Genomic DNA, 513,839 nt, shown 5'->3' on the forward strand with positions numbered 1-513,839 from the left:
AGGATCACAGAGGTTCAGTTGGTAGAGCATCAGGCATCTGACTGCTACAGGGAAGACCCAGATTCAAATCCTGGGTACTAATTTCATGCGAGATTTTTTTCTGAACATGTCCCTGCATAAAACGTCACTGTGATTCATCCAGCCTCTAATAAAATGGGGTACCTGGAGGTAAAAGTGACCAGAGCATGGTGCTGATCATATCACCAACACAATGGCCGAACTCATGACTGTGTGCGATCCAAAGATGCCTCAACCAGCCTCGAAAAGCATCGGGTGCATCCCCCCCCCCAATCTATCCCAAGCGAAAGAAAATTATTTTTTATCCCCTCCCTCAAAAGAAAATTGAAAGCATGTAGATACAATTTCTTAACAATGTAACAAACAATTGAAAAATCATTTGTGCCCATTTAATAGTCCAGTCATCAAAGATTTTCCTGTTGGAAATTATGCAGCCTTATGAAGATGCAAGGAGGCTTATTATTTAGTTTGAGGTCCCTTCTTTATAATAGTCTTTGGAAGAATGGATGAATGAACTTGCTCCAATTGGAAGTTCTGTTATTGAACGATATTTGAAACTGTTTTATGCACAAAAAAACGTAAATTGTCAATCTGCTGTCGCTGTTAATATACAGGTGGTGGACAAAAAAATATGAACACCATGATACAACACAAACATCTTAATTTGTAGTAAGTTGACTCATCCTTGGTGTTAATTACAGCCTGTATCCGACCTGAGTGGACATGTGTATATCATGCACAATTTTCAAGGGAATACGAATTAATTCCTCATGCAAAGTGCTCAGTTCAGAAAGTGTGGCTCGAGATGGAAACCTAGCATGTACTTCGGCTCCCAGAATACTCCACAAATGTTCAATTATGTTAAGATCAGGCGATAAGGAGGGCAGATGGGACGTTCCACTTCATCTTCATGTACATTAAACCATACTTTGACAAACAAAGAAGCGTGAATGGGGATACTGTCATCTTAGGATACAGTCTGGAGATGTTAGTCCAGAATGCTGCGATATTCCTTTGCTCTGATCCTTCCGTGGCGAATTAAAAGCGGTCCAAGACCACACCCCACATCATCACAGAACCTTCTTCATACTTAACAGTAGGAAGGAGGCAGTCAGCGTGAAAGGCTTCTGCAAACATTCTTGACATCCAAACATGCCCGGTGGTATGGAATAATGTGAATGCAGATTTATCAGACCAGATGACCTGCCCCCACTTTTGTTGTGTCCAGCCTCTGTGCTCTCAGCAGTACATGGTGCCATGAATGGTCTTGGAATAGCCAGTCTGCCATGAATGTTCCAAATAAGCAGTTCCTGTTGAATAGTTTTGGTTGATACAGGGTCCTGGAGCTGAGACTTCATCTCTGAAGTTATCTGGGACACTGGTGTGTATATCTCAGTCGGTGAGTTTCAATTTTCACCCACTGTTCTGTTTTGGAGACACCTTACTTTCTTTACTGTAGGTTGTCATCAGGTGGCGTGGCTGTACTGCAAGGATGAATTACTACTAATTTTCGTATGGGTGTTCATATTAATTTGTCCACCACTTGTATGATGTAAGCAGCTCTCATTTCACAGTAGCAGCAATCGTGACTCGATTCTCAGAGGTGGCAGACTTCAACATATGGTACCTTAGTCTCTGCGGCAGCGTAACGAAATTTGTCACGGATACATCAATATTTTTATGAATTTGTGACATACATACATGTGCGCATGCTTGTGTAAGCATCTGGTCAGTTTATGAGAACTTGCTCTTATTCATATCAAAATGGGAGCACATGCTCATGCTCACCACTGGAGCAGACATCATTGTGTGAGCAGGTTCAACATTTTTATTCATACGACTCAATATCCACACACAATATTTTTTATATAATAAAGCATTATTTTATTAAAATATTTTCTTTATTGAAAATAATTTGACAAAATACAATACTATCTGTTTCCAAGTTATGTTTGAACAATTAACAGTGAAATGCTTTCGGAAAGTATACATACCTTTTTATGTCAGGATGTGTGGAAGGCATGGCAAATAAATGGGAAGAAAAGGAAGAATGATAAAAACATGTGGATGGAGCACATGGCCCAGAAGAAAAACAATGAATATTAGTACTAGAAGAAATAAAAATTGGAAAAGAGGAATGTAAAGAAACCAGGATAATTTGTGGAGCCGGTTTGATTCAGGCTGAGAGATAAATGAAAATGAACAGGAACGATGAACTGTAGAATAAATTAGCTCAAACACATCCAGATGTTAATCAGAATAAAATGACTTACTATTGTTTACATGCTTGCATAACCAATTTTTGGATTATGTAAAATTAAATTTGAACTTGTTGAACAAGGACGAACACTAATGCCAGGTAGATTTTATTTACTTTTTGTTTACTTCCACTTATTTCTAAACTCCTACCTTTTTTGTTCATTTTCATGTAACTTTTAGGAATTCAATTCTTAGAAATACTATGCATGTTGTTCATAATGTAAATGAGGTGTTGTACTATAGGTATGCTGAATAACTCTTCATTGAGCACAACATTACTTGAACATAGCTGCTGATCAACCCAGAAAGAAGCAAGGTCAGAAACTCTTCTGATGTGGTGAACTAATGGCAAAATTTCTCTGATACTAGTAGAACACTTGTCAATACTGATAACCAATATTCTACAAATCCAATCTAAAAGCACAAATGTTTCACAAAGAACCTGAACGATTCATTAATTCCTTAATTGATGCATGTAAACATATGGCTAATAGGTTTTAACTGAGAAAAATAAACTGTAACATACATTTATCTTACAAACTCATGGCATATGAATTGTAAATACGAGGCATATCCGGAAAGTAAACCTATATCACATTAGGACGTGGCTACACTACCTTTGATCTTGATCTTTACCCTTTCTCCTCACATTCTTTTGGTAGTGCTACACCAAGTTTTGTTCGAATAACAAGTGTGAAATGGCAGCATCTATCAAGAATTCACCCCGATGTAACATGTTATACAGTTTTTCAGGTAGTACTTACTTTGTAGCTGAAGTTTTGTAAAATAAAAATTATGTGAATGCATATTGGCCTTTGTATCTTTACTTTTCACACATGCCTCGTATTCATAAAAATAATGACAAAACGGTAAAACTTAACTACATTACAGGTTATTTTTAGAAATGTCAGATCAATAATTTTACAAATAAACTGACATGCATACAAACACAATTCATCTGTCCCACCCCTACATATTCTGGGAATGTAAAATTGGATTTCCACCACATTCTGTTTTTGGCAAGTGGGTTTTGCCTAGCTGTTGCAACTAGGGTAGCCAGCATAGTTTGACTTTTCACTTATATCCTTGAAATATTATGTGCTGTTATAGAGCAAAGAAAGAGTTACACAGTGCACACATGGTGTAAGACGAAAACATAAATTCTTAGTTTTTCTTGGGCTGAGCCAATATCCCTATCAATGCGGACACTTCTTACGGATTTCCACCGGTACTGATAATGATGCTCAAAAATCGTAACAAAAAGTTGTTCAAATAATGATTATTTTAAATAATCAATATTTTGTGTATGGGTGGGTGAGTATTCCATTCAAATTTACTACAGTTTTGTTCCAAATTAAGAATTACATCAGAATATTAAAATTCCTGTTATGTAAACCCAACTTTTTTTCACGCAATACTGTTGCAAAATAAATGGAAACTTCAAATTTTGCATAATTTCCAAGATAATTAAGACTGCAAAAGTATTGCATGACATTTTGCAAACACTGCAAAAGACAAAAAATGCCAGAAACTATCAGTCAGTATTGTCAAATAAAATCCAACCGATATTTTCCAATACTGATACCACTGGTATTGGCATGTGGTGATATATCGAAATGGGCTCAGCCCTACATTATCAATCATCTTATGCTTACTATAGTAACATGAATAATGGGAACAAATCATATTTAAACAAGGGACTTTCTTGTCACTTTCTACTAAAAATGTTTCTCAAACAGAAAAATAAATCACAGTAGATTGTTCTTTAGTAACAAATAATGCAAATGTAATAATACAATTTTTACAAAAATCACATACACATCACATAATACCATATTCTTTCCTTGCAAAATATTACTCATCAGCTGCTGTCTTCTCAATAACAGACTTGCCCCTGGAAAACGAAGAAACAATTTGACATATGTACATGAAAGCATATGTTTCACAAAATTACTCATAAAACAAACATTTTTTAAAACTTTTACCTGACTGTTACCCAATAAAGCTTCATCAGATAAATATATATTTTATTTTCAAAAATATCAACTGTTTTTCTATCAACAGATATGGTAATAATGTTTTTCTCAATTTTTTTACACAACACGATACCATATGCTGACATCCATGAGCAATATTTTAAAAAAAAAATCCTTTTGGAAGAAGGGGACAGTACATTGGATATATCATAGTATAGTTTCATTTAGTTGTTTTTTTACCCTTGGTTTTGAAAACTTAAAGTTGTTGCAATCATCAAAGTTTGTTTTAAGATAGTCACATATTTACAGTGAACAAAAATCAATATTTCGGTACAAAAACTGGACATATTTTGGGATTAAAAAAGGTATATCAAATGGCATTTCAGTGATAAAATGATTAATAAAAACCTAAATTTGATTTAAAAACTATACTTATTACACAAAATTACGAGGGTAATCCCAAAAGTAAGGTCTCCTATTTCTATTAAATACAAAGAAACTTTTTATTTGGCAGTTGGCAATACTGTTGTGTTGGTTGCTTCCCTACACCCAAACAAGCCCACGTGCACCTCGCTGGGATGCTCAGTCTTAGCTTGGCAGCCGTTGCAATGGAGCTCCCACTTGGCGCTACCGCCAAGTGCGAAGTTTGCGCAGTTATTCGGTTTTTGAACGCAAAGGCATTAAACCGATTGAAATTCATCGCTAATTGACGGAAGTGTATGGCGAGTCATGCATGGATGTCAAAAATGTTCGCAAGTGGTGTAGAGAGTTTGCAGCTGGTTGTACTGAAATTCACGATGAAAAAAGAAGCGAGAGACAGTCAATTTCCGACGAGACAGTCGCGAAGGTTGAGCAAACCATGCGTGAAGATTGGTGGATCACTCTGGATGATCTCTGTACGTTGGTTCTAAGGTTTCCCGAAGCACCATTCATAGGATTTTGACGGAAAAATTGCAATATCGGAAGGTGTGCGCACGATGGGTTGGTGAATGTTCACTGAAGAACGCAAACGGCAACGAGTTGACTCTTCCCGCAAATTTCTTCGCTGCTATGCAGACGTAAACGACAATTTTTTGGATTAGATTGTTACGGGTGATGAAACCTGGACTTTCCACTTCACACCTGAGACCAAACAACAATCACGTGAGTGGCGGCATTTCTCTTCGCCCAAGCCGCAAAAATTCAAACAAACACAGTCTGCTGGTAAAGTCATGGCAACTGTGTTTTGGGATCGAAAGGAGGTATTGTTGGTCAACTTCATGGCTTCTGGGACCACAATAAACGCTGACAGTTATTGTGAGAGACACTGAAAAAACTCACAACGGCCGATTCAGAACCAGAGAAGAGGAATGTTGAGCAAGGGTGTAAGCATTCTCCATGACAACGCTCGCCTCCACGTCACCCTCCTGCAACAGTTTGGATGGGACATCATCACCCACCCACCCTATAGTCTGGACTTGGCACCCAGTGACTACCACCTGTTTCCCAAGTTGAAAGAACATTTGGCCAGACCGTGCTTCAGCAACGACGATGAGGTGAAGGATGAGGTTCAACGCTTCCTCAACGACATGGCGGCGAGCTGGTATGGTATGGGCATACAAAAACTGCCACAGCGCTTACAAAAATGCATCAACTGAAATGGCAATTATGTAGAAAAATAGATAAATGTTCAAGCTTTAAAATGATGTTAACATTATTGACAATAAACGTTTCTTTGTATATAAAACAAAAATTGGAGACCTTACTTTTGGGATTACCCTCGTAACATTTCACTTCTAATAGTACATTTATATAATTATACAGGGTCCTACTTTTCCCTTTGTGCACCTGACGGCGGCACGCTTCGCGGCCGCCAACTCCCGTCAAATCGCGTGCGATATCTCCGCTATGGAAACTGCTAGCTTCGAAATGACTTCAAGTTCTCAGAATTATAGTTACAATTACATTCAAAATAAGCACGTTAATTGTCACGGGGGATGTTGGAAATGTTGTCCTTGTGCATCCACTCATTTGGCATTGTTAGGGAAATGTGATGTGTATGATTGTGTTCAAAGATTTGGGTGTTATCATTCAATAAACATTTTATATTTAGTGGCTGATGAGATGAAATAGTTTTCCAAATGGAAGAAATTTGGTCATTTCTCAAATAGGTAAGCCATTTTTTTCTATTTGTCTGTCAGAACTAAAACAATGTGAAAATCTTAAGCATAGAAAGAACAATAAAAATGAATGTAAAAATAATGCAGACTTTAAATTAAAGCTTATTAATTAGGCTACAACTTTTATTCGAAACATGTTTTTGTCATTTAATTTGTTCAAAAGTTACAAGTTCAAAACTTCAGAAAGCACTAGAAAAAAACAACACTTTTTGAAGATTATTTTTTAAATTACGGCAAAACCACCAACATTATCCAAAATTAAACAGAATCTTATTTGTAGCCCATTTAATGAGGATTAAGAATAAAGAAAGATGACCTGCGTACGACCATTGGTTACGGAGATATAGGTCAGTAACTGAGAGTCTGCGAAATAGATGTTGGGGGGGGGGGGGGTGCTGGGGGGAGCACCGCAAGGAGGGGGCGGGGACTTTTGGGATTTTGCACTACTAGTAGTGTTCTAACAACTGGTCAAAATTCAGCTTTTACGGAATTATTCCCGACATGAAACCTTTATTGACTGGGCTACCATACCCACCGTAGCACTTGCAAGTTTTGACAAGCATGGGGAGAGAACCCCATTTTCCAATGCCAAGGCCCACTTCGGAACTAGCAACTTTGCAGGTTAACACCTAGTCCCTTTCCACCATATTTAATCTACATCCTAGTGGTCAAAAAAATTTTAACTTTTCTAATGTCCGATTTCATTAAATCGTTTACTCACTCAGAATTTCGGCTGACTCTGTAGAAATATTCCAAGCTGCCGCCTCTTGTTAATTTCTTCACAAAGCTTTCATCATGAGAGATCACAACCAACTGAAAGTTACTCTGTGCAGACCTCCTACCCACAATGCTGTAAAATAAAAAAAATGTTATTTTGTACTGAAACTGAACAGCACAGAAACACAAAGGAAGAGGCACATAAATGATGTGACAACTTCGTAATTAAGGGGCAGACTGAGAATAGATCTTTGTTTAAATCTAATAATTACTATTAGATACATTTGAAACATTGCATAAAACTATAATATGTGCTAGAAGTCTAAATAAAACACAATAATATTTATGCCTATAATTATTATTTCAATGTAACTTCATTTCTGATTTTACTGTCATTATTCGTGCACATTTATGAATGCCTTTATAAAACCTCTTTAAAAGTGAAGCGGTAGGCTACACATACCATCCGAGGATGAGTCAGTTAACGTGTCTTACTGTAATGGAATTACATGCTGCACAAGGCTACATTCAATTGGTCTCCTTCATGTTGCTTGACCCTTTGGTGTGAACTCTTCCCAAGTGTCTTAGCAGAGAAAGTCAATATGTTTCAACACATGACTCCAGATAGATATCTTCGAACATAATGAGTATGTACTTTGATGTAACTTCTATATTACATTGGAAAATGGAAAACAAAGGGGCAATAAGTTTAAGTTTCTAATTTTCACTCTCACAAGAATATCTAGTACATATCTAAAACACAACTATTGCAAATACACAATCTGATATTTACCGTATTTACGCGTGGGTGTATAATGCGGACCCTGGTTTTTGATTGGGAAAAGTGACAAACCATTATATCTCGTATATAATGCGCAGTATAATCCAGTTTCAAGAAATAGCTTTCTTAGTTGTAGGTCGTAAAGCTATTGCTATGCCGATCAACAGTGAATGACATCATATCTACTGTTGCTATGGTCAGGAAGTTATTTTCCATTATTTCTTGCCCAACAAATACTACTGATACACATCCCATGTGACAGGAGGTGCATTCTCGGATTCTGCCAGAATGGCACTGCTTTTCTTGGTGTCACAGAACATTATATTACAAAGTGAAAAATTGTGGGAAATGGCCTTCAAACAACATTGACATTAACAACTGTTTTGCTCATTCCTTCTTTACTTTTTCTAAGAAAAATTTCAAAATATATACTTTTTCCATTATTAACGTAACATTTATTTGAGGCACATTCAGGAGCCTTAAAGTAGCAGTTAGAAGCACAAGATATATTCCATTAAGGCATTTATACACTACATATATATAATATTATTTGTCCAGTAATACATTTTAATTATTATTTTCTTTTTCTTTATCCTTTCTTTCATCTGAAGTACTATAAAAATCGGAACGTTCCTTCATTTTGTGATGAAATTATTTCAACCGCATTTCACATTAGTATCTATATCTTGAATGTAATACTGTTGCCATATTCAGAAACTGCAGGATTTAAGCTTTACAACGATATACAACATGATAGGGTTCTGTGAACATGAAAAATCATTGCAAGTGTCACAAAATTATGGAATAACTCTGTATGATTTCATGTTGGCTGTCAAAATTATTCCGTGCATAATACGCACCAGTTTTTGGAGGCAAAAATTTTGGAAAAAAAAAAAAAAATGTGCATTTTACACGAGTAAATACGGTATATTATTACATTTATAACCTTGTAAGACTAATATTAAATTAAAAATTGTACTACAATTACTTTGAGCACTATTGTTAAATGAGAAGTTCTAACCGAGTGACAGTTTGGTGCATGCACAAGTAAGTTACAAAATTCCTACTTCAGACTTACTCAACCAATGCCATGCAGAGACTGTTTATGTTTTGTTGGTCCAAATTTGTTGTGGGCTCATCCAACGTCAGAATGCCACAATTAACACTGAATGTTTCTGCCAATGCCATCCTGATGATGAGCGATGCAAGTACCTATGAAATAATACAAGAAAGTATTACGTTTTATGGGTAATAAGAAATGTGTTCACAATTATCACTGTAAATGATGCAATGAGCAAGCATTGAGTTTATTACGAACAGTGGACCACAACTCGAAAACTGTTAATGCCAGTTAAAATATCCAATTGCAGATTTTGAAATCTCATCAATTTATGAATACAGTGGAACCTCGATTTTAATTTTTTTAGGGAACAAAGTTGAAAGAACTTAAAATGCGGGAATTTTTTTTAGCATTTTGCTCTATTAGGACCATGAACATTGAATGTATAATGCTGGAAAATGTAAAATTGGGGTTCCACTGTATTTTCCACAAAGATCTATCTTTTATAGTTCTGGGAATGGCATGAAGGTAAAGAGAATGGAAATTGTTGAATGTTTGTGTGAAACGTTTATGAAATATATAACTTACAAAAAAATAAACCATTGAGTGAAAGCCCTTTAACTGCTGCTTTATTTACATATAAGAGAAATACAGTGGTCCGAAGTAGTGTGCTACTTGTAGCGGCACTACTGTAGCTGTAGCAAAATTTGTAGCTGTAGCGAAGCTACAAAATTCCTGTAGTTTTTGGAAAAAAATTCTCTACAGCTACATTTCTTCTCAGCAGTCTGAAGTAAATTTTGAATGTGGCAACAGCATTAAAAAAAATCCACAATAACGCTTACTTTTACAGGAGGTTCATAGAGACAAAGTCTCTCGTATGGGAAATACGGATAATCTACATTATAAATATCTTGATATTGCAGATTATAGAGATCCATGTAATTTATTTAATTAGTATCTGTATAATTCTAATATTCAGATAACTAACAGACATATTTGAATTTATTCCGGCTAACAGCTATGTTCTTTTTAGCTGCATTGCTATTTTGGGGAGAAACATGCTTCGTTACACACACCCCAGGGAAAAATGCCTCATTTGCGCCACCCCCGGAAGAAATCTTGTGGATATCCATGGTGAAAGAGAGAGAAAAATGTCATTAAATACTGTCAAACACAACTTGCAGTGAAGAAGCAAGCGATCCATTTTCCACTACAATGACAAAACAATAGTGCTAGCAATCAATAGTGCTAGGCTCAGTACGTTAACAGCATTGATCATTGTCATAGGATCCCACCAGCAAGAAATTATTGTTACAAGAACAATAGAATACATTTTCTGGAATTGCAATTATTTTAGTCATAATATTTGTTCACTAATTTTAAAATTACAATACGTTTAGAATACTCGGGTTCACATGTCAGTTTCCTCAATATATTTTATGATAGTCTATTGTAAAAAGTTCAAAAAAAGTGTGAAAGTTCCCGTATAAAGGGGTCCATTTTTGCTTCTCAAATATTTACAGCAGAATTAATCAATTTTCAGTGAATTGCATAACTCATAGGATACTTCAGACTTCAGAAAGTGTCACGTCGTGTTTAAGAGTCTATTTCGCATTTTGCAGTTCATTTCGTGACAAAACAGGGTAGGAAAATGCACCTCACACCTTTCAGAAACATGAAAAATTAACATTAGAATGTGTTATTTCAAATTTAGTGTTTTCGTCAAAAACGAAATATGCATGCCTCTACTTATAGAATTATCTTATCCATAAAATTGTAAGCAATGATCGATGAATGTTGTCTTTATTACTTAATTCAGACTACTGATGGATTAATAGTTTTCATTCATTTAGACCTACCAACATGTTAAGTGTTAAGACTTAATATCCCACTCACCTTCTGACCTGCACTGCAATGACTTCTCATATCCAATTCATGTCCATTCTTGTTCATAATAACTCTGTAGTTATAATTGTGCCTTTTATCAGCACCTGCAAATAATGGAAGCTTATGATACAAAAGAAAAATTCAAGTAAATAATTAATAGTAAAGATATCAACAATGCATCATAATGTGACAATAGGGTTTTAAACCTGTGGCATAAACTAAAGTCTCACAAACTACACACTGGAGGGAAAGGAGTGGAGGAGGTTATAGATTGCCCCAAAGTTCCAAGACTACAATGCAATGAATTAAATAAAATGTCAATAATAAACAAACTCTTCCATAAAACACAGAGCAGATTGTTAGCAGAGACTCTTCCAGCCTGATCATGCTATGCATTATGTAGAAATGCATTTCATTTTTCAGGAGTGCAATTATACTTGATTGATTTAATATGCACCAAAATAACCAATTACTACAGCAAAGGTGCATTTCATAATTAAATGACAGTTACCGTCATATTCTGCTATTCACAAGTGAATATATCAACATTCTAAACCAAAACTGAGGAAGGTTTATTTGACACTGGTTACAATGAAATACTTATATTTTAACATTTACAACTATCCTGAAAGATTATAAATGTAAAAATATTCTAGTACTGGTATTGCTAATGTATAGGTGTCATCCTTATTCCACACATTTGTAACTTATTATTAGACTGGGGAATTCTACGCAAATGGATGTTTCTAGATTGACTTGAATTGTTTATTTTATTTAAGTTCATTTTTATTTTTTATATTTTTAGTGCATATAAAACCTCAGTTTACATAATTATTATCACATTTAAAAAAATATATTTAATAAACGTTTAATCTTTAAAATGCTTTTACCTGCAGTACAATCAGCCTCATCTGTTTTCAGTTCAATGTAGTCTGTGTCATTTCCTCTGTAGATCACCCTCCAAAGCTCTCGGATAATGCTATTGATGGTGTCCATTCTTTCCTTGTGGAAGTGCATGATTGCTCTATCTACAGCCATAAAAAACTTATTGAGATCACTGGTGGCCACATCCTCTACCTAGATGTAGACAAGATATAAAAATATAATAAAACCTTCATAATATACATAATAATAAATCTGAAATTATCACAACATTTACATATTCTTTTAAATCTTTTAGAACATGAAAAATTTTGACACTAGCAATACAAATTTTCCTGATACCTGTACCAATTCAAAATAAAATGTCAATTATTAGTTTACAAATTAAATATTTATCTTATTTGGTTGATTTGGTATTTTAAGTCCACTTTATGCACAGTAAGGCTAATCGGGACTGGACCTATAGTTTAAAGTGGGTTCCGAACCACTATGTGACTCTACCGGGTATCGAACCAGGAACTCCTTGATTACAAGGTGACTATGCTACTACTGAACCATTGGATTTATATTATTATGCTAATACATAACTTTATCTTTTTAAAAAATATACTGCATATCTAAAGTATTTAAATAAAATATGAAGTGTAACGTGGCTTGAATTTTTCTACACAATCCAACCCAACATTGTAAGATAGTTGCGACAAAAATATATACTCTAATAATTATTCACTTTTCACATTTTCTCAAGTAACTACTTATTACAGTCTTAATATTTGTATGTTATACTATGAGAACATACAAAATTAATTTTAAACCACACTGTTGAAAATAAAAATTGCACATTGTAACATTATGAAAAGAAAATTTGGTTGTGTTTATTTCCTGAACAGACAAGTTCTGATATATCCTTATATTAATTGGTCTACAATGTATAGACATGCACATTGGTGCATTAGTAAACTTTAGGGATGGAACAATATGAAATTTTGGCTCATACTGATGAAGTACTGATATAAAATTCACCAATAACAGATATTCTACTGATCTGATATAAAATTCCAAATGATCCTTGAAGAACATCCTTAATAAATGTATGTTACAATGCAAAAGAAATCAGGGAATGGAGAGTAGACGTTAATATCCATAAAATTATAACCAAGTGAGAATAATACACTAAATTATAAGATATTTATAGATATATCAGATCGGTAAAATTATCGGTAATTTTACTGATATCCGTACATTGGCAGAGGCCAATAGAGTACCGGATTGATCTGAAGAAAGAAAGAAAAAAAAAAGGAATTTTGTTATAACAAGAACATATGTATATGACCTGGTTTTGAAAAATCAATGTATAAATGCTCCTTTTCTTTTTTTAGCAAAACCTATTGCAGTCACATGGTTACATATATTAATTAAGGAGACCACTGAACTATTCAAGTTCAAGAAACATTTGAAATTTGATATTGGATTGGTAGAATATTGTCATCATTATATTTTATATTGGTAATTTATTGGTATAAGCAAAAATTTGATATTGGTTCATGCTAGGAATGTTCACATTATGACACATGATGCAGCTAACTTCATAAAAAAATATATATTAAAGTTGCAACACATCCCTATATTCTTAGTCAAAACAACCTTGTTTTTTAAAGTATGTTTCGAGTTTTATCATATTTAATCCTGTCTTTCTTTAAATCAATTTTAAACTTGAATGAATTGTTGATTACCTTCCATTGCCTGATGGAGAACGGAGATTGGTTTGAAACTTCAGACGAAGAAAACAGGCATGTGTCTTATGACTATTTTATTAATGATCTTATAATTTATGTAGCCTGAAGTAAAATATTCATTAGTCATGCTAATTAAGGAGATGAAATAATGAATATCAATAGCATGTTGCAGTCTTGGTTATTTAACACAATTTTTGAGAATGGATGATGATTACATGAAAATAGACCAGATAACAAACCAAAGTCAACATTTATACTCTGATTTAGACTGGAACCCAGTGTATTTGCAGAATGAGAATCCTGTGATACAGTTTTCAACTAACATCATCATTCAACGACAGTGAGTCAATGCCAAACTTTCAAACATGCTACTAGCTCAAGGTTCATAAATCAGTAACATATTAGCAGTATGCAAACTATCAGACATTCAAAGGAAAAAGCAAGTTTTGGAATCATGACATCCAATTCCAATGTGTAAATAATGCATCCATTTGATTACCATTCTTTACAAATAACAGACTGACATTAGTCATTACCTTCATTTCAATAAACTTATCCTTGTATCGATCGTCAGCATTCTTCAACGAGTCTTTGTTGAGCTCTTTACGAAGTGAAGAAATATTAGATTCAATTTCTCGCTGCCGTCCTTCAGCACGGGCTTTCTGAAAGAAGGAAACATATGTCATAGGTAAACAAATCCATAGCAACAAGGTATTTAATAATCAAACTAAATTATTTTGAAGATTCTTGAAGTTTGTTTTTAAGTTCACTTTATGCACACAAAGGCTAAATGAGACTGGACCTACAGTTGAAGATGGGATCTAAACAACTATGTGCCTTCAATGGGTATTGAACCCAGGAGCCTTTGATTACAAAATGATGACGTTACCACCACATCATTGGTGAGGTCCGTAGAAGATATTTGGAGGCAACAAGTATTCACTTTTCAATTCTGAAGGTTCCTTAACCTCCAAACACCTGATGGCATCATATAGCTTTACACACCAATGCCAAAGACAACATGTAGTAAATTTTAGATTAAAAATTGTATTCTATGTTCTAATTACAATAATACTTCTTGACGGTATCTTGCATGTTATCACCAAAATGGTTAATTCAATGCAAATAAAACAACAGTTTTAAGGCCGTACTAAAGGTGATTTTACGATAATTTTTCGATAACAGATGGCAGCACCATTTGTCATGGCAACCGAGTGCCATGTTGTCAGATCTACATGCATGATCAAGATAAGTACATACAGGTTGGTCGATCAGGGTATTTACTGATGAAAGATGACGTCAGGTTGATTAGTGGAATTTAGACAAAATTCATAGGTGTGCAGCAATGTTATTGATTTTTATGTGATCAGTTAGATACTCTTATCAGAAAAAAGAGGGAGTGTATCAGCAATGGAAAGTAGTAAACGTTCAAAATATTCCAAAATATTAACAAAAAATGAAAACAATCGTGTGGTTAGTTCATACACCAAACAGAGGAAGTAAGAATAATACAATTATGTTTGAAGCAACTGCTGCGTTGACTATGAGATAATAGGTGTGTTTCACCTATGTCACAAACTGTAAGCATACGGAATTCAAGCGGCGGACAGAAGATACTAACACAGACATTCGTGATTTAAAATAAACGTGTAGTTGGTGCAGATGTAACGAACGCTACATGGTGGATATTTCCTTGCAAACGACAAATAAAATTGCCTGCAAACAAGGCGGTAGTGCGCATCCTGACGTCACATGAAACCCACCTATTGAAGATACTTACAGATAATCTATTTTGTACAAAACTACTTGACGACATTTCTCGCTTTTATCAGAAATCTTTACCATATTTTCGTCATAAATTTGCAGCAGGAAGTTCCGTCTTCAATATATAAATATTTCTCATAGTTACTCTCTAGTCATTCTCCAGTCCTTTGCCTTATAAGTGACTAAAGATTGAGTTCTTTGGACTTACTATTTCTGGAGTTATGTTTCATTCTTAAAACAATTTACAGAAATACAATAATTTTGGAAAAAATTAAAACATAGAGTCCTGGGTCTACAATAGAAGTCAGTAAGACGTGTTTGTTCTAGGAATTTCTTTGCTTGCGTGTGATGGTAATCGTTAGTATTAGCTCAAACTTTTCTTGGGTAGACATTTCAGATTTAGATGATTTCCAAAATAGATACCATTTTCCAAGAGAAAGACAAAAGAGACGTGAGTAATTTAGAAACCACGTAATGTATTCGTTTTAGTTTCGTAATATATGTTTTGAAAGTTCTTAAATTAAAAATAAAGTTACAGACACAATAGATTTTCTACATGTTACTTTTTAAAGAAGTTGATTGAATGACTGATTTGCTATATCTTACTTCGCTTCTTGTGCCACTTTTGGCTAATTTGCGAAGATGGGGATGAGTGATGATATGATGAATGGACACTCACAAACGTCTATGCCCAGGCCAGGATTCGAACCTGAGACTCCTGGCATCGTAGCACGATGTGCTAAACAATCTGCCACGGGGGCTGGCTTTTTAAAGGAACAAAAACATTATTGCATAAATGCTTAAAATTCATTCGTAATGTTAATTTTCAAGGGCGCCCATAGAAAAGGAGGCCAGGGAGCACTTGCTCCCCTGAGATATCTGGAAAAACTTCATGTAATTCGAATTGTGAAATTGTAGCGTAAAAACATGATCGAGGGGTGCCACAAAAGACTGAAAATTACGAGGCATCTTATAAAATAATATCTCTAAAAGAAAGTGCAAAGAACAAAGAACTGTTCATTAGCAAAGTGATTGATGTTCATGGAAAGGAAGCAATTCCAGTTCAGTTTGCAGTTCGATAAGCGGACTCAGGTCTGAAGTTCAACACCATGGTCTATTAAATTGAATTCCAATTCTTTGATTTGTGAAACAATAGTAATAACAATAAAACATTAAATGTGAGCTTTTATAACTGAAGGGCAAGATAAGAAATCTTACTCTGCCGCACCCCAAGAGCTCGAAGTGGAAATTCCTATCTGGGGACGATGCTTCACCCAGTTTGGGGAAAGGTGAGCTGAAGCTTGTATAGACAACATGGAGAACGTGCAGTGGGTGGTGGGATGCCTCGAAAATTATCCTAGAAGGGGAAGATTTATGAGTATTTTCTTAATTGTAGGATGTCATCACTCCACGTTCTCCCCACTCTGAGCACTACTGCCTCCCTGAGAAAAAAATCCTTTAAGCGACCTTGGCTGATATCCAGTCCTTGGAAGTAACGAATTAATTACATTAACAAGTGACAAGATTTTCAATTAACACGAGTTAGTTTTTGAAATTAGTAACTGTAACTCTGTTAATCCTCCAAATAACTAGTAACTAAATTAAGTGTTAGTTTTTCTTTACTTTTTGCATGGAAAAGAATTTTCTTCAGCAGCAAATTCGCAATATTGTCAAGCAAATGCCGGACTGAAAGAAGGATGATTATGAAAATTGTAATAATAATAATAATCATGTTTTTTAATTTTTTGTTTCAAGTAATCGGAATCGGACGAAATGTGCACAGTGTGTAGAGGAGAGGTGCAGAAGGAAATGATTAGATGTTCAAGGCCGTCATGCATCATGTGCACCTGCCACACCATCTGGTAAGTGGTACCTGTAGCAGGTCAGATAGGTGCAGAAGAGCAGTGAAAGTGCATGGTCGTGAGTGTAGTGTGTTAAAATCGGTCAGCAATGCCACGTCGTCGAATACGGCAGCGATTCCAGCAGGTTTCCCAGTTCGATCGCGACCGAATTGTTGCATACCGTGAATGCGGATTATCCTACCATGAGATCAGTGCCCGTGTAGGACGGAATGCATCCACAGTGATCAATGTATGGAACCAGTGGGTCCAGGAAGGCACTGTAGAGCGACGTAGAGGTTCACAACGTCCACGTCGGACGACGGAACGAAAGGACAGACGTCCGATACGCATGGCCCTTACAGACAGAACGGCCACGTCAACGAGGATTGCGCATGAAGTACGGGATGTTTTACAATGTCCAGTGTCCCCACGAACCGTGCTTCGTCGTTTGGCGAACCGGGGAATTTTTTCCCGGTACCCACTGTTGCGGATTCCTCTGATGCTAGAGCATAGGCGTTTGCGTCTTGAGATGGTGACAAGACCGTTGTGCATGGATGGCGGAGTGGAATGCTGTAGTCTCCTCTGATGAATCCCGCTTCTGTATACAACATCATGATGGACGTACACGCGTGTGGCGGCACCGTGGCACTAGGCTTCATGATGCCTGCATCATGGCTCATCACACAGGGCCTTCATTGGATATCATGGTATGGGATGCCATCGCTATAGGTGTTCGTTCGCATCTCGTACGCATTCAAGGGACATTGAACAGCCAACGGTACATCACACAGGTTCTCACCCCTGTTGCTGTCCCATTAATCCATGCACTGCATAATGCCACTTTTCAACAGGATAACGCGCGCCCCCATGTTGCAAGGAATGTCCTCGCATTTATGGAAGCTAACCACGTGCCCCTGCTTCCTTGGCCAGCACGTTCGCCGGATATGTCGCCAATTGAACATGTCTGGTCCATGGCGGGTCGCCGGCTGGCCCAACTCAGGTTTCCGGCACGTGATGTTGAAGACCTCTGGCACCGTGTCGAAGCCGCTTGGGATGCCATACCGCAAGCAGACATCGATAGACTCATTCTGTCCATGCCTCGCCATGTTGCAGCAGTTATTGCTGCCCGTGGAGGCTGTACACGCTACTAGCTCCTTGGGGTTATGCAACCACGTTCTACATGTCACACCACCGAGCTATAACTGTAATCATTTTCTTATCTTATTATGACCTATATATTTGCCAAGTTTCGTGTTTCTATCTCATTTCCTTCTGGGTGTTGCAATTTTAATGGCGAGCAGTGTAGTTTCCTCAATACAATAGTCATTAGTTTAAAAAGTCATAAGTATGAACGTCTGCTTTCCGAGACTACTAAAATTAGATTTTTTTTTAAAAATTTCTTTGAGAAATCCTGAATACAGAAAGAATCCATTTTATATCAGGATATCAACAGCGAGAAAAATAGAAATTAACAAATGAGAAGCACGCACACATATGTAACAAGAATAATACAATAAAAATAATAAAAATTAAACAATAATAATAAAACAATAACAAGGGTATAACAAATATTAATTTCTCTTCAGCTGCTTGATGCATGCATTTCTGAAAGCCTGCTTAGATAGATGGAAGCCTGGAGGATCAATTAGTGTATTGTACCTTGTTTGTAGCCTATAGAGAAATTACCTTTGTTCTAGGGATAGCCTTGAGGCTTTTGTGTAAAAAAAAGTTGTTGCATTTGCTGTTGGTATGTGAAGATGTGGCAAGAGTTCGTTAGTGAAAAGTTGTCCATTTATGATTTTGAAAAGAAAAGTTAGATCTGAAACTTGACGGCGAAGGGACGGATCGTGAATTTGAAGAGTGGATAGAATTTCATGTTTGGAAAAGTTTGCAAGGGCTGGGCATCTGTGTTTGACTATTCTGATAAAGAAATTTACCACTTTGTTTGTTCTCTTTATATTGCTATTACAGGCCATTGACCAAATACAGGAACCATATTCAAGAATAGGTACGCCGCACGATGTAAAGTAGGTTTTGAGGGCAGAAACATGTGTGATATCTGTAAATCTGTAAATTAGCCCAAGGGTTTTCATGGCTCTCAAAGTTATGTAATCTATGTGGTGGCTTAAAGTGAGTTTGCTGTCGAAAATGACTCCAAGATATTTGTGTTGTTGTACGAACGGGATGATTTTGTTGCATAATCTATAGGATGGTGCTGTAAAATTGGATTTGAGGGTAAACCTCATAAAAACAGATTTCTCGGGATTTATTTTCAGATTCCAGTCTTGGCACCAGCCAATGTGTGTGAGATTGTCTTGCATGGAAAAAGTGTCTTCAACTGAAGCGATGTTTCTAAATAACTTACAGTCATCAGCATACAATAAAATTGAGCATTCTGGAGAAATATATTCATGAATATCATCCATGAAAAGAGTGAAACACAGGGGCCCTAGAGAACTTCCTTGAGGCACACCGGAAACTACAGGGAGCCATGACGAAGAGCAACCAGATATGATAACCTTTTGCTTTCTATTGTGCAAGTAAGATGAGAGTAATTTAAGAAGAGGTCGTGAATGTTGAATCTGTTTGAAAGTTTATGGATGAGTTGTGTATGAGAGACAGAGTCAAAGGCTTTAGAAAAATCTAAGTAAACTACATCCATGTCTTGCTTGGCACTCAGGCAGTTAACCGCGTTGGTGAGCAAACAAGCAAGGTTTGTGTCACATGAAGCATGAGGAAGAAAACCGTGTTGAGTGGGAGAGAGGAACGGAGTAGCATGCGCAAGGATACGATTGGAAATTATTTTTTCGGCTAGTAGTGCAAGTGCAGGAAGTAAGGAAATCGGATGATAAGAAGTAACGTGAGTTTTGTTTCCGTGTTTGAGTATAGGAACTATATTTGATTGCTTCCATGCAAGAGGAAATACACCCTCGGAAAAACATTTGTTAAAGATTATGCTGATTGGTTTGGATAGAATATGGGCTAATCGTTGTAGAAATATGCCAGGGATATCATTAGGAGCGTTAGCTTTAGAACATGAAAGAGATTTTAATAATTCGTGGACTTCATTGCAGTTAGGTGAGATTTGAGAGAGTGTGTAAGGAGTGATGGGCTTGACTTCAGGCAGTGCGGTAGCGGTATTATTTGTAAAGTTGCTATGAAAATACGAGTTCAAAAGTGATGTGCGCTCCTTCTTTGTAGCAGAATTACCGTTCCAGGAGACTTGAATGGGAATACGGTCGTGTTGTCGGCGTGAGTTAATTAGCATCCAGAACATTTTGGGGTTTTTAGCAGCACCTTCCGTCACAGTTTGAATGTAATTATTATAGTCTCTTTGCATTAAGTTTTTGCTATGTTTTCTTAATTGAGTAAAAGTGTTCCGTCTATGAACGTTTGGGACTTGTTTCCACAGGATCCACGCATTCTTTTTGTTCTTTATCGTAAGTTTCGTCTCTTCACTATACCACGATGGGAATCGGGATGTTTTTGTTTTCCTTAGGGGCACGTTATCTTTAATTATGGCTTGCACACAGTCCACGAGGAAATCCACTGCTTCTTCTGCTGGGAGGGGGTCCATCATTGTCCACGGTACAAGCTGGTGACAAGAGAAAGCTGCTCCCAGTTGACTCTTTTCCAGTTGTAGACAGGTCTGGAGGAGGGGGAGGGCCTGGGGGCTTTTCCAGGGACTCGGATTTCGGCATGGATGGGGGTGTGGTCCGAGGCGATGAATTGCTCACCAGGCTTGGGATTGACCTTTGTGTACGAAGACAGCAACAGGTCGAGAGTTTCTGTGCGTCTTGTGGGGAAGTCTACAAACTGATGAAGTCCAATCGCTTTGATATAATGATCAAAAAACCACCTGCCATCATTGTCTGTGCATAGGCCAGAGTTCGACGATGACCATTTTATGTGAAGGTTGAAATCGCCCATAAGAATGATGTCAGTTTCCTTCATAGCATTCAGCACAGAATCTAATAATGCTGACAAGGTTGCAGTGCCAGATTTTGGGGGTCTATAAAAACAGCCGATTAAAAGTTTATGTGAGCCTATATTTACCTGAGTCCATATTAATTCGCATGACGTTTCCAGATCCAGACGTCTCATGCAGGGCCACTTGTTGTTTAGCAGTAACATTACTCCCCCTCCACGTGAACCTCTATCGTTGCGGAATACCTGAAAGTCCTTCAAGGGTATTTCACTATCGCCGATCGTTTCATTAAACCACACCTCACTGAAACCAATCACGTCGTATTCGTGAAATTCACTACAGAACATTTCCAGAGTCGATAACTTTTTGGTTAGACTTTGCACATTTTGGTAGTATATACGGAAACTACATTGTTCACGGGAAACCGCCTGGGGACCAGGGTTCACATGAATGTCGCCTGCCAGCAGGAGGGAGAACGCCGCAACCAAGAGGCAGTGCTGGGTTGAGCTATGCAGCTGGCGGGAACGGGAAGCATTGTTCTTGCGGCTTCCAGAAGCTGTCCACACGAGACTTCGATCCGAGCTCATGGCCGAGAAAGAAAATCGCCTGTAACTAAGCGACCAGTCCTCCACACACTTGCAGTTGTCCAGCATTTCTTCTCTTGCAATACTTCGAGTCCACATCACAAGTAAAACAAGCACAACAGCACCCAAGCAACCGGAAAACAGTTGAAATTTCGGAGCACTAAATGCGCGTGCATCAGGCTTCGGCGCCATCTTAAGTTAAGTTTAATGCTGTTTATCCAGAATTTTCCAATTGGGAGTGAAGGTTTGTATTTAGGCTGGTTTAGAGACAAAATTACAGTAAATTGGGCCTCCGTGGAAAACTTCAGGTAGGTGTGTGGATAGATCAACGGTTAGAATGAGTACTTTGGGGGCTCTGTGTACATACAACAATATTTTGTTGAAAAAACGGCGAGTTCATACTTAGGATATCATCAAAATTTATGTTAATATTTTGTTTCAATGTATCTTGGTACTTTTTCTCCTCGTAACCTGTTATCTGCTTCTCTGAGAGGTATGCTTCTTGCTGTGCGAGACTCATCCAGTTCAGGACGAACGTATGTCCTAGGTTTTGGTTAAAAATATCCCTTAAAATTGCAACTAACAAATATCTCAATGAATATTTGCCATTCATTAGTACACAAGACAAACAAATCACACCACAGGCACTGTTTTTTCTTTTAGTTGCTCTAGAATATAATTCACAATTTCTGTCTACTTGCAGCCTGATATTAATAAGTACATACATCATCATTTCTTGTGCTGATTATGGACTTTTGTTGTCTAGTAAATCATCACCATTGCACCAAGTTATCTGGAGAAACAAAAAACAATGTAGGCCTATGCACTCCAAAGAGCGTATATTACTGTTATGTAAATTTCACACAATCCTCATTGACGATTTGTATTTCATAGTATCCTGAAGCTGTACAGTTGCCATTGTTAATCAATTTTGTCGTCCTCTTTTACAAAAGTTCAACTCTCAAATGCTTATCTGAAAAAGAAGAATAAAAATAAAGTTAACATTGTGTATGAGACAACTTATAATGTATTTCAAAAAAATATTTTCATTGTATTGTTACAACCTTAGACAAGTTAAATACTTATAATGAAATACAAAACTTACGTATCTTCTGTAAATAGATGTAAAAATAATGGGTCTAAATGGTACTACAGTGGTTGACAATATTGTCTCGTAATTAAAGGGTTACTGGTTTGCTTCACGATATGAGTTTACTTCAGTGCCTCGGATCCAACTTTATAATGTTTGTTAAACATTAATTTGTACCTAACAGGAACACGAAGTAATAAATAATAGCAGCACTTATTGTTACATTCATAGATTGATTTATTTGATGTTAAAAGTCTACTTTATGCAAGACTAATCGGGACTGGACCTACAGTTTAAAGTGGAATCCGAACCACCATGTGCCTCCACCGGGTATCGAACCCAGTCCTCTTGATTAGAAAGTGATGAGGCTACAACTGCGCCATTGGGGATCACCTTACATTCACAGAAAAATACAAAATAATCGTTGGATATGTTTTCATATTATGTGGCAAGTACAACGGTTTATGGAGTCAGGTTCGTCCAGGTTCAAACCCTGGTTTCATTGTGTTTATCCTCATCATTTATTTCATAAATTAATGATTCATCTTCATTGTCGCGAGAGGTAGAAGATGGAGGTAAAATAACGAAATGGAAATTCAGTTCTTACTGTTTTTTTGTAATTGTATTAATATATTTTAGCAACACTTCACTCAAGTTTGCAAAATCACACGTTTATGTACATTGTTATTTAGAGCAAGAAGTACCTTACAGTTGGAAATACAAAATTCTTACAATGCAAAATTGTCTGACAATAACTATTTTAATGTTGTAGTCAAGCTTCATACTCACACCTAACTGTAATTCAAAGGAAATTGAATTAAATGTACATGATAAAAAACAAAATATGATTTCCAGGATGCTCTATGCTATCCACAATTATGTGATTGCCCTTGTACTTTCACAATATGAGAGCTAATAATCATTAGTAATATACAAGTATACTAATTTGTAAATTTTCCATGAACATGCAAACTATGGATTGGCAGATTGGTAGACTTTAGTTTTTTAACTGTCGTACTTTTACAATTTAAGAACAAACCTTAAAGCATGAAGTTATGATAAACTTTTACTACAAGCTATCCTAAATGCTTAAAGGTCAAGAGAACAGAGAATCATACACTTTCCACAACAGGTTTCTGACGTTCTTCAGTGAAATAATATAACAGAACGGTTTCTATAAATTGTAGAACATTCAGAAATCTAATACCAATCTATTTGAATCCAATCTTACTTAGACTAACATGTACATGAATATTTGCAAGTTGTATAAATTGCCTCCTAGTTTCTAAATAGAAAGAAAAAATGTCGAAAACAGATCCGAACAACTTGTTCAACCATGTACGTACAAGGGCAAAATGAAATTGTGAAACAATCGCCTGATTTGTAATTGTAAACGATTTGATGTACATGTGAATAGAATGGGCAGAATGGTGTAATCCATATTAGAAGCATATTTCTTGCTCTAGTAAGAATCCTAACACGATAAATATCTGGATCATGCATAACCTAAAATTTTACAACCTCGTGCAGATACGTTCAAGCTATATTAATGCAGAAATTAAGTTACATTATATTTTCTCAACATTAAATAAATATACATTCTGCATATGTTTCATATTACAAACGTTTTGCTTTTAATGGAGAATATCAAGCAACAAACAATTAAGTATAAGACTTACCTTTCAAGTTATTCCATTTTTCTCACATCCCCGATGAAATATTTGTCCCCTTGTTCTCCTATATGTAGTAGTAACATTAGTTATTCTCTGGTAGCTTGGTTTGAGTTTCGGCCAATCAAGCACTTGTAATGATCCATCATATCGTTAGAAAACACAGAGTGAAATTTTGGCAACAGTGTATGCTAAAATTAGTACCACAACGATATGGCACTTCAAAAACCATAAACATAACCACTACTTTCTGAAGATACGAAATGTTTTCACCTTTTCACATGATATTTCAGGTACTAGCGGCTACACACTGGATTCGTTGTTTCACAACAAAATCTTGCTTACTGGCCATAAAAGACAAAAATGCACCGGTCCTGACAAGAACCACCACTTCAACGCCATCTGTACGCAGCAGTTTGAACATGACAGACACCTTATATTTTCTGTTATTTACTTAAATACCTTTAATCGTAACAAAATTATATTTATTTCAGGTTCTAGTGAATAAAAAAATCTTTCATATTGGAAAATTTCTTTCTTACCGAATCTATCTTAATGCTACGGTTCTGTCTGGGAATTTGGGCCTATTCTTTAACATGGCTTTAGAACCCCCTTAAAGAGTAATATTTTAGGTTTACTTATGAAGCCCTCATCAGGCTAATATCCAAACTACAAACTGGCCTCATATTTGATTTTGAAAAGCAGGAAATACTTGATAGCTCTTTTTCCATTGCAATTTTGAAATACATACTGTGTTTCAGAAAAATCCCCCCATACAACTAAATGGCATATAACTATATTGAAAAATACAGCGATCTTCATCTACAATGAAAATCAAAACTCCTTACCTCACTGGTCAATTCTGACTCTTGGTTCCTCAATTTGGTTTTTTCTCGAAGTAATGTCTCAAATCTCACATCACCCATCTTCTTCTTCAGTTCATCAACTTCCACTTTCAATTCCTCCTCCTCTTCTTTCTTCTGCCTCAATTTCATATTATCTTCCAGTTCTCGTTCTCTCACCTAGGAAAAACAAGCAGATATGTAACACATATAGAGCGACCACAAGTGAAAAAAAAACCTTGGTCGAAAAGTCCCCGTGCAGCTTTCCCTTCTTCTGTTCAGCTCGGGCCATAAGGAAGCATGTTCCACTCTCCCCCACCCCTTCATGTGGGAGTAGGGAGTACGGTGCACAGGAGTTGCGGGTCTGTGCAGGTTTCTTTGCTTGTGGTTCCACTATATGTTCTTGCTTCTTCTTTCTCAGAAATTATTTTAATAATTAGACATAACATTCGCATCCAGAGGATCTTGGATGGCACACACATTTTATGTCTAAACTTGCATTAGAATGACATATATATATAACATAAAATGGCTGGTGTAACTTGTAGCCATTTTACAGTTTGAAGTATAGTCACTTAACCAGGTGACCAGCACAGCCACCAAATGAACCTCTGAGGGGCAAAAGACTAAGAATTCTAAAAAAGCACAAGTAAATCTACGACACAAACAAGATAAGAACAATATACATCATACCTGCTGAGTTGTGAGTTCCTTCTTGATGGTACCAATGCTATCAGCTGAATCATTCAATTTCTCACCAAGTTCTTGCTTCTCTGTTTCCAGGGACCTCACAGTTTGTTCCGCTGCTATCAGCTTCTGTGGAATGTTCTCTCTCTCGTACTCAGAAATGTTCCTGTTCCGCACTTTGATGTCTTCCTCTCTCTTCTGTAAGGCATTGACCTGGAACAAACAATTGGCATGTTTTATGATCAAGAGTAATACAACACAGTTCCTTCTCTCATTTCAAACCATTATTGCCACTAAGCATTTTTGTATTTTTCTTTTCTTCTTTCACAATCTTGGTTAACGCTGCCAATGAGGAAGAATGACGATGAGATGAAATTAATGAAGGGGCAAACTAGGCTGAGCTGATACCGCTTTCAACCCATGCAGACATTCTTATCGATTTCCACTGATAATGATACCAATACCATGCTTAAAAATTGTAACAATTAAAAGTTGTTTAAAATATTGATTAATATTAGTAGGTAAGTGTTCCACAACATTATATGCATCAATTTACCAAAGTTCTGCTTTAAAATGTTGAGAGTTACATCAGAATAGTAAAATACCTGTTATGTAATCACAAAATAAGAGCTTTTCACAGTCATGGTGCAAAATATATGGCAACTCCGAATTTTGCATAGAAGAATTATTCAATATTTTCATATTTCATGGAACACAACACATGATAGTAAATTAATATACAGTGGAACCTCGATTTTACGTTTTTCAGGGGACCAACCTGAAAAAACTTAAAATGCAGGAAAATGTAAAACCGAGGAAAGTTTTATAACATGTTACTATGTTGGGAAAATCGGGGTTCCACTGTACTAGAAAGAAATGCAGTGGAACTCCAATTTTACATTCTCCTGCATTATACCTCAATCTTCATGGTCCCAAGAGAGTAAAATGTAATAACATTTTCCCAGATTTTACACTTTCCTGTATTTTAAGTTTTTCATCTTGGTCCCCTGAAAAATGTAAAAATAAAATCTCCAATGTACTTCAATACGTAATAAATTTATAACATTTTATATTCCATTTAGGCTTACTGAAACAATGAAGACAATATAAGATGTGGAAAAAATTAAAATCCAAGAATATAATGTCATGATTGCATTGTGCTCCCCTCAAAATATTACAAAGAAGAAATAGTAAAAAACAGAAAAGAAAAATCCTATCCAAACCAACCTGTTAACAGCCCAAAACACATGCATATGGAATTTTTTTTTTTATTGCCACGTGATGTAAAACTGCTTGAAATATTTTGTAGAAATTGAGATCTGCGAGAAATACCAATAAAACAAATAAGTGTGGGATACTTATGTTACTTAAATACTTTGTTTTGTGTTTCACACACTGTTCATGTAACTCATGACAGCACAGAAAACTTCAACATTTAGTAACTAACAGTAAAAGAACCAGGACCATACCTTTTTTCTGCAGTTATCCAACTCTCTCTTGTGGGTTTCTTTCATTTCATTTTTCTCTCGATTTGATGCATCTAATTGGTTTTTGATTGGCCGCAATTTGTTTTGAGCCATTTCTATTTCCTCTGTGATTACTCCAACCATTACTTCCAGTTCCTCTTTCCGGTCCTCCAGCTGCTTCCTGTGCTGAAGGCCACCTTCGATCTTGAAAAGAGACAAATTCAAACAAGATTAACATTAATTTCAATACTTCTATCAGAAAATATGTCTCATAAAAAAAATGTGTTTTTCAGCTGAAGTTACATAGAATCAGGTTCTGTGTAAAAGTGCTACTTAGTGCGCACTCATCTGTAAAATCTTGGAATATTTATGCATCTGACTGTACAGTACATGATTAAACCTGACCTTTCTTTAGTGCAGGTACATGTTGGAACTATCCAAGTTGAGTAGAACATTACTTTTCAAACATGACTCTTGGATGCATTTCAGTATTACCTAATAACGCTCATCTAAATACAGAAACACTACAATTCTATGGATGGAAATTTTTTGCCAGTCACTTTTATAAGAATAATCAGAAAAATTATAGAATTGTGAACATCCGTAGGTAATAAATTTACATAAACAAATTAAACAACCTGCTATTGTCAGTCAATCGAATGAGACCCGTACCATTTAAGAATTACAATACTCAACATACTGATAATTTGAAATATCAATAACATTTTATGAGTTAAAAACAAGGAGAACTTAATGACTTACACCTGCATCAAAGAATGAAATACAGCACTTCAATACCTGAAACTTCATAATAAACTTTTATAGCATTTTTATATTCCATTTTTTTTATTATTGGCATAAAAAAATTTAAAACGGTGAAAAGGCTAGAATTGCGTTAACTCAGATATAGGACAAATTATGTAACTAATTTATAATTCACAATATATTTAAAAAGCCCATTGATTAATTCTGACAGGTAGCATTTCAAACTTTTCTAATTTGCATCCAGTGGATTAATATCCAGGAATAAAGTTACTTGAAGTTCTAATGGCCACTGCCACAATCCACTCAGGAACTTTTGTATCACTGTTTTGTGGCCTTCTGGTTTGTGTTGTTTTTGCTGTGTGCACCGGAAGTACAATAAAGATTGACAAGTTCCTGAGTGGATGGTAGCTGCTGAACAGTAAGTACTTTATTCCAGTACATAAAGTACAGTAAAAAACAATCAAACTTGGCTTGACACTTTCTTGCAGTTGGCAACCGTCACACAGTGGCAGCGATAATGTCCGACATGTGATGAACACAGTACAGTGCACAGTGGTGAGTGTAGTTAGCAGAGGTTATATGTATAATGGCATTGTGTGGATGACCGATAGGTTGTGCTGTCGAACTGCATTGATGGTACAGAAAGAGTAGCAGGTAAAGATTTAATTTGCATGAAACTAGGCACATTTAATTATATTATACCTTCTTACATGAAGTGTATGTAGAGAAAGCAATGTTACAGACACAAGCATAAGAGTGCCACAAGTGGCATATAAGAGTAGTCCACGGACAAGACAGACCAAAGTCAGTCAGAAATCAAGAAATGATCACCAGACTTGCAGAAATCAAACGGTTGATAGATGACTTGGCTTAATTTGTTAGGTTCCTTGCATGGTTCAGTACATGAAATTCTTCATAACAATTTGAAGCAAAAACACACAATCCGAGGATGTTCACAGATAATAAATTTGGAAGAGTGAAAATTGGTAGTGGCAAATCAGTGGACAAGATAATATATTTTTGAACATTGATTACAGGCAATGAGATATGGTGTTTAATCTAGAAACTGCAAGGCAGCAGCTCACCATGTCAAACAAAATTTTGTGCAGAGATCAAAAGGAAATGTTGTGCACCTAATGTTGCTCAATGTCCAGAGATTGGTACATTTTGAATTCATTCTTGAAGGCCGAAAGGTCAATAAGGAAGCATATGCAGCCATTCTTCAATGTCTTTGTAATGCAGTGCGATGAAGAGTCTGTATTATCCATAATGACCCTGGTGCACAGATTGCTCTTGGTGACTGAATACCTCACCAAGAACAACATACCTGCCCTTCCAAAGCTTCCATGCTCACAGGACCTTGCTCCAATTGATTATTACCTGTTTTCCAAGCTGAAAAATGTGACCATGGGGCTCCGGTTTGCCTCAGCAGAAAAGGTCACGCCATTCACATTCTCCACTATACAAGAGGTCACCAAATATGGCCTGCAGGACTGTTTTCATAATCATAAGTCACATGGATACTGGCTGAAGTGTCATTGCCCAATGTGCTGTTTTGTATAACTGTTTGTTGTCAACTGTTTTCATTCGATGATCTAATGCAAATGAATGTTTGTGAAATGCTACCTGTTATATTTCTAAATATACAGAGGAACCTCTATTTTACACATTTCATGGTATCAAGCTGAAAAAAACTTAAAATGCAGGAAAATGTAAAATCAGGGGAAACTTTCTTACTCTTTGCTGCGTTGGGACCATCAAGATTGAATGCAAAATGTGGGAAAATGTAAAATCGGGGTTCCACTGTGAATATATAGTGAATAATAATATATTTCCCAGAACAAGGGGTAAGACAGTTTCTGGTGTCAAATGAAGGGTCAAGGTAAACACTAGGTAAGTAGACTCACCAAATTCCAGAGAAATGAACCTTTCATTGCAAAACTTAACTCAATATGTAAATGAAAAGGTACAAAAATCATATGCTTTGATGAATGGAAGTGTCAAATGTATGAATTGAAAGAAAGTGTGTAGTAAAGTCCAGCACAGCATAAACACGTCAGGAAATGACACCCTTCATTACGACAGAAAATTTCCCCTGACCCTTCATATATAAACTAGATTTAAGTGAAAATAAATATTTGTACCTTCAGCTTCTTAGCTACCAATGTGTTCTCCTCTGCTTTGAGTTTCTGAAGTTTTTCATTGTGGGTACTTAACATCTCGTGCTTATTATCAAAAGCCTTTCTTTCTAGAGCCAGGTCGGAACGAACAGCACGCTCTTCATTCATCGCTTCATGCACATTCCGTGTAGAGCCTTGAAAGAACAGCAAGTTTTAGTTATGTCAACAGTGTTTAAAATGTACACTCAAACATGCACAAACATACCTCAATACTAAATTCTCTAAATACATTACATCAATGGGTTGTCCAGAGTGAAATGGGAGATGTATCGCCAAACCAGATGACTGTAATTAGTAGAGCCCGGATGTTCAGGCACTGAAAAGTATTAAAAATTGAAGGCAAAAAGGCAGCGAAAAATTGAAAAAAAGCAGTCAAGTTTCAGAAAGAGGCGGTGAAAATTGAAAAAGAGGCATTAAAAATTGAAGAGAAGGACTTAAATTCTTCTTAATAATTAAATCTTTAAAAATGTATTTACAAATTAACCTAAAATTAGTAAATATTATTGAGCTGTTGTTATGTAGGGTAAACAATTTGGTTTTTACTTTCAATATTTATGATGCCCAGCAAAATGGCTCCTTTTTAAAATCTAATTTAGTTGCTTTCATTTGCACGTGACGGATGCCTACGTCAACAAAAATTTGCTTGGTGCACAACCAAAACAAACACCACATACACTTAGTAGTATTTTTAATCTTACCTGGGCCAAAACAAAGAAACGAACACAAATACAAAAACACACAGTAAAAGTTTTATGATACCCACTGCATTCAAACGGGACTATTTGTAAAATATTAATGCTTCAATGAATGTTTTTTCTTTCTTAATTTGCAGATTTAGCAACGATAAACACAAATAAACACACATCTCAAAAATATTGCAACAATAAAAATTAAGAAAATGCATTTTGGAGACTAGTAATGTCAGTACGTATTTACTTGTTGCACATAACAACTAGGATTTTCTTCAAGTTGTTAGTCGTGAAACACTGTCTTCTGTCAGACAAAACATTCTTCATAGCTGAAAAGGATCTTTCCACGTCAACGGATGTTACAAGGGCGTATTTGAAGCATGCTGTCACGAATGAATCGATTTCAACCGTGACAGTATTGTCGCCCGCTAGGATTTTGCCGATCTTCTCCATTTCCTCAAGATCAGAATTTTCCCTACGAACACGCACACATTTCTCACTAACCAACTTGCCTTTAGGGGGAAGAACAGAAGTGATCGCGTTGACACATTCGTGGAAAGTAGCCAGTATACCTACATCAATAAATGCTTTGCATAACTCCAGTGAAAACTCGGATTTTCGGCTGTGATCTGTCAGAAGTCCTGGAAGCTGACGTACTTTCTTCTGTCCGATCTTCCTACTTGCAGCTGATTTATGTTTCTCTGACAACACGTGTTGAGATATGAAATATTTCTTCCCGTGGTTCACAGCTTTCTCACACACACTTAACACAGAAAACCGATCCATCTGTAGAAAAGATGTCAGTTCCAAATTCAAACACATAGCGGTCAACTTGCTTTTCAAAGGCACACTTTGTCTGGGAGGCATTTTAGCACGGTTCTGCACTCCAAATTACAGAAGAGAACTGGCAGCGAATTTCTGTTCAAGAAGGCAAATTCGAGACAACAATCGCTTGTCGCGACGTGAGACCAAGTATGTTTGTTTTGCTTCAGCAAGGTAGTCAGTTGCGTTGTTCTTTCTGCGAAACCGATAATGAATGCAATGTTGCCAAACTGCCTGGTATTGAATTTAAAACTTGTGCATGAATTGTTTCTGTGTAAATTAAATACGTGGTGGCGTTTGAATAACAAGGGTTATTGAAAAACCAAATCAAATAGAAGAGAAATATAATTTAAAAAAATGCCTTGTCAGAATGACAAAAGAGGCAAAAAAAATGCAAAAATGGTTGAAAAAGGCAGTGTAAGGTGAAATAGGCAAAAAAAGGCAACAAAGTATGGTTCAGAATGTTAAGAACCTTATCGGTGTACTTTTGTGTTCAATTTTTGTCTACCAGCGTCGGAAATGAATAGGCATTTTGCCTAAAATCCGGGCTCTAGTAATTAGTTTCATCTTACACGCTTGCTTTACAAACACAATATATATGAATTCTATCTTTATAGTCATAAAAAATATAACAAAATGGCAGATTTTGACACAAAATTAGTCAGCTTAGAGATATATTGAATCAGTAAAATTATGAGCAACTTTATTGATAACAGTGACAACACCAGAGAAGGTGGGGGAGGGGGGGTAGGGAGAGTAATTGGCCTCCCACCAACAAGAAAAAGCAGGTAAATACATCCTCTCTCAGCTGAAATTTGCATATCTTGTACGATATTTAGATCGTCTCAAATATATATTTCCATTTTTGGGTCATCCAAAAGTGTATATTCTTAATTCTTAATCACTGCTCTACCAGACAATTTAACCCCCTTAATTTCTTCCTCACAGACCAATAGACAAATGATTAATCTGGCCTAGCGTTAATACTATCTACTACGGATGGGACAGATTAATCAGTACTCTATCGGTTTCGGCGGATATAGGCATATTGGTGTATCAGTAAAATTACTGATTATTTTACTGATCCGATATATCTATATCTATCTATATATATCTATTAGGGATGGGACCGATTAATTGGTACTCTATCGGTATCGGCCGATATAGGCATATCGGTGTATCGGCTTATCGGTAAAATTACCGATTATTTTACTGATCCGATATATCGATAAATATCTTATAATTTAGTGCAAAATTCTGCCATTTTGTTGAAATTTTTATGGATAATCTCCATGCCCTTCTTTCTAAAAAAGTAAATGTCTAAATATTCAACTTCTTTAACACTGCAGTCACCTCGAAACACACATTTATTAAGGAGATCAATGAACATTTCATGTTCTTCAAGTACCATATCTAATTTTATATCGGATCGGTAGAATATCGGTTATCGGTACATTTTATATCGGTACTTTATTGGTATTGGCCAAAATTTCATATCGGCCCATCCCTAATATCTATATATATCTACACGCACGCACGCGCACGCACGCACACGCACACGCACACACACACACACACACACACACACACACATATACAGTAAACCCTCGTTAACACGAATCCCAAGGGACCGAAAAATCAAGAATTCGTGTTAAAAAAATTTGTGCTAACCGGGAACTCAAATTTTATTGTTGCAATACAGTTCTTTCTACACATTAACCATTTACAATACGTATTATGTATTCAAGTATTGTAGATAATGTAGATTTGGCAATTCCATACTGCTCAGCAATTGTAGTTTTGTTCAATGCACCATGGTCTACTTCCTCTAGGATTCTCAGTTTTGTTTGCAGATCTATGCCTGTCTGCTTTCTCTTGGCCATGACTCCCATCTTCCTGCTTGCATACTGACTATGTTTTAAAGAATACAAAAACACATCTGAACATACAACTGAATTTGTTGGTTATACACGTATAAGCTCATTGTTGACGCAATGATCGCGACTGTCGAGCAATTGCACCCAAGTTTTAATCTTGATGTTACTCATACTGGCTATGTTTTAATGAATAGAAAAACACATTGTTGATCTGAATCTGTTGGTTACAATACTGTATAAGTTGTTGTTGACAAGATGATAGAGACTGTTGAGCGATTTCTTACATACTTACATTTCTTAGCAGAGGAACGACAGAGGAACAACAGAAAAAAAATATGAAAAACTTTGAAAGTTTGTGTTAAATCAGATCTAATGATGCAACGGACTAAAAAACAGTTCGTAATTTGTGGTAACCGAAATTCATGTTAACCGATAAAACGTTCTATAAAATATAATACATCCCTGCCGGGACCAACATTTTGTTCATGTTAACCGAGTGTTCGTCTTAAGAGAATTTGTGTTAACGAGGGTTTACTGTATATATTTTATTATTTAATGCAAAATTCTGCCATTTTGTTATAATTTAATGGCTAATCTCCATGTCCCACTTTTTAAAAAAGTAAATGTCTAAATATGCAACTTCTTTTGCACTGCAGTCACCTGGAAACAAGCAGGTTCTTCAAGGACCATTTGGAATTTTATATCGGATCGGTAGAATATTGGTTATTGGTATCAGTAAATTTCATATTGGTACTTTATAGGCATTGGCAAAAATTTCACATGCCCATCCCTACTATCTACTAAAATTCATTTTCTGTGCGTTCCAAAATAATCACACAATACGTACCTCCAGAAGGCATTTTTGCTTCCAACATTTCAATCTCCCTTTCCACCTTCCTGAGATCAGTTTGGTGTTGATCCAGGAGGACGATGCCTGCCTGCATGCTCTTCGCAGTCTCCTCATCCTGCTGTGGCTTCACCAACCTTGCTTTCAGGTCCTCCATTTCCTTCTTGGCACTTTCCAAACTCTTGTCTGTTTCCTCCAGCTCAGTTCTGTGAATATAAGTAGCACAGAAATTACTGTATTGGATTCCAGAATAGAATGCATAACATTTCAGTACTAGCAGCATTCCTGTTGCATTGAGTTTCAGTAGCCTTACTCCTGACAAGTGTTGCTGAATATCCTTAACCCCTTAAGTGGGTGTTTCGATTTTATAAATTGAGTTACAAGCAGGTTACCCGAGCTGTGTTCGGGGTTGTAATATGTGTAACGTTAAGCGGGTAGTCCGGCAGGAAAGTTTATTCCAACTTCAGATCGGGTAACACGAATTGTTCTCTGGTATTGTTGTGTACACTATGCGGAATCCGATGCGAAGTAGTTTTTATATTCTTTTATATATTTTTCATACTTTTATAATTTATATCAGAGTAAATACTGCTGCATGATGTTTCATTTATAAAATAATATGCATATATTAATATAATAATAAATATTGCAGTTTCTTACAAAGTTACACTTAAGCAATTTACAAATTCAACTTATGTAAAATTCAAGTTACGTAAAGGTTTAGGGAACGCATTACTTACGTAACTCGGGGGGTTACTGTACACACTGTAATATTTAATAGAATGCACACTTCTGTCATTTCACTGTTACCATGAATGAAAAGGTATAATTCAAGGTATAATTCAAAGACATTTTCGTTTTGTAAAGCAAAAACCAACATCATCATGTCCCTGTTAATAACTTATTTGGATTCTTATTCAAATGTTTGTTATTTATGTCTAATCAGTACGATATTGGTAAATTTTAATTAGTGTTCTAAAAGTTCTTTTTGGTATATCCTTAGTTCCAGCAATACAATGATCAAAGCAAATAAAGGTATGTTGCGTAGCAGTGGCAATGAACTATTCCGTGAATAACTCAACCAATTTAACTGAATGAAAAGCTTATGGCACATGGAGGATAATAGTATAATTTACTCAAAAGGTTATGTAAAACTGTAGTTCAACCAGAAATTAAACCTGGGTCTTTGATATCTTGTGTCAACAAACCAATCTCTGGTCTCTCCACAATTTCCACAACTATGATCCTTCTGCATGCTTTATATTAGGGATGGGACCGATTAATCGGTACTCTATCGGTATCGGCCGATATAGGCATATCGGTGTATCGGTTTATCGGTAAAATTACCGATTATTTTACCGATCTGATATATCGATTATTTTCTGATAATTTAGTGCAAAATTCTGCCATTTTGTTGTAATTTTTATGGATAATATACATGCCCTACTTTCTAAAAAAGTAAATGTCTAAATATGCAATTTCTCTTGCACTGCAGTCACCTTGAAACACACATTTATTAAAGAGGTCAATAAACCTCTCAGGTTCTTCAAGGACTATTTCTAATTTTATATCGGATCGGTAGAATATCGGTTATCGGTATCGGTAAATTTTATATCGGTACTTTATCGGTATCGGCCAAATTTTCATATCAGCCCATCCCTACTGTATATCCATTTTGGATAGACTGCAACTCCTTGTTGCTATTGGACACAATTTGATAGGTGAACAGTAATACCATCTCTACAATTTCCTCATCAATTTTCACTAAGTTATAATTCTATAATTAATTACTTTAAGATGTTTCTATTATGCCCTTTAGATCACCCACTCCGATATTGAATTGCACTGTTTAAATTTTATAATATACTTCCATAAAACAAAGAAAGAGGGGATCTTTGTGGGAAAAAAGTCCCAAGACATGAACTATGAACAATTTTACAATAGCCAATCCTGTCTTTTGCTAACTGGCATGTCATTCTATATGAAAATTGCACACTATACCTAATATTAGGTATCTCTGTAGCCCTCATGGTCTTTATCCTTTCGCAAGTAGGCTTCAACTGCTGCAATTTGTTGAACTTTTGTTCTGCTTGTTCTAAGGTAGTTTTTGTGTCATTCAGTGTGCCTGGAATCTCCCTGACCTTCCTGTTCATCTGGAAACAGAATTAGAAAATCATTATAATAAAACCAAGCAACATTGCAAGCAGAAATTGTTCAATAAAGTGAAAAAATGCACGTAAAGGTTATGGAGGCATTGAGTTTTGTCTCACCAGTGAATTAAATGAAAAAGTTGCATAATTTTTTAGTACATACATGTAAGGTTGAGCTGATGACACTTTCACCTAGAGCACATTCATGTAAGTCATAACAAAATCACAAACAGATTACAGTATTTCAGTTACAAAAAAGTAACTGAAATAGTGAAACCAGTTATTTTACCAACTTTATGAATTCCCTATCTTACTGAGTGCCTCATTCCATCATGGAGAGATACGTTATGTACTGATATGCACCTTTTTGCTGTATGTCTTATAGTTCTTGTACTTTAAATGTTTGAAACCTCAGAGGGAATTACGAATCACCCTGTATAATGAACCTATATTTCAAGCATTTGAAGATTTCCAAGATTATTGTAACCGAGAAAAAAAAATCAGTCCAAGAATGAATTGATATAAAAATGCAGCTATTTAGTGACGTCTGAATGGTATAGTCTAGAATTACTTGTGTCTGTGATAATGACTGGCTATTTACAGTTATTTGTGATTTATGGATCACTCACCTCAGCAATCAGCTCATCCACATCATTGTCTGAATCAAACTCTCTGTGGCAAAGTGGACAGCATGGGTTGTTCTCCCGCAACTTCTTCATGTACATGGAAAGCATATGTGAAGAGGCACCGAGAGTTCCTTTCTTTTCCTATAAGAAAAATTTAAAGTAATTACAAGAATGTACAGCACTGGAAACTGAAACCCTATATATTTTAACATCTGTATGTACTACAACATTCAAAAATAAAAAAATGCTAGAAATATGCAAAGTCATATATTTTTTTAATAAAATTATAAGTTGTAATACACAGAACAAAATATTTTTAACTTTCTTATTGTGGATATCTTCTTTTTATATTTCTCTTATTTTACATTGCTTTTCTGTCTCTTGAAGTTAATTGTGGCAATGAAGACGAGATGAGGGATGGTTAAATGAAACTGATAAAGGAACAACAATGCATAAAACAGGATTCGAACCTAGAAACCTTTGGTGATAATAGTGGAAGTTCATCATTCAAAGATCATGGCCTCCAAGGTGGCAAATATCCTCTTTTTAAACACACCAGAAAGTTGTTCTTATCTTATCCTCCAGTCAAAACAGAACATTAATAAATTTACAACAAAATTTTAAGTGCCACATCTTTATAAGAATATTCTTAAAATCCTATTTACAAAGTGTAGGAAAAAACTTGTCCACTCAAAATAACACTACAAATTCCAATTATAATGAATGAATAAGGCAGTTTCATAAATACAATTAAGCTTTTAGCTTTTATAACCTCAGTTTTCTGTAGTGAATATCAAAATAATTGACAAGGGTCTGAATTTGTAAAAAAAATCAAACCTGTAATCCATCTATTTTCTCTTTCACACTGTTGAGCACAGTTTCAAAATCCTGGTTTCCACATTCTTCATAAATCTGCTCTTCGTACACTGAAAATAAAAACAAAATTAATTAAAAATAAATAAATATAATATGTAGAATTTTCAGCGAAAAATGCTGGCTTGACCAGGACTTGAGAACCTGGGTCTCTGTCATACCATGCCATGTCTAACATTGAGCTACCGAGCTGGCCTGGCTTCATCTGATTTTTCACTGCCACTAGTGAAATATATAAACACAACAGAAAACATGCATCATGTTCAGTTCGAGCAGGGGAAACATATGCCTTATCAAATTAATTTGTTTCTTATTTTAGGTTGCTTTCTGCTACCTTTAATTGCAATGAGGACGAAGGACGAATGGTAAGATGAAGTCCAAGGGACACCCACGGCCAGGTCAGGACTCAAACTTGGAACTTTGTTGGCAAGTTAGCGAGTCAACTACTTCACCCAAGCAGCTTTAATGAAACAATTAATTCAATATAAAACACAAAAAGTGCATTTATAGCAAAATCATTTTGCTATCAGATCATGTACATGCAAGAACAACTAAAGACTGGCTTGGTATGCTGAAAGGACACTATGACATCTGAAGAGTGAAACTAATACGAGTGCCAGATGTAGGCACTGTCTCCAGTAAAAAGTAGGGTGTTCAAGAAATGCACACTTTAGAGCTGAACTTATTACATGTTTAAGAATGAGAAGTTCCTATATCAGAATGATTCCCACTGTTACTTATTTTATTACTACAGTTCCCATAGGCATCTCAAAATGATATCAACATGAAAAAGGGGCAGCATAACAATGCACAATGTATATTGCTCCCATGAAAATAAAAATTGCATATAAAATAAAAATAAAATTCAAGGTCAAAAGTCACACTGTGTGACTTTCAAATTAAAATTTAAATATTTTGATAATTTTTATGAAAACAGCAATTCTTTATACTGACAGAACACAGGTTATAATTTACCTACGTGAAATTTCGAGTTTCCACTTTGCACAATTGGATAGTTGAGTGATCTTCAAATTAAAATTTAAATATTTTGATTTTTATGAAAATGGCAATTCTTTAGCTTCAAAACAAGCCCAACATGACATTAACTATCCAATTGTGCAATGCGGAAACTCAAAATTTCACATAGGTAATACTTCAGCAGCATTTACCACATCCATTATGAAGTTATGATTTATTTTTCAAGAGCTCTGAAAATTTGGACATATACTTTACTTCACATTTTTTACCAATGATTCGACATGGCATGACCACCACTTAATATAAAAATGTGTTATACTTACTACGAAGGGCTTCTTCCTTCTGTTTCAGTTTCTCATGAATGGTCTTCCGCTTATACTCTAGCTTGCTAAAGTCTATCTGCTTATTGTTCAACTTTTTGTTCAGATCTTTCACTTCCCTACCCTGTAATACAAAACACCAAAGTAAAATATAGTTTTTCAGTTCTTCAAGAACCAAGTGTTCATTTTCCTTACACCACAATTTACGTTATTCATTTGAGTTTCTAATAATTGTTTATAGTCTGTTATGTTCATTATTTTGCGTTCAGTGAGTGAAATGTTAATAAAGTAAAATTCTAAAATGACAATATTCAAGAGATACTGAAGTTGTATCTTTTTTCTATGTTTCTTTATAAAACAATATGTACTAACTTGAAATTCATGAAGTACAATATTTTTAAAGAAATAATTGACAGTTATGAGCAGTTTTGATGCATTTATTTATATATAAATGTGAATCATTACCGAAATTAACTAATTTGTGAATAAGTTGCCTAAATAAAAAACATATTTACATAAAAAAACAACTACAATCACAATCAAACATTTTAAATCAATTTCAAATGAATTCTCACTAACAGAATAAATTTGTGGTCTAATCGAAGTTCTTTTCTCCTGCATTACCAAAAATCCCTATTTATTATCCCCTTTGCAGGAATTTCTGCTCAGTTTCCATTTGTATTAATTTCCATAGATTTATATTATACAATATAACAGGTAGACAAGAGCAGCATGGGAAAAACTTTAAACAAGGTGGTCATCTGCCTGGAACCATAGTCATTAAAAATATGTGCAAACTTGCCAACTGAACTGTAGAATTAAGTTTAGAACATTATTACATTCCAAAATATACACCCCATTCTACAGTGAAATAAAAAATTATGGAAATTTACAATAAAGAATTATGGAACACAGTGTGAAGGATGCATAAATATAATGGTTGCATTATTTACTTCATTATTAGACTCTACTTACCAAATTATCAATAGCTGTTTGGAGCTCATATTTAATACCTTGTTCTGGGATAGTTTTCAATATTCCAAGCAGAGAATCTTCATATTTACGCCTCCTGAAAAAGACATAAATAAAATAAATACACACTGTCTTGGGATGCCTATTGCCATCTGGTATTACTAAGAATTTGATCTTGCAAGGGAAAAACATGCAAATAGTGTTAAGTATTTATGTAACCAAACTAATATTAACAAAGAATAATTGACAGGTTCAGTAGTAAAACTTGATAACCCACAAAGGTATGGAATTGAGAAAATGCAAGGGAAAGTTTACCCATTGCATTGTGGCTTATGTATTACCTGGACTTTCCTCAGTGTCTTTGCCAATTAAAAGCTACTGAATGGACTTTGTTCACTAATTTGTGAGCAACTGAATCCAATGTTGTCTCAAATTTGAACGGAATGAGGCTTTCAAGTTGTACTACTGAACTGCTCTATTATTTAGGAACTATAACAGCTACAAAATGTGCATATTACTTGTGCAAATACATTAATTCTCCCTCTGTCTCTGCTCTTGAGTTTTCAGCTTAGAAACTGTAATAGGCAGGACAGATCAATTACATTAACTCATATTTTCTCTATTAATTGCACAATGGAAATCTCAAATATAACAACTTGACAAGCACTGGATTAATTTTGTATATATACGACCCTCTTTTGTTCCAATAATGTAAAGTTCTTGTTAAGGCAAAAGTATGACAACCTTAATGACACTAAAATGAATATAAATATTAAAGTACATGCATTATGTGTCTCTTCTTTGTAGCTAATCAGTGGTGATTTATTCATTCTAGTTTTTGGACTTTTAACCACTGTTGTGTGTCTCAACAGTCAACGTCAGCAATTAAGTGAAGTCATATTAGACAAATATTTTTGAAATAAAGGAACTAATCTCTAACAAGCTGAAATTTTGTATATAACTTTTTATAACAGTAATAGCAACATATCCCTGGTCATCACCTTGCTGCTAAGTCCACCATATTGAAAAAGCGGCAGACTAATGAAAGTTTTAACGAAATAACAGCACTAATTGACAGTAACATGACATTATTGTCATTACTGTAAAAATAAGTTATGTACCAAATTTCAGCTTGTTATGAATTACTTCTTTTATTTTTCCTATTTTGACTGCACTAAATTACAAGATGGTCAGAAAGCATGATGCATGGTAAAATAATGCAGACCAGTCCTATAAATTTGTTATTACTATAAAACTGCAACTGCTTTATACATTTACAATAAATAACTAACTAACCAAAAAATAGTTAACTTACAGTTTCCTTATTTCTACTTCCTTAGCAGCTTTGTTCTCTCTCTGTCGATCCAAATCTGCTTGCTGGTTGCTCTTCGCCAGCAGTTCCTGGACCTCTTTACTCAACGATTCCAACTTATCCTGTAAGCTACAGTACAAAGAGAGTGGAAACGGGATCAGCTATGAGCATTCACTTTTTTAATATTATCCCTGCATATATTAACTGCACATTCAACAATAATAATTCACATTTCCTGACCTTTTTTAACCATATGTAAATTTTCCTGACTTTTTCAGGATTTCCAGACCAGTGTAGAAATTTACTTCACAAAACCTGGGTACAATCCAACCAGGGAAGACAAAACTAGCTGGAAAGGTCTATTTAAAATGCTAGAGGGGAAGCAGGTAGAAACACCAGCCAAACTACGCTGTGATATTTCGTTTATATAGATTTTCTTGTTTATATTTTCATTCTGAACCCTTCCATAATTTGAAACATATCTCTACTTACTTCATTGATGTTTCCACAGCAAACGATTTTCACAGAACCCTTACCTTCCGAAAATGTCATTGCTGCCACAGACCTCCAGATACCAGATCGGAAACGTGAGCCTTTTATACGGGTCAACTTTAAGTTATAAATTTCGAAGAGGGGGTGATACATCATGGCAGCGAGCATGCCTTCATATTTCTACTTGGAACAACTATTTTGAAGATTGTGAGTCATTGCACCACACAAGATTGCAATTTTTAAGTTTACTAAAGTATATAACTCTACATATTACACTCCACAAGTGAGTACAAATAATTTCTTCACAAAAATGAAAACTTAACAAGCTCTAATGTGCATCTCCGCCATATTTCTAGCCCCAGGATTATGCACACAGCTTCAAACAAAAGCTCATCGTTTTCAGTCTGTAATTAGAGGTCTGTGATTTCTGCTGTCACCCCTATTTTGGAACAAGTCCAGTTGGCACATGCACACTTCTGTCGATGGTTTCGGCTAAGGCAGCTGAACTGTAGATCTTTATACCGGTACATTATTATTATTAACAAGAACAAAAGATCACAGGCATGTACACTCAATTAAGGTTATTTATGAGAAAATAATCAGATCGGCAATTTTATTTAATCGACACATCAATAAGCTTATATCTATACTTAATGCATAGATCAGGTACCTTTTTCTGAGAACATTTTTAAAATTGCTAGGAAAGTTTTATTGCTTGACCAATATTAAATATGTGTCATCACCTGCCACAGCCCCTTCACTCCATGTCAAATACGTATCCTTTACTGAATTTTAGGTACAAGCCACAATACAAAAGAACTAAGTCATGATTAGGTGTGCTAAACACAGTTAAAGTATTATGTACATTGTACAGGTAAAACTTTACCACACAATGTTGTTTCCTTTTCTTTTCATTATAATATGTTTTAGTGGGATCTAATTTGAAAGACAGATAAATAAAAAGAGGCTCAGACCAGGATAACATACACATGTTTACTTCATCCAGGCACATACAGTACTTGCTTCTTCCCGGTAGACCAAATATGGCAGCTCCAACCCTCAAACGAGAACTGAATTCCAATATTCATTCTGATCTTCTCAGATCTCTTTGGCTGTTTAGATACACAAAATCCAGAAACTGCCAATTCAGGCTGGTAGCTTTCCACTGGATGAAGCAAGTAATGGAATTTGTACTTTGAATTTGTAAGATCTGCTTTCCAAACTGACAAGAACATTCTGTCTCTGTAATATGTTATTTTCGTAAAAGCCTTCTAATACCATATTTACTCATGTATAATGCACACTTTTTTACAAAATTTTTGCCCTCAAAAACTGTGGTGCGTATTATGCATGGAATAATGCAGACAGCCAACATGAAACCGTACAGGGTCATTCCATGATTTTTTGACACTTGCATTGATTTTTCATGTTTACAGAAAACCCTATCATGTTATATATAGATGAAAAGCTTGAATTCTGTAGTTTCTGAATATGGCAACAGTATTCCATTCAAGATGGCGACACTAATATGCAATGCTGTTGAAATAAGCTCATCACAAAATCAAGGAATGTTCTGATTTTTATGGTACTTTGGATGAAAGAAGAGATAAGGAAAAAGAAAAACAATAATTAAAATGTATTACTGGCCAAACAATATGACATGCATGGAGTGTGTAAATGCCTTAATGGAAGAAATTGTGTGCTGATAACTGTGAATGTGCCTCTTATAGTGTTATGTTAGTTACGGAAAAAGCATATTTTCAAGTTTTTATTAGAAAAAGTAAAGAAGGAATAACAAACCTCTTACACCAAAGTTAGAGCCTAAATATAACCAATAATGGACCTCATAAAATATATTTGGAAATATTACTCCGAAGCACCAATAAAAACTGACTATTGTCGTTTTTACATCGAGAAGGCACAATGGCTCTTATGGAGAAAATGCACGATGTTGCCATTTAAGATGCGCTAGCTCTTATCGCCGGCCGGAATTACCGTGCTTGCTTCCTTTCACAATAAACATGTTGTATATTGTTACAGGTGTTGTTACATTTGTTATAGTTGTTAGTTTTCCATGATTATTATTGTTGTTATTATTAACCAGAGTTAACAAAGTATGGGGAGACTCATATATAATGCAAGCATTTTCATAAAGTAACATTCATTTATCTAATGTGTTAATACAGTAATACAGTTTTTAACGCAAATGTTATATAATAAGTGTTACCTTAATCGGACAGTTGTTCAACACCCTCTATCGGTGAGTCTTCAGACTGTTCACTGCTGCCGTCATCAGAACTTGTCTCGTCACTGCTGGAAGAACTGCTCTTTAGCCTAATGATTAGAGTTTCAATGTCATCCTGCAGTTGATCCACTTTCCACATATTATTTTCAACCCCTTTGACGTGCCTACAGTAATTACACCATTGCTCCTGGGTGACTGATTCAAATGAGCTGTCTATCGAACGTTCCATTTCCTTCACCTTAAAACTAATGTTATATCGTCCATGTACTTTTATTTGACTCCATACCATTTCAATTGGATTAATTTCACAATGGTATGAAGGCAACCTACAACAACTGCCCCAACAACTCTTTTAAGGGAATTGTCAGAATAGGGTACATATTTTGACGTTAGCCATGCCGTAATATCTTCCTTACGGTTTTTTGAGTTGGTAACACTTTATTTTTTCCTACAGTGATAGGATGCATTCTCCCTAACAATTACTGTTCTTGGTTCAATGTTAGACAATAGTTGATCTTTGAACCCCTGTTCAAACCTAACACTGTCCATTTCGTCATGGTAGTCGGCAGAATTTTTTTTTGCTAAAAATACTTGTTTCGCTTCCTGTACAAACTCCATCTTACTTACCACCGGCATGAAACAAAACAAACTGTGGTCCCCGAGCGGTAGGGCCTTTCAGACCTGTAGACAACCCAGCCAGAAAAGCATCCTTGGGTGTTGCTATTGTTTTGTCCTTCCAAACTTTAGACACAGTATGCACTACATTTACCCAACTTTCATTTAAGTAAACAATGTTCCATCCCTCATTCCTAAATTGTCTCACTTTTCGTAAATATGAATGTCGCCAAAGTATAATATTGTTTCTTTCAATCAATAAAGCCTTATATCCTCGCTTTTCGAATTCAAACACCATTTCTTGCAGCAAACGGTAGAAAGTCGAATATGTAAAATTTGGCAAATCTTTATCGTTCTTAACTTCCTTCATCACAGACTGAATTGTTGCGGGAACATTTCTAAACAGAAATGAATGAAATTTGCATCTTATGGAACTGCGAATGAAATCATTATATTTCACTTCCCTGCTGGATTTGTATTTTAGTCCAGTTACTCTTTCTTCCAGGGTGTAACGATTGAGCCTCTCTTACTTTCATTTCTTAATGAAAGTCATTACTCTACGTTATGTAAGTGTACTTATGTTACAGTTAATAACTACGTAATATGTATGCATCCTATTTAATCTCACTTATATTCATATTCACATTATTTGTGTTATATTAATGCCTCTGTAATTGGAGATATCCTTCCTCTGTAGAAGGCAAATAAATAAATAAATTAATCCAAAGAATGTATGGCTAATGACACCAGCCACCTTACAAAGTTCACTAACAATGAACGATTGACTACGTCCAAGGTTCTTTTCCTTTAAATATTCGAACATTCTTAAAATAGTTTTAATCTCCACTTCTAATTCTCTCACCCTTTTTCCTGCAATCATTGTGATGACTGAAGACTTACAGATTAGGATGCTATTAATCACTTCATGAACCACTTGTAAAAATCACCAAAATGTCAACACACAACACTTCACCAGACCACCACGAGTATTAAAACATCGCTGAACTGTTGGGCACGTACAAACTCATAACACCTGAGTATGACTAAGACTCACGCCAGCACGTCGCCTTACTTCGCATGCTGATCAGTGTGAAAACAAACTGCATTTACAGGAAGTAATGCCTCTGGGGACCTTTGAGTGAAGACAAATAATTTCATTATTATCTTTACAACTTTGTTGCTGTGTTTTTTTACGTAGACTTATAAAACAAAATTTTTGGCCAGAGACGACATTTTTCACTGTGCCAATAAAAAATCTGCAAATTTTATTTGACATTTTATTTTTTTAAGGACATCTTTTTAAAAATATTGCCAATTTTCAGCACCACCATCACCAGTTTCTACTGCATAGCAGTGTCGATTTTTTTTGTAACAATTCCTCCGATTTTACGGCATGATTTAACATTTTGAATAGAAAAGATGTTCAAAATTGGTTTCAATGAAAACTTGCATTTTAATTATTTTAAAATAATATGAAATAAAGTTCACAATTTTCGTCCTCACCATTGTGTTCTACATAAAATTTTCTACCTTACTGTATTTTTTTCTTCTACTTCACGTAAATTTCAAAATCTACATATTTGGCAATAGCACGCTTTATTTTCCCTTAAGAAAAGCATTGTCCATAAAGAGCCCATTGTGCCTTCATGAAGTGAAAACCACTGTAATATAACCACATCAATGTGGCTAACATGTAAGCCCTACAACACTGTTATGTTAGACACATATGCCAGCCTCTTCATTCGCATAGCAACAGCTGTAAGACCTACATCCAAGAAAGTCATTTCTTGAACCTAAATTATACTGCACATTATATATGAGATATAATTGTTAGTCACTTTTCCCCATCAAAAAACCAGGGTGTGCATTATACATGCGTAAATACTGTATTTACTAATCATTCAACAATAAAGAAGTCACATGAGACCTTGTTTACCTGGTGCATCTTTCCTGTGATCCCTTAATCTGCCTCTTCACTTCGTCTACATTCAAAGACATCTCCAAATCCTGCAGTTCTCTTCTGGACCTATCCAACCTCGATTCTACATTATTCAGCTCATTTGCAGCTGTATCAACCTAAAAGCAGAGAAACAAAACTAATCACCTTACTGTTTGGCACACACATGAAATGTACTAAAGTGTAAATCACCAACCCTGAGACCTTCTGTAAACAAACCATCTCACTGATTCGATGTATCACTCCTTCCCGCACACATAGAACTCGCCATGTTGAAAGTGGCACTACTTAGTTGCTGTTCACATGATTATTTTTAGAAAATAACCAATGTTATAAAATATCATTATGTACACAAATCTCTAAGCTCATTGAAAGTTACAATGCATATTCCTACAAAATGTTCACACTTATCTTGCCTTGACATGTCACCAAGTTATTTTATAAAGTGCACTATATTTGGCGGAACAAAAATCATTATTAGGATGCTTGTCAAAGTTTCCAACCGCAATAAATTTACGAACTTTCTTTGTCTTGTTTTGATCATCATCAAAATATTTATTGGACTTGCAGCTTTCCATATGGCTGTTTATGCCCATTATATATTTTATTTACATAAGATACAATTTACATAAAATCTACAAACAAATTTCAAATACACTATCTATATCAAACCTTAGAAATATACATTACCATGTTATATCATTTTGTCTAAAAAAATGCAAGTAAAATATATTCAATTCGCATGCAAGAAAGAAGCCAAATTTATGGGAAATGGTTACTGGTGCAAAGAGTTAACCATAAAGGTGAAGCAATAAGAGCATTGGGTTTAAAGTGAGACGTCATTTGCGGCAGCGTATCGCATACTACAAATTGGCCGTTGTTTTACTTTACGTAATGAATCCTGTAACAACGCTGGATTTTTGTGTGGGTTATTATACTTCTATGAGTTTGCAATGCTTCCTGCATGCACGTTGTTTTGTTTACAGAAGGTCTCAGGGTTGGTGATTTGAACTTTAGGCAGAAATTTCGGCCAAAAATGCAGGCTTGATTAGGACCTGAACCAAGGTCTTTGCCATATCAGGCCATTGATTTATTAAGTTGGTGTTTTAAGTCCACTTTATGCACAGTAAGGCTAATTGGGACTGGACCTATAGTTTAAAGTGGGATCCGAACCACTATGTACCTCCACTGGGAATCGAACCCGAGACATATCATGCCATTCCTCTACCAACTAAGCTACTGATCCAGCCTGGGTTTCACCTAATTTTTTGGTTTTGCTGTTTTACCAGGCAAAACAAGGGCTTGCTTGGTATCTCAGTTGGTAGAGAAAGGGCAGTGTATACCAGAGAACCGGGTTCGAGTCCAGGTCAAGTCTACATTTCTCACTGAAATTTATACATAAAACTAATCATATTCCACCTGACTCAGAAAAGTTTCAAGTGCCCCCCCCCCAAATCCAGATAAAAAAAATAAAAGTTTTTTCCTGACAAATCCACATGGGTCAATATATATATATATAATGGATAAAAGCAAGGAGGGCCAAAAGGGCTAAGTAAAAATCAAATAAGGTAAAAGGAAACACTCACCGGACAGTAGGAAAATTCAAAATTTTCGCAAATTTATAGCATCATCGGTGTGAGAAGAAACAGAAGACGGAACCGGAAGTTGGGGTCCTGCAGAGTTGCCAGGTCCCCATTGAAGAAGAAGCGGTGCGTAGAACGAAAAAAACACTGTTTCGTCACCAGGCTCGTCGTAAACTGTGAGTGGGGAGGATGAGTTGGGAGGGAGGGCAGGAGGGTGGTGGGTGAGGGTTGGGCATTACTGGGTGGCCTTGTTCAGGCCAGGTGGAGTGGTTGCACTCATGGCCGATATATAGGCCCTTTCCCATCTTTTGCGAACAGAGGTGTTGGCTGGTTGGGGTAGGAGGTGGATGATCGCTACCCGGAAGCAGTCGTTGAAACTGATGTTGTGGTGGTTGGTGTGGACGGCGACAGTGAAGTCCAGGTTGTGGTTGGAGGAGCGGTGGTTATTGATGCGGAGGTTGAGGGCCGTTGATGTTTCCCCCAGGTAAAAATCACCACAGATGTTGCAGGTGAGGATGTAGATAAGGTTTGAGGCATGGCAGGTCCCTTTGGGATGGAGGGTAAATTTGCCAGTGGCCGTGTGCACCTGGAGGGTTATATTTATATATATATATATATATATATATATATATTAATTGTGGCACACACAAGAAATGTACTAGGTACAAATTTCATTTTATTCACTGCAGTTAGGAATGTTACTGAGATAGCCTTTTGAAAGTCAAAAGGAGGAGAAGGATCTCGGTATGAGGCATACGAGTCATTCCATAACAAATCAACACAGATATGTGCAATTTCGAACATGACCATCTCAGATTTTCATGACATTTGGGGAGTTGAAACTATGCATGGAACTTAGTAACTATAAAAAATTTTAGTTTCGTTTGTCTTGTAATTGTTAAATTATTCAAGGTCAAAGTTAGCAGAAATTGCCCTTTTTGAGCCCGCTTAGCTATACTAAATGTGATGTAACTCCGCCCCTATTTTGCCTAGGAAGCTCAAATAAAGCTTATTGTACAGGGAATTGAACAAACTTTCCAGTGACATATAACAAGCCTAACTTTGGATAAAAATATAATTTTGTCACGTGACCTTGACCTTTGACCTTGAATATCTCAAAACATGTCATCACCAAAAATCGTGAATAAAATATATTTGGTCCCTCTTACCATACTATAAAACATAACAAAAAATCATTCTGGGACTGCAATGGGATCAGAAGATACAAAATAATATGTGTAACTATCTGACTGATAAAAGCCTCATTACATGGACTATGATGAGACAAAAGTCTTTTAACACCCACTACAAAATGTAAAGGAGTTATCCTGGTCATGAAAGAAATAGGTTAGTCACAGGGAGATCTCTAGCTGTGTGTTTTAACTGCAGGTCCGGCATAGTGTTGACCGCCATATTGAATTCAACGCAAAAATTTCAAAGGAAAGGGGGGTGATGTGATATATCAAATCAGGCTAGAATTTCACGAGAAATGAAGCAGCAAAGGTTTTTCCAACATCTTTAGCCAGCAAAAAGTTATACACATATCTTTCACTTACAATATATGCACATTATAATGTTGTCAATATTCCTGTGAGCACACTTGTTGACGTCTCTCACACTCACATAGAACATTTGGCAATGTAGCAGGTGCAACATCATTGCAAGCAGCATCTATGCCTTCTCTCAGATCGTCAATATCACGGACTTTTAGTGCATGCACCATTCTCTTCAAATGTTTCTGAAGGTAAAAGTCCTCCTAAGATGTTAGATCTGGGGAATGTGCAGACCTTTTAATAGATCCCCGTCTGCCCATCAATCTACCTAGAAATTTACCATGAAGAAATTGCCAAAATGTCCACATAGTGTGGTCACACTCTGTCCTGTTTCAAAACGCTGGAAAAGTGCCATATCCCGTAAGCAAGGATAAAAAAACCTGTTCACTTAACAAATCCAAAAAGTATTTTTATTTTCCTGTAGTTTACGGTTATTACAAGCATAAGAAAACAAGAAGCCCTCACCATTTAAGGTTCCGTTGTTGAATATGGACCAACCATTCCCGTTCTCCATATACTATACCACATCATTAGCTTACCCGCCACAACCATTTGGTGGGGATCTGTCTACTGTAGATTATCAAATCACAGGTATTGCATATTATTTTTATTAACTTTACCGTGAACATAAAAATTAGCCTTGTCACTGAAGAATTTTTCATTCCAAAGGAAGTGTCACGTAATTGTTTGAGATACTTTTCCCAATATTCTTCACTATTCAACTGTTTGGTGAATGTTGCTGATTAAAATCATATGCAATGTTGCGTATACTTCTTTCTCTCCCGAGACATCAGTGTGATCTCGATGAGTTCTTAACATGCTAGGAGCATTCTAATGCTTTGCTTTTAACACCTCGAAAAGGAGAAAATGGTTACAAGCACGCAGTAATAACTTTTTGCTGGCTAGAGATAAGTTGGAAAAAAAACCTTCGCTGCTTCATTTCTCGTGAAATTCTAGCCTGATTTGATATATCACATCACCCCCCTTTCCTTTGAAATGTTTGCGTTGAATTCAATATGGCAGTCAACACTATGCAGGACCTGCACTTTACATACACAGCTAGAGGTCTCCCTGTGCCTAACCTATTTCTTTTATGACCAAGATAACTCCATTACATTTTGTAGTGGGTGTTTCTGCTAACTTTGACCTTGAATAATTTAACAATTACAAGACAAACAAAACAAAAAAAATTTATAGTTACTAAGTTCCATGCATAGTTTCAATTCCCCAAATTTCATGAAAATCTGAGATGGTCAGGTTGGGGGCTGTGTTGATTTGGCATGGAATGACTCATACAGTTCTTGGGTCTCTATTTCTATTTTGGTTCTTTACATCAATTTTCTACCTGTTGGGTTAATCTTAACTATGGAGATGGAGATGAATGATGATGCTCCGCACCATAAAACAAACACAATTGTATATCCTTGCATGAACCAGGATTCGAGCCCAGTCTCTGGCATCATAGCACATTATGCTGAGTTCATGGCATCATGAACATAATGACTACATTTAATACCTACATTTTCTCCCTTCAACTTTCAACCATAGATACAATTAATATACTTCTTGTTATAAATAAATAGAGTGTATTAATTCATTGAAAATATCCTACCTGATTAATATCATCCGTAACTTTTCTCATCTCACGTCTGTTTTTTGCCATCTGCTCTTTCTTTGAACGAATTTCCTCCTCTAGCTTCACCTTTTCATCCCTGATAAAATTAATGCATTAAAATCACAATCTATCCACTTACAGGGTGTCTACCAAAATAACAAAACCAAAATTATTGACTTTTTTTGACAGTTCTTTCCATTTTCTTGACCTTCTTTCCCCTTTTTCTTAACATTTATTTAATAGCTCCCTACTTAGTTACAGTTGGAAATTAAGAACTAAAATAGATATTTTATTCAATGAAAAACGTCTACCACAAGGCCGGTTACGATGAAAAATTAAGTTCTACTTTAACAAGAGATTTAGACTTGCTTTAATTATTAATGCATATAAAAATTAATACTTCATCTTGCATGGGGCCATTATTTAATACACACTTGCAAGAATGTAATTCTTACGAAACCAAGTGAACAAATCTTAACCACAACTCAATACAGTTGTGGTTAACAATTTAGATTTCCAAATATTCAATACACCTATGTGGATATCCACATCGTGGGAGACCACTTGGAAACATCCATATATATCAAAACCAACCAACCACCTCCAGTATCTTCACTACTCCAGCTCTCTCTCCTCCCCCACAACAAAAAAAGCCATACCATTCTCCTTAGCCCTTAGACGCCTACGACTCAGGAAGGGGTGGGAGTGTATGGATCAAGATGTTCTTGAGGTTGGGGGGGGGGGTGACGGAAGATGACCCTAGGTTTGTCCTGAAAGATGTCCCTGGTGTCGGGGTCACTGTGCAGGATGGGGAGGAGGGAGTGGAGGGTATGTCTGATTTTCGTGATGTGGGGGTGGTATTGGGTGATCAAAGCAGGGGGATTGGTTTTGGGTTGTTTGGTGCTGTTGTGGGAGGTGGCTCTTGTGATCTGTTTGTTGATGAGGGTGGAGGGGTAGCCACGGTGGCCACCACAATATACCAAAGTGAATGAAAAAACTGTCTAATACTTCCTATGGGAAAAATAATAATGTATAAGAGCAGCAATGTTGCAAGCTTACAGATTTTTTTTCTTCAGAATTTAACTTCTAGCATCAGCCCTGTGGACGATGGAGGGAAGCACATTGTGAACATGCTATTTTGTTTTCATTATTACACATAAAAGTGAAATATGTCAGTAAAAATCAGCATCTGAAGAGTTATACCCAATTTTACAATATCTATCCTATAATACTATTAGGGAATACAAAGTAGTTTTCAAACTACACTTGTTAATGATAGCAACAATTGTTATTCCAGTATATCATACCTTCATATGTATATAAATGAACAAAAAGGAGACAACTGAATTATCTTCTGTAGTTTTCAAGAAATGGTATGTTAATTGCTGCCACATGGAGGTAGTATACATAGCTACCACTCGTCCTCTAGAGGTTAATTATTGAAAAATTCTCACATGTGATAGTAGACATACTAAAATCAAAATCTATTTTTGTCACACAATACCTAATATTTACTAATTTATTGTAACATGCATATGCTGCATTTTACAAATAAACAGTGCATTGTATTGCAAGTAATAAATACCTCAAATTATCAGACTTATTTTGCAGCTCCTGCTCTTCTGCTTCGAACTGCTTTTCAAGTTGTTCCAGCTCTGCTACTTCCATTTTAATCTTCTTGTTAATTTGAGACACAACATTTGTTACCTGGGTCTCTGTCAGCTGACTGTGAGGAAATGCTGTCGACACAAGTGTAAAAAGAACAACAGTTAGTTTTACAAATTGTTAATAACTATAAAACAAGTACAGTGGAACCTTGAATTTACATTTTTTCAGGGGTGAAAAAACTTAAAGTGAGGAAAAATGTAAAATCTGGAAACATAAAATTGGGGTTCCACTGCATCCAAAAAAAAGTAAAAATTTACTTACAGGTATAACTGCGCTCATACTATGGTTATTTAACAACCTCAACAGGGTTGCTACGATTTTTTGATTATGAAATTTCCTGACATTTCCAGGTTTTCCAGTCCAAAAATGAAATTTTCCCAGAAATGTTTCATCATTATGATTTTTGCTTTTGAACCTTGTCCTTTTCAATTAACCTTTGGTATGCCAAGCATCTCGATCGAGATACCCAAATGTAACCCTCACGGTACCAAGCATCTCGATTGAGACGCTGTGTCAAGGTCGTAGTTTTTACGTTATAACTTTTCTATATTTGGCTAGAATTTCGATTTTTTTTATATTGTTCCTAACACATGTATTTAACAGAAATGTTTTTTTGCATTTTTTTTGTCTTCATGAAAATGGAGGGGGAAAGGCGGGGGAAAGGGCCTTCTCTTTTCAAGGTCAAATTTTTGCCGACAAAGGAAGACCGGCTTTGTTGTTCTAAAGCAATGCTTTTTCACTCCCTCCTGTCAACTGCATTCGAAGGAAGCTTGTTTATCAGTATCTGATGTCAAAATGAAAGTTTTCCGTGAGGGGGAAGACTGGTTGTGAGAATGGAATTTCGAAGCGCGCTGAAGGAAACCTTTGTTTTTTTTAGCACAAGTGTCCACAAGTTGCAACAGAGGATACCCTGCATTGTCTAAAAATAGAATTTCAAGCAGCTGCAAGAATTGGCGCTCATTTTTCACTGCGTTCTAGCTTTTAGTCCGTGAATGTTGTGCGTAGGTGTCGTTTTGTGCCCAAGTGCGAGGATATTTTTTGGGTGAAGTGACAATTTTTTAATATAATTTTTGGGGGTTTTCTCCCTTCCCCCTCCATATATACACCAAATTTGCATAAATTTTGCATTTTGACATTTTTTCGGGAGGGGGGAACAGCATTTTTTAAAGAAAAGTATTTTTGAGGGGATTTCCCCCCTTTCCCCCTCCACATGTACGCAGAATGTGCATAAATTATATATCGTCTGAATCTGTGATTCATTCTGCGTGCAATGGTATATCTTTCATATCTCTAGGGCATTTAGTTTCTGAGCTATAGTCATTTCAATGTAACTCTGTATTTTGAAGCTTGAATCAGTGGCATGCCGATCATTTCTTTTGGGGGTACATCTCAAGTTACATTGGTCATATGATAATAATGCAAATATTTTTGTGTTCCTTACATGTCAGCGATAATTTCTATGTGCATTTTGAACTTTTCATATCCTTTTTTTCGGGGGGGGGGGGGGAGAAACCCAATTTTTAAAAAAAGTATTTTCAGGGGATTTCCCCCCTTTCTCCCTCCATATATACACCAAATGTGCATAAATTATATATCTTCTGAATCTGCGATTCATTCTGCTTACAACGGTATATCGTTCATATCTCTAGGGCAAATAGTCTCTGAGCTAAAGTCATTTCAAGGTACCGCTGCATTTTGAAGCTTGAATCAGTGGCGTGCCGACCATTCCTTTTGGGGGTACAACTCAAGTTACATTGGTCACATGATAATGCAAATATTTTTCTGTTCCTTACATGTCAGCGATCATTTCCATGTGCATGTCGACACTGTCATGTACTTTTTTCTTGAGGGGAGGGTGGGGGAACCAAATTTTTTTCCCGAAATTTTGGAATTTTGAGAGTTAGCCCCCTCCCCACCGTCACATATACGCCGAATTTGCATAAATTTCATATAGTCTGAATTTCTGGTTCATTCCGCGTACAACGGTATATCAGTCATCTCTCTCGGGCAATTAGTCTCCGATCTACACTCATTTAATTGAAACTCTGCATTTTGCTCAAAATCGGCTTGGGCACCAAGGGGGTTGGTTACATGTGAAAATGCCCTTGGGTTCCAAAAGGTTAAATATATAATCAGTTAATTATTATGAATATTCACTTTCACAACTTTTTTCAGCAAATTTCATTCTATACATAAAAGAACACATGAAACTTTGAAGAGTAAAATGGAAATCGGCATCAAATGTATTGGGTGCTACAATCAATTGCATCTAGCCTTTAGGCTAAGGTAACAGAGGTACATTATTACACCATAACAGATCTCCATAATATAAAAACAACAGAAAAAGTTCATAAACCATACACAATTTTTCATTATCTGGCGGATTTATAGTGTCGTAGAATATGCTGCTTTTTTGCTTATATTTATAAGTACACAGCATCTGGAGAAATTTTTGTTTCATATAGGAATTCTATAGGAAATGCCAACAAGACTAAGATCTATAAAATAATAGATGATAACCTCATCTTCACCAACAGTTCCGATAATTATGACCATATTGTCAATGTACTTCAGTTATCAATCAGATATCTGGACTGCCATTTCCCTGTTTTCCAGATGTGTGGCAACCGTGCTCAATTGTAACGAGGACACTCATGTTTGGGCCAGGACTCAGTCTAGAACTGGGCCTTCCCCATCACGGAGTCCTGGGTTTAATTCTTAGTGGACAGAAGTTTCAATCACACTTTAAACTGTAGGTCCAGTCTTGTTTACCCATCTAGGCATAAATTGGACTTGATTGTGAGGCGATTACTTAACATGTTTGTCCACTTTGGCAGTCACATACGAGGACAGTTAATAACTAACTTATCAGCAGATCATGTCTGATATTCTTAACAGAACTGTATTTGTTTAACCCCTTAAGTGTGGATGGCATATATATATGTCCTCCGCACTGTGATGCTGTAGTGCGGAAGGTGTATATATACGCCTTATGTTCGTTTCAACTATATTCGATTTACTGTGGCGCATATAGTCACACAGACGTTTGGTGAGATAATTCTAGCTGTAGTAGAAACAAAAAATAGTAGCAAGAGAGAAAAGAGACGAAAAAGAAGAAGACTAGTATATATATATACGCCCTCTGCATTGTGCTGCTGTAGTGCAGAAGGTGTATATATACGCTATATGTTTGTTTCAACTATATTTGATTTACTGTGGTGCATATAGTCACACAGATGTTTGGTGAGATAGTTCTAGCTGTAGTAGAAACAAAAAATAGTAGCAAGAGAAGAAAAAGATGAAAAAGAAGAAGACAAATCTAATTTTTCCCTTCTTCTTCTTTCTTTTCATCTTCTTCTTTTTCCTCTCTTGCTACTATATACACCACAGTAAATCGAATATAGTTGAAACAAACATAAAGCGTATATTGAATTTGACGAAAAAAACCTACATTTTCCAGTAGTGAAATGTTCAACAAATTCCATACTTAAGGGTTAAGGGAGATTTCAGAACGAAGCGACATGTGAGGCTTGGCAATGAGCCAATCAGCAGCAATGATTCACACAGTAGCAGCATATTTGATTGGGAAATACTCAAGAGACATGTGTTGCCTGTCGCTTTAGTGTAAATTCTCCCTAAGAGTATTCTTCATGGTAACAGACTTTAATGTAATAAAATGATATGCATTAAGAACAGATTCTATGAATTAAAATGATTATAAAATGCAGATGGAGTTGACTAAAAGGTTCAAAAATAGCTCACGAAATAATACTTACCTATTAGTGTCCAGCCTGTAACTTGCTATGAATAGTGACATGTATATTTCTCTTTTAATGAAAACACGAAATGTGCAATAACATATTGAAATGTTAATTTCTCAAGTTTCTGAAAGGTGTGAGGTGCATTTTCCTACCCTATTTTGTAACAAAATGATGCGAAATGAACTGCAAAATGCAAAATAGACTCTTTAACACAAAATTTAGAGTTAATTTACTGACGCGGCACTTTCTAAAGTTTTGAATTATCCTGTAAGTCTGTAAGTTATGCAATTCACGGAAAATTGATTAGTTCTGCTGTAAATATTTGGGAAGCAAAAACAGACCCCTTTATACAGGAATAAACTTAATATTCTGGTAACTACAGAAATGCGCTATTACAAGGATATGTTTATTTTGTTTAATAAGCGCATTTTTTAAATCAAATTTAGGATTATATTCACAATTTTAAGACCAAAATGTCATTTTATATACCACTTTTGATATGATTTTTCACCGCTATAACACCGAAATTTTATTTTATTTACTGATTTTGAACCCGAAATTGACTGTTTTTGAACCAAAATTTTAGTTTTTTATTTACCAAAAATATGTGCCTCCTCTAGCCATGAAGTTTCATTTGATGGGTGTAACAAGTTAAGTTCACTACGATAAGTTGCAAAGGTAGAAAATAATATTAAGCATTCATGCACATCCTGATTCACTATTACTTTAATCACACTAACCTGGAAGATTGAGCTCTTCTGCAAGTCTGTTCAGAACCACATTCCTTCTCTCTATTTGCTCCTTTTGTTGTTCCTCAATTTTCTTTAACTGGCCAACATTCACTTTCTCATTTGTGATCCTTTGTGAAAGACTCTGGTCATTTTTCACCAACTCTGAGTGCCTTGATTCCAACTAGAAATGGAAAAATGAACACATTGTAACTCCCTGAAGATTCGGACAGAAAATATTTATAAAAAAGCGAAAATGTTCCAAACTCCCTGTGGTCATAGCATTGAAAAGAAGATATAAATTAACAAGAGTAGGGAAACCTAATGGTTTTATTAGTGATGAAGGCAAGGTAGAACCTTCATTTCTCACAAGAGTGTGTCTAAAGAACTTACAAACTGGGGAATATGTATAATCCAAGAATATTTTATAACATTTTGTTTCACTGGATCCAGAAAAGAACACTGTAGAACACAGGAATTTGCAAAATCTGGGAATATAACATCTGTATTCCACTGTAAAATTCTGCATACAAATTATATGAATAGTGAAAGGCAGTTTTGGGATACAGACCATGCGAGTTCTGGATAGACTAATCAAAATAATGAGAAAATCTCTTCATCATTCACCAGGAAAGGTTCTTGATGTATTTCTATACATGAATATTATCAGATGGAAGTTATACATAAAGCAGGAAAATTAACAGCACTTAGAAGGAATTAATATACAACATATAACATAAATGGATATTAATTAATTAATTAATACTGATGAACAGATTCTCTCGGCCTATTGGCCAGGTGAATTCTGGAAGGATTTCAAGCTTTCAAAAGCTCCACAACTCACCTGGCCGATAGCCCAAGAGAATCTATTCATCATTCGTCACCAGGAAAGCTTCAAGACTTACTTTGATATTAATACTGTTGTCATTTGTAGAAGGTAGCTAGAGAAAGTAATAATCAGTATGAAATGTAAAGTATTATTAAATTAAAACAATACACTATGACTGCAACACATTTGTTTTATCAGTGAGTAATATCAAAGCAACTCACATCACAGCCTCTCAAATATAAATCTAAAATTCTTGACAAGTGTCCATGTTATCGCAATTGTGTGAATAAAACAGGAATTGCTGATTGTTACAGGTACATCTTTAATTCTGTTTTGTGTACAAATCTTCTTGTAATTTACACAAGTTCAGAAATTCTGATCTAAAATTCATGAATGTAGACTAAATTTTACTTTCTGCTGAATTAATCAAATAAAATACGTACAGTTCTCAGACTATCCTTCTTCTGATTCAGTTCCTTTGTGAAGGACCTCATTGCCTGCCTCAGTTCTTCTGTTGTTCCGTTGAATTCATACTCAATGCTCTGCCTCAGTTCTTCTTGCACTTTAATTAAACCTTCAAGCTGAGTTTTCTTCTTCACTGAAAAAAATATTAATTTTCATTCAATTAGCTTGCTCATTTAATGTACATTTCTACCAATACTGCGTAGATTTCAAAAGTTATGCAACACTAAATTTGATCACTTCTAACACGTAAAGTAAGAGAGATATTTACACCAGCTTTTCTGCATTAGGAAGCCTCATCTACTGACGCATTTCGCTTCATACAGTCGACCTCCATGGCAAAGTGGTTAGCACAGTATGCTACAAAGTCTGGGGCCCTGGGTTCGAATCATCATATCACCACTCATATACCAAATGAATCACGTTACACAGGAAATTCTAGAAATTAATAAATGTCTCAAGTCAGAGCAATTTTTTTTTCCAGAACATTAATTTTGAGGGAGACAAGAGGATAAGAAACCACTGCAGGGTCGTAATTTACACTTTTATTGACTGGCGCCACACAAATGTGCGATTCGTAACAAATATCGGCCATGTTCATCACTTAATGGATTAAGTAAGAGTAATTTTATGGGAGAAGAGGAAGGGTGACATTTTAATTGCATATCATTTCTGTTAGATACACTAGAAGTGCAGATTTCTTTCAGCAAACTCAGAAAATAATCAAATATTCAGGATTAATATAGGAGTGCTACAAACAAAGACTTTACCAAGAAAAATGTATCTCCTTACCTAGCTGGTTTTCTAGCTTGTTGATGTCACTCTCTCTAGCATGAATCTCCTCCAGCTGTGCAACAATGGGTTCCAACTGGGATTTGAAAGTTTTCACCCTGTCAATGGTTGCACCCAGCTTTGTCTCCTCCTCTTTCAGTGTCTGGCGCTTCTGTCTGGCAGTGTCTTTGTTATCCTTTAGATATCCGAGTTCCAGCTTCAGCGTCTTTATTTCTGCAAAGATGAATGTCAACATTTATTACTTACTGAGGTAGAAGCATTATAAATACATTACTTAGTCACACGATACTTGGTACTTGGTTATGTAACAGTGTGTAATTTCATTGTTCTGTAACAAAAACTTGTGTGTGTATTTGGGCACCTTTACAATTTTAATGTGCACTAAAACAATGATTAGGGACATGCATATTTGTTTTTCATGGAAATGCAAAATGTAAGATTACATGTACTACGAGGTACATTTCTCTACAACAATTTGTCCTAAAATGATGTAAAGTCAAGTGCAAGCAAAATACAGAGTTTATTTTCCAACATGATACTTTCCAGTTTGAAGTATTCTGTGAGTCAAATAAAATCCTGATGCAATATTTTGGATTGAAAAATGGACTTCTTGAGGAATAAGCTTAATAACTATATAAATGAATTTATATATTTTATATATAAATATATTTTACAACAAAACACTACTATACTGGTAAAGTAAGTATCATGTGTTCTAACATATTTTAACTAATTAGCTCGATAAAATGCATGGGAAGCATTCCAATTATGCTTTATTTATAAGCTACATAAACACACATAAATTATTAATAAAATTACTATTAAAAATGAGAATATATAGCAAGAATCAACTAATCAGGTTATCAGCTTAGTACCAGAAAAAAGTACGAGAAAGGACACAAAAGAAACTGGAATCGTTCTCTGGTGGGCAGGCCCATTGTAGTACATGCTTCTGCCGCTAGATGCCTCTTGCAGGGACCCTTCTGCATCAGTCTGCCTACTGACATTGTCGAGTGAAGTTGTGAAGCCATGAAGAAAATTTTTGGTTAAGCGCCTCTAGCTTGTTCATCGATTTTTGTGATGGTTGAAAAGTTTGAACAACGTGTGGCTGTGAAATTCTGTTTTCTGTTAAAGAAAACAGCAAGGAGAACAGTTGTAATGCATGAAAAAGCTTACAAGAAAGCTGCTCTGGGGAAGACACAAGTTTACGAGTGGTTTTCCCATTTCAGGAATGGTAAATTGTCACTTGCAGACCAACCTCGCTCAAGGTGACATGTCAAGTCGATGTTGATTATTTTTTCTGATGCAAATGGCATAGTTCGCGCAGAATTCATTCCTAACGGTCAACCTGGTAACAAGGTGTTTTACCTACAAGTTCTGAAATGTTTGCTTGACGTGATGAGATTAAAACGTCTGGAGTTGTGGCAAAGTGGGGAGGGGTGGCTTCACCACGACAATGTGCCAGCGCACAAAGCCTTGAGTGTTTCACAATTTTTAACCCAAAACAGCATACCCAGCTTATCCACCCACCATATCCACCTGATTTCGCTCCATGTGACTTCTTTTTATTCCCCTAAATGAAGGAAGTCCTCAAAGAAAAATGTTTTGCGGACGTGGAAGAGGTGAAGGATAAAACGACGGAAGCATTAAAAGGCATCTCTTTGCAAGAGTTTCAGGACTGCTTCGAAAAATGGAAAACACATTTAGACCGGAGTATTGCATCTAATGGATTGTACTTTAAAGGAGATTAAATTCGTAACAGCTAAAAATAAATACACAATTTTCTATTACAAAATTAGTTTCTTTTGGTTCCCCCATTCGTACTTTAGTTTTTTATTAAACATATATTTTTCTTCTGCCACTGTATGTGATGAGAATCTATGAAGGTTTGAGTTTTCTTTTAAGTCCATTTTATGCACAGATAGGTTAATTGGGACTGGACCTACAGTTTAAAGTAAGTTCAGAACTACTATGTGCCTCCACCAGGTATTGATCCTGGGACCCCTTGATTACAAGGTGACCAAGTTACCACTATGCCACCTGGAAGGCCAGGCAAAGGTTAAAAATGTGCTACTAATTTTCAAATCAAATTCAGGATTTTGTGTACCATTTTTACGTGAAAATTCAATTTTATATGACTTTCAATTTTGAAATGGTCTGTTTTTGTACCAAAATTTTGATCTTTTATTCACTACAAATGTGTGTCACTAACAATGACAATTTTTTGCAAGTATCTTCCAATTTCCAGTTTGAAATTTAAATGTCTTGGAAAAAACAGCCTTCTGCATGTCAACATATTTCGTGGGGTTTATTTTTTGTAGAGGCTTTAACTGGACAGAATTGTACAAAGTATTCCCTTTTCATTTAAACAAGTTATTTACTCCAGTATGCTGGAGTAGATAAGATACCACATACATATACAAAGGAAAATTCCATAGTTGTAAGCACGGTAGGCATGGTGTGAGGCTACATGTGACCCCATGGCACTGTTACTGGCATTTATTGCCAAGATCTTGATTTCAATTCATGGTTGAGCTGCAATTTCCACAAATTTCACATTTGTTAAGTACTACCTCAGAAGGTTTCATATCAGATGTCTTGCTTCACTCACGTACTGCAAATTCTTCAAGTTTGTACAGATTTCACACCTATTAACATTTTGCATTCTCTGCAGGATATCCACACTCCAAAATTGTGTTTGGGAATTTTATATTGTATTTTTCTTATTTTACGTCACTTTCCTGCAACCTCTGGTTAATAGTGATCCTTAACAAGGATGGCAGATTACATCTGGGATTGTTGGTGGAGATCAGTCCACATACTTGACCACTGAGGAATACTATAATTATTGTGGTTCTATTATAAGTAGACTACTTGTATTGGGTTGATGCATAAGTTCGTAGCATTTTTTTTACCGTGGCAAAAGTATTTTTATTAGATACTAATTTGATATGAACAAAAGGCATAAATTAATCAGTAATATATTTTCCATCATTGTCTATGACTGTCTACCTATGCTAGGGCAGTGTTTCAATTCAATGTCTGAAGAAATCAGCTCATTCGGGGTTAATGAATTCAAGCACAGAGGTGATTGATCACCTTTATGGGACAGATCCTAAGCGATGCGGTGGTGGCGTGAGGTAGTTTCACTAACTTTGATAATCTAGAATCCTAACTTATGTTAGAGAAAGTCTCCGATTTGGACTAGGTTGGAAGTGTTAGTATGAATGAACTCGTATAATTAGATACTGAACTATCTTCTGGATTTCCCTTGTCCCGCTCTGCGGCTAATGCGGAGTAATTATGTATTTCCAGTAAATAGACGAGTTAGTTCCTTGTGACTATTCTGGGATAGTAGCGATAGTCGGACAGACGCCGACTGAGTTTTCTAGATTGCCTTGCTCGGTCTTATGGCGAACGTAGGGTAATTCTGTTTTCCATTGAGTCCATGTTCTCCACTTAAAAGCATCGTCATGCCAAGTTTGAAGAGCATTTTCATCACCAAAGAAACTTCCTTGAAGATTGATGGATTGAGAGCTGAAAAGGTAGCAATCCGAGGGCACAAGATTGGGGGGGGGGAGGTAAGGAGGATGTGAAATAACTACCCAACCAAGCTCCTAGATAGCAGCTTTTGTCATGCTAGCGGAGAGTGAATGTGCGCTATATAGTGACGCAGCACTTGATGTTGTCTTCCTGGCCTACTCGCTGATTTGGTTGTTTTCATTTAAAGCGTGTGATATCTTGTACCTTATCAATGGAATGCAAATGTCGCACGATGGTTGAATTGTCACAGTTCATTACATTTGCTAATTCTCGAGTCGACTGATGTGGATTAAAGCATTTAAAATGTCTTAATCAAAGCCTGATGGTCTTCCTGAACATGGAGAAATGCTTATACGAAACCATTTTCTTGCCTTGCTTTCCCCGTTGATATTCTCCTTGTACAAGAAACAAATGTTTCGAGCCACCTTCGCTGCCTTTGCCCCTATGTTAAACTCAGACAGAAGAATATGTTGGAAATGTTTTTCCCCCCCACTGGACACTTATTGTTCTTCAGCCCATAAAAAACAGTCTTTCTCCAAATCTGTAAAATTCAATGCGTATTCACAAGCACAACAATGAACTCCAATTGATGAACATTATACGATAAACAAACTCCTAACACCACAGTGTTGCCATACCAAACACAAATGCTATGAACTTATGCATCAACCCAATATGTCCATAACAACTATATACATGTGTAAAAATACATACTTTCCTTCTTTTCCTTTCGTATTTTCTTGATATGGTCCAAAAATTTGTTATATTTTGTAGCATCAAATATAGCATCAAACTTTTCTTTTACTTTCTTCCCTTCATCTAAAGGCCTGAAAGCAGAAAGAAAAACAATGTTTATTTCTTGATTAACTTGCAAAAAATTAATATTAAAAGCAAATTCTGTCAAATCAAAATGCCAAGAAAACAATAGATCGTAAGCATTATAAAATTAAAGACTACCAAATTTATAATACAATTGATGCACATTCCGCTCAAATTCTTCTTGTTGATTTACACTTTACCAAGGTAAACATACTTTATATTTTTGCACACAAGTATGGGGCATGAAATCAGTCTTCAATAATTGTTCTATTTTATGTATTAGCATAATGCCATTTACATGTCTGTGCTACATAATTACTTCTATTTTATTTCATTATGTAAAATCATTATATAATATTTATAAGTGCATCTTGGCAGCAGTACAGGAAAATCTCGTTAATACGAAGTTCAAGGGACCAAAAACTGTCAACTTCGAATTAAACGACTTCGAGTTATCCAAACTTTTCAAGATGGTGCCTGTTTTTCAGGTGTAAATAAATTACAGTATAAATTACCCCATAAAGGATGTTTTATACTTGGTAATGGCTCACAAAATAAGCTTTATATGTACTGTATAATAATACTGTAAGTTTTGAAGAAATTGTAAAAATGTTACACAAAATGAGGGCACAGAGCTTTCGCAGACATAATGATTCATAGGAGACGGTAACACCATTTAGCCTGTGTAACTATGCAACCTGTTATACACAGGATGTAGGTTAAGGAAGGAAAATAGAACATGAAAAAGTTTTCACCAATAAAAGATTTAAAAAACGGTATTTTATTTTAATTGTGAACACTCGTTGCTCTTCCACAATATTCTTACAATTCCATTAGAAACACGATTGCACTGAGACTTATGGAAAGGAAAGCAATCTCTCGTTTATTCCAAGCAAAACTCGAAGAATCTTGACAGCAATCACACAGGCACCAGCAAAAGTTGGGAGATAATCGAACAGAATGAATGTTGGGTTTTGTATGGATTTACCAGAACATTGTCGGTTAGAGAATTAACTGTTAAGATAAGATCTCGTTGGAGAGACAACACAACCATTCATGGCACCAGACAAAAAAAGGGGGCTGTAAATATCGTTCTGGTTCGGCTGTCTAAAATACATCGTAAAAAAAAGTCATTTTTTTTCTTCAGCCAACTTCATATTCATCCCCCCTCGCCTTTCCTCCCACCTAATGGTTGCATAACCTTGTAGTTGGTGGTGGGGCTTGCGTACTCTGATGATCCACTAGGCTATATCAGCGGTAGCATATCTACTGGTAGGGTCTACCATGCTGGGCAGGCTAGTGGTAAAGAGTCAGAGTAAGAAGCAACCTACTGTCAACGGCTCCAATGGCAGAAGAAGATGGATGGCCATCTCAACGACAAAGGAGGCGGAAGAACCAGGACTCAGGAGGAGTAACACCTCTTTTTAAAAAACCTTGGTTCAGCTGGCACCGGCTGGTAGTACATTGTAAGGGCCCCTTGCCAGGTTATGGTGAAGACCTCAACAGAAACTATGGCGGAGAAGGAGACCTTTGAAACGGCATAGCTGGTGGAAGAGGCACTCATTCTCATCGAATATAAATATGAGAAAAAGCTTCTGTCTTGTGGAGAGGAGGCATCCTCAAAGACTAGGGGAAAATACCCCGACAGAAAATTAGCCTGCTTGGAGGCTAAGGTGGCAGCCCCATAACCAAGATTGGGTGCTGTGGGCCAATAACCAGCACACTTTAAATCACACTATTAAAGAAACATCAACAAGAGGAAGCCAAACTGATTCTAAGACTACGACATTTGGCCTGAAAAGGACAATGAGAATTGGAATATGGAATGCAAGAACCCTGCGGGTGAGTGGAAAACTACGGCAGGCAGTGGCCTGCATGAAGAGCTATTGACTGAGCATCTTAGGTATAAGTGAAGTGAGATGGTCAGAGTTTGGAGAGGTAAATATGAATGAAGGAGTTACATTCATATATTCCGGAAGACCTGAGGGTGAAGGTGTGCCGTAATGGTGTGGGTATATTGATGGACAAGGAAGCAAAAAGGAGCCTTATTCAATGGTATCCAGTCCCTGCGAGGATAATTGTGGCACATTTCAAAATCAATATCAGAAACATCGTTATGATACAGTGTTATGCACCCACAGAAGTAGCAGAGCTTGAAGATAAACAAGAGTTTTATAGGCAGCTCAATGAAACAATAAAGAAGCAAAAAAGAAAGGATATCATATCATAATACTTGGAGGAGATTTAAATGCAAAGGTTGGGCAGGACAACGAAGGCCTTGAGCATGTCATGGGTAAACATGGTTTAGAAGAGCGAAATGAGAATGGACAACTTTTTTGGACTTCTGTGCTAGCCATGACCTAGTTATTGGTGGTACTATATTTCCTCACAAGAAATGCCATAAGGTAACGTGGGTGTCACCAGACCATAGAACAGAAAACCAGATAGACCACGTGGCAATTGGATGGAGGTGGCGACGTTCGCTGCAGGATGTAAGAAACAAGAGAGGTGCAGACATTGGGAGTGATCATCATTTGGTAGTGGCTAACTTTAAAATGAAAATTCAAGCTCAGAAGAAGAGAATGGAACAGAGAAGAAAGCGGTATGATGTTAGTAAGTTGAAGGATAAGAACCTCCAGGAAACCTTCAGGATTGAACTGAGAAATCGGTTCCAGGTATTGACCGATGAAAGTGAGGAGAATGAAGCCATTGAAAGAAAATGGACAAAAATCCGATATGCTTTCACAGAAGTAAGTGAAAAGGTTCTGCTTTAAGGGTAGGAGGAAAAAAGATTAGATGTCTCTGCAGACCTGGGAAAAAATTAATGAGCAAAAAATAATTAAGGAGGCAATGAACTCAAGCAGGACAAGGGCAAGGAAGGCAGAATTACAAACAAAGTATACAGAGAAGGATCGAGAAGTAAAGAGTAGTGTTCGTAAGGATCAAAGAAATTGGGTAGACAAGCTGTCTCAGCAGGCGGAGGAAGCAGCAAAAACGAAGAATCTTAAAGAACTATACAACATCACAAAAGTTTTGTCAAGGAAACAGATGCAGAGAAATCGACCAGTGAGAAGTAAATATGGTACCTTTTTACGAATATTGAGGACCAACTGAAACGTTGGAAGGGGCACTTCTCTGCAACCCTTAATCGCTCTGTGGATGCTCAGATAGACCAGGGGGGAAGAGGAAGATGATAATGATGGCGATGTTGGCCTCAGTGTAAGAATTAGGACAGATGTTCCAACAGTAGGAGAGATTAAACAGGCTCTGAAAGAGGTATGTAATTGTAAAGCAGCTGGTGTCGACAACATACCACCGGAAGTGATGAAAAGTTACATAAATACCACAGCAAATATGTTGCAGCCCTTATTTGGGAAGATATGGATAGAGGGAGTGATGCCTAAGGACTAGAGGAGTGGCCTGTTGGTGAAGCTACTGAAAAAGGGGGGATACATCAAAGTGTGACAACTGGAGAGGTATAGCACATCTCTCCATTCCGAGTAAGATCTTCACTAGATTTACCCTAAACAGAATGAAGGAACATGCTAACTTGAGGCTCAGAAGAGAACAGGCAGGGTTTCGACCAAATCGCTCTTGTATTGATCAAATTAACACCTTGTGGATAATTTTGGAGCAATGTATAGAATGGTCATCTCGTCTCTATACAGTTTTCGTTGACTTCGAGAAAGCATTTGACTCGGTCAACAGAAATGCAATGTGGAAGGAAGTGAAATGATATGGAGTGTCCACAAAAATTCTTGATCTTATCCAAGAAACTTATCGTGATTATACATGTAGAGTTATACATGAAGGCCGTGTATCTGAGCCAATAGATGTGCAGTCTGGAGTGAGGCAACGTTGTATATTATCACCTACAATGTTCCTGATTGTGATCGATGCAGTGATGCAAAATGTAATAGGAGGGAAAAGACGTGGTATCCAATGGGGATTGAATAACAGACTAGAAGACCTTGATTTTGCAGACGATTTGTGCTTCTTGTCTGAATCACATGGTGATATGCAAACAAAACTAGCAAATCTGATAGAAAGTGCAAAAAAAGTAGGACTTGTGATTAACTCCAAGAAGACCAAGGCACTGAGGATTAACTCCAAGAAGACCAAGGCACTGAGGATTAACTCCACAAAAACAGACACGTTTAATATTGGTGAAGAGATTATTGAAAATGTGGATAGCTTTACTTACCTGGGTACTGTGGTGGCAAAAGACGGAGGGGCTGCACAGGATGTTTCTCAACATATCCAAAAAGCAAATGGTACCTTTGTGAGGCTCTATCCAGTATGGAAAAACAAGAAGATATCTATGAAGACCAAACTTCGTATTTTTTGAAGTAATGTTAAGTCTGTACTGTTATATGGGTCTGAGACATGGAAGGTAACAAAAACTATTACCTCTAAAATACAGACCTTCATCAATCACTGCCTGAGAAAAATTTTGAATATCTTTTGGCCAGAAGTGATTCAAAATCAAGAACTTAGGAGAAAATCTGGAAAAACCGACGTGTCCATACAAATAAATAGGCGAAAATGGAATTGGATAGGGCATACATTGAGGAAGGAAAACGAGGCTGTCAAGAGAGGCACTAGACTGGAACCTGCAGGGAAGAAGGAAAAGAGGGGAGGCCTAGACAGACGTGGCAAAGATCTGTTCACACTGAGGAATTGGAGGAAGGAAAGAGCTGGAATGCAGTGAAGAGAATTGCCGTCAGTAGGACCAGGTGGAGATGCTTTGTTGATGATGCCCTATGTTCCACAGGGAACAACAGGAATTAAGTCAAGTCCCCTTTCCAGGGAGCAGTCCAAACTCCTCCTCGACTTGCAGTGTAATCCACCCTGAAAAGAAAACACGCAATTTCCGATCTATTTAAACTGAATGTGGATCAGGACACATTAAACAGCACCACACTCGATAATCACTCGGGTTTGGATTCCACTTTAAACTCTATACTAGTTCCGATTAATCCATCAGCATAAAGGCATAAAATGAACTCAAGGCAAGCTTTATGAAACTTGCGCATTTTCAGATATCAAAATGGAAGATTGTTATTTACTCTTACGTTAATTGATGATTTATTGTTAGATTTAGAATTCTGGAGATCAACCACTCACTCCACCAAAATGCTACCTCTTGAATAACTTCCTTTTTTTTTTATCCAATCTTACATTGAGCATTGTCGGATTATTTTTTTATAGCACGCAAACGATACTGAAGAAAAGCGGCAATTATATTACATTGAACTTTGTGTGCATCATGAAGTTGTTTTAACTCTTGTTTTTCTTTCTGGAAATCGAATTTCGTTATTGTCAAATCGAAACAGCGTTGCAAGATTCAAGACAATGCCTTTTTTTCCTTCCCGCTGGATGAGTCATTGCTGTTATCGGTAAGCAAGAGCTTTGCAGACGCTAGATGAAACACTGGCACCAGCTGCAGCGTAAACACAACGAGATCATCTGGAAGTTAGAGCAACAGGTGGCAGAAGGGAAAATCTTTGGCATTTTAAACGATAACGCAATTGTCGAAGACGGAACGTTTATCAGCAGAAATAATCCTTGCTTTACGTTTTAAAATGCAACAGACAATAATACAGGCAATATTTCCTATGCAGACAGCTGCATTCAAACAAGAAAGAGGGACCTGAAATCTGCATATTATCACATTCCCGTGCACACCAGTGGCAGAGGCTGTTGTAGAAGGGAGGAGAGGTCACTTTTTCCTTATCGTACGGTATTTGTTTGTCTTGAACATATTTAGAACTGGTTGCTTCATTTTAGATGCCAAAGGAAAGGAGGAGGAATCCACTTCCACCCTCGCCCGTAACCTGCCCGTGTGCACACACGAGCAAGAGAATCATGGTTGAAACAATTAGCATTGACACCTCCCCTGTTTGCCGACAGGAAAAAGAGGGAGAAGGCACTCGACCAATGGAACACTTTTTTTGGCAAATTTTATGACATGGCACAATTGGAAAACATATGTAGCGGAAAACAGGAGTTAGGTTAACTTTTGCATAAACCTAGATGACAATGCATTAACCAGGTGTAGTTGGCCTATGTGGCTTTGATCAGTTTACCTTATTTATGAAATGCTACAGGGCACAAAGAACACGTTTTGAATCAAAGTGGTCACCGGAAGTTGTCGGCTACCAGCCCAAGAGTTGCTCACTCACGGGAAACTGCTCAGAGCTAGACAGAGGGGCGAGACTTCCAGGTGCCATGCATCTTGTATTTTGGAACATTCCTGTGATCATATCTCACATTTCTCATCTGGCACTGGTGAATATTTGCAAGATGGCGCATTCAGCGGTGAAAGAGCTTGACCTGCCATGCAGATTAACAAAGAATGCAAGTCCAGCGGGCATTTCGGGCTGCTGCTCTTAGGACAAGGAAACTTGTCAAGGCCAAGTTAAAATAACACCCAAGCTCTCTCCACATTCGATCTTCTCTTGTTGACTTTGCAGATGTCTACTTCGAATTAAACAAAACCATTTTTCCTGAAGGGTCTTGTAAACAACTTTGTATTAAAAATTATCAGTATTTCGATTTATTTGTAGCAAAATACATTAAAAATCCTATCTTATCGGCTGGGGAATGGGAAGAACTTCGGATTAAAGGGTACTTCGTATTAACGAGGTTTTCCTGTAGTTACTTTTATGAACAATAGGAGATACATAAAAATATGTTTCTTTTCCGGTCCGGTAAACTCCTCTAATATTTTGGCAGACTTCACATTGTATTTGTATTGTATTTTTGTTATTTTACGTTGATGTTCTGCCACTTTTTGGCTAACTGCAATGTTGAGGATGAGTGATGATTAGATGAAAGTGATGAAGGGACACTCACAAAAATGCCCATTCCCAGGCTGATACTTGAACCTAGGAACTTCAGTGGTGACACCAAAAGTCAACTACTAAACGCACCAGTCACCAAGGTGGTGCTACATGCATGGATTGATTGGTTGATTATTTTCCTGTACCACTGAGCTCCCATGTAGCTGAATGGTTAGAATTCTCACCTTTGTGACTGGCCCCAGGGTCGATACCTGGTGGGAGATCCAAAATTGTGGTACTGGCCCACCATTGTGACCACATTTAGGGAGCTACTTGAAAGCAGGAGCTTATCCAGAATTTTTAATTGGGGAGGTGGTATAATGGCAAACTTGTAACCCAAATGAAAACAAATCAAGCCTCAGTGAACAATATTAGGGGGTGCTGGGCAAATTTTGAGGGAAGGTGGGTGGATAACTTTTGAGTTTCTTGTTTTAAGTCCCCCTTATGCACAGATAGGTTAATCGGGACTGGACCTATAGTTTAAAATGGGATCTGAACCACAATCAATGTGCCTTCACTGAGTATCAATACTGGTTGGTTGATTACAAGGTAATGAGGTTACCACTATGGCATGGCACGGGCTGGTTGGGTGGATAAATCAATGGTTGAATGTAATAGTAGCAGTCTTGAAAGTTAGTAATGGTACTTGATGTACTGACCACATGCCACCCAAAGGAAAGCCACTTAGCAGGCTCTCTCTCTCTCAAAGGGATGTTGCATCAGTTTTTTTTAATTTTTTATTTCATATGTACTAGAGTGCATTTCACTCTAGCTGCAAATAGTTCACACCAACGACGTTAAACAGCGTACAGAATCAAGAGCTTCTTCATTCAAGCGAATAATGCTCAAATAGGCAAAACGAGTAGTATACACTTGAAGCCCAGTAGTTCATGTACAACCGTAATTTGTCTGTGGTAGTGGGCCCTCAAATATTGATTGTGAGGTGAAAGATGTAGTGAAATTCAAAATTAAGTAAACTTAGTCGTTCTCTCAATGTTAAAATGTAGTTGTGATGTGAAAGTCAAAATTAAGCAAACCTAGTCATTATCTTCATGTTAAAATGTAGTTTAGTCTATCTCACCAATACAGTGATATATGAAAATGAAACAGATGATTGTGGGCTGAAACTGCTAAGATGCATATTTTACATATACTTGTATATGATTATTGTCACATTAAATGATATTCCATTGTAAACACTTGTAACAACTTTGTCAGTATAATTTAAACTCAGTATTGGCACAATAGGTAACTATGGTGCTATGTTGAAAAGGAAATTTAAATTTACATATACTGATAACTTTATAATTATTATATTGATAAAAATGAAAAGAAAGAAAAAAAACTAGAAACAACAAAAATTACAATAGCATCAAATTATGCAATTATTTACAAGAACATTTATAACATATAAATGTTATTTATATGTAGAAAACATTTCTTTATTATCTCCTTGTGAGACAGCAAGTTTTTCACTAAATATTTGAGTATGCTTCAGTTCTACATCTGAGCACACTCAACATGTCAGATTCCTCAATCAGGTCCACAAGATGGCTTCCTTCAATTTTCAAAACTTCACATTTGGCTTGTTCACATTCAAAATGCAGAAAATATTACACTCACTTAGTCTTATTTCTCATAACATTTCATTTTAGATAATGCAATATTCATTTACTAGCTAGTTAATGCTGATGCCAGCAGATAATAATTTCCTGCTCTCAATTATTAAACTAGGCACTTTACACCAGTTCCAAAACTTTCCTTTTTCGTTATACAGATTATTCCATTATAAAAGCATTTTCAAGCTTCTGTTATCAACAAAATGTCTCTATATAGTTTCAACAAACTATTAAAGATTAACTTATCAAGTATAATCTTTCAAAAGATCCAGATTTTTAATGATATCAAACCTTCACCAATCGTCACATTTTTACTTATGTACCATCCATCTTGAGATTTTTTTAAAAGTCACCGACAACTAGTATTAGAGCAACTAGTTCAAGCCAGATTTTTTAGTATGTTATCTTCAATTGTTTTTGTTTTATATTTTTGTCCATAAGTGCTTAACAGCTTGAATGTTTGTGTTGTAAATGTACATATTTGCTCTGTTACAGCTATTTTACTATGTATATCACAATATACTTATCTAATGATTACAATTACCATTTTTTGAATGTTGATATAAAATACCAAGTATGACATCATATAAGACATTGAACAATTTTAAAGAGTTGACCTTTGTATATAAACCTTGATGTCAATGCAAATGTACATAATTTCAATAAATTTAATTATAAATTTGAATGTAACTTATCTTGCTTGCCTGAAATAACACATATGATGGAAGATATTTGTTTTTTCATATTGTCAGTCAAAAATAACTGTTATGAATATGAATTCAGAATATTGCACAATTTGATAATTTTGTCATGATATACAAATTGGCTTTTTTAAACATCATATTTAATGAAATTAGTTTAAATAGTAATTTCAGCCACTTCATTGCATTATATGAATAAAATTTTGAGCAATCATGACTAAATTATTATAGATATAGCACAAATGTGGAACTTTGGACTTAGCCTAACCATTTTCAAATGTAGTTATGACAATGTATTATTTTTATTGTCATACTGGCGCTCAACAAGGGACGAACCCACAACAGATCTGAGCCCTACTGAGACATTTAACATATAATAATTAATACAATGCCTCTATATTTACAATCTGTTTACATGTTCAGCATTATAATCAATTGAGTGTGACTGAATATTTGTTTTCCAACAATACAACAAGAACTTGTTCATCATGAACCAATACAGTGCAACTACACATAATGAATTTTTTGTACATAATAATATTGAAAAACAAAAAACATCAAGTTCGACATACCAACAATTATTATCCAGTAAAGTAACCATTTTTACATAAACAATGTACCTACATAACATTATTATTTATTATCAAACAATGAAGCACCAGTCAGAACTTCATTCTCAACCTGGGAGCATAATTTCTATATTAATTTTTATTTAGCCAAAAAATATATTAATAATAATTTTCTACACGTAGAGTAAGTTACCTCTGATCTAAATTTCCCTAAATTTCCCATTAGGAATTGATCCATTCATCTAGCAACATCAGCTAACAAGACAAAAATGTAAGTCCCTGCATCAAAAAGCAAACATCCTCAGATTTATGGAGTGCTGAATATAAGATTTCTTACATTGCAAATGAATTCATGCAAGAAATGTATAAATTATGATGTGTGCACAGAAATTATAAATCATAAATAATTGTTGTTCCTGAACTCGCAGCGTCACGACTCGAACTTACTATTCAGCCCTTTGTGAACACATTTTGGAGCCATAATGCATTCTAGCATTTTTAAAGGAAACAACTACTTGACTGAAGCTTGGATCAACACGTGAATCACTTTGCTCTTTGTCAAGTTCATTCCTATTTGAGCCTACGATTCAATTCTTGGAATCTTTGTGCTCTAGTAAATATTTTTCAAGCCAAAGCTAAATCTTAGCATTCAAAATTATTATGCACATGCCATCACATTATATTATACATTTTTTTGCACTCCAAAATACACATAACAAAGAATATTTGTTACATTAATTTTTTTCACCGTTCAACACAACTAAGGATCAAGAAATATGATTGAAGACCAATGTCGGATCATGAAGATCAACTTAAGGCAAACTCTACAGAGGAATACTTCATACCTGAACTAATGTTTCAGACTCAAAGAAAGAAGCATGAAAAGTGAGAAAATTTTGACATTAACAGCTGACAAAAGAAAAATTCTGCACAAAGTACTGTGACTCACAGTACCACCTTTAACCCACATCCTAAGAAGAAGAACTCAACCAACCAACCCTCATGGGTATGGTTGTGAAATGAAGCAGTATCTTTTGTCCTTCAAAACAACAAAATAAACAACGTGTTAGCATAAGCAATTTCATAATGCCAAAATTAATATATGAATAATTAAAAAAGTAAAGAACTGAGGTTTTATGTACCACCCTTGACACTCAGTCAATAAGAAACTCCCAACCAACCAACCCTTGTGGGTATGGTTGTGGAATGAAGAAGTATCTCTTGTCCTTCAAACCAACAAAATAAACAACATGTTCGCATAAGCAATTTCATAATGCTAAAATTAATATACAAAGAACGAAAAAGTAAAGAACAGGTCTTATATACCACCCTTGACACTCAGTCAATAAGAAACTCCCAACCAACCAACCCTTAACGCTTACTTAATCTTACATCTTCACTACAGAAATATCTGTTTCCTTTGAAGATCTGACAAGTATGTCATCTACCTTGCATCCTTGCAACAATCTCTTTATTAGCTCCTCATGTGACTTGTTGCAGTTTTGCAAAATTTCTAGCCATTTATACCTTTTGGCATTAGAACACTTCCACACTTTGATGTGTTCAATGGCCACTTGACTCACAGGATTACCAGTGTTGCATTCTAACAAGGTAACTGTTGAATTATCATGATTCTCAACACACAAATAAGGTCCTTCAAACAAGAAGCAGTATTTCTTAATGGGATTATTTTCTAAATCTTTATGTCTGTTTCTAACAAACAACAAATCACCAACTAATATGGAAACTTTATCTTGTTGTTTTTGGTTGATTTGGTTTGTTTTCTTACTTCTGGCCTCAAAACTTTTTAGATGTGCCATGTGAATTTTATTATCCCATGACATTACTTCATCTTCAGTGATATTATTGAATATGCTCATATTAGGTTCCATATTTAATCGCAGTTCTATAGGAGCATAACCTGTTTGAGATGAAATTGCATTATTTAAACAATGAAGGGCAACATTAACCTTTTCAGGCCATAGGGTATGACTATCCTGACACAAAACTCTCATTAAGCGGTTAAGCTCTGCATGATATCTCTCAACCATATTGGAGGACGGATGATATGGAGGAGTGAACACTAACATGATGCCTAAGTGTTTCATTTTATCTGCAAACTGATGAGATCTGAATTGAGGTCCATTATCGGCAATCAATTTTTCAGGAATACCCAAATGGACAAAATAACAATTGATAAGCTTTTTGATGACTGTATTTGCATTACTGTTGACAATAGGATAAGCCAACAAGTACCGACTTGCAGCATCCAACACTGTCAACAAAAATCTCTCCCGCTTAGAACCCATGACGAATGGACCTTGCAAATCCACAAAAAGGACTTTTCCAGGTTTACTGGTCAGGTGTATTTTAACTAAATGTTTTGCAGGATGTTTATTGGGCTTTGACCTGACACAAGTATCGCAATCAGCAACATATTGTTTTATATCTTTAAACATGTTTTTCCATCGGAAATTTCTATATATTTGTGCCATTGTCCGAGATGCACCGAAATGACCACTCTCATCATGAAACTTGATGAGCATATTACCAATTAAGGAGGCAGGTAAGCATATCCTTAACTTTTCTGGTCTGTGAAAATCCCTGACACATAATATGTTCTCCCTGAGACAATACTGTTTCCGCCAATTCCTACAGCGAGAATTATCAGTATCAACATCTCCAGAGAGATAGGAAATGATCTCATTCAATTCGATATCATTTCTCTGTGCATTCGCAAGTTCCTTACAGTCACACAAAGGTTGCAGCATTAATTCCAACTCGGAGTAGTTGACATGATAATGCATGTCCAACTGCCAAGGAAAAGATCGACTTAGTAAATCAGCGATTACATTTTCCTTGCCTTTGCAATATTGAACATCAAAAGAATACATCTGTAACTGGATGAACCAGCGAGTGAGATGAGCATTCCACGTGTGGGCAGTTTCCAACCACGTGAGGGCTTTATGATCTGTAATAATGACAAAATGCCTCCCTTTTAGTATAGAAGCAAATTTGTCTATAGTATATAGGATCGCCAACACCTCCATTTCAGTAGATGTATAAGATTTCTCATAATCTTTTAACAACCTGCTGACAAATCCAAGAGGCTTGAACCCTCCTTCTATGATCTGGAAACAATAACCCGCTACTCCAATAATCGAAGCATCAGTTTGAACAAAGAAATTATGTTCAAAATCGGGAAATGCAAGCATTACTTGTTCAGCAATTTTTTCCTTCAAAAGCTGAAATGCTTCAGATCAGGGAGTCGTAACGTAATGAAATGGAACGGTATTTTCAATTACGGTTTCCGTTACGTTACAACCAGAAACTGAATAACTTTTTTCGTGAACAGAAACGTTACCTCAGGTATATGAACATTACGTTACAGGTGTGCATAACGGTACCGAACCATAACTGATCTCTAAAGGAGTAGGTCTTCACGTGACACTTTAACGTTACATCCATTGCCGGCACCCAGTAACGTTACAGGGTAAGAAAGAGGTTCGTCACGTATTGACTAGTAACTTTAGTGTGTGTGGAAAGTGATAGTAACGTTACAATTAACCAGTAACTTAATTGAGGTCACGGTTGTAAAAATGTTACACTCCTTTTCTCAAAGCAACAACGTTATTTATAGCTGGTATGATACAGACGTTCCGATGTGCAATACCGTGTCCGATGCCGTGTTCCGGAGAGAATAACATAGGTCTCTCGTATAATTGTGCTCGTTACTTTTGTAACGTTACAGTTCTTTTCCTCCACAAAAGTCTGTTTCGAAAAAGTGATACACATATCCGTTACGAATAGCAAATACCGTTATCGAAGGCGTTTTCGAAGAAGCCTCATAATTATGATCGGCAGCATACTAACATTACAGTACTTTGACCCCTTGAAAGTCACTAAGTTATAATACGTATTTTCGTTTTGGATGTCAGTGAAAAAATTAAATTGTAAAACAAAACGTTTGAAAACATCCGTAAACAAGATTCGGCGTGACAAAAGTTCTGGTTATTGGAATTTACTTATTAACTATGTATTTATCACAAATATATTTCTTTTCTGCATACTTAATCGCTTTATGTGAATTTGTTCTAATTTGATTATTTATGCAAGATGAATTTTAACATGTACGTTCACTTTATACGATAGCAAAGCAAACGTTTGTTGAGGGAAAACGTTTATATCTATCTATCTCATATCTCTCTCTCTCTCTCTCTCTCTCTGTTTACATGTGTTACATCATTTTTTTTTAAAAAAAATACAGTTGTTTGGCGATGAGAATGATTCGTGCTTAGATTAAGTTGCTGAAGGACGAAACATAAAGGACCAACCATGGTCGAGCCAAAAAATCATCCGTGCCAATCGTTCGTCCACCTAAGCGAGAGGCAAGCTTTCTCCTATCGAAAGACCAAAAATAATTGCTTGTTGCGCGACCTTGAGAAGGCGAACCGAACTGATAGCAGCAGCACCACGCAAAATCGGAAAATCTGAATCCTGAAACTTTGTACACGTGACTTTCGATCACGAAGCATCCGAGTAGACAACGCCTTGGGGCGATATGAAAGGCACTTTTGGCAAGTAGAAAATGCGTAGAAACGAAATGTTAGATGGAATTGTTGTACGAAACAAACGAAACCGCGTTTGTGCAACTGGTCTGTAGCTAGACAGGGCCATTGGACTCTCAAGAAGGCACGAATTGTATGGAAAGTGATTCTTAAAACTAAGCGAATAAAATGACAGTATATTTTATCATTTACAAGGGCCCTCATCCGCTTACAATTTTGAAAATTACTTTCAGTAATTCTTGTCTTCTTGGACAGGAGGTGCATTAAACTTTTTGGTGTAGAAACAGACAGAATGCCCGCCTACCTACCACGTTTGAAAGAAGGTCATAGACAGACAAGAAAGTAATTTTCAAGAACGCAAGAACGGCAGTCGACATGGATATTGAGCAACGTGTGACTGAGAAATACAATCGGAACAAAGGACAAGATTATTCAAGAAACAGTAATTTTATAAAACTTCCTATAATTAACTCAAACTCAGTTCATCCTTTTATCCTCTTTTGTTTGTTATACTTTTGTATTATTCATGTTTTATATCGCTTTTCTGCCACTTGTAGATAATCGCGACTATGAAGATGAATGATGATCATATTAAATCTATGAAGGGATGTTATAAAAAAAACAGCCATGCCCAGATGTCTACTCGAACTTGAAATGTTTGGTACGTACCGAGTGTATGAATGGATTACTAAACGACTTCGGCCTTCGAGGCTACGGTTTCAGTTGCAACATGCAGTATAATTACGTTTCTACTACTCTGAATTGACCAAAGCATGTGGTATGTATCCTTCATTTTACTTAAAAAGCCCCCTTTATACATGAGATACTACAAATAGTTTCAGGCATACCCTTGAATTCTGATTGCCTGGCACTTTTTTTTTTTAACTAAGTAATGAAGTGACGTTTATATTCATATTAGGCCTACGACTAGCTCGAACTAAAAACTCTTGTGAAATACTGTGTATATGTTATCCTTGTGAAGTGAGGAACTTCATATTTTGCTAAGAAAATATGTATGAAAAATTATATTTGTAGCTACTACTTGAAGAATTCAAATTATTATTATGATGGAATTTCAACTTACGTACAATCTGCATATAATGTGTTATCGGAGAGGAGTTTTTGTCTCGCAGTCAATTTATTTTTAGTTGAGGAACTCGAGAGTAAGCTGGAAATATATAATGACCCACGTTGTGGTGTGCTGTTCGATTAATCAGAATTGGAGTGAGAGAAATCTGTAGTTAAGTTCATTCAACACGTCAATTTGTAACTGTGAATGCAAGTTTTCTTTGATTTAGCAGGAAATCAGTCTGCTATTGTTGTAAGTAATAAATGGAAATATATATATTTTCTGCTCGAGTAGGAATCCGCAGCCGTTATCCAATCAATCAGTTTCTCTGTGTGAAACTTCTGTCTAGGAAAGCTACATACAATTTGCTTTTAATAACAGCAGCTTCAAAATAACCTATCCATTCTTGTCATGCCAAGTAATGTTTGATTTTGATTTGTTATATTTAAATTTGGTTTTATGCCAGTTTTGGCTAATCGCGAAGACGAGGATGGGTGATGAAATGGCAAAATTGATGAAAGGACATCACAAAGAAAATAATGCACAGGCTGTGATCCGAACTCGGAACCTGTGGCGTCGTATTGCACTGTGCTAACCACTCCGCCACGGAGCTCTGCAAAATAATGTTTGACCATACATTGTTCATGAAATAAAAACATAACATATACAGTGGCTCACATTAGTAATCAAATACGTAGCATCTTGCTGCATTCCTTCACAATATTTGAAAATTAACAACATGTACATAAATATAAACGATGGTGAAATATTTATACGCATTTCTTAAAGTTATATGTAACTTTTTTTAAAAAAATTTGGGTGCGTCAGCACTTAGGCTATTTTGCACCCGCCACGTTATACGGGGTGCAGCCCCTTACCATAACAAATAACATAACTGTAATGTCGCATAACTGAAATATTAAAATATTCTGACTTAGGTTAAAAGCTGAGGCTGTAAAGAGGCACTCAGCGCATATGACAGAAAGCAGGAGAACACACAGAATTATACTGGCCATAGGGCCAGTCGCCAGAGTCTCGTTAGTCTGGAAAGAGCAGTCCAGGGCGTACTACGTGGAATGAAGTTGAGGATTGGATGTAATACGTGGAAGGTCACCCCTTACACCCCTGTTACGTTTAAATATTTGAAAATAGTTATTTATGTTTGGGTGTGAAAAAAGAGATCACTTTAATATTCAGACAAATCGTGAAAACCTTCTGTTTCTGTTAAGCTACGTTTCCATTCTGACAAGTTCCAGACCCATGACGCGCAACATGTGCAGGCGCATGTTGCGCGTCATTCAGTGCACTGTTTCCAATTCAAAACTACTTCTGCAAAATACGCCTACAACAGCACCGGAGTGCAGGACTTGAGTGTAGCGTTGTTCCATTGTGCTTTAGAGTAGTCAGTGTTTCTTCTCTTGTATTGTAATAATTTGGTAGTGATTTAACTTGTGTAAAGATGAACAATACAACTATGGCGGGTTTTGTGGTTATGGCAGGCGCGTACCATGAACTTGTAAAAATAAGAGGCGAAAACGACCTAGATGGTGGATTAGAAGTTTTCTAGCGAAAAGAAATTCGGAAGGAGCATATAACTCGTTGATGAGAGACTTACGTCTTCAAAGTGGATACGAAAACTTTGTAAGAATGACTGTAAGTGATTTAGCATTGTTATTAAATCTTGTTGGACCACAGATTGTAGTCGCGTCGTCTGTTTCTACTCTAGTGCGCATGCCCCAGGAACTTGCTGCAGGCTGTTTCCATTGTCCGCGGCGCATGTTGTGCGTCTTAATTGTTGGGGCAATTTTGTCCCCGGCACTTGCGCCGCGGCATGTTGCAGACAATTTCCATTTCAACAAATGCTTGGCACATGCAGCGTCGCATGCCGCGCGTCATGTTGCGCGGCAAATTTGTGGTAATAGAAACGAGGCTTTACATCGTTTTTTTTACTGGTCAACTACAGTGCGGGGAAGGAACAATTGATGCTACTTCCTGACTACATTTGTTACCAGTAGCTGCATTGCTCCCTGACTGAAGTACGAGAAAAATGGGTAACAAAAACAAAAATACAACATTTGACGAATGGCAGCTATTTATTTTTACCGTACCTAACCAAAGGGTACAGGGAAATTGAAAATGTTAAGTAGTATATGTAAGCGTACCGTGGGTGATGCAATAAAACGTAATGACAAGCAAAATGAGGTAGATTCCGTATCTCAGAAAATTCAACCAAGAGAAATAGGAGACTGAAATGAAGGAGCTTCAGTATAAAAAATCAAGACCCTTTCCTCATCCCGACCCCCTTTCCAAACCAAGAGCTCCGAAAGCAGCTGTGCAACTTGGAGTAGGCATTGGGACTGCTGTACGGTTCAGTAGCGTTTCGTCCGAAAGCGAAATTTCTAGAAAAATGCTACAGTTCGTCTGCGACGGTTTAATGAGTTGCGTTTTGTTCGATCCTGGCTGATGATGAGTCACACCTTGACTAACCACTGGCAGCGATGGAATTGGTGACTAGTATACCTCGGTTTACAACTTTTAAAACTACATTGCATAGACAGCGGAGTGCAGACTCAAGACAAATTGTCGAGAGAGAGGTCCCGGGTTCGATACCCGGTGGACGCACAAGTGGTTCGGATCCCACTTTAAACTGTAGGTCCAATCCCTATTAGCCTTAATGTGCATAAAGTGGACTTAAAACAACAAATCAAATCAAAACAAATCGTCGAGAGGAAGTGAACTTGGATCTAGAAATTTTAGTCATGGCTGATGGCAACACTTTCTTACTATCTGTCAACTACGAAGGTGAGATTTGCAATTTCCAGAGGGAAAGAAATATTAAAACAAAAAAATATATATTTTCTTCGATGGAGCATTTAAGAGTGTTAGCAAGAGTTTGCTTCATTAAACACTATTAGGATGGTAGCCCTCGGACGAAACGCTACTTGGTCAGGTAACCGTAAGTTGCCTGTTCCTGGAATTCGGACGCGAAACGCTGCGCCAGGTGCTGTACATCTGGCGGTTCAGAAAGCGAAGATGAGCATGAGCGACGAATGCTGAAACTGACGAAGGGACACTCACAGAGAACACTCATGTGCAGATCGGGATTCGAAACCGGGACCCCTGGCGTCGTAGTGCGCTGTGCTAACCACTCTGCCACGTAATATTTTTTATTTACTCATTTATAGCTACTTCCTTTTAAACTAACTAACTAACTCTCTAGCTTTCTTAAACCCGAAGGTTCATGGCTGCAGCAACACAGGCCTTCCATCTGTCCCTATATTGAGCAAGATCTATATACTCTTTTCCATCCCTACCGATTTCCTTTAGGTCCATGTCAACGTTGTCCCTCCATCTTCGTCTTGGCCTTCCTACAGGTCTCCTACCATCAGGTTTCCCAACAAGAATCCTGTAAACTCCTCTTTCCTCTCCCATTCGTGCCACATGGCCTGCCCACCTAAGTCTTCTTGATTTAATTATTCTAATAACATCTGGACATGAATACAAATTATGTAGTTCTAAATTATGTAACCTTCTCCACTCACCTGTCTCCTCATCCCTTTTAGGTCCAAATATTTTCCTAAGAACCTTATTTTCAAATACTCTCAATTTATGTTCCTCTTTCAATGTAAGGGACCAAGTTTCACACCCATTTAATACGAGCACTACATACAAAATTACTGTTTTGTATATTTTAACTTTTAGTTTCTTAGTTATTAAACTAGAAGACAAAAGTTTATGAAGAGAGAAGTAACTTGCATTTCCTGAATTAAGCCTACTCTTTATTTCCTCTTTAATATAATTTTCATTGGTTAATATTACTCCTAAGTATTTGAATTTGGAAACTGGTTCAAACGAGTTGTTATCAATAATTATATTTTGATTATTACCTAACACTTGGTTTCGGCCTGTAAGCATATATTTAGTTTTCTCTTTGTTAACTTCCAAACCTATGTCTTTAGCAGTTTTGAAAAGTATTTTAGCATTATTCTTAATTGTATTTATATCATCCCCTAATAAGTCTACATCATCTGCATATGCTAACAACTGAGTCACACCATTTAATTTTAGTCCTTCGTTAGTTTCTGTTACCTTCCTGACAGCATATTCTAAGGCAAAATTAAAGAGCAATGGATATAATGCATCTCCTTGTTTTAACCCATCATGAATTGTAAATTTGTCAGACACATAAATACCCACACGAATTTTACTTTCTGTTTCACTGGTGCATACTTGTATCATATTAACAAGCTTCTTAGGTATTCCAAATTCGACTAATATATTATATAATTTATCTCTTTTGACCGAATCATATGCTTTTTTGAAATCAATGAATACCTGATGGACATTTTGATTATATTCCCACTTTATTCAAGTGACTTCCTTTTACCTACGCTAAAAAAAGAAATTTTAAAAAATGAATATGTCTTTTTTTCAACATGTCCATTGAGAATGTAAATGATCTGTCCCTTTTTTATTTTGTCAGGAAACCTTTAAAGTTTGACATTATAGTTCTTGGACTTTTGTCGCCATTGCACTGAAAGTTTACATCATTGCAAAGGTTGATATATCTATCTACCAGATAGAACACTGGAATTGAATGAGATTAGGTAGTTGTTCTGTAATGGAGATAACACAATTCCATTATAACTTTGTCATTCGGTAAAATAATCGATTACTTTGATTTCACTATTATTCAAAATGTATCTATCTGTTAAAAGCAAAAGTAAGAACCGAAGTCCACCATACCAGCAACACTACTACTTCTAAGCAGCTCCCACAATTGACTGAGGTTAGAATGAAAGTTTGTCTTGTTTTAACCTTTTGACGCCCAAGACCTTTTTCACAAGTAAGCCTCTGGGTACCGAGCCGATTTTGAGCAAAATGCAGAGTTTCAATTAAATAAGTGTAGATCGGAAGCTAATTGTCCTAGAGAGATGAGTGATATACCGTTGTACGCGGAATGAACCAGAGATTCAGACTATATGAAATTTTTGCAAATATGTGGCGAGGGGGAGGGGGCTAACTCTCAAAATTCCAAAATTTCGGGATAAAAATTGTGTTCCCCCACCCTCCCCTCAAGCATGTTCATGCAATAATTAACATATATTATTATAGCTAAAATGCAATTGCGCGATATATATAATTTTTGGTTGACTTTCCTTTTCCAGGTGGTTCGTGCCCTTGCCTTTTTTTCGGACATTCATGCAAAGGTTCTATTTTTATTTCGCATCTACCACTTTCGGTTAATCGCGATGATAAAGGATGTGATAGGTGATGGAAGTGGTATAAAGACAAATGACCCATCCATATTTTCTAATCCGACATTAGACTTCGCAGTGTATTACGCTAACTAATTTGCCACGGGATCGGCTTCTTCGTGTTTGTCTACTCATCAAATGATTGATTAGTTATTCAAACTATATAGGTAGGAAAGCTATATAACATAACGAAACAGAAAAAAAAATCCACTTGACGTCTTCTAGTACTATCATCAGCCTACAATTTCATGCTCTCAAATCCACACAGAAAACTTCTTGTGGCATTAGTTTTACGGAATGGCCTTGGGGAATAAAGATCGCCCATTTCCTGGTTCAGCTCGAAACAATCAGGTGCCTTATCGAAGCTGCTGTTGAGCACGCAGGGTTTCTAACCTACTTCGCCGTAATTCAGTTGTTGTATGTATTGTAGAGCCAACCGCAGATTAAATAGGAGGAAAAATACTTTTTCCGACGGAAAATAAGTTGGCAATGCTACGAACACTGAGGCATTCTTGATAAGACGCCTGAGGAGGGTCGAGAAAACTTTCCTGAAAAAGCGCAACACCAGTATCGAAGGTCATGCTACACGTGGATTGGCAACTTTCGGGAGCATGCTGTCTGTCTACACAATTCTACCCAAATACCTGTTTGAAAATGAATCTTCTGCTCGCATTTTATTTTTCAAATGTAGTTCTGACATTGTAGTCATTTTGCAATTATTTTTATTTGTTCTTATTTTGCTTTGCTTTTGTCACTTTTATAATTAATCGAAACTATGAAGATGGATGATAAATAGATGAAATTGATGAAGAGACACCTAAAAAAGATATTTACAGACCAGGACTCGAACCCGGGACCTAAAGTGGATAGGTTGGGGGGGGGGGAGACCGTCAATAACTCCCGGTCACGAACTGGCTTATAATGTTTGTAATTTCTCAGGAGTATTTTTTGTTCTGTTCATGCATAATGCCTGCTTTCGGAAACTTAATTTATAAGTGACACACTTCGTTCGGTGGGGACAAGCCACGAATTGTTTGAGAGGAGGGACAAATCTCATTCATATACTAGATACAATCATGGACTATACTTGAAATGGCCTCCCCGATGGCGCAGTGGTTGCGTCGTCGCCTAGTAATCAAGGGGTCCCGGGTTCGATACCCGGTGGATGCACAAGTGGTTCGGATTCCACTTCAAACTGAAGGTTCAGTCCCGATTGGCCTTACTGTGCATAAAGTGGACTCAAAACACCAAATCAATCAATCATATACTTGAAAAATGACGTGCTAAACACTACTTTCGGAGATCAGATGGACATGGCAATTTTGATATACAAGATGCACTTTTTCTACTTAGATTGTTTATGTCCAAATTGTATCCTAATAGATAATCTCGCAACAACGCAAAATGTTTAAATTGACTCGAATTCACAATGACTCATATACAGTGTGTTTATAAATGAACGGTGCGGCTTCAAAAATTAATAATAAATCTATTTATTACCTTACACGGACAAAACTTACACCGTAATCAGCAGCAACTGTCCAAGTTTATATAACTTTTTTTAAAATTGGTATAAAGATAGAAATCGAGAGGGGGCAATTGCCCCTCTGTGCCCCCTTGCAGGTGCTCTTGCCGTCTGGAAGAAATAGTGCACGAAAGACGTGAAAACTAAATCCATCTTGAGTATCCTTTTGTCTTGCTACTCTTAGATTCTGCAACCTTTCTTTCTATAGTCCAATGTTTGCCTTCCTTACCTCCTAGAATTGATTTCTGTACAAGTTTGAGGGCTAATCTACCCTGCCCCCTGTGGTTGTGCCACAACACCTTCTTCCGCCGTTGTTCCTTTGTGAACTTTCATCGGCTTCAAAATACTTCATTTTCTTCAAGAGCATAATATCGTTTAATAACCGGCGATATGATTCCTCTACCCTAAATTTCTGGAATAAAGTATAATAATATAAGGGCATGGAAATCTGGAAGGGGGGCGAGGATGGCCACCTCTCCCCTTTAGAAAACGAATGTCAGCTAAAAGTATATATTTCACACGTATAATTTGATTTGTCATAATAATTTACATTAATTATTATAATGGGGATGCAGGAATGCGATAATTTCGAATTCAAGTGGTGTTTCTTGAGGGGGAAACACTATTATCGGGTTAATATGCAATTGCATATGGCATATTTCTCTGATGTCCATGACGAGGGGGGCATTTTACCCCTCCCCTTGCACCCCGTGCGCACGCCTATTGCTACTCCTTTCTACACTAGTTGGAAGCTTTATTCAGTTTCGAGCCAAAAATGTAATTTAATATCAAATCAGGGTTGTTAAACGTCCACGAACCCATAAATTCTAATGGGTTCTATTGGGTTCCGCAACAAGACTGGAAACTTTTTTATCGCACAGTTTAAATTCGGTCCAAGTTGCGTATTCTTTCATTTCAATATGGAACTTAGACCGTCTTTTAAATTGATCCGGAAAGAAGGTCCCTTTGCCGTATTTCAATTGATCAGGAGAAAAGGTCCCTGGAACGATCTGAAATACATAAAAAGGCTCTTTACGGTCCAGATCCATTTATGCTTGCTAATATTCCCTGCTGAACCGGAATTGAATTGATTTAAAATTCCTGACCCTTTAACAACCCTGGTTGAAATTCATTTTTTTACAAACAACCATATTTTTCACGGCTATTTCACATTAATCCCATACGATATACTGAGTTATTTTTCGCAATGTTCCAATGAAAGGTAAGAGATTTTGGCTATTCCTTTTTCTTCCGTGATGTTAAATAGATTATATTCGTCACGCGCCTATAACGTTACTAGCTAACATTTGTGAATTGTTCTTTCCTTGTAACGTTAACATCTACCATACTGAATTTATTTACGTTCCTTATGTAGATGGTATGTACCCAACTGCATTTTGTTCCGTTCCGCTACAGTGGTTTACATTTTGTTACATTCCTATGTAACGTTAATTAACCATATTGCCTTTCACTTCATTCCGTTACGGAGGATTGCATTCATTACGTTCCTATGTATACCGTTATTTACTACCATGTTGCATTTCGTTACGTTTTTTTGTAACGCTAGTATATACCATATTGCATTTCGTTACTACGTTCCTTGTAACTTGTAACGGTAGTATATACCATATTGCATATTACGTTATGTTCCAATGTACTCATTTCGTTCCGTTCCTTTATAACGTTAATATCTACCACAATACATTTTGTTACGTTCCTTGTAACGTCAGTCTATAACATATTGCATTTCGTTACGTTACATGGGTACCAGCAGTGGAACCATACTTTTCCTCCTACAAAATGGAACGTACCGTGTAACGCAAATTGGGTACGTTACGACTCCCTGCTTCAGATGCCTCTTTATTCCAACACCATTTTTGTTTAGCTTTGAGAAGCTCATACATGGGTTGGGCAAACATTGCATAATTTTTTATGTATTTACTAATCCAATTTAAGGAACCTAATATCTTTTGCAATTGTTTAATTGAGCTAGGTTCCGGTAACTCTATTATAGACTTGACAAAAACTGGATCTTTATGATACCCTTCTGGGGTAATGATGTGACCCAAAAACTTTATCTCCCTGCAGCAAAATTTACATTTCTCTATTTTAAGGGTCATGCCTGCTTTCAGTAGACAATTAAATACACTTTCAACATGAATCAGATGAGAATCAAAGTCTTTGGATCTTATAATGATATCATCCACATACACCACTACAAAATCCTTACAATCAGCCAAAACTCTATTCATTGCATCTACAAAGACAGCGGTGCCATTCACTGATCCAAATACAACACGTTTAAATTGATATAACATGCCTTTGAATGAAAATGCTGTGTATTTTCTACTTTGTTCATCCAAAGCAATTTGCCAAAAGGCATTACCTAAATCTATAGATGAGAAATAATTACAACCTTGAAACTGTACTAATAACTCATCCATTTTTACGGGATGAATTTGCATCAACTTTACATGCTTATTTATCCCTTTTAGATCAACACACATTCTTATCCCTCCACCTGGCTTAGGTACAACCAATAGAGGGGATAAGTATACAGAGTTGGACAATTCAATCACGTCCCATTCCAACATGGTGTTGATCTGTTCTCTAACTTCGTCCCGGTATGAAAATGGAATAGGATAGTTTCGACCTACCACGGGTTTGTCTGTATCCAGTTCCATTGTGTGCACATAATTTTTACATAAACCTGGTTTAATGGAAAACAATTTTTTATATTTATACAATATATTTAAAAATTTCTGTTTTTCAACTACCGACAACATCTCAGTTTGATCCAACTGAGCAGAAATTTTTAATATTGTTTCATCATCCACATTATTACCCTCAGAACTTGACACAAAAGAACATTCATAATAATGATCCACATCTACAGTATTTTCCAATGGAACGAAACGGGCAAGTACATCATATTTATCATTATCACATACAAGTGCCTTCTTAGAGAAATCTAAGGTACCTTGCAATGCATATAGAACATCTAAGCCCAAGATCATATCCACCTGCAGATTCTGAACCACTAAAAATTGTACCAACAAACTTTGCAAACCGATAACAATCATAAGCCTAGTTAAACCTAAAACTTTGTTCTTTTTAGAGCCTGTAAAATCCACTAGTCTAATGTTTTTAGTACTCAATAATCTTGGCCTACTGGCTGTAGAAGAGATATTTTTCCACACCTGATAGGAAAGCAAACTAATTTCTGCTCCACTATCACATAGAGCCAAATGTTTATGATCTAGAATATTAACCCAAATTTTTGCAGTATTCGAACCATTAGGAACATTATTGATTGGTCGGTAATTTTCTTTCATGTAATTTTGATCTTCAGATTCTAATCCTTTTTCCCAATCACCAACATTAACAACTGCTATGGCAGGGTTTATAGCATACCCTCTGTCACCTGCCTCAAGGCAAAGGGAATTGACTAGTTTTTTTGATTTTCAGGAACGTGAGATCTTCCCTGATTTAAGTGTCCAATCTTGTTGCGCTCTTTGTCACCTATCTCAGTTGCATGAACTGACACTTCAGTCTTAAAAGTATTATGCACACTTTTGACAGGCAACCGCATATTTCGGATGACACTCATACTATATAAAAATTGCAACAACTTGCACATGCCCGCACGATTCCAATGAATCATATCCAGACGATTTTGTATACGAGGACCAATGTACTGTTTATACAGAGTTTCATTTATCTTGTCATCATCATCAAAGAAAAGAGGAGCAATATTTAGCACTTTGACCTTATCCTCATCTTGAAGAGATAACAGGTGAGAATTGTACCTTTGCCATCTGACCCATTCTGGATCCCCTCTAGAATGCATAACTTTCGGAATTGGTGGTAAGGTAAGTACAATTATATTCCTTGTCTTATTTTTCATGACCTGTATCAGTCTGTTAAAGCTTTGTTTGATATCATCCTCATTTCTCCGTTTCAGTAGATCATTCGTGCCAATCATTAACATTACCTGGTCTGATAACTTATTGTAAGATTCCATTCTTTGTCTTAGCTGATGTATTGTTTGACCTGAAACACATAATCCAATGTGCCGTGTACCATCCTTTTCCACCTTCACAGGTTCACCTAAGATATTTTGTGAAAGTCTAAGCATCATGCTATCTCCTACTAATTGATTATTGTCAAGTATAGGAGTTAGAATGTCTGTTTCCATTGTGTTTCTATTATAGGCAAATCTATTCTTATTTGGAGGATTTAATACATTATTAGCACCCATGTTACCTCCCCCAACATGAGTCCTCATCAGTTTTCCGCTTGGGAAACAACACCATTAGCTACTGTGGGAATCTTATCTGTTCCACGATTGTAGCTCTTAACCCCAAGGTTTGTTTTGTCATAGTTCCTATGAAAATTAGTTCTTGTGTAATTTGATTTGCGAGAGTATGTATTCTCTTTATCTGCACTAGAAGCTTGTTCCACAGCCACTTGAGCTACTTTAGCTTTAAAGTTTCGATTTTTTACACCATATTCTGAATTGCTCATCCTAAGTGGGATGTCTCTAAGCGATTCAAAATTCTCTATGGCTTGCAATGCTCTTTGCAATGTCTCAACATTATTTACCACAAAGTGCTCTCTGATCTTAAATGGCAAAAGCGTAGCCACTTGTGCAATCAAGTGTGCTTCCTCCGCATGAGGCTGGATGGATTTGAGCAATTTATAATTCTTGTTTACAAATTTCTGTAAGTTACCATGTGCAGCTCTAGAAAATTGAGTATTCAGTATCCGAGTCAATGTGACACTCTTCCACCTAGAATTCTCATAGTGAGACAGAAAGGCCTTTTTAAAATCATGGTAAGTATTGAAGGAAGATTTATTCTGAGTGTACCAACTTTTTGCACAGTCTTTGAGTAACTTAGGTATATATTGCATGCAATCCTTTTCCTTGATATTGTAAATATCCATCATTTCCTCAACTTTCTCCAAAAATTCCGATGGCATACTGTCCATCGAGATTCCATCAAACTGTGGAAACTTGCACAATTCTTGTGGCTTTATGAAAGATTGTCGGTGCGGTAAAGAGTTGTCATATTGAGTACTAGTCGCAAAAGTTGCACTTTGAGAAGGACCATTTACATCACTCTTATTTATGTACTTATTATGATGCAAACAAGAATCACTTTTTACATAATCTTGGCGATGACCAGATGGTGTTCCTCTACGGTCATTAGTAGAATCAAATAACTTTTCTTCTGAGCCAGATGACTCAGTTTCAGTATTAGTGGCTTTATCACATACCTTAGATACATGCCTGCGCACTACATGCTCATCAACACAACTATCAGAACTATTCACTACTGTAGGAACTTTTGCACGTTTTCTCTTTGTAAGAGTTCTTCTGCCAGCTGATTCTAACCTACACTGACTAATGGGTGACAACACTTCTTTTACCAATGTTAAAACTTCTAGCTTTACACCCATTATTTGTTCCTGCAGAACCTGGTCCTGAGAGAGATCATTATTCACTAATTTGCAATCACTTGTCACAAGTCCTTGCATGGTTTGAATAAGTTCATTAGGCATATTTCCTGCTGAACCATCCTCTTCATTATGAAGCACTTTGTACTGAAATTGATCAGAATTCATCTCTTGATTAGATTGAATTTGTGGAGAAGAAGCACCATCACACACTGAAGGTTTAGGTAAACTTGAAAGAGAGGACAAAGTATTTGCTAAATGCTGTTTAGTTTCACACCATTCCTTTTGCATGTGTCTCATATCAACATGCAGTCGCTCTGCCAAATCTGCATGTGCTTCTTGTACAGCACCAACCTGCTTACCCAAATTTTCCATCTTTTGTTCCACAACATAGGATACTGCAGAAATATCAGTATCCACTTTCATGGATAATGCTTTTATATGAGATTCCACTTTCTCTGTTCTTATCAAACACTCCTTCTTATATTGAGCAAGATCAATTCTAATTTCTTTTAATTGAGCATCAGAAGATTGCTGAAGAGTTGTCAGCCCAGATTTAAGCACCATCTGGCTAGCATTCAGCTCTATCAATTGAGCATCAGTCTTTTCCTGATTAGCTTTGAGCTCTGTTTGGCCATCCTTGATAGCATTGAGAGCAGCCATAACATCTGCCAAGCAGAAATCACCCTTTGGATCTGACATATTTAAAGGTAAAAACACCTAACCTCAGAAACCAGAACAAGAAGCAAAACAATACAAAGATTATTATAAGCTTGAACCTTTTCAACTAATCACCTGACGTCTCATAATCTTAAATATGTAACAACTTTGTCAGTATAATTTAAACTCAGTATTGGCACAATAGGTAACTATGGTGCTATGTTGAAAAGGAAATTTAAATTTACATATACTGATAACTTTATAATTATTATATTGATAAAAATGAAAAAAAAAAACAAAAAAAACTAGAAACAACAAAAATTACAATAGCATCAAATTATGCAATTATTTACAAGAACATTTATAACATATAAATGTTATTTATATGTAGAAAACATTTCTTTATTATCTCCTTGTGAGACAGAGCAAGTTTTTCACTAAATATTTGAGTATGCTTCAGTTCTACATCTGAGCACACTCAACATGTCAGATTCCTCAATCAGGTCCACAAGATGGCTTCCTTCAATTTTCAAAACTTCACATTTGGCTTGTTCACATTCAAAATGCAGAAAATATTACACTCACTTAGTCTTATTTCTCATAACATTTCATTTTAGATAATGCAATATTCATTTACTAGCTAGTTAATGCTGATGCCAGCAGATAATAATTTCCTGCTCTCAATTATTAAACTAGGCACTTTACACCAGTTCCAAAACTTTCCTTTTTCGTTATACAGATTATTCCATTATAAAAGCATTTTCAAGCTTCTGTTATCAACAAAATGTCTCTATATAGTTTCAACAAACTATTAAAGATTAACTTATCAAGTATAATCTTTCAAAAGATCCAGATTTTTAATGATATCAAACCTTCACCAATCGTCACATTTTTACTTATGTACCATCCATCTTGAGATTTTTTTAAAAGTCACCGACAACTAGTATTAGAGCAACTAGTTCAAGCCAGATTTTTTAGTATGTTATCTTCAATTGTTTTTGTTTTATATTTTTGTCCATAAGTGCTTAACAGCTTGAATGTTTGTGTTGTAAATGTACATATTTGCTCTGTTACAGCTATTTTACTATGTATATCACAATATACTTATCTAATGATTACAATTACCATTTTTTGAATGTTGATATAAAATACCAAGTATGACATCATATAAGACATTGAACAATTTTAAAGAGTTGACCTTTGTATATAAACCTTGATGTCAATGCAAATGTACATAATTTCAATAAATTTAATTATAAATTTGAATGTAACTTATCTGTTTTTTTCTTTCTTGCATGCGAATTCAATATATTTTACTTGAGTAGTTGGAAAGTGATTTTGGAAATGTGAATGTGGGATGAGTGTTTTTTGGAGTGAAAAAATGGCGTATTGGTTCAATAAGCAAGATTATTCGCTACATTGAATCGAATGTTATGTGGATTTAATTGAAGGACTTGTGTAGTAAGATTAAGTAGTGTTTAGATTATTATCTATTGTGATAGAAAAGGACAAAAGTTGATTGATAATAATCAAATCTATTACAATTTAAGACGTTCAATATCCCTTTGGATTGTATTAGAGATGTGCTTTAACTGTCTCGTTTATTTATCATAATGGATCAAAAGGGAAGCAATATTGATGAGGACGGACATAGTGCTATATGCAATAATACTATAACCAGTGATAATATTGATATAATATCATCTGATTCAAAACATGAAGAAAATGATGTAAATGATGTCATGGACATTTCACACAAAGTAAATGGGCCGAATAAAAGAAAGAACAATACAATACAAAATGAAATGGGTAACAAAAGTTCTAGGATGGAACACACTACCAATCATGAAGAAAAAATATACCAGTATGACATAGGTGCCAACGAACCCTATTTAGTGATAATAGAAAGTAGAAACCAACAGTTAGGAAATTTGCATCCAGTTAAAGTTGGATATATGTTGATGGATAATAATGTGAAAGTAAAGTATGTAGATCGAAGTGGACGAAATAGAGTTCGAGCATTATTCAACACGTCACAAGAAGCTAATAACTTTGTGAAAAATAAAGTGTTATTAGACAAGTTAGGAGTAAATGCCAGAATTCCTAAATCTTTAGTGGAGAAGGAAGGCCTTGTGTTTGGAATACCCACAGAATTTGAAATGCAGTATTTGGAAAGCAGTATAGAAAGCCCAGTGCTAGTGACTAAGATGGAAAGAATGAAGAAGAAAATATGGCGGAATGATGGGTCATTTAAGCTTGAACCTACTCAAGTCTTATGTGTAACTTTTAAGGGGACAGTTTTACCACAATACATAGCAGTTGGAAAACAAATAGTTGAGGTAGTGCCACGTGTGAAACCAGTGTTGCAATGTAATAGATGTTTCAGATTTGCTCACACAGGTCAACAGTGCAAGGGTAAAAAATTGTGTTATAAATGTGGCCAAGATTATCACGAAGGAAACTGCGAAATGAGTGAAACATGTATAAATTGCAAAGGAGATCATAACGCTTGCAACAAAATGTGCTCAAAATATCAGGATGAAAAGCAAATTCAAATTATTATGGCCGAGAAAAACATCTCATACTATGAAGCAAAAGGTATTGTGACGGGAAATAATTCAAAAAAATATATCATGTGAACAAAAAATTAAATTATTTAGGGATCAATTTCAACATGAAACTGTTCGAAGAAGCGGATTGGAATTCCCTCCCATCAAAAAGAGTTATGTGAATGAGAAGAATGCACCAACAAGTGATAGTTGCAAGGAGGGCAGAGAGAGTTATTGTGCGAGTTTTGTAACTCAAATGGCGGAACAAAAGAAAATAGCAAAAGAGAATAGTGGTCAAAAAATGAGAGTACAATACAGCAAAGTTGTTACATCACCTCCAAAGAAGATTATGAAAACGGCTACAAGACGTATTGTACAACTCCCACGGGAAAACAAAAAGGATGTGAACGTGGATTCTTCATCCTCATCAGACACAGAAAAAGAACAAATAAAATACAAATATCCAGTATATTTGAGAGAATCCCCTTATAGTAAGCAAGAACAAGATATGGACAATATAAATTGCAGAAGATATTCGGATCGTAAATCAGTTTCTTGTAGACAAAAGGAAATATATCAGTCATTGTTGGACCTTTTACCAGACATGATTGAATCAGTTCGTGATTTAAATGATTCCAGGAAGAAACAGAAGATTTTAATTTCAATGCAACAAATTATAGGAAAGATAATTGCAATATTATCAGAAAGTTAAACTTGTAGAAGAGGATCAATAGGTATGTCTTTTATAGTGCAATGGAATATAAATTCATTTACAGCTAGAAGATTAGAAGTATTACAAATTATAGATGAGCATCATCCAGGTATATTGAGTTTGTCCGAATTTCGTGGTAGACAGCATCAATATTATCAAATACCTCATTACGAGTTAATATCTAATTTACATACTAAAGATACAAGAGGTGTAGGTTTATATATACATGAAAGTATAAAATTTAAGAGAGTAACATTACCAGAATCATTAGGGTTGATAAAATTATTTAATGTAGAATTAATAGCAGTGAAAATTAAGATGAACACATTAGAGTGTACAATAGTTTCAATTTATATTCCATCGAGTTATAAATCTCAACATATTAAAGTAACACACTTTAATGAATTATTATATTATGTCCACGACAATGTCATTATCACAGGTGATATGAATGCTCATCATGAAGCATGGGGTTGTAATTATAGAGATGCATTAGGATGTAGTATTTTGGACTGGATTAGTGATCGATCATTACATTTCATGAACGATGGGTCAGCTACTCATTATCCATGGAATGGTAAATCACCAACAGCCATAGATTTAACTATTGTGTCAAATAATATAATAAATAAATTGTTTTGGGAAGTAGATTTTGTGAATAGGGGTAGTGATCATTTGCCAATTTTCATTACACTGTTAAATGATGCACACTCAGTACCTAAAATATATTCATTACCAATTAGAAGGTGGCAGGTTAAAAACATCGATTGGGAATTATATTCTATAATTTTGGACTCTTAAATCTCAATGGAAGATATTAAGCAGGAACAAAACATAACGTGTCAACGTTATTTACAATTAATAACATATGCAATGGATATTGTAGCTAAACGGAAGAAAATTAATAATAAAAACAACTTTCCTACTATAAGTTGGTGGAATGATGAGTGTCAAGATGCAAAAGAAGAAAGAATAAGATTGTCTGAAATATTTGCTGAACAACCTTTGCCAAATAATTGGATAAATTTAAAACAAGTAATTGCTAAAGCAAAACGTATCTTTAATAAAGCAAAAAGGCAAGCATGGGAAGAATTCTGTGAATCATTATCACCATCTGTTAAAACAAACACAATTTGGAAAAAAATAAATTTTCTTAAAAAAGGACATACAATTAGAGTTTCACCTATAACAACAATTTGGCAAGAACATTTTGAAAAAAAGTTTACACCTAGTTATGTAAGAAATAAAATACCTGAGATTATAAATAATATAAGTTCCAGTGATGAAATTTATTCAAAAATAACATTGCAAGAATTAAGAGAAACTCTAAGTAATATAAAATCAACTGCTCCAGGATACGACGGAATAACGTATGAAATGATAGGACATCAATCGGACAATGCATTAAAAGTACTTGTAAATATTTATAATAATATTCTGAGAAGTGGAAATGTGCCACAAAACTGGAAAACACATCTGATACTACCTATACTTAAATCAACTAAAGATCCGAAAGAAGCTGAATCATATCGACCTATTACGTTGGCTCCTACAATTGAGAAGATATTTGAAAGATTATTATTAAAAAGATTAGAGTGGTATTTTGAGAAAGAACAATATTTTTATCCCTATCAGTTCGGTTTTAGGCTAAACAAGGGTTGTATTGATGCATTATCAACATTAACATTGCATGTTCAAAATGCAATGTATAAGAAACAATATACATTTGCTCACTTTATAGATATACAAGGTGCATATGATAGCGTTGATCCTCATATATTAATTGATATGTTAAATCAGACAAATACTCCGAAAATAATTATGAAGATAATATGGAACTTGATGATAAATAGGAAAATATTATTTTGGTTTCAGGACACACTTAGTGGGCCCCGTACCACTTCACAAGGATTACCTCAGGGAAGTCCACTGAGTCCATTATTATTTAATATATATATGAGAGGAATATTTCAATTTCATAATTCTACAATAAAAATAATTCAGTATGCAGACGACTTGTGTATATTAGGATCATTTTGTAATCCATATGAAGGTATTCAGAAAATAGAAAATAATTTTTATAAAGTGAAATGTTGGCTGGAGAGAATGAACTTTATCATATCACAGAACAAGTCAGCAGCTGTATGTTTTAATAACAAAAGTGAACATAAATATCCAAATACGTTGACACAAATTGCTGGTATTCCATTTCAAAATAAAATAAAATATTTAGGAATTAATTTTGATAGAAAATTAATGTGGATGGATCATATAAGGTATTTACAAGCTAAAGGTGAAAAAATTTTCAACATGCTTAAAATTTTAGGAAATACTAATTGGGGTGCTCACCCAAGAATAATGCTTTTATTTTACAAAAACTTTTTTAGGCCTAAGCTAGAATACGGATGCAGCATATATGGAAATGCTACAGAAAGAATTCTATCTAAGATAGATAGTTTAGAAAGAAAAGTCTTGAGGAGATCATTGGGTCTCATGAATTCAGCTCCCAATGTAGGAGTTTATTTAGAATCCATAGAAAAACCTTTTAAGTATAGATGCAAATGGATTACAAATAAATTCGTTTTCAAGTGCTGGGAAACACAAGAACATCCAGTAAATAAACTTATGCAAGACCAATGGATTTTATATCAAGAGAACAAAATAAAGGGACAATATTCAACTTTCCTACAATGTAAAATAGAATTTCAAGATTTATTTTCTACAATAATAATGCATAGCAAACATCCAATTTATGAAATTTCATATGATCAAATACCGGTAAGGAATGTTTCATTAACAAGTTATGCAAATATTCAATTATATTTACAAAATTGGGAGAATTATAGATTCATATACACAGATGCATCAAAAAATAAAGAAGAAGTAGGATGTGCTTTTATTGACTCTTCAAATGGAAATATTAAAAAGTTTAGACTACCTGGAGAGTGTTTTATTTTCTCGGCAGAAGCATATGGAATATATCGTGCATTGATGTACATTAATAATATTCCAGATAAAAGGATATTAATATTAACAGATGCTAAAAGTGTTTTGTACAGTGTGCAATCTTCATATAAAAAGTTATATAAGGCATCAGCATTGGTACTTTACATAATAAGATTGTATGGTAAGTTAACTACAGAGGGAAGGACAATTCATTTTGCATATATACCAGCACATTCAGGGTTTCATTATAATGAACTGGCAGATAAAAATGCTAAAGAAGCAAGAATTATGGATCACAGAACGAATATATTATTATCATATACAGATATGTTACCAAGAGTTAAAAACAAAATTCAACAAGATTGGGAGATATGGGTCAAACAAAAATTTACATATATGGGTCATTCATATAAAAATGTACTAAATTTAAACAATAAGACTCCGTGGTTTTATACATTTAATATACCCAGAAAGTTTTTAGTTTTAATACTAAGATTGAGATCAGGTCACATACGTTTAAATCACCATTTATATAAAATTAATTTAGTAAATTCACCTATGTGCAAGTGCAATCTAGATCAGGAAGATGCTCATCATGTTATATTTCAATGTCCACTTTATACCACTCAAAGGGAGATGTTATTCAAGAATCTAATAAATAAAGGAATACCTCTTCCAACTTCTTTATCCTGTTTAATATCGTCACCAGATGTAACAATTGTATTTATCATTTGTAGATTTTTTCATGATATTAATATAGACATATGAAAATTGTAAATATTCAAAATGTGTAACTTGAGATAGTCACCAGATATAACAATTGTATTTATTATCAATTTTAAATTTGTATGATAATGATGTAGATAAATTATGTATAAGAAAACTGTATATATTCAAAATTTGTAATTTGTGTAACAGTGTCATGCATGACATATTTTTAGGACACTTGGTGTAGAGCTGGTATAACAGCTAAAACCAATAAAGTATGAATGAATGAATGTAACTTATCTTGCTTGCCTGAAATAACACATATGATGGAAGATATTTGTTTTTTCATATTGTCAGTCAAAAATAACTGTTATGAATATGAATTCAGAATATTGCACAATTTGATAATTTTGTCATGATATACAAATTGGCTTTTTTAAACATCATATTTAATGAAATTAGTTTAAATAGTAAATTCAGCCACTTCATTGCATTATATGAATAAAATTTTGAGCAATCATGACTAAATTATTATAGATATAGCACAAATGTGGAACTTTGGACTTAGCCTAACCATTTTCAAATGTAGTTATGACAATGTATTATTTTTATTGTCATACACTCGAGCATGGGAGACTTGAATGAGTACAAGCAAGTGAAAGTTGTTCCATGCAGTACTCTAATATGTATCATCAGATTAAGCTGATGAAGAAAGGTGAGAGGCCAAAGGAAGAAAATTTCTGTGCTAGTTATTAAAAGTACAACACCAACATTTGCCAGGAGTAGCTGTGAAAAATCATATGTAGCAGGGGCAAGAGTGAGATTTGGATCTACATCTTCCTGAAAGGTGCAGGCTATGGATCACTAAAACATTAAAATATAAAAATAGATGAAAAAAGCAGTATGAAACTTACCAGCAAGAATCTTCCTGATGACAAAATATCACATTATTTAATATGGCTTTGCTGACCCCCAGAGCTTGGTACATTTCAGAATTCACATCTGCACATCGGTGACTGATGCTCACAGACTGTTAAAAGAAAATTATACGTATTGTAATAAACATTTCATACAATCTGGAAATGAAAAACAAACCTGTCTTGATGGCATAGAGTATGATAAAACTGATTGTCAAATAGGAGTAGAAAAAATCTAGAATAGTGTTACAGCTGGTGAAAAATGTTCTTAGCCAGTAGAAGTGTGTGGATCGGAAAGAGGAGAAAAAAGGGTAGCAGTACTGTCAAGAATTACAAGAACAATTTTATATGACATTTGAAATTACACCACAAATAATAATTCATAATAATAAAGGAAAAAATTAGGCAATGGGCATTTTGGGAGGAAGAAAAATGGAGAATCTTTTATTGTGGTTCTTAGCAATGCTAATAATATTTTCTTATTTCTTTTTGTTGTAACTCCTAAACTAGCATGTTCTCCCTACCTTTACTTATAGTTTCATATTGGTCAAAAGTTTATGCTACATTCTGTAAACATACATCGATCTATCCATGTCTCTCTCTCTTTCTCTCTCTCACACACACAAGAGAACGGGATATTCCTGTTGAACTAGTTTCAACGGTACAAATTTCCCCGTATTTCAAGAGAAAACATTTAAAGAATTATAAAATTATATGTAATCATGTACTTAGAAAGAGCCACAGTAACTAACCTCTCAGCAGGGACTAGCTGAGAAGAAAAGAAACAAGTAGATGTCATCCATACAGATATCTCAAAGGCCTTTAATGTTGTAAACCACAATACTCTGTTAAGTAAAATCTTATGTTATGGCCTCTCCACACATGCAGTTTCCTATCCCATTTTTCTAGGCACAGTAAAATGGTTTAAAACCCACTTTACATGCAGATGGACTAATCAAGACAACCCATAATTCAAAAATGTGGCTCAAACCATTAAGCATGCTCAGAACTTCATGGTTATAAGGTTTATCTGCCATACAATCTGACCTTTTTAACTCCATACAGTAATTGCTTGAAAGATTATTCCACAATGTGGGAAGAAAAAACAACTTATAAATGGTTCCTACTCCAAAATTTATTTTCATATTTTGGCTCTATTTCTAGGGCTTTCCCCAATATTCCCAGGAGTTTATAACATAAAACATTTTTCAGTGAGCTGCCAATCTCAAACCTTTTAATGTTTTGAACTTTTTACCTTCCTTCTTGCTTTAACCCATTTCATGGAAAACGGTCAAAAGAATAGGAAACACTTGTACGAGGGTCATACTGAAAGTAATGAGCAACGATTTTTCATGAACCAAGTTTTGGTTTTATGAAAGAAAAACATGTTACATTATAATCTACAGACTTTTATTTACTTTTGAACAAAATCTCCATTTCGTTTAATGCATTTTTTCCACCTATCTGGAAGCTTGAAAATACCCTTACGGTAGAACTCCGCCCCAGCTGCTCACAGACACTGCCACACTGCTTTCTGTATGTCCTCCACCATCTGGCAGCATTAGCCTCGTAACTGCTCCTTTACAAAAACGAACAGATTATAGTCAGAGGATACAATGTCGAGACTGTAGGGAGGGTAAGGCAGAAGTTCCCACCCCATATTCTTGAATTTCTTCCCTGGTGAACTGAGCAGAGTGCGGGTGTGCATTATCATGTTGAAGGATGATTTTCTTTCCAGGATGTTTATCCTGCATTGCATGATGGAGCTTGTGAAGTGTTTGGATATAACAGCGAGCATTTATGGTTTCCTCAGGCTCAACCAGAATGCACCCCTTTGTATCCCACTCTAACAAGGAATTTGATCACAGCATGTTGTCGAAATGAAACATCACTGTCAGCCATTTTGAAACAACTGGCTGCGCTCATGCGATCAAAGCTAATGACGTCACAATACCTCAACGCATTCAGTAAAGTCTATATTTTGTGATGATGTATTTTGTTTGCGTGTATTGATGGATTCTGATTTTTAAAAAAAATGTTGCTCATTACTTTCAGTGTGCCCCTCTTACATACCTTTTTCATTTTCTCATTGAACAGTAAATATTACCTCCCCAGTAACTTTGTTCGTCCTTGTTATGGTGCTATCAAGCGACTTCACTTCCAGCCTCTTTGCCTTTTGATTGGCCTCCAAAGAACGAACCACCACCACTCTCTCACCTTTCAAGTCCTTCAGAAGCAGCTTGACTTGTGCCATAATCTGCAATAAATAGATAAATAAAAAAAAAAAAAACGTATGTAAATTCCAAAATTAAATTCTGTAGATATCTTACTGCTGCAGAAACAAAATCTGCAAATACTTGGTTCTAACTATTTTTGCACATTAGATGACATCCTACTACTAGCTTCTCTCATTGGTGCTCATCGTCGCCTTGTAATCAAGAGGTCTCGGTATCAATACCCGGTGAAGGCACATAGTGGTTTGGATCCCACTTTAAACTGTATCTCCAGTCCAGGATTATCCTTACTGTGCACAAAGTGAACTTAAAACACCAAATCAATCAATCTCATTGGTGCTGGGAGCAACCCAGGCCAATAGTGAGGGGTAGGCTAGGGGGAAATATCTAGCTACGAGGCTGGAGCAACCAATCGGGATCACTCTTCGATAGTGTTACTTACATCTTGTGATGCTGTATGGGAACCCACCGGGGTACACATCACAGAGTTCAAAACTAGACTCCAATAAATCAGTGCACTATTTAGAATCAGGCACAACAGGGAATAAAATTAATTAGGGGTGGAACTCTGATTCTGGAGTTCTTAGGAAAGGCATGAATGTGTCCGTGAGGAGAAAGGCTTGTAGATTCCTACCCTTCTGTGTAAATTTTGTGTGTGACAGCTGGACGATATCGACACTGCAGTGACTTGCTTTATTGGAAATGACAGAGAATAATGGACAGCAGGGCATAAACAGAGCTGGTCAAATGAGCATTATTATATATCTGTATTTGTATATATTTCTAGATCATTTTTCTCCCTCTCCAGGTTAACTCAAACAATAAGAATGTTGTTTACATGAAATTGAATCAACACACCGATTTTTTGGTGTAACTGCAACAATTTTAAAAGGCTTGCAACATTTCAAAAACTTATTCATCATCTTTTTTTGCATCCTCTTGGTGTAGAAAGAATTTCACATAAAATTTCACAAGCCATTTTAAAGTGCTATAATGCTACATGAGAATAATTTGAGTTATTTAATGTAATTAATAGAATGTGATGTGATGAGTTGTTATGACTCTGTAACTAGTCTTTGTTATTTTAAACTGGAATTATATAGGCATCAGCATCAGCTGGAAATGGTCAGGGTATCAGTATCGGCTCAGCCCTAATTAAAATATGTAAATTAACATTGTACTGCTCTTATTTCACGAATATGTAAAAAGATGGTACAAGAATAGAGATATAACAACACATTTTGATTACCTAGCTTATCTGTAATTGCCAACATTTGTATAAAAACAACTGCTCTGGCAAGGAAATCAATGTCAAATAGAAAAAGAAGTGAATATTTATTGGATAACAAACAAGGATGTTAGATCCAGTTGACGAAAATAATGAAAATTAAAGTTCTTGATTAATATTTATGCACATTATAATAGGTACTAGTGTGCATAAATCATCTTTGTTATTGTCATCCAAAGCCGTATGATATCAATATAATCTTTGCCTTCCAAAAAGTTTGGCAAAAATAAATAACCCTCCATCATACAACAGATGCTAAACAAGTATATTTTTATAATTGTTTGTACTTGGTAATTCTTATGGGGTGGGGGTCTGGACCCTCTCTAAATACGTCCTTGCATAACACAGTTTTCCCTAAAAAAGGAAAAATAAAAATAAACAATGTACATACTTTAACTGAATGAGCCATTTTTGGATCATGTACAAATGTCTGTCCTTTATTTGTTCCTGGAGGAAAATCCCCTGTTGTAGCATACTTCAAGGATTCAATTAGGGTCTGTAAGATAGAAGAGATTAAATAGAAAACAAACAGTATTCAACAGTTAAAGAGTTGAAAATAAAAGTCACACATATTCCATTATTAGCATTTTTTAATATTTGTCACATGCATTGCCTTATTGATGTAGATTTTAGATAACGTTTGAAAGACTTGGATATTGTGTACTTAAATCAACATGTAAATTTAATCAGAATTTTAGGGTGTGACACATAATTGCAGCCTTTGTTAATTTACAGCTCTAATGTCTTAATACGAAATAAAGCAACACTGTATATTACAAATGAAGATTATCACAATTTACTATGTTTACTATGGTGTTAATTAAGGGAAAAAACATATAATGAAAAAATTGGAACGTACAGAAATTACTTACTGTTTTTCCACATCCATTTTGCCCTTGAATTAAGGTCAAAGAATTACGAAAATCAATCCACTGTGCATCACCATCCTCACCTCCGAAGCTCCTAATTCCAAGAATTTTCAGTCTTTCTATTCGAGCCATTCTTTCTAGGAAAATACACTATCTTTCTAAAAAAGAAGGTAAAGGTAATTGAGACATGAATTATAATACTGAACTCATTGGAGAACAAATACATTCAAAATACCAAACAACACTGGCAGTTCCAGTTCTGATTGCATATTAATAATATACCAACAGGTATCTGGTTTAACAAATTACAGTAATAAATAACTCTGTTATGGTTTCTACAATAGGTAAAGTGATAACAATTGTTACTTCGCATAGGACATAGTCTACCCAGAGGAGATAAAAATTGATCATAACTAAAGGAGTTGAAATGAAAGTTGCAAAAAATCAGGTTTTTTGGTAAAAAGTTCATGTGTACTTGGGTCATGTCTTCAAGGTTTTGGACAGTAATACTCAGCTGTGTGTTTATGTATGTTAGGGTGCTACATGCAGATTCTGTGAGTTAATGCAGAAGAAAAATGTTCTGACCACATAAAAAAGTGAAATAATGTAAATTAGTATCACAGAAAATAAAACGATTTTGTAATTTTCAAAGTGAAGTCAATTTTGCACGCACTACCCTGTATGTGAAGGTTGATTGTGGCCTGCTCTTGATAGAGACAAAGGCCTTGGCTCTGATAGTATTCTAGGATACTACTAAATAATTTCAGCTCAAGACCTTTCTTCCACATGTTTATTATTTTCAAAGAGTGCTTTCTTAAAATTCCTTGCTTGTCCCTCTCTCTCTGGATGCTTGCATACATAGGCCCAACCAAAAGGTTTTTAACATATAGTCCAGGCAAATTAGAAAAAAGAATGGAAAAAATTCCAACAGAGATAAAAATTGGTAGATATCACCAATATGGTATTTCAAACAACATACTAAAAGTCCCCTACAATCAGAGTTGTGCTCTGGCCGCCATATTGGAAAATGACGGATGAACGATGACGTTTGATCATAATTGCTTTATTAACTAAAAATGGTGAAGGCTGACCGAAAATGTGTTCAGACATAAATTAAAGAAAATGAAATTTCCAATAACAGCAAGAAGATAAATTTTTGTGATTTAACCAACCATTTCACTGTTAATAATATATGTAATTTCTTTACAGGTGCTGCCCACTGTGGAACTTGGATGTAATGTATGTGATCATCGGAAAACAAACTGAATAACCTTTTTGGCAAGGCAACAATGGATATAACCCAATATTGTATTATTTGTGAACAAACGTTGAGTGAAGGTGACACTGTGGTTGTGATAAAAGGCTTAAATGCTATAAAGAGCAGCAGTTTACGTCGAAAGGATGGAATATTTGAGACATTGGAAATTGAGACGAATGTGAGGTTACATATTAAGTGCCGTAAAGACTATACTCGTGAGAGTAGTATTACTGCTGCAAGTAATCGTTCGCCACAAAATTCAATACTCCTTCGATCAGCAGTACATATATTTGACTTCAAACGTGATTGCTTGTTTTGCAGTGAAGTTTGTGATTTTCAAGCAGAAACGAAAAAGAATGTGAACAGACGAGTTAAAATATTTGAAGTTCGATCCTTAACATTCAAGGATCAAATCAATGAAGCTGCCATCAAGAGGAAAGATGAATGGGGAAGGACAGTGCTTGATCGAATTCGTACCATTATTGATCTAGTTGCAGTTGAGGCTAGGTTATCACCATCCTTGTTTCACTAAATTTTACACATCCTCACCTACATCGGAAAAACGTGGTAAGCCTGAAGATGAGTGTATTCTATAGCATTTCTGCAGTTATAATGATATACCTTGATAATGATAACGACGAGTGTCAGTACTCGATGATGAATTAACTTATGACGAAGATGAAGGAATATCTTCCATAAGATACTGATGTCTCAGAAAAAACTCTTAAGAAACACCTATGTGATCACTATAGAGAAGACATGATAATAAAAATAGTAAAGGGCAAACCGCTACAGTATGTTTCCGTGATACAGGATATAAAATATTATCCAAAAGTTAGTACACACAGAAAGAAGAAGATCCAAAGAACGAAAGACTTAGAATTGTCGCAATAATTCGGGAAGATATACGATCTGAAACATATCCAAACATAACATGTATCCAAATCCACATTAATGCTTGAAGACAGTTGATGATATGGTTCCAGAGACATTAAGGGTCTTTACAGAGGGTGTGATTATGAAACGAATAAAAGGAAATGAAGACTCCATCAAAATATAATGTGTGTGTATTGAGCATGCTATTATATCAGCAGTAAGACCACGGTCATTCAATTCAATGATTCAGATTGGACTTGCAGTTCATCTACATAAACATTTTGGTTCAAGAAATATTATTGATACGTTATCAAGCATGGGTTTATGTTCATCCTACAATGAAGCCGTATTGTATCTTAGTTCTGCAATGTTAAGTGATGAGGAAATTGTTGCTGACAAGGAATTATTGAATCAGTTTGTTTTTGATAATGCAGACATCAATGTTCGGACCTTGGATGGACTAGGAACTTTCCACAATATGGGGAGCATTATGTGCACTACTCCTGCAAGATCTGTTCATCCCAGAAAAGAAATTGTTTGATTGAAGAAGCAACCACCAGAATGTTATCTTGCCAAATTTGGTAATGTTCCATTACACACATACGTTGTGCCTGCTGTCCGTGGCCTGCAGAAAATCAATATTAAAGAAATTGAATACGCCAAACAGGTAGCACCATCAGTGCATGTTGCATCACTTCATGATTTTGTATGGATGTGTGGAAATCACCTTACCTTGTCACCAAGTCCAAGTTGGAGTGGTTGTATGGAGCTTGCCACTGAAGGTAGCAATGAATATCACATTTCTGAAATAAGTATATTACCATTTGTAAAGCTGCTGACGACAAGTCCAGATGCCATATACTAATCCCTTATGTTCGCAGTTGAAGAATGCATGAAACGTGGTCAAAAGACATGTATTGTTACTTTCGACCAACCTCTATATCTGAAAGCCTCTGAAATTGTTGCGGCTTCTCTAGACAACGGAGATCTGTCGTCAGTTGTCCTTCGTCTAGGTGGATTCCACATGCTTATGTCGTACATGGGAGCGATAGAATACATGATGAGGGGAAGCGGATTGGAAGAAGCTTGGTCAGTAATATATATTATTCGTTACAAGTCACGAAATAAAAGTGTAAAACTTAATAAACACCAGGCAAATTTGATTACAAAATAATGGGAAAAGTTTCCACAGAGTTACATTTATTTTTTACATTATTGGATTATATTGGTTAAATTTATTTTTTACATTATTAGATAGGTTGGTTAAATGACAAAAAATTATCTTCTTACAGTTATAGAAATTTTATTTTCTATAATTTATGTCTGAACACATTTTCGGCTCAACCTTCACCATTTTTAGTTAATAAAGTAATTATGATCAAACATCATCGTTCATCCGCCATTTTCCAATATGGCGGCCAGAGCACAACTCGGATTGTCAGGGATTTTTAGTATGTTGTTTGAAATACCATACTGGTGATATCTACCAATTTTTATCTCTGTTGGAATTTTTTCCATTCTTTTCTGACATTTTGCCTACTTTTACTGGACTAATAGGTGAGGCTGCTGAAAAAGCATTTTGAATGTCAAAATTGGTAGGAAAATAATTACAATTACTTATCTTTTAAGAAAATTAAGTACAAAGAGGGATTTTATGACCACCATAACACCTCTTTCTAGTTTCTATTTGTTTATTTAGCATCTCTGTTGTATCTATTTAATTGTAATGATGTGGACTGTTGAATTTTTTTAGTGAAACTTCATAGAGGATTCAGGTTTTGAGCTAAATTCTTTCGTCTGTATTGAAACAATATTGCCATCTATGCATTTTGGTGTGTGTTGGGGTGGGTGAGGGGGTAGCAGGATGATTTAAATACTACCCATAATCAGTTGCTACACCAAGAGCCAGGGTCACCACACATCACTGGTACTTATGCATAGACAAATCAGTAATCGTGAGAAGAAATTTAGTCAACCACCCAAAATGCTAGACAACCAATTCCATTTCGGGTCAAGAATGCTGGTGGATACGTTTCATATATTTATTTAGCTACTGGCTAACAGTGAAGATGTCAAGGAGTACATACAGACATTCCTTTCCTGAGAGTCAAAGACACAATTATTGCAGTGTGGCATGGTAAATACTTTTGTGCATAATTCTACTAACGGATGATTAACGGGAAGGTATTTTATAGTTATTGTGTCCTGACTTGTTTTGACCTTCCATGTGATTTTACACCCCCTACAAATCTTACGGCCTAGCCTGCGTTTACTTAGCTCACCGGTCAATAAACTACAGGGTGGCGCACGAAATGATCCACCATTTTGTTGTTGAATAAAAACTATATTATAAAGAATCTCTCAATGAAACATAAATGACACAAAGGTTATACTTTGGAAAAACGTACTACTGAAATACCTGCTCAATATGGCCACCGTTTTGACTTTTAACCTCTGTCAAGTGAACACTAATATTTCCAATTACCCTACGGCACATGGATTCCGTAATTTCACTGCAAGCCTGAATAATAAGTCTTCGCAGTTCCATTAAATCTTGAGGTTTTTCCCGAAAATCTTGTCCTTCAAAAAACCCCAAAGAAAATAATCACAGGGGTTGAGATCTGGGCTATATGTAGGCCAGGATTGTCCACCAGCGATACGATCAGAAAATCTGTTTGAAATTACACGAAGATTGAAAATGTCGTGCAAAAAATCCAGCACAATATTTGCTGTGTGTGGCCTTGCGCCGTCTTGCATAAACCACTGCGTATTGAACAGTAAAGCTGTGGCAAGAAGCTATGGAATAAAACTATTGCGGAGCATGGTCAAGTAACGTTCACTGTTTACTGTCTCCTCAAAGAAAAAGGGTCCGATCAGACCATGACTGGAGATAGCGGCCCAGACCGTAACCTTCGGTGCATGGCTAACTTTTTCATGAAGCACTCGTGGATTCTCAGCTGCCCAAAAGTGCACATTTTGTTTGTTAACCACACCATCCAAATGGTGCGCCTCGTCAGAGAACCACACGTTGTACAGTGTTGCATTGTTACCCTCGGTCCAATTAGCGAAGGTCAATCTCTTCTGTTTCTATTCATTTGTGAGTTTTTGCACCACGGTAATCTTGTACGGATACATGTGGAGATCACTTTTAAAAATTCTTTGAACAGAACGTCTTGATATCCCAAGTTGTGTCGCTGCTTTTCTGGTCGATTTGCCAGGACTTCTCTGCACAGCGACGCGGGCGGCTTCAATATTCTCAGGCGAACGCACAGGTTTACGGCAATCACGCTTTGATTCCAGTACTGTTCCTTCCACTAGAAACTTTTCATGCAGTTTGTGCATCGTTTTACTCGAGGGGGCCACCGAGTTTGGAAATGTGCACGAAAGCGCCTCTGAGTTCCCACAATGCTCTTCGTTTCGGCGAAAAATAGCACAGTTGCTGATCGCTGTTCCGTCGTAAGTCCTCCTTTGTCCGCCATGTTGTATACTCTAGCCCCCTGGGGACAGGTGGATGCACTACGCTTCAGTTTTCATCACACGATATTTCCAATGACTACTGCAACTGCTGTTGGCACACATGACGTCATTCCTCATCTCAGATCTGAAGAAAACAAAAAACAAATGGTGGATCATATCATGCGCCACCCTGTAAATGTATTTTTTCCCCTGTTGGATTCTTACAGTGATTGTAATAATCTATGAATGCTTGAATTTCATTACTATGAATAAAATACTTATATATCTGGAACGTCCAACAAAAAATACAGTATGAATATCATGATTGGCATGCAGACAGGGAGGGGGGTAAGATTTTTCCAATGGAGGGACAAACAAGGTATTTTTCCAAGGGGCATATTACCCGATAATAGTGTTGCCCCCTCAAAAACACAACTTGAATTTGAAACTATAGCATTAATGTAAATTGCTGTGACTGAAATGAAATTATATGTGTGAAATATATACTTTTTAGGTTGGCATTCGTCCATGTTCCTACATTGTTATACGTGTACTTTCACCTAGAAATTTAGTGTAGAAGAATCTTCATTAAACGATATTATACTCTTAAAGAGAATTAAGTATTTTCATGGCGATAAAAGTTAAAAGCAACTACGGGGGATGGGGGTGCAGTGGTGCAACCACAATCCCCAAACTGGGACAGAAATCAATTCTAGCGGGGTTAAACATTGAAGTAAAAGAAAGCAAGACTAGTAGAATCTAAGAGTAGCAGGACAAAAGGATACTCGAGATGGTATTAGTTTCCACGTCTTTCTTGCCTAATTTCATTCAAACGGCCAAGAGCACCTGCAGGGACAACACAGGGGCAATTTCCCCTCTTGATATCAAAATTTATAAATAAAAATACATTTCGGAAAATGTAATGCTCGCTTTGCTTGCAATATCGGTAAAAATTTACTATCCTTCGGACACCTCTAATTTTTTCGTTTCGTCAATTTTTGACATTCGTACTTACGTATCTGCTTCGCGGAACATTCCTGAAGGTGAATCAACGTTGTTTTGATGAAATTAATTGCAATTTTTCACATTACCAGTACTTCTTTCTGGTAGGCCTTTTCGCAATTATTTCCAATTTCTAGATCCTGATACTAACATGACACCAAATTTAAACTGTTTCCTAACCTAACCACGTGCCAATGGTTTGTGGGGCTAGTGCTAATGGTTCATGGGGCTAGTGCCATTGGTTCGCAATTAAAACCCCCTGGATCCTCCACACCCGGTACAAACTTCACCACGCATCCAGGACACGCCATCCTTCTAACTCTCTTTGCAAACGCAGACAGTTCGAAACACTGGATACCCAATGAACATGAACAAAACACAATCACGACGCATGATGGTGTGCGAAGGTGTACGCGTCAAACGCTATTCTCCGTCGAAGAATTAATTTTCAACAAACAACATGAATTTCAGCTATGAAACATTCCCACATCACAGAAAACACCTTCCCGATGTTCGACAATGCTACAGGAACTTATTACAGTAAGTAGTTTCTTCTGTAAAATTAAATAAATGTGTCCGAAGGATAGTAAACAAGTACCACTAAAAATTCTACAATTAATATAATACAGTATGTAACATTGTTATTCGTACACATAGAATTTCCAAGGCAAAAATGTCATATCTATTAGTAAATATAATCGTTTTCATATGTATCTGGAAATTAATGTTAATGAAGGTTTCACCAACAAATGTCAATAAAAATGTATGTTCAAAGTGTATAAACAGAGCATATAATTTGTGTGAAAAGAGAAAAACACGCTGTTTCATGCAACATTGTTATTCGTACAGGCAAGAGTTTCAATCTTCCTCTCATACAGAGCCACCACTATTCGGGCAATTTCGTGCAGTTTGCAACTTCGTAACAAGTTTGAACATGCAGGCATGCTTCCCGTCAAGCGGAATGATGGCGTAGGTATTGTTGTAGGCCTATTGTCTGTCTATCAGCGTGTTCGAAATGGGCAAGGTGAAGGAACTTAGTTCCGATCTGAAGAATGTTATTATAAATTTGGTTCTTAGAGGTTATTCGTTAAGAAAAATTGGACAAACAGTCAATAAATCACACTCCACAGTTCAATACGTAGTAAACAAATTTAGAGAGGAAGGTTCAACACAGAATGTGCCGAGAAAACCAAAAGAGAGACGGTTGAATAAATGTGATGAACACTTTATTTTAAAAAGAGTGCGAAAAAAAAACCCGACTAAGTGTTCCTCAGTTACGACCGTTAGTAGAAAATGTTGCTGGCAAGATGATGTCCGATCAAACTGTTCGACGTGCCTTGTGGAAGCATGGATATCATGGCAGAATACCACGAAAGAGGCCATATGTAAATAAGGTGAATCGCAGGAATAGACGGTATAATTTAACAATACAGGGAATTTCTCCAATTTGTTTGAATTTTCGGTTACTTACTAATTTGGGTCTCCTAATCACGAATCTGCACTTAAAATTTGGCGCTCACGTATAAATTTGGCGCTTATTTGGGGCAGGTGAATCCGGCCACTTTCTAACATGCCCTTAACAGGGAGTCTATAGATATAGGCGGGAAGCCGGAGCGGAGCGGAGGCGGGGCCGCGATAGCGGTTGGGGGCGGTAGGTCGATTACCCCAGGGGCGGAGCCCGGAACCGGCGGGAAATTCGGAAATCGAGGGTGTGGAAATAAGAACTTAATTTCGATTATTTTGCTATTTCCACATGTGAGCGCCAAATTTTGACTGCAGATTCGTGATTAGGGGGCCAAAATTAGTGAGTATGCCGAATTTCAAACAAAATGGAGAAATTCCCTGTATTGTAAAATCGCTCCGAATAGACTTTCATTCGCGAAAGAGCACATCCACAAGGACAAGGTATTTTGGGATAGTGTCATATGGTCAGACGAGTCCAAGATTAATATATACGGGTCAGATGGGATAAATAGGGTCTGGAGAAAATCAAATAAAGACAATGATCACATTAACACAGTTCCAACAGTTAAACACGGTGGTGGATCATTAATGATTTGGGGCTGTATGTCGTCCAAAGGTGTTGGTACCATCCACTTTATTGATGGTATCATGGATGCATGTGTCTATTTGGACATATTGAAGAACAATGTAAAGCAGAGTTCCCAAAATATGGACATGCCGCCTATCTACAGATTCCAACAAGACAATGACAATAAGCATAAGGCGCAAGTTAACATGAATTTGCTAATATGGAAAGTGCCCAAACTACTACAAACACCAGTTCAAAGTCCAGACTTAAATCCCATTGAGCATTTATGGGTAATTTTGAAGAGGCGAGTCCATAAAGCAGGCGTCAAGCCCAAACAAGAGTTCAAAACTGTTGTGCAAGCCGAGTGGAATAAAATAAGCTCTGAAACATGTCGGAAACGGGTTAATTCTATGAAGAACAGGTGTCAAGCAGTAATTAAAGCCAAAGGATACGCATCAAAGTATTAGAACTGTCAGTCAATTTGCTCTGAACATACTTTTTTCTTTTATATTATTAAGTGTACGAATAGAAAAGTTCTACAAAAAAATGGCATGTTTCTCTTTCAGTTTCATTTAATTTATTATTGTCATTGGTTATACAGAATTTGGGTAGATTTTATGTTCTTAATGATATTAGTTATTGAATAGTATAGAAACAATTTCAAAAGAGTGTATTTCCTTTCAGATATTAAAGCATTTTCTTTGAAAATCCGTGTGTACGAATAAGAATGTTACATACTGTATTAACAATGGAACGGTTCGTGTTCTAACATGTTGAAAGCTACGTGTAAACTAGCATGGCTTTGTAGATTTAAAAAAAAAAAATCACATACATACGCTAAATAATAGATAAATATTGAAAATAATTCAACACAATAAATAAGGCGCATCCGATTAGCAAGTACTTCACAGAAACTCAGTAATACTTTAGCTTTGCTTACCACGTAAATAAATTTACGCCCCTGTAACAAAAAAGATTGAAACTTTGCGGCAAATTTTCGGGACGTGATGCCGATGCTATTTGTCCTACAACCCAATCGGCGGTGCGCAACAACTCTTTGAACGCGCGTAAAATATAACAGGGGTGAAGCAACAAATGAATAAATTAACAGAAACTATATTGTTATTATTTTTGTGCATGACATTGCCGGCCCTGTCTGTAAAAGTAATGCAATTCCAAACATATGGGACCGTAGACACTAAAAGGCAAGGAACACAAGAAATGACAAGTTCTCCGACTCACACAAATGTGAAGCACAAAGCACCGCCCACAGATTAGATATAGGTTGCACCGCCCTTCGATGTAGTAATACGTCTCAATAGACAAAACCTAACGAGAGAGAGAAAAGGGTTAAGAGAGGGGGAGGAGGAGAAGAGAGAGAGAGGAACTCTAGGCATAAAAAGTATCATACATCCATGGTTAGGCATGTCATGGTTTGCATTTACTTTTGAAATGTATACCATCGAAGGGTGGGGCTTGTTGTTTATATTTGTGTCCATAGACAAACCATATATGCTGGATTTATGCCTGTGTCCCGAGGTATAAGAAATACTGCGATGAGATAATTCGGGGAAGAATGTCAATTACCAGACACCAACTTTCGGATAATGCACACACACACAGACACAAATAAATAGAATAAAATGGGTTGGAAGTTGGATGGTCGGAACATTGGAACTATCCATCTGCTCTTTCCTATGTCACTGCTTGTCCATCTTTGCAAAACGGCATATTATTTGTTATTTCTTGCGCCTAACAAATATAAAATGTGTGATTTGCTTGTAAATAAAAAGAAAATTTTTCAATTTCATAGCGAAGAGAATAGAGAAGGTGTACTTTAACAGTAGTATTTTGTTATTTTTTTAAAAATGTATGATCCTCTACTGGTCAATTTGTGTAACCAGTTTCCTTCTGTCTTCTGCTGCCATATTGAATGTAACGCAGCTGGAATAATTTCCGTTTTCGTGAACAGGAATGGCTTGCCGTACACCAAAATATGCCTTATTAAGATCAATATCGGTAAGTTAGCGTAATTACGAGTATCTAATTTATTTAATGAAAGTAAATGTTCTGTAGTAGTAAGAAACGAATACGAGTTAATTTTAGCAAATTTTATGATCAGCAAGTTCAATAGCAAGAACCAAATTACAGCGCTCTAACCTGAGGCAAATGTAATGAATGCATTTATTTGATCATATATTCAACATGCCAGCAACCTTTTCCGGAGCAAATTACAATATAGAGATATTATCCAATTTTGTTAATATTTCGCATACTCACTAATTTAGGCCTCACAACCACGAATCTGAAATTAAAATTTGGGGGTCCATGATCTCAACCAACAATGTAGAATTGCTTGTTATTTATCGCAAGATCTATCGATTCACAACGAAATATACGTACATATTCCTGATATACTACAATCACAAATGTTAACTATGTTTGCCTAACCCAACTGCAACTAACCTAACCTTACTGTGAATGGTGCGTGACCTATGCATGCATGGTTCTACAACCCCAAATTTTAACTATGTTTGCCTAATCTAACCTAACCTTCCTGTGAATGGTGCGTGGAGCTATTCACCAATGGTGCGTGACCTGCATGCATGGTTCTACAACCCCAAATTTTAACTATGTTTGCCGAACGTGGTACTACTTTACTATAGGTGAGACACCTTTAAATCATTTGTTTCGCACTTTTTTACATTGCGGAACATTTTTTTAGGGGAAATAATGAATTTCTTATGAAAATAATGTCTATTTTTTACATTAACTACTACTTACTGTTCTTCCTTATTTCCACACACAATATGGCGATAGCTTACCCGTTCATCGTGCGTTGTGCCAGTGTTTTGTCGATTTGGAGTATGCATGCAGTGTTGCAGCCTTGTTTACCGAAAAATACCTAAATTTAAAAAAAACATTAAAAACACCACAAAATTTTTTCATAAAAAAAAGTTCTATTTTTGACATAAAGAGTAATTATTAAACCATTGAGCTCCCAAAACCATCCACGGGTAGCCCCAAAAACCATTGATGTTAGCCCCACGAACCAGCATGGGGACGAGGTATGCCTACTGGGTTAGGTTAGGCCTGTTAGGTTAGGCTCCATTAGCACTCCTTTCGTTCAATTTAGCATATACGGACAACATCAGTTTTTCTCGATTAAAGAAAATACACGGAATTCTTTTAATTTTAACTTTCCATGTCCTGCAATCCACTTCTTTCTTCAAGATTCCGTGTTGAAGTACAAATTCCATGGCATCTTTCACACCCGGCAACAACTTCATGATGCATCCTCGACACATCATCTTATAGCGAAAACACGGCAGGTTGAAACACTGACTACGGAGTTTACGTCATCTAACACACAGAACATTGTGCTCTCGTGCAGAAATCAAATGGCGGCAGCAGCAATAGCACGTCGGAAAGAGATTTTCGTAGAAAACCACATACATTCACATTAAAATGGATCAAAACTACATTCCCGAACTTCAACAACGCTACAGAAAATGATTTGCGTAAGTACTTTCTCCTGTAAATTTGAAGAAATCCGTCTCACCTATCCTAACCTAACCTTCCTGTGAATGGTGCATGGGGCTATTCGCCAATGGTGCGTGACCTATGCATGCATGGTTCTACGACCCCAAATTTTAACTATGTTTGCCTAACCCAACTGCAACTAACCTAACCTTCCTCTGAATGATGCGTGGGGTTATTCGCTAATGGTGTGTGACCTATACGTCCATGGTTCTACGCTTTTGTAGCATGTAACTGGTGAAGAGACATTTTAAATCAAAGGAACTGAATCACCGTTTTCAAACTTACCTCTAATTAAAATCCGCATTCCACATGCTCTTATCAGTACACGCACGGTTTCTGTACAATGTCAAAGCGTGCCCGTGTGGATACATGTAACTACCCTCCTTCGGCAGAACACCAAATTCCATCAATTTGTTAACCAAACCACGACCATCCTCTTCTACACTCCACTTATATAACTGTAGCACATTAACAATCTTTTCATTTCTCTCCACCATTCTTCCACGACCAATGCTGTGAACCAAAGGGAATCGTTCTGAACAGCGTCGCAACGCTCTAGACAGCGGAACGGACGTTGATAGTCATTTCTTCACATCATCAAACATGGTTGCTATGTTTGTTTATGGGGAATCATTGCGATAATTAACAACGTTATTTTACAAGTTCTACAACTCAACGTGCAATTTAAACACGTTACCCCCAAATATTATGTGCATATACGTAAGTGCGACTGCATATTTAGTGAGTATAACAACTAGTAAACTGATTACACAATACATCTACAGGGTGGCTCAATAAGTCACTTAACACCCCCAGTAGAAGGCCACTGCAGCGTGCAACATGGAAATGGTGATGACCAATCGTTATCAGGCCAAGGGGGAACCACATTGACGCCACCCACACGGTCGGTGGCCATTTTGATGTCCGCCATCTTGAATTCAACTTCAGAATTTTAAATGGGAAGGGGGTCGTGCGACATATCAAAATGGGCTAGAATTTCACGAGAAATGCAATGGTGGAGGTTTTTTCGACGTATCTTTAACCAGTAAAAATTTATGACTGAATTCTTGTACCAATTTGCTCCTTTTCGAGGTGTTAGAAAAATGCCTTAAATTTGTTTAGCGCTTCGGTAATGCATCGAGATCAAAGTGACGTCTATGGAGAGACGTTCGCATGCCATTGCACATTATTTTAATCAGATACATCCATGAAGAGCTGTGCATTATGAATGGTTGTCGCGAACAATTTACAGTGTGACGCTTCCATTGAATTAAAAGTCCTTCACAGTGACAAGGCTAATGTTTATGTTCATAAGGAAGTTGTAAATTGATCGCGAGCAAAATGCTGGCGTAGGTATTGTTGTAGGCCTATCGTCTATCTATCAGCATGTTCGAAATGGCAAGGTGAAAGAACTTAGTTCCAATCTGAAGGATGATGTTATAAATTTAGCCCTTAGAGGTTATTCGTAAAGAAAAATTGGACAAACAGTCAATAGATCACACTCCACAGTTCAATACATAGTAAATAAATTTGGAGAGGAAGGTTCAACACAGAATGTGCCGAGAAAACCAAAAGAGAGACGGTTGAATAAACGTGATGAACACTTTATTTTAAAAAGAGTGCGAGAAAACCCCCGACTAAGTATTCCTCAGTTACTACCGTTAGTAGAAAATGTTGCTGGCAAGATGATGTCCGATCAAACTGTCCGACGTGCCTTGTGGAAGCATGGATATCATGGCAGAATACCACGAAAGAGGCCATATGTAAATAAGGTGAATTGCAGGAATAGACTTTCATTCGCGAAAGAGCACATTCACAAGGACAAGGAATTTTGGGATAGTGTCATATGGTCAGACGAGTCCAAGATTAATATATACGGGTCAGATGGGATAAATAGGGTCTGGAGAAAATCAAATAAAGACAATGATCACATTAACACAGTTCCAACAGTTAAACACGGTGGTGGATCATTAATGATTTGGGGCTGTATGTCGTCCAAAGGTGTTGGTACCATCCACTTTATTGATGGTATCATGGATGCATGTGTGTATTTGGACATATTGAAGAACAAAGTAAAGCAGAGTGCCCAAAAAATGTACATGCTGCCTATCTACAGATTCCAACAAGACAATGACAGTAAGCTAGGGTGTTAGTTAACATGAATTTGCTAATATGGAAAGTGCCCAAACTACTACAAACACCAGCTCAAAGTCCAGACTTAAAGAACAAAATATATATTCCTGATATTACTACGACCCCAAATTTTAACTGTTTGCCTAACCTAACTTTGCTGTGCATGGTTTGTGGGGCTATCCGTGAATGGTTTGTGGGGCTACGCATGCATGGTTCGTGGGGCTACCCGTGCATCGTTAGAGGGGTTTAAGGCTAATTGCAACCAGGCACCATCAAGAAGCTTTGTTAAACGGGATATATATACACACATTCACGTAATGCGTATACTTCTCCATATGTGTTGTGAACAGTAAAGATTTTTAATTGTCCCAAAACATCGAATATTTTGATATTAAAATTTGTTTCATATTTTATGACATCAACATTTAAATTGAGACACAAACATGTAAAAGCTTGTTTTAAGTCCATTTCATGATCAGATGTGCTCATCAGGACTACATGTTTAGTCTGTAGCTTACCCATTCCTTACGAGAAACTTACATACCGGGAGACAGCACACAAGCCCATACTTTTTATTATCACTAACATTCAAAAAAACATTTAATTATTTAATCACTGCTTCCTTTGCTGATTATGTGCAGTTATTTATTAATTATAATAATTACAAAAATTACTATCATTAATAAAAAATAATAACCAATTATTGCATGCATGTCTCTCATATTTTATCATTCACTAAAACTCACAAAATTCATAATATTTTTTTTATTAATGCTTTTTTGTTTGTAGAAGTGCTGTTGTTTTTTAAATATAATAATTACAGTAATTACCATCATTACCAACCAATTGAACACTGTCACTGGCATGAGTGTCTCAAATGAGACACATTCAAAGATGGCGCCTGATATGCGCACCAAGTGCATTTTGCCTCCTAATTACACACATGGACAAAATTAAGAGAATGAACACATAATGTCATTTTCCAGGTGAGTCACTGACCCAAACGTGCAAAGATTGTGCCCCAATGAGAACATCGATTAACGGATGTGCATACGTAAGCGAATGGGATAGTGGTGGCGGCGCTGCGGTTGCCGTAAGCATAAATACTGCTGCAAGCCCACCCACCGCGTATTGCGTTCAAACAGTTCAGCGTGTACATATCGTGTTTTGAGACAGACTTGGTGAGTTGATACACAGTGTGGTTCAATGGGTAGACACGTATGCCTAGACGATGGATTTCGGGAGAATACTGGGCAGATTGGAGGCAGGCCCGGCTCAAGCGCAGGTATCCCGAGAGCTCAATGTCACCCCCAGCATCATCTGTAATTTATGGAGGCAGTTCCAGGAGTCGGGATCCATAACCAAAAGGCCTGGGCAAGGGCATCCACGGCCCACAGCAACCAACGAGGACCGTTATGTGGCACTGACAGCGAGGCTCAACGGAAAAGCCAAAGCTACACAGCTCTCCCGTGACCTCTCTGTGCCCACCGGAACCATTGTTTCCTGACAAACCTTGTCCCGAAGGCTTCATGAGAGGGGACTGTATGCCAGACGATCCACCGTGTGTGTACCGCTCACCCCCAGCCCACAAGAGAGCCCTGGTCATGAGTGGTGCCGGGAACATCAGCCCTGGACCCAAGACCAGTGGGGCCATGTTCTGTTCAGCGACGAGTCCAGGTTCAGTTTGGACAGTGATTCCCAATGCATCTTCACATGGAGAGAAGGTGGTGCCCGATACCAGACCTCAAACATCGTTGAAAGGGACGGCTATGGCGGCTCTATGGTGTTATGGTGTGGGCCAGTATCTTATTGGATGGCCGCACACCGCTCCATGTGTTTGATGGAAGCACCCTGAGGGGTCACAGGTATAGGGTGGAGATCCTGGAGCCCTATGTGTGTCTTTTCCGGGGTGCTGTTGGTCCACAATTCATCTTCATGGATGACAATGCCCATCCACATAGGGTCCATCTGGTGGATGAATATCTGGAAACAGAGGATATCCAGCGTATGGTTTGGCCAGCCAAGTCCCCTGACTTTACCTGATATAGCATGCCTGGAATGCTCTTGGCAAGGCCATTGTGCGTCGTCAACCACCTCCCTGAACTATCCAGGAGCTAAGGAATGCCTTGGTGCAGGAGTGGATGCTACTGCCACGATATCCTCAACAGTCTCATGACCAGCATGGGACATCATTGTGCAATCTGTGAGGGGTGACCACATGCCCTACTAATGCCATATCGGGTGAGGTCTATGACCTCTACATTTGGAGACTTTTGGTGTGATGCTCATTGTCGATGCATTGTCATATGCTGGTGTAGGTTGTTGTATACTTATGTGTATTCATGCCGAATGTTGTTGCATTTCCTCTGCTACTTTTCGCACACGTCGCCATTCTGTGTTCATTCTCTTAATTTTGTCCATGAGTGTACATTACATTTGTTTTTATAAACAAAAATAATAAATAAATATTGGGAACATCCTAGGACACCATGAAATTTATTTTCAAATAGTTGAAAAATCTAACCCCCCCCCCTTACTCTCGGTCAGCTTGGGTTAAAATTGTATGTGAACCGTTATGCAATATGTGTCCACTGGGATTGGCCAATATCTTTCTCTTGGCTGCTACATCATGTAAATTTCTTTTAGCTAGTTGTAAAATATGTCACTACAAACCTGTAAACTCATAACAGTAACTTCAAGTGAAATAGGTTAGTGCAATCTGTGAGGGGTGACCACATGCCCTACTAATGCCATATCGGGTGAGGTCTATGACCTCTACATTTGGAGACTTTTGGTGTGATGCTCATTGTCGATGCATTGTCATATGCTGGTGTAGGTTGTTGTATACTTATGTGTATTCATGCCGAATGTTGTTGCATTTCCTCTGCTACTTTTCGCACACGTCGCCATTCTGTGGCTGGCTTTTTTGCAATTCTACTCTTTATACATTTTGAGTAGCTTTGCCACTTTGAAATGAACAAATAAATTTCTCCAAGCAAGTTTCTTCTGCAGTCATTTTCAGTATTTGTAATGCATTTCTTATTATCCTGAAATAGAAAAAATTACATAAGCAGAACTTAGACTGAACTGATTTATGCAGTGCCTAAATTTTGGCAGTTCTGGTGCAGGGTTAGTGTTAATTGAAAAAAGCACCTTGTTGTATAATTTACATGGACGCTTCCACTAACTGAGTGGCTGAGCACTTGGATCAGTTGACTCACAATTTGACTACCAAGTGGTCCAGCTTTCAGCTTCTGCATTGACTTGGCTCATCATACCATTTACACAATATAATATCTGAACTGCTGCTTAAGGACCCTCATAGCAGTGGCGTGCCCAAAAGGGGGGGGGGGTTGATGGAGGTTATAACCTTACCCCCCATTGGCTCAATATTCCTAAAAAAGAGAATGTCCAAGGTTGGAAAATATGACAAAATGAGGGTTGACTACCAAGAAAAAGTATACATAACCCCTCCCTTTCGAAAATCTTGAGCACACCACTCCCTCATAGACAATATATTAACACCCATCTACTATCATAAGATTTTGAGAACATTTCTGTGCTCAAAAATCTGTGAAAACTATAGTTGTAAACACCCTACATGCAGTGTTTGAAGTGAAAATTGTTAGCTGGGGGAATGCGTACCGGAGCATTAGAGCTAGGTAGAAAGGAAATGCTCCCATGTTTTAACATGGAGATAATGTGACAAGGAAGGCATGCTTTGCACAATTTTTGCTAGCTTGAGGATACCATTCCCCCCACACCCCCTCCACTTCGAGCACTGCATACATGTGTGCAATATCATACTTCTGAACAACACCAGCCCTTGCTGGGTAGCTGACGTTACATTAACAACTGATACGCATGATCCTAAATGACTAATATGATAATCCTATACTATACAGGGTGTCATTTTAATGGCGCCCACGGACCACAGATTCGTGTAGAGGACATCAAAACAAAGAACTTTTCTCAGTAACATTTTTCACGTTGATGCGTCAATTCGACGCTACAGCCGTTCAAAAAAGACTGTTTTGCCGCCTGGATGCTGGCAACCCAACACAACATTTCATTGTATCTGTGACGTCATTTCCTGCGGCGAAACAGCGCACGGTAGGGTTGCAAGGAACACACAAATTTTGTGAAAAATGACAAACTACCAACCACATTATCAGCTGTAAAACGAAACGAGAAACGCGTCCAGTAAACCGAACATCATAGCCTACCAGCCAGAAGATCAGCAGTCATCTCAGGGGAAGGGGGAAGTGAACCAACGATATGAGAAATGGTAAAAACGTATTCAAAATGAAGAGTCAATATCGGATTTTGTCTCAGCCTACATGTCAAATATCAACAACAATAACTTTTATTGTACTTACAACTTACATGTGGCTGTTTACGCCCAGCTACATGTCAATTATATTTGCAAATCTCGTTGCAAGGTTGATATCCAGATGCCTTGTGGTACTTTGTGCTGATAACAAAGTACAGATAATTGTGCTGATAACAATCTAATGATGAATCAGTAGCGAATATACTGCCCTGTTCAGAGTTGCAAACTATTACATGTGTATCCGGTGCGTAGATAAACACAGTCGTCGGAGAGTTTGTTTTACTACTATTTATATCCCTGTATTTTCAACCATTTTTGTCACTTGCCTCATAATGCCCTGAATATACATTATATTATGTGTTGCTTACCTTTGGAATTTTGAGTTCTTTCATTTCTATTTTGTCATCTGTTCAGTGTGTCACAGACAACTAGTATCAGAAGGACAAAGTGGATAGACTAAATTGTAGATGCCAACTTGGTAACTAGATTTGCAAATATTTGACATGCAAGCTGATACAAAATTCGATATGACCACTTCCACTTGAATTCTATTTTCTTTCTACCATTTTTTGTATCGTTTGTTTACTGCCTGTTAGGTTACAGAACGTGTTTTCTCGTTTTGTTTTACGGTACATAATGTGGCTGATTGTAGTTATGTCATTTTTCACAGAATATGTGTGTTCCTGGCAACCCTGTAATGCATCGCTTCACGATGGGATATGACGTCACAAATGCAATCAAATGTTGTGTGTGGTTGCCAGCATTCAGGTGGCAAAACAGGCTTTTTTGAACGACTGTAGCGCCGAAACGACGCTCCGAGAAAAATGTTACTGAAAAAAGTTGTTTGTTTTGATGTCCTCTATACGTTTCCGTGGTCCGTGGGCGCCATTAAAATGACACCCTGTATACACTGAAACAACGTAATCATGTTCATCTTGTTTTCCAATCCAATTTCTATTCTTTGCTACATCATAACATTGAAAAGTAGTTACATTTTATACACAACACTAAAAAAAGAAAGTAACAATTAACACTTCATATCATGGAGAGTTGGAAATGATGTCCTGATGTCACAAATGATACCACATAAAATCACTAATTACTCAGTTGTAACGCATCTCCCCATGCTAAAAATAACAGCCATTGATTTGGTTTATTTTACTTCATTTTTTGTAGCGTTGCAAAAAGCTGGCTTTTTTAATGGACGGTTCTTTTCCGTTAAAAAGCTGACTTTTTTTTAAAAAACTGGAAATTTTGGATTTATTGGCTTTTTACTAATTACGGCTAGCCTATGCCACTTGCAGTCTCAGTTAGGAATTTTAGAGGTTCATGAAGTCATATTTTGGAACTAACTAAATAATTTTACACCCAAGGGACACACATTGGCCATTTCGGCTAGTTACTAATTTGTTTTTGCCATATGTGAGTTTGTGTATTACCTACCCAGTGACAGAGTGGTAACACTGTCTTATAATCAGAGTGTACCAGGTTTGATCCTTAGTGGAGACATATTGCGTAGTGATTCGGATTCCATTTTAAAACTGTAGGCCCAGTCTTGATTCGCCCATCTGAGCATAAAATGAACTTAGCTAATCCAAATTTTCATGTGTTTATGTCGTCATATCATTGACCTTTTAGAAACAAAATGATTACTTATACTAAAGTTGCTTTCCTGTGATGTCACAAAAAATGAAACAAATGCTAATAATAAACTATTAGATGTTTCACGACAATTAAAAACTTTACTATTCACAATACGTATGCCGAACTACATGCATATATACTGCATTTAATGCTTAAGATCAGTATGCTACTACAAAGGAGATTTAGAACCCAAAGTGACATATAAATGCAGATATTCTTGTTGGATAATGGCCAAATTTTTGATTAGATGTTTTATACAAATAAAGTTAATATATTAATATAATTCATAGGTCTATTCATAATGCATAAGTTAATTGATACTGTATTGTTATTATTATATGAATAGGTAAAGAATAGAGATATAGCAGTACATATTCATTATCTAGCTTATGTGTAGTTAAGACCTCCAAAATTTGTATAAAACAACAGTACAGTTAAGAAATTTAGTGTCAAAAAGACATAGAAAAGAATATTTATTGACTAACCAAAAAGGATGCTGGATCCAGTTTATGAAAAGCAAAGTTACTGATTAATATTTTCTTGACATTGTCCTTGCCTTCCAATAAGTTCGATGGAAGTAAATAACCCTCAATTATACAACAAATGCTAAACAAGTATATTTTCATTTTCGGACTTTGTAAGTCTTTCGTGGTGGGGGGTGGGGGTCCAGAGGCCCGAAATATGTCCTTGGGGGAGGGGAATATCCAAAAACGTAGCATGCTTTGCTAAACACTGTGCCACAGTGGTCGGCAAAATGCTGTTGGAGTAAATACTAGAGCTAAAGAAGCAGTTGTAGAGTTACAGTATTATGTTCCAAAGTAACGGAATAAAATATATCCCTCCCACTCCCAACCCAACAATCAGAAACACATAGTCACTTACTGACAAAGGCTGTCATACGGCTTACAGCTTGGTGCTTAATGTTTACACTCAATTCTCAGAAGTTTTCAAATATTGTTGTGTTCTGCAAATTAACAATGGTTTCCAATTTCCTTTAATTTTTTTGTACCACTACCAGCCTTGATAATTCTATGTTTAGAAAATAATATATATAAAAATTAAATCATATGTGTTAGCAATTATTATTATAATAAAGAATATGTCTAAGTATGAGTTAACAAAAAAATAATAAAATAGATATTTTTTCACGACTGCTTCGAAAAATAGAAATTAGAATGTTTTGAGCAAGGCATTGACCTTTATAAAATGAATTTACCGTGCTGTGGTCTCACAACGGTTGAGAACCAGTACACTAGGTGGCCAAAATACATCACATCTTGTTCCATGACCAAGTTTAGTGGCCATTAAGTCAAATTATACATGATACACTTGAAAGTCAGAATACAAATATTTACGCCAAATACAAATGTAAAGGAGTTTGATATTAGATTTTTGTTTATAGACATAGTTCAAGAAGAAACACTATCATGAAAGATACATTTTATTAAGTGTTAAAAGATGTAGCAAGATTTCTTCTTTTCTTTTGCTTTATGTGCAAATCCAAATATTGAAAAGTGCCTCCCCAAGGCATAGTGGTAATGTCGTGGCCTTGTAATCAAGGAATCCCAGGTTCGATACCCGGTGGAGGCACGTTGCGCAGTGGTTTGGATCCCACTTTAAACTGTAGGTCCAGTCTCGATCCTATCTGTGCATAAAGTGGACGTGCCAAACAAGTCAAACATTGAAAACTATACTATTAGATTCTATTTACCAGGTGTATAAGCTTAAATCTGCTGTTTTGTAGTTAGAAAAAAAAATGGTTTGGTCATAGAAAGCAACAAGAAATTTATTCAAAGTACTTGCCCTCGCGAGATACACATTTTGCCCACCTCTCGGGCAATTTTTGGATACCACGCCAAAAAAAGTAATTCTCTTTCGAGGCAAACCACTCATCAAGCCATTTTCGGACATCTGCATATGAATCGAAGTGCTGCTCAGCGACGACGTGGCCCATCGACGAAAACAGATGGTAGTCGGAAGGGCCCAGGTCTTGTGAATAGGCGGGATGGGGTAGCACCTCCCAGTTGCGTGTCTCCAAGTAGTTTTGGACCAGTCTTGACGTGTGCTGTGGGGCGTTGTCGTGGAGGAAAATCAGCTTGCCATGTCTTTGTTGATAATCCGGCCTTTTGTCACACAGAGCATGGTACAATTTCATCAGTTGTTGGTGGTAGCCGTGGGCAGGGACAGTTTCACCAGATTTCAACAGCTCAAAGTAGACGATACCCTGTTGATCCCACCAAACACACAGCATCGTCTTCCGGCTGAAGCGATTTGGTCTCGAGGAAGATGTTGATGGTTGGCCGGGATCAACCCACGATTTCTTGTGTTTAGGATTCTCAAAATATATCCACTTTTCATCGCCAGTCACAATCCGATGCAGGAAAGACTTTCTTTTATGTCTGGCAAGCAAGATTTCGCATGTGTTTTGGAGTCTCTCCAGCTGCCGATCGGTCAATTCATGCAGCACCCATTTTCCGATCTTTTGAACCTTTCCCATGTCACGTAGACGCATGGAAATGGCTGCTTGAGTAAGACCCAATTGCTCGGCAAGCATCTTTTGTGTTTGGGTATCGTCCTCGTCCAAAAGAGGCTGCAATTGATGGTCCTCAAACTTCCTGGGCCGATTTTCACACTTCTTGTCCCTCAGGTCAAAATTGCCATCTTTGAACCCACGAAACCAATCCCTGCACGTTGTTTCCGATACAGCACTGTCACCATAGGGCTCCACAAGCATTTGATGCGATTCCGCAGCCAATTTCTTCAAATGGAAGCAGAAAAGCAGAGCTTCCCGCATATGCTCTTTTTCTGGCACAAAACTAGACATGCTTACCACAGGAACACTGTCTGTTGTTGTCTGCACATGGTGGCGATGTGCACTGATTTGTGTTGGCAGATGTCCAACTCATACAAACACCAGGTATGGCGTGCCCATGGTAGCTTCATACACTCACTTACGCCATCTATGAGCAAACAGCAGATTTAAGCTTATACACCTGGTACAATATATATTTATGCTTAAGTACTCAAGTTATGTGAGTGTGTGTATATAAAAACCTACTGAAATTTGAAGATAACTATCTATTCAAAGAAACAGTAATTTTTTCTAACTGCTTATGTCTAGCTATGAATTCCATGTTGAAATTTGTACTTTAAATGTAGATATGGGCATCCTTTTACAGTAGAGAGATAAATGAAAGCTGTGAAATAAGATAAACGTAGCCAAGTAATGTATTTTTATTGATTTGAAACACTTTGAGGAAAAAAGCCGAAAAAAGCCACGGAAAAAACTCAGTTTCTTTTCCAAAAAGTCTGTTTTTTCCGACCACTTCCAACTCTAATTTTTTGCAAAAAAAGCCAAATTAGCCAAAAGCTAATTGCAAAGATGAGGATGGGTGATGAGAACAATGAAATTGATGAACGCACACTCACAAACACCCACACCTATGCCAGGATTCAAACCCAGGGCCCCTGGCATTCGTTGTGCACTACACTAACCACTCTGCTGGCAACAGCAGCCATTCATATGAAGCACAATCTTCATAAACTACTCAGAACTTTCCACTTTCTCATGGGTGGGGTTATAATATATATACACGTATGTATATATATTCACTAGCACCTGTTGAATTTGAAACAAAACTTTTAAGTTTGACTCTTTTTTTCTTATTTGAAATTCTCTATTCATTAGCAAAGTTGAGCCTGTGGTTTTTCTACCACTTTATTACCAGCTATTACATCCTATCTCAAGCTTTGAGAGTATACAGCACTGGTGCTGTTCTCATGCAAATCAATAGAAAAGAATTCATATAGAAAATACCTCACTTCTCCCCTTAAATGCACCTTGCTGGTCATTCCTTAGCAGATATTAGAAACTTTGAGTAGGTTTTAAATTTCTATTGGATGGAAGTTTAGTTTTTATGTATGTGATTTAACCAATTATGTACTGTATGGATGTTTCACATGATATATGTGTGTATTTTGCACAAAATGGACTGCAACCCCTTTGAAATAAAAATAAATAAATTTTGCTTTCTAGCCTCTGATACATGTATTTATTTTTGCTATGGTTGTGCATACACTGATTACTTTTTGGTCTGTTACATATTTTTTTTAAATAGAAAGGATATGCAACAAAACCTGCAACTAGTGCAGAATGTGCAAAACCCGCTTCTTCTCCTTCTTCGGCACCCGTGGAGGTGAAGACCATCTGTCTGCCTAGTAAGCTAGCAGTTGCAAGTGTTGAGAATCATTCGCCAGTCTCACGAGTTTCAGTACTATTCAGGTACGTTTAGTGTCTCATATGGATTAAATTCTCAGTGTTATAATTACAGTGGAACCTCGATTTTACGATTTGAGAGCTGGGGTAGTCTAGTTGGTAGGATGTCTGACTGCCAAATGGGAGACCTGGGTTCTAATCCCAGGGTGGGTGATCTAAGGTCGGAATTTTTCTGGCCTTGTCTCCACATAAGAGCAGTTCTGGGGCTCACCCAGCCTCAAATCAATAGGTAACTGGGGGTAAAGGTGTCTGGAGCATGGTGCTGATCACATCACGAAAAATGGCTGAGATCGATAATGTATGGGGCCCTACCCCCATATCCCCTAAATGTGCCTTCATGGCACAGTACTATATGCACGGGGAACTTTACCTTACCTTGATTTTACGTTTTTCAGGGGACCGAGCTGAAAATACTTGAAATGCGGGAAAGTGTAAAATGAAGGAAAATTTTATAACATTTTGCTATGTTGGCATCAAGAAGATTGAATGTATAGTGCGGGAAAATGTAAAATCGGGATTCCACTGTACTTCCTTCAATCTTATGGTGTTACTGCTAATACTCTTTGAGTAGGATAGAAGTGTTGGTTTGATAGCCTTAATATTTTCATAGTTTTGTAATCTGTATGGATACAATGCTTTTCGCATGGAAGGAACATGGTGACATGCTAGCAAGATCACTTGTGCTATCTACTTTTCAGGATCTAATTCCTCATAAGATTAATATTTTTGCGACATTAAGGGGCAGAAATTATTTTTTCCATATTTATTTCTACAACCATAAACCTAACCTCATGTACAACTTGTGAAAATCATTATACAATTTAGACCATATGTATGGTCCATGAAACAAGTATGTATTTATGTAATTATATTGCTGATTAGTAAGTTCCATCATGGACTAAATCCATGGAACAACTACCATATGCTATATGATTTTACACGCTGAATTGTATGGTAGCGTTACATGCTGTGAAGCCAGGGATCCTGAGATATGTCATTGTGTTTGTCACAGATTTCATCATTAATACTTGTCATCACAAATGAACTAGACTGTTAGAAAAGTGATATAAAATAACCAAAATAGAAAAATATATAATTGTATGCATTGTAGAGAGAAATAGATAAGCTTTTATAAGAATGGAATTATCAAAAGATGCTTGCATGTACTGCAGTCATGGATAGCAGTAGCTGTGAATTCTGTGTTTCTTTTATTTGTTAAGTAATATGTACAAATGCAAAAATTCTAAAGTGACTGGCCCAATGCATTCTAGTCATTATATTAAAATTAAAACTAACCTCCACAGCACAACAGCTAAGGTCTGTAAAACAGATGGTAATTGTGTTAAATCTATTATTCAATGAAATATCCTGTTCCACATACTTATTTCTGAAACAGTCTCTGTATTATCATTATATCACTAAGGCAACTTTCCATTTTACCGAACAGCTATATTTTCTCGCTCAGAATCAAAATTTGTATGTACATTTGTGTACTACCTCAAACCTAATTGTTAATATGTTATACATTTCTACATACAGGTTATGACCTCCCCACGTAATTTACCTCTACAGATGAAGCAACTTACTAGCGACGTCTTACCACACAATGGAAAGTTATACTGGGCCCCCATTTTCCTTAAGCCATATAACTATGTACTTAGTAGTGAGAGCAACAGAACTTATCAATAAGCCATAAATTATAACCAAAGCTATCTTTTCATTCTTTAGGTTTATTACAATCAACGTATTAACAGTAAATAGAATAACTAATAACAACAATTCTAACATCATTCACGTATATATACATATCCAGTAAATAACCTTGAACAATTGGCACCTAGATTTAGTGTTCTCACCTGTGTATGGTAAAGTAGATCAATATTAATTCTTGCATTAATACCCGTACTGTTATCGGCCATGCAAATCTATGGAAGTTGTTTTCAAAAAAATAAAAATAATAAACCCCAAAATTAGTTATGGTAGTTTTAGCCCTAATGGCTGATAAGCTGACTAAAGCTGTTTACGTTATTAATTAATTAATTCATGGTTTATTTGAAATACTTAACTGCAATGGAGCTTTCCCCCAGTGTATGTGTGTAGCTTCGCTACCTGAGACCAAGTGGGCGAGCAATTCTTCTGGCTCAGACACGAGGCCTCGAGATTACGTAGCGTGACATCATACCATGTGATGATGTGTTGCCAAATCGTACAGCTATGAAATGGGATGGTGATAAAGTTGGAGAAGATTCCACATTGGTTTTGCCTCAGCATGTACATTTGACTCGTAACAATTGAAAGCTCTACATCCCGACAACATTTCTGGTTTACAAAAGCTGCTACACTTTTTGACTCATCTACTTTGATGATTTGGTGTTAAGTAGTGTATTTGGTGTCTCCACCATTTGCACTATGTTCTGGAGTAGTGTAGTCAGAGGCCTGCACAAGACCTGGAGCAGACCCGTTCGCGAGACATCGCTCCTGAAATGCCATGCAACCTGCGCAACATCCTCGCTTGAGCAGCTTGTATGCCCACCTGTCCAGATCGTTCCTGGCAGGCATTGTAGACCCGCCGGGTACCCGCAGTCTTACGATACCTAGTAGGTCTCAGTTCGTTCTTTCCATCAACTGCAGACCCCTCCCTCTGCATGACGTAGTTGCTTCGAGTAGAAACTGCACCGGGCCCACACCGTTCTGCAGTGTTGCCAACTGCAATAGATTTTCACTACTTAAAAAAGGGAACTCAAAGCTTCGTAAGCCACATCACCAATGAAATGAGATTTACGAATGTTGCCTCCCCCCCACACACACATTGAAATAGGTTTTCCGTGGCACAGGATCCATAAGTATATGTCGTAAATAACCAACATACGTATATATAGTGATATAGGGCAGGACTGAAACATGTCACGTTCGACGCTGAGGTCGCGAGTCAAACAACACACTGTTCTACTGTGAACACCAGGGCCGTAGCCAGCCAGGGGAATTGCCGTTACCCTCGTTTGGGGGGGGGGGGCAAGTACTTGGATAAACGTAACAACAACAACAATCACAATAATAGTAATAAAGTAGCATGAAAGGCATTATTATCCTCATAAATCACGCAAAAAGGGGGGTAGAAGTCGGTTCTCACGCATTTGTGTTGAAACAGAGGATTAGAAATATTTTTTTTCAACTCGTCAATTTCACATTAGCTAATAATGGAAAACAAGCACACAAACTATTTTTGAAAGAAAGAAAGTGCATGATAAATGCATTCCGAATGTACATGCATATGGCATGTAAAATTTCCATCTACAATATTTTCTTTTCAGATGGAGCGACGTATTACATAATTAATTCATCCAACTCGTAACAAACCAACATTAATAGCAAATAATATCACGGGCCGCCATAGCATTCTCTGTTTTAAAACTTTTCTCACTTAGATCGTTCGGCGCTCAGGGCCGACTCCCGCTACCCCTTTGCTACGGCATTGAACTTGATGAGACTTGTACTTTAATGTTTGACCCCCACCCTGACCCCTCCGCTAGACAATTTTCGTCCAAGGTTGTGAGCAATGCACCCTGCCCCCTCTGGTTGCGCCACTGCGTGCCTGGTTAAGGCACCATGCAATGAAAAACAATTAGTTTTCAGTGAGGAGATTTTTGTTTGCTCGATCATTCATTTAGATAAATGAAGCTGTAATATTGCGTGCATTTCCTGGCAATAAGATAAAAACTGCTTACGCTGAACTGAAATTGCTAAGTATATAAATTCTCCTTGGAGAAGAAGCTCCTCCTAGGACTTCGTAGGATTTAGTAGCTACGTAAGTAGGCAACACTGGCTGCAGCCGTCCGCGTGGTGATGAAACACCTGGAGCGACACGTTGCCGGAGGGCTGTTTCCTTCCAGCAGGTTTTGCAGGTGCCCGGGTCTTGTTGAATGCCCAGGTACCTTGTAAGCGCAGAGCACCTTGAAGACCAAGAACCCGGGTAGAGACGCAAGTCGACTCGTTGCCGTGGGCAGGCGAGCAGGTAAACCTGTTATCGCGTGCAAGCGGGCAGTGGGTAGGTAAAAGGCAGACTATGCTGGCCTCTAAGTGTAGTGCATGATGTGTGCTAACTAATCAAATTAGTGTTTAAAGCAGCAGACAGGCATTTGGTGAATCTTCTGAACTTGAACACCGCTATCGGTCTACTTGGTTGAACGTCATATCCTTGCACCAGCCTGACACCAGGATACACCTGCACTACACCTATTGTCGAAAAGTGCAACAAACTAATGGGGCCAATAAGAACATATTTTCAATCATATATATGTTATGAGTTGAACTTGGATTTTTAGGTTCTAAAAAGTGTGCTTTTAGGGTCCTAAAATAGGCTCTAAAAATCCTAAAATAGGTTCTAAAAACCCTAAAATAGGTCCTAAATATCTTAAGTTAGGCTGTAAAAATCCTGAAGTGCGTTCAAAGAAACTTAAAATGAATCAAAATTCCTGAAAAATACTGTTTAGGTATAGTCACTGGCAATGAAAATGGGACATCTATATCCTGAAATATGCTTTATCTTGCATAATGTTATGTGTGTTGCCTAACCCTACGGCCATGGCAAAACTTATCATTGGAAATTTGCTCTTAAAATCCACTCTTCGCCGTGTAGTTAGGCAACACTCTATTTTCATGTTATCTGCAGTCAAACTCCGCAATTTTGACTGTGAGGATTATCTTATATGCTGAAATGTTAGTTTGGAAGGTGTGAATGCCACAAAGCACCAAAGTGACGTGAAAGTGAGCCAGACCACTTTGGATTGTACAGGTAACAGTGGCACCAGACATTTTGCTTTGTTTAGAGCTTTGAAAAATCACCATGGACTTGGAGGAAGGGAAATCAACAGAGAGTATGTTTCAAACAGGTTCGTCAATGTTTTTGTGACCAAACAAAGCAGATGCCTCTGTGTGACATAAAAATCCTGTAAAACCTTTAAAATATATAAAAACCTAAAAAAAAGGCTTGATTTAGGTGCATAAACCTAAAATAGGTTCTAACAAGCAAAATAGGCTATTTTTAGGCATTATAAAACTTCATCAGTTGTTGCGTTTTTTATCAAAACACTGACATAACTTATTTTTTACATACCTGTAAAGGAAAAAAATAGGTTAAAAACCTAAGATCCGAGGTCTAGTTATGAGTGATTGAAAAAAATAAAGTAATTCATAGCTTAACTGTGATGCACTTTAATGATAAGTAGATGTACATTGGCATTTAATGAACTGTGTTCCTTTAACATCCTGTATTCTGATGCACCACAATTTTCAGATTTCTAGATATAAAAATACATTGGAAGCAGTTTACTCTATTAAAAAAATATTATTTTCATGAACCCTTTTATTTTGCAGGGCTGGATCTAGAAATGAGACTGCAGACAACCGAGGCATCACCCATCTTCTGCGCATTGCTGCTGGATTGAAAACTAGCAATGTCTCTCAGTTCTTGCTAATACGCAACCTTCAGCAGGTTGGAGCCTCCTTGTCATGCACAACGGGCCGGGAGCATGTAGCATACACCGTGGAGTGCACAAGGAATCAAGTGTAAGTGTCATGTACACTATATCTTGTACAGTAAACATAAGTTTCCTCAAAAATAGGAAATAGAAATTGTGTGATGATTTCATTTTGAGATTGCACATGTTAGAAGTTGTGACTAATGAGAGTTAACAAACTTACTCAACAATTACTCCCGGGTTCGAACCTAGTGGAGGCACATAGTGGTTCGGATTCCACTTTAAACTGTAGGTCCAGTCCCAATTAGCTTTACTGTGCATAAAGTGGACTTAAAACACCAAATCAATCAATCAACAATTATTGTAAGGTTCTGGAAGGAAGTTTTGCTTTCATGACTAGTAAATACAGTGCTAACGTCATTTCCAACATCTTCTGCGACAAATGTACATGATTACTGTACTTGCAATTGGAAAATATTTAAATTGAAGTAATTATAATACATGTACGTGCTTGAGTTGAGGTATTACATACATCCCTTTTGCCAGCGGTACACAGGCTGCATTTGAGCTGCACAATAACCAAATGAAGCTTTACACTTTTCATATATATGTGTATATATTGTATATTATTCTACAATAACCATAGTTCGATAATAATGCAGAAAACCAGTATATGTATATATTAACCATCTTTTTATCTATAGTTACACTGGGTATAATCTGAAACAAGTAACTAATAACATGGCACAGTTTACTCTCATCTGTTATAATGGAAGACAGGAGCACACATTGTACATATTTCTCCCCCCTCATTGAATAGGACTATATTTTTCCAAAAAAAAAGCGTGTAAGTTTCAGGTTTTTTTTTTCTAATTCAGTTTGATATTTCGAGTACCATCTCCAGATTAGTTCTTCCCTCTTGTACAGTCAAGGACCCTTCCAGGTTGTAACAGTACCATTTCCTTTATATTTGAAGAAATATTGAGGCTTAGCTATTGTTATTGAATAGTATTAGATTTGATTATAAATGAAATTGTTACAACCTGGAAGTGTCAAGGACTGTACCACTTTATACCCTAGTGGGGAGTAGATGATGCCAAAATTTGAGGTAGGACAAGTAGTCAAAATCATCAGGTACAATACTGCACATGTTGCTGTGCAGAATAAAATCAGATTAGTCCCATTCCAACAAATAAGAAATTGGCCACAGAAGTATAAGATAGAGAAAAGAAACTACCCTGGAAGACAGGGTCCCCAAACTTTTTTGTTTCATGGTGCCATTAGTGTTTCAAGACATTTCCGTGGCACCCAAGCCAGAATGTAAGCCTATCTAACACTTGCAATGTTCAGTTAATGATGTTAGGTTGCTTGCCTGAAGTTAAAATAAACACATATTACAAATTCAGAAACATTTTTTGTGCAAAAAGTACTAAATAAGCTCATATTTTGAACAATCATATAATTTCACTGAAAATAATGGAACATTTCGCGGTGCCCCTGTAAGCCAGCCAGGGTACCGCGGTGCACACTTTCCACCGCCCTACATCCTTATAAACCAGAACATTGTATAACCGATTGTTGTAGGACTTATGCTTCGGAACGAATGAGGATGAAAAAGACTTCACTCCCCTGTTAAATAATAGAATGCGAGTCCCAAAGACAATGGAAAATACGCTTATAAATTTCGGTGCGAGTTAGTTGCAACAGTCTGTGAAAGAGAGTTACAGTGTCATGTCTTTGTGGTTGATGTCCACGCGCACGTTGCTGGAAAAATGTGAAAAGTTAGCAGTCGTTCGAGCTTTTCACATTTGTTAGATTTCGTCACCGCGGAACACAAAAGTGCATTGATAGTTCGAGTCCAAAAGAGAACACGAATGGTGAACTATTAGTTTGAAAGAAGAAAAGACTTGTAGTGTGATGGATCGGCGAGAGGTGACGTCTACCCAAACTTTATAAGGATACAGACAGGAGGAATGAAGAGGAAGTGCTAACCAGAAGTTGCAGTGATTTCGGTAGTGAGTCTTGTTTAAGTGTTGAGAGCTCTCAAATATATGGCCTTTTTAGCGTCGATCATTACAAAGTTAAAAGTACAGCGCTGAACTATACAACCATGAGTAATAATTCTCAATGTGTATATTAGCTTCTATTTTGTGTTCATTTTTAAGTATGGTTACATTTTTTAACCTTCACCGAAACAATCAGGGCATTCTCCGTAAATTCCTGTATCTGAACCTTTCAGTATAGATCAGGTAAAGGAGACTTACCAAGGACCTCCTCATAATTGTTTATTGTTAATTAGAAATTCAGAAATAAAAGTTTGTAAAAGGTTATTTTCATCTCTGCTTTATACAGTAAGTCAGGTTTTGTGAAAAACTGAAAATCCTGCTTGTAGCTTGAACGAAAGTGTTAAGCTTTTTTTTTTAGCTAAATACAATTCTATCGTTATAATTGCATTATGTAAATTTTCACTGACAATTTAGTGTAACACTTGTAAATATTAGAACGTAGTTGTACTTGTAAGGTTTAGGATTAATTGGTCCAACTGCATGGTATGATTGTAATGGTTTCCTGAAAATTGATATTTTCAGTGTATTGGTGCTGTTCTTCTCAGGTAATGTAACATTTAGTGTTCTCATCTTCCTTAAATCCAAATATTCTCCATTTCCTTAAATCCAAATATTCTCCATGTCACTTTATTTTCAAGTTCGTAAGTCACCCTTGCAACAGATCCAATATTGTCATATTTTAACTGTAGATATCCTCATATTAAAAATGAGGTGATGGAATTTAATTTAATATTATGGTTTACCTGAATTTAGCCTGCTTTTAATTTTGATTTATTGTGATAATATTTAGTCTAATCAAGGGTTCGATACCTGGTGGAAGTACATTGCACAGTGGTTCAGATCCCACTTTAAACTGTAGGTCCAGTCCCAATTAGTCTATCTGTGCATAAAGTAGACTTAAAACAATAATTCAACATCATCATCATTCAGTATTTTAAAAATTTTGTACTATTTCAGTAAGCACTGATAAATGGTTGAACTTTGTACAGGTATTTCATTTAATTTTCATCGTTATTTTATTTTTCAGTGAGACCGCACTGAAGTTTTTGGCTGAAGCTTCTTGCAAACAATTGTTCAAGCCATGGGAAATAAAGGACAACTTACCTAGAATGAAACTTGAACTTGCTACGATAGATCCGCAGGTAAAAATGGAGTGATGTTAATTACAGTGATTTTTAAAATTCGTGATTTATGCAAAGTGAATTAAATAGATCCATGCTAAATTCTTAACATACAGTTGTATAATTGGATATAGCCTCCCTGATATCATACTTGTATTGATTAAAGCAACATTAATATCATACTTTTGTTTTTCAGGTTAAAGCTATAGAACTGCTTCACCAAGCAGCATATAGAACAGGGCTTGGAAATTCATTATATTGTCCATCGCATCTAGTAGGAAGTCATTCTTCTGAAGATGTAAGTATTTATGATTTTGTGGTTTATTGTTTGTATATGGGTAGACAGTTTAGTAAACATTAGATTGTAGTCAGCACGTATGTCACTCTGTGTACGAATCACCCAGCACTGCAGCCATGGGTGGGCTTTGAATTCAACAGTCAGCTTGTACTAGCCTCTCACCTTCCCACTCCAGGCTTTCAACTTTTCTTTTTTTCTCAAATCTTCCATTATGTACTTTGGATCAGGTTGAAATTTGTCACACGAGAAACAAGCATTTGGACTTTGTCTTTTTCTTTCGCAGAACAATTGCACAACAATTTGAAACCCTGACATGGGAGCTGAGATGCTAGTGTCACTATTTTAAAATTACGTGAAGACTGTAGTTTGCATATTTCCTTACATTTCAGAAGTCCTGGCGCTAGTACGTATAACTGGTATTAAAATGAACTAAATTTGGTAGACCATCTCTGTATCAATATTTTGAACTATAAATTCCTGACCATACAAATGGATTAACAAAAATGAGCATCATTTACAGGCACTTTATGCATCTTTAGCAAGTTGAATAAGAACCTTGATACAGGAAAATAATTTTATTTTTGCTCATCTTCAACAGCTCCAGCATTACACAGGCAGATTCTTCACAAGCAACAGAGGGGCAGTTGTAGGTGTTGGTGTGGATCACGATTTGCTTGTTAACTTTGCTGAATGCATGGACCTGAAGTCAGGCACCACTGCAGAGCCCCCTGCGGCCACTTACTATGGAGGAGAGGTTCGCGTTGAAGCAAATACTGAACTTGCTTATATCGCTGTCGCAGCAGAAGGTGGAAGGTAGGTTTCTCATCTGATTGAAGTTTCACAAACACAAAAGATTATGCCTGAATAATCACGCCTTGTTTCACTTTATGGCAACATTTCAGCACTTCTCTTCTTGAGGGTAGAAAATCAGGTGTATGTAGGCAACATTATGTAATCTAGGAATTTTTAAAAAAATCTCCAGTAGACAGTTTATTCATATGACATGAATAGTAATGCGAGTGTACATAAACAATGGTGTATTTGGAATGGCATTGGCAGCCATTTTAATTTGACATTATTTTAAATTTTAAAAAATAGATCAGTTGTACTGTTTCCAACAGTATTTCACTCTTGTAATTGTTGAACTTGTGCAAAAGATATTGTTAAATACAATGGAACCCTAATTTTACATTTTTGCATACTTTACATCCAATGTTGATGGTCCCAACACAGGACAGTGTTAAAAAAATTTCCCCATTTTAAATTTTTTTCAGCTTTGTCCCCTGAAAACATAAAATGGAGGTTTCAGTGTATTAACTATCAACAATTTTTGGCCTGATGAAAGCTACGTGGGGAGTGTGCTGAACTGTTTTCTTAGAGAAAAATAATACTTATTCCAGTGTAATCTGTATTTTGTTCATATTAAGTAGCTGAAACATGTCACATATGCTTCTTTAGAGTAATCAGCCACAATGAAGGTGTATGATGGCAGAGTTGACAAAGGGATACTCATAAGGGACTACCATGTCCAGGCTAGGACTTCAAAATTGGCCACTGAGGTGGCTCAACAACAGCTTTTCCTTGTACTTGGTATGCATAAAGAAGATGGGATTTCACACACTTTCTGGTTCCTTTAAATAATGAGAATATACAATTGCATACCTCTTGAATTTGTAGTGTATGCATCACATGTTCAAAGTTTAGTGAATTACGATACCACCATTGATATTTCTCCTGCATTCATGACTTGTTTTGGCAATTGTTTCAGCCTGAAGAATTCAAAGGAAGCTCTTGCATTCACCATATTGCAATCTGCTCTTGGCTTTGGACCTCTTGTGAAGTGGGGCAACATCGCATCCTCTCCCCTGTACAAGGCAGCTGCACAAGCCACCACAGAACCGTTTGGACTGTCGGCTTTGAACATTTCTTACACAGACAGTGGCCTCTTTGGTTTCACTGTGGCTGGAGACCCATGCGGTGCTGCAAAGGTAACATTTTTGTTTATTGCTGTCATAAAAGAGTAATCCTTTAATTTAATTTTATATGTTATAGAGAACCATTGTCATCAATATTATGTACAATGAGTTCCCTAGTCAACTGGGCATAAAGGGAAACTAAGCAGATGGTGCTGCTGCCAAGTCTGCTAATTGCAGATGGCGATTTCTGTCCACATTTTGCCAGCCAGGGACCTACAGAATGTTTTTTTTTTTTTTTTTTTTTTTGCGTAGCATAAAGACTTGGATCAGGTAACTGGAAACAAGTTTCACACCATCCTCATCCCAGCCATCCCAAAGAGAAGTCATTTTAACTTGACTTTGAATTGGATACAGCGGTCTCATCCATGTTGATTTGCTGAAAGGGCTGGACCATTCACTGTGTCGTGTATGTAGTGTTTGTTTAAGGCAGTGGCCTTGAATGTTTCTCCTAGAACGGGCTATATTTACATTCTATAAGGGACTGACGGGCCACACGTTCACAGATGAGCTTTACACACAAAACACTTTCACATTCTGAACTGATGTTAGTGACTGCAACACAGCAAATAAGCATAATCAAACAATGTTGTATGATATTTGTTACGAGAAAAGCACATTACACGAGAGCTTTTATTTACCCCTTTAATGACAAAATTGATGATTGGTTTTTTTTTTCACCAGCATGTCAATATTTACTTTGAAGTTTGATGAGGCTACTAGCAGACAGTTTTGATGACATGTGTCGGTCAGTCGATACTTCAATTTTGATTCCACATTCTTCATTTTGTAAAAGATCTGTTTGCAGGCACAAGTGTTACCAAATAGAGAGCAATGAACTGGGCATGATTGTACAGAACAAGAAATTCTGACTCATATTTTCAGTTCGCTGATTCACATTTTCTGTTTATTCTTTTATTTCATTACGGGCTCTATAGGGCTGCTAAATTACAGCCAGAGGGTTGAAGATCACTGGTTTAAGGGTTTGGCATATTCTTCTCGAATGTTCACGCTATGATGCCAGGGGTCTCGGGTGCGAATCCCGGCATGGATGTTTGTGAGTGTCCATTCATCAATTTAATCATATCATCACTCATCCTTATCTTCGCAAATCAGCCAAAAGTGGCACAAAAAGCAAAGTAAAATAAATCAAATCAATCAATATTCTTGAATGTGCCAATTGTACTTTCCTCAGACAGATTTAACCTTCCCAACTATTTGTCATCCATGTTATGAGATCATTATAGTGTTTCAGCAAATGTTTCTAGCTTTTTGAGAAGAGGCCTTTTACAATGTTTTTGAGGAAGTTTTTAGACTAAGTGGATGTGTTGTGTTTCTCTAATGCAGGTCCATTTAAAACTTGCACTTTTAACCTTTCTCAAGGGGCTCTTTACACCCCATTTTTAACTTTAAGATAAGGGGATTTTTTCTCCTGTGCTTAGAAGGGTGTAAATATTTGAACTCAATCAATCAATGATAATATATTTTTTATCTTCCAGGCTGCTGTGGCTGCAGCAAAGGCATTGAAGAGTGTGAAGTTGAGTGAGGAGGACATTGCTGGTGCTAAGAACAGATTGAAAGCAGCAGCCTTAATGTCGCAAGAAAGTTCAGCTGAGATGTTGGATGATTTGGGAGCACAGGCAGTTCTCCTGAATTCAGTATTCCCTGCAGATAGATTTAGCATGGCTATTGACCAGGTTCCTTCCTCAGATGTGAATGCTGTAAGTTATAATGAAGTTCTTTGTTAACTACCAGAGCTGAGCTGATACTAACTGATTTTTTACAGAGCCTGCAAAATGTTGTACGATGCTTTCGCAGTGGCTAAATGTCCTGGAAGTTATGCAAAGCACATAATTTTTATGAATTTTGCACCAGACTGCATGAGCAAAAATTTTTTTGTTATTAAAGGTCACATTTATATTCCGAGTGTCTCACATGTAGCGCTGAGCAGATACTTTGTGGCATTTTGATCGCATGCCACTTTCATGGTCTAATTATCCTGGAAATTATGTAAAATTCGTTGGTTTTTGAAAAAATACTGAATTTAGTGATTCCAGAACATGTAATTCAATAGTTTGACGTAACTCTTGAATATATTAAAGCAAAACTCTTGCATACTAATATTAATCAATATTTTGAGCAACATTTAATTATTTCAATTTTCAACCATCTGTTTCAGTGGGAATCTGTAAGTTCGGGATCGGTTCAAAGTGATATTGACTCGTTGATATGGTATAGTTATAATGAAATACTTACATATTAAAGTATAAGATAAACTACTTTAAATTGTTACAATGTTCAAGTGTCGGTATTGCATTGGTGGAAATCTAAGTCTGTCAATTTGAAGTGGTATCAGCTCATCCCTAGTAGCTTATTTGACATACTGATGATCGATTGCAGCATGTTTTATCAGTGAAACCGTTAACCTTTTGGTGCTCAAGGCCATTTTCACATGTAGCCCCCTTGATGCCCAAGCCAATTTTGAGCAAAATGCAGAGTTTAAATTAAATGAGTAGATCGGAGGCTAATTGCCCTAGAGAGATGAGTGATATACCGTTGTACGCGGAATGAACCAGAGATTCAGACTATATAAAACTTAAGCAAATTCGGCGTATATGTGGCGGTGGGGAGGGGGCTAACTCTCAAAATTCCAAAATTTCGGGGGGAAAGATGAAGTTCCTCCTCCCCCACCCCAAGAAAAAAATACATGACAGTGTCGACATGCACATGACCGCTGACATGTAAGGAACACAAAAATATTTGCATTATTATCATTTGACCAATGTAACTTGAGTTGTACCCCCCAAAAGGAATGGTCGGCACGCCACTGATTCAAGCTTCAAAATGCAGCAGTACCTTGAAATGACTTTAGCTCAGAGACTATTTGCCCTGGAGATATGAACGATATACCGTTGTACGCAGAATGAATCACAGATTCAGACGATATATAATTTATGCACATTCGGCGTATATATGGAGGGGGAAAGGGGGGAAATCCCCTGAAAAAAATGGGGTTTCTCCCCCCCCTGCCCCCCGAATAAAAGGATATGAAAAGTTAAAAATGCACATAGAAATTATCGCTGGCATGTAAGAAACGGAAAAATATTTGCATCATTGTTGTATGACCAATGTAATGCGAGTTGTACCCCTGAAACGAAAGGCTTGTACGCCACTGTCTCAAACTTCGGAATTGAGCGAACTTCAGAGTTACATTGAAATGACTATAGCTCAGAAACTAAATGCCCTAGAGATATGAAAGATATATCGTTGTACACAGAATAAATCACAGATTCAGACGATATATAATTTATGCACATTCAGCGTACATGTGGAGGGGGAAAGGGGGAAATCCCCTCAAAAATACTTTTCTTAAAAAATGGTGTTCCCCCCAAAATGTCAAAATGCACAAAATGCAAAATTTATGCAAATTTGGCATATATATGGAGGGGGAAGGGAGAAATACCCCAAAAATTATTTTAAAAAATTGTCACTTCACCCAAAAAATGTCCTCGCACTTGGGCACAAAACGACACCTACGCACAACATTCACGGACGAAAAGCTAGATGGCAGTGAAAAATGAGCGCCGATTCTTGCAGCTGCTTGAAATTCTATTTTTAGACAATGCAGGGTAACCCCTGTCGCAACTTGTGGACACTTGTGCTAAAAACACAAAGGTTTCCTTCAGCGTGCTTCGAAATTAGATTCTCACAACCAGTCTTCCCACCCCCCCACTCCCTGCTTGCAGCGTCACGGAAAACTTTCATTTTGACATCGGATACTGATAAACAAGTTTCCTTCGAATGCTGTTAACAGGCAGGAGTGAAAAGCATTGCTTTAGAACAACAAAGCCAGTCTTCCTTTGTTGGCAAAAATTTTCCCTTGAAAAGAGACGCAAAAGAGCAAGTCCTTTTCCTGCCTTTTCACCTCCATTTTCATGAAGAAAAAAAAAAGGTGCAAGAAACAATATAAAAAAAATCGAAATTCTAGCCAAAAATAGAATAGTTATAACGTAAAAACTACGACCTTGACACAGCATCTTGATCGAGTCGCTTGGTACCGGGAGGGTTACATTTGGGTATCTCGATCGAGACGCTTGGGTCCCAAAAGGTTAATAGTTCATAATTATATTATGTACTGACAAATATAATGCATAAAATATGCATGCTTAAGGAAAACTCTTGTGTGGGAGTCTTCAGAATATTCTAGATTTTTTAGTCATTATAGTGGAACCCTGATATTATATTTTCCTGCATTTTAAGTATTTTCAGCTCGTCCCCTGAAAAACACGATAAGAGTTTCAACTATATCAAGAAATTTGAATGATGATGTACAGTAAACATCAATTATGTTTTTTGGGGGATTGCAGATAAATAATTCACAAAGTGGGGAAATGTATAATCCAGCAACATTTTCTTCGGTTTTGCTTTGCTGGGACCAGAAAAGTGAAATGTACATAGCAGGAAAATATAAAATCTGAGTTCTGCTGTATAGTTACAGATATTACATGTAATTTTAATCAATGAAATATCTGTTAGAAGTTGGGCTGAGCCAATATTGATGCCGATGTACCGGTATTGGGAAGTATCAGTTGGATTTTATTTGCTGATATTTTCCTGGTGTTTTGATTGTGTGTGGAGTAGAGTATTGCATGGGGCCACTTTCAGTGGATCATGCTTGTTAGTTTCCCATGCTCGAGTGTATAGAATCAAATATCATTTCAATGTGACAATAATTGTAGAAATATATCTGTAAACATCGACCCTGGTAGTTTCAGCCCATATTCACCTATCGCTATGTACTGGTAAGATAGAATAAACTACTAATTTTTGCACTTATTTCCTCAAATGAAGTCCAATAGTTCATGTGTAATACATTTTTGTAGCCCTGAAAAACATTGGAAAGCACTCGTCTAAGGGGTTAGCATTGTATTAGGCCAGGAATCCTGACATGAATATTTTGAGATCATTAGGGAAGTAGAAGAGCCATGTAAAATAATGGAAATACATATTTTAATGTAGTGCAATCCAAGTACTTACTTCACTATGGAGTTTTTCATTCCCTGAAACATGAACGAAATCCATACGTTATAAATGCAAATTATGTTTGGAACTTCCGCTAGCTTTGTAAAATATTTTAGGTTTAATATAGTTTATCACATAAACATGCAAGTGTTTATTGACATGCTTCCATGGAACTTCTGCACTAAAACAATTTCTTTCTTTCAGGCTTTGAAGAAAGTTGCCAGTGGAAATCTGTCCATGGGAGCATATGGAAATATAGTTTTCACTCCATACCTTGATGGATTGGAGTAGAGCAATAAATCCAGTGTATCCGTTAGTGTTCATAGAACATTTTAATCAATAACCTGTATAAAAATGTTGTTTTGAAACATTTGAGATTGAAGATATGATTTGATTAAAGTTTCATCTACATATTTATGCCTGTTGCTGTAATTACAAGAAATTGTAGAATAAATGTGGTTTCTTAATTAGTGTGAAGTAATTGCCTAAGCTTTGTACCTTTTCTGGATGTAAAAGCTTCAGGTGATTTGATTAGTATGTTCCATCTAGAAACCCAATGATCCACACTCCAGGGCAGCAAAGTGAAACTTGTGGCTAACATATTAAGGAAATCATCCATTGCATTTTTTTTCTGGTTTTATCAATTCTTGAACTTGCAAGAATTCTTTGAACAATTAACTTGGATATGAATTGTTTTCCCATTTGGCATTGTGCAGGAAGACTAAAACAATGTAAAAAATAAGTTCATACAAAGGCTATACATAAAAAATAAATTTATTGCATGTTTCCTAATCTCTTCAGTACAACTTCAATACTTCTATTGAATATGGTGTGAACACCTTCCTCATTTTCAACTTCTGTCCTTGCTTAATGTTCAGGATCAATGAAGCCAACTTTTGTAACTGGTTCACAAATGAGATCTGCAAGTACAGAAAAGAAAAAAATATATATAACAAAACCAACCTACAGAAATCGATACAGCGGAACCCAGATTTTATGTTGTTAGACTTTACATTCTACCACAAGTTTTTTCAGCTTGGTACCCTGAAAAACAAAATCAAGGTTCCACTGCAGAAGAGTCGATACATTTCAGCAGTATCTATTCTGGTGAGGGAATAAAATTATTTAATTGTGATATGAAAAATAAACCTTGAATCTTTTCTGAAAGTTAGCCAATAGTGGCAGAAAAGTGACAAAAGAAATCAGTCTTAATCCCCACCAACCCTTTTTTTTATACGTAGCACCAAAAAAAGTGTCGATATGACCTCCTCCCGCTAATTCTTCTAATGGCTGTTAATATATTTTTAAAAAAAGAATGCACTAATGATTTCCCAATTACATTAGTTTCATGACGAAAAATTTGTAAAAAGTTTATCAAGCAACTAACATGCAGGCCTGTCCGATATGTGGAGGCACATAGTGATTCGGTTCCCACTTTAACCTGTAAGTGCAGCCCCGATTAGTCTGTCAGCATAAGAAGTACACTTAAACAATATCCAAAGAATCAAATTTAGCTGCTGTAATTATATGTGGTTAAAATTGCAATTAAGAACATTTTAAAATTTCATAACTTATAAACGAAGTAATGCTAATAATGGAATATAATGCAACTCAACATAAAAAATTAATTTTGATTTGTTTTAGTTATAAAATAAAATAAATCAAGATCAACCAGTCAGTGCCTTCTTATATTTCTGGGGGGGGGGGGAAGAGCCTAAAATTTTCAACAATCGTCTGTGACCGTGCTACCTAAGGCTCTGGGTTGTCGGCCGGTGTATAGGACCGGTGGCAACCCACCATCGTGAAGAAATTTGGGAGCTACGAGTGAATAGTGTAACAAAAATCTCCTTTAACGGCTGAGGGTTCAACATGCAGACTCCACGTCACCCCATTACCAGTTGAAGATCTCCACACTTCTAGGTAGGATTGTGGGAAGGAGACTGGCAGTCAAAAGATAGACCAAAGCCCTTTCAGGGCTGTAGAGCCATGGGATATGTTAAAATTTCCAACGTTTTGTTTTAAATTCATTTTCAGTTTGATTGGTTACCTAGGTATATATTTAAAATTTACAATGACACACACTACTACTATTTACCCTTAACCAGGCTTTTAGATGCCTTCTATCTCTCTAGAAACTGGCATTTTTCTTATTTAACGTCGCTTCTCTCTGCCACTATTGCCCAGTCGCAAGAATAAAAATGATTGATTGTTGGGTGAGATTTGTGAAAGGACACTCCCAATGGACATGCCTAGTCCAAGCTGAGACTTGAACCTGGAACCTTCGACGAAGAGATCGTGAAGAGGCAGCAAAGGTTTTTGTTGTTTTATCGTCGCTTTTCTATCTCTCATGTTAATCTCGACTATGAAAAGGATGAACTGATGAAATGACGATGTGCACAAAAACATTCATGACTGACCAGGGTTCGAACTTGGGACCTCTGGCTTTGCAATGCATTATGTTGTCCATTTGTCATTCCCCTATATTACTTGTAATAAACATATTTTTTGTAACAAGATCAACATGTCAAGTGCTGTTTGAACTGACACAATTTATTTACGTGTGTGAGTGAACGCACAGAAAAACACCAGACACACACATTTGTCACTATCATATATAAATCCTAACTCCCACAGATACACGTAGATTCATTCCAATGTTGCATTTGTAAAGCCACACCTCTTTTCCTAGTATGGTGACATTACAGTGAAATGATCCTGTAATTAACTGTAGATAAGTCGCAATTAGTAGATCGAATGAAGTTGTTTTCAGTTAAAAAAAAAAAGTGTTATACTTGATGTATTGATGCCGGCACACACGAATAAAATCAGAACACATTTTTAAGGTGGGCACACACAAACTGATATTTAAATATGTGAATATATCTGCAACTGCATCACTAATGTATTTGTGTTTTTAGTTATATAGTCAGTTTTCTACCACTTCTGGCTAATGCAACGATCAGGATGGACAATAATTAAATGAAATTGACGAAGGGAACTTCACAAAAAACATCCATGTGCAGGCTGTGAATCGAACCTGGGAACTTCGGTGGCAAGATCGAAAATAAACTATGTAATGGCTTTTGCTGTCGAAGGGAAATTCATGCTTCTCAGTGAATATCAGCAAATCTAATCACCCCTTCCTCCTGTAGGTTGTGTCTATCGAGTTCGTTCAAGCGATAAGCAGGTGGGCAGTGTGGATGGAAATGAGGCCTCAGACATGCTTTCTTACTAGCCAGGACTGCCTTGCATAGCAAGGCATTATCAGATTAGATGCAGGAGTTCTTTCTGAGCTGGCTGTACATGCAGAAATTTCAGATCGTTTTGTGAGGACAGATATTTAACCGTGAAAACTGTCAAAATTCCACAAACAGCCATATTCGAGTCCATGCTTTAAAAAAAGGATGTTTTTGTAAGGAATTTTCATTTGCAGGCCTACTGATAAAAAAATTGAAACCTAAGCCAAACAACGTCATTAAAAAAATCTGGCTTAAAAATTCCATTTTTGTAATGATTGTTACCCAAATTTTTGCAGTAAAAGAGTGATTTTGAGCAAAATTTACTCAAACCGTAAAAAATATGCTTGAATAGCTATTTCAAGTCTAGCTCTAATGGTTTCCAAGGTATGCATTAAGATTTCTGAAAACAGGCATGCAAGTAAAAAAAATGCCACCAGCCATGTTGGAAAAATGGCCATCTCAGGTGAATTATGTGGAAAAAAAATTTAAACACTGAATCTGATATTCTAAATCATGTACAGTGGAACCTTGATTTTATGTTCCTCTGTTTCACATTCAACATTCATGGACCCAATAGAGCAAAATGCTATAAAATGATCCCCGATTTTTATGTTTTTTTTTCAGGTTTGTGCCCTGAAGAACGTAAAATCGAGGTTCCACTGTATAAACCTATGCATTAAAAAGATTTTTTTTTTAAATGGCCATGCAACAAACTATTTTAAATTGGATGATTTGGTATGCTTACCTGATTGTCAACTGCATTCCTCAGAGCTGAAAAAAGTTCCAACACTTCAGCATCCTTACTCAACACAATCTTCTGGTAATGAGCATCTAAGAGCACATTTGTCCAGTTCAACACATTTGCATAGACTTTAATTTGTTCTTCACCATAGGAGTTCTTGCGGGACAAATAATAATGCAGATACTGCATCAATTGCAAAACACTTGACAAATTGAAGTCTTGTAATTGTGTTAAAAGAAATGCATGATTGAATGGCATGCAAAGCACCTGAGAAAGAAATTTCGATTTTCCTGGTGAAAATGGATTCTTGCTAATTCGATTCTTGATACTGTTTGTTCCATTTTCATCAACCTTTTTACCTTCACTGCCTTCTTCACTGTTATTACCATTTTCACTTTGACCATCTTCATCAACATCTTCACTTTCTTTGCCTTCTTTCCAATTACCATTTTCCCTATGATCATCATCAACAGACATATTGTCGTCACTGGCAAAATCTTCAAACACAGTATCATCTGCTTCCATACAGAACCTCAACACTTGAACTAATGACTTTTCAGGGATGTCGGTGAAATTGTTGAAGCACCACAATATGCTACTAGTGTCTTTATTTTCTATTAGTTGTGGAATAAGATATCCACATGTTCTGTGAAGAAAAGTAAAAATATATATTAAAATTATCACTTGCAATGACATTTTTACTTCTTTTTATAAATAAACTATTTGTGTTGTTAGCATCTTAAGCAGAATAAATAATTAATGCCCAGAGTTTCAAGGTTTTAACATTTTACCTAATGCAACATATTTCCGTTCTCAATCCCTGATGAAGCCAGGTGGGTTTGAAAATTTGGATCACTTTGAAGGTATATGTCTGTACATTAGAAATTTGTTCTACTTATTTACTTCTGTTTCATAATTATATAATAGGCATAAACGGACATGAAATTTTGGCCGATACCAATAAAGTATTGCTATACTGATACCAATAGCTGATATTCTACTGATCCCATATAACATTCCAAATAGTTCACTGATCTCCTTAATAAATGCATGTTACCAGATGAACATTTGCTTTAAAAAAGTATGGAGATTATTACATGTTTATGCCCAAAAAAATATAACAAAATGGCACAATATTGCACTAAATTGTAAGATATTTATAAACATATCGAATGAGTAAAATTATCCATAATTTTACCAATACACCAATATACCTAGCTCGGCTGATACCAATAGAGTACCAATTAATGTGTCCCATTCCTAATACATTAGGGTGGATCAAATGAAAACAGAACAGGGGCCACAGAATGAAATCAACAAGGTTTATTTCAAATGTAATCTCCAAAATTACACAAGCACTTGGCCCACTGTCTCACCAAGCGTTGAATACCCTGCTCGTACAACTCCTTTGGCTGAGATCGGAACCAGTTGCGAACATTGTCCATGACTTCATTGTCCGAGTGGAAGCGCCAAACCTTCAATGCCTTTTTCAATGGACCTAAGATATGTAAGTCACATGGCGATAGATCAAGGCTATATGGTGGGTGTTCCAACACTGTCCACCCAACTGTCGCCAACGTGTTCTTTGTAACTGTCCACCCAAATATCGCCAATGTGTTCTTTGTAACAGCTGACACATGTGGATGCACGTTGTCATGCAGCTAAACCACACCAGAGGACAACAGGCCGGGCTTTTTGGCTTGCTGCTTGGCCGATACTGCTGCCCAACCACCTACACATATCACGTGCGACTATCTAGGGTAAGTCCATTATGCAGTAAGGGTTTCCTTCCTTACCTCCCGCTCTACCTCTACACAGGATTGTCGCCACACACATACATAAATATAACCCAATACATCCACTGTTCCGTTTTCATTTCATCCACCCAAGAACCAAAAACATAATATTTTATAGAATGAAACATATAATATGAATACTGAGGTAATTATGAATATTGTTTTTACAATTTCATTTTATACCTATTACAAGTGCAAAACAAGAAAAAAATGAGCAATACTGAAGGTCACTGCCAGAGGTAGACTGCAACATTTTTTACCTTTCACCTCCAGTTTTCAAGTTGCCTTGCAAACAGTGCTTAAAAGAAAAGTATTTCAACCTCATTGCCTGAATATGTATTTAATTTCTGCCACCTATTTTAGCATCCACAATGCCACAAAATTATTTGAAAACACAAAAATAAGTAACTTACACATATTCTGGTTCCCCATTAATACCAGAAGATTGAATTATTGTCTCAATGCTTTGTGGCATACTTTCTTCTGGAACTTGCATTTCAGAATCCCAAGAGACAGCCTTTAGCTCCATATCCTTCACATGTGCACCCCCTGAATAGGAAAGAAAAATGTTGTGTAGCTGCACAATTTTTAGTGGACAGTTTGAAAGAAAATGCATGTAAGAAGGCTGACTCGATACCAATGCTGATGTATGTTTCTCTGCTGATACCAGTGGTATAGGTTGTATTTTATTTATGGACATTGGCCAATACTTTTCTGATGTTTCGACTTTGTACCAATATTGCATGGAAAGCTATATTTTGTGATTACATAAGAGATATTTTAATATTCTGATGTAATTCTTGAATATTTTGAAGCAAAAAACTGATAAATTGATTTTTACAATTGGAATGCAACAATACAGTGGAACCTCGATTTTACGTTTCTTAAAATGTGGGAAAATGTAAAATCAGGGAAAATTTTGTAGCATTTTGCTATGTTGGGACAATCAAGATTGAATGTATAATGCAGAAAAAGTGTAAAATCCGGGAACGTAAAATTGCGATTTCACTGTACTTATTATTTCATTACACTTATTATATATCACTAATATTATTCAATATTTTGAAATTACAGTATTACAAATTCATTTTTTATATATTTTTTAAAAGGAAACTTCATCTACGAATTCATTGTGGTTGTGGTAAACACAGTTTTAATATTGCACATGTAAAGTTTTGTGTTTATGCATTGCAAATTGAATTTAATCGACCAAGACAATTTTTTATGTTTTCTTGCATCACATAAGAACATGTGTAAATTACAATTATTATTCACTACATATTTATAATAGCAACACCCTGATTGTCATATAACAGTTTCACAAACTTCTCATTTCCATCATCAGACCCAACGAGTTGGAAAACCCTTTGTATTGGATATTACATAAGTTGAATCAGTTCAGAGATGATTAAATTCAGCCATTTTTGCAAATGATGTAAATTAAAAATATGTATTTCTTACCTGTTAACATTTTAATGCCAATTAAGTCTGCCATGTTCTCCTTCTCCAGCTTGTATGGGGCCACCACAAGATTCTGACCAACAGGAACAAACAAACTGGACTCAACATGCCATAAGCGAGGAGGATTGTTAAATAACTTAAAATGTTGCCGACTCTGCACAACATAGTAATGAAGATTGAATATAATCAATGCAGCACCTGTTTTGGGAGAAAAACACATAGGAAAAGTTAATATAATACACACACGCACACACACACACACACAAAAAAGGTCTGTAGTCCAAAACTTTATAAAAAACATGTCATTCATGTTAGAAAACTGATGATGATATAACCATAATTGACAAAAAAGAGGCATATTGCATTAAAAAAGGCATTTTTTAATATTTTATGGGCTACAATACAGCATGTTATTGTATTTTATTTTCTTGTTGATATTGCTTTTGTAAATTATCAGTTAGAATACTGTCAATACCTTTAATAATACTGCTAATTACACTAAAAACTGAAAAAAACATTCACAAAAAAAAAAAATTCTCCTATATTTTTAAGATTACAATACAACAGATTTCAATTGTTGTATTTAACAATAAGAACATTACAGGAAATCAATACATCATGCTCTTAAAGCAGACAAGTTCACCCATTAGCATTCATGTATGAAATCAAATAGCTGGGCAGATGGGCAGGAGGGGGTGGTGCCAAACTCAAGGCTTCTGTATATTTGGATAAAAGAAAGGCAGGAAGGGCCTCCGCAATGTAACATCCTCGCCTTGTTATCAAGGGGTCCCAGGTTTGATACCTGGTGGAGGCACATTGCATGGTGGTTCAGATTAGTCTATCTGTGCATAAAGTGGACTTAAACAACAATTCAATCAATCACAGAAAGTCCTTTGAATAAAATGCTTCGGTTCGGCTTTGATATGTACAACTATGAACACACATACTTGCACTTACCTTCGTCGTTAGGATCCTCGCCATACACAGCAATGTGATTTGAACTAATCTGAGTCATGGCTGCAGGACTGAGTGGATTGATTCCACTGAGGCAATGAATTGCCTTTCCAGGTGATTCCTCAATGCATTTATTATTCAAATCCATCATGTACAGTTGCTCATTTGACCCTGCAAAATGAAAATTGCTTTTTCACATGCATTTCAGTAATTCAACTACTACAGGAAAACCTCGTTAATACGAAGTTCAAGGGACCAAAAAATGTCAACTTCGTATTAAACGACTTCGAGTTATCCAAACTTTTCAAGATGGCGCCTGTTTTCAGGTGTAAATAAAGTAGAGTATAAATTACCCCCACAAAGTATGTTTTATACTTGGTAGTAGCTCAGAAAATAAGCTTTGCATGTACTATATAATAATATTGTAGGTTTTAAAGAAAGTGTAAAAAATGTTACACAAAATGAGAATACGGAGCTTAACGCGGACGCAAAGATTCCAAGGAGACAGTTAACACCATTTATCCTGCCTAGTTATACAACCGGTTATGCACGGGATGCATGGCGTGGCAAAAAGTCTTATAAAAAACGGTATTTTCTTTTAATTGTGCAAAGTCGTTGCTCTTCCACGAAATTCTTACAATTTTAGTTCATAAGAAACCCGTTTGCACGGAGACCTACGGAAAGGAAAACAATCTCGTTTATTGCAAAAAGTGAAACTCGGAAGAATCTTGACAGTAGTCACACTGGCGCGAGCTAATCGGACAGAATGAATATTGGATTTTATGTGCGTCCACTATTCCCGTTATCACGTTCAGAAGACACAACGGCGCTTATGGAGAAACCGCACAGTGTTGCCAATACAGCGCTAGCTCATGTCGCCGGGAAATGATGACCTTCCTTCACAATGAAGGTGTTACATATTTTGTATATATAATGATAATTATATGTAATTATTAATATTAATATTATACTGTGAACGTTACAGTTACCCTTTTTACTATGATCCATTGCGATCACTACACACGCGAGTGTAATGAATGCACAAATATGACACTTCAGTAATCACTTAAAAAAGTAAAAATCACTGAGAGCTCACACAACTGAAAACACTTTTTCGGGAGAGGGAAAAAGTCTAAACAGACCAAAGTAGATCTCTTACTCAAGTAAGGGGAACCTGGCACATGGGTTAAATTCAAGTTGCAACCCAAACAAACAAATGAGTTATGGCCCACGTGAACTGATAAGACGTGAATGACTCAAGCAAGGCATGTCATATTTCTATCTTGAAGCCCCATATTTTGTCACGTGTTGGAAAGCCTTTCAAAGGTTAATATGGTGTCTATGAATTTATGTGTACGTTGGAAACTGAAAGGTGATCTTCATTTCAGTATTAATGTCGACAGTAATGTAAACGAAAACAACGTGTATTTGCGACAGCACTAATGTTGCTCACAACAGCAGCATTGGAAATAATTGTCAATTATTAAATTTAAGTAATTTCAATTCTATTGTAACAAACTGCATGAAGTTCATATTTTTACTGAATGGAAATAAAATAGCAACTCGAAAACTTGGTGGTGATAGCCGGAATGCTGCGGTGAGTCGGCTCAAGATGGCCAGACAACGTCTCCTTACTTCGCGCGCGGTTCGGGTTAAAAAGAAACTCCAAATGCATGGAAGTAATATTTCTGGAAACTTTTGAGTGGTTATAAAAAATAATTTCATTATTTTCTCCACAACTTTGTCGCTGGAAGTTTTTACTTGGAATTACAGAACAAAAAATGGCCAGCGACGACATTTTCTACTGCACGAATATAAAAAATCTCCACATACTTTATTTGAATATTTTTTAATGCGAATATGCTTTAAAGTATTGATAAATTCTGAGTACCACCATCACCTATGACAATTAAAAAACAGTGTCAATTTTTTTAATAATGAATGCTTCAATTTTACGGCATGTTTCAACGTTAGGAATGAAAACAATGTAAAAATTGTGTTTTCACGGAAAATTTGCGTTTTTAATTTATCTAAACTTATGTAAGCAAGTTACCAGTTTTTTGTGTTCACCATCGTATTCTCTACAAAATTTCCTGCAAAACTGCAGGTACCGATTTTACTTAAGCTAAATTTGTAAATCCAGAAATTTGACAACAGTGCGCTCGTATTTCCCATAAGAGCCCATTGTGTCTTCTGAACGTGAAAACGACTCTAGAACATTGTCCGTTACAGGATTAACTGGTAAGAGAAGATTCTCTTGGGAGAGAAGACAACCTTTCCCTGGCACAAAACAAAACAAAAAATTCGGGGCTGTAAATTTCGTTCTGGTTCGGCTGTCTAAAACACATCGTAAAAAAAAGTCACGTATTCTTTGATTCAGTTAACTTCATATTCGCCCCCCCCCCCCCCTTTACAGGTATCAGTTCAAACTCTTCCTCAACTTGCATTGTAATCCACTCTGAAAAAGTAAACACACAACTTGCGATCTGTTTGCACCGAATGTGTATCCTAGGACACATGAAACAGTGCCGCACTCGATAATCACTATGGTTTGGATCCCACTTTAAACTGAATATTTAGTCCCGCTTAGCTCATCAGCATAAAATGAACTAAAAACAAGCTTTACGAAACTTGCGTATTTTCAGATTAATCGACAATTTATTGTAGGTTTCAGGAGTATTCTGGAGGTCAAACACTCGCTCCGCCAAAACTTTTCCTCTCGTATTCCTACATTGAGCATTGCAGTTTTTTTTGTTTGTTTTTTTAACAGCAGCATGCTAATGGTTCTGAAGAAAAGCGGGGATTATATGGCTTTGTGAGATTCAAAACAATGAAGCTTATTCCTTCGCACTGGATGAGTCATTGGCGTTATCGGCAAGCGAGAGCTTTCCAGACGCTAGACTAAACACTGGCGCCAGCTGCAGCGTAAACACAATGAGACCGGTGTAACGGGGAATTTGGACTCCGTAGAAAAGTGACTGTACAGTCAATTTTCTACAGAGAAAAATGACTGCCCTTTTCAGTTCCCGTCAATTAAGCAGGGGGTAAAATATCCCCGTAGAAAAGTGACTGCCCAATTAAATCCTGCTTATATTAGGAGGGGGTACAATTTCCCCGTAGAAAAGTGACTGTCCCTTTAAATCCTGCTTATATTAGGAGGGGGTACAATTTTCCCGTAGAAAAGTGACTGCCCCTTTAAATCCTGCTTATATTAGGAGGGGGTACAATTTCCCCGTAGAAAAGTGACTGTCCCCTTATATCCTGCTTATATTAGGAGGGGGTACAAATTCCCAGTAGAAAACTGACTGCCCCCTTAAATACTGCTTATATTAGGAGGGGGTACATTTTCCCCGTAGAAAAGTGACTGCCCCCTTATATCCTGCTTATATTAGGAGGGGGTACAATTTCCCCGTAGAAAAGTGACTGCCCTATTAAATCCTGCTAATATTAGAAGGGGGTACAATTTCCCCGTAGAAAAGTGACTGCCCCCTTATATCCTGCTTATATTAGGAGAGGGTACAAATTCCCCGTAGAAAAGTGACTGCCCCCTTAAGTCCTGCTTATATTAGGAGGGGGTACAATTTCCCCGTAGAAAAGTGACTGCCCCTTAAATCGTGCTTACATTAGGAGGGGGTATAATTTCCCCGTAGAAAAGTGACTGCCCTATTAAATCCTGCTAATATTAGAAGGGGGTACAATTTCCCCGTAGAAAAGTGACTGCCCCCTTATATCCTGCTTATATTAGGAGGGGGTACAAATTCCCCGTAGAAAAGTGACTGCCCCCTTTATTCCTGCTTATATTAGGAGGTGGTATAATTTCTCCGTAGAAAAGTGACTGCCAATTTAAATCCTGCTTACATTAGGAGGGGGTATAATTTCCCCGAAGAAAAGTGACTGCCCTATTAAATCCTGCTAATATGAGAAGGGGGTACAATTTCCCCGTAGAAAAGTGACTGCCCTATTAAATCCTGCTAATATGAGAAGGGGGTACAATTTCCCCATAGAAAAGTGACTGCCCCCTTATATCCTGCTTATATTAGGAGGGGGTACAAATTCCCCGTAGAAAAGTGACTGCCCCCTTATATCCTGCTTATATTAAGAGGGGGTACAAATTCCCCGTAGAAAAGTGACTGCCCCCTTAAATCCTGCTTATATTAGGAGGGGGTATAATTTCCCCGTAGAAAAGTGACTGCCCCTTTAAATCCTGCTTATATTAGGAGGGGGTATAATTTCCCCGTAGAAAAGTGACTGCCCCCTTATATCCTGCTTATATTAGGAGGGGGTACAAATTCCTCGTAGAAAAGTGACTGCCCCCTTAAATACTGCTTATATTAGGAGGGGGTACAATTTCCCCATAGAAAAGTGACTGCCCTATTAAATCCTGCTTATATTAGGAGGGGGTACAATTTCCCCGTAGAAAAGTGACTGTCCCCTTATATCCTGCTTATATTAGGAGGGGGTACAAATTCCCCGTAGAAAAGTGACTGCCCCCTTAAATCCTGCTTATATTAAAAGGGGGTAAAATTTCCCCGTAGAAAAGTGACTGCCCCCTTAAATCCTGCTTATATTAGGAGGGGTTATAATTTCCCCATAGAAAAGTGACTGCCCTATTAAATCCTGCTAATATGAGAAGGGGGTACAATTTCCCCGTAGAAAAGTGACTGCCCTATTAAATCCTGCTAATATGAGAAGGGGGTACAATTTCCCCGTAGAAAAGTGACTGCCCCCTTATATCCTGCTTATATTAGGAAGGGGAAAAAATTCCCCGTAGAAAAGTTACTGCCCCCTTAAATCCTGCTTATATTAGGAGGGGGTATAATTTCCCCGTAGAAAAGTGACTGCCCCTTTAAATCCTGCTTATATTAGGAGGGGGTATAATTTCCCCGTAGAAAAGTGACTGCCCTATTAAATTCTGCTAATATGAGAAGGGGGTACAATTTCCCCGTAGAAAAGTGACTGCCCCCTTATATCCAGCTTATATTAGGAGGGGGTACAAATTCCCCGTAGAAAAGTGACTGCCCCTTAAATCCTGCTTATATTAGGAGGGGTATAGTTTCCCCGTAGAAAAGTGACTGCCCCCTTAAATCCTGCTTATATTAGGAGGGGGTATAATTTCCCCGTTGAAAAGTGACTGCCCCTTTAAATCCTGCTTATATTAGGAGGGGGTATAATTTCCCCGTAGAAAAGTGACTGCCCCCTTAAATCCTGCTTATATTAGGAGGGGGTATAATTTCCCCGTAGAAAAGTGACTGCCCCCTTAAATCCTGCTTATATTAGGGGGGGGTATAATTTCCCCGTAGAAAAGTGACTGCCCCTTTAAATCCTACTTATATTAGGAGGGGGTACAATTTCCCCTTGAAAAGTGACTGCCCCCTTAAATCCTGCAAATATTAGGGGGGTTACAATTTCCCCTTATAAAAGTGACTGCCCCCTTAAGTCCTGCTAATATTAGGAGGGGGTACAAATTCCCCGTAGAAAAGTAACTGCCTCCTTAAATTCTGCTTATATTAGGAGGGGGTATAATTTTCCCATAGAAAAGTGACTGCCCCCTTAAATCCTGCTTATATTATCAGGGGGTACAATTTCCCCGTAGAAAAGTGACTGCTCCTTAAATCCTGCTTATATTAGGAGGGGGTATAATTTCCCCGTAGAAAAGTGACTGCCCCATTAAATCCTGCTAATATTAGAAGGGGGTACAATTTCCCCGTAGAAAAGTGACTGCCCCTTTTATCTTTAATATATATGGAGGGGGTACAAATTTCCCCCTAGAAAAGTTACTGTTCTAATAATTAGTTCTTACATGAGAAATTCCATACCAAATGCTACGGAGAAAAGTTGCTGCTTACTTAATTTACTTCACAAAACAGTAGGGAAATTAGATGTACTATATTGTCGTATAAAGCCTTTATAACTCTGTTATCTGGCTCATCATTGACTTAATTATTACGTACAACTTTCTCATTTGAATGTTCAGCAAAACATTTGAATGAGTCTACCATTTGAGTAGGGTGATAAAGGTGTCCTGGGTTCAATACCCGCTGGAGGCACATAGTAATTCGGATCCAACTTTAAACTGTGGGTACATTCTTGATTGGACTTAGTGTGCATAAATTAAAACGCTAACTCAATCAATCCATCAATCAAGACATTTGAATTGCATTTTCTTGAAACATTTTGGACAACAAATTTGTACACAATGTGTGTGTGTACTGTCACAAATAAATAGGTTTCTCATCATAAAAATACTTCTTATATAATCTATGCATAACTAACAAAAAGTAAAACACTTTGTCCCTTGTGGTAATTATATTTATTTGAAAAGCACGACGAGAGCCCGTAGAAGCGATATTTTAACATGGAAATATTTTATAACTTGTAAAATATAATTGAAAGTGGTTGCTTCCACATATCCGTAGTAACTCTCGAATTTAAAAATTACATTGATGCATTTTATGATAGAACCTTTGATCAATTTTTAAAATGATCGAATACACACGTTATTCGTGTTATGAGGTTGATAAATCATAATTTTGTTACACAGAAACATATATTACATATAAACATACTTACACACACCAACATAGTTATGTACACACTAATCATATTTTCATAGGAACAAATAACAAGATACATCTACACACAGACTATAGTTTTAATTGTAACATTTTGATCAGAATCAATACGATTCAGAAACACAAGGAGTACACAAGTCAAATAAAACAATTGTTTTAACTTCAAAAAAATTGAACAAAAAAATAATATACAATGCATATAGCATGAGAATTATGATTTATCACTTTTCACTAAATATGTATTTCAATAATGCTGTAGTGCATTTTAATATAATATGTGATGTATTTCAATTTATACAAAAACTTTATCAAATACAGACATTTATAATTTCGTTGTGGTTTGCAACTAACCTATTACATATTATTCACCATGTTTAACACATGAAGGAGTCAGTGGATGATATTCTTAAGCCACATGTTTGATTTTTATGTTGTTGTTGTTGAACATACCATCATGCACAATAAGCAACCCACTGTCCAAAAAGTGCGAGACATTGTCATTTTTCTTTTCGAATGGCAGTATAATATGTACATCACTGAAGTTTTTGGCTCTCCAACCAGGTGGTCATCTGTGTAGTGATATAGTCATAAGCCACACTTTCCCGCTACGTAGGCTGTACATGCACCGTTAGAAAACATGGATTTTGGAGACAATAATGAAGGAAGTGACGAGTCACATCTTTTTGATAGTAATAGTGGAAATTTCTGGCACCCGTCAGCTAGCAGTTCAGTGTGGAACTCATCCTTCTGTACGTGTAATTATGAAATAGAGTTGTGGTTATGTTCGCTGTGGCTTGTGACTATCCGTTGAAAGTTTATATGCTGCATAAAACATTGATTACTACAATCCTCTGATCACATTAACTAAATATAAAGTATATTTTCTTTCAAGCTAGTAAATATCTATGTCAAACGTGATTAATTAAGGTACACGTCCCATTAACTTGAGCCGACCAGCTGAAGCATTGCCACAAAAATCCACACTTTCAAGGAAAAGGCAGCTGAATCGCCCACGATAGAACAGAGAGAAAGCAAAATGGAGACGTAATAGCGGATGCGAATAAGTACCCGATAAAACAAAGAGTACGGGACATGCTGTTAGTTTAAGACATTCCTTCGCTTGTTCCAAGAAATGTACGACAAATTACATACTCTCTCAGCATTTTGTCGTACATTTCTTGGAACAAGCGAAGGAATGTCTTAAACTAACAGCATGTCCCGTACTCTTTGTTTTATCGGGTACTTATTCGCATCCGCTATTACGTCTCCATTTTGCTTTCTCTCTGTTCTATCGTGGGCGATTCAGCTGCCTTTTCCTTGAAAGTGTGGATTTTTGTGGCAATGCTTCAGCTGGTCGGCTCAAGTTAATGGGACGTCTACCTTAATTAATCACGTTTGACATAGATATTTACTAGCTTGAAAGAAAATATACTTTATATTTAGTTAATGTGATCAGAGGATTGTAGTAATCAATGTTTTATGCAGCATATAAACTTTCAACGGATAGTCACAAGCCACAGCGAACATAACCACAACTCTATTTCATAATTACACGTACAGAAGGATGAGTTCCACACTGAACTGCTAGCTGACGGGTGCCAGAAATTTCCACTATTACTATCAAAAAGATGTGACTCGTCACTTCCTTCATTATTGTCTCCAAAATCCATGTTTTCTAACGGTGCATGTACAGCCTACGTAGCGGGAAAGTGTGGCTTATGACTATATCACTACACAGATGACCACCTGGTTGGAGAGCCAAAAACTTCAGTGATGTACAGTCATGGAAAAAAGTTCTTCCCCATAAGGCTTTAATAGGAGCAAGTAATGCAGGAGGGTAGGCAACACATATTGCACCCTTCGGTGATCGGGTGATTTTGCCTGTCTGAACACCGAGAAATGTGTTCCACGCGAACTTCAACATGACAGGAAAGCAAAGACGGTCACGTGACTATTGGTTATGTGGAGTGTTGTGCTTCTCCACGTCCCCAGTTCTTGATCCACATTGCAGAAAAAGTAGAGCTGCATGCAATATATGAAAATAGGTTGTTTTCAACTACACGCTTAATTATGATTTCCCCAATTGTAAATCTATCAGACGTGTCTCCCGAATTAGTCGGGACAGTCTTTTACTTTGAATTCCTGTTTGTCATAGGCGTAACTTGACGGGAGCAGAAAGGGCATTTATAACCCCCCCCCCCAAAATCAGGTTTCTTAAAGCTGCTAAAACAGGAATTAAATACTATGATTTGACGCGTCCAAAAAAAAGTATTATATTGAAAGATGTTTCCCAAATACGTAGATAGCAATTTAATACTTTGAAAGTGTCTCAGATTTGTTTATTGTCACAAGTTAGTGTGGCACAGGTCTACTACAAAAGTGGAATTTTGTAACAGAAATATGAACCCACTCCTTTTATTTCGTAGCTGATTTCATCTTGAAACTGAAATTAAGAATATTAGTTAACAATGTCATTGGTAAACAATAAAAAAATGTGTTAGACCCAATTCTTTAATACCTTATCATAATCTTTATCGCAAGTTTAAATTTTGTTGTAAGTCCACTTTATGCAAAAAAAAAAGGTAAAGTTCTCACCTGTGCTTGGCGCTACGCCATGAAGGCGTATAGGGGGTGTGGGGGTAACGCCCCACACTTTCTTGATTCGTTCGTGAGTGGGGGTGATGTGATCAGCATCACGCCGCCCAACACTTTCTTGATTCGTTCGTAAGTGGGGGTGATGTGATCAGCATCACGCCGCCCAACACTTTCTTGATTCGTTCGTGAGTGGGGGTGATGTGATCAGCATCACACCCCTGACCGCCTTTACCCCCAGGGTTTCCCCCAGGTACCCATGTCATTCGACGCTGGGTGGGCGCTGGGGCCGCTTCCAACGTTAGAACCGGCCGGGAATCGAACCCGGGGCCTATAGCATGGTAGTCAGACGCGTTACCGACTGAGTCACCGGCACAGATAGACTAATCTGAAGTGCATACAGTTTAAAGTGGGATCCGAACCACTATGTGCGATCACCTGGTATCGTACCCCAGACCCCTTGATTACAAGGCCTTACCACTACGCCATCAGTAAGGCGCACACAATCTTTGTATTTCGACCTTTTTAAACCTATATGTATCATATAAGAGGTTGTTTAACGTTGCTATGCCTCTATGGATTATATTTAGCCAGTATTCGAGCACATAGCGTCAGGTTTCATAGAATATAAGCTTCTCTTCCATGTTTATGGTTTCCTGTCTGCAGTAGAAAAACTGCCAGGTTCCCATAGCTTTTCTTTCAATAGTCTTCCAATGGTTGCATATCATATCACTCAAATTTGATTCATTCGTTTCGAACACAATCCCCGATGGCGCAGTGGGATCGTGGGCGCCTTGTAATTAAGGGATCCCGGGTTCGATACTCGGTGGAGGAACATAGTGGTTCGGATCCCCCTTTAAACTATAGGTCCATTCACGTTTAGCCTAACAGGACATAAAGTGGACTTAAGACACCAATCAACCAACCAACACAATCCCGTTATTGTCCAGATTATCGAATCCAGAACCTTCGTCGCGAATAACATAAGCAGGAAGACAACGTGAAATAACCGAACAGAAACAGAACCTAAAACCTACATCGGATAGATTGAATTAAGTCGACGATACAGCACGGGTTCTGAAATGAAAAAGAATACGAAAGTTGAAGGACCTCTATACGCACCCACTTTTCCTCCACTCAATGGGGAAGATATCCTTCTAGCTGAGAAGCCTTTACGTAGGAGTGCCCTGAGGGAACTTCAAGGCCACGACGATAAAGTGTTCTACGTGCAATGACGGGACCAAAACATACGTCAGATAGCTGTGTTCCTCCTTATTTCGTACGCCATTGATAACTGGAACACGTGACCTCATCTTTGGTAGACCAGAAGCCTGCTTGCTTGCCACCACCCTTTAGTTCAGTGACCTTCGCCCGTAGTCAGCAAGAGTGAATGACTCACCATATACTTGTTGTCTGTGAGGCTACACAAGAATAGATATTTCGTTAGTGGCTGTAAGTATTGTTTCATCTGCAGTTATATCAGTTAACATTTCTATAGTTTCCTTCCTAATGGTTACGTTAGTGATAAACATGTAAATTAGTTCTCGAGAGTGAACGTTTTATCTATTTGAACGGGGGATTTTTATACAGCCTGCATGTAATATTTTTTCCTGAAACAAAAAGAAATTCGAAGACGGAAAAAAAGTTGTATAAGAGTAGTTAACAAAAGGAAAAAGAAGAAGAAAACGAAAATGTAAATGCTGAAATAAATTATGGTAGAGATCGAGTGAATAACATTTTGTCATGGGGCCTCCTCGATGGCGTAGTGATAACGTCGTCGCCTTGTAATCAGTGGATCCCGGGTTTGATACACGGTGGATGCACATAGTGTTTAGTATCCCACTTTAAACTGAAGGTCGAGTCCAGATTAGCATATCTGTGCACCAAACCAAAACTAAGAAAGAAATTGTCACAGTGTAAGAAAATTTCATGTTCAACCAGATACGAAACAAAAGGGAATAATATGTTGCAGGTTGGAGTTCACATCTGTAGCATCTAACCAGCACAATTATGAATCGCAACATATCGTATCAGATCCATTTTTATTATACATGTATGATAATATAAGAGAAGTAGAGGAAAGAGAAAACCAAGCAAAACACGGACGCCTTCACCAGAATTTCAAATCTCGTTACATAAGGAGTCCCGAACAGGCATGACTTTCTTGTTCTTGCTCTTTTATCTGCTTCATTTCATCATAATTCATCGTTATGGTTTACCTGCAGGGGAAGAATAATGACAATAATTGCCAATACAAAGCCAATGACAAACAGAACAACTCGATTACGGAGGTGCCAAGAAGAAACGAGACTTGACAGTTTCTCCGTCTCTCGGTTTGTCGAATTGAAAATTGCTCTTCCGTTCTCGGTCTCGATTAGTTAAATATAGAAATCGAAAATGTATGTGAATGAATATACATGTATTTTATATATTCCGGTTTTGTAGGAGATTTCGTGAGAGATGAAATAAGTACTCTTCCATCGTATTTATTAGGGCCTCCCCGATGGCGCAGTGGTAGCGTCGTCGCCTTGTAATCAAGGGGTCCCGGGTTCGATACCAGGTGGAGGCACAAGTGGTTCGGATCCCACTTGAAACTGTAGGTCCAGTCCCGATTAGCCTTACTGTGCATAAAGTGGACTTAAAAAACACCAACTCAACAACCATCGTATTTATTTTTATAATTTTTATTCCCTGTTCGATGATCGCGACGATAAGGACGAGTGACCATTACATGAAATTGATGACGAAATAGTCAAACACCCCCGACAAGGACGGTACTCAAACCCGGGAACTTTGGCGACAATATCGAATGTCAATCACTTAATGAGCTTGACCACCGAGCCTGCTTAATGTTGTTTCTGTCAGGTAATTCGTAATAATATCCCACATTCACTATCATTTGGCTTCATAATTTATCTTATTGTTGTGATTAACCTGAATTCAAAGAATTAGTTGAAAGGCAAAAATGCAAGATTGAATGTCTCTGATGTTACTTCGTGCCGAATAATATGACGTGGTATTATGATATGAATTTATTAATCATATAATATGCCTATTCATTCCATTGATTGATCCCAATTGAGCACACAAAATATGGTATAATGTCCACTCCATGGAGGAGTGGTTAGCACAGCGCGCTACGATGCAATGGGTCCCTGGTTAGAATCTCGACTTGGGCGTGGGTGTCCTTGATAAGTGTCCCTTCATCAATTTCATCATAGCATCACTCGTCTTCATCGTCGCTATTTGCCAAAAGTGAAAGAATAGCAAATCTAAATAACAAACATCCAATCAAATCGAACATCTCTACCGATTTAATTCTATACGGTACCGAATTCCCACTTTATTACTGCATCTTAAGTCATTTTACAGCATCTCAATTGTTTTCCGATTCGAAAACATTTGGAATGTTGTTTTGTGCAGTTGATTGTGCATTGTTTCGTTGTTTGGATTGTTTAATTAACGTCGCATTAATTAGTTTTAGACCAATCGTGACGGGGGAAGCAAGAGCACAAAGAAAGCGAAAAAGACAAGGAAGAGACCACGGATTTCTTTAAAGATAGCATCCCGTGAATACAACTCAAGTGACTGCAGAATATTATCAATAAAATTTATTTAGCTTTTTCCTTTTATTTCTGTTTCAGTTATTTTACTTCGCTTTTCTTCTACCACTCGCGTTACTCTTGTCGGTGAGCAAGAATTATAAACTCGTGAAATGGACGATGGTACAAAAAAATATATGCCTCTCCCACGGTTCGAAACTGTCAGTACAAAATATTGTCTTATTTTTAAAATTTACGGGCAAATATGGTTTGTCACGTAGCAATTTTCGCTTATCTCTTTCTCAAGGGGTTCCATTGCCTCTCTGATGTCGTAGTAGTAACGTCTTCGCCATGTAATGAAAGGCTTCCGAATTCAATACCAAATAGAGAGGCATTTGGTTCGGATCCCATTTTAATCTGTAGGTCCAGTGCATGAACTGGACTTAAACAATTAACGTGTGGCATGTGGTCTGTGATGAGAACCATCATTTCAGCGAACCTTCTTGACAATGACTCTAATATCACTTGAAAGAATAGTATTTCCTTACGAGCTGCTCTTGTCAAGAAACCAGTTCCTGAAATTTTCTTCTGGAGGCATCGTAGCACCCAGCTGTTTGTTGTGGCTGGGGCACGAGTCATGTGACTCATGCTATCAAAGCTCAATCCTTCCCGAGAACTCAGAATCACCAGACAAACTTAAGCGAATATTTTGTTATTTGGGTTGCATAAACAACAGGCTTTAAGACGTTACGGAATTCTACGTCCCGTGGCCCAGGTATTTTTTTCTAAGACTGTACATATTATACTGCCATTCGAAAAGAAAAATGACAATGTCTCGCACTTTTTGGACAGTGGGTTGCTTATTGTGCATGATGGTATGTTCAACAACAACAACATAAAAATCAAACATGTGGCTTAAGAATATCATCCACTGACTCCTTCATGTGTTAAACATGGTGAATAATATGTAATAGGTTAGTTGCAAACCACAACGAAATTATAAATGTCTGTATTTGATAAAGTTTTTGTATAAATTGAAATACATCACATATTATATTAAAATGCACTACAGCATTATTGAAATACATATTTAGTGAAAAGTGATAAATCATAATTCTCATGCTATATGCATTGTATATTATTTTTTTGTTCAATTTTTTTGAAGTTAAAACAATTGTTTTATTTGACTTGTGTACTCCTTGTGTTTCTGAATCGTATTGATTCTGATCAAAATGTTACAATTAAAACTATAGTCTGTGTGTAGATGTATCTTGTTATTTGTTCCTATGAAAATATGATTAGTGTGTACATAACTATGTTGGTGTGTGTAAGTATGTTTATATGTAATATATGTTTCTGTGTAACAAAATTATGATTTATCAACCTCATAACACGAATAACGTGTGTATTCGATCATTTTAAAAATTGATCAAAGGTTCTATCATAAAATGCATCAATGTAATTTTTAAATTCGAGAGTTACTACGGATATGTGGAAGCAACCACTTTCAATTATATTTTACAAGTTATAAAATATTTCCATGTTAAAATATCGCTTCTACGGGCTCTCGTCGTGCTTTTCAAATAAATATAATTACCACAAGGGACAAAGTGTTTTACTTTTTGTTAGTTATGCATAGATTATATAAGAAGTATTTTTATGATGAGAAACCTATTTATTTGTGACAGTACACACACACATTGTGTACAAATTTGTTGTCCAAAATGTTTCAAGAAAATGCAATTCAAATGTCTTGATTGATGGATTGATTGAGTTAGCGTTTTAATTTATGCACACTAAGTCCAATCAAGAATGTACCCACAGTTTAAAGTTGGATCCGAATTACTATGTGCCTCCAGCGGGTATTGAACCCAGGACACCTTTATCACCCTACTCAAATGGTAGACTCATTCAAATGTTTTGCTGAACATTCAAATGAGAAAGTTGTACGTAATAATTAAGTCAATGATGAGCCAGATAACAGAGTTATAAAGGCTTTATACGACAATATAGTACATCTAATTTCCCTACTGTTTTGTGAAGTAAATTAAGTAAGCAGCAACTTTTCTCCGTAGCATTTGGTATGGAATTTCTCATGTAAGAACTAATTATTAGAACAGTAACTTTTCTAGGGGGAAATTTGTACCCCCTCCATATATATTAAAGATAAAAGGGGCAGTCACTTTTCTACGGGGAAATTGTACCCCCTTCTAATATTAGCAGGATTTAATGGGGCAGTCACTTTTCTACGGGAAAATTATACCCCCTCCTAATATAAGCAGGATTTAAGGGGGCAGTCACTTTTCTACGGGGAAATTGTACCCCCTGATAATATAAGCAGGATTTAAGGGGGCAGTCACTTTTCTACGGGAAAATTATACCCCCTCCTAATATAAGCAGAATTTAAGGAGGCAGTTACTTTTCTACGGGGAATTTGTACCCCCTCCTAATATTAGCAGGACTTAAGGGGGCAGTCACTTTTCTACGGGGAAATTGTACCCCCTTCTCATATTAGCAGGATTTAATAGGGCAGTCACTTTTCTACGGGGAAATTATACCCCCTCCTAATATAAGTAGGATTTAAAGGGGCAGTCACATTTCTACGGGGAAATTATACCCCCTCCTAACATAAGCAGGATATAAGGGGGCAGTCACTTTTCTACGGGGAAATTGTACCCCCTTCTCACATTAGCAGGATTTAATAGGGCAGTCACTTTTCTACGGGGAAATTGTACCCCCTTCTCATATTAGCAGGATTTAATAGGGCAGTCACTTTTCTACGGGGAAATTATACCCCCTCCTAATATAAGCACAATTTAAGGGGGCAGTCACTTTTCTACGGGGAAATTGTACCCCCTTCTCATATTAGCAGGATTTAATAGGGCAGTCACTTTTCTACGGGGAAATTATACCCCCTCCTAATATAAGCTGGATATAAGGGGGCAGTCACTTTTCTACGGGGAAATTGTACCCCCTTCTCATATTAGCAGGATTTAATAGGGCAGTCACTTTTCTACGGGGAAATTATACCCCCTCCTAATATAAGCAGGATTTAAAGGGGCAGTCACTTTTCTACGGGGAAATTATACCCCCTCCTAATATAAGCAGGATTTAAGGGGGCAGTAACTTTTCTACGGGGAATTTTTTCCCCTTCCTAATATAAGCAGGATATAAGGGGGCAGTCACTTTTCTACGGGGAAATTGTACCCCCTTCTCATATTAGCAGGTTTTAAGGGGGCAGTCACTTTTCTACGGTTAAATTTTACCCCCTCCTAATATAAGCAGGATTTAAGGGGGCAGTCACTTTTCTACGGGGAATTTGTACCCCCTCCTAATATAAGCAGGATATAAGGGGGCAGTCACTTTTCTACAGGGAAATTGTACCCTATTCTGATATTAGCAGGATTTAATAGGCCAGTCACTTTTCTACGGGGAAATTGTACCCCCTCCTAATATAAGCAGGATTTAATAGGGCAGTCACTTTTCTACGGGGAAATTGTACCCCCTCCTAATATAAGCAGGATTTAAGGGGGCAGTCACTTTTCTACGGGGAAATTGTACCCCCTTCTCATATTAGCAGGATTTAATAGGGCAGTCACTTTTCTAGGGGGAAATTATACTCCCTCCTAATATAAGCAGGATTTAAAGGGGCAGTCACTTTTCTACGGGGAAATTATACCCCCTCCTAATATAAGCAGGAATAAAGGGGGCAGTCACTTTTCTACGGGGAATTTGTACCCCCTTCTAATATTAGCAGGATTTAATAGGGCAGTCACTTTTCTACGGGGAAATTATACCCCCTCCTAATGTAAGCAGGTTTTAAGGGGGCAGTCACTTTTCTACGGGGAATTTGTACCCCCTCCTAATATAAGCAGGATATAAGGGGGAGTCACTTTTCTATGGGGAAATTGTACCCTTTTCTAATATTAGCAGGATTTAATAGGGCAGTCACTTTTCTACGGGGAAATTGTACCCCCTCCTAATATAAGCAGGATATATGGGGGCAGTCACTTTTCTACGGGGAAATTGTACCCCTCGTAATATAAGCAGGATATAAGGGGACAGTCACTTTTCTACGGGGAAATTGTACCCCCTCCTAATATAAGCAGGATATAAGGGGGCAGTCACTTTTCTACGGGGAAATTGTACCCCCTCCTAATATAAGCAGGATATAAGGGGGCAGTCACTTTTCTACGGGGAAATTGTACCCTTTTCTAATATTAGCAGGATTTAATAGGGCAGTCACTTTTCTACGGGGAAATTGTACCCCCTCCTAATATAAGCAGGATATAAGGGGGCAGTCACTTTTCTACGGGGAAATTGTAACCCCCTTTTAATATAAGCAGGATTTCAGGGGGCAGTCACTTTTCTATGGGGAATTTGTACCCCCTCCTAATATAAGCAGGATATAAGGGGGTAGTCACTTTTCTACGGGGAAATTGTACCCCCTCCTAATATAAGCAGGATTTAAAGGGGCAGTCACTTTTCTACGGGGAAATTGTACCCCCTCCTAATATAAGCAGGATTTAATTGGGCAGTCAATTTTCTACGGGGAAATTGTACCCCCTCGTAATATAAGCAGGATATAAGGGGGCAGTCACTTTTCTACGGGGAAATTATACCCCCTCCTAATATAAGTAGGATTTAAAGGGGCAGTCACATTTCTACGGGGAAATTATACCCCCTCCTAACATAAGCAGGATATAAGGGGGCAGTCACTTTTCTACGGGGAAATTGTACCCCCTTCGCACATTAGCAGGATTTAATAGGGCAGTCACTTTTCTACGGGGAAATTGTACCCCCTTCTCATATTAGCAGGATTTAATAGGGCAGTCACTTTTCTACGGGGAAATTATACCCCCTCCTAATATAAGCAGGATTTAAAGGGGCAGTCACTTTTCTACGGGGAAATTATACCCCCTCCTAATATAAGCAGGAATAAAGGGGGCAGTCACTTTTCTATGGGGAATTTGTACCCCCTCCTAATATAAGCAGGATATAAGGGGGCAGTCACTTTTCTACGGGGAAATTGTACCCCCTTCTAATATTAGCAGGATTTAATAGGGCAGTCACTTTTCTACGGGGAAATTATACCCCCTCCTAATGTAAGCAGGTTTTAAGGGGGCAGTCACTTTTCTACGGGGAAATTTTACCCCCTCCTAATATAAGCAGGATTTAATGGGGCAGTCACTTTTCTACGGGGAATTTGTACCCCCTCCTAATATAAGCAGGATATAAGGGGGCAGTCACTTTTCTACAGGGAAATTGTACCCTATTCTGATATTAGCAGGATTTAATAGGCCAGTCACTTTTCTACGGGGAAATTGTACCCCCTCCTAATATAAGCAGGATTTAATAGGGCAGTCACTTTTCTACGGGGAAATTGTACCCCCTCCTAATATAAGCAGGATTTAAGTGGGCAGTCACTTTTCTACGGGGAAATTGTACCCCCTTCTCATATTAGCAGGATTTAATAGGGCAGTCACTTTTCTAGGGGGAAATTATACCCCCTCCTAATATAAGCAGGATTTAGAGGGGCAGTCACTTTTCTACGGGGAAATTATACCCCCTCCTAATATAAGCAGGAATAAAGGGGGCAGTCACTTTTCTACGGGGAATTTGTACCCCCTTCTAATATTAGCAGGATTTAATAGGGCAGTCACTTTTCTACGGGGAAATTATACCCCCTCCTAATGTAAGCAGGTTTTAAGGGGGCAGTCACTTTTCTACGGGGAATTTGTACCCCCTCCTAATATAAGCAGGATATAAGGGGGAGTCACTTTTCTACAGGGAAATTGTACCCTTTTCTAATATTAGCAGGATTTAATAGGGCAGTCACTTTTCTACGGGGAAATTGTACCCCCTCCTAATATAAGCAGGATATATGGGGCAGTCACTTTTCTACGGGGAAATTGTACCCCCTCGTAATATAAGCAGGATATAAGGGGGCAGTCACTTTTCTACGGGGAATTTGTACCCCTCCTAATATAAGCAGGATATAAGGGGGCAGTCACTTTTCTACGGGGAAATTGTACCCCCTCCTAATATAAGCAGGATTTAAAGGGGCAGTCACTTTTCTACGGGGAAATTGTACCCCCTCCTAATATAAGCAGGATTTAAAGGGGCAGTCACTTTTCTACGGGGAAATTGTACCCCCTCCTAATATAAGCAGGATTTAATTGGGCAGTCAATTTTCTACGGGGAAATTATATCCCCTCCTAATATAAGCAGGATTTAAATGGGCAGTCACTTTTCTACGGGGAAATTATACCCCCTCCTAATATAAGCAGGATTTTAACGGCAGTCACTTTTCTAGGGGGAAATTATATCCCCTCCTAATATAAGCAGGATATAAGGGGGCAGTCACTTTTCTACGGGGAAATTGTACCCCCTTCTAATATTAGCAGGATTTAATAGGGCAGTCACTTTTCTACGGGGAAATTGTACCCCCTCCTAATATTAGCAGGATGTAAGGGGGCAGTCACTTTTCTACGGGGAAATTGTACCCCCTCCTAATATAAGCAGTATTTAATAGGGCAGTCACTTTTCTACGGGGAATTTGTACCCCCTCCTAATATAAGCAGGATATAAGGGGGCAGTCACTTTTCTACGGGGAAATTATACCCCCTCCTAATATAATCAGCATTTAAAGGGGCAGTCACTTTTCTACGGGGAAATTGTACCCCCTTCTAATATTAGCAGGATTTAATAGGGCAGTCACTTTTCTACGGGGAAATTGTACCCCCTCCTAATATTAGCAGGATATAAGGGGGCAGTCACTTTTCTACGGGGAAATTGTACCCCCTCCTAATATAAGCAGTATTTAATAGGGCAGTCACTTTTCTACGGGGAATTTGTACCCCCTCCTAATATAAGCAGGATATAATGGGGCAGTCACTTTTCTACGGGGAAATTATACCCCCTCCTAATATTAGCAGGATTTAAAGGGGCAGTCACTTTTCTACGGGGAAATTGTACCCCCTCCTAATATAAGCAGGATTTAATTGGGCAGTCACTTTTCTACGGGGAATTTGTACCCCCTCTTTTAAGTGGGAATTGACAGGCAGTCATTTTTCTACGGGGATATTTTACCCCCTGCTTAATTGACGGGAACTGAAAAGGGCAGTCATTTTTCTCTGTAGAAAATTGACTGTACAGTCAGTTTTCTACGGAGTCCAAACTCCCCGTTACACCGGCTGGAAGTTAGAGCAGCAGGTGGCAGAAGGGAAATCATCGGCATTTTAAAGATAACGCAGTTGTCCAAGACCGAACTTTTATCAGCAGTGTGAAAAAAAAATGACCTTGCATTACCTTTTACCATGCATCAGACAATAATACGGGCAATATTTCCTATCCAGACAGCTGCATTCAAACAAGAAAGAGGGACCTGAATTCTGCAATTATCACATTGCCATGCACACCAGTGGTGGATAATGACCTGTTGTAGGAGAAGGAAGGGGTTTACTTTTCTTTTACTTATCATGCGGTTTTTGTTCGTTTTAAAGAAGGTACTCAGAACTGTTTTTTTTTTTTTTTTTTTTTAGATGCCAAGGGAAAGGAGCCCTTGTGCGCACATGAGCAAGAAAATCGTGGCCGAAACAATTAGCAATGGACCCCCCCCCCCCCCGTTTGCTGATAGATAAAGGGGAGAAGTCACTCAGACAACAAAACACCGTTTTGGCAAATTTTATGACCGGCACAGTTGGGAAACGTATGAAGCGGGAAACTGAAGTTGCAACATACGTAAGATCGATGTCAACTTTTGCGGGAAACCTAGATGGCAACGCATTAAGCGGGTTGACGATCTTTAGTTGGCCTATGCGGCTTTGATTATCTGTAACAGTTTCCTTTTTTTTTATGAAGTTCTACAGGGCACAAAGAACACGCTTTTAATGAAAGTGGTTACCGGAAGTTGTTGGCTACCAGGCCAAAAGTTGCTCGTTCACGGGAAATTGCTGTATCTCGAGCTCAGAGCTAGACAGATGGGTGAGAATTCCAGACGCCACGCGTCTTGTATTTTGGAACATTCGTGCGATCTTATCTCGCATTTCTCATCTAGCACTGGTGAATATTTCCAAGGTGGCGCATTCAGCGGGGAAAGAGCTTGACCTCCCATGCACATTGACAAAGAATGTCAATGTCCAGCGGGCATTTCGGGCTGCTTCCCTCGAGTTGTCAGCAGCTCTTAGGACAAGGAAACATGTCAAGGTCAAGTTAAAATAACGTCCAAGCTCTCTCCACATTCGATCTTCTTTTGTCGACTTACGCAGGTGTCTACTTCGAATTAAGCGAAACCAGTTTAGCGGAAGGGTCTTGTAAACAACTTCGTATTAAAAATTATCCGTATTTAGATTTATCCGTACTGAAATACATTATAAATCCTATCTTATCGGCTGGGGAATGGGAAGAACTTCGGATTAAAGGGTACTTCGTATTAACCAATATCGTATTAACGAGGTTTTCCTGTATATGAAATAGCTTATGTGATCAAAAGGATCCTTTACAGGATGATCAGTTTGACATGTAACAAAAACAAACAAACACCAGTTTGACATGTAACAAAAACAAACAAACACGCTGCACCAGATATTCGTATTTACACTTCTCCAAAAGTTATCTGACTGCCCTGAAACATTTGTTGACAAATCATCAATGTAGCATCGCAGCTCTGTCATGTGACTGAACCAACTGTAAAATTCACCCTGAATGGGCATCCTTCCTGCTCATATTCAAACAAGCTTCTCACAAATACATACATTACCTTATCATATACAATAGTTTACTTTTCTTACATATCAAATGACATCCAATATAACTTACAAAAAAACTTGTGACAACTGAACTTGGGGCCATGGCACTCAATACAAATGCTCTGCCATTATTCTATTGAAATAAACCCTTTCAAAACTGTATTCCGTAGTGTACAACCCGCAACTTTTTGGCTAATTGCCACCACTCTGCCACGGAGGTTGGCTAGAATAATATTCTTGGATTTCTTTTTGAAGATCACAGTGGATGTGTGAAGACTCACATAAGAACATAAGAGCACTCTACAACTTACATAATGTTATAACAAAGTTTGCATCGGGCTCCTTAAAGACAAGTTTTCCAACTAGATGGGGTGCATCTTCCTTTTGCGGCCATGACAAACATGTTATGGCTATGTTATTTGTCACCACATTGAAGTCTTTGCTTAATGGAATCCTATACACAAAGGTGTTCTGAAAGAAAAACAAAGCAAATGTAAATTCATAGTTCATCCTACCCTCTGGGGGTAATCTATCAATGTTTTCTACAACATGTAATTAATCATTCAACAAAAACTATTTCATTTTCTCTACGAAAAGGTGAAATATATATTCTAATGTGCAAGATTATTAATAATATACGTATGTTATGGTGAAGAGAAAATAATGTGTGTAACTGAGAATTACTCACAAATCAGATTTAGATACCATGTCATATCATTACTAAAATACTGTTCTTGTATCTATTTTGAGGAACACGATACAGTATAATACATGTTGTTTCTGTCATAAAGTGGTAAATTAACGAATCTAAAAGTTTGATTCTTAATACATTACATTTAAAACTTTATTAGTGAACACTTTGATACTGAAATTCTATAGTTTTAGTGCACTAGAATTTTTGATACTGAACAAACATCTTTTCACTTTTAATGTTAACAATGAATCCCTCATAATATTCTTGTCACTGTAAGAAAATTCACAAATTGTTAAATTATTGAATTTATGTGGATTAGCATCCACTTCCCACATAAATTTTACTTTCTGGCCAAGAGTGTAACCCTCTTCCTTTTCTCCATGGCTGACCAGTAGCAACTGAAAATTTTCACTGAAGGAACCGCTGTTTTGTTTTTATTATGGAACACGGCAAATGTCAGCTATTGGCATCTTTTTAACGTGTGTACTTTCGTGTTGTGATTACGTACAAAAGAAAATTCATCTCACTAATTGCGGCAAATCTTCCTCCTGATTTCATGCAGTGCGCCACCTCTCCTTGCCTTCTCTGGCACACCACCATACCGCACTAGTCTTTCTCGCAACTCGAGACCGACCACCACCATGCGCACCTCTCCAGTTTCATATTTGGAACCTGTATTGTGTTTTTGTAACAAGAAATGCATACTTCTGTGGCAGAATTGTAGCTTCATTACATACATATCAAGTGTATTTCATGAAAATTAGTATGTGCAACACCGAATTACGTACACGTAAGGTTTAATTAATATGGTTTTAAATTATATTTTGCTGGGACCTACAGTAATTTACGCATAAAACAGAATTATGCACAACTGACTTATGTGTAATGCAGTCTCAACTGCATATCCATCCCAGCACCATGTGGCAACAATTAACATGACATTTCTTGAAAACTACAGTTCTGTCTTTTTTGTTTATTAGTATACATACGAAGGTATGACATACTCGAATTACCAAACAATATATCCATTGGTACTATTATTAACAAGCGTAGATTGAAATAGTGCTTTCTTGTTACCCTTGTAATACTATGGGATAGATTTATAAAAAAGGCTGTTACTCCTAAACCAATGCTTTTTTCTAAAAAAAAAATTAAAAAAAGAAATTACATGTAATACAGTAATGTGCAAAAAGCAACAATTTAACAACATGCGACAGTGAGGGATCAAGGGGTACATGAGGGCAGAGACCCAAAGTTCGAAATTTGCTCAGATCACATACATGGCTGCAATTAACATGCCATTTCTTGAAAACTACACATGATATTTCAGTTCTGTATTTCTTGTTCATTAGTATACATATAAACGTATGACATACTCAAATTACAAAACAACATATCCATTGTTACTATTGAAATTCCAGAATATTTTCTGTAAGCTAGCAACACTGCCATTATACATTGTGTATATATATATTTTTTTTGCACAAGAAGTATTAGCCTGTTTTCAATGAAACTTTGCATGGTTGTAAAAATGTCCAACTGGTATATACTAAATTTTTTCTGCAGTCAGCCTTCGTCCCCTGGTTTCATGTTTACTGGCATTCAAGAAACTGGTTACAAGCTGCATTTCACATGTGGCAGGCTTCTTGATTCTCTTAAACATTATAAACACACAACACAAAGCATAAACACTGTGAATGTTTGCACATGGCAAGCATGCCTCGCCAAAGAATCAACAAACATCTCGCAAACCATTGTGACTGCAATGCTGCAGTGGCAATATTTGCACTTATTTTGTGTATTTACCTTTTTTGTTTTTGTGAAATATACAGCATACATAGTTCCCTTGTTCGTTACTATATAACATTCTTCAAGTGCTTCATACTTTCTTATTAAGGGGAGTTTCTCCTCCTTACGCTGTTGAAGAGCGATACTAATAGGCTCCACATACCCATTCTGGTACACCACTAGCAATTCCTCTGAGGATCTGGGCAACAAGCTGTGAATTGGCTGACTGAACTAGGGGCAAAGGAAAAAAAATACATAAAATGTTAAATATGAAAGCACATACTACATAAATAAAATACATGAAACATAAAAAGGGCACGTAAAATGAAATTTTACTTTGATCCACACCTTCATATGAGATAATTTGGTGGACAGCTGGTACACATATGTAGAGGGTGTAAAAAAAAAGATTTGATGTAAAGAAATTGTCATTATTTTCCAATGAAAACTGAAGCATATATTCAGTTCATTCAAAATGAAAATTACATTAGAACTAATGAAATGTATGAAATGATGCGTTCCATGTGAGACCCCTCACAGATAATAATCACGTGATTAAGTCTATATATAAAATTAGCCACAAAATAAGCTCATCTGTTGCATTTCCAGTTCATATGAACTTCACTATCAAATTGGTTTGATTGATTTGGTTAACTTTACTTCCGATTTCTGCCACTTTTAACTAATCACAAAGACGAGGATGAGTGTTTTATGATGAAAGTGATGAAGGGACACTTAAAGAACGCCCATGCCCAGGCTAGGATTCGAACCCGGAACCTCTGACATCATAGCACATGCCACAAAGGCCAGCCCAATCAAATTGGCAATTGACGTGTTGGTCTCACTTTCACCCCATACCTGGTGCAGAATGCACTTTGTTTTTTCAAGGCTGCTGTTGTTCTCGTAATATTCCTTCACCAGGAAGGTCCTTCGTTGGAAGGCTACAGGGTGCCATATTTGCATAATACAGTCTACTGCAGTCTGAGAACTAACAAATATGCAAGCTAACTTCCAAATATGTTAGTTTGTTTTTGTTAAGTTCTTTTTTCAACACCCTGTACAACTCTATACGAATCATTGCAGCTGTCTGAGGTTCATTTATATAGATATGATGCACTTGAATTACAATGCAATATGAGTATTGTATGTTTGTCAAAAGCTGTCCTTATTTTCTAATCGATATCAATTTTACAGAACAGGCTTTTTAAATGTGCAGATATGTTATTTTAAAAATCAGTGCATGAGAAATATTTGTTGTAGAGAGTTGAAGTTTTTGAAGTGCTTTCATAGCAAGTAAAACAAATCTTTTAAAATACAGTACCTACAATTGTGCTAAGTGTAGTTGAAAATTGTTCTATAGTTTATGTTGAAATGTTACCAATGCAAGAAATAAATGCTTGTTTACATTTATATAAAATATTGAAATTTATTACACTGAAGTAATAACTTACTTTTTTAAAAATTCAACAACGATGCCACAAAAAAAAAAAATAGCTACTTCTCTCATGGTGAAGTACTTAAATATGAAAAATGCTCAAAATCTAGGACATCACAGTTTAAATATCTCTTTATATGGTTGAATTTGCATGATGCAATTTCAAGAATTTTTAGTGTTGTTTCTATGTTTAAAAATGGAATTTGTCAACTTGTCCTATGATTTAATTGAAATTAGGGATGGGACCGATTAATCGGTACTCTATCGGTATCGGCCGATATAGGCATATTGGTATATCGGTTTATCGGTAAAATTACCGATTATTTTATCAATCCGATATATCGATAAATATCTTATAATTTAGTGCAAAATTCTGCCATTTTGTTGTAATTTTTATGGACAATCTCGATGCCCTACTTTCTAAAAAAGTAATTGTCTAAATATTCAACTTCTTTTGCACTGCAGTCACCTCGAAACACACATTTGTTAAGGAGATCAAGGAACATTTCATGTTCTTCAAGTACCATATCTAATTTTATATCGGATCGGTAGAATATCGGTTATCGGTATCGGTATTTTATCGGTATCGGTACTTTATCGGTATCTGCCAAAATTTCATATCGGCCCATCCCTAATTGAAAGAAAATGAAATGAAATTTAATTCAATTTTTTCAACTGCTACAATGATCCTAAAGTTTGCACAAATATCAACAAACACAAACTAGCATCAACAACAGTGACTGATTTTATACAAAAGTAAAGAAAGAAGTGTGTGGATGTAAAGAACTAAACTACTATAACTAATTAATTTTAAAAAACTTCTACTTGCTAGATTTATCAATATCCTATAAAGACTTCATAAGAAAATAGGTTAAGAATGATTCTTCATTCATGATGGAAATCACAATAGACTTCTTAGTTAAGTCATGGCAATTATAAATTGTGTACAAATTTGATCACAATGCAAGAGTTTGTGTGTTGTGTTATTGTTAATGTAAAGTATATATGCTTGAGAAAAAGGAAGAAAAGCTTACATTGTAAATCTTGAGTTTATCCAGTTCATTATCATCTTTAGTCCACATTCTGAGTTGGTTATTATTAAATACAGCTACATATTTGTCATTAAAAGCATCATACACTGCTGGTGATGTTAACTTAAACCTGCTACTCCAACTGTTCACTTGTTTCTGGTCATTGATCTGGAAGATAATAAAAATATATTTAATCATTGATCTGGAAGGCAATAAAAACAAATTTAATAATGACAAATTCGAATGTGCAATGGACATTTACAGCACAAAACTGCCAAATGAATGGAGGCAATCTGTAATTCTGTCTGTACGGCACTGCTTCCTGTACTAAATTTCAATTCTGCAGCATATGGAAGTCAATCAACAGTAACAAACATAGAATTTTAATTGAATTAACCAGAGCAGGAAATGGTAATGGTTCTGAATGTTTAATGATCTTTCACAAGTTTGACAGTGCTTCAGAATACTGAAAATGATTAGTTCTGGTGGATTTTCATGCAAGTCTTTAAGGGGATTTTGCACTTGAGACCGGATGTTGCGTGAACAGGTGTTGAGAACATTATTTTAATGCCAAGAGCCCTGAACTTGACCTGCCTAACCTAGCAATGAAAGTGTTTAGCATTTACACTAGATCACTGATCCCAGTACATGTAATGCAATGACGTGCCTCATTATTTTCTTTCCTAAATGGTATCGTAGGGTAATTCTTAGGTTAGGGATCCAGGTTTGGTTTTGCTCTCGTTTCTCAGATCTCACGTTAAAAAATTATGTTCATACATATAAGGAAAACTTTTTTTGTTCATTGGATTCTTACAGAACCAACCGTAATTGAAAAGAAAAAAAAATCAGGCAAGGGGTTGATAAGGATGACCAGGATTTTTTTCCAAATTTTATAGAGAACTATCAATATAAAAAAATGCTTCCACTTGCAACATGGAGATATTCATTCTCTTAATACACCCAGGGTTTCATTTTTTAGTAGCAGTGCCCACTCGGGCGATATTGAATAATAGACATAATTAGAAATCGACCCACGTACAAAATGCCTGTGCACCATGTAAAATTCGCAATTCAACAATCGGAACTCGAGCCTTTCAATTAAACTCTCCCTCGGTAACGGTTCTGATTGTTTTATGATTTCTCCTAGCACAAAGACTAATTATCGTAGAATTACGGAAATCATTGTCACACGAAATTTGAACCTTCCATAAGGTAATGAGCACTGTTTGGACTCTAAAAAAGTTATTTATGTTGAAAAATCAACTTGAAAATTACCTTACGCACTTCTCATGGACAAGATATTCTCAGTCGACAAGCGACAGTAAATATCGTAGAAGCGTGTGAATGAATGTAGAAGTAAATCGGAACCTTAGTAGAATGCATTTAGGGACTTTATTTTAATGCTAAGGGAACCAAACCTAACCTGCCTAATCTAACCACGAAAGCATATATTGAACAAAATCTTAAGTAATTGCTAAAACTCCGCAGTATGTGTTAACAGACGTACATCGAAATCGAACCATGTAAATATTGTATTCGTAGCATGATGAAATCGCAATAAAACAAAAGGAACTTGGGCCAGAGCCTATATTAGATGCTTTTTCTAAGGAATATGTGTCATATATCATTGGAAAGCTTATTGTATAAGGAATTAAAAAAAAAAAACGTCAGTCCTGATGCGAGGGAAAACAACATGTAGGAGGAAATAGAGAAAAACCGTTAATGTCCGGATATGCAGAATTGAACGTACAGGCCATTTGGTTTAGCTTGAGCTCTGACCTTCAGCTGCGCAGAAGCCTGCCGTCAGCGTCCGAGAGTTCCACTGAGAGCAGAGTTGCTAACTGCCTTAGCAATTACCTATATCCATAATCTGACTTCAGAGCTTATTGGTAGGTGTGTTCGATACTTACTGCATTTATATATATTTTAAAGAACCGACAGTTTGAGGTGATAGTTCAAGGAAAAGAATGACAGAGGATTCTTTTTGTCGGTGAAACCCCCTCAGCGAAAGAGACATCCTCCCTCTCCAGGGGGGAGGGTCCTGTTACCAGGAGTAAGGTGATTGTTGTGTTGCTTAGGGTGTTTTATTCAATGGAAGCTGGGGTGAAAACTGGACTGAATATTGGAGAAAGCAAAGTGATTCATAGTCAGAGTTGAGAAATTAACAAAGAAAGAATCTGACAATAGTCTTGCGTTTAACGTGAAACAAGTGCAAAAGGGTGTTCCGCATCTACTGATATGTCAGTAAGTACTTTGAAACGAAAATATCACTACAAAGTAACTGAGAAGGGATTAGTAACGCCTAACAAACCAGGCAGATGAAAGAAATTTAAAAGTGATGTGGACGAACATGACAAGTGTGTTATTCATAGAACAATTGACGAATTTCATGATCATGAAGGACAGCGTGCTACTTTAGATTCGTAAGTACTTTTTATGACACAACAGTGTATAGCCATTGCCAGTTTCATGTCTAGTAGAATTGTAACATCTGCATATTGCAACACTGCTCCTATGAGTCACGTGACGTCTTCTGCAGACTACAAACCTTTCCTGCTTTGCGCATGCCAGAGCTCAGGCTAAACCGAATGTGCTGTACGGAGGGAATTTTTCGATGAATAGAGTGCTAATGGAATCTAACCTAACCTCGTAGGCATACCTGATCCCCGTAAATGGCTCCTGGGGCTATCGTGAACAGAAACCGGAAAGAAGGAAAAACAAGTAAGTACTTACCAAAAGAAATGCAGCAGTCTGGAAACAAGTGAACAATAAGGGTTTTCAACGATGCACTAAATTGTTACTTGGGATAAACTAATTTCACACTATCTATAAGTTTTTCGAACCTGTTTTTTTAAACCAGTCACCACCCCAAACGGAAATGAGCGAAGCACACGCATTCACAACGTGGACGCAAACATGAGCCTGAACTTATTTGGCTGGTAAATCATGTATTTTTCGACATTAATGTATCTCCGATGCACGATAGCTCTTGCCACCATTACCGTCGACTACGTGAATCAAATGTTCCGTGCGTTCGATTATGTAACCCCCTGTTAGTCTAGCAAACACGCGGTAGTTTTACAAGATGACGTGTAAGCGGGTCTTTTTTTTCCAATTTAATTTTCTGTTTGCCTAACCTAACTGAACCTAACGTAACCTTCCGTGAATGGTTTGTGGATCAATTTTCGCTTAAAAACCTTCTGTGAATAGTTTGTGTGGTATTTTTCGGTTAAAAGTTTGGAAACACTGCATATTAGCTGACAATAGACAACGTGAGTCAAGATTTGCCCGCCATATTGTGTGTAACGAAAGCAAATTAGCAACGAACAATAAATGGTACTAGTTTACTATTGTTCGGACACATTTCTTCATTTTTACAGAAGAAACTACTTATTCTGTAGCATTGTCTAACATCAGGGAGGTGTTTTGTGTGATGTGGGAATGTTTCATAGTGGAAATTCATGTTCTTTGTTGTAAATTAATTCTCCGATGGACAATAGCATTTGGCGCGTACACCTTTGTACATCATCACGCATCGTGATTGTGTTTTGTTCATTGGGTATCCAGTGTTTCGAACTGTCTGTGTTTGCAACGAAAGTTAGAAACATGACATGTCGTGGATGCATGGTGAAATTTGTACCGGGTGTGTAAAATCCAGTGGATTTTTTAATTTAACACGGGATCGTGAAGGAAGGAAAGGAATGTTGAAAATGTAGCAGTGAATGTAAGCTACTCGTTAGAAGGAATGGGCTGTGGGTATATGCCTAATATGACGTGTCATGGATGCGTGGTGAAATTCAGGTAAGTTTCCCGTATCCTGGAAATGGATTTTTTCAAATTTAAAAGTTTGGGGCTCATTTGGGGCCAGGTGACTCCGGCCAATTTCTAACATGCCCTTAACAGGGACTCTATAGAGAAAGACGGGGAGCTGGAGTGGAACCACGGCAGGTCAATTACCCCAGGGGCGGAGCCCGGAATCGGTGGGAAATTTGGACTCAAAAATTTCAAACTAAAATAATTTTTTAGTTTAAATTTCCCACCGATTTTGGGACGGAAAGCCCCAAAAATCATTCACGGATATCGCCATGAAACATTTCAATTTTCTTCGTAAAACAATGCGAAAAAGTTAAAAAAAAAAAAAAATGGATCAGATGAGCGTTGTTCACTGGTATTTCTTGGGTTCCGAAGGTTGAAACACTGCATAACAAATGAAAATCGAAAAAACACAAGCACGACGCGCGATTGTGTAGGAAGGTGTATGCACCATATTGTGTCTCAGGCAAGAGAAGAGACTACGAGAAAGAAGTAAAATTGCAATTACTTTAATCAAAAAAATGTTAATACACCTTAAGGAATGTTCTGCGAAGCAGATAGGCGTAACACTTTACTATACCCGAGACGGATTTCTTCAAATTTACAGGAGAAAGTACTTACGCAAATCATTTCCTATAGCGTTGTTGATGTTGTCCGTATATGCTAAATTGAATGAAAGCAGTGCTAATGGAACCTACCTAACAGGCCTAAGCTAACCTAGTAGGGATACCTCGTCCCAGTGATGGTTCGTGGGGCTATCGTGAATTTTTGGGCTAACGTCAGTGTTTTTTGGGGCTACCCGTGGATGGTTTGTTGCTAACGTCAATGGTTTAATAATTACTCTTTATGTCAAAAATTCAATTCTTTTGGTGAAAAAATTTCGTGAAATGTTTTTTTTAAATTTAGGTATTTTTCGGTGAACAGGGTTGCAAAACTGCATTCACACTCCAAATCGACAAAACACTGGCACAACGTGCAATGAACGGGTAAGCAATCGCCATATTGTGTGGAAATAAGGGTAACACTTTACTATACCAAAGACAGATTTCTTGAAATTTACAGGAGAAACACAAATCATTTTCTGTACCGTTGTTGATGTTCGGGAATGTAGTTTTGATCCATTTTAATGCGAATGCATGTGGTTTTACGAAAATCTATTTCTGACGCGCTATTGCTGCTGCCGCCATTTGCTTTCTATACGAGAGCACAATACGTTCCGTATTGTCCGTATATGCTAAATTGAACGAAAGGAGTGCTAATGGAACCTAACCTAGTAGGCATTGTTTTTTAGATTCGTGCAACGTATTTTACCTGTAAATAAGGTATTTTTCGTCAATCATGCATATCCGTCGTACGATAGCTCGTGCTGCCATTATAGTCGACAACGTGAATCAAATGTTCCGTGCGTTCGGTTATGTAACCCCCTCACAGTGTAGCAACCACGCGGAAGTTTGACAAGATGACGTGTAAGCGGGTTTTTTTTCCAATGTAAGGTAAGACTCTAGTTTACGTCCTTTTCATAAGGAATACGTGTCATATATCGTTGGAAAGCTTATTTTATAAGGAATTCAACAACGTAAATCCATTTCCTCAAGGAGTAAATCGAGAAAAACCGATGTTGTCCGGATATGCGCAATTGAACGTACTGAGGTATTTTTTAGATGATGCACATATTTAGGGGTGAAATGAGTGCTAATGGAACCTAACCTAACCTCGTAGGCATACCTTGACCTCGTGAATGGACAGTGGGGCTATCGTGAACAGTAAGTGTAAAAATAAAAAGGTACTTACCCGAAGAGATGCCGGGTGCCGCCCCACGATCGTGCATTGCGAACGCAAAGAAGCAATCACCATGCAGATAAGGACCATGCAGCCTCAATTTTCGCTTAAAAACCTTTTGTGAATAGTTTGTGTGGCATTTATCGGTTCATAAGTTTTGAAACACTGCACATCAGCTGACGATAGACAACGTGAGTCAAAATTTGCCCGCCGAATTAGCAACGACCAATAAATGATTATAATGTTAAAAATAACGCTTTTTTCATGGAAAAAAGTGATCCCCAGCTTGAAAAATCTTCCGTTATGCATATGAGGTAAGTAGCAATGATTTTTATTTGAAAACAAACGAGTTTAATGTGTCTCTGGCTTATACTACTGTTACCCTAATGTCAATGGTTTTTGGGGCTACCCGTGGATGGTTTGTGGGAAATAAGGTACAACAGTAAGTACTCGTTAATGTAAGAAATAGACATTATTTTCGTTAGAAATTCATTATTTCACATAAATAAATGTTCCGCAAAGCTGAATAGTACGTTAGCAATGTAAAAAATTGCAAAATAAATGATTGATAGGTATCTCTGGTATAGTAAAGTAGTACCGAAATAAGGAACAACAGTAAGTACTCGTTAATGTAAGAAATAGACATTATTTTCGTTAGAAATTCATTATTTCACCTAAAGAATTGTTCCGCAATGCAGAATAGTACGTTAGCAATGTAAAAAATTGCAAAATAAATCATTGATAGGTATCTCTGGTATAGTAAAGTAGTACCGAAATAAGGAACAACAGTAAGTACTCGTTAATGTAAGAAATATACATTATTTTCGTTAGAAATTCATTATTTCACCTAAAGAATTGTTCCGCAATGCAGAATAGTACGTTAGCAATGTAAAAAATTGCAAAATAAATCATTGATAGGTATCTCTGGTATAGTAAAGTAGTACCGAAATAAGGAACAACAGTAAGTACTCGTTAATGTAAGAAATAGACATTATTTTCGTTAGAAATTCATTATTTCACCTAAAGAATTGTTCCGCAATGCAGAATAGTACGTTAGCAATGTAAAAAATTGTGAAATAAATCATTGATAGGTGTCTCATGTATAGTAAAGTAGTACCCAGATGGGTAAGTACAAATGTCAAATACTGACGAAACGAAGAAGTTATATTCAATCGGCTTTTTTCCAAATTTCCAGACGTGACCCCCGGTTTTTTACAACAGATTCGTGATTAGGCCAAAATTAGTTAGTACACCGAAAATTAACAAAATTACAGACTTTCTCTATATTGTCAATTCTTACCATGGAACCTAACCTTGTAGGCATTCCTCGCCTGACGTCGGAACACAATGTAGGAAAACTGTTGTGCGACAAGAAATGAGAAAGAAACATGGTTATCAATTGCTTTGTATGGAGAATCATCGTGGTATTTAACAAGGTTATTCTACAACTTCTACACGTTATTTTACAATTTCCATGCTTGACCGTCAATTATTAGATACAGATTCGTGATTAGGAGGTCTCAATTAGTGAGTATGCGAAATTACATAGAAATTGGAGTGTGGTCCTGTTTGTAAACTCATGCCGAATTTTGAAAAACATGGTTCACACATCGAAAAAAACAATTCACCAGTAAAGGACTGGGTGTTTCGAATATCAGTATATGTCGGTTGAATTCGCATGATTCAATACTTACCCTATACCGTAATATCATATTTTTTCCTAAAGTGACTACCACACATTCTGGTGAAGCATCTTTAGTAATTCCTAGAAGTGCTCGATGCTCAATCAGTGGGCATAGCATAAATTTCACTCGAAAGTTTGCCATTTTCTTAGACTGGAAGTCAATCTTACGGAAAACACATGTATACCACAGATTACATATAGTCCCCCTTCCTCACGTCCTGTGCACAGATTAGTCCGGTGTGTGAGCCAACTCCGCCTCTCCGCAAAGGTCGCGGATGAAGCCATGCACCATGTTCGTGCACCTTATTTGATCCAATAAGAGCTTCAAGAATTAAAAGAAAACTCAAAACAAGCTGTTGACAACTTCTGCACCAGCATACATAAGAATCCATCGCTTAAAAACACATAGGATGTAAGAGAAAAAATAATGAAAATAGTCATGGACAATTTGCAGGGTAATACTCATGGATCCCACTTTACGGCAGGAAGAGCTAGACCCTCCATTGGCAACTATGCTTACGAATGTTAATTTCGTTTGTTTTTTTTTTGTCGGGAAAAATGTTCTAACGATGAAGAATGAATTCGTAACACATTGTGAGTTGCTTTTATGCAATAAAATGCATTCACTGATATTAAATTAATAGAAAGTCAGGGAAAAATACTTCGCGTACCATGTAAAGTGTGGATTTCTTCGAACCCCTGCTTAATGCAACATAAACAAGGACGTATTTAGAGGGTTCCGGACCCCCCCCCCAAAAAAAGACTTATCTTGTACGAGTACTAATACCACTTGTTTATTTATTTCCACCGAACTTACAGGAAGGCACGGATTATATTGCGATCATACGGCTTTGTATGGCAGTACCAAAGAAGATTTATGCACACTACTATTTATAATAATGTGCATATATTCACGAACTTTACATTTTGTTAATTGAATCTAACATAGGTTTATTTTGCTTTTCAATGAATATTTCACTGGCTCTGTCCGAAAGGTAAAAACTAGAGACTTTACAGTTCGATAGAGCCAAGAACAAAAGTACGCAAGTGCACAGCTCGCAGTGCAGATGGTTGGTGACTAGGTCACGTGGTTTCCGCACTCGTTGTTCATGTGTTTAAAACCACGGAGGTATAAAGCCAGCTACACAGGTAGATGTACGTAATGGGCCAGCAAGTTCTTGGTTATAGTTCTTCTAATGTGTATGTGTACGAGCATTTGAAAATGCTATGTGATTTCTATGGTGAAAAATAAGTGTTTAAAACGCGAGGAAAACAACGAGTATTCAGTTCTATCTACTGATCGTATTTGGCGCTGCAGTCGAAGTGCAATTCGAAAGACGTGTACTTCCAGTCCACGACTTGAAGACCGCACTCCAAGACTATACTCGGAAGATACTCGCTTCAAGTACGATCTTGCATCTTTCGGACACGGCCTCTGTATCTTTTCTTAAAAGAATATTCCATTCTTTATTTTATGGAGGTGGTTATTCCTGAGTAAACAAAAAAATAATCTATCAGGCAATTCGATTATAGATGGCGGGGAAAGAACTTCCGGTTTGGCCAATTTTGCAATGTAAACAAGTGGAATGCAGATCGTCACCGAGCTCATTTTCTTATAAAACATGGGATACAATATGGATTACTTGAAATTTTTGAGTGATATAGAGAAACAAAGGTACCTAGAAAAGATTGGCAATTTCCCTGATCCTTTGGATGAAGATTTAAGGAAAAATAGTAGTATTTTCCAAGATAATGTTGATCTTCTACAAACAGTTTTGACTCGTGTTTAGACTTCTGCAGGTTGAAATAAAGCTTACATAAATTATAAACATTTAAATACTTCAATTTTACAACAGTAAAATGTATAACTTTCGACATTGTCTAATCAAACACAGCCCCTTGAATTTTAGATTAATTTTATCGTATGGCTTAGAGAGAGCGTCGTTAGAAATTTTTGTAGGGGGTAGAGGCCAGTAATGAAAGATGAATCGTAGAAATAATAATAATAATAATTACTAACTAACTAACTAACTCTCTAGCCTTCTTAAACCCGAAGGTTCATGGCTGCAGCAACACAGGCCTTCCATCTGTCCCTATCTTGAGCAAGATCTATATACTCTTTTCCATCCCTACCGATTTCCTTTAGGTCCATCTCAACGTTGTCCCTCCATCTTCGTCTTGGCCTTCCTACAGGTCTCTTACCATCAGGTTTCCCAACAAGAACCTTGTAAACTCCTCTTTCCTCTCCCATTCGTGCCACATGGCCTGCCCACCTAAGTCTTCTTGATTTAATTATTCTAATAATATCTGGACATGAATACAAATTATGTAGTTCTAAATTATGTAACCTTCTCCACTCACCTGTCTCCTCATCCCTTTTAGGTCCAAAGATTTTCCTAAGGATCTTATTTTCAAATACTCCCAATTTATGTTCCTCTTTTAATGTAAGGGACCAAGTTTCACACCCATATAATACTACAGGCAAAATTACTGTTTTGTATATTTTAACTTTTAGTTTCTTAGATATTAAACGAGAAGACAAAAGTTTATGAAGAGAGAAGTAACATGCATTTCCTGAATTAAGCCTACTTTTTATTTCCTCTTTAATATCATTTTCATTTGTTAATATTACTCCTAAGTATTTGAATTTGGAAACTGGTTCAAACGAGTTGTTATCAATAATTAGATTTTGATTATTACCTAACACTTGGTTTCGGCCTGTAAGCATATATTTAGTTTTCTCTTTGTTAACTTCCAAACCTATCTCTTTAGCAGTTTTGAAAAATATTTTAGCATTATTCTTAATCGTATTCACATCATCCCCCAGTAAGTCTACATCATCTGCATATGCTAACAACTGAGTCACACCATTTAATTTTAGTCCTTCTTTAGTTTCTTTTACCTTCCTTACAGCATATTCTAAGGCAAAATTAAAGAGCAATGGAGATAATGCATCTCCTTGTTTTAACCCATCATGAATTATAAATTTGTCAGACATATTATTACCCACACGAATTTTACTTTCTGTTTCACTGGTGCATATTTTTATCATACTAACAAGTTTCTTAGGTATTCCAAACTCTACTAATATATTATATAATTTATCTCTTTTGACCGAATCATATGCTTTTTTGAAATCAATGAATAGCTGATGGACATTTTGATTATATTCCCACTTTTTTTCAAGTGTCTGTCTGATGTGAAAAATTTGATCTGTAGTTGATCTGTTACCTTTAAATCCACATTGATAATCACCTATAATTTCATTAGCATATGGGGTTAGTCTTGTTAAAAGAATGTTAGACAATATTTTGTATGTTGTTGAGAGTAGAGAAATTCCACGGTAATTATTGCAGTTCATTTTATCACCTTTTTTAAACACAGGAACAATTATGGATTCTTTCCACTGTTGAGGTATTTCTTCTTTATTCCATATTAAACAAATTAATTTATGAATTTGACATATTAATGAATTTCCACCATATTTAATTAACTCAGCTGGTATTAAATCAATGCCAGGTGCTTTGTTATTCTTAAGCCTTTTAATAGCATCTTTAACTTCAGTCAAGTTAGGTTCTGGAACTAAAGGTTCTGCTGTGTGTACTTCATTTACTTCTGATTTATCTCCTACATGGACATTTAAAAGGTCATTAAAGTAGTTCTTCCATCTATTTAGAATATCGCTTGGGTCAGCTAGAAAATCACCGTCTTTATCTTTTATCAAGTTTACTTTAGGTTGCCACCCCTTTCTAAATTCATTTACACCTTTATATAAATCTCTGATATTTTTATTTTTGCTGTTTGTTTCAATTTCGTTAATTTTGCTTTTCAAGTAATCTCTTTTTTTACTTCTAAACGTGCGGTTAACTTCTCGCTTTATTCTATTATAATTGCTTAGATTTGTATCATCCGAGTTATTTAACCACCTAAGTCTAGCCTGATTTCTTATTTCTATTAGATTATGACATTCATTATCAAACCATGGCTTACTTTTTCTTGGTTTATGGTATCCTATACTTTCTTTAGCTGCTGATTCTATTGCATTACGTATGTGCTCCCAATTCTTATTTACGTCTGTTTCATTTATATTTTCATCATCATTTAAATCCTGCAAAACATCAAATCTATTTGACAGTTTAATTTGGTAATCTTTCTTAATTCTTTCATCAGCAAACTTTCCTGTATCAAATTTTATAACTTTTAGATTTTGTTGCTTATGATTTATCACTGAGAGTCTTTCTCTTAATTTAGCAATTACTAAATAATGGTCACTGGCACAGTCAGCACCTCTATGTGTACGAACGTCAATTATACTAGTATGCCTTCTCTTATCAATAAGAATATGATCTATCTGATTATGAGTTTTACCATCTGGAGAAGACCAGGTATATTTATGGATATCTTTATGTTTAAAAGTGGTACTTTTCACAATTAAATTCTTTGAGGTTGCAAAAGTAATCAATCTTATACCATTATCATTACTTAATTCATGAAGACTTTCTTTACCAATCGTGGGTTTAAATGTATCTTCTTTGCCAATCTGTGCATTACAGTCACCTAACAGAATTTTCATATCATACTGAGAAAATTTATCAAAGACCTGTTCTAACTCTGTATAAAAATCATCTATAGTATTATCATCTTTATCTTCCGTTGGTGCATGTATGTTTATTAAAATAATTTTACACCACCTACCCTGTAAAACTGCATATGATATCCTATCATTAATAAATTCTACTGTTTTAAGAGCCGAGATAATTCTATTATTTATGAAAAAGCCTGTTCCAAAATTATGATTTTCAGTACCACCATAGAAAAAAGTATAATTTTTAGTTTTACAATTCCCTTCTCCTGGCCACCTAACTTCCTGGACAGCTACTACATCTAATTTATACTTGACTATCTCATTAACTGTACACTGAAATGCCCCAGGCCGGTAAAGGCTCAGAACATTCCAGGTGCCTAATTTAATATCCTTATTCCTAACGTAGACCTTATCCTTAGTCCAGGGACCTCCCAAAGTAGTCCCCACCCGGAGATCCGAACGGGGGACTATTTTACCTCCGGAATATTTTACCTTGGGAACATCCATGGCCTTATATTTCTGTTTCTTGACATGTCTTTTTACAGTGCAGAGTTGTCAGCTCTACGCCTAACCCCCGATATGAGTGGAGGAACTACTACACAAGACAAACACAAACATATTAGACAGCACAATTACTACACAAGACGAACACAAACACATTAGACAGCATAACTACCACACAAGACACACACAAACACATCACAACTACTACACAAGACACACACAAACACATCACAACTACTACACAAGACACACACAAACACATCCCAACTATAACACAATATAAACACACACACACCAGAACTACTACACAATATAAAACAAACAAACAAACAAACACAAACACACACAAACACACACACACACACACAAACACACATTCGTGGAAGTGATCGATTTGCAATACCGGGACGGCGCCACTCGTGGAAATGAGCGACATGCAACATTAAATGTATCTAGACGTACGGGGGGAATTACTCTCAATTTATGTTCCTCTTTCAATGTAAGGGACCAAGTTTCACACCCATATAATACTACAGGCAAAATTACTGTTTTGTATATTTTAACTTTTAGTTTCTTAGATATTAAACGAGAAGACAAAAGTTTATGAAGAAAGAAGTAACATGCATTTCCTGAATTAAGCCTACTTTTTATTTCCTCTTTAATATAATTTTCACATGTTAATATTACTCGTGAGTATTTGAATTTGGATACGGGTTCAAACGAGTTGTTATCAATAATTAGATTTTGATTATTACCTAACACTTGGTTTCGGCCTGTAAGCATATATTTAGTTTTCTTTTAATTGACTGTGGGGAAATATTTTCACTTCAAGCTACTCAACAACAGCATAGACGACTTTGTCATCTTTATTTATTTCTCACAAAATTTTAACTTATGCATCTCTCTTTAAGTAAAAAAAATATATACTGCTTTGATTGTAATAACGAAACCAACAAAGTACTTGAACAGGGAGTCACTATCCTAATGCTTAATGATGAATAAATTTTGAAGAACTAGTCTCACCTCTACAAGAGATTACCTCGGTATTTAAATATGTTCTCATACAGGCATACAATTGTCACGAAGAAGAGTTAGTAATCCGTGCATCCTAATTTTGCACCAGAGTAATAAATGATTTTTAAGTACCAGTAATTATGGCAGATTTTTTTTTAAGAAAAAGAACCTTGACATAATGATCACACTACACTTTTTTGTTTAAAAAATGGCATAAAATCTGCTACGAATATAAGATAAAATACGGTATTTATCTACACACGTGACTCCATCGGATATATGCTAACGACTACATCGTGAAAAAAAACTTACAGGTGTATAAAGGGGCCCAAAGAAAGAAATACGTGCTTTTTTGTTTCGGCTAAAAAACTGTTTTAGGGGGCAACCCCCCACTCAAATGTTAAGATGAGGACAAATTGAAGTGGGAATTGATCCCTGTGACCCTTCCGATTTCCATGAAACTTGGCAGGAAAAACGGTGACTAATGTCTATTTTTCCCTCTCAGGCAGGTGAACCAATGAAAAAGAGATGCCACCATCGAAGGAAGAACGGATTGACACCATTCCGTTGGCTGGGAGTGGTACCACCCGTCATGCAGCACGTACACTCAACGCAACCCACAGAACGCAGATAACCCATGGCACCGTGGCCAAACTTATCAAGAAATTCAGAAGGATAGGTTCCGTCGCCGACGAAAGCAGGCCTGGAAGACCAAAGACAGCAACAGATGAAAGGAGGGTAACGCAGGTGCCACGGTGTCACGGGTTATCCGCGTTCTGTAGGTTGCACCGAATGTACGTGCTACATGCTGGGTGGTACAGAGGAATTCGAAAGAAACGCCCCCCTTACGGTCATGCAACCCGGTATCCTACATCGTCCAGCTTCGCCTGGTAGAGTAGTTCCCGAGAGGAGCAGTGTTTCCAAACCTATAACCGTAGTGTTTCCAACCCCTTATTGGTTGGTTGGCTGTTGATTTGGTGTTTTAAGTCCACAATTAACAGTATGACTAATCGGGACTGGACCTACAGTTTAAAGTGGGATCCGAACCACTTTGTGCCTCCACCGGGACCCCTTGATTACAAGGCGTCGACGCTACCACTACGCCATCCAAGCCTGTATTGCTTCGTAGAAGACGAAACCTTCACGTAACTTCTTCATTCGTGATTTACATTTGGTTTACAGACTCACATTACAGGACACTCTTTTCCTGTATTGCATGTTTTCTGGAGCATTTATTTTTCCTTCTGTGGAGAAAATTCTGTTATTATTTTACATCTTATTTTTCGCAGCTTCTCTACCATTTATTGGCTAATCGCAACAATGAGGATGAATGATGACTCGATGGAATTGATAAAAGGACAGTCATAAAGGAACCATGGGGAGCTAGATTCATATTTTTATTATTACTAATATATTTCTCTTTTTTTACTTTACTTTTGGCTAGTCGCAACGATGAGGATTAGTGTATGATAAAATTCATGAAGGAACACTCATAAACAATCATACCCAGGCCGGGACTCGAACCCGGGAATTTCGGCAGCGAGATCAAAAGCCGACGGCTTACCACGCTCGGGCACAGCGGCGGCCAATTATTATTAGTGATATTGTCTCAAGTAGTGTATTTTCCCACCATATTCTTTCACACAATCATGAAACGGATGAAAATTAAAATCTTAAAATACCTGCCTACGTTGTTTTTTTTTAGCTTGCAATATAAAGCCCTACTGCACGAAGCTAAATTGTGGGAATACGAAACAGAACCAAGTTAACATATCTTGGCCGTGGAAAGTGTTAATAGAAAATCTAGAAAAGAGCCATTTAACAGTTGCCTGATTGCTTTTCCATTTGTTGTATGGGAAGAATTGTCTGAAATGTGTGTGTAGTGGCAGGCAAAAGAGAATACAAAGATCGAATAGAGAGGCAACACTGTCATTGTTCTGCACTGCACAGACCACGCGTCTCGTCGAGTGGGCGGGGCACTGTGTGTGCGAGCGAGCTGCTGTTGCTTCTGCAAAAAGAACACTTACAAACAACTGAATGACGCTCCGCTTAAAATCTAGTCAATCGAGAAAGGATTTGTTGAGGAAGTGAATTGAAATATAAACGCCAGAATTTGGTCTAAGCCTATAATGGTTACTAGCAATAAGAGCTGATCAATTTTTACATGTGGAATTCCGTAATGAACGAGGCAACAAGCCGCACTCCACACCTTTAGTCTGGTAACACTAATAAATCATCTCATTATATGCGTCCGGTTATGCTGATAGTCATGTTTAATATATTACCTTCAAACATAAACAATATCATGGACTCACTCAGAGGCAGAATTCAATTTTACGCTTTACTTTCCTGAAGATATTGTAGCAATATAATCATTCCGCTCTATTTTCGTATTCTCAATTGAACTCGCACTATTTTCCCCCCTCCCTTCTCCCACCTTAAAAATTTTTGGGTGAGAGGCTACAAACTATACTAAAACTGAATTACAGACAATACTTTACGACTCAAAGTGACGTGACCTAGAACGTAGTGAAAAATCACTGGTGCAAAATTCAACGTAATGATGATAAAATGAAGGTAGGAAAATGGATGTGCTAGAAAGTTTTACATACATACACACAGTTAGCTCCGTGTAGAAGATAGTTCTTCACATTTTTCTCACCTTGGCTTCCTTGAATTCACGAAACTGTAAAGCCATGAACACGTTAACCCCCTATAATCACGGAGTCCCAGGTTCGATTCCTGGTGGAGACACAACTGCCTAGTGGTTCGGATCCCACTTTCAACTGTAGGTCCCACTTCGGGTAGCCTTTTTGAGCATGAAATGGAATTAAAACAATATTGGAACACGGTAACCCATCACAACACACGCGCAGAGAGCGTTGAACTTAATGACTGACAACTACATCGAACTTTCAGCGAAGCTGGAATAAGGTCTATTTGCCATGACAAATAGTGTGAATTTTCAGTCTCGTGGTGCTTTCTATACGAAGTGCAAGCAAGTTATCTAAAAAAATTCAAATGTGAGGGTGAGTCGAGCTATGTTTCATTCAATAAGACTCTTCACTTCAAACATATTTTGCTCTATAGCTGTCGATTTCGAATGGGCATCTAAGACTGGTTGCTTAGCGGACCGGATTTGGAAAAAATCACGGACTGTCATTGTTCCAATCACACTACAGACATAGCAAAAATTGATCGCCTGAAGATGAGAGAAGAGGTGATCTCTTGATATGTCTCGAAATATATAGATAGAATATATAGTCAATCAAAAAGAAAAACAATGGATAATGTCCAATTAAGTATAGAAACGCTGTTAGAACCGGTGTTCATTCACAGAGCAGAAGGGTTATTTTGACAAAATTCTGTTTCCCGGCTGGCTGCTTCGGAGAAGAGGGCTTTGTGAAGTTGCCGCTTCTTGCCCAAGCGGTAGACCTAATTCGTTGTTTGGCCACGAGTTCCTTCGTAGGTAAACGCGGCAACAGAGGATCACTGCCATAAAGGTGGTTCCCGCGCCGGCTGAAAGAGCGACGGAAAATTAAAGAACCATTGTCACTAACTTCAGATAGACATCTAATCATTTCCTTAGGTTTCGAAGCTGATCCGAAGGGACAACAAATACCAAAAAAACGTCATGAATTAAATGATCGATTGGTCCGTCCTTCTGTTGATGGATGGCAATCCATATTAACAATAATAATCGTAAGCTTATCATTAAAGAGTCAACAATCAAAGCTAATACGCACAGATCAGAAATTACTAGAGGGTTAAAGTTGTTTTTGTACCTCTTTGTTATTTTAAGTCGCTCTTCTGCCACTTTCGGCTAATGAGGATGAGTGACGATTAGATTAAATTGACACCATGATACCAATACTGAAGCCGTGACTCGAACCCGGAAATTTCGTGGTATCGGAAGTGGACCATTTAACGCGCTTGGCCACCAAAGGGAACTTTCTCTGCGGCCAAGCGCAGTTAGTGATGGACTAACGATCCAGACACCGAATGTTCCGGGTTCGAGTCCCTTCACAATCTAAGACATAACACTTTATCAAAACTTTATTCACCTCTCCTCCATCTCAAATTTAATACTCAATCTTCCCAACCAAATTTCCAAGCCAATTTTAGACTTCCTGTTGATATTGCAACCTCCAAAAAAGCAATCTAAGACGTAATAGTAATACACAAGAGTTGGGATTCCCTGTCCCCAAAATAATTATCAATCCAGCTACCTGAAAATCCCACTAACTTCATTAATCGCCCACCATAATTTCCCTATCAATCTAAGGCCTAATATGTAAGAGTTGGATATCGCCCCCCCCCCCACCAATATTACTTATTACCCGTAACAATTCCCCTGACAATCTACAAATTACTATTTGTATAACAGCAATGGCTAATTGATAACGTAATTAAACTTGTTCCCTGTTTACTCAGTCAAATTTCCATCACAGTCTGTGCCATAATGCCCCTCCCCCCGGGCACCACTGATTTAGAACTGTGACAACGTGATAGGTGTAATGTAACTAATAGTTAAGTGTTAGGAATGGGTGCATGTGTGCTGCGCATTTGAATTTCATGTGAATCATATCTGTCAATAATGTGAATATTAATATTATAGAATATAATATAATGGTGCAGATGTGTGAAAAAGTAACCATGAGCACCAAGGTATCAATAAAAAAGAATTGGAAACATAAGTTGCATATGGAGATGTGTGTAATTAGTAGGGGCATGCATATTTCGTTTTTGACGAAAAAACGAAATTTGAAAAAAACACAATGTAGTGTTAATTTTTCATGTTTTTGAAAGGTGTGAGATGCATTTTGTGACCATGTTTTGTCACGAAATAATGCGAAATGGACTTCAAAATGCGAAATTAACTCTTAAACACGAAATTTACCATTTATATACCGACGCGACACTTTCTGAAGTCTGAAGTATCCTGTGAGTTATGCAATTCCCGGAAAATTGATTAATTCTGCTGTTAATATTGGATAAGCAAAAATCGACTCCTTTACACAGAAATAAACTTAATACTCTTATAACTACATAAATGTGCTATTAGAAGTGAAATGTTAATTCTGTGGAATAAGTGTAGTTTTTAAATCAAATTTAGGATTATATTCACAATTTTAAAACCAAAATGTCTTTTTATATACCACTTTTCATCCAATTTTTCACCGCTATAACACCGATATTTCATTTTATTTACCGCTTTTGAACCCGAAATTGACTCAGTTTTTGTACCGAAATTTTGTTTTTTTATTTACCAAAAATATGTGCCTCTAGTAATTAGTTTTGTTCTGGGATGTAGCAAAGAACATCGGTTAAACCATGCGGGGTTTCAATACTGTGTCCACCCGCCGTTGGATTCAAGCACTGCATCTAGTCGACGAGGCAAGGATTCCACGAGCAGATGTTTGGTCTTCTCCTTAAACTCTCCCAAACATCAAACACGTGAAAATGTTTTCGATTGGGAGACTTCGCTGGCCAATCTACTCTTGAAATTCCTGGGTGCTGATTAAACCAGGTGGTGTTCGCTTTCGATGTATGGACGCTGCTGTTGTCTTGATCGAAAGTCACGTGCGAAATCTCATCTTCAAGGTGTCTCTCTCGCACGCTGGGAAGCGTGTGGTTTTCCAGCACTGCGATGTATTCCTGCGAATTCATTCTCGAGGACACTTCCACCAATCCACCTACTCCAGACGAACTGATCCATCCCCACACCGCCACGGATATCCTGCCACTCCTAGCATGGGTAGAAATGTTCTCGGGGCCGTAGCGAGTTTTGTTGCGCCTCCAAACATAAACCTGACCATTTTCGTCAGACGAAAATACTTTTATGTCGCTCAAAATTACGTTCTGCCAAAATTCTTGAGGAGCTGGTAAATATTGTAAAGAAAACTGATCCGTGCTTCGTGATGGAAATGCGTCATTGCTTCATTCTTTGCCGCTCGACGGTGCCGAACTGTTGCAGCATGGCACTCCAGTTTCAACTCTTGGCGATTCTTCGTTGTAGCCATGAAGGGATTTCCCTCGCTCATCTCAATGATGCCTGCATCTTCATTACAACTGTTATAAATGTTATACAATAAATAATTACTAAGACTAATGAAATAAACATATTTTATTCGAAATGTATTATTATTATTTATTTATTAATGCTATTCGAGTGGATATCCAGCACAATAGTTACAATACGGAAATGCAAAGTTATTTTTTTTTAACTTTTGCAAGTGTCATTCGATAAAATATTGATTTTTGATTGATTGATTGATTTCGTTTATTTTACTTCGCGTTTTGTGCCTCTTGGCTAATTTGCGAAGATGGGGATGAGTGATGAAATTGATGATGGACATTCACAAACAACCAAGCCCGAGCGGGATTCGAACCCGGGACCCTTGATGTAGTGTGGACTATAGAGTAGGGATGGCCAAACGAATCTGGATCCGGATCTGAAAATTCCGAAACAGCAAAAGGACAAAAAAGTGAATTATTCATAATAATCGTTTTATATTTGTGATTCTGATTAATTTGTGAGACTAACTATCAATTTTAGAAGAAAACATTAAAACAAATACAAAACAATAACGATGTCCAAAGTCGACAAGATAATGCTGACAGGGACAGTTAAAAAAGAGATGAAGAACTCTTTCCAGTCACAGTAAAGGATATTCACTTACTCCTCCTTCATGCTATGTTCCAGTATACAAGAATTATGTGCTTCATATACATGACGTGACAGAAATACAATGTACATCAATTGAATTTTACGACTTTGTTCAATTTTATTAGCATATTTCACAAATACATTGTGGATAATTTTGTACCTTTATACTCGGTAATGAATGTTATATTTTCGCTTTGTCGATTATTTCTGTTAAAAACAGGAAGATCTTTAATTATTGCCATGTAGTTAACAAACTAATTATATAAAAACGTGTACTTGTGTCACCAGCATTTAAGGAATTTGGAAATGTAGACAAGTTGCTAAAGTGAAAATTTACTATGTAAAGAATAACGATTATTACATTTGCATAGTCAGTCATTATGATTTCATGTAACACATTTGATTGAATTACATTTATGCTCTGTTACAGCGCCTAGAATAACGTAGTGTGGAAAACGGCATGGTTTTGCTCTCTCTCGCTGGTTCCACTCGAAACTGAAATCCGCTAGAGGCGCTGGTGTTGACACCGGGGTACAGCGCTCGACTGCTTATAATGGAAGTAAATGGGGTTTTTGCTGCAACGTCTGATTCTTTTCTTTGTAACATTTCTTTGCATCAGAAAATTGTTATGATATTTGGTACAGTAGTCGCGAAAATATTAAAGAATATTATGAACCGTCTATCATGACCTGTCCTTAAGTTTTTTATTAACAATACGGAAGAAAACATAGGTACGGATTGTAACACGTAACATGACAATTGCTGCGAGAATTAGTATTGTGTATGCATTATCCTGAAAGGTTCATTAATATTGTCATTGTCACAAATATTATTTTTATGGAAATTCACACAGACAATACTCGTTTATTTTAATTAATTAATTAATTAATTTTATTATTAATTAATTTAATTAATTTGCGGTTTATTTTCATCAAGTACAAGGTAGACATTTTACAGCCAAGTCACGAGTAAAAATGCACAGTCCTTAACACCAAAGTTCTACTTACCAATCGACACGAATGTAAAGCAATTTGTTGATAGAGATGACAAGGTACACTTCGCAACTTCTTATTTGACCGCCCTGAAAAATTTCAAAGTCCGGAATTCGTAAATTTGGCAGCATAGCGCTTCAGAGCCAACTAAGAGTAGCCAACTTTGCAACATTTCTTCTTCCTGAATGAAAACGCTCGTGAATTTTTTTTTCATTCTTTCACATTCCATAAAGTAAAGATACCCTAAAGCACTAATAAAATACATGAGTAGACAAAAAAATGTTAAGTAGAAATACGAATGTTGAAAATATTTCAAGATTCCTCGCTCTGAATTTGAAAAGAGGTAAATTTATGTGCATTTTGAAACACTGAACAAGTTCTCATCCACTTGGAAAGAATTGCCGTCACATTTGAATGCAAGGAAGCAAATTCATGATGATTTTATACGAAATTTTTATGAAAGATACCTTGCACAACACCAAACGATTCTGCAAAGTGTGTCTTTTCCTTGGTTATTGGCGAAAAATGGTTCGAAACTCCGGCACAAGGTTTCTTCAACTGAGATCAACGTGCTTTACTGAGGTTTTCGTTAGAAATCTCCTGGAGTAGTTGGTTAGATGACAACACTTTTCATTTTTTACTGTTTTCGTCAAGATCGAAACATCGTAGGTTCAAATCCCACCCCTTCCTGATTATGTTTTCTTTTTTATTTACCGAATACGAAGTGTTGTAATAACGTAATATAAGATTATATGATATTACTGTAAATATTTATGCGATGCATACTCAGTGGCGGCGATTGAGTTCCAAAACTGATGGGGCAAGGTGTCAAAACTGGGGGTTTCCCTTGGGAGATAAGGTTTAGCATAGTGGTAGGGCAACTGTTCCTCTACCCCCCCCCCCCCCCGTCTAATCGTTGCCACTGTGCATGCCTCAAGTAATATTTCTACTAATGTTCTTAAACTTTCAGTGATTGGCAGGATGTAGGAAAAACTTATCCTTTCATTCAGCTGTCATAAGTTATGTTAACACATACGCGTATTTAAGAACTTATATGTCATTAATATCTGTTCTTAAACAGGATGTTGTAATCAAGGGGTCCCGGGCTCAACACCCGGTGGAGGCACGTTGCTTCGGATTCTAGTTTAAAATATAGATCCAGTACCGAATAGTCTGTCTGTGCAGCAAGTAGACTTAAAACAACAATAGAGAAACATATACAAATCAGCGGCGTATACTCTGGGTCATCTAGGTAATAGCAGATGACCCGGCTGTATTTTTTTTTTTTTTTTTTTAAATGTATATATATACACATTTCTTCCCAATTTTCTTCCAAACCAATTTCGATGCATACATTTCCTTGCTTCCAGCGCGCGAATACTTCCAATCGTTTGCCGCCGAATGTCCGGGAACCTTTCTCCAGCCGGTGGAATGTCTACAGGGAATCTCACCCTGACGTCATTCCTCCCGCTTCCCTTGCAACCCTTGGCGAGGAGGGAGGAGAAAGGAAAGAGGGGGAGGAAACATTGCTTTTCAGGCGCGGTGATTCCGTGCCCAGGGTAAGCTCCTTCTTGTGAGAGTCCACCGGTCGCACTCTCAACCTTCAGAGCCTCTCCATTCCCTCCGCTGAATAGGGAAAACATACCCGGTAGAGTGCGAAGAACAGGAAAGCTGAATAACATGGGCAAACCAATTCTACGCTAATTTTCACTTTACATTTGCTTCTGTCTTGCTGATTTCTGTTACTTGAACATAAATTTATCAAAAGGGAAAAACTTAAATATTGAAGATGAAGCAAACTGAATTAAAATTCAAAGCTTAAGAAATTAAAGCACCTATTTGCTGACTCCCCCCAATCCTTGTATTTACAAAAATAGTGATTGTTTCTCCTCTCTAATCTTCAAAAGCAGCGAGAATACTTCTTTCACGGAACTGAATATTTTTTAAAGGGAAAGATATGAAAAATAAATTATATATATTAGTTAATTTAAGTTGCTATTCCGCCTGTTTAGATTAATAGTGATGAAGATGAACGAATTAAACATAAACGAAAAAAACACATCAGGCACGGAACCAGGTGGAGGACTCGGGGGGGCTGAAACCCCCCTCCCCGAAATCCTACAAATATCTCATTTAAAAAGTGTATAGTGATAATTAATTGTACTTCATTAGCAGGATTAAACACTTTGCATAATACGTTGTAATAATCTGAGATTCATCTTCAGGACTTCTAACCCCACTGTTTCAACTTTATGTGGCGGCTGCTAATAAGGGATGATCCCCATCCCGAAATAAAATTCTGGCTCTGACCTGCAATGATTCGAACTTTTAAAAACCTGTCATTTCGAGCTCGGAAAGGGATTTTTTTTTATCATTCATAGGGAATTTCTTTCTGAGCCAGGAAAACAACAACAGAAGTTTGGCGCGTGAAACTGAATGCGTGTAGTCGTTGGCTTCGTGTTTATTATTTATTAAGGTGTTAGTGTTTGTCGTGATAGTGCTGTGTTAAAGGGTAATGGATGTGATACAAGATTTGCTGGTGAAACCTTTTGGAACAAGATCTTTTCAGGAGAAGTTGCAAATTGTTAATACAGGTAGGCCAGTGTCATCGCTTGAACTTATTTCTACACACAAAGACAAAAATCGGGAATATGTGAGGCATATTCGCAAGCAAATTATGACAAAACACCATGGTTGACAGGAAGTATAAGTGTTAATAAGCTTTGCATTTTTGTTGGCCGTGCTTACTTTTCGGGGCTGAAAAGAATGTATGGACGCGTGGCTGATACTGTAATCTTTGCAACACTTGTGTCAAACATGAAAAATCCAAAAGTCACATAACTTCCTTTGTTAAGCTGCAATCTTTCGCAAAGACACGTATTGACGTGAACTGGACAAACAGCGTGCTTTGGATGTGGTACGGCACAAGTGATCGGGTCCTGGAGTAAGTTGAATTTTGCACTTAAATTAATATTGCGGGTTTTTATTTCACTAGTGCACGTCTTTCATTTTATATTTCACAGGCTGTTTTTTATAGCTTTATAATACTGTCTTGTTTTATTATTTGAAATTCTACACGTATAGTAAACTGCAATAACGAGAATTAATTGATTGTGATCGTAGCAATAAGACAAATATTCCGACACAATATTCCTAAATCCAATATGGAGCTTGACATAAATTGCACGGAAACTTTTGGAGTTTGAGGATCAAAAGGTCGGAGATTACCCACTCGTTAGAACCAGCATACACCACTGATACAAATAGAATGTTCTTTGCTTGGAAGTTACGAGTGAGTAGCGTAACCCGGTCATAAAAATCTTCTATAACGGCTGAGGGCTCGACGTGCTGACCCCACGTCACCTCATACCAGTTGAAGAACTCACACCTCTAGGTAGAATTGTGGGAAGGAGACTGGCAGTCGGGAGATAGGCCAAGGCCCTATATGCTCGTCAATACTCGTCAGAAATTCAATCAAATTCATTCAGCTGTGCGTCATAAGTTGTGTTAACACACATTATGAGTCAATAATAATAAGTTAAGAAATTGACAAGACGTTTCTGTACTGAAGGTAACTAGAGGTTGTTTTCTTGTAACGTCGTTACTGTGTCCAGCTCGGCATTGTGATTAAAATTACTCTATCTGCATGTTCACTTTCCTCTTACATAAGTTTTCCTTTCGCGAAAACATCGTTCCATAGTTTCCAGTTTCTCAATATATTTTTCTATGAAGTGTTGAATATAATTCTAGCCTGCTTTCCACAAGCTACACAACTTCTTCCTCTCTCTCTCTCTCTCTCACTCAGAGGTGCAATGTAACATAATTTAAGAAGGCCATTGTTGCACAAACGATAAACGAACATGTGTTAAATTCGGTAAGATCAGCAGGTAAGGGAAGCTCGATTTTAGCTGCAAATCAGTGCCTTCGTTACAGGAAAATCCCCAACAAAGCAAGGAAATAACTAATGAATGGTTATGCTTTACGATCTTTAGGGTTAAAAATAGGTGATCTAAATCTTTAAAAGAAAACCGTTTTCCAGATAGAATAGGTGTATGCATGAATAGAAAACAAAAATTAAGATATTGTATTAGCTGTGGAGTTCATTCTGTTGGAGCTTTGTGGCACATCCGGTAAAGGCACCCATTTCCAGTTCCACTTGTGTCTTTGATTAGGGTTCGAGCCTCACTTCATCTGGATATTTTTATTTATATTGAGGCCTGTAAGACAATAATATATGAAAGGTTCCAAATTATTTCTTACACGAGTGTATTTTTTTTTTAATTTGTTAGTCCTGAAAAGGACTGTTTGGGAAAATTGAACATTTATTTAATATCTTGTCCAGTAGCCACCTGCATCTATGACATGTCTCAGGCGTCGAGGAACGGATTGCACAAGATGTCGAATATACCTGTGCGAAGTGCACACTTCATTCCAGGCATTGTTGACGTGGTCAAATAGTTCATCACTTCTGCGAGGTGGTGGATCGGGCCAGCTTTCTTTCAAACTTTTCTTTATATTGAGGCCTGTAAGACAATAATATATGAAAGGTTCCAAATTATTTCTTACACGAGTGTATTTTTTTTTTAATTTGTTAGTCCTGAAAAGGACTGTTTGGGAAAATTGAACATTTATTTAATATCTTGTCCAGTAGCCACCTGCATCTATGACATGTCTCAGGCGTCGAGGAACGGATTGCACAAGATGTCGAATATACCTGTGCGAAGTGCACACTTCATTCCAGGCATTGTTGACGTGGTCAAATAGTTCATCACTTCTGCGAGGTGGTGGATCGGGCCAGCTTTCTTTCAAACATCGAACGACCTCGGCCCACATATTTTCAATTGGGTTGATGTCGCATCCCATGGGTGGCCAGTCAATTAGATGTATGTCGTTTCGTTCAGAAAACCAACGCTGAACGATGGCTGAATCATGGATGGAGGAGTGGTCTTGCTGGAAGTCAATATTTCCCTCGGGATACAAAGCTCGCACGCCAGGAACCATAACATGCTCCAAAATGTGCACATACTGTATCCCGTTGAGACGTCCTTCTATGCGGTGTAGGTCACCTCTGCCACCGAGAGATATCCAACCCCAGACAGGCACGCTCACGCGTCCACGCCGACGTGAGTTAGCAAAAAAATGGGGATCAAATCGTTGTCCTTGACGCCGGTAGACCAGAACCGGACCATCATTTGCAGTAGAAAATACTTTCTCGTCTGAGAAGATTACTCTATCCCAAATCCTATCAATATTTTCTTCAGCAAATGCTAGCCTATCAGTTCTGTGTGCATCCGTCAAGACCTCCTTCTTTGCTGCCCTTCGTGCCCGTAAACCAGAAGCAGCCAGCCTCCGCCGAACTGTCTGTGGGCAACCAGGAAAATCGGCCCTTGCCTTGAGTTGAGTGGCTGACTGGAATGGATTGGCTTCACACTCCGCTATCAGCCGATCGTCTTGCACTGGTGTCGAAACACGGCCCCAGCTCTCGCGTCTTTTCCGTGATGCCTCACCAGTTTCTTCGTATCGAGCCCACCACCTCCTTGCTGTCCGTGCTGGAACGCCATACTGCTCGCCAGCTAAACCAGGTGACAATCCAGCTCCCTCGATCAAACCGATCACTCTTTCTCTTGTGGATTTGTTGTAGTGCTCCATTCTTCGCGAGGTTGAAGAAAGAAATGTTGCATGCCTCTGTTTAGAGCTTAGTTCAAAGGAAATAAGGTCTTCTATTGGTATAGTTAATCACGTGATGCTGCAGTTGGTTCAAAGACGACTTCCAATTACATTCAGCCATGAAAAGTTTCGTACGAATTCATACCAGAAAAGGATGTCAAGAATAATAAAATAAATTTAACCATTATTTACAATTACATTACTTTCATTTAACAAATAAATAAAGAATAATTATGACAAATGTGCTACAACGAGTGCTCTTTACATCCATGTGTAAAAGTATTTGGTATTACTAAACACGCACACACGTTCGGAACATCTGTAGCGTAGTTGTAACGTTTGAGACAAGCATACATCTTCTTACGTTCATCTTTTCTCTTTGAGGTATTGGTTCAAACCCGGCTCAGCTTTCACGTTTTTTTTTTTATGTAATACTTAGTAAAGTTTTTGTCACAATTTTTTCGTCCACAAAAAAAAACAATAAAAACAATAATTAAACGATCTTCTCCCCAAAACAATAATTGCAACATCATATTTATTCACATAATAAATCTATTCCACTCATAAAATTGATTCCTTCGGGTCTTAATGCAACATCACCGAAACATTCAAGTTTCAATGTTCATGTTGGAAATTGAACAATAAACAGTTTTGGGGACACATTGCTTTATATAAAACCTCATGTTATTATAGAAATATACACAAGACGTCGAATGAAAGTATGCGTAAGGAATACTCTTGAAACTCTAGAGTTGTAATCATGCGATTTGTTTTTCATAGAGTAATCTGTTATATTCAAGGTTAATTATTTCAAATTTTTTGTATTCAGTAAATATCGTACTTCTGTGTTCACTTCAACAGAAAAGAAATTGAGCGGCTAGGATTTGAACATGTGATCTTTCATTTTAGATAAAAAAATTACACGTCTTACCAACTGTTCTACAAGGAAATAGACAAAAAGTTTCCTAACATGGTTGCGGCAACAACCACCTGCCAGTGCTCCAAACATTTCTTTGCCACAGATTGTGGATAAGTTCCTCTCTACACAAATGCCCGGTATTTTGCAGTGTATTTTAGCTCAAATTTTGCCTAAACTCATGCGAACTTTGATGAAGAGGATTTACCGGGATATCAACGAGGTTATTTCTGGATAGGCTTCCGAGGTTTCGAGAGCTCTTTTATCTTCAGGGATTGAAGGGATGACGGATAACGTGCTTGTTACTGGCAAGCGTGGTCGTAACTGCGATTCCTCATGCTGCCGAATTTTATTTTCGGAAGGAGTATGGCATCGGACGTAAAATATATATATACTGTTCTTGGATGATCTCTCTGTGTATATCAGGAGGTGGCAGTCATGATGAAGCGTTTAGAATTTTCGGAAACCATTTCAATTATATTACTGAATCACGTGCCACGTGGAATGGCAGAATCAAGTAACGTATAAGCAAGTCTGAGGGTGGCTGTTTTGAATATTGCGAATTTGGTGGAAAGTTCGTTAGATATACTTTCTGTTGAAATAACAGTATTATTTTGTTGAAATTAGACAAGTATTTTGGATATAAAGCAGTGCCGAATTAATGATCATTCTCAAGTTTTGCATTTATTAGATGTCACGTAATATATAAATAGTTATTAGTAGATTTTTATCGCATCGGCCTCGGTCGCAAAAGGTATTTACTTACGTTTATTGGGGATTTATTATTAGATTTAGATGCATTGGAAGATCGAAGTGAGGGGAACAAGAACAGTCATTACTAAATAAACGACATCACATAACCAATCTTAGCGAATTGAATACATTAAACTCTCCCGTTCGTTACAAAAATTCAATACATCAATGTAGTGGATTATTTCCTATTATAATTGTGTGTGTTTGTGTGTTAGTATTTTGAAATAATTAATATTTTAGTTGTGGAGTGAAGAGCGTACACAATACTTATCTTAAATTCCATTACTTGATTGATGATTTGGTTTAATTTACTTCGCCTTTGTGACGTTTTTGGTTCATCGCGAAGATGAGAATGGGTGATGGGATGATGAAATTGATGAAGGAACACTTACAAAGAACACCCATGCCTGACCAGGATTCGAACCCAGGATTAAATACCATTACCTACAGCATCCTGAATGCATATATATTATATGTAAATTAGTCATAATGTGTGTTAACTCAGCTTATGACGAATAGCTAAAATACAAAAAGTTTTAACCTTAAATCCTGGCAAGCAACTGAATAAGCATTAACCTTCTTAGGGAGAAAATGTGCAGAAGAGACATCCCTTGAAGTGTGCATCGGATATTTTACAGTGTTGAAATATCAATTGTCTCACACACACACAAAAAAAAAAAAAAAAAATAGAGGGTGGGATTTGAACCCGCGACCTTTCAAGTATGTTGAAAAATATGGATACCAGCGTCTAACCAACTGCTCTACGTTAACTTAATGACAACATTCCCTTACAAACACGTAGATATTTATGATAAAATCGATCTTCCTGTGTTCCAGCATGTTTTCTCCACAAGTCGTGAAATAAATGATTTCTTTTAGATCTGTTCGATATTGTGCAGGGCATTGTAAATAAAATGTCGCATAAACTCCTCAGAAATTTGCCTCTTTCTACTCAAACTTGATGGCGATTTACTCCAGGTGGAGAAAACCCCTGTTCAGTGTTTCAAACCTATGTGATATCAAGTCGAGTACGCAGAATTGTTACAATTTCGCACGATTCTCATTCTTATTCTTATTTCAATTTACTATTTCAGTTTCAGTGTGTATTATATTAGCGATTGATAGTTTATAAGTTCATGGAATGTGCGAAATTGGAATCCTTTCACCGCAGCGTTTTTCGTCTAGTTGAATGACGAACTCAAAGTTGGCTACTCTCAGCTGGCGCTGAAGTGCAATGTTGCTAAGTTTACGATTTTCGGACTTAGAATTCTTTCGGGGCGGTCAAATAAGAAGTTGAGAAGTGTACATCGTAATCGGCTATTTCAACTGCATGGAATATGAAATTAAATTCTTTCGAATATCTGCATTTCGGGAAAATGACTTCATAATATGTACGCCACGAAACATTTTTTCCCCTTCATGACACTATTTCAATTATATTAGTATACAAAAATAAACTTGTGTACACAATCCAACGTTTGACGTCCAGCCTCACATGCGATATGTTGATGCTCGTGTTGCGTTGCACATAAAACGTATTTATGTTACTTTTCTGTGTAAATTAATACCATTTCGTGACTGCAAATCACTCCACAAATATAACTGTTTCCATCAATTCACTTACCGCCTTTCTAGAGAAACAAATCTACACAATATATTCCAAAAACTAACTAAGCCGCATTACTTTCATAACAAAATTAGCCGCTGTGTCGATCGCACTGCCATCTACTTGTCATCGTGTCGGGGAACCAGTTTCTTGGGTCGTTTTCCACACTACGTTATTCAAGGCGCTGTAGCTCTGTGGAAAAGTAGGAGAGCGAGATATTTATTATCTCAACCCCTCAACCTGTTATAAATATCAAAAGCACAAGGGGAATATATAATTATCAACTTATATGTCAGCGAATATTTGCATGACACGATTTCAGTACATGTCCAGGTACAGTTAAAAGTAAATTGTCGTTATTAGGGATGAATGAAACACGCTCATATATATTAAAATTACGCCTTATCCTGAAAAAAAACTTGGTTAACTTGTCTCTTGGTTTTTACCATTATCTAGCATGCTTACCAAAAAGGAATATAATTATAAGGACTTTAGAATACGATATTATTTTAGGGCCTCCCCCATGGCGCAGTGGTAGCGTCATTGCCTTGTAATCAAGGGGTCCCGGGTTCGATACCCGGTGGAGGTACAAGTGGTTCGGATCCCACTTTAAACTGTAGGTCCAGTCCCGATTAGCCTTGCTGTGCATAAAGTGGACTTAAAACGCCAACTCAAACCAACGATATTATTTTAACAATGATCTCCTGATAGAGTATGAGGTTTATTGTATTCTCATGCTTTTTGCTTTGGGCTTCTTAATTAAAGTAAGTTGCTTGCATTAATATTCTCAACGAGTTTCATTTTCCGTGTGATCGAAAATCCCTTTTCATAGGCTTGTATTACTGTTTGGTTATTTAAGATTGGTATTCTTAGCATTTAGGTATTGCGAATAGGTTAGGCTAGGCCTTTGTTGCGTTATCATTTGTACCCTTTCTCTCTTTGCTTGCATGTTAAGATTTTGATGCGAAAAATGATTTTTTAAAAAATATAACCTACAACCAAACCACGGGAACTTGTGCATCCAAATATTTACCAGATTTCTAGAAAATTAAACATTTATCAAAATAGACACGCGAATTGAGTTTGAAAGATGGAAAGCTTATTTATAAAAAAACGGCGTACGCTTTTAGAAGGAACATGACTTCGGCCAATACCCAGCCAGTGCTGCTGCGCTGTTGCCAAACTAACTGCTAGCGCAAGGGAAGGACAGAAAATTCGCGATGTGTCCATTATTTTGATAATGCATGCACAGTATATATGAGCACAGTGAAATAATATAGTGAATATTTCTACACAGGATTATAATATTATATCACTGTAGCATATACGAGAAACCCATACCTGAAAGAAGCTTGAAGGTAATTATTGTAGAGGAACTGCCAGGTCATCATCACCGCTCTCGTCGTCTGCCTCGGTCTCCGTATCACTGATTTAATTCATTTCCGAGTCACTCTTCTGGAGGTTAATGGTTAGATTTTGCACTATGCTGTCTCGGGCCATTTCCTTGTGAAAATCCTCTTCCTGAAGCTTTTCGACGTGCGAAACGCGACTAGCCCAGTCCTGTACGGTGACCTTGTCAAGGGCCTGATGCATAAGTCTTTCAACGTCCACAAGTCGAAAAGTATTATTTTGAGTTGCAACTTCCTCCTTTACTTTAGCCCAAATTAATTCTATGGGATTGTACTGGCAGTAATTCGATGGTAAACGGATAATTTGGTGCCCCTTTTCCAGTGCAATTTGGTCTAGCTCGTATTTTTTGTCTTGTGTTCTGAACTGATTAACCTTCAGTAACAATTCTGCTCTTGTTTCAGAGGGATTGAATGATACGTTATTTTTTCGCAGCCAATCTTGAATATCCTGTTTTCTGGAATTTGTGGAGGGAAGTTTGTCAATGACTCTGGAATGATAACCAGTATTATCTATTACTATGATAGACGCTTCTTCCAGTAAATCTATGAATTTATTTACGAACCAATCTGTGAAACTGTTGGCATTCATTTCTGATTTATAATTTAATATTTTATTGCTTGGTCGGGAACGGAATATCTATTTACTCTAGCGAATGAACCCAGTACTTGCAGAACCAACATGACAAATTAAAAGCCTGCCGCCTTTTCCTACAGTGACCCTGAGCCAACCTCTTCCTGTCGAGTCTTGCCAAATGTCTTTTTTTGAATGATTTTGGTTCACCCACGTCTCATCGAGATAGAAGGTTATGCATTGTTCTCAAAAATTTAATTCTCGCGGCAACTATAACACCTCTTTCTAACAGAAATTTACGCCCATCGTTGATTTTCTTTTATATTTGAAGCCCAAGCATTTTAGTATTAACCCCTTAGAAGTAGAGGAACCAGTGTAATTAATTCTTTCCCTCATGACACGCACAAGTTTCTTGATAGAAGAATATTCGCCATTGTCATACATTTCAAATATTGTACGACGGAGTACGTACATCTTTTTCGAAGTCATCTAAGCTAGTAACACTTTTCTGTTCTGGTATGTTTCCCAGGAGATTTAAATAGGGGTTCACCGATTTCTGTGGTAGAAGTTTTATCCTGTTTTACAATACGCGACACAGTATGAACACGTACACCACACGCTTTAGCCGTAAGTTCTTTACTATGTGAAAACACTGTTTCAGGTCGCACTTCTTCCGACGACAATTCGTTGAAGTACAAATACACTTTTAAAATAATATTTCTCCACTGTACTACTGGTGCTAAAGTGAGAATCATAGAACTTCAGACCTTCTGTAAACAAAAGCACGTGTACCCTAACAGTGTTGCAAACTTATGAAAGAAAAAATAATCCACATAGATTACAAGGTGTAAAAACATTCCATTTGTCAACAGATGCGGAATAAGCAGTGTATCAATGATGACCTGTTGAAAGTTATTGAATGTATGTGAAAAAAAAGTTAAAAATGTACATCTTGCCTGGTGGCCAACTTTCAGACTCATCACCGAAGTTCCGCCTCGGGTGTTATTTGTGAGTGTCCTTTCATCAATTTCATCCGACGATCACTCATTCTCATCGTCGGGATTAGCCAAAAGAGGAAGAAAAGCAACGCTAAATTTAAAAAAATCAAATACAAAATTTACATCTTATCCCCCAGGAGTAAGACGGTTCCGTACCAAAGGATTATTTTCTCTCATATTTTACTAAAAAAACCTTGCTAGAAGAATGTGACACATTGAGATAAATTACGTTTTGAAACCGGGGTCTCTTCATTAAATTTATTTCATGTTTAAAAGTGTTATGATTTATTATTATAATGAAAGTAAGCTAATACATATGATTTGATTGACTAGATTAATAATTATTAATTAGATAAAAACAATGGAAATAACTCATTTGGTTTGATTGATTTGCTTTATTTTACTTCCCCTCTTGTGCAACTTATGGCTAATTTGCGATGGGGATGAATGATGATGATATGATGAAATCGATAAATGGAAATTCACAAACATCCATGCCCAGGCCACGATCCGAACCCGGGACCCCTGGCGTCGTAGCGCGATTTGCTAACCACTCCGTCACGGGGGCGGCTAACTAATTTGGAATTCAAATATCACCTATCTATCCCTCATCGTCTCGTAACTAATGACAAATATGCGTGTCGATCTACACCTCAATGTCACACATTCCAGTATCTTCCAAAGTGTACTTCAACATCTCTAAAGTTACTTCATCCAAAAACACACTCGTATGTCCTCATCATCCCGTTCAAAAATACTGGATTATTCAGCAAAGATACCAAGGGAAACTAAAACGGCAACTTAGAGAAGCATAAAAGTGGGGAAAGAAGATTGCAGAATACAAAAATATTTTGAGGCAGTCACATTTTATTGTAAGCTTCATATAAAACAAAATGGCCGCGGTGGCTCAGTCGGTAACGCGTCTGACTACCATGCTAAAGGTCCCGGGTTCGATCCCCGGCCGGTTCAAATCCGGGAACTTTTCTAACGATGGAAGCGGCCACGGCGCCCACCCAGCGTCGAATAACATGGGTACCTGGGGGAAACCCTGGGGGGTAAAGGCGGTCAGGGGCGTGATGCTGATCACATCACCCCCACTCACGACCGGATCAAGAAAGTGTGGGGCGTTACCCCCACACCCCCTATACGCCTTCATGGCGTGGTGCTAAGCACAGGGGAGCACTTTACCTTTACTTTACCTTTATATAAAACAAAATGCATATTTAGGAGTGAATTTTTAAATATTGTCACATTTTTCTTCTCCTTTGTTCAGAGGTGTTCATTTTAAATCAACCCCCCTCACCCTACGGCCTTCCCTCCTTCACCTGCAAAAGTATTCCGGAGTGTGAGGATGTAACCATGCGGATGGCAAACATCTCTGGATTATAGATCGACTCCTGTGTCCCACCCCCTCCCCCATCCCCGGAGGATCGTCACTGATAATGTGAAATCACACTATCATATGCCGACATTCGATATACCACTTCCGTTTCTGTACTGGACTTAGTGATAAGTATTGAGGTTGGCAACAGCCTAATAACGGATTTCTTCCGCATCATGTAGTCCGTTCTATGAAAGTAAGCTAATGGAAGAAGAATGTGTAAATTACATTGCATTATACATTTTAAAATATATTTTCATTAAAGGTTTCTGTCTATAATAATAATGCGTGGTTATTGTATAAATTACAATCGATCACGTGAACAGTAAGAAAATAGCGCCAGTTTCGAACATGGCGACTTCCATGCGTGCAGGAAGGTCTCCCGTGTTTTCAGAGTAGTCTTTCGGAAATACAGCCGTTTGAAAAGTGGCAAGAAGCACGTTGTTCTTAACGTTTATGTGACGTTGTGTCGGTGCTATCGTGAGCAAGCAGTGAAGTTGGTGTCCAAGTGTAATTGTGTGTCTGCGTCTTTGTAATTTCGGTGTGGTGAAAGAAAGGAAAACTACCGGTCAGGTTGTGATTCCCGCGAGAAAAACACGTTGTTGCTCGTATAAACAAGTACACCGATTTTGAGAAGCGCAATATAACGCGAGGTGCTTTCGTATTCTTTCAATCAAAAAGAGCCGTCCTGTCCACTGTGGGGAAGATGTTGATAGTGATGATTGATGACGATCTCCCCAATTTTAGCAGTCGACGTTAAACCGCCTCTTGTGCCACGTTGAGTTCCTTTTTGGGAAGCAAATTTGATAGACCGTACTGTGACAGGATGATGTCTAGCGCCGAAAATGCCTCAAGTTCAAAAAGGAACTGCTGAATCAAGGTAAGAAAATACATTACTTGCATGAGACGTGCGTAAATAATGTGCTTATTATCGTCTTCTTGTTTTCTAGTGCACAAGAAACCGAGAGAAAGATAAACAATCTCTTTTTATTCCCCGGCTTATCTTTGTTTAGCTTCTGCTGAAACTGGCGGTATATTTGTTGCACAAAGGATAATACAATACTCTACATGTCAACAATGTTGGGCAATAATTTGGTGGAAGAGGAAGCAATAAAACCAAAAGGCTTGAATTTACTGAAACGAATCTCTCACTCTCTTGTACGTATAACTTTGGCGCTGTCATACTGAGAGAGGAGGGGGAAGGGGGATCTGTTAATCCAGTGTCAGATAAATGGGACTTTTGGCGTAGAAAAATTGTTCATTCTTCAACAATAACACGTATTTAATCACTTCTAGAAAATTTATTATACTTCAATGTATAGATTATCAGTTAAAATACGAATACGTTTTTCCATCTTACGTAAAATCAAAGGTTGCGGGTGAGCAGCATATGATGGCCGCGTCATTCACGAACAGCTGGCGCGGAGTGATACGTTACTCGAAGTGAGACGGTTGTTTACAGAAGGTCGGAAGGTTCGTGATTCTTACTTTAGGTTTCGAGAGTGACATTATTTGAAATAAAAAGCACACACGGAACACACACTATTGCACGAAAGGCCTGTATTTAATCTTTTCACAAACTGTTCTTTGTGGCGCACGAGTGAACGATAAGCGAATAATTTTACACCGGCCTTGCTACGAAAACGCTGAACTCAAACTGACCCAGACTTTCAATGTTCGAGAACGCCCAGAACAATGGAGGGTCATTGTTTATATCGAGGCGAATTTAACACCCACAGTTTTCCCTAGACACAACAACTGAGCTGCGTCCCGGGTTCGAATCCCGCTTGGGCTTGTTTGTGAATGTCCATTCATCAATTTCATCACTCATCCCCATATCTCTTCGCAAATTAGCCAAGAGGCACAAAACGCGAAGTAAAAATAAACCTAATCAATCAATCAATCAATCAACTCAGCTGCGTCAACACAGAGGCAAAGAAAAAAAACAGGCGGAAGGAAATGAAAGGTGATGTTTCCCTTATTTTTTCAAGGAACGATTACTCCGGCTGTATGAAACGGAAATTCATGGGATTTGGACAGTCAGGTTAAAAATGTCTTTCCCCATCTTATGATGAACCTTAAAATGGCGAGTTTTATGAAAACTTCTTGCGCGCAAGAAAAATACAGAACACGCCTCAGTCTCCTAACTATACAATGTTGCACTCCTGCCATTGGCTGGTCGCCACGCACGCCCTTTGCGTGGCCCCGCCCGATATCCCATTTAAAAGCGTGCGTCGTAATACGAAATTCTAATCTTACAAGATCTTTTCTCAACCATCTGAACGTAAACGTTTACAAAATTATCTGGGACAGTAAGTTCTTATTCTACAGCAATTAGTAGCAATTATATACTAACGACGATAATTCTTTACGAACGTACAGTAAGTTCCAAATGTAGGATGAAATTTTATCTACGAGGTCTGTTAGAAAAGTAATGAGACTGATTTTCTGTAAACGATGAATTTTATTATTTTTACAAATCAAGATTATCCCCTTCAAAATAGTTCCCTTTGGCAGCTACACAGCGATGGAAGCGTTATTTTCATTGTTCGTAGCAATGCTGGAAGGCTCTGCTGACTGCTGGAATACCTTTCAGCTCGTCGGTTACGCTCTTCTGGATATTATCCAAAGTATCAAAATGGCACCCTTTCAAGTGCTTTTTGAGCATGGGGAATAAAAAATAGTCACAGAGACTGAGATCCGGCGAATATGGGACTGAGGAACCATAGGAATGCTTTTTTTTGTGCCAAAAATTCATTGATGGAGACTGCCGTGTGACATGGTCCAAGGAACAATCTTGGCGAACACTTTTCTCATGTCCAAATCTTGTTGTAAAATTTGATGGACGATAAACACGTTCAAATTTAACTCACTACTGATCATTCTCACTGTCAATCGACGATCTGACCTCACAAGAGACTCCACTCTTTCGACATTGTCATCGGTGTTTGTGGTTGAAGGTCTTCCCACACGAAGTTAGTCTTCCACTTGATCTCGGCCTTCTAAAAAGGACTTGTGCCCTGGATAGTGTATGTTCTCCTTAAGCCCTTTGTAACTTTTCATAAGTCACAGTAGCGGATTCGCCAAGCTTTACACAAAATTTGATGGCACACGTTGCTCAAACTTTTGCCAGTCCATTTTCGTAACGCACCTCACAAACACAACTTCACTTAGACGCTCTCAACAATCGTGTAGCAACTGTAGCAAGTTGAAACTTGTACTAAGTCAATGGCAAGCGTTAACCAAACTGCCGTGTGAAGGTGGAGGCAGCAGCGTTGCCGGTTCGTGCACAGTGTTGCCAGTCTCATTACTTTTCTAACAGACCTTGTATATCGCCTTTTTTCCATTGGTAATTTGAAAAATAAAGGTACTTTGTGCAAAACGGTAAAGATTGTATTTCACTTTTATCAATATTATTTACGTGTTTCCCAATGTCATATAACATTTGAAACGTTCTTCAGGTGAAAGCAACATTCTGAACGAATAAGAGAGGACTATTTACTCAGAAAACTAAATATTATACTCTTACAATGCACTTTATTGGCGGGTTTCATGTGACGTCAGGATTCGCACCACCGCCATGTTTGCGGCAAAGCTGTTTGTCGTCCGCAAGGAAATACCCACCACGCAGCGTTCGTTACACCTGCACCAAGTGCGCGTTTGTTGTTAGTACTGTGTAAAATGTCGGTAACATTGCATAAAATTCACGAAAAAGCCAACTCTAGTTCTCCTGTGTTTATTTACTTGAACCAGCTACATGGAGTCAGTTTGTTTTCGTATTTATTAGTGGTTCGGATTCTGCTTGAAATATTTACCAGTAAGTAACCCATGTTTCCCGCTCGGGGTGGGAGAAAGTGTCATCGACGACCTTGAGTACAGATTAACTGAAAATTCTAAGACTCAGCCATTATCTTCTATGTTTCCTTTTAACGTTTGTTCAAGCCCAGTAATTTGAAATCTTGAGTTGTTCAAAAACAGATGCAGGCCTCAGTGTCGGAGTGGTTAGCACATCGCGCTACGATGCTAGGGGTCCAGGATTCGAATTTCGGCCTGGGCATGACTGATCTTAACGACTAGCCAAATATAGCAGAAAAACGAAGTAAAATAAACCAAATAAATCAATCAATTTGAGATATTTTGATATATCATTAACATGTTTTAACCAAGCAGTGCTCTTTCTGACAGTACGAAAACCTACTCCAGTTACCTAATAACAGTTTGTTTTAATGAATGAAATATAAATAATCAAGTACAGTTGAATCCATAAGTATTACCGTGCAAATTGTCCATCACCACGTTCGTGCCCTTTATTTGACCCAATGAGAACTTCAAGAATTAAAAGAAAACTCAAAACAAGCTGTTGACAATTTCTGCACCAGCATACATAAAAATCCATCGCTTAAAAACTAAAAGGATGTAAGAGAAAAATTAATGAAAATAGTCATGGACAATTTGCATAATAATACTCATGGATCCCACTGTACAAGCGTGCAATTATCAAGATGAATTTATTTTTGAATGTTATCATTTTTATCGTCAAACTTATCACCACCTCTCTACCAAATAAAACAATAACAAGGAAACGCTACTTGCAAGTATGATAAAAAAAAAACACCAGTTTAATCCATTTGTACTAAAAGTCACAGAGAAATGCGATATATGAACTTACCTGAAAAGACATGTTCAGTGTTTGTTTTGTTCATTAATGTTGGCACGATTTATTCTCGCCATGACGGCGTATTCTAATCAACAATCGGAAAATTCTGTGCCGTGAATTGCACCTTCTGTTCTTTCTCGGAAAATTCTAGGATAAACGTGAGTGCCTGTTAGACCTAAACAACCTAATATTGCACAAAGTATACTATCGTAAACAAGGTTCAAATCTCACCCCCGCCCGCTTGAATTCCGTTCCGAATGTTTACAAGAACCCGCCATAATCATGACTGCTCGATCCCACAATGCAACAGTTTGTGACGTAGGTGAAACATACCTATACTTGACTAATCCTTTGACGTCACGAAAGCTGGCGAGAGGCCCGTAGTATCTCGGAGGCCCCGAGCAGACTCGGTCTTTGTTTTATCGTGATTGCATCATGCTATGTATACACTAGACGGTGTTAAAGGCGGAGCTACTGCGGAGCATGCGCACTCGTCTGGTCCCCCTCGAACATCCGGTTACGCTTACGGTGCTATGGACGTTAATATGAAAGGGCAAAGTGGAGATTCTTTTACAAGGAAATAGGGTGTCAGCTGTGTAGCATATGGTTGTACAGTTCGATCGGGAAAAAAAGTATTGAGTCAAGTATCACTTCGTAGGTTTCCGAAGGACGTAGAGAGACGAAACCTGTTGATACAATCAGAACGAAGAAAGGATTGGTACCCGGAAAGGATTTGTACGACTTGCATTTTGTTACAAACATGTTGATGGTTTATCTGCGTATTGTGTTGTGGTGAAAGGCACGCCTCTTAGTGAAGTTTCAAACCGAAGCGACACGCGACAGCAGTGATTCGTACCGAAGTGACAAGCGACACAGGCCCATTTAGTCTATAAATAAGCATTTACCGCTCATGGGAAATCAAGTCTCAGGCGGCAAAATACACGCCATTGGAAATCTGAGCGACACGTGCAGCTTGTCGTGTCGCTTCGGTTCGAAAAATTGCATTGATCACTGAGGATTCACTTTTAAGTGGCACGGAGATTACACACCGAAGCGACAAGCAACAGCCCCTTTACTCTAAAGGAAACAATTCACCTTGCATACGAGTACAACAGACCGAGGCGACACGTGCAGTCCAGTCCAAACGACACGTGCATTTTCTCGTGGTGAATTGGTATAGAAAGGAAGCTTTCAGACTGCAGCGATACGTGTCTCTTGGAAACCAACATTCAAACATAAACACTTTCCGAATTAAAGAGACACGACAAATTGGAGGTGTCGCTTGTCGCTCGGAATGGACCGTTTTATCAATACCGTGCATTGTGTTGTCTGGGCCTGTTATTTGCGCAAGCGTGACTGGTGAATGTTTGCTTTAGATCGAATGCTTCTGTGCGAAATCCTGATATCGCTTGTCGCTTCAGTCTGAAAACTCCCTTGTTTGAAGTAAATTCGTTCAAGTGAAAGTGGCATGCCATATCATAGGTTTTCCCTAAATCCCTCAGGCGGAAAGGCGACGTTGAAAGCACATATATTTACTAGCATTTGTTATATGACATTTCATTACCTCTGCAGATTTTTTGGCAAAGATTCACTTAAGCATACTTTATAATATAATAATATCTAGTTTTATAGAATTATCATTCCCTCACTTTTCCATTTATAACATAATTGAATATATCTAAACTTTCGTACGTTTTGAGTTTGTCGTGTGTGTACATGAGATACTTGTATGTAGTATGCTATACAACTGGCGGCCACAAAGACACGTCATATTTTAATAATCTGCTCTGCAGTTGATCATCCGACGGGTGCTAGACGTCCACTCCTTCATAGTAGAACCAAACAAATACCTTTCTTGACTATCGTCGCACAACTGATCAAACAAGCGCCCATTTCATACTTCGTATACTGGTGAATCTGCATTGGCAACAACGGGGACTGGCCTAAACAGGAAGTTCCGGGGTGACCGGGCAAGATCTCACTAATGTTTATGTTTACATTTTTAACACGGTCTATACACCTGTAACACATACTGTGAAGTTTTAGCGATTACTTACACAAAAATGTTTTAAGATTTTGTTCAGCGCGAGTCAAGTTTAAGTCCCTTAGCATTCTTCTAATAATAAACCTAAATACTCTCGTGGTTAGGTTAGGTTCTGTTAGCATTAAAATGATATCGGCCAAAGCAAATCAAGTCGGTTTTAATTTTTCAAAGGTTTGCCTAATTGTCCCATACTTTACAACAAGACAGAGGAGAAATGATGATGATGTGATGATGATAATACGCTGGTGGCGGTACTGTCGTCATAGCAACGGCGGACTTGTGTTTACACAACGAATTCTATTGTTTATAATAGGAATTAACGTAACAAAGGATTTATTTTTTGTACAGTGTATTAAATAAATAAAATAGATGTTCAATGTCGCAGAAGGAACTGATTTGCCGGAACGGAGTTCCGATGCGATCCGGGTCATTTTAAGCCCTGAGTATTAGTAATAACAATTTCTATTATTACAGTTATGATTGTTGTTATACAATGACTATTATAAACTCATAGATATGAACCAATTTTATTCCACAATATTATTATTATTATTATTATTTTATCCTTGGGAAGATTTTTCTACTCGATCCACAAGATGAGTGAATCTAGCACAACTGTTTTTCATAATTTGTTTTCACATTTTCTGTAGTTGGTGTACTGAAATTGAAATGCATAATTATTCTAATTTGTTACTAAATTTTACACATGTTACTGTATTCTACACTATTTTTTCAACATAATGCAGTATTTACTTTGGTTATTCAGCTCTTCATTTTTCTTATTAACAATAACTTTTTCTGTTTTTTTTTGTGACTTGAAATGAAGTACGTCAATTTCCATGGGTGTCCAAGGACCAGTTCGACTCCCCTTCTCGAGGCCCATATTTCACGCTAATATCATTTTCTTTCGAGTCCAGCAATTTCCCTGTACTTAATCTTCATCTATTGGAATAAAAATGAAGCTAAGAATACTAAATGAAAGTTATCAGTACAGCTGATAATTTTCTTACGAGGATTTCAATTATTTTCTGTAATCTCTTGAAAAATAAATTACATGAACTTGTCCACTTGTTGGTCAAATCTGATCGACCTGAAGATGTTTTTAGCTTGGCAGACCATATCATTTACAACAAATTGTTTTCATTATATTTTTTTTTTGCATAAAGAACCTGATAAGTCGGAATAAGAACGACATAATAATTACGAATAGAGGAAACGGCACGTATTGTGTTCAACCCTTTTGTAAAAAAATTGTAATAATTTCGTAACAAATTAATAGAAGTCACATTGGTTAAATAATATTAAATCTGATTCACGTTAACATCTCTTCGGTCACACACGAAGTTATTATTAACAAAACTGCTTTAGACATTCCGAAAAAGTGCTAGTCACAACATATGCGGTATCATCTGAGTAGCACTTTCCTTAATATCACATCTTTTTTGTTTCATGCTTTGTTGCACCTTTCCTTCGACATCTTATCTTACGTATCTAAAGCTCTGCAAGTGGTTTTCCTTATGTGCTAACTCTCCCTTCTTCATTGTTTTCGGCTCATCTTTCCAAACTGTACCAACGCGGAATAGCGTTTCCCTATGTGGCCCCTTAGCAACCAACCTAGCAACCGGTTGTATAAACCCAACATGGCCGCACCCATGTGCGGGCCTAACAGACGACGCCACCAGCGTAGTAGCTTGTGTGCTGTGCGGGACAGAATTTTTTGGGTCGGGACGGAAAAATGTTTAAATCCCGACATTTGGGACGGGACTTAGTCGGGAAATATTCGTGACGGTAAATGTTCGAAATTTCCCGAATCTCTGGTAATCTCGAATTCTAAATGTCATTTTCATCTTAAAGGGAAGAGGGACATTTTCCCCTAGGTCTTTCTCGCTGCGGCAGCTGCCGATCACTGTTGCCAACTTCGCTCTTTTGGAGCCAGATCTGGCTCTTTCGTGGACTCGTTTCGCTGTGAACTGTGGCACACGCCCCCTGCCTCACTATGCCACCACCACTGGCTCCTGCCCACAAAGACCAACTTTTGCCATGAGTGTACCGTAACGCAACTCCCATGCTGCGTTTGGGATCGAACCAAGAACCTCTATATTGAATTGGGTGATGTAGTTATTTCTCATTCATCTCTCAGATGGTTATCACTCGCTTGGCCTAAATGTGATAAATGCAAGAGGTTACATTTAAAGGAATGGCGATAGAAATTAACTTAGGTTAGATATGGGTTTCATACTCTCCATGACTGAACCGATATGGATTGGTTAAGAAAAGGATATTACTTGCCTTACAAACAGATGAAGATTATTCCTATACTTGTCCTCTCAAATGCGCTTGTCTGATCTCTCTGTCAGAGATCGATTCAAGCACACACCATCGTCCAATAATCGTTCTCCACTTTGCTCCTCTCTCACAATCCGCAGTCCTTACTCTCTCTCGTATTCTCGCCAACTGATCACACCCCCTGACAATTCCAACACTCATTCCATACCCGTCTCCCAAGTCAATCACCCGACCTTTGTCTGATTACTTATTTAGCATTCCTATCTCTGCTACCTGCTATGCTAAGACTTTATACTTCTTACCCAAAACCTTGGGTACGATACGGTACATTTTGCACGTGACGTGATATTGTTATATTGTCATACATCGCTTGTGTGTCTCTTGGACTGGATAGTTTTTTCAATACCGTACATCTTTATCGCCTCGGTCTTTGCATATGTTTCATTTAGAGAGATTTCAGACCGAAGTGACAAGCAACACATGCCACTTGGGAAAGAGCCAATCAGCAGCAACGTTTCACACCATAGCCGGGGCATAACAGACCGCACAAGCCTACAATCAAATAGTGAAATTATCAAGCGACAAATGTCGCTAGTCGCTTCGGTGTGAATTCTCCCTTAGATTGAAGGGATCCATGTCGCTTGTCACTTCGCTGTGAAAAAAGAATGTCGCATGTTGCCTGCCGAAGTGCCGATTGACGCAGCGGTGTGAAAGCTCCCTTACTGTTTGAAGTAAATTCGTAAGGAGAAATTACGTTCAGAAGTAAAGGCGAGTTGATAGCACACGTATTTTACCAGTATTTGTATCGGGCTCTTCAGCATAATCAGTTTTATAGATTTCTATTTCTCTCACTTATCCATTTACAAAATAATTGAATTGAATCAATCTAAACTTTTGTACGGTTTGAGTTTGTCGGGCGTGTATTGCCTTGTGGTGTACATGAGATACTTGTGTGTCTCCATATAGAACGGCCACAAAGACACACTGTTTTGAATAATCTGCACCGGTGTTGATCGTGCAAAGGTTTCAACAAGTCCACCCCTCACCTTCTTCATGTTACAACTTTAACATATAAATTTCTCGACTATCGTCGCACAACTGCTGAAAATAATTGCTCATTTCTTACTTCGTATGCCGTTGTGTCCGCACTGTGAACAACGGGACTGTCTAAAACCGGAAGTTCTGATGGAACCGGGCAAAACGTCATCAATGTTGATGCTTACACTTTTAAGTTATGGGCGCTATTCACCGGATGTTTACATTTCTGTGCTTCCTTGGCGCGGGCAGGGTCTGCACTTCCGATTTTGAAAAGAATAACATGGAATTCAAAGGTGTAAAGGCAGTGTCTTCGGAAAATGCGACAATCTTTGTGGTTTCTTTTGGTTTCAACATGAGATAGGGAACAAGCAATTGTTCTCCGATATCTATGCATTGTTTTCAGACAGACCCGATACGGAAAAATCAGTGGATTTAGGCAGTAAAGATTGGACACAAACAAGAGCGAGTAGGCTCTGCAAATGAAACTATTTTACGTTTTTCGAAAATTATAATTAGGGTCTCCCCGATGGCGCAGTGGTAGCGTCGTCGACTTGTAATCAAAGGGTCCCGGGTTCGATACCCGGTTGAGCCACATAGTGGTTCAACTAAAAGCTGTAGGTCCAGTCCCGATTAGCCTTACTGTGCATAAAAGTGGACTTCAAACAATCAATCAATCGAAAATTATAATTGTCTAACGCACATGTGTTGACTAAATTTAAAAGTTGGAACTATTTATGATCATATTATAACGTATTTGCCTTTTGGTTATTGATAAGCGCTCTCTCCATGGGCGACGGTAGATCAGTCGACCGCTCCTCCCCCACTCTGGAGATTGGCATCCTCCATTTCAAGTTGCAAAAATGCAGGAAATTTGTTATTTTTATTGTTAATAACAGAAATAATGTTCACTTTTTTAGTATTCAAACAGAGTAATCAATGTAAAATATGCATTAGATCGAGAAAATGAGTGAAAAATACAGGAACCAGGTTATATTTCCATATTCTACCATTTAATCCAAATAATATATGGTTCCACAGTTATCAGTATTCGAAAATTTATAATTTTAGATGAGGTCACATAATATAAACTTTGTGAGTATTTTTTTCTAACTTCTAATGGATTTTCTTGATTGATTGATTTGGTGTTTTAAGTCCACTTTATGCACAGTAAGGCTAATCGGGACTGGACCTACAGCTTAAAGTGGGATCCGAACCACTTGTGCCTCCACCGGGTATCGAACCCGGGACCCCTTGATTACAAGGCGATGACGCTACCACTGCGCCATCAGGGAGGCCCTAATGTCCTTTCTTAAACGACACTTGCCAAAGTTAAGAACAAAATACAATGACCGCATTTCTGTATAGTAACTAAGAAATGTAAAAGTATTAATTGAAAATAGTTGTGCTGGATATTCACTTGGCTTGTGGATCAAAGAGCATGATAATAAACAACAACAGTAATAATAACATTCTAATAAAATTTATTTAATTAGGTATATATTACACTGTTCTACAAAGGTTTTATTTCTTATATGAAAATAAGTTTTTCTGAATGAATTTGGTATTGGAAATTCAAATCCGTAATTAGAATTTCGCTATCAGGGACAGTTTTTTAGTTATAAGGAAATAAAAAGTCTCATTTTACTCAGATGCACCGTTCGTAATAAATGCAGGGAATTGTCAGATGAGCAGTTGGCAACATCTGCTTCTGTTTCAGATGTTGGCAGTCCTGTTACTAAGCTACATGATGTACCTGTAAGTTATTGGCAAAATACTAAGCATTGTGTTTGCAGCTTTTGTTTTAAGCTACATCTGCAGCAACACAAGCCTTCTATCTGTCCCTAAACGTAACACTATCCTAGGCAAGATCTATCCAATATTTTCCATCCTTACCGATTTCCTTTAGGTCCAGGGATATTATAAGAAATCCATGGAATATAATGAGAATAAGTGGAAGATAATGTGCGAATTCAAGATAGTTGCAATGATATTGGGAATGCAATATGGCTACACAAAGTATACCTGCTTCCTCTGCAAGTGGTATACCCGTGACAGAAGAATCACTACACAAAAAAGAATTGATCTCAACGAAATTGACAAGTGGGAGAAAAATTATACAGCGTGTGATGTTCCTCTTCCCCCTCTTCACACCAAGCTAGGCCTTACGAAACAATTTGTAAAGGCTATGGACACAACTTGAAGAAGATTTAAGTGTATTTCAAACAAATTGCCTCTTCTTTCACCAGCAAAGTGAAAGAAAGGTACTTGTGGGACCTCAAATTAGAGAACTTCAGCAAATCCAGAGTTTGAAGTATGTCTAACAGAGAAGGAAAAAGAGCATGATATAATGTTATATGCAATATAAATTGCAAAAAAAGTATTATATTTTTTGAAAATAAGTATTATATAACAATTCTGTGTGCGAATATTGTGTCACATATTACATTTATAACTTTTAAACATAATACGAGGGTCACTATTTATATTTTGAGCCTTGGCAACACTGAATGAAGTTAGGCGCGATTTGACGTTTGCACGGAATCGTCTGGCATTATTGACCATAACGTACTTCAAATGTTTTGTCAATAGCTTCATTTGTGTTGCTTATGTTGCCTTGGAGATTGCGCGACAACAATAAAATGGACTTAACTCGTGAACATTTTCGTGCGATGATTTTTTACGATTTTCGACGTGGATTATCAAGACAAGAGTGCATCGATCAACTTACTTCCACATTTGGCGATGAAGCCCCATCCTTTGCCACTGTGAAACGCTGGTATAACGAATTTAATCGTGGCCGCCATTCGCTCACCGACGAGATTCGCGAAGGTCGTCCAAAATCAGTTGTTGTTCAAGAAAACATTGATGCTGTGCAAAACCTAATACTGCAAGATCGTCATGTGACATACTGTGAGATTGAGGCAACCATAGGCATTAATTCCACCAGCATATATAAAATATTACATGATCATTTAGCTGCGAGAAAGGTATGTTCTCGTTGGATCCCACACAATTTGACAAAAACTCAAAAAGATGCTCGCGTCAATTGGTGCAAACAAATGCTCAATAAATACAATCGTGGTGCTTCAAAATACGTATATAAGATTGTAGCAGGTGACGAATCATGGATATATGCATATGAGCCGGAACGTAAACAGCAGTCGACTGTATGGGTGTTTCAAGATGAACCCAATCCAACAAAAGTTGTTCGCGCTCGAAGCACATCGAAACAAATGGTCGCCTGTTTTTTCGGGAAAACTGGTCATGTGGCAACTGTGCCTTTAGAGGAACGTAGAACGGTCAACTCTGAATGGTACACAACAATTTGTTTGCCAGAGGTCTTCGGTCAAATACGGAAAACAAACAAACGCCGTCGGATCATTCTTCATCAAGACAATGCCAGCTGTCACACATCTCGTCTAACAACCGACTTTATGAACAGTCAAAAAATCGAATTGATGGGTCATCCGCCGTACAGTCCTGATTTGGCACCCAATGACTTCTTCTTGTTCCCGAATGTCAAGAATAAATTGCGTGGACAACGATTTTCGTCAGCGGAAGACACCATTGATGCATTCAAAAACCATATTATGGAGGTGTCTCAAGAAGATTGGAAAAACTGCTTTGACAAATGGTTCGAACGAATGCAAAAGTGTATTGACCATAAAGGAGAATACTTCTAAAAACAATAAAGCAGTTTTCAATGCCAAATTCCTGTTTTTTCATTGTTAGGCTCAAAATATAAATAGTGACCCTCGTATACTAGGTTTCGAGAAAGGATGATTAAATTATTCCACGAGTTCACTCAGTATTTGCCTTAAAACTGCTTTTAGATAAAAATTAAAATCACGATTACTCCTAAACTATCCCTCACAGAGAAAATCTAAATACAGATTTGAAATCAGCGCAAAATTTGCAATAGGAATCACAACTTTTTCCTCCAGAAAGATGAAAAAAGTTTTTTTTTGTAAAACAGTGTTATTAGTGAAGAACAATAATTTTAACCGTAATAATTATTTTTATTTCTTTTACTGTTGTAATCGAAGTATTTCAATGTTTACAATTAATGTAAGCTTCATTTCGACCTGAAGAAGTATTTTCAAAAACGAAACTGTTGGTAGAAGATCAACATTGCCTTGGAAAATATCAGTATTGCCCCTTATACCTGCATCCATAGGATCCGGGAAATTTCCAATCTTTTTAGGTTCCTTTGTTTCTCTATATTACTCAAAAATTTCAAGTGATCCATTTTGTTTCCGATCTTTTATAAAAAAATAAACTCTGTGACGATCTGTATTCCACTTGTTTACATTGGAAAATTCGCCAAACCGGAAGTTCTTTCCCCGCCATCAATAATCGAATTGTCTGATCGATCTTTTTTGTTTACTCAGGAATAACCCCCATAAGGCTCGAAGGTTATTAATTGTCTTTTCTAGAGTTAATGGGTAATTTTTCAAATTGGGGAATATCATGTGATCTGCCCTTTCGTTTAGCTTTTTCACAAGAAATTTCGATCATATTATGATGAATTTCAACTTACTTGCGTTTATTTTAGCAAGTTAATTTGGTGTCCAGTCACTCATGGCGTTGAGGTCTATCCTATTTTAGTGTTCTCTTATCCTATGCATGTATGTAAATTTGGGTGTCATCATAGCATATTGGTGATACTGAGCATGTAAGAGGCTCTTATGCAAGTCCATTATACGAGACAAATGAAATATAAATGGAGAATAGGAGAGGTTCAAGGATTCATTGGAAGAGGGTGGGAAGGGGGAAGGGGGAAGGGGGAAGCGGCAGGAGCAAGCAAGAACGTTTCAAGTTTGTAAATAATGAAGGTTAACGACATTACTGGATGAACATTTAGGTATTCATCTGCAACATTTTTTATTTAATTACCCTCAAGCTACCTAAACTGTGTCTCAAGCCAGGGGCGGTCGCATCATTAGGACGATACGGACACCGGACTGTCACATGTATCGACAAGGAAACAAGCATTACATTAACATCCAATAGCGGCGATTGGGTGCAAAACTGGGATGAGACAACAGTTTCCATTTTCTTGTAGGACGAGGTTTAGCATTAGGAGGCCATGGTGCGGGAGAAAAAAGTGAGTGCAGGGTGCCTACTTCAAATAACTCGCCTCCTCTGCTTGGGGTAAATATTATTATTATTTTAGTAATCCATATCAATAATTACATAGATTTTATCTTAAGTGCAAATTTCACTTGCTAAAGTAACATTATCCTATCTCTTTCCGGACACCCACTGACCTCTCATTTAGTACCGAGCATTCCCTGACATTCACTACGAGATTCGGCGGCAAGCGGTCCGGCGTCAGCGCTAGTTCCCGGTGAACGGGGTCCGCGACAGTCGCAAGCTACAGTCTGTTTTTCCGCTCTCCCTGCCTTCGCTCTCTTTCCCTTTCTGTTGACGTTGCAGACTGACGCCAGTATAATCCTCTCTTGGAAGTTGTGTTGTGTCGTGTCCGTGTGGTGAAGATTGTGGCTTAATATTGCAACACAAAAGTTTACAATACAACAAAGGATTTATCTTGTTGAGTGTTACTTCGGAAAGAGGAATTGTGGAGAAGTGCGACGATGTTTTGCAACGAAATTTCCTGGTGTTCCAGTTCCACATAGGACCACTATATTAAACCTCGTAAAAAATTTAGAGTAACAGGGTCAGTTCTGAATAAAAGTGGAAAGAAAAACCCACGTGTACTTACTGAGGAAAAACTCGATGAGATAGGACAAAGGTTAGAACAGTCTCCTCGGAAATCTATCCGCCGCCTCTCACAAGAAACAAATGGGTGTTTCAAAAACCACAGCATTTAGAGCCGCTAAAATTCTTAATCGGGAGGATTACAGTAGACGAACTTGCACGTGTAAATGCCAACTTCCTTCGGATATGCCAGGAATGTGTTGCAGCAGAGGGACATCATTTTCAACACCTTCTGTAGTCAAGGTTAGTATACAATATGAAAACTGTAATTTTAATAGCCGACTCTAGCGACTGTCGCGGACCCCGTTCACCGAGAAAGACAAGCCCTGACGCCGGGCCGCTTGCCGCCGAGTCTCGTAGCGAATGTCAGGGAATACTCTGTAGTTAGTGTTATATTTTACATCGCTGCTTTTTCATGTATCCGATTCTTATTTTAGGAACAAGGAGGATGCTTATAACATAAAGTCTCGGGCTCTACTTATAACACTAACCTCAAACCCCCTTGCGAGTAATCCAGATTAACCCACTCCCCCCCTTGATAGTACACGACTTTCCAATGGAATATAAGAATTTTATACTATATCGCTAAATATAGTCCCAAAAGTATAATTTTCGACCCTCCCTCCCCGACTAAGAAATCCCTTGATAATCTAAGATTTAGCACTTTATCAAGAGCTTCAAATCTCTCACCTCCCTCAAATTTAATACTCAATCCTCCCACCAAAATTTCCATGACAATGTTAAACTTACTTTGATATCAAATGATGGACATTGCCGCCCCCCAAAATAAATTCTCAGTCCTCAATCCAGAATTTCCTCGATCGTTTAAGATGTAATCGTAATACACATGAGTTGGATGTACTCCTGACTTTAATGCTCAGCCCTCCTTAAATAAAATTCCCATCATAATCTGAGACTTAACACTCATATTCAAGAGTTGGATATTGTCCCCCCCAGCAATTAATCGTCAGTCCTCAACCAGAATTCATGTGGCAATTTAAGGTCTAATATGTAAGAGTTGGATATTGCCCCCCCTGTAAAAATACATATTACCCGTGACTACAAATGTATACTAGCAATGGCTAATTGATAAGGTAAATCAACTTGTGTCCAATGCTGTACTCTTCACTCAGTCAAATTTCCATCACAAAGAATTCCCCCTCAAAAAGTTGGGTGGATGGACTCAGCCTTTGTCCAGCTCCAGCCTCTAAGTACTTCCTTCTTTCATCTAATGCAGTGGTTCTCAAACTGTGGTGCGCGTACCCCTAGGGGTGCATGAATGACTTGAAGGGGGTACGCGATCAGCTCGGAAGAGAAATGTCGAGAATACCCTCTCGACAACAGAGCAGACTTCATTGTTTCAGATTTCATAGCTTTAACCCTGAACAGAAAACAAGGCTGATTTTGTCACTGACACTCTTACCTTCGTTTCATATGTTTTGAAACTAAATACTCGTTGAACGACTGGGTATATTATTGTTGAGGTCTATAAACATGATGCAATAATAGACAGGTACCTGCTACCTGCTGATAATACCTATTGGCAATGGCGCCGATTGGGTTCCAAAACTGGGGGTCGGGGCAAGGACAGTTTACTTTCCCTTGGTAGAAAAGGTTTAGCATAGTGAGAGGGCAAAAGTGGCAAAAAGTGGGTGGGGTGCAACTGCCCCTGACGCCCCCCTAATCGAGTGTACAACCAGACATCAATAAACTGTGTCAGGCTATGCAGGCACACCCTTCTCACTAGAAACTCTGAGGATTTACAATAACAACTCCAAACGAATGCCTCTCAGTTTGTTTACAAACATATTTTTGTTCTTTGCCTTTTTCAATAACTATGGAAAAAATATATGATAATTAAGTTTTTTAAATACTTCTTAGCAAACACGTGTTTTACATTTTTTGTAACTAATCATAAAGATTGTAAACGTAGAAACACCCAATAAAATAATAAACGTAGGATTCTAATGTTTCTTGTTTACCATCTTTCCACATACAGCCCAAATGCCATTTTGCTATATTGTAGATACACGCCTCCAACATACCAAAAACGCTCCACCAATCAGGCAGCCAAAAAATTCCCCAAAACCCACTATTCGGAGAAAACCTATGATGGGAGTACAGTGGGATCCATTAGTATTACCGTGCAAATTGTCCATGACTATTTTCATTAATTTTTCTCTTGCATCCTATGTGTTTTTAAGCGATGAATTTTTCTGTATGCTGGTGCAGAATTTCTCGACAGCTTGTTTTGAGTTTTCTTTTAATTCTTGGGTCAAATAAAGTGCACGAACATGGTGATGGGCAATTTGCACTGTAATACTCATGGATCCCACTGTACATTAGGCGTTTAGTTACGACTAAAGGGTACAGTGAGAAATAAGTTTGGAAACCGCTGATCTAATGGATTAAATATGGCACACCAAAGGTGTAAACGTTTTCACGTATATTTTAGAAAAATATATAAATGTTGAATTTTATATTATTTTAAAGACCCACCAAACGGCAGCATAACCTCCCCCACCGTGGCCACCCCTGATGTACTACGGTACTGCATCACTTGCCTTCTTCAGACAACGCTTTGCCACTGAGGTATGGTGATATGCAAGGACGCGCACAACATGAAGAAAAAGTCGCTTGTTTTACTTTGTTACTAGTAACTTAATTATATAGGTAAAAAAGTAATCATGAGGACAAGCTTTGATCTCACTCACTTGCTACTTATAGAGCATACTTTCTATTCGGCTAACGGGCAATATGGATGAAGGTAGGAATTCTTCCATGAGATTGTGGCACAGATTATACTACGATTGTGGTCTACCTGGCGGATTCCCGCTTCAACCGGAGGATTCTGAATCTCCCGTGTGCGATTAAGTCTACGCCGCGCAGTCGCGGCGATTAGTTACCAGAAAGCACGGTTGCTCCGCCAGTGAACGTTTTGGCGCCAGAGGGTGCTGAAGTGGCTTTCTCCAGCAGCGTTGTCGACTTTCAACGATTTCGCGCACCGCTTTTGCTATTCGTTTATCGTAACTTCCGCACCAATCTACGAAAGAATTAATGGAGGAGGCGCGTGGTTACAAACGTTTATCGAGTAATTTCCGGTTACCAGCTGGCGAGTTAAAGCAGTTTGTGTGTAGATTGACGACAATTGTTCGTGTTTGAGCATTTGCTAAACTGTTATCTGCGTGTGGATTCAGAAACATGGGAATGAAAGGAATGAAATTAGCCCTGCTTGAAGACGGTTCGAAGAGACATATCTAACTATTTCTACTAAGTGATTCTGTGAGGCGGAAAACAACGTTTTCACGCCACGCAGTAGACGACAACTTTCAAGATTGACAAGGTAAGTCTGAACAGCTGTTTCATGTTTTCTAGCTGACGACCTTCTTGAGTTTACGATGCTTGTCCCAGAGTAAAATTTCATCATTTTCATGAAAGTATGGATAACCTTCCTAGTTGAACATTTAGAAACAAAGCTGTTTTGAAATTTATTGCATTATGGGAAGTTTTTGTAGTTATTGTAGTAATAAACTAAAAAACTATTGTTAATAAAACATCCATACCTTATAACCCAATAACTTTAATCATAACTGAGCCACTGTTTTTATGTAATGGATGAGTTGATTCTCACACTTTTGATTGTTGTCTGTAACGTATATGTTGTTTATATTTGGTGTCTGAATGTTTCTTATTTTTATATTACAAGAAAGATCGATAGAAGTTGATTTTTATTGCAGTTGTTTTCAAGTAGATCTATCTTCCATATGATGTTGATCAGCTTTTCTGCTTCTGTCCAGTAGGGGCGCTACTGAACAATGCCTGCCCCCTACTGAACGGGCGACAAGTACAGTCGAAATTTGTATTCAGTCGTTACTTAGCGTTTAGTAAATTTATTTCTGATGTATGTAGCTGTAACTGCGACTCCCATAATATATACGTAATAATTTAAATCATTTTGTGTCATTGCTGGAATATGATTTATTCGAACCGATTTACTTCTCTTGCATACTACACAGGTTTTTAAGGAATGGAATTGCTCTGAGATTTGTGTGATGGTTGTCAATATTGTTTCGTTTATGTTTTGTTTCAATCATTGCATTACGAAATACATTACGACACATTACGACGGACAGTTATCATGCATCACAGTTCACATTAGTAATTACGTGAATATGCTAGAAATGCTTACTACTGTTATATATATATATATAAATATTGTGATAAGGAATCTTCAATTATTTTCATTAAACTGCAGCAGTTGTTTATTATTAATAATATTACGTACTTTAAATCTAATGCAATTGGAACTGAATTAAAATACTTTGGCATTGTTGACAAGTTCAGATTTGAGTTCACTCTAAATAGAAATTGGATTCGCCTTGCCAGTGGCGGCGATTAGGGGGACGAGGGGGGCAGTTGCCCCCCAGTTTTCGCCACTTTTGGCCCCGCACTATGCTAAATCTTATATACAAAGGGAAATATACTGTCTTTGCCCCCCTAGTTTTGGTACCTTGCATCCCCGGTTTTGTGACCCAATCGCCGCCACTGCGCCTTGCTTATTGTCCATAAGCATCTATAAATTGTTTGTTAATAATTCTTTATTTCTTGTACTTTTCACGATGCACAGATATCAAACAGAGATCACTATCTGCTCTTCTTCATGGTACCTGAACCATGCTTTAACGCACCGAAGAATAGTTACTCTAATAGAAAAGAATCAATTTAAAATGACGATGCGTGAATTGTCATGGCCAGATCCCGAACTGTCGAGAAATTTCAAATGATCGTATTTCAAATGGCTTAATTCTTGTTATTTTCTGCACTATAAATATCTGAAATTTCTTGAAATTAATATTTTTTATTCCACAAGCAAAATACAATCACTTGAGGGGGCAATAGTATGTAGAATTCGAGATTTTTCACTGCGTCCGCAAATGGCGAATTTTTTCAGTCCCGATTGTCGAGATTATACAATTTTCCTTCCAATCTCTTCTCGCACAGCCCTAGTTAAGGCAGTGAATTTGTTTCTAATGTCTCTGATAAAAATATTCTGTTAGATATGGCAGTTAATTGCTGTAACTAACAGCCTTTAAATCACAGAAAACAATATTATTTGTAATACAATATCGCTACAATTTCACCATTCGAATTACATAAATATTTCCAGATACGTCAGAGGGGGCGGGGGCAAGCTCCCCTCTGCCTCCCCTCCTTGTGGGCGTCCTTGGGCCAACTCATGCTCATTCTACTGAAGGTTTTGGGTTCGATTCCATGCCATGAGAGTTTTCAGAATAATTACATGATATCACTATTCTCAACGTCGGAATTAGCCAGAAGTGGCAGAAAAGGGACTGAAATAAAATTACAAGTACTTCAATAACTTGCAGGAAATACAGTATAATATTAATTTTTCGTGGCAGCGAGAAAAAACAAACAAATTATATCATTATCAAATTATGTTGTAAGTTTAGATAAATTTCATTTAAACAACGTGGTATTAAACAGCCTTTCTATTACAAATGTTAAGTAATGCAGAAGGTTAGGCAACACACATTGCACCTGTAACACATTCAACACTAGCGTCACTGCTTCCAGCCCGGTTACAAATATGGACATAATATTAATTATTAGAATGTTACATGTGGAATCAGGCTAGCTACTAAAATCAGGAGCTTGTTTGGCGTTCATACAGAAAACTGTACCAGTCTCTGCAAATAATAAAATCAAATGGTAGATTTGTCAATCAATTTCCAAATTTAAATGATTGTATTGACATGTTTTTTTAACTCTTTGTCATTGGAAAGAACCTGAGATTAGTTTCCCATTCATTTTGTGCCGACCACATGTTGAGTTGAGATTTCTCTTTCGCTTAACCGTCTTTAATTCGCATGTGAAAGGAGGGGGGGGGGCTTGCGTACCACCTGGGCAATTGCTTGCAGTTGGTTTCATCAAACGGAACATGTGTTTTGGAAATTTCAATTTAGAACTTCATCTGGGTTCAGACAAGAGCACGATTACTGTTTTATGCACAGTTTACAATTTCGGTTGTAGTCTGTGGTCCAGTGTGGGGCATTCGGAGAGAGGAACAAGTTAAATTAATAATCGCCAGCCTGTACAGGAACTTTAATTGAATTTCAAAATTTTGCCTACAAAAATAGCAAGCGTCAATTACCGTATCACGCCGCAGGCGTTAGTCGAACCTAGGAGCCGGGCATTCTAAATAAATAAGCTAATCATGTTATAAAAAGGTTCCCGCTGAAGCATTGAAAAAGAGCTTCTTAAAAGCTCATCCGACAGCGACCTTCAGCAAAGTTGGAGAAACTCCGCTGACATTGCATTAAAAAATTAAATCAGGAATCAGCATTTCCTCAGAATTGCCGTTGCCAAAGGACGCGATCGAGGCAACCGTCGTAACGGCCGATAGTTCGAATTACATTTAATAGGTCGCCTGAGAAAATCTCCTTCTTAGTTGTCTTCCGTTTTCCGTCGGATGAAGTAGTTACAAAAGAATTCCGTTTCTAGTTGCTTTCAGTTTACGTTGAATTCAGCTATCGCGAGAGAGCTCCACAGTTGTCATAAGTTTAGAAAAAGGAGCGAACGAACGATCGGGAAGTTTGAAGTTTATCGTTTAAAATATCGGTCTACGAAAGTACAGAGTTTGAAGCCCGGAGTTGCTCCCTCGTTCGTTTTATTACAGAGTAGGGCCACATCGCAACGAGGACCAGCGGAGAAGAGATTGCAGCAGAACTACAGGTAAACGAACATTCCTTATGTCTTTCCTCACCCTGCCTGTTCAGTCAAAGGTAGTGTTTTTAAATAGATGTCCGTGTCTTATTTGACGGGGCTAGTCTCCTTGCAGTTTGAGTGTAGACGTAGCTGTACAGAGCTACCCCCTTTTTCTTACAACGTTCCTCTCGCTTAGCAAGCGAGTGACTAAAGGCTGTCATAGCCTATCTTCGATCCCCCTCTGGGTCTTGAGACGTTACATTGTAAAATTTGATTTTTGTACCCTTCTGAGCGCTTAGAAAATTTTTAATCGAAAATTTAAGAATATTATGCCAGGAGATTAGACTAACGTGTTCTCCTGTCAGATTGAACTTTTGGAGATTTCAGGTAATTCTAATTTATGTAGCTACTTGGAAAGCTTATAAAATATTTTTCAATTGCGTTATAAAATGTAAAGAGTTCACTGTTCATAAGGTTCATAATGTAAGGAGTTCACTGTTCTTTATATGCCAAGTCCTACCTCCGGCCCCCGTGGCACATCGCGCTACGAAGCCAGGGATTCCGGGTTCGAATCCCGACCTGGCTATGGATGTTTCTGAGTGTCCATTCATCAAATTCATTTTGTCATCACTCATCCCCATCTTCGAAAATTAGCCAATGGTGACACAAAAAGCGAAGTAAAATAAAGCAAATCAATCAACCAAGTCCTGCCAAGTGTTTTTTCATTGGGTGACGCGTGGTCAGCGTGTCGAGCCCCATCGCCGCTGTTTTCTATCTTTCGAGACCGGAGCACGCTACTCCTGCTCCCAAGTAGCTCACCAGTTGTCATCACGATGCTGAGTCAGCACTGAAATTTTGGTCCCACCCGGGTTCGAACGCAGGACCACTCTAGTCAAAGGTGAGAGTGCTACCGATTCAGCTACGCGGAAGCAAAGGAGTTCCCTTTCCACACAGTCAAATTATTAGCTGTCTGCCATTTGAAGCGAGCGAAGATTGCTAGCTCCAATCATTGCCAGATGATGGCTGTGATGAGACCAGCTGACTACCCGTCAACCAATGACAAAACTGTTGGGAGGCTCCGACTTTAGGAGGACTGAAGCGCCACGGAGTTTCGTTTAAATAAATAAATTTTTCCTATTCCGCGGAGCAGTCAAATCTGCTTGAAGCAGCTTGTAAACATGAAACTTAATGGTGTTAATAGATACTCCCTCTGTCCCATAATTATTGTCCGGTACATTTTTGTTTGTTGTGTAATAATAATTGTCCGATATTCAAACTGTGACATTGGTGTATACAGAAGAAGAACATGAAACACGGGAATGAGTCACACAACTTCATTACTCAAGGATCAGTACAAATTGTACTTTCCATCTGCCTCTTAGTCTGTAATTCCTGTACTACCGTTTTGGCATACCGGACTATATTTATGGGACAGAGGGAGTATTAGGTAACATGTATGGTACGAGGGACGTTCATAAAGTAATAATTATTGCCAAGAATCAGCATTTCTTCACAAACTCCACACAGAGTAACACACTTCTCCCATCCATGGTACCAACTTGCGGATGCCGTTGTTGTAGAAGTGCTGTGTCTGGCTGTCCAGTAAGTCATCCACCACAGAAATGACGTCATCATCGTCATCGAAATGCCCCAAACGCAGGGGCTTCTTCCTATCTGGAAAGAGCAAGAAGTCGCTGGTTGCGAGGTCTGTGTGTGTGTGTGTGTGTAATTTTGTTCAAAAGGGGGTGAGAAATGATCGAATTTTCCTTGGACCCTCTGCTGTATACAGATAAATAGGCACTTCATAGTGTCTTTGGTTATGCTACGACCATAAACACCAACGAGACTAACACGACAGACGTACAGATGTTACGCATGTTTTCGCACGTTTAATCGCAGAAAAGAGGCTGAATGATGCGTGGGTTGAGCGATGACATTGAGCCTCTTTCTCACGCATTGTTCAGTAGCAGATGTTCCTGCTGTGTCGTTGATGCGAGAGAGAGAGAGAGAGAGATAGAGAGAGGATCAATTGGAATCGACCAGTTGTGCTTTCACCTCGAGCATTATGCAGACAGAGAATAACACCCCCCTTCCCCAGCCTACCAAGTTAAATTGACAGCACTGTTTCCCATCCAATACATTTGATTTATATCTGCCGCTCCAGGGCTTACCAAAGTAAAACAAGTTGGAAATTGATGTCATAGAATTATGTATGCTCTATTAATCAAGGTAACATATGCAGGTGGTGTCCATCCGGAACTTCGTGTGTTCGGTAATTTCCGATGTTATTCCTTCAACATTGGCTTTGTAGTTAGCATGTTATCATTTTTCTGAACAGAAAAATACTCATTTTATTCGATATATGCCCCGAAAGCATGGCAAAGCCAATATCAAATATGTAACAAATTGAAACTTCAAGAGTTCCTTCTTTGGAAACAATAGCAGAAGAGTGGCACATTGGGTACTAGGAATCAGCAAATAATTCAGTACTTACAAATTATATTATTGACATTTTCTTATTGTTTATACTTGAAAGGATGGTTTTGTTGTGAGTCATTCCATCTCAAATCACGTAGGTAAGGTATGAATGTGTCTCTTGACCAACACTATTTTTTGAATATATGTACAGTATATATATACATACACACAAACGCGCACGCGTATATATCTGTACATATAGGCCTATATCTACATATAGGCATATATATGTGTGTGTGTGGAGGGGTGTATGTATGTGTGTGTATACTCTCCATTGACACGGGTGGGACAGACGGACTACAATTTTGATTATTCTTTTGATATTTAGGCAGCAATTTTCTTAAAGTTTCTGTGCAATGACATATGAAACTTAACACATTTGATTAAACATAACTACCCTTAAAATACTATCCCAGATTTGTAGCTGTAAGCGAATATTTTTGTGGCACGGGTGGGACAGACGAAACACTTCCCCTTCACTTAATAATAAATTTATTTAAATTTCTGTGAATTTCCAAGTGATGAAAATACTTGAATTTTTATGTATGTTACAATTTTAGATTGCCATATGAAAACATGCTTATGTTCGAAGTTATGCCATAAGCGATTAAAACTTCCGGTCTAATTTAATTGACCACTGCTTGAAACCAGTTCTTGGAATGGTGAGAGATGTTCACTTTATTTCATTTTCTGACCACAAGTATTATTGGTAAGTTATTGTTTGGGACAGAAACTTGAATTTTTCCTGGAGACACACTAACCTTTACAACAATCGTAAGCAATACGTGTATTTGTTATTCCAGGGGGAAAATAAAAATGAAAGACTTTAAAATTTCACCGGTGTCAAAAAAAACTTTTTTTTTTCTCACGATATTTGAAAAATTGATTTCTTTATCAATGTAAAAAAGACACGAAGTCTTCATCAGTTTTATCTTTCGTGACCTAATTTTGAACGAATACATGTTTTCACACGACTTCGAAAACGCACACTTTTCCTCGCATCTACCTAGGTATATATCCTGTAACTTAATAATACAAACTATAGGTGAAAGTATTTCAGGTTTTAATTCATGTCCGTACACTCTATCAAATATTTTGTTTTTTTAAAAATCGGTGATGGTCAAGGGGGCACATTTATACATACGTATCTTGCGTGCCTGATTTGAGATAGAATGACCCTCGTATATTTTATTTCTCTGATTTATATTATCATTCATTTTTCTCTGTGCACGTTTGTCATTTTTTAAATTGAAATTACTATATTATAATTGAGAAGTTAGCTCCAAAAAGGGCACATAGAGGACATGGCAGTTTTCGGGAAATCAGCTGTGAAAGATTTGTTGCAATAATACAAATACATGTTTATTACAAATTGATGCCTATTAATCAAGAAAACAAATACCATATTCTCTATACATGAAACATATCTGTTTTTATACAGATATGACAAAATTTTTGCATGCATGTTATATGCCCTTCTTATGTAGAACGACTGAAACCAAAATACATATGATTTAACAAGTAATGTCTTAAGAACTGCTCTTGCCCAAGAATACATTAGATTACTGGCTCACACATGTTATAAAAAAAACATTATGTTATTTCTCAACTTTTCAATTTCCATTTCCATCACTATCTTCATCACTAATTTCCTGAACAATGGATTCATCTAGGGAATGTGGTGCACATTCCTCTAGTAGTACTTCTATGCAGCCAATGCTCTTTTGGTCCATGAACTTGAACAGTGACCTTACATCTGCCAATTTTGCACTTTTTCTTCCGGTTGCTTTAGCACCATTTGGATGAATAGTGCGCTACACAGATCGGCCACACTTTGTTTTCCAGTACTTAAAAGAGCAAAATGTAGGTTCATAAGTAGGTGAAGCCAGCAAAGTTCCATCAGCTCTGTATTTCATTTGCACAGTATTCGGAAATTGTTCCGACCAATAGGATTTTTCAAAAACATAGGCTTCAAGGCGCTCCTGAATTTCTGTTTCTCTTGTTTACTTCTTGTTTCCATTCACTCTTGTTTACCGGTTTCTTTCCACCTAGTTTGGAAACCTTTAATGCTGGTTCTGAATTAATAGTAGTAGGCCTACTCATTTTTACACCCGTCCAATGCTGGAAAACACACAAAATTGAAGATCATTTTCATTGCGCATTTGTTCAAACAAACAGGGCTACCACACTCAAAGATTGAAATATCCTAGAGATTTTACACAGACTAGTGCAGAAAAACATGGTGAATCTTTTAAAGCGTTCTCCATAAAAAGGGCACATACCGATATGTGCCCTTATTGGAGCTAACTCCTCAATTATTAATACTGGCTTACATGGCCATATGCTTATAAGTAGGCTTGCGAGCTACAACACCAGGAGTCTCGGGTTCGAATTCAGGCCTGGGCATGGATGTTTGTGAGTGTCCAGTCCATTCAACAATTTCATCATGACATCACTCGTACTCATCTTCGTGATTAGCCAAAAGTGGCAGAAAAGTCAAGTAATATAAACCCAATGAATTATTAAAAGTACGTTTCTTTTTGGTTGTTCTGTAGTTTTGTCTTCATTGTTTCTTTGTTCTCTGTTATATAAAGCTTATATTATCTATATATGCCCTTACCTATGTAGATAATGGCTGGTATTGGGTGACAAAGCAACCGTGGATGAACTTCTTCAGGTAAATACATTATTATTGATTGATTAATTTATATTTTACGTCGCATTTCAGCTAGTTTTGGCTAAGCGCGACGATGGATATGAATGGCGATAAAATGAAAGAAATGGATGAAGGGACAATTACAAATATATATATATATATATATATATATATATATATATATATATATATATATATATATATATATATATATATATAGACGACAAGTCAAGCCCCCGCATAGGATTATACTAGTGCGTCCAGGCTCCAGAGCCTCTTTGGCCTACATTATTGCAATAACGGGATGCACTACGTGGAACCGAGGATGACTTTTGTGTTCCACACTCCAAATACATTATTATGGGGAAATGGAATGCACACAGTGGCGTGCGCAGGATTTTTGAAAGGGAGGTGTTACGTATACGTTTGTAGTAGTCAGCCCTCATTTTGACATCTTTTCCTGCCTTTGACGTTCATTTTTTAGGAACACTGGGCAAAAGGGGGGTTATGTCCCCCCTTGGGCACGCCATTGAATGTACACTACTTCTTTGAATAAAGAATAAGAAGCCATATCAACCTACAAAGCCAGGGGTTCCAGGTTTGAATCCTGGACAAAGTATGGAAGTTTCATTGTGTTTGTTCCTCATCCATTTCATCAATTCATCTTCATTGTCGCGATTAGCTCAGAAAGGTAGAAGATAAACTTAAACAAAGAGAAATACAAATATCCGGCGTTTCAAAAAGGTTAGTTCCACTTACACCACCTTGTAGTAGAAACTCGATTTCTTCTTCCAGTGAAATAACAACATAAAATCATTTATGATTTCACACCTCTGTACTTCCCATGGTTGCCATGGTGTTTCCAGAGCCTTTTAATTGTATACCGATGCTCTCTTGTTTATTTCAGCCGTCATCATCGTCATTATCTGGAAACGGTGGAAAGGCAACGTAAAATCACTGAGAAGAATGAAATAACGTGCCTACTGGCGCTTGTTAATTTTCCACATGGCGTCAACAAGGTCTGGGTTCGTGCTCGGGAATATTACATCCGAAGGTTGCAAGAATCGCACGCTTAGTTTTGTTGTTCAATGGCTTAGGAAGCAGCCATTTGTTGCCATAGCAACCAAAGACGAAATAAATTATGAGACAGGTATCCACTGGGATTTAACCCGTAAAGCTTAGCTTGAAGTAACGCATTTAAACACGAACTGTGACAAGAGGGCATGCACAACCATGGTGTTTTCCTGCAGTTGCCGCTGGTAGGGATTGTGCATATTCGAAAGCGAGACAGGTACTGTTAAAATTGAGTCGGGAACGAGACTTAGTGTTCGAGACAACCCTCCCCTCCAAATATTTTTCGCAAAAACTGAAAAACCTTATCCAATATAAGTCACAAGTGGTCTAAAATATTTACTAAAAAAAAGAAAAGAAAAAAACACTGATGTTAATGTTAATGGCACAATGGACATCGAGAGGGGGTCGAACAGCTCCGTCTGGAAATTAAAGTTACAAAAAGTAAACAAACAGAAAGCTCGTTACTTTTAATGTTAATAAGAATAATAAAGTTAAGTAAGTTATTATTCGAACAGAACAATGAAATAAAAATTGCGTTAAATCGAAAAAAAAATAAGCGTTTAATACAGTAACGAGTTTATGTTTTCATTTTCTGTCATTTAAATCACAGAATAAATGGTTTCAAAGTCTTCAAAATTCCAAAAAAAATAGAGTTTTAAGCGAGAGCTTACAGAACATAAACGCTACAGCTAAAATTTTCTCCTCACTTATAAAGCTTTTTTTAATGAGGTGTGTAAAAGTCAATAAAAAATAGAATAACTATGTATTTGTATTTCGGTACACGAACTGTGTGACATGTATGTACAAAAAATCAAACGAAAAACAGTTGTGTTGGATATTCATTCATTTGTTGAATCGAGTATACTATACAAGGCTATACTACTACCACTACTACTACTAATAATAATAATAATAATGATGAATTTGGAATAAAATTTGTTTGTTATTATTAGTTTATAAAAGTTATTATTTTATAATAAAACATAAGCATAATAATAATAATTGTTAATATTTCTACTATTCAAGTTTCATGAATTGCCCGACCCCCATAGAAAAATTTCTGCCGACGCCCATGGGTACAAACAATGCTCCCAGGACATTAACACCACATTTTGGTCAATGTTTAACTTCAGATCAATTGTTTTAATCAACATCATTGTAACAGCACTGGGGCTAAACCTTGTCAAAATGTGGTGTGAATTTCTTGGGACCACTGTCTGTGTCGCTTTAACACCATTTACAGTGTTCAGAATATAATTTTCTACAAAGAAAAAAAAAAAGTTATCTTTTCGTGAAACAGTTCCTGTAGTTACAAAATATCGACAAACATCACAATACACTTCTTCGAGGGCAGAACCGTGTTAAAAGGAAGTATTTATTTTTCAGAAAAGAGGGGCTCCCCGATGGCGCAGTGGTAGCGTCGTCGCCTTGTAATCAAGGGGTCCCGAGTTCGATACTCGTTGGAGACACATAGTGGTTCGGATCCAACTTTAAACTGTAGGTTCAGTCCCGATTAGCCTTACTGTGCATAAAGTGGACTTCAAACATCAACTCAATCAATCAATATTTCAGAAAAGAGGGGATGGGAAATAGAATACTATGCAGAAATGTACAGTCATGGACAAGTCCGGGTTGTAACATCGCAACAGACTTTCAACGGGATCATTACAACACAGATGTGTCCGTGAATGTACAGGAAGTTTAGATTTTATGTAGCAATTGGCTATATTATATTACCAGCTGTTATGTACGTACTGTATATGTTTTGTATTGAAAAATTGTCGAAAATAGGACCATTCCGATTGGTCATTTCATTTCGTCCTTCGCTAGTCTCCTGCAAGGAAAGGTCTGGAATTATATATGTGCAGACCCGGAGCGCACAGAACTTGAAATGAATCAAATCTAAGTTCATGTACTTTTGATGCATCGATTGACACTCTTAAATATATAATTTTGGTAAATTTGAAATGATCCTGTCTGATCTTCTCAATTGACCCACTTTTAGTGTATTACACGGAAGAGCAGCTGATAAAATTACCCTCTAATGCATTTCCGTGTGTATTTTGATGCACTAAAAGTGCAGTTTATACATTTTAATGCATTCTGCAGTGTGGAGTCAACATATTTGTGTCAATTGACACATTTTGGATTCTGTGTGACCTAACAACACTGTATAAACAACATATTACAATTGCAGTTATAAATATTAGTCCAAGATATATCAGGTGTATTATGTGTTTTTTAAATATTTTTATCACATTTCAAATATCTTTCTTTAGGAGGGGTGTGCAAGACTTACTGACCATAACCAAAAATGAGTACATTTGTCAATGGTATGCTCTGCACAAATATGATATAAAACAATAAGAAAACTGTAACTTAAACATGTTCTTATCTAAGTAATTAATTGCAATAATTTAAAGAAGAAATTTCCTTATGATATGACACCACAGAGAAATGTTGAAAACAGATTCGTGGTTTATTTTTTTTATTTTTTTACGTGTAAATCGGATAGGAACAAGAACGCATTTGACCTTCTCTCTGATTGTCGAGATTCCGCACTCGTCTCTTCAGCCACCCTTCCCCCTCATTCCCTTGGTTGTGGAGAATTGAGCGGGGGTGCGTTATTAGCAGTAATTAACCCCTCAGCCACATGATTAGTAACCATGGCAACGGGAAATGGATCCTCGAGAGTGTAACCGTATGTAATAATTTCACCAGAGGAGCTTCTTCAGCGGATTACACGTGTAAGCTATCAGTCCGTTCCCTTTCTCCTCTCACACTCTTTCGAGATGGGTGTCTCTACTCGATGAAACGAGAATGCTGCGGATTGACGAAATTTAATAGTGTAATTGATTTAATATTTGCTGTCTGTGACGACTAAGTATCGTTTAGTAAAATCCAAAGTGAAATTCAGCCACGTCAAGTAAGTTGAAAAGTAGCAGATGAATTATCTTCTTTTCTAACTTTGCTTCCTAATATTTATTTGTAAAGGGTTTACGTTGATTTCACAACATACAGTCACCGGCAGTGAAAGTGGAACACTCACCTAGATCTTGGAATACTCGCTTCCCTGCAAGGTGTTGTGTGTTGCCTAAATTTACGGCGGTGGTAGAAGTTGTCATTCAAAATTTGCTATTAAAAATCCACTTATCGCCGTAGTTTATTCCTGTACTGGAGCATATCTTGATGCAGTGACTAAATTCAAAGCGTCATGATTTCACATTCTGTGGATTGTTTACAGCACCCGTTTGAACGATGAATGACAAAATAATAAAGAATGAAACAGAATAAAAACAGGGCCGATCGGACAATTTAAATCTGTTCCCATTTCCTCTCCTCTACATTTATATTTCTAATAATCGTCCCTATCTTACACTCTGTAGATTTTGCAGCCTTACACTTGACATATCGATAGGGTTACCACACGTCCTATTTTTCCCGGACATCTCTTACATTGTAGTCTTATGCCCGGCGTCCGGGAGGAATTTAAAAAAAACAAACACAAATGCTCTACATTTTACGCGTCACATAATTTGAATTTAAAAAATACATGTTTAGTTAACAAAGAGAAAAGACAAAACAACATCGCGCAAGTTACAAGTCTATGGACTGCACTCCCGAATTTAATAGTGACATTTATTTTGATTCGGACATTGCAAGAAAGCGTGTTGTGCTATAACAAGGACTGAAGCTAATATAATCAGCGATTTTTTTAGGGCCACACATTCTGTTGGAATTTTTGCTTTAAGGTTTATATCGATGAAAGTAAGGCGTTTACCACCTCAAATGAAACTTATGGAACCATTTCAAATAATGTTTTGTTAATTTCTGGATATTTGTTTACCATTCTAAATATTGTAAGAGTACTTTCAAGTCTGCACAATGGACTGATTCTGCACAATTTCAAAGTTCGGCTGTTCAGATTTTGACTAAACCTGAAATTCTGAGAAATATTGGCTCAAAAATAAGAACTACGATTGAAAATACGTATAGTAAGAAGTGCATTGTCTATCACTGATTACAAATTTGGGAATTTTGTATTTAAGAAATCCTTATTCTTTAAAACTGAAAATGAGTCAATTTTACATCATTCGCTAGGACGTTCTATTTAGTGTATTATTTACTGCGAATGATTTGTGTCCTACATTTTGACGTAATGTCCTACATATTGAGACAACATGTCCTACTTTCCCATCATACCTAGATAGTGATCTGGTAACAATACTTATCAAAACCTTTCGTACGTTCACTGCCGGGGGGGGACATTTGTCACTAGGCTCTGCTGGTCGCAAGTCCAGAGGGGCCGTACAAAAATGAGACGACGAAGGGGCAGAAACAATCGACTATTAAAATTCCTTAATATTCTGATAATATCAAAATAAAACAACGTCAAGTCCTTTTACTTGCTTATTTCATGATAGAAGGTAGAAGTTTTAATCAGATTTTATGTATATATTTTAAAGTTTAAACAAGTGTTTGTAATACAGAGCATGCTATAAGTGGAAGTGGGAAGTGAAGTACCGTAATAATATCCCTGTTAATAATATAGTAATAATAATAATAATAATAGTAATAATAATATCGGCAGGGCACAAAACAAAGGATAGCTTAGGGGCACACATTTTATAAATCCCCCTGTTCGCTGCTCTCACAATTGCCAAGAGACTGCATTGCATACCCTTCTCTTGGCACAGTCTGCTTTTATCTAGTAAATACGTTTTTCAGTGAGCCCTTCGCGGAGTGGAAAATCTGAGGAGCAAGCAACAGAGACATGTCACGAATTGCTCCGAATTAGAGCAAACGAGAGGACAAAAGGAAATGCAAAACAGGTCGGGATTTCAAACAAGCTCTGCGGAAAAGTCTAATTAGGGCAGGACTTGTAAAATGAGTTCACGGACTCATCGTTGCCTCTCAAATAAAACGGAACGGAACTGCTGCAGAGCTAGGATGTATGGCATTATTCGGAACGTGAGTCTTTTATTTGTGTTTTGGACATGAGCAGGATCTAGTTCGTGAGAACAACGTATCAATTCTCACAAATGTTCAGAGCTGCAAATATGAATTTAGGGGACTGCTAGAGGTTCCGAAGAACAGACCCGGATTTATAAATTTGCAGGCCAGAGTCTAATGTCATTATGTAGCCTCCTACTGACTTCAGGCTCTGTGAAGAAGGAAAAGGAGAGGATACCCACATTTTACGAACTGATGCGGATTTTATGCTCGATATTTAAATTTTGGCAAGTTTTTTTTCTGCAGATATATATATATATATATATATATATATATATATATATATATATATATATATATAATGTCTCTATTTACAACGGTTAGGTCAGGTTTTGTTGTTTCACATTCTTTTGGTACACACACACACACACACACACATACACACACACACACACACACATATATATATATATATATATATATATATATATATATATATATATATATATATATATATATATATATATATATATAATATGCTATCCCTTTCAAAGCCATTTTTCCTTCCCAATAAAGATAATTTTGTATGCGAAGGTCTCCCTGATATAGAATGTCTTGTTGCAGCTTATATTAGTTTCATGGAGTCTGTCTAACAATGAGACACGCAAATCGATCTCATTGGACCTGTTGAATTTTATGACCTGCTCATTATACCCATTGTTCGGAATTTATATAATATTTACTCGATTGATTGATTGATCGATTGATTGCTTTATTTTACTTCGCTTTTATGCCACTTTTGGCTAATTGCGAAGATGGAAATGTGTAATGATACCATGACATTGATGAATGAACACTCACAAACATCCATGCTCAGGCCGTGATTCTAACCCTAGACCCCTGGCCTTGTACCGCGATGTGCTAACCACTCCGTCACGAGGGATATTACGTAGTTTTCAAAGATTTTCGACTCCTGGACAGTTCCAAAGGATTTATTAATTGATTTTAAACTAGTGGATCTTCAGATCTAAAATGTTTTTGTAAACAAATACTAGTTTAAATCATCTTAATCGGAAGTCGGGAGTACATTTTTTAAATGTTATGGCTGGTGGTATAGGCTAATTGAAAACTTAAACAAAGTATGAGTTTTCATGACCTGGTCATTATGCCATTTCTTTTGTATTTATCATTTTATTATGTAGTTTTTAAAAATGTTAGTCTCCCGGACAGTTCAAAGGATCCCGAAATTTGAGTATAAACATTTTTCAAATAAAAGCAGTAAAGAACTCGGGGAAAAACCAAAGTGGTAACTGAACCCCCGCCCCACATTAAAATGATTCATGATTATCATTTTTGTCTGAACAACTTTTAAAACGAAGGTTAAAAATAGTAGTAATTGTATATTCCGTCCCCGCCTCCAAATCGTAGCTATAATATCCACTTTACAATTCCAGCCCCCTCCGAAATCAAATTCTCCGTACGCCAGTGCTTGTAGTGTAATCTTTCTTTAACCTTCACCTATTTGGGTGACCTTTTCGGCAGTTTGTGTCAGTAATTGTAGTATTTTCCTTGTTTTTTATGTTGCTTTGTGTTAAGTCTGAGATTCTTACTTGAAACTGTCAGCCATCATATAAAAGTTTTCATTAGGAATTACTTTTTCTATACTTCTTCAAGTTGAAGCATTGTTAGGATGGAAATACCTTGATTCTCCCCCCCCCCCCCTGGAAGACTCCAGTGGATGCCCATGCCTCCTTGATAGGCTAATGCTTATAAATAATCATAGTGCAATCTATTGACGGTTCGCTCACCCAAGGACATACGTGGGAAGAATGATTCTTCTATTTTTTTGCAATGATGGATCTCGTCCCGTGGATTCTTGGAGAAAATAGATTTGATTGGATATATGAACCAATACCTCCGCGTCGTTATGCAGAGGAACGTGACGTGAAGCGGACAGAGTAATGAGAACGCCATCTAATTATTTGTTTAGAGTACCGATCCGTTCCTTAGATTGATGTACGGGCGTATTTCAGACTCCTCCGATGTATAGCAAACATCCATTCGGTAAACAGAGGTGTTTATCTTAGTTTCTCCTCTACAGTGTCTCAGGGCAGTGGAAACAGTGATGTCTGTCTGCGCTCCGTTCTTATTACTGTTGCGGAACTACTACTAGTCAACCCCCCCCCCCTTCCCCCAACAGACACGGAAGAGGGAGAGATTATTTCCACCTTTCTAACTCCGTCTAAACTTCTCTCTGTGTGTCCCAACCACCTTCTTTCCAAATATTGACGACCTTGTTTGCCATAAATTGAAATATGTTTATTAAAGTATTGTTAACAGTGAAACCGTAATACAACACCGAAATCAATTATGAAATACCTTAAAGACTACATAGAAAAATACATATATATGAAAGCAGTACAACATTTGGCGCAACTTAGTTCTTACCATATCACCATCACACACAATAAAATCAGAAAATAAAATTAGTATATTACTCCCTCTGTCCCATAATTATTGTCCGGTACATTTTTGTTTGTTCTGTCATAATAATTGTCCGATATTCAAACTGTGACATTGGTGTATACAGAAGAAGAACATGAAACACGGGAATGAGTCATGCAACTTTATTACTCAAGGATCAGTACAAATTGTTCTTTCCATCTGCCTCTTCGTCTGTCATTCCTGTACTACCATTTTGGCATACCGGACTATAATTATGGAACAGCGGGAGTAATATATACATTATGCAATATATGACATTACTAAGAAGTATGCATTTTACGGTTAAATTATTCAACCAATTTGCTGAGTAACGTTGAATAATTTCTGTTTGGGTATGGTTTTACATGTATTGTCATAGACATCAGTTAAAATCTTCGATATAAATTCATAACATATTTCAATGTTTTAACTTAACTTATATTGTCTAATTGTGCCCTCCTAAAATATTTTCATTAATTAAGATTTCCTCTTCTTTCCTCCACGATCCTTATCACTGAGCAAAACTAAAATGGTTAATTTAGTCGAATTACGAAGATGGTGCACTTGTCCTTTTTTGACGACTTCAATTATTTCTCACGTCTATCTACAAACTTTTAACAAGTTCCAATATTTCCTAAAGGATTCTAAGGGCGAGTAATCCTCCCTTTAATTGTCTAACGATCGAGAAAGTTTCTAAAAGGGCTTTGTGGCTTTTTCAGCCCCTTATGAAGTAAGCAGCCAGGCGGCATGTTTGTCAATGGCACACCTCTTAGAATGTTGGTGTGATACAATTTGGTTGGAGGGAAATTTGAAATGCACTTTTAAGCAAACGATTGAAACAAAAGATGTTTAGATATTTCGGAGCACATAAAAGGAGTGCCTAGAAGAGAGATGTATATGGTTAGACATTACGCGCCATAGGATTTTTAGGGAGGTAAATACATTAAACTTTTAGAATTTATAAGTGTATTTTATTTATTTATTTATTTATTTATCAGGTGGTACAATGTTTAACAGATCTTCCTAGTTCAATTCACACGTCAATATCTATATAGCTGTCTACCATTCCATTCTCCATCTGTAAGTGTAAGTACTTTCTATCTCATTGTGTTCAATAAGCTCCATCCACGGATTTTTGGTCATCCTTTTTCTGCCTTATTCCTGGTGGAATCCAATATAGTATTTACTTTGCAAGTCTATCTACTGCCATCCTCTTCACATTAAATATTTCAAATGTTTTAATTTGAGATAATCCATTATTAAATGTTGCAAGTTCATCATTCTCTCATATTTTTCATTCCTTAAAATTTTCAACATCTCTATAACGAAATGTAAAAATGATGTAACATATTTCAAATGTTGTTGTAAATTTTCTGTGAAATTTCCTCAGATCATGTATATATTTTTGTAAAAATCCAGTGTAATTTGCTGAATGTTTTATTGTCTTTTTGGTGAGGGGGGAGAAGGACTTGGTTATTTATCATGGTTCATGTGCAAGGGTATGTAAATGATGTGACGAAAAATGTAAAATCTGTTTGTTTGTCTGTGGTTTTGAAATAATAATCAATTTCGCGTTTATGAGGCAGTTCCTCCGATCATTAGTTATTACAAGATCTTACATTCTGACATCTCTGATGGCGTAGAAGTAACGTCGTCGCGTTGTAATAAAGCGGTCCAGGGAAGCACATAGTGGTTCGGATCCCACTTTGAATTGTAGGTTCTGTCCCGATTAGCCTATCTGTGCATAAAGTGGACCTAAAACAAACAACTCAACTAGAACTTTGCATTCAACACGCATCATGCCATTCTTTACTATTTTTTTCATTGATACGGTGCTTACGAAACAGCTCCAACAGAAAACACTGTTTTCAGTGCTAAAGTGTTTAGTACTACAGGGTCAGTGGTCTTGGCCTGATTGGACTGGGACCTACAGATTAAAATGGTATCCGAACCACTATGCAATGTGCCTGCGCCGGACCTCTTCACTACAAGGCCGTAGTGTTAGTCACCACTCGATCAGGGAAGTCTTGTAGTCTTGAAGGTATGTATGCCTACTTTGTTCTTCCAGTCCATGTTTCAGGTAGAAGAGAGAGAGAGAGAGAGAGAGAGAGAGAGAGAGAGATGGAGAGCAAGTGAGAGAGAGAAAGAAGGAAAGAGAGAGAGAGAATGGAGTGTAGAAATACCAACTGATATTTTGGAAAGTTGAGAATATTGTGGAAACATCTTCGCTGCATGAACACGAAAATTGAAATTCGTCTCCACCTTGTTAATTTCCTGTGCGTTTTTCTCCATTTCGTTTTGCGTCACTTTCAAGGAATCTTCTCTCATTTCCTTTCGCTCTAGGGAGAGCGCTTGATGCTAAGCAGTCTCCCAACCCAGACTCAACGTTGACACAAATTGAAAGTTAATTGACGCAACACTGCTGGGGGAGAAGGTGGGGTGTGCATCAATCATCCCCCCACCCCAGGAAAGAAAGCTGAGTCTTCTACGAGAATTGTGAAGGGGAAAAGAAATAAGGGACTAAGAGACAGAAGAATCGAACTTTATTGCTTTATTCCGTATCCTAGGAGACGATTACATTTCAGTTGAAAGCTCCTCGTCGCTAAATTATCGAGGATCTTGGATCGAACATGGAACATAGATGTCATATTTTGAAGAGCTTTCTCCTTCAATGCACAATGTGAAATTCTATTTTCCTTGATGTGCCAGGCAAAATGGAAATTTTGGTTTTGGATTACCTTACTTCATTCCTGAAACAATTTTTATCTTTTGCCTCGGGACGTATTTTAGAACATTTTTTTTAGCAAATCCAAGTAAAGAACATAATCTCCTATCACTAGTTTGTTTACGAATCTATAGCTGTCGAGCACGTTGAATGGTCGATTGAATGTTCAGGGTTCGAATCCCGGCATGGATGTTCATTTGTGCATATCCCTTCGGCACAATTTCATCTAACCATTATTCGTTTTCATCGTTGTGACTGACTTAATCAGGCAACAAAGCGACTTAAAATAATACATATAAAAAAGTACACTATGTTCTGGTTAGTGCACGAGGAGCTTCTTTAGGTGAGTGCAATAATTTCTTCATCTTTTTGCGTGTCCATAATATTTATTTTTAATCCGAGGCAATAGGGGACATTACCTCCAGTGAAATATTCCAGGAAACAAGGAGAAAGTAAGAGAAAGCCAAAACAAATTTTACTGCGTAGTAAAAGGCAGTTTAACAATGTTCTTCAGCGAGAGAAAATCACCTTTGTGTGGGTTTAAAGTCAAATGAATGATATACTGTTGTGGATGTATAAGGGGTATAGCAACTTTTTTTCATTTATTTTACCGTCGAAGAACCTTTGTATACGCTAATAGGTTGCGTCTACAGGAATCATCTCTAGGATAACTCTCTCTTATGGGGAAAACATCCGTTTCAAATGGCTTACGGTTTTATTTTTTTAAGTTTAAACTTAATTAAGAACACGCCGTATCTCGATTGCGGAATCAAGTGAAGAGCGTGTTAATGACAGGTTTAATGTAACGGGCCGTTTTTATAAAGCGTCTCCTCTAAAACTCTAGTAATCGACTCTTAATAAGTGGAAATACAAATACATTCTTCGCGTGCGAGAAAGGTCGTACCGATTCAATTAACTAACGCTCTGGCATAATTATACCCGAAGGGTTATTTCCGCTGCAGCAGAAGCTTACCATTTTATCATTACCCGAGGCACGTATCCTTGACCATTTCTACGGAATTATTTTTTTAACATTATCCTGGTAACTTCATCACTTCACTAAGAGGCACTTACCATCAGACTAACCTGAAACAAAGTGTTCCTTCCATACCTGTTGTGTCCTCTCTCTCTTTCTCTCCCACCAGGGCTGTAGTCGAGGGTATATGATGGTACACGCCGTATACCATCTGGTTAACTGTACTCAATACCATATACCTTCCGCTTTCGATTACGGTAGCCTTTATGTTTAAATGCAATCATTAAAATACTTATTTCATGATTTTTTATTTTTCAAAATCTTTCTCTAAACCTCCTTTATGCCAAGTATACCACCATCATCATAATCTCTATTCTGCCATCAATGACGTTTTCTGAAGTTAAATGATTTCAGCCATATATTTAGTACAAACAATCTAAAGTTAATGGAAGCATGGTCGCTACCTAAAGTTGCACGAAACTTTGCGTATGCACTGTGAAAATTTCAGGACTACAGCACTGTCTCCCAATCACAATTATTTCAATAACCGGGAAAATTATTTTAAGAGCGAAGATAATGCTGACTCGTGGCCTAACCACGAAAGGAAAGTAGCGGAACAAACTACCTAAAGAAATGACCACGAAGGAGGTTTACGCGAGGCGAGAACAAAATGATTTTACGGGATAACTGAGAAAGGTTAATCGCGGATATACCACTTTAGTGCCTAATCCCTCATTGAAAGGTTGGAGAGAGGTTTAAGTAAAAAAGAGGGAGAAGAGAACAACTATGACAGAGGTTGTCTCTACGTTAATTGTAATGACGAGATGCCTAATCCTGCAATCTCTGGGTTCGTATGAGGTGACCAGATTTTTAAACAAAACTGGACATTTTCAAATTTTCGTGAAGTAAAAACGGGACGGCAAAATGTGCACATTTTAATATAAAAACTGTTTCGTCATAAATATGTTTGAAAACTAATGAAATAAATAATAAATACTACATAACTTACATAATATGGTGATATGCACTGCACTCCAACCAAGCAGTCTTTTAGGCATTCATTGACATTTTGCCGATAAATGGACCTTCTTCATTACATCCTTCTTTTCAAATCATTTTGTAATCAACAAAGTTCTCGAAGTATGTACCGAAAGAGCGTTGTTATCACTGTCCACGAACCATTCATGCACGAAAACACTCGTTCAGTGGGGGCATTAGTTCCAGGTAAAGACAGGGGGAACTTCAATATTTTAAGGAAATTGGAATATGGCACATTGTTGACATTGAAATGTGAAATAATTTCATTACCCAACAGTGGGATAGTTCATGGTAATAGTAGAGAAGGTGTATTGTTGCAGTAATTCTGTGCCGATAAGTCATTGTCAGAAAAAGGTACATTTTTTCGTCCCGTTTTACGTTAAAAAAAATCGGTACAGAGACTCAAAAAAGGGACTGTCCCGGCTAATACTGGACGTCTGGTCATCTGAGGTTCGTAGTATGCTATGCTACGGAGGGACAGTGTGTAAAGAGAATAAAGCAGGGCAAGAACGAGGGAGAAATGAAGACTGCGAAAGAGGGAAGGAAAATCCAGGCAAAGAGCACAAGAGAAATACAGATAGGCAAAGATCGAGAGAGAAAGGAAGACAGTAAAAGAGATAAATACAGACAGGGAAAGAGAAAGTGAGAAAAATTAAGACAGAAATATTGAGAATGAAAAAATGGAAAAGTGTTAGGAATTAAGACGGAAAGAGCGAGAGAGAACAAGATATATACAGACAGGGAAGAGTAAGTGAGAGAAATAGAAACAGAGAAATAGTGAGAGAGGAAGGAAGAAGGGAAAAGTGAGAAAAATAAAGACGGAAAAAGCGAGAGTTTAAGGAGGGATCCGAACCACCATGTGCGTCCACCAGCAGCTCTCGAACCCGGCTGGAAATAGTTGCGGAGGAATAGTGTGAGAGAGAGAGGGGGGGAAAAGACAAAGTAAAGAAGAGTGAGAAAATATATAGGCAGTGGAGTGAGAGAGAGAGAGAGAGAGATCCGGTGGAGCGTGAGAGAGAAACGCAGAGAGAAGTTCAGTGTATTGTTTTACGTCCACTCTATGCACAAACAGGTTAATCGGGATTGGACCTACAGTTAGATGTGGGATCCGAACCACTATGTGCCTCCACCGTGTCTCGAACCCGGGACCACTTGATTAGAAAGCGATGGCGTTACACCTCGCCTTCGGGAATGCTAGAAAGAGAAACAATGACATGGAAAGCACAGAGGAAAATAAAGAAAAGTAAAAGAGTTGGATACAGAGAGAGGAGAGTGGTATCGTGATAGTTTGAATCTTCTGCAACCTGTTCTTCGACATTGAAATAAGTTGTTGAGAATTTGCAAGCCATGTGTGCTCCGTACGCCCATAACTCGTTGATGTATGGCAATTAAGACAATGTAATACTTTGGTTATTTCCATAACAAACGTGTAACACTTACTGTATTTACGCGCTTTAAAACACACATATAGGCTGGAGTTTTAATTGAAATGTGTAGGCGCGACCAACTGTTCAAATAAGAATTATTGAATTATGAACCTACAGTATAAGCGTACTCTTCGGAACAATTTCTTTTCTTTCTGAGGTGTACCCCATCGATCGGCCCTTGAAAGGAGCCGTTAATTATTCAAGCTGCCTTACAAACGAACCCATTATACCCGAGTGTCTGTTCTTGACTGCTGCGGAAGATAGAAAAGACTTTACTGCCGATAAGGAAAGCAGATGAGAATGTGTGTGTATACGGATTCTGACGTAAGAAGAAAACCAAATAATTACCTACAGCTGTTGGGATAATAATGAGTTAATTGACCTCAGCAAGCATCGTAGCCGTTTGTACAGGCTGATTCATAACTTTGTGAAACATTTTAGAAAATTACTACATATAAACGATACAACTGACAGGGGTAATTCTGTCAACTCTTTCAAAGTCTTCAAGTTTTTTTTACACATCTAACAAATGCTCTGTGTCCACCTTTACTGATGCCGCAGATATCTAACCCACACTACAGACCAGTGGCGGCCGGCAGCAACTATGATTTGTAGTGCCAACGTGATGAAGAAATAAATAAATAAAAAAAAATCCGCAATGCCCACTCCCCACTCCCGCTCCCTCCTTGAGGTTGCGCCACTGGGCAAGATGTTTATCCTCGTTTGGTAACGTGGAAAACAGTGTGTGTTTAAGTAATAACGCACTAATCCGATTCATTTTCACTCACTAACCTATCTTTGCACACTACAGGACACTTCCCTAAAAACACAACAATTTAAACAGGAAGGGAAAGACAAATCTTCTCACCTTCTCCTCCCCCATGCACACGTATTCCAACTGGATGTCGAAAATATCCTAGACATTTGTTGTAAAAAGAGATGTCAAAATGCCAAAGGAAACTCACATCACCATAGATTTTTAATTTTATATTTTTAATAAAGTCTGGATGGCCTTCTAGGCGCATCTATCTATTATCAAAATGCTCATTTAACTTTGGAAAAATACTAGGTTCGTTTCTCAAAAAGAAGGCAGAAAAGTAGATAGTACCTTTCTCACGAATTACTTCCCCCAGCGGGTCTTACAAATCCGTCGTACTTAGGGGCTTATCTCTGAAGGTGGCAACTGTGTCAACACTGCGAAAGTTCCCTCGCCGTGCCAAGCGAAAACGGGCACGGCTGGTGTCTTATGTGCTAACCCCAACCCCTGCCACTTTGTTCCCGGTTCATGGTGGAAATGTTCCTCGCTGAGATTTCTTCAACCCTCTGCACGTCTGTGAACTTGGTTAGGCCAGCTCTTGGGCGGAGCTGACCGCTGCCTCGCGAGGGTACAAAACAGCTGGCGATGCAGTGAGGAGGTTGGTGCGGTCGTCACGTCAGCTTGACCGATTGCAAGATTCGAATCTCCTTTTCTGTAAACTATAAATGCATTAATTTAACAATACTTCGGCGAGGTATGCGTTTCTTCTGAGGGTAGTGCCATGGCACGGCGGCTCTCCCCCTTGAGCAGCCGCTGCTGCAGACATGTGATAACATATTACGGTCGATCAATGCCATAGTTGCAGTTTACGGTTGCGAAGTTCCTGAGGATTAGAGGGGGGGGGGGGGTTGAGGCTCCTACTGAAATTCTGCTCGAAATCGTCCCTGCATAGTCACACCGGACAAGGTTCTTGTGTATTCCAAAACGCAAAACTCTTTTTCACGTTTACACAGCGCCATATTTGCCACTGCTGCTACTACTGCCTCCTAGCGGCAAACCATGGTAACTAAGCTCGTGCGATTTCCTCCAACGTTTAACGTTTAACGTTATTTCGGCATCAGAATTACCACTATCCTTCGCAAAGTTTATATATGGTGAATTTCTAAATTGTTTCATGGACTTTTGAATCATCTCTTTACTACCACCAAAGATTCCATGTTTTAGATCCGCCCTAGGCATAGATGTTCATTTATGTGTGCTTATAATCAATTTAGGGAAAAACTTTCTGCGAAGAACATGTGGTGCAAAATTTGCATATCAAAGCGCGCTAAATATAAGAGAGGTTTAATCGTACGTATATTTTGCACACCGCTTGAGAGGTCTTTACAGGAAGCACGTATCGCCAGCCGTGGGTGGTCTAATTGCATTACTCTTCTCTGCTTACCGCACAGAGCGAGAGAGCTCTCAGTTCTACCGCTCCAGAGGGTGCCCGCCCAAAGGTTAATTAGACCTTTACGATACCTTAGTCGGGTGACGTCACCAGACCGCAGCCATGTGATGCTTGAATGAAACATGAATCGTCTGTGTCCAGTTCTGTTTATGTTACCTCGATCAGATGCTGATGAATTTTGTTTCTGGCTACTGTATATACCGTAAAAGGTAAGGTACGTGCTCTTTGCACCATACCATGAAGGGATGTGGGGATGGGGCCGGAAAAATTCCGACCTTAGATCACCCACCTCGGGAACCGAACACGGGTCTCCCGCGTGGCGGTCAGACGTCCTACCGACTATTTATTATTATTATTAAGAAAAGGAATACCCCTAAGCGGTAGCATCCCCCCGTTTTTCACTTCTTTCTCAAGTTTTTACATTTCTCAGTTTTTCTCATTTGGTCAACACAAATATCCATGTCTTGCCCGGGATTCGAATCCGGAACAAATCGCGTCTCAGCGTACTGTGCTAACCACTCCGCCACGGAGGTCGACACCAACTAAACCACCGCGGCTCCTTACTGTGTACATTGGAGGCTACTAAATATCATAGCAATTAAAAGCATTCTCATGCGATTTTTATTCTTGCTAACTATTAGGTAACTAAAACCTTTAAACGTTATGATGAATAGAATATGCATTATTTCTAAAGTCGTTTTCACGTTCAGAAGACACAACGGCGCTTATGGAGAAACCGCACAGTGTTGCCAATACAGCGCTAGCTCATGTCGCCGGGAAATGATGAGCTTCCTTCGCAGTGTAGGTGTTACATATTTTTTATTAATATTAATATTATACTGTGAACATTACAGTTCATTAGCATGTCATTTTCCCATTAGATTTAATTTAATACACAGGCACATTTAATATTCATGTATTTATTTCATAGAATAACATTGAGATATGGTAATGTATTACATATATATATATATATATATATATATATATATATATATATATATATAAATTCATTATTGTCTATGAATTTATGTGTATGTTGGAAAGTGAAAGGTGATCTTCATTTCAGTATTAATGTCGACAGTAATGTAAAAAAAACAACGTGTATTTGCGACAGCACTAATGTTGCTCACAACAGCAGCATTGGAAATAATTGTCAATTATTAAATTAAAGTAATTGCAATTCTATTATAACAAACTGAATGAAGTTAATATTTTTACTGAATGGAAATAAAATAACAACTCGAAAACGTGGTGGTGATTAGCCGGAATGCTGCGGTGAGTCGGCTCAAGATGGCCAGACAACGTCCCCTTACTTTGCGCGCGGTTCGGGTTAAAAAGAAACTCCAAATGCATGCAAGTAATATTTCTGGGAACCTTTGAGTGGTTATAAAAAATAATTTTATTATTTTCTTCACAACTTTGTCGCTGGAAGTTTTTACTTGGAATTACAGAACAAAAAATGGCCAGCGACGACATTTTCTACTGCACGAATATAATAAAATCTTTACATACTTTATTTAAATATTTTTTAATGCGAATATGCTTTAAAGTATTGATAAATTCTGAGCACCACCATCACCTATGACAATTAGAAAACCCTGTCAATTTTTTTCATAATGAATGCTTCAATTTTACGGCATGTTTCAACGTTAGGAATGAAAACAATGTAAAAATTTTGTTTTCACAGAAAATTTGCGTTTTTAATTTATCTAAAAATATGTAAACAAGTTACCACTTTTTTGTGCTCACCATCGTATTCTCTACAAAATTTCCTGCAAAACTGCAGGTACTGATTTTACGTAAGCTAAATTTGTAAATCGAGAAATTTCACAACAGCGCGCTCGTATTTCCCATAAGAAAAGCATTGTCCATAAGAGCCCATTGTGTCTTCTGAACGTGAAAACGACTTTAGGATATCGGAGATTCATCCCTACTTTTCAAATTTTTCAAAAATAGTTGATATAAGTGAAATCATTTTCGTAAACGCTTGTAGACATCTTAGTTTTTAATGAGATTAGTTATCTAATTGTTTTTAAACTATTCTATCTCTACACAGTGCTACCACCTAGTGACAATTCTTGGAATTTGGTGCATGTAAATTTCATTCATCTCATCTTATAAGGTAAATCAGACAATTTGTGGACGATTTCTGTTGTCGAGAGTGTCTTGTTGTCGACTTTTCAACTTGCCACCAAGTGTTCCCGCCCAAGTCATCCTCATCGTCACGATTAGCGGAAAGTGGCAGAAAGATGGTGTGAAATCTTTTTTAAAAAATAAAAATTTGGAAAACGTGAAATGTACCAAACATAAAGTGTATAAAGTAGTGAATGAACCAGGATTACTTTATGGAAATTAAAATTGACTATCGAAGTGGAACCACAGATAATCGTATTATACGTATACACCGTAACTTAAAAAAAATAAAGCATGTTGTACGATACGAGAGAATAAGATTCTAGGTTCTAAGAATCCTAGTTTGAAAACCAACTCGTTGAAATACAAATGTAGTGCTTTGATCGTGATATTTTCTGAACATCTCCAACTGCCCTAGTCTAGTTAGCGAGCCTAATAACAGTGGAATGTGTGAGCGGGAGAGTTAGCGATAGGTGCTGGCTTGAGATGACGTCATCAGCTCACTTGTTGATTGGATGCTTCGAGCATTGTGACTCGCTCCCAAGCTGCAAATGCAAAACCGCTGGAGAGGTTAGGAAAATTCCAATTCTACCAAAGAGAAGGGAGTGGGGTGGGCGGACGCCTTCGGTCGACTAGTTCCGACCCCAGAAAACAAGTACTATTAGATAAACAAAGGGTATTTTCGCCCATATTCGCATTTATTGTGAGGGATTTAGGGTTAAATATCAGAAAATTCTACTATCTCCTAAGTGTGTGACGTGCATGCAATCTGGATAGAGGAACGAGTACCCATTCTCAGAATGTGGGAGTTCAGAACACAAATGATTTCGGAAACAACGTTCCAACAATTTCGTGACTGTTTATTGTCGGGAAGGAGAACCCTCAAAGAGAAGAGTAGCAGTTATTGTGCTAATTGTGAGCTCGTACGAGCTTCCTTGCAGAAACACGTATCCGTGCTGGATCCACATAAAAGAGGATATAAATTCAGCTTCTCTTGCGAACAATAAGTTCATTCTATGCAACAGGAGAGAAAGATTATTGCCGGGACTATCAAGGACTTCGCATTAAACTTTTGAAAACAGGCTCAGGAGTGAAATGGCTTGCATGTTAAGCAAACAGGCGGAAAAACAAAACAAGCACATTAGTCTTCAGAGCCAAACATGCTTATTATTCGCTGTGGGTAGCTTACTGTTATTTGCTCGCTGTTTTCATGGGAACCCAAACGACCTAGAAGCTAGTAGGTTCCTGCGTGGGCTTCCAGTAACTTACAATGTTCTGAAGCGTGACCTCATGGTGGAGGAATGATTTTGTGTTTTCCCTTTAACGCAACATCAGAAGTTTGTAAACTACTGTTTAGTTATTATACGTCGCCTTTTGTAGTACCTGTTGGAATCATGGTGATGAAAAATGACCAATATCTAATAAATTTGACATATATCTTATCTTATGTATCTTAGACTAGGCAAGGTATCGAACCTAGGACCCTTGGCTTCGTGGTGGTACTAAGAATTTCACTGAGGTTTACGAAATTGTCATAGTTTTAGCAGCCTGTTCATGTGATGCAAGTGCTCACTTTTGAAGTGGCATCACAAGAGTGCAAAATTAAAAATTGTAATGAGGTCGTTGTAAATATAATTTATACTTGTCCAATACTTTTTACTTAATATAAAATAATATATTAATTACGAAATACAAGCAATCTGCAGAGGGGGAAATTATAGTGCATTTCCTTTTCACAAACATTACATTCTTACGTGTAAAAGCAGTGTTTATGATCAGTCTCTCTTTCCCCTCTATCTGTCACTATCTGTTCTTCTTTCACTCTCTCTGTTTTTGTTTCCATCTTTCTCTCTCACTTTGTTTTTCCTCCCTTCTCTCTTCATTTTTCACTTTTTCTTTCTGCCTCTTTCCATATCACCACGTTCTTTTGTACCTTCTCTCCTTCCCTTCTACCTCTCTCTGCTTTTCTCGTCCCCCCCCCTCTGCCTATTTCCCTGCACTTCCTTCCTTCTCTGCCTCTTCTTTCATTCTCCCTGTCTACATGTTTTTCTCTTCTTCTTCTTCTTCTTCTCTCTCTCTCTCTGTCTCGATGCGTGTGTATTTGTGGAAGAGATCATCTCCGTCTCTTTCCCTACCTGCATGCTATTTCCTTCCTTCTCTTCCGCTTCGACCATTCTCCCTCCCTCCTTTCTCAGTTTCTCTCTTCGTCTCTTTCTGTACCTGTACTTTCTTTTCGCCCATCTCTGCCCATTTCTTTCTGTCGTCTATTGTATCTTTTTTCCGTTTTCTGATGAGTTCCCGTGGTCTATCTTTGCTTTATAGCATGTTTGGTACGTACATATGATATACAGGGTGTCTATAAAGTTGTTTACAACTTTACAGTTTAATAACACGAGTTTCAACTGACATTCAAACGCTTATTGTGGTTTATGTGATACACCAACTCAGAATGTTTTCATTGCATTCAGTCCACTTTGATACGTTAGCTTTTGGTGCAACGTACTTAAACAGTTTTCCTCATGATGGCCACTGGAATTATGTATATACGATAAGGCGTATGTTTATGTAATATTCATGGAAAAGATGCCACAGGCATATGTTTATGTAATATTCATCGAAGAGATGCCACAGAAGTACCTAGACCATTTTTAAAGGAGAACATATAATGAGACGTAGAGGTGGTAGTTGGAATGGAATATGGCCAGGTGCACTGGCGTACGCAAGGAGGGAGTGTGATGGGGTTGCAGCCCCCTCCGAAATTTTGAGAAAATAAGCATTTTTAATTAAAGGCCGTGAAGAACTCGAAAGAAAAAACAGAGTAGTAAACGCAAAACCCCTTCAAGATGACCCCGATTGTCATTTCTGAGAGTAGAAAATTCTAAATATACGAAATATAATATTGTGTATACCGTTCCCCTGAAAGCAGCTATGTACTGTCCACCTTTTAGAATTCCAGTCCCTCCAGAAAAAAAATCCTGCGTATGTCAGAGGTCAGATGTAATGATTGAAAGCACATTTATGAGAAAGAGGAATTCCTTTGACTGAATAGCGAAGGAGTGAAACGTTGGGCTTTAAGTCATGCTCACGCCATGACTAGCAGGATTGTAAGTGATCTATGCAAAATGGAAAAACACAAGTGTCTTGAAAAATCGAGTTTCCACCAAGAATGAAGAAAAGGAAGAATCAGTGATGTTGGAGACCGGGAGAAGATGTGGATAAAGCTAGAGTTATGAATACAGCCTTCGAATCTAGCAATGTTTGGTAAACATCCTGTCTGGAAAAGTAGCAGCCAAGGATATTAATATCGACCAGGTATATGATATATACAGTATAGCAGTGCGGAAATTTAAGGAGAGCCTCCCAAACGAGTTTTATACTACTCTCTGGAAATAGTAGATATGTTGTGAACATGAGAATAGTAAACGTCAGATTATAAAGCGAATAAACAGTACATTACTGTATCCAAAGCCATAGCCATTCAAACAAACAGAGGTATACAAATGTACGATGCATTTAAATACAAAAAAAATCTACCTGAAATCACCAATCGATAGGAATCGAACCCTGATCCGCACCGAATGGACCATCGCAGCAGTATCTCTCTCTTTTTGCATGCGTAGTTGCCAATCTTACCCTTACCCAAAAATCATATACTGTCGGTGTTACCGTCACACTCAACCTATCTTCATCCCTTATCCTTAATTTTCACCCTGTTTTTGCACTGGCCACTCTCTATCTCCAAATTCCGTAGCATTTGCTTGCCCAGCGAGTGCGTACCATATACCGCCGTAAGCTTAAGAGATTAGTGTATTGTCCTACATCCTCTAATATCTCTCTTATAAATTGCTTCCGGCTAGTATATGCTTTTAGAAAGTGCATGAGCCAGAGACTTGAGTCTGTGGAAGTTGTAGTTATCCTATTCCACCGAAACCAGCAAATCAATATTGCGGTGTTCTGTTGTTGACAACAATGGTACTTCAAGGCAACGTGATTATTATGCACAGACCAGTTCGGCCGCAAGTCGATCTATAATGCCCGGCGAGGAAAGTATAGCTGTACCTCCTACTGTCAAACCGCTGTCGCTTTAGTATCACCCACGTGCTTTCTACGATCTGTTTGTCCTATTGACTTTTCCACATGGTTTTACAAAAACTGCGTGGGTGATGTGGAGGAAATTGTGTGTAAGTATAGGTCAAAGTTTTCTCGTTACATACACTTTCCAATTTTTCTCTTTACCTATTTGTCTTTATCACTCATGTCTTCCACCCCCCCCCCCCCGGAACTTTTCCTTCCACGCTTTTTCTTGAATGTCAATTTAATTTCTCTCTTCAGCGTTATTATTATTATTTGCATTTAATTGGCTTATTTTACTTGAAGTGGCTTTTATGCCATTTTTGGTTAATCGCGAATACGAAGAAAAGTGATGATATCATAACATTGATGAAGGGACACTCACAGAGAACGTCCATACGCAGGCCTGGATTCGTACCCGGACGTCGTAGCACGCCGTGCTAACCACTCCGCCACGGAGGTCTCCTAAGCTTTCCAAAACGCATTACGTCGAGAGACAAACTAAAATTAACACGCGATCCACAAGATAATATATGGTACGATTTTCTCAAGTATACATCATGAAAGAAATGGGGGTCTTCCCCGTTGTCGCATTGTAATCATTAGGTCACAGATTCAATACCGGGTGGATGCACATAGTGGTTCAGATCCCACTTTAAATTGTAGGTCCAGTCCCTGTGCACATAGCTGCCATAAAACAAATTTCAGTCAATAATGAAATAGAGGGACAGTAACTTTTTTGAACGCGAATTTGTGGACATTTCTTGTATCAAAGAGAAATATATTTTTTTGTCCCATATTTTTCCGCCTCCTTGGAGGTTATTAATCAGTCAACTAATAAACTCGCTATCGTAAGATCCAGGTTCGAGTCCCAACCTGGTCATGAGTATTTCATCATTTTCACCTTAATCATCATTCATTCTCATCGTCGGGAATAGCCCAAATTGGAAGAAAAAGCGACGCTAAATAACAAAATAAGTACTACATTCCTAGGTTCGCGCGTAGGTAAATGGTTAGTGCTCTCTCCTTTCGTGCGAGGGGTCCCGGGTTGGAGTACCTGTGAGTGCCCCCAAAATTTATTTGTTGACCCACCATCATGAAGGCACAGGTTCAGATTGCCCCGGGCCCCCCCACCAAAAGGAAGCTGTTAAGGGCCTCCACCAAAAAAAATACTTTAACCAGCTGGCTATGCTTGTGAAAAATTACATAAGAAGTTGTACGTATATTTTTTTTAAAAAAACTTCAATATTGTCGTATGTCTACACTCTTCTGGATCCAATTGTAGCACAGCTCCCAGTCGATCTGTTTGTAGATATCTGAAGCTCAGTATACTTTATACCATGGATTGATTTGGCTGTGGTGTAGAAATAAGGCACACTTAGTCAAACAATCAATTCTCAACCTCAAATCCACCTCTCGCCTAGTGAACATTTCAGAGTGGAAAGGTTTCTACCAGTGATTGATCAAATCACCTCATCACTCGCAGACAGGATTTTTCCATATGAAACTGTCGCAAAGAGGTTCAGTATTCTAAATGAACTTGCAGTGGCAACTCCATCGCAAATTACATCTGCAGCTCGCGAGCTTGTGAGCATCTACGAGGAGGATCAGGAACCATCGCTAGAGAATGAGCTGATACAGTTTGCACACCTAGTAAGCAGTAGCAATGTCAAACATCAGGAAGACATCCCATGTCAATGTATAATATTGTATGTAAGAACCCGTTTCGCAGTACATTTTCCAATGTCGAAAATCTCTTTAGAATGTATTTGGTCTTAATTGTAACAAACTGCAGCGGAGAGAGATCTTTCTCAAAAATGAAATTAGTGAAAAACAGGCTTCGTGCTGCCATGGGACATGAATTGGACTTCGATGATATAGTAGATGAATTTTCGGCGAAAAAGGCAAGAAAAGTGTGTCTACTATAAGTGTTAAGCCTTAGGGAATTTTCTTGAAGAAAGTGTAGTTACTACAATTTCCACAATGAACCTGTCGGTAATTGTCTAGTAGATGGACCGTGCATATGTAGTGACATATTTACTCTTACTTGTAAATAATATCATTTATAATAAATTATGTACGTAAGTACAGTCTACTGCTCAGTTCTCTTGTTTCCGTCTGAACCCCCTTAGTATTTACTATATATTGTAGTTACGGTGGGGTGTTCACTCTTCATAATATTGTATAGACATTTAGACGCATAATTTTACTGCTGCTATAGCGCTACAATTTTCGTCCTGCAACTTTATTTTACTGCTCTATTCTCCCTGCAAACCTATCTGCGATATGTTCGACTGTGAATGACTACTGATTCTAAAATCAGGTCTACCATTTCAACTGCTGAAAATTGGTGGTTAACATATTCAGCTAATAAGGCGCCTAGTAAAAAATAGTAAAAAAAATGAGGGGCCTCCCATAAAACATTTTGCCCATGGTCCTCCACAAACCTTGATACGGTCCTGTGAAGGCAGTTGGGGAGCTACTGCAAAAACAGTAGCAGACTCCGGTCTAAAAAGCCAGAAAAGAGCGGCGATGGGACTTGACGCACTGACCACACGTCACATCATGAAAAAGTCGCTTGCCAAGCTTTACCCTCAGAGGGCTATTGAAGTTATTTTAGTTTTAGTTGCATTCCTACATATTTCCTGCGTTTCGCGTTCTCTCTCCCTAACTCATTATTTTAAAAGGGAAGCTGAACAACCGCCCACCTTGACCCTTCACTGCACACACATACACACGCAATCACTCACTCTCGTTCACCATCCACGTATACCTGTACGTTCATACACACTTCCCTCAAAATTTTCCCACTCAACACACCATACTCACATAGAGAGAGAGTTGTCTTTCTTTATAAAACTTATAAATATCTATATAAAACCATTAGCATCGTCCTTGTCCTTGGGAGACTTGTGGATTCTGACAGTCTGTATTTTCCACTGTACTTTACAATTCCTTCAAATATTTTGACTTCAGGAATTTAGAATTTTCCTTGTAATACACGAAACTGCTGTTCAAGAAGATACTGGTAATCATCGTTACATTATTGACGAAAATGAAGGGAGTGTCGAAGTTGGGTTATGGTACGCACTCGACATACGTTTAAGAAAAATACTACTAATACTGATACTAATACTAATAATAAAGAACGAAAATTAAATTTCTGTGTAAACTTCTTTGATAATAAATATTGCAATTGCAAAGCAATCCTTTCTTTGACACACACTACGCTGTTACATGTTACCGTAAAACAGAATCTGCTACTGATAAAATTTAATAGTGTCTGTTAATTTCCATAAAAACGGGATGCAATAGTTTTTTTTCGAGAACGTATACACATTCATGTCCTCACTTCTCTGTGCTGTGTCTACAATGAGAGGTAAATATGGCGTCAGAATGTCAAAAATATATACACTCTCTCATACACGTTGCAACTTAACTGTAAAAAGGCCCATTTCTCATATTCGACACGATCAACCTCAACTGCATAAAGCAGAATCTACCATACAGAGGAACAGTGAAACCAGACTGTTATCACAGTCCATTATTCTAGGAAATTAGTTACGAATTCAAAACCAGAAACTTAGATCTTTTCCTTTTTATTTTAACAGTGCAAGAGTACCTTTATAGAATGCTAACAAGCAACAAGTAAATATATTCCCTTTCTTTATATATATCATTAATCAGACAACTATAAGCCCTACAAATTAAATTGATAAATAATTAGGGGGCAATGCGTGTATAGTGAATGCGGCCATACGACCGAGAATTCTAAGAATAGATTCCTCAATACCCAAACTAATATTAATTTAATAAGAAATTTAGAATAACCAAACCTAATATAGAACCATTAAATAAACAAATAATCTAACTTAAAGGAACCACCATCTACGTAATTCCCCATCATTTCGCCTCGCCACACTCACCATTCCCGTTGATAGAGCTACTCCGCTCTATGTCCGATGCCTAAAGACAAAGCGTGCTCGTTTCCTCCTAGCGGCTCTGAGCAGACCAAGCATGACGTCAGTTGCAATGTTACCAGTACATTTAGTACATTTGTGGGCAGAGGGTTATAACGTCTATCGTCTATAATACAGCAATAAGACACATTAAAAAAACTCAAACTAAATTGGAATATTTTATCATGCATCACAATAGATGGTAATTATAAATTATTATATAAATTATATATTATTAATATTATAAGAAACTAAATAATTACATTAATTAGGATAATTATGTAATAGCCGTAAATACCTTGAAAACAATCATGGTCATTTTTACGATATAATATAAACTGCTGGCTGGGGAAACGACGGTGTAAAGACCATGGCCGTTTTTAAAGTATTTACTGCCATTACATAGTTAATAATTATTGTATGTTTAACGATTCAGTTTTTAAAGATATTGCGCGCAGAAAAGCAATTTATAATTTAAAGTCATTATCCGCCGTTGCCTTGTGAGCAAGGGGTACCAGGTTCGATACCCGGTGGAGGTTGATGGTGATTCGGATCCCACTTTAAACTGTAGGTCCAGTCCTGATTAGCCTATCTGTGCATAAAGTGGACTTAAAACAACAACTCGTGAAACTCATTAATCCATCTTTATGCACAATAGAATATTCAAATTTAAATTAAAAACGGCTGAGTCCTACACAAACATTAATTTTAACGTTAGATTGTTGTAAAATTTATGGTAACTTCTAATAGTGTAATTGGATGTCAGCGTAAATTGACGGTCTTAGACTGCCATATCTTCAGCCAACTTTTTACATTTCAACATTAGAATAGCAATATTAAAAAATGCATTTCTACGTTGGATTAATGCGTTTATTATTTAAAAACACACCCGCTACGGACGAGCGGATCATGAAGTTCTGGCTCAGACACGGAGAGAACGTAACACCTGTCTGTTTTGTCATGTACATGTTGAGCCGGAAACAATGGACACAAGCAATCAATCCTTTGTGTCCATGAATAGCAACAACAATGGCATCGCACATGCACACGGGACGAGCGCTTTGTAGTCACAGTTGTCTTTTGGTGTATCCATGGATCCGACACCATTTTACATAACCTTTTTTTGTGCTCCATTCAATACCTTTGATGTTCTCGAAAGTAATTATGTTGTACGATGAGACTTGCATCCTCCATTGCCCCTTAAAATTGACTGTCACATCATGTTTTTTCAGTTTTTTTATTTACTTTGAGTTGTCTCTACACCATTCTGGGTTCTCTCTCGGATAAGGTGATCGGACGTCCCGGGAAAGTCCCTTTTTTTGAGTCTCTGCACCGATTTCTTTTAACGTAAAACGGGACACGATTATGTCCCTTTTTTGTGACAATGACTTTCCGCATAGAATTACTGCAACCAGGCCCGTACCCAGTCACGGATTAAGGTGGGTGCTATTGATGCTGCAGCATTAGGCCCAGATGAACAGAGACGAGAATTTTCCGAAAGCTGAACAGTTTTCTTTTGCTATATAAACCTGAAAATAAATCTTGGAATGAAATTTGGAGCCCCAATTTCGGACGCCTAGACACAGCGTTACTTATTATACAGTTATTATTATTGTTTGAGCTGTGACGTAACTTTAACGTCGTTGTGTTTATTGTTCACGGATGATTTCAAGCATCAGGCCCAATTTCCCTGCCCGTACCCAGGATTTTTTTTGAGGGAAGTGCCAGATCCGAAAATGTTTATATGTAGATATATGTATATGTTTGTGTGTGTGTACAGCGAGAGAGAGAGAGAGAGCGAGAGAGAAAGAGAAAGAGAGAGAGAGAGTGTGTGTGAGTGAGTGAGTGTGAGTGAGTGAGTGTGAGTGAGTTTACAAGATAGTTGAAATGTTCAAATGTTTTTTAAGTGTTAGATTTTATTTCATTCTTGCTTTCTGTTAATAATTATCAATAAGATTTCATACTTATATCAGTCTTTCAATCAGTATAAAGCTGTTTGAAGTGGAATGAAGTTTAGTTCGCGCTGATAAGTATTTTGTTTGCATTTTTTGTATTTTTTCTAGACTCGAGACCATATCTAGGCTTCCCTTTCGAGATCGAGAAAGGGACTTTCTTCTTGATTCCCATGGAGTCTTGTCTAGTTGTATTGATGATAGTTAAGACGAAGGAATCCAGCTACGACGTAAGCCCGTGTCTATAGTAGGAATGAGATGAGATGATTATTTGAACTCCAATCACACGTGATGCCTGTCTCTCCTTAGTATGGCTGAAACTCGATACGTCTCTTAATCAGCAAATCGAGGACTCGGTCTGTTTCATTTAGGCAAGGAAATAAGAGAACCCACGTACACGAAAGGGAAGCTCAGATTCCTCGTCTGACGCCAGATTGATTTGGAATCACGTTGTTTAGGGAGGGAATTAGAACCACCTTAATCTCTAAAGTGAATAATCCTTGCTTTGGACTCAAGACACCCGACACATGGAAAGATTTAATTAACAGGTCTGCAAATGTAAGAAATCCTGAATCTGATATCGTAATCTCAAATCCTGTGTTGGAGTGTAAGGAGTGGCCTTCTGGTAAGAACCCAAAAGTCAACCTCACTTCCATGTAGTTCACCCCGGTAACTGTTCCTTGCAGACGAACGAGGCTATGGCGTCTGGACCTACGGCCAGTGTAGTTCTGTGTGGCGTCCTGTGTTTTGCCCCTATATGTGCTGAGTGCCGCTTTACAGCCTCAGCTTTAAAGTTAGGTAAGGAGAGTATACTTTTTCGTGTGTTGGGGAACCGAATACTGATATCTGATAGATATTGCTACACGAAGGAAATAGAACACAGCTACGGATGTGTTCGTGATGGAATTTATGATCAGCAGCTCAATTATGTTAGATTTTTCAAGATGTGTTGCATGTGTTAGTCTGAAGGTTTATTTGGTACAGTTCGCGCCATTGAGTGCTCTACGGGTTATTGTTGCCAAACTTATATTCGGTGCAGATGCAGCGACTAACCATGATGTTGCACGACGAGTCCTTTGAAAGGGTAAGCAAATGTCAGTGAGTTTTTCAAGCTCTTAGAAGGCAAATTATTTTCCTCTCGCCATTTGAAATACCTGCTGCTCATGTGACGGTTGTCTCCTCCTCCTCTCAGCTGTAAATGTGGTACCCAAGCGTTCAAGTTTCCCTCTCAAAGCCAACGCCGAGCTCTGGCTGGCAGAGAAAAAAAAAAGCAGGTGCTGTCTCCAGTGCTCTTATTGGGTGGAAGCACTCACGTGATTGTTACCAAGGTCTTACAGCAGGTAGCAGATCACCAAGCCACGAGAACTGTACAGAATAATATATCTGAGGTATACGCACTGCTAGGTGTCTATGAATGTGTCTAAGATTCTGTGTGATATTAGTTAAGCAAGCAATACGGGAAAATGGAGAGTAACGCTTTAGCGAGAAGTGATCGTAATGGTAATGTACGCATATTATAAAAGTAATAATTGGATTTATTTTACGTTGTTTATCTTCTGGTTTTGGCTAATCGCGACGATGTGGATAAATGGCGGATCAAGGGATAATCACAAACATAAATGGGCGACACAACACGAGTTTCACAGAGGATCATACTGGCTGACGTCAGAGTTATCTTGCTAAGTTCAGAGCTATCAAGTTTATTTGGTAGACCAAAGCTTTCTCACACACGCCATCGTGACTGACTGATTTGAACAAACACGTGTGTGTGTGTGTGTGTGTGTTGGGGACGCAGTAGTTAAAATTTATCATCTGTCTGGTATACTTTTTGTGTAAAGAAAATAAAGTGACTCTTGATCTGGAGGCATTAGCAAGGGAAAAAAGATGTAGTTGAAATTTGATAAACATTCACCATCGCTGAAGAGTCCGTAATGGATACCGAGACCCTTTCCAACCCCCAACCCCCTCACTCAGGAAAACGTAGCTGCAAATAAAGGCACAGCGATGAAAGAAGGCAAGTAATAGCAATCCCTGAAAAGGCCTGGGGGTAGGAGCTTTCATTCCTTTAATTAAAAGTCGTGGACGTTAAAAGACCAAATGTCAAGTACCAAGAGTTTTTTTTTATTATTTATTCTACAGCAAGTGATGAGAAGACGGAAAGGGTTTTTTGCATACATCATGCATTTTTGCAAGTTGCGGAAACTGTAATTAACGAGTTGATCAATTTACTGAAAATGTTATTGCCTCGGCAACAGCAGCCTTGCATCCGTTAGGAGTCAAGGAGTGTGGCGCCGCAACCCGTTAACGACAAATGTTATGTTTCCTAAAAGTTTTCCCACAGCAATACGGCAACTCGTCAAACAAGAATAATAATTTGCGGTCATATTAAAAGGGGGAATTCTTCAAGTGTAGGCACCATAAAGCAAGACATGAGTTCTAGTTCAGTTTCCTAAGCTCTTTGTAGCATATTTGAGATTTCATTTCGGGAGGTAGGTTTTTTGGGGTATGCATATGTACATATTACTAGTCAGTAAACTAAACTGCTGCCTTGCGGTTCTAACTACCTTAGAGCATAGATTATTAAATCGTATGATAACATTTACATATAATTTAGAAACATTTAATATATTGTTGTAATCCCGTTTTACCTGGGATCTGAGGTCACAGGGAAGTTTCAATTATACATTTAGGTAGAGCTTAATTGTATCTGTTGGCTGAACCTGCTCCGATTAGGAGGGTAGAGATATGGAAAGTTGATGTAAAGGTTATTCACGCTTGTTCATACCTGGTAGGTGTGTGATGTTCTTGTCCAGATGCTTCTTGCAGACCGAATTGTGACAGGTGCCAAGGTTCTATCCTGCGACCCTTGGCTCATCAAACCGAGCAATCCCTTGCGACTCGTTGCATGCTAGGCAGCCGTAACTCCGTGTTCCATCGTCGTAGTTCAGTAGTGTTAATGTGTTGTAGAGTAATCAGAGACTAATTATCCATGTGAGCGTCGATGATAAAAGTAATTCAAAAGAGCGTCGATGATAGGTGTAGTTCAAATGAGACCGAGCTCAGGGAGTGAGCTCCCTTTATAATCTTAGGCTTCGAAAGGTTGTTAAACCTTTCGAACGCGCTAGATCTTGTTTTGATCCACGCGTTTGCCTTTCAGTTCCTTGTTTAACGGAAGTTACTAAGTTAGCGCATTCTTGGGATCGCACGCTGGTCGGACAATTCCAGGAAATAAACAAGCGTGAATATTACCATGACGAGGTTTTTTCGGTTTAATAATCTCCATATCTCTACAATATTTACATTATAAGAAAACCCAAACTCATACACAAAAAAGCTTTCTAACTAGTAACATCCAATCCTTGACTAAATTTCTATCGCCAAGTTCAAATTTAATGCCCATCTAATATATCTACAAGTTTCTTGTGAAAACTTTAATACATGTAAAATATCAGCACTAAGCCATGAAAACTTAACCGTAAAACATTTGCAAAATGGTGTCCTTCTTTAATCCACAAGACTGCATACTTTTCGACAGGGAAATCTTTGATGACTGGAGGATTATTTTTAGTCTTTGAATGCTACGTCGAAAATAGACGAACATGCATGGAATGAATGACATAGAATCAGCGATGTGCGTCTACGCGTAAACAACGATAGTCTACATTCTACACGTAGAGTATTTTATAACTTATATTACGTAATCTATGTAAACAACATGGCGAAAGGTGATAATTTAGCAAAGGGCGCAGTGGAATTAAAATAAAATTATACTGCGTAGCGATGTGCGTCTACGCGTAAACAACGATAGTCTACATTCTACACGTAGACTATTTTATAACTTATATTACGTAATCTATGTAAACAACATGGCGAAAGGTGATAATTTAGCAAAGGGCGCCGTGGAATTAAAAGAAAATTATACTGCGTATCAGTTGCTGATGTGTGAGGAGAACTTTTCATACTCTTTCTTCCAAATTCGAACAATTTCTCACCTAGGAAGAAACCTAATAAAGAAAATATTCTAGTGTTTTATGGGGAAAATACCATTTTTCCTCACGACTGCCATCTGTTGTTGTTTTTTGCATACTATTTATCTTCTTCTATAGTTGATAATATAAGAGAAGAGAAATTTGTTGTAAATAGGATTCTTTTCATTTCGTTAGGAACCAATATGTTACTTTCCTTTCATGAAACCCTTGAAAATTAATTTTAATGCACTTTGGATTGTCTACGTAGTATATGTAAACTTCAACCCAATGTAATCTACGCGAAGATTACGTGTAGACAACGCATGTAGACGTAAACTTATAGTCTACGGCACATCACTGCATAGAATTCAGTGGAACAACATAAGAGCTAGAGTGCTCCATCGAGGCTTTTTTGCTCGATCGTCTAATAGTTCGCACGGATGACGCTAGATGGCTTACGGAATGGACAGTTTCTTCGCTCGAGCGAATAACGCTCGAACAGGCAAACGATCGGCATACCTTCGAAGCTCAGTAATTCACGTGTAACCGTAATTTTTCTGTAGTAGTGGGCCTTCAAATATGCTTCGTGAAGTGAAAGACGCAGTGAAATTGAAACTAAAGTAAACATGTTAAAATGTAATTTAGTCTAACTTACCAATAACTAGCAATATATGAAAATTATTAGATGATATGGGCTGAAACTACCTACATATATATTTGTACGATTATTGTCACATTGAAATGATATTTGATATTCTATACTGGGTGGCCCAAAAGTAGGTATACATACCACTGTCGGCCTGGCATTGTTGTTTGTAGGTTCATTATCCTTTTCAGATTGCTTGATACTATGAATGATGGCTGGTAATTTGAAAGTGCACAGTCGTAGTACTACTAGTAAAAATTGTTCATTAATTGTTGATGAATAAAGTCACTGGTACTGTATACCAACTTTTGGGCCACCATGTATATTCGAGCAAATCTCGCTCGAGCGTCGGAGATTCTATCGAGTTTTAGCGAACGAAAGCTGTCCAATGCAGTACTCTGGCACGTCAAAAAGAACCAAACTGGACACTGAGGAAAATTGAAGAAGCAAAATTCATAGAAACAGGCCAAAACCTTACAAACCATACCAGTGTATACGTAGAACTCCGGGGTGCGAACTGGATTTGTAGGAGAATCACAGGCCTGTCGGAAATTCAATCCCCACCACCATTTGTTCACCTGAAGATGAGAGAGGAGCTGCCCTCTCGAAACGTCGTGTTGGAATAAACATAGATAGAAGCATGACATGATGAATACTTGTTTTTTAACACCTGTGCACCGCAAGCATTGACTCCCAGTGACAGACCACGGTTTCCACGGTTCAACGGACATAGCTGTGTGCCTTGTTGCCACGTTCCGCCTATAGATTTACCCCGTTGTATAAAAATCTGTATAAAATCACTTTCGCAATGTTAATTTATATTGATAATGAACTTTATAAACAGGTGCAAAGAGCTTCAAAAGACCAATATTGTTGTAGGACTACCCAATACTAAGAAAAAGTTGTTTCGCAAAATTGAAAATAACGGTTTTTTGACAAATTTTAAAAATATGAAAATTAATAGTTGTATTTAAAACTTTTCTGCCTGCATCGTACTAAAATGTCATCACGATCGGATAACCCGTGTTTGATTTACAGAATCTCAAAGACCTTCAAAAAACCTACCCTTTCTTTGTTCTCACGACGATAAAAAATATAAGGCATATTAAAAAAATGTTAGGATAGATTAACGCAGAATTGAATAAGCTAAATTTTGATGTAACTCGTATTTTGGTAGGTATACTGGTTAATTTTTAATTGCAGTGTAAACTCGAGTATCTATAATTTTTAATCCGATAGTAGACACTCAAAACTAGATCCGAGATGTTTATCAGGAACCTAGGTTCGTAGGTTTAGATAGTAGCAAAGAAAAACCTCGTTAATATATAATCTTACGACAAAGCATAACATATTTTTTTTTTACCATAGGGGAATCACAAAATATTTTCAGATACGAGTCAACCTCTACAACATTGTCGTATGCGCACAGAAAAATGTTTTTTCTAAGACTATATTCATAAATTTGGCTAAATTTGGGTGAGGTGTATTGAATTATGCGACTTTGGACGTTTAATACAAGTAATTTGAGACGCTTTGAAAGCAAAGAGTGTTCAGTTTCAACAATTTCCGCCGCCTTTATTATTATTATTATTATTATTTTAAGAGCGCGGATGAACTAAAGTATCCAGTACCACAATATATGTTTATGGTAGTTTGAATTCTTATGAATAGGAATATAATGGACATAAATAAATGAGTTTCTCAACGTCAGCCTCTTGTGTTTGTCAAACTTTTCAAGAGGGTACAAGGGGTATATGATCGAAGAGATTAGAATGGTGCTGCACCACCTTCGCAAAATGGGGGGGGGGGGGTACAATGTATCATTGTTCCTACGCTACTGGTGGTGGGTTGAGTTCATTGTCAACAGGACAACCGCTGAGAATAACGGCAACTTGGCGACATAACCATCTGGTATTCAGACTTTTGAAACAACCCTCGTACCTTGACTATTTTCTTATCTGGTTTATTCCGTTTCTTGTGTGTGACAAGCATTTTATTTCCCCTCTATGGAAGGCTTTGTGAAAGTCTATAGCCAAAGTTTCTTTTTTTTCCTTCAAGAAATCAAACAGCAAAGTGTTCAGTGTTCCCCAATACATTTCTTTCATTTTCTAGAAAGGAAATCTTTGCAGTGGGCCCGAAGCGGGTGGTACTAGAGGGGAGAGGGGAGATGATGGTTTCCATGGCGACAGAGCTCAGTTTCTTTATCTTTAATAAACAAAAGAGGACAACAAAGTTTACGGTTCTCCCTGACCCCTTCCCTTTCACAATCCTGCAACTTGTGATTCCTTCAAACAGCACAAAGGCGAAAGCTAAAAGGCTGAACACGAAGAAAATAGCAGATGTCTGTGGTAGAACTCAGCTTATTGCCAGAGGTGCCTCTTAAAGAACAACTTCATAATGATGTTTTGCCTTGTCTTTCTACAGTTCATTTTCGTTGTTATAAATTGGTTAGGAATGTGATCTTTCATTTGATTTTATTGCTTTTCCCATTATCGAGAATTTCTATTACATTTTCGTGATTTTGTGCAAAAATCAGTGTTACACATGTTTAAACGATACAGCATAAAATGCTATTTTGATGCAAGATTATCTCTATCACACAATCATTAATCTCATCAATGGCATCATCAGAGAATTTCATTCGGGTGGATCCATGTGTGAACGACACATTTTCAAATAGGCTCTTAGGGCCTTCCCGATGGCGTAGCGGTAACGTCGTCGCCTTGTAATCAAGGGGTCCCGGGTTCGATACCCGGTGGAGGCACATGGCACTGTGGTTCGGATCCCACTTTAAACTGTAGATCCAGTCCCGATTAGCCTTCCTGTGCATAAAGTGGATTTAAAACAACACATCAAATGGGCTCTCCAACGGTGAGCATACAGGAATATATATCTCTCTCTCTCGTAACTTCTTTTACTGCATTTCTTTCATTTTCTTCCTTAATTTCTCTCTCTCGTTCTCACATAATCTCTTTTACTTTTTCATTCTTTCTTCCTCTTGCTTTATACATCTCTGCCCCTCTCATAACATCTTTTACTCACTTTCTTCCATTCTTCCTCTCTTCCCTATCTCAAAACTTCTCTTTCTTTCCTTTTTCTTCCTTCATCTATTTTCCTTCCTCTTTCTTTCTCTATCTCTTCATCGTTCATAACTTCGTTTACAGCCTTTTATTTCTTTCTTTTCTTCTTTCATCTTCCCTATCTCTCATTCTCGCTCGCATAATCTCTTTACTCCCTTCCTTTCTTTGTCTCGACCTCTCTCATAAGTTTTCTTATGCCCTAACTTTCTTCTTCTTCTGCTTCATTTTCTCTGCAGCTCTCTCTTTTGCTCTAATTTTCTCATAATCTATTATAATCTCTCTCCTCTCTTTCTTCTTCTTTATCGATCTCTCTTTTCTCTCTCTCTCTCGTTCTCTCATCTATTTTAATCCCTTTTTTTATTTCTTCCTCTTTATCGCTCTCACTCTTTTTCTCGCTCTCTCATAATATATTCTAGGCCTTCCATCCTTTCTCTCTCATACCGTCTTTTACTTCAATTCTTTCTCTTTCTCTCTGTAGTGCAGGGGTACGTCAGAGAAAGTAGTTCTTGGGCCACGAGACCTACGATGTCGTAACATCTTAAAGCCTGTTGTCTATGCAACCCAAATAACAAAATTGTCGCTTGTGTTTGCCTGGCGGACCTGGATTCTCGGGAACGATTGAGTATTGACAGCAGCGTGAGTCATACCCCCAGGCCCAGCCATAACAAACAACAACCTGGGTTCAGGAATTGGTTTCTTAACAACAGTTACTCATAAGGAAATGTTCTCTTTACTGATATTAGAGTCATTGTCAAGAAAGTTCACTGAAATGGTGGTTTTCATCGAATCATCATCGCGCAACACACATGCTGTCAACCCAGAAGTCCTTGAAAAAGATTGGAGTTAAAAACAACTACTTGACAAATGATAAGACTAATCGATATTCATTAGTCCCAAATTAGAATTTTGTGTAAGGCATGGATCATCATGTCCTATCATCCATTTCATAGCTTCATTAATCATCCTCATCGCCTTTGTTGACGCAAGTGCTAGAAAAGCAATATAAAATAAGCAAAATTAAGAAATTAATAAATGACATTTTCAGCGATTTCACGCAGCAACTCAGTTGCATGTAGACGAAGTTTCATTAATCGGGAACCAAGGGCCCCCTCGTTCTGATTCATTGTCATTTTCCCTCCACTTTGCCTGCCGCAATTAACCTGATGTTGATTAATGCAACATTAATTAAAAAAAAAAACAACCAACGAAACAATCCACAAAGTGCACCAAAGCGGCGCATATTATGAATAGGTAAACTATGTGATATTATGCTAATTTAGAATTTAGTAATAAAAGGGGAATTTTGGAAGGTTCAGTTAAGTGGCTGCACATCCATTACGCGATATCATTAAATTGTACGAAGCGTGTCCCCGTCATAGGCGTGCGCAGACCCTCTGATTAGGGGGGGGGGTCAAAAGCCTTGATGATAGTTCAGGCGGGAAAAAAATAACGTAATTTCATCTCACTTGTTTAAATTTTATTGCATTGATGGGTGTTTATACGTATATACACACCCCTCCCCCACACACATATACATACATACATACATATATATATACAACACACACACACACACACACAAACACATACATATACATATATACCAACAGTAAAAATCATATAAATTGTTTCTCAAATGTGCGTGTTCCTTTTCCTCCAAACAATTGTTCATGCACTTAAGACAAAACCTTTTAGCAGCAGTACTTCTCTCCGTGGTAATTTAAAATGCATTACAGAAAAAAAAAATTGCGAGCGAAGCGACCAATACATTTTCAGATCCAAATTTTTGCAAAATAAAAACAATATCGATTTAATATGGCGTCCAAGGTTAACTAACGCCGACCCCTAGCTACGACACTGAACTTGACTAGACTGTAAGAAAAGCAGACATTGCGAGTGAAGCGAGCAAGAAAATTTTACAAAATGTATTTATATTTGTATAAAATTTGAAATCAAGGGGGCAATTGCAGGTCTGTTATAAGCGTAAAATAATATAAGCGTATAATATCGGTTAATAACGGCGATAGGATTCATCTATCCTAAATTTCTAGGTGAAAATATAATAATATAGGGGCATAGATGTCTGGAAAGGGGGCATAGATGTCTGGAAAGGGGGCATAGATGTCTGGAAGGGGGCAAGGATTGCCACATCTTCCCCATAGAAAACGAATGTCAACCAAAAAGTACGTTTACACATGCATAATTTGATTTCAGTCATAATAATTTACATTAATTATTATAATGAGGATGCAGGAATGCGATACTTTCAAATTCAAGAGGTGTCTTTTGAGGGGGCAACACTATTATCGGGGTAATATGCCTCATGGAAAAATACCTTGCTTGTCTCTTCGTGGTAAAAATCTGCTGACGTCCATGATTAGGGGGGCATTTGCCCTCCCCCTGGCCCCACGCCTATGGTCCCCGTGATGGAATATGTAGCGGAAAGCCAGGGCTTTAAGATCAAATTTGTTTTGTTATGGTTTTTATTAGTAATTACCTCAGTTTTCTTCCTCTGAAGTTAAATTATTCATGACGACGATTTATGATTACATTAAAGACATGAATAAACATACACAATGAACCCATTTTGGTCGGAACTCGAACTCGGAACCTTGTTCGGCAAGAAATACAAATATTCATAAGGCATGAGTGTTTCATTGGAGATGTTCCTCTACTTCCGTCATTTTATCACTAATATATTTCTTTAATATACAATAATAAATCATAACTACCTAGAAATAAATATTATTTTGCATTTTCACATGCATATGTTTTTTTACGGTTAGAGTATGGACTGCCACCTGTTTATTTAGATTGTTCTTTATGTTTCGTGTGTAGTTAAAGATAGGAAAAATGCTTGAGAAACGATTAGGGTTATAAGAATTCCGTCCATGACAGAGTGGTTAGAACAGTGCACTACGATGTCTGATGTCCTGGGTTCGAATCCCGTCGTGCGTATGGGTGTACTTTGTGAGTGCCCCTTCATCAATTTCATCATATCACTTATCCTCGTCGTCGCGATTAGCAAGAGGAGAAAGAAAAACGACGCTAAATAAGAAAATAAAAAGATGTTATAATTATAATATATAATGTCCTACATTTTATAGTTGTGTCTGGCCTTCGGAAGGAATGTGAAAGAAATCTCAAATGTCTTATACGTATTTTGGGCATAACGTAACTTCAAATTAGATGGAGAAACAGAAAATCTGAGGGGAGTCTAAGATAACGTGGTTCCTTGGAGAAGTATGCTTAAATCAAAGAGTGTGCATGGTTGCTACTGGATGTTCGGAGAAACAATTACAATCCCAGCTCAGAAATTACTTCCCGATTTTCTAGATCCGGAAAAGTCCGGATATATGTATAAAAATGCTTACTTTGTGAAGTTTTATCGATACTATAAGTGTTCGAAGTAACAAGTTTCATTCCAGAAATTACATAAGCAGTCCTTATTGGAAAAATAAGGCACACAATTCTGTTTTTTTCTCAGTGTATAGTAGTTTTTTTTACATATGAATAAACAAGAACTTCCAGACTTTGTTTACGAAATTGTGAACGTTTTCCTTCCCGAATTCATGGATTGTTTTCCTGGTCCCGCATCGACGAAAAACGTTCTGTCTTACATACACAAGTTGAAATCATATACGGCCGTGCTATTAATTAGCAGTTGAGGAATTTTGAACTCAACCGTTCACTTCAACATTAATTTTAAAGCTGAAGATGTGTCATATTCTTGTTATATGCTACGATGTCCTAGTAATCTATTATATTTACTGCAAATACGTTCGTGTCCAACATTTTGAGACAATTTGTCCTACTTTCCGCTGAAAAGTGATTTGATAGCCCTGTGTGTGATGAGAACTGTTTTTACTCAATTTCTGATATAATTTATTCCAGCATTTCCTTCAACTTCTATTACCTTGGTATTACCTCCAATGTTTACACAACTTTTCCTTCGTATGCGACCTTTGGGTTCAAAAATATTTACAACACCCCCATCTCCCGCGTGTAAATAGCAGGCAACAACACTCTGGAAGACCATAATGTATACAACTTGTTTACTACATATTTTACGAAAATATTAGAATGTTAGCTTGATATAACTGTGGATTGGAACGAACGAAATAAAATACCTGTTTTATACGCACACTGGAACGAGCTCAGACCTGCTGTGAGTCACTCTGGCAGGGAAGGTCACTGATCGAAGTAGTTGGTGCTTGCTTGCTACAAGCAGGCGCCTTATCTTTCCTCAAGGAAACACGGAAATCTTCGTCACTTTTTTTTCGCCAGACTAATGGTGAACATTTACAGGAACGTAAGGAGTAGTATCGTATTCTATTGGAATTAGATTTCGTGGCATTTAAAGGATATCATAACAATATGTAAATCTCTTTTGTGACCTACACTGAACGTATGTTAAAGTTTCATTGACATGTGAAAGCGGAAATTTAGAGATCCTTCTTCCTTACGATTTCTAAACAACCGAAGAGTGTGGTGAACGTGAAACTACTTATTGTTCGCAACAACGATATGTATTATACAAATGGTCTCTAATCAAAAACCCTATTGCATCACAGGAAGTGATATTTAAGACAATTCTACCACGTATTCAACTTAACCAATATTCAGATTGATTCCAAGCCTTTATTTGGGTTATTTTGCGTCGCATTTTTACCTCTTGCGATAATCGCGACGATGAAGATGATGGGTGATGATCCGAATGCAGTGCTACATCTAAGGTTCAACAGGTTTCGAACCTGGATCCTCTGGCTTTGTAGAGAGTTACGGTGATTTTTATTTTTATTTTCATTTGGTATTTTAAGTCCACGTTATGCACACAAAGGCTAATATCGAGACTGCCTCTACAGTTTAAAGTGGGATGCGAACCACTGGAAGGCTAAGAGAGAGAGAGAGAGAGAGAGAGGGGGGGGGAGAGTGTGTGTGTATTACGGTGACTACGGTAATGAAGAATTGAAAGTAGCAGAACGACTAAGCTATTCTTTTGTCAATATTGGGATTGTTAATGAATATTATGTCAGTTCAAATTGAAAAAAAATAAACTACAAAATTTCCAGAGTGCCGTTACAAATCGTTAATTTTTCTCTTTCCACACATTACTTAGCTGCTAGATATTTGCATGCTAAGATGTAGAAAGTGCTATATTTTCAGTGTGTGGAATTGAGATTTATTTCTGAGAATGGAGTAGTGGGACAAGGATCACCTCATGTTTAGATTATACCCCCCTACCCACACACGCACACAAAATGTATCGGCTGTTGTTCTTATAAGGAAATATAACATGTATGAATTGTGTCAAGAAAAATTGGAGCCTATTTACATCCCTACGCAACTTGGAAGAAAGCCCACGTAGAGATTGGAAAGTTTTGTTCCGACAAAATCAGGATGTATAGTAAATTAAAAAGCAAAGTGGTACCTTGTGCTTTGCACCAAGCCATGAAGGCATATAGGGGGTGTGGAGTTAGGACCCCACGCTTTCTTCATCAGGCTGAAGTTGGGGATGATGTGATCAGCACCACACCCCTTGCCGCCAGCCCCCCTTCCCCAGAGTTTCCTCCAGGTACCCACTTTATACGACGCTGGGTGGGCACCGGAGCAGCTTGAACAGGTGGACAAAATCCCGATTCTCCCCCGTCGTTGATCGAACTCAGATCTCTCGCATGGTAATAAAACGCCCTAACGACTGAGCTACTGCGGCACATATAGTATAGTAGCCTATGTAATTAAGGCAAGAATTGTTTTAGCGTTTCGTTCAACGTTTTTAGGCGAATCATTTTCGGAGATATAACGTTTAGCTCTTATCAGTTCTGCGACCTGGCTTGAGAAAAGGCGATTTTCTGACGAGCAACATTCCACCTGACAAGTCACGTGACTTTCCTACATTTCCTGTGCCTGTGGGCTTTGGCATGAAAGACGAGTTGCTCTTGAGACAGACAGAATCACCCGATCACCTAATGGTGCAATGTGTGTTGCCTACCCTTCCGGCATTATTTCTGCCATTAAAGTCTTATGGGGAAGAACTTTTTTTCTACCACGTACACATACCTTAGCTATCTCCTAAGGAAAGAGACCTGAGTCGTGTTTCTACATGAAAAATTGCAACATCCATATTTAAGTAAATGACTATGGATGTGAAAAGGTTGCAACTTCAAATAATAATTGTCATTTAACGGCGAGTTGAGGATCATTAATCTGAAGACCAAACATGATTGGATTTTATAACGAATTTCAGGATCTGTAACATCTATTTCTATTAGCAGATTAAGGAATTTTAGAAATTTGAAATTAATATCTCAAACCATGGTACGTGCTTTTTTGGTTGGACTTTTTTCAAAAAAGTGTCTCAAATCAATGAAAATACAGGAGTTGGCAGTATTTTTCCTGTTCCGTGGTTTTCGTTTATCTCCCTACTGTAAAATAGACACTCATTTCTAAATATGAAATACAATTTACAGGATGAAATTCGTAGCTTGACGTAAACAGTGTGTTCCAAAAAGTTGGCTTTTTTGAATGGCCTGTTTTTTTCGAGTGTTATCTTCATATTTCGGTAGGCTATTAAATACGTATAGCTGTGCAGTATAAACATATTCACATAACTAGAGTAGTTTTGTATGTGTTTTAAAAAGCACCTAATAATATGATATGATTTTCAATGTTTGAATTTGTTATACGAACACATACATGAGGAAAAAATAAAATACTGCTTTATCTCTTGAAAATCTAGTATCAAATCTCTCTACATTAAATTTTGTGTTCAGTAAAATATATTTGTATTATGGCTTTCCAGTACATCATGTATATGGTTAAATGGCCGCTAAACCTGGTCAAGGAGCAACTAGTGATTTATTTTGGCTGCTTGTTGTAGTGGTTCTCAACCTTTGTGACACCACAGCCCGGTAAATTTATTTCTTACAACTCCATGTCCTGATACCAAAAAAATCACTAATAAACACATTTCTGATCTTTAAATTTTATATGGACATTAAAATGCACCCTTAATTAATATTAATATCAACTGGGTGCAACGGATCTTTTGTGGCCCGGCAGATGAAAAACACTGGCACTAGAACTGAAGCAGAAGTATATGAAAAAAACCTAAGAAATCTGGACTGAGATCCGAAGCTCTCTGCCTCCACTGAGAATTGAACCCAGGGCCGCCGTTAGGGCTGTGCCACCGCACAGGGCCTCGCGCTTTGAGGGGCCTCGCACTTCCAAATCAGTTATTTGCTCATATTTTGTGCAAACGCGATTGCACTCGAATAGAAGGAAGAAAAACATAATTGTTGTGAAAAGAAAAATTGTGTCGTAACAAAGTTGTATTACTGATAACGGACAACTATGTCCCCTCTTGTCAAGCCACCAGTGAAAATTCGCAGACAAGGATCAACGACCCATTTGTGACTCCAACTTTCCCTGATTTCCTGCCTAATGTTCGAACGTATGTCAAGTGGAAATCGCCATATATTAATAAATTATAAAATTATATCTCAGACGTTTGTACATCGTTAGCACATGAAATCACACTATTTATTTTAATAAGCACACAAATATTAATAAAGATATTAATGTGTTTATTGTGGCAATTCTGTCTTGATATCAAGATAAAATCGCCACAAATTAAAATACTATTTTTGAGGAACCAAATTGTACTATCTTTTAGGCATTCGTTATCACAGGAAAGCACACAAAAATTAATAAATATATTAATGAGTTTATTGTGGCGATTCATGCTTGATATCAAGATAAAATCGCCACAAATAAAAAAAAATATTTTTGAGCAACCAAATTGTACTATCTTTTAGACATTCGTTAACACACGAAAGCACACTATTTATTTTAATAAGCACACAAATATTAATAAAGATATTATTGAGTTTATTGTGGTTTGATATCAAGATAAAATCGCCACAAATAAAAAAAAAATATTTTTGAGCAACTAAATTGTACTATCTTTTAGACATTCATTAGCACACGAAAGCACACTATTTATTTTAATAAGCACACAAATATTAATCAAGATATTAGTGAGTTTATTGTGGCGATTCTGGCTTGATATCAAGATAAAATCCCTACAAATCAAAAAATTATTTTTGAGCAACCAAATTATACTATCTTTCAGGCATTCGTTAGCACACGAAAGCACACTATTTATTTTAATAAGCACATTATGTGTTTGAAACTAACAATCTCTTGCAAAATTACAAGCTCACTCTAAGCTTTAAAATTAATTTGAAATATCAACTTATAAAAATAATGTACATGTGATTTTTATTACTATTGATTATTTTATTTTAACAGTTCGTAGAAAACTATTTTTGTATGGAAAAATTTAATACGAAATTATTACTTTGTAAAATTTGTAAGTAATTGCTCAATTTTTTAATATCATGTAGTATGTGATACATTATATATGCATCAAATTGGTGGTTAGCACATCGCGCTGCGACGCCAAGGGTCCTGGGTTCGAATCCCGGTCGGGCTTGGTTGTTTGTGAATGTCCATTCATCAATTTCATCATTTCATCACTCATCCCCATCTTCCCAAATTAGCCAAGAGGCACAAAACGCGAAGTAAAATAAACTAAATCAAATCAAATCAAATGCATCAAATTGGGTGTCTGTCATGAAGATGTCTAGTGAGAGTATAGTCTCGCAGCACACACAATACTGTATATATAGCTAACAAAGTTGTTAACATGGAGAATGTGTTGTCCCTTAATTATTGCATAGGTTTTAGATAATATTTTAATTAATGGAATAGAAATGGTTTTATTCCTTGTAATGTATTGTTTCAAAATTATCCAATAATCTGTATCTATTGTAATGTCGCCAGAATTAGTTCATTAATATATTGGAAAATATTTGCATTTCAATTAAAATAAATAGTGTTCTAACGAAGGTCTAATAGAAAGTACAATTTTGTTGCTCAAAAATATATTTTTATTTTAACGATTTTATCTTGATATCATGCCAGAGTGCATTAATATCTTAGTTAATATTTGCGTTTTAATTAAAATAAATAGTGTGCTTTCGTGTGTTAACGAATGTCTAAAAGATAGTACAATTTGGTTGCTCAAAAATATTTTTTTTTGATTTATGGCGATTTTATCTTGATATCAAGACAGAATCGCCACAATAAACTTACTAATATCTTAATATTTGTGTGCTTATTAAAATAAATAGTGTGCTTTCGTGTGCTAACGAATTCCTAAAAGATAGTACAATTTAGTTGCTCAAAAATATTTTTTTTAATTTGTGGCGATTTTATCTTGATATCAAGACAGAATTGCCACAATAAACTCATTAATATCTTGATTAATATTTGTGTGCTTATTAAAATAAATAGTGTGCTTTCATGTGCTAACGATGTGCAAACGTCTGAGATATTATTTCATAATTTATTAATATGTGGCGATTTCCACTTGACATACGTGAAGGTCCGGGCTCTTTACTATATATGTATATAATACAACCTCTCGTGTTTACAACCGCAGCGGCAAGATTAAACCGTCTACCGAGTGTCTAATAATTACTCCATTAGTGCAAAGCACGTAACGCTCTTGTTTTCGAGAATAATGGGTAGGGGTGCGGATTTGCAGTCACCAAAAACCTCTAAATCAAATAGGCACCCAAAGGATTAAAAATACATTTCTCTGTTTTATGGCCTGATCGTGGCGACGATAATGAATGGTGATTAGATGAAATTAGGAGAACGTTATTTTATATTAAAGAAATAAATTTAAGCGTACCTATTACTGTGAAGAGGGCTCCCGGCAAGTCTACTGGTTAACAGTCTAGATTTTGGTGCGAGTGGTCCCGGGTTCGATTCCCAGTACGAGCTCTCAAAAGTTCGGATTTGAACCCAGCATCGTGAGAACAATTAAAGAGCTACTTGAAAAGAAGCAGTAGCGGGCTCCAGTCTCGAAAGCCAGAAAATAGCGGCGAATGGGATTCGATGCGCTCACCAAGGGTCACCCAAAGAAAAGCTGACTGGCAGGCTGTGCCCCTAAGACGGCTCTTGCGCCACGGAGTTGTTTGTAGCAGCAATCTGTGAAGAATTTCGAGATTAAAGATAAGTTTAGTTCTTTTGCTTCACTCATATCATCCCATTTTTTAATTCCTACTATTCAAATATAGAATTCTCAAAAAATGCATTCGCTCGAATCCTGACGTGGGCTAGGTTGTTCCTCTGTGAGTGTCTCTTCTTCAATTCTATATAAGCGTCATTCATGCTCATCGTTACGATTTAACTAAAGAGGCAGAAAAGTGACGTAAAATAAGAAAAGTAGACATAAACATAGTTTGAGAACAGTCCCATTGCTGGCACAATTAATAATTTGCCTTTCACTTTTATGCACTGAAGTGTGACTGCAGTATTTAAGCAAACCTCAGTTTACAAGAATTCATTTTCATTGGGTTTTCATTTTAGCTTTTTTGCATGTATAATAATTTCCCGATTTCTTAGGCAAGTAATTCGCAACACAGGATTGGCGTCAATCTTTTGCCCCTTATTTGGTGATATTCCAAGCACTTCAGATTGTAAATAGCGCTTGTAAAAAAATGAACGGCAAATTTAGAATTTGCCACGTCAAATTTGTCTTCTCAATAATTTTTCGAAACTCCTTGTCGGAAGGAAACATTGAAAACAATATCAGTTTTTTAATATTGCGTTTTACTGTACTTGACGACAGTATTTATGTCTCAAACATACGTAGATATGAAATGAGAATCCTACAAAAGTAGATCATAAGGAACACACGAATACAGAAACAAAAATTACACAAGCTTATTTCACTTTTCAATAAGGGGTGTACTGTGTTCTCTTCCGCGGGCTTTCTTCCCTCTGACGTCAAACTTTACAACTTCATCCATTTCCAAAAAGGGGCTTCAGAAACAGGCCTCTCAAGGCAAGCGGTGTTCAGGTCAAAGGACCTTGGGTCGGCATATTGCCCCCACAGATGAAATGGAAGTAAAGATCTGGAGATATGAGTGCTTTATTTTTATTGCCTCTCAAACGCTCCCAGAGAAGGAAGGTTCCCAGATTTTGCCAGATATTACAACCATGCCGAAGTGTCAACAAATTTCAAGTCATTCTTGTTTGACACAGTAGTTCGTACTGGTGTGTAGAATCGCGATTATAGGAATGTCTAGGGAATGGGACAAATTTCGTAAATTTGAATCTGGATTCCATAAGGCTAAAAAAAAGGAAAAGAAGGACGCGTTTTTAAAAAGCCAGAAGGGTGCCTTCGAGAAAATCTTGCTGGCTGTGAATACAATTTCAAATTTCGCCACGATAGACGAAAATAATGTAGATATACTTGACGTCAAGTATTTTAGTGTTAGCGATGATGGTGGTTTTACGGAGTGTGTTCGCGATGTAGTCCAACAAAGTTGTGTGTAGTACCAGTGGCGGCGGTGACCTTAAATGTAGCTCGTCTGTGAACCAGGTGCCAAATGTAGGAACTAATTGCGAGGAGGAGTATGTTTCATGTTCTCATCTTCTAAGTCTGGTGACAGATCGCCTCTGCTTTTAGATCCAGGTGAGTGGACGTTAGTTTTAAACAGTTCCGAATTTAATTCAATCATTCAAAAGAGCCCTATTCGCATCATAAATCATGATTACCCAATTAATGGTGATAATAGACACTTTTCACCTGGACATTACAAGCGTGTTATACAAAATCTTTGCGCAATCGGCAGAAAAAAAAAATGGAGAAAAAACGACGTTTTGCAGTGTAGATCCGTATGAACTGGACAATAACGAAATTTTAAGGGGCCTAAACTTTTGCCCAACTGTAGTTCACGTGTGTTTATTTACTTGACCCAGCTATCTGGAATCCGTTTGTTTTCGTATTTATTACTGATTAGGATTCTGCTTGAAACATTTACATCCAGTAAAGATTAACTGTAAATTCCAAGACTCCGCCATTATCGTCTGTTTTCTTTTTTAAGATTTGTTAAAGCGCTGTAATGTAAAATTTTGAGGTGCTCGAAAACAGTAATTTCACTCCTTGCTTTAACAATTTCGGCCACCGTGGCAGAGTGGTTAACACAGCGCGCTACGATGCCAGGGGTCCCGGGTTCGAATCCCAACCTGAGCTTGGGTGTTCTTTGTGAGTTTCGCTTTATCAGTTTCAACATATCATCACTCAGCCTCGTCTTCACGATAAGCCAAAACTGGCATAAAAGCGAAGTAAAATAAACCAAACCAATCAATCAATTTGGGATACTTTCATAGCAGTGTATTTTTTTGACAGTACGCAAAGCCTACTAGCGGCACTTTTCTCATGGATCGAATAACAATTAATAACAGTTCGTGTTAACGAACAAAATATAATATATAACTAAGTACAAAAGTACAATTGTCATTTTTATCGTCAAACTTGTCGGAAGTATCATCAACACCTTTCTACCAAAAAACAAGGAAACACTATTTGCAAGTATGATTAAGCACACCAGTTAGATCTATTTGTACTAAAAGTCAAGACAGAGGTGACATATGAACTTACCTGAGAGGAAATGTTCACTGCATATTCTGTAATGTTCGCTTTTTTCATTAATGTTGGCACGATTTACTTTCGCCAACCGGACTACGCGGTATCTTCTGATAAGTATCAAGTCCCGTGCCGTGAAGCGCACCTTCTGTTCTTTCTCCGAAAATCGGAGGATAAACGTGAGTTTCTGTTAAACAACAGAAAACTACACAGTACCATCGTAAACAAGGTTGAAATCTCCCGCCCGCCCGCTTGAATTCCGTATGTTTACAAGAACCGGCCTCAATCATGGCTGCTCGATCCCACAATGCAACAGGTGACGTAGGTGAAACACATCTATAATATGAGTGAGGTTATGCTTTAAGTGTTTAGGGTGAGTTCGGCAATTCTGTCTAGTAGCTCTGTACACATTCGTTTATAATTTTCTCGCCCTTGGTGGATTATGTGATAGTCGTGTTCATCCATCCGTTTCAACTGTCTGTATCTTCGAAACTAAAAGAGATGTGATGGCAAAATTTGGTGGATAGATAGAGGAACGATTGTTCTTCCCCTGCGTATTGAATTACTCCTTACACACATGCTCTCTCTCACTCCATCCCTTCCTTCCTTTTCTCTCCCTCTCTCACACACATTTATATATTAAAAATAAAACAACCTAATTTCTCCTCAGTTAATCAAGTAAACGTAATGTAGTACAAGTATTTCTCGGCAAATTGTCCATGACTTCACTCATTTTACCCGTGTAACTTACGTGCATTTTTACAGCAGCTTGTTTTGGGATTTGTTTCAATTCTTGAAACTCTCATTGCTTCAAAGAAAGAGAATAATCATGTTGATGGACAATTTGCTTAATAATACTTACGCACTGTACAGTGTCAAGTTGTTTAATGTTAATTTTATTAAGAGCAATATGTTGAACCTACTTAGAAGTTGAATTAAGTTTTAATTAATATTCTTCCAAATACTTGGAACGTAGTGAAATATTAGCTGAATAATTCAGTCAATAGAGTATACTGCCACTGGCAGCACCTGAGAAATATGGCGTAATGACTCCATTGCAGAATTAATTAGCTGTAGTAGGCCCCTTTGTAGGAACTAAGCTAATCAAGAACAATTTGGAAGTCGATTTAACGAAAGCCCTTGAGCAAGGTCTAGAACAGAGATGCTTTTCATTACATTAAGTAATTGGAACTTATGAATTTTCACGATTCCTTGCTCATAATCTATTTTAGGTAGTACACAAGGTCATTCAGCAATGGTCAGCTGTTGATGGTACATGGTGGTTCAAATGTAAATAACATGAAAATCGGAAGAAAGTTTTCCTTCATTTTAAAATTTCATCTACCGGTAATGAGAATTTTATAATACTTTACGCTGATATACTAGAATGCCTAAGGAGAGATTTATCTCCTTGGTGTAGTGATTTTTCGTAGTACACTACCTCACTACCAGACATCTTGGTTTCGTAACCATGGTAAAATATGGTTGTTTAAATGCATGTTTGTACCTTGACAATGTATATTTTTCCTTCGGCACGATTGATCAAATATCAGATAATGATATTCACCACTTTATAACTTTAGTGAAAAGACTATCGTTTCGTTTCGACGATTTTTGAAAACAATCATTCGTAAATATTATGTTTAGGAGTAATGTGTATAGTACACAAGAGAACTACCCATAAAATATTGATATTTATTCATTTTGTGATTTGATTTGCTTTATTTTACTTCGCTTTTTGTGCCACTTTTGGCTAATTTGCGAAGATGGGGATGAGTGATGATGTGATGAAATTGATGAATGGATACTCACAAATATCCATGCCCAGGCCAGGATTCGAACCCGGGACCCCTGGTGTCGTTGCGCAATGTGCTAACCACTCCGCCACAGGGGCCGGCTTGATATTTATTCATACACGATTTCTTATCTGCAACTGAAAGGAATTTTGTTTGTCCGAAACGTGTAGGTAGAACTGACCTCCTGGATTGATTTATAGTACCCGGTGGAGGCACAATTGGGTCGGATCCCACTGTAAACTGTAGCTCCAGTCCCGATTAGCCTTACTGTGCATAAAGTGGACTTGAAACTCCAAATTAACCAACCAACCTGGATTGATTTATTGATTGCTGTGATTACTTCGCTTTTCTGCCACTTCTGGCTAATCGCAAAGATGAGTATGGGTGATGATATGGTGCAATTGATGAAGGGACAGTCAGAAAGAATATCCGAAACCTCTATCGTCGTAGCGCGCTATACTAACCACTCCAGCAAGGAGATCGGCTACTTCTGAATTATGAAGGACCACAGCAAAAGTAAATTAAAAAGTAATGGTTCTGTAATATATGTCTCGTTGTATATGAATTTTCAAAATTGTTTGAATTTTTGGGGGCAATATAAAGAAACGCACCGAAAATATTACAGGAAAAGGGGAGGGGTACCCTTTCCACCACTATCTGGACTTTATGGAAACATCACTTTTCATGATGTAGAAAGCAGTAATTGAATACATAGAAAATTTTGCACATCTTCATCTTCTGGAAAAAACATAACAGAATAGTAGTCAAGGAGATTTTAAAGTTGAAAACAAATGAAACTAAAAGGGGTGTTTTTGTTGCGGCTAGGGGAGCTCCCCTTGACCTCTGCCTAGCTACGAGCTTTATATGGACATAAGTAAAAGCGAACCACACGACATTTGCTAGTAGTCGATACAGTGGTTCTTTTGAATGATTCACAATTGAATCGATTGATCAAAAAAGGTTCTCGAAAATGAACTCAACCTCCCGGTAGTAATTTGACCAGCATCTCGAATGTCTGAAAGCTTTCAGAGATAAGGGTGGGGAGTTAAGGGGGAGCATGAGATGCTGAATAATGATACACCTCTCTCGTATCTGCTTCTCTCAGTCTAACATAATGCAGGATCATTTTTCATTTCTTTATTAAATGCTCTTCTTTCACAACTGGAGTTTAGGTAATTTCAACTACGCTGCTTACATTAAAGTATCATTAGTTAACAGCTCGTCAATGTAATTCCTTTCACATCCCTAGATTAATTTTGTTTCTTTTTCAGAGAAAAGAACGTACTTTTGCACTTGTAACCATGTTATTCACAGCAAACGGATCTCAAAAGCGCAAATTATTGATTTGTCAATCATCTGGACCTAAATGTTCAATGCTTATATACATATATATATGTTTATGTTATGTACAAGGAACACAATGATACCACTCTTGTAGACTCATGGGCTGCATTTTGATATATTTCTTTTCACTGCTTTTGTATTTCGTTTCACCTGCGTGCAGATGTTTGGGCATAAACTAGAAGAGGTTATGGCTTACCACACAGCTATTTATAGCCGTAATTCGACGTAATCTCCACATTGACGACATCAGAGCAATTCAAACACGCAGTTTCAAAAGTTACATTGCCCTAACCCTCCATACTGAAGCCACTCACGTATTTTCCTCAGCAATATTGCAACTATTTCCTCCCTGGGTGTGATGTTATTGGACCCCAAGCCGTAATGCATTTTACACCCTTTTTTTGGGTACATATAAAGTAGTATTATCCTCTCTAGCAGTTTGATCAGCATCCTCCTCCCATACTCTGGAGAGAGTCTCAGCAATCAGCCACCGTTTCAACTTCTTGAATGGCTTCATAATCTTACCCCCCCCCCCCCCCCGACAAACGATTGGACGTTCACTAGCGAGAATATCCTTTAATTTTCATCTGGAAGTTCTCAACTTCGATCCACAATGTTAATATCTTCTTCGCTTGCTGAAGATCTCTTTTGAAGAGATAGAGTGTAGCAGAAATTAGCTATAAAGTCAATAATGCTACGTTCTTTCATCAATTGAAGGAATTGGGGCAAGATGGAGTGATGTTTTGAACAAAGGTTTCTATCCATTACAATCGAAAAGCACGTAAGTACGTATATTCCTTGAAACTTTTTGTTTTAGGCTACTCAGTATAAGATACATTTCTTTCGTGGTCATTTTTGGTCCTCATCTTGGCTTTTAAATTGTTATTAGGTTATGTTGAAATTAGTGGCAGTTACTATATTAACTTTTGTGGCGACAAGTATGTTTATTTAGTCTGTGTTTTAATTTTATTTTGTCGATTTTTTGTGTTATCTTTAAAAAGTAGTAGTTTCGTTTGTACCGAAATATATGCATAATACATTATGTATTCGCTGCTTCTTCTTTTTTAAAATATAAACACGATTTTCGACAGTTTTTTTTGTTTGATAACCCAACCGATCAGATAGTATGTTACAAATTAATATGTTACAACTGAACTGAGTCCCGCAAACTTAGCTCTTCGTTGGCGTAAAGCAAATTTTTGAACTGAGATTATTAGCAGATGATTAAATCTAAACCCGTTCATCTAAACTCGTAAATGATCGGCGTTGGTGCAGTCGGCCCACAATGTCTTACCCCGGTTTCGAACCTAGGGCATCTGGGCGTCATCATGGAAACGGGCTCAAGCATCGATAAATATGCTTTACTTCTCTCTTTTTGCATAATTGTATAAATAAAGACTTTATTGTTTCACTTAGAGAAAATAACAGAATCACTTATTTCGGCGTCTTTTGTTTTTCTAAGTTCACAGGTTCACCGAACTGAAACTCCGCTCAACATAAACTACATCAAAAGAGGAAATGGAAGAATCTAGTCTTCCGTTGCCTGAACTCCAACGAGCACTCAAGAAAACGGTTTCCGCGTAGGCTGCCGCGCCGTGACCTCGGCGGAAGATTTAAATAAATAATCAGGACTCTACAGGCGGTAAAGACTAAAAGGTCAACGAAATTTCCTGTAGAAGTGAAACCGCTTTACTTGGCTTATTTTCTCCACTAACTTTCTGTACGTTTCTTAAATGACACATGAGAAATTCGTCATTGAATTTGTATGTTAGAAGCCAGTTTCATGACGAGTAATGTCCAAAAGGGAGGGAGGGTTTTGTTTATAGTCAGTACTGTATTTTACTATTTTTCCATCATAAGACGATTTTTTTTCGATTTCGGAAAGCCAGTTAAACGATAGCTTATAGCCTATTGCCATGCAGTTCATTGTCTTTTCAAATTTTATTGCTTAGAGTTTTAAGCAATGAATTCACTTTGATCAGATGTTACTTTCGATCGTTGTATTTGTTCTGCAGGAATACCCCAAAGGTGGATCAGAGTTTCAAGTGCAATAGGAAAATTTCATAACAAAAACGAAATACAAGTATGTAGATAATTATGAATATAATGTGAACCTTCATTTTTTGGATCATGCAAGAGATATATGAATATAAAAATAAATTTTTATTTGAAGATATCCCCCTCCCAAATCTTTCACGTTCATTCAGTGACCTACCCACACTTGATAAACTGGCGTCACCGTTGTTGTTTTGAGGTATCATCGTACTTTATAAATATAATTTCAAAAAGTCTGGACATGTATAATACTTGTTATCTTACCAAGTTGGTTTGCGGTTAATTTATTTAGAGTTAACTTTATTATGATGATGCAGGTGTCGCAAACTTTACATAATCATGCCGGGCGGCACGACTAGATATGTATATAATGTTTGAAAGAAACGAGTAATATGTCAAACATATTTCTTTAGAATTACTGTAACTGAGTTTCTTTTGAAAATACATACATACACATGGTTCATGAGGGTATGTAATTACAAACAATATATGATAATTGATTCGAAAATATCCACCTACAAACAATAAAACTTCTGTTTTAACAAGTTCTTTCAAAGAATGTTCGATCTGCTCTCTACTCGTTTCTCGAGATGGAATCGTCTGTTCCTTCGGGGTTTCAGTTCTAATCAATGTCTAATAACTCTGAAAGTGAAATCTTATTGACATTATCTATTAAACGAACAGATGCTCTACAAATAGAAAGTTTTAGGCGCACCCCATGGAGTGCTGGACTTCAGATCTCAGGGCCGACGGTCCCAGATTCATGTCCTAGCGTGAATCACAATTCTTCCCCATCGTCGCGATTAAACTAAATATGCAGAAATGCGACATAAAATACAAATATAAAATTTACTAACTTTTTTTACTTCTCTGTACATTTAAAATTAAAATTGTAAGTTGAAACTGGGAAGGACAAAGTACTCTGTTCCCCCTCCCATAGGGCTTTGAAGTGAGTGTAAAGTACCTTCCTCACCTTACTCAAGCTGGCGCCTATTGATTGATTTGTTTTATTTTACTTCGTTTTTCTGCCACTTTTGATTAATCGCGAAAACAAGGATGAGTGATGATAACTTATGATGAAATTGATGATGGGACACTCACAAAGAACACCCATGCCCAGATCGGGATTCGGGAACCTTGGCGTCGTCGGTGTGCAAACACCATTTTACTACTACATAAGTTATAGCCAATATTAGATTTCTGGAACAGAAAGTAGATATAAATAAAGGATAACAGATGAGAAAAATAAATGCAAAAATCGCGGATAGCTATCCGGAACATTTTGAATACATCATATGCTTTAAACACTAATTTGACCTACATCGTAATAGAAAATACGTTTTAATTCCTGAAAACGTACGGATGTAACCGAATGCATTCTCGCATATAAACTAAACTAGAAATTAGAATGCATAAACGAGAAGCAACTTTTCCAGTTGTGCTTTCTGGAACAAGTCGGGATCAATTTTGAACGAGGCTGGAAAGTTCGTCAGAATATTTGACGTTAACAATTGTGCGGAGCTTCTAAAGACAATCCTTCGGTCCTATGCACTCGCCGCTGTTGTTTCCCCGTTAAGACTAAAACTCTGCTTCCAGTTGTCAAATTTAGAAACTTATCTATGCATTCAGCGCATTAGTATCACAAGTTCTTGCCTGTGGATTCTCTTGAAAGTTAGAGACGTTGTTGATCCAACTTCGTATGGTGGAGATGTTTCGCACTGGAGGAGGCGACGTATTTTACACTAGATACGTGATTTTATATTTCTAGTTGTTCAAGTTACCGAGAAACCAAGTGAACCTCCCTCTCTGTACTTTAATGTCGTATTATTCATGAGCTGCTTGGGTGGCCGAATGCATTGAGTCAATTTGAATGACTGGTTTGATTGTTTGATTCGTGTCAACGTGAATTTGTAACAGTTTGTGAATCATACAGATCAATTGCTCAATTCAAGCCACATGAACCATTTTTTCATCATGTCAGTGGTTTAAGAAATGCATTTGTGTTAATTAACAGACTGAGATGGGGACATATCTGTATATCATTTATTCCGATTTGGAATAACGAACAATAAGAGATGTGAATGTGACTGAGAAAGTGAAGGCGTGCAACACATAATAATGCTGTAATGTTCAAAATATAATAGGGAGAGAGATACCATATAAACATTTTTATATAACTTAAAGGTTCAATTTCTAATAAATTTGACAAGTTCGGTTGTCACTCCAGATGTTCGATCGGGATATAGTTTGTCAACATTCATAAGAAAATGTAAAAAACATTTGTAAATGGGAACGTTTTTATTATTGTCTAAATAGTGCTAATATAACTTCTGTGAAATAAGGAGAATGAAGATATTTTTAGTGCAAAGCAATAATGTATATTCTAGAAAAATGTTCATGGACCAAAAACGGCTTAAAAGCTGTTAGGTCCAAAGTAAAAGAATGAATGAAAGAATTGTAGTTTTTTTATGGTTGTCGTGGAAGGACTGATCAAAATAAGTCTAGGAAGACTTTATAATGCTACTTAGAAAGACAGGAGTTATTTATTTTCGCTGCTATAAATTGATAAAGTAACAACACAACATTAATAACATACATATATTTTGTTGCTATTTATATTGTGATAGCAAAATTTGCATTGATCTGTATTAGGTAAGGTGTAATAGTTTAAAAATGATACAAATGTAAAAAAAAGGAATAAAAGTTTTGAGGTTCTACACTTCTACATTTCTTTCAAATATACGAATACCCTCTATTTTATCTCTCACATTTTTCAAAAGTTTCTCCACTCTTTCCAATCTATTTCAACGCTGCGTTTTCGTTTCGAGCTTTGGGCAATTCGCGCGGAACTTTGTGAAATGTGACTCCCTTGTAAGGTTCTCAGATTCCCCTTTCTTTCTCGGAGGATATTCGTTCCGAGAAGTTCTCCACGTGTGTCGACTCTCACGTTGAATCTTCAAAGGCAACTGTAGGCAATCATCTGCAGTTTCCACGTGGTGTTGTTACGATGAATTCAGAGAATTTGGAACACGTTAAACAGTAAATCTGTGCGAGGATTACATGTGCCGAACTCTATATATTCACTATTGATATTTCTCAGAAATTACTTATGCTAGAGAGGAAAAAATGTGGCGATGTGGAAGACCAACCAAATGCTGGTTTAGACATCGTTATCGGGTTCAGAAAGAGAGTTTTCTTTATCTTTGTTATTTACCGTCACTTTCCTGCCGCTTTTGGCTAATCTCCATGAGGATGAGTGATGATATGATCAAACTGACGAAGGGACATCTACAAAGAACATCCAAGCCCATGCCAGAATTCGAACCCGGTACTTCTGTCATCGTATCGCGCTCTGTTAACCAGTCCGCAACGGAGGTAGGCTCAGAGAGAGAGAGAGGAAAGAGAGAAAGAATGAAACAGCGGTATATATATATATATATATATATATATATATATATATATATATATATATATATAGAGATATATATATATAAGACAAGGAGAGAAAGAGAAGATAGAAGTGCACAGAAAGACGAAAGCAGGAACGAGAGAGAGAGAGAAGGAATGAGAGGGAGAAATAGTGAAAGGAAAAGAAAGCATGAGAGAGAGAAACAGTGAATAGAAAAGATAGAAGAAAAAGAGAGAACTAACCAACTAACTAACTCTCTGGGCTTCTTAAACGCGAAGGTTTATGGCTGCAGCAACACAGGCCTTCAATCTGTCCCTATCTCAAGCAATATCTATCCACTCTTTTCCGTGCCTACCAATTTCCATTAGGCCCATCTCAACGTTATCTCTCCATCTTCGTCTTGGCCTTCCTACTGGTCTCTTACCATCAGGTTTCCCAACAAACCCTGGAAACTCTTCTTTTCCCTCCCATTCGTGCCACATGGCCTGCCCACCTAAGTCTTCTTGATATAATCATTCTAATAATATCTGGACATGAATACAAATTATGCAGTTCTAAATTATGTAACCTTCTCCACTCATCTGTCTCCCCCTCATCTTTTGTAGGTCCTAATATTTTACTAAGGATTTTATTTTCAAATACTCTTAATTTATGTTCCTCTTTTAATGTAAGGGACCAAGTTTCACATCCATATAAAACTACATGCAGAATTACTGTTTTGTAAATTCTAACTTTTAGTTTCTAACATATTATACGAGAAGATAAAAGTTTATGAAGAGAAAAGTAACACGCATTTCCTGAATTAAGCCTGCTTTTTATTTCCTCTTTAATATCATTTTCATTTGTTAGTATTACTCCTAAGTACTTGAATTTGGAAACTGGTTCAAACGAGTTGTTATCAATAATTAGATTTTGATTATTACCTAACACTTGGGATCGACCTGTAAGCATGTATTTAATTTTCTCTTTGCTACCTTCCAAACCTACCTCTTTAGCTGCTTTGAAAAATACTTTAGCATTATTCTTAATTGTAAGTATTTACACCATCCCCTAGTAAGTCTACATCATCTGCGTTTGCTAATAACTGAGTCACACCGTCTAATTTTAGTCCTTCATTAGTTTCTTTTACCTTCCTAACAGTATATTCTAAGGCAAAATTAAAGAGCAATGGAGATAATGCATCTCCTGGTTTTAACCCATCATGAATTGTAAGTTTGTCAGACATATCTTAATTTTTGTTTCACGTTGTATACTTTTATCATATTGACAAGCTTCTTAGGTATTCCAAACTCTACTAATATATTATATAATATACTATCTCTTTTAACCGAATCATATGTTTTCTAAAAATCAATGAATAACTGATAGACATTTTGATTATATTCCTACATTTTCTCAAGTGTCTGTCTGATGTGAAAAATTTGATCTACAGTTGATCTATTACGTTTAAATCCACATTGATAATCACCTATAATATCATTAGCATGTGGAGTTAGTCTTGTTAAAAGAATGTTTGATAATATTTTATATGATGTTGAGAGTAGAGAAATTCCACGGTATTTATTGCAGTTCATTTTATCGCCTTTTTAAACACAGGAACAATGATTCATTCTTTCCACTGTTGAGGGATTTCATCTTTATTCCATATGAAACAAATTCATTTATGAATTTGACATATTAACGAATTCCCACCATATTTAATTAACTCAGCTGGTATTAAATCAATGCCAGGTGCTTTGTTATTCTTTAGCCTTTTAATAGCATCTTTAACTTCAGTCAAGTTAGCTTCTGGAACTAAAGGTTCTGCTGTGTGTACTTCATTTACTTCTGATTTATCTCCTACATGAACATTTAAGACGTCATTTAAGTAGTTCTTCCATATATTTAAAATATAGCTTGGATCAGCCAAAAAATCACCATTTTTATCGTTTATCGAGTTTATAACCAGAAAAATAGAGAAGCTGGAATAAAATGGAAAGGGAGAACAAAGAAAGAGAAAAAGAGAGGAAGGAGAATAGAGAGAAAAAGAGTAAGAAAGTGAAGAAAAACGGGAAAAGATGAAGATAAATAAGTGGAAGAAAAACGGAAATAGAGAAAAGAAAGAAGAAGAGGAAGAAAAGATACAAAAGAAGACACAAATAAAGAAAAGATAGAGAAAACAGTAATGAAAGGTAGAAAGAGAGAAACATGGTTAAAATGAATGGAAGAGATAACAGAGGAAGAAAGTAGAATAGAATAGAGAAAGAGGAAAATGGAAATGAATTAGTGAAAAAAGAAAGGAACAGAGAGAGTGGAGAAAGAAAAATCGTAGGCGATATGACAATGCCAGTGCTGCAACCCACCATGTCTACTATCGGATTAAAAATTATGAGTACTCGAGTTTGGACTCTAAATTAAGAATTAACCAGTAGACGTACATAAACGCGATTTACATCAGAATTTGGCTTATTCAAGTCTGCGGGAAGCTATTGTAACCATCTTTTTTCGAGTATGCCTTCGATTTCTTATCGTCGTGAGAATGAAAAAAGTGTCGTTTTTTTTTTTCAAACTATCACTCTCTTTGAAGTTTTACACTGCTCGCCATTAAAATTGCAACACCCAGAAGGAAATGAGATAGAAACACGAAACTTGGCAAATATGTAGTTCATAATAAGATAAGAAAATGATTACAGTTAGAGCTCGGTGGTGTGACATGTGACACGTAGAACATGGTTGCATAACCCCAAGGAGCTAGTAGCGTGTACAGCCTCCACGGGCGGCAATAACTGCTGCAACACGGCGAGGCATGGACAGAATGAGTCTATCGATGTCTGCTTGCGGTATGGCGTCCCAAGCGGCTTCCACACGGTGCCAGAGGTCTTCAACATTACGTGCCGGAAACCTGAGTTGGGCCAGCCGGCGACCCACCATGGACCAGACATGTTCAATTGGCGACATATCCGGCGAACGTGCTGGCCAAGGAAGCAGGGGCACGTGGTTAGCTTCCATAAATGCGAGGACATTCCTTGCAACATGGGGACGCGCGTTATCCTGTTGAAAAGTGGCATTATGCAGTGCATGGATTAATGGGACAGCAACAGGGGTGAGAACCTGTGTGATGTACCGTTGGCTGTTCAATGTCCCTTGAATGCGTACGAGACGCGAACGAACACCTATGGCGATGGCACCCCATACCATGATACCCAATGAAGGCCCTGTGTGATGATGCATGATGCAGGCGTCATGAAGCCTAGTGCCACGGTGCCGCCACACGCGTGTACGTCCATCATGATGTTGTATACAGAAGCGGGATTCATCAGAGAACACTACAGCATTCCACTCCGCCATCCATGCACGACGGTCTTGGCACCATCTCAGACGCAAACGCCTATGCTCTAGCGTCAGAGAAATCCGCAACAGTGGGCGCCGGGAAAAAACTCCCCGGTTCGCCAAACAACGAAGCAAGGTTCGTGGGGACACTGGACGTTGTAAAACATCCCGTACTTCATGCGCAATCCTCGTTGACGTGGCCGTTCTGTCTGTAAGGGCCATGCGTATCAGACGCCTGTCCTCTCGTTCCGTCGTCCGACGCGGACGTTGTGAACCTCTAAGTCGCTCTACAGTGCCTTCCTGGACCCACTGGTTCCATACACGGATCACTGTGGATGCATTCCGTCCTACACGGGCACCGATCTCACGGTAGGATAATCCGCATTCACGGTATGCAACAATTTGGCCGCGATAGAACTGGGAAACCTGCTGGAATCGCTGCCGTATTCGACGACGTGGCATTGCTGACCGATTTTAACACACTACACTCACGACCTTGCACTTTCACTGCTCTTCTGCACCTATCTGACCTGCTACAGGTACCACTTACCAGATGGCGTGGCAGGCGCACATGACGCACGACGGCCTTGAACACCTAATCATTTCCTTCTGCACCTCTCCTCTACACACTGTGCACATTTCGTCCGATTCCGATTACTCCTTCTGGGTGTTGCATTTATAATGGCGAGCAGTTTATAAATAAAAAAACTTGTCGTCTGATCGTGATAAAATTTAAATACAGTGCAGATAGAAAGGTTTCTTAATTTTCCGATTTTTTAAATCCACTAAAATGTTTCTTATCAATTTTGTTAAACAACTTTTTCTTATTATTGCATAGTCCTACAAATACGGCCTTGGTCTTGTTTTGATGCTCTTTGCAGCTATTTTTAAAACCCATTATCATCATAAATTCACATTGCGAAAACGATTTTATGCAGAATTTGATTCAACCGAGTAAAGACCTATGTTGAACAGGGTTGGCAAAATTTGAGTTTTTCTTGAAAGGAAAGAAAACAAACAGTTTTTTTTGTTTTAAGCATGTTTTAAATGTTTTAAACAGTGTTTTAATCACGAACCAAAACATGTTCTAAATAAATAAAATTTCAAACGTAATGCCAAAATCAAGTATTTTCGAAGAATAATGATTAATATGGAATCTGTTCATCCAATAAAGGACTGTGTTTCTAGTTATAAAGTAAACACTTGACTATCTTCTTAAAATACATAATTATGTTACTCTTAAATCTCGTATGTAGGCTGTTCGAGAAGGTTCAATTAGGTTCGCATTTGGTTCGAGAAGGTTCACATTTACTAGGCCCCATTCAGTCCACGTGGTAGCAACTCTCTTTTCTGAAATACGATATTTTATCGTGAATGGAATGCAACAAAATATTGACATTAACAACTATGTTCAGTATGTTAAATAAGAAACAAAACTTTTTCATCCATATAGTAGCTATTCCATTTTTAAAAAGATTAAACAGTACAAAAACATAGTGAGGTGTTTTAAACGTGGCCCACGGGTATTCATCACGATATGTTTCTTTGTTAATTGAATAATGAATATACGTTTTCAGCCACTGGACACATTTATGTGCGCAGTAAACAAAGTTACATGGATTGAATGAAAATATAAAGTTACAAAACACGCAAATAATCAGACTGTCAAATATCAAGTATCAAAATGTGTTTTAAACTAGTCTAAAATAACATACTTAAAACACTGTGTTTTAAACGTTTTAATGATTTGTAAAAAGAAACAAAGTCGTGCGTTTTAAACGTTTAAAACAATTTGTTTTAAACATGCCAACCCTGGTGCTGAACGCGGCAGCACCCCTCGCAGCGACAGAGCGCAGTTTCTACGGTTTAACGGACATCACGGTAGCAATAGAACTGCATATCCAGTCACATTTATCCTCTTTAACTTTTGTATTCCAATTCTATGTCTGGGCACTGACTCTGAAGAGACGAAACCTTGGCCTTGAGGGTGAATACACGATTCCGTATTTCCGCTGTTGATATGCAGATAAGGAAGTTGGACCTTCGTGACTTTTGCAATCGGAAATCCGAGTTATCGGAAGCTTCATTATTTAGCAAGTGGTTCAGTTGTCGGTTTTGTTACTAACCTGTGTTGCGATTTTCTTGTCTCGAGTGTTGTCCCGTGCCATTAGTTGTGAAAAGTAAGGTAAGTTTTCCGTACATTGACTTCTTCAGTTGTTTTGTTTTACTTCTGATTTAACGTCACTTTTCTACACACATTAGGCATACCTCGCTACTCTCGAAAATCACGATGAATTACTATAGTCCTTCGAATAGAAGGCTACATCATTAGCAAGCTCATTATCTATTCAAATGTCACCGTTTTGTTTATATTGAAAGGTTATAGTTTAATATCTAGGTGCCTGAATATATTTGATGTAGCTGTATGTTAATATTTTATTTCTCCATAATGAGTAATGAAACATTTATGTTGGGATTATGGAGTAAATCGCATTATTCCTATAAAGGAAAATGTGTCCGTTCATGTATGCTGCGGACCATCTACTAAATCATAAATGAATTTTCACAACCCCTTCAACTAATGCAGTGTTTCAACCAAATTATTGATTTAATTAAAGGATCAGTGCAAAATATTTACTAAATCAGTGGGCGAGGTTTGCTCCCCCATCATACATGGTCATAAGGCCAGTGTCGACAAATTTCGCGATCCAATATTGTATTCCAACAACCTCACCACGCATGTACACAGTACTTCAACATTTCATGCATCGCAATGCTATAGTACGTAGCACGCATCTCCTGCCTTCAATATGGAAGCAAATCTTTATGCAACAAAATTATTTAAAATGTCACGAATCCGTGAGACGCTGAAATACTGTTTGCCTCGGCCTCGTAATCAAATACCAGAAGTTGCAATCCAAATGCCATTACTCATTTATGCGGCATCTGCCGCGTTCACGGCGGTGCATCATTTTGCAATCTCTACTCCTCTAAAGCAATTATTTTTTAATTATATTTTTTTTTCGTGAAACCACTCACTGCTCTGACCAGGAAATCCCTGTAAACCTGCTTTTGATGCAACGATTAGAGAATAAAAAATAAAAAAATCCACCGCACTGCATGCTCAATTAATTTACTTTTTTGAAACAATATCCATTGTATTTTGAAAGTACGCCTTCCCTGAATGTCTGCTTTGACACAGAATATGGTTCAAAACATGTCTGTTGTGAAGGGAAGTTCTATCATACTATGTAATAGTCACAATGGCACAGAGGCGTGTGTTCATTAATTTCATGAATAAGGGCACATTCATAAGCAGGTAGGTGTTATGACTTGTTTAGTAGTGATGTGTTTAAATCATCTCATTTGTTTAAAGTTCTGTCAAAATGGGGTTATAATAACCATCTCCGGAGAATATATTACGAATAATAATAACAAAATATTTAATCTTTATTTAATCATTGATTACATTACTAGAAATAATAACTTATTAATTAATGTATTTATTCAATGAGAGAGTTCCAGCACATGCTATTCTGGTAGTTAACGCTTGTTAGGATACTATACTAATACGATTACTCTTGTATAAATACAAACAGTATAATTGATTGATTGGTTGATTTGGTATTTTAAGTCCACTTTATGCATAGTAAGGCTAATCGGGACTGGACCTACAGTTTAAAGTGGGATCCGAACCACTATGTGCCTCCACCTGGTATCGAACCCGGGACCCCTTGATTACAAGGCGACGACGTTACCACTGCGCTATCGGGGAGGCCAAACAGGCATAATTGTATTAGGCATTGAAAATAAGGCATAAAAAAGATAAAAAGACAAGAATTAGATAAGGATGCCAAATATAATTAAAAGGAAGATAGTTATACGGAAGGTAAAAAAATATGTAATTGTATGTGTGTATGCACGTACAGTGAAGAAGAAAGTCTTCCCCCATAAGGTTTCAATGACAGAAAGTAATGCAGAAGAACTTCAGAACATCGTCTGTTATCGAACCAAGTTGCAGAACCAACAAGAAATGCAAATGATTGACTTAAAACACGTTGAACGAAACGCTTAAATAATTATTACCTTATTGCAAAGCCTACTACACGTCCAGATTTAGTTGGAACAGTAGTTTCTATCTAAACCCTATACCCGCTTTTTTACAACCGCGATGGGAACGTGAATATCAACCGTGAGTTTTCCATACATACAAGATAGGAAATACCGTACTTCAAGAATTCATATAGTGTGGAAACGAAACATCAAGGAGAAAATCGCTATTTCAGAAAAGTTGTTCATCTTGATGTCCTCTACACTGTGACAAAATTTGTCTGCTTTATACGGCAACACCCTGTATATAATCTTGTGTATTCTCCCTGAAAAAACAGACACGTGATCATTTCTTGTAATAACTCTGCTCAAAACCTACTTTTGAAGAGAACATTTTTAAAACGCAGTGGAAATTGTTTCATAAATTAATTTAACTGCAACTGCAGTTCAGTGGAAATCTTTTTTTGGTTTTTGTAATCCTTTACTGCGATTATGTAGAAAAGGAAGTATGAGGTTGCATGCACGCAAAAACATACATGAAAACCCCAACCAGCTCGTATATACGAGTATGTCAGTTTCTGTCAAAACGCCAATATAGAGTAACCTATGATATTTCATGACCTGTTTTTGGACCTATTTTTAATTTGTCTGTGAATTGACCAGCTATTTGCTGTTTACATCACTGCATGTACACAACGGCTATGATATCGAATCTACTTTGTTGTTTATATCATGTTACGTAATATAGCGTCCAATTAAAAACATTATTGACAGGAGGGAATTGAGTAAAAATGAGAAATAATCTAACAAATATTGCATTGTGCCATTAAGTAATAATGATGATGATTTCAGAGGCAGTGGGTGGAAGTATCCAATTAGCTATCTGACACCTACTGGCAGGCAAAAAAGGCTTGATAATTAAACGGATCTCATCGCGAAATATGCATTTTTCGTGAAATATTTAGAGGTTTTATAGATTTCATTACACTCAAAGCATATTCTTGTCGATTTAGTGGGACTTTCGGCCGTGGTCCCTTGCGGTATGATGAAGAATGCATTTTAACTAAGCAGATGCGGCAAACTTCCCTTCATGTTTATTAAGATTTACACTCTGCCTCGGGAATCTGTGGAGCAAGGCCACACATGACGGTAAAGAAGGTGAGAAAGCGAACGAGCATAGCAAAGCAGTGCGTGTTGCTAAAAACGACTGATAGCTGGAGCCACGTTTTCCCCTCCATGCACTCACTTCCTCTCTCACGCGTCCCTCTCGAGACGTACTTTCTCAGAGACTTGTTTCCGTTGGCTTGCTCCACAGACTCCTGAGACAGAGTATACTGTAGTTACTTGTGACCGAAAAAGCACAAACAATACAAATACTGCGATATCCAAGAAACTGAATTTTCGTTTCGGTGATATTGTACCCGTATCTCGTTCATGTGTGTCGTTTCACATGCTGTGGTATGGATTTCTCTCCTCAAAAATTCGAAACCAATACATTAATAAGTGCTTTCTCACAATTGTTCCTAATTTCTAGGGCTGTTGAAAGAAATGAAAGTTGTCACAAAATTCTTCTGTTAGATGTATAACTTAACTTCTCTCTAACTCTTGTTTTCCCAGATGAAGCAGGAAGCTCTGCTGGACCGAGTGTGGAACTGGATGTGCTGTCGCTGTTGCGAGTGCTGCGACTGCTGTGATTGGCTGGGCAAGAGCAGGGAGAAGAAGAAACAGGACATCACGTATTTCCTGCAGGTGAATATACTCCCAGCTTGGGTTCTTAATTCAATTACCCGTTTTTTTCTTCTGCTCTAGTTGTTTTAGAATTCCATTATCGACAGATTTGTACTTAGGTACTTAAATCTGGATAAGAATACAATGTTTCCATCAACTTCCGAGGCCTAGTAATAAAATTAATAACACATGTAAAAGTACTCTTTTGCCTCTTTTACTCTGCTTTTTCTAATTTCACTTTCTATTTGGAAGACAATGCATCTATGAGTGCATTTTACAACTCCGGCCTGTCTCCAAGGTGACAGTTTAAGTTTGTTTTCCGCAGTGACGCACTGGCGGTCAGGTTATTGTATCACTAGAATGTGAAACAAATGAAACGAGAGTGTCGCCTTTGGAAAAGCGAATACGGAAGTTACTGGCGTCATCAAACGTTTTGACGGCAACTTTAAGTTACAAAACCATGGACAAGTAACTAGATTTGAGATTAGTTCACGCCAACATGGAACTCATAAAGTGATTTCTAAATTTCATCAAATTACATTGTATTATTTGTATTACATTTTGTGTTGATATTGTAAAATATTGGAACATAAAATTCTTATTGCTCATTTTAAACATCGGGCAATAGTTTTTATTTCGTGTTATTATGTAAAATAAGTACCAGTCACTATTATCGATTTATCTGAAGCCAGAAACTGTAAATGGATTTATTGTTTATAAAGAGGAAAGCATATTGTGTGTTCGATTTCTTGTGTTCAGTTTCTGACTTCTTTCCAATTTGCATAGTGGGCCTCCCCGATGGCGCAGTGGTAGCGTCGTCGCCTTGTAATCAAGGTGGAGGCACATAGTGGTTCAGTCCCGATTAGCCTTTCTGTTCATAAAGTGGACTTAAAACAATCTATTTGCATAGTGCAACACTAGATCATAATTTCGAATTCGTTTTCTTGGATAAATTCACTTCTAGCTGTCATTACGTCATCATGAGAAAACAATCTATCTACCTATCTGCCTATACTTCTAATAACCTTGTGCATTTGATAACTAACAAATCTATTGCATGCTGTACTTACTTTTAGAAAGTCAGACCAAAGACATCAAGTTTCAGACCGGAAAAGATGCGTTAATAAAGGTACCCATTGCTAACGCATAGCAAGGAATTCGTATTCCCGATTCCATTAGTAGGCTATATAAAACAGAAAGTAGAAACGTAGCTTCTTCGACAATGACTGCTATTTTGGAGCTTCGAATTGATCAATGGACAAATGTGTGTGTGATGCATTGTAGTTCGTGATCTAGAATTTACTATTCTTACTATTTCTGAACACATTGAATTTTTCTATTTGTTGGTTACTACTTCATATGCTGTTTGCTTCTCATACGTAAAAAGATAAAATCCAGGATTTTAATTATATAAATGCTGCTTTTTAAATGTTTTACGAATATATGACACATAAGAAAAGAAGAGTTGTGAAGTGTGCGCCCTTTTATTTCGTTTCATTGAAGTTCAAACAAGTTTTCTCTATAACTGGCACAATTAAATCACGACTTCTCTGCAGCTTTTATATGAACTCAATAAGCAGCTAGACAGTCCAATACAATGATTTTTCCATTGTTTGATTAAGAAGTGGGGAGGGGAGTGAAATAAGAACGGTCCTTTAATTTCTCCTCGAATTCAATACTTGCTGTTTTCTTTTTGCTATATTTCCATATCACGTTTTATTACTTTCCTTGCATTGTCATAAATAAATAAATTCCACTTTTCTTTATCAATGCATTTTTGTGCCACAGCTTCCCTTTCCATCCTTGTTTGTTGATTTACTAGGCCAATTCCAATAGAATTTCCTTATACTTTCCTTGATTGTCAAAATTCCCATTAGTGCTCAATTATTTACTTTCTATGACGTCTTTTAAGGATTTGGCATTTGTTAACTTGGATATTTTCCAAAGGATCGACAAGGAAACATAGCTTTCTCAAAGTGAAAGTTCCGAGTAAGTACTAGGTTTTCCAAACTAAACATATAAGCTGTTCAGACTTCGAAAATATTTTCGCCCTATAATTTTGATATTAGGGATAAAGACGCACAATAAAAGTAAAATATTTTTTACAGTCTGTGTTCTGATGTTGGTGTTGGTGCATTTCATACGAGCAGTCCTGAGTTTCATTATCGGAGAGAAGATTCCGTTTCGTATCTCCTTTTTTCTTCATGCTTCTCTCACTTCTTTCTTCTCCTTTAATACTTTTCATTCTTCTTTCCTATCTCACTTTCTTGAGATGTACGATTAATTTCCTTCTTACTTCCCTAATTATCTCTTAATTCCTGTGTTCGTGCTGTAAGGTAGCCTTGCCAACAATAGTCAATTCCGATTTAAAATTTTCTTTCTTCTTTTTTATACTGAAAGTTACGTGTTTTAATCATTCAGATAAATATGACGACGTATCTATTTGTCCATCTTGCAGCATATTTAAGCTACATTAAAAATGCTTTGTTTGTTGGATGTTACTGAATAAAAGCCATGTGTTGATGGAAAATATTGCAATATATGCAGTGCTACCGGCACCTTTTTTTCTCAACATAAAAACTAATAGATAAACAAGACGTAATAAATAAATAAATATATAGTCCTTCGTGTTAACGAAACAAATATGTAAAAATATGTCCCAGGCTAGAAATGGAAATTTCATCAAACGCAACGCTTTACTTCCCTTAACTAGGGTTGTCTTTTCTGTCTCTGATTATTGCAGCGACAAGATTAACGACTAGTGAAATGACGTTCTGTATTAAAATTAAAAAAAAAAAAGAAAAGTGCTCCCCTGTGCATAGCACCACGCCATGAAGGCGTATAGGGGGTGTGGGGGTAACGCCCCACACTTTCTTGATCCGGTCGTGAGTGGGGGTGATGTGATCAGCATCACGCCCTTGACCGCCTTTACCCCCCAGGGTTTCCCCCAGGTACCCATGTTATTCGACGCTGGGTGGGCGCCGGGGCCGCTTCCATCGTTAGAAAAGTTCCCGGATTTGAACCGGCCGGGGATCGAACCCGGGACCTTTAGCATGGTAAAATTAATAATAGTTAATATTAAAATATTTACATAAACATCAAATAATGCAAAATTGGACAAGAGGCTTCTGGAATTTTCTTCTCTTTAACATTTAAATAAGACGGAAATCGTGGATGGTAGTCAGCTCGCCCAAAAGGGAATAAAATTGAATTAAGTGTGCGTATCCTCAACATTCTATCTTAATAATACTTATTACAAATCAATTTGTGTAAATGAAAGATATTTCAGTAGTGCTGTTTTGCGTGTGATCAAGGATTTGGTTTATTATTTGACTTATTTGAAACTTTACTGTTGGGATAATCGAGGCAAAGAAGAAAGAACGGTAGAGAAGCATTGAACAAGGGACATTCAAGAGAAAAGGAAATACTGCAGGGAAAGATGGCGTGCTGGTTGCAGTTCCAGGGCTCCATACTTGTCTCCAGGGACATGGACGCTGTCATCTCTACTAACTCCCTCTCAGCAATACATTTCCATGTGTAGGAAGCTTACGAGTATATGAATGCTGCAACATTTAGTTCACAGTGATGCCATTCCTGACGAAACGGAACGAGACGATTCCAGATATTTACGAACCGGAACGCCATTTCGGTCCGCTTCGGTCCATTTTCAGTCCTGCACACACACCCTGAGAAAATATTCTTCGTATGCTAATGTGATTTAGCGTTGGCTGACGAGGAACCATTGTATTTTTATTGGCACTATAAGAGAGAGCTCATGGAATCTGATATTTTGATTAAGAACAAATTACAGGTGTGGAAATAATGCCTACATAGGATTGGTATTTGATTTTGGTGGCAAGAAAAGTTTATCAATATCATTCAATTAAGGTTCGACTGGACCTTTGGTCGCTGCCAGAGCAGATGTTTTCATTTTTTCCTCTTCTTTTGAAAAATCTCTATGATATTCCAAAATCTGAAAAATTACGTCATGTAAATTTGGTTTACTTTCGCTGTTAGCTAGATATTATCAATAGTTTCGTGATTACGTAAGTCTATTAAACTATCGACAATATCTAGATAACAGCGAAAGCAAATCACGAAAATTCACGTTTAGGTTGTAGAATGAATAATTCTAAGGTGCTGCAAGTTTTCAAATTTTGGAATACCATGGCAGTTTTTCGAAAGAAGATTAATATTTGAAAACAGCTGCCCTAGCGGGGGACAAAGCTTCAGCCTAGCCTTAACTCATCGGATCAAATATTTTGATCAAGGACAAAATACAGGTGTACATTGATTGGTATTTGATTTTGGTGGCAAAACACGTTTTTGAATATATAGATCATATATATTGATACGTATATTGATTGGAATAGAAACACTGTGATAGTGAACGAAATTCCAACTTATTTTTTTTCTCCCTGAAGGAGGACAAACGAGCAGATTTTCAAGGCTGAAAGAAATGTTGCGTTTCAAAAAAGAAATTGAAGAGTTTCCCTTTTCCTTCAGCTCATGGCGAATATTATCCATTCAAAAAGGTTTTCCTCTTTCGCTCTAAATAAAATTCAATATTTAAAACTCTTTCTCGGGAGGAAAAGGGAAGAGAGGGATATTCAGCCTTTATTTTCATCTTAACTGGATTGAGGATGTTTCCTCTAAAGACTGGCAGGATGAGGAGAAGTTTTTTGCATCTTGTATGCGAATAGAACAAGTTCGACTTCGTTTCCCATTGTAGTCAGGTGTGAAATACCTTTTCCTTTTATCCTTGGTTAGAATTTCTTTTCTTTACTTTCTGAGAAATCGGTTGAAGATTAGGAGAAAGTATTCTTATGCAGAGGTATACATAGAGTGTAATTTGAGCTATGTATTACCTTCATGCGTTAAATCTTCTTTTGGAAGAATATTAATATGTGAGCAGAGAGAATGTTTTGAAGTGTAATAATTAAATCATATGTACACCGTCTCAGAAAATGAAATCTATTGTAGGATTTGTTTTAGCTTATTTTAGCACAAATGATTCGAGTATAGATGGTTCTACAAGTTGAACTAGCCACCTTGGTGAACCGTAGAGTCGCGTTCTGGCCACCCTGCCTGGGCATCAATTTTATGAAATTATTATTCACACTCATCGGCACGATTGTCACAATCGGCAGTAAAGTGACGTATAATGTGAAAAATATAGTTTAAATTGGTTCCCGAAGCAATGAAATGTGTCCCACATAGCGAATAGCGCATTAACCCTTGAATACAAGGCAAGTTAACTATTGTGCCCGACCCTGTGGCCGAGTGGTTAGCACATCGCGCTGCGACGCCAAGGGTCCCGGGTTCGAATCCCGGTCGGGCTTGGTTGTTTGTGAATGTCCATTCATCAATTTCATCATTTCATCACTCATCCCCATCTTCGCAAATTAGCCAAGAGGCACAAAACGCGAAGTAAAATAAACTAAATCAATCAATCAATCAATCAACTATTGTGATATCGCCGAAGACAATGTGAGGAGCAATAAATCGTAAACTTCTATGATAAATTTCCATTGCGAACTGGTAGGTAAGGAAGTTGTGGCGGAGCGGGCAGCACAGCGCGCTACGACGGCAGGGGTCCTGGGCTCGAATCATCGCCTAGGCAAGGGTGTTCTTTGTGAGTGTCCCTTCATAAATTTCATCATATGAACACTCGTCCTCATCGTCGTTATTAGCCAAGAGTGGAAGCAAATTGACTCTAAATAAGAAAAGAATCAAATCAAATGAATCTAAGAAAGTTGTGTCGATAAGTGCTCTAGTATTTGTAAAATGGTTAGAATCAAACACCGTTTGTTTAAAATATAATGCCATAAAACCCACAGACATCTATGATCAGCTGCTTGCATATAGCACGGTTCTGATGCTCATTCCGAACGGTAGAAATCTTCTCAGCATCATTGACCAATACTGAAAGGACATTTTATTCCGAGCTGATACTAGACGCCTGTGTCGAAACCTCTTTTTAGACATTCTTGTCTCTTTGTCGTTACAGACCTCGGAGGAAGGTTACCACGACAACGAAGGCTACTCCACCGACAGGAAGGAGTCAGTCTCCTCCTCGGCCGCCAGCAGCATCTCCAGCAACAAGGACCTGAAGAGCGACCTGTACCACCAGATTGAGGCCCGGCGGTCCAGCACGGCCACCCGCGTCACCCCGCTCATCGACGTCCGCCCGATCCAGTTCTGGCCATCGGGCGTGAACAAGGAAGGGATCCAACCGCGCAAGCCGCAGGTGCAGCCTCAGTTCTACTCGCAGGACTCGAGCGACGACCTCGGGAGCGAGCTCGATCTGGGGCGGCTGCACTTCAGCCTACAGTACGAGATCCCCAACCACCAGCTGCTGGTGAAGGTCATCGAAGCGAGGGACCTCGCGCGGCCTCTGTACCACGACAACGCGCGGCAGGACATGGCACACTCGAACCCGTACGTCAAGGTGTGCCTGCTCCCGGACCACAAGAATTCGCGACAGACAGCGGTGAAGCGGAAAACGCAGTCTCCCGTGTACGAGGAGACGTTCGCTTTCGATCTGCCCTTCAGGGAAGTCCAACGACGGACGCTGCGCCTCACCATCAAGGATTTCGACAAGTACTCCCGCCACTGCATCATAGGGCACATTCTGCTTCCCCTCTCGGAGGTCAACATCGTGAAAGGGACTCATCTATGGAGGCCGGTGACGCCGAGCGAGAAGGTAAGTGGAAATGCATTACTTTCACCGCTCTTCTCGTATGTACAGTGCCCTGAACATTGTTCATATTCTCTCGTAGGTGTCACCTCAACTAGACACAGTGCATAGACCAACCTGAGTAGATATTAAACTTACTCAACTGGATAGAGCAATCAAGGATAATACATTATCCTTGGAGCAAACTTTAAATTACACCTGACAACGGGATTTAAAAAAACAAATGGGTTATTAACTGTCAAAAAATATCCATGGCAACGGATTAACCTTAAGCTTGTAAAAACATAGGAATACACCTTTTATTAAGGTTAAATCGAGAGTATGTGTCCGACAGTTCGACTGGAAATCATTACATCACACATTTCGTCGCGTTTCTCATCACCAATTTTTTAAAAGAATAATCGCTAGGTAAGCACCTCGAGAATTCCATTAAAATGTAACAAGTTCGCAATCTGATCATAAAGTAACACACTCTGCGAGAAACACAACACATTCGTGAGTAACAACGAATAAAACAAGTTTGATGCTGTTTTCCTCTTGCTACTTGCTAACTCCATGCATTACTTTAAATCCGCTGAAAAATCTTCAAGAGAGAAAAGACTCTTGGTGGAATATTTGCGTTTTCCTTTAACATTATTTCTTCGGAACTCATGACAGCATCATTTTGCATAACCTTTTATATTTATGAAAATGTGTTTGCTCAATGTTTCAACAATTTAAGGTTGCTCTTCGTGAATAATTTACTCTAATAACAGATTACTCTATAATACCCACTTAGGGTGAAGTAGCTCCTATCTGCGGAACTTTGTTCTCTAGTAAATAAAGAATCGATCTTAATCGAAATACCTATCCTCAGTGGAGTGAGAGCAATGATTCCAATTTCCATAATGGCTCTCCCATTCAGTTCATGCTTGACTAACATTATAGCCTCAAAATACAGGAATTGTACGTTATTTTTTAAGCAATCGTAACTCTTGGTGAGTTATTTCCGTTCTTAAAATAGGGAACTTGAGGAAATTATCCGAAATGAAATTATTTTCCTGAAGTATTCAGATAGCATTGAAAGATCGCACGCAAATTAGACATTGTGTTTTTCCCTTTAATATACTAACGTCATTTGTTTCATAATCCGGCCATATTAAACGGCACGGCGCTAGTAAAAATCCTTTAATTCTAATTTTGTTTTGGTTACTTCACGTTGCTTTTCTGCCTCTTTCAGTTAATCGTCGATACAAATTAATGATGAACACACGAATTAAATTTGGGACTATGCCTGATCAGGTTTCGAACGTGTGACATCTGCTTTGTAGTGCGGTACGCTGACCACTCCACCACGGGGACCGGCAAAAATCCTTAAATTGCAAATACCGTAATGTATTAGTGAATAAAACAACGTGCTACTTTGAATCCAGATTTGCAACCAGAGAGAAGAACGCAGAAACCAGAAGGGGAAAAATCTCCCACTTCTTCTACACATCTCTCCCTCCCTCCCCCTCCCTTCCTCCCTCCCTCTCTTTCTCCCTCTCTCTCTCTCTCACACACACACACACACACTCTCTCTGTATGTGTGTGCGTGTGTGTGTGTGGTGTGGTTTGTGTTCTTCACTTCATATTTCCTTATATAATTTTTTGTGGTGTTTCAAAACAGAGCCAGCACTTCCTTGAAACTGGTTTGAAATTATCTCAGATTGCCTTGAGATAATTCCTTTTAAAATTAGAATTTCCTTGTTTACCTGGGCAAGCAGTTACTGAAGATTAAAATGTTAATCTCAGTTTGTACAAGAATGTATTAAAGAAAATGTCCTTCTTCTCTTTTCTTTCTTTCACTCCGGCAGAGACAAAGGTCCAGAGTGGCGAGCGTGAACACATCCTGCAGAGGCTGAGATCTCCTTGGCACGAGAGAAAATTACTCTGCAGAGGAAAGAACGTCGCTTGTCATTCACATATTCCTTCCAGCCGCTGCTTCCACATGGCGCTTTCGTTGCATCTGTCGTCTCATTAACCTGTGACATTCCGCTTCCATATCTTAATGTCCTTCTTCCTTCTGCCAACTGCGAGTAATCTCAAGATTACGAGCACACAAATGCCATGAAATGAAGCTTTACGGGACGCTATTTTCTTTTCCGTAAAGCTGAGCGCACGTGCACGGAAATATCGCATGTACTGCAGGAAGAAAGGGAAGATAGAATATTATATAAGAGAAGCAGAAGTGGTAATAATATATGGAAATAAGTGAAACGAACCAAAAGGAATTTCATTTAAGATGCAAATGAATAAAAATAATTTGTATATATAAGGCATATGAATTTGTATAAGAGGCACCTTTCTCTTCACCGAGAATAGTTTTTCCTTCTTGCTCTGATGTTTTATTTTTCTAGATAGGCCTGGCTTTTAACCCTCCAGTTCCCGAAGGTACATGTGTGATAGAAAATTTATACTTTTCACATTTTTGGGATGTAATTGATATCTCTCAATGAATTTATTTCTCACTTTATTAACTTTTACAACGCTACATACTTTTACAGGGGCGTCCCCTGTAGGGGACACTGGGAAGTAGATGAACATTAATGAAAAAAAGTGTTTCCATTTGAACACTTATGTATTATTCAACATATACTGATACAAGAATACAAATCATTGATAAACCTTTTATACACTTTGAAACATAGTAAAATAATTGTAGTTCTGAATTAGCATTCCACTTTTACTCTCACTTTTTCATATGGAACTCATACCAACATTGAAGTTAAAGGCCAACTTTATACTTCTTACACATGACTCTCGTGTGTTTGTGACACTTGGCACATCTCTTTTGTGAACACTCCTGTCGAATGTGTTCACTGATATCTCCGTCGTTTCGTACTTCATCAGTCACTCTACTGTCGGCTGGGGAAGCACATGTATAATGTCTCTGACGGCATGTGCCATGGGCTTCACAATGAATACGCACAATGTTTCTGCGAAAATCGCAATATGTGTAACTCTTGTCTTTACATTTTCCGAACAAATACCAAGCATTTTTGCATGCGGCATCAAGGCCAAATGCAAATAGGGAATGCCACCACTTTTTACCTCTAAGGCCAACACGAAGTGAATCGATATTTTCGTCGAACCTATCAACTTCACCCATGTATCTGTTATACATTTGAACGACAGACGGACAGTCAACTTGTATCTTCTTCCTCCTTCCGCCAACAACTCCAACTCAGTCAACCTTAGAAATTGGATGAGCAGAATGATAATTTGAAGCAGGTGTTACAATACTATTGTCATGCCACTTCACTACCATCAAATTTTCAGTCGTCGTGAAGGACATTGTACCCCATGGTTGCTTTCTGAGATCAGATGAATTATCAAGTGGACATTTCTCAAGTCTGTTTTCTCTAATAGTGCCAGTTCCTATACTTCCGTGTTCACTGAGTGTTGAAAGCAGTCGGAAACTAGTAAAAAGATTATCAAAATAGAAGTTGTAGGGTCCAAATTCCTTGGGCATACGTGTCTCCATTTCAAGTATCACAGCTGCTCCGAAACCAAATTCATCTTGGTATGGTATGGGAGTTTTGAAGCTGCAGCACCTTGGTAAGGTTGGAATGAAATGAGATATCCTAGACGAGTGGCTGCAGACCACATTTTATATCCAAATTTGAAAGGTTTCCCATGAATATGCTGCTTTGAAGAGTGGTACCATAGTCTCATCTATTGACACGTGACTGGTGGCGACTTTACTAAAGTGTTCAATGAAATTCTTATTTAGCAGCCTGAAATATTGGCGAACCTTTGCAAATTTATCATTTGGAGGTAAATTGAGATTATCACATAAATGCAAATTCTGCTGAATTTCAAAAATATTGTTTCTACGCATACTGTCAGATACCAGTTTGTTGTGAGTGTCGTCTTTTGTTTCCCAAAACATTCTCATGTATTTTGGTCGGATATATCCAGTAAGTAACAAAATAGCTAAAAATACTTTCATTGCACTAATTGTTACATTGAAAACACGATTGTTTTGTAAACCATATTGATTACTCATTTCAACTATAAGATTGATAATTTCATCACTGAACATAAGTTCAAAGCACTGAACTGGTTGTTTCGTCTCGATCACCCCTGCCACAAGAAGGTGAAAAACGTTTAATTTTATCTGTCCATACTTTCACAGGAGTTGGTAAAAGCTTTCTCTTCTTTATTTTTGATGTCACCTTGTTTTCACCTTTCGCTATTTCTGAAGCTTCAGAAATATTTTGAGAAGTTAATTTTACATCCACTCTTGATCTCAGCACACGACCTGGAAGGTGATTGATGTCTACTTCCGCTTCATCTCTACTCTCCTCATCTGTAATACTTCCATCATCTGGAGGAAATAGGACAACTTCCTCGACGTCATTGTCGTTCTGCATTAGAAGTTCAGCAATCTCGTGTAGTTGTAGACTGAAAAAGACAAAGAAAATTGTTAGAACGTTACGGTTTCTTACAAATATTCTACACAATAATTATTATAACAGAATTGTTTTCTTATAAAAAATCAAACATTGGATGAGTGAGATGGGATTCACATCATGTAATGCCCAGTGTCCCCTCCAGGGGACACCCATTATTTCTCAATAAATAACTCGTATTTATATTTAGTGTTTGATCTTGCTTTTTATTTATTATTTAACGTTAGCCTATTACCTATATTATAAATTAACAAACATACACAGATCTTACCTTTTGTCTTTTGCACGTGTTTTTGAAGAGGAAGACATGACGATACCATCCATCAACTCCTCGGCCATTTTGAATTACTATTTCCTGGAAGCGCCAAGAGGTGAGTCAACAGTTATATCTGTATTGGCTGCCTTCAGAAATATACTAAAATTAGAAAGAACCCTAAAAAATAATTAAAAGTTAAGTTGAAAATGAAATATTACGTCTCAAAATAGAGTCCCCTGCAGGGGACACTGGGAATTGAAGGGTTAAGTTTCGTGTTTTGCAGTTTTTGAATATTTTACCGGTTATATCTGTTAACAGCATCAATATACCAGTAAAATGTTATGCCTATAGTCCAACTAGAATATTCAGAATGATTCTATTATTTTCTAATCATTCTGAACATTCTAGTTGTGTTTCAATGCGAGAAGCATCTACGTATGTATGCATTTTTCAATTCCTAGCTGATTTAAGCCTGCGTTAACGTATGAACCCGGGAAGGGAAAGGGTAGTTTAAAGCTAGTAGTCCTGAACACATCATTTTCACTATATCGAGATCGAGAATGAGTGGTGCCCTTCCTCCACAGCTCTTATGTGTCTTCATGAATAGTGCAATGTACAAGGAGAGCAAAAGGAAAACATAATAACGATAGCAATAAATCTTGTAATACCTGGCGCATATTTACATAAACGAACATGAAGTTATAACATTGGTATTCAACTGTTTTTAACACAGATGTGTTACATACTAGTAAGATAATTACCATAATGACTATATTGCCGTTCATCGTTTGGAGACTTTTTTTTAAAATATAGAATTTCTTCTCCCCTTATTTCGAATACCAGGGCCTTCCCGATGGCGTAGTGGTAACGCGTCCCCTTGTAATCAAGTGGTTCAGGGTTTTATACCAGTGGAGGCACATAGTCGTTCGGATCCCACTTTAAACTGGAGATACAATCCCGATTAGCCTATTTGCACATGAAAAGAATTTAAAACAAAAGTCAACTCAACTTGAATGCCACCCCTGTCTCACTGCTTTAAATCGAGAGAGGTTCTTAATGCAACCCCGTCAGACGCTGAGCAGACCTTCTATCTCCTACGTTCACAGGGACGGTCTACCTCAGGCAATATCTTCCCCATTTCCTGAGATGCGCTCGTAATTTCCTGCAAAGGAACACGATAAAGGATCTCATGTCAGTCAAGCCTGGAGCAACTTCTTCCCGTGTGTCGTCTCGGGATATTATCTTACGTTGGAACATGATCTTGATAGTTTGAATGAAGCTTGCGAAAATGTTACTTTTTAACTCAGGCAGGTGAGGACCTTGGAAGAAGCCAACAAATGAAATTATTTTATCTCATTCCTGGTGATATTGCACCAGACGTAGCATTAAGAACTCGTTTATCCGATTTGATGAGAAGTGCCTGTTTCGACTAAATGAAATTTCGATTACTGAAATATACTCTATTAAACATATACTGTAAAGTAAATATTACGCAATGAACAATAAACTTTAATGCTACACATCCCTGTTAATTACACGTCCTACAGCAAGTCTGGGTAACTAGCCCTATTTGTGCAAGAGCGCTCTCGTAGGTTCTGAGTGAGCAAGGGTTGTGAAAGAAGCGGAAAGTAGGCGCTAGGGAGGAAACGAGACAGGAGGCCTTTTGAAGGCGAAAAGGTCGTGATGTACAGAGCGAGAGCGCTCAGTAGCCTACACAAATGCAAACGAGTTGCCCAAGGCTGTTCTTCAGTACTGTCCTATTGCTTTTTAAAGTAGTTAGTGTTGTTTACTGAAGTAAAGATGTATAACAGTTGCTGTTACGAGGATGTAACAATTTCAGGACGCTTTTCAATACTGATAAAATGCACCTGCGTCACCAACCGCACGGCCCTGATCGCAAATGCACGGCAGTTTCATGTCCATACGGACGTACGGTCCAGACCGTATGCTAAATGTACGATCTTGGAAAGAAATGTAGATATGCCTAAAATTATTAGCAACGATATGCCAACGTGGAAATGCAACACGACATTTCTGATTCCGGTATTGTGGAGGAGAATCGGAAAATTCTAAAATTCTTTCATCGTCGTAGACTTAGGAACACACCTAATGTTTTGCAGGTAAGCGAGCATTTCTTTCATGATCTACGTGTCCCATTTTTATTGCCTGTGACTGTACAATATTTTGTGTTTTGTTTATTTTGCGTCGATCTTCTATTTTTAGGTCAGTGGATGAAAGAGATAAGTGGCAAACACAATGTCCATGCTTTAACCGGGATTCGAACCTATGATTCTTGTTTCGCAGGACGATACACAGAGATAGGCTCGGCTTAGGTTTTATTCTTATATTTTTCAGAAAAGAAGAATTATCAAATTCAGTGGCGTCATGTGATCTCTCCATACATTAATAGTCTCATCTCTCATGAATGTTGAATTAATCCGCAGAGGGCAGCATGCCCTAACCTTAATACCAAGGAGTAATCGAGTGCTCCTTTGGGATTCTGACATCTCCTCCCACATCTTGGCTAGCACCGGGAGAGGCAGGGGAAGGTTGCGTGGTTCGCTCGCTAGTCATTTACTTTGACGCGAGGAGAAACTTCTTGATCGATGGGGATATTAAAAGTGTAGCAGTTAAAACGACACCACTTCTACATAACGATTTTATGCGAGCGGTTACCGTGAGAGGCTCTTATTCACAGTGGCGTATTTACATTTTCATTTTGGGTTGAGGTTACTCTTTTCTTGTTCTAAGTTTCTTCTCTAGTCTGGAACCTCAACAATTTCGTTTCAGTTTAGCCTTACGAAAGTTATAAGAGCGGTGAATTATAAAATAAGATGTTCTGAGGCATCATATAATAGTAATAAACTTAGTTTTCTTTCCGGGACGTTTTGGGCTGACTCTAGACTGATAGCCCCTTTTAGTCCCACATTATTTGAAGTCAGCGTCAACCCACTTGCCAACATGGGCGCCTCAATGATTGTGCACTTGAGAGATGACGTTGGATAAGAAATTTTATACACACATCCAATTTCTTAAAAAATAATCTTCTCTGTGTGTGCAAAACTGAATTCTTGCTTGCACTGGATATATAATAATAGAGCTGCCACATGCTCAAGTGGATAGCGCTCTCATCTCTGGTGCGAGAGGTCCCAGGTTCGATCCATGGTACCAGCTCAAAAATATCTGTCCTGACGGTCCTGACCCAGCATTGTGACACTAATTTGAGTTTTTTAGATAAGCTAAACATGGCTTTTAATGGACTGTACGAACGCCTGAGCGTAACGCGACACCATAGGTCCCAGGTTAGGACTGGTCAGGCACGAATGTATCATGTTTTTCCCATCACTATTTCTTCATGCCATCATACATCTTCATCGTCGCAATTAACTAAGAGATAGGAAACCGACGTAAATTGACCAAATTAGAAATGAAAATTAGAAAATGCCATAATGAAGTTGAAGGGGACGAGCACACAACTCACGGGTAGGAGACCTCTGATCACGTGAGCAGGCAAATAACAACAGGAGCAGAAAATGTTTGATAAGTAATTTTCTTCTTTATATCTGATGAACTGTTATTCACTATGTAACTTAGGATTTATATTTGTATGTCTATGCAACTTTGCCTCCTAAGTATCACATTGCTGTTGGAAATGTAGAGAAAGCACAGAAAGTCAGAACGATATGCAGAATTTTGAAACCTAACATTCGTTGAACATGCACACTATTGTAATTACAATTGTTAACAATTCTACTACATACCTCGTTTTCTTCCTTAGATGAGGGATGACTTATTCTTGTTAGCAGCAGCAGAAATTATATCTTGTAACTTCTATTACGTGTACCCAGTGATGGATCCAGAAAAATTTTAAGGAGCCCAGGGTAATAAAAAGCTATCAACTGATACATCCTCAAATGTACATAAAATATTTAATATATTACATTTATATTCTATTAAATTTTAATTAATGTGATATTAAAGATATTTAATATAATGTTTTATATTTAATTGTATTCGTGGCACTCCTATCTAATCACCGCAAGTTGAAAATGGTACCGAGACAAGTCTCGTCTCGAATCTTCGTTATGATAACGAGAACGAGACAGACTCCTGTAAAATCGAGATGAGATCGACACTTAGCTCCCGAGACTCTAGGTCAAAATTTTCTGTTCCAAATTTCACAAAAATTGAAAAATATAATGGATGATAGAATAAGAAAATTGATGATAAACAGTGTAGAAAAATGCTACCTTAAAAACACTCAAGCACATATACATAAAATTTTAAGATTTTGTCTTACAAATAAAGGAGATGAAACCGTGGACGATGTTTTTGCAAAGTTGTACAAGACTTTATCGGGAATGGCGTCAGTTTCTTGATGAATATTGCCCTTCAGTCTATTGTTACCAGAGGAAGACATGCTGGCAGCTTCACAATCGGCATTTCACTCGCGATGTGCAACAAGAAGATCTACATACACTCCGTGATTCTACCCTCTAGCGTTCACAGAAACTATATAACTACGAATTCTATTCGGACCACCAAACCTTGCTTTACACAAGCTGACATAACAATTGTCCACCAAATCAACAGAGTGGGATAAAAAACGGGAGATGTTTCTTGGAAATTGCAGGGAAGTTACTAAGGAAGGACGTGAAGTCGGTATGTTACAAAGGCTTATTACTTTACCTCAACTTGTAACTTTAAACAAAGCAAATTATTGAAATGGAGGACAGAGATAACCAAGTCGAAGCAATAAAACTCCAACCCCAGTGGTGTGCGAGTGAACCGCCTGGCGCCATCTTTTCATCCCGGTGCAGGAGAGACAAACATTAGAATTCTGTCTGATGAGTTTGTTCTCGTCCCTGTCAGGAAAGCCGTCTCTTGCCGTAAACAGCTCTTGCCGTAAACAGCTCTTGCCACATGCCAGTCAATTGGGTGGAATCTCTGACCTGGTTGTCAGGAAGAAAAGTGCATTTTCAAAATCTTTCCAACTTCCCTGAACCGAACTGGTCATAAACGCATTAACAGCAACGTCTGTCAATTTACCTGTTTCTGTGTTGGACAAGCAAGATTCAAGAAAATGAGGAGTAGAAAGAAATGTTTTACTTGTGGTTCATGACACGGAAAATTCAAGAGCAGTATTTCAAACGAAGTTTGAGTTTTTGTTTTATGTCCATTTTATTCGGTTTAAAGTGAGACCCGCACTACTATGTCCTTTGAACCCGGAACCCCTTGATTACAGGGCAACGACGATTGTCTCGAACTTTAAGCAAAATTTTTGCACAATTCATCATTAAAGTACAAATTCCCAGCATAATACAGAAAAATCTGCCGGGGCCAGATGGATGCTTGGGTAGGGAGAGGGCCAGAGCCCCGGCCCCCTTTATCGACGTTCCTGTTTACGACTGAGCAAAAATCAGGCATATGGCAACACCACAATTTGCACTTGGAAATTTACAGATCTGGAGACGAAGGTTCAGTTGTCTCATCGCTTGGGGAATAGGGGATGGATGTCCGAAACAGAACCGAATTATCCGATTCCAAAAGCCTAGATACGGAAACCGAACCACAGATCCAAAATCCGATATCCGAATCTACATTGTTCCAATTTATTAGGATTTGTCCGTCCCGAAACTGCTATGAAAATAGGCGGCTGGGCAGAATTGCGCTGGTGCCACATATGGGAAACCAAAGCGAGAGCGGGACAAAAGTCGCTGGTTCCCGCGCCCTGTGTGGCAACGTCAACCGGGCTGCGTTCGAGCGTCAGACCGACCTATCTCTGGGGCACTTTTGTGCCATCCCTGACCTTTAGAGCAATTACTGTCAGTTTGTGTCGCATGGATTACAAATACCAACTCTACAAAGAGAGCTTTAATTATCTTAATCCTCCGAATACACGGGGTTGTGCTCCGACGTGGCAACAACGCGAACTTGTGTCACCCGCCTAATGTCATGGCCGTGCGTTTAGTAAGACCCACCGCGTTTTACCCCATTTTTCGAATGTTTAGTTCATTGTAGGCGTTATAGTTTCCGGGTATAATTGTCGATTTCGCACAGTAATCCTCTGTATCTATTGAAGGTCGAGAAGCATTGCTTTCTCGTCGGAAAGAGTGGCCCGTGGGGTATTTAGAGGCTGGCGGACTCGTGGCGTGGCGCTTTCGATTACAAAACGCACGCACCAAAACCCCTTCCCATTCTATCTTCTACAGCCTGATACTTGGGAAGAGGGAAAATAAAACCAGCTGCTATTCCCACCGCAATATCGCGAAAGGAAAAAATCTCCAAGCAGTCGAAAACGTGCGGGCAGTGTTTCCAAATCAGAAGGACTTTTCCTAGATGCCCGTTACCTTTCTATTCGTGTTCTATCTCACGTTATTCTTTTTGCCTCTGTAGTACAATCGCAACCCAATAGGGTGAATGATGAATAAGATGAGATCGATAGGAGGAATTTGCAGACACGGGGCTTGAACTCGGTTCGGTGGTTTAAGTGGTGAGTCCACCACTTAACGCGCTCCAACACCGACATTTAGTTTTCGGGTGTTTAGTACGACCCACTGATTATGAACATTTTAATATCTGGAATTATGTACTATAGTAGCCGAGGAGAGTCTTGAGTTCGATTCCAAGGGAGGCCTCGCAGGAATTTTTCCGTCAGTGTCCATGTACGTATAACTAACTGGGTCTGGGGCTCACCCCACCCTTTAATAAATGAGTAACTAAAGGCGATCGTCCAGATAAAATAGCACGAGACTGGCGTTCACTATGGCCATTACTGCTTCTTCTACTGTAACCCCAACCATCAGCATTATTACTAGTGCTGCTGCTACTACCTTACCAGCACCACCGCCACCGCCGACACTACTACCACTATCACTGCAACCCACAGTCAGAAAATAGCTTGCACTTGTACAGGACAGCGAACGCTCCGTACAGAGTGATCTTCCCGCCTGCACGGCACCTCAAGGCCAGTAAACAATGGAACAGATGTGGGGGAGGCGTTGAAAGGCCACCTTTTCACGGAATGATATTCTGTTTCTTCTGCCATGATTACGATGCCACACTGCATTGTTATTCACCAATCAAACATCGAGATGTTTGCCACTGCACGAAGGTGATCGATGAAATGTCCTGCCTGGCTCACTCCACCTTGCAACGCTACAGTATCGCACCTTGGTCTGCAGTCCGCACATTCGTTATTTCATCTATGACTTCAGCAGTTCCTTTTTTTATGGATTCATTGCAGTCCCCATCTTTCATTACACGTAGGTTCTAATAAACTCGATGCATTTTAGGAATTGTGGGTACTTGTAGTCTGCTATAATGGCGTCTAACACAAGAACGATCTAGGTTGATTGATTTTATTACTTTTGCATGCAGGATGCATATTCTATGATGCTTTCTTTCATCTGACCATCATCCATTTTCATTGTCGCGATAAGCTTTTTTATTTTAAAAAAAAAGAAGCTGTAGAGGAATGGCCTTTAATACCTAAATGCAACAACACGTTAAGTTTTTTATGTTCAATGTTATGTTCTATCATGAATTTCTTCAGTTTCGATCTATTTCTGTTACCAAAATTAACAAAGAGGAGGGAGAAAAGCAATGGGAAAGACAATACGTGATATTAATATTGCTTCCGAAGAGTGGTCACTGCCTCTGCAGGGCGATAAACTCCTCTGATTTTCCTTGCATTTACGTAACCTGCAGCTCGAGTCACGTAGCAGAAGCTACGAGCAACGCTTGCTGTGGGAGACGAGACTATACTGGTCGCATTTCCAGCTGGCTGCTGGGAAGCAACGAATCGTGTTACAACGCACCGAACGCTCTTGGCGCTAGGAAACAAATGAGCGTCGGATATACCACATGAAATCAACGTGGTTTAATGGTACAACTGCACACGCACACGTGGTCCTGGACAATGGAATTTCCGGAAGGATCACCCACAGATCGGTATACAACTGGTAAGAACAGAAGTACGCTTGGCAACGTTGCTTCGGGAGAGCGATGTTATCCCTCCAGCTTTTACTTCGCAACTGAGTTTGTTGCCACCCATCGAGCAACATCTCCCCGAAGAAGATTGGGGAACAGAAAGAGCTAGAAATAGCTGTGAAGGTCAGCCGCCAGTTGGAAATGCGAACAGTATAACATAACGCGTCTTGACTTTCACCGCCATTTTTAAACAATACCCCTAAAGGGATATTATTAGAGCACGGGTTCACCACTCTTTCCCCGAAAATAAAATACTTTCGTCAATAGGATAACTCGGCACTAGAAAGGTTGCACCACTGATCTATGGGAGCTTGGGTTGTCCAAAGACTTCTTTCAAGAATTTCTTTTCGCTTCACTCTTTTCTTTCGCCATCGTCTACTTTTATTCGTCCTCTGTCTTTGCTCTTCTCCTCTCCGTTTTAGATTTACGACGCTCGTCTGCGTGTGGGACACGAATTCAGGAGCGAGGGAGCGAAAATCGAAGGCGTTGCAGGAGGTAGTTTCGGCGAATTGAGATGGATGAAAGAAAAGATTGTCTCGGGCAACTCTCGAAACATGGAGGGAGAGAGACGAGATATCCTACACTGCTTTTGTGTGCACTTCAATTACTCTCCCGCCCATGGGTGGGTCCCCTCTTTTATTTTCGTCTTTATTCCTCCCTCGGGTCTCGTTATTAGCAAGTCTTTATTTCTCTCCTATCAAACAACCCGTTGTATACCCTTATTGTGATGAGAGTTTTCTTTACCATTCTTTGCATGCTTCTCATTACTCCATACCATATGTACATAAGTAACAATTATTCGTCAAATTAAAATAATGCCTGAATCACACGAGGCTAGATCTCTTGCTGGATTTTCCAGTTGGATTTGGACTGGTTATGTGTTACTGGCTCATCTGCCAATTTTTCGCCTCACTTTTTACCGTACTTGTCAGTATTCTTTTTTTCCACAAGGCATTGCGCAGAGCAGCAGACAAGTAAAAAGATGGACGAGCGATTTGAAGAACTTTGTAGGAGAATAGCAATAGCTATGTTGTTGTTAAAAGGTAAAATTAAAAGAAAAGAATCTGCTGAAATTGGCTCGATAGGAAATATAGTACTCAAGCATCAATGTGTACTCAACAAGTTTTTTTAATGAACTCGGGTATAAATATTAATACATGAGATCCGCAGGATTTGTTCATAACAATATATTTTGTTCAACTCAATATGTCAAACATGTAATACACTGGTAATAATAAGGATTCTCATTACCGGCAAATCACATTTGTCGTACAAATCTCATCGCTTTGGACGAATTCCTAAATATCTCTGTTACTTTTTCTTTCATTGACATAGAGCAGCGAAGAAAAACAACCAACACTCGGAAGCCACAGACAAGAAACTTTTCCTTCGAAACTCGCAGATTATCTTCACATGACCGAACATTTGTTCTGATTGGCTGTGCCACAGAATCTAACAGAGAAAACCGTTGCAATTAGAAACGGTATAGTCGTCAAAGCCAGTCTAGCAGCCAGCCCGGCATCCATCATTTCCGGCCAGGTAGCTAGTCCGGCGCCAACTAGGATATTCCTACTGGAAATCCAGTTTCGTGGTGATAACCCTCCTTTACCTACCTTGACGTCCAAGACTATCAAAACCCTTCAATGAAACTATCGAGCGAGAGCTAAGAAAATATCTTCCGCCCCCGTGAAAAACGATAATTATTCCGCCATTGAGTCAATGTAATGCTGATTTTACACTCATTATTATCGCCACGAAGCCGATGCATGGTCAGACATGCATAATTCTTTGTGATCGTTCTTTAATCTTTCATCCTTTAACTGATCATCCTCATCTCACGACTAAACTTGTAGGTTAAAAGAAAGCGTAAAGTAGAAAAATTACAATATGTTAGCTGTCCACTTCCAGAATACATTCGAAACATAATTAATCCTTAAAAATACATTTTGTTAATTTTCAAAATAGTAAGGGAGCATTTTCATAAAGTAGATCTAACTTTCTCCGCATAAAGCGACGTTTGATGAACGATTCGGTGACAGTTAAAGTGAGTGAACCATGGACACTTCGCAACTGAGGGTGACTTCTTTTACACAACTCGTATAAGAGTTCAAATTGACCAGGTTCGTCACTCGGTTTGCGAACCAAGAAATCTTAGATTGAAACTTTTCATCAATTCAGAATTGCTTCCTTACACTGACAGATTATAACTCTGACTTGTAATAAATATTTAAAGTGGATATAAATGTAGGCATCCTATATGATGAGCACATAGAACAACCAAATCTTCTAGAATACCTTGGTTCGTGTTGAAAGAAAGTAACACGATTGATGAAGAAATCAAGGAGAATAGTCATACTGGGTAAGTTTTTTAAAAGTAGATAAACATCCAAAAGTGCAAAAAGTACTTAAAAACTCATGTAAACAAAAGTTGGAAGAATTTGAAAGCATATAATTGCAACAACAAAAGAAGCGAATGGCACGTAAAAGATGCGAAGAAATAAAGAGTTTAATAAAACAATCCAAAGTTAAAATATTATAAATTTTATTGTCCCTAATACCTGGTTTTGGGCATGTGCTGGATAATTGGTCAAAAGTATTTAGAGATTGAGACTAGTAAGAACAAGAGCATTAGACAGACCAACGAATAGATGGAAGGATGGCCTCCTTATGCAGGACCTGAAAGAAATGACAATTAAAAAAATTAACAGAGAGTGCATCCAGGATAGAATACAATGGACGACAATTGTTGAGAAGGCCGAAACCTTACCGATACCAGCGGTATCAGTATCGGAATGTCCGGTTGAGTTTTATTTAGCGATACAGGCAGATATTTTTCGGCGTCTTGATCATTCGCAGGGTATGCAAAAATATCGCGTAAGATTTTCGCGGAGTCGAATTATTCTGGAAGTTGGACAAAATTCGAAGTTTCCGTTCATTTTGCAACAATATTACTTAAAAAAACACTTATTTTGTAATTACATAACAGGTATTTTAATGCTTGGATATACGTTTGAATATTTTAAAGGAAAATTCTATGATGCTTATAATTGGAGTGGAATTCTCACCCACTAATATTAATCAATATTTTGAACAACTTTTAATTGTTACAATTTTCAAGCATCGGTATCGGTAAGAGTATGGGTATCGGTATGAGTATCGGGTAAAATGGTATCGGCTTATTTGTGTGTGTGTGTGTGAGAGAGAGAGAGAGAGAGAGAGAGAGAGAGAGAGAGAGAGAGAGACTGAAAATGTACAAGGAAAGTTTTTTAATTTTAATTTAATTTTTTGGCTTTAATTGTGCCGAAACAGACAAACTCAAAGCATTTTCTGATATAGTCTATGTAGAGGGAAAAAGTTTCGGGTGAGGGGCTCTTATTATAAACTGTGAAGTTTCTATTCAAGGCTCATGTGACATATGACCCAAAAAACATGACATCAAAGGTCAAGAGATTAACGTTATGTCGGGGACAAAGCGTGTAATTTGGACTAATATTTTAACGCCCACGATCTACCCACTCACAGGTCACACCCACAATCGAATTTTCTCACTGAGTCAACAGTGGGAAGATATTGTTGACACGGAAGTTAAAAAATGTCACTTTACCTGTATTTACTGGAATATTTGCGTTTCCATAATTTTTGGACTCACTTCTCAGTCTAGCCTTTTGTTTTTAGACATTTCACCTGGAATTTGGAAAATATTTCATGAAGATCTTCGTGGCAGATAATGAATTTCGTTACAAGAATTTTAACAGGTGTCTATCAGTCTAGAAAACCTGAAAATCCTGGAAAAATCAGTGAATTTAATTTTTATGGAATAGTTATGGAATGTCAGGGAAATTCGCTGTTTCTGGAAAAAGTGAACATTTTTGTAGCAGTGCACTTAAAGTAGGTTTTTTGAGCAAAACAAAAAAGGACAAGAAATTTCATATTGAATTTACGTGGATAAACTATTCAATTTGTTACACAGAGTATTACTGAGAATTACCCATAGTTAGAGTAGAAATTATATATTAAATATTCTAGGAAAAGGTGCCATGTTTTACACTGTTTTCACTGTGTTTTTTTTGTCCAGTAACTGGCTGTTGGAATTTGCCACTTTCGTGCTGTAATATTTGAGTTGTGTTTGGAAGATATTAGGATTAATGCAGATATTACTAAATTTTACTATATTCATGTATTATTTATGCTATAACTGGTATGATTTTTCTTTAAAAAAAATTCTGTGTTAACCATTAGTTAATATGTGGCAAGTATTACATAGAAGCTCACCCCTGATATCGCACAATCCTACAGTCAATTTTTGTTCAGTATGTATTCCTTCTCGTTATTACTGTTACTGTGTGAAGTGAATACTCTAATAATTTGGTTAAGTGGAATTCTAAGTGTGGTGTTTAGATAAAATATAGTGACCTTTAAGGGTAGAAAAATATAGGGCGGCCGGTCACCATGGCGTACGAATTTTCGAATTCATTCCATTTATTTCATTCATTCATTCATTCATATTTCGAGTTCGCTTATGGAAATTCCCACGACCTTTTCTTTTAAAAAAAAATAACGAGAGTGCGTTTTTTAATGTTTCTGTGTTTTGCATATCATTAAAGCAGAATAATAAACGTGCCATTATAAAGTTTCACACTGTTACTAGCCGAATTTTACAATCTGCAGTGATGTGATAGAGTCGGCCATATATTAGAATGTATTACACAGTTATTCATGCTGTTACAGGGGTGTAAGGGGTCGACTTCATTTTGCAGACTGGCGAGGCTCTGGCGTCTGGATGATCCTCCGTGGGCCTTGTATTGTGTGCCGTGCTTCATCCCTTTCATATTATCACAATTCATCCTCATTTCTTACCATCTTCTTTAGGAATGCCACTCTGAAGCAAGACTTGATTACTTTTAATCCAATCTTGTATTAATCAATAAATTAAATGTTTTAAAATAATATTTCAAAATGTGTAGCTTCATCTTAGTTGGATTCATGGCTTTCTGAGACCAGATTAGTTTTTTTCTCTCCCTGGTGACCCTCTTACACATATGTTTAAATACATAAATTGCCCGAATGACTCTGTCTGGAAAATTTTGGTTCTTCGTCTGGAAAACAAAAGTCATGGAATTTTGTTTGTGGTTTCTTTGAAATGATCGTGTCTAATCTGAATTAATGCATTTAAATGTGTGTTTTAATGCATAAGAAGCGCATCATTAGCAGTTTCTTTAATATTTTACTGGAGTCACCATATTTGTTCCAGTTGTCACATTTTGGGTTCTGTGTATACTTTCTGGATTTATTTCATGTGCCAGCTTTCAGCAAGCAAGCAAGCGCTTTAAGCAAACTTGTTACGTGTCCGTATCCCATGTTAAATACTTTGTATAGTATTGTTTGTCCATGACATCAGTTTGTACTTTATCTTCCCTGTCGTGATTCAGTTAGAGTAACACAGGATAACTAAGATACACGTGCAAATACCGTGCTGCTTGTTACAAACAGTACAAATAGTATTTGTTTTTGTATACCTAGGTAAACGAGGTTGGAAAGAAAGTGGTAGCAACAGTGTCGTCACGTCGCGTATGATGCCCTTCACAGTACCTCTAGAGCATAGTTTCTCAACCTATGGAGCGCGACCCACTGCTGGGTCCCGAGGAGGTGTTTGGTGGGTCGCGAAGTCGGGCTCGAAAATGTATTTACTTGGTTTTGAAAACCTATTACATTTAAATTACTAAGATATATTGTTTTAACAATTTAACAATTATTCACGCTCTGCCATTGCTTTCTTACCGGTATCTCTCTGATGTTCAACTCAAGTGAATCGGATATCTGTCGTCTTCGTTAGACTAGAGTAAATTAGTTTTTTAAATACATATTTACCTTTCTAGAATGGAGTATGTGTAATTTGTTTAAGCAAGCGTAAAATAGGGCTTCTTAAAGTACTTGATGTTAGCAAAAATGTGATTATAAACTGGGTGCACACCCCTACAAGTAATTCTGCCGGCGCTCATGCTTATGGCTCCAATGAAGTCTAATATCCTTCAAGGTGGGTCCCGGACTGAAAAAGGTTGAGAACCACTGGTGTAGAGGGAAGGCATAGCTGTTCAACGCTCTCATTGTCGCTAGTCGTAATTGTGTATAATTACGTGTTTTGTATTGAAATTAGATTTGTGTGTAAATGAATGTTTGGGTGTGATGTGGCCAGATCGTTCATTCCAATATGTACTGTATATTATACATCGTCTTGGGTCTCCCATGTTGATTCTTAGAGCTCAAAAGCGTATAATTTTCAAAGGAGCCAGTGAGATTTGAACTTCCACCCCTCCTCCACTAGGCGAGGAAATAAGTATAAATATGGCTTCTCTGATGGAGGACGGCAGACTGAGATACTGAGAGACAGAGTTTTTGATTGATTGATTTGCTTTATTTTACTTCGCTTTTCTGCCACTTTTGGCTAATTGAGAAGATGGGGATGAGTGATGACATGATGAAATTGATGAATGGACACTCACAAACATACATGCCCATGCCAGGATTCGAACCCGGGACCCCTGGCGTCGTAGCGCGATGTGCTAACCACTCCGCCACGGGGCCCGGCGAGAGATAGAGCGATGAGAATGTATCCTATGGGGTTTCAGTGGCCTCCGATCATGTTACAAAAGCATCAGGCATTACCGTCTTGGAGTCACATGTAGAGATAACTATGTTGTAAATTAGAGAACTTAATAGGGGTGTAAGGGGTGACCTTCTGGTCAGGCACCCAAAGGTCAACCTCACTTCCCCGTAGTATACCGTGGTAACAGCTTTTTGCAGGTCAGCGCCTGGATCCACGGCCAGGATAATCCTCTGTGGAGTTGTGTTGTCCCGTGTTTCTCCTTATGTGTGCTCAGTGCCCCTTTACAGCCTGAGCTTTTAATAGGTAAGGATATTTGAGTCCTCAGGAACAGTATAATTTTGGTTCTTTTTAAGCAATGAATAGCCTAAATGGTTTTAAAAATTGAGTGAAGAAGTTTGTAGCAAACTTATTTTCTTCTTTTCTTGTTCGCTGCCTGTCGTTAATTTCGTTTTACGGCTTACTCCCGTATTGTGTGACGGAGAAAAATAGCCATTGTGCTGAATATTAAAATTAATCAATAGAAAACGTAACTGCAAGGATCTGAAGCCTGATATACGAGATAATAAACGCATAGAGCTCATTTCTGTGACTTTTCAGCAATAACCCGCAACGTAAATTCTATAAGTAAACTTATGGGGGTTATTCCTAAGTAAACAAAAAATAATCGATCAGACAATTAGGGCGGGGAAAGAACTTCAGGTTTGGGCAATTTTCCAATGTAAACATGTGGAATACAGATCGTCACCGAGCTTATTTTCTTATAAAAGATCGGATACAAAATAGATGACTTGAAATTTTTGAGTGACATACAGAAACAAAGGTACCTAGAAAAGATTGGCAATTTCCCGAATCTCTTGGATGAAGATTTATGGAAAAATAGTAGTCTTTTCCAAGACAATGTTGATCTTCTGCCAACAGTTTCGTGTTTAGACTTCTGCAGGTTGAAATATAGCTTACATAAATTATAAACATTGAAATACTTAAATTTTACAACAGTAAGATGTAGCGTATAATTTTCGACATTGTGTAGTCAAAACAGCCCCTTTAATTTTATAATATGGCTTAGAGACAGCGCACTGTGGGATAAAATTCGAAAAAGGTGGTCATCATCAAATAACTCGAGACAGAATTGAAAAATCGTGACAATAATCGTTACTCGGGGGTTTTTGGGGTCGCTGATTACGAATCTGACAATATTTTTTCCAAAAACAAAATGGCGGATCCAATATGGCGGCCAGAAATTCACAAATGTTGATAAATATTAATGAAAATCGTTACCCGGGGGTTTTCGGGACCGCTGATTACGAATCTGACAATATTTTTCCCAAAAACAAAATGGCGGATCCAATATGGCGGTCGAAAATTCATAAATATTGATAAATATTAACGAAAATCGTTACTCGTGGGTTTTAAAAGTGTATAAATTTAAAAATATTTTTTTAAAAACAATTTTTATTGCAGTATACAGTTTCTACCGTGAAAATTTATTTAAGCGAAAGGTTTTATTACATATATATATAATTTTAAAATGACAAAGGAATGTTTTTTAATTTTTATTACTAAATGATTTAAAGTAAATAAATTATTAATACATTTAATCGCTTTCAATTTCGTAATTGCTGCCATCTCCAACATCTGATGACTCTACTTCACTTTCGGTGTCGGTATCGGTATCATTAATTATCATTTGACGTGCTTCTAGTGACAGTGATCTTTTATTTTTTGGGAGGATTTTCCGAACACTTGAAACATATGGATCGGAGCTAAGTAATAATCGATTAAATAAATCGCTCATTGTCGCTTCTCGGCTATGTTTTCTGGAGAAATCTTGTCTATATTTTTTTATTAGCTTGTTACTCGCTTCTTGCGCTTCCTCAGACATCTGACCAATTGTCATCAATTAACTTAACAAAATTGTATTTAAGTTATTCACTTAATTTAATCGTCATAAACGATATCAGCATTAATATTTATTTTTAAATAATGTAATTAGTCCAAACGTTCCCTTCAGTAAATTTGAATATAGTTATTTCAATTTATTATTTGATTATAAATAATTATAATCAAAATTAATATTTATCAATATTTGTGAATTTTTGGCCGCCATATTGGATCCGCCATTTTGTTTTTGGGAAAAATATTGTCAGATTCGTAATCAGCGGTCCCGAAAACCCCCGGGTAACAATTTTCGTTAATATTTATCAACATTTGTGAATTTTTGGCCGCCATATTGGATCCGCCATTTTGTTTTTGGGAAAAATATTGTCAGATTCGTAATCAGCGACCTCAAAAACCCCCGAGTATCCATTTTCAACAACATTCATTAATATCTAACCGATTTTCCACCCACGTACGTTCTCTTTATATTTTGTTTATGACTGCACATTGTTTAAACAATTAGTCTTAATACTAGGGTAGCAGGTTGTAGCAGCCAATTCTTTGAAATATCGAAAGTTAAGGGTTCAACAAACATTTTCCAGTGAGAATCATCGATCGAGTGAAGTCGAGTGGTTAACTTTTTGCTCAATGTTTATAAAAATGTTCTCAATAAAATGAAAAAAACATGAGTGTCTTTAATTATTAATAACTAATTTACAGTTAATTATGAATAAACTTGGATTTAATTATCGTATTACACATGCCTTGCAGAAAATAATCCGAAACAATTTATACTAATATCATATATTATGCCGATAATAACGCACTATTTCTCCGGCACTTTATATACACGCTGTATTTTTGTTAGACGCGTCCGCTTGCACGTTGAACTTTGAAATGACCTGACTCACTACTGAGTGGCATCAAACACTTGAAAACCGGTTTTCCTTGTGTTTTGGGGTTCCAACTAACGGTCGGTACACAAGGCAACGTTAAACTGGGACTTTCGATTTTTCCCCAATGGCCAGCTTTTTTCGATTCTATCCCACTGTGCAGCGTCGTCAGAATTTTTTGTAGGGGGTAAAGGTCAGTAATAAAAGTAGAATAGATCCCCACCTTGGATACGTGCTATTAACAATAACAAGGTTAAGTTGTAATAATAATTACAACTGTTATAAATATTATACAATAAATAATTACTAAACTAATGAAAAAAAACAAATTTTATTCTAAATTTATTATCATTATTTATTTATTAAATACTTTGATTGGGTAGTTCAAGAAATGTTAATGAAACACAATAAAATAATTTTAGTTGGAGATTTTAATGCTGGTGGAATTGACTGGGCTACTGGAAATTTGTATTGTTCTAATTATTATGTTAAAAGAAAGGCTGAAAAAATTGTTGAAATCGCAACACTTTCAAATCTAATTCAGCACAATGTATCGTATGACCCTTCACTGCCTTTTAATGTTTTAGATCTTCTACTTACTAACATTTCCACTTGTAACATTAGTTTTAATGGACATCCTTTATCTAAAATTGATAAGTTTCATCCACCGTTTTCATTTTATTTTGAATTGGATAGGTCTAAAAAAGACAATATAGATACAAGGGAAAATAATATTTATAGATGTCTTAATTTCGCCAGAGGTGATTATGTGAATGTTTATAACGAATTGTTGCATTTACCATATATGGTTGAAATATCTAATGATGTACAACAATCTGTTATGGAACTGACTAGAAATGTGTATGCAATATTAAAAAACAATATTCCTTCAAAAGTTAAAAGAACAAACAATCAACTGCCTTGGATGACAAGGAAACTAAAGAGAATGATCAATAAAAAGAGAAGGTATCATGATAAATTTAAACTTACAAATAAGTGTGTATATTACAGTACTTATTCCCAATTAAGGAAAGATGTTAAAAAGGAATATTCTAATGTAAAGGAGCATTACTATTCCTCCTTAGAAAACATTGTTAATGGTGACAAGAATGCTTTTTGGTTTCACTTTAATAGAAAGAAGAGAGAAAATACTATCACTGAAATTATTTATGATAATGATGTACTGTTCAATGAATATGATATTGCTAATACTTTTAGTGAGCTTTTTCACAAATCTTTCTCAAAAAGAAGTCGTGTAAACCTAATTGATGTACCTGTTATCTTGGAAAAGGATGTAAGTGATACAATTAACAAACTAAAAGGCAGGTCTTCTATAGGTCCTGATGGCATACCTAATTTTATTTTGAAAGCAAACAAAGATGTTTTTGTACCATTGTTAACTAAAATTTACAACATGTCACTTTCTTCTGGAATATTTCCAGATATCTGGAAAAATGTGTTTATTGTACCTGTAACTAAAAACAAAGATGGAAAAGCCAATTTCTTAATAATTATAGACCAATTACTATATTAAATTCCATGGCAAAGGTTTTTGAACACATAATTGCTGACTATTTGTCTTTTTCTTTTAAACAATATATTGATGGAAATCAGCATGGATTTTTTAGAAAAAGATCTACTATCACAAATTTATTGGTTTTAATAGACTCTCTTAAATCTAACATTAGGAAGCAATCCCAGACCGATATTTTATTTATTGACTTGGCTAAAGCCTTTGATAGTGTCAGCCATCAGCTATTAATTTACAAACTCGACCAAATGGGATTATCACCACGATTTCTTAAATGGTTTTCCAACTTTTTAGTAAATAGAAGTTTCTCTGTTAAGATTGGTGAAACAACTTCTTCTAAAAAAGAAATACTTTGTGGAGTACCTCAAGGGTCGCCACTTGGCCCAATTCTGTTCGCTGCTTTTATCAATGATGTTACATTATGTTTTAAATCTAGCACATGTTTACTATATGCAGATGATATAAAATTTTTTAAGAGTATTATAACAAATAATGATGTCGCTCAACTTAAGGCTGATCTCGATAGAATGACACATTGGTGCAAGATTAATGAAATGGAAATTAACTTGAGAAAGTGTAAAGTTTTAAGATGTACTAAGAAAGTTCATTATATAGTCTCCAACTATTTTATTTATGAAAATTAAATCCAAGTGTGCGACAGTCATAAAGACTTAGGAATAGTAATAGACTCCTCTCTCATATTTGATGAGCACATTTCAGAAATTTGCAAAAGAGCAAAGAGAATGCTTGGTTATATATTTTTCTCATGGAAAGTTTTTAAAAAGGAAGATACCTTAATATTCCTGTATAAAACGATAGTACGTCCTATTCTTGAATATGCAAATGAATTATGGTTTTTAACTGCAACCAGTCACCTTCAAAAAGTTGAATCAGTTCAAAAACGTTTTATCAGGTTATTATGCACAAAGTTTAAAAAAAATTACTATGACCAACATTACTCTGAATGGTTATCACAGTTGAATATGTTTTCCTTAGAAGAAAGAAGAAAAATGAAAAGGTTAAATTTTGTAGAGAAGATATTAAATTTCCAAGTTGACAGTGAATACTTTTTGAATAATATAGCTTATAAAATTCCCAGATATTCCTATAGGTATATCTCAATTCTCACATGCCTAAACAAGGCCAGAGGTTTAGTAGATCTTGTTGAAACCTACAATTTGAATTTATGTTGATGTATAAAATTGTAGGATCCACTGTCTTATTTTATAATTATGTATTCAATTTTTTAATTTTGTATAACGTAGTGGTTATTTAATCGTTATCATCACTTCAATAAATATGATCATTATTATTATTAGAACAATACACAGTTAATTGCACAATATTATATAATAATAAACAATTATTAGTATCAGAGATATAATGGATCTCATTTAAAACTGTAACTTGAGGTGTGGATATGCTAACTTGTTATGTTATGTTATTCTGCAGCTTATGTATTTTATTCGTGTAACTTTGTGCTTTTGTATTTGACTTAGTGCTGTATAAGGTTTCATACTGTGCTCAACACTTAAAATAAACGATTATTATTATTAATGGTATTCGAGTGCATATCCAGCACAACAGTTACAATAGCTACTGAAATGCACAGTTATTGTATTTTATTATTAACTTTTGCAAGTGTCGTTCAATAAAAGACTTTAGAAGTTAGTAAAAATTTTACTAATAAAGTTTACATGGATTACATTAAATTATAAAATTATAGTTTTTGGAATTCTAGATGATTATAAACAGTTTAAGTTTTTAAATATAGTCAACATATGTGCGTTAGACAATTATGATTTTCGAAACACGTAAAATATTTTAATTTGAATCACTCCGCTGATGTACTAGTATCGACTATAGAGTCTATTCCCTCGTGTTTGTGTCCAGTCTTTTCGCTTTACTGCCTGAATCCTCTGATATTTCCGTATTGAATCTGTCTGAAAACTATGTATAGATACCCGACAAAGAATATTTATTCCTAGCCTCGTGTTGTAACCAAAAGCCACATAATGATTATCACCTTTTCTTAAGACACTGCCTTTACACCTTTGAACTCCATGTTATTCTATTGAAAACCGGAAGTAAAGTTCCCGCCCGCGCCAAGGAAGCACAGAAATGTAAACATCCGGTGAATAGCCCCCATAATTTTTCGAATTCTGAAAACTGTTGAACCATTTATTCTTTGGGTGGTAGAATATGAAAATATAACTGTATTTTTCACTCATTTTTTTCACGCATATTTTTCATTGATTACACTGTTCGAATACTAACCAAGTGAACTTTATTTATGTTATTAACAATAAAAATAACAAGCTTTCTGGTTTTTTGCAACTTGCAATGAATGATTCCAATTTCCAGGGGGGGAAGGAGGGGTTCGACTGATCTACCGACGCCCATAGAGCGCTTATCAAGAACTAAAAGGCAAATGCGTTATAAAGTGATTATAAATAGTTCCAACTTTTAAATTTAGTCAACACTTGTGCGTTAGACAATTGTAATTTTCGAAACACGTAAAATATTTTCATTTGATCTGATGAAGCGCCGACTGCAGAGCCTACTCCTTTGTGTATGTGTCCAATCTTTTCGGTTTACTGCCTGAATCCACTGATATTTTCCGTATCGGGTCTGTCGGAAAATTGTTTGTTCTCTATCTCATGTTGAAACCAAAAGCCACACAAATATTGTCGCCTTTTCCAAAGACATTGCCTTTACTCCTTTGAATTCTATGTTATTATTTTCAAAACCGGAAGTAAAGTTCCCGCCCGCGCCAAGGAAGCACAGAAATCTAAACATCTGGTGAATAGCGCCCATTCTTGGATTCTTGTGAGGAACAAGGTGGGGACCCAGAAGCGAGCCAAAGTAGTTGTGTATTTAGGTTTTCCTACCAGAAGGGACCCTTGTCTGTTAACATGTTCTGTCTTCAATCTGGCTAGAGATCCTTGGAAGTTCCAACATCCCAAAAAAACGTTGGAGAAAGCGTTACAAATTGAAACACTTCACCTCAACACCTCCCGTCTTCGCATTAATTTGCAAAGAGCGACGCGGGAGCGAACAATGGAAGTCTATTAGATTACGTCGGGAGATGCAAATACAATTGCAGCCGCTTTTGATGGACGAAGGAGAAACATACGTCGCTCCTTTAAGGGGGGGCCTTCGAGAGAGGATTTTTTTTCAAAAAGGAAAAAAAAAACCTTGTTAGTCGCCCGTGGCAACGAAGGGAGAGGAATTTCTGAAGATTCGTCCACGGTCAGATACGACGTACGCAAACAGGGCAGCGTCCTTCTTCCTCCGGGGTGAGGCTAAAAATGGGACCCGGAGTCAATATTTGCTCGCGATGATGTGTGTGCTCTCGCCTCCATTCAGATCTCTCGGAGAATGCTTGTGTTTCGTTTTCTGGGAGTCTCCTAGGCTGCGAACGAATTAAGATATCTTTTTTTTGCTTCGTCAAGATGCCGAGGTTTGGAAAATGGACGATTTTTTTTCAAAAACTAACTAAAAACAGAGACGTAGTTGAGAGGGAGGGTCACCATGGTGCGAAATCCTCACCCCACCAACATCCTTGTCATAAAAGAAATCCCCCACAAAAAAATGTTGCAACAACAAAGATAAGGAATTAGTTTTGACTTCAAATGAAGGATCAGGGTCGTGTGTATATGTGTGTGTGTGTGTGTGTGTGTGTGTGTGTGTATGTGTAAATTAAAACCTCCTCCCCTGCCAGTCTTCAATGATTTTGCTTCTTGAGGGTCACCGAGGCAAGAGGGCACCGAGCGATCAAAAAAAGGAAGAGGTTGAAAAAAGTAAACGAGTTGGTCCAATGAAATTATTGCCACCCTATTGATTGACGTTGTTGGTGTCCAAACGAAGATTTAGTCAACTTTTTTGGGCTTGCAATGTGAATATTTTTATGAGACAAATCAAATTTATACGTATTAATTAACATCAATTATAAGTATCTACGATCAGTGGTGGAAGTGAGAGATATCTTCCCAGCTAGCAAGCATTGCGCAAAACATCCACCCAGCTGTTCATGTTCACCATGTTAATGTACCACAGGGGTTGGCTTCAAGGCTAGAGCAATAATGCCTGGAGCTAATAAATTCCATTTCAAGCGCTGTATATGATTTTGGTGATTGTTACACCCAATGATAACTAATGGGATGTGCAGGGTCGTTCTGAAAATCGGGGGAAAAAAACAGAATGTGAAATAGTAGGCTCTACGTGATCGGTCTTCGGACGAAGTGACGTTGATATAGATACTGGTTAAAATTAATATTGTCAGTTATTAAATAACGGTCATGAGCTTTTTATTAAAAGCTACAGCTTTAACAAATAGTCAGTTTAGATTCAAAATTTTGCAGACACCCCGAACGATCAAAACGCCAGAAAAATATCAGTTGTTAAATAATATTCAACCGAAACTCTTCGATACCGACACCACTGATACATCGGCATCGGCTTGTCGCTAGTGGGGTGAACCTTTCTCAAAACACCCAATTGCCGGCCCCCGTGACGGAGTGGTTAGCACATCGCGCTACGATGCCAAGAATCCCGGGTTCGAATCCCGGCATGGGCATGGATGTTTGTGAGTGTCCATTCATTAATTTCATCATATCATCACTCATTCCCATCTTCGCAAATTAGCCTACAGTGGCACAAAAAGCGAAGTAAAATAATGCAGAACAATCAATCAATGAAGACATCCAAATGTAAACCTCACCTCTGCATTTGCAGACTAACAAGGCTCTGGCTTTGATTGATTGATTTGATGATATGATCAAATTGTTGAAGGAATACTCACAACACCGATTCCCAGGCCGGGATTCAAACCCGGGATTCCTGGCATCGTAGCGCGCTGTGCTAACCACTGCTCCACAGAGGCCGGCACGAGGCCCCCTGGCGTCTGGGCCTATGGCCAGTATAATCCCCTGTGCTACTTGTGTTGTGTGCTCTCCATATATGTTTATCATTGCCCCTTCATCCTTATCTTCGTAATTAGCCAAAAGTGGCAGAAACGCAAAATAAAATAAATCAATTCATTTATTCAGCGTAGTATTATGGTTTCAATATTTGTTGTTTCATCTGTTTCATGTAATAATTCATCCTCGTGGTCGCACAAAATATAGCGAATTCTAATATCCCAAATACAGAAATATAAACAACATATGGATGGTTCCAGTACATGATCAGTTATATACTTTAAAAATATATATACTTTTTTAAACTTGGACGCTCCATCTCACAGATAACACCGTGGATATGACCTTTGACCTGCCGCGAAGCTGGTTGCAAATCCTCCCGGACAAGCGTTGCAGGTCTTCCCGCCATAAAACTTGTGAATACGAAATGTTTCAATGTCGTCATGGCAACGCCACCCTTCATCAACTTGGAGCCCAATTTCCACCCCCAGCTTGCGGGAGAAGGGGGTTTGCATTATGCATATTTCAGAGGCTGGAGAAGACATTGTGATAAAAAAAAAAGATGACGCCTCCTTTTCACACCGCTTCAAACGTAGCTGCTTCCAGATCGAAGGGCTTAAAGAGGTATGTTCGATAAATATATCGGTCACATCGAGCTTCAACTACTTCAATACATTGGGAAATATTGAACATATGTGTATTTTTCAGTGTTTTTCTAAAAACCTTTTTTCAGTCTGGGGTGGAATGTCATCCATTTCTGGATATGACTATGTCAAACAGTAAATTAATTCTGGTTTGTAAATATAATAAATTATAGTTTACTATAGCATTGTTGTAACGATGTCCCCTTGTAATTAAGGGGCCCGGGTTCAACACACGGTGCAGTCACATAGTAGTTCGGATCCTACTTTAAGCTATAAGTGCAGTCGCGATTAGCCTATGTGTGCATAAAATAGACTTTAACTTCGAAAGCCTCTAACAAAAACGAGAGAGTCTGACACTCGGGGGTGCCCACAAGGGGGGATCGATAATGGCACAGACCTCGCCATCAAGGTTTTAGAGGGTATTTTGTTCCATTAAAATAATATAAAATGCAACATGTATACATTTTTTTGCATGTAAAAAAAGTTTACACCTCGGCTCCATGGTGCAATATGTGCGATAAGGCAGTGAAAGGGGGAAATGAGAATATTATTAATTTATTTTAGCTGGTTCCAAGTAACTTTTGTTAGCCTACATGATATTTTATCAGTCAGATGAAGAAAAGGAAAAAAATGTGAGGGACAGATACAGTAAAGTTTTAAAAAAGTAACTTTCAGCAACAGGATAGTACATAGTAGACACATTTGGCATGATCTGGGGAAAGAGGGAGGGATCCAATGCTGACACTCAATATCATCTCGTCTCGTTTGAGAGAGGTCTGTCTTGTTCTTGGTCTCGTCTCGACAAGGGTTTTACCTCTGTATCATCCCTGTCTGTAGCGTCTACAGCTTGTACACATTCTAATCTACTTACTAAACTCCCATTAAATTCGTAAAGTGTACCCCTGACACCAGAATACATGCTCCAAAGTGCTTGTATCTCAGGCTTTCACTATGAGTTTACACGTCAGAGCAGAAAAGATTGGAGAGGAAACACATGGAGAGATAATTCCAGACTTCATCAACTCTGGAGAACTTTCCACGGCTTTATTCAGCTAATAAACTGGAAGGTTTCTTACTGTCAGCTTTAATCCAAGTTGAGGGCGTGTAAGACATGAGCTTCTAGGGGATTCTCTGCGGAGATTAATTTCAAGAAGTTTGGACCAGTTTGCTTTACAACCTTATACCCTTTCTCGAGGCGGAAGAAAGGCGCTAAAAAAGCCAAAATAAGGTAACTATAACGTTTTTAAGCTTTTCGGTTACCCAGCCCCGAAAGCATAAGTGGCGTGGTGTGTTCCTTGTGTTGTGTGTGCGTTTTACTTTTATGTAAAGGATTGCTGGCGTGCTGGGGGGAGTTTGTGGGGTTATAACCTCTCCATTTGCCAAATTTACCATTAAAGAAAAGAACGTAAGGCAGATAAGAAGCTGATAAATATAGCAGTGACTACATAAAAAAGAAGTCTCCAAAGCTTGCTTATAGTCATAACTAGGGAGACAAATTTATGGTAAATAAAAACTGAGGAGAGCGGTAAATAAAATGTTAGATCAGCGGTATATACCAGCGGTGGAAAAAAAAAATTGGCACACACTTTTTCATTATGAGAGGAAACAACATACAAAAGAGCTTTAAATTGATAAACTACTTAATTTTTATATACTGTACACATACACAAGTACTTAGCTGTCCAACCAAAAAGAAAACATCGACACAAAATCACTTCATTTCTAAATTGCATATCTCAAGTGATTTATTCATTGTATGTATTTAAAGGATATCCTTGCTGTCCAACAAATAAAATAATCACTACTGCACATACACAAACATGTTGAAAATCACTTGATGATAAACAAAATTCCTTCATGACTGAACACAAATGACACCATTGTTTCCCTTGATGTGCGGGAACAGACTAATCTTATCGCTGCTATAGCTAGCAAGTTCAATGAAACTGGAAGTTGAGTAGACATTCGGGGGAAGAAAATAATGCAGCTTGACAGGGAACGAAGTTTGCAAACTGAGATTATGTGCATGGGAAATCCCAATTTGCAGCGTCTTCCTGATGTGATCGAAGATAAAACGTTCTTCAGCTGCAAGTGGTAGGAAACTATAATCAAACGTTTCGTTACAAATCGACAGTTTTCGCGCACAACCTCGATTACCGGTTTTTGCGTGTTTTCTACTTAATTTGATGATATTTCACGGTTATTTCGTGAAAAAGCGTTTATTTCGTGGAAAAGCACACATATCACATTACTTCGCGAATAAACCTCATGCATATTTCATCATTGGGGGTGTAGTTACGTGCAAATGTTCAAAATTGCATAATTTTTTTCACATTTTGCGATTTCGCGCATCGCGAAAATTCAATGTTCAATGTCAATCACAACAAATCGATCAATTTAAGAAATTTGCCAAATTATATAAAATATTTCTTGCCATTGCCCTTTGCCAGTCTAGAGCAAACTCCCAGAGTTAACCTTGTTTGTACATACAATACAGACTCACTTGAGCTTTGGTTCATATCACTGTATGATTAGTGACCAAAATTGACTATTGTGGACCTTGCCCGATTACAAAAAAATGTAAAGCTCAAAACAGGAGATCAGAGAAATTTAATGTCAATTACAACTCAACTTTTGCTTGTGATTGTACAGTATATTGGTTTACAGATTGACCGATTGAAATACGGATGTGTCATACGAGGTTCTGCCAAAAACAAAACCTAGGTTTGATTTAATCTCATATTTTGGAGAAATCTTATCTATGATAAAATATGACGCTATGAAGAGATACCCTGTAAGTTACATGTAAGTACTAAATACATAATAACACAAACCATACCAGCATATCGTCTCAATGAGCGGCCGACTCAGGATCTCGTCATCCTAGTCCCGAGTTCGAGTCCCGCACTGGGCATAGCATGTGTTTCTTTGTTAACATCTCATAACCAGTTTCATCTGATCAGGCACACTGATCTTTCTCATCTCATTAGCGTAAAAAGGCAGCAAAAATAAAATATGTACCGAAAGACAGGCGTACATAGAGGATTATCCTTTGCGGTATTTTTCAGACCTTCTCCGATTAAATTTGTTACTTGTATGTGCAATTATTCCTAGTCTTGCCATGTGTAGAATGCCTTAACTGGCTGGGTTTTATTCTAAGGATTTAATTTTGTACCAGAACCTTGTTATCTTACAAGAATGGAGTTTCAAGTCAATCTCCAGAGACGAGACTTGGCAAACACGAGATAGAGAGTCCCGGATTTTAAGGGAACTTTCCAGAATCCACCTGCGCACAGAGTGATGCACGCTTTGGCGTTCCGTATTTCACCGGTGTCCACCAAAGCTTTCACCAGACTAAACCATAACGTCATCATTTTGCACTGGCCTCCAGAGCTGGTGCGGCATCGTCTGTTTTGAAACTTGTTCTGATTCATGATATGCGTTCTATAGGCAATAGTACGGAATGTCACGCCGATTTTGTTACATGAGGGCGAATGAAGTGAATGCAGGCATAAACTGTGGATATTTTAAATAGTACTGCTTCTTCACTTGCATGTAAAGTGAAATAAAGTATGCTGATGCATCAAAACATGTCCGTGTTCTGCTGCAACATGCAGAAAAGCCTCCATTTGCAATATTCGATATTTTTACAAACAATGCCATCTAAATTCGTAGTGCACATGCATAATGAGATGTTAAATGAAAATATATATAATATTGATAAGTGATAACAAATCTTCTGCGATTTAGTCACTGACTTTTTCTAATAAACGCGAATATACGTGCTCTTTCAAGTCTTCATTTGTTTCAGTAGTAAGCTTTTCGGATTATTTTTAGTTCACCTGTCTAATTCACGCTGGTGAATGCTGGAAGGCGCAGTTAGTCTCATTCTCGATCTCGTCTCGAAGTATATGATCTCGTTTTCGTTTCGACCTTATAACCACCCTGCCTGAAGCTATCAAACACATTTCGGGTTATACAAATAAAAAAAATACAGTTGAAGTAAGATATATATGTAATAGCTCGCTTTCATACAGCATACACTTACATTTCTGCAAACGCACAAGCAACACCTCGAAGCAACCTTGCACGTCGCAGTCTTCATACCGAACTATTTCCTTCACTTGACACTGGTACAAACGAAACAGGTAACCTCTCGCGCATGCGCGATACACAAAATCCTGTACGACAGGAAATGGTCATAACCTTTAGAAACCAGTCTCGGCCATGTTCTCGTTTCGATACCATCACTTTTGATATTTGAGTGCCTTCAGAATATAACACCCTTTACACCCGATTGCTTTATGGACTCATTGTAGGACACAATTTCAGACAGCTTCATAAAATGCCATTCCTCCACTCTAGACATATCCCTCGTTGGTCCCGCACACCATTATGTTCTGCTCAGTATTCATGGGATCTCGTAATAGGCTTCGCTAGCCCTTTTTTTAACGATGCTAGATTGGCCTTACACGAGTACGTGTTTTCCATAGAAAATCAATGCTTTGGTTGATGGAGCTGTGGCGTGTAAAATGTCACTCAATTATTCGTGGGACATGCCCCCACTTTGCACCCCAGAGAGGCTACGCTGTGTCTCTAATTGAACGCCTACGCAATGTAAAATGTGCGAATCTTCTATTTATAAGCTTGTCGTGACGTCACGCGGTGGAGAATGAAGTAATTCTAAGAAAAATAGTTATATTGTTAGTACAGTAAATTAGTACGAGTACTAGTTCTAACAATTGCAAAGTTCGAGCTGTATTCACGGCATATAATACGTAACTTTTACACACCGTAGTTTTTTTTTTATTATTATTTCCTTACTCAACATACAGGCTCTAATTCTGTACGTCGGCCCCCGTGTCGGAGTGGTCCCGGGTTTGAATCCCAGCTGTGCATGAGTGTTCTTTTTGAGTATCCCTTCTTCAATTTCATCATATTATCATTCATCCTCGCCGTCGCGATTAACCAAAAGTGGCAGAAAAGCGAAGTAAAGAAAATCAGTCAATCAATTATCACTCATCCTCATCGTCGCGATTAGCCAAAAGTGGCAGAAAAGCGACTTAAAATAACCTAATTCATCCCCTTGCAACAATTAATCAGTGAACACACACAAAAAAACTTTCTACTTGAGAAATTTCCCCACTCTCAGAATCACTGCTTTATAAGGCTTCTACAGTATTAATCAACTTTTACTTCTATTTTAACTATTAATTCGATATTTAAATGTTTGAACATCTTGTGGATGCAGAGGATCAGTCAAGAAACTTTTTGTTATGCGAAATTCTTTCATAACGTTCTGTAACTGTTGGATGAACGTAAAACAAGCATTGGATAACACATTATGAAACAGTCTTCCCAGTGCAATAAGGTTTCTCTTATTGGTGTTGTTTATGTACAGATTTTTTGTCAGTATATTGGAAATCTGTCCTCCACAGAAATTGTGTAATTTTGAAGAAGAAAAAATCAAAACGGTAGCCACAATATGAACCAAAGAATATGCTTAGTATGCTATGTTAGACCAACGAAAACAGTCAAAACGAGTAAGTTGAAGCCGGTATTCGCTTGTGTTTGTGTGTCCGTGTTGTATAAGCACACCGGACAAAAATTAGACCCCTCCAGGCGAACACGGAATGGTTATGTTCGCACCGCCAGTATCCACTATGCATGCCACTCACTGCAGCTGATAAGCTAGTCGTGAGGTACGTACGTGGCCCACAGTATCTGCATGCAGTATAGTCGTGGGTCCTGACAAGCGTGTGTTTCACTTGTGCAGGATGGGTCGGATGAAAGACGTTAGTTAGTGGCAAAAAAGAGGACACAGTGTACAGGCTACATTCGACTTCTGGACGAACAGGTGTTGACGTTTGTCCAACATCTCACCGATAATCCAACTGTGGACAAACCAATTTTTCAGGATGACAACTGCCGCATGCATAGGACAAAAATTGTCACTGCATGGTACGACGAGCATGCGCAGGAACTCTCCCATCTTCCTTGGTCAGCAAAGTCTTCACCAGATGTCAATCCTATTAAGAATCTGTGGGATCACTTGGAAGAACGGGTCAAGCAGAGAAATAGACATTCACGAAACCTCGTCAACCTCGCCGAACTTCATGACCAGTTGACGACTGATTTGATTTGATTTAATGTGATTTATTAGCATCCGCTCAACTTTTACAAAGTCTGGAATTGTCACATTGTTCATGTACAATCAGAATACATCTATAAAACTACAGGCATAATACATAATATAAATTACAATGTTTGTTTCATCTTCTACGATATTATACAGAAAACAGCATCAAATAGTCACCATCTAGATAAATGGAACCAAACTGCAATCAAAGCTACAAAGGAAAATACCTATGATAGGGCATGCAGTTTCATTTTATATTATTATTGTTGTTCCCACTTAGGGTATCGATATACTCTTGTACTGTGTAAGAACCATGTTCCCTTAGGAATCTTTTTATATTTAACTTGTAGACTGGTAATGAATTTATGTCTTTAATTCCATTTGGTAGCATGTTAAATAAGAGGCTTGCAGTCGATGTGACCCACAACCACAGACTTATAGAGCCTATGCCACAGTGAATTGCTGCTGTCTTTCGTTCCAAGGGAGGGCCAATCAACTATTAGGTACAATTTCCTTTCGGGGTCTAATTTTTTGTCCGGTGTGCTTATGTTCGAGATAGTCATATGTTAGTCAAATTAAGTCATTTTGTGGTGCAAGTCGCAGGTCATATTAAATTTATGAATAGACATTCCCTCTTACGGTTTACTAATTATGTTTCATATTTCAAATAAGCTGCTCATTAAGATAAATTTAAGTGATCATCTCTGTGTGAGCGTACACTCATGTTGTACGTTCGAGTTGACAGACATAAAACAATTAAAGGGTTAGCTGGAAGGAGGGCGAAATTCGGAAAACAAGAGTTTAAAGAAAGTCAACGAATTTTATATGCACCCTGCATCACTTGCTGAATATGACAATTGTAGGCAAACAATTGTATTGCTGAATTACTTTAAAAAAATTATGGCTACTTATAAAATGCTTCTCTGAAATCACGGCATACTTAATTCCCCTTGAGAAAACAATCACTGAGATGGACTTTCCAAATAGACTATATGTACCAGTATAAGTCTGATAGCAGGGATATTACCACCCAGCAGAAGATATGCCAGTAGCAAGCAAGAATATCAGAATCTGAGTAAAGAATAAAACAATATCTCATAAGCATGAGGAAGGAGGAATGCGACCTGTTATGTAAGAAAGGTAACAGGCAGAGACAAACTGGCATGTTGGGAGAAGGTGAAGCATGTGTGAGAACTGAATGGTGGCGGAGCATCGCTTCTCTGTATGTACCAGTAATAAGTATTTATCACTGTAATTGGAACGAATCTGTGAAATTTCATGAAATACATGGGCATTCCACTATCACGGGCGGGACACGTGGACTATACTAATTTTTAATATTAAATTTTGAATTTGAATTTGAAATTTTAGCTACGTCAGCACTTAGGCTATTTTGCACCCGTCACATTATACGGGCTCCAGCCCCTTACCATAACTGACATAACTATAATGTCGTGTAACTAATATATTCTGACTTTGGTTAATAGCTGCGGCTGTAAAGGGGCATTCAACACACATAAGGACAAAAAACAGGACAACACAAAGAATTATACTGGCCATACAGCCGGACGCCAGAGCCTCGTTAGTCTGCAAAATGCAGTCCAGGGTGTACTGCGTGGAAGTGAGGTTGACATTTGGGCGTACTACGTGGAAGGTCACCCCTTACTTGTGATATTAATACAACTATTCTACTGATAGTTAGGCAACATTTTTCTTACAGTTTCTGTGCAATGAAATATGAAACTTAACACTGTTGAATAAACATAACTACCCTTAAAATACTTTCCCAGATTTGTAGCTAGAAGTGAACAATTTTGTGTTAAGGGTGGAAAAGACGAAACACTACCTCTTCACTTAATAAGACGTTTATTTTAATTTCTGTGAATTGTCAAATTATGAAAAATAAATTATTCAAGACAAAGAGAGAAGGCAATTGACCTTTGAATATTCTAGTGCAGTTGAGGGGAAATGTAACAATTAAAGGAGACATTAATTGCTTTTTGGTGTCACGGGTGGGACACAATACAAACACAAGTAGATCAGAAAGTTAAAATAAACTATTAATATGTAAGATACCTTCTACTTTCTAACTTAATTATGTATAATACAGGGTGGCGCGGAGCCGACGGACACATTTGATATGCTCATACATGATGAAAGAAAGGAAGGAGAATAAGGAAAACCGTATGTAATGGTACATTGAAGTACGCAATTTTATTACTAACAACTTACAAGCTCATTTTTTTAAAAAAAAATTACAACAGACAGTTGGCCTCCTTCGGCATCAATGCATTGTTGCAGACGTCTCTGGAGGTTATCATACACACGTCTCCGTATTTCTTCATCAATAGCCGTTACTTCCTCAACAATGGCTTCTTTCAGTTGTTTAAGAGTCGTGATATGCCTTCTGAACACACGGTCTTTGTAGAATCCCCAGAGGAAAAAGTCAGTGACAGTAAGATCGGGTGATCGAGCTGGCCATGCAATCTCTCCCCTTCGAGAGATAAGACTTCGGGACAACCGTCGAACGAGTTCCATACTGAGTCTTGCGGTGTGGGCTGTTGCTTCATCCTGCTGGAAATAAAGTATTTTGGGATCAATACCTAGACGTCGTAACTCGGGTTCCACAAAGCGTTCCAACATTGCCACATAACGTTCCGAATTAACAGTCACTGCTTCTCCATTGTCATTTTCAAAGAAATACGGCCCAACAATCCCGAACACACCAACTCCACACCAAACTGTCACTTTGGGAGAGTGCAATGGCGTTTCATGCAGTTCTTTCGGGTTTACTGGTGACCAGTAGCGCATGTTCTGTTTGTTTACATACCCCGAAAGGTGAAAATGTGCTTCGTCAGTCATTAGCAAATTGAAGACTAAAATTGGTAAACGCTGTAAGTGCCACAATAATTCAAACACCGTTTTCCACGTTAAACTGTGAAATGTGACATGCTCTATAATGTGGTAACCGTGAAATGTGGCTGGTAGCCCTTAAAGTAGTTCAAAGGGAGTGTAAAGATTTCACTAGTGTGCACGTTCTTACGGGTTGATGTGCGAACGATGCGATTTCCTAACACTTTCGCTTTTGGCACTTACAACGTTTACCACTTTTAGTCCTCAATTATTCATGGTGTCAGGGTACTCCCTTAGCAAATTAATCATGGTAGTGCAGCATGTAACTCTTGCTTCCTTGTCTGTGTCGTAAAGTGTTTGAACAACCTGCAGTTTGTATAGGTGAAATTTGAAATCTTTTAGCATTAAAGATAAACTTTTCCTACTCACGCCTGAAGTCCAAGACTGCTGGCGTGCTGAGCGTTGTGGACTACGTTCAAATGCCTCCCTCACTCTCTGCAAGTTCTCGGGCGTACACACTGTTGTTGGAGCTCATGTTTCACATCCAATACACTACCAGTTTCTTCAAATTTCTTCACCCAAGCCAATATGGTATTCCGAGACTGTACGTACGTTACCATGACTGGTAACAATGAAGTGTTTTCAGTACAATCGCTGCACTTTAACAACTGACTTCGTTTCGTAATAACTACGAATACAGAAAACGCGATGTTCAACGCTCCAACGGCCCTGACTGTTGCTGTGTTCTTATGAAATGGCGTCCTATCCTCTTCTCCCCCCCCCCCGCAATCCACTTTAAACTATAGAGCATGCGTAATATATTCATAGGCGCCGACTCCATGGGGCTTAGGGGGACTCGAGTCCCCCCCAATGTTAATGATGTGGGGCTAGAGTCCCCCAAATAATTTTGCTTAAGAGGATCTAATGTATTATTTTTCTTCTCTTGTAAAGTTCTCTGAATTGTGCCACATGAACTTAACTTTAAATACACATTTGAAATGTTCTAGACCATCAACTTTGGGGGGCTGAGACTACTAAACCATCAACTTTGGGGAGGGGGGGCTATGACAGAAGACAGCAAAACACATGACTTAATTACTATATACTAAGTATATAATTATTATTTACTATTTTACATATATTAATCAGAGACAAAATGAATTTAGCCAAGGACTTGTTAAAGACTGTTTGGGAATCCCCTAAAAGAATGCAAATATTTAGGAATATTATTGATGTGAATGAGAAGGCTGGCCATACTGGACTGCGACCACTTTTCCCTCGTCGGTGGACGTTGAGAGCCTCCAGTATGCAACAGATCTTAAGGAACTATGAAAACCTTCTCAATTTTCTTGAGAAATGTTCTGAAGAAGATTCTACTGACGCAGCATTAAAATGTGCTGGATACCTGGAGACAATGCTTCACTTCAAGACATTTTTCTTTCTCTCCCTCTACTGCCATGTGATGGGTCCAATAGAAGAGGTAAACTGTAAGATTCAGTCTCCACGCATTGGTGCTACAGAAGTGGAATCAAAACTAAAATACTTGATTGACATCTTTCAAGAAAAGCGAATGTGTTTTGAGCAGTTCTGACTGAAATGCACAGAGGGCAAACCGAGCCTAGTTAATGAGCCAGAATTGCCCCGGCAACGTCACGTCCCTAAGAGACTTGAAAATCCTGATGCTACCAAACCTCACAAGTTCTACACTCCAAAATAGTATTATAAATCAATATACACTGACGTGTGTGACACAGCAAAATCATGTGTTAAAGAAGGACATGAATCTACAGGACTACAAAAAGTATCAGCCGGTGAGAAAGAATGCATCTCAGCTGTGAACAGTTGCACAATAAACTTTCAGCAAACGCGAGAATTCTTTCGCCAAGATTTGGATGCCGATAGGCTCTCCTTACACATGTCCTTGCTTGGTGATATCGCCAAACAGAAGAAGTGGTTCTAACTACCATGCGTGACATAAGGAAGTTTCTTTTGGCAGACAGCACCCTCCAGGAGCTTCTGCTTGAAGTTGCCAAATTTATAATGGTCCACGTTAGTGAGGACAGCCACAGCCGAAAGGTCATTCAGTGCTATTCGCGACATATTTGAGATCTACAATGAGGCAGAAGAGACTAAGCAGCTTAGCGGTACTCCACATACATCAAACTGTGCTTGATAATTTGGACCTGAGACCGCTCGTTAATAATCCACTGCGTAGAGCAACTTTTGCTTTATTTTTAAATCATGTTCATATGTTTTTGTTGTGTATGTCACTTTATATCTTAGTGTAAATACTATTTTTTTATTATTGCAAAATTAAATTTATAAAGTAAAATATTGTAGCAAGAACAAAAAAGTAAAACTATATTCCTGCGAGTTGTGTTAGCATTTATGTAAATAATTAAATAAAACTCTTAAATATTGTATAAATATTCGTTATTTTATGGGTACGTCAACACTAAGGTTATTTGCAACCCATTACATATTTTTTGCGGACATTAAAACACACCCATTCTCTCGCCGGGACTCGAACCCGAGACCTCTGGATCAAAGCGTTCGCCTACCGAGGTCGGCATAAAACTGTTAGGTTGGTCTCTTAATGTAAATACATACTTTTCAATAAAAATGTTAATTGTTATCTAAAAAACAAATGAACAGACACAAAAGACATAAAGAGACTTTGAAACATTTTCTAAACGTTTTTCATGTTACATTTCATTTGCATGAGGAATATAATAGCTGCTTAAAAACTGCTATACGAAGACGTAATTTTTATTTTTAAAAAAGGGAGAGAGTGAGTCATTCATTAATTTATTTCAGTGATCAGCGCCTCCCCCCCTAGTAATTTTGACAAGTCGGCGCCCCTGAATTTATTCAACTTTCAAATGTGTCAGTCGGCTCCGCGCCACCCTGTACTTGATTTTTTATCCAACAGACAATATTTGATTGTTCAAAGATATGATAAAGTTACAGCATTGCATTTACATGGAACGCCCCGCATTCATAATTACTGATTTGAAATATTGCGCAAGCAATCATTGATCCAGTTAAATTTCAGAAAATTAAAATATGTGATTCCTTTGACGTTTAATCATCGCTGGTTTCTTTTCCTTTCCTTGATTCCATCTCGCTTTGAAAGTTCCCCCGGGGGCGAAGCTGTATTTAAAATTCCGAAACAACACGCCTTGCTGAGTCTCTTCAGGATTTCTCTACAACGATAAACATAACTAAAGGAAACGGCTCCTTCATGCCTTTTCGATCAGCGGGACCAGTGGGGCGGATAATATTCAATTCGCGGTTGCCATGGAAGCAAAGCGGGATTTACAGAAATGTTGATTTATTACACTTTGCGGTTCTCCTTCCACTTCAAGCGGGAGTTATTCCAGAATAAAATCCTTCTCCGTAAGAAGTAGACAGCGGAAAGAAGGAGAAAATTCGGCACGCTTCGTTTTCTTGGATTACAAAGTCAGGTTCGCCATTACATGAGTACGAAATGATATGGGAAAATTTATGACTGCAAGGGCTTTATACGCGCTGTCCTGTTATGCCAGTGTTGGGAAAGTTACGTCGAAAAAGATAACGTTTTTCAACCAATCATGGGTGGTGTCGCCAGAAATTTGTGTAGAGAGGGTGTCAGGACGTTGATGCAATAGGGGAGAATTCCAAAAAAGTAGCCCTAATACGGGAGTTCCCGGGAAATACGAGAGAGTTTGTCACTCTAATTGAAATGGTAACGCGTCTGACTACCATGCTAAAGGTCCCGGGTTCGATCCCCGGCCGGTTCAAATCCGGGAACTTTTCTAACGTTGGAAGCGGTCCCGGCGTCCACCCAGCGTCGAATAACATGGGTACCCGGGGGAAACCCTGGGGGGTAAAGGCGGTCAGGGGCGTGGTGCTGATTCACATCACCCCCACTCACGACAGGATCAAGAAAGTGTGGGGCGTTACCCCCACACCCCCTATACGCCTTCATGGCGTGGTGCTAAGCACAGGGGAACACTTTACTTTTTTTACTTTACTTTTAATTGAAATGGAAGTGCAACATTTCTCAGCCTAACACTTGCACACGACAAATAAAAGTTGAATTGTCCTGTCGAATTTTCGCTCCGTTCGAAACTACAGAACTTCAACAGTAGTCCGCAACGCACCGAACTGTTTGGACGGATTTAAGTGATCCTAAACAGCTAGAAGTTTCGTCTTGGCCAGATGACCAATCCCAGAACAACCTGTACAAGTCTCTCATTTCGACGCTGTTCATTGATTGGCAAGCAATCTTCCAGTTGATGTGACCATAATGAAACTAGTTGGAAACAAGCTCAAGCTATATCTAGTCACCTACTCGTATATTGTTATGCAATGATATGCCTATTGCATGCATATATTTTCTTATACGGGATGATTTAGAAGTGATGCTACCAAATGCAAGGGTGAAGAGTACATTTGAAGAAGAAAAGAGTCGTGCTAATCACGATCCGTTTGCGAGAAAATGGCGGATGATGAATGAATTGCCATGATCCGCCTCTAACGTGTTTGATGATACTCGTGTAGCGTGCACGGGTCTCCTTGCACACTTGTCTATTGACGAAAATTTGGTTCGAGTCATTACAAAAAATCTGGTGGATACTCATGAATAATTAGCCACGTGTATAATTTATGGCTCTCTTCGCACTCACGGGTCTAGTTGGTTACAAAGTGCAACACCGAGTCATCTACTACGTTGATTTGGTGTCACGTAGTGTATTTTGTGTCTTCACCGTTTGCACTACTTTCTGGAGCGGTGTAAGTGTGGTGTATGATCACGTGGTGCGTGCTAACCAATCAAATGGACGGTGAAAGCAGCAGACAGGCAGGCATTTGTTGAATCTTGTGAACTTAACACCGCTAAGCGTCTACTTGGTTGAACATTTCTTTTCACCAGCCTAACACCGGGATGCACCTGCACTACACCCATGGACGTCCGCACAATTTTTTCCACGGAGGGGCAAGCAAGGTATTTTTTTTTCCAACGGGGGCAAAGGATGAATATATTCCCCCAAAATAGTGATGCTCCCTCAAAAAACACTATTTCAGTCTGAAATTATCATGTTTCTTCAACGAATTTTTAATAATTACTGTGCCTGAAATTAAATTATGTGTGAAATATATAATTTTCACGTTTCATCGTGGTACAGTTAGTCATCGATTTTTTAGCAACAAAGCCTCGGTCAACAGTGAACGACCCTTGCATAACATTAATTAGTACGGTTAGGAAGTTGATGAAAAATCATATTTTTTTTCTTGAGCCTTTAAAACAATGATACACCTGATATCAGTCCGTTTCCCTTCAGTTATAATAAGAAAACATTGTTTTTATTTTGTATTTTTCAGAATTTTTTTACATTTTTGTTGCATTTTCCTTCATTTTTTTATGTTCATTTTTCTCTTCCATTGTTTAAATGCGTTTGCTAGCATAACTTTTATATTTAAATTTCCTGACGTAGACTTTTTAGCAAGTTCTCCATGCAAGAGCACAATATTATTTTTAACTGAAATGTTTGGTAATGGAGTAAATAATTAATTGTGGTAAATTTATTTGTCTTCTGCGAAACTTAAAATTCTTTGTGTGAAGCCTACTTTGACAGTGCTGGCCACTATATACGTATGTATATATTCTGATGTACGCGAAACAACTGTATTTTCAGATGCTGACCGACTACTGTATTGTGCAAGTTCCACCCTGAAAGGAGGTGAATGACGTATACAGAAAAACCTCGCGGTGTATTTTGTAGTAAAAAGAGTAAAGTGCTCCCCTGTGCTTTGCACCACGGCACGAAGGCGTATAGAAGGTGTGGAGTTAGGACCCCACACTTTCTTGATCACGGCCGAAGGTGGGGGTGATGTGATCAGCACCACGCCCCTCGCCGCCTTTACCTCCCAGAGTTTCCTCCAGGTACCCACTTTATACGACGCTGAGTGGGCACCGGAGCCACCTGAACAGGTGGAAAAAATCACGGTTCTCCCCCACCGGGGTCGAACCCGGGTCTCTCGTATGGTAGTCATACGCCCTAACGACTGAGTTACCGCGACTCAGTCTATTTTGTAGTTAGCACTTAATTGCTTTTTCCCCTTTGCTTTAGGAGTTGGAACCACCAAACAACGGGTTTTATCGAATTTGTCAACTACTCTTGTAATTTATGAAAAAATCAAGCTTTGATTTTAAGAGCTAAAATTACGGTATTTTAGGCCATTTTTTACAATTTTAGGTCGTTTTTTTAAATTATTTTAAGGTACATCTATAGCTCATTTTTTTGACATTTTTAGGTCATCAACTTCCTAACCCTAATTGATTAGTAAAGATGAAGTCATGACTCCCTCCACCTTTAGGTCATAGCCCACCTTATGAAATTTTCTGTCTATGCCACTGCGAGAAGCTCTTGCATTGCATGCTGTGATTGTCCCATCAACACGAAAAGCGCAACACGTACAGCTTCCCTGGAGCGGCCAGAGACGCACTCCCACTCTCGTTGCCTAGCAACCATTCCTTAATTGAAGTTGCGAGAAAGAAGGAAGACATGTGGGACATTGTTATTTGTCCAGGCGACAATGGCCAAGTCTTTCGTTTTCTTCTTCTGGTCAGGGGAGAACTGGGAGGGGGCTGGGGGAGGGAGAACTCGGGGCAGCTACATACGGAGGAACATGCTTGTTACATTCACTTCTTGTTACCAAATGATCACGGCGTACCCTTCCCAGACGTTATGGAAACAAGTTGAAACACCCGCCTCTCTATGTGGTAATTGTATTATTGCATTTCAATTTGGTCATGTGATATAACTTTTCTTTCTCATGAAGAGCAGAACAAGATCAAACATAGTGTGTCGACTTGTGTTCGACCGAATGTTTTATTACCAGTCGTTTGTAGCAGTGCATACTGCTTCGCTCCGCCCACTCGCATTCTCCACGGACTTCTGAGACGCACTATAGAGATTACATCTCCAGAAGTTAAACGTCTGCTGAACATCGTATCTCATACAACTCTACCTCTAGAAATTGTACCGAGACGAGAAGAGCCTTGGTCTCGTCGGCCTTGTAAAGATCGAGACAAGGACGGGACAACGCTTTCCAGCCTTATGGAGACAAATCAGAACGAGATAGGCTTGTACAAATACGGGACGAGTAATGCGTTCTTCCGTCGCGGGATCTGCTGTTGCCGCGTTTAGCTAAGAAGAAATTTGGAGAAACCCAGCTGATTAGGCCTACCGCTGCCTGCCTGTTTGTGCAATAAACGGCAACCCTCTCCGAACCAGACAGCAGGGAAACAGGATTTTGTGAACACATTCTGCGCTGTGAATGGGTGCCGGAAGACAGCTTCGCCCAGGTATAGTGTCCGAAACTTTGGTATAATGATTAATTACATTACCTCAAACAAATTTACTTTTCTATGCGACTTCGTCAAACAGAGAATATTGCTATACTTAATTAGTTATACATAAATCATACATTTTGCTTATAGTAAGTACAAAATCAGTTCATTAGTGGAAGTGGGGGTATGTGCTGCATTGCTGCATATACAGTATGTAACATTCTTATTCGTACAAACGGATTTTCAAAGAAAATGCTTTAATATCTGAAAGGAAATACACTCTTTTGAAATTGTTTCATTACAATTCAATAACTAATATCATTAGGAACATAAAATCTTACCCAAATTCTGTATAACCAATGACAATAATAAATTAAATGAAACTGAAAGAGAAACATGCCATTTTTGTACAACTTTTCTATTCGTACACTTAATAATATAAAAGAAAAAAAGTATATTCAGAGCAAATTGACTGACAGTTCTAATACTTTGATACGTATCCTTTGACTTTAATTACTGCTTGACACCTATTCTTCATAGAATTAACCAGTTTCCGACATGTTTGAGAGCTTTTTTTATTCCACTCGGCTTGCACAACAGTTTTCAACTCTTGTTTGGACTTGACGCCTGCTTTATGGACTCGCCTCTTCAAAATTGCCCATAAATGCTCAATGGTATTTAAGTTTGGACTTTGAGCTGGTGTTTGTAGTAGTTTGGGCACATTCCATATTAGCCAATTCATGTTAACTCGCACCTTATGCTTACTGTCATTGTCTTGTTGGAATCTGTAGATAGGCGGCATGTCCATTTTTTGGGCACTCTGCTTTACATTGTTCTTCAATATGTCCAACTAGACATATGCATTCATGATACCATCAATAAACTGGATGGTACCAACACCTTTGGACGACATACAGAACTATTAATGACCAACCACCGTGTTTAACTGTTGGAATTGTGTTAATGTGATCATTGTCTTTACTTGATTTTCTCCAGACCCTATTTATCCCATCTGACCCGTATACATATTAATCTTGGACTCGTCTGACTTTCTTTCGTGGTATTCTGTCATGATATCCATGCTTCCACAAGGCACGTCGGACAGTTTGATCGGACACCATCTTGCCAGCAACATTTTCTACTAACGGTCGTAACTGAGGAACACTTAGTCGGAAATTTTCTCGCACTCTTTTTAAAATAAAGCGTTCATCACTTTTATTCAACCGCCTCTCTTTTGGTTTTCTCGGCACATTCTGTGTTCAACCTTCCTCTCTAAATTCGTTTACTATGTATTGAACTGTGGAGTGTGATTTATTGACTGTTTGTCCAATTTTTCTTAACGAATAACCTCTAAGGGTCAAATTTATTATAACAACCTTCAGATCGGAACTAAGTTACTTCACCTTGCCCATTTCGAACACGCTGATAGATAGACGATAGACCTACAAAAACACCTACGCCAGCATTCCGCTTGACGGGGAGAGCGCATGCATGTTCAAACTTGTTACGAAGTTGCAAACTGCACGAAATCGCCCGAATAGCGGTGGCGCTGTATGCGAGGAAGATTGAAGCTCTTGCCTGTACGAATAACAATGTTGCATGAAACAGCGTGTTTATCTCTTTTCACACAAATTATATGCTCTGTTTATACACTTTGAAGATACATTTTTATTGACATTTGTTGGTGAAACCTTCATTAACATTAATTTTCAGGTACATATAAAAATGATTATATTTACTAGTAGATATGACATTTTTTCCTCGGAAATTCTATGTGTACGAATAACAATGTTACATACTGTACCTTTAGGATAAAAAGCTGTCTTTCAAGAGCTCGTAGTGTGAATCTGGAAAGAATAAGATTGAATACCTCCATGTTAAAAGCGTAATTTTAATATAGTTGATTCCAGCGCCATCATCGGGAAATGGCTGAACTACAGATTATTTACGTCCCATAGAATAAGATTGAATACCTCCATGCTAAAAGCGTAATTTTAATATAGTTGATTCCAGTGCCATCGTCGGGAAATGGCTGACCTACAGATTATTTACGTCCCATAGAATAAGATTGAATACTTCCATGCTAAAAGCGTAATTTTAATATAGTTGATTCCAGCGTCATCGTCGGGAAATGGCTGAACTACAGATTATTTACGTCCCATAGAATAAGATTGGAAATCTCCATGTTAAAAGCGTAATTTTAATATACACTTGCGTGCAAATAAATAGACCCACCTCACACTTTTAACATAAAATGTTTACTTGTTCTTACTTTTTCTTCCAACTGTTTGGAGGCACATAAAATGTTTACTTTTTCTTTCAACCGTTTGGAGGCGCTAGTGAACTCTGCATTCGCCTATCCTATTCTTCTTTCTCTCTCTTTTTTTTCTTTCTGAAAAACATTTTATGTCAAAAGTATGAGGTGGGTCTATTTCTTTGCACGAAAGTGTATTTGATTCCAGCGCCATCATCGGGAAATTCCTGAACTACAGATTATTTACGTCCCATAGAATAAGATTGTACACTTATATGTTTAAAGGGTAATTTTAATATAGTTGATTCCAGCGCCATCATCGGGAAATTGTTGAACTACACATTTATCTCCCTTTGGGAAAGGATGCATGCCTCCAAAGGGAGGTAAATAATCTGTAGTTCAGCCATTTCCAGACGATGTAGCTGGAATCAAATACTATATTAAAATTACCTTCTTAACATGGAGGTTTCAAATCTTATTCTATGGGACATGAATAATATGTAGTTGAGCCATTTCCCGACGATGGGGCTGGAAATCAACTATATTAAAATTTCGCTTTGAACATGGAGGTATTCAATCTTATTCTATGGGACGTAAATAATCTGTAGTTCAGCCATTTCCCGATGATGGCGCTGGAATCAAATATATTAAAATCGCGCTTCGAAGATTCAGGCATCCAATCTTATTCTATGGGACGCAGGGTTTTCATGTTTAAAACAAAAGGCTTTGTTTTTTCACAAATGTTTAAAACGTTTAAAATAAAATGTTTTAAACATGTTTTTTCTTCACACGTGTTTAAAACACTTGATGTTTGTTTGTTTGTAATTATTTGCGAGTTTTGTAACTTTGCATTTTCATTCAATTCGTGTCTTTCTGTTTATTGTGCATAGAAATCTGTCCAGTGACTGAAAATGTACATCGATTAACAATGAAACATATCGTAATGAATGCCCGTGGTTCACGTTTAAAACACCTGGCTATGTTTTTTTTTAAAAAGCGTTTAAAACATTTTTAAAGTTGAATACTATGTGGATGAAACAGTTTTGTTCCTTACTTAACATATTGCACACTTGTTAATGTAAATATTTAGTTGCATTCACGATAAAATATATTTAAAAATACAGAGTAGCTACCACGTAGTCTGAGTGGGGCCTGGCAACTGTGGAGTTCTCGAACAACTAACATGCGAGATTTAAGACTAACATATATATGTATTTTAGGAAGTGAGTCAAGCGTTTACTTTATAATAAGAACCCGTGTTCGTAAAGTTACTTTTAAAAATGTAACTAGTTACAGTTACTTGCTTAAAGTAACTCAGTTACATGTACTTCAAAAGTAACTGTAAGTTACTTTTACAGTTACTTTCTGTTGAAAATTTTCTTGCATCCAAATTACGCAAATCGATCATTGATTGTAATAAAATATTTTGTGAAGACTAACATGTCTTTTACTTATGTTACTGGTACACAATATAAGTCTTTGTATATTTATATTTATTACAAAATAAAGTGGTCTCCTGTGCTTTGCGCCACGCCATGAAGGCGTATAGGGGGTGTGGAGTCAGAGCCCCACACTTTCTTGATCATGGCCAAAGGTGGGGGTGATGTTAACAGCACCACATCCCTGGCATACTTTACCCACGAGTTTCCTCCAGATACCCACTTTATACGATGCTGGGTGGGCGCTGGAGAGTAGAGCAGTGTCCCCGGTTCAACGCCCGAAAATGAGGCTCGGTGAGGCTCGCAGTGTTGCCAACCCCTTACTCGAAAAAATCACCAAGGTTTTTATCTCGGTCTAACCTAATTTAAAGCAAAAAGCTGGCAATACTGCGAATCTCACCGAGCCTCATTTTCTTGCAGTGTTGCCAGCTTGAGCGAGGCGTAGCCTTTTACGGTGTATGTTAACGGTTTGCTCTCGTAAGGCATGAGCCTTATTTTCTCGCAGTGTTGCCAGCTCACCCCAAGAATATTCCACCATGTGATATTTTACAGGCGAAGCTAACCTACAAATGGGAGTTGGCAACACTGGCAACATCAATTGCGGTTCAGTGTTGCCAACTTACCTCAAGAATATTTTACCATGTGATATTTTACAGGCGAAGCTAACTTATAGTAGTAGGTGGAATGCTACGTTCTGGCGACGCCCTTTGACCTACTTTTGAAATGACAGTGTTGCCAACTTCTTACTCGAAAAAATCACCAAGGTTTTTTGTTTTTGGGTATAACCTAACCTCAAGCAAAGAGCTGGCAACGCTTGAGGCTTTCTCGCAGTGTTGCCAACTCACCCCAAGAATATTTCACCATGTGATATTTTACAAGCGAAGCTAACCTACCAATGGGAGTTGGCAACACTGATTAGTGGAGGTAGCCGGGTTCACCAACATCAATTGGCGATCAGTGTTGCCAACTCACCCCAAGAATATTTCACCATGTGATATTTTACAAGCGAAGCTAACCTACGAATGGGAGTTAGCAACACTGATTAGTGTAATCAGCTCAGTTGAGTGCCATCAATTGCGGTTCAGTGTTGCCAACTCACCCCAAGAATATTTCACCACATGTTATTTTTACAGGCGAAGCTAACCTACAAATGGGAGTTGGCAACACTGACTAGTGGAGGTGCACGGGTTGAGTGCCATCAATTGATGTTGCCAGTGTTGCCAACTCACCTCAAGAATATTTCACCATGTGATATTTTACAGGCGAAGCTAACCTACAAATAGAAGTTGACAACACTGGTAACATCAATTGCGATTCAATGTTGCCAACTCACCTGAAGAATATTTCACCATGTGATATTTTACAGGCGAAGCTAACCTACAAATAGAAGTTGACAACACTGGTAACATCAATTGCGGTTCAATGTTGCCAACTTACCTGAAGAATATTTCACCATGTGATATTTTACAGGCGAAGCTAACCTACAAATGGGAGTTGGCAACACTGACTAATAGAAGTGGCCAGGGTTGCGTCCGAATCAGCAGCAGATGTCACCTAGAGCGCTGTTCCATCCGGGACTCAGCCAATCTCTGTTGTCCGAATTTGCGGTAGACGTGGAGTCGGAGGGAAGAGCAGAGAGGCGCGACAGATGCACGCTTGAACTCGCTGTGACGCTGCGCTTGGCAGCCATATTCTAACTTTCACTTTGTACAGACAATATTTACTGATTAGAGGATGTAAAACTCAGTTATATTTTAATATTTTATCGATAATACTGAATGCAGAAAACATAAATAATGAAATAGCGTGTTATATTTTTAATGTGAGTAGTTAGGTGGAAATCATTGTCATGTTTGTTTGCGCCCCAGAGCGCGGTGGGTGAAGTTCGGGCTGACACCTGGCGGGAAAAGTGACAGCCGTACTACAAGGGGACATGCAGATTCGGACGACTTGGACGCGACTTCGAGTGCACGCGAGAGCAACGGGGGAGAACGGGATGGAGCGCTTGCCAATCCGGACACGGCTTTTGTAAACCTCTCTCGGGAACGATGTGCCACACACGCGCGCGCGCGCCTATCGGTAGATTATGTTTCGCGTATTTATTCGTTGCGCTGACACAGCGTGATGAGTAAATAATGCATTTTCTCATTTTTGAAGTACGAATGCACTTTATCGTAATCTTCCAAGTCCCGGGGACACTAATGTTTGTATATCGTGACTTTTGTAAACCTCTCTCGGGAACGATGTGCCACACACACACACGTGCACGCGCTGGCGCCTCTTATTATTTTTGTATTATGGCGCAAACACATCTAGAAAAAACTACAATTTTGTCCCCTCTCCTCTCTGCGTGTGTTATCAATGTTGACACAATAACGCAAATTCAACAATACGTAGGCTTTGGGACGACGGAAGTTACACAACGGCAAGCCTCGTCAGTACACCTACCCCGCAACATCTGGAGCGTGCAAGTACATAATAGCGGGTCGCTTGGGTGTATACAATTTGTTTTGTTTATATTTTGTTTCAGAGCAAGCGAGATAACCGGAGCATGCAGGCACACAACAGCGAGCTGGGATGGAAGATCGTCAGCATATCCGGAGCGTGCAGGTACATAATAGCGAGCTGCTTGGGCGTTAGCGTGGCTTCGCCGGATGCAATACACACGATGCTTAGGTTACAACAGGTTGTTAACATTAGCTTTGGGGAAGAATATTCTAGAGAAGATTGTCTCAGAACATTTTCATAGTTTCACACTTTTATTAGATTGGTAGAAAAATATATTAGTGGGCAATAAAATCTGAAGAAGATTTGTGTCTAGCAAAAATAAGCTAAATAGAATTACACATGCATACAATATTTATTTTTTTCTATCTACAATCATATTTTTCTTATATATTTTTTCAATTTTTTTTATAGGGTTGATTAAAGCACATATTTGAGGAAGACAACACTCTACCACCAACCGATCACATATAAATAAACATACCCAAAAAAAATGCGCTCCATGAAAAGTTGCCCTGTGTGCAAAACAGCCATATCAAGCAAAAATTTTGCAAGACATTGTCGCACCTGCGTGCCAAGCAAGCATTTGGCTGCCACCGAACTGTGTTCCGGATGCAATAAATACATTACAATTGCGTATGTCAAGAAGCATAAGCTTACTTGTCTAAGCAAAAATACATCTGGGGCCCAGCCTTCGACCTCCACCAAGAGGAAGGCAGAAGCAGCCTCCATCAATGCACCACCTGCTAAACGCGTCAAGCCTGCGATAAAAGCAGACCGGTCTGCTTTCGGTGGAATATTAGGAGATTACGTTCAATTGTCGGATGGCTCTTGCGATGTTCGTAGCTTTTTAGAGGAGAAGCGAGCAGAAATAGTTTCTATTTTTAGTAATGCACTGGCTACGCACTCCTCCACTAAATTCTACGCATCGCTTCGTTGCTGGTACAAAAAACCGTCTGATGAAATTTACAGCTTCTGCCACAACACCAAGGCGAAGATGCTGCATCTGGCGGATGTCGACAACCTCGAGGTCATCTACAACAAGTTTGTCGAGGAGCTGCTGGCAAAGCAAGAAGAACATGAAGCTAAGGGCTCGGGAGGTTCGCTGTGTGGGGAGCCTCACGAACTGCGCGTCAAACTTTCCAAGTTTGTGCCTTTCTTCGCCTCCAGCTACGTCCGTTTACCATCTGCTATTGAGGATAAAAAGGCTGTCCTGAACATTCAGAACAGTGACGCCAAGTGCTTCGTTTGGTCTGTGCTTGCGGCGTTACACCCTGTTCACTGGAAAAACCATCCACACCGAGTTAACCACTACCTACCCTACGAGCCAGAACTGGAAAATGCCATTGCTGGGATTGACTACCCGGTGGAGGTCTCGGACATTCGCAAGTTCGAGGCCCGTACACACAACCCTCGGTTGGCCATCAATGTTTATGGCCTCACTGACGAAAATGCAGTGTACCCCATCCGGGTGAGCGACGTAGAGGACAATGATGCTCGAGAAATCCATCTCCTACTCATCAAGAACGAGGCCCATCACCACTACACCCTTATTCACTCCCTCTCTCGGCTTGTTTCGAGCCAGCTGAGCAAAGACGAACACCACATAGAAGTTTGTCCCAGGTGCTTGTCTAAATTTCGTAATCGAGAACGGCAGGATTACCAGCGCATCAGAGGTCGCAACATCGCTGCCGAGAAGCTCGCTAACCACAAGCTCTACTGCAAAGCCAACGAACCGGGGGTGGCAGACTTGCACAAACCTGGCAGCGTGGAGCGTTTCCACATGCATGGTGCTATGGTGGAGCACCCTGCTATCATCATCGCGGATTTCGAGGCCTTCCTCAAACCCCTGTCCACTTGCGACCCCGATCCTGAAGTTTCTACCACCACCCCTTACCAACTCCACGAGGCATCCAGTTTTGCATATGTTGTGGTGCGACGAGATAAACACATCGCCCCCGAGCCCTACGTGTACCGTGGTCCCGACGCTGCCAAACACTTCCTCGAGAGGATGGTTGTGGAAGCCAACGAGATAGGGAAGGTATTGTTGGCCCCCAAGTCTATGCTCCCACTGTCCCCCGACGATCAACATAGACACGAGGAGGCTACTACCTGTCCTGTGTGCACCTGTGAGTTTAGCATCAACAACCGTAAAGTCCATCACCACGATCACTTTAACGGTAGGTATGTTGGTCCTTGGTGCAACGACTGCAACCGCTTGGCCCGGGACCCGCGCTTCATCCCTGTGTTTTTTCACAATGGCTCGGGGTACGACTTTCACCACCTGATCAAGCATCTTGGATACGACAATGCAAGAATCAATATCCTGGCACAAAACGAGGAGCGTTATATTAGCGTCAGCAAGTGGGCGCCGATTCCCAACTCAAAAAGCAGGAGCATCGAGCTTCGCTTCCTCGACTCCCTGAGGTTCCTCCCGGCCAGCCTCGATGCTCTCGCAGGGAAGCTGAGCAACGAACAAATGCTTATTACCTCTGCAAATTTTCCAAACTTGGACGCCGGTCTCTTCAGGCGTAAGGGGGTCTACCCCTACGAATACATCACAGACCCTACCAAGTTTGCGGAGACGTCGCTACCTCCCCAGGCGAAGTTCTACAGTCAGCTACGAGGCTCGAACATCACCGACGAAGAATATCATCACGCCCAGTCCATGTGGCGCGAGCTAGGTTGTCGAACTCTCGGAGACTACCACGATGCCTACCTCAGACTTGATGTGACGCTCCTCGCCGACGTGTTCCAGACGTTCCGGGCGACCGCAATGAACATCTACCACCTGGACCCCGCCTACTTCTATAGTCTCCCCGGACTGGCGTGGTCAGCCATGTTTCTGGTGACGAAAATCAAGCTGGAGCTTCTTTCGGACGTAGACATGATGCTGTTTGTGGAACGCGCCGTGCGGGGTGGCATGGTCCAGGTGTCGCAACGGCACGCGCGCGCCAACAACCATCACATGGCTACTGGCTACGACTCCACCCAACCGTCGAGCTACATCATGCACACGGACGTGAATAACTTGTACGGGCACTCCATGATGCAGCCACTCCCCTTTAGAGGGTTCGAGTGGGCTGACCCTTCCAACTTCGACGTTGAAGGTTTCGACGATTCGAAACATGGGTTCTTCGCCGAGGTGGACCTTGAGTTCTCCGAGAAGCTGCAGGATTCGTTTTGCGATCTCCCCCCTACACCCGAGTTCAAGTGTCCACCCGATTCCAACCAGACGAAGCTCGTCATGGATTTCGAACCCAAGAAGAATTACGTCCTTCACTACCGGAATCTCCGGTGGTTGATGCAGCGAGGGGTCACAGTCCACGCAGTTCACCGCATCCTCAAGTTCGAGCATTCTCCATGGTTGCGTCCATATATTGAAGTCAACACTGAACACCGCACCGCAGCCACGTCCGAGCTTGATAAGGATTTCTTCAAGCTCATGAATAATGCGGTGTTTGGCAAGACCATGGAGAATGTACGGAATCGCGTGGACATAAAATTGGTGACGAGGAAAGAGCGATGTCGTCAGCTTGTCGCGAGTCCATTGTTCAAGTCTCGAACAATCTATAACGAGCAGCTGGCTCTGATTCACATGAGGCAAGGTGTGGTGAAACTCACCAAGCCCATCTACGTTGGAGCCACTGTTCTGGATCTGAGCAAGCTCCACATGTTCGAGACATACTACGACATATTACGTCCACACTACGGCCACAACATCTCGCTTCTCTATACGGACACGGACAGCTTGGTGTACCACGTTCGCACAGCCGACGCATACGGGGATATAGCCACAGCTCCATCTTTGGTTAACCTCTTCGACACGTCAGGCTATCCCCAACCGAACCAGTACGACATCCTGGCCCGCAACAAGAAGGTGCCTGGCAAACTCAAAGACGAGAAGGACGGAGACGTGATTCTTGAGTTTGCAGGTCTTCGTGCCAAGGCCTATACCATCAAAGCCGAGGGTAGCGTTACCAAGAAGGCCAAGGGTGTCGGCAGACAGGTGGTTCGGGAGCATCTCACATTCGAGGACTTCGTGGATTGCCTCAAGACCAGGTCGTCGGTTCTAAGAGCAGAACAGCGCATCCAGAGCGTCGACCATGTGTTGACCACCAACCAGGTGAGAAAGGTTGCCCTGGACGCACGCGACGACAAGAGGTGCGTTCTCCAATGTGGAATCCACACACTGCCGTGGGGGCACTATCGCTTAGCAGAAAGCAAAACCTGCAACATATGCCCATCTTCAACAGAAGATTCATAAAAAAAAACAAAAAAAAAAACAAAACATTTTGTTAGTTATTACAAAAAAAAAAAAAAAACACTGACTGTTATTACAAAAAACTTTGACCGTATTCTTAAATAACCAGCATAATATGAATCTCTTTGGTTTCCGAAAACAAACCAACATGGAGACTGTACACCGCGCGACGACAGATCATGAATTTCTACCTTCCATGTTAACTAAACTCAACGGTCTACTGATTGTTCACCTTAACAGCATTTGGACGAAATTGGATGACGATGTGGGCAAGATGTTTTACGTCTTCAACAACAATTTACATTTTTACAAAATTCCGATCGATGGAAAACTTCAAATCACCGTGAATCCGGAAAACGTAGGCGAAATCAAAATATCTACCGGCAAGAACATTTTTCGAATCAAGCACGACAAGATGCTTTCTAACATTACGTACGATGTTTCTGCAGGAGATTGTTTATACGTTGAACTCCTAGGAGATTACGACAAACTTATTCCTCTCTTCGTAGAATTACGAATCGTCTATCCTATTATAAATAACCGTTAACCAAAATGCCTAATGATATTTTCGGCCACACCAAACGTGTAGACCACGCAGAAGAGATTCTCATATTGGACGTCAGAATTAAAAAGTTGAGGAGCGATTTGATCGCTTTGCAGGAGACCTTAAACAAAAGTTTAGAGTCGGAGATTGCTACGCTCCAAACGCAATGTCTGGACCCCATTCTGAAAATCGATTCCGAACTGAAAACGCTCATAAAAAATTATGTCGACGTACCTTCTTACGACAATGTTCAAAATATACAGTTGAGCGTGGATAAGCTTCAAAATGATTTGGCCAAATTACAACAATTTCAATCGAAAAATGAAGATTTGGAAAAATTGAAACTCGAAATCGAAGAACGAACTTCCGCAATCGAAAAGAATTTCTCTGAACTTCAAACCGTCGTGAAGGATATTGATGTAGAACGCTTGCATGTTGTTGTTTCCAAATTACAAGAAGAATTCGCCAGCACGTTGGAAGAAATTAAATCCAAGTTACAGACTTTGGAAGATACCATGACGAACCTACCATCGTCAGACGAACTGCAGGTCATCGGCAAAAGCGTCGCGAACATAAAAATTCAATTGGAGGCTTATCAAGATTTCGAACACATTCAAACCACCATCGCTACGCTTCAGGCGTCTCTGGAGTTGATCAACGAAGAAATTAAAAATATTCACGCTGAAGCGAACGCGTTAACGAGCATACAAGACACGTTGAGCACGGTTCAGCAGAAGATCGAATATTTAGAAAATTTGAACGTCGAATCGAACCTTGCTCATTTTCATCACGTACTGGACAACATACAGGGTGACTTGGAATCGTTACGGACGAGCGTACCTTCGAGCGAAGATTTGGAAAAATTGAAAACGGCGGTGACGGCACTATCCGATTCGAGCGACATCAAAAGTTCGTTGAGCGATCTCGAGAGTAGGGTTGCCAATCTCCCCACCTCCAAAGAATTGCACGCTTTGAAAAGAAGCATATCACGTATGCTGAAACGACTGGAAACGGAAACGGCGAACGTGGAACAGATTCGAGACGAACTTGCTTCGCTGGTGTCGACGCTGCCCACTTCGCAGAGCGTCGCCGACCTTCACACGCAGTTTACCGAGATGCGAAGCATCGTGAACGATCTCACCGAGAAAAGTTCGAAATTGAATCAAGTCGAGAACCTTCAGAGTATCGTCGTCAACATCAGAGATCAAGTTGGAGTGTTGGAATCCACGCAGGAATCGACGCTGGCCTCTTTCGGTGCCAAGTTACAAGAACTTAACGAAAACTACAAGCAGTTGAACGTGGAAGTGAAAATCAAACCGTCATTTTCTACCGTAACGGATACCATAGTCGAGCATTTGTTGCCCGTACAAAATACACTGGGACAGCTTCACAGCAACCTCGTTAGCGTCGATACTAAATTCGCTAAACTGCATTCTCTGCAAGCCATCGAAATCAACAGCGTACCCAATCAACAGAGAATCTCCACGTTCGTCGAAGGTAACAAACTGTACATGTTGCATCCTTATCATCCGTACTACAAGTTTCTCCTCGATGGCACGATTCAGATAAACGAATTTTCGTATTGGTCTCACGGCAGAAAAGCTAGCGTTCCCACCATGACCTTAATATCGAATCGTGGTGTTCAGAAAGCAGGAAACATTCCTCTGGCACGTTGGAACGAAACGCGCAACGTATATGAAATACACGAAGACGAAGATCTCACCGTTTTCGATGTGAGTGCCGGCGATAAGCTGATCATTCAAAACACGAGCGAAGTGCCACCCTCTTTGAATCCCATCACGCTGGTGCTTCTCTTCAAACGTAATCTCTAAAAAATGTCTAGGTAAGCCATCGTCGAAGAATTGCATAAACCTGCACGCCGCAACTACAAACGTTTAGCTGTGGTAACCAAGGGAATCGATGACCTCTGGCAAAGTGACCTCGTGGAGATGAGTAGCGGCAATCTAAAAAATGTGCATAAATTGAACAAGGGCAACAAGTACCTCCTCACCGTCATAGACACGTTTTCGAAATTCGCATGGGCTCTACCTTTGAAAGCCAAAACAGGAACGTGCGTCACGGAAGCATTCAAGACAATTTTTCGCGAAAGCGACAGACGACCTCGGTTTTTGCAAACAGACAATGGTAAAGAATTTTACAATGCCGTATTCCAAAAGTTTATTCGGAAACACGACATTCGACATTATTCAACCTTCAGTCACATCAAAGCCAGCATCGTGGAAAGATTTAATCGAACCTTGAAAACACACATGTGGAAACGATTCACGCTTCGAGGAAATTACAAATGGGTCGACATACTGCCGGAACTCGTCGACACCTATAATAATACGGTACACAGAACGATAGGCATGAAGCCAGCTGACGTTACGAAATCTGACGAGCAGCGTTTAATTTCCAGCGTTTACTGTCCAAAGTACACACCCACGACAAAAAAACCTAAATACAAAATTGGAGACGAGGTGAGGGTCAGTAAATTGAAGCAAACATTCGACAGGGGTTTCACACGAAACTGGAGCACGGAACTTTTTACCGTGGTTCGAGTTCTACCCGGAAACCGTCACACGTATATAATAAAGGACAGTGGCGGTGAAATTTTATTGGGGCGCTTCTACGAGGAGGAACTCTCTAAAACTAAATACCCCGACACGTACCTTATCGAAAAAGTTTTGCGTAAGAGAGGCGACAAACTTTTGGTGAAATGGCTGGGACTTCCGGACACGAGTTGGATCGATTCAAACGAAGTGATCTTGTAAGTACGTGGAACGTGGTGAAACGTCTACCGGATTCGGAAAGTCAAACGAGAAAAAAGAACGACGAGTTGCTTCCCGACAGCATCCGCTGTCTGATCGTAGGTCCTTCAGGGTGTGGGAAAACAACACTGCTCGTGGACAATTTTCTCCTCGCACCGAATTGGTTAGATTGGAAGAACAGGCACCTGTACGTGTTCTCGAAAAGTTTGGAGCAATCCAAATACCAGCAACTGATGAAACTGTACAATGGTCTGGACATTGCAACGTTCTCTTCGGAAATAAAACCACTCGACGATTGTCGTGAAAATTCAGTCGTTGTGTTCGACGATGTCATCCTGGAAAATCAAAATGAAATTCGCAACTTTTTCACGCAAGGTCGTCACAAAGGAATGGATTGCTTCTTCCTAGCTCAAACGTTTTCCAAAATTCCAAAACAGTTAGTACGCGACAACGCTAATTTCATATGTTTGTTTCGTCAAGATCACACCAACCTCAAGCACGCGTACGATGACTACGTAGGCGGAGACATGAACTACAATCAATTTTCGGAACGCTGCTGCTCCCACTGTTGGAACAGTGACGATTTCGGATTCGCGACGATCGACATGACGAGGAAACCCAACGACGGAAAATACAGAAACAAAATCAACGACTTTCTAAACGTTGCAACGTTGTGAGAAACGACGTGTATAAATAACGCTATGACGAAACGAAAAATCGAAGACGAAAATCTCAAGCTCCGCGATTACCTCGCGAAACGCTTCAAAGGTTGGAAATCCGAGAATCGCGGATTCTACGAAGAGAAGAAACGTCAAGATCAACCTGTGATCGACGCCATCAGCGATCTAGGTAAAGAAATTAAAGGCGTCACGGAACAAAATAAAAATTTGATCAACGAACTCGTACCACTTGCAGCTAAAAGTTACGCCGTACCCACGCCTATTTCGAGCATTCCTTCGACGCCGTTCGAACTGAAGGACGTACCGGCACGACGTCAAGCCATAGGTAGCACGTCGTCGTCTTTGGATAAGATCGAGTTGGGACCTTTGGCACGAGACTACCTGAGCACGGGGAAATTCGACAAGGATGAAGTGTTCGGATTGTATCCGAGCATGGAGAGCAACGAGGGCGGCGGTGTGGTTTGGAAGATTGGAAAATCGAAGGTGACCTTCGAAGGCAACGACATTAAAGTTAATTTAGGCGAGAAGAATAGTTGGAACAGGTATCCGGGTACGGTGGGACTGTGGGAACTCGTTGCCAAAAAGCAGCCGAAAGATTACACCGACGAAGATTACCAGAGTTACAAGGAAATTTTGATCATGACGGATGCCTTGTACCAGAACAACGACGCCTCGCAGAATAGGGTGAAATCGAGCAGCGGCGAGAAGTACAGAAATCTCATCAAGCCGATATGGAACCAGGTCAAAACAGGCAGCGGCGTCAAACTCTACAACACCCTACCCAAAGAGTTTGTTTGGGTGGACGACGTGCGCAAGCTCATAGACCGATTGTTGGTTATTGCAGGAGAGGAGAATGCAGGCAATCGTAATTTCTACAACGAGAAGGTAGGAATTGTGGACATGATCAGCGCCAAACTTTCCAACTTCATCGTGAACGACGACAAGGGCATAGGTTACCTCATTAAAATTATCAACACGCTGCCTCCGAGATTCTGGAACATGGCCGAAGGAAAGGGACTCGTGAACGACATCATCAACAAGTTACCTTTCGAGATGCATTTACCCGGCTACCAGTACTGTGGACCGGGTACCAAACTCGAGAAAAGATTGGAGAGAGGAGACAAGGGTGTGAATCCGTTGGATGCCGCATGCAAAGATCATGACATCGCCTACAACACCACTCGCACCGATCTGGATGCACGTCACGAAGCAGACAGAAAGTTAGAGCACGCAGCTTTCGAAAGATTCGTCAGCAGAGACGCATCACTGGGAGAAAGAGTTGCGGCACTGGGCACCACCATAGCCATGAACACAAAACAAAAACTTGGGTGGGGTATATAAATAACATACAGTAAAAAAAAACATCATGTCTTGCATAACCGATTTGCCGCACGAACTGCTATGTAAAATATTCAAACATGCAGTAAACGGAGATTGTAAGGATATAAGAAAATTTTTGATCATAGCGAGATCAACGCCGGAATTTCGCATCCCTTGTGAAATGGCTGTCAAGGATTATCTTCGGGAAATTAGCGGCATGAGGTGCGACGATCTCGACACTCTTTTTTCGGCCGCAGGGGAAAAATTAAACAATAGGTTAGATGAACTGCATGAGGCGAGGCAGGGGAGAAGACGATTCACAGATGATTGGCATAAGTCGAAACAAGAGACGGAAGATATCATCACGCACATCATCGCATTTTCCGAAGCACAAACTTTCTTCCTCTAACACAGACAAAAAAAAATCTTCGATACAAAAATCTCGTGAAAAAAAAAATATATATAAAATAACACACATCGTGAAAAAAAATAATCTTCAGTGTATATAAATAACACACATTGTGAAAAAAAATTAAATTTCTCTAACACACACACTGAAAATTTCTCTTCAATATGACGACTGAAAAAATGAGTGACCTCCAAGCATTAAAACAAATGCTAAATTTGTCAGTAGAGTATGTAAAAATTCAGGAATTGGAAGTGGACAAACCTTACACGATAACTTCCGGTTCAATTGTTTCTACCCAGTATGGTCCCAAGGCGCGTCTGTTGCTCAACGCACAATACAGTCTATTTTTACCAGATCGATACGCTAACATGTTATCCGACGAGAAGCTAGCTATTTTAATCGAGAACAAAACTCAAATCGTGTACAAGGGTACAAAGGAACTTCTTGGTAAGAAAACAAAGCACGTAATAGAATTTGTGTAAGGGCTCTGCGCGGAGTATATCCTTGAAAAAAAAAATTACACGCAACAAAAAAAATCTCAGAACATTTATATATAAATAACATACCGAAAAAAATTACACAAAACAAAAAAAATCTCAGAACATATATATAAATAACATACTGTGAAGATAACATATAGAGCATCAACATGAAGCCCAAGGGTGTTGTGTACCAGATACCATACTCCAATCTGAAAAATCTAGGTGCCCTCGATGGGTTACTCACCAAGAAACAACGCGAGAAGAAACGTTCTTGCTTGACGAAAGGACACGGAATGAAATTACTTCTCAGCACACCTCAATTGAGACGCTTGCAGCGTTCGCGGAAACAGCAAAAAATCGGAGGTTTCATATTCAGCATCCCGGCCATCCTGGCAGCATTGGGGGCCGTTGGAAGTTTGGCCGGCGGAAGCGCCGCCATCGCGAAAACCGTCATCGACTCGAAGAAGAACAAGGCCGAGCTGGAAGAACAGAAACGTCACAACCTGGCTATGGAAAAGAAGGGGAAAGGTATAACCAAAAAGCAAAAAAGCAACCTCGATGCTTTGAAGAAATATAAAAAAAAGAAGAAGCCCTGTCCAACTTCGATATTGAATCTCTAATCGAACTGTTGGGAATAAGAAACTTCAGGGGTGTTTTCATGTCCGATTCTCTACCCTCTGCTGTGAAGAAAAAGGAGTATGGCGTGGTCAACCTGGACAGTTACAAAAATCCTGGTACACATTGGATATGCTACCTCAAAATTGACGATAACAATGCATTTGTTTTCGATTCGTTCGGTGGCACACCACCTGCCAGGTTGGTGAAGTATCTCAGTGTTGCCAACCTCTACTACAATGACAAACGCGTCCAGGGTTTCACCGATGTTAACTGCGGCCACCTATGCCTTTCCGTTCTCGCATACATGTCTAAAATAAATAACCCGTCGGTGGAACATTTTCAAAAAGCATTGTGGAACCTGAAACACGATGGGCGTGTTCCATCTCACGAGCGAATCTTCAATCTTGAAACTCACGCTGCACGACGACATCGTCTATCCTAAATCCGTAGCTCTGCGTGCATTCTACAGCATGTACCTCATACCTAACGTCACGCAGCACAACAACAAAATTAGCGTCGGAAACGAACACATCATCGTCACGCCAGGCCAATACAATCTTTCCACTTTGCAAGCTCAATTACCCAAAGGCACGTATTTTTCTCAAAATTCGGTCACGCACAGAGTGGAAATCCTATCGGCGACGGAGACCGTGGACCTGGGCACCATGGGAGAACTTTTAGGTTTCGAGAACAACACAAAACTCGAAGCTGGCATCAAACACACAGCAACCAACATTCCTAAATTTCTAGCCATAGAGACTCTAAACGTTCACTGCAACGTGGCGGAAGGCATGATCACGAAATCCTCGGACGGATTGTTAGGAAGTCACAAGCAGACGGGAATCATAGCCACTTTCAAACCCAGTTCCGAGTTCATGGAACCGATCATCTACACACCCTCTTCGCCGATCTATTTTCCAGTATGTCGCAACCGCATAGACGACATAGAGTTGGTGGTGACGAACGAGAAAGGAGAGGTGGTGGATTTCGCAGGTGCCACTACGACGGCCATCGTGGAGATCAACATATAATAAATAACACACATAGTAAAAATGGAACAAATCGAAAGTTACGAATTGCAATCTTTTCCTCCGAACCGTCGCACGTTCGCTAATCTCAACGAAGCAAACAGGGAGATCGAATACGACGTGGACGTAGGGGATGGGTTCGTTCATCCTCACAGAGCAGACCTCTACCTTCAATTCGACGTGGTGAAGAAAGAAAGCGGAGACGCATTTCCACCCAATGCAAATTTGAAACTCGTGGACAACTTCGTGCCTCACCTGTTCTCGCAGGTGGAGGTGAGGAAACACAACACCGTCATCGACAGAATCGATTATCCAGGCATCACGTCGACGGCAGTGGGAACATTGAAATTATCCAAAACAGACGCGGCATACTATCAAGCGGGTGGATTCGAAGCGGGAACAAAAATATCGACGAGAAGTCACACGGTGCTCTTTCCCATGCGTCTGCTGCCGGGATTCTTCTCCGACTACAAAGAGATCATGTGGAAGGGGGGATTGCGCGTCACGTTTCGAAGAGCGGCCAACGACAACGGCGCACTGATGCGATACACCAACTTGAACGCCGACGGCACGCCGATAGCCAACACATTACCCGAAGCGGCCAAGTGCGTCATACGGAGCATGGAATTGAGAATGCCGATCGTGGAATACGAGACGAACTACGCCCTCAAGTACAAAGCGGAGATCTTGAAGAGTCCGCAGGTGCCGATTCACTTTCACGGTTACCAGTGCGTACAGAAGTTGGCGTCGGGAAGTCACATGGAATTCGACGTGACGACTCAGTTCAACAACATACAGTTCGACATGCCAGATTTCGTCGTGGTACTCTTTCAGACCGGGCGCGATAACAACCAGGAAAAAGATTCCAGCAAGTTCGACGACTGCAAGATCAAGAACATTTATCTGAAGAATGGACGCAACGAAGTGTTCCCGCGCGAGAATTACAACCTCGACATGACCAAAGACGATTACCTCAAACTTTACGAAGCTTACACGGCTTACAAGCGCGTGACCGAGGGAAACGTGGACGTGTACTACACGCCCAGCGAATTCAAAATCCGCAGGCCGATGTTCGTCATCAACACGACGAAGAGGAAGCAGGTGGTGGTCAACGATCGCACCAACATCAAAATCGTCTGCGAGTTCCACGAAGCCTTGCCCGATGACACCGTGTGTAGCGTTATCCTGATTGCAGAGAAGTCTTTCGCCTACGACGTGAAGAACGAGAGGGTCACAGAGCAGTTTTAACAGGTTTAACATCTTTTTCTTGCACAAATAATAAGAGGCGCCAGCGCGTGCACGTGTGTGTGTGTGGCACATCGTTCCCGAGAGAGGTTTACAAAAGTCACGATATACAAACATTAGTGTCCCCGGGACTTGGAAGATTACGATAAAGTGCATTCGTACTTCAAAAATGAGAAAATGCATTATTTACTCATCACGCTGTGTCAGCGCAACGAATAAATACGCGAAACATAATCTACCGATAGGCGCGCGCGCGCGTGTGTGGCACATCGTTCCCGAGAGAGGTTTACAAAAGCCGTGTCCGGATTGGCAAGCGCTCCATCCCGTTCTCCCCCGTTGCTCTCGCGTGCACTCGAAGTCGCGTCCAAGTCGTCCGAATCTGCATGTCCCCTTGTAGTACGGCTGTCACTTTTCCCGCCAGGTGTCAGCCCGAACTTCACCCACCGCGCTCTGGGGCGCAAACAAACATGACAATGATTTCCACCTAACTACTCACATTAAAAATATAACACGCTATTTCATTATTTATGTTTTCTGCATTCAGTATTATCGATAAAATATTAAAATATAACTGAGTTTTACATCCTCTAATCAGTAAATATTGTCTGTACAAAGTGAAAGTTAGAATATGGCTGCCAAGCGCAGCGTCACAGCGAGTTCAAGCGTGCATCTGTCGCGCCTCTCTGCTCTTCCCTCCGACTCCACGTCTACCGCAAATTCGGACAACAGAGATTGGCTGAGTCCCGGATGGAACAGCGCTCTAGGTGACATCTGCTGCTGATTCGGACGCAACCCTGGCCACTTCTATTAGTCAGTGTTGCCAACTCCCATTTGTAGGTTAGCTTCGCCTGTAAAATATCACATGGTGAAATATTCTTCAGGTAAGTTGGCAACATTGAACCGCAATTGATGTTACCAGTGTTGTCAACTTCTATTTGTAGGTTAGCTTCGCCTGTAAAATATCACATGGTGAAATATTCTTCAGGTGAGTTGGCAACATTGAATCGCAATTGATGTTACCAGTGTTGTCAACTTCTATTTGTAGGTTAGCTTCGCCTGTAAAATATCACATGGTGAAATATTCTTGAGGTGAGTTGGCAACACTGGCAACATCAATTGATGGCACTCAACCCGTGCACCTCCACTAGTCAGTGTTGCCAACTCCCATTTGTAGGTTAGCTTCGCCTGTAAAAATAACATGTGGTGAAATATTCTTGGGGTGAGTTGGCAACACTGAACCGCAATTGATGGCACTCAACTGAGCTGATTACACTAATCAGTGTTGCTAACTCCCATTCGTAGGTTAGCTTCGCTTGTAAAATATCACATGGTGAAATATTCTTGGGGTGAGTTGGCAACACTGATCGCCAATTGATGTTGGTGAACCCGGCTACCTCCACTAATCAGTGTTGCCAACTCCCATTGGTAGGTTAGCTTCGCTTGTAAAATATCACATGGTGAAATATTCTTGGGGTGAGTTGGCAACACTGCGAGAAAGCCTCAAGCGTTGCCAGCTCTTTGCTTGAGGTTAGGTTATACCCAAAAACAAAAAACCTTGGTGATTTTTTCGAGTAAGAAGTTGGCAACACTGTCATTTCAAAAGTAGGTCAAAGGGCGTCGCCAGAACGTAGCATTCCACCTACTACTATAAGTTAGCTTCGCCTGTAAAATATCACATGGTAAAATATTCTTGAGGTAAGTTGGCAACACTGAACCGCAATTGATGTTGCCAGTGTTGCCAACTCCCATTTGTAGGTTAGCTTCGCCTGTAAAATATCACATGGTGGAATATTCTTGGGGTGAGCTGGCAACACTGCGAGAAAATAAGGCTCATGCCTTACGAGAGCAAACCGTTAACATACACCGTAAAAGGCTACGCCTCGCTCAAGCTGGCAACACTGCAAGAAAATGAGGCTCGGTGAGATTCGCAGTATTGCCAGCTTTTTGCTTTAAATTAGGTTAGACCGAGATAAAAACCTTGGTGATTTTTTCGAGTAAGGGGTTGGCAACACTGCGAGCCTCACCGAGCCTCATTTTCGGGCGTTGAACCGGGGACACTGCTCTACTCTGGAGCCGCTTCAACAGGTGGAAAAAAATCTCGGTTCTCCCCTACCGAGGATCGAACCCGGGGGTCTCTCGCATGGTAGTCAGGCGCCCAAACGACTTTTTTCTGTTTTCTGTATTATCACATTGGAACACATTCACAAACATCCATCTCCAAAACGAACTAGAATCCGGGACCCCTGACATATAGTGTGTTGTACTAACCACTCCGCCACGGAGGTTGGTCTGAGCTACTGCGACTTAGACATTTGTATTTATTATCATTGTTGTTCTTAAGGAATGTCCTCTGGAGTGGGGGTGGGGTGTTCTAGAAACTGTATAGAAGGAGAAAGAGATATCACTCACGTAGAATATATTCTAAGAAGGGAGGTCTGTTTCGCATAAAGGGCGTGTCAGAGAGAGATAAATTTGTTGTACAGTTTCTCAAGTGTTTATGAACCAGAAAATGATAAAAATTATAATATAGGAGCCTATAATTGTGCGTTGTCAATGAAGGTGAAAACGGCATTTTAAACTTACCCCTTCAGTTCTCTCTGAGACTATTACATAAATAAGCGAGAATGATCGTTAGGGTCTTCCTGATTCTTTCGTTTGCCACTTGAGTGTTGTAATTCACTGTTGTATCAATAATAATTGTGAGATCTGTCGTATCTGTTATTGCAAGAAATGGGTTCTCATATAAATCTTAAAAGAATAACACTTAATATTACTTTTTTCAAAATGTCCAGAAATGCTGAATAATCATAAATAAGCGAATTCTAACCGGAAATATTTTTACTTCCATTTTTAAATTATCAGGAACTGAGATAAATGAAATCACGTGGAAACAATTACATTGTTTTCCATTCATATGCGCATTTGCTAGCTCTCGTCTTCTTCAATTTCGTTCATACTACCAGTATCGTTGAATTCTTTCATAAAAACACTAAAATATTGCAGTACGTCTCTTTTCAGCTTAATCCGATATTATAACAAAGAAAAACTATCGGATGCTGCTTGCAGAAGGGGAAGTTATAAGGTCACAGAGGAACAAACTACAGAAACAAGAGACACTTGACAGCACACAACTGACAATTGCAAACTGTCAGCAATAGGAAGGCATTTTCCTCCTAGAGGCTTATCTTCCCGCTTCTGGGAAATCCACCCGTCTTCCGAGGCGTGTACATCGCTTTGAAATTCAGGTCTACCAAACGAAAGATGAAACATATGATAAACCTTGAATTTCCTGGCACCTGGCTGGAGCCTACCGATTGACCACCGCCAGGAGATAAATTTAGTACAACTTTCTCTTTTCCTCTTCGTCTATTGTTAGCAAGAATTAATGTTTCAATGAATGGGCTTTTATATCACAGCAGAAACTAAATTCCGGCTCACTTTGAGTCCAAAATCGCCAATAATTTATGACACTTACAGAGCAATTTAAGTGTCGCAAAGTAACTGTTAAAAAGTTTCTTCTATCGTAAAAAAGTAACTCTGTTACAGTTACTCACTTTTAAAAGTAACTAGTTACAGTTACATTTTCTCAAAAAAGTAACTGTTACTTGTAACTAGTTACTTCCAAACACTGATAAGAATAGAGTCCATCCTTGGATGATTTAGAGATTCTTTTTCATCATTATTCTTAGAAAATAAGTCTTCTTGGCATTATGTTTTAAACGTTTTATTTGTTTAAAAAGTTTTTTTCGGTTCCTGTTTAAAACACCGTTTAAAACATTTGAAACATGTCTAAAACAAAATAAACTGTTTGTTTTGTTTCTTTTATAAAAAAACACAAATTTTGTTAACCCTGTGTAAGGTCCGTTGATCTTGGGTACCAAAATACTGAACAAAACACTGTGAGTGATGTGATTGTTGCCTAGCAGCAAGAATGTGAACTCTGGGCTGAACAACACACACACACACACAGAAAAACTGTTTGCGTTCCTCGTTCGTTCTGGACTGGTTTCATTAACGTAAGTTCAATAGTTTATTTGCAATAAAGTTTTGTAACCCCTCAATTATTTCTGAAACACCTGATATTATACGTTTATAATTCGAGACTCGACCTCGGCGGCGGAGTGGTTAGCACAGCGCCCTACGTACGATGACAGGCGTCTCGGATTCGAATCCCGACCTGGACGTGGGTGTTCTTTTTGAATGTCCGTTCGTCAGTTTCATCATGTCACCACTCATCCTCGTCGTCGCGATTATCCAAAAGTGGCAGACTAGTGGTGCTAAATAAAAAGAAAACATCCAAGAAACTCGAGACGAAACCGAGACAGTTTCAAGTCTCGCCTCGCCTCGCCATCCCTATCTTCTACGCATGGAACGTTCTGTTATTTCAACTTGTGGAACCGGCATCTCTCAGTATTCCACTCACGATGTGCGACACGTGGGGAATTCGAAACGGAGTGTGCGAAAGGAGTTGCAGCATCTCTTAGTCTCGGCGTTGGATAAAGAAGTGCGATTTGAAAGCAAGGGATGTCCTCACTTAAAACCTTCTTGCTCCGTATGTTTCCCGGCGATTCTCTGAAAGCATGTGCTACAAAAGAGAGAGGCGGAATGCGCCGTATTGGACGACGAGTCAATTTGTGGGTGTCGCTCGCAGCTCACTGCACACGTCAAACAAGCCTAATCTTGCGGGATTTCGCGGAATCCTGGCGATATTGGAAACAGCACTCGCCAACGGACCCAACAACCGGGACCTTATTGCAAACCGCTTTCCGCCAGGACTACAGTTGCTCACAGAATTGAGTGCAGTCCCACGTGCTCTGTGAAAAAGTACAAAAACACCTGATTTTTACATGATATATTTAGTCGAAATATTAATGAATGTTTTGTTTGGTTGCTTCTTTTTTAAACTTTAAAAATATTTAAGCAGCTATAATAGAAAATAGAAATTGACAGCACGAAGTCACAAAATTGAACGTAGACGCAGTTTGTTATTAATTCACAAAGAACGTCGATTTACTCTATAGTAACTTCTATTATATTGCTCAGTACTGGTAAACAATCTACCACTTTAGTTGTGATGTGAAAACTGAAGTCCATTTTTTCTCTTCATACTAATTTCAAATTACATTTGCATCCATTTGACTTGCCTGAAATAATTCATCCAATTAAGATCACAGACTCTCAAGGTTGATAAATAATGTATAATCTGTCGTTTTGAGGCAATTTGTCATGATACACAACTACCATAGCGTTATGCTATATGCATTAACTAGCTGAAATGACAAAAAACAACCAAATCAATTTTTCTCTCGATTTTCTACATCGTTACTTCCAAAATGTAAATGCAATGAGACTGAACTATTGCAACACAATTAACCATATTATTTTCATTTGACAGGCAACGTACAACCCTATACTAATCACCTGTGCTTGATAGTAAGGGATTGGATCCTGTATTCTTCTGTGTATCACAACAAATGACGTCCATTTCAGACATGCAAAATTATACTTGCTACTGTTACTAACTAAAACAAAAATAATAATGGTCGTAATTTATGCATTTTAGGCGTTGTAAACATCTTATTCAGCAAGTTTTTCAGGTACCCTTTGGCTACGACAACCTGTTGTTCTGGACGTTTCACACACTCAATCTGACTGTGAATCATTACATTCGGTCACTAGAAATTTGGCTTTGATATTTGGAAATGATATGACTCTCGTATCTTCTTAGCTTTTTCTCTTCCTAAAAACCAACCCCTTTTCTCGATCTACCGTCGCATGTATACTCTACCCTGGTTCTATTGAAATGTGGCCCCATATACCTATCACAAAGAAAATAACAATTTACATTTACATTCAAGAATTTCCTTCTGTTGTCCATTTGACGACATAACGCCCTGCAAGTGCACTGGAAGATATCCTAAAGGATAGAACATTGCATAATTTTTTTCATGTGCACGAGAACGTTTTATAAGGTTGTTTTTAACTGACGCTGTTGTGTCATATATTACGTACTTCATCTTGTTATTAATTACATACAAAAGATATAAAGTGGCCTTATGTTAATACCTTCCCTAAATTGAATTTGCCCAGCCCTATTCTTCCATGATGTTTATGTTATTGGGTAGAACATGCTTTTGCTGTGTAATTGTTGCTTTGTTTGTTTTCCGAAATAATGTTGGTGTTCTTTGCTCTCGGTTCCATGGGAGTTCCGGTTCCCTTCCATTTCCATATCCTGTAGGTGGTTTGAGTTTATTACATTTTCTTGCTTCTCCTTTTCCCCATTCTAATGCACCTTTTTTGTATAATTACAATTCACAATGTTTCGGCGTGGGTGGAGGGAAGGGGGAGTGTTGGATGTAACTTCAGGCAGAACTCTCAGGCCCTAAGTGGAGGCAGTGCGCCTGGCACATAAAATCTGTGAGGCCAACAACGAATATTGTCCAACATTTTGAATTTTAGTTTCCTTCTATTTGCAATGTCTCTTTTAATTTAATGACAGAATCGGTTTTACTAACATATTTTGTTATTGCACATAACATCCGTCCTACGAACTTAAGATATTGAGGTTGGTTGGTTTGGTGTTTTAAGTCCACTTTATGCACAGTAAGGCTAGGCTAATCGGGACTAGACATACAGTTTAAAGTGGGATCCGAACCACTATGTGCCTCCACCGGGTTTCGATTACAAGGCGACGACGCTACCATTGCGCCATCGGGGAGGCCATAAGATATTGAAGTGAATTTTCTCATAAAAAACTTACATATCTATATCATGGCATATTTTTTTCTAACAAAACTAAATTATTTGGGGTTGCCAGATCGTTAATAGAATAAAAAATAAAATAGTGTCTCGAATTCTAGTATTTTAAGTGATTCAATACAATATATTGTATGTTACAAGCATTGGCGGCAATTAGGGGGGGTGCAATTGCCCTCCCCACTTTTTGCTACTTTGCCCCTACTATGCCACTATGCTAAAACTTATCCACCGAGGGAAAGTAAACTGTTGTTTCCCCCAGTTTTGTCACCTTGCTCCCCCAATTTTCGAACCCAATCGCCGCCACTGATTACAAGGAATTGTCAGCAAAATAATGTGAAATTTTCAGTTCAAAAATAAAGAATTTTAAAATAAATATTTAGTAATTGAGGAAAAAGTTCGAAATCTTATAATAAGATTTAACGTGTGTTTTAAAGCACACTTTTCTACATGTTCGCTTTTAGATTTTAAAATGTTAAAGTTGCTCAAATATATTTATGTTTCTCTCATGTTTTAACTGACATTGTGCGGGGGAATGGGGTTCGTGTCCCTGTTGTAACTCCTCCACCACCTTACATTTAGGGCAGGTACGTACCTAGAACTGTATTTCGGAGAGGTCCGTACCAAGTGTCTCACATGTAATAAGATAAATATATCTAGTAATAATAGCTATTATTGTTAAAATCCGGTCATGGAAAACCTACAACAAACGACTGGAGGCTCGTCGTGCTGACCATGTGTTACACCGTAACTGGTTTGAAGATCGCCCACCTCTGGTGAGGCATTTGGGAGTGAGGCCGGCAATCGGTCTGTTCTTCTTCTTATTATTAAAATAAGTCAATTAATTATTAATACTATTATTATTACATGAACAGGTAAAAATATTATGTAAGAATACAGATATAAAAGCATGTATTCATTCATTATCTAGATAATGTTTAGTTAAGATCACTAAAACAGCTGTCTTATCAAAGAATTACTGGTAATGTAAAAAAAAACTAATATTTTATTTATTAAATATAAAAAAGGTTCTTAGGTCCATCTGACGAAAAGAAAAGTTTCTAATTGGGTGCCAGGATAGTTTGCTTTCTCTTTGTAGACAAAGTTTACCATTAATAGACCATAGTGCGGGGGCAAAAGGTGGCAATAAGTGGGGGGATGGCACATAGGCTCCCCATGCCTCCGTAATCGCAGCTACTGCTGCGAATTATTAGTAGTAGCGGTACGCATGAATTTTCGCAGGCTCTGTGAACAAAAATCTATATAATCACAATCTACTCATTTCCTGTATGTTAAGTACTGCAGAAATAAATCAACTTCATATTATACAAAAGCAAACACGTATTTTGCTTATTTACTTTTAGACTTGGTAAGTCTTTCGGGGGAGAAAGATCCCTTCTAAATACATTCTTACTTTAGGGCAAGCTCTGCGAATTGCATTCAACAATGCTGTATCGATCTACGACTGCTAACCACCAGCTTTTAGGCCAGAAGTCGAATCGGCGAAATGAAAGAGGAGAGATTAATATAATAACGCAATGTCTGCATCCTGGTGAGACGCGAGAACGACATAGAAACGTTCTTAACCCTCCTGTCTGCCCTCCCATTATCTCGGAGGACATATAAATCCACGACATTAATCGATATGTCCCGCATCAACACGCCCTGCGACCGTCCATTGTTTCTCGGGCACCAGAAATGACGTCAGACTGGCCGCGAAGCCTCATGGGAGATCGTGGCGGTCAAGTTGCGGCCACCGAGCGTCTCTGCTCTTTTGATTAAACGTGTTTTTCTTCCCGCGTTCCTGGGAATTTAATGAAATATTGAATAGGTAGGTTAGACTAGGTTTTTCTCGTTTTAATCCAAGCATAATGTTTGCTTTTGTTTCCTACTTGCCTGTGGCAAAAGGGAAAGTGATTTATTTAGGTTCATTTGCTATCAATGGTCAGGGGCGATGCCTGTGGTGGTTGGAACGCGAGTGCTTGCACACCCCTTATTTCTTCCGCACATCTTTTTAAAAACCTAATTCCAACCGAAAACAACATCATTAACTCTTGTAGTGTCATATTACCTTATGATGATTGATTTTAAAATTATGGGCCACTGCAGCACATATGATATTTGTTCCCAGCGGCGGCTCAAGGGGTAGAGCCGCCGTACCATGGCACTACCCTCAGAAGAAATGCATACATAGCCCAAGTATTGTTAAATTAATACATTAAGGAGATTCGAATCTTGCATTCGGTCAAGCTGACGTGACGACCGCCCCAACCACAGACTAGATATGAACAGCCCCAACCTCCTCACTGCATCGCCAGCTGTTTTGTACTCTCGGCGAGGCAGCGGTCCGCGCCACTCAAGAGCTGGCCTAACCAAGTTGAAACACGTGAGAAGTCTCAGCGAGTAACATTTCCACCATGATCCGGGAAGAAGGTGGCAGGGAGTGGTATTAGCCAATGGGGTTAGCTCATAAGACACCAGCCGTGCCCGTTTTCGCTTTGGCACAGCGAGGGAACTTTCGCAGTGTTGACACAGTTGCCATCTTCAGAGATAAGTCGCTAAATACGACGGATTTGTAAGACCCGTTGGGGAAGTAATTCTTGAAAAAGGTACTATCTATTTTTCTGCCAACTTTTGGAGAAACGATCCTAGTATTTTTCCAAAGTGAAATGAACATTTTGATAATAGATAGATGCGCCTAGAGGGCCATCCAGACTTTTTAAAAATATAAAAGTAAAAAATCCTATGGTGATGCGAGTTTTATTTGGCATTTCGACAATTTCTTTTTACATCAAATGTCTAGAATATTTTCAACATCCAGTTGGAATACGTGTGCATGGGGAGGAGAAGGTGAGAAGATTTGTTTTCCCTTCCTCTTGTAATTGTGTTTTTAGTTAAGTGTCCTGTAGCGTATAAAGATAAGTTAGTTAGTGAAGATGAATCGTATTAGTGTGTTTTTACTTAAACCCACACTGTTTTCCACGTTACCAAACGAGGACAAACATCTTGGCCAATGGGGCAACCTCAAGGAGGGGGCGGGGGCATTGCGGAGGGTTTTTTTTCGATTTCTTGATCACGTTGGCACTACCCATCATACTTGCCGCCGGCCGCCACTGTTTGTTCCTGTCAAAATATGGAAATAAGCCCCTGGAGAATGGGTATCGTCTACTGTGTCTTAGAAAAGCATAACAAAAATATTGATTTATTCTGTATGTCTTGTGTGCAATTTTAAAACGCTGTAGTGAAAACAAAACACTCTCAAATAACGCTCACTGAAACATGTTTGATAACCCATATCTCTGTTCCATTACGTAACGTGAACTCGCTAACTGGACGTCCGCCTGTTAGGTTCATCAATGTAAATAAATAAATAAACTAAAAAATCTGACTGTTAAAAACTAATATACTGTCAACAACTAAAACTATACAATTGGTTGCCAAAAGTGGGAGGGCAAGGATAGTTTACTTTTCTTGGTAGACAAGGCTTAGCATTAAGAGGCCATAGTGCGGGGGCAAAAACTGGCTGGGCAACTGCTCCCCTTATCGTCGCCACTGCTGCTCGCGGTGCAAACGGCTGAGGGGACCTCCTTCAGATTAGGCAGACAATGCCACCTGTTGATCACCGCCAACACTTTCACGCGAGTGCTTGATCTCTATGCGACTGCTTGAAAGGCCTCAGATCGTCATAAGTTGGAACCACCCTCGTAGAAAATAAATATTTTCTACAAAATCTGCTTCTTTTTCTAATAATTGCACGTGCTGTTATAATTTAAGTTTAGAAATAATCACGGGTGTTTAACGAACAAATCAAGGTACACTTAAAAACATTTAAGCGAGAAATAGAGACTCGACCAGGACTCTGGGTAGTACAGTTTGTAGAGAAAAGGCACGATGTGCCAGAGATCTGGTCGAGCGTGCACTTCCGGCTTAAATTTCTACGGAGTACAGTCACGGTCACTTCTGAGTTGTAATAATTCCATTAACTTACAATGGAATCGTTACAACTCAGAAGTGTCCGTGACTGTGCATCAGGCGCGGCTCGTGCATAATTTTCCTGGGGGTTCACCAAAATTATGCAAAGTGGACTTATCTAAACCTTTTGAGACACTACACGCTTTGGTTCGTAGAGATAGTACTGGGAAAATTATCAAATTTTGGCCGGTAGATTACTGACAAAGTTAATTTGCTTTATGTTCAGATAAGAGTGACAGCACCAAGGAGTGTGTGTGTAGGGAGCGATCATTTTAATTTAAGATTTTCGTATGGTATTGTATTTAGGGGTATCTCAGAATTCAGAAAATATTCTCGCCTCAATTTTGCCTCTTCCACTCTTGCCAACTCTTTTCTGGTACCACCACTGTCAAATAGACTATATTATTAGAACTGGATCCTGAACCTACAGTTAAAAATACAAATCTCTGCCTGCTAAAATGAGTATGTATCAGTAATCGAACCCAAGACCCCTTGATTACAAAATAATTCTTATATAACTATTCGAAAGTATATCGCTAAATCAAAGCGATTAGATTCTATTCTATGCAGTATGTTAACTTCTCGCACAGCAACAACTACACTCCTTCCAATACACAATCCACCTCACTTCACTCAACGTATCACTATGCCATATATATTTTAATCACAAAGTTAAATTCGCGCGTCCCTTCGAACACCTTCTCGCGCTAGAGTATAACTGATCGCACGAAACCCAAACAACTTTTTGGTCGTCTTCTGACGTAAGTGCGAAATGCCTTCATTGTTAGGTTAGGCTTGAATAAATAGCAAATATTACATTTTTGGTCAAGCACGGTAAGCCCCAAAAATTGAGTGTATATATTCTAAGACAACTAAACCTAAAAAGCCTAACATGTCAACGAAAGCATTTAGTCTGACGTAAGAAGACCAAAAGGTTGTTTAAGTCTTGTCCGATAAGCAACCCCTCGCCCTCGCGCTATTTTTGACTGTTCGGCTCCTTCCACCTGAAGTGTTTCCATCTTAAAGATGAAAACTCTGAATGTGTAGGCAAGTTGTTTTCTATCATATATATCTTATTTGTCCCATCATCTTTACTTCTAGCTTTCGTTTGAGGTCACCTCTACATTTATATTACACCCTCTTCATTAATCTAATAAGTCTTGTAAAATATAAAAATACAAAGAGAATGCCAAATGAATTCAAATTGAAACACACAGTGCAACACTGGAAGAGAGAAGAGCGTGGTTGACTCCAGCTCGCTGGTGATCCTACGAACTGCGCATGTACGTTTTGACGAGACGACCTTCCTGGAGTAGCCGACTGCATGTATTTTCGCCATATGTACGCGTCGAGCTTCTGCTAGCCGTCCTAAGCTTTTAGCATGGTAGGGGTTGGCTTGCGGAGGTTCAGCGGAGGCTTTGCACGAAACGGAACTAGAGGGGAGCTGAGTGGCTCTGGCCCGCGGTTTCTCCTTCTCACTAAGAGAATTTGGCACTCTACGCTTATGAACTTCTCAGTTATTGTTTATTTTGTATATTACTGGGGGTTCACTGCACATTTGCGCTATACAGCCAACCGCGCCTGCTGTGCATCCACTGGGCGTGCTAATTATAAGGTACACTTCGCATTGCTAACGTAATTGAAGGACTCGGGTGTAAAACATGGCAAGTGACATTTTGGTCGTTTCTGAGTTCATTAAGAAAAAAGGTTATTAGAAGCTATACTGTAGATAAATCGTTTTCGTGTTGTGTTTACCAATTTCAGAAGGCTTCACTGAGTCCAATGTAAATTGTATGACTTGGCAATATCACTCAAAAATTGAAGGAATGCACATTTTACTTTGTAACTCAAAAATAACCAAAATGTCACTTACCATGTTTTACACCCGAACCTTTCAATTAGAAACTGTCAGGATATTTGTAAAGATATCCATACATTTCTTTCAAATCTCCATTTTCCCGTATTAATAAAGAGAAAGTACCGCGGGGAACTAGAAATTTAAATATAAATAAACCTATATTATTAACATCGTATATGTCATTCTTCAGATCTTAGCACTTTCAACTGGAGATTGAAAAATTGAAGTAGATAATTATTTTAAAAGATAAATATTCCAGATTTTCACTTTGACGTCATAGCGGATATTCGTATTCCACGCAAGAAAGATCGTTCGACATTTGTTGCATCCGCAAGCGCACAAGCAGAATCACCCTTTGACGAGTCAGCATCATTAAATCGACATATGGAACAGGCAGGATAACAATTTCCAATTTCCGAAGGAACAGACGTATTGAAGGTTTAAGTTACGTTCTGCATGTGACTTTCTTCAGGGTTCTTGTAATGAGCTTCGCGTGTGCCGAAGTCGGCAGGGAGCACCAAGCGTAGTGGAACGTCAGCAGAAATCCGAAAGACCTACTTTCTTGAATCCGTTGTATTGTTAGAATAAGAGTCTTCAAAGGATGTTGAACCATTTCCTCTGATTGTTGCCACATACACGTGCTATTACACCCATAGCGGTCGCCCATTTGCCTCCAATTGAAGTGCATCCTTCAAATAAAGTATAAGAGAAAAGCCTCTCGAAATATACTTGAAAAGTACTCCATGAATATATATATATATATATATATATATATATATATATAAATAGTAGGATATTGAAAAGTTAAAGCCGTGATAAATTATCAAGACAACTACTAGGTAAATAGAGATGATGTTGTTAGAAACTAATTGAAAAACACGCTGACACCCCTATCTTAAAAATCGACCTTTATTTATTTATTTATTTACTTCTTAATTTTTACCTAGCATGTCTGCCAAAATAAATCTAAATTGTAAGGATTTAAGGTGTATTTTAATGATTCAAAAAGAACGGCAAATTTATTATGACCCAAACTACGCACATTCTCGTTTCTTCTCGTGAATGATTTTTCCCGTCTCGTTCTCGATCTTATATCGAGTTACAAACTCACGTCTCGATTTCTAAAATAGGATACAATTACGATGACCAATAAATAAAATAACCAACCAGCCACACCAGATGATGCTCATCAATATATATATATATATATATATATACCTTACTATTACATTTTATATACATAGCTATATACGAGGGACAGTCAAATGAAAACCTTAATTTGTTTTCGTTTTTTTAGTTTTTTTATCTAGTAGGATTCTGATATGTAGAGTTGTACAAGTTTGCTGCATTTTACAGGTAGTATATATCCATTGCTTATCCACACATATTTTCAATTCCTGAGTTACTACCTGTATATCTCAGGAAGAAGAATCTTTGGGATACACACGCAGTCACTTACGACCCATTGCGAAGGTCATTCCACACATCTGCCGGCGAACTGAAGTCATTGTCGTACTTCTTCCTCCAATTATAAACTTTCTGGCGTTGTAATCATGAATAGACATATTGAATTTTGATTTGCCAGATAATTTCTATACGTTTTAGGCTTACAGAGGGTAATAAATCACTGCTCTTCAGTGGTGCAAGTGTGTGGAGTAGGCGCCATCTTTGAAAATGACGAAAATGGTGTTGTGAAGCTCACTTGATCAGTGTTGCACCCTTGAGGTCGTTTTGTAATTAACAGTTGATAGTGATACCTGATGTCAATTTGACCTGTATACAGTCTGTCATATAATTTTTTATCGAAATTTTAAGGTTCATTTGACTTTCCCTCGTGTGTGTGTGTGTGTGTGTGTGTGTGTGTGTGTGTGTGTGTGTGTGTGTGTGTGTGTATATATATATATATACCGCGTGAGGCACCTAAAAGTACCACCTGAAATAGCGAAGAAACCAGAAACAGTAGCGATGTGAGGTTTGCGAGAAACAATAATATCAAATGGGGCTCGTAAATCGGAGGTATGGGGTGGGTCGAAAAATATCGACAAATGGGGCATCTGGAGCAAAGTCATCTTTTTTTAAATGGAACGATATACAATAACATGCATAATATAAAAGAGCAAACGCAGAGAAACACAACGCCGTTGGTCTCATGCATCTACTGCACATAGGAACGAAGATATGGCCATGTGAAAATATGTAAACAAACTAACAAGTGGCCCACTTGACCGTCAGTACCACGGCATGTACAAGTATGAGATGTCGGAAGCCATTGGACAAGATGAAGACAGAACGTGTTAAAGGAAGAAAAAATACAGTAGACATCGTCAGCACCATGTATTTGACAGTGTTACAGCATAATGAAAATGACCATGACATGACAGTATGTCGAAGAACCACTGCGTAAGAAGCGAAAACCTGTCAAAGTGTGTGTTCAAAGTGGTGGCCGTCAGCTGCGATACAGGCAACGAGGCGCCCACGCAAAGATCGTTGCACAGAATGTAGCATCTCGTAGGGAATGTCCCTACAGGCCGCAGTAATGCGGTGTTGCATATCCTCTGGAGTTGTTGGCACATCCCGGTAGACAATGTCCTTCAGCTTTCCCCACAGGAAAAAGTCTAACGGTGTCAAATCTGGGGAATGAGCCGGCCATTTGACAGGCCCTCCACGTCCAATCCAACGATTTGGAAATGTATTTTCCACACATGCTGTAGCGCGTCTTGCACTGTGAGCTGGGCACCCGTCATGTTGGTACCACATTTCCCTACTTGTCTGAAGTGGTATGTCCTCCAATAGTACAGGCAGTTCATGTTGTAAAAACTGTATGTATCGGTCAGCATTCAGTGTCCCTTGTATAAAAAAAGGGCCAATGAGATGTTCACCCACTATACCACACCACACGTTCACACTCCATGGGCGCTGGCGTTCCACTTGGCGAAGCCAATGTGGATTTGTCACCGACCAATAGTGTATGTTCCTTAGGTTGACATTTCCATGATTGGTAAAAGTTGCCTCGTCAGTGAAGAGGATACGTGACAAATCGGGTGTGTCGTGTCGTAACATCCATGTGCAAAACCGAACACGGTCCGCAAAATCATTCCCGTGAAGTTCCTGGTGGAGGGAGATATGATATGGGTGAAACTTGTGTGTGTGCAGAATGCGCAATACACTTCGCTGACTCATCCCAGCATCCCTGGCAATTTCACGGGAGCTAACGTGCGGATTCACAGCAACAGCGGCGAGAACATTTGTTGCACCTGCCTCACCTGTAGTTGGCTTGTTCCGCACACGTGCTCGTGGTGTTACACTTCCGGTGTCTCTTAATTTAATAAAAAACTTACCAAACAGACGTCGAGATGGCTGTCGTCTGTCCGGATATCTCTCTGCGTACACACGGTAGGCTTCTGAGGCATTCTCTCGGCATTCCCCATAAATCAGGATCATGTCCGCTTTTTCTATGTTTGTGAACACCATAATCTTCGCTCTTACCACTACGACTGCTTGCTATGAACTAACACGATCTTGTGGACCTGCTATCAAAACTTGCTCTGCGTAAAGGCAGTTCTGTCAGGCACCTGAGAAGTCTTAAAAAAAGATGACTTTGCTCCAGATGCCCCATTTGTCGATATTTTTCGACACACCCATACCTCCGATTTACGAGCCCCATTTGATATTATTGTTTCCCGCAAACCTCACATCGCTACTGTTTCTGGTTTCTTCGCTATTTCAGGTGGTACTTTTAGGTGCCTCACGCGGTATATATATATATATATACACACACACACACACACAAACACACACACACACACACACACACACACACACACACACACACACACACACACACACACACATACATAATACATACAGGGTGTTTCCGTGACCTTGATTCAAACTTGCAGGGTGAATGGAGACTGACTCAAGGACCAATATGAGATAAGGAACCCCGTCCGGAAACGCGTCATTAAGAAGTTATGAGCTAAAACTATTTGGTCTTTCTATGACAGAGGAATAAGGCAACTGAAAGATGCGGCTTCTAGATTTAATATTAATGCAGACGTTACTGCAGTGTATCGTAGCACTCTACGACAAAAACGTTACAGTAATTGTTCAAAATGGCGGCCCCCAGCGTCTATGTAGGCACTATTCGCGATTAAAATTACCACCTGAGCGCTAGTGTCGCTTCCAATATGGCCGCTCTAAGTAGGATACATCTTTGTTTACATTCAGCAGTAGTACAAAAGAGCAGCGTGTTGTCATGACTGGTATGGTAGAAAACGTTTAAATTACGCATTATTTTTAAATATTGCGAATGCGATATGAATTCCAGGTACTCTAACAAACGTGAAGCTGTACTGAGAACGAAGCATTTAATTATGATAGGCAAAAATAACACGGAAAATGCAGACGAAACTATGTATACGCACTGGTGCTGTATCATCCACACGTCATGTTGGAATTAGAGTTCTATGAAATTATTTGAAAATAAAGGAATTGAAATTGACCTTTACTTAAAAAGCTGGGACAGGAGAAAATTGCGAACATATCGTTGCAGTTCTTTCTCGAAAGAGAAAGGCTGGTTTAATAATAATATTCACGATTTCATGACCAGGCTATACTCACTGAAAAAGGACATCGTACTGAATGAAACAGTAACATTAGCATATCCACTTTTTTTCTGGTTACATTTGACATTAATTCATTCTCAAACTATTTTCATCTTCCCTCTTAATCGACTTGCACCTGTTCCAAATTTCACACATACGTAACACCGGTAATACATGGACGCATTGGTTAAGACGCTTCATGATTTTTCGAAAAAAAAAGAAGCTTTATTTATAAAGTACAATTTAAAACTTTACTTTCATTGAAATATATATTTATCTCTCGATAAATAAAGTAAGCATACTCGTGCATTCTTCGTAATTTCCTTGCCGAATTACAGTGTTATATCCCCCATACCAATCTTCTGTCAATTACGTTTTCCCTGATTTATTAACAAATTTCATTTTGTTGATTCCACAGGGTGGAAACACATGAAAACTTTTAATTTGTTCTGACCCATAAAACTATTTAGAGAAAAAAAAAACAAAAAAAACCTGAACAGTAGACCTTACTTTCTCGCATATTCACCATGCTTTAAACGACTTCAGCACAACGTATCCTACTTAGAGTACTTCCTGAAAATCCCGGCAGATGGCATATCGGTTAATTTTAATCGCGAATAGCATCGCAAGAAGCTCTTTCGCATCCGCTCTAACATCCCTGGAGTCGTTCTGACGATATCACAGGCAGCAAGCATTCTTGCCAGTAGGACATGCAAGGCATGGCACCAAATCGTCAATCGTTTGAGTGAGGAGAACCTGCTGGCTACAACCCCTTACTATATCGTCAGAAAAATTCCAGAGTGGATACGATGGAGCTCCTTGCGATGCTGGGGCCGTTATTTTGAACAATTACTGTAACGTTTTTGTCCTAGAGTGCGACGATCATAGGCGTGCGGAGACTAGGGTTGGCCAAACGGATCCGGATCCGAAAAATCCGGATCCATTCGGATCCGGATCCAAAAGTTACGGATCTGGATCCGGATCCGAAAATTCCGGATCCGGATCCGGATCTGAAAGTTTCGGATCTGGATCCGGATCCGAGAGTTCCGGATCCGGGTCTGAAAGTTTCGGATCCGGATCCAAAAATTTCGGATCCGGGTCCGAAAGTTTCGGATCTGGATCCGGATCCGAAAATCCGGATCCGGATCCGAGAGTTTCGTATCTCAATCCCATTATAATATTACCACACCTTAGTCCTACAAGAATTTTTTTCAAGTGTTGTTCCTAAAATACTTTGCTACGCATCGGCTAACACACTCGTGCACAAATGTCCGAAGTGATTTTGTAAATGCCATTGAAACGAATATGTATTCATTCGAATGTATTGGAAATGAAAACACACATAAATGTGAGACATTCCATTCCAGGATGAAACCTTTAACACATATAACAAGATAGAAATGTTATACAAAAATTATACAATTGTTCTACAGTTACAGTTTTACAAATTAAAATAAAACATTATAATGTATGCAGTGTTAAATAATTACAAAGTGTAAGACTAACAAGGGAGGTTATCTAAAGGTCCCCCTCCGATTTCCATGAAACTTGGCAGTATAGTGGGGCCCAAAGGAAGAATTACGTGTTTTTTTGTTTCAGCTAAAAAACGGTTTTAGGGGGCAAAACCCCCTCAAATGTCAAGATGAGGACAAATTGAAGTAAGAATCTGACCCCTGTGTCTTTCCGATTTCCATGAAACTTGGCAGGTGTATAGTGGGGCCCAATGGAAGAAATACGTGTTTTTTTGTTTCAGATAAAAAACGGTTTTAGGGGGAAAACCCCCCTCAAATGTCAAGATGAGGACAAATTGAAGTGAGGATCTGACCCCTGTGTCCCTCCCATTTCCATAAAACTTGGCAGGTGTATAGTGGGGCCCAATGGAAGAAATAAGTGTTTTTTTTGTTTCAGCTAAAAAACTGTTTTAGGGGGCAAAACCCCCTCAAATGTCAAGATGAGGACAAATTGAAGTGAGGATCGGACCCCTGTGTCCCCCTCCGATTTCCATGATACTTGGTAGGTGTGTGTATAAACGGGCCCAAATGAAGAAATACGTGTTTTTTTTTCGGCTAAAAAACGATTTTAGGGGGCAACCCCCCCCCCCCTCAAATGTCAATATGAGGACAAATTTAAGTGGGCATTTGATTTGTGTGTCCCCCTCTGATTTCCATGAAACTTGGCAGGTGTATAGTGGGGCCCAAAGGAAGAAATACATGTTTTTTTTTTTTTTTGTTTCAGCTAAAAAACGGTTTTACAGTGCGAAACCCACTGAATTGTCAAGATGAGGACAAATTGAAGTGGGGATCTGACCCCTGTGTCCCCCTCAGATTTCCATGAAACTTGGCAGGTGTGTGTATAAACGGGCCCAAATGAAGAAATACGTGTTTTTTTGTTTCGGAAAAAAAATTGTTCTACGGGGCAACCTCCTCTCAAATGTCAAGATGAGGACAAATTGAAGTGGGGATCTGACCCCTGAGTTCCCCTCCGATTTCCATGAAACGTGGCAGGTGTATAGAGGGGCCCGAAGGAAGAATTACGTGTTTTTTTGTTTGAGCTAAAAACTGTTTCAGGGGGCAAAATCCCCTCAAATGTCAAGATGAGGACAAATTGAAGTAAGGATCTGACCCCTGTGTTCCCCTCCGATTTTCATGAAACTTCGCAGGTGTATAGAGGGGCCCAAAGGAAGAAATACGTGTTTTTTTGTTTCGGCTAAAATACTGTTTTAGGGGGCAAAACCCGCCTCAAATGTCAAGATTAGGACAAATTGCCATGGGAATCATCTGACCCCTGTGTCCCCCTCCGATTCCCATGAAATTTGACAGGTGTATAGAGAGGCCGTATGCCCCCTGTTTCTTCCTATGCCATATTTACGTGGTTTCGGGGACAGATCCCCACTTCAATTTCTCCTCATCTTGACATTTGAGGGGGGGGGGGGCTCTATACACCTGCCAAGTTTCATGGAAATCGGAGGGGAAGACTTAGACCTCCCTAGTAAGTAAGTGTATTAATTAATTACAAATCGCGCACGCGAGCACACACACTATATATATATATGTGTATGTCAGAGGCGAAGATATAGTACAAGCAATGCAAGCACTGCTTGCATTATTCGAATATCATTTAATGTACTTAATGTTTTAGCCTTATTTCGTTTCCATCGCACTCGATTTCGCGAAAAATTACGGCCGCAAACTCCCTCAGCAGCTCTGTAGCAAGCACCAGCCTCAATGCTTGCGGCTGCTCTGCGGGAAAATAACGCACCCGAAGGAGTCACATGGCGAAGCGTGAAATTCGAGTGGAACCCGTCCACAACGCTTATACCAAAAGCTCTGCTTGCTGAGCTTGCGTTATTCCCGAAAATAGCCGAGCTCAACCGAAAGCAGAATAATATATTGCCACCAAAAACTACGAGTAAAGAATATTTGTCTTCATGAACACGTAAACAAGATCGCGAATATAAAAATAATTCTTAGTCATAAAATAACTAAAATAAGTTATTATCATTGTTCTAAATTCCATATATATATATATATATATCATTTTATATTACAATTTATTTTAGATTTCGCGAATTGTAAAACGCGTAAAAAAAATGGATATTGGGAGTTCGGGCGAGATGGTAAAGGGCGGGGGTTTGTGTTTCCAGTAAGTGAAATGTCTGCACCCCCGTGAAGAGTTTCCCCAGGGAGGGAGGGAAGATTCGACGGACCTTGGTCTGCACCCTGTGTCCAGCTCGGTCCAGCTCAAATTACGTCAAAAGTGTTGACCGCACCAGTGTTTGCAACTGCCAAATTATTTACACAGTAATTCAAGTGAGCTGTTTCACAAATTTTACAACCACATTCAATAAATTGACTGCTTTTGAATAAAACTTGGGGTGAAAATAAAGCTATCTAAAAAGAACTCTCTACTGATATTTACACAGCACAATTAAATCGTATACATTGTACATATTATGAACACAAGAACATGTTTTAAGTTTTATTATTATGACACAAGTGGTGCTCCCAGGATTTTTTGTAGTAGTCTCCTCATTTTGTCATCTTTTCCTGCCTTTGACTTTCCTTTCCATAGGAATACTGGGCCAAAGGGGGGGGCAACCCTCCCCCGGCCCCGGACACGCCTCTGCATTTCACTTTATTACTTAAATATTATGTATATACTCTTTCTGCTGTAATGATTCTGATTCCATCGCTTAATTTCTATCTCCAAACTGATATATCTTTCCTTCCCATGATGAATAAAATTAAGGAAATAGGTTGGTATCACTTTCGGTCGTTTCAGAGATTTCCAAAGTGATCTTGCGTGGATGCTTTCCAGTTGTGGAAAGAGCGTGGGAGTGTCTTCACGTTTTGAGAACCTTGAGGCCCTAAGATTTGTTGAATTGTTCGATAGCGGGAAATTTCCTATATATGTAAAGGAGTTTGGAATTTATTGTGGTGAGTACATCGTCTATGCATGTGTTTCTTTGGTTTGAAATGAAATTTTTAAAGTTTGTGTTTAACTTTTTATTTTAATGTTTGATTCCGAATGCGATTTTTAGGGTGCCCACAAATCCTAAATTACAATCACGCAGTGTAAATTAAATAAATGAGTTATTTTACCTAAATCCGTTTGGTCACCGTTTGCCCACATTAAAAAATAATGAACAAATAAAAGTACTAATAAATAAATAAGAAATTACGTACCCCTTTAGTCGTATGCGGAAAGTTCGCATATGTAAGACGTTTACTACCATACGAATAACGTTACCTGGAATTTCGAAAGTAAATGTGACGTTTGAGGATCATATGGTTTATTTTTAGAACCGTCATTTTATTATGATATTTTGACAAATCCAGCGACCGGGCCAATGAGGCTATAAACCTTTAATCCCCCTCTTGTGTACTACATGTTTTGTTGTACTGAAACATTGCTTGCCTCCTTCGTAAGACTACGCTTCGCTACTGTTATATATATATGTATATTAGCAGGTAACAATATGTTATAAGCACATTCTTACTTTCCAAAGAAGCGCATGTGGGATGGCAAAACGGATCCGGATCCGAAAATTCCGGATCCGGATCCGAAAGTACCTGATCCGGATCCGAAAGTACCTGATCCGGATCTGAAAGTACCGGATCCAAAAGTTTTGGATCCGGATCCGAAAATTCTGGATCCGGATCCGAAAGTTCTGAATCCGGATCCGAAAGTTCTGGATCCGGATCCGAAAGTTCTGGATCCGGATCCGAAAGTTCTGGATCCGGATCCGAAAGTTCTGGATCCGGATCCGAAAGTTCTGGATCCGGATCCGGATCTGAAAATTCCGGATCCGGATTTCGGATCCGCCAGGATCCGGATCTGGCCACCCCTAGCGGAGACCCTCTGATTAGGGGAGGGCAAAAGTAGGGTGACCAGATATTTGTTGACCAAAAAGAGTATAGTCTATAGGTTGAAGGTGCGCATGCACAAAACATAAAAAGAAAACATAAATACGGCTGGTTATTTGTTATTACTTCTATTATAGCCCCTATGAAATAGGCCTACACTACAGATTCAAATTGATTGATTGATTGGTTTAGTGTTTTAAGTCCACTTTATGCACAGTAAGGCTAATCGGGACTGGACCTACAGTTTAAAGTGGAATCCGAACCTCTATGTGCCTCCACCGGGTATTGAACCCGGGACCCCTTGATTACAAGGCGAAAACACTACCACTGCGCTTTCGGGGAGGCCCACAGATTCAAATTACTTATGGGTCTAATGTAATTAGCTAATTACAAATACTTACTCATCATTCATACTTCTGGGATGATTTTGCTTTCTTGAGTATGTTTAATTCGTCCTTTATTGCCAGTCTAAACTCTTCACAGGTCATGTCCACATTGAATTTCACTTTCATTACTTGTTCGAGTGTTGACACCAGGAGTGTACTTTTTTCCTCTCGCCAATAAGTTTTAATAACACTGAAGAGTCTTTCACAATGAACATTTGTACCAGCCAGAGTAAAGAAGAATTTTATAAGAGGCACAATCACTTTTAAATTTGACCCAGCCTGTACTGACCTCCACTTACCCATCATTGTTTCTTTTCATTCCACCCAATCTTCAAGATGTTTTTCAAAGGCTTTTGAAATTCCACAGTAAATGTCAAAAATATCATTATCATTAAATTCAAATGAATTTGAAATATGTTTTGCGTGTTGATGGAATATGAAAATGACTCTTGAAATTGTTCATAGGAAATTCTTGAGTCAAGGAGTAAATACCTCAGTTTGTTGACATCTTGACGTTTTCCGTTGTGTGGATTTTAACGCATATTTACGCGTAAGATAATGAATGAAATGAAATAGCAAGGAAAAGAGTATATTTGGGGATTTTTGCAAATTGAAAAGAGTATAGAGTATATGGACCTCTAAAAGAGTATAATACTCTTAAAAAGAGTATGTCTGATCACTCTAGCAAAAGCCTTGATGAAAGTTCAGTCGGGAAAGAAAAATCTCATTTTAGGTAGTGTCTGCTGCCACGTTCTTTTTCTGCTGGAACCTCAAAAAAGATGCGCGTGGCAGCAGACTCGTTCCTTGTCTTATCGTGATTTCATCATGCTATGTATGCAATTACGTCTATAACACACACTGTGAAGTTGTAGCGATTACTTTCACAAAAATATTTTAGATTATGTCCCTTAGCATTCTTCTAATAATAAACTTAAATGCTCTCGTAGTTAGGTTAGGTTCTGTTAGCATTAAAATAATATCGCTAAATGCTTTCTAAAGAAAAAGGTTCTAAATTACCTGTACATTCATTCCCACTAATCATAAACTTGCATTTCTCTCGTCTCAATCTGTTCTTAAGATTTGTAACATTCTCTTAGCAGACGAATTACGTGGCAGGAGCAAATTTGAAGCTTATTCTTACTGCTGACACGTATGTGGCAGCAGACTCGGGCCTCATTTTATCTCACTCTTTTAGTTTTATTGCATCGATGCGCGCGCGCTCAAAATATTATTTAAATACATTAAACAATCAATTCATCCGCGCTCCCTTTCCTCCAAACAATTGTTCATGGAATTAAGACGAAACTGTTTAGCATCAACTGTCTGAAGTACTTAGTTGTTCTTACTTTTCTCTGGTAATTTACAATGCATTACAAAAAAGAAAGGAACTGCGAGCGAAGCGAGCAAGAAAATTTTAGATTCAAATTCTTGCAAACTGAAAACAATATTGACTTAATGGGGCCCCATAAGTTTCATGGGGTCCATGGGTTTCTCTTTTACAACTTTTTTTTCATTTTGGTCGTTCAGCGCCCAGGACCAACTCCCGATAAAATTTGAGATCGAGGGAGCAATTGCCCCTCTATACCCCCTGGAGGTACTCTTGGCAGTTTGGAAGAAACAATGCAAGAAAGACGTGAAAAGTAATACCATTTTGAGTGTCCTTTTGTCCAGCTACTCTTAAATTCAGCTAGTCTTGTTTTCATTTACTCCAATGTTTGGCCCCTTTGTACCCTAGAATTGATTACCGTCCAAGGTGTGGGGGGCAATTTAAAATCATTATTATAATGGGTATGCAGGAATGCGATAATTTCTAATTCAAGTGGTGTTTTTTGAGGGGGCAACACTATTATCGGGGTAATATGCCCCATGGAAAAATACCTTGTTTGTCCCTCCGTGGAAAAGGGATTAAGGGGGGCAATTGCCTCCCCTTGCGCACGCCTATGGCTACGATACACTGTAGTAACGTCCGTATTAAATCTACAAGCCGCATCTTTCAGTTGTCTTATTCCACTGTCATAGAAAGACCAAATAGATTTAGCCCATAACTTTTTAATGGTGCGTTTCCGCACCGGGGTTCCATATCTCACATTCGTGTTTGAGTCAGTCTCCATCAACCCTGCAAGTTTGAACCAAGGTCACGGAAACACCCTGTATAAATGTAGTTCTAGTTAACTATACCCTGTACCAGCTAACTGTAGACCAGGCGAACGAGAACAAGTCTCTGCGCAAGAAGTGACGCGAGACGGCTCCACCAATGAACAGTGAGAGAAGCGGGATTGCTTAATGGACGACTGAAGTTACCCGCTTTTCCTGCTTTGCTCTGTCAGCGTTGCAAACTTTTGAAACCGATAATACCGTACTGTACATGTACGGTAATGACCATACGGTTGGTAACGTTGCGCTTTCACCACTCGATTTGCCTCCTCCTCTGCCGCTATGCGCGGCCCTGCTCTACAGTTAGCTGGGACAGTGTATAAGTTTCGAACAAGACAATACCGTTCGAGAGTTAGTATCGGTTTCGTCTCGATTTTACAGGCTCTGTCCCGATCTTGGCCTCGTCTCGAATCGAAGCGTCTGATCTGCTTCTGCGACGTTACTTTCATCCCACCCTGTATCTACACACAAACACAGGAATGGAGACGTAGTTGTGACAAATGCAACTGGGTTGACGATGTATCAAAAGGTATTGTTGAGACAGAAAATCGATATATCCTCTGCAAGACCCTGCGCTTGTCACCGATGGACTGTTGAGGAAAAAGGCGACAACCTGCCGAGAGTGATAAGACATGTTTCCTGTCGATCGAACAACCCTGCTGACGCCAGGAGATGGGAGTGGGGGAGGGGGAAGATGTTCTGCGAGGGAGGGGGAATGTCAGTTCCTTGATAGGTGGCAGTTGAATTTGTGAATGGCAATTCTTTCTTTGACAGGGTGCTGATTCATTCTTGTGTCCTATTGGTGTCATTCTTGATTATTCCCAGTGATGTTTCCTGGCACTGAAAGAGTGGCATCAAGAAGAGGGGAATCTTGTTTAATAAAATAATCGAAATACTCTAAGGCCCGTTTTAGATTAGAGCATTTTCCTTGGCATTTTGCTTAATATTTATGCCGTGACTAAAATGCTATCAGGTAAAGTGAAAAACCTTATGGAAAATTTCATGGCATTTCTCAAGGATAGAATTGTCCCATTTCCATAGCTTTGTTCGTAGCATAACCAATCAGAACCAAGCTCCAGGTCACGAGTACTTATATAATGGCCGCTGAGTGGGATGTAAACAACGTATCACTTCACATTTTTAAAAGCCGATAACTATTCAACCGAGAGGAATAACGTTTCATGTAAAAAGGTTTTAGGTACAAATTAATGGCGCTGCTTGAATACATACTTTATAGCGTATACACATTGCCGGATCTACAAATCTTGGGCCCCCCCGCAAAATATTACCAAAGGCCCCCCTCTACCTACCTTCACACACACACACACATAGCAGAATCCTATGTAATTTCCCACCTGTTGTGTGCCAAATTTCTGTGTGCAAAAGTTATGTAATATGTTGAAAGTTATACATTGGGGCCCCTACAGGGCCAAACGAGGACTGGAGGAGACGGCCCTCCTGCCCCCCTTCCCCCGGTTTCGGCGCCCGTTGTGATGTGATATATATATGACACTGTTTTCTCACACCTGGAAAATGATACTTTGTTACAATCATGCAGTCATAACTTTTTCCTGATTCACCACTGCATTTCTCGTGAAATTCTAGCCTGATTTGATTCTAGTCTGACTACCACACGGGAGACTCGGGGTGAGTGATCTAAGGTCCGAATTTTCCGGCTTTGTTCCCGCATAAAGCGTCTGCAGGGCCCACCAGCCTCAAATCAAATGGTACCCGGTGGGGGACGTTGTGCTGAACACATCACCTCGAAGATGTCCGACATCGAAAATATGTGGGGCCTTACCCCCACATACACTAAATATGCCTTCCCTGGCACGGTGCTATATGCACAGGGAACTTCACCTTTACCTGTATACATTGTATTCGTTTCTGTACCCCCTGACAAACTACGTTAATTTTTTACGTGCGCGAACCCTCTACTATGTCGATGGCTGAGGGCCCCCTAAAGTCTTACTTGTCTCCGGGCCCCCACCGCACTGCGAAGTTTTGCAGCTTGTAGATCCGGCACGGCGTATACAGTACACGTATGACCATAGATGGTGTAATTCGCTGTGTCTTTCGTGCTGTATATATCATACATCGCAATCGCAAAAGCTAACCTAAATGTTACATAAAATGCCTCCGTGTAAAGTACTGTCTGCTATAAGATATTTGGAAGCATTTACTTAGCATTTATGCTGGAAAAATGTTAAAGGAAATTATTCCGTTTAAAGCGGGTTTTATATACTGAAAATATTAAATCAGCTGCTATGTTTGTGTTATGTCCAGTTTATGCTCAGATAAGCAAATCTGGGATGGAATTCGATCCACTGCGTAATGTACCTTCATCAAGGACGTATTTAGGAGGTGTCTAGGGGGTCTGTCCCCCCTCCCACTTACCACTTACTAAAATTAAAATTAAACAATGAAAATATACTTGTTCGGCATTTGTCGTATAAACGTTGTGCTGTTTTTCTCTATTCTTATATACTACTTTTCTTATTTATTCACTTAACAACAACAATACAATATTAATTAATTTACATATTTCTGTATTGTGAATAGATCTATAAGTTATATTGACGTATTGATTGAATTAATTATTATATTTAAAAAATGTGTTATATAAAAATAATAATATTATTATATTATTAAGTGCCTGGCTTCCACTGAGAATCAAACACAGAGACCTTTCATAACAAGGCGAGAGCGTTAACCTACCTGCCGCCATGTTGAAAACCGTATCACCGCAGGATAAGTAGAAAGACGTTCAAAAATTTATCTTTTTTTATATGTAGGTTACTTTACGTCGCTTTTCTACTATTTTGGTTAATCGCAACTTTCAGTCTGAATGATGAAGCTATGAAATAGATAATGAGACAAACATAATGATATCCCAATGCCGAACCCAGGTTTCGAACATGGGACTTGTGCATAGGTGTGCGTACAGAGGACAACGAGTCAGTTGTACCGCTAATATTTTCATGCAGCACTTTAGTGCAGAGGGAAGTTATTGCCATTATTAAACAATAATATGATATTTAAAGAAAGAAGCATTTTCAAGCCGATGAAAGTTCCAAGCAGCGAGGAACAGCATTATTTCTTAAGTGATTGACCTTCTTAACATGCTCACATACTTTCTTCATTAGATGTGCTACCGCTATCTATTGATTGTAGTACATTGAAAATGAATAAATTATTTGTAAGCTAGTTGTTATGAACTCGGATTTCCTTTTTTGGAATAAATATGCTTTCCATTTCCCTATCAGAAGTTTCACATGTATAGTAGCTCCTAAAATTACGCAGGAATGGGACTTTCGGAGATGGGGGGGGGGGGTCCAATAATAGATATACCCCTGTTTTGTAGTCATAAATACTGAGTTTGTAACAAGAATGGTGATGGAATATAGTTTTTCTTTTCTCGACTGAGCTTTAATCAAAATTTTGCCCCCCCCCCCCCCCAATCAGTGTGCGTGCACGCTTGTGGCTTCGTCGCGTTATGCTGACCACTCCGCCATGAAGCCTGCTCCAGAACTTTTCATGAATTGATATCGCTCTCATCTTGATGTATACAATACTCATAGCTACATAGCTATTTGGGATATGGAAGGTCGCCTCTCTCTCTCTCTCTCTCTCTCTCTATATATATATATATATATATATATATATATATATATATAGAGAGAGAGAGAGAGAGAGAGAGAGAGAGAATGTCTATCTATGTCGTCGCGCATAGTCTGTTGTTGACTTCCCATGACAACGGGATACAATATGGGTTAATTAATTTGAAGCGAAGTAGACAATTGAAGAGTATTATTCATGGACGTCCCGGGGGAGGTGGGGCAAAAGAGACGACGCGCCATTGAACGTGAAAATCAGTCGAAAATCACAAACTTCACACATGTAGTTTCATTTCAGTCACAATATTTGCGCTAATTATTATAGGACCTATTAATTACAAATACACTGGTGGAAGTTCGTTATACCTATTTTCAAATTCAACCTTTGCTTAGGACTGCGACTTTACCCCATCCTGGAAAAAATCATGTGGAAGTCCATGGATCTACAGTGCGTTCGTTTTGGCTCTGGGCCGAGATAACGCGTGACATGGTGCAGATGCTGACATTTTCGTCCCATAAGGACTCGCTTATTTACACACATAGCTTTAGCATGTAGACAAATATATTTATATTGCATAACGAGTACTAACCTGTGTTATAAGAGTTGCTCAAAGTTGTTCACGCGCTATCTCGGCCCAGAGTCAAAACGAACACACTGTAGTATTCTGCAACAAATATATTGTTTTCAACTTATATTCGTTTAGATGTCAGATACAGACTCATATTTATTCTGACTCAATATTTCCGTGGACATAACCGGGACAGCTAACTAACCTAGTAACCTAGACGGTGTTACTAGGTCACCCTTAATTGTTTGTTGTTTGTTATTAAACATCGCTTTTCTACCCCTTCGTGTTGGATCGGGATAGATGCTAATTAGTCACAGCACCCATTGGCAGGCTGTGAACCGAACCCACAATACTTGGTGGCAACGCAAGCTTTCTGTCTGTTCCTATGCTGGGCAAGATCTATCTATTCTTGAGCATTCATTTCAGTTTCCTCCAGGCCCATCTCTTAATATTGTCATTCTATCTTCGTTTTGGTCTTCTCACATGTCTCACTAGTATTTCGCACCCTGCTGCAAATTTTCTTGCGTAACTCGCCCATCGCAATCGTTTTAATTTATTTACTAATATAAGAGGATGAATTAGATTATGCAGTTGAATATCCTCTCTACTCAACTGCTTCTTCATCTCTGTTAGGACCAGAGGATTTAATTTTCAAAAACCATTAATTTATGTTACCCTTTTGGTATTTCGTTTAGGATTCCGTTACTGACAAAAGAACATTCTCAAAACATGAGTTTTTTCTAGGGCTGAGCCGATATCACTTTGAACCGATACCGATGCTAATACTCATACCGATTCCCGCAGATACCGATAGTTGAAAATTGCGATAATTAAAATATCTTCAAAATATATTGATCAGTATTGGCGTGTAAATATTCTTCTCTAATTATGTGCATCAAATTACCAAGAAATTTGCTTTAGAATATTAAAATAGACATTATGTAATCACAAAATATAGTTTTTCGTGCAAAATTAGTGGAAAATATAAAGAAAGTTTGAATTTTGCATAATTTCCAGGATAATTACATTCCGCAAAGTGTCGCGCGGAATTTTTGCAGAACCCGTGAAAGACCAAAATACCGGGAAAGCATCGGCTGGTATCGGTCGATGAATTCCGAAAATCGGCTCAGCCCTAGTGTTTTCCTTTCCGGTTCGGTTGCCAAGAATGTCCTCAATACAGCCATTTCTTGAATCCATCGTACTCTGACACATTGAATAATTGGTTCCTGGTTTCCGAATGCCACGGCCCTTTTGTCGCTGCAGTTGACGGATCTAACGCCATGCGAGCAATCCCAGTTTCCGGAGCGACAGGGAAATGGGTTGTGTAAACATGGAGAAAATAGACGAGATTTCATTTCCCACGGACGGAATTTCCACTTCCATCCCTCCCTGCTGCAGTAAAACATGGTAATTCGGAGCTGTTTGCCAACTTCTCTGCGCTAAACATCCAGAGTTCGGGAGAGAGAGAAGTGTATTAAAGGGAAGCGAGTGAGGAAAGATGTGTGACACAGAGAAGCGTGAGGAAATGAACCACGCATGGAAGAAAAAATTGTATCGTGGCTGGAAATGGAAGAGAGAGAAAAACAGAAGAACAAGAATATTGACGGGATAGAAATAAAAATGACCGAAAAGAGTAAAGACAACGTATTAAGGCTGAGTCGATACCGTCTGATACTTTTGCGGAATTCAAATGTCTCGCTGAGTCCATTCCATCTGATCACATAATTATCTGATGTGAAATTATGAATACTGTAAAGCAATATTCTGGTAGATTGCTACTGTATAGTTGCAATGAAGAATTGATGTGTTAAAACGTATAAATATCCTGAACTATTTGATTGATTTTATTTTTGGTATTTAGCGTCTCTTTTCTGCCACTTTTGGCTAATCGCGACGATAAGGATGAGTGATGATATGATGACACTAATGAAGGGACACTAACAAAGAACACCCATGCCCAAGACGGGATTGGAACCATTGTTTCGTGCTTTCATAACCATAACAGTGTAATTGCTGACGATCATGACATTGGTAGTATGTTCTCAGAAAATATCACACCTTACTTGGTCCAAAGAAAACAATATATTTACTAATAAATGTTCATGGCAAGAAAGCCCACGTCATTGCAAGTCGTTTCGTTCCGTCATTTTCATGTTAAATCCTTCCTTGCAGAAGAAAACGGTGATACGTAGTTTAAGAACTATTTTTGAAAGTACGTATGTTAATACGTATAGAAGGATAAAACATCTGGCATAGTAAAAAAAAGTTCGGTATACTCAACAGTAAGTAGCCCGTGGCGCCACAGCGCGTGAGGCCTACCTACCGACTACCGGCCTCACTCTTACCTGCCAAGGTGCAAGATAATTCAACCAGAGACGTGTGGTCAACACGACGTACCACCAGTCGTTGTTGTAGGTGTCCATGACAGTGTTACGCTGCTCATTCGTAGCCTCCCAATTCCCTCAGGATGGTAAATGGCCACTATAGCCCTGTGTAGAGTATTGACCTCTGTAGCTGAAAGAAAGAAAGGTTTAGTTTATGTAAAGGCCAATAGATGGCGCAGTGGTGGTGTTACGTAACCCACCCCACCGATATCAGTGTAAGGTATTCTGAATCATTCACTCCACTCTCAGCTGGCACACTCTTGGCAACTATTCTAACCGGACACCTGACGTGACGGAATTGTCTTGATTAACACTATTTTACTTAGTTTTGTAGAAGTAGTATTACTATTTAATTTTACATGTTGAGCTCTGATCCGAATGATCGTGAACTCAGACAAATGTGGGGGAAATGGACACACAGAAATAATGAGTAATAGATGTAATAAAAGTACAATTCAGATTATTAAAATCCACTGAACAAATCAGCGGAGAGAGTCAATTGTTATTTTGGAACCATTATAATATGATTGTTAAATGAGTGTTCATGTTACGTAAAAATGCATTAATTTCATTATGGAAATTGTTGTAATTCATTCCGTGACAGTTTATATATTTCATTATTATTGTTCAATGCAATTATTAAGTTTGTTAATAAACTGTCCCAAGTTGTCCAGTGCATTTCATGTCTTGATGCAATTAATAGAGTTGCTGACTTAGTACCACGAACCTTTGAAATACCAGTTACCCTGATTAATAGCTATCGTTTATCTGTATTTCGGAAGGGAGTTTTACAGCCCAATTAAAAACCAATATCTTAGAACGTAATTTCCGAACCAGAACAAGAACTAAAGTGCTATACCACCGACCCCACACAGACAGGCCGAAATCTCAGGAGAAAAGTTGTCACGCTTCCTCCAGGAGACTCGAACCTCCGCCATAGGCCGCACGAATACTCAATGGTGAAATATACGTGTGATAAAATGAGTGATTCATTTTACAGTCTTTTTATTATTTACATATTTTCTAGTTGTTGCTAATGATGATAATAAGCCGTTGTGCAAGAGCAAAAATGTAGTATTTAACTTTGTTGAGTATTTTAACAACGATGCAAGAGAAATAAATTATAACTATAGCAACATGGGGGCACAAGCGAAGGGAAACCGTTTCGTCTGCGGTGACTGCGAGAGGAGAAAGCAAATGACTGTCACAACATTAGCAACTTGGAAATGCAGGCAGCAGTGACTGTTATGACGTCATGAATGTATTGCTTGCTGTGCAAAATACGCTAAACCTAACCTACCTAACCTATTCGCATGTTTGTTTCTGCTATTTGATGCACGTGTGAGTATGTTAGGCGGGTCAGGTTTGTTTCTATTGCTATAGTTGTCGCTAGCTGCTCGTATGACTGTCCACTTTTCTTCGCATATCGGCCATGGTTTTTCTTTTCTTGGTGCGATTGTATGCACGTGAAAGAATAATAAATAAGCAAGGAGAGACCAAAGATGAAAGTGAAGGAAGGATTTTATATTTTTTATATTTTATATATATCTAAAAGCATGTAAACATGTAAATCGCGGGATGATAATCAGATGACAGCTTGCAAGGTTAGGCAAAACAAGAGAGAAGGCGGAGAGAAGAGAACGAAATACATAGGCAGCGTTCTGCGACGAAGCTGTTTGCCCCCGCAATGACGCAAACCGTATTTCGTCACCTGTTGGAAAACAAACCCTTATTTAACCGTCACGATGTATCCAGGCCAATAGTTCCCGGGATCAAAATAAACCAGAGTTAAGAGCAAAGGGTCCGGAGCCAGGTGCGATGACGTCTGCCGCTATATTACCTCACAGGTCTTCCATTCGCCCACCATGGAACGGCAGTTTTCTCCAGTATCCTTGTCCGGCATTTCCTCTCCTCATCGCAATCGTAAAAATAAACGACGCTCACTTACCATAAAATATTCCCTTCACTTTATGTACAGTCACCGACAATAAAATATGAAACACCTATATCCTGAAATGGCCGCTTCCTTGCATAGCGTCATGTGTGTTGCCTAACTCTGCGGTGGTGGTAGGACTTGCCGCGAAAATTTGTTATGAAATCTACTTACCTCCTTAGAGTTAGTCAATACGCATTACACCATGCAGGGAAGCGGCTATTTCAGGTTCCATTTCTACTGCCGGTGACTGTACACTCCTGTTCCTGATCCTCAACTGTTCAAACCTACAAAGAGTGCCTCTTTATGTGAACGGGAGTGTACAAGGTAAATATTTTCTATCAAGATTCAGTACTGGTAGTGCTGCATTGTTATCTCTTATATTGTGTGTGTGTGTGTGCTTGTTCATTGCACAGAGTGAGTGTGTAACAGGCTAGTTCGTAACGAGATTTATAGTTTCCAAACGGATAATAAACTGCACAAACTATTCTTCGACCACGGAAGGCGAGACTAGCTCAAAAGGACGATTCCAAAACGCGAGAGGGTTAGTAAATAGAAGCACTCGTGATACTACGTTACGGTATTTCTCTTGTTTTATTTCTTATCGTTCCCTGTGTTGTGTTTGTAATTGTGATGGCTGTTACAACTCGTAACAAACTGTTTCCAACCGAAACAAAGACGATTCTGCACAACATAATTGATTTTTGTGATGGAGAAGTAGAAAACGGTGACGTTTTTATCCCTGTCGCTCTTTCTACGAAACAAGCGAGTCATATTTCCTTTGTCTGCAATAATGAAGATACCTAGTGAACCCGTTTATAATCAAGGTTATTAGAATTACATAAGGTTGGGTCGTAAGCGTGTTTTACTCAAAATGCATACGATCTGATGACGAATCGTGGGAACGTGTGAATCCAACCCCTGAAAGTTCGCATAAATGTTTTGCATTATCCACATATAAAATAAGGATCACAAAGTAAAAACTTGAAATGGGGCATAGAAATGCTTATATATTGATATGTCAGTTCATTTATGGTTGTACAATTACTAAAACACTTCCAATAGTTTTCACTTCAAGGAGGTTGAAAGTGCTGATTTTCAGATTGAAATGCAAGGTTTCTAATGTGTAATCCAAGGCCACGCTTCAGCATTACAGATGTCCAGAATTAATATTTTGTGCCATTTTTTTACACAATTAGTGTCACACATCAAACAAAATAACGCGCAAAGGCAAGTTTCGTAACTGAAAAGTAATTATTAATTGTTAAATCAATATATTTTGATTCCTAGTTCAAGCCTAAAAACAATAGAAAGTATATATTTGATTCATAACTCTTTACCATCTCTTGATGTATTTTGCCGGCGATGTTACTACGTTTGAAACTTCATTGGCAGACGACTTTCACTCACTTTCTGCAGCAAATACACTTGCTGCCGTTGCCCCTATTTTGTCACTGATCACGCCCAGTTAGTGCATGCTCGACCAAGGCCCTCATTAGACGGGAAGAATTTCTTTTAACATTTTTGCTAGCATAAATGCTACGTAAATGCTTCCAAAAATATTATAGCAGATAGTACTTTACACGGAAGCATTTCATATGACATTTCGGTTAGCTATTGCGATTACAATGTATAACATATACAGCCATGGACGTCCGCAGGATTTTTTCCAGGGAGGGGCAAGGAAGGTATTTTTTCCAGGGGGGGCAAGGAAGGCACATTTTCTCCAATAATAGTGTTGTTCCCTCAAAAAACATTGATTAAATTTGAATGTATCATATTCATGCAATAATTAACATACATTATTGCAGCTGAAATGAAATTATATGTGAAAAATATATAATTTTTGGTTGACTTTCATTTTCCAGGGGGCCCCCCTTGCCCCCCCCCCTTCCGGACGCCCATGTATACAACACGAAAGACACGTCAAGTCAAACCATCTATGGCGAGTGCACGGTGTTTACAATTGACACAACTGAAATATTCTTCCATGCGTGTACTGTATACGTCATAAAGTATGTATTTAGGCTAAGCAGGGCTATTGCTTTGTATATAAAACCTTTTTTTATACGAAACGTTATTCCTCTCGGTTGAATAGTTATCGGCTTTTAAAAATGTGAAGTGATAACGTTGTTTACATCTCAATCAGCAACCATTGCATCTGCGCTTGTGACCTAGAGGTCGCTTCTGATTGATTATGCTACGGAAATAGGACCGATCCTATCCTTGAGAAATGCCATAAGATTTTTAACTTTACACGGCAGCATTTTGGTCATGGCATAATTGTTAAGAAAAATGCTTTCGTCTACAGTCCTAATAGTACGGCGGATAGGTGCAAAATCGTATAAATGGTTTAGTCTTCGTTTGTGTTTTTGCCCCTGGAATTTATATAACCCATATATCCATATCGTTGAAATATAATAATTAGTAACTAAAGTGCTAATAATTAACGATTACACTTCAGACTTCAAAACTGAAGCGGTTTGAACAGCAACATGCTTTTACAAACAATCTTGAAAAACGCGCCCCTTAAACATAGGCAATCAAGGTATTCTTCGTCACTAATAGGCATTTAGAATACTCTTGTAGGCATTATTGGGAAGTTTTCCTTCCCTTTGACCAATAACAAAGATAAATCTTCAAACAGGACCAATAAAAGTTAATTTACACCGCTTGTGTCAAAAGATATACTAATAAATCGGCCGTCATTTTGAAAAAGTCGCCATTACTGACCAACAGGGTATTTTAAATGCCTCCAATCTTTAAAATTATATTAAGACGGATATTAAACTACATTCCAAGTTTCATGCTGTTATCAGAAAAATTCACAATTCAGCCAAATATCTGCACATATCGGCCGGACTATAATGCAGCCGGACTGTAGCAATGCCACTTCACAAAACACATGCGCCAGGTGAGCCTACCAACAGTGCAAAGCGTGAGCAAGAGCATTAGCGACAGGCGCTGCGTTGAAATGACGTCAGCGGCACACTTGTTGATTTGAGGCTTTGAGAGTTGTGACTCGTTCCCAGGCTGCAAATACACAACAGTCAGAGATGCTTCAAAGATAATTCACTCTACCATGTGGATATCTCGAAAATTTCAAATGGTAAAGCGGATCTAGTAAGGCTCTTTGGTTTCTTTACTGGTTTTCTACTGGACACACAAACATTTTTTTTAGGTTCAACGAGCCTCTCACAGGATAATATTTTCAAAATTAAGAACAAAATTCAGAACTTTTCTACACCTACACATGGAAACCTCTACAGCAAGTCTCCCCGCACCCCCTCCCCACCATAGAGAGGCGACCAGGTGTTCCTCGAAACTTTTCAATGGAGAAGGGGTTTCAGTGATACCTTGTCGGATAAATGTCTTAATTTCAAGCATACATTGTAGGAAACATTTCTTGGTATGTGCCACAATACTCGAATTTGACCCAGAAAAATGATTTCTGATTTCGGAGTATTCCTACCTGTAAAGATTCCCATGGGTGGGTGGTCACATAGCTTCGTTCTAAGGGGGGAGGGGCGGATACAAAATAAAATATTTCGTATATTTGGGGGCTTTTCACTCTATTAAAATTGTACTTAAAGACAAAAGTTTTAATCGGCATTATTCGTTTCGTTCTCATTTGAAAATTTTGATTTCCTGAAAATTTCGGGATAGGTTGTAGAACACCCTCGGATGCATTTTTGGAGGCTCATGGAGCTCTGGTGCTGGGACCCATAGCCAAGATAATCCTCTGTGGATCTTGGGTTGTGTGTTTGGGTGTGTTTTTTTTGTCTCTTCATCAATCTCATCAGCATACATCCCCATCGTCGCGATTAGTCTAAAGATGCAGAAAAGCCTCGTTATGTAAATTAAATCAAATCAATCAAACCGAACCTTATTCAGTCATAAAGAAGTCCATGATGTAATTATTCAATCAAATAAATATTGTTCCAATACATCGGCGATCGGTTAGATTTATCGGTATCAGGGGCGTACATTACATTGTAGCTATTCGCTAAGCCAGAGGCTCAGAGACTAAAATACAGGAGGAAGGTCAATTAGAAAATGCACGCACGTGAAATTGTTCATTTCAATAAGAAGATTGTGGCAAACTTATTTTTTAGGACCTTGCAACCTGACTACCGTTGGCATGGCACCGTGGTTTCCTTGAAGACGGGAAACCAAGCAAAGTGGGTGCGTCTAACCACTTAGGTACACACGGCGTTTACGAGAGCCTGGTTTCTGCCTTCCTTCATATCCTAGGATCAAGCCTCATAGTGAGATATCTTGGACTCAGCATTCACCACTGATCGGTATATAAATTGATGAATCAATCATTTATTTATTTATTGAATGAATGGAGAGAACCTTTCTGTCCACATAACAATGAATAAACATGAAAAATACGAGTATATACATTTCAGTTTTAAGAGACTATTTTTACTCTTGATAGAGATATCTTAACTGATTTACCTTTCAGTTCCTCAACACTGACTTCGTGATCCTTCTTTCTTCCAGGACGTGGCTGACTTGGGAGAGATCATGGTTTCCCTGAACTACCTCCCGGCTGCAGGGCGACTGAACGTTGACGTCATAAAAGCGAAGCAGTTACTTCAGACAGACATCAATGGTGGCGCAGGTAAGCTTCACAATATAGATGGGAATTCGAATTTTGAATTTATACTGTGAAAGGCTCGCTCTCATTTATTCTTACTCATGCAATTTCAGTTTTTAGTTTGAGATGATATTCCAGAGATATTTTCTAAATTTAATTTTGGGTTGGAAACACTGTTTGTAGTATTCTTTAATTGAATTAATGACTTACAATTTTCTCAATAAGAAAATCTCAGATTTCGCTAGTGATTGCATCATAACATTCAAGGCCAACATGTAACACTTAATCCTGACAAGAAGCAATATGTTTTTTCCTCCCCCACTCTCCCCCGCCTCTCTCCACAAACAGTGTGTTCACGGCTAAGAGCCAGTAGCGTTGACATCAAACAATGAATAGGAGAGGGAGAAAATATATTATGTGGGCTCGGCTCGATTAGCCCAGGGCTTTATCCAGAATTTTCCATCTGGGGGTGTAAGCTCTTGTTTAGGGGGTGTAAAGGTAAATTTAGAGCCAAAATGACCATAAATTTATTTTGTGAATTATTTTAGAGGTCTGTGGAGGAATCACACAGTAGCAAAAAGTGCAAGAAAAGCAACGTAAAATAACAAACGGTTTACAAATATTTTGTCACACCCGTGACGACGCCGGTGGCAAGGAGGCAAACACTCACCTAGCAAACAATAGCTAAATAAATAAATGCTCTTTTACCCCGAATATGTATTTTTGTATGGTTACATAGGTGTGGACCCCACCTAGAAAATATTTCCGCACCTCTGTGCCTCACCACTAATTTCTTTTTCTGGTGTCATCACTGATTATACTCCTAAATACCACACATAGGAAATTAGTAGTTGGAGGATCGAACATTTGTTCTTAATAGCTATACAATTTTATCACTTGTTGGGGCGGTGGGGGGGGGGGACGTACTGGTTGACAGAACGTACCTGTTACTCTATAAGTACGTTATTAGATAAGCCTGAAGACAGAAGAAGCTACGTAGATGTGGGAAGATAAAATATTAAGTACAATAAACATGATTTGGTTCATCGATTGAGTGCGTAATACATTAATTCTTATTGAATATTCATAAAAGGTATTCAAAATATTTTGGTATAACTGAAATCTTCACGGTGTGGTGTAGTTTTATTCAGAAAGAGCTTATTTAATAAACCGCTTACTGAAGAAGATAAACAATCATATATACCGTCTATGTCTTTGTAATTCGAATCATACCAGCACTTTGTCTTCTGGTTGCACTTAGAGGGTAATTCGTGTCTTTCCATTTCAGTTCCTTACGTGAGGGTGTCCCTCGTGGTGTCGGGAAAGCATCTAAAATCGAAGAAGACTTCGATTAAGAAGAACACACTGGATCCTGTCTTCAACGAAAGTTTTAGGTAAGATCACTTCATTTCTGAATTCCTGATTAGGCTAAACCCGGCAATTACCTACGATCCTCCATTCACTGGAAGAACGAAGTTAATGTGAACAAAACCTAGTGATTTCTGAGAAATAATTTATTTCCTGTTCGATAGTTGATAGTTTGGGTCTTATCTTTTCCACATATAGTATATATATATTGATCGAATGGTCGCAGCTATACAACTTATAATATAAGGTTCCACTACTTCAATATAGCAGCTGCGTTGAGTGATATGACTTTTAAACATGCACAAGCTTCATGTAGTCACCGGCAATAAAACAATGGAACACCTAGATCCTGAAATACTGGCTTCCCTATGAGTGTTGCCGAACTCTACGGCGATGAGCCGACTTCAATAGCAACTTTTCAATAGGAAGTTCTGCTATCGCCGGAACGTAACTTATTGCAAGGAAGATCGAGGTGTTCCATTTTTTGCCGGTGACTGTACATTGTACAGCTTCCATTGGAATCACCAATAGGATTTCTCACAAGTCACCTGTCTTTGTTAACAGTGGCGCTGCAGGAACGTTTTTGATTTGGCAACTTCCACATACACACAAATGCGATAACCACACTCTGTAATCACTTTATCTACTCCTTGAGACTCAAAAACCTTTCGAAAGATGTGCAAGATTCCTGAAGAATCTGTGACATTCATAGCCCTCAAACTAGGAACAGGTCAACGTGCAAGATTCCTGAAGAATCTGTCACATACATGGCCTCAGGCTAGGAACAGGTCAACAGAATATCACTGAGTGCTCATCTTTCGGTGAAGTTTCCAGCAAAAAGTAGTAGTTCTGCTTGAAACCTTTAAAACTGAGACTTGAGGAAGGGATTATCCCCTTGGAGTAAAAGATGCTGTTCTCTTTCGGCCCGCCTTGTTATTGGGTGCAGTCGACTCGATGGAAGTCCTTGTCCAAACATCGCCTTCCATATCTATGGATGAAGAAAACTGATCGCAAGACGTTCGTTGGCCATTATCTGTTGACTACAGTCCCTCCCCTCACTTAATCTCGGAGCCCGGTAACAAATACAATAACCCCCCCCCCCCGAAAGGCTTGTATCGCATAGAATTAGAATTAGACTCCGGATTAGAATCGATATTTCTCATCAATATTCGCCCTTAGACAACTTCTCCACCCAGTAAAGCACCAGTAGCAAAAATGACTAACTAACTAACTTCTTACACCCGAAGGTTTATGGCTGCAGCAACACAAGCCTTCCATCTGTCACTATCCTGGGCAAGATCAATCCAATATTTTCCATCCTTACCTATTTCCTTTAAATCCATCTCAACGTAATCCCTCCATCTTCGTCTTGTCATTTCTAGAGGTCGCTTACCAGCAGGTTCCCAAAAATGACTAATTTATTTCTTCATGTTGAACGCTCTTCCACAACAAAGACCATACTTAACTGTAGCAAAACTCGCTGAGCTATAAGACTCAAACTACGCATTTGGTATTAATTGTTTATGGATAATTTACAATGCAATAGATAGTATAACGAGTACAATTAATACAGCATGCAAAGAATCGTCAATACAATTAAGACAGCATGCTAAGAATCATCAATACAATAGCATTTGTAATAGGAACACAAAGTGAAAATGATGGTAATTTGCTTTGAATACAATGGAACAGCACGATGAAGTACTAGTTTCTAGTCGGCATTAATAAAATACTGAGAAAATGTTTTGTATCTCTTAATGCAGCTCTAAACCACATGATAATCCTTTTATGTTTGTATTTTTGCTACTTTATTTTCTTCTTTCACGGATCTGGGTAAACACGACGAAAAGGATAACTAACTGATGACTTGATGAGACACAACAATATACATGCTGTCGAACCAAGGACGACGTGACTGAGTGGCGTGTTAAGAATCCCTTCAGTATGATTTTTCGGAATATACCTTTGAGGATACAATAGCTGTCATAAATGAGAGATAAAAAACGATCATTGTACGTAAATGGAAAAATAATATTTACATTCAAAATCAGGCTAGTATGTCTCTATTAAGAAAAGTAAATAGAAGAGAGTATTAGTTCTGCCTTCAGTTCTGTTCAGCTGAGAGGCTTACGGGGAAATTTCAAATTTCGTGTTTATTTTTCGGCTCATGTTTCAGGATCCAGGAGAGGAAAGAGGCTTTCCGTCTGCCTGAAAGTAACTTCAATCTTCGAGACATAAAGACAGCCGTCCCCAAGGGTAACAAACTGGAGGTTCCTACGAACCCAGCAGATGCATAAAATATACAACTGAAACACACAGTAGGAGTTTAAGAGTACACGGTTGAAGTGTAATATCATAACCAATTAAACTTATGAATAAATATCACAAATCAGATTTGTAATACATTGGGCATGTGTACATAAGTGCGTGGGATGGGATCAAATTTGGAAATTGCTATTGCAATATCTTCAGATTTCCACCAAAGGCAGCCGAAGCATGGTGCTCATCACACCACCTCCATAACTGGCATGCCCAGAATTTTCGAAAGGGGGTAGATGGGTTACGCATACTTTTATTTTAGTAGTCAGCCCTCATTTTGCCATCTTTTTCTGCCTTTGACATTAACATTCTTTTTTTGTGAATTCCGAGCATATCGAAATCGGCCTAAGCATCGGTGTTCTTTGATAGTGTCCATTCATCGCTCTCATTATACCATCACTCATCCTCATCTTCGCGATTAACCAAAATTGGCAGAAAAACGAAGTAAAATAAACCAAATCAATCGATCAATTCTTACTTTCATATCTCGTATATCTTGAACGTGAACGTCAGAACCTTCTGTGGCTTATACTTGCAAACTTGATCAATTTATGCAACGAAAAGAGTCCCATTAAGAGCGGATGAGATAATTACGATTGCAGAATACATCTGTATGTACTTTTGTGGCATAATGCACTGATGGATTGCGTGTCACGGTGGCTCGGCATGTAATATTGTACAGCTTTTCTATGTCGTCGTGTATCCCCCTCCCCTCGGTGCTGTTTCCATTAAGGTCCCTCACCAATCAGAAACATCAGCTACTGTTTGACACGAAGAGGTTTGATGGACTGCTTTAGCGTCTGCACGTAAGGGAATTAAAAACAGTCGACGAGTGCTTAACCTACCAAAATACAGTTCTACACTTCGTAGTGCTGTGTTCAGTTGAAGGAAGCAAAGAACTGCAAGTGAATCTTCTACATAGGTAAGTTTACTTTTTTACTTATTATTACCTAGGTAGAATCTAAACTGTAAAAATTAACTTTCTAGACATTTCTGTTAATTTATATGGTTTGAAGCAGAGTTGATAAGGCCCAGGAATCTATAAATTCTAATGGGTTTTATTGGGTTCCGCTGCAAGACTGGAACCTTTTTTCTCACACAAAAAAAGGTTCCTGGACCGTATTTAAATTCAGCATGGGTTCCCGTAATAAGGGTCAAAAGAGGTAAGGAAGTTACTTGGCCGCCTAAATTAAGAAGAAAATTCTCTGCGTATTCTTCTCTTTCCCCTTTAATTTGTATTTCTATTCTGTTTATCTATTCTTGTGCTTTCTTTCTAGCTTTCCTTCCTGTTTACTCATTCTTCATCTTCTTTGTTCGTGCTTACGTCCTGTGTTCTTGTTCATTTCTTTTTATATATCTTCCTTCTCGTATTCTGTTTTCTTTTCTTTTGTGTTTCGCCCTCTCTCTTACACTTTACCAGGAATTTATTTTTACTCTGTTTCTCTCTCTCTCTCTATGTTTCTCTCTCTCTCTCCCTCTGTTTCTCTCTCTCTCTCTCTCTCTCTCTCTACCATACTTAGTTTTGTTTCTCTATTTCTCCCCCCTTCCTCTCTCTTCTTTGTCTTTTTCTCAATCTCTTCCATTCCCCTTTTCTCTGCTTTTAGTTTTATTCCTCTTTCTGTCGCTTCTTTATGCCGCCGCTCGTGCTTCCCTGAATTTTTTAATGCAGACCGAAAAAAATACTTGCATCCATCGATAAAACCCACTATTGGCACCCCCTCATGAAATGATTTGTTTAGTATACTTGTATTATTAAAATAATAATGTTAGATACAAATAACATACATCGCAGTAAACAGAATGACCACATCTTTGATGAGAAAATTTGTCAATAATATCGACTAATATATGGATTGAATTAATATTGGAAATATAATTTGCAGGAGAGGTTTAGTAATTGCATGACAATGTAAAGTTGATATTGTCTTCATACAAATGTAAAGTCTTTGAAATGGACTTACATAAATGTATCTGTGAAGGATCAGCAGCGCCATAACGGAGAGTTTATTTGGATCGACATTATGCCAAGATAATAATTCATCAAGCGATCTTCCAGTTGCATAAATATAGACACGAAATATTGCTCAAGCCTCGATTAGAATTTTCGGGTTCGATACCCGGTGTAGGCACATGGCACAGTGGTTCGGATCTCACTTTATACTGTAGGTCGACCCGATTAGCCTATCTGTGCATAAAGTGAACTAAAACAACAAATCAATCAATCAATTAGAATTTTAGGAACTGTTGTCATCTTTGCGTTATTTTGAGCTGGTGTGAAATTATAATTTCTGGGATATGATCATTTTCGAAATTGGGATAGTAATTTAATTTACTCTAGGGTTGGTAATTATATTGTTTCACTATTGAAATTTTGGAGGTGCCGGTGGGACATATCTTCTAACTACATCCCTAAGTATTCATGTGCATTCACAATTCCGGAAACATCATCTTGTGCCATTCTTTGAAACATATAGTAATTACTACTTTTCTTATATTTCAGGTGATGTTATACCGAAATGAGGACTGCAAAGAAGGCCAGCCTATTAGTGGTCATGAAGCTCATGTTCTCGGTTCTAAATACACAAGGTAGCGCACTTGAACCAGAAATGGGACAGGCATTTTCATCCTCTGACATGAAGTGTATCTGCAAGACAATCACGACGTACTTCCACAGTGGTCACCTTCTGATCCTCTCGACGGACACCACTCTTGGCACAACGGATAGCATTGTAGTAGAGACACACTCGGTCAGAATGTCTGTGGAAATCACTACTAACATAAGAAAAGGAAGGAAGCTGGAGGATAAAAGTGGAGTATGTGGGATGCTGCTGATAGTAGTGAGTTCCGTAGAAGAGGTGCTTCTAATTCTAACTGCTCTTCCGCCACACAAGTGTCAACCCAAAGTGATAATTGTGTTCGTAGGTGGTTTGGTCACCGTGCACATTGTTGAAATACTACTAGATCTCACATTCAAGCTGAAACTCGTCGACATTGTTGTGTTCTTTGACTCTGATGGCAAAGTGTCTATGTATACGTATTTCCCATATCTTTCTGGCACTTGCAGAGACGTCCACGATGTGCATCGTGTAGGTTGGTGCTGCGATGGACAACTGACTGGCAACCGCGAGATCTTCCCTCAGAAACTGAACGATTTGAATGGTTGTCCACTCAGACTGAGCACGTTCAACTACCCTCCGTACACGGTCGTGAGGAGTTATCTTGACGGGACTCTTGGCTTGGAGGGACTGGAAGGTAGAATAGTGGAAATCCTTGCAGAGTCTTTAAACTTTACGTCAGTCGTGACTAAAGTAGCGGATGGGGTGGGCTTTCGATTCAGGAGAAAGAATGAGTCTTACGTTGGGATCTTTGACGACCTGGTGCACAAAAGAGTCGACTTGTTGGTTGCTTACTCGATGCCGACTTCGGAAGGCCCTTTGGAAGTTATTCCATCCACTCCGATGATTGTCCAGCGTGTTGTGTGGGCAGTTCCAAACGCTGGCCTCATGTTACCTTGGAAAGTTCTCGCACTAGTTTTTAGCTTTCCTTTATGGGTGTGCGTTACTTTATCAGTGTCTTTCTTCTTTGCCGTCCTCACAATTAGGAAAAGAAAAGTGATGAAGAGGTTGGGCGACCTAGAAGAAAACTCTTTTCTCTTAGTCTTGTCTGTGCTTCTCGGCTTGTTCGTACACCACCAACCGAAAACAAGTTGCATGAAAATACTGTTCATAAGTTGGGTACTGCACTGTCTCATTTTGAGCAAAGCGTACAGAAGCTCTCTTATCGGACATTTAGTAGTTCCCGTCAGCGAGGGGGACATCAACAGTATGTCCCAGCTGCTCCAGTCTAGGATTTCGTTCGGCGGGTGTCCGGTTATCAAGACATTCTTCCAAAACTCTGATAACCATATTTCCAAACAGATTTATGACAAATGGGTGGAGACGACAGATATTTTAAACGACCTTAATCAAACAACTTACACAAAAAACTTTGCTGTTGCACTCGACGAGGTTAGTTTAAGACACGCCACGTACAAAAACTATAGGACTGAGAATGGTGAGTTGATGATCCATGTCATGAAAGAACCTATTATCACAACTCACTCTGTAATATTCTTTCAGAAGCCATCGATATTTACAGAACGTTTCAATACTCTAATACGAAGAATACGAGATTCTGGATTGGGAAACAAGTGGCTAAGTGACATAGGAGGGCGTACTGATCCTCCTCCAACACACAGATCTGCCGAAGCAGTTACTATGAATCACCTGTTGGGAGCCTTTGTAATTCTATCAAGTGGTTACTTAGTAAGTGTTGTTACTTTCGTCATCGAACACACCTCGGAGAAAGTAAACTGGCGCCAGATTAACTGAGGAATACTATCAGATTACGTCTTGAATAATTTAAGTTTGATTTTTGTTACAATATTCTACAAGCAATAAAGTGGATTTTTTTCTTTTCTTGCAGACATTTTTTTTACTTGTAGGCTACAGGTAATTGATAAACAATCAATTTATTGTACTTTTCTAACGTTGTATTTAATGTGTCTGTGATTCAGTTTACTTCATATACGCGCGTAATGGTACTCGAGCCAACAGTGGCGTGCCCAAAGGGTGGTGGTTATGGTCATACCGCCCCCCCCCCCCCGGCCCAACATTCCTAAAAAAAATTAAAGAACGTGAAGTGCAGGAAATTATTGCAAAATGAGGGCTGACTCTAAATAAGAGTATACATAACACCACCTCCATTTCGAAAATCCAGGGCACGCCACTATACGAACCATGATTTGAAATGAGAAAGAATGAAAATTTTCACGTATGCTAAAGAGTACATCGTATGTATACATGACAGTGGCTAAAACTTCACAAAATACACATTTTTAGTCACTATAACTTCACAAAGACGTCATAAAATAATAGCTGCGGACAATTCCTTAGACTATTTTCTTGTGTGTGCGTGTGGAGGGAAGGGGGCGTGTACAGGGAGAGAGAGAGAGAGAGAGAGAGAGAGAGAGAGATTTCAATTTGATAACAAAATGTGGAATAATAACTAGAGATCACCTCTTTCGAAAATATGGCTTGAACTTCTGCTACATTATCTCTGTTTATTTTCGAAGGAAGCGGCAAACGTTGTAAATATAAGGAGAAAAGAAACCATACTCAACTGTTCGCGGACATAATTGAATTTGAAAAATTCATGTTTGTAAGTTAGGCTATGTTATTACTTTTACACTTTGATTTGGTGTGAATTTGTTGCAGAAGTCTGCGCATCTCAGCGTAGAAATTTAAAAAAAAAAAAAAACATTTTTATTAAACTAGCATCACTATGTAAATCGCGATCAACTTCATGAGAGAATCTGATTAATACACACACACATATATGAAACCAACAATGGACGCCATAGCCTACTCCCCGAAGCAACAAATTTAATACGCAGATTGAATAGCAATGGTTTTTCAGATGGTGTGCACTGCACCAAGGCAGTTCAGGGTTGGCACAGATCTTGAAAACCTTTTGCAAGACTTCATATTACCACTAGCTGTCTTTGCATTTTGTCCACAGACAGAATATCTCCATTATGTTTGGCATCGAGTGAAGTTTCTGTGCCTGAAACGCGATTAACAGCATTGCCTTGTACTGAAAGAATCCTGTGTTTCATCTCTGTTAAAAATGCATTTCCATAAATAGGATCCTGCTTTGGGCTGTATCCCCAATCATAATTAGCCTATGTAAACAAAAAAGTAGACTTTTTAGCTACCACCTGGCATTGAAAATATTTGAATTACACTGTAAAATTTTTGTAACTTTACGGTGATGAAACCGTAAAGTTTATTGCTACAGTATTTTCACCGTAAAACAAAAAGCTTAAAAATACTTAACCGAACTTCTAAATTACAAATACTATGCACGACAACAAATAATGTAAAATGTAAAACCTTTATTGTCTAGCAAGGGGCGCATAAAAGTTGATATTCAACTTTTCACCACAGAACACTGCATGCAAACAAATGAAAGGCGATGAACATTGAGGCATTGTTTTCTCTGTTTATGGTGCCATTTGTTGTCGTAGTTTCTTTTTTTTACAAACTGTATTTTTTTAGTGTAGATTCTCCTTCTCTTGGTCAAAGTTCTGCCTGTATCTGCTGTATCACTTAACCGCAAAACTTAAATACGAAAAAAGATGCATTAAAATACCACTATAACAGACACGAATATTAAGTTACACAGGTAATTCGTATACATTCTAAATATCAGGACTACCAAAACATAAGAGCATTACTTAATCACATCAAAAGTTCCTTGGTAGTCTTCCGAAGATGCTTGTGATATGTGTGAGATTCCGTAGAAGTACAAATTTGTATTCATCTGTAAGCAACAGGTGTATTATAAGGTTTTGACTCGCATGTAGGCATAGACAAAGTTTGGAATAAGCCAGATTGGCCATTGTTTTTATTTCAGCTTCCACGTGATGGTCGGGGATCTCCCGGAGGTGAGCGTCGTTATCAGCGTCTGGGACTTCAACGGCGGCGTCGTGAGGGACGACTTCATTGGCCGAGTGGTCCTCGGGAAAGACGCCTCAGGTGAGCCTATCCACACTGTTGAAACTCGTTTTATTATGGCTGTGTGTTCGGCTTGCGCAGATTCAATCCTGTAGATTGAAAATTCATTTCATTGTTACTTTCGAAACGCAAATTATAGGATAAATTGCACCCTGTAGATATCAGTATTTGAAAGCAGCGTTGTTAAAGGTGCAGGAATTCATAAATTCTCTTGGGTTCCGCAACAGGACCGAAATTATTTTCAATGTGAGCACCTTTCGTGACACGATACACATCCATCCGGTAGTCCAAGTCGTTCGACACACTTGGACGTCCCCAGAACTCTTCTCTTTGCAGATACATCCAGTTGTTTGAAACTTATTAAACCATCGACGAATGTTGTTATCGGACGGAGGATCACTTCACTTCCAAATCGCCGTCGAAAAGCTCACTGAACTGAAACAGCAGAACAACACCTTGGAAATTTAATGACACAAAAGGACTTATGCACGGGAGTCGCCATCTTATAAAACACTGCTGCGATTGATGGGAAACAAATGATAAGCGCTCAGGGTAGTAAACTTCCACAATCGTTCTTATCGTAAGAGTACGATATAAACATTCACCTTCGTCTGTTGCAATATACTTGAAACCCCAATAATCATTTTGAGACACGCTGTATTAAATAAAAGTTGGTTGTATCGTGAAAAAAGAGAGAATATGCTGAATATGAGCGTAAAAATAATTCAAGAACAAAATGGTCAAATATGCAAATAGATGTACAAACATAGCAGTTTGTGCAAAGTCATGAACATACTAACCCTAGTTATCAGTAAGGAAAAGAACAGCCATGTAGCAGTTCTTAGTTTACATGGCAACAGGCACATAGTGTTTCGGATCCCACTTTAAACTGTACGGCCAGTTCCGATTAGCCTTTTCGTGAGACTTAAAACACCAACTCAACAACAACAACTCTACATGACAACGCTTTCTACGAATGACAAATCAACTACGATGAAGTAACTTTAAAGTACCTTTTAATTTAAAAGAAAATGTGTGATACTTTTTAAGCAAACTAACTTTAAAACTGAATTACACTCTAAAAGTAACTTTCTAAACATGCTGCTCTAACCGCAGCTTCAACTCCAGTTCTACATATAAGTAGACTATGGTTATATTCACACCTTCACACCACAGTGCAAAATTGATCCCGTAAACCAGGAAATGATTTTCTGCCAGGAACAGTACGTGCAAAACTTTTGAATTCCTCCAGCATACAAAGAGGATGGTAATGAGCTAGATATCAAAGGGCTGGCAACACTGTTTTCAGCCTTTCTAAGGAGAAGTTCCTCCAAGTTGCTTCATCTACCGAGAGATTGAAAGGGTCCCGCAGAGGGGAAGAGTGACAAGCAGCTGATTGCTACGAGATTGAGCCATTCCTTCACAGCGAATTGTCCGTGACTAATTAATTACCCTCTGAAAGCTACACGCAGTGGGTGGAAAAGACCGAGGCTGAACAAATCGGATGAACTGATAGAATACTAAGGAGGAATACCTACTTCTCGTTTGTTTGATATAACAATTAATTCATCATATTTCTACACCGGAGTGCAAAATTGTCAAGTTGAGAGAAAATTAGATTTTTCCTTTTAACCAAATTTCCCTTCATAAAGCTCTGTTTTTTTGCAAAATTCTTACATTAACGCGATTTCACAACGAAGGGAACAAGTAAGAGTTTAAATCTAATTACCAATGTCATTCGTTACTCCAAACGGATTAATATACAGTACAGAGTAACTAGAGTTTCGTCCATCACGCAGTTAACATTCACGGCCAGAACATAATTCACTACTCAAACAGATGATATACTCTCTCCGACTCTTTTTCTCGTTCTACTACTGCACATCCTACCGCGCAGCATTCATTTGACGTTTCAGAGTAGCCCCTCCCACTTTTGTTGTTTTGCGCATGCACATCTTTCAAGCCAATGCGCAGAACGCCCCCTCGTTCTCCTCCACGTCTTATGCACGCATTGAAGGTTAAATCCGAATCATGGATTTCTCTCAATTCCGTCAATGGAACTCGTTTGTTTGTATCTATCCGTTGCCAAAGAGAGACAAGCACTGTAGAGATGTTAAACTCTCGAAACGTTCTTGGAGTGTTCCTCTGTGGAGATTCATCTTAGGCAATTACAGCCTCTTCTCTCGTTTCCAAAGCGATTAATTCCGCCCCAAGCAAGGACCCTGTTGGCAACCTGAAAATCAATTGCAGACGCTACAACCCCTTTTGCCTTCTCAGTCTGCTTTGTACGTTCATGTGACAAAAGGGAATAATCGCTCCTCAAACTTCAATCTTAGCATCCCAACAGAGCAAAAACAATCTTACAAATAAATTTCACAGAGGTCTTAAATTTTCTATGTCGTGTCCTAATACCGTGCCTAATTCCTGTCGAAAATCTTTGAAATGTTATAATTTATAACATTTAAGGAATAATACAGTTTCAAACTACAATATTGATTTAATTAATTTGATATTGTTATAGTGTGTATTTTTTTCCATTATAGTTACTTTAAGGAACTTTTCTACGTTTCAAAATGAATCGCAACGATGAAGACTAACGATGAATTGATCCAGTGGGATGGTGAAGCAAATAATAATGCATGATTAGCTCGAATCCCATGCAGATTGATCATTTTTACTTGTTCACTCGTCAGTTTTATAGGTTTTTGTATGTACTCTCATCGAGTCAATTCTTTGTGCATTAAAGGTGAAAATGTGATAATGCGATTCAAGGAAGAACTATATGAAAACCATTAAATAAATAATTGTAACATTTATTTGGGTGTATATTTTATTAACATTGGTCAAATATAAGTCGATGCGTTTTAAATGTTTCACGAGAATTTTTTTAAAAAAAATTTAGTGCATTAGTCTTTTTTTACAGAAAATTTGCCACTTTCTTAAACTTTATCTTCACTACGATTGCTTATCCGTTAATAATACCAACAATTGAATTTTGTGTTACTCAGTCATATCGTATTCATTGAATGAACATTCTGATTAAGTATTTGCCTCTTGGTGTGTATGAAGGGGATGAGGACGTGAATATGTGCCAGTAGATGTTCTAGAAATTTTCAAGTATGGATTGCAATAGCTGGATACGGTATTATTTACTACCAGGATGGACAGCAAGACCGTTTGATACATTGATTGACTTCCTGATATATCGATGTATCAAACTCTCACTCCGTGGTAGGATCCATGATATCCATGTGAGCTGATTCGAATATTGGTATAATTATTAACTTCTAAAACCTGGCGTTCCTCGTTCCGTCCTTCTCGGCGAGAAGAAATTCATTTTACTCGAATGCGTCTAACTATGGTCACTTGCTGCAAGGGCTGGACCCTCCGATGTGTCGTGTTTATAATGTCGTTTTAAGTTGAATGTACAGTCCGGCAGACTTTTTCTTCCCAGCTGTTTGTCATCCCTGTTGGGAGATGAAGACAGTGTTTTATCAAATGTTTTTAGATTTTTGCGAAGAGCTGGTCTCTTTCCACTGTCTGTGAGGAAGCTTTTAGTTTATTCTTGCTTTTTAATGTGTTGTTTTTGTCTTGTATCTTCCCCATGTATTTCTTGGCCTGCCTCTTCCTACTCTACCCTCAACCCTCATCTCCATCACTTGCTTGGCTTTCGTATCTTCATTCATTCTATTTACATGCCCATACCACTTCAGCTGGCGTTCCTCTACTACTTCAGTCATTGTCTTCTTTTGTTTTACCTCTTCTCTTAATCTTTCATTTCTTATTCTGTCTCTTCGAGTTTTCCCCACTGTTCTTCTGAGATATTTCATCTCTTTTGCTTGAAATTTACTTATGTTTATCTTGGAGTGCTAAGCTCTCCGTGCCATAGACCATGATGGGAACTACAATTGAATTGTAGAGTTGCATTATTGTTTTTGTACTGATCTCTCTTTTCCCACTAAGGTGTTACTCATTTGATAATATGCTGATGCTCCCTTCTTTGTCTTATTCATTATATCTTGATCAATTTTTCCACTGCTACTTATGATAGTTCCTAAGTATTCATATGTTTCTACTTTATCTAGTTGTTTCCCTTCGCATATTATATTTAGGACTTCATTTTCCTTGTCCTCTTTAGTCACCCGCATGATCTTACTCTTTTCTATATTAATCTTCATGCCTTTCCTTTTAAGTTCTTCATACCATTCTTCCACTGCTTGCTGAAGTCTCTCAGGTGTATCTGATATCAGTACCATATCATCGGCATATAATAGTGCTTGGAGATATACTGGCCTTAATCTCCGCATACCTATTTTCGTTCTAGGTGTTCGTCGTTTGTATATTTTAGCAATTTCGTCTAAAAATACATTAAATAGGATTGGACTGAGGCTGACTCCTTGTTTTAAGCCTTTCTCAATGTCAAATTCACCTGAGTGTTCGCCATCTACTCTAATTGTTCCTTCAGGATTATTATATACAATTTTTATTGCATTCAATAGTCTTACTGGTACTTTCTTTGCCTCCAATGCTTCCCATACATATTGCCTAAGAACTGAATCAAAAGCAGCTTTTAGGTCTAAAAAAGCTAGATATGTGTCCTTGTTATTGGCAATTCTTTTTTTCCATAATCGTTCTTGTAGTATATATATGCTCTTGTGTTTCCTTCCTCCACCACTTTTCTGAGACGTCTTTCTAGTGCCCTTGTGTATAATTTATAAGCGACTGATGATAGGCATATTGCTCTGTAGTTATTACTGCCCTTTTTATGTAGTGGGATAATGATATATTTTCTCCATTCATTTGGTATTTTGTTTTCCTTCCATATTCTTTGAAACATCTTGGTTAAATTCTTAACTACTTCCACACCTCCATATTTTATAAATTCTGAATTTATTCCATCTGATCCTGCTGCTTTTCCTGTCTTCGTCAGTTCTATTGCTATTTGTATTTCATCTTCCTTTATTTCCCCCTTCTATATCTGGGTCTTGATAATCTATGTATGGTCCATATACGGGCCATATATCATACGTATATGACAGGTTCTTACATACATAAAATTTTATAATTCTATATCCCGCAGTCAGCCAGGAAGGAGCTTGAAGTTATTACCCCCTCCTTTTTAATGCAACTCTCTAATTACTAAATATTACAGGTCACATTCCTCCTTATAAAATCTCAGGACACCTCACTATACTAGGGCCATTACATATTACTGTTACGTACCCAATGGGCCTTATGCGCGTGAGTGATTACGAATGTTAAACAGAGAGGGCAGCACAAGGAGTGCAAGAAAGAAGATTGCTGTAATATACATGATCGGCAGTGTAAATAAGCGGCAAAGTAAATTAGGAAGATAAACATTAATATAAAAAAGGTATAAGATAATAAAGAAAATATATTAAAGTAACAAATTAATAAAATTACTTGTGAAATCAAACATGTAATAATAATATTACCCATGGATCGACAGCCCTCCAAAAGGCCTGCGCCTATCTCCCGGCTGCCAGCCTCCCTCCCACAATCCTACCTAGAGGTGTGGAGATCTTCAACCGGTAATGGGATGACGTGGGGTTAGCACGTCGAACCCCCAGCGATTGTAAGAGATTTCCGAGACCTACTCACTCGCTGCTCCCCAATTTCCTCACGATGGTGGGTTGCCACCGGCCCTATATACACGCCGAGAACCCAAAGACCCAGGCCGAGAACCCAGGCGGACTCGAACCCATGTCGTCCTGGAGTCGGAGCCCAATGCACAGCGCCTTCGACCGCACGGCCACGGAGGAGGACAAATGAAACATGTACTCATATGTAAATAGATACGAAATTTAAATAAGTGAAAGTTGAGATATAAATTTGGATCTACTAACAAATCTTGGATTTGTTGGATTACTACGATTCCATTTGTGGAAGTTTTGATTAGACCAGTGGCGGCGCGTTCCAGCCGATGCCCCAAGGGAGGAAATTAGAATCAAAGCCCAGAAGGAAACACTGATCGAGAAGGAAGTCAAGATGGAAGAATAATATCATCCGTTGAGGAAGGAAATAAAGTATTGAATCATATAGAAGAAGATAATATATATATAGGGTATTTCCGGGCTGATGATACAAACTTTCAGTGATGATGGAGGAGAAGAGCTCATGTATCAATTTGAGATAAGGAACCCTGGTCCGGAAACGACTTAATCGAAAGTTATAAGCGAAAATCGGTGTATGAAGATGTAATACAGGGTGTCCCAGAAGTCTTTCCCTGATCACAAACTTTATTCATATCCGCTATATGCAAGGTAGAGATGTGAAAGTGGTGCCAAAATATTGGAAAACTAACCAAGTTTTTTTGTTGCAGGTTTGAGTAACGTGGCTGTAGTGTAGCAGTGTCAGTGCCCAGAAAACCGGAAATGTTCACAAATCAGGCAAAAGCTCAGCATGTCCTCTGGTATCATGAGACCCGGTCACCAATAACAGTGCAGAGGAACTTTCAAAAGTACAGAATTCTTTCGTCTAGAATATCTGCCATCAATAAGTTGGTATTTAAAAAATGGAATTTTTCTTCATTCCCAAATCCTGTCAAGTCCAAGAAACATTGTATGGGAAGATGCCACCCGATGTCAAGAGCATTAATTCCGGATTCCTTGGCACGGACACTGCTACACTACAGCCACATTACTGAAACCTGCAACAAATAAACTTGGTTAGTTTTCCAACATTTTGGCACCACTTTCACATCTCTACATTGCATATAGCGGATATGAATAAAGTTTGTAATCAGGGAAAGACTTCTGGGACACCCGGTACTTTTATTACCTGCACAAGTTTCACAAGGTGATCCGTGGCCAGCTCGGTCACCTGAACTGACCCACTTGATTTCTTCTTGTGGGGTCATGTGGAACGTCTTGTGTACGAGACACCTGTCGAGACTGAAGAGGATCTCCTGGCAAGAATTCTCGCTGCCTGTGACATTATTCGAATGACCCCGGGGTTGTTCCAACGGGTACCGCAGAACTTTGTGCGACGATGTCATGTCTGGAGCGAAGCTGGGGAATGCCATTTTGAACAACCCTTGTGAATGTAGCAGCTTGTGAAACTTGTGCAGGTAATAAAAGTATTACATCTTCATACACCGATTTTCGCTTATAACTTTCGACTAAGTCGATTCTGGACCAGGGTTCCTTATCTCAAATTGATACATGTGCCCTTCTCCATCATCCCTGAAAGTTTGTATCAACAACCCGGAAACACCCTGTATATATCAAGATAAAAGTTTATTAATGTGGATTCAACTTAAATAATAACTCTTGAAATGAGAAAAATGACTATGTAAATATTTAAATTTGTGTGTTCTGAACTATATTTCGGTAATGTAAAGAGATAAGATATAATATAATCCTGTTAACTGTCTCCATTGGAAGGCTTGCTGTCTGGTTTCCTTTCTAAAAAGAACCCTGAGCCCTGAAGATATTTTAGCCGTGGTAAAAAGAATTACCCCCAAAGGGAGGTAGCATTGCTCTGACATTTTTGCTGATTCAATCCACTTTCTCTTCCTTTTTGATCCTCCTTACAATTCAAAATTCTTTCCCAAAGCTGGTAACAAAGTGACATATCTCTTCAGTGAACCAAATATCTTCCCGGATTCCCTTCAAGAGTCCCGAGGGAGGACTTAGAAGAGCGTCAAAGAATCCCACAAGGGTAATCGACCCAGAACAGGCCACAGAGAACATTAATTTGTCCGCTTCATTAAGTTGATCTTTTCACTGAGGACAGCACCGTAATCAAAATTTAATTATTGCCTGAAAAAGAGAGCTGGAGCATCTTGAGGGCTGCGGGCGGGGGAGGCTGCGATCTTCTTGAGACTCTGCAGACGGGAAGGTCCCCGTGCCTTAATCGATGGGAGATCAATAGAGGGAAGTGTCGGTGGTCCAGAGATGATTTGTTGAGAAGGCAAGCGATCTTCTCCAAGCCACGAGGCTTTGGGTTACACAGCAGATGAGATTTTTAATGGAAAGACAACAGCTAGATGAGGTTGCAGACTATGGCCTGTTCACTTTCTTCAGATGTTCAATAATTTTATCCACAGTATATCAAAGGACGTATCGATTAGATATGTACGGATCGTATGTAAGATGCTAATGGAGTTGGATAATGAAGATTTGGATATCCAAGATTCCAATCCCACTAGCTTCAGATTCAGATTATTTAAGTTCAGTATTTATATTTTTTGTTATTTTTATGTCGCTTCTCTGCCCCTTTTTGGCTAACCCTGTCAGTGAGGATGAGTGATGATTTGCTAAAATTGATGAAGGGACGCTCACAAATAACGCTCATACCCAGGACGACATTCGAACCCGAAACCTTGCGTGACAAGATCGAAAATCGACCACTTAACGCTCTCGGTCACTGAGGCGACAATTTAGATTCGAATATCCATCCCCAGAATCAGGGGTGCCCATCACCCCCAAGGTCAATGACGCAATCCCCCAAAAGTCAATGACGTATCCCTCCTCCAAAAGCCAATGAAGCACCCGCCCCTAAGTTCATGTCATAATCCCCAAAAAGTACTTAATTATAGGACAGTGTTTCCGGATATACATTGTTTTTTGTTTTATTGAACACTTCACTTGATACTCCCCGTCCTGAGTTATTCGTTTTCTTCATCTAACGTGTCCCTATTACATCAAATACAGTGTAGTGCAAAGTGGAGACTCGATGATCTGTTTTGCGTCTAGAATGAGCAAGATTTACCATTAATTGGTGATAAGAGATGAACACATGCCACATCAAACTACATGGTATGGATATAAAGATAACTCTTAACACATTTAACATCATAAAATGCATTATCATTTTTAATTTGCTTAAATTTATATGAAATAACAATGTGCGAGTTCCGTTAAGAGAAAATATACTGCATATTTGGAAATACAATGGGTAATTATATTAGGATGGATCAAATGATAACGGAACAGGGACCACAGAATGAAATAAACAAGGTTTATTTCAAACGTAATCTCCAAAGTTACACAAGCACTTGGCCCACTGTTTCACCAAGCGATGAATACCCTGCCCGTAGACCTCCTTTGGCTGAGATCGGAACCAGTGGCGAACATTGTCCATGACTTCATTTTCCGAGTTGAAGCGCCGACCCTTCCCTTCAATGCCCTTTTCAACGGACAGAAGATATGGAAGTCGCATCGCGATACGGTGGGTGTTCCAACACAAGACTATCGGTTCCAATACTGTCCACCCAAACGTCGCCAACGTGTTCTTTGTAACAGCTGACGTATGTGGTCGTGCGTTGCCATGCAGCAAAACCACTCCAGAGGACACCAGACCATGCCGTATGGCCTTGATTGCTGCTCGGACGATATTCCTGCCCGACCGCCTATTCATATCACGTGCTCACGTGCGACTATCTAAGGTATGTCCATTATACAGTAGGGGTTTCCTTCCTAACCTCCCGCTCTACCTCTACACAGGATTGTCGCCACACACATACAAAAATATAACCCAATACATCCACTGTTCCGTTTTTATTTGATCCACCCTCAGAATTATATGATTTTAAGTAAAGACATGTATTGACTTTTTACTATTTATTTATTGTGTTCGTTCATTAAATCATGTATACGAACGCAATTGTTTTCCTAGTAAGAACCCAAAACATAATATAAGGGGGGATCAACTGAAACCCGTTCAGTGGTCATAATTCGTGAAATAAATTTTATTTCGAGCTGAAACTGGTACACTGTCTAGAGGCGTCTATGATTAGCGCTCAGTAAAAATATTGTTCAGAAGAAGTCACCATGAGCGTTGAGACACTTGTCCCACTGTGTCACTAACTTACAAATGCCGTCCATGTAAAATTGCGAAGGCTGAATCTCAAACCAATCACGCACAGCGTCCTGAACTTCAGCGTCAGACTGAAATCTCTGACCTTTCAAAGCCTTCTTCGGAGGCCCAAAGATGTGAAAGTCACAAGGTGAAAGGTCAGGGCTGTAGGGCGGGTGTCGCAACGCTCCAACTTTTGGTCCTCCGTCAATACCCTAGGTATCCACTGCGCGCACACTTTATGATAACCCAGAGCTTTCACAATTTTGTGAGCAGTACCATAACCCATGTTTAACTTGTTCGCTATGGATCGAATACTCATGCGTCTATCTACAGATATTGCCGCATTCACCTTTTCACACATGTCTTCTGTGGCAACAACATGGGCTTGACCAGGACGGGGATAAGCAGTGGTTTGTTCACGCTCCCTTCCGAAACTTTCTTGTCCAGTCCACCACTGTTGTTTTGGACACGCATGCATCACCATACACGTCTTTCATACGCCGGTACACTTCAGCTGCTTGACAACCTTCGGCACTCAGAAACTGGATGACAGCACGCTGGTCCTATTTGGACGGATTGGAGATGTTGAACGCCATCTTTCACTCGTTATACGTGCAAAACGGAAACACGTATAAACAACATTCCTACACCCAACACACAGGGACATTAGCCATTACACACTATTGGACAAACAATATCCTCCTACACACTATACCAATAATACATGGAACGAACGGGTTTCAGTTGATCACCCCTTGTATTTTATAGAATGAAACCAATTAATCGTATATATTGAACCATAGCTTACACAGTACATTTTTATGACGACATAAGAAAATCTAAAGTTCTCAGAGTATCACGTGAATGGTAAGCCATATTACTCTTTTTGCCTTGTTTTTTGATTACTCATTAAAAAAGAATACCAGAAGTAGAACGTTTGTGCAGTTTCCAAATTAATGTTTATTTACAAGACAGCATAGATACTAAAACAAACTTTAGTATGAAGATCCTAAAAGAAGCTTTTATCTCTGAATACTGGACATTGCAAATTTATATATTATTTGATCATTTGGAATTTGTGCAAGAGTGCCACTCTCACTACACATACAAGCAAACTTGACAATAATGTGATATGATCCACATTTTTATGTGACGTCACCAATAGAAAATATGTCACTAATGTATTTATTTTTGTAAAAGAAAGCGTAATTTCTTTGTTTTTATATGTAATAATGCACCTTGTTTGTAATGTATATCTTTTGTTTAATGTTTATTGTATTTTATACTCTGTTATGAGTAGTTTAATGTATCTTCATGTTTGCAAGAGTGCACTATACGAATTTGTATTTCTAAAGATGTATAGATGTCAGTTTTGTTGATAGTATCCTTTTGTAGATAGTGAGTGATTCATCTGTACTTTAATCTGTGTTCTCGAAAATAGTATAAAAGCGAGGATATCACGTAAGAAATCATCATTCTCATCTTTCGACTCCACGTACGTGCACTGCAGAAATGACAGGCACGAGGCCGTAGTACCTCGCCCGTTCAGCCCAGCAGAGGTGGAGAGGAGACACGCCCGATCCTGATAATCCCCGGCCATGGACAAGGGGAAACCAAGGAAGAGAGTCCGCAAGAAACGACATAACAATGAAGATGACGATGAGAACTCTACCAGCAGTAGCGAGTACGACAGCGACCGCCAGCCCGCGTCGCAGCCGAGCAGCCAGTCTGGCAGTCAGACACGGGGACAAAAGGCCGTTCCCACAACATCAGAGACGACACGCAGGCCCCCCTGCATCTCCATATACAACACGACAAGCATGATGATAGCTAACCAAATAACGCAACTCGTCGGCACCAAGGTGGATTTCAAATTCACCAAAGGTTGTTGCAGAGTATACGCATCCGACCAGAAGGAATTCATGGTTATACGTGAATTCCTACAGACCCACAACATTGGACATGCATACGGCTCATCAGCAGCGGCAAAGATAAAAGTGGTAATACGACACCTCCCGGTGGATGTTTCCCCCGCGAAAGTCCAGGAACATTTGATAAACGACCTTGGGTATACCATTCATAGTGTCAGCCGACTCACTGCTCCCACTCGACGTCAGGAACAGACCAACCCCGTGGTCCAGGATTCCCGTGGCCACATTCAGACCAGGCGACCATTACCCCTTTTAATGGTCGTCCTACCTAAAACACCGCAGTCTCAACGAATTTATTCGCTTGAGTACATCGGTCAGTTTAGAATCCGAGTGGAAACATACCACTCGAAGCAAATACTCCAATGCCACGCGTGCCAGAGGGTCGGGCACGGCCAGCGGCATTGCTTCGCCCCGCCCCGCTGTGTTAAGTGCGCGGGGGCTCACCGCTTTGCTGACTGCCCGGAAAAGGACCGGGCCACACCACCAATATGCGTGAATTGCAACCAACAGCACTACGCCAGCTACAGAGGCTGCCCGCTCTTCAAAAAGATAAAAGCAGAGAGGAAAACCCAACCTGACCACCGACGCCGAGCTCCAACCCGGCCAACTCGACAGGAAGTCCCAGTGACGTCATCCGCCACGGCTCCAAGATCAGCACCACTGCAGAGACCGGTCAATCAGCGGCCTCCACCTAGCAGGAAAGGCCCCAGCACTCCGGCGCCTCGACCGGCTACCAGCCCAGCAGTTCCAAAACCTTCGACCAATCCTCAAGCGACCCTCCTGGATCTACTTCAACAACTCGCACAACCGGACATCCTCACAGGGCTGATTACCCTACCACAAGGATTGCAGCAGATTCGGCAGGCGCCGGACCGTTCGTCTCGACATCGGGTTATCACCCATCTAGTCGACACTCTGGTGCCGTAAGGTACCACGTAATGTCCTGTGCCGTCCTTTTGTATATATGTTTGGGATTTTTTGGGAACACTAGCATATCATACCTCTTGCGACAGTTGCAGAGGTTAATTGTACATTATGACTGTAAAACCTATTATTATTGTTAATAAAATATTGTCGACGCCTGTTATTGAGTAAAGTATACAAGATGCAGGTTACTTCAACTGCTGATGTCCTGACCAACGATGGTCAAAAAAAAAAAAAAAAAAAGAAAAAAGAAATCATCACACTTTTTCGCCACGGATCGACGAAGCTTTTAAAATTAAAAATAACTCCTCGGTGTTGTGCATACATCTTGGTATGGTAGTTCGGGGCGCAAGCTAGGCCTATGTGATCATAGGTACGCCGATAGCCATGCATTGATGATATGCACAATACTGCAACCATTCTACGTCAAATAATAAAGCTAGCCTAAGGATTAATTTGGAAATAAAAGGCTAAAGAGCAAATATTGGCTCAGTTATCATTGCATATCTCTTGGTGTGGTAGTTCGGGGCGCAAGCTAGGTCTATGTGATCATAGGCTTGCCGAGAGCCACGCATTGAGTTTATGCGTTTTAATTGAGTCAATTCATCGACAAAGCGAAATCCTCTCCTTCGTCTCAAGTATATTTGCATTAAAATTGCAATAAATAAAGAATAAAACCTTTCAGTTTATACATACTGCAATAATGTGGTTTTATTTCTCTGTGCTGTGAATATTGTCTTTGCCTAACACTATCCCTGTACCTGAGAGGAGTCTGTGTACTTCACCGAGTCTCATCGTTCACTTTCATTATTAAGTTCATATTAATAGTATAATAATACGACGCGTAAATAAATACTAGAACTATCAAGGGAGCTGAACATTGCAAATTTATATATTATTTGATCATTTGGAATTTGTGCAAGAGTGTCACTCTCACTACACATACAAGCAAACTTGACAATCATAAATCCACCAAACTGAAACGCAAGCTACATTTAATAACCTTAACAGAACATCACCCCAAGACCATAGATCCACTACCCTGTGGCGATGCTACATAAAGGGCAAGTAGGGCACTGCCCCACAACAATTTTAACATAAAAAGTTCTTCTGAAGAGACGATCGGTATATACACGTAAATATTTTTTTTTGTTTTTTCCCTCAACCCCTACGTTGCTGCAACCAGACTTACAGGGTATGCACCCTGTGCGAGGTTAATATATTTCTCCGTCCTGTTGGAGAGAGTCCAATCTCAGCTCTGCCCGGAAACGTGACGTCACTGACTGATCCAAACATTTACATCATAGCCAAGGGACGGTCCCCTCACAATGGAAAAGCGCAAAATTCGTAGCCGTCTCTGGGCAGGGAACGAGGTGCCCTGCCCATTCATGTTTGCCTCGTTCACCGTTCAGTGTTTCCAACGCTTGGCAGGCAGTTCATTCGTTCTTCCAGCCTGCAGCAATAAGATAGAAAAAAATCCCTCGAATGCTTTTCTTCGCGCTTGTTCCGGCGACCTGAAAAGTTGACAACACTTTTTATTGCACAAACTAGTCCCTCGTATTTTCAAAAAGATCCTCCATTCCTCTTTTCTTCCCATTGTAATACGGATTTGGATTTGAGTTAGTGTGTGAGTTTGCGTTGCGTTCCGTCTGTGCGTATTGGTCGCTTATGAAATAATTAGTTTTTCGCGATTTCATAGTTACTGTACGTGTTTATTTATTTGTGTAATTGTGTCTGTGTTCCAGCAACTTGACATGCAGAATATCTTCGTAAGTATAAACGAACTTTTTGGGGGTACATGGCCAATGTATATTGTTGTAACTGAACTTAACGCTGCATCATCTTCCTACTTAGTCATTGATATTAGTGGATACTTGGTGAATATGACATTGAATCATGTAGAAACTTTAATATCTACGCCTTTCAGTTCATTGACAATGGAAGAGAAACTGCAGTGTAACATTTTCCTAATCATTCCAGTATCTACCCAAAGTTTAGTTACTGCAAGCGTATAGGGTTCCGACGTCAGTATTCGAGGTTTTTTTTATTTTTTTTAATTTGTTCCTTATGTTGCTGATTTTTCGTATTCCTACGTAGTGAGTATTTAATGCTCTTTGGAGAGATATCTTGATCAGAATGTTAATTTTATTCCAAATTGTTCGAACAATTTACTTACTCCATATCAAGGAACTCCCCTCAAAAACCTTAAAGAGGAATATAGAGGCTAACTGCCCCCCTCCCAACCCAAAAGAAAAATGTGCCCTGCCTGACTGAAAAGGCACGCGCCGCCCCTGCCACTACCTCCCCAAAATCATTCATCATAATCCCCAAAAATAGTTTGGATGAATAAGTAATAATTGATGTTTATTTGAATACAATATCATATTAAAGGCCTCTCCGATGGCGTATTGGTAACGTCGTCGCCTTGTAATCAAGGGGTCCTGGGTTCGATACCCGGTGGAGGCACGGCACAGTGGTTCGGATCCAACTTTAAACTGTAGGTGCAGTCCCGATTAGCCTTCCTGTGCATAAAGTGGACTTAAAACAACAAATCAATCAATAATCAATATCATGTTAAACTGTCCATATATTTTTAATAGTTCCGTTTTCGAAATAACGGATAGCTAGCATATTGATTGGTTAAGTGTAATCAGTTAAATTATACAAGTATGAATTTAAACAGTGTTGGTGAATGGAGAATAAGATTTATCAGGTTTATAGAACCAACAATTTCAGTATTTGACAGAAATTGTTACACAACTTAACATAGACAATTCAAACTGGGTAAACCAAATAACATGCTGCAGCCGTGCGACCGATTCAGCTATTGTCTCACGAGACATTACAGAATCTTATCTAGAAATTTTTGAAGAACCCGGATCATTTTGTTGTTACACTTTCCAGACTGCTGTGAAATTCAAACTTCTGAGGAAAAGTCATGTGAAGTGAATGATCTCGTGGCGCGGTGGATAGCGCAGGTGGTCAGTATTCTACAGGTCCGAGGATCGATCCCAGCCGGAAATAAAAGTAATTTTCAAAGTCCCGCCTCTGAAATATGGAGCACGTGCGCTAATCTTTACGCTACGCTACATTTTACTTTGATGTTGTTTTCCCTTCCTACTTCAGGATCACAGTAGTCAGCTTGTGATGACAATAGAGTTGGACGGCTTTAGGATGACTACATGTCCTTGAGAAAAGTTTTCGTTCCTGCGGGGATACGATCGTTAGAACTTTGTATCATGGACCAAGTGTTGGATAATTTGATTTCGCTTCTACAACACCAGTTCTGAAGCCCAAGCTCATCACCATGTCTTTTACGTAGATTTCATCGTGTACACGTATTACATACTCTACTTGCATACTATTGTTCTTCATGCGTAGAAGCAGATCGCTATTCCCATGTTAATGTATAGGAACCATCTCAAGGGCAGAGGAAATAGCTGATTTTCTGTTCTGTCATTTCGAAAGATTGCAGCGTAGAGACAGAGCAGTCATTCGCCCCAAGGTGCCTACAGTGTTCCTCAAGTGGCAATGTCTCATTCCTTGCCAAATGGCCACAGCCGTCAAACATTAAGACAGTTTTCATAGCTAGACATGTCTACGAATTGACTAACTGAAAATTTTGCTGCTAGAAAATCTTTCCCCCTTCAAACCTCACACCCAAAGGTTGGAACTGGTCTCTGCAAAAGACTCAGTTCGCCTCGCAGAACGGAGGGCAAATGCCTCGAACAGGAGGCGAAGCTTCAAGTCAATCCGACAGTGGTGTAGTGGTTTGCGTGAATCACTGGCATTCCGTCATTCCGAGGATCGAAACACCGAAACGGTAGAAACTTTTTAAAGAACCCGGATCATTTTGTTATTGCACTTTCCAGCCTGCTGTGAAATTCAAGCTTCTGGGGAAGAGCCATATGAATTGAATGATCTCTTGGCGCCGTGGTTAGCGCAGCTGGTCAGTATTCTACAGGTCCAAGGATCGATCCTAGTCGGGAGTAAAATTAATTTTCATAGACACGCAGTCATTTTTTAAATTTTAATTTCCCGGCTGACTGCTGAAAATGGAAAATATGGAGATCGTGGTGCAGTCTCGCATTTGCTCCATGTTCCAGAGGTCCAAAGTTCGATCCCCATGGCAGCGGAAAGAAGTTTTTTTCAACGCATTATCATTTTCTTAATTCGATTTCTAGATTGTTGCCGTACTTATGTTAGAGATTGGCTGGCTTCTCCGAGGACTTGTCGATCACAGTAGCCTGCTGATTGAACCAATCGATTTTTGATGATGATTGAAGGTTCTTGGAAAAGTTCGTGCCGGTTAGTGGATTTGATCCTTGGACCTCTGGAACACGGATCACGTGCACTAACCACTGCGCTACGCTACATTTTACTGTGAAGTTGTTTTCCCTTCCTACTTCAGGATCACAGTAGTCAACTTGTGGTAACAATAGAGTTGGACGGCTTTACGATGACTACAAGTCTTTGAAAAAAGTTTTCGTTCCTGCGAGGATACGATCGTTGGAACCCTGTACCATGGATCAGGTGTTGGATAATTTGATTTCGCTTCTACAACACCAATTCCGAAGCCGAAGGTCGTCACCATATTGTTTACGTAGATTGCATTGTGCACACATATTACATACTCTACTTGCATATTATTGTTCTTCATGCGTAGAAGCAGATCGCTATTCCAATGTCAATGTATATGATCCATCTCAAGGCCAGAGGGAATAGCTGATTTTCTGTTCTGTCATTGCGAAAGATTCCAACGTAGAGACGGAGCAGTCATTCGCCCCAAGGTGCCTACAGTGTTTCTCAAGTGGCAATGTCTCATTCCTTGCCAAATGGCTACAGCCGTCAAACACTAAGACAGTTTTCATAGCTAGACATACATTTCTACGAATTGACTAACTGAAAATATTGCAGGTAAAAAACCTTACCCCCTTCAAACCTCACACCCAAAGGGTGGAACTCGTCTCTGCAAAAGACTCAGTTCGCCTCTCAGAACGGAGGGCAAATGCCTCGAGCAGGAGGCGAAGCTTGAAATCAATCCGAGAGTGGTGTACTGGTTTGCGTGAATGACTGGCATTCCGAGGATCGAATCTCCACAACGGTAGAAACTCTTTCAAGAACTCCGATCATTTTGTTATTACACTTTCCAGCCTGCTGTGAAATTCAAGCTTCTGGGGAAGAGCCATGTGAAGTGAATGACCTCGTGGCGCGGTGGTTAGCGCAGGTTTTCAGTATTCTACAGGTGCAAGGATCGATCCCAGCCTGTATGGTTGTGCGGGAGAGAGTTTTATTTTGGTCGGGACGGGAAATTTTCTAAATCCCGACATTCGGGACGGGAAATGTTCGAAATATCCCGAAGCTCTGAAAATTTCGAAATCTACACATTTTCACTTTAAGTGATTGTTTTTGCATTTCTGGAATAAAAACTAACAATTTCCGATAAGTTGCAGAAACTTAGAGTGTAGAAAACGTCGAAAATTTACGACTTTTTAAAATGGCCATTCGGCATTTCCCGACTGCTCGGTATCCCGAAAAGTCGGGAAGTCATTTCCCGAAGTCGGGATCGGGACGGGAATTTTCTTTCCCGATCCCGGTCCCGACTTTTCGGGATCCGCACTCACCTACCAACCGGCAGTAAAAGAAATTTTCAGACACGCCGCTATTTTTTAAATTTAATTTCCAGGCTGACGGCTGAAATTGGAAAATAAGGAGATCTTGGTGCAGCGGTTGCACACTTGTCTATGTGCAAGAGGTCCGAAGATCGATATCCCCGTCGCAGCGGCAAGAAATTTTTTCAAAGCTTTATCATCATCTTAATTCGATTTCTAGATTGCTGCCGTACTTATGTTAGAGATTGGCTGGCTTCTCCGAGAACTTGTCACCAGACATTCACGGCAGAAAGTGAAGTACCATGTTCCGATGGCATGGATCTGTTCTCCATAACATGTTATGTCGGGTAGTGTTTATCGAGGAAAATACTTGACGAAATGCTGGCTTGGAAGGCTACCAAATGTGCTTGAGTTGAGGGTGTGTGTATATATTCAATTTACCCGGCAAACTGTGTGGTTCCCGCCACTACGTGGCCACATTTAAGCGGCAGAATAACTAAATGAAGGCAATGTATATGTTCCAGGCGTTGTGTATTGGCTCAGTGAATGACCTCAGGTGCTTGGAAACTGTAATCTGTTTTGACCCAGTACTACAATCAACTGGTACTGAAATTTCGGCGATGTTTTATGAAAATATTTGTATTGTTCAGAGCTATATGTACGTGGTGTTATTTCCTTTAATTGATGCCATATGTGTATTATGAGTGTATTATCTTTCTTTTCCAATCTGTGATATCTGCTTCCTTACAGGTCCCCATGAGATCACCCACTGGAACCACATGCTCCAGAGCCAGAGGAACCCGGTGGCTCAGTGGCATTCCCTCAGGACTCGCCAGGAGTGTGACCAGGTGAGGAGCTGTCACAATGGATCTCTCGTAGGATGTGAAATTTTGTTTATTATGCTTTCCGCAGTGGTCCATATGGGGTGGTGCCCGTCTACTACCCAGATCCCAGAAATGTCAGCTTACATTGCCTGGGTGGAGATATCAGAAACTAGTTAGACCATCCTGGTAGATTATACATTCTCTCCCTTGTAGCTACATCCACAGATTTTCCGAATCTTCTCAGTAGGCCCCGAAAATGGGATTTATACTGAGAGATAGCTAAGTGAGAATTGAGTATAATGCATTTAATATAGAAATGTTATTTCTCATATTGTTTTATCACCCATAACTTGAGAAATTACTAGACTTCTCTGTGAGAGAAGAATAGCGTTATTTCTGACCGTGGCGTAAAGCCTAGAAGAATGTCACAACTTGATTGTAAATTACAAATTACAATCTGTTCCAATATGGAGTAAATGATGTTGACAAGAATAACGTCTCACGCAGTTATCTTTTTATGTGCGGTTTATTTACACTTCTACCCTTCGCCGTAGATACATCTTTTCATTACAGATCCAATCGCAAATGCTCCAAGTTGCCTCTTGCCCCAACACAGAGAGAAATGCACTTCTCAGGACTTCACTCTACGAGCATGCTATTTAGCATAACGCTAACCCGCTCTCGCCAGTTTATCACTCAAGAGTCCCTACACCGTCCTCTCATCAGTGCAGTACATCTTATTTGCGCTACGAGCGCAGTATTTAACATAGTGCTAACCTGCCCCTGCTGTTCATCATGCAGAGGTTCCTAAACATATGGCACTCACTCTCTGTCTCTCTCTATGCATCCATAAAAACTGCCTCAATCCATCGGGCCTTGTATCGGAGTATCTGAGAGCCAGCAACTTCCTGAGAGCCTGGGATTCTGAGATATGAGAGACCGTAACAAGTCGGAACCTGGTATTTATACCTCCGACAAACGACCTGGCCCCAACCACTGGGGCAAGGTCCTATTGTTACCTTTCAAACAGGGAAGCCGTTGAGGGAAAGCAACCATTGGCTTCCCCGCCTACTGGGCAAAAGGTAACCTAGGCAAGAGCATTTACAAATATCCAAACTTTTACACATATACTTTCAATTTTGCAGCTGTGTGCATAAAAGCCACACAGCAGTGAATATACTTTATTCTATTTTTCCAGGTATCTTCCGCTTCTCGAATCGTTCCGTGACGTCGGCATTCACATTCCTCGGTCCACTTCCCATGACTTCAACCAACCACATACGGTGCTTGCTGAGTTGCACGACTCCAAAGCTAAGCTATTTCTAAGCCACTGATGAGGAGAATATGAACACTATGATATTTTAATGTAGTAGGTGTTGTAAAGATATGTTTCATAATTAAATGAATATATTTTAAGAAAAATATGGATTGGTAAAATGAAACACCAGAATTTCTTGTATCATCTATGTACAGTACTTTATGAGTCTATTCCGTCTCAGGATACATTCATTCTATCATTATTAAGACTGATAACTTAAAAGATTTTTAGTTGCGGATGGAGCTGTGTGTTTGATTCCATAGACATTGGCCGTCCAATTTTAGCAAACGCAAACATTTTTGTTCGTCAATTCAATTCTGTGTCCTTTCCAAGTGAGATTAGTGACTGATGAATGTTTTTGGAGCTGGTTTAAATGATGGGCTTTATTTGGGAATTGATAGGTGTCTCGTTGTAGCATAATAGGTAAGAACAGTGCAGAGATATATCTGAGACTCAAAGTTTCCGGAACCCTGTCAAAAAATGTATTGAGAGTTACTGTTTATGGAACGGTCATGTCTTTCAAAGGCCTAGTTATGACTGCTACAAGAAGGTACACGATTAAAGACAATTTTTTCTGACTTTGTTGGAATCTTTGGGTCCGAAATCTAGTTAAAATACTATAATGTCAACCTTTCTTATATATTCTAGCAAAGAGAAACTATACAGACTAATATTTAGACACCTCTCTAGTCGGCTGGTGGTTAGAAGACCTAAAGCAATTGTGTACTGGGAAGCCAAAAATCCTATTGATTTTTTACAATCAGCAACACAAACATGCATAAGCAAGTGAGCAAACTATAAGCTAGAAAATACCCAGAATCGCATCATTATTGTTGAAACGGTTGAGATGTGATAATTTTGCTTCAATTAGTGGTACCTGGTAGCCTTGTGCTGTATTGTAGAAGATATCAGTATGGAGATAGGCACGTATAGTATTTCTGGTGGAATGAGAGACAGGGGTTGTGTTGTGTGACAATTGCAAGTGAAAAAAGTTTGAACAGTACATGACTATCTGGATATTCAAATTATCAGTTGCTTTCAAAACAGGTAGCAGATAACTTAACATCTGTAACCCTATCAACTACACTAGCACATTCCAGGAATTTCTGGATCTACCTGGTATGCATAACACAAAACCACAGAGTTCAAAATCAACAATTGAAATGTATTATGCAAATTACAAGACTGAAAACGAATGGTAGATATGTATTATTATTTTTTCATTTCTGCCTTATTAAAGCTTTCCAGGTAAGAATTATTCACCTCTGTCTACTTCCAATGGCTGGGTTCTGCAAAAATTGAGTCTGTCTGTACATACATATATTTGTGGATGCTTTATATGGGTGGCTGTTTGTAACCTTTTGTGTGTTTACAAGTGATATTATATACTATTTCATTGACTATGGCTTTACATATGTGAAATATATTTATACAAATTATACAACCTGCTTTGTGACTCATGTAAAGAATCAAAAGTGTAGTATTACAGTTTTATTATTTCTGTATATAGGTTTACTATGGTATTCAAACCTTCACGGTGCTAATGTTTTTAGTTCCTTTAAAGTCTTATTGAATTCATGCAGTAACAGTGCCAGTGTAATGTAAATAATATACAGGGTGTCCAGGTAAATATCTACCAATAAGAAATTAAATTATCTCAGCAACCAATAGTGATAGGATCGTCCGGTTTCGTTTGTCTGAAAGAGAAACTCAAAAATTTTTATCACCAACACTAAATATGCAATGCACTCACCTTAATAGATCTCCACATAAGCTCCTTTGGTTGGTTGCCAAACATCGAGGCGGTACTCAACCTCCCTCCAGGTGTTTTGTGGCCTCCCCAATGGCACAGTGGTAGTGTCGTTGCTTTGTAATCAAGGGGTCCCAGGTTCGATTCCTGGTGGAGGCACATAGTGGTTCAGAACCCACTTTAAACTGTAGGTCCAGTCCCAATTAGCCTTACTGTGCATAAAGTGGACTTGAAACACCAACTCAATCAATCAAATCCAGGTGTCTTGTAACATTTGAGGCGTCACAGATTCACATGCAGCGATAATTTTTTGCCAAAGATCGTCCAAGTCTTGTACTGGTGTTTGGTTCACGACTTGATGTACCACCATAGAAAGTAGTCTTTTGGGGCCAAATCAGGGGACCTCAGGGGCCATTGAATAGGTCCTTCCCTTCAAATCCAGTTCTGTGGGATTTCAAAGAATGGAAAAAGGTGTTAGAAAGAGTGGAAAGGACAAGAGAGAAAGAGGAGAGGAGAAGAAAGAAAAATGAAGGAAAAAGAGCGTGAGATATAAAGCCCAACCACATTCTATATGGAAGTAAATATCTTTAGCCTTTTAGGTGAAAGTACAGTTAACAAGGAAAGCCACCTGCTAGAAAGTTCCATAACAACTTTCTAATAGTCTGGAGAGAGTAATGTTTGTGCATATATAATGCCCTGTTTTTGTATCTTGTTACTTTTGTACTTCATACAGAGTCTGAAGAAGACCTTGCTAGAAGGTTGAAACGTTACGTTTAGTTTATGTTTTTAATAAAATAAATTACTGCCTTGGTCAGCATATTTATTTCTTTTTCTGTGGGAAATGGTGATCGAGAAAGTTTTCGACATTCCGTACGTAATGCGGAGGAGCCCTGTCCTGTTGAAATGTGTATCCATTTGGTATACGGCGTACAGCATAATGTTCCAACATTTACAAGTAGGTGTTAGCTGTAACTGTATCATCTTTAAAGAAAAAGGCCTGATCACATCATGAGTCAACGCACACCACACATTTAATCTGGGACTGTCCCTTTCATGTTCTACCACGAAGTGGGGATTTTCCTCACTCCATATCCTGCAATTATGTCTATTCACTTTACCTGATGTTGGAAAGTGGCTTCGTCAGAAAATGCTGCACGATTTAGGAATTCATTTTCTTCATCAATGCACAATAACATTTCAATAGCGAACTCCTTCCTTCGAGGTCTGTCTTTACGATTAATTTTTTGAACGAGCTGTATCTTGTAAGCTCTAAGCTGCAACCTTTTGTGTACAATGTCATGCACAGTTGATCGAGGGATTTGAAGTTGTGTACTCGCCCGACTAATCAATTTTCGTGGGCTTCATTGAAAAGCTTTCCGAAATGCCTCCACTTTTGCCTCACTCACATGTTTTGTGCCACAGCCTTCCTTCCGCAACACAGAACCCATTTCCAACAATTGTTTATGCCATCGAACAATGGAATGATGGTGGTTCCTGTCCATATTGTTGTCTGACTTTTCTCCGTATGATAACAGGAGACTTGAATTCAGCAGACCAAAAACAGCACTCAACTTTCTGACGCACTGTAAATGAAGCCATTTTGCTCACTTGTACACAAACGCGAAGCGAATGCATCTAGCAATGTTGGCACCTTCCACCTCTTGGTGATAAAACTTGTTCTGTTTCTCTTTCAGACAAACGAAACTGGACGAACCTATCACTATTGGTTGCCGAGCTAATTTAATTTCTTATTGGTAGATATTTATCCGGACACACTGTATTGTAAATGCCATTTTAAACTGAGAATCTAAGTGTTACATTATAGTCTTAATTAACTGAAAACTACTTACATTTCTAATTCAGTTCTGGAAATTCTGTTATTTAAGCACATATCCAAAGCACAGACACAACTTTCATGTTATTACACAATCCCTCAATTTAGCAACTTAAATTATTTGTATTCCTGATTTACTATGGAAAGTTGCTTATTCACATATGGCAATTTCTTTTAAAGAATAGTTTGCTTTAAAATATAAGAAGGTTAGTTTAATACCGACATGACAGTAGCTTGCTAAGCCAGTGAATAGTAGTTTCAAGGAGGTGTGTTTTGTACTGTAATTAGTGGTAAATTCTATCAAGTAAGCGAATATGAATTGATTATATACAATCAAGTATATTGTCAAATTCAATGTGCAGTAGATCAACCAAGAAAATGGCCACCTGAGTGGAAGACTGAACTAATGGAATAGTAGTTCAAGTCAAGTGAGTAAAATTGTAGATGAAGCCAATTGAATTACAGACCCAACTCTGTGATCGTATATCTTTGTGATACAGCGAACGAAGTTATACAACCGATCAAGTAGACTGTGAATGCTAGACAATATAACAAAGGGAGGATTAGATCCAGCAAGTCCGTATTAGATCAAAACTAGAAATATATCTAAGAAGGAGATGATAGTTTACAAGTGGACAGTAGATATAATCAAACTAGCAGTGTATTTAATCAGGTGAGTGGTATATCTAAACAATTCAGTGGACAGAGATGTAACCAAAGGAACTGGTAGAGCCGTTCAAGTGGGTAAAGAATACTCTGCAACAACTGGGAGTGGAAAATACAATAGCATGAAAAGCATTATTCCTGTTTAAGAAACAAATTGTGAAACTAAATGTCAATTAGAGACTGCGTGAACTATAATCAATTTTTATGCGTATGTATGTATTCTTATATTATCATCAAATGTCAATCCAATTCAAGTCTCAAATCAATCTCCAAAGTCTGATAGAGACAACCCTTGCAACTATATAGTATTTTATTAGATCTCCACCTATATTTTTGTAAAATTTCCAGCCATTTCAATTAGGAAGTTTCTAAGATGAAAAGAATACAATTTCTCTTCTTTGAATTCATATTTTTGTAAACTAAACTATGTAAAATTTCCAAACAGAAATTGCTAATACAATATTTTTACATTGGAACCTGTATGATCGTCACATATTTTTTCTTATAAAAGCTTGTGTTTGTATGTTATTCATTCATATTGCTTATTTTGTATGTACACAATTTTATTTTTAAATGATACTCCATGATCTGTTGTAGCAATAATGAAATAAAATTTAATAACAAGGAAAGAGTTTCATAACTTTATGGAGGAAAATTTCACTGTATTACTACATCAGATCTAAAATAATGTGTTTGTGTGTTGCAAATTAAGAATTTATTTCTTAAAGCTGTAATAAAGATTTCACTATAATTGAATAAGGATTTTGTCTAATGTTTGGCAAATATTGTGATGGTGGACTTTGTTTTCTGCAACGATGTTATTTCATTTGTGTATTTTTTCTGGAACTTTTAAGTTCCTTAAAAACTTTTCGAAAATCACACTTTACCAAAACAATTCTTTTTCATGAAATAATATTACTTATTGTGAAGAGAAAAAACGAGACGTGAGGGTTATATTTACGATGTCTTGATTTACAAATAGATACAAAATAAACTTACAAACAGTAATGAGTGTGTAAATGGATTTTCCTGATCTCAAAATTGTTCCAGTACACTTCAGATGGCAATGATTATATAGACTAGGTAATGTTTTTTAAATAAAAGGAGGAGTATTCAAATACGAGGGCTATTTTTTTTTTCAACCTCCGATACGGCATGAAATCAAAACCACAGTTAATAGCAAAATGGGTTTATTGACAAATGTTACGTACACGTATCATTTACTTTTCAAGTAAGCCACAAGAGGATTCAGACACTTATCGTACCGATGCACCAGCTTTCCAATACCCTCTGCAAAAAATGTCTCCACGTCTGCACTGTGTCCCGAATGTCCCGAAGCTCCTCTTTAGTGTGGAAACACCGTCCTCCCAACCACTTCTTCTCTCAGTATGCAGCCACATTGATTGTGGTCCCCGGCTCCATAAAGTCACACAGTAACACACCTTGCACTTGGCGGGAGAGTCTATTGTAGCAGACATCTCTACACGCTCGTCGTTCAGCTTCAACTGAAGCCTTGGCGCCATCGGAGGTTGAAAAAAATAGCCCTTGTATTATATTAAGGTGATTTAGGAACTGTTGCTTCAATTATATCATTTTTGTGTGTAAGGTATGAGAAATGTTGTGTCTAAATATACATATTATTTCATTATTGCAACAAACAGATCAAAGGTAGCTCTGTCTAAATGACAAGTTTCTTATCAAGTGGTGTCAAAGCCACGTTCGGATGTACAGGTACTAGTTGTAGCATACGATAGAGGAAGTTGTATTTTTGAGAACCATTTCTGTGTGTCCTAATTTTCTTGTTAAGGAAGTTGTTGTATTAAGTGTTTAAGACTACCCAGTATATCCTGCTTTTGTCATATATCTGTTTACTCAAGCACTGTAATATATAAAGAAGCACAAATAAGAATAAAAAAAACTATTAAAGCTGCAACATTTTACGTATTCTTATCGAAGTGCTGCTGTAATTCATTGTATTCATTATATATTTATGAAGGTTCACTCTTGAACCTTGAATCAATTTCTGCAACAGAATAAGTGGCAAGGATGACACATGACATTGTAACTTGCTTGGACATTTTCCCCATTCAATCTTGTCTTAAATAAAAAAACTTTTTTTTTCCTTGTCTTTTTTCTTTTCTCCTAACCCTGCACATTTTAATTCGTTATGCTAATACAGCCAAAAATTTCAGAAAGAATGTCGTTGGCTAAATCGTTATCTAAAGCATGTGGAGTTGATCCAAAATTTGAAGCACTTGACACCTAAGCATCCCTTTTATGAAGTCTGGATGAAAGCTTAGTAAATAGCAAATCTTATTTTACAATAGCTTCAACATAGTTACTACAGACTACCTTTTTTCCATCTACTGCTTCAGATGAGGATCTTCATAATGCAGTGATTGCCCTCCATATCGAGTACGAAGAAACTGATTGGATGAAACCTGAATTCATGCATTGCTGTATTATCGTATTTGATACCTTTACATTAAAGACTGCATTTATTCAGAGATATTCATATTCTAAGGGCGATCCTTTCCTGTCTGTAGCACACCAAAGAGTTTGTCGTTTTCTGACAGAAAAAAAACCATAGCAGCAGCTGTAAAAGTAATGCTGTAAGCATACAGTACTGCTGTATCTGCATTTTTTTTTAACCAGACTTGGCTTCTACCAGATCAATATATTACAATGTTACAAAAGAAAAATCACAACAGTTTTCAGATTAAAGGAACATTTTAAATTATCTTCACTATATTCTGTGGTTCTGGTTATGCAAGATATGTAATATGTCAAGATACAATTTATTTATATTTTTATTACAGTACAATATAATACACCATCAGCATTAAGAAGCTGTCTTGATCAGCTCATCTTAGCTGCATCAGATTTCTCACATGAAAGAACAATATCTGCAAAAGAATTGAAGCAATATTAGGAACAACAGTAGAACTTAAAAAAAAGAAAGATAAAGTGCTCCCCTGTGCATTGCACCATGCCATGAAGGCGTATAGAAGGTGTGAAGTTAAGGCACCACACTTTCTTGATCACGGCCAAAGGTGCGGATGATGTGATCAGCACCACACCCCTGGCTGCCTTTAGCCTCTAGTTTCCTCTAGGTACCCACTTTATAGGACACTGGGTGGGTGCCGGAGCTGCTTGAACAGGTGAAAAAAATCCCCATTCTCCCCAGCTGGGGATCGAACCCAGGTCTCTCATATGGTAGTCAGACCCCCTAACAACTGAGCTACCATGGCACAACGATGGAACTTAGCAGGTTAATGTTAATCTTATACCACATGTAGTGCACTCACAAAATCAAATATTTTTAACAGAAATAGGTAATAAGACCAATAGCTTAAAGTGGAATCACAGCAAATGGAACCAAGAAACACATCTAGAGCCTTTATTAAAAGATGAAGATGTTAATGGTACAGTGGGATCCATGAGCATTACTGTGCAACTTGTCCATCACCATGTTCGTGCACTTCATTTGACCCAAAAAGAGCTTCAAGAATTAAAAGAAAACTCAAAACAAGCTCTTGCCAACTTCTGCACCAGAATACATAAAAATCCATCGATTAAAAACACACAGGATGTAAGAGAAAAATTAATGAAAATAGTCATGGGCAATTTGCATAGTAATACTCATGGACCCCACTGTACAGCAAGATCCTTCATAGAAATCACCGCAAACACAAAAACATTACCATTCAATGCAATTGTGGCCTTCAGATATTTCTCATAGATTTAGTTGTATTGAACTCCATTGACCATGTTACATTTCTTAATCTTGCATATCCATTTCATTTTGACTCTCTTTTAATATTTAGCCACTAACAATGGAAATAGGTACTAACAGTGGAAATAAGCAATTCCTGGAACAATAGAATTACATATATTAACATAAAAACCATTCACCTTTATTGAACAGAGCCTCTGTGGACAGGACCTTTTCAAACTTGCCGTGCCGTACAAAAAAAATACAAATCAAAGCTTGAGAAGTGATTGCCATAAAGAGATGAAATTGGTTTTGCTTTCTTAAAGACAGGTAAAATTTATACATTGTGCCTCCCAATAATGAGTGTCAAAGGAGGAAGAAGAAGAAAATGAATTTTAAAAAAAAATACACATAGATGTCCCTGTGGTCCCCACAATAGACCAAAGTGAATGAAAAAATGTAGTATGTAACAGAGGTACATTCATACAACCATGCAAAGCTTCGATGAAAACAGGCTGATACTTTCTTATGAAAAAAAATAATAACAATGTATAAGAGTGGCAGTGTTGGCAGCTTAAGGAAACAATATACAGAATTTCAATAGTAACAATGGATATATAGCTTTGTAATTAAAGTATGTAATACCTTTAGAGGCATACTAATAAACAAAAGAGACAGAACTGAAATGTCATGTGTAATTTACAAGGAATGGCATGTTAATTGCTGCCACGTGGTGCTCAGCAAATTTTAAAAATTAGGCCTTTGCTCCCCATGTCCCCCTGGACCCTGAGTTGTCGCACATTGTTAAAGTGTTGCTTTTTCTCATTATTATATTGTCAAATTGAAAATTTTAAGAAAAAAGCGCTAGTTTAGGAGTCATAGCATACTATGAGGGGTGACAAAGGACTTTTTCAATCTCTGCTTGTTAATGATAGTAACAATTGATTTATTATTATTTTGTAATTCGAGTATGTCATGCCTTCATATGTGAACTAATGAACAAAAAAGACAGAACTGAAATATCATGTGTAGTTTTCAAGAAATGGTGTGTTAATTGCTGCCACGTGGTGCTGGAAGATATATATATCCCATCTTTCCTCAACGGAAATACCTGTGCAGGAGACATATCTCTGATCCATCCACAGGAGGTTAAATACTACTGTACCAAAAGCACATGGATCTGTTCAATGGAACAATACAGGCATTTAAAACAAAATCTGGGTTCTACTCATGAATAAGTACACAAAGTATCACTGAAGATTTTATACTTACTGTTTACCACATTTTTCACTGTCTTGGTTGTCACAGAGTCTGGAAAATCTGTCAAGTAGTTGTTCCCTTCATCGCATGTCTTGCCAATCAGAGGATCCAAGGGCAGTCCACCAAGAAACACTTCCCCCAGCTCCTGTGCCATCTTTTCTGCTCCTCCAGATTCTGCAGGAAATATTGCTGATTCAACCTGTTCATATAGGTAGAGAAATGTGTAGCAATCAACAAATCCAAAGGAATGTTACACAATCTCTTAGCTTAATGGTATTTTGGGCAAAAATAGGTTACTTAACATTTATGTATGTCTGCACAGATTGAGGTGTGGTTGATTTAATTAACATAACTTATTTGTGTAATTAGGTTTATCACAATGAGGAGATTAGACAGATAGTAACAACAATGTGAGGAGAAATATCCATAATCTTCTTGAAAAGTACCATCAGAGTTCCATCCTGCAACAACTGAAGAAAAATCTGACATTTGAATCTGTAACCTCTAAAAGTGGGTGGGAGTGTGAGTAGTAGCAGAAGTACTTACATAAATGCTTCAGAGATTTTATTTAGTAACATACAATAACTATGATTGATATAACTAATGAATAGTGATTTCTGATTTTAATGCATCTAGGTTACTTTTTTCAAATATAAAATGTAAGAAAACATAAATCTCTTAGACAAAACAATGTGCTATTGCTATATCTAAATGTTGCTTGAGTCATTCCATGTGAAGTCAACACAGCCCACAACCTGACCAACTCCGATTTTCATGAAATTTGGGCAGTTGGAACTATGCATGGAACGTAGTAACTATAAAAAATTTGAGTCTCGTGCGTCTTGTAATTGTTAAATTATTCAAGGTCAAAGTTAGCATAAATTGCCCTTTTTTGCACTCGTTTAGCTATACTAAGTGTGCTGTAACTCCGTCCCTATTTCACCTACAAAGCTCAAATAAAACTTATTGTACAGGGAATTGACCAAGCTTTCCAGTGATATATAACAAGCCTACCTTTAGATAAAAATATAATTTTGTCACGTGACCTTAACCTTTGACCTTGAATATCTCAAAACATGTCATCACCAAAAATCGTGAATAAAATATATTTTGTCCCTCTTACCATACTCTATAACATATCAAAAAATCATTCTGGGACTGCAATGGAATCAGAAGATACAAAATAATATGTGTAACTATGTGACTGATAAAAGCCTCATTACATGAACTATGACGAGTCAAATGTCCCTTAACACCCCCTACAAAATGTAAAGGAGTTATCCTGGGTATAATTGGTCATGAAAGAAATAGGTTAGGCACAGGGAGATCCCAAGCTGTGTGTGTCAAGCGCAGGTCCGGAATATTGACTGCCATATTGAATTCAATGCAAAAATTTCAAAGGAAAGGGTGTGATGTAATATATCAAATCAGGCTAGAATTTCACGAGAAATGAAGCGGCGAAGGTTTTTCAAATGTATCTTTAGCCAGCAAAAAGTTATTACTGCATGATTGTAACCATTTTCTCCTTTTCGAGGTGTTAAAAACAAAGCATTCGAATGCTCCTAACGTGTTAGGAACTCATCGAGATCACGCTGACATTTCAGGAGAGAAAGAAGTATACGCACCATTGCATATGATTTTAATCAGCGACATTCACGAAATAGTTGAATAGTGAAGAATATTGGGCAAGGTATCTCAAACAATTACGTGACACTTCCTTTGGAATGAAAAATTCTTCAGTGAGAGACTAATTTTTATGTTTTATGAAGTTAATAAAAAGAATATGCAATACCTGTGATTTGATAATCTACAGTAGACATATCCCAGCCGAATTGTTGTTGCTGGTAAGCTAATGATATGGTATAGTGTATGGAGAATGGGAATGGTTGATCCATATTCAACAACGGAACCTTAAATGGTGAGGGCTTTTTGGATTTTGTTTTCTTATGCTTGTAATAACCGTAAACTACAGGAAAATAAAAATACTTCTTGGATTTGTTAAGTGAACAGGTTTTTCAACCCTGCTTACGGGATATGGCACTTCTCCAAAGTTTTGAAACAGGACAGTGTGTGACCACACTATGTGGACATTGTGGCAATTTCTTCATGATAAATTTCTAAGTAGATTGATGGACAGATGGGGATCTATTAAAAGGCCTGCACCTTCCCCAGATCTAACATCTTAGGAGGTCTTTTACCTTCAGAAACATTTGAAGAGAATGGTGCATGCACTAACAGTCCGTGATATTGACTATCTGAGAGAAGGCATAGTTGCTGCTTGCGATGATGTTGCACTTGCTACATTGCCAAATGTTCTATGTGAGTGTGAGAGACGCCAACGAGTGTGCTCACAGAAACAATGACAACATTATAAAGTGCATATATCGTAAGTGAAAGATATGCATATAACTTCTTGCCGGATAAAGATACGTTGAAAAAACCTTCGCTGCTTCAATTCTCGTGAAATTCTAGCCTGATTTGATACATTACATCACACCCTTTCCTTTGAAATTTTTGCGTTGAATTCAATATGGCGGTCAATATTCCGGACATGCGCTTGACACACACAGCTAGGGATCTCCCTGTACCTAACCTATTTCTTTCATGACCAATTATACCCAGGATAACTCCTTTACATTTTGTAGGGGGTGTTAACCTTTTGCCGCCCAAGCGTCTCGAACGAGATACCCAAATGTAACCCTCACTGTCCCAAGTATCACGATCGAGATGCTGTGTCAAGGTCGTAGTTTTTACGTTATAACTTTTCTATTTTTAGCTAGAATTTCGACTTTATTTTTTTATATTGTTCCTAACACATGTATTTAACAGAAATGGTTTTTTGCATTTTTTTGTCTTCGTGAAAATGGAGGGGAAAAGGCGGGAAAAGGTACTTCTCTTTTGCGGCTCTTTTCAACGTCAAATTTTTGCTGATAAAGGAAGATGGGCTTTGTTGTTCTAAAGCAATGCTTTTCACTCCCGTCTGTTAACTGCATTTGAAGGAAACTTGTTTATCAGTATCCGATGTCAAAATGAAAGTTTTCCGTGAGGGTGCATGCAGGGGGTGCGAGGTGGGGGAGGGGGAAGACTGGTTGTTGAATCTGCGTTGTGAGGATGGAATTTCGAAGCACGCTGAAGGAAACCTTTTTTTTTTTAGCACAAGTGTCCACAAGTTGCGACAGGGGTTACCCTGCATTGTCTAAAAATAGAATTTCAAGCAGCTGCAAGAATCGCCGCTCATTTTTCACTGCATTCTAGCTTTTTGTCCGTGAATGTTGTGCGTAGGTGTCGTTTTGTGCCCAAGTGCGAGGACATTTTTTGGGTGAAGTGACAATTTTTTAAAATAATTTTTTGGGGTTTTCTCCCTTCCCCCTCCATATATACGCCAAATTTGCATAAATTTTGCATTTTGACATTTTCTTCGGGGGGGGGGGGAGGGCGGGAGGAAACATCATTTTTTTAAGAAAAGTATTTTTGACGGGATTTCCCCCCCTTCCCCCTCCATATGTACGCCGAATGTGCATAAATTATATACCGTCTGAATCTGTGATTCATTCTGCGTACAACGGTATATCTTTCATATCTCTAGGGCATTTAGTTTCTGAGCTATAGTCATTTCAAGGTACCGCTGCATTTTGAAGCTTGAATCAGTGGCGTGCCCACCATTCCTTTTGGGGGTACAACTCAAGTTACATTGGTCATACGACAATGATGCAAATATTTTTCTGTTTCTTACATTCCAGTGATAATTTCTATGTGCATTTTGAACTTTTCATATCCTTTTTTTCGGGGGGCGGGGGGGGGGGGGAGAAACCCCATTTTTTAAAAGAAAAAGTATTTTCAGGGGATTTCCCCCCTTTCCCCCTCCATATATACGCCGAATTTGCATAAATTTCATATAGTCTGAATCTCTGGTTCATTCCGCGTACAAGGGTATATCACTCATCTCTCTAGGGCAATTAGTCTCCGATCTACACTCACTCATTTAATTGAAACTCTGCATTTTGCTCAAAATCGGCTCAGTACCGAGAGGCTTACATGTGAAAATGGCCTTGGGCGCCAAAAGGTTAAGGGACATTTGACACTCTTCATAGTTCATGTAATGAGGCTTTTATTAGTCACATAGTTACACATATTATTTTGTATCTTCTGATTCCATTGCAGTCCCAGAATGATTTTTTGATATGTTTTAGAGTATGGTAAGAGGGACCAAATATATTTTTTTTCACGATTTTTGGTGATGACATGTTTTGAGATATTCAAGGTCAAAGGTTAAGGTCACGTGACAAAATTATATTTTTATACAAAGATAGGCTTGTTATATATCACTGAAAAGCTTGTTCAATTCCCTGTACAATAAGTTTTATTTGAGCTTTCTAGGCGAAATAGGGGCGGAGTTACAGCACATTTAGTATAGCTAAGCGGGCTCAAAAAGGGCAATTTATGCTAAATTTGACCTTGAATAATTTAACAATTACAAGACAAAGGAAACTAAAAATTTTCATAGTTACCAAGTTCCATGTATAGTTTCAACTCCCCAAATCGGAGATGGTCAGGTTGGAAATTGCACATATCTGTGTTGATTTGGCATGGAATGACTCTTATATGCTTTAAAATTAAAATTAACTACATATATTGTTATAATGTTCTCTTTATTAATATCTGTATGATAAGAGCACTTTCTGCATCAACTTGGCTTGTTTAATAAATTAAGAAAAAATAAGTAAAATTATGAACCATAATTAAGGTACTCACGTTTTCCGCGAAGCTGTTTTACATTATTTTCTATTAATTTCAGTACCACCATCCTTGTTGGAATTCGTTGTGTTGTTGCTTGGCGCGTTTCTGTTGTTTTTTCCTAAATCGCCGCTAGGTGTGCTGCTGTCGCCTGTATGTCTGCATATGTGTCGTCTGCTGTTCACCGGTGTTAATTGCTACACTAACGGAAGCCAGGTGTGGTGTGCCTGACCACTATCTATGTTCAGTTCATGATTGTAGTGCATGATGGCTTGCGTTTCTTTGATTTGAGGATGGAGGCAGTGGCTACCGAAATTAATAGAAAATAATGTAAAACAGCTTCGCGGAAAACATGAGTACCTTCATTATCTATTATTGCGTCTCTCATTCCCATAGTATGAATAATGAACCATATTAAACAGGTAATTTTGATTAAAATCAAACAGTGGTGGATCAGCAACATACAAAGAAAAACTGAGGAAATCTCGTCTCTTAATTGTAGCAATGAATTCTTACCTTGCATTTTGGGCATACAAAAGTGCTCATGTTCTCCACAACTCCGATCACAGGTATGTTCATCTTGTGGCAAAAGTTAAGTTCCTTCCTTACATCGAGCAGAGCCACTTCCTGAGGAGTGGTCACAATGATTGCACCCGTGAGCCCTGCTTGCGCCAGATACTGGACAACCGACAGGTGTTCATCCGATGTGCCTGGAGGGGTGTCTATTATAAGATAGTCCACTTGACCCCAGTCAACCTCACTCAGGAACTGACGGATCATTCCTGTCAGAAGAAAAAAAACTGTCAATACAAAAGGGTAATTTCGCCCGACCCTGTGGCCGAGTGGTTAGCACATCGCGCTGCGACGCCAAGGGTCCCGGGTTCGAATCCCGGTCGGGCTTGGTTGTTTGTGAATGTCCATTCATCAATTTCATCATTTCATCACTCATCCCCATCTTCGCAAATTAGCCAAGAGGCACAAAACGCGAAGTAAAATAAACTAAATCAAATCAAATCAAATCAAATCAAAAGGGTAATTTTCACAATGCATGTCTCCATCACTTGGGTTTTAAAGAGTCTAAGGCATTGCACTGGTTAGTGAACAATTTGCATTAACTACAGTGAAACCTACATTTTACATTCCTGGATTTTTAAGTTTTCCTATGGTATACATTCCAACTTCGTAGTCCCAATAGTGCAAAATGTTATGAAATGTTCCTGGAATTAATGCCTTTGAAAAATGGAAAAATCAGGATTCCACTGTACACTGTAAATGAATGGAAACCTGGAATTGGAACTGTGTTTTAAATGGTTTTAAATTGTATTTATTATATTTCAACATATTTTCTTCAATGACAATGTATTGAGTTGCTTATAGTATGCATCACATTGTAGCATTATGTTGTGTGGGCCAGCATCTTTTGGCTTATAAATACCAAATAGTTTTAATAAATTATTATGGAGGAGATAGAAAAGATACATGAGAAATATACCTGCAATACTTAATTTGTAATTTTCTTGGAAATGAATACATAAATAATATTTTAATACTTTTATACGAGGGTGAATCAAATATGAACGAGCCTTGTGCGGAAAAACAAAATGTATTGAAGGAAACAGAGACATTGCCACATCCTATTTTTCTACATAGTCTCCGCCCTTAGTGATACATTTTTCCCAACGTTGTGGTAGGTTCTTGATGCCGTTCTCGTAGAATGAAGCTGGGCGGGTAGCCAACCAGTTGCGCACAAAGGTTTCCACCTGATCTTTTTCGCAAATTGCTCGCCCCCAAGTGCTTCTTTGAGGGGTCCGAACAGGTGAAAATTACATGATGAAAGGTCTGGGCTGTACGGTGGATGCGGAACCGGTTCCCAGTGCATTTCCACCAGTTTCTGCCACATAACACCTACTGTATGGGGTCTGGCATTGTCGTGGAGGAACAAGACCTTTCAGATGGGACAGCCTCGTCGTTTGCGTCGATACTGCACCTAACTTGATCCAGGAGGCCGCAGTAGTAGGGTGCGTTGATGGTCCGACATTCGTGTAAGAAATCCACCAGTATGATCCCCCTCAAGTCCCAAAACACCGTGGCCAACACCTTCCCCGCAGACAACCGAACTTTGGCCTTCACGGGGTTTCCTTCGCCTTTCCTCCTCCACTCCATGCTGGCACGCTTGGATGCTGGGGTGTAATGATGCACCCATGTCTCGTCACAGGTAACGATGCAATGCAAAAACGCTTCCCCTTCCACGTCAAAACAAGTGTGAAGCTGGCGAGCAATGCGAACTCGGTCATCTTTTTGAGCAACATTCAGCAGCTTGGGAACCCACCGAGCTGTGATTTTGTGGAAGCCCAAGTGCTTTGTGATGATTGATTGGACACTTCCATAGCTCACACCAAGTTCTGCCGCAATTTGCTTCACATTGACTAGGCGATCCTGTTCGACAAGCTCACGAACACGAGCCATGTTGTCGTTCGTCACACTGGTGCGAGGACGACGGGGGTGCACTTCATTCGCAACACGTTCACGGCCTTGCTGGAATTCCTTACACCACACCTTCACTCTTGCCCATGAGAGGGTACCATTCCCAAACTGGGCCTGCAGTCTCCGGTAAATTTCAGCCGGTTTGACGTTTTCCTGGGTGAGGAACTTGATGATTATGCGTTGCGCAACAGACACTGGCAAACTCTGCTCACTCATCGTGAGAGCTACTAAACGAAGCATGCGACACGCCGGCTGTTCTGGTTCCTGACTCACGACAGCCCCACCTACCGACCGCACATGCCTAATCACACCCTGCTACCCACTCCGACGCTTAGCCAATCAAGGCTCGTTCATATTTGATTCACCCTCGTATATACTAAGAATATAACAAAAATTTAATATAAAAATAGTGTTGTTTATGGATAATAAAATTAAATGTACTTGAAACTACTATTTAATAATGGTACAGCAGCACGAGGAGGAGGTACAATAGTAGCAGTATTGGTAGCAGTAGCAAAACTATTAAAATTTGTTTGCATATCCCTGGGCTAATATTAGTTGAGAGAGAAAGATATATATATATATATATATATATATAGATAGATAGATAGAGAGATAGAGAGATAGAGAGAGAGAGAGAGAGAGAGAGAGAGAGAGAGAGTGAGTGAGTGTGTGTGTGTGTGTATGTGTAGTGTGTGTGTCGTGGAATGAGATGAAATTTGGTGTGTTATTGAACTCCCAAAGAAGAGAGATTCTCAAACATCATTCTTGAGACTCTGCTAAATTGGAATGGAACTGAACCTACAGTTTCAAGTAGGATACAAACCACTATGCCATCTCCAGGGATCAAACTGTGAACCGCTTGATTAGGAGTTAGCCACTACACTATCTACCAAGGCCGAATTTCGATGAACGGGTTTTCACATTTGCATTTCAAGCGTGATAGCATTCTCCATAGCACACCTACTCAAAAATCAACTTACCGCCAAGTATATGACATGATGATAATTATTCTCATTAAAATTGCTGAAATTACTTAAATTAACCTCATATATTTACCATTCTTCTTTGGTCCTCTCCATATGACTGCATCATCGGGACTCCCAAGAAGAAATCCAATGGACATTACACAAATGTTGTCCGTGATCTCCTGCAATGTAATGCAAGCTCTTCAAATAAAACAGTAGTAGTTAGGCAGATTAAAGTGTACTCTATAAGTATCGGCTGATAGGCACATTGTTAAAATTGCCAATAATTTTAACAACCCAATATTTATATAAATAGCTTGTAACTTAGTGTAAAATTCTGTCATTTTGTTCTTATTTTATGAATATATACATTTGTGATTCATATAACCATTCTACTGAAATGTAAATGTCTAAATGACAGTTTATTCTCCAAAGGAAAATTTATTGCAGTCATCTGATGACACTGATTGATTACAGAGGTGAATGAACCATTTGGGATCCTCAATAAACATTTGTAATTTTGTATTGGAGGATATCAGTCCATTCTTAAAACCAGCTTAAGAAAATATGTAGCAAGTACCTGCTTCTCAAATAAAGTTTGATCTTGCTATGATTTACCAACTTAGTGTTCGAGCTGCTTGTAACAATTATACTTCAACAACCTAACAATACAACAATGAAGTGTCTAGAAGTCCCAATATAGGCACCAATCATATTTGTGGTTGTTTAATGAAGGTTGTGTATCTCCTTTGGTTGAGACAATGAGGATGAAATATCATTAGATGAAATGGAGGAAAGAACAAAATACCAGTGAACATCTTTGGAGGGAAGGTATTGAGATGAACAAACATCCAGTCTTTATTTGAAGTGATATTTTTATATTCCCTTTTATCAAATAAATTTATATAAATTGAAAAGATATGCAACATAAAGCAAATGCAAACTTCTTCTTACCCTGCAGTATTCAATGTCGGATGCCTCTTCAGTTGTTGATTCTTTATCAATGTTCAATTTCACACACAAGATCCATATTATTGTATCAATTGTTATTTTACACCACTTCTTTGATCATGGTGAAGGGGATGAAGAATGATTAGAAGATATTGATGGACACTTGCAAATAACACCCATGCCTAAGCCAGGATGTGAAAGAGGGAACCTTTTTAGTGAGATCGAAAGTTTACCTCTTTCACCGAGGTGGCTATGAGTTCCAGATTCACATGTACAATAATCAGTACGTGTAAGCCAGGGAAAGTACCACATGTCACTGGTGCATAAATTAGGAATATATGAATTTTTACTGTTTTACATCTCTTTCCTATGTGTTTAGGTAAATCACAACAATGAGGATGAATTGTAACTAGATGAAAGAACAAACAGAATGGAATGTCCCTGCTCTGGTTGGGACACAAACCTTGAAACTTTGCAAAAAGATCAAAGTTGAGCATTTGAAACACAGGGTTGGAAATAAGCAGGTTATGCACAACAGATCATAGGCTGAAGTTTTGGTAAACTGATACGAACTGCAACAATAAGTGGTACCTTATAATAATCAACAATAAGTGGTACCATATAATAATCAACAATAAGTGGTACCATATAATAATCAACAATAAGTGGTACCATATAATAATCAACAATAAGTGGTACCATATAATAATCAACAATAAGTGGTACCATATAATAATCAACAATAAGTGGTACCATATAATAATCAACAGGTTCTTCAATACTTTCTTAAGATTCATTGTAAAACCAATACACAGCTTTTAAAGTTTTTTTACACACTTTTGTGTTATTTATACAACTGAGAAACATTTGCATTAAGTATTCATGAAAAAAAGAACATTCAAAGTTTATTCAACTGATGACAGTTAAATTTCTACAAAAATGTTCACACAATTGTACTTACAACAGGTGACCATCCTGATCCACTTTGATGTACCTAAAAGTAAAAATAAGAAAAACAAAATATTAGGACTGTAAACTTTTTAAAATAAAGATTATTTATTATTCTTGAACTAAATAAATAACTGATAAAAGAATAATTGGTTTGTGATCTTGCAAATTTTGATGAATGTTTAGACATTGTTAGAGGAGAATATCATGTATGAATTTAAGATATCAATATATTTACGACTTGCATTGTTATTTAGACATTGTTAGTTGTCTCATTTGGTACAGTGAAACTAATCAATACTAGTATCACTTCCATATCTATCAATTCTAAAAATTAAACAATGTATGAAGTTTCAACTTTGATATCTTTCTTACTGAACATATTTAATTAATGCAAGTACATTATCAGCATGGCTATCAAACCAGCTAATTCATGAACTTTAGATGAAATATAATACATGTTCTCGTAATGTGATATACTTGCCTGTTCGCCCATCACACCCATTACCCTTGGAATAGATGGTCCACAAATGTCAATATCCAAAACAGCTACCTGAAGTCAGAAAATTGAATGCAATGTAATACATGCGCAATATTGTCTCATACCTAATTTAGAAATGCAGGACATACATTTCTATTTACTTAAATTTCTATTACCTCAAAGATTCCTGCATAGTCTAAATGTTTGCTTTACTTTTGTGTAACTTTAAGATAATTAAATAACAATGAAAATGAAAGATAAGGTTGTTAAGTACTTCTATTTTTCTTACTTTACATCACTTCTGTGTCTTTGTTTAGACTAATTGCAATGTTGACGATGAATGGTGATTACTGATTAGATTAAATTAATGTAGGGACTTCCACAAAAGGTGGTCAATGTACAGGGTAGGATTCAAACCTGCAAACTTTGGCAGCAAGATTGCAAGTTCATCACTCAGAATCCTCAGCCAAAGAGGTACAAAAGTTGTTGAGGAAACAATGCAAAGAAGTATACAGGTAGAATTTAAATTCAGAATCAAGAATTTCAATGACGAAACCATAAGAAAACAGCTGGGAACGTGCAAAATGGCAAGCAGTACCACATTCCAATCTAAAATCTTAGAAGGAAATCATGATACAGACCTTCACAAGAGAAGGCTGTAAAGGTGGCAAATCTTTGGAATTTATCTTCAGGATGAGGGGAGGGGGGGAGTGAGGTGGTAGATTTCATAGTTAGACAGAAGAGCAGATTTCCAATCTAAACAGACTGTCAGATGGGAGTGTGTTATGCCTGATGTACAGGAAAACTGCACAATGATGATCAAAATGTTGAAGTCATATGGAGCAGAAATATTTATCTATGTTGGGATATCTTACTTCCATGTTCTGTAGATAAAATAATCCGACACATTTTCCACTCTTCATGTTGTATTTTCTTGTCATTTGAAGTTCTGCATTCTGCCGTTGGAAAATGTATCATGTAAGTCTTTCTGTATGCTTTCAGTGGAGAAGAATGATATATCCTGACCATGCTGGTAGGATTCCAAAGATTAGACCAAACTCCTGCGACCCTATCTCCCTAGTAGCATTGTGTATGTTGTCTATGTATCAGGCATCGCACATTCTCATACAGCAAATTTTATATCAGGTATGAAACCTCTATTTCCAAGAACTGGTTCGATGCTAGGTAGCCACTTTACAGCTTTCATTTGCCAGTTTAAAAAAAAGAAGAAGAAGAAAGGGGAAAAGAAAGGCTGTCTGAGTTTGAACTAGCAAGACTCAGGCACTTAGATTACTAGATAGAACATAATATTCACTCAACAGCAATTGCAGTGTACGCTACCTTAATATATTAACATTCTTCATGCACTTCTATCTTTTCTCACAAAACAAAATAATTAATGCAAATATACAATAAGTCTCATTATACTTAATTGGTTTTTGCCTACAAGAACTTACAACTAAAGGACAATTTTTAAAAAACTTGCATTTCTGCTAGGATCCAATGCTAGACCACGTGCTAAAAGAGATGTAAATGTGCTTTTACCAACTCCTCCTTTCCCTGATAATATCAAGATCTTGTAACGAACTGATGACAGACGTTCTTTGACAGCTTCTATGCCTGAAGAAAAACATACATATATTTTACATTGTTCCTTGTAGAATTATATAACATGAGAGTGAGACTTGGCTATGAATCTCACTTCAAATGGATTGTAGAAAAAAAAAAGTTTTAGTGTAACAGCAGAGAAGACCAAGTAATCATAACAATTTACTTACTTAAGTAGTACAGGGATGAGCATAATTAGTTGACAGTTTTAAAATGGCAGAAATAACTAACATGTTTAACTAGAGGATATTATGTAAATGGAATAAATTCTACACTTCTTGGAGATTAATTCAAACAATACAAACACAAACTGATACTACACCAAACAAAAAATCTTTTTCAAGTGGTCCCCTTGTGATGCTACACAGAATTGGAGTATTTTTCTGAAGCTTAACATCACATGCTTCATCCTTCCCAAAACTCACAATTGCTTGCTTGATAAGACTGCAATTCTGTGTAGCATCACGTAGTCCATGTATTTGGAAGATTTTACAAAAATTAATGACTTTCAGTAATAGGATGATGTCCCTAGCTTTTTGCACATCAATGAGAGGGCTGGAAAGGAGTGCACACATTAAATGGCTTAAAAAGAACTCATAATCTCCTTTGCACAAAATGAAATTACATCATTGTTATGAAGAGAAAAATTAATATAGAAACTATTGCTCTTTTTTGAACATGTGCTTTTAAAAGGCTGGTCACCAGGGAGAATCCAGCCACACAGAGAAGTATCGCAAACAGGCTACAAACATCACTGAAGACAGTGCACACCATCATTCACCGGGATTTGGGTTTCATAAGCTCTTGCAAAAACACATCCAGGAACGTACGTGCAATTTTTTATCGATCGACAGGACAGGTGTGAGGGACTTTCAAAGATGGTTCACTGAATGTAAGGAATGTTTTGGCACAGGTTTCATGACCACTGCTGGATACTCGTACAATGGCAAGCTGACCATACATGTGTTGCCAAAAATACGAAGGTTAATTCCGATTATTATCAGGCTAACGTCCTGACACCCGTTTATCGCCATTATATTTCCCATCTCTACGGGAGGGACCAGAATCGTGTGTGGGTGAATCAAGACAAGGCGTCAAATCACACATCTCGCTCAACCTGCCTCTTGCTCCAACAAATGGCAGAAGAAATTGGAATTTGTGCCATTCCTTTCACAGATATTCCAGTGAAGTCACCTGATGCCTCACCGATGGACTTTTGCTCCTTCGGCCTACTGAAAAGAGCCTTGTCTCACAGAAGACCCCCCCCCCCTCTTCCCGATGGTGCAGTGGTAGCATCTTCACCTTCAAGGGGTCCCGGGTTCGATACCTGGTGGAGGCACATAGTGGTTCGGATCCCACTTTAAACTGTAGGTCCAGTCTCGATTAGCCTTACTGTGCATAAAGTGGACTTAAAACACCAAATCAATCAATCACAGGAGGCCCCGCACAGGGCTATGGAAAGCCTGTCAGGAGGAGTGGTTGAAGCTGGACATGCTACACTTCGTGCCAGTCTCCTATAGTAGAAACTTCGCTGTCGGGCAATTGCCAAGATGCAGGGACACCAAATAGAGCACTCTCGATGGTAGCAACATGGTTTCTCTTAAGGTAGGTGCAGTTTGAAATCGTCACCATAGATCGGAAACAACCTCTGTATAACATCAGAGTTCTCCTCCTTGGCAGTAAGGTCTAAGGTGCTGTGCTTTGAACTCTGACTGCAGGACGGCATGCGTTCGAGCCTGGGTTCAGTCTCTGGATTTTCGGCCTGTGTATAGCAGCCATGTCAAACTCGCGGGTCACATGTGGTCCTCAGCATCCCTTTATGTGGCCCGGCATGACCCTTCATACATGCAACACTATCTATACATATGTAATTATCCGGATTTTTCTTTTCTCCTGAAACAAGTTTCGCCTCATCCGAACTTCACCAGATTGCCCTATTTTCTCTAAAAAGGAACATTGTCACAATCCATTAATGGCTAGGTGTTGGGTTTACTGAGTAAGCTGATTGGTAGGTTATCTCTGAACTACAAAATATCTTAAAAAAGATTCTCTCGGGCTATCGACTAGGCGAGTTTTGGAAAAGATTCCAAACTTTCGAGATCTAACGTCACGCTCATCTTCAGGTAGAAGTGCTGTCCTGAGCGTCAACCCGGTGTATATACGTTCGTGGAGGGGAGATCCTGGTGAAGATGGCAGACCAATCAGGTACCGTGTCCAGGGTTGGTCCGGGTGGGCCCATCCCATTTATCCCCATGTGGGTTTTTTCAGAAAACCCCACTCAAACTGTGGGTTTTTTAAGAAAATGGTGTAAATTATTGCTTTAAATAATTGAGAGGTTCTAGAATTGTCAATAGTTTGAGAAAACTTGTAAAATAAAGGCTTAGCCAAGCTTATAATACTCAAAATAATTAATGTCATAGAAGTCACAGTGGGTTTTTTCAGGATATTTTTCTCAAATCATATTAGAAATTGACTTTTAACAGAAATAATGCGAATATATATCCAAGAAACCAAAAATCAAAAGGGTCTAAAATATTTGGATAAAATATTGAACGAACAAAGCTTATAACTTTGAAATGTGGTAGCACTTTAGATATCAAGTCACTTCCATATGTGGGCAAGCCACATAGTTTCACCTGTGACAATCAACTTTTACAATACATTTTTCCATGTATAAAACATTACACAGGAGAATTGAGTACATTTTATTGAAATGTGAAAGCAGAATAAAGTTAACTGTGCTATAATTAAACCAAACACTTTTTGAATGATTCATTTCATTTCACAAAATTTAGTATGTGTGCAAGTGTTCTGTTTTCTTTCCAATGCCTCGCACTGAGACAGTGACCCCTCCCTCCCTCAAGTTCAGTGCATTGATTGAACGTAATGAGCTGCTTGCCCATGTAGGATACATGTTATTTATGGTTAGGAGCTCTATACCAAAGAAGTCAATCCCTCTCATAATCTACCACATTTTCATCTTAAAAATAGGGGTGTAGGGTACTCAAATAAATACAATGCATACGTATACTTTCATATTTTTACCATTTTTGACATTTTCAAACCTTTTTAGAGACTACAATTCCAAGCTTTGTGCATAAAACTTTCTGGAGCATTGTGACATCACTTGCACTGTAAATTCACAATAAAATTATCGAAACATAATGCACTATCTAGGAAGAGCATGGGTGGGGTGGATGGGCAAAGAAAGACAAGTCATCTATTTAGTGACAATGATAACATGTTTCTGCAACTAGAAAACTTGACAGACTGCAATGGTATTACATATGAATGAAATTGAACAATGTGTTTCAAGATGGTGAATGAAAAACTGATTTTCCTCATGTTGCATGCATGCACTATACCATGCTCTCTTTCCCCCCAAAACTGTCTGCAATGCATTTTTGGAGTATAAGGAACTAAACTTGGTCATTGTAGATAATTCGTCGGTCTGCAATTTTGCAGTAAAACTTTTAAAATTATATTTCACAGTTTGCCATAAATGTAAAACTTTTGAGTTCCGATTTTTAGAATTACAAAATAACTTAAAGGATTGGTGTCATATTGTATTTGAGAAAAATCTGTCACCATGTTTAAAGATGGTAGACGACAGTCTGATTTAACATGCCTTGCGAGAGCTTTAAGTTATGCAAATATTTGAGGTTTGTTTTCATATATTAAGAAAACCATCTCAGCTACGTTAGGACATTACTTGAGCATTACTCTGTAATATAGTGTGTGGTTTAGGAAGGGTGGGGGAAAGTCACCAATCTTGAGACCACCTGTAGCAAATTTAGAGTTTTTAAGCTGAAATTCATGTCACAAATAGATACACCCAGGGAATTATTTTATTTTGCATTTGCATTTGTTGAAAGCATTACAAGTTGGATGAAAAATTGATTTTTCATATTCTGAGGTAGCTCAAAAATTCTGATGCCACTTTCAAATATCTGCCTGAACTACATTTTTGGACATATAAAATGGAGACTTCAATACGGGCTTTTCTTAAGCTATGGCTTCACAAATAATTCTTTTAACAATATAGTGCATATGTATGTTGGGATCCAAATGAGGGAGGTCCATGGGAACTGGATATGGTATTTCATTTGGATGAAATCAGTCAAGACAATCAAATATGTCAGCCTTATAATTTTGGCATAGTTAATACACGGAGGAGATATTTAAACTTGAAACATCCACAAAAATAATGAGAAAACACAACTGTGAACAAAGCAGCAGATTTAAAAGTGTGTGTGCGGCTACCATATGTTGTATAGTAGGTAAATGTAAAGTTCTCCGTGCATATAGCACCACACCGTGAAGGCACATTCAGAGGATATGGGGGTAGGGCCCGACATATTCTTGATCTCGGCGATTTTGGAGGTGATGTGATCACAACCAAACTCTGGCTGCCTTCAACCCCCAGGACCCAATGATTTTAGGCCGGGTGAGTTCCAGAGCTGCTTTATGCAGGGACAAGACTGGAAAAATCTGACCTTACATCACCCACCCCAAGATTCAAACCCGGGTGTTCTGCATGACAGTCAGCCAGAATGGAACCCCTAACTATCGCTAGCCAGGCTGGATCCAGTTCAAGTCCCGTGTTGCAATTAAGATTCTCTTTTTCTTCATCAATGGCTATTGCTTCCTTGATAATGCGGTCCCCTTCTTCTCTCTATTTTCTCAATTTTCACTATTTTCTCTGTATTATCCATTGATTGATTGATTTGCTTTATTTTACTTTGCTTCTTGTGCCACTTTTGGCTAATTTGCGAAGATGGGGATAAGTGATGATATGATGAATGAACACTCACAAACATCCAGGCCAGGATTCGAACCCGGGACCCCTGCTGTCGTAGCACGATGTGCTTACCATTCCACCACAGGGGCCAGCTCTCTGTATTATCATTGGGACAAACACAAACATCCACGTCTGAACCAGGATTCGAACCCGGGACCCCTGGCATTGCAGCATGCTGTGCTAACCACTCCATCACGGAGGTTGACTAAACCACCACAGCTATCAAGTACCGTGCGTTCATTTCGATCTTCAGCCGAGAGATCGGGAAAAGCGTGGCGGGCGGCGCTGACGGAGATGCCGACATTTGCAGCCTGTAATGCCCGCTTATTTTTATGGACATATGCAGACATTTATATAAATATTGCAAAACGAGCACTAACCTGTGTTATAATTCATCATCTGTAATTCATCCAAGTTCTGCCCTTATATACACAAAAAATACGCTTTAGAAACGATGTTAAGAGCCACATATAATAAAACATTTCAATCATAGTTTTGACCAGTAACGTCCTGCTTAAGTTTATATCCTTGAAAGAGTTTTGTGTCGATGGGGATCATGAGGTTTCGAATGTGCAACACTGTATCAAGATTACGCTGCAGTCGAAACCGTTAAAAGTCAATGGTTTTCGTGAGCTTCCTTGCAATCCGAAATCTCAGAGCTCGAGTTTTTTTTTGTTCCTTCGCGACTAGATGAAGACAGAGCTGTGAATATAGTGGCTAGCAGATGTAAACCAAGAGCGTGTTAATTTCGTACTGTGCGCAAGAGTGTTATTCTTGGTTACTTGCCGTTACTTGTTTGTGTTATTGCAGTGTGTATGTGTGTTGTGTCAGTGAGACGATTGGAATGCCAGCCGCAAGGTTCACGTTAGAACAAAGAATTTTTATGTATGCCACTTACATGAAAACAGACTCGTGTCGAGACGTGTGTAGGCAATTTGTACAGAAATTCCCAGGCATTTCACCTCCACATAGAGGTACGGTTAGACATTTTGTCCTTAAATTACGAGAAACTGGATCGTTAAAACACCTAAGCAAAAACGACGGATTCTAACCGAAGCAAAACTCGATGAAATTGGTGCAGAGTTAGAACATTCTCCAAACAAACCTCTATGCCGTGTTTCACAGGAGATGGGCATGTCAAAATCATCAGCACATACAGCCACTAAGCTACTAAAATTAAAACCGTACTCTTATAACACAGGTTAGTGCTAGTTTTGCAATATTTATATAAATGTCTGCATATGTCCATAAAAATAAGCAGGCATTACAGGCTGCAAATGTCGGCATCTCCGTCAGCACCGCCCGCCACGCTTCTCCCGATCTCTCGGCTGAAGATCGAAATGAATGCACGGTATTAATATAGTATTGCAATGCGGAACCATGGGAACTGATCATAGATATATTAACTGTTACGCCATCCAGCAAGAGTAGAATCAAACTGTTGGTCAAATTTTTCACAACATAGTATCTTAGATAATTTAATCATTTGTCCCGCACTGTGGCTGTGAGGTCATGCTTTGGGCTCCGGCTATGGGACGTGTGCATGTTTGAGTCTCCTTGGAGAAGTAACAGCTTAACGGTGTTTTGAGTCTTATATCGTCCTTGGGGATGCATAGTAAGCTTCTGATCTTCGGAGGTTGTTTTTGAATGGTTTTTATGTTATGTTTCTTGAGAATTCGGCTTATAATTCCTGAGAGATTTCTGATGTAAGGCAGGATGGCTATCTTCTGGTCAGCTTTGTCCGGTTTTGCTGGCGTGTCCCCTGATGTGTCTGGATTCTCTGATGTGTCTGGATTCCGTGATGTGTATGGATTTCCTGGATTCCCTAGCATGTCCATGTCCCCTGATGTGCTGGTATTCTTGGACAGTACTCGTTTTAATGTTTTGTTAATGTTGTTTTCCGAGTACCCGTTCTGTCTAAAAGCCATGCAAAGATTCTGTATTTCTTCTGATAGATGCTCTGCGTCACTGATGGAGATGGCCCGATGAAATAAAGTGGCGAGTACTCTAGCTTGTGGTGAAAATTTTGGAATTGAGATATAGATTGGTGAGAGTCGGTTTCCGGTATATACTGTGTCCCAAGGATCCATTTGGCTTGCATTTAATGAGAATATCCAGGGCCGGAAGGCTGTTATTCTCCTCAGTCTCCATGGTGAACTTAATATTTGGCTGTTGATTGTTTAGATGGTCTAGGAATGATTGAAGATTTTCTTTACTGTGCGGCAGGTTTCAATGGAGCCGTGTCCAGCACTTCGTGCTCAAAGTTTTCCATTAAAAAATTGGCCGCGGTGCGGTTCTTTGAAATCCGGATCAGTTTTTTCTATTTTTTTTTAAATTTTTTCCTCCTATAATCAACTGAAACATGCAAAAAGGTTCGGAGCAAGGAATGTTCTGGATTTCGGCCACACTTCGTGCCGTCTGTGAAGGTTGGGTGAGGAGAGCAGCTGCTGAAAAGTTTTTGAGTCAGCGTAAAATTTTTGTAAAAAAAAAAATAGAAAAAACTGATCCGGATTTCAAAGAACCGCACCGCCGGCACATCGGGTCCACAGATGGCGCAGGTTTCGACCAGAAATAATGCACCGATTGATTTCGCATGACAGGACGTGGCTGTTAACATCGGAGCCCATTGCCACGCCATCGGTTTGTTCGTAGTACTGTTCACTGTAGCTGAAGTAGGTAGATGTCAACGTGTGTTTGAACAGACTGATGATTTCTGGTGTGAAGTGGTGTTCTAGTAATTCCAGTGAATCTTGAAGTGGCACTTTGGTAAAAAGTGACACTACATCGAAACTGACTAACATGTCATCTGGTGATGTTCTGATCTGCTGCAGCGTCTTGATGAATTCCATAGAGTTTTTCACATGCTGTTCATATTTCCCTATCAGTGGTTGAAGTTGGGCTGTCAGGAATTTGGCAAGTCTATACGTTGGGCATCCAATGGCGCTGACGATCAGTCTTAATGGCAGTGCAGTCTTGTGTATTTTTGGGAGTCCGTATATTCGAGGTGGTATTGTTCCGTCTGGTGTCAATTTGTTTCTCAAGAAACAAAACATAAAAAAACATTCACAAACAACCTCCGAAGATCAGAAGCTTCCTACTCAACCCCAAGGACAATTTAGGACTCAAAACACCGGGAGTTTGCCGTATTATCTGCAAATGCAGTAAAGCATACATTGGGCAGACAGGCAGGACAATAGAACAGCACTGTACAGAACACCAAAGCTACATGAAGAATTTCCATCCGGAAAAGTCGGGACTAGCTGAACATTCATTCAACGAGGGCTATAGACCAGATTTCAGCAACACAGAAATCATACCCAAAACTTCAAACTACTGGGACCGCATTATCAAAGAAGTAATAGCCATTCATGAAGGAAAATATATCTTAATCACAACACGGGACTCGAACTGGTCTCAGCCTGGCTAGCGATAGTTAACCAGAAGCACGGATGCAGCAGACACGGTACCCGTGAGATCACCCCTCCACGTAAATATACACACCGGGTTGATGCTCAGGACTGCACTTCTACCCTGAAGATGAGAGTGACGTTAGCTCTCGAACGCTTGGAATCTTTTCCACAACTCGTCTGGTCGATAGCCCGAGAGAATCTTTTCATCATTTGTCTCCGGGAAAGCTTCAAGACTTACCACAAAATATCTTGCTGGCTGGGAGAGGGAAGCATGTATATTTTCTGTCACCAACAAGTCAGTTTTATTTTTATTGTGAAGGGTTTGCTTGAGGGAAAGTTTCAGAAAAGCATCTTGCTGCCTCTTCCTTGTAGGAGGACAAAAAGGACTATAGAAGAGGAATGTTGAACTTTTCCAGTGAAATGAGATATTTTGTTGTGAAATGAATGGTGAAAAGCGTCGAAATTTTGTGCCCTTTTAAAGTGAATTCATTTAGAAACATTTCATTGTCACGAAATAAAGTTGAAAAAAGGATTGAGAAATTAAGAGGCAATATCAACGAGTAACCAAAAGTGAAAATTGTTGGTTTTACTGCAATAGATGAAAGTCTCTTTGGTAACTCAGCTGTATTTATTCGTGGATGCTATTCTTAACTAAATGTGATAGAAGAACTGCTTAACATGATTTCGATATAAGCCAACACTCGTCCAAAGTAAAAATACTCTGTTCTTGATGATTTTGAAAACAGGTGACAAAACTTCAAATCACTCTTGAGTGATTATAAGCGTGCAAAACCTACCTTCAATGGAAATTCTTGAATTAAAATGAGACTCATTATTGAAATAGAAATGTTATGAGCTGAATTTTCTTAGATTTTTCTCATATCTTCCACATCAGGAAGAGTGATGATATGAAATCCGGGATTCGAACCCAGAAACATTGGCATACTAGCACAATGTGATACCCACTCCACCACGGAGGCCAGTCGGTGTCACTACGAGAATATATTTTAGTTTTATTTCAATAAAATATACAAGAATTATAATTTAAATATTTATCATTACAAGTACACACATACGTAATTGTTTAACCATTCAGTTCTGAACATGATGACATGTAAAGAGGATGAGAGGGAATTCTACCCTATGAATTTTGTATCCCCCACCAGTTGCTAATTTTTTGTACTGGAGGTGGGCTGTATGTAACATACTGGTTCTGCAAGAGTAATTACCAGATTGAATGCCGCTTTCCCACCACTAGGAGTGAACCCGAAAGTTTGAGACTTCAAGGACTGGAGTTCGAGATGTGCGGAACAGAGGGTTTTCACATTGTCGTTATGCAGCCCTACTTACATATTGAGTTTGACATAACTGGTGTATAGGACCGGTGGCAGCCCACCATCATGAGGAAATTGGGGAGCTACGAGTTAGTAGCATACTTCGGTCTCGGAAATCTCCAATAACGGCTGAGGGTTTGACATGCTGACCCCCACGTCACCCCATTACTGGTTGAAGATCTCCACACCTCTAGGTAGGATTGTGGGAGGGAGACTGGAAGTTGGAAGATAGGCGAAAGCCCTTCCAGGGATGACGAGCCACGGATTATTATTATATAACATTAGAAGTGAAATTTGTAATCATCACACACAATCTATAAAAATCTTTACAAAGGATTTAATTACAATTTAACACTCACCAACATCTGTCATCTTTGCAACTCCTGAGGAACATATTGATTGATTTGGGCATCCTTGACATGCACTTGCCTTCCCCGCTGACTCACTTTGTGTACCAGGGCAATCTGGGGAAATACCATACTCTTATTGATAAGAAACCATATCAACAAGTTCTGACTCTATTAGGCTCACATGCAACACAATAAAAATGGGTAATGGTTCCAATTTCTTTATGAATTTTCCAAATTCTCATAGCAGAAAGACTAATTATTGCAGAATTTTCGCAATCATTGTAACACAAAATTTGAACCTTCCTTAAAGTAATGAGCATTGTTTGGATATCGAAAAAAGTTATTTATGTTGAAAAAAACAACTTTAAAATTTACCTTACGCAAGCATGCGTGCTCCCCATGGACAAGGCTATAGATGCTGTATTAAGTATCATAGACTAGTGGCAATGAATGTAGAAGTTAATTTGGAACCTTCCTGAAACTAATCAGCACAGTTTTCATTTCAAAAAAGTCCAATTTATGGGTAAAATAAAATGTTGTGCAAAACTCCTCATTTCGCATGCTTGATGCATACTATGAAAGCATTTATGGATATCATTTTAATGCTAAGAGGGATATCATTTTAATGCTAAGAGAACTAAACCTGACCTGCCTAACCTAACCATGAAAGCATGTATTATTAAAATTCTAACGAAACTAAACTTGACCCTCCCAACCTAACTACGAAAGCATGTATTGAGCAAAATCTCTGTACATTTTGGAGGCAAGAATTATATGGAAGTGAAAAACCAGTGTCAAGGAAACATGCAGTTAAGTAATCGCTAAAACTCTGCAGTATGTGTTAATACGTAAATCGAAATCTAATCATGTAAGAAAATGCACGATTAGGTATAATTACAGAATACCGGGAGTATCTCAGATTGCTTTCAAATTTGGTATACTCACTAATTTTGACCTCAAAATCACGAATCTGCAGTTAAAAATTGGCGGTCACGTCTAGAAAATGTTAAATACCGTGCATACATTACCCCTATGATTGTCCATACTAATGGTCGCCATGTTTGATAATGTGAACAAGTGAAGTTCGCTATCCGTTCCATGGAGCATTGCTTTACATGTGACAATATGGCATCTTCAGTAATGTGGAAAACATACTTGACACACGAACCATTCACGTAGCCCCACGAACCATTCACGTAAGGTTAGGTTAGGTTAGGCAAGCATAGTTAAATTTCAGGGTATTCATAAACATAGTTTTTGAACGCTAATCATTGCAAAAAAATGTTCTTTCCTTCATAAATCATTGGTGTTTACTTCGTTCACAGACCCCCTTATTACTACTTATTTTGCATTTTCTAGACATGACAGCCAATTTTTAACTGCAGGTTCGTGATTAGGATGCCAAAATTAGTGAGTGTGCTGAATTTGAAAGCAATCGGAGATACTCCCGGTATTCTGTAATTGCTCCCACAATGAAATTGCAATAAAACAAAAGGAACTCTGGCTTAAAAAGGGGACTAGACATACTAGCAAACTTACTTAAACATTTTTTTGTACAGTAAATACTCATATGCAATTGCTTTGGTTACATTTCTTGCTACAGATATGTATTTTTTTATTGCCCCTTCTCATACTCTTATCAGGTTATTCCACTTGGAGGCTCTGGGAAGGAAGAAAAGATGAATCACTGAAAGTTTGAGAAGCTATAAAAATGAAGACCCAAGTTAGAGACAAAAAAATGTACTATGTGGTTTCTCACCACTATATAGTGCCAAGTGTCATCAAAATCTGAGAGCATGGTTCCCCAACCCCCCCTTTTTTTGGGATGAATTGACATGGAATGACCCATAATTAAGTAAATTATCTAAGACTATCATGCAGGGTACCATGCTAGTACAGTTTTATAATTTCGGTACTAGTTCCGTTTGGTCAAAACAGCTATAACTCACTTATTTCGTCCTTTTTAACATTTCTACTTACTTATTCTGCATTGAGGAACATTCTATAAGGTATAATTATGAATCTATCACAAAAATAATTTCAATTTTTCATGTTACGAGTAATTATTGATGTTCGTTTTCTTCGCTTGCATGACACACAATATGGCGGGAGCGTTCTGGACCATCATGCGTCGTGCTTGTGTTTTGTCGATTTGGAGTGGTTATGCAGTGTTTCCACCTTCGAAACCAAAAAATACCTACTCATACCTAAAATGTGGGGTCGTTGTTTTATGATTTCTCCTAGCACAAAGACTAATTATCGTAGAATTTTGGAAAAAAATTGTCACACGAAATTAGAACCTTCCTTAAAGTAATGAGCACTGTTTGGACTCGAAAAAAGGTTATTTATGTTGAAAAAAAAACTTGAAAATTACCTTACGCATTTCTCATGGACAAGATATTGTTTGTCGACAAGCGACCGTAAATATCGTAGAAGCGTGGGAATGAATGTAGAAGTAAATCGGAACCTTAGTAGAATGGGCCCAAGTTTCTTTTGTTTTATTGCGATTTCATCATGCTACGAATGCAATTTTTACATGGTTCGATTTCGATTTAAGTCTGTTAACACATACTACGGAGTTTTAGCGGTAAATCGAAATCGAACCATGTAAAAATTGCATTCGAAGCATGGTAAAATCGCAATACAACAGGTAAGACTCTAGTTTACGTCCTTTTCCTAAGGAATACGTGTCATATATCGTTGGAGAGGTTATTTTATAAGGAAGTCAACAAAGTAAATCCCAAGGCGAGGAAAAATTTCCTGGAGGAGAAAATCGAGAAAAACCGATGTTGTCCGGATATGCGTGATTGAACGTACTGAGGACATTTTTCGATGATGAAGCACATATTTAGGGGTGAAATGAGTGTTAATGGAACCTAACCTAACATGCCTAACCTAACCTCGTAGGCAAACCTCGTTCCTGTGAATGGTTAGTAACAGAAAGTGTAAAAAAAAACTTACTTACCCTGCGGATGCCGGAGCCCCGACTGTTTGCTAGCACGGTTTTATAAACGGGCAAGAAGGAGTGCGAAGAAAGACGTAAACGTGCAAGAAGGAGTGGGCAAGAAGGGCGTAAACTAGAATCTAGCCATACAACAAAAGGAACTTGGGCCCCGAACTTCCACAAGTCTAAAGAAACTGCATTCGGTAAGTAATTTCCCCTGTAAATTTTAAGAAATTAGTTTCCGGAAAGTTTACCATAGATTATTTCCGTGAAAAAAGCGAAATGCCACCTTCAGCAATGTTTCTCAATGCAGAATACGTAAGTAGGAATATGGAAAGTGACATAAATAGAGAGTTTCTTGCGTTTTCCGGATACGGAAAGTTTACCCTTTTATTCATTATGAAACCTTACAACATCTAGATCAGGATCGACCTATTACAAAGGTTCATTACTGCTTCCAAACTGCAAATAGCACACAAAATATGAATATATTAAGGAAGGGATGGAAATATAGAGTATTCAAATGCAAATCGCAATTGCACGTATACTTACGTTCTGGTATATTTGTTACTTCAGCCATCTTCTAATGCAATATTTACCAAATCTCGCTAGCCTAACCTAACAACTTAGCCTAACCCAACAAATTCACCTTGGGTTGCAAGGTTGCTGTAGTGTTGTGCGGTAAGGGAGACCCGGAATAAGTGCGCAAAGTAAATATTATTCGGCAAATTGTCCATAACAATTTTAACAAATTTTGCTTTTGTATATTATTTATGTGTTATTTTCGGAATGCGCTTTTAAGTATGCTCGTGTAAAGATTATCAGGAGCTTGTCTGGCGTTTTGCTAAAATTCCTGAAGCTCTCGTTACGTAAAACAACGAGGATAAACATTGCGATGGAGAGGGAATTTCGTCGGGAAAATTAAGGCTGCTTGTTATGTTGTTTTATGTTCAAATTGTCAGAAACAATAACACGAAGTTCATAGTAACTAGTTTTGACGACAAAATAAAGAGATCTAGACTTTTTTATGTACTGGGGCGTGTTCATTTACCATATGTAATGCTACGTTAGTATACCAGTAAAAAAAAGGTAAAGTGCTCCCCTGTGCTTAGCACTAGCCATGAAGGCGTATAGGGGTGTGGTTGGTAACGCCCCACACTATCTTGATCCGGTCGTAAGTGGGGGTGATGTGAACAGCATCACGCCCCTGACCGCCTTTACCCCCCAGGGTTTCCCCCAGGTACCCATGTCATTCGACGCTGGGTGGGCGCCGGAACTGCTTCCAACGTTAGAAAAGTTCTCGGATTTGAACCGGCCGGGGGTCGAACCCGGGACCTTTAGTATGGTAGTCAGACGCGTTACCGACTGAGCCGTTAGTATACCAGATAGAGTTTAATGAAATAACAATAGAATCAAAATAGGAGTTGCATTATATATCCTACACTCGTAAATGCATCACAAAACATTATTATATAAAAATATGAGCTATGTACAAAGGTTTAACACGATTCAATAACAATTTACGCCACCTCAATAAGTAAGCCTAAGTCGAGATTATAGGTAAATTTCGGACCGAAACATCAGGCGATACGAGACACTCGAGGCTACAAAAGACAGGAGCCCGTTCATTGAATGGAAGCATTCAGACCGAAGCGACAGGCGACAAGCGATAAGTGTCTCTTGGCAACCGACTCTCAGAAATGAATGCAATTTTTTAAACCGAATCGACACGCCAAGCTGCACGTGTCGCTCGGACTGGGCCGTTTTCTTAATACAGTTCATCGTGTCGCCTCGGTTTGTTGGTTTTTATTGATTGATTTGGTGTTTTAAGTCCACTTTATGCACAGTAAGGCTAATCGGGACTGGACCTACAGTTTAAAGTGGGATCCAAACCACTATGTGCTTCCACCGGGTATCGAACCCAGGACCCCGTGATTACAAGGCGACGACGCTACCACTGCGCCCTCGGTTTGTTGGTGGCGCATGCACGGTTAATTATTTATTTTTTGCTTCAGGCTGAAGGGGCTCGTGTCGCTTGTCGCCTTAAATAATAGAGTTTTCAGATCTAATGTACGAGGGTCACTACTTATATTTTGAGCCTTGGCAACACTGATTGAAGTTAGGTGCGATTTGACGTTTGCACGGAATCGTCTGGCATTATTGACCATAACGTACTTCAAATGTTTTGTCAATAGCTTCATTTGTGTTGTTTATGTTGCCTTGGAGATTGCGCGACAACAATAAAATGGAATTAACTCGTGAACATTTTCGTGCGATGATTTTTTACGATTTTCGACGTGGATTATCAAAACAAGAGTGCATCGATCAACTTACTTCCACATTTGGCGATGAAGCCCCATCCTTTGCCACTGTGAAACGCTGGTATAACGAATTTAATCGTGGCCGCCATTCGCTCACCGCGAAGGTCGTCCAAAATCAGTTGTTGTTCAAGAAAACATTGATGCTGTGCAAAACCTAATACTGCAAGATAGTCATGTGACATACTGTGAGATTGAGGCAACCATAGGCATTAGTTCCACCAGCATATATAAAATATTACATGATCATTTAGCTGTGAGAAAGGTATGTTCTCGTTGAATCCCACACAATTTGACAAAAACTCAAAAAGACGCTCGCGTCAATTGGTGCAAACAAATGCTCAATAAATACAATCGTGGTGCTTCAAAAGACGTATATAAGATTGTAACAGGTGACGAATCATGGATATATGCATATGAGCCGGAACGTAAACAGCAGTCGACTGTATGGGTGTTTCAAGATGAACCCAATCCAACAAAAGTTGTTCGCGCTCGAAGCACATCGAAACAAATGGTCGCCTGTTTTTTCGGGAAAACTGGTCATGTGGCAACTGTGCCTTTAGAGGAACGTAGAACGGCCAACTCTGAATGGTACACAACAATTTGTTTGCCAGAGGTATTCGGTCAAATACGGAAAACAAACAAACAAACGCCGTCGGATCATTCTTCATCAAGACAATGCCAGCTGTCACACATCTCGTCTAACAACCGACTTTAAGTACAGTCAAAAAAATCGAATTCATGGGTCATCCGCCATACAGTCCTGATTTGGCACCCAATGACTTCTTCTTGTTCCCGAATGTCAAGAATAAATTGCGTGGACAACGATTTTCGTCGGCGGAAGACGCCGTTGATGCGTTCAAAAACCATATTATGGAGGTGTCTCAAGAAGATTGGAAAAACTGCTTTGACAAATGGTTCGAACAAATGCAAAAGTGTATTGACCATAAAGGAGAATACTTCGAAAAACAATAAAGCAGTTTTCAATGCCAAATTCCTGTTTTTGATTGTTAGGCTCAAAATATAAATAGTGACCCTCGTACACGCGATTTGTGTCGCGTCGGAACGAGCAAGCCAACGTTTACACCTGCCTTAGCGGCAAGACAGACCGCACAAGGCTGGATTGGTGAAATCCTCAAGTGCCACGTCGTGTCGCCTGTTGCTTGCCTGTTGGATAGAACGATAACGGTCTTACTTCAGTACGTAACATTCGGCGCTCAATATGACGACATGGCATAATATGACACTCTAAGGGTTAGTGTTTTCAGATGAACTTAGGGGGTGCGGAAGAAAATTAAGGGTGCGCAAGCACCACCTTGCGCCCCCCTGGCGCCGCCCCTGCCATGGTACCCTTGCTCTCAGATTTTGATGAGACTTGGCACATTTAATCCTTCCATGGTGGTGGAAAAACCACATAATATGAGGAGCAGTCAATGAAAACCGAACACCCGCTACAAAGTGACAATGGAGTTTGTTTTATTCAAAAGTAATTGCCACAAGTGTTAAGACAATTATCCCACTGGGAGACGAGACGATCAATTCCAGTCTTGCCAGTGACGTCGACACTTGGTTTAGCAATCAGTGGCGTGCTCAAGGAGGTGGGGTTGGTGTGGGTTATACCCCTCCCCCCTTTAGGACACAGTATTCCTAAAAATAGAACGTAACAGGAAAATATTGCAAAATGATGAATGAGTACTAACCTCCACCCCATTCGAAAATAAAAAAAGATTTGATTTGACTACTAAGCCAGAGATCCTGGGTTCGAATATCGGCTTGACCATGGGTATTCTCTGAGTGTGTCCCTTCATAAATTATATTGTATCATCTTCGCGATTAGCCAAAAGTGGCGGAGAAGCGAAGTAAAATAAACCAAATCAAGTAATCAATCAATGATTTGACTTGATTTTTGTTACTTAGCGCCACTTTTTTCTCATATTTGGTTAATTGCGAAGATGATACGATAATTTAATGAAGGGACAAACACAAGGAACACCCATGCCCAGGGAAACCAATCCCCTATCTGTCCTATAGGAGATAGACTGGGGGACCTAAAACCACGGGCTTTCAACCATTGCAGCGGGGGCGAGGGGACAAGGGAGGTAGAGGCAGAAATCTTCCCTCTTCCTTCGGGCGACCGTTTGTACCTGGAACTGGTATGGCGGAAGAAGATCGAGCTAGGCCAGTTTTGCCCGCGGATCACACCGATGGACGAGAAGCGCGTGAAAAAGAAAGTGTTGCATATGAACTGTGGCTTTAACAAGACAATAAATATTGTGATTTGAAAATAATTATAGATGTGAGATTGATTAATCTATCTCTGCTAGACTAGCTACTCCTCAGTGCACGTCACTGAATCTTGTAGAAAGAGGTAGGTCGCTGACGGATCCACAACCTCACCCACTGTTGCACTTCCTCGTCCGAATGAAATCGATTTCCACGAATGTCTTTCTTCAGGTCACCAAAAATGTGGAAGTCACAAGGGGAAAGATCGGGGATGTACGGAGGATGTTCAAGCGTTTCCCAACCGAATGTCTGAAGCTTATCCCTCACCAGATTGGCAGTGTGGGGACGGGCGTTATTATGCAAAAGGATGATTCCGTCCGACAGCATTCCAGGGCGTTTTGACTTAATGGCGCGTCGCAGTTTCTGCAACGTGTCTGCATAGCGCTGCCCATTGATTGTGGCTCCACGCTCTAGGAAGTCGACAAACAGAGGGCTCTTGCAGTCGAAGAAGAAGCTCAGCATGAACTTACCGGAACTCGTATGGACAGCCTTCGATTTCTTTGGAGAGGGAGAATCGACGTGTTTCCATTGTTGCCGTTTGCTCTCGGGCTCAAAATGGTGGCACCACGTTTCATCCCCTGTGACGATACGTGACAAACGCATACTCTTCCTCGTGGTACCGCTGCAAATGACTCAGACATGCAGTCATTCTGTCAATCTTTTGTCCCTCCGTCAGTTGATGCGGAACCCACTGCGCGAAATTTTTTCGGAACTGCAGGTGATCTTTGATAATGGCATGCACAGAGCCATGACTAATGACAACTTAAACACGAATTTCTTCCTCCGTGATTCGTCGGTCTTCCCGGATCAGACCATCGATCCTCGCAATCACATCAGGCGTAATGGCTCGATGGGATTGTCCCGGGCGCGGATCGTCTTGCAGTGATGTGCGTCCTTCGCGGAATCTCTTCTGCAACTAGTGCCCACTTGTCAGGAACATAGGCGCCGACTCCATGGGGCTTAGGGGGGCTCGAGCCCCCCCAATGTTAATAATGTGGGGGCAGAGCCCCCCAAATAATTTTGCTTAAGAGGATCTAATGTATTATTTTTCTTCTTGTAAAGTTCTCTGAATTGTGCCACATGAACTTAACTTTAAATACACATTTGAAATGTTCTAGACCATCAACTTTGGGGGGGCTGAGACTGCTAAACCATCAACTTTGGGGAGGGGGCTATGACCGGAGACAGCAAAACACATGACTTATTACTATATACTAAGTATATAATTATTATTTACTATTATACATATATTAATCAGAGACATAATGAATTTAGCCAAGGACTTGTTAAAGACTGTTTGGGAATCCCCTAAAAGAGTTGAGTTGACTTGGTGTTTTAAGTCCACTTTATGCACAGTAAGGCTAATCGGGACTCTACCTAGAGTTTAAAGTGGGATCCAATCCCCTAAAAGAATGCAAATATTTAGGAATATTATGGATGTGAATGAGAAGGCTGGCTATACAGGACTGCGACCACTTTGCCCTCGTCGGTGGACGTTGAGAGCCTCCAGTGTGCAACAGATCTTAAGGAACTATGAAAACCTTCTCAATTTTCTTGAGAAATTTTCTGAGGAAGATTCTACTGACGCAGCATTAAAATGTGCTGGATACCTGGAGACAATGCTTCACTTCAAGACATTTTTCTTTCTCTCCCTCTACTGCCATGTGATGGGTCCAATAGAAGAGGTAAACTGTAAGATTCAGTCTCCACGCATTGGTGCTACAGAAGTGGAATCAAAACTAAAATACTTGATTGACTTGGCCGCGGTGGCTCAGTCGGTAACGCGTCTGACTACCATGCTCAAGGTCCCGGGTTCGATCCCCGGCCGGTTCAAATCCGGGAACTTTTCTAACGGTGGAAGCGGCCCCGGCGCCTACCCAGCGTCGAATAACATGGGTACCTGGGGGAAACCCTGGGGGGTAAAGGCGGTCAGGGGCGTGATGCTGATCACATCACCCCCACTCACGACCGGATCAAGAAAGTGTGGGGCGTTACCCCCACACCCCCTATACGCCTTCATGGCGTGGTGCTATGCACAGGGGAACACTTTACCTTTACCTTGATTGACATCTTTCATGAAAAGCGAATGTGTTTTGAGCAGTTCTGACTGAAATGCACAGAGGGCAAACCGAACCTAGTTGATGAGCCAGAATTGCCTCGGCAACGTCACGTCTCTAAGAGACTTGAAAATCCTGATGCTGCCAAACATCACAAGTTCTACACTCCAAAATAGTATTATAAATCAATATACACTGACGTGTGTGACACAGCAAAATCATGTGTTAAACAAGGACATGAATCTACAGGACTACAAAAAATAACAGCCGTAGAGAAAGAATGCATCTCAACTGTGAAGAGTTGCACAACAAACTTTCAGCAAACGCGAGAATTCTTTCGCCAAGATTTGGATGCCGATAGGCTCTCCTTACACATGTCCATGCTCGGTGATATCGCCAAACAGAAGAAAGTGGTACCATGCGTGACATAAGGAAGTTTCTTTTGGAAGACAGAACCCTCCAGGAGCTTCTGCTTGAAGTTGCCAAATTCATAGTGGTCCTCACGATAGTGAGGACAGCCACAGCTGAAAGGTCATTCAGTGATATTCGCCGACTAAAGACATATTTGAGATCTACAATGAGGCAGAAGAGACTAAGCAGCTTAGCGCTACTCCACATACATCAAACTGTGCTTGATAATTTGGACCTGAGACCGCTCGTTAATGAGTTCATAAGAAAATAACCCACTGCGTCAGTGGCGCAGGAACGGGGGGGGGGTACAGGGGTACATTGTACCCCTCAAATTTTTGAAGGGGGGTACTGTACCCCCTTAAATTCGTAAATCCCGTTGTACCCCCTGTACCCTCCTTAGATAATTTGACAGACGCAAGGTGCTACTGTTAAAGGAACATATTTTCAATTCGCTCAATAAAAAAGGTTTAGGTATATTGTTTATAACTTTCAAGCATTATCTAATTTATCTTACTTAGCTACCACAGAAATTCAAACCATTGTAAACTTATTATACTACGTTGTGCTTGCTACTATGTAGTTAGTTCATTGACCTGTGTTCTTGGAAACCTCTTTAAGGAGATAAAAATTGTGTAAAATTTCTGTGAAGCGATGCAATCAGATAAAGTTTACTCTCAGAAAATCACGGTCCAGATGAATGCTCCTTTGCGTAAGGGGGATACACTTTTCTAAAGAAGCGGTCGCGTCGATTCAAAGATAATATATAAATCTTCATCAGAAGAGCATATGACTGACCTTTTCTTTTGAATTTTTGAAATGGAATTTTCCGAAAAGAAATACTTACACAAATGAGACGAGACATTGGGGGGTTTAATGTACTCCTGTACTTTATAACTTTGTAAGAGGGAAAACTATACTTATACCTACAAATAAAGAAATTTTTGAACATAAAGATGATACTGAGACAGGAAAAGTCTGTGTTTCCTCTCAATTTTCGAAACGAGACTGAAATAAATCTCTGCGAAATCAAAACGAGGCGATACTTGATGTCCGAGATGATCTCGTTCGAAACTCTGGTATCATATTTGAAGAAATTGGTTAAAATAAATTTAAATTGCTGTGTGTCTTATCAGACGTACCAAGCGTATAATTCATTGACTTTTTTTTTTTCAAAATGTCGTATATTTTGTTTACTGTAATTGCAAAGTTAATGCATTAGTAACAATTGCGAGCCTGTGCTGCCTAGTTTAATCTATTTATAATATAATTCCGTATTTCGACGGTTCACAGCATCGAAACAAGATATAATGCAGAAAAACGTTATTAAGAAAAGTTTTGCTTTAATGACATATACGTTGTGAAACTTTGAGTGGTGACACAATGTACGTGTTGCTTATACTAAACATTTCGTGGGTCAGGACATTTCTAGCCTTCAATTACACAATTCAATGCACAGAGCTTTGAATTCCACTTTAAACTGCAGATTCAGTCCCGATTAGCCCATGAAGTGAATATAAGTTTTAAAAACTTCTGAGTAGACACCGAAACGAAAGAAAAGCACAAACAAGAACGAGAAGGACCTCACCACAGAGCAGGGCCTCTCCAATTGCGTAGTGGTAGCGTCGTCGCCTTGTAATCAACGGGTCCCGGGTTCGATACCCGGTGGAGGCACATGGCACAGTAGTTCGGATCTCACTTTAAACTAGGTCCAGTCCAGATTAGCCTTAATGTGCATAAAGTGGACTTAAAACACCAACTCAAACTCACCACACAGGAGACGAGATGAGGCTGTGACAATTCTCGACTCGTCTCATCTCGATGTCATTCCTAGGTCAAATGAAAGGTTCCCCTTTCCTAGACATTAGAACAGGGTGCATTTTGTGATTTTATCAAAGGACGACAACTTACTTTACCTAAGTATTAGATATAGTACTTAGAATTGGACATTAATCGCTTAAAATCTAATTTTGATGTCGAATGCAACACAAACATAACGCCATTTGAAGTTAAACCCTAAAGTCAAACTGGAAGAAAATTACATTAGTCAAATGAATTCACGGGATAAATGAGACTCACTGCAGGTCCTATGGTTTGCCAGTTGGCTTGTCAAAGCCACTGTGTTATCTAGACTAGACTTCATTCAATTTTTTGCAAATTTTTCTGCATGAAAGCAATGCATTGGGAGTATAAGGAATATAAGGAAAGTAAAAGTATGTTTAAAACTTCTAAATTATTTTTCTAATCAGTTAAGGTTAGGTTTAGGACATTTCACATTCGGCTGGTAGATATTGGTAGATTTTTGATTGAATTCACAAGGTCTTTGAGCAAGATGGGAATGTTTGATTGAGTGATTTGGTTTATTTTACTTCGCATTTCTGCCACTTCTGGCTAATCGCGAAGATGAGGATGAGTGATGGTATGATGAAATTGATGAAGGGACATTCACAAACAACACCCATGCCCAGGCCGGGATTCGAACCGGGGGACCTCTGACGTCACAGCGCACTATGCTAATCCCTCCGCCACAGAGGCCGGCGAGGTGGGGATGTGTTTTGGATTTTCTTTGTAGATGCGAAAATCTTTAACTGTGATGCGCACATGCTTTTGCTTACATTAAAGTTCACCTTTTTACGTAAACGAGGATTTGACAAGACGCCTTAAAACATGCATGTACTGTATATGCATTTAATACTACTAAATACGAAAAGAAACCTTGGCCGGTTATTCAAATTATCCACCGAAGATTAAAAAAGAGAAATAAAACAACTTTCGAGCCTTTGGCTTTCCTTGCTTGCTCTGAGATCTGAAGGATTTCGGTTTCGTATATGTAATGATAGTATACTTTCAGTGCTTGAAGAACGTCGTTAGGTACAAATAGTTACCGGTATGTTACAAATAAATGCTTTGTCAAATATTTTACAAATATTCCAAACTTAGACCTCTTACGAGTTGATCGGGAACCATCTCAACTCAATATTTTTTTAAAAAAATACAACACCCTATAGATGTCTGAGGAAATACCGAATACATGGTTTTTAAAAGGCATTGGATGTGATACACATCTGCCATAATGTGTTTAAAGATATTTTTATGCTTAGCTATGGGACTTTAAAATTAAAATGAACTGAACTGATGTGGACTCTATAAGTATGATATATTCAATAATATATTTCTATATCCAGTTGGTGAGAGACGATTATTCCTGGTTGGGATGGCTGAAGATAAAGGAGTGAGGGAATCCTCCTCACCCCCTTTAATCTCACCCTTCATTAAAAATCGATAGATGTATCTTTGTTCTCAATTTTCACATTTCGAACTCCTGATATTCCGTTTCGTTAAATTCAAAATGATTCCATGAACAAGGTCCAGAGCTTTACATTTTTCGGAATTGTTATCTGGTTAAAATCTGTTTTTAAAATGATCATAAATACTAAGGAAAACAAAGAAATAAAAATTATTTATGCCAATTTTTAATTTAAAAAAACAACAGGAAATTCGTGTGCTGTTCTAAAATGGAATATTTCCGATGCCTTCACATCATACCTATAGGTACTACCTTTGAAGTAGTATATATATGTATATATGCGCGCGCGTGTGTGTGTATGTATATATATAATATGGGAGACTGAATTTTGTACCCCCCCAAATGAAAAACGTTCCTGCGCCACTGCACTGCGTAGAGCAACTTTTGCTTTATTTTTAAATCATGTTCATATGTTTTTGTTGTGTATGTCACTTTATATCTTAGTGTACATGCTTTTTTTTTATTATTGCATAATTAATTTTATAAAGTTAAATATTGTAGCAAGAACAAAAAAGTAAAACTATTTTCCTGCGATTTGTGTTAGCATTTATGTAAATAATTAAATAAAACTGTTAAATATTGTAAATATTCGTTATTTTATGGGTACGTCAACACTAAGGTTATTTGCAACCCATTACATGTCTGTTGCGGACATTAAAACACACCCATGCCCTCGCCGGGACTCGAACCCGAGACCTCTGGATAAAAGCGAGTTGAGTCGACCACCCAACACGCTCGCCTATCGAGGCCGGCATAAAACTGTTAGGTTGGTCTCTTAATGTCTATGACATGCACTGACGAGTAGCTAGTCTAGCAGAGATAGATCAATCAATCTCACATCTCTAATTATTTTCAAATCACAATATTTATTATCTTGAAGCCTCAGTTCATATGCAACATTTCCTTCCCCGCGCTTCTCGTCCCTCGATGTGATCAGCTGGCAAGGCTGGATACCCTAGCTCTGGCTCTTCTTCCGCCTTACCAGATCCAGGTATAGACAACCGCTCGAAGCAAAAGGGAAGATTTCTGCCTGTACCTCCCTTGCCCCTTCGCCCCCCCTCCCATGGTTGAAAGCCCGTGGTTTCAGGTCCTCCAGTCTATCTCCTATAGGACAGATAGGGGATTGGTTTCCCTTCGATTCCTTTGTAAATCCTCTAAAGAACTCAGGGGAAAATTTTCTGCAGTCCTTATGTTCTCTGTATATACACAACCTTTTAAACGTTGTACAATATGTATGTATAATATGGGATGTAGTTTTATTTGTATATGAATGGGAACGTACTTGTATTATGTGCAGACAAAAATGTTATGGTTTCTTTTCTTTTTTTCAAATATGGAATATATAATGATTAAATAACAAATATTTGCTCACGTTCTCTCTCGTTCTTGTTTTAGTAGTGTTTTATTTAAATATTCTAATCATTTGGCCTCCAATTAAAAAAAATTGGTAAGTTAAACAGTCATGAATACGGATGTATTAATTAGGGAAAGAAAACGCGTATTCTAATTGTTGTTGTTGGTTTGGTTTCTTTTACTTCACCTTTCTGCCACATTTGATTATCGCGAAAATGAGGATGAGTGATGATATAATGAAATTGATGAAGGGACCTCACAAAGAACAATTCAGGCCGGGATTCGAACCCGTGACGAGCGCCCATTCTTGTTTCTATGTGTTGTACTCTGCAGTGAATAATGAAATAATTTGGAATGTAAAGTGTATTCCAGAACTAAAAAAGCCAAATGAATATGGTTGAAGAAACTACAAAAAAGTGTGTTTTGTTACCTGTTCATCCCCTCTAATATATTTAATTTTTGCCACCTTCCATCACTTTTTCTAGCTGTATAGATTTAATCGCGATAAGTAGCTAATGAGCTTATGGAAGTCACGAGGGACAATCATAAACAGAGAACTCTGGACTCCTGATTTCACAGTCCCCTGCAGATCCACTGGGAGGAAATTATTTGTATTTTCTTATTCCTTTCTTTATCGTTGCTTTTCCATCACTTTACCTAACTTTTGCCATGACGATGGACGTTGATTAAATTAAACGGATGAAAAGTGGTTACAAAGGAACACTCATGCACAGGCCAGGGCTCGAGCCCGGATCCTTCAGTAACGAGATCGTGAGATGAAGAAATTAGGGAAATCAAGCAATGCAATTTTTTTGGAAAAACGTTAATCATATGCAAATATGGTGTTTCAAAAATCTAATTGAAATTTACGTACCACTGAGTAAATACGCAGTTTGCTTTACCGATACCCAAGTATCCGAATAGTTAGAGCTTTCCACTCATCCTTGTTGTCGGCCGACCTCCGTGGGGGAGTGCAAGTGGCCCCGGATCGGTACCCGGTGGAGGCACATAATGGTTCGGATCCCATTTTAAACTGTAGGTCCAGTCCCGATTAGCTTTTATGTACATAAAGTGGACTTAAACACCAAATCAACCAACCGCGGGGTAGTGGTTATCACTGCACGCTATGACACCAGGAGTTCCGGGTTCGAACCCCTACCTCGGCATGTGTTTGTCTCTTCATTAATTGTATTGTACATACCATCTTCGCGATTAACCAAATGTGACAGCGATGCTAAGTAGCATAAATCAAATCATTGATTGATTGTTTAATTTGGTTTGTTTTACTTCGCTTTTCCTACACTTTTGGCTAATCGTCAAGATGGTACGATAAAATTGATGAAGGTACAAACACAAATAACACCCATGCCCAGGGCGGGGTTCGAACCCGGGATCTCTGGCTTAATAGTCAAATCAACATGTTTTGGATTTTCGAAGTTGGGTGGGATTAACTTGTGCTTCTTTTCAGTAGTCCTTCCTCATTTTACAATCCTTTCCTTTCTTTGACTTTCTATTTTTAGGAATACTGGGCCCTAAAGGGGGAGGGGGATTATGACCCACACCAACCTCCCTTGGGCAAGCCACTGATTGCTACCCCAAGTGTCGACATCACCGCACGTCACTGCTTAATGTAAATACATACTTTTCAATAAAAATGTTAATTGTTATCTAAAAAACAAATGAACAGACACAAAAGACATAGAGACTTTGAAACATTTTCTAAACGTTTTGCATGTTACATTTCATTTACATGAGGAATATAATAGCTGCTTAAAAACTGCTATACGAAGACGTAATTTTTATTTTTAAAAAAGGGAGGGAGTGAGTCATTCATTAATTTATTTCAGTGATCAGAGGCCCCCCCCAATAATTTTGACAAGTCGACGCCCCTGGTCAGGAACATGTAGTGTTCGCCATACACTGCAGACATGCGACGATGAATTTCGCGTGTTCCTGCACCCTCAGCCACCAAGAAACGAACCACACCTCTCTGCTCTTCTTTGCTTGCCTCCATTTCCAATGCTGGACGAACACACTTTTCACTACGCTCACCTCCTGAGCAATGACGAAGCAACTGTGTGGACCTGTCTGTGCGTTTTCACTATGAATTTCTCCTACCCTACAGATGGTAGTATCGACACGAAACGACAGTGTTGCAAACTTTTGCGAGGAATGTGTTTTATGGTGGGTGTTCGGTTTTCATTTGACTGCCCCTCATATTTTTCACAGACTAGAAATGTTATTCCATTCCCAGAGCCTCCAAGTGTGAGCGGCACTGTGTTAGAAAAATAATCTCCGTTTTAAATTATTCAATATTTTTGAAACTTCACAACAATGTTAACCAAACAATAAGGATTCCAGAAAGAAAATATGCCATATAATAGTTATATTTTAGTACACTAATAAATTAATAAAATATTATTATGGGATTTTCTTGGACTGAAAACATGCTTTACTAAAATTTCAATTCTTATTGAAAGGGAAAGGTGCAAGACCAACACAAATATTTTAAAAATAAACTTAGATATATGACATAACTTACCCAGAAATAAAATTGATGGCTTTTTCATTTCTTCTGAAAATATGACAATTTATTTCTGAAAAATTTTAAAATGGCTACCGGATTTTATATTTTTCAAATTAACCCAAAATCTAAGAATCTAGCTTCAAAATACCATTGAAGTAAATTTTTAGAGCATAAAATTTTAAATAATGTTTGCATAGATACGTAGACAATGGGGCAAGGGCAGCCATGTACCCTTCCTAGGAAATGAATGTAAACCTAAAAGTATATATTTCACACTAAGTAACTCTCTAGCCTTCTTAAACCCGAAGGTTCATGGCTGCAGCAGCAACACAGGTCTTCCATCTGTCCCTATCTTGAGCAAGATCTATATACTATTTTCCATCCCTCCGATTTCTCTTAGGTCATCTCAACGTTATCTCCCTATCTTCGTCTTGGCCTTCCTACAGGTCTCTTGCATCAGGTTTCCCAACAAGAATCCTGTAAACTCTTCTTTCCTCTCCCATTCGTGCCACATGGCCTGCCCATCTAAGTCTTCTTGATTTAATCATTCTAATAATATCTGGACATGAATACAAATTATGCAGTTCTAAATTATGTAACCTCCACTCACCTGTCTCCTCATCGCTTTTAGGCCCAAATATTTTCCTAACGATCTTATTTTCAAATACTCTCAATTTATGTTCCTCTTTCAATTTAAGTGACCAAGTTTTACATCCATATAATACTACAGGTAAAATTACTGTTTTGTATATTTTAACTTTTAGTTTTTTAGATATAAAACGAGAAGACAAAAGTTTATGAAGAGAAAAATAACATGCATTTCCTGAATTAAGCCTGCTTTTTATTTCCTCTTTAATATCATTTTCATTTGTTAGTATTACTCCTAAGTACTTGAATTTGGAAACTGGTTCAAACAAGTTGTTATCAATAATTAGATTTTGATTATTACCTAACGCTTGGCTTCGGCCTGTAAGCATATATTTAGTTTTTTTGTTGCTAACTTCCAAACCTATCTCTTTAGCTGCTTTCAAAAATATTTTAGCATTAAGTCTACACATCATCTGCATATGCTAACAACTGAGTCACACCGTTTAATTTTAGTCCATCCATCGTTAGATTCCTTTACCTTCCTAACAGCGTATTCTAAGGCAAAATTAAAGAGCAATGGAGATAATGCATCTCCTTGTTTAACCCATCATGAATTGTAAATTTGTCAGACACATTAATACCCACACAAATTTTACTTTCTATTTCACTGGTGCATACTTTTATCATACTAACAAGCTTCTTAGGTATTCCAAACTCGACTAATATATTATATAATTTATCTCTTTTGACGGAATCATATGCTTTTTTGAAATCAATGAATAGCTGATGGGCATTTGATTATATTCTCACTTTTTTTTCAAGTGTCTGTTTGATGTGAAAAATTTGATCTGTTACGTTTAAATCCACATTGATAATCACCTATAATTTCATTAGCCTGTGGGGTTAGTCTTGTTAAAAGAATGTTAGATAATATTTTATATGTTGTTGAGAGTAGAGAAATTCCACGGTAATTATTGCAGTTCATTTTATCACCTTTCTTAAACACAGGAACAATTATGGATTCTTTCCACTGTTGAGGAATTTCTTCTTTATTCCATATTAAACAAATTAATTTATGAATTTGACATGTTAACGAATTCCCACCATATTTAATTAACTCAGCTGGTATTAAATCAATGCCAGGTGCTTTGTTATTCTTTAGCCTTATAATAGCATCTTTAACTTCATTCAAGTTAGGTTCTGGAACTAAAGGTTCTGCTGTGTGTACTTCATTTAGGTACTTCTGATATATCTCCTACATAAACATTTAAAAGGTCATTAAAGTAGTTCTTTCATCTATTTAAAATTTCGCTTCGATCAGCCAAAAAATCACCGTTTTTATCTTTTATCAAGTTTATTCTAGGTTGATATTGATATTCATACACATAATTTTAATTCAGTCACAGTTATTTGTGTTTATTATTAAAACAATACTGCAAGAACATGATAACTTCATATCGACGGATTGTTTCTTTAAGGGGGAGACATTATTGAAGTATTCACTGACACTATAATATTCCATATTTAATAATAGTTTTTTCAATTTCCTCTTGAACATTGTCATATTTTCTACTTTTAGCTATATCGTTTGGTAGGTTATTAAATATATTAATTGCCATCTGTTCGAGTCGTTCTTGAACTAGTATGGCTTTAGAAGATGTTTATCTCTGGTGCTATACAGGGTGTCTCAAAAGTAATAGCGCAAACTGACACAGGTGAAAGTACATGATAATAGAAGCAAAAAGAAGTCTCAGTAAACATGGGTCTGCAATCGCGAATGTGTGATTACAAGCCGCCACTGACTTCCTTGTTTGTAGACGTTGTCGTAGTTGGTAAAATGCTAATAATGTGTGTGAATGTGTGGGTACAAGCCGTCACTGATGTCAGTGTTTGTAAACGTCGACCTAGTTGGTAAAATACCAATAATACAGTATGAAAAATCAGGAGATCTCATTGCTATTATTGAACATTCTACTTACTTTATAACAAGGAATATACAGCACTACTTTAGTGTGTTCTACGTTACAATTACTGTACACTCGTACCTGTTAAAGGAGGTGTTCAAAGTGTCGTCCTTCCATCTGGATGCACTACTGTACGCGATTGCGGATCATTTCGGAATTGGTCACAAGCATGTACAATTCTCTGTTCCAGTTCTTCAACCGTGTCAACGGTAGTGTTGTACACTACGCTTTTGAGGTGACCCCAGACACAAAAATCCAAAGGATTTTGATCCGGTGACCTTGGAGGCCACGGTAAAGGCCCGCCTCAACCTATCCATCTTTGCTGACATCTGCGTGTTAGATGTCGTCTCACAGAAGCAGCACAATGTGCCGGTGCTCCATCATGTATGTACCACATACTCTGACGTGGAACATCCTCATGCAATCCTGGAAGATCATGCCGCAAAAACCGAAGGTACCTCGGTCCATTGGGTCTTCTTGGAAGAATGTGTGGTGCAATGAGACGATCACCTAGCACCCCTAACCACACATTCAATGAGAAACTTTGCTGATGTGGTGCCTCATGAACAGCATGTAGGTTTAGTACACTCCAAACATGAGAATTATGAAAATTAAAAATACCATCGCGTGTGAACCCCGCTTCGTCTGTAAATAAAATGTTACTTGCAAAACGAAGGTTGAGTACAACCTGTTGTTGCATCCACTGACAAAACGTCACTCTAGGAACACAATCCGTATCACTGAGACACTGAACTCGTTGGAGGTGGTAAGGGTGGAGTGAATTGCGATGTAAAATTCTCCATACACTACTGCGGCTTACTGGCACTTGTGCGGCAATTCTCCTCGTCGAGGTTCCTGGAGAGTGTTCTACTGCTTCAACACCATGTCCTCAACTTCAGGCGTAATGCGTGCAGGTCTACCTGCTCTCCCATCATCTTCGAAGCTCCCATGTTTTTTGAGGCGCTGATGTACCCTAGTAAATGTGCGACTCCGGGGTGCCTTGTATTTTTCTTGGTTCAAGCGTGCAGCCTCCCGTGCATTGCCGTTAGCCAAACCATGCACAAAATGTATATTCGCATACTCTTCGTTGCTGTAAGGTTCCATTTTCACTACGAAGTCCAGCACAACTGACGTGACTCCCACAGTACGATTAGACTGTGTACTGATTGTATCCATACAACGTCATCTCTCGGAAATGTTCTGTTTGATTGCAACGCCACCTCTCGGAAATGTTCCGTTTTATTACAACGCCAGCTCTCGGAAATGCCATGTTTACTGAGACTTTTTGCTTCTATTGTCGTATGCTTTCACCTGTGTCATGCTACCTTCATTTGGTGCAAAGGTACAATAACCTTAATCTTAAAACTCAGCTAGCTTATCTACAGGGTAGGGTTCTTTGTAGACACCGAAACCAGACAGGATGCCTTCCAATGGAGACGTTTAAACGAATATATTATTTAAACACATGATACATGGAGTAAGAATATTTACATGATAAGCTACTTTCTTCTATGCTTTTTATTATTTTATTTTCTCTATTTGTGTATTCTTCTATCTGGACTTCCTTCTCAATGGACAGTCTGGATCGGGACTTCCTTCTCAATGGACAGTCTGGATCGGGACTTCCTTCTCAATGGGCGGTCTGGATCGGAACTTCCTTCTCAATGGGCGGTCTGGATCGGAACTTCCTTCTCGATGGGCGGTCTGGATCGGAACTTCCTTCTGGATTTCAATTTATTTAGGTTTTGACTATTTAACGAATTCCTTTATCCTTTTCCAATTTTTTCCTTTAAGCTTTGGGAATAATACTAATATCCTCCCCTGGGGCTGCAATTGGAACGCGCCACCACTAACTAAGTACAACAGAGTGTATACTTGGTGCAAACGATTGACACGCGCATCCAAGTAGGTGCTACGGTTAAACCGCGCAACCAAAAAGTGCTGTGGGGCGTCGATCAGAACGCGCTCGCCACTGATGTAAACAAAATTTCCCCTATGGGAATGGTAAATCAATCAGACAGATGCAATATCTGTTCAAAGACACAAACTTGTATCAGTGCTTTGACTTCCTTAATTTTCATATTAACTTACATGTGATCGCTGATTTGATTTATAAAATATATATATTAATTTACTTCTTTCATATTTATTCTTTGTCTTCTTATAATATATTCTATTGTTTTTCATCTTTCCAATTTGCTTTGTTCTTATTTATAAAGTTATTCACATATATTATGCCAATTCTTAACCTTGCACGCCTGGTGCTGCCATCTCTATTCTTCTTTGGCAAACTATTTACATTACTTGGTCCTATTGGGTACGTAACAGTCAGTTTGCGCTATTACTTATGAGACACCCTGTATGTATGTTCTATTGAGCTTCGTGACATGATATTTTTTCTCGCATATAATGCCATTTCATATATGTACTGTGATGGGAGGGTTGATATATTATATTTCTTAAACAACGTTTTGCATGATTCTCTAGTCTTTATTCCTGCTATAATCCTAATGGCTTGCTTTTGTTTTCTAAATGCTTGTCAACTTGCAGGTGAATTCCACCAAAATTCTATTGCGGTGCGTAACATCCTCAGTCCCACAAATAATGTCGGATTTCTACGTCGCGTGCAAAATTTAATGACTTCGACGTGTTTTCACGTAGGCAGTGGTGCCCACATGACGCGCCTGCGTCATGGTATTTTTTTTTTGGGGGGGGGACACAATTTTATAGTTTAGCTGCCAATTCTATATATTTTCCCACAAAAATGGGAGGGGTCGTTTCGTTTGATTGACTTATTATTGATTTTTAGTTATGGTTATTCTGTACAGTTTTCCTTCCTACCTGTGGGTGATCGCGGCGATGGGGTTGAAATGAAACACCATCTCTTATGCCTTTAGAATATGTTTAGAAAGGGAGGTGGGGAGCGGCCTGTAACCAAGTCCGAGTCGGCTCGGAACTTCCGTCATGCGGAATTCAGTTTCAATATTGGATGTTTTCAGATCTTTCCTGTTCGGATGATTTGATTGTAAAGTGTTTCTGTAGCTTTGCAATGGGAAACATTAATCATTTTGAGTTATTTAACGTCGCTTTTCCACCTTGTGGTTAATCGCGACGGATAAGATGGAATTGAGAAGAATGGAAGAAATAAATGGTATTTAATTCGACGTCATCTACCCATTGCACTGTGGGTATTTAGTACGCGAGTTCATCCAGTTCCGGCAAAAAAAGAGCAAAGAAAAAACGTTAAGCTGTACCGTACGAAAGCTGTTTCAACGAAAGTTGCTCTGCAGAAACGTGTGAGTGTGACAAGAATCATTAAAAACAGACTACGTTCGTGTATGGCTGAAGACTGGTTAATGTCTACCTTAATTCCATCTTTTAAGTCCTATATTTTAAAAGTGGTGCAAAATGAGAAAATTATCAATAAGTTTGCTGCAACAACTTTCCTACGTCAGAATGTTGTGTATCATTTATGTAAAATGTTATTTCAATCAAAGTGAAAGTAATAGGCTATACAATATACATGTACAGTAATTCTCTATCTTGTAAACAATACCTAAAGTAAATATACATATATATATTTATTATAGATGTCTATTATATTGTTCCCAAATCTTGTCTGACCAAAATAATTTGAGTAAATAGTTCGGCATAAAGGGGACGGGGGGAATGTTCTACCTTTTGGGGGGAAGTGCGGCATAGGCCTTGGGGGGGGGGGGGATGAGCACCTCTGCACTATGTATGGGTCTCTTTATGTTATGTCATGCACATCGAGCACTGAACGTTAGATACTGAACTGAGACCACTGCTCTTACCTCTCCCTGGAAAAAATCATCCGGTCGTCCATGCATATCATTGGCCTCCTCCTTTGGCTAACACTACGTCATTGCACACAAAAACGTGAAGCGTAACTTTGGATACAGACCGGGCTGCGTTTTACTCCCACCGCAGCAAATTCTTAATCTGCAGATCGAGCCTGTACTTGGCCTTTCTAACGATCACACATCTCACTTGTTTTGGACTCTAACACGTGTAACATGCTATTTTACCACCACAAAAAACTCAACAAGTCACAAATTAACTGCACATTGAGGCAGCTGATTGGTCGCATTCTGATATAGAATCAAGCTAAGACACACGTTGTAACATTGAATTATTGTGTCAGGATTGTTATAATCGTTGTGCAATTACTTCTAAAACGAATAAGAGGGAACACACTACGAGTCCAAGTATGAATAGGATAAAAGCACGTTGGAGTTTCTTCAATGTCAGTGCCACATCGTGCTTCTGTTCTTTTCGGACATACCTTGGGTGTGTCTCTTGGCGAGTTGAACTTAAAAGCAAATCCCTTCTCCATTTTTGTCGAAGACCAGTCTCCAAAACTTTACGAATGATATCATTCATCTTCTCAGTGTAAGGCGAGTGCTTAGTGAGATACAGTGAGCGATAAAGTATAATCGCTGGTTGTTGAACGACGTGTATCAGACAGTGTTCATCGTCAAACAAGTTCATTTTAATTATTCTATCTTTCAGGTATAGATCTGGCTCATATACAGCAATATCTCTTTTATAAGCTGCACGATCCAGTGCTTCGTCTATGTTGAAAACAGGTTGGTATCTTGGAAGCATTTTTCTCATAGCACGACTTGCAGATTTCTGAATTATTTCATCATGTGTAATGAAGCTTCTTACTTGTAGACCGCTTGCAGCGACATCTTGCAATGTTTCCATCTCAGGATATGATAAAGGGGCGGTTAAAAGTCTAGAAAGATGGGCTTCGAAGATAACAAACATTATAAAGCTGAAGTAAGTAAAAGCAATGAACACAATTCGCAAAGATGGTGTCTCAGGTTTCGGGACAGAATTTTGCAAAAATATGGAAAAGATGTAAGTTGACGGATTGATTTGCTTCGCGAAGTCAACCTCTATGGAAATTTTGCAGAGAATCAAGAAGACACATTCCGTTACCAAAATAGTTGTTCCAATGCACATCCAGACTTGATGCTCAAACGCTAAAACGATGCCTTTCCAAAAAGGAATCTCCTGTGCTGCAGGAACTCCAAATGATACCGGAAACACATCCACTTCCACTGTGAAATCCAAAACTTCAACATCTCTGATGTACAAGGGTAAGGAGTTCACAAAAATGTCTGATTCTCCATAAACAATATCAGTCAAAACAGGATTCCAGCTTGTGTTATCCTGTTTAATTATCCTGTAGAGTCGATTTTCTAAAGTGAAGTTCATAATCCGGGCTAACAACATTAATAAATTTGCATCTGAACCACCTTTTAATTCTCTAACTGTATCATTAGTGTCCTGTTTGTTTTCTAATATCACATCAGGAAACATGTAATAGCTCCTTGTTCGTATCTCAAACCCATGCATGTTTTTCAGTTTGTCTGGAAACAAATCACTGATACGAAAGTTTGCACATCCACCGCAACATGGCGTTCCAGTAGACACTCGGTATACAAATAAATTCTTATCATTCACAGCTAGAAAGCGATTGTACGTGAAAATCTCAACATTAGGTTGTCCCGAAGCTGAAATCCCCTTTTCAATAAACAACACTACATTAAGAATTGAATATGACAAATAGTGATGGAAAATAGTTGTAATGAAATCCTCTGATGCGTTCGTTCCAGTCCAAACTGTTACAAATTTGCTGTTTGAGTGCCAGAAAGGCAACTTCCGAATTCGTCTAAGTTCTACTGATAATTGTACAGCATTATGAGCAAAAATTAAGAACATTGCGCTTTCCCCAAGACTTACAAGCCCAGGCAAGTCTCGATACGACCTTGAAGACCTTCCATTTGCTAATATCACCGGAAATCCAAGGCGATTTTGGATATATCTGCTAGTACTTGAGCAGAGTCTTGACACGTTTCCATTTTCTATTATTACAACATAGCAGTTTCTCTTAAAAAATTCAATCCCAAAGGATGTCATGCACTGATGCAATGAGTTATGAGGTACTTCACTATCTTTCACAGATACTCTATCACATATATTTGATGCAGTTACAGGCTGAACAATAACACTGATGAAGCAAAGAACATCAAGGATGAATCTCCTAGATGCCATCTTAAATACATCAGGCGTGGACGGTAAAATCTAACGTTATCAGACGCACTTTATTGTATCTCTTATTTTTTAGCTTATTTCTTAAGAATGGCGAGTCAAATTATAGAAGAAGTGTAGTTTAAATTATTCCCTCCTCCAAGGACTTGATTTCTGAAAATGAAAAGTAGAAAAGAAAAATGAGTAAAAACTCGTTGTACATAAGACAGTTCTGAATGTTCTACATAGTAGCGTGATAAAAAAAGGAGAGACAATCTTTAGTTTAATACAATTACGTCGGCAATTAGCAGGGTCGTAAGTAGGCTGATCAGTTTAAGGAGGCCCAAATGACAGAATATTCTCTATCGAAACATTAAGAAAATTAACATTATGTTTATCTACAGGGTGTCCCAAAAGTCTCCATACATGGAAATAACATTATTTATTTGCAAGTGAGACGCAAAAATGTTACCGACTCATACCGAGCGCATCTACCTGAATAAATTTAATGGCAAGAATGCATTGACTTGGGCCTGGCTCTCGAAGGTGTCCCCATTACGCTTTTAACATGGAGGTACCCAATGTTTTCCCAAGGGAGGTAAATTATCTGTAGTTCAGTAATTTCTCGATGATGACGCTGGAATCAAATATATTAAAATCACGCTTTTAATATGAAGGTATCCAATCTTTTCTCATGGGACGTAAATCGGCAGTTCAACCATTTCCCGGTGATGGCGCTAAAATCAAGTATAATACAGCCATGGTTTCAACATGGAGGTATCCAATCTTTTCCCAAGGGAGGTAAGTAATGTGTAGTTCAGCAATTTCACGATGTTGGCGCTGGAATCAACTGTATTAAAATCACGGTTTTAACATAGAGTATCTAATCTTTTCCAAAGGGAGGTAAATTACCTGTAGTTAAACAATTTCCCGATGATGGAATCAAATATAATATAATCATGGTTCTAAGATGATGGTATCCAATATTTCCCCAAGAGAAGTAAATAATCTGTAGTTCAGCCATTTCTCGATTATGTCGCTGGAATCAACTATATTAAAATCACTGTTTTTAACATGGAGTATCCAATCTTTTCCAACGGGAGGTAAATTATCTGTAGTTCAACAATTTCCCGGTGTTGGCGCTGGAATTGAATATACATATTACAATCATGGTTTTAAGATGAAGGTGTCCAATCTTTTCCAAAAAGAGGTAAATAATCTGCAGTTCAGGCATTTCCCGATGATGGCGTCGAAATCAACTTTATTAAAATTACGTTTTTCAAATGGAGATATCAAATCTTTTCCCAAGGGAGATAAATATTATGTAGTTTAACCATTTCTCGATGATGGTGCTCGGATCAAATATATTAAAATCACGTTTTTCTAGGCGCCGACTTAGGGGATGCAAGGCACTTTCTGCCACCCCCAAATTCCTTAAGAGGCATATACATATACATATACATAAAAACATATTTGTCAATCCCCCCACCTCCCACCACCACCAAATATTTATGTAAAGGTGGCACGCTTTTAACATGGAGGTATCCAATCTTTCACCAAGGAAGGTAAATAATCTGTAGTTCAAATTAGAACAAGCTCTGATCAAATCCAGTATTGGTCTAATATTCTCATAACAGTAGGCCTATAAATAAATATTAAATATTAAAACATGCTTACACCTATAGCGTGAATTGGAAATTTGCAACTGCTTCTCCCCATCCACGAAATTATTATCTCAAACTAAAATAATAATCTACGAAAACACCTTCATTTCTAGCAAATGGTAATACAGGCAAAAACATTGCATTAATCGTATCTATTCATTGTGAAAGACTTTCTTTTAATGTGAGGATTGATACGCAGTGATGACATGTCCCTAACACCCTTCAAATATTTCTTCAACATCTCACTAATTTTTTTTTACAAAGGCCCAAATTTTGGTAATTTTGGCTCGAAATTTACCCGACCTTTCCTCAGATGGAAAGGTGCATAAACTCTTGTCCATACGCTAAAAATAAAACAAATCTCTTCCACCATATGTGTGTGTATGTGTGTGTAATTCTTTAAATGTGTAGTTTTGTATATAAACAAAACACCATTGTGCATAAGGCTACACCGTAAATGAGAATATTCTTACTTCACATCTTTTAGTAGTATTTCGGCGGAAATGAAATAAGACAGAAAATTTTAAAATTACTATCTCATTTTTAAGATGGAGATTAAAAATACTTTTCAAAGCCTCCTCTGCCAATTAATGTTGTATTCGAAAGTACTACTATCTTTTATTTGTAATTTGAGATTACAACACAGTCTTTTGACCTCTTGACATAATTTTGCAACATTTCTCGCATATTATTTCCACATATAATTATAGCACACACCAGGCACGTATCCAGAAATTCTTTTCGGGGGGGGGCTAAACATCTTTTTTTTTACAGGGGTATAGATAGAACCTCACAAGGTTTAAGGTCGATGGTGGCGATTCAGTTCCAAAATGGTGGGGGGAGGGGGGCAAGAAAAGTTTACTTTCTCTTGGTAGACAAAGGTTAGCATTAAAAAGCCATAGTGCGGGGCCAAAAATGGAGAGCAACTGTCTCCTAAATCTGCCACTGTTTAAGCTGCTGGTTTTTTTCTTTCAGAACGTGATATCGGGACATTTTTTATCACTCGACTCCTCTGTTGCAATGTACGAACGTTGTGTTTGTGCCGAAACGATCTCAGTATGTGTACTATGTGTCCGTTTTACGAATCTGTTATGCAATGGACAATCCATTCGAATGTTTTGATTTGATTTATTTTATTTTACTTCGCGTTTTGTGCCTCTTGGCTAATTTGCGAAGATGGGGATGAGTGATGAAATGATGAAATTGATGAATGGGGTTCAAATCCGGAAACTTTTCTAACGTTGGAAGCGGCCCCGGCGCCCACCCAGCGTCGAATAACATGGGTACCTGGGGGAAACACTGGGGAGTAAAGGCGGTCAGGGGCGTGATGCTGATCATATCAACCCCACTCACGACCGGATCAAGAAAGTGTGGAGCGTTACCCCCACACCCCCTATACGCCTTCATGGCGTGGTGCTAAGCACAGGGGAACACTTTACCTTTTTGCCTTTTACATTCAGAAACAACCATGCCCGAGCGGGATTCGAACCCGGGACCCTTGGCGTCACAGCGCGATGTGCTAACCACTCAGCCACAGGGTCCGGCCCATTCGAATGTGTTCCCCCAGGTTTGGATATGATCCTTTATGGTGTTGTCGCCTGCCTTCGAAACGTAATCTTAACAAAAATCCTAATTTTCCATCCTTGTGACTTGGATCTTCAAGATTTAGGAAGAATTCAGACCGAAGGCACACACACGTCGTTTGCAATGAATGACCGAATCAACAGAAACTTTTCACACCGTAGCGGCACGACAGGCTGCACAAGCCTGTGTTCGATTTGTGAAATCCTCAAGCGACACGTATATATTGTAGCTTCGGTGTGAAACCTGGTGGGTCAATCCCATTGTCACCTTGAAATTGCAGCTCGTGTTGTGTTAACCACAGAAGAAAAATATCTTGTCAACCGGTGGGAATGTCCCTTAGTTTTATTGTATATCCTTTTTCTGTGCTTGTTAATTAAACAGGCAACATCTTACGGTTGGGCATACACAAGAAATGTGCCATGCAGAAATTTTAGCGGAAAATGCACGCTCCACCAGGCATACTGTGCCATTGCTCTACAGCGACAGCAAAAGATCAAGCGAAGCCAAGGGTGACTCGGTAGCTCACTTGGTAGAACAAAGAATGGCACGGTATATGCCAGAGACCCTGGTTTTCGAGTCATGGTCTAGCTTGCTTTTTCCGTTAAAATTTCCACATTGCTTCTTGCTTTCTCTTCTCGACATTCATAAAATTTTCGGCCTTCATGGCTGCCCCTTTGTGGTAGTTAGTGTTTTTGCAAAACAGTTGACTTAAAAGTCATTTTTTAACTCACGAAACTCTCGGACTGCATACAGGAAACTTGGTCCGGTCACTAATAAATCGTCACTCAAAACTTAGATTTTCAGTTGATCTGTGCAGCTTATTTCCTTTTTTTTTTTTTTTTTTTTTAAAAAATGCTCCAATGTCCATTATTGCTGAAATATTTACTTTTGAGACCTTCGGCTCATGACCCGAAACTAACACTACACTGTCGGCAATGTCTTCAGCTTTGGACCTGAACTTGTAATAAGTGGTAGACTTCAGCACTTTCCAGCAAAATGTGTCACTAGTTCTCCCCCCGTAATCTCTACATCTTATAAAACTGTCAATGGATACTGACTGGTCACTAATCGACTGCCACACTTACTCCTGAATTCTTATTGAATGATTCTGTTGTACAGACCAACCGTGAAATTGAATCCGCGTATTTATATCCATATTATATTCTGGAATGTTCCGCACATAAAATGTTTTGTAGTTCGACTCCACCTCCTATTCACTTTTCAGAGAATTACTAATCCAACGAATCGCCCGACTCATGGCGCTGCCTTCAACAGTGCTTTGTTGTGCAACTTACAAATGCTGACAAATCTTTATATAATGCTCAAGTTCGTTACGACAACAGCGAAAGAGCAAGAAAAGTTTACATACAATATTATCAATAACAGGGTTATCCCTCAGGGTAATAGAAATGTCTTCGCTTTTTCTCGATAATTATATCTCTCTTTAAATTATAATCACAATATTTTATTATACACACACAAGCCAAAAATCTCATTTTATCTAAACCAAGCGTCAGGTTAACCTTGCAGCAGGTTTTCGCATATGTAGATCCAAACGTGCGCGCAAGAATATAGTTCCACTGAGACGGGTTCTATTCCGACACAAGTGCATACTTGCAAGAAAACAGTTATTTAATTTGTAATATACAGACAAAATAATACATCCATTAGCAGGTATGGACTTAATTGGTTGCAATCACTGTGCAGACGAACTTAGTGTAAATCGAAAAATTTCGGAGGGGGCTCGAGCCCCCTGAGCCCCCCCCCCCTCTGGATACGTGCCTGGCACACACACATTACCTTTTGCTTGCATTTTTTCCTGACAATGGAAGATGAACTGCTCGAAAGCGAAAACATGACTTTAGTAGAGAAACAATTACTAAGTTGGTCTCGCGTTGTGCAATAAAAGAGGCCATTGTAATACTCATGTTAAAGAAGAGCAGATAATAAGAAAGAAACGTATTTAAGCATGGGAAAAGAAAGAAGAAGTGCAATTCATGCTTACCACGAATATATTTTTATTTAGTATAGACTAACTCCAAAAACAATACGTAATGTAACAGGAATGCATTTATTAACCAGCTACATACCTACTGAAGAAGAGCAACAGTACATAAAATATCATTGCAAGAATAACTGACTAGCACATGTATATTTCCCTACTTCGCAATACTGAAACGAAAGCACGGATATGGTAATTCTGTGGTCTTGCGTAGTGACATATTTCTTTCGGTCCAAGAAAATTGATTGAAATGCTAATAGCTATGTCCATATTCCTGCACTGCCGAACAAACATTACTTCTTGCTAAACACGTGTTTCAACGTCATAATCTATTCGATATACAGTAACTTTTGGTCTTATGATAACAATAATATTTATTCTCTTCTTCAAACATATATAATTAGAATAGGTACATATTGACTATTATGAATTACATAGTAACGGGGGGGGGAACTATTTAAGAGGTACACCAGGTAATCGGTATATGTATCACTCAATGTAGCGATATGATGTCGCAAGAAATGAAAAGATAATCACACCAAATGCAAAGTTCATTAAGGAATTTATGGAATTATCGGATAATAATTAGCATCAATTCTGTTCCTATATGCATTAAAGTAAGCATAAACTCTCATATTTACAATGCATATAATGTGCTAAAATATGTACATGTGTGTATTTTAGTGGAGTGTATTTGTATTATTCTTCTGAAAAAAATACGTACTCTAAAAGACTCATCGTTAAAAGTATTTCCAAATATTAAATATAATAAAACACCGTAACATTTTTGAGGACGTAGACAATCTCTCTACACAGATAGAAAACTTTCAAATGCCAATTTGGTGTATGCTATAGTCTCGATAAAACATTTAAGTAATGATGTTTTAATGAATATTAATAAAGATGGCCATTTAAGTATTTTAATTTATGTTTGATTTAATGGTAACATCCAGGGTGTTATTTGGAAAGTGTGTTGAGAAACTCCCTTTCTGGATGCAAATTTCTTACCCTCAGAGATGATATGTACTCGTATAATGTACAGTTACGGACAACTCCTAGGTTGTAACGATACCATACCATCGACTTCCAATAGAATCATTACAACCCAGAATTGTCAGTGACTGTACATAATATCCTAATGCTGCTAAAGAAGTCACTGGAATACTCCTAATAGGAAATTTTCAAATACAACACTATTAATATCCGTAATGTGGCAAGAGAAGAGGAGTTCCAGCTCACCCCCCACCCCCACCCCCGGAGCAAAAGATGGGAAATATAGAAACAACTATGAAAAGTGAGAGAGAAAAGACAAAACCCCATTCGTTAAGTTATATCTCCCGGTACGAAATTTCTTGTCAAGCTAATATGGACGAAAAGCTAACTCCAAAACTTTCAAAAATGCATCTCTATCATTAGGCCTCCGTGTAGAAACAATTGTACTCTCCTTATGTTATTCTACGCCCTTTTTTTACCTGTTACGCCACACTGTGGTGAGAATACCTAAAGTAGCGTATCACAGGCTCTATTTTGCCCCCATGTCTGAGGTGGTCTCATTGTTCACCACTAAGGTAGCTTTCAGACCGAAGCGACACAAGCTACACGTGTTACTTGTCGCTTCCGTTTTGCTCGGACTGGGCTGTGCATTGTGTCGCCTCAGTCTGTTGTTCGCACATGCTTGATGCTTGCTTATAGACTGAAGGGACCCGTGTCGCTTGATTATTCGTCGATTCAGCCTGAAAGCTCTCCCTGAAGGAGATTTCACACTAAAAAGACAAGCTACACGTGCGCTTGGGGATATCACCAAACGCAGGCTTGTGCGGAATGCATCATGCTAAGGTGTGAAACGTAGATTGGCTCGTTCCCAAATGACATAAGTCGCGTGTCACTTCGGTGTGGAAGCTCTCTAATGGAGCGAAGGATTATTTTCCCCTGACTAAAGCCGGAGAAAGATAACAAGTTAATAGCGACGATGGAGATGAGTGTTGAACTGA

General features: G+C 38.2%; 6 protein-coding genes across 7 annotated transcripts; 3 read left to right on the top strand and 3 right to left on the bottom strand.

Moving 5' to 3' along the window:
• Positions 1-1,941: 1,941 nt before the first annotated feature.
• rad50 (DNA repair protein rad50) lies at positions 1,942-114,570 on the bottom strand. Of its 2 annotated transcripts, none has more exons than XM_083135504.1 (29): positions 114,482-114,570; positions 104,921-105,075; positions 104,440-104,544; positions 102,634-102,783; positions 100,524-100,639; positions 64,316-64,428; positions 60,059-60,271; positions 59,248-59,402; positions 57,988-58,159; positions 53,404-53,557; positions 51,816-51,915; positions 47,047-47,186; positions 41,762-41,887; positions 40,450-40,543; positions 39,478-39,598; positions 38,141-38,229; positions 37,307-37,444; positions 36,529-36,680; positions 34,528-34,733; positions 30,257-30,426; positions 27,351-27,551; positions 25,888-26,094; positions 25,201-25,374; positions 14,012-14,137; positions 11,748-11,934; positions 10,867-10,961; positions 8,989-9,122; positions 7,134-7,262; positions 1,942-4,171 (listed from the first exon to the last, which is right to left on the bottom strand). In XM_083135504.1, the coding sequence occupies exons 2-29, from the start codon at positions 105,047-105,049 to the stop codon at positions 4,132-4,134; spliced, it is 3,936 nt and encodes a 1,311-aa protein (XP_082991630.1). In that variant the 5' UTR covers positions 105,050-105,075; positions 114,482-114,570; the 3' UTR covers positions 1,942-4,131. The 2 variants fall into 2 exon arrangements, with proteins under 2 accessions (XP_082991630.1, XP_082991631.1); XM_083135505.1 differs by having other exon boundaries at positions 104,921-105,071; positions 114,482-114,563.
• An 888-nt stretch (positions 114,571-115,458) lies between these two features.
• UQCR-C2 (Ubiquinol-cytochrome c reductase core protein 2) lies at positions 115,459-145,894 on the top strand. The gene is made up of 9 exons (XM_083135507.1): positions 115,459-115,560; positions 129,313-129,476; positions 134,844-135,035; positions 138,041-138,155; positions 138,331-138,432; positions 139,031-139,245; positions 140,201-140,420; positions 141,905-142,126; positions 145,632-145,894. Exons 1-9 carry the CDS (start codon positions 115,516-115,518, stop codon positions 145,716-145,718), a joined length of 1,362 nt encoding a protein of 453 aa, XP_082991633.1. The 5' UTR covers positions 115,459-115,515; the 3' UTR covers positions 145,719-145,894.
• Positions 145,895-146,185: 291 nt separating this feature from the next.
• On the bottom strand, positions 146,186-187,526 carry LOC145998838 (nucleolar protein 11). The gene is made up of 9 exons (XM_083135506.1): positions 187,310-187,526; positions 180,027-180,191; positions 177,576-177,788; positions 175,387-175,546; positions 153,623-153,790; positions 152,666-152,863; positions 151,618-151,753; positions 149,412-150,054; positions 146,186-146,347 (listed from the first exon to the last, which is right to left on the bottom strand). The coding sequence occupies exons 1-9, from the start codon at positions 187,439-187,441 to the stop codon at positions 146,225-146,227; spliced, it is 1,938 nt and encodes a 645-aa protein (XP_082991632.1). The 5' UTR covers positions 187,442-187,526; the 3' UTR covers positions 146,186-146,224.
• A 45,914-nt stretch (positions 187,527-233,440) lies between these two features.
• LOC145998841 (synaptotagmin-17-like) lies at positions 233,441-455,822 on the top strand. Its single transcript, XM_083135510.1, has 8 exons — positions 233,441-233,454; positions 308,756-308,887; positions 314,877-315,572; positions 418,718-418,838; positions 420,103-420,208; positions 428,958-429,079; positions 448,101-448,198; positions 449,373-455,822. Exons 2-8 carry the CDS (start codon positions 308,756-308,758, stop codon positions 449,400-449,402), a joined length of 1,305 nt encoding a protein of 434 aa, XP_082991636.1. The 5' UTR covers positions 233,441-233,454; the 3' UTR covers positions 449,403-455,822.
• Positions 423,288-427,083, top strand: LOC145998840 (ionotropic receptor 21a-like). Its single transcript, XM_083135508.1, has 2 exons — positions 423,288-423,423; positions 425,002-427,083. Exon 2 carries the CDS (start codon positions 425,018-425,020, stop codon positions 426,869-426,871), a length of 1,854 nt encoding a protein of 617 aa, XP_082991634.1. The 5' UTR covers positions 423,288-423,423; positions 425,002-425,017; the 3' UTR covers positions 426,872-427,083.
• Positions 455,823-456,159: 337 nt separating the features above from the next.
• Positions 456,160-484,416, bottom strand: Nubp1 (NUBP iron-sulfur cluster assembly factor 1). The gene is made up of 9 exons (XM_083134940.1): positions 484,283-484,416; positions 480,796-480,900; positions 470,770-470,903; positions 469,287-469,355; positions 468,816-468,848; positions 466,995-467,085; positions 463,968-464,233; positions 458,730-458,916; positions 456,160-456,648 (listed from the first exon to the last, which is right to left on the bottom strand). The coding sequence occupies exons 1-9, from the start codon at positions 484,308-484,310 to the stop codon at positions 456,602-456,604; spliced, it is 960 nt and encodes a 319-aa protein (XP_082991066.1). The 5' UTR covers positions 484,311-484,416; the 3' UTR covers positions 456,160-456,601.
• Positions 484,417-513,839: the final 29,423 nt, after the last annotated feature.

This window comes from Lepisma saccharinum, chromosome 14 (genome assembly GCF_977018435.1).
Source record: "Lepisma saccharinum chromosome 14, izLepSacc3.1, whole genome shotgun sequence".
Taxonomy (NCBI): domain Eukaryota; kingdom Metazoa; phylum Arthropoda; class Insecta; order Zygentoma; family Lepismatidae; genus Lepisma; species Lepisma saccharinum.

Coding starts and splice junctions, on each gene's coding strand:
- rad50 (XM_083135504.1), bottom strand. CDS start 105,049: ATGGCTCGAATAGAAAGACTGAAAATTCTTGGAATTAGGAGCTTCGGA. Junction 104,545..104,920: donor AAAATGGATGTGGAAAAACA/GTAAGTAATTTC, acceptor TCTATCTTACAG/ACCCTAATTGAATCCTTGAA. Junction 7,263..8,988: donor CTCTGCATGGCATTGGTTGA/GTAAGTCTGAAG, acceptor TTTATTTTACAG/CATTGTGGGTAGGAGGTCTG.
- LOC145998838 (XM_083135506.1), bottom strand. CDS start 187,441: ATGGCAAACTTTCGAGTGAAATTTATGCTATGCCCACTGATTGAGCAT. Junction 151,754..152,665: donor TGGCATTAAAATGTTAACAG/GTAAGAAATACA, acceptor TTTCCTATTCAG/GGGGTGCACATGTGAAGGAT. Junction 146,348..149,411: donor GGAATGCAGTTGACAATCAG/GTAAGCATACCA, acceptor CTGTACTTGCAG/ATCTCATTTGTGAACCAGTT.
- UQCR-C2 (XM_083135507.1), top strand. CDS start 115,516: ATGGCTTGCCGTACACCAAAATATGCCTTATTAAGATCAATATCG. Junction 138,433..139,030: donor GAAGTCATTCTTCTGAAGAT/GTAAGTATTTAT, acceptor CATCTTCAACAG/CTCCAGCATTACACAGGCAG. Junction 142,127..145,631: donor CTTCCTCAGATGTGAATGCT/GTAAGTTATAAT, acceptor TCTTTCTTTCAG/GCTTTGAAGAAAGTTGCCAG.
- Nubp1 (XM_083134940.1), bottom strand. CDS start 484,310: ATGGCTGAAGTAACAAATATACCAGAAC. Junction 464,234..466,994: donor GAGAGGACCAAAGAAGAATG/GTAAATATATGA, acceptor TTCTTCTGACAG/GAATGATCCGTCAGTTCCTG. Junction 458,917..463,967: donor TTGTATGCCCAAAATGCAAG/GTAAGAATTCAT, acceptor CTATATGAACAG/GTTGAATCAGCAATATTTCC.
- LOC145998840 (XM_083135508.1), top strand. CDS start 425,018: ATGAGGACTGCAAAGAAGGCCAGCCTATTAGTGGTCATGAAGCTCATG.
- LOC145998841 (XM_083135510.1), top strand. CDS start 308,756: ATGAAGCAGGAAGCTCTGCTGGACCGAGTGTGGAACTGGATGTGCTGT. Junction 429,080..448,100: donor CCTCGGGAAAGACGCCTCAG/GTGAGCCTATCC, acceptor GCTTCCTTACAG/GTCCCCATGAGATCACCCAC. Junction 448,199..449,372: donor CTCGCCAGGAGTGTGACCAG/GTGAGGAGCTGT, acceptor CTATTTTTCCAG/GTATCTTCCGCTTCTCGAAT.